The sequence below is a fragment of the Rutidosis leptorrhynchoides genome, chromosome 5 (assembly GCF_046630445.1).
Source record: "Rutidosis leptorrhynchoides isolate AG116_Rl617_1_P2 chromosome 5, CSIRO_AGI_Rlap_v1, whole genome shotgun sequence".
In the NCBI taxonomy this organism is placed as follows: Eukaryota; Viridiplantae; Streptophyta; class Magnoliopsida; order Asterales; family Asteraceae; genus Rutidosis; species Rutidosis leptorrhynchoides.
The window spans coordinates 204,158,788-204,735,503 of record NC_092337.1 but is presented as its reverse complement, the minus strand read 5'-3'; the positions used below and the strand labels follow the sequence as shown (position 1 = coordinate 204,735,503).

The 576,716-nt window shown below is 34.1% G+C and overlaps 1 protein-coding gene across 2 annotated transcripts; it reads right to left on the bottom strand.

Annotated features, from left to right (window-relative positions):
* Nucleotides 1-493,517: 493,517 nt before the first annotated feature.
* Nucleotides 493,518-496,793, bottom strand: LOC139847922 (WUSCHEL-related homeobox 8-like). Of its 2 annotated transcripts, none has more exons than XM_071837651.1 (3): nt 496,480-496,793; nt 494,589-495,095; nt 493,518-493,782 (listed from the first exon to the last, which is right to left on the bottom strand). In XM_071837651.1, the coding sequence occupies exons 1-3, from the start codon at nt 496,649-496,651 to the stop codon at nt 493,697-493,699; spliced, it is 765 nt and encodes a 254-aa protein (XP_071693752.1). In that variant the 5' UTR covers nt 496,652-496,793; the 3' UTR covers nt 493,518-493,696. The 2 variants fall into 2 exon arrangements, with proteins under 2 accessions (XP_071693752.1, XP_071693753.1); XM_071837652.1 differs by having other exon boundaries at nt 494,607-495,095.
* Between the last annotated feature and the right edge of the window lie 79,923 nt (nt 496,794-576,716).

Sequence of the window (576,716 nt, the reverse complement as noted above, 5' to 3'; positions counted from 1 at the left end):
AGGTTTAAACTTGTAATCACTAGAACATAGTTTAGTTAATTCTAAACTTGTTCGCAAACAAAAGTTAATCCTTCTAACTTGACTTTTAAAATCAACTAAACACATTTTCTATATCTATATGATATGCTAACTTAATGATTTAAAACCTGGAAACACGAAAAACACCGTAAAACCGGATTTACGCCGTCGTAGTAACACCGCGGGCTGTTTTGGGTTAGTTAATTAAAAACTATGATAAACTTTGATTTAAAAGTTGTTATTCAGAGAAAATGATTTTTATTATGAACATGAAACTATATCCAAAAATTATGGTTAAACTCAAAGTGGAAGTATGTTTTCTAAAATGGTCATCTAGACGTCGTTCTTTCGACTGAAATGACTACCTTTACAAAAACGACTTGTAATTTATTTTTCCCACTATAAACCTATACTTTTCTGTTTAGATTCATAAAATAGAGTTCAATATGAAACCATAGCAATTTGATTCACTCAAAACGGATTTAAAATGAGGAAGTTATGGGTAAAACAAGATTGGATAATTTTTCTCATTTTAGCTACGTGAAAATTGGTAACAAATCTATTCCAACCATAACTTAATCAACTTGTATTGTATATTATGTAATCTTGAGATACCATAGACACGTATACAATGTTTCGACCTATCATGTCGACACATCTATATATATTTCGGAACAACCATAGACACTCTATATGTGAATGTTGGAGTTAGCTATACAGGGTTGAGGTTGATTCCAAAATATATATAGTTTGAGTTGTGATCAATACTGAGATACGTATACACTGGGTCGTGGATTGATTCAAGATAATATTTATCGATTTATTTCTGTACATCTAACTGTGGACAACTAGTTGTAGGTTACTAACGAGGACAGCTGACTTAATAAACTTAAAACATCAAAATATATTAAAAGTGTTGTAAATATATTTTGAACATACTTTGATATATATGTATATATTGTTATAGGTTCGTGAATCAACCAGTGGCCAAGTCTTACTTCCCGACGAAGTAAAAATATGTGAAAGTGAGTTATAGTCCCACTTTTAAAATCTAATACTTTTGGGATGAGAATACATGCAGGTTTTATAAATGATTTACAAAATAGACACAAGTACGTGAAACTACATTCTATGGTTGAATTATCGAAATCGAATATGCCCCTTTTTATTAAGTCTGGTAATCTAAGAATTAGGGAACATACACCCTAATTGACGCGAATCCTAAAGATAGATCTATCGGGCCCAACAAGCCCCATCCAAAGTACCGGATGCTTTAGTACTTCGAAATTTATATCATATCCGAAGGGTGTCCCGGAATGATGGGGATATTCTTATATATGCATCTTGTTAATGTCGGTTACCAGGTGTTCACCATATGAATGATTTTTATCTCTATGTATGGGATGTGTATTGAAATATGAAATCTTGTGGTCTATTATTATGATTTGATATATATAGGTTAAACCTATAACTCACCAACATTTTTGTTGACGTTTTAAGCATGTTTATTCTCAGGTGATTATTAAGAGCTTCCGCTGTCGCATAGTTAAATAAGGACGAGATTTGGAGTCCATGCTTGTATGATATTGTGTAAAAACTGCATTCAAGAAACTTATTTTGTTGTAACATATTTGTATTGTAAACCATTATGTAATGGTCGTGTGTAAACAGGATATTTTAGATTATCATTATTTGATAATCTACGTAAAGCTTTTTAAAACCTTTATCTATGAAATAAAGGTTATGGTTTGTTTTAAAAATGAATGCAGTCTTTGAAAAACGTCTCATATAGAGGTCAAAACCTCGCAACGAAATCAATTAATATGGAACGTTTTTAATCAATAAGAACGGGACATTTCAACCATGACCTTTACCATTTTCTTTGTGATTTGGATTTAAAACCATGTAACTTAGAATAGTGCCCGGTGCAGGTGTTTCTTTATCTTCCTCGACATTATCAATTTCTTTATCTAACGCACCAATAGATTTATTTTGAACCTCCACTATCTTTCGCATCTCTGAAATAAATGCATCCATAATCAGTGGTCGATTTGGTGGAGCATTCCTTTGGTTTTGATTTTGGTGACTTTGATTTAGACTTTGGTTTTGGTAATAGTTTGGGTCTTGGTTTGGTGTATTCAATGTCTTGTTGTTGTTGTTGTTGTTCCAACTGAAGTTTGGATGATTCCTCCACCCTGGGTTGTAGGTATTAGAATATGGACCATATTTCCACTCTAGAACCTCGTTCACTTGTTCTTCCATTATTGGTGGGTTCCATTTCTTACATCCATTTGCAAAATGTAAAGCATCCCCGCATAGTGAACACACTTCCAGAACCTGCACATAATTAAAACTACCACCCTACTTCGGATTGTTAAACATTGGAATTAACATCTTTATCTCATCTAATTCCTTTTCTAAATTTCTAGACGACCCTCCCGAATTGGACACTTGGTTAACTTGGGAAGAATTGTGAGTTTTCGTTCAACCGAATCTTGGGTTTTTGAACCCTTGCTCAATTGCTGGAAAAATGCCCACTCATCCTCATTACTTCGAGTCATAAACACACCACCACTAGCCGCTAATAGGAATTGTCTATTTTATTAGTCAAGACAATCATAAAAAACTTTGATGAGTTCTCATTTTGGTATTTCGTTGTTGGGACAAGATCTAAGTAATTCCTTCAGACGTTCGTATACTTCATGAAAAAGTTTACATGGCAATTTCTTAAAAGATTTAATTTGCATACGCATAATCGAAGTTTTACTTATCAATTAAAATTCCTCAAGGATCTTTTTCATCACCGTCCACGTAGTAATACTTCGGGCGGGCAAGGACAAAAACCATCTCTTAGCTTTATCTTTTAATGAATAAGGAAAAAGAAGAAGCAGCCGTTTACCTGATCTGTAGCACACATTTCATTGAACTCGATGATGTGCTCATATGGTTCTTCATTAGCCGTACCTCGGTAGGTCGGCAAAATAGCAATGAGTTGAGGTCGGACCTCAAATCTCGGGTTATTTCCCCTACTTTAACGGGAAAAAAATAGTTGAATGATCCTCATATTCACCTGGTTGGTAGTATGAATCTACTCCTCTTTCTCGTTCTGCCATTATGGTTGGTTGAACAAAAGATTCCTCCCCGTCTTCGGAGTCTGTCTTAGGAGAAATTGGGGGAACGACTGAATGTGATTCCGCTGGTGGTTGTATTGATGCTGAAGCTGTAACGACCCGTCCTAATCCATAAGGACGAATACAATAACATTTGGTTACATTGCGAGGTATTTGATCTCTATATGATACATTTTACAAACATTGCATTCGTTTTCAAAAGACAACCTTCCATTACAACGAAAGTTGATAGGCATGCATATCATTTCATAATATCCAAACTGTAAATGACCTAATCTTTCATTTACTTAATAATAATCTTTATTGAACTCAACGATTTGAATGCAACGTCTTTTGAAATATGCCATGAATGACTCCAAGTAATATCTTTAAAATGAGTAAATGCACAGCGAAAGATTTCTTTAATACCCGAGAATAAACATGCTTTCAAGTGTCAACCAAAAGGTTGGTGAGTTTATTAGTTTGTCATAACAATCATTTCCATTAATTTAATAGACCACAAGATTTTCATTTCATTTCTCATAAACATCATCTCATATCAAGCATTTCGCAAACTGCATAGAGATAAAAAAATCATTCATATAGTGAACGCTTGATAACCGAACTAACAAGAAGCATATAAAATATCCCCATCATTCTGAGACTCTCATCAGACATGATAATCGTAGTACTAAAGCATTCGTAACCCGAATGGGACGTGTCAAGGTCCATAGATCTATCTTTAGGATTCGCGACAATTAGGGGCGATTTCCATAATTCTTAGGCTACCAAGCAAAAAAGGGGCATATTCGATTCGATAATCCAACTATAGAATGTAGTTTCGATTATGATAGTGCTCCAAATGAACATATATTTAGTAGCAATATCCTCCCAATATGTAAATTATTTAGTTGTAATTGTCCTATTTTAAGTTGTAATCGTTTATATTAAATAAGTGCGAAGACAAAAGGCGAAAATGACGATTTGAAGACGCAAATGACCAAAAAGCTCAAATGTACAAGATACAATCCAAGTGGTTCAATTTATTGATAAGAAACGTCTAAAAATGACAAAAGTACAAGTTGCGGAACGCAAAGTACAAGATATTAAATTATACGAAAGGACGTTCGAAAATCCGGAACCGGGACATGAGTCTACTCTCAACACGCGACGCAACGGTGCAAAACTTACAAGTCAACTATGCACATAAATAAAATATAATATTTAAATAATTCTTCAAATTATTTATATATTATATTATTATTTAATTACGTCGACAAGCTAAGATCCAAAAAATTGTGAGCTGAAAAATCAAACTCCACGACTCGCGGAGCAGCCAGATTCCAAAATGCCTATAAAAGGCCACGAGCTTCTGCAGTTTTAAAAAAATATATATATGCGTAATAATAATAATACTCTGTAATAAATAATAATATATATATATATATATATATATATATATATATATATATATATATATATATATATATATATATATATATATATATATATATAGGGTAGTTTTATATTAGATTAGTTCGGGTTATGTAAAGGTTATTTTACGGATTTTTGAAGTCGAAATTCTGTCCGTGTAACACTACGCGATAAATACTCAATGTAAGTTATGTTCTCCTTTTTAAATTAATGTCTCGTACTTAAGTTATTATTATGCTTATTTGAGCCAAAGTAATCATGATGTTGGACTAAATATTAAAGACGGGGTAATTGGGCTTTGTACCATAATTGGGGTTTGGACAAAAGAACGACACTTGTGGAAATTAGACTATGGGCTATTAATGGGTTTTATATTTGTTTAACTAAATGATAGTTTTTGTTAATTTTAATATAAAGATTTACAATTGGACGTCCCTATAAATAACCATATACACTCGATCGGACACGATGGGCGGGGTATTAATATGTACGAATAATCGTTCATTTAACCGGACACGGGAATGGATTAATAGTCTATGAAATTTTTAAAACAGGGGTGAAATTATGGACAAGGACACTTGGCATAATTGATAACAAAGTATTAAAACCTTGGGTTACACGCAGTCGATATCCTGGTGTAATTATTAAACAAAGTATTAAAAGCTTGTTACAGTTTAAGTCCCCAATTAGTTGGAATATTTAACTTCGGGTATAATGATAATTTGACGAGGACACTCGCACTTTATATTTATGACTGATGGACCGTTATGGACAAAAACCAGATGGACTTATCAAATAATCCAGGACAAAGGACAATTAACCCAGGGTAATAAATAATCAAAACGTCAAACATCATGGTTACGGAAGCTTAAATAAGCATAATATATTTTATTTCATTTTTCCTCGTACTTTTATTTATTGTCATTTTAATTATTGTTATTTATTTTATATTGTTATTTAAATATCGTCATTTACTTTACACTTCGCTTAAAATATAAAATCGACAAACCGGTCATTAAACGGTAAAACCCCCTTTTATATATTATTATATATATATATATATATATATATATATATATATATATATATTTATATATTTTTGTACAAATGTAATTATATAAAAATATAGTGTAACCGTCTCCGTGTGGAATGAACCGGACTTACTAAAAACTATACTACTCTACGATTAGGTACACTGCCTATAGTGTTGTAGCAAGGTTTAGGTATATCCCATTTGTAAATAAATAATTAAAACTTGTCATATTTTGTGTAAAATTGTATCGTATTTAATAATTTTTCCTAGTAAAATATAAACTATTTCGTACCCCCACGCTACGACATCAAGTTTTTGGCACCGCCGCCGGGGTCTCGGCGAAACGCTATATTTTTAATTTATTTTTGTATAAATATATTTATATATATTTTTAGAAAAACAATATAAAAAAAATACACGTTTTTCAAACTCCACAACTCGCGGAGTTTGCAGGCTTAAAACTCCACGACTCGCGGAGCCACCCTGACGCGCCTGCAGAAACCCTTAATTTGCATTTATTACGGAGTTTTAATTATTATTATTAATTATTTAGTATTTAGGGTTAATTAATTTAGTATTTAATTTAAGTTTTAATTAATTTGTAATAATTAATTTTAATTAGTTTTATTTAAATTGTAAAATTAATAGTTTTATAAAATAAATAATATAAAAATAATATTTTTATAAAAATTGTACTTTTTACAACTTAGTATATTTTTATATTTTGTTCCTTTTTAATTGTTTTAGAGTAATTTTTGTATTTTTTTTATTTAGTTTTAAGATATAGTTTTTGCCATAATTATTTTTACTTCTAGATTTTTAGGCTTTGCCGTAAAATCCCTTAAGTGCTTTTTCTTTAGACTAAGATCTAGGTGCTTTAGAATTTTGCGACGCCTTTTTAAGTTTTAGTACCTTTTTAAGTTATTGCCATTTGGGATATAGTTTTACTTGTAAGCTTTAATATTTTTAGACCCAACTTTTAATTTTTTAGTTTTTAGTACCTTTTAAGTTACGACGCGCTACTTTCTTTTTATTTTCAACCTTTTATTTTTTGACATTTTTCGACGCGCAATCTTTTTCTTTCTTATTTCTCGACACGCTAGTTTTTAGGACTTAGAATTTTCTCTATTTCTTCTCTATAATTTCTTTAAAATTTCAACGAAAAATTATTTTAAGCGGTTAAATTGATAGACATCCAAATTTTCTGCTTCGTAGTAATAGTTGGATTTGTTAGTGGCTAAGTTGTGAGCTTCAAATTTAAAGGGTTCTGGCTCCCTGCTGCATCTTTTGGCTATTCGAAACGTGGGCAAAAGCAGAAAAGTCTATTAATTGAACAACTTATATAAGTTTTTCTATTTTTATAACTAATAGGATAATTAGTAAATGCACCACATTGTAGCTAAAATTTGGCCATCGCAATAAAATGAAAAATTTTGAAAACAAGGCTATGGAAACTCTTTTTGATATCCAAAATCAATTAAATCAATACTCTCAAACGGGTGTTGATGACAATTCGTTCGGTCAATCTTGGATCACGAATGACGAAACAATAACTGGTTGTGAAATCTGTGGAGATTATCACTCAACATGGGAATGTTATTATTACGTTCCTATGGAAAATTACGCACCCACGGAACCTGAATGGAATGATTATGAAGAATACAATTCAAATTGGGATTATTCCCAAGAATATTTCCAAACTCAACAACCAGTAGACGAGGAAAATTACGTGTCTGAAAATTTATTAGACAATATGAAAATCAAACTCGAAGAACTCACTGCTCAAAATGAACAAATGAGAGAGTTTGTAAACCAGCAAGCTGAAATTCTATCAGACTACACACCTGTTGATCTGAGGAGTATTGTGCAAGAAAATCTCATATCATCGAATTTTGATGAATTCGAGAGCTCCGAAATCACCAACTATCCCGATGATACTTTTTATTCAGTCTTACCAATTTCACAACATATCGACACATTAGCCTCTACCGACGAAATCATCGATCCATCAATGGATAAAGAAGAAGTAAGGGTGACAAATTGGTACTCTTGGGAATACGATAACGTTGAAAATTTTACCCCCGAGGCCAAACCGAACTTCACCATTCCACAACCTTCCAACCCAATATTCTCAATAGACGAGTCATCCACCGGAAATGAACTACGAGCTGTAATAGATAATGACACCTCGAATTTCACCCAATTGGGTAATAGAGGTGAAAACTTTGATCCTGAGAATAAAAGGAAGGAAATATTAGGAATTGTCCACCCTATAGAAATAAGTATGTCGGTGTATATCGATCCATTTGACCAAGAACCAGAAAAGAGACATATCCATTTACTAAAAGCTACACTTAAAAAAGAATTAAGTAGTGACGATCGGGTGAGTCTAAACTTTAAACCCATTGATATATTATACACCACCCGAGATGTAAATAACTGGCTCACTATTTTAATTCGTGGAACTTATTCTACCGACTTCACATGTCGTCAGCTAAGTGTGGGTAAGTCTAACCCCACTTAACATTAAATTAGGGGTTCGGGTTAGTGCATAACTCGTTAATAAACATGCATAATAAATTAGGGTAAAAGACGCATTTTTAAAGATTAGCAAACAGTTCAGAAAAGCAACCGTTTTTGAAGAAAAACATGTGTGATAAAACAAGAAGGAATGAACGATGAAGTGCACCATCCATCATCCTGCAATTTTGTGGTATCTTTAACTACTTTCTACACTAATCATCCTCATGAATTTATAATTATAGTCTGATTTCATGCAAATGAGGGCATTGCATGATCTCAAGTGTGGGGAAGGGTTATAAATTCTCTCGGGTTTGCACTTAGTTTATTTGCCAAATTTTGTGAAAATTTGAAAAATTTTCAACTAAATGAAGTCAAAATCATGTTTATACATATTTATGAACGATGAAAACTAGGTGTTAATACCGAAATTATTGTTACCTCGGAAAGGACATAAATTGAGAAACACCCTAAAACGCTTGAATTCATTTAAAATGGAATAAAGGAGAATAAAAAGGCAAAGAAAGAAAGTAAGTGTGGGGAGAATGTACCTAGTTATTCAATTAAAAACTATCTAGCACATGTTTCTGTAAAGTTTATTGCAGGTGCTTTTGTTTTGGACTAAACTAAAAAGTTTTACCCGATTTACTGTAAGAAAGATGGATCTACACGATGAATCAATTCCATCATTAAAAGGAAGTAAAGTCTTCCGAAAAAGAAACGCGCTTCTTGATTTAGGTCATGAAGTTATCGTCCAGACCAGCTGTAGGTTGACGAAAAATCTAGAAAAGTCATCTCTAAAATCAGCAGGAAATCCATGGACCTCAGCATCAAACAGGGTCGCCAAGTGGTCAGATTTATCCTAACCATGAGAAGGATTTATCTCGTACAATGGGGGGCACCGTGCAAATTAGCTTGATAAGACTAATGAATCAGATCCCCAGAAATGATAATCTCCTTAAAGATTAAAAATCAGCTTTTAAGACTGATATTACTCATTCCTTGAGATTGACCTTAAAGATTGAGAATTCAAACTCATGGAATTCAATGATATCTAAACTCGAACTTGAACGAGAAAATATTTTGATCAAATTATAAACCGATTTGATTTCTGAAAACCCATTTTTAAAGCGTTCATTACCATTGAACGTAAAATCCTAGGAATTCACCTGGAATTCATTAGGTCACCTGAACCAAATCGGGTGTCAACCGTAAGAACGGTGGTTGCATAGCATGGTCGAAGACAGGACCTTGTGCCAGACCGAAAAATTATAAGGTTGAGTCTTACTATTGCTCCTACAAAGGATAGTAATAGCATCCGACACGTTTTTGGACCATAATCAAATGCATGTCATTATACATTGCCTTAACAGTTTCTTGTTCATCGCTTTCCTTTACAACCGGACGGTAGTTTGCCGAAAGGTAATATACGGGACAAGTAAACTGGACGTGTTGCTTTCCTAATACAAGGTTAGCAAGTGGGTAACACAAAACCACAAGTGTTGAGCTAAAATTTTCAAATCTGAAACCCACACAACCCACAAAAATATTTTGCAAACACCGGTGAAGGGTTATTCCAGAAAACTTGTCTAGGGTAAAAGCTAGATTGAATTTTCAAAAGATCAAATGTTTTCATAAAGATCCAAGCAACGTTTGTTTTCAAGTTATGTATTGCTTGAGGACAAGCAACGTTCAAGTGTGGGGATATTTGATAGTGCTCCAAATGAACATATATTTAGTAGCAATATCCTCCCAATATGTAAATTATTTAGTTGTAATTGTCCTATTTTAAGTTGTAATCGGTTATATTAAATAAGTGCGAAGACAAAAGGCGAAAACGACGATTTGAAGACGCAAATGACAAAAAAGCTCAAATGTACAAGATACAATCTAAGTGGTTCAATTTATTGATAAGAAACGTCTAAAAATGACAAAAGTACAAGTTGCGGAACGCAAAGTACAAGATATTAAATTATACGAAAGGACGTTCGAAAATCCGGAACCGGGACATGAGTCTACTCTCAACGCGCGACGCAACGGTACAAAAATTACAAGTCAACTATGAACATAAATAAAATATAATATTTAAATAATTCTTAAAATTATTTATATATTATATTATTATTTAATTACGTCGACAAGCTAAGATCCAAAAAATTGTGAGCTGAAAAATCAAACTCCACGACTCGCGGAGTTTGAAGGCCAAAAACTCCACGACTCGCGGAGCAGCCAGATTCCAAAATGCCTATAAAAGGCCACGAGTTTCTGCAGTTTTAAAAAAAATATATATACGTAATAATAATACTCTGTAATAAATAATAAATTATATATATATATATATATATATATATATATATATATATATATATATATATATATATATATATATATATATATATATATATATATATATATATATATATATATATATATATAGTATAGGGTAGTTTTATATTAGATTAGTTCGGGTTATGTAAAGGTTATTTTACGGGTTTTTGAAGTCGAAATTCTGTCCGTGTAACACTACACGATAAATACTCAATGTAAGTTATGTTCTCCTTTTTAAATTAATGTCTCGTACTTAAGTTATTATTATGCTTATTTGAGCCAAAGTAATCATGATGTTGGACTAAATATTAAAGACGGGGTAATTGGGCTTTGTACCATAATTGGGGTTTGGACAAAAGAACGACACTTGTGGAAATTAGACTATGGGATATTAATGGGCTTTATATTTGTTTAACTAAATGATAGTTTGTTAATTTTAATATAAAGATTTACAATTGGACGTCCCTATAAATAACCATATACACTCGATCAGACACGATGGGCGGGGTATTTATATGTACGAATAATCGTTCATTTAACTGGACACGGGAATGGATTAATAGTCTATGGAATTATTAAAACAGGGGTGAAATTATGTACAAGGACACTTGGCATAATTGATAACAAAGTATTAAAACCTTGGGTTACACGCAGTCGATATCCTGGTGTAATTATTAAACAAAGTATTAAAACCTTGTTACAGTTTAAGTCCCTAATTAATTGGAATATTTAACTTCGGGTATAAGGATAATTTAACGAAGACACTCGCACTTTATATTTATGACTGATGGACCGTTATGGACAAAAACCAGATGGACTTATCAAATAATCCAGGACAAAGGACAATTAACCCAGGGTAATAAATAATCAAAATGTCAAACATCATAGTTACGGAAGCTTAAATAAGCATAATATATTTTATTTCATTTTTCCTCGTACTTTTATTTATTGTCATTTTAATTATTGTTATTTATTTTATATTGTTATTTAAATATCGTCATTTACTTTACGCTTCGCTTAAAATATAAAATCGACAAACCGGTCATTAAACGGTAAAACCCCCTTTTATATATTATTATATATATATATATATATATATATATATATATATATATATATATATATATATATATATATATATATATATATATTTATATATTTTTGTACAAATGTAATTATATAAAAATATAGTGTAACCGTCTCCCTGTGGAACGAACCGGACTTACTAAAAACTATACTACTCTACGATTAGGTACACTGCCTATAGTGTTGTAGCAAGGTTTAGGTATATCCCATTTGTAAATAAATAATTAAAACTTGTCATATTTTGTGCAAAATTGTATCGTATTTAACAGTTTTTCCAAGTAAAATATAAACTATTTCGTACCCCCACGCTACGACATCAGATTACTTGTGTCTATTTTGTAAAACATTTATAAAAGCAGCGCATGTATTCTCAGTCTCAAAAATATATAGTGCAAAAGCATTTAAAAAGGGACCAAATAAAACTCACGATACTGTATTTTGTAGTAAAAATACATATGACGATATTGAACAATGCAGGGTTGGCCTCGGATTCACGAACCTATATCAGTGATATGTATATTAATATATATGCTTGTAATCAAACAAATAAATCTTAATTTATATTAATTAATAATTTAAATATATTTATTTTTATATATATTTTAAATAAGTAGTATTTATTATAAAAATGTTAATATAGTCATGTTATATGTATTAAATATAGTTTTATATAACTTAATAGTTATTTGATAAGATAATATTAATGATAAAATTTTGTATTATTTTATAATAATAATAGTAAATATATTTAATAATGATTGTAATCATAATTATATTAATAATAATAAGATTTAATAAAGATAAAAATGATAATGTTAAACGTAATACTAATAATAAAAATGATATCTTAACTATAATTCTTATAATAATAATAATAATAATAATAATAATAATAATAATAATAATAATAATAATAATAATAATAATAATAATAATAATAATAATAATAATAATAATAATAATATCAAATGTTAATAATACCTAAAAAGATTTTGGTTTTGGCCCAATTTAAAACCCAATCCCGCAGCCCAATGGCATATTACTCCAATATCAGTCCAATAGCATAAATCGGCCCAAAAACTAATCAAATAAAGATCCAGCACAAAAATCAGGTTAACTGATTCAATTTGTATCTCGTACGTGTTTTTTTGTCGGCTCAAAAGTAGATCGGGAATAGCAGAAGTGAAACGCAAGAACCAGTATCCCGGTTTAGGGTTACTTTAATTTATCAACAGATAAATCAAACCAAGATCACAAATGTTTAACAGTTCATCGATTCATTATCATTATCCTTCAAACTCATCATCAATCTTCATCATTCTTGTAAATCGTCACCCCTCATCAATCAAGTAATCGGTCAATCAATTGTTTCAAGTAAATAATCAATTTAGTGATATTCCCTTAATTTCTAAAAATCCCTCTATATTATCTGTATACTTATTTATTCGAACAGGAGCTGTAATTTATGATGTTCTTGGTGGGTTTGATGATGGTAATCGAAAGAAAACAAAATTGATGAGGGTTAGTGGTGGTTTACGGATAGGAAAACAAACGCAAGTGGTGTTCATCTTCCCGGGTTTTGTTCCAAATTAGAAATAAATAGTAACAGCTGTCAATGGTTTCGGTTTTGTGATGTTGTTCTTCTTCGAGCATTAGGTAAGAGATGGTAGTAACTTGGTGATGGTTTGGGTCATATCTCATTAACAAACTGAAACAGTAGTAATCATTGATCAAACCAAAATGGTGTTTAGTGGGTCTCGATGGGTTTCAAAGCAAGAACAGGAACATAAATAATTGCAGCAGGTTTGTTGGCATGTTTGGTCTTCTATCGATAATGGGAACAATCACAGCGGGTGCTGTAGCAGTGACACGATGAAAAGAATAAGAAAAAAATGTATAACAACAGTGCACAAAATGATGGAAGCAACAATGGAGAAGGTGGCGGTTTATGTGATAATAGTGGTGGTGAGATGGAGTTTGTTTTGGGACTGTCGAGCAAAGAAATAGATAGACCGAAGCCGGTTCTAGTTTGATGGTTGAGGTGATGATTGATTAACGAAGATGGAAGGTGGTTATAAATGTTGTTTTTAAACTAAACATGAAGTTGTGATAGTGGGTTAATGGTGGTTAAACTGAATGGCAGTTTGAGGGTGATGAATTAATCCTCCCACCCGTAAACAATAAAGAACAACACTTTAAATTTGGTGATGATGAATTAGTGTGGTGGTGGGTGTTTTATCAATTGCAATAGAAACAGATGAATTGTTATGGCAGTCGACGATGTGGTGTTGGTGATTGTGGATGAAGGTGATGAGAGGTGGTGATATTAGTTGAGAAACAAAACATGTAAATGGGTGGTTGATGCATCTGTGGATTGAGAACATAAGGGAAAGAGGTAATGGTTCCCTTTTTTAGAATTCATATGTATGTATATGTATATTGATAGATTAGATAAATGATGGGTTTAGAAAACAGAAAGAAGAAAAATAGGAATGGTGGGACAACAACAATAGTAATATTTACATCTTGATTGAATTAACAAACAGTGTAGCCATCAGTTTCTTTCTTTTGTGATTGAGATGTTGAACATAAAGTATTCTTTTGTGATTGAGATGTGAAACTGAAAGTGGAATATTGAACAGTATACTCTATTGTAATTCAATTACACCAATGAATTATTGTTTGGTGGGTTTGTTAAAGTTGTTACTCTCAAAGCAGAAGAATAGACAACATGATAGATATGTTATTGATTAATTAAATGGATTAAACTAATTAGAGTTGCCACATTAAGAAAGTGATTAAGTTCAACGAATGCATTTGTAAAACGTAAGAAGAGCATTAAAAACAAGTTTATTATAACAATCGAATATTTAATCCCGCAAACTATACAATGAATCAATTATTATTATTATTATTATTTTATTTTATAGTTTATAAGCAATAAACAACAAACATTATAGTCTATGATCAAGGTACTACACATTTATGATAACAACAATAATAATAATAATGTTTACACGTGATAGCATATGTTAACATCAAAAGTTATTAATCATCTACCAAGTTCATAGCCAATTAACATAGGTTTAATAAGTAAATTAATCAAACATCAATAGGTTGACAACTTCATATTTACAACTTCACCACGTCTAAATCCATATATATAAATACATTTTAATAAGGAGTTTAATTATATCGTAAGTTATTTACATAACAACTAATTCATATAACAATATTTTAACGTGATTCAAGTTATAATATATATATATATATATATATATATATATATATATATATATATATATATATATATATATATATATATATATATATATATATATATATATATATATGTTCATATCTATCTACAAACAATTATTCGTGAATCGTCGGAACTAGTCGAAGGGTAATTGAATATATGAAAGCAGTTCAAAAATTTTCGAGACTCAACATTATAGACTTTACTTATCATGTCGAAACCATATAAAATTAAAGTTTAAATTTTCTCGGAAATTTCCGGGTCGCCACAGTACCTACCCGTTAAAGAAATTTCGTCCCGAAATTTGATCGAAGTTGTCATGGATAACAATGAGAATGTTTTCCTGACGAATATGAGCTGATAAATATAGTTTTATCACTGTTGGGTAATATGGATAAAACAATTTGTTTATGCGAAGCGTACAAGTGAAGCTATCACAAAAGTTTGAAACCAAGAAATATAGCTTCGTCTTAACTTTTGACGGAGTCACGTTTGAATTTCCGGAATTCAAGGGATTTGAAGAAAATCTTCGTAATAAGATTTGATTCTTCGGTCATTAAGGAAATTAGAATCCTCTTTGTTTAAATACGATGATCTGTCTCGATTGCTCTGTCTGATATTTGCACTATAACTGAATCTCTTTCGTTCCATTATTTACACAACTCTCATCTTTTATACTTTAATTCATATTTCCAAAACATTTATCAAATTACCAGAAGTCACTGGATGTGACGCCCCATACAAAATTAACGTGTAAGGATCATCAATATAACGACCCACATTTTTCCATTCTATATTTTTCCAATATTAAATGCCCAAACAATATAATTAAACTTAATGATTAAACTTTAATCAATAATTGTTAAGTATTAAAAATTATAAAACATATTAATTAACTTTTTGCAATAATTGACAAGTTAATAAAAGATGAAAAATAAAAGCTAATTAACTTTCGTGAACAAAATATAATACTCTAAAACTTGTAGCATTTAAACAATTAAATTAAACCCTTAATGAGCTATTTAAGCTAATCTAAAGTACAAGGTTTAAAACGAAAAATTTCCAAACTCCTCCCATGAAAATACTAGCTGAATTTTTAATAAAAAAAAGGGGAAAAGACCATCCTACCCCTAAAAATTTTGGCCACCATGAACTTAACCCTAAACCCTAACTTTTCCTTTAAGTAAACCTAGATCTAAAATCATCCTAATGAAACTATAAATAGAGGAGCCATCCTTAGGTTTTCTTCATCTCATTCTCATACAATAATCCTCTCTCAAAAACACACTCAAATCTCTCTATCCCTCTCTTATTTTTGGCCAAGAAAAATCAAAATCCACCACCATCATCTTCAAGATCTTCAAGTTATCTTCAAGTTTGTTCATCGTGTTCTTCGCGTTCTTCAAAGATCTTCAATGTGATCTTCATTATTCAAGGGTTTTGATCTTCATCTTCAAGTCATCTTCATCTTTTTCTTGTTAATCTTCATCATCATTCATCAAGGTATAACCCTAGATTCAAACTTTTAAATTCTATCTTTCAATTCATGTTTTTATTCATAATCATATTCATGCTATATATAGGTACATGCTAACATACATACATATACTTAGTAATATATATATATATATATATATATATATATATATATATATATATATATACATGGCCAAAATTTTAAAAAAAAAGATTTTGTTTGATCTTAAAACCCTAAAGATTTGATAAAGATTTGTTAGATATTTAAAAAGGAAACAAATAAGCATATACCTAGTATATATATACATATACGATTTATATATATACATATAAAAAAAATATTCTCTTTCTATATATACATACATATATGCGGATATATATATATATAAAAATGTAAACTATATATATATATATATATATATATATATATATATATATATATATATATATATATATATGCATATTAATTATTAAAACCCTAATACAACTTAACCCTAAACATTAATTATTAAACCTTAATAATCATTACCTAATCATTACTTTACTAAACCCTAAACCTAATACTACTTAAATACTATTAAACATTATTTACTTAAACCCTAATCATTTATTTAATTATTAAACCCTAAAACTTAATACTACTAAAACCCTAATACAACATATACTACTATCTAACACTTATACCCTTATACTATTACTAACACATATACTATACTACTTATATTATAAGATTTACAATAGTCATTCACGATAGCGTGAAATTACTTGAACCTCGACGCTGCTTAAGGCCTAGGGTGATCCTTGGTACCACTATGAGACGCTTGTGGATTTCGAATGCCAAACTTAGATTTTGGTCGAGAAATCCTGTGCCAACCGTTAACAATTGGTCATTCTAGTGACTCGGCGGTGGCATAGATGTTTGGGTATGGTCCACAATATCAACCCGACTATAGTAATCATACACTTAGTTACTATCACACTTAATAAGTGGTAGACTTATTAAGGACGACTCACTAGTGTTCGACACTAACTTACAAAAAGAGGAAACTTACTAAAAATGGAAGCTTACTATGGAAAACTTTCTAAACGTGAAAACTATCTAAATATGGAAACTTATTAAAAGAGGAAACTTACTAAAAATGGAAACTTTCTAAACATGGCAACTTCCTAAATATGGAAACTTTCGGAGATCTACTAAAAGTGGAAACTTACTAGGAATAGAAACTTAGCAAAACGAATTATACTTAAGTACAAACATACTTAAACTTAACTTAAACGTGGGCAAAACATCTAAACTATTCTTAATGGCATTAGGTGGACATTCGACTCACGATCATCCAACTCATTTATTTTTCTCTTTTGAGGAATAACAATCTCTCTCTACTTACTAAGGTGAACTCATAGCCCCCCTCTTTATTGCTAGCAACTTATTTAAATTTTTAGGGTGAGACACATGCTACTTTTACTATTTACAATTTAGACACAAGTACCAACTGTTAAACTATGCTATACCCGGCTATGTTCGACTAAGTCCCTACAGTGTTATTTTTAATTGCTCGTTGAACGCATTCTTAATTATTGGGGGTAGGCCTATCGGGAGTAACGTACCCGATACATTTGACTAAGTCTTTGTATTACTTGATAATGAAATTAAACCGACAAGGATAGAACAACTTGTCATTGGGGCAAACTTGAACGTTTAGTCTAAATATCACGAATTGGCATAAATTTTTAGTCCCTTCGAGATCAACTTTTAAGATCTTTGTGATCTTCTTTGACAACTAAAGATGTGTGTAATCTACTTTTGAAAACAAAATCTTGTGGTCTAAAAATAACGATAACTACTTTTGTTAAACCTATGATTTCACTCAACCTTTTTGGTTGACACTTTAGCATGTTTGTCTCAGGTGCTGATTGATCAAGTTTACTTACCTACTGCTTATGTGATGCTACTTGTACTTAGGATCAAGAACTATCGCATTTATTATCCTTGCATTTGAAACATTTACTTTATTGTAATTTCCATCATTGTAACGACATTTCATTTTCCGCTGCGTACTCAATAAAGTTTATTTCTATCATATAGAATTGTTCCTGTATTATAATATGTTGGTTTATTTGATATTAGTGACATTTCTTCCAGACCCTATCTGGAGGTCGTCACAGAGTGGTATCAGAGCTGATTTAATGCGCTTATTAGCGGATTAATCGTAGAGGGGGTTCTCACAGTATTACCTGTGATGAAGCATTGGCTCTTACCCCTAGCGAGCCTTTTAGGTTGGCCATTTTGACGAGAGGTTAGCCGTAAAATCAGTGTCTGAGGTACACTTAGTGCTCACGAAAGAACGGCACTAAGTGGGATGAAAAATTCCCCACTCTGCGACACAGAATGTCACAGAGTGGTATCAGAGCATAACCAGGCAATTATAGAGAACCATGATTGCATCTTTATGTGTGCCTTACTTGTTAGCTAGGGTGCCTTAGTACTCTAGGAAACTATAACCTTTCCTGCCTTAGACTATAAAGCACTTAGGATTGCCTTGTAATCTTAAAACACATGCTTTACAATTTAATCTTAAAACTGATCAAAAATCTCTTTCCTAATGTTAGGATGCCTAACTCTCATCAAGCGAACAAAATGAATCTTTTCAAGCCAATCAAAAAAGGAGTTAAAAGGTCTTCCACTGAAATACCAGTCCAAAGTCCACCTTATGGCATTGGTAGTCCTCCCTCAACAAATTATAGCCCCGATACTCTACCTATTTCTCCTGATTTTCACCCGACTCAAGGATCTGAATACAAAGGAAAAAGCCCTGCTAATTCTGCCGACTCTGGCTCTTATCACTCACTGGTATATAAACCGACGAGTACTCCCGAATGGGATGCTCTTCAAGATCTCCCTAACTACGACAATGACTTCTCAAATTATGAGCCGGAAGAAGAGCCTATTGAAGAATCATCTAAAAAATCAACTCTAAAGAGAAAGCAACCCGAACCTGCTACTACTGGTGAAACCAGTCCATCATTTTGTAATAACATGGAGCACGTAATGGTGAAGCGTGATATCATCAACCTTCAGAGTAGTTGTAAGAAGAATAGAGAGTATAGCAGATGCCATGTTGCTCGGATAGAAGTGCGTCTAAACAACCTAGAAAAAGAAAACAAAATCTTGAAGGAAATCTTCAAAGAGTCCTTCGACTCTCAAACTGAAAGGCTAGAGAAACATAGGAAGAATAACATGGACAAAGTGATGGAGAAAGTGATGGCTGAGAAAGAGAAGAAATGAAACATATCTTGTTCTTTGTTTTCCTAATATTTATTTTCCATTTTCCTATCTATGTAAAGGCTATGCCTTAAATTATTCCCATATCCAACTCGTGTAATAAAGGCTTGTTTAAAGCCTCGTTCTTAATAATATAAAGTGTTTCGTTTATATCATATTCATCTTCATCCCGCTTAAAATTTTTCAAACTTATCACCTATCAAATTTATCAAACTTCTATACACCCTTATGTAGTGAAGAATCATGGTTCGTCCAACTGCACCAACTTTTACCACGATGTTACATAACTTTCTCATTTGACCATGTCCATTTCATGACTTCCATAACTTTCAAGGATATGAAAGTTGACCAAGTCTATAAAGACTACAACTTAAAACTAGTCAAACATACTCGACAAGTTTGTGACTGTTTTCATGGATGACATTTCTATCTTCTCCAAGAGTAAGAAAGAACATGAGCAATATTTGCAAATTCATTCTTGAACTCTTAAGAAAAAGAAAAACTCTACGCAAGCTTTTCCAAATGCAAGTTTTGGCTTAAAACTGGCATGTTGTCGATCCAGCTAAGATTACTGCTATCCTTAACACACTATATTAGAAATCATCATTGATCACATATCCTGACCTTATGAAGTGACCTTGGAATGGAAATATGAATTAGTGAAATATAATGACGGTGGCCAACGTGATAATATTACGGTAATTCATAGAAATATTCAAATATCATGACATATGGAATAGAAAGTGAATCAAAGAAAACTCTCAAACTATCTGTTCAAAAACCCAAATGCAAGGGCATGAAAGGAGAAAAATGATCATCTTGATATTTAGTAGATACGAAGAACTCATTCTAATCAAACTATATATCTATCTCATACTCATTTAACAAACTTTCATGTACCATAAAGGTTGTAAATAATCGAATCTTGAAGTTTTACCTTCCTTTATCCTAAATGGATATCTCCTAATCATTGATACTTAATCATCACTTGTAATATCCAAATCCTCTCTGTTATTATACTTTCGGTGTAAATTTTCATATGACTTTCAAAAACCCATGTCATTTGAACCCTCAAACGTTGATATTACGAACACCATGTCCAATATCACCTTATCTATGTCGAGATGATAAATATCTCATATATATATATATATATATATATATATATTCATATATACGATACATATATATATATATATATATATATATATATATATATATATATATATATATACATATATATACATATTAATTATTAAAACCCTAATACAACTCAACCCTAAACATTAATTATTAAACCTTAATAATCATTACCTAATCATTACTTTACTAAACCCTAAACCTAATACTACTTAAATACTATTAAACATTATTTACTTAAACCCTAATCATTTATTTAATTATTAAACCCTAAAACTTAATACTACTAAAACCCTAATACTACATATACTACTATCTAACACTTATACCCTTATACTATTACTAACACATATACTATACTACTTATATTATAAGATTTACAATAGTCATTCACGATAGCGTGAAATTACTTGAACCTCGACGCTGCTTAAGGCCTAGGGTGATCCTTGGTACCACTATGGGACGCTTGTGGATTTCGAATGCCAAACTTAGATTTTGGTCGAGAAATCCTGTGCCAACCGTTAACAATTGGTCATTCTAGTGACTCGGCGGTGGCATAGATGTTTGGGTATGGTCCACAATATCAACCCGACTATAGTAATCATACACTTAGTTACTATCACACTTAATAAGTGGTAGACTTATTAAGGACGACTCACTAGTGTTCGACACTAACTTACAAAAAGAGGAAACTTACTAAAAATGGAAGCTTACTATGGAAAACTTTCTAAACGTGAAAACTATCTAAATATGGAAACTTATTAAAAGAGGAAACTTACTAAACATGGAAACTTTCTAAACATGGCAACTTCCTAAATATGGAAACTTTCTAAAAATGGAAACTTTCTAAACATGGCAACTTCCTAAATATGGAAACTGGAGATCTACTAAAAGTGGAAACTTACTAGGAATAAAAACTTAGCAAAACGAATTATACTTAAGTACATACATACTTAAACTTAACTTAAACGCGAGAAAAACATCTAAACTATTCTTAATGTCATTAGGTTGACATTCGGCTCACGATCATCCAACTCATTTATTTTTCTCTTCCGAGGAATAACAATCTCACTCTACTTACTCAGGTGAACTCATAGCCCCCCTCTTTATTGCTAGTAACTTATTTAACTTTTTGGGGTGAGACACATGCTACTTTTACTATTTACAATTTAGACACAAGCACCAACTGTTAAACTATGTTATACCCGGCTATGTCCGACTAAGCCCCTACAGTGATATTTTTAATTGCTCGTTGAACGCATCTTAATTATTGGGGGTAGGCCTATCGGGAGTAATGTCCTCGATACATTTGACTAAGTCGTTGTATTACTTGATAATGAAATTAAACCGATAAGGACAGAACAACTTGTCATTGGGGCAAACTTGAACGTTTAGTCTAAATATCACGAATTGGCATAAGTTTTTGGTCCCTTCGAGATCAACTTTTAAGATCTTTGTGATCTTCTTTGGAAACTAAAGATCTGTGTGATCTACTTTTAAAAACAAAATCTTGTGTTCTAAAAATAACGATAACTACTTTTGTTAAACCTATGATTTCACTCAACCTTTTTGGTTGACACTTTAACATGTTTGTCTCAGGTGCTGATTGATAAAGTTTACTTACCTACTGCTTATGTGATTCTACTTGGACTTAGGATCAAGAACTATCGCATTTATTATCCTTGCATTTGAAACATTTACTTTATTGTAATTTCCTTCATTGTAACGACATTTCATTTTCCGCTGCGTACTCAATAAAGTTTATTTCTATCATATAGAATTGTTCTCGTATTATAATATGCTGGTTTATTTGATATTAGTGACGTTTTCTTCCAGACCCTATCTGGAGGTCGTCACAATTAACAACAGGATCATTACAAGGTCAAACACTATATGCTGTTTTATAATAAGTTTGCATTCATAAGAAAGGGTGACGTCATAACCAACATCAAAAGTTTTACAAACGATAGTAGGCTTCTACGAATAGAAGCAATTAACATAAGTACGAGACCCAATGGTCATTACAAATTCATTGTTTCAAAAGTAACATAGTTTGTGAATGCAAGGTAAACGTTTCATGTAGAGACATCTCTAACAAAAGCAGCGGGAGTCTACACAGCAAGACTACTACAGCAGAAGCATCAAACCTCTAAGCACCTGAGAAAACATGCTTAAAAACATCAACATGAATGTTGGTGAGCTATAGTTTAAATGTAACAGTAATGTAAGGTAGGCCACGAGATTTCGTATTTCAAAACAGTATGAAAAGTATATGCTTGACCGTGGGCACTTGGTAACTAACTTAACATAATATCACCCCCTAAAAGTACACTTGGCGAGTGCGTAAGTTTACGAAGTATTAAACACCCGTTAAATGCTAGCGCGACTAGCCCGAGTGGGGATGTCAAACCCTATGGATCCATATCTAAGATTCGCGTTCACCGGTTCAAAGACCAATGACTAAACGTTACCGAGCTAAGGGGAAAGTTTATGCCATTGTATAAACCACACATATATAAAGTTTAAGTACTCGTGCATAGTATCTAAAACGTAAAAAGTGCATGTATTCTTAGTTCCCAAAATAGTTAAAGTAAAAAGGGATGCTATAACTTACAGTGAAAAGTAGTAACGTCGGTACTAGATAAGTAAGAAAGTAGTTGGTCCGAAAGGTCTTCAACCTAAGTCAAAAGTTACTAAGTCAGTAATTTGTTCCCTAAGGTTTAAAAGTATGTAAATTAGGTCTTAAGTATCATCATCATTCAACAACATAAGTAAAAAGTAAGGTAAGTTTTCAATCAAGAATAGAGATCAAAACAAAGGCTGACTTCGTTCAGCTGCTACGACCTCTATACAAATTGAAAAGACGCGTAGTCAGTGGCTATGGCTCCGTATGTGAGTCCTCCAACCACTGAACAATTTTCAGAACCAAACCCGTCTTTGTTTGACCGTGACGACGGTTTAAGTGCGAGTAGGTCAGAAATTTTAGCACAACGTTACAAAGGTGTAGTGACTTTCGGAAGGCTATAAATCCTAAATCGTAAATCGGATTAAGACGAGTCCTAAACGAAAAGTCATCTACTCGAACTGAAAAATCTGGAAATCAACTTTTCCAGTAGCCTAGGTTAATGATCAGACATCAAAAACAGTAAACAAAGTACTCTGGTGGGTTCTTGGTGCTTGATGTTCATCACGGTTCTCATCCTTGATGCTTGTAGCTTCAAGAGTACAACTCGTTGATTTGTTTGCATCACCTTAACCAAGTTTTGACCATCATGACACTAGTGTATGTCTAAGATAAATAGCACAACTCATTTAAGGGTTGTAAGAAGGTTGATGAACCAAAGTTACATCAAGATCTTAGATCCGACACATACATGAGTTCTAATAGTAATATTAAGCTATAAACTTGAATGTAAACTAAATAAACAAGATCTTAAGTTGTAGAACTTAGATCTTAGTTAGATCTTGAAGATCCTAGACTAAAAAGTCTAGATCTAGTGTTCTTAAGTTAAACCCTAAGTTATAGAACTTGGATCTTTACTCTAATAAAACCATAAGTTATGAAACTTAGATTTTTATCTTGTAGCATGTACATAAGCTTATAAGCTTTTATTTTAGACAAAATTGGAAGACCATAAGCTATAGAAACTTATATCTAACATAAGTGTATGAAGTTATAACTGGAAAGTTTAACTTCCATGTTCTTGAACTTACAAAGTTTAAACTATAGTTTCAGGAAGAATGAGATCAAGTTTAACTAGTAATACTTGACCAAAATAAATAAATCACGAATTTAAATACATACAAAAGGAAAATATAAATTAAAGTTACAAGTAACAAGTTCATGTTTGTTTCATACTTAAGGAGATTCAAGTCAAAGCTTGGATCTTAAGAAAATAAACCTTAAGTTTACAAAACATGAACACAAGTAAGATCTTAAAGCTTATGAACTTTAGATCTTTATAATACTTCAAGTGTAGAAAAATAAGCTAACAAGCTTAGATTCTTGCTCTTGACTTCTCATCAAACAAAGGATGGAAGAAGCAAGATTACATGAAGATGCAAGCTAGAAAGCTTGATCTTTAACAACAAACAACAACAAGTAGAATGATGATGATAGTATTCGGTTTTCAAAGAAAAAAAAAGAAGAAAGAAAAAGATATATTACTTACAATCTAGAGAGGAAAGTTGGGAGTAAAGTGGTGTAAGTAAGATGTGTGTGTGAAATGAAGCAAAAACTAGCTTATAAGTAACAAAAAAAAAAAATGAACTCCCTCCTCCCTTGCTCAAACCGTCGGCCTTGGAGTCCAAAAGGGGAAGGTTAAGTTTGTTATTTCATGTGTGGGAAGGTGGTGAATGCTAGATAGAGGTATAAAGTTAAACGCATGGAAAGTTGGTGCTTGCATGCTTGAAACATCTTTGTCTCCTCACTTAACTTAATTAATCTTGTTTAAGCTTAATGTATCATTAGCATAATGATGGGCTCAATAAGTAGTCCATTAAGTAATGTAGGGTGGCCCTTGATAGTCCAAGTCCATTAATATAGGCCCATGTATAAGTATGCAATAATTTAGTAAAAAGCCCAAGTAATTAACTACTTACATTAGTTAATTAGAAATAATTAATAATAATTAATTATGAACGTAAATAATATTCGTAATATTATTCGTGAAAAGTATGCGTCGAAAAGACGAGTCGGGACATGGAAAGTCAATTACGGTGACAAGGAAAAATGTATAAGAATACATTTATTAATACGCAAGTATTAATAATAAATATTAATAATATAGTTGGAAAATCCAGGGTCGTTACATTACCCACCTGTTAAGGAAAATTTCGTCCCAAAATTTTAAGCTGAGGTAGATGGAGGAGTTGGGAAAAGGTGAGGATACTTCTGCATCATTTGATCCTCTCATTCCCAGGTAAACTCGGGTCCTCGTTTGGCATTACATCGGACTCGGACGATCGGATTCTTGTTGCGTTTCAAAGTTTTGACCTCACGGTCCATAATTTCGACAGGTTCTTCCACGAAGTGGAGTTTGTCATCAATCGTAAGTTCCTCCAGTGGTATGCCAAGTTCCGGTTTAGCAAGACACTTCTTCAAATTTGATACGTGGAAGGTAGGATGAACTGAGCTCAATTGGGTCGGAAGATCCAGACGGTAAGCAACGGGTCCAACACGCTCCAAGATTTCGAAAGGACCAATGTATCGTGGGTTGAGGTTCCCTCATTTTCCAAAATGGATTACACCTTTCCAAGGTGCGACCTTCAACATTACACGGTCACCCACGTTGAATTCGAAGTCTTTACATTTAAGGTCGGTATAACTCTTTTGGCGATCACCGGCCGTCTTGAGTCTCGCTTGAATTTGGACAATCTTCTCGATTGTTTCATTGACTAACTCGGGTTCGGTGATTTTCTTTTCGCCTACTTCGGCCCAAGAAATAGGAGAATGGCATTTGCGGCCATACAACGCTTCGAAAGGTGCGGCATTAATACTCGAATAATAACTGTTGTTGTAAGAGAATTCGACTAGCAGCAAATGCCTTTCCCAAGCCTTTCCAAAATCAATGACACAAGTACGCAACATGTCCTCCAAAGTCTGAATTGTGCATTCGCTTTGTTCGTCGTTCTGTGGGTGATATGCAGTACTCATGTCGAGACGAGTCCCCAAGGCGTCTTGCAAATAATGCCAAAATCTAGAAGCAAAACGGGCATCTCTGTCTGAAATAATCGATAAGGGCACACCATGACGAGATACAATTTCCTTTATTTATAGTTGAGCGAGTTTTTCCATCGTATCCGTTTCCTTCATAGCTAAGAAGTGTGCAGATTTGGTAAGACGGTCAACGATAACCCAGATGGTATCGTATTCGCCCACCGTCTTTGGTAGTTTCATGATGAAGTCCATCGTTATCCTTTCCAACTTCCATTCTGGGATTTCTGTTTGCTGAATTAACCCAGAGGGCCTCTGATGTTCCGCCTTAACTTTCGAGCAAGTCAAACACTTCCCAACATAAGTTGCAACATCTTTCTTAAGATTTGGCCACCAATACTGCTCCTTGAGATCGTGGTACATTTTACCAGCTCCTGGATTAATCGAATATCTTGACTTGTGGGCTTCGTCTAGAATGAGGATTCGTAAATCCCCATAACTAGGCACCCAAATTCTTCCAGCGAAGTATCGGAGTCCAGTCTCCTTAACCTCGAATCGAGAGAAGAGAATGTTCAAGTGTTCATGAGAAATATTCTCCTCTCTGAGAGCCTCATCTTGGGCTACTCAGATTTGGCTATTGAGATTTGAATGAATGATGATGTTCAGGGCACGGATACGAAGATGTGCCATCCTCTCCTTTCGGCTCAAAGCGTCGGCTACAACATTGGCTTTGCCAGGATGGTAACGAAGTTCACAATCATAGTCGTTCAGCGTCTCGATCCATCGTCGCTGTCTCATGTTCAGTTGTTTCTGATCGAATATGTGTTGGAGGCTTTTGTGGTCGGTGAAGATAGTACTTTTAGTTCCATAAAGATAGTGTCGCCACAATTTGAGTGCAAAAACAACGGCTCCAAGTTCGAGATCGTGAGTAGTGTAGTTTCGCTCGTGAATCTTCAGTTGAAGAGAAGCATAAGCAATGACCTTCGTTCTTTGCATCAATATGCAACAAAAACCATTTTTCCAGGCATCACAATATACGACGAAATCGTCACTGCCTTCAGGAAGTGATAAGATAGGTGCGTTGGTCAATTTCTGCTTCATGGTTTGAAATGCTGATTCTTGTTCGGTTTCCCAAATGAACTTCTTCCCTTTGTGAGTCAGCGCGGTCAAAGGACGTGCAATCAGAGAGAAACCTTCAATAAATCTTCGGTAGTAACCGGCGAGACCTAAAAATTGGCGGATATGAGTCGGAGTAGTGGGGGTTTTCCACTTGCTGATAGCTTCGATCTTTGTGGGATCAACTTTGATACCTTGATCGCTCACCATATGGCCCAGGAATTGGACTTCCTTCAACCAAAACTTGCACTTGAAGAATTTGGCATAAAGTTGCTCTTGTCTCAAGAGTTCAAGCACTAGCCGAAGATGTTGCTCATGTTCTTCTTCGCTTTTGGAGTAGATGAGGATATCATCTATGAAGACGATAACGAACTTATCCAGTTATGGCTTGCATACACGATTCATGAGATCCATAAACATGGCAGGTGCGTTGGTTAAACTGAATGGCATCACGAGAAACTCATAGTGATCATAACGGGTTCTGAATGTAGTTTTCATCACATCACTCTCCTTCACCTTCAACTAGTGATAACCGGATCGCAAATCGATCTTAGTGTAAATGCTTGATCCTTGAAGCTGATCGAAAAGATCGTCAATTCGGGGAAGGGGATACCGATTCTCGATCGTTAATTTGTTGAGTTCGCGGTAGTCGATACACATGCGGAAAGATCCGTCCTTCTTCTTCAAAAACAATACAGGTGCGCCCCAAGGCGAAGAACTTGGTTGGATAAATCCACGATCTAGCAGTTCTTGTAGTTGGCTCTGCAACTCTTGCATTTCAGAAGGTGCGAGTCAATAAGGTGCGCGAGCTATAGGTGCAGCTCCTGGTACTAAATCAATCTGAAACTCCACTACTCTCGATGGCGGTAATCCAGGCAATTCTTTTTGAAAGACATCGGGAAATTTGTTCACAATTCATACATCATCCACGCTCTTCACCTCGGTTTCTAATGTTTTCACATGTGCTAAAACAGCAAGACGTCCTTTCTTCATGATCTTTTGTGCCTTCATGCAACTAATGAGGTTCATCTTCGAGTTACATCTCTCTTCGTAAATAATCAGTGGCTCACCATCTCCGTGTGGTATACGAATAGCTTTATCTCCACAGATAATGTCGGCCCTTACCTTGGTCAACTAGTCCATACCGACAATCACATCAAAACCTCCCAATTTGATGGGTATCAAATCAATCTCGAAATCTACACCAGCTATGTTGATAATACCTCCTCGGCTAATTTGGTCAACTTTCTCAAATTTTCCATTGGCTACCTCAACAAGCATACTCTCCTTTAAAGGAACTAATGACCAATTTATCTTAGAGCAAAAGTGTAGCGACCCGACAAAATCGTCATTGACGGCGCCGTCTACTTTGGTCCCGTTATGTGTTCATAAGTCTTTAACACAATGTTTGACCAAAAGTATGTCGCATTCATTTCAAAAGTAAGGATGTTTCAAGGTTTACAAAGTAGTTCGACAACTAGCTACATTACGAAGTTTAAAGTACAATTGAAACATATGCGACACAATTTAAGAATAAGTCAAAAGACGCTCCACGTATGCATGTATACTCGACATCCAAGCAAGTATCAAAAATAATGTGCGGAAGCATGTATCACCTAGCGTTCAAGGACCTGAGAAAACATATAGAAACTGTCAACGAAAGACGTTGGTGAAATCATAGGTGTATTAGTAAACGTTGTATTTGAACCACAAGATTTAATATAGTTGATTATCCAAATCGTTTGCATTCTAAAATGTTTGTGGAGCACCCAATTATCAAGACTTTACTGTTTGGTACCCTGTTACGTAGTGTTAGAACATACACTATAATCGAAAATATATTTCATCCGCCGACGGTTGCGAACCGTCCGAATGAGGGCACGTCTATCCCGCATGGATCCATACAACATAAGTTCACGCTCACACCCGCAAATGTAACTAATGATAATTGAATTAAGGATTTTTGTTCAAACTCTCACGTGGAATGTTTGTTTCATACTTGTGTTCAAAGTATAAAGTATGTAGTATAAAATTGTATATGTTTCTCATCTCATGATTTAAAAGTATAAAAGTTGTGAAAAGATAGGACTATGATCTCACCTTGAGTGCAAGCGTATAAAAGTACTTCATAAGTAAACGTGTGCAAGGACGAATGCTAGTCTTGACCTAAAAAAGTAGGTCGTATCAATAACGGTAAACACAATTGGTCAAAGTGTTCAATTAGTCCTATGGCTCGTTACGACTCGATTATTATAGCATGTGAATCAAATTGTCAAGTTTCATGCAAGGTACAAGTATAAAAGCATGTTAGAATGGTTGCATAAGTATTTGGTTAAGTTTGTACAAAAGTCAACTTTGGTCAAGTCAAAGTCAACAAAAAAGTCAACACGTTTGGGTCGGGTCCCGAACTATTTTTCTGAGGTTTTAATCATATATGAGCATGTTAGAACAAGTTTCATGTTAATCGGAGGTGCGTAGCATAGTTAAAATTAAACGAAAAAGTGCAAGTTTGGATAGCCTACTTTGGAGCGCCGCTCAAGGTTATGGAGCGCCGCTCCATGTATCTGTTCAGCAATTCTGGGCAGTTTTTACACTTAATGCACGAATCCAACTTCAAACAACAATAATTCATGAACCGTAAACATTCAAAACACGTATCTTATATCGTTGGAAAGGTAATTTAACAAGGAACACAACTAAACACTTTTCATCAAACAAAAACATCATTTACAACAATCGAATTCTCGTCGATTGATCATTTAAAGCTCGTTATCAAGGTTTCAAGTTCATAAAATGCATAAGATGATTCGGGAACTTACTACACACATATAATACGCCGTTTCGTAGGTAATTTCACATACAATACTACTAAACACTTACAAAAAACATTACAAGGCTTTCAATGAATCAAAAATCACATTCAAGACTACCAAACCCTAACCAACAATCATGAAATCCTTAATCATGTTAATGAGGTTTTTCCAAGTCAACTTACATACCAAATTGAAGCTAGTGATGCTAGTAACACATTTAATACATGCACTTTTAACATCTAACAACATATGATCCACCAAAACTCAAGATTAAGCACACCCATTTCAAGTTTAAGCTAGTTACATCAAAATGACAAGAACAAGCATACAAATCATATATTCATGTTAGACTTGAGCCATAGACACTAATTAACACTTCTATAAGTTAAAAACATCAAGAACACAAAATCTAGTGTTTTTAGAAAGTTACCCAAATGCAATAAAGTTGGTATGGATTCGAAGAGGAAGATGCGAGGATTCCAAATATATAATTTGTTTTGATATTTGATTGCTAGATTGAAATTAGGTGATGAATCTTTGCTTGAGTGCTTGAGAGAAAAGTTGAAGTATCAAAAAGAAAGAGAGGGGGTGAATGAGTGGAAGGGATGAGGTTTAACCACTTTGACCTAGTCACCACTTTGGTCCATTGGCAAGTTTAGTCCTTCAAGTTTAAAAGCGGTTGCGGGAATTACCTAAACGAGATATTTCAAAATGCGTTTTAACGGAAGATGTTATAATTATATAACGAACTCTAAAATAATTAAACGGAGAGTAAACGGAAAAAGGCGGGATGTTACACTACCTACTCCTTAAAAGAAATATCGTCCCGAAATTTAAGTAGGCGTAGTTGTCGTTGTTTCTCCTCGGGATCTTGCGTTTCCGAATTCACGAATAAATGAGGGTATTTCTTTTGCATTTGATCTTGACTTTTCCAAGTAAACTCAGGTCCTCTTTTGGCATTCCAATGGACCTTATTGATCGGAATTCTACTTTGTTTTAGCATCTTGATGGAGGTGTCAACAATTTCAACCAATTCTTCCACAAAGTGGAGTTTGTCATCAATAGTAAGTTCCTCAAGAGCGATTACGAGTTCGGGTTCGGCAAAACACTTCTTCAAGTTCGATACATGGAAAGTAGGATGAACGGAGTTTAGTTGATGCGAAAGATCTAAACGAAAAGCAACGGTTCCAACACGATCCAAGATTTCGAATGGACCAATATACCGCAGATTTAGCTTCCCGCGTTTCCTGAAACGGATTACACCTTTCCAAGGTGTGACTTTTAACATTACGCGATCACCGACTTGAAATTCAAGGTCGTTGCATCGTTTGTTGGTATAGCTCTTTTGATGACTTTGGGCCGTCCTAATCCTATCTCGGATTTGAACTATCTTCTCGGTTGTTTCATGAATGAGTTCGGGTCCGGTGATTTGTGTGTCACCTACTTCGGCCCAACAAAGAGGTGAACGACATTTTCAGCCATATAACGCTTCAAAAGGTGTGGCGTTGATACTCGCGTGGTGACTATTGTTGTAAGAGAATTCGGCGAGAGGCAAGTTCTTGTCCCAAGCTTTTTCTAAATCGATAACACAGGCTCGTAGCATGTCTTCCAAGGTTCGAATTGTGCGTTCACTTTGTCCGTCAGTTTGTGGATGATATGCGGTGCTCATGTCTAAACGCGTTCCCAACGCTTCTTGTAAAGTACGCCAAAATCTAGAAACAAAACGGCCATCTCGGTCGGAAATAATCGATAAAGGCACACTGTGACGGGCAACGATCTCTTTAATGTAAAGTTGTGCAAATTTTTCCATGTTGTCGGTTTCCTTCATGGTGATGAAATGTGCGGATTTGGTAAGATGGTCAACAATAGCCCAAATAGTATCATAACCACCCACCGTCTTTGGTAGTTTGGTGATAAAATCCATCGTTATCCTTTCCCACTTTCATTGCGGGATTTCGGGTTGTTGAAGTAGTCTGGACGGTCTTTGATGTTCAGCTTTAACTTTGGAGTAAGTTAGGCACCTTCCAACATAAGTAGCAACGTCCCTTTTAATGTTCGGCCACCAATATTGTTCTTTGAGGTCGTGGTACATCTTATTGGCACTGGGTGAATCGAGTATCTTGACTTATGGGCTTCGTCTAGAATAAGGCTTCGCAAGTCCCCATAACTAGGCACCCAAATTCTTCCGGCGAAATATCGGAGTCCGGTCTCCTTAACTTCGAATCGAGAGGTGAGGACGTTCAAGTGTTCGAAAGAGATGTTTTCATCCTTGAGAGCCTCGTCTTGGGCTACACGGATTTGACTATTATGATTGGTGTGGATGGTGATGTTTAAAGCTCGGACACGAAGAGGCACCGTTCTTTCTTTTCGACTTAAGGCATCGACTACTACATTTGCCTTCCCAGGATGGTAACGAAGCTCGCAATCGTAGTCATTTAAGGTTTCAATCCACCGTCATTGTCTCATGTTTAGTTCCTTTTGATCGAAGATGTGTTGGAGACTTTTGTGATCGGTGAAGATGGTACTTTTGGTTCCATAAAGGTAGTGTCTCCACATTTTAAGTGCAAAGACAACGGCTCCGAGTTCGAGATCATGTGTCGTGTAGTTCCGTTCATGAATTTTTAGTTGTCGAGAGGCATAAGCAATGACTTTCTTTCGTTGCATCAATACGCACCCAAAACCATGTTTGGAGGCGTCGCAATATACAATAAAATCATCATTACCTTCGGGAAGTGACAAGATAGGTGCGGTGGTTAGCTTTGTCTTCAAGAATTGAAATGCGGATTCTTGTTCGGTCGCCCAAATGAATTTCTTTCCCTTGTGAGTCAACACGGTTAGAGGACGTGCAACCAAAGAGAAGTTTTCGATGAATCTATGATAGTACCCGGCGAGACCTAAGACTTGATGAATGTGAGTAGGAGTAGTAGGAGTCTCCCATTTTCTAATGGCTTTGATTTTTGCGGGATCGACTTTAATACCTTGATCACTCACAACATGACCAAGAAATTGAACTTCCTTCAACCAAAATTCGCACTTGGAGAATTTGGCATAGAGTCGTTCTTGTCTCAAGAGTTCGAGCACGAGTCGAAGGTGTAGTTCGTGTTCTTCTTCGCTTTTAGAATATACCAAGATGTCATCGATGAACATAATAACGAATTTATTGAGATACGGATTGCACACGCGGTTTATAAGGTCCATGAACACCGCCGGTGCGTTAGTGAGACCAAATGGTATTACAAGAAATTCATAACTACCATAACGAGTCCAGAAAGCGGTTTTGGAGACATCTCCTCCCTTAACCCTTAATTGATGATAACCCGAGCGAAGATCGATTTTCGAATATACACGAGATCTTTGTAATTGATCAAAGAGGTCATCGATGCGTGGAAGAGGATATCGGTTCTTAACTGTTAATTTGTTTAGTTCACGATAGTCGATACACATTCGTAGGGATCCATCTTTCTTCTTAAGGAATAAAATCGGAGCGCCCCACGGTGAATGGCTAGGTTGGATAAAACCACGGTCAAGTAGTTCTTGGATTTGACTTTGCAATTCTTGAATTTCGGAGGGAGCAAGTCTATACGGTGCACGTGCTACGGGTGCGGCTCCCGAAATAAGATCGATTTGGAATTCTACCGATCGATGAGGTGGAAGACCCGGCAATTCATCGGGAAATACATCGGAAAAGTCACGAACAATTGGCACATCATTGACATGCTTCTCATCGGACTCGACTTCCTTAACGTGGGCAAGGATCGCAAAACAACCCTTACGGAGTAGTTTTATAACTTTAAGGCACGAGACGAGGTTGAGTCCGGTGCAACTCTTATCGCCATAAACAATCAAAGGTTCACCATTCTCGATAGGAATTCGGATTGCGTTAAGATTACAAAGGAAGTGAGATTTCGTTTTGACTAACCAATTTGTAGTGACCCGAACTTTTCCATATTTATATATATTAAATGAAATTGTTATTTACATGATTAAGTGTTTCCAACATGTTAAGCAATCAAACTTGTTAAGACTTGATTAATTGAAATAGGTTTCATATAGACAATTGACCACCCAAGTTGACCGGTGATTCACGAACGTTAAAACTTGTAAATGAAGGTATTTCGTATGCTGAGAGACATATTAAAGTAATGTGGCTAGTATGTTTTGATCCAAGTCGGGTCATACCCAATAACAAGCTTACCGACACCTTATTCGTATTTGATCTTAACGATTGGATCATTGATTAAATACACGACACTTGAATTTTAAGGAAAAGGTTTTTTTAATAATATTACTTGATATTTTTATGTAAGTTATGGAACAACTTATATAACAAGGATTTAATTATTTATAGGTTAAATAATTAATTAAGTTATGTTACAGTTTATAAAATTGGTTTTATAAAATATACATAACAAATAATATACATGTTTATAAAATGTGTTTTATAAAATCAAGTTTTATAAAAACTGATTTTATAAAATCAGTTTTTTTATATAAAAGTATATTATAACATGATAATGTGAGTGGCATGGGAGTTGCAATAAGCATGCATTTGTTTATTAATTACTACCCATGCTTAACCAAGACCAAGACTTAGTTTTCAATACTGACACATGCATTCAAACATATAAAAGAAAAGCAAAATCTCTCTCATTTTTCTGCTGTAGAAACCGTGGGGTTTGAAGGACAAGGAGAGGTTCTTATTTTGTTCTTTCAAGTTCATTTCAAGTGTAATTAAATTCCTAACCAAAGCTAGGGTGTTGGTGCACAAGTTTGGGGTATAACTCCTTGAGGTTTCATTCTTTTGGAGCTCCATTAATCGTCATCTACTTGCTCATCTAAAACAGCCCTCAAACAAGTTTGAGGAGATATAACTCTTACTTCCTTGTTGTTATATGTAAGCATATGTTCATGACTTGATATTTACATGGAATTCAATTTAAATGGTTAAACATATAAACTTGTTTTATTAATCATCTTGCTTCCGCTTGCTTTACTATGATAAAATGTATTTGTGATTATGTTGACATTATAAACATGTTGTTATGTTGAATTCCATCAATGGTATCTAGAGACGAAGTCTACGAAATATGCTTCTTATATATGGTCTTCAAATCCCATCAACTTTGCATTCTACTAACATGCATAAAAGTGAAGTGCAAAATTAATAGATTTGGGTGGGTTGGAGGTTTTGGCCGAATTGTAGGAGTCACAAAAGTGGGTTTGGGCTCTTCCATTTTGGTCATATTTGTTGCATGTTGAAATTCACAATCAAGCCAAGACTTTGTGTTTGAATGGTTGCATGTTTGGTTGAATTAATTCATTCATTTGGTATGTAATATTAATTCATTCTTTTGGTTTGTAATAATATTATTTTGGTTATGTAATTTATTTTATATTTGGTATGTAAAATAGATTAGGTTGTAATTTCATTTTTTAGAGAAAAATGTATTAGGATATATTTTGTAAAAATGATGAAGATAATGAAGACTTGAAGAACACAAGAAGAAGCATTTGGATGCAAGATTAAGTGGGAGATTCAAAATCTCCTACTTTGGGTTATAACCCCTTTACCGGTGGCATTTGTTTTCGGCTAAACAAATGTCTACCAAAATGGCTTGATTGTGAACATATTTGTTTTGCATGCATGGTTGTTTATTGTGTTTGTATGTTTGATTGCTACAAGAATATAACAAGTTAACAACAAACAAAATGACAATTTAATTGGTTAAATTAGACATTATTAAAGACATACAAAATGACAATTTAAATGGTTAAATTGAAATAAATAAATGGTTATTAAGAACACTAAAAGGATCACGTATATAAAATGGTTTATATCAAATAATTGGCTTAATTACAAGACATGAAAATGGTTTTTCATAAGTACCATACACTAAATGCATGTTGGTGTATGGCATAGAAGTTTTCTTAAACTAGAAATAATGAAAACTTAAAATCCCTTTAATCAACAAGGCAAACAAGTTAAATGCCATCCTTTTGTGTAACACTTAAAAATATTGAGGAACTCATAATGGGATAAAGGTCACCTAACTATTATGAGCAAACTAATATGATTAAGGTGAATTTCGCACACTTGTGGGATAAAGGTCACCTAACCACTTGTATGTTAAATTTACACGTTTACACAAGTAGGACGACTTGATTTGGGAATCATGAACTTAGGGTCACCAAAGCATGAGGAACAAATAGGCGTTGATGGAATAAATATGCCATGCAAAAGGATTGCATGATTCCATAACTTAGAAGTTGCAAAAGGATTGCAATTGTCATATAATGAATACCTAGCTAAATCAAATGACGGGATAAAGGTCACCTAACTGAAATTTGGTTTACCATTGGATTCTAAAATTTAATAAATATCAATTGGATTTAAAGGGTTTTGATTGTTAAATTAAAATTGATACTTAAACAACTTTGTTAAATTTTGTAGATGGCCGCTAACAACAACAACATTCCAAATGCACCTATCAACTTTAACAACATATCGTTGAGGTCAATCCTCGAAAAGGAAAAACTCAACCATACGAACTTCATGGATTGGTTTTGCAATATAAGAATTGTCCTCAAACTTGAGGATAGGGCGTATGTATTGGAAGATCCCATTCTCGATTAACCGGATGAGGATGATACGGAAGGCATGGCTTATTGGGAGAAATATTGCATCGATTCGGTGCAAGTTTTTTGCCTCATGCTTGGGACTATGATACCAAAACTCCAAAAGGATTTCGAGCATCATAGTGCATATGACATGATCACATAGTTGAAGAAGATGTTCCTTCAACAAGCTCGTGTTGAGCGCTTTGAAACGGTCCGAGCGCTTCATGCATGTCGGATGGACAACTCCCAATCCGTTTCATCTTATGTCCTTAAGATGAAAAGCCTAATTGATCGAGCAAACCATCTAAACTGCAATGTGTCTAATGAATTAGCCACGAACCTTATCCTTAATTCATTGTTAAAGAGGTTTGACCCATTTGTAATGAATTACAACATGAATGGATGGGATAAGAGCATTGGCGAATTACATGCCATATTAAAGACAGCCGAAGTGAGCATGGCTGAAAGGGCTTCACCCATGTTTATGATCAATGAAGGCGGGTCAAAAAACAATAACACTTCTAAGCCGAAGGCGGCTAAGAGGAAAGGACCCGCCTACCAAGGCAAGGGCAAGGGAAAGGGGAAGATGGTTACCCCAACCAACAATAACAAGAAGCAAAAGGTTGCTGGTAAAGCTAACCCCAAGGAAGATCCGTTCTTCGGTTGCGGTGAAATGGGTCACAGGAAACGCAACTGCCCGGTCTACCTGAAGGAGTTGAAAGAAAAGAGGGATGCAGGGCAAACCTCAGGTAATGTATACATGGTATACATTGAGCTTAGTATTACTTCTTATAATATATGGGTATTAGACACAGGATGTGGAACTCATATTTGCAATTCTTTGCAGGGGTTCAAAAGAAGTGATCAAGATGCGGGAACAACAAGTCTCTTCATGGGAAATGGAGCAAGGGTGCAAGTGAAAGCTCAAGGAGACTTTGTTTTGAAGCTACCAAGTGGTTTGGAGCTTATTTTGAAAAATGTTTTGTATGCACCCGATTTATCTCGAAACATTATTTCTGTATCCCGTTTGAAACAATATGGTTTTAATCTTAATTTCATTAATGATGATATCCATGTTTCTTTAAATAATGTGTTCTATTTCAAGGTTTCGCCTTCGAATGGTATTTATGAATTGGTTCATGATGACACATCATACAATAGCTCAATGTTCCATGCAAACACCAAGAAACTTAAAAGGGATTTGAGTGATTCCTACTTATGGCATTGTCGCCTTGGTCACATAAACAAGAATCGAATGCATACACTTCAAAAGAATGGCCTTTTGAAATCAAATAAACTAGACTCGTTTGATGTATGTGAATCTTGTTTACAAGGCAAAATGACTAAAGCACCTTTCAAAGGGACCTATGAAAGGGCTAAGAACTTATTGGGATTAATACATTAGGATGTATGTGGACCCTTTAAGCCCTTGACTAGGAAAGGTGAAAGATACTTCGTCACTTTCATTGTTGACTTCAGTCGTTTCGAATATGTCTACTTGTTAAGACACAAGGACGAAACTTTTGAAGCATTCAAGGAATATCAAAACGAAGTACAAAATCAACTCAATAAGACAATCAAGGTACTTCGTACCGATAGAGGAGGTGAATACCTAAGTGATGCCTTCCAAGATCATCTTAAAAGTTGTGGGATTATCTCGCAACTCACTCCTCCTAGAACACCCCAACTTAATGGAGTTTCTGAAAGGAGGAACCGAACCCTAATGGATATGGTTCGATCTATGATGGATAGAAGCTCGTTACCTCTATCATTTTGGGGTTATTGTCTATGCTCCGTGGCTCATATTCTAAATATGGCCCCAACAAGAAAGTGGAACGAACTCCTCATGAGATATGGTTTGGAAAACCTCCATCTCTGTCATACTTAAAGGTATGGGGATGTGAAGCTTATCCTAAGCGTTACGTCCCTAATAAGTTGAATGCTCGATCCACGAAGTGTATCTTTATAGGATATCCCAAGGATGATATGGGATATTATTTCTATGATCCATCCGAGCAGAATGTATTTGTTGCTTGAAAGGCTAAATTCCTTGAAACTAAGTTCCTAATGGAAGGAAATAGTGAAAGGAAGATAGATTTTAAAGAGGTTCAAGATCAAGTAGATGATACACAATTGGTTGACACTAGCACTCAACATGAAAATGTTGAGAGTGATCAAACGGATGATCAAAATACACAAGACATTCGCAGATCTGGTAGGATTAGTAATCCTCCTGAGAGATATGGGTTTCTCATGGATGGTTGCTATGTAGTTGATTTGGATGAACCAACAAACTACCAAGATGCTTTATCAAGGATTGATAAGGATAAATGGTAGGAAGCCATGAACGCTGAGATGCAATCCATGTATGACAACCAAGTTTGGGAACTTATTGCGCAACCTCCCGGCTCCAGGCTAGTTGATTATAAATGGCTTTTCAAAATGAAAACCGACATACATGGAAACTTGGATACATATAAAGCTATACTTGTAGCAAAAGGTTTCACTCAAACTCAAGGGGTTGACTATGATGAAACTTTTTTGCCTGTGGGAATGCTAAAGTCTATTAGGATATTACTTACCATTGTTGCTCATTATGATTATGAAATATGGAAAATGGATGTCAAGACCACTTTCCTAAATGGACATCTTAAGGAAGATGTCTATATGGTTCAGCCTAAAGGTTTTGTTGATCCGAAATATCCTAAAAAGGTATGCAAGTTAAAGAAGTCAATCTACGGATTGAAACAAGCATCTAGAATGTGGAATCATCGTTTTAATGAGGAGGCCAAGAAATTTGGCTTCATTAAAAATGGTGATGAAGCTTGTGTATACAAGAAAGCTAGTGGGAGCACAATCATGTTCCTTGTACTATATGTGGATGATATATTGTTATTTGGAAATGATATTCCAGCAATGCAAGTTGTTAAAACTTGGCTAAGTAAATGCTTCTCCATTAAGGATCTCGGAGAAGCACAATACGTTTTGGGGATTGGGATCTACAGGGATAGATCCAAGAAACTGATAGGTTTGAATCAAATTGCATACATTGAAAAGATCTTGAAAAGGTTCAAGATGGTGAACTCTAAGAAAGGTTTGGTACATATTCAAAAGGGAACGCTTCTCAGTTCATCTCAGTGCCCTACCACGAAAGATGAACAAGAGAGAATGAAGAAAGTCCCATACACATCTGCTATTGGGTCAATCATGTATGCAATGATATGCACTAGACCGGATGTGTCATGCCCTCTTAGCCTGATAAGTAGATACCATAATAACCCAGGAAACAGTCATTGGATTGCTGTCAAAAGTATATTGAAATACCTTAGGAGGACTAAGGATATGTTTCTAATATATGGGTCTGGTGAGGAGGAACTCGCTGTAAATGGTTACGTGGACGCGAGTTTCCAAACTGATCGAGATGATTCTCGATCACAATCCTGTTATGTCTTCACATTAAATGGAGGTGCGGTCTCCTGGAAGAGTTCAAAACAGGATGTTGTTGCTTTATCCACTACAGAGTCGGAGTACATCGCCGCCTCATTGGCAGCCCAGGAAGCTGCATGGATGAAGAAATTCATCGACAACTTAGGAGTCGTCCCTTCCATTCAGGACCCTCTTGAGATCTTTTGTGACAACGAAGGTGCGATTGCTCAAATCAAAGAACCTCGTGCTCACCAAAAGACCCGTCACATTGAGCGGAGATTCAAGTACATAAGGGATGAAGTTGAAAAGGGAAAGATTGGTATTCGCAAAGTTCACACAGATCTTAAGATAGCAGATCCACTCACGAAACTCTTACATGGTGGAAAACTTCAAGGGCATGTTAGTGCATTAGGGCTTTGATATTCTAGTGATTGGTTATGATCTGTTTTATGTATTATAACGAAATGAAGTGGTTCAAACTCATTAATATAATTATGGTATTAATTTATTAATCTTGAGTCATGTTCCTATTTTGCATATTTTATCCATGAATAAGTAATTATTCTAAATTCCATAGTCGATCACATTTGTAGGAGCAAGTGTGAGGTTTAGACTATTATGAACTTGGATGGGTATACATTCACGGGATGAATGTGGTGCAAGGTTGCAACCAAGGTTCATAGATATTTGTGGGATACAAATATTGGAAGACCCGCCCTCAAGACTTACTAAATGGAGCCTTTGTGGTTGATCACATGTAATCTTGAGTAAAGGAGAATATCATTGTATCCTCTGACCTGAGATACATATTGGGTTCGGATATTTACCAAGTATCGTGCCTTGATTCTTTCCTTCGCTATTCTGAAATATGGTAGTTCATAAGGAAGAGCTCAGGTATAATGCAAGGTATATATTTAGGACGTATGTAGTCAATAAGGAATTTGTCCCTCTTATTCGTTGAGATTCAGATGTCTAAGGCCTGATAAAGTTAAATCTAGAAGAGAGTGATCACTCTGTATCTTTTAGATTTAACATGACATCTAGGACGAAAGGTTATAATGAAAGATTCACCTATTCATATTCGAGACGGGAACTCGAAAGGGATGATGTTATTGAATGGAACAAAGTCATAACATATTGGGGGTGATGGACCGTCATTAGGTGGTATCCATCACTTGCATTAATTTCTTATGTTTCTCGTGCAAGTGGGAGATTGAAGGTATTTCGTATGCCCGAGAGACATATTAAAGTAATGTGGCTAGTATGTTTTGATCCAAGTCGGGTCATACCCAATAACAAGCTTACTGACACCTTATTCGTATTTGATCTTAACGATTGGATCATTGATTAAATACTTGACACTTGAATTTTAAGGAAAGGTTTCTTAAATTATATTACTTGATATGTTTATGTAAGTTATGGAACAACTTATATAACAAGGATTTAATTATTTATAGGTTAAATAATTAATTAAGTTATGTTACATTTTATAAAATTGGTTTTATAAAATATACATAACAAATAATATACATGTTTATAAAATGTGTTTTATAAAATCAAGTTTTATAAAAACTGATTTTATAAAACCAGTTTTTTTATATAAAAGTATATTATAACATGATAATGTTAGTGGCATGGGAGTTGCAATAAGCATGAATTTGTTTATTAATTACTACCCATGCTTAACCAAGACCAAGACTTAGTTTTCAATACTCACACATGCATTCAAACATATAAAAGAAAAGCAAAATCTCTCTCATTTTTCTGCTGCAGAAACCGTAGGGTTTGAAGGGCAAGGAGAGGTTCTTATTTTGTTCTTTCAAGTTCATTTCAAGTGTAATTAAAATCCTAACCAAAGCTAGGGTGTTGGTGCACAAGTTTGGGGTATAACTCCTTGAGGTTTCATTCTTTTGGAGCTCCATTAATCATCATCTACTTGCTCATCTAAAACAGCCCTCAAACAAGTTTGAGGAGGTATAACTCTTACTTCCTTGTTGTTATATGTAAGCATATGTTCATGACTTAATATTTACATGGAATTCAATTTAAATGGTTAAACATATAAACTTGTTTTATTAATCATCTTGCTTCCGCTTGCTTTACTATCATAAAATGGATTTGTGATTATGTTGACATTATAAACATGTAGTTGTGTTGAATTCCATCAGTAAAAACTATATGATGACATATATATGTTTATATATATATATAACTAACGTGATATTATGATAAGTAAGTATCTCATTAGGTATTTTAACAATGAGTTATATACATAAAAATGAGACTATTGAATTAAGAAACTCGAAAATGATATATATAACGATTATCGTTATAACAACGTCTTACTAAGTACATATTAATCATATTAAGATATTGATACACTTGGTTAATTATGTTAAATGATAAGTAAATATATCATTAAGTGTATTAACAATGAACTACATATGTAAAAATAAGACTACTAACTTAATGATTTCGAATTGAGACATATATGTAACGATTATCGTTGTAATGACATTTAACTGTATATATATCATACTAAGATATATTATATATCATAATATCATGATAATGTAACAATTTAACATCTCTTTAAATATAATAAACAATGGGTTAACAACATTTAACAATATTGTTAACCTAAAGGTTTCAAAACAACATTTACATGTAACGACTAACGATGACTTAACGACTCAGTTAAAATGTATATACATGTAGTGTTTTAATATGTATTCATACACTTTTGAAAGACTTCAAGACACTTATCAAAATACTTCTACTTAACAGAAATGCTTACATTTACATCCTCGTTCAGTTTCATCAACAATTCTACTCGTATGCACCCGTATTGGTACTCGTACAATACACAGCTTTTAGATGTATCTACTATTGGTATATACACTCCAATGATCAGCTCTTAGAAGCCCATGTGAGTCACCTAACACATGTGGGAACCATCATTTGGCAACTAGCATGAAATATCTCATAAAATTACAAAAATATTAGTAATCATTCATGACTTATTTACATGTAAACAAAATTATACATCCTTTATATCTAATCCATATTCCAATGACTAAAAACACCTACAAACACTTTCATTCTTCAATTTTATTCATCTAATTGATCTCTCTCAAGTTCTATCTTCAAGTTCTAAGTGTTCTTCATAAATTCTATAAGTTCTAGTTTCATAAAATCAAGAATACTTCCAAGTTTGCTAGCTTACTTCCAATCTTGTAAAGTGATCATCCAACCTCAAGAAATCTTTCTTATTTACAGTAAGATATCTTTCTAATACAAGGTAATACTCATATTCAAACTTTGATTCAATTTCTATAACTACAACAATCTTATTTCGAGTGGAAATCTTACTTGAACTTGTTTTCGTGTCATGATTCTGCTTCAAGAACTTTCAAGCCATCCAAGGATCCTTTGAAGCTAGATCTATTTTTCTCATTTCCAGTAGGTTTATCCACAAAAATTGAGGTATTAATGATGTTCATAACATCATTCGATTCATATATATAAAACTACCTGATTCGAAGGTTTAAACTTGAAATCACTAGAACATAGTTTAGTTAATTTTAAACTTGTTTGCAAAAAAAAGTTAATCCTTCTAACTTGACTTTTAAAATCAAATAAACACATGTTCTATATCTATATGATATGCTAACTTAATGATTTAAAACCTGGAAACACAAAAAACACCGTAAAACCGGACATACGCCGTCGTAGTAACACCGCGGGCTGTTTTGGGTTTGATAATTAAAAACTATGGTAAACTTTGATTTAAAAGTTGTTCTTCTGGGAAACTGATTTTTCTTATGAACATGAAACTATATCCAAAAATCATGGTTAAACTCAAAGTGGAAGTATGTTTTTCAAAATGGTCATCAAGACGTCGTTCTCTCGACTTAAATGACTACGTCTTACAAAAATGACTTGTAACTTATAATTCTAACTATAAATCTATAATTTTTCTGTTTAGATTCATAAAATAGAGTTCAATATGAAATCATAGCAATTTGATTCACTCAAAACGGATTTAAAACGAAGAAGTTATGGGTAAAACAAGATTGGATATTTTTTTATTGTTGTAGCTACGGGAAATATTGTAACAATTCTATACAAATCATATCCTAGCTAACTTATATTGTATTATACATATATTCTAATATATTATGTAATCTTGGGATACCATAGACACGTATGCAAATGTTTTGACATATCATATAGACCCATCTATATATATTATTTGGAACAACCATAGACACTCTATATGCAGTAATGTTGGAGTTAGCTATACAGGGTTAAGGTTGATTCCAAAAATATATATACTTTAAGTTGTGATCTAGCCTGAGACGTGTATATACTAGGTCGTGGATTGGGTCAAGATAATATATATCAATTTATTTCTGTACATCTAACTATGGACAACTATGAAGGTATTTCATATGCCCGAGAGACATATTAAATTAATGTGGCTAATATGTTATGATCCAAGTCGGGTCATACCCAATAACAAGCTTACCGACACCTTAAACGTATTTAAGCTTAACGAATGGATCATTAAGTAAATACGCGACACTTGGACTTTAGAAATTTGGTTTTCTAAAGTATTATCACTTGAGATAAATTATTTGGATAATTTACATATAATTGTTTATAGGTTTAAATGATTATATTATGTATATATTTTATAAAAGGTTTATAAAATGTTAGTAACATAAATAATGCATGGTTTTATTTAACAATTTTGTAATTGTATTAACAAGTTTATAAAACAATTACAATAATGATTATAATACTCCCATGGTGGCCAGATTTTGGGACTCCAAGAAGTCCACTCATGCTTATTCTTTTGTTGCTTTTAAGTAGCATAACTCCTCATGAGCATGGGTAGAAGAGGTAGGACTTGTTGAAGACTTAAAACCACATGCATTACACATATTCTAGGTAGAAAAACAAGCAAAAAAACTGGTTCCTATTTGCTGTCTGGCCGTGGGTATTCAGCAAAAAAAAAGGGTTCAAAAGTTTGTTTTTCCAAGTGATAATCAAGTATCATCAAATCCTAACTATAGCATTAGGTGTTGGGAAAAGTTTGGGGTATTATCTCTTGAGGTCTCATAGTTTTGAGACTCCATTCATCATCATCTTTTGACAAGCTGCTGTCCAGAATTTTGGGTTCAAAAGAAGAGGGTTTCTAGCTTGGTTTCAAGGTAATTGAGTGTCTAAAACATAACCAAGTTCAAGGGTGGTGTTGGTGCATCAAAAGCTTGGGGTTTTAACACACTTGTTCTTCATCTTCTTGTATCAAACAACCCTCAACTAGCTTGAGGAGGTATGAATCTTCTTCCCTTTTATTATATGTAAGCATTTGATTCATGACTTGATATTACATGGAATTCAATTAAAAATGGTTATGCACATAAACTTGTTTTCTTAGTAATTATGCTTCCGCTTGTTATAACTTAAAATGAATTGGTTTCATGATTCTATTTACATTAAGAAACTTGTTATTATGTTGAATTCCATCAATGGTATCTAGAGCCGAAGTCTATGGATTATGCTTCTTTTATGGTCTTTAAACCCACTATATTTGCATTCCATGCACATGCATGAATATGGAATGTAAAAATGTTCAGGTTTGGGTGGGTTTGTAAGGTTGGCTGAATTCTTAAGAGGTTCCAAGAGGGTTTGGAACTTGCAAATTGGTAATATTTGTTGTATGTAGTAGTTCACAAATAATGCCTTGACCTTATGATTGAATGCATGGTTGATTTATTATTATTCATTTGGTATTTAATAATTAATTCATTCATTTGGTTGTAATATTAATTCATTTGGTTATGTAATTTATTTTATATTTGGTATGTAAAATAGATTAGGTTGTATTTTCATTTTCTAGAAAAATGTATTAGGATATATTTTTTTTGTAAAAATGAAGATTCAAGATGAAGACAAGGAAGATGCAAGATTAAGTGGGAGATTTGAAATCTCCTACTTTGTGTTATAACCCTTGACCGGTGACATTTATTTTCAGCTAAACAAATGTCTACCAAATTGGCTTAATTGTAAACACATTTGTTTTGCATGTGTGGTTGTTTTATTTCTTGTATGATTGTGGATTGTGTATGTTACTACAACAAGTTATCACACAAGTTAACAATAAGCAAAACTAAAATTTAATTGGTTAAATTATAAACAACATGAAATTTACCAAACTACAATTTAAACGGTTAAATTGAAATGGCTAAAAGGACATTAATAAACGGTTATTAAGAACATGATAAGGATCATATATATATAAAATGGTTTATATGAAGTAATTGGCTAAAATTACAAGTCTTGAAAATGGATTTCAAATGAACTATACACTAAATGCATGTTGGTGTATGGCATAAAAGTTTTCTCAAACTAGAAATAATGAAAACTTAAAATCCCTTTAACAAACAAGGTAAACAAGTTAAACGCCATCCTTTTATGTGACACTTAGACATATTAGGGAACTCATGATGGGATAAAGGTCACCTAACTGTCATGAACGAACTAATATGATTAAGGTGAATTTTGCATGCTTGTGGGATAAAGGTCACCTAACCACTTGTATGATAAGTTTACACGTTTACACAAGTAGGACGACTTGATTTGGAAATCATGAACTTAGGGTCACCGAAGCATGATGAACAAGTAGGCGTTGATGGGATAATATGCCATACAAAAGGATTTCATGATCCCATAACTTAAAAGTTGCAAAAGGATTGCAATTGTCATATAATGACTACCTAGCTAAATCAAATGACGGGATAAAGGTCACCTAACCGAAATTTGGTTTACCGTTGGATTCTAAAATTTAATAAATATCAATTGGAATTAAAGGGTATTGATCGTTAAATTAAAATTGATACTTAAACAACTTTGTTAAATTTTGTAGATGGCCGCCAATAACAACAACATTCCGAACGCACCAATAAACTTTAACAACCTATCGTTGAGGTCAATCCTCAAAAAGGAAAAACTCAACCATACGAACTTCATGGATTGGTTCCGCAATCTAAGAATTGTACTCAAACTAGAGGACAGGGCGTATGTGTTGAAAGACCCCATTCCCGATCAACCGGACGAGGATGATACGGAAGGCATGGCTTATTGGGAGAAATATTGCACCGATTCGTTGCAAGTTTCTTGCCTCATGCTTAGGACTATGATACCCGAACTCCAAAAGGATTTTGAGCATCATAGTGCATATGACATGATTACACAGTTGAAGGAGATGTTCCTTCAACAAGCTCGTGTCGAGCGCTTCAAAACGGTTCGAGCGCTTCATTCATGTCGGATGGACGACACCCAATCTATTTCATCTTATGTCCTCAAGATGAAAAGCCTAATTGATAAAGGCGAACCATCTAAACTGCAACGTGTCTAATGAATTAGCCACGGACTTTATCCTTAATTCCTTGTCAAAGAGGTTTGACACATTTGTAATGAATTACAACATGAATGGATGGGATAAGAGCATTGGTGAATTACACGCCATGCTTAAGACGGCAGAAGCGAGCATGGGTAAAAGGGCTTCACCCATGTTTATGATCAATGAAGGTGGGTCCAAAACCAATAACACTTCTAAGCCAAAGGTGGCTAAGAGGAAAGGACCCGCCTACCAAGGCAAGGGCAAGGGAAAGGGGAAGGTGGTTACCCCAACCAATAATAACAAGAAACAAAAGGTTGCTGGTAAAGCTAACCCCAAGGAAGATCCGTGCTTTGGTTGCGGTGAGATGGGTCACTGGAAACGCAACTGCCTGGTCTACCTAAAGGAGTTGAAGGAAAAGAGGGATGCAGTTCAATCCACAGGTAATGTATATATGGTATACGTTGAGCTTAGTATTACTTCTTCTAATACATGGGTATTAGACATGGGATGTGGAACTCACATTTGCAATTCTATGCAGGGGTTCAAAAGAAGTAAACAAGAAGCGGGAACATCAAGTCTCTACATGGGAAATGGAGCTAAGGTGCACGTAGTAGCTCAAGGAGACTTTATTCTAAAGCTTCCAAGTGGTTTGGAACTTATTTTGAAAAATGTTTTGTATGCACCCGATTTATCGCGAAGCATTATTTATGTATCCCGTTTGAAACAATATGGTTTTAATCTTAATTTCATTAATGATGATATCCATGTTTCTTTAGATAATGTGTTCTATTTTAAGGCTTCGCCTTTGAATGGTATTTATGAATTGGTTCATGATGACACATCACATGATAGCTCAATATTCCATGCAAACACCAAGAAACTCAAAATGGATTTGAGTGATTCCTACTTATGGCATTGTCGCCTTGGTCACATAAACAAGAATCGAATGCATACACTTCAAAAGAATGGACTTTTGAAATCAAATGAACTAGACTCATTTGACGTATGTGAATCTTGTTTACAAGGCAAAATTACAAAAGCACCTTTCAAAGGGACCTATGAAAGGGCTAAGGACTTATTGGGATTAATACATTCGGATGTATGTGGACCCTTTAAGCCCATAACTAGGAATGGTGAAAGATACTTCGTTACTTTCATTGATGACTTCAGTCGTTTCGGATATGTCTACTTGTTAAGACATAAGGACGAAACTTTTGAGGCATTCAAAGAATATCAAAACGAAGTACAAAATCAACTCAATAAGACAATCAAGGTACTTCGTACCGATAGAGGAGGTGAATACCTTAGCGATGCTTTCCAAGATCATCTTAAAGGTTGTGAGATCATCTCGCAACTCACTCCTCCTAGAACACCCCAACTAAATGGAGTTTCCGAAAGGAGGAACCGAACCCTAATGGATATGGTTCGATCTATAATGGCTAGAAGCTCGTTACCTCTATCATTTTGGCGTTATTGTCTATGCTCCGCGACTCTTATTTTAAATATGGCCACAACCAAGAAAGTGGAACGAACACCTCATGAGATGTGGTTTGGAAAACCTCCATCTCTATCATACTTAAAGGTATTGGGATGTGAAGCTTACCCTAAGCGTTACGTCCCTAATAAGTTGAATGCTTGATCCACGAAGTGTATCTTCGTAGGATATCCTAAGGATGATATGGGATATTATTTCTATGATCCTTCCGAGCAGAATGTTTTTGTTGCTCGGAAGGCTGAATTCCTTGAAACTAAGTTCCTAATGTAAAGTAATAGTGAAAGGAAGATAGATCTTGAAGAGGTTCAAGATCAAGTAGATGATACACAATTGGTTGACACTAGCACTCAACATGAAAATGTTGAGAATGATCAAATGGATGATCAAAGTATACAAGACGTTCGCAGATCTACTAGGATTAGTAATCCTCCTGAGAGATATGAATTTCTCATGGATGGTTGTTATGTGGTTGATTTGGATGAAACAACAAACTACCAAGATGCCTTAACAAGGATTGATAAGGATAAATGGCAGGAAGCCATGAACGCTGAGAAGCAATCCATGTATGACAACCAAGTTTGGGAACTTGTTGAACAACCTACTGGCTCAAGGCTAGTTGATTTTAAATGGCTTTTCAAAATGAAAACCGACATACATGGAAACTTGGATACATATAAAGCTAGACTTGTAGCAAAAGGTTTCACTCAAACTCAAGGGGTTGACTATGATGAAACTTTTTTGCCTGTGGCAATGCTAAAGTCTATTAGGATATTACTTGCCATTGCTGCTCATTATGATTATGAAATATGGCAAATGGATGTCAAGACCGCTTTCCTAAATGGACATCTTGAGGAAGATGTCTATATGGTTCAGCCTGAAGGTTTTGTTGATCCAAAATATCCTAAAAAGGTATGCAAGTTAAAGAAGTCAATCTATGGATTGAAACAAGCATCCAGAATGTGGAATCATCGTTTTAATGAGGAGGCCAAGAAATTTGTTTTCATTAAAAATAGTGATGAAGCTTGTGTATACAAGAAAGCTAGTGGGAGCACTATCATGTTCCTTGTACTATATGTGGATGATATATTGTTATTTGGAAATGATATTCCGGCAATGCAAGGTGTTAAAACTTGGTTAAGTAAATGCTTCTCCATTAAGGATCTTGGAGAAGCACAATACGTTTTGGGGATTGGGATCTACAGGGATAGATCCAAGAAACTGATAGGTTTGAATCAAAGTACATACATTGAAAAGATCTTGAAAAGGTTCAAGATGGAGAACTCTAAGAAAGGTTTGGTACCTATTCAAAAGGGAACACTTCTCTGTTCATCTCAGTGCCCCACCACGAAAGATGAACAGGAGAGAATGAAGAAAGTCCCATATGCGTCTGCCATTGGGTCAATCATGTATGCAATGATATGCACTAGACCGGATGTGTCATGTGCTCTTAGCCTGACAAGTAGATACCAGAATAACCCAGGGAACAGTCATTGGATTGCTGTCAAAAGTATATTGAAATACCTTAGGAGGACTAAGGATATGTTTCTGATACATGGGTCTGGTGAGGAGGAACTCGCTGTAAAAGGTTACGTGGATGCGAGTTTCCAAACTGATCGAGATGATTCTAGATCACAATACGGTTATGTCTTCACGTTAAATGGAGGTGCGGTCTCTTGGAAGAGTTCAAAACAGGATGTTGTTGCTTTATCCACTACAGAGTCGGAGTACATCACCGCATCATTGGCAGCTCAAGAAGCTGCATGGATGAAGAAATTCATCGACGACTTAGGAGTAGTCCCTTCCATTCAGGACCCTCTTAAGATCTTTTGTGGCAACGAGGGTGCGATTGCTCAAATCAAAGAACCTCGTGCTCACCAAAAGACCCGTCACATTGAGCGGAGATTCAACTACATAAGGGATGAAGTTGAAAAGGGAAAGATATGTATTCGCAAAGTTCACACAGATCTTAATATAGCGGATCCTCTCACGAAGCTCTTACATGGAGCAAAACATACTGGACATGTTTGTGCATTAGGGCTTCGATATTCTAGTGATTGGTCATGATTTGTTTTAAGTATTGTAACGGAATGAAATTGTTCAAACTCATTAATATAATTATGGCATTAATTTATTTTGAGTTATGTTCCTATTTTGCATATTTTATCCATGAATAAGTAATTATTCTAAATTCCGTAGTCGATCACATTTGTGGGAGCAAGTGTGAGGTTTATACGATTATGAACTTGGATTGGTATACATTCATGGACTGAATGTGGGGCAAGGTTGCTACCAAGGTTCATAGATATTTGTGGGATACAAATATTGGAAGACCCGCTCTCAAGATTCACTAAATGGAGCCTTTGTGGTTGATCACATGTAATCTTGAGTAAAGGCGAATATCATTGTATCCTCTAACCTGAGATACATATTGGGTTCAGATATTTGCCAAGTATTGTGCCTTGATTCTTTCCTTCGCTATTCTAAAATATGGTAGTTCATAAGGAGGAGCTCAGGTATAATGCAAGGTATATATTTAGGACGTATGTAGTCAAGATGGAATTTGTCCCTCTTATTCGTTGAGAGTCAGATGTCTAAGGCCTGATAAAGTTAAATCTAAAGGAGAGTGATCACTCTGTATCTCTTGGATTTAACATGACATCTAGGATAAAAGGATGTAATGAAAGATTCACCTATTCATATTCGAGATGGGAACTCGAAAAGGATGATGTTATTGAATAGCACAAAGTCATAACATATTGGGGTTGATGGACGGTCGTTAGGTGGTATCCATCACTTGCATTAATTTCTTATGTTTCTCGTGAAAGTGGGAGATTGAAGGTATTTCATATGCCCGAGAGACATATTAAATTAATGTGGCTAATATGTTATGATCCAAGTCGGGTCATACCCAATAACAAGCTTACCGACACCTTAAACGTATTTAAGCTTAACGAATGGATCATTAAGTAAATACGCGACACTTGGACTTTAGAAATTTGGTTTTCTAAAGTATTATCACTTGAGATAAATTATTTGGATAATTTACAGTTTATAGGTTTAAATGATTATATTATGTTATATTTTATAAAAGGTTTATAAAATGTAAGTAACATAAATAATGCATGGTTTTATTTAACAATTTTGTAATTGTATTAACAAGTTTATAAAACAATTACAATAATGATTATAATACTCCCATGGTGGCCAGATTTTGGGACTCCAAGAAGTCCACTCATGCTTATTCTTTTGTTGCTTTTAAGTAGCACAACTCCTCATGAGCATGGGTAGAAGAGGTAGGACTTGTTGGAGACTTAAAACCACATGCATTACACATATTCTAGGTAGAAAAACAAGCAAAAAAAATTGGTTCCTGCTTGCTGTCTGGCCGGGGGTATTCAGCAGAAAAAAGGGTTCAAAAGTTTATTTTTCCAAGTGATAATCAAGTATCATCAAATCCTAACTATAGTATTAGGTGTTGGGAAAAGTTTGGGGTATTATCTCTTGAGGTCTCATAGTTTTGAGACTCCATTCATCATCATCTTTTGACAAGCTGCTGTCCAAAATTTTGGGTTCAAAAGAAGAGGGTTTCTAGCTTGGTTTCAAGGTGATTGAGTGTCTAAAACATAACCAAGTTCAAGGGTGGTGTTGGTGCATCAAAAGCTTGGGGTTTTAACACACTTGTTCATCATCTTCTTGTATCAAACAACCCTCAACTAGCTTGAGGAGGTATGAATCTTCTTCCCTTTTGTTATATGTAAGCATATGATTCATGACTTAATATTACATGGAATTCAATTTAAAATGGTTATGCACATAAACTTTTTTTCTTAGTAATTATGCTTCCGCTTGTTATAACTTAAAATGAATTGGTTTCATGATTCTATTTACATTAAGAAACTTGTTATTATGTTGAATTCCATCAAACTAGTTGTAGGTTACTAACGAGGACAGCTGACTTAATAAACTTTAAACATTAAAACGTATTAAAAATGTTGTAAATATATTTTGAACATACTTTGATATATATGTACATATTTTTTATAGGTTCGTGAATCAACCAGTGGCCAAGTCTTACTCCCGACGAAGTAAAAATCTGTGAAAGTGAGTTATAGTCCCACTTTTAAAATCTACAATTTTGGGATGAGAATACATGCAGTTTTATAAATGATTTACAAAATAGACACAAGTACATGAAACTACTTTCTATGGTTGAACGATCGAAGCCGAATCTGCCCCTTTTTACTTGGTAACCTAAGAATTAGTAAACCAGTCTACTAATTGATGCGAATCCTAAAGATAGATCTATTGGGCTCAACAAACCCCATCCGTTGTAGCGGATGCTTTAGTACTTCGATGTTGTTTTATCGTGTCCGATTGATGTCCCGAAATGATAGGGGATATTCTTATATGCATCTTGTTAATGTTGGTTACCAGGTGTTTACCATATGAATGATTTTTATCTCTATGTATGGGATGTGTATTGAAATATGAAATCTTGTGGTCTATAACTCACCAACATATTACGATTTGATAAATATATAGGTTAAACCTATAACTCACCAACATATTTGTTGACGTTTAAAGCATGTTTATTTTCAGGTGATTATTAAGAGCTTCCGCTGTTGCATGCTAATATATGGAAAAGATTTGGAGTCAGCATGCTTGTATAATATTGTTTAAAACTGCATTCGAAATTTACTTTGTTGTAACATATTAATATTGTAAACCAATATGTATTGGTAGTGTGTAAGTGTGATATTTTTAGATTATCATTTATGATAATCTAGGTGGTGTCCTTTAAACCTTGTCGATAAAATAAAGGTTATGGTTTGTTTTAAAAACGAATGCAGTCTTTGAAAAACGTCTCATATAGAGGTCAAAAACCTCGTAATGAAATCAATTAATATGGAATGTTTATAATCAATATGAACGGGACATTTCAGTTGGTATCCGAGCGTTGGTCTTAGAGAACCAGAAATTTGCATTAGTGTGTCTTGTCGAGTTTGTTAGGGTACATTAGTGAGTCTGGACTTCGACCGTGTTTTCTTTAAAAACTATTGCTTAACACTTTTGTTGGAAATGATATATTATTAACATGTAAATATTATGTGATATATTAACCTCTTAATGTGTTTGATATTGTGTGATAGATGTCTACCACTAGTACAAATCCCATCGACTCATCTAATAATAATGAAGAGTCGAATATACTTTGGGAAGATTCACAAATTCCCGAGGAGGAACCGGGAGAGGAGGAACCGGAAGAGGAGGAACCGGAAGAAGAAGAGGTTTCTGAGGAAGAAATATTGATAACTACTATAAATCAATTAAATAAAAGAAAATCCTCAATCAACAGACCAAAGTCAATAATGGTCAATGGTGTTTCCGCCGAGGAAGCCTAGTATTGGGAAGATTACCAATTTTCCGATGAATCGGATCCCGATGAGGATTCCGATGATGTTACTGAAATTACCTCGACCCAATTTAATAAAGCGAAAGAAAATAATAAGGGAAAAGGTATAAAAATAGAGAAACCTGATTCCAACCCCGATGAACTTTATATGTATCGGCAACGTCCGTATTTCCTAAATTGTAACAATAACCCGGGAACCTTTAAACCACCAGGTTTTTCTAGACCATTGTGGAAAACGACGACTCGTATTAGAGGACCACCATATATTCCTAGAAAATTAGGAAAATGAACCAAGTCCGAAGAAGAAGAAACCAGTGATTCAGATTAGAGGGTTGTAATCATGTTGTGTATTATATGTATTGTAGTGTGCTTGTACTTTTATGTTCTATGTAAAAATTGCTTGTATTGTTTGTTAATTGTCTTTTACGAATCTAATCCTTGTCTATTTTACAGTATAAAAACAAAATGGACGTTAAGGGTAGAGAACCGAATATTTTAGAAGATCTACCAGAGGATATGATTGAGAAAATCTTGTCTAGAGTCGGTCAGAATTCATCCGCACAATTAATTATGGCAAAATTAACTTGTCAAATATTTGAAAGACTTTCCAGAAATGCCTTAGTTTATAAAAGGCTTTTCTTTGATAGGTGGGGTATATCACATTGGGGAGACCGTAAGTTACGCCGTGTTTTCTTTAAATCATTAAATGCGGGGAACCCAAATGCAATTTTACGCTACGGGTTAAGAACCTATTTTGACTCAACATATCCCAACATAGGATTTCGTGAATTAGAAAGAGCTTCTAACATGAAACATAAAGAAGCATGTTATGCTTATGGGTTAGTGATGTTCGCTTCTTACCAAAGTGAGAAAAAGAACATCGGATTGTAGCTTTTAAATAAAACATTCCCACAAGTGACGGATTCAGTAGTTGGGGTGAGAAACAAGGTTTTTAGATTATTACGGGGCTGTTGGACATTACGAAACCCTCATCCTTTTGACAACATTACAACATGCAACTAGCCAATGGTCATAACAGTTACTTTCCACAAGATCAAGGATGGGAAGTCGTCGTAGTAAAACCTGAATGCGTGACTTGTTTTTGGACTTATGAATTACGTGTCTTTATTTCTTTTGATGAACAACTTGCGCATTAACTAGAATTGCCTTCATAGCTGCCGAGTAACAAAGTTATTATGTTCTATATTTCATCCTATATGTATAATAGCGGTATTGTAAGTTTGTAAAATATTGTATAAAGTTTGAACGCGAAATATTATTGTAATAAGTTTTTCATATAGAATCGTAGTAGTTGAATTGTATAATAGCTGCTAAGTATGAACTTAACGGGTAGGTAGTACCCAAATTAAAACTATAAAATGCTAATATGAAGAAAAAGCTTTTATAAATAAGTTCATATTATGCTATGAAGTACTATTGACTACTCTTAAATTCTATATGATTAACTCAATTCTTTTGGCTATTTTTGAAGGAAATGGCACCGGCGACTCGTCAGAACTTGAACATGAGTGAGGAAGACTTCCGTGTTTTCCTTGCAGCAAACATAGCCGCAGTACAGGCTGCGATGCAAAATAACAATAACTCTGGATCTAGCAGTGGATCTAATTTCACAAGAAATCGTGTAGGATGCTCCTACAAAGAATTCACTGCCTGCAAACCTTTGAAATTTGATGGAACCGAAGGACCAATTGGTTTGAAACGATGGACCGAGAAGGTCGAATCGGTGTTTTCCATAAGTAAGTGTACTGAAGAGGAAAAAGTTAAGTACGATACGCATACCTTCACAGGTACGGCGTTAACATGGTGGAATACCTATCTCGAGCAGGTAGGACAAGATGCTGCTTACGCACTACCATGGTCAGCATTCAAGTAATTGATGAACGAGCAGTATCGTCTCAAAAACGAGGTCAATAAGCTCAAGGTAGAGCTTAGAGGATTACGAACGCAAGGTTTCAATATCACCACGTACGAATGACGATTCATAAAATGGTGCCTATTGTGTCCCAGAACGTTCGAAGACGAAGAAGAGAAGATCGACGCATTTGTAAAAGGGTTACCAGAAAGAATTCAAGAAGATGTGAGTTCACACGAGTCCGCCTCCATACAAAAGGCAAGTAGAATGGCTCACAAATTATTGAACCAAATCGAAGGAAGGATTAAAGAGCAAGCGACCGAAGAGGCTAACATGAAACAAGTCAAGAGAAAGTGGGAAGAAACGAATGACAAGAGTCACCAATACAACAACAACAATCGCAACCACAATCGCAATAACTATCCCAATAACCGTAACATCAATCGCAACAACAACTTCAACAAACGTCCCAACAACAACTAAAATAACCGTCCCAACAACAATAACAACAACAACAACAACAGCAACAATAACAATCCCAACAACTATCTCAATAACAACAATGGCAACAAAAACCAAAAACAGCCATGCCAAAGATGTGAAGAGCATCACCTGGGGTTCTGCACGACATTTTACAATAGGTGTAAAAGAAATGGTCATAGCACGAAGAAGTGCGAAATCTACGGACCAATGCATAACAGAACTAAAGGAACGAATAATGTTGGAACCAATAACACCGCCATAGTTTGTTTTGGATGTGGAAAACCGGGCCACTTTAGTAGAAATTGCCCGAATCAGGGGAATACTAATGGGAAGGGCCACGGAAGAGTTTTCAATACTAATACGGCAGAAGCGCAGGAAGACCCAGAGCTTGTTACGGGTACGTTTATCATTGACAATAAATCTGCTTATGTTTTATTTGATTCGGGTGTGGATAGAAGCTATATGAGTAGGGATTTTTGTGCTAAACTAAGTTGTTCACCGACACCCTTGGATAATAAATTTTTACTCGAATTAGCAAACGGTAAATTAATTACAGCAGATAATATATGTTGGAATCAAGAAATTAAACTGGTTAGTGAAACATTTAAGATTGACTTGATACCAGTAGAGTTAGGGAGTTTTGATGTGATAATCGGTATGGACTGGTTGAAAGAAGTAAAAGCAGAGATCGTTTGTTACAAAAATGCAAATCGCATTATACGAGAAAAAGGAAAACCCTTAATGGTGTACAGAGAAAAGAGCAACGCGAAGTTAAATCTTATTAGTAACCTAAAGGCATAAAAACTAATAAGAAAAGGTTGCTATACTGTGCTAGCACCCGTCGAGAAAGTCAATTCTGAAGAAAAGAACATCAATGATGTTCCCGTCGCAAAATAATTTCCCGATGTATTTCCGAAAGAATTACCGGGACTACCTCCACACCGATCTGTTGAATTTCAAATAGACCTTGTACTGGGAGCTACACCAATAGCTCGTGCTCCATACAGACTCGCACCCAGCGAAATGAAGGAACTTCAGAGCCAATTACAAGAACTTTTAGGGCGTGGTTTCATTCGACCAAGCACATCACCATGGGGAGCTCCTATTTTGTTTGTCAAGAAGAAGGATGGTACATTTAGGTTATGTATCGACTAGCGAGAGTTGAACAAACTTACCATCAAGAACCGCTACCCACTACCGAGAATCGACGACTTATTTGATCAACTACAAGGCTCATCGGTTTATTCTAAGATTGATTTACGTTCTGGGTATCATCAAATGCGGGTGAAGGAGGATGATATTCCAAAGACTACTTTTAGGACGCGTTACGGTCATTACGTGTTTATGGTTATGCCGTTTGGGTTGACTAACGCACCAACTGTGTTTATGGACCTCATGAACCGAGTGTGTGGACCATACTTTGACAAGTTTGTCATTGTTTTCATCGATGACATACTTTTTTACTCAAAGAATGACCAAGAGCATGAAGAACATTTGAGAAAAGTGCTAGAGTTGTTAAGCAAGGAAAAACTGTACGCTAAGTTTTCAAAGTATGCATTTTGGTTGGAAGAAGTTCAATTCCTCGGTCACATAGTGAACATAGAAGGCATTCAGGTGGATCCAGCAAAAATTGAAACCGTTAAAAAATGGGAAACCCCGAAAACTCCGAAGCATATTGATGTTGTGCGAAGTGTATACGAAATAGTTATATTTTTGCTACGAAATACTATTAAATACCATACAATTTTACACAAGTTATTTATTTATTTATAGAGTGGATATACCTAAACCTTGCTATAATACTTATAGGCAGTGTACCTAATCGTACAGTAGTGTAGTTTTAATAAGTCCGGTTCGTCCACAGGGAACTAGCCAAGTTTAACGCTATATTTTTAAACTATATTTGTATAAAGATTTATATATATATATATATATATATATATATATATATATATATATATATATATATATATATATATATATACATAAGTTGTATTATTATTATTATTATTATTATTATTATTCTTATTATTATTATTATTATTATTATTATTATTATTATTATTATAAAAGGGGGGTTTTTACCGTTTAATGACTGGTTTGTCAATTTTATGTCTTAAGTCGCAGTTAAAACCTAATGTAAAATATTAAAAATACAAATGACTTAATTTAAAGCATAAAGTAAATAACGATAAATAAAATTGCGATAAAATGTGCGATTTATAAAATGACAGAAAATAAAAGTGCGATGAGATATAAAATAAAGGAATTATGCTTATTTAAACTTCCGTAATCATGATGTTTGACCTGTTGATTTTAATTAATTGTTACCCCTGTTAATTGTCCTTTGTCCTGGTTTATTTGATACCTAGCTAGTTTTTGTCCATAATAGTCCATCGGTCATAATTATAAAATGCTCTTCAAATTAACCTTATTCCCGAAGTCAAATATTCCAACTAATTAGGGATTCGAACTGTAACAAATTTTACTACTTTGTTAACAATTACATCAATTATCCTTGTTTGTAATCCACCCCTGTTTTAATGAGATATGAATATTAATTTACCCACTTGATCAGAATGAATAATCAATTACCCAACCCAAATAATTAATTAAATGATCGTAAAAGATGTCGCATAAATGTCACTAAATAGGACATACATAATCATTTTAATAATTATTAGATTAACTAATTTTAAAATAGGTTCGACAGGTTCCAATGAGTTGTCGCTCAATTAGACAATACCCCCTATCTATTAACAGTCATAGTCCAATGTCCACAAGTGTCGGTCTTTTGTCCAAACCTTAATTATGGTACAAAATCTAATAACCCCGTCTTAATATTTAGTCTAACATCACGATTACTTTAGCTCAAATAAGCATAATAATAACTTAGTTACGAGACATTAATTTAAAAAGGAAGAACATAGCTTACAGTAGTGATTAATCGCGTAGCGTTGCACGGACAGAATTTCAACTTACAAAACCTTAAAACATTCCTTACAATAACCCAATTATTATTAAACTTAATTTAAAATTTAAAATTTAAAATTATAATTAAAAATATAATTATGATTACAGAGGAAGAAGAAGAAAAAGGTATATATTATTCGTCAATTCGCGGGCCTTTTATAGATGTGAGCTGATTTTGGGATCCATGCGATCGCATTGATTCCCTTTGTTATTTCCATGCGATCGCATGGACAGGCTGGCCAGCATACATCACTTTGTTTTCTAGTTTTGTCGATGTTTTATTATATAATATAATATATATATAATTTTAAGAATTATTTATATATTATATTATATTCATGTGCATATTTGACTTATAATTTTAGCTCCGTTGCATCGTGCGTTGAGAGTTGGTTTATGTCCCGGTTTCGGATTTTCGAACGTCCTTGCGTACTATTTAATATCTTGTACTTTGCGTTTTGCGACTTGTACTTATGTAATTTTGAGACGTTTCTCATCAATATTTCGAACCACTTGGATTGTACTTTGTACTTTTTAGCTTTTTGGTCATTTGCGTCTTCAAATCGTCGTTTTCTTCTTTTGTCTTCGCACTTATTTATTTAAACGAATATTACATAAAAATAGAACAATTACAACTAAAAGCTTTACATATTGGAAGGATATTGTGCCTAAATATATGTTCATTTGGAGCACTATCAAATATCCCCACACTTGAGCGTTGCTTGTCCTCAAGCAATACAGAACTTGAAATTAAATCACACTTCACTTGAATCATTTTTTTATTCTCACACTTTATACATCAGTGATTTTGATACGGCGGTATAAATAATGGTAGTAACGATGTGGTTTATAGTCCCACATGACTATGAAAATTTAGATCCTTTAAGGAAATTGGATCTTTATGAAAACATTTGATCTTTTGAAAATTCATTCTAGCTTTTACTCTAGATAAGTTTTTCGGAATAACCCTTCACCGGTGTTTGCAAAATATTTTTGTGGGTTGTGTGGGTTTCATATTTTAAAATTTTAGTTCAAAACTTGCGGTTTTGTGTCACCCACATGCTAACCTTGTATTAGGAAAGCACACGTCCAGTATACTTGCTCTGTATATTACCTTTCGGTAAACTACCGTTCGGTTGTAAAGGAAAGCATTGAACAAGCAACTGTTAAGGCAATGTCCCGTGACTTGCTTTTTATTATGGTCTATATCGTGTCGGATGCAATTACTATCCTTTGTAGGAGCAATAGTAAAGATCATCCTATAGTTTTTCGGTCTGGCACAAGGTCCTGTCTTCAACCATGCTATGCAACCACCGTTCTTACGGTTGACACCCGATTTGGTTCAGGTGACCTAATGAATTCCGGTGAATTCTTAGGATTTTACGTTCAATGGTAATGAACGCATTGAAAATAGGTTTTCAGAAAACAAATCGGTTTTAATTTTGATCAAAATATTTTCTCGTTCAAGCTCGAGTTTAGATATCATTAAATTCCATGAGTTTGTAATTCTCAATATTTAAGGTCAATCTCAAGGATTGAATAATATCAGGCTTAAAAGCTGACTTTTAATCTTTAAGGAGATTATCCTTTCTGGAGGTCTGATTCATTAGGCTTTTCAAGATAATTTGCACGGTGCCCTCCCTATTTTACGAGACAGATCCTCTCATGGTTAGGATTAGTCTGACCACTTGGCGACCCTGTTTGATGCTGAGGTCCGTGGATTTCCTACTGATTTTAGAGATAACTTTTCAAGGTTTTTCGTACACTCTACAACTGGTCTGGACGACAACTTCCTGACCTAAATCAAGAAATGTGTGTCTTTTTCGGAAGACTTTACTTCCTTTTAATGATGGAATTGATTCATTGTGTAGATCCATCTATTCTTTCAAAGGTATTACAATAAATCGGGTAAAACTGATTAGTTTATTCCAAAACAAAAGTACTTGCATTAATCTGTACCAAATATGTGATATGTGTTTTAAAGAAATTGGTAAATTCTTCCCACGCTTAGCTTTTATTTATTTTTTTTTCTTTTCCTTTTTATTCTCCTCTATTCCATTTTAAATGAATTCTAACGTTTTGGGTTGTTTCTCTATTTATGTTCTTTCCGAGGTAACAATAATTTTGGCATAAACACCTAGTTTTATCGTTCATAAATATGTGTAAACATGATTTTGAATTCATTTAGTTGAAATTTTTTTGGCAATTAAACTAAGTGTAAACCCGAGAGAATTTATAACCCTTCCCCACACTTGAGATCATGCAATGCCCTCATTTGCATGAGATCAGAATATAATTATAAATTCATGAGGGTGATTAGTGTAGAAAAGTGATTAAAAATACTGAGTTTGCAAACATATTATTTTATATCACATTTGATATTTTGCGTCTTGTCGTCAAAATTAGTAGCTTTTGCTGAACTTAATGTCAGTCTTTGAAAGTGCTTTGTTTTACCCTGTTTTGTACATAAGATAAACTACAAACATATATAATATATATATATATATATATATATATATATATATATATATATATATATATATATATATATATATATATATATATATATATATATATATATATATATATATATATATATATATATTATAAAACCTTTATTTATTAAAACAATTTAAATGAATAATTTTTTAAAATTTTGTTTCCTTTTACTTTAGGTAGTTTCGGTATGTTTACCTAGTCCGTCCCTCGACAAAATTTAAAGTTTGCAAACATATTATTTTATATCACATTTGATATTTTGCGTCTTGTCATCAAAATTAGTAGCTTTTGCTAAAATTAATGTCAGTCTTTGAAAGTGCTTTGTTTTACCCTGTTTTGTACATAAGATAAACTACAAACATATATATATATATATATATATATATATATATATATTATAAAACCTTTATTTATTAAAACAATTTAAATGAATATTTTTTAAAATTTTGTTTCCTTTTACTTTAGGTAGTTTTGGTATGTTTACCTAGTCCGTCCCTCGACAAAATTTAAAATTTGGCGTTTTTAAAGAGATTGTTTTAAAAGCAAAGATTTTTAGTTTTTTTTTTAATTTTTTTGGTATACTTTAGATCAATAAAATTTAAAAATAATGATAACAAAATTTTTCGCCCCGCCCTCGGGTAAAGCAATTTCGATTCTATTATCTAGTCTTTAACTTACGATGAATTTTAGAAATCATTTTTTTTAAAACTTAAAGAAATAAAGTAAATTTTTGTTTTTAAATTCACAAAAAAACTTAAATTTAAAAAGCGTATTAATTTCATACGAAACCTACAAAACAAAAAATTCAGAATGGGGGGAAAAAACTAGTTCTTTAGTGTCTGCTAGCGGAAAAGACCAATCAGATTCCATTCTTGGAACTACACGAGAACAGAACAGCTAACTCTAGACAGCGTTTTCTTTTTAGAACATTTGAATCTCCCCACACTTAGGTAGCTGTGGTGTCGAAATTGTGATTAACTTCATCGTCAATTTCTCTTGGACCATAATCAACTTGCATATCTGTGACTTTTGCTTTAAGCCATTGGTCGGAATCCTGTTTAATATCCACAAATTCAACTAGTTTCATCTTTTCTTTAGGCGAAAGATTGGATACTAACCGGTTACATAACTTAGAGTTTCCCATGGTTCTAGCATCGCGAATCCGTTTAATAAGTTTCTTCATTGAACTATTAATAACGGGGTCATTTAATTTTGTATCAACAACGGGGTTCTTTGTTATCAGGTCATCATTAGTTGTTACTTCATTTTTCCCACACTTAGGCGTTTTATTATTGTTAAGTACTACCGTTGGAGTTGGTAAAACAACATGGTTCTTACCAATCATTTTTGTTGGTTCAACGGTTTTGGTTGGTGGACATTTAGACTTTCGACTCACAAAGGTGATCGATTTTTCATCATTACTAAGTGTCATTCTACCTTTTCTTACATCAAATAACACCTCGGTGGATGCTAAGAATGGTCGACCTAAAATTAGAGGAATGTTTAGGTCCTCTTCTATGTCAATGACAATAAATTCGACTAGAAAGGTTAAATTACCCACTTGAACGGGTAGGTTGTCAGCAATTCGAATTGGGTGCCTAATGGTTTGATCAAAGAGTCAGACACTCATCTCTGTTGGACTTAACTCACCTACTCCTAATCTCTTATATAATGAAAGAGGCATAACACTTATACTCGCACCTAAATCTGCTAGTGCATCATACATGCCACAATCACAAAGTAGACAAGGAACAATAAATTCACCCGGATCACCCACCCTAGGTGGAGGTTTTGGTGAAACTGTCTTTACCGGGTTTACTTGTACGGTTTTTGTTTCTTACATTTTCTTATTCTTCTTCTTCTTCTTTCTAGAGGTATCACAAACTTTATTACCTATCACTTGCTCATACTCAACTCCTTTTCTTGGAAACGGGATGGGTGGTCTGTATGGTGCCACCACTGGCTTTACATACTCGAGGGGTGGTGGTGTTGTAACTTCTTCATTGTTACTCACATCTAAAACCTTCCCATCTTCTGAAGCAGGTTTTTCAGAATTCGTTGATACCATATTAACATTCTCATTCCGAGGATTTACTTAAGTATCACTCGGTAGTTTTCCTTGTTCCCTCTCACTCATCATGCTAGCAAGAGTACCTACGTATTTTTCTAGATTCAAAATGGAAGCTTGTTGAGTTCTTAATGACTGATCAAACCTCTCATTTGTTTGGGTTTGAGTTGTAATAAATTGTGTTTGAGACTCCTTTAGCTTTGCCATCATTTCTTCTAGATTTGACTTTTTCTCTTCGGTTTGTTGTGGTGGTTTATACAAGCTAGGTTTTTATTGATTGAAAGTGTTGTTTTGAGTTGGGTGGTTATTCGGACCTTGCTGGTTGTACGAGTTATTGTTGGGTCCATTTGGATTGTAAAGAATGTTTTGATTTCGATTGAAGTTTGGCCTTGGCGGTTGATAATTATTTTGATAATTATTTCCCAGCCTTTGGTTCATGTAGGAAACATTCTCACGTTGTTCCATCGTTTGTTCAACATTACAATCTTTCATTAAGTGTGGTCCACCACATTGCTCACAACTGATTCGAATTGCGTGAATATCTTTAGTCATTTTTTCCATTCGTCTCTCGAAAGCATCTATTTTTGTGGAAACGGAATCAAAGTCATGGCTAGAATCGGCTCTACCCGCTTTAGATGAATGAAAGATATCTTTTTCCCGATGCCACTCATGTGAGTGGGAGGCTGTGTTATCAATAATTTTGTGAGCTTCGTTTGCGGTTTTCTTCATAATAGAACCACCAGCTGTTATGTCGATGTCTTTTCGTGTAGCAACTTCGCATCCTTGGTAGAATATTTGTACTATTTGATAAGTGTCTAAACCGTGCTGAGGACATCCTCTCAACAACTTTCCAAATCTTGTCCACACCTCATATAGAGTTTCATTTGGCTTCTGCGTGAATGTAACAATTTCTCCTTAAAGTCTCACAGCTTTAGATGCCGGAAAGAATCTTTTAAGAAATTTCTCAAACTAAAACATCCCATGTGTCAATCGCCCCTTCAGGTAACGATTCTAACCAATCTTTGGCTTCTCCCTTTAAAGTCTAGGGAAATAACATGAGATAGATCTGTTCATCCTCGGGTAAAGCAATTTCGATTCTATTATCTAGTCTTTAACTTACGACGAATTTTAGAAATCATTTTTTTAAAAACTTAATGAAATAAAGTAAATTTTTGTTTTTAAATTCACAATAAAACTTAAATTTAAATAGCGTATTAATTTCATACGAAACCTACAAAACAAAAAATTCAGAATGGGGGGAGAAAACTAGTTCTTTAGTGTCTGCTAGCGGAAAAGACCAATCAGATTCCATTCTCGAAACTAAACGAGAACAGAACAACTAACTCTAGACATCGTTTTCTTTTTAGAACATTTGAATCTCCCCACACTTAGGTAGCTGTGGTGTCGAAATTGTGATTAACTTAATCGTCAATTTCTCTTGGACCATAATCAACTTGCATATCTGTGACTTTTGCTTTAAGCCATTGGTCGGATTCCTGTGTAATATCCACAAATTCAACTAGTTTCGCCTTTTATTTAGGTGAAAGATTGGATACTAACCGTTACATAACTTAAAGTTTCCCATGGTTCTAGCATCGCGAATCCATTTAATATGTTTCTTCATTGAACTATTAATAACGGGGTCATTTAATTTTGTATCAACAACGGGGTTCTTTGTTATCAGGTCATCATTAGTTGTTACTTCATTTTTCCCACACTTAGGCATTTTATTATTCTTAAGCACTACCGTTGGAGCTGGTAAAATAACATGGTTCTTACCAATCATTTTTGTTGGTTCAACGGTTTTGGTTGGTGGATATTTAGACTTTCGACTCACAAAGGTGATCGATTTTTCATCATTACTAAGTGTCATTCTACCTTTTCTTACATCAAATAACGCCTCGGTGGACGCTAACAATGGTCGACCTAAAATTAGAGGAATGTTTAGGTCCTCTTCTATGTCAATGACAATAAATTCGACTAGAAAGGTTAAATTACCCACTTGAACGGGTAGGTTGTCAGCAATTCGAACTGGGTGCCTAATGGTTTGATCAAAGAGTCGGACACTCATCTCTGTTGGACTTAACTCACCTACTCCTAATCTCTTATATAATGAAAGAGGCATAACACTTATACTCGCACCTAAATCTGCTAGTGCATCATACATGCCACAATCACTAAGTAGACAAGGAACAATAAATTCACCCGGATCACCCACCCTAGGTGGAGGTTTTGGTGAAACTGTCTTTACCGGGTTTACTTGTACGGTTTTTGTTTCTTGCATTTTCTTATTCTTCTTCTTATTCTTTCTAGAGGTATCACAAACTTTATTACCTATCACTTGCTCATACTCAACTCCTTTTCTTGGAAACGGGATGGGTGGTCTGTATGGTGCCACCACTGGCTTTACATATTCGGGTGGTGGTGGTGTTGTAACTTCTTCATTGTTACTCACATCTAAAACCTTCTCATCTTTTGAAGCTGGTTTTTCAGAATTCGTTGATACCATATTAACATTCTCATTCCGAGAATTTACTTAAGTATCGCTCGGTAGTTTTCCTTGTTCCCTCTCACTCATCATGCTAGCAAGAGTACCTACGTGTTTTTCTAGATTCAAAATGGAAGCTTGTTGAGTTCTTAATGACTGATCAAACCTCTCATTTGTTTGGGTTTGAGTTGTAATAAATTGTGTTTGAGACTCCATTAGCTTTGCCATCATTTTTTCTAGATTTGACTTTTTCTCTTCGGTTTGTTGTGGTGGTTTATACAAGCTAGATTTTTGTTGATTGAAAGTGTTTTTTTGAGTTGGGTGGTTATTCGGACCTTGTTGGTTGTACGAGTTATTGTTCAGTCCATTTGGATTGTAAAGAATGTTTTGATTTCGATTGAAGTTTGGGCTTGGCGGTTGATAATTATTTTGATAATTATTTCCCAGCCTTTGGTTCATGTAGGAAACATTCTCACGTTGTTCCATCATTTGTTCAACATTACAATCTTTCATTAAGTGTGGTCCACCGCATTGCTCACAACTGATTCGTATTGCGTGAATATCTTTAGTCATTTTTACCATTCGTCTCTCGAAAGTATCTATTTTTGCGAAAACGGAACAAAGTCATGGCTAGAATCGGCTCTAACCGCTTTAGATGAACGAAATATATCTTTTTCCTGATGCCACTCATGTGAGTGGGAGGCTGTGTTATCAATAATTTTGTGAGCTTCGGTTGCGGTTTTCTTCATAATAGAACCACCAGCTGTTATGTCGATGTCTTTTCGTGTAGCAACTTCGCATCCTTGGTAGAATATTTGTACTATTTGATAAGTGTCTAAACCGTGCTGAGGACATCCTCTCAACAGCTTTCCTAATCTTGTCCACGCCTCATATAGAGTTTCATTTGGCTTCTGCGTGAATGTAACAATTTTTCCTTGAAGTCTCACAGCTTTAGATGCCGAAAAAAATCTTTTAAGAAATTTCTCAAACTAAAACATCCCATGTGTCAATCGCCCCTTCAGGTAACGATTCTAACCAATCTTTGGCTTCACTCTTCAAAGTCTAGGGAAATAACATGAGATAGATTTGTTCATCCTCAACTTCTCTGATTTTGAATAGAGTACAGATCCTATTAAAGGTTCGAAGATGTTCGTTTGGATCTTCTTCTTTTAGCGTACCACTATATTGGCATTGATTAGTTACCATGTGTAGGATTTTTCCTTTGATTTCATAATCTGGCGCATTAACGTCTGGCTTAATAGTGGTGTGACCTTGGCCAGTGCGTGTGGCTCTCATTCGATCTTCCATACTTAGAGGTTCCGTTAGTTCCATAATTGAAATTGTTGAATACGAATCACTAGAGAATTCTGATTTAACGGTTTGTGGTTCAGGAGGAATGATTAGTGGTTCAGGATCTTGGAATTATCCTTGAATATCCTCCGGGTTCTCGGTAGTCAAGTCGGGTTCAAAAAATGGATTATCGGGATTTTAAGTTGGAGTACTTGTTTGACTAGATGACGATTCTAAAGAAAAATCAACGGCGACAATATTGGCTAGATGTCTTGATCGAGTTACAGGTGGTGAACGTTTTGCTCAGTGCATTCACTGAATATCTTATTAGTTATAAAAGATAAAAATTATATACGTTATCAAATTAACAGACTTTTCTAATTTTGCCCACGTTTCGAAGAGCCAATAGATGCAGTAGGTAGCCAGGACCCTTTAAATTAGCAGCCCACAACTCACCACTAACAAATTCAACTATTACTACAAACCAGAAAATTTTGGATGTCTATCAATTTAACCGCTTAAAATAATTTTTCGTCGAAGTTTAAAGAAATTTTAGAGAAGAAATAGAAAATTCTATGTCTTAAAAACTAGAGCGTCGAGAAATAAGAAAGAAAAAGAGCGCGTCGAAAAGCGTCGAAAAATAAAAGGTCGAAAAATAAGCGTCGAAAAACAAATGTCGAAAAACAAACAGTCGAAAAATAAAAATAAGAAAATAAAGCGTCGAAACTTAGAATTCTAAAAACCAAATATTAAAAGTTGCGTCTAAAGGTATTAAAGCTTAAAGGAATTCTATATCCAAAAAGGTAATAACTTAAAAAGGTACTAAAGTCTATTAAATATTAAAGCGATGAGCGATGTCGTAAAATTCTAAAGCACCTAAATCTTAATCTAAAGAAAAAGTACTTAAGGGATTTTACGGCAAAGTCTAAAAATCTAGAAATAAAAATAACTACGGCTAAAACTAATTTTAAAACTAATTACGAACGATAAAAATACAAATATTACGGATTAACTAATAAAAAGATACAAAAAAATAAAAATAATCTTAAAGTTATAAAAATACAATTTTTATAAAAATATTATTTTTATAGTATTTATTTTATAAAAGTATTAATTTATTATATTAATAAAACTAAATATAACATAAAAATACAAAATAAATAAACGAAAACTAATTAATATAAAATATAAACCCTAATTAGGGTTTAATAATAATAATAATAATAATAATAATAATAATAATAATAATAATAATAATAATTAATAATAATAATAATAATAATAATAATAATAATAATAATAATAATAATAATAATAATAATAATAATAATAATTAATAATACTCCGTAATTAATGCAGTACCAGGTCAAACCGGGCGTGTCAGAAGGGACCATGCGATCGCATGGGTTTCAAGGCTTGAGCTCATGCGATCGCATGAGATCGGATACCAGGCCAGAAAGTTGGGCTGCTACAGTGATAAGCCCGATTACTTTTTACTATTATTTTTTTTTTCTGTTTTATATTTTTGTAAAATATTTATATAAAACTTATAAATAAATAAAAAATTTACTTATTAGTTTTTTTATAAGTTTTCACAATAAATAGAAATATAAACTTTTTAAATTTAACTAAACTTAAAAATATAGATATATATTTTTCTTTTTCTTTTATATTTTTAATTGTATTATATAAGACGTATTTTTATAAAAATGAATTAAAGCTTAATAAAAATCTTTTTTTTATAGCGTTTCGCTTTCAGCGTTTAAGATGTCCCCGGCAGCGACGCCAAAAATACTTGATGTTGTGCGAAGTGTATACGAAATAGTTATATTTTTGCTACGAAATACTATTAAATACGATACAATTTTACACAAGTTATTTATTTATTTATAGAGTGGATATACCTAAACCTTGCGACAACACTTATAGTCAGTGTACCTAATCATATAGTAGTGTAGTTTTTAGTAAGTCCGGTTCGTCCACAGGGAACTAGCCAAGTTTAACGCTATATTTTTAAACGATATTTGTATAAAGATATATATATATATATATATAAGTCGTATTATTATTATTATTATTATTATTATTATTATTATTATTAATATTATTATTATTATTATTATTATTATTATTATTATTATTATTATTATTATAAAAGGGGGGGTTTTTACCGTTTAATGATCGGTTTGTCGATTTTATGTCTTAAGTCGAAGTTAAAACCTAATGTAAAATATTAAAAATACAAATGACTTAATTTAAAGCATAAAGTAAATAACGATAAATAAAATTGCGATAATTTAAAGTGCGATTAATAAAATGACAGTAAATAAAAGTGCGATGAGATATAAAATAAAGGAATTATGCTTATTTAAACTTCCGTAATCATGATGTTTGACATGTTGATTTTAATTAATTGTTACCCGGGTTAACTGTCCTTTGTCCTGGTTTATTTGATACCTATCTGGTTTTTATCCATAATAGTCCATCGGTCATAATTATAAAATGCTCTTCAAATTAACCTTATTCCCGAAGTCAAATAATCCAACTAATTAGGGATTCGAACTGTAACAAGGTTTTAATACTTTGTTAACAATTACATCAATTATCCTTGTATGTAATCCACCCCTGTTTTAATGAGATATGAATATTAATTTACCCACTTGATCAGAATGAATAATCAATTACCCAACCCAAATAATTAATTAAATGATCGTAAAAGATGTCGTATAAACGTCACTAAATAGGACATACATAATCATTTTAATAATTATTAGATTAACTAATTTGAAAATAGGTTCGACAGGTTCCAATGAGTTGTCGCTCAATTAGACAATACCCCCTATCTATTAACAGTCATAGTCCAATGTCCACAAGTGTTAGTCTTTTGTCCAAACCTTAATTATGGTACAAAATCTAATAACCCCGTCTTAATATTTAGTCTAACATCACGATTACTTTGGCTCAAATAAGCATAATAATAACTTAGTTACGAGACATTAATTTAAAAAGGAAGAACATAGCTTACAGTGGTGATTAATCGCGTAGCGTTGCACGGACAGAATTTAAACTTACAAAACCTTAAAACATTCCTTACAATAACCCAATTATTATTAAACTTAATTTAAAATTTAAATTTATAATTAAAAATATAATTATGATTACAGAGGAAGAAGAAGAAAAAGGTATATATTACTCATCAATTCACTGGCCTTTTATTGATGTGAGCTGATTTTGGGATCCATGCGATCGAAGGTAATTGCTTATGCGTCTAGACAATTGAAGATTCACGAGCAGAATTATATGACGCATGATTTGGAATTAGACGCGGTTGTTTTTGCATTAAAGACTTGGAGGCACTAATTATATGGGGTTAAAAGTATTATATATACCGACCACAAAAGTCTTCAACACATATTTAATCAGAAACAACTGAACATGAGACAGCGCAGATAGATTGAATTGTTGAATGATTACGACTTTAAGATTTGTTACCACCAGAGGAAGGCAAATGTGGTAGCCGACGCCTTAAGCAGAAAGGACATAGAACCCATTCGAGTAAAAGCTATGAATATAATGATTCACAATAACCTTACTACTCAAATAAAGGAGGCGCAACAAGGAGTTTTAAAAGAGGGAAATTTAAAGGATGAAATATCCAAAGGATCGCAGAAGCATCTTAATATTCGGGAAGACGGAACCCGGTATAGGGCTGAAAGAATTTGGGTACCAAAATTTGGAGATACGAGAGAAATGGTACTTAGAGAAGCTAATAAAACCAGATACTCAATACACCCTGGAACGGGGAAGATGTACAAGGATCTCAAGAAACATTTTTGGTGGCCGGGTATGAAAGTTGATGTTGCTAAATACGTAGGAGAATGCTTGACGTGTTCTAAGGTCAAAGCGGAGCATCAAAAACCATCAGGTCTACTTCAACAACCCGAAATCCCGGAATGGAAATGGGAAAACATTACCATGGATTTCATCACTAAATTGCCAAGGACTGCAAGTGGTTTTGATACTATTTGGGTAATAATTGATCGTCTCACCAAATCAGCACACTTCCTGCCAATAAGAGAAGATGACAAGATGGAGAAGTTAACATGATTGTATTTAAAGGAAATCGTCTCCAGACATGGAATACTAATCTCTATTATCTCTGATAGGGATGGCAGATTTATTTCAAGATTCTGGCAGACATTACAGCAAGCATTAGGAACTCGTCTAGACATGAGTACTGCTTATCATCCACAAACTGATGGGCAGAGCAAAAGGATGATACAAATTCTTGAAGACATGCTACGAGCATGTGTTATTGATTTCGGAAACAATTGGGATCGACACCTTCCGTTAGCAAAATTTTCCTACAACAATAGCTACCATTCAAGCATTGAGATGGCACCATTTGAAGCACTCTATGGTAGAAAGTGCAGGCCTCCGATTTGTTGGAGTGAAGTGGGGGATAAGCAGATTACGGGTCCGGAGATAATACAAGAAACTACCGAGAAGATCATCCAAATTCAACAACGGTTGAAAACTGCCTGAAGTAGACAAAAGAGCTACGCTGACATTAAAAGAAAACATATAGAATTTGAAATTGGAGAGATGGTCATGCTTAAAGTTGCACCTTAGAAAGGCGTTGTTCGATTTGATAAACGGGGGAAATTAAACCCAAGGTATATTGGACCATTCAAGGTTATTGATCGTGTCGGACCAGTAGCTTACCGACTTGAGTTACCTCAACAACTCAAGGCTGTACATAACACTTTCCACGTCTCGAATTTGAAGAAATATTTTGCTAAAGAAGATCTCACTATTCCGTTAGACGAAATCCAAATCAACGAAAAACTTCAATTTATCGAAGAACCCATCGAAATAATGGATCGTGAGGTTAAAAGACTTAAGCAAAAAAAGATACCAATTGTTAAGGTTCGATGGAATGCTCATAGAGGACCTGAGTTCACCTGGGAATGAGAAGATCAGATGAAGAGGAAATACCCGTACTTATTTCCAGAAGATACGTCAACACCTCCAACTGTTTAAAATTTCGGGACGAAATTTATTTAACGGGTAGGTACTATAGTGACCCGAACTTTTCCATGTTTATATATATTAAATGAAATTATTATTTACATGATTAAGTGTTTCCAACATGTTAAGCAATCAAACTTGTTAAGACTTGATTAATTGAAATAGGTTTCATATAGACAATTGACCACCCAAGTTGACCGGTGATTCACGAACGTTAAAACTTGTAAAAACTATATGATGACATATATATGGTTATATATGGTTAATATGATATTATGATAAGTAAGTATCTCATTAGGTATTTTAACAATGAGTTATATACATAAAAATGAGACTATTGAATTAAGAAACTCGAAAACGATTGATAATGCTAAAAACGAACATATATTTCATAGCATTATTCCTCAAGAAAGACAAGCTTTTAGTTGCAATTGTTCTATTTATAAGTGATATTAGTTTAAATAATAAAAGGTGAAGACAAAAGACAGATTCGACGAATTGAAGACGCAAACGACCAAAAAGCTCAAAAGTACAAAAGACAATCAAAGAGGTTCCAATTATTGATAAGAAACGTCTCGAAATTACAAGAGTACATGATTCAAAACGCAAAGTACAAAATATAAAATTGTACGCAAGGACGTTCGAAAATCCGGAACCGGGACCAGAGTCAACTCTCAACGCTCGACGCAACGGACTAAAAATTACAAGTCTACTATGCACAAGAATATAATATAATATATAAATAATTATATTAATTATTTATATTTTATATTTATATATAAAATCCGTCGTGAAGAAAGACTCCAAAAGATGTGAGCTGTAATTTCAATCTACGCGACTCGCGGAGTTTGAAGGCCAAAAGGGCCGAGAGTCGCGGAGCCCCTAAAATTGAAATTCCCTATAAAGCCAACCGAATTCTGATCACAATTCATATCTTTTTCTTCTCTTATCATACGTAAAATTTATATATATATATATATATATATATATATATATATAATTTATATTTTAATTTTAATTTTAATTCTAATAATAAGGGTATGTTAGCGAATATTGTAAGGGTGTAAGTCGAAATTCTGTCCGTGTAACGCTACGCTATTTTTAATCATTGTAAGTTATGTTCATCCTTTTTACATTAATGTCTCGTAGCTAAGTTATTATTATGCTTATTTAAAACGAAGTAATCATGATGTTGGGCTAATTACTAAAATTGGGTAATTGGGCTTTGTACCATAATTGGGGTTTGGACAAAAGAACGACACTTGTGGAAATTAGACTATGGGCTATTAATGGGCTTTATATTTGTTTAACTAAATGAAAGTTTGTTAATGTTAATATAAAGATTTACAATTGGGCGTCCCTATAATTTACCATATACACTCAACCGGACACGATGGGCGGGGTATTTATATGTACGAATAATCGTTCATTTAACCGGACACGGGAATGGATTAATAGCCACTAGAATAATTAAAACAGGGGTGAAATTACATTCAAGGGTAATTGGTGTAATTGTTAACAAAGTAGTAAAACCTTGGTTTACACGCAGTCGATAACCTGGTGTATTCATTAAACAAAGTATTAAAACCTTGTTACAATTCGAATCCCCAATTAGTTGGAATATTTAACTTCGGGTATAATAATAATTTGACGAGGACACTCGCACTTTATATTTATGACTGATGGACTGTTATGGACAAAAACCAGACGGACATATTGAATAATCCAGGACAAAGGACAATTAACCCATGGGCATAAAACTAAAATCAACACGTCAAACATCATGATTACGGAAGTTTAAATAAGCATAATTCTTTTATTTCATATTTAATTTCCTTCATTTTATATTTAATTGCACTTCTAATTATCGCACTTTTATTTATTGTTATTTAATCGCACTTTTATTTATCGTACTTTTTAATTATCGCAATTTTATTTTATCGCACTTTTATTATTCGCAATTTCATTATCGTTATTTACTTTACGCTTTAAATTAAGTCTTTTATTTATTTAATATTTTACATTAGGTTTTAACTGCGACTAAAGTCTTAAAATCGACAAACCGGTCATTAAACGGTAAAAACCCCCCTTTATAATAATAATATTACTTATATATATATTTGTATTTTTATAAAAGTAAACTAATATAGCGTTACGCTTTGTTTAAAGATTTTCCTGTGGAACGAACCGGACTTACTAAAAACTACACTACTATACGATTAGGTACACTGCCTATAAGTGTTGTAGCAAGGTTTAAGTATATCCATTCTATAAATAAATAAATATCTTGTGTAAAATTGTATCGTATTTAATAGTTTTTCCTAGTAAAATATAAACTATTTTGTATACACCTCGCACTACATCAAGTATTTTTGGCGCCGCTGCCGGGGAAATCTCTTAAAAGCCGGAAGCGGAACGCTAATATAAAAAAAAAAAAAAAATTGTTTACTTTTATTAAAATTTGCTTTTGTAAAAATACGTTTTAAATATTCGAAAATATAAAAAGAAAAACAAAAATATAAGTATTTTTTTTAGTATTTTTTTTTAAATATTTAAGTTTTATAAGTTTCTTTATTCTTATTTTAATTTATAAAAATATAAGTTTTATTAAATATCTTTTATATATAGAAAAAAACAGAAAACAGAAAATAAAAAAAATAAAAAAAAAAACGCGTAAAAATTTCAAACTGCTCCAGAATTGAATTTCTGAACCCCGCGACTCGCGGGGTTTTCTTCATTAATTACCGCGACTCGCGGAGCCTTTCTGACAGACGACAGAAGCCCTAATTCAGCATTAATTACGGGTATTAATTAATTATTATTATTATTTAACCCTAATTATTATTATTATTATTATTAGTTTTATTTTAAGATTTACTTTTTATTTAATTTGTTTTATTTAGTATTAATTAGTTTACTTAAATTGTAAAATTAGTAGTTTTATTAAAAAAAAAAAATAATATAAAAATAATATTTTTATAAAAATTGTACTTTTTACAACTTTTTATATATTTTTATATTTTGTCCCTTTTTAATCGTTTTAGCGTAATATTTGTATTTTTAGCTCATATTTAATTTTAAACTAAGTTTTTGCTATAGTTATTTTTACTCCTAGATTTTTAGGCTTTGCCGTAGAATTCCTTAAGTGCTTTTTCTTTAGACTAATATTTAGGTGCTTTAGAATTTTGCGACGCCTTTTTAAGTTTTAGTTTCTTTTTAAGTTATTTCCATTTGGGATTTAGTTTTTCCTGTAAGCTTTAATATTTTTTTAGACACCTTTTACTATGTATCAATTATCATTCCAATTAGTAATTTCAATTTGCGATTATAATTTTAAGTTAGTTGTAGTAATAAGGTTAGGTTAGTCAAGTATTTTTAAGTTTTTATAAGTTTCTTTTATTTTTCCGTCACCTTTTATTTTTCAACCATTTTTTCTTTTTCGACCTTTTGCGACGAACTCTTTTTCTCTCTTATTTCTCGCCATTCTAGTTTTAGGACATAGATTTTTATTCTACTTCTTATCTAAATTTCTTAAAATTACGAAAATTTATTTTGAGTGGTTAAATTGATAGACATCAAAATTTTCTGGTTCGTAGTAATAGTTGGATTTGTACGTGGACCGGGTTATTGGAGCCAAACAGTCCTCAATTATATTGAGACCAAACGAATCCTGCCCCTCTGCTGCATCTTTTGGCTATTCAAAACGTGGGCAAAATCAGAAAAGTCTATTGGTTGGATAACTTATTATAATTTTTCTTTCCTTTTAAAAACTAATAGGATATTCAGTGAATGCACCGAGCAAGACGTTCATCACCTTTTGTACGTTCACCACCTGTAACTAGATCAAGACATTTAGCAAATATAACCGCCGTTAATTTTTCTTTAGAATCGTCATCCAGTCGACCAAGTACTTCAGTTCAAATTTCCGATAATCCATTTTTTGAACCCAACATCACAATTGAGAATCCGGAGAATATTCAGGAACGGTTCGTAGATCCTGAACCATTAAACTTTCCTCCGGAGCCACCAATCATTCAAACAGAGATTGTTGAGGAACGAACCATTAAATCAGAATCATCTAGTGATACCGATTCAACAAATTCAATTATGGAGAATCTGGAACCTCTAAGTATGGAAGACCGAATGAGAGCTAAACGCACTGGCCAAGGTCACGCAATTACTCATCCAGACATTAAGGCGCCAGATTATGAAATCAAAGGACAAATTCTACACATGGTGACTAATCAATGCCAATTTAGTGGTGCGCCGAAGGAAGATCCAAATGAACATCTACGTACCTTTAATAGGATCTGCACACTATTTAAAATCCGAGAAGTGGATGATGAACAGATATATCTCATGTTATTTCCCTGGAATTTAAAGGGAGAAGCCAAAGATTGGTTGGAATCATTACCTGAAGGGGCGATCGATACATGGGATGTTTTAGTTGACAAATTTCTTAAACAATTCTTTCCTGCATCTAAAGCCGTAAGACTTCAAGCAGAAATTGTTACGTTTACACAGAAACCAAATGAAACTCTATATGAGGCGTGGACAAGATATGGAAAGTTGTTAAGAGGATGTCCGTAACATGGTTTAGACACCTGTCAAATAGTACAAATATTCTACCAAGGATGCGACATCACTACAAGGAAAGACATAGATATAGCAGCTGGTGGTTCTATTATGAAGAAAACCGAAACTGATGCTTACAAAATTATTGATAACACTGCTTCCCACTCACATGAGTGGCACCAAGAAAAAGATATTATTAGATCATCTAAAGTAGCTAGAGCCGATTCTAGCCATGACTTAGATTCCATTTCCGCAAAGATAGATGCTGTGGAGAGACGAATGGAAAAGATGACTAAAGATATTCACTCAATACGAATTAGTTGTGAGCAGTGTGGAGGACCACATTTGACAAAAGATTGTCTCAGTATTGAATTAACAATGGAACAAAGAGAGAATATTTCATACATAAACCAAAGGCCTGGAAATAATTATCAGAATAATTATCAACCGCCAAGACCGATTTACAATCAAAACCAGAATTATAACCGAAATATTCCATACAACAACCAACAAGGTCCTAGCAATCAACAAGTATCCAATAATACTTACAATCAGCAAAGACCTAATTTTCAAAACAAACCACCACAACAAACCGATGATAAAAAGCCGAATTTAGAAGATATGATGACGAAGCTAGTTGAAACTCAAACGCAGTTTTTCACATCTCAGAAACAAACTAATGAACAAAATGCTCAAGCATTTAGAAATCAACAAGCTTCTATTCAAAATCTGGAACAAGAAGTAAGTAACCTAGCAAGGTTAATAGGTGAAAGAAAACCGGGAAGTCTACCTAGTGATACAAATGCTAACCCCCGGAATGAAACAGCTAAAGCTATTACCACAAGAAGTGGTACAACACTTAAACCACCTGAAATACCTGTAACTTCTGATAAAACTATTCCTACTCCACAAGAACCACAACCTGATCAAGATAAGGAAAAAGAACCGGTAGTTGAAAAGGTTAATGAAGATAAAACAGTTAAGGATAAACCTTATGTTAAACCATACCAACCACCACTTCCTTATCCGAGTAAAATGAAGAAAGAGAAACTTGAAGCCGAGCAATCCAAATTCTTGGATATGTTTAAACAGATAAATGTAAATCTTCCTTTCATTGATGTGATTTCAGGAATGCCAAGATATGCTAAATTCTTGAAAGATCTAATCTCAAATAGAAAGAAAATGGAAGAACTCTCGGCTGTTACTATGAATGCTAATTGTTCAGCAGTGCTGTTGAATAAGATACCAGAAAAATTATCTGATCCAGGAAGTTTCACAATTCCATGTTTTCTGGGTAGTCTTAGTTCAATAGAAGCATTGGCAGACTTAGGTGCTAGTATAAATCTAATGCCGTATTCACTATACGCTAAACTAGACCTTGGAGAATTGAAACCAACCAGAATAAGCATACAACTAGCCGATAGATCAATAAAATATCCTAGAGGGATAATGGAGAACATGCTAGTTAAAGTTGGTACTTTAGTATTTCCAGTAGATTTTGTTGTTTTGGACATGGAAGAAGATTCTCAAGTTCCTCTCATATTAGGAAGACCATTCTTAAACACGGCTAAAGCAATGATAGACGTGTTCGGTAAGAAACTGACCCTAAGTATAGAGGATGAGAGTGTTACCTTTTCAGTTGATAGAGCAATGCAACAACCATAATCTGCAGATGATACATGTTATTATATTCAAACTATAGATGCACATGCAGAATTATTAGAAGAATTTCCAGAATTACAAGGAACAGGAGAATGTTCTTTAGGAGAAGGTAATGAACCAATTGATGAAGCTGAAATGTTAGCTACACTTATAGCTAATGGATATGAACCAACAACAGAAGAAATTCAAATGCTAAAAGAAGAAGACAGATATCGATATAAATCATCGATAGAAGAACCTCCGAAATTAGAGTTAAAGCCACTTCCAAACCATTTGGAATACGCTTATTTACATGGTGAATCTGAATTACCTGTAATAATATCGTCTTCTCTTACTGAAAATGAGAAATCACAACTCATATCTGTGTTGAAAGCTCATAAACCAGCCATTGCATGGAAGATTCATGATATTAAAGGAATAAGTCCTTCGTATTGCACACATAAAATCCTTATGGAAGAAGGTCATAAAACGTATGTGCAACGCCAACGAAGACTAAATCCTAATATGCAAGATGTAGTTAAGAAAGAGATTATTAAACTGCTAGATGCAGGTTTGATATATCCAATTTCTGATAGTCCATGGGTAAGCCCAGTTCAATGCGTGCCAAAGAAGGGTGGCATGACTGTCTTTACAAATGAGAAAAATGAGCTTATTCCTACTAGGACTGTAACAGGATGGCGTGTATGTATTGATTATAGAAAATTAAATGACGCCACCAGAAAAGATCACTTTCCCTTACCTTTCATAGATCAAATGTTGGAAAGATTAGCCGGAAATAGTTACTATTGTTTTCTAGATGGATTTTCCGGATATTTTCAAATTCCAATAGCACCCGAGGACCAAGAGAAAACCACATTCACATGCCCTTATGGTACTTTTGCTTACAAACGCATGCCATTTGGACTTTGTAACGCCCCTGCAACCTTTCAAAGGTGTATGATGGCGATTTTTCACGACATGATAGAAGAATGCATGGAAGTATTCATGGATGACTTTTCAGTCTTCGGTGATACATTTAAATCATGTCTAGTTAATCTGGAACGAATGCTAATTAGATGCGAAAAATCAAATCTAGTACTTAATTGGGAGAAATGCCATTTCATGGTTAAAGAAGGCATCGTTCTTGGACATAAAATTTCAAAAGAAGGAATTGAAGTGGATAGAGCTAAAGTAGATGTAATTGCTAAACTTCCACATCCCACCAATGTTAGAGGAGTTAGGAGTTTTCTAGGGCATGCCGGTTTTTACCGACGTTTCATAAAAGATTTTTCTAAAATTGCCACTCCTATGAATAAACTCCTAGAAAAGGATGCTCCATTCATCTTTTCAGATGAATGTATCAAATCTTTTAATATTCTTAAAGAAAAACTCACTAATGCACCGATCATGATAACACCAAATTGGAATCTACCATTTGAACTAATGTGCGATGCAAGTGATTTTGCAATGGGAGCCGTTTTAGGACAAAGGATTGAAAAACGATTTCAACCTATATATTATGCTAGTAAGACATTACAAGGAGCACAAACAAACTATACAACTACTGAAAAAGAACTCCTTGCTATTGTCTTTGCTTTTGACAAATTTCGATCATATCTCGTTCTAGCAAAAACGGTGGTCTATACCGACCATTCTGCTCTAAGATACCTATTTTCAAAACAAGATGCTAAACCAAGATTAATCCGTTGGATCTTTGATGTGCAGCGGGGTAGTATATAAAATAGTTATTAATTTTACTAGGAAAAACTATTAAATACGATACAATTTTACACAAGATATTTATTTATTTATAGAATGGATATACTTAAACCTTGCTACAACACTTATAGGCAGTGTACCTAATCGTACAGTAGTGTAGTTTTTAGTAAGTCCGGTTCGTTCCACAGGGAAATCTTTAAACAAAGCTCAACGCTATATTAGTTTACTTTTATAAAAATACAAATATATATATAAGTAATATTATTATTATAAAGGGGGGTTTTTACCGTTTAATGACCGGTTTGTCGATTTTAAAACTTTAGTCGCAGTTAAAACCTAATGTAAAATATAAAATAAATACAAGACTTAAATTAAAGCGTAAAGTAAATAACGATAATGAAATTGCGAATAATAAAAATGCGATAAAATAAAATTGCGATAATTAAAAAGTACGATAATTAAAAGTGCGATTAAATAACAATAAATAAAAGTGCGATAATTAGAAGTGCAATTAAATATAAAATAAAGGAAATTAAATATGAAATAAAAGAATTATGCTTATTTAAACTTCCGTAATCATGATGTTTGACGTGTTGATTTTAGTTTTATGCCCATGGGTTAATTGTCCTTTGTCCTGGATTATTTAATATGTCCGTCTGGTTTTTGTCCATAACAGTCCATCAGTCATAAATATAAAGTGCGAGTGTCCTCATCAAATTATTCTTATACCCGAAGTTAAATATTCCAACTAATTGGGGATTCGAATTGTAACAAGGTTTTAATACTTTGTTTAATGAATACACCAGGTTATCGACTGCGTGTAAACCAAGGTTTTACTACTTTGTTAACAATTACACCAATTACCCTTGAATGTAATTTCACCCCTGTTTTAATTATTCTAGTGGCTATTAATCCATTCTCGTGTCCGGTTAAATGAACGATTATTCGTACATATAAATACCCCGCCCATCGTGTCCGATCGAGTGTATATGGTAATTTATAGGGACGCCCAATTGTAAATCTTTATATTAACATTAACAAACTTTCATTTAGTTAAACAAATATAAAGCCCATTAATAGCCCATAGTCTAATTTCCACAAGTGTCGTTCTTTTGTCCAAACCCCAATTATGGTACAAAGCCCAATTACCCAATTTTAGTAATTAGCCCAACATCATGATTACTTCGTTTTAAATAAGCATAATAATAACTTAGCTACGAGACATTAATATAAAAAGGTTGAACATAACTTACAATGATTAAAAATAGCGTAGCGTTACACGGACAGAATTTTGACTTATACCCTTACAACATTCGCTAACATACCCTTATTATTAGAATTAAAATTAAAATTAAAATTAAAATATAAATTATATATATATATATATATCGTATATATGAGAGAGAGATATATTTTCTGTGTTTAAAACTCGGCAGAAAACTGGCTTTATATAGGACCTGACCAGCATTTTCACTCCATGCGACTCGCATGGATTTTGTGCCTCTGGCCATGCGAGTCGCATGGCCACCCTGGATCCAGCCAAATTGGTTTGTTTTCTTCTTGCCGACGTAATATAATAATAATATATAATATAATATATAATTATATATAATTATATATATATTATATTATATTCTTGTGCATAGTAGAATAGATATTTTTGGTCCGTTGCGTCGGGCGTTTCTTCTTGGCTCAGGTCCCGGTTCCGGATTTTCGGACGTCTTCGCGTATTATTTTATATCGTGTACTTTGCGTCTTGTAACTTGTACTCTTGTCATTTTGAGACGTTCCTCATTAATATTTTGAACCTTTTTAGTTGTATCTTGTAGTTTTTAGCTCTTTGGACCTTTTTGTCTTCAATTTGTCGAATCTGCCTTTTGTCTTCACTTTTTAATATTTAAACGAATATTGCTTGTAAATCGAACAATACCAACTAAAATCTTGTCTTTCTTGGGGAATAATGCTATAAAATATATGTTCCTTTTTAGCCTTATCAATATCCCCACACTTGAGCGTTGCTTGTCCTCAAGCAATACAGTCTTGAAATAAAAACATACAAATCACTTCTTTATTCTTCACACTTTATACATCAGTGATTTTGATATGGCGGTATAAACAATGATAGTAACGATGTGGTTAAGGTGGGTGTGTCTTTTATAGTTGCCTCGGGTTTAGGTCAACGACACTGGCAATCAAATAGCCGATTTACTTTCGGTTTCCAAAGCAAAGTGCACATTTGAAAGGCGGTTTACAGTCCCACATGACTATAAAAATTTAGATCCATTAAGGAAATTGGATCTTTATGAAAACATTTGATCTTTTGAAAATTCAAGCTAGATTTTACCCTAGACAAGTTTTCTGATTTGATCCATCATCGGTGTTGCAAAATATGTTTGTGGATCAATATTTTGGCTAAAACTTTTTAGGTTCGTATAATCCACTGCTATCCCGGTATCGGAAAGCACACATCCAGTTTACTTGTTTCGTATATTACCTTTCAGTAAACTACCGTCCGGTTGTAAAGGAAAGCGATGAACAAGAAACTGTTAAGGCAATGTCTAATGACATGCATTTGTTCATGGTCTAATTAACGTGTCGGATGCTAGAACTATCCTTGGTAGGAGCAATAGTAAAGATCATCCTTTGATTTTTCGGTCTGGCACAAGGTCCTGTCTCTGACCATGCTATGCAACCACCGTTCTTACGGTTGACACCCGATTTGGTTCAGGTGACCTAATGAATTCCAGGTGAATTCCTAGGATTTTACGTTCAATGGTAATGAACGCATTGAAAATGGGTTTTCAGAAAACAAATCGGTTTGTAATTTTTATCAAAATATTTTCTCGTTCAAGCTCGAGTTTAGATATCATCGAATTCTATGAGTTTGAATTCTCAATCTTTAAGGTCAATCTCAAGGATTGAGTAATATCAGGCTTAAAAGCTGATTTTTGATCTTTAAAGGAGATTATCCTTTCTGGGGATCTGATTCATTAGTCTTATCAAGCTAATTTGTACGGTGCCTCCCCATTGTACGAGATAAATCCTTCTCATGGTTAGGATAAATCTGACCACTTGGCGACCCTGTTTGATGCTGAGGTCCGTGGATTTCCTGCTGATTTTAGTGATGACTTTTCTAAATTTTTCGTCAACCTACAGCTGGTCTGGACGACAACTTCATGACCTAAATCAAGAAGCGCGTGTCTTTTTCGGAAGACTTTACTTCCTTTTAAATGATGGAATTGATTCATCGTGTAGATCCATCTCTTCTTTTCTTTTATCGGGTAGAACAGTTTAGTTTAGTCCAAAGAAAAAGTATTTTCAGTTATTTGTTACAGATATATGTGACATATGTTTAAAATAACTTGGTAAATTTTCCCACACTTGGCTTTTATTTTCCTTTTTATCGTCCTCTATTCCATTTTAAATGAATTTTAACATTTTAGTTTGTTTCTCAATTTATGTCCTTTCCGAGGTAACAATAATTTCGGTGTTAAAACCTAGTTTTATCGTTCATAAATATGTATAAACATGATTTGAATTCATTTAATTGAAAATTTTAAAAAATTTTTACTAGAATTGGGTAGTTAGTATATAAGACTAGGGCTGTTCCTTGTTATCGGAGAGCACTAGATTCTAACACAACTACTGCGTTACTAGCATTTTTAATGGTAACCAAGTGTTTAAATCAAAATCTGAAAGAATTTAACCCCTTCCCACACTTAAGATCTTGCAATGCCCTCATTTGCAAGAAATCAGAAACAATTTAAATTATTGAGGGTTATTAGCGTAGAAAAATGATTAAATTTTACCAAAGTTTCAAACATATTGTCGTTTGATTGTTGAATGATAAATGGTGCACGTCATTTGTTCATTCCGTCTTGTTGTTATTTCACATATATTTTGCATCATTGTCGTCAAAAATTACTTGCTTTTGCTGAACTTAATGTCAGTCTTTGAAAACGCGTTGTTTTACCCTGTTTTGTGCATAAAATAGAATACATACAATACAAATATAATCATACATGTAATTTGAAATGGAACTTTGGCATCTCACTTTCAAACTATAAGAAAAATATTAGTACACAATAATAATAGAAATATCAAACATTACATAAATGTAATTAAAATGTTAAGTGTTTAAAATAATAAAAATATAAATTACCAACTTTTATCTACTGATCAGGAGGTGGGTTAGGAGGATAATTAGGATAGGGATCCCAATTCATGTTCGGATCAGGGTTCCATGGCTGATGATAGGTGAACTGGTATGCTGCGTCATAATCATATAAATCATAGGGTGGTCTCATTTCTGGCTGATGTGCGGGATAATATGCGGGTCGGGTCGAATAATACATCTCGCCAGGCTGCAACTGGCTTATAATTTGGCGCTGATGATAATACCATCGGCCATGCTCTCGTTGCCGGGAATGCTCGTAGTCATTCCGACGTTGCCATGCCTCGTACTGCATATGCCTATCATAGTTCGTCATGTATTCATCCTCCATACGAACGCCTAAATCAAGAGCAGTCTCCCGAACAACTCCTATAATGTTGTTCGCCTCTTCCATTTCGTCATCTGAACCTCTTTCTACCTGTCGCTGAGGTCCCTCGTATCGATATACCCGACCACGTCTCATCAATAATACCCTTGCACCGTGATAAAGGTTTGAACTTATAGTTTCACCTTCGTCCTCTATTTCGTTCATTGGACCCCCTTGGTGCTTATCCACACCTAAATACTCTCCAATGAGAGTAATGAAAATACCACCACCTATAATACTCCCCGATTTCATCCCCGAAACTACATTAGCGAGATAATAACCAACACAATAGGGAATGTTAACGAAACTCCTCGGGTCTCTAATACACTTGAGGTAGAACAAATCGTTTACGGTCAATTTCTCCTTATTCTTACCCCTTTGTGTAATTGTGTTTGCTAAGAATCTATGAATCACCCGGAGTTCAGCTCTATCTATATCTAAGTATGTATGATTTCCACTGGTGTGAAATTCATTAAAGTGGGACATACGCCTCCAGACGGCGTTAATATCAAATTCCCTATCTATCCTTTCTCCTTGGGCAATCAGGCTATTACAGTCGGGGCTCAAAAGTTCAGCAGGGGTGTAAATCTGTAAGGCCCTGGCTAAATCTATCATGGACATTCTGTACATGCGTCCACCTAACAGAAATCTAATAAAGCTTCTATCATCTATCCTCCTAACATCACTGTTTAACTTAATAGTACTAAGTAATTCTATACACCATTCCCTATATATGGTTCTACGAATGGAAAATAGGCGCATCCAATCGTTAAACTGAGAATTACCATACCTTTGCACCAATAATTCCCGAATCGGTTCGGCAAGGTCAACTGTTTCCAAAGGTACCCAGTCAATTGCCCTTGGCATTTCAACAACCTTAAAGTAGAGAATGTGCATGTTCTTTTGATAATCTGGATACTCTATCCAACATCGATCAAATCTCAGATTTGGGTGTAACTGATCTTCATTAATGTCTAAGCTCAGAATCATTTGATGTGGAGCGAATTGACGAAACTGATTCATGAATAATTGATCTTGATCGTGATATGGAATATGTTGATCCTCATGTTGTTCTTCTTCTTGTTGCATATGTTGTTCTTGTTCATAAAACATTTCCGGTTCGGGCTCTGGTTGTCTGGACGATGATGCACCGTCCGTATCTGTATTTCTCTGCAAAACACATTAAACACAAAATTTGTGCATCCAAATATGCATTAGTGTTAGCAAAATAATAACTTGAAACAATTATGATGACATGTTCAATTCATAACACATTTTATACACATTTTCTTAACAATGATATGCACTAATCATATGCAAACAACTCACAAATTAAGCATATTAAGCATTATCAACACTAATCATGTGAACAATTAAGCATTAAGCAACTTAGGGTTAACCCCACACTTGAATTTCAATTAATCATCAATTTAAAGCATAACTATCACAATTGAAGATGAAATTAAGTGGAAGAGTAAGAGAAACGGACCCTAGGAGGCATGATTCATTGTTATTTGTGGGGTTTGTGTCAAGATTAAATCCGAATTTTGATCTTTAATTTTGGGGATTTTGTGTGTGTTAGAGTAGGTGAAAAGTGGGATAAAATAGGTTTTAAAACCCCCTAAATACGACAGAGCCCGTGTGAAATTCGGGTTATAAAATTCGGTTCGGGTTAATAAAAAGAGCGACGGCTGCAGATGGCCCATATGCGCGGTGCGCAAAAATCGCGCGGCGCGCAATCACGCTTTGAAATACTGCACGGTGCGCAAACGGTTGCGTGGTGCGCGTTTAGTGTAAATTCTTATCAGAAAATTGCCAGTTCTGGAACGTGACATTTTGCGCGGTGCGCACAATCTGCGCGGCGCGCGGATCCTGGAACTCGTATTTTTCCTCTTTGTTCACATAAAACTCATTTTTACTCATTTTAATCCATTCTCCATTCTCCTCTAACATGTTCAATTATGATGACATGGTTTAAACTCTTAACCATGTCAACAATAATCATTATAGCAATTAAACACTTGTTACATGGCATTCAAATCAAACTAGTGCTCATTTTCATATTTTTGTCAAGTCTACACTTTGTCGAATAAGCATATACGAAAAATGTACATCAAGTTCATAAGCATTTATCTCAAATAACATGCCAAAATAATCACTACTAGCAATGAAACAAGTTTCAAATAGCCTTTATATCAAATTATCCAAGTTCATGAATTTTTAGACTTAAAAAGTCCACTTTAATTCTCAAAAACATGTTTAGGCTCAAAGTTTGGATCAATTAACTACCTAAACTTAATTTAGCAACAATTCATGACAAAAATCGGCCATAACCTGTTTATATCAAAAAGCCCCAAATTACTCAAGAACACAAACCCTAGATTCTTAAAAATTTGAAGTTTTTAGCTTCAATCCATGTTAAATAGCTTCAATCTAGGATATTCATGCATAATATAACAACAATTTAAGTCTAATTACACTAGAATTTAACAAAATCAAAATATAAAATTTATAGCTCAAGAACACAATAATTCGAATTTAAAGAGATTAGGGGTGAAATCTTTACCGTTCTCCTGAAAGGGTTGAGACTACTGAATCTAGGCATGATTGTTGTGAAGTTTTGCAAGTAATTTGGTGAAAAATGGCGGATTTTTGAGAGTATTTGGGTGCAAGTTCGTGTATATGTGTGTGTATTGTGAGAAAGAAACAGCAGCGACTGAATAAATTGATCCTGGCCAGTTTTTTGTAGCCATGCGAGTCGCATGACTTTGTGCCTAACCCCATGCGACTCGCATGGGGTGTATTTTCTGGATTTTAATATTTTTTTTTTTTTTTTACTATAAAACCTTAAACTTTTAAAACATAAATTAAATAAAATTTTAAAAATTTTGTTTCTTTTTAAGACGAGGTCGTTTCGGGACGATGCCCTAGTCCGTCCCTCGACAAAATTTTAAAATTTTGTCATTTTCAAGCGATTGTTTTAAAAGCTTAGATTTTTGGATTTTTTAATTTTTTTGGCATACTTTAAATCAATAAGATTAAAAATAATGATAATAAAAGTTCTCGTCCCTCCCTTGGGTAAAGCAATTTCAGTTCAAAGACCTAGTCTTCAACTTAAGACGAATTTTAAAAATCATATTCTTAACTTAATGAGATAAAGTAAATTTTTGTTTTTAAATTCACACAACTTAAATATAAAATTCAAAATTAATATTAAAAATTTACACCAAACTCAAAATTTGAAATGCATAAAATTAAAAATTCATATTTTTTAAAAATTAAAAATTCACACCAAACTTAATTTTAAAAATTCATAAATTCATATCAAACTTATATTAATTTTTCAAATATTTACAATTTTAAATATATTGTTTTTACAAAATTTACAATATTAATTTAAGATTTAAATATTAATTTTAAAAACATGGTAAAAATAAAATTAAAAATCTTTTTGTCTTTTTATCCCACTTTAATCAATCAAATATTATCAAAAATATGCGCCCCTCTTTTCGGTAAAGTAATTTTGGTTCCAAAACCTAATTTAACTCATGACAAATTTTTGAAATATTTTGGGTTGATTGATTAAGGATATTTATACCTTAAGAATAAACGTTAAATTTTGCAGTGATGTAATAAATTTTTGAATGATATCAATAATTTCGGTCGCCAAACCTAATTTTATTTAATACCAATTTAATACTTTTTAGCGAAAAAAATTAGCGTTTATTATCAAAAGGTTAAAAATAAAAATAAAAACTATACAGACATACCTGTGAAATAGATTTCTTAGTTATATGATCTATTCCATTCATAAGATAGTCGGTTTAATTAGTTTTCCATGGCTACATAGGCGTAACCTCGAGCATTCAGTGTCTTTTCTTCTAAACATATGAACGGTCCGTCTCTGCATAAAGTAACAAATTCGGTATTTGAATAGGTTTGATTATTTGAACATTTACCTCCATGTGACCATTTTCCGCATTTGTGACATCGTTCTAGGTGTCGTGCTCTTCTTTTCGCTGCGGATTTTGATTTTCCTTTACCAAATTGTAACTTATTATCTTCGCATCTGGATTCTTTTCTAACTCCGTCCATTCTTTCTCTGATTACTGATACTAATTCGCTCGGTAGTATGTCATTATTACGTTTAGTGATCAAAGCGTGTAGCATTAGACCATGGTTTAGTTCACAGGCAGTCTTCATTTCGTAAAAACCTAAAAAAAATAAAAATTCAGAATGGGGGGAGAAGACTAGTTCTTTAGGGTCTGCTAGGGAAAGACCATTCGGGTTCCATTTTCGAGAACTACACGAAAACAGACAATCTAACTCTAACAGAAATACATATTATCCTTTAAAGACTTGATTCTCCCCACACTTAGTTAGCTGTGGTATCGAAATTGTGATTAACTTCGTTGTCGACTTCCATCGGACCATGTATGTAATGTTTAACTCTGTGACCATTAACTTTAAATTCTATCCCATTTGAATTTATTAATTCTATCGTTCCGTATGGGAAAACTCTTTTGACTATGAATGGTCCAGACCATCTTGATTTCAATTTTCCAGGAAATAGCTTGAATCGTGAATTGAAAAGAAGAACTCTGTCTCCTTCTTTAAATTCTTTTGAACTTCTGATTCTTTTATCATGCCATTTCTTCGTTCTTTCTTTATAGATTAACGAATTTTCGTATGCTTCATGTCTTAATTCTTCTAATTCGTTTAGTTGACTTAATCGTAGACGTCCGGCTTCATGTAAATCAAGATTACATGTCTTCAAAGCCCAAAATGCTTTGTGTTCAATTTCTACTGGAAGATGACATGCTTTTCCATAAACAAGTCTAAAAGGTGTGGTTCCAATTGGAGTTTTGTAGGCTGTTCTAAAAGCCCAGAGTGCATCCTCCAATTTAATGGACCATTCCTTCGGATTTGATCCTACGGTTTTCTCTAGAATACGTTTTAAAGCTCGGTTGGTATTTTCAACTTGTCCACTTGTTTGTGGATGATACGCGGTGGAGATTTTATGAGTTACTCCATATCTTTTAAGAACTTTCTCAAGTTGATTATTACAGAAATGAGTACCCCGATCACTTATTAAAGCTTTCGGTGTTCCAAACCTTGCAAAAAGACGTTTTAAAAAGTTGACTACAACTCGTGCATCGTTAGTTGGGAGAGCTTGTGCTTCCGCCCATTTAGATACATAGTCAATGGCTACGAGTATATATAGATTATTATGAGATTTTGGAAATGGACCCATAAAGTCAATACCCCAAATGTCAAATACTTCACATACTTGGATGACATTTTGTGGCATTTCATCACGTTGACTTATTTTTCCGGACCTTTGACATGCATCACAGGATTTGCAAAGAAGGTGTGCGTCTTTGTAAATTGTAGGCCAATAGAATCCAGCTTCATAAACTTTTCTTGCTGTTAGTTGAGGCCCATAATGCCCTCCTGTTGGTCCTGTGTGACAATGGTTTAATATTTTACTAGCTTCATCTCCAAATACACATCGGCGTATTATTCCATCGGGACAACTTTTAAACAGATGTGGATCTTCCCAGAAATAGTGTTTTATATCACTGAAGAATTTCTTTCGTCTTTGGTACGATAATCCTTTTTCAAGGAATCCACAAACTAAGTAGTTTGCATAGTCTGCAAACCATGGGATTTCTTTATAATCTATCTTCAATAGATATTCATCAGGAAAGTTGTCTTGTATGGCCGATTCATTTAGAACTTCTAACTCAGGATTTTCAAGACGAGAAAGATGATCAGCGGCGAGATTTTCTGCTCCTCTTTTATCTCGGATTTCAATATCAAACTCTTGTAAGAGTAAGATCCAACGGATTAATCTTGGTTTAGCATCTTGTTTTGAAAATAGGTATCTAAGAGCAGAATGGTCGGTATAGACCACCGTTTTTGCTAGAACGAGATATGATCGAAATTTGTCAAAAGCAAAGACAATAGTAAGGAGTTCTTTTTTAGTAGTTGTATAGTTCGTTTGTGCTCCTTGTAATGTCTTACTAGCATAATATATAGGTTGAAATCGTTTTTCAATCCTTTGTCCTAAAACGGCTCCCATTGCAAAATCACTTGCATCGCACATTAGTTCAAATGGTAGATTCCAATTTGGTGTTATCATGATCGGCGCATTAGTGAGTTTCTCTTTAAGAATATTAAAATATTTGATACACTCATCTGAAAAGATGAATGGCGCATCCTTTTCTAGGAGTTTATTCATAGGAGTGGCAATTTTAGAAAAATCTTTTATGAAACGTCGGTAAAAACCGGCATGCCCTAGAAAACTCCTAACTCCTCTAACATTTGTGGGATGTGGAAGTTTAGCAATTACATCTACTTTAGCTCTATCCACTTCAATTCCTTCTTTTGAAATTTTATGTCCAAGAACGATGCCTTCTTTAACCATGAAATGGCATTTCTCCCAATTAAGTACTAGATTTGATTTTTCGCATCTAATTAGCATTCGTTCCAGATTAACTAGACATGATTTAAATGTATCACCGAAGACTGAAAAGTCATCCATGAAAACTTCCATGCATTCTTCTATCATGTCGTGAAAAATCGCCATCATACACCTTTGAAAGGTTGCAGGGGCGTTACAAAGTCCAAATGGCATGCGTTTGTAAGCAAAAGTACCATAAGGGCACGTGAATGTGGTTTTCTCTTGATCTTTGGGTGCTATTGGAATTTGAAAATATCCGGAAAATCCATCTAGAAAACAATAGTAACTATTTCCGGCTAATCTTTCCAACATTTGATCTATGAAAGGTAAGGGAAAGTGATCTTTTCTGGTGACGTCATTTAATTTTCTATAATCAATACATACACGCCATCCTGTTACAGTCCTAGTAGGAATAAGCTCATTTTTCTCATTTGTAATGACAGTCATGCCACCCTTCTTAGGTACGCATTGAACTGGGCTTACCCATGGACTATCAGAGATTGGATAAATTAAACCTGCATCTAGCAGTTTAATAATCTCTTTCTTAACTACATCTTGCATATTAGGATTTAGTCTTCGTTGGCGTTGCACATACGTTTTATGACCTTCTTCCATAAGGATTTTATGTGTGCAATACGAAGGACTTATTCCTTTAATATCATGAATCTTCCATGCAATGGCTGGTTTATGAGCTTTCAACACAGAAATGAGTTGTGATTTCTCATTTTCAGTAAGAGAAGACGATATTATTACAGGTAATTCAGATTCACCATGTAAATAAGCGTATTCCAAATGGTTTGGAAGTGGCTTTAACTCTAATTTCGGAGGTTCTTCTATCGATGATTTATATCGATATCTGTCTTCTTCTTTTAGCATTTGAATTTCTTCTGTTGTTGGTTCATATCCATTAGCTATAAGTGTAGCTAACATTTCAGCTTCATCAATTGGTTCATTACCTTCTCCTAAAGAACATTCTCCTGTTCCTTGTAATTCTGGAAATTCTTCTAATAATTCTGCATGTGCATCTATAGTTTGAATATAATAACATGTATCATCTGCAGATTGTGGTTGTTGCATTGCTCTATCAACTGAAAAGGTAACACTCTCATCCTCTATACTTAGGGTCAGTTTCTTACCGAACACGTCTATCATTGCTTTAGCCGTGTTTAAGAATGGTCTTCCTAATATGAGAGGAACTTGAGAATCTTCTTCCATGTCTAAAACAACAAAATCTACTGGAAATACTAAAGTACCAACTTTAACTAGCATGTTCTCCATTATCCCTCTAGGATATTTTATTGATCTATCGGCTAGTTGTATGCTTATTCTGGTTGGTTTTAATTCTCCAAGGTCTAGTTTAGCGTATAGTGAATACGGCATTAGATTTATACTAGCACCTAAGTCTGCCAATGCTTCTATTGAACTAAGACTACCCAGAAAACATGGAATTGTGAAACTTCCTGGATCAGATAGTTTTTCTGGTATCTTATTCAACAGCACTGCTGAACAATGAGCATTCATAGTAACAGCCGAGAGTTCTTCCATTTTCTTTCTATTTGAGATTAGATCTTTCAAGAATTTAGCATATCTTGGCATTCCTGAAATCACATCAATGAAAGGAAGATTTACATTTATCTGTTTAAACATATCCAAGAATTTGGATTGCTCGGCTTCAAGTTTTTCTTTCTTCATTTTACTCGGGTAAGGAAGTGGTGGTTGGTATGGTTTAACATAAGGTTTATCTTTAACTGTGTTATCTTCATTAACCTTTTCAACTACCGGTTATTTTTCCTTATCTTGATCAGGTTGTGGTTCTTGTGGAGTAGGAATGGTTTCATCAGAAGTTACAGGTATTTCAGGTGGTTTAAGTGTTGTACCACTTCTTGTGGTAATGGCTTTAGCTGTTTCATTCCGGGGGTTAGCATTTGTATCACTAGGTAGACTTCCCGGTTTTCTTTCACCTATTAACCTTGCTAGGTTACTTACTTCTTGTTCCAGATTTTGAATAGAAGCTTGTTGATTTCTAAATGCTTGAGCATTTTGTTCATTGGTTTGTTTCTGAGATGTGAAAAACTGTGTTTGAGTTTCAACTAGCTTCGTCATCATATCTTCTAAATTCGGCTTTTTATCATCGGTTTGTTGTGGTGGTTTGTTTTGAAAATTCGGTCTTTGCTGATTGTAAGTATTATTGGATACTTGTTGATTGCTAGGACCTTGTTGGTTGTTGTATGGAATATTTCGGTTATAATTCTGGTTTTGATTGTAAATCGGTCTTGGCGGTTGATAATTATTCTGATAATTATTTCCAGGCCTTTGGTTTATGTATGAAATATTCTCTCTTTGTTCCATTGTTAATTCAATACTGAGACAATCTTTTGTCAAATGTGGTCCTCCACACTGCTCACAACTAATTCGTATTGAGTGAATATCCTTAGTCATCTTTTCCATTTGTCTCTCCACAGCATCTATCTTTGCGGAAATGGAATCTAAGTCATGGCTAGAATCGGCTCTAGCTGCTTTAGATGATCTAACGATGTCTTTTTCTTGGTGCCACTCATGTGAGTGGGAAGCAGTGTTATCAATAATTTTGTAAGCATCAGTTTCGGTTTTCTTCATAATAGAACCACCAGCTGCTATATCTATGTCTTTCCTTGTAGTGATGTCGCATCCTCGGTAGAATATTTGTACTATTTGACAAGTGTCTAAACCATGTTGCGGACATCCTCTTAATAACTTTCCATATCTTGTCCACGCCTCATATAGAGTTTCATTTGGCTTTTGTGTGAACGTAACAATTTCTGCTTGAAGTCTTACGGCTTTAGATGCAGGAAAGAATTGTTTAAGAAATTTGTCAATTAAAACGTCCCATGTATCGATCGCCCCTTCAGGTAACGATTCCAACCAATCTTTGGCTTCTCCCTTTAAAGTCCAGGGAAATAACATGAGATATATCTGTTCATCCTCCACTTCTCGTATTTTAAATAGTGTGCAGATTCTATTAAAGGTACGTAGATGTTCATTTGGATCTTCCTTCGGCGCACCACTAAATTGGCATTGATTAGTCACCATGTGTAGAATTTGTCCTTTGATTTCATAATCTGGCGCATTAATGTCTGGATGAGTAATTGAGTGACCTTGGCCAGTGCGTTTAGCTTTCATTCGGTCTTCCATACTTAAAGGTTCCAGATTCTCCATAATTGAATTTGTTGAATCGGTATCACTAGATGATTCTGTTTTAATGGTTCGTTCCTCAACAATCTCTGTTTGAATGATTGGTGGTTCCGGAGGAAAGTTTAATGGTTCAGGATCTACGAACCGTTCCTGAATATTCTCTGGATTCTCAATTGTGAGGTTGGGTTCAAAAAATGGATTATCGGAAATTTGAACTGAAGTACTTGGTTGACTGGATGACGATTCTAAAGAAAAATCAACGGCGGTTATATTTGCTAAATGTCTTGATCTAGTTACAGGTGGTGAACGTATAAAAGGTGGTGAACGTCTTGCTCGGTGCATTCACTGAATATCCTATTAGTTTTTAAAAAGGAAAGAAAAATTATAATAAGTTATCCAATTAATAGACTTTTCTGATTTTGCCCACGTTTCGAATAGCCAAAAGATGCAGCAGAGGGGCAGGATTCGTTTGGTCTCAATATAATTGAGGACTGTTTGGCTCCAATAACCCGGTCCACGTACAAATCCAACTATTACTACGAACCAGAAAATTTTGATGTCTATTAATTTAACCACTTAAAATAAATTTTCGTAATTTTAAGAAATTTAGATAAGAAGTAGAAAAAAAAATTCTAAGTCCTAAAACTAGAATAGCGAGAAATAAGAAAGAAAAAGAGTTCGTCGAAAAAAAAAAAGTCGAAAAAGGAAAATGGTTGAAAAAGTAAAAGGTGACGGAAAAATAAAAGAAACTTATCAAAACTTAAAAATACTTGACTAACCTAACCTTATTACTACAACTAACTTAAAATTATAATCGCAAATTGAAATTTCTAATTGGAATGATAATTGATACATAGTAAAAGGTGTCTAAAAATATTAAAGCTTACAGGAAAAACTAAATCCCAAATGGAAATAACTTAAAAAAGAAACTAAAACTTAAAAAGGCGTCGCAAAATTCTAAAGCACCTAATACTTAATCTAAGGAATAAGCACTTAAGAGAGTTTACGGCAATCCTAAAAATCTAGGAGTAAAAATGACTATAGCAAAAACTAAGTTTAAAATTAAATATGAGTTAAAAATACAAAAGTTATGCTACAACGATTAAAAAGGGACAAAATATAAAAATATACAAAAAGTTGTAAAAAGTATAATTTTTATAAAAATATTATTTTTATATTTTATAATAAAAGTATTAAGTTTATAATAAATAAAACTAGTTTAAAAGTAATATAAATAAAATAAACTAAAAACTTAATTATAATAATAATAATAAGATTAGGGTTTAATTAATAATAATAAATTAATACGCGTAATAAATGCGTTTTTAGGGTAAGTTTGTGGTCTTGTCAGACCCCTCATGCGAGTCGCATGGAATAAGGGGGTGGATCATGCGAGTCGCATGGAGACCCTGAACTGGTTCAATTGGACTGGTTCAAATGACAGGTCACGTAATTATTTAATATTTATTTTTAATTTCTGTTTTATATATAATATAAGATATAAATATATAATTTAAATAAAAACTTAATAAAATACTAAAATAAAATACAAATACTTTAATATTTTGTAAATAATAAAGAAAAACTTAAAATACACTTTAAAATATGTTTTTTTTTTTATATTTTTAATTTTTAAACAAAAATATAAATTTTACAAAAACTAATTATAACTAAAAAAAAATATATGGCGTTTCGCTTCGGCGTTCCCCGGCAGCGGCGCCAAAAATACTTGATGTGCAGCGGGGTAGTATATAAAATAGTTATTAATTTTACTAGGAAAAACTATTAAATACGATACAATTTTACACAAGATATTTATTTATTTATAGAATTGATATACTTAAACCTTGCTACAACACTTATAGGCAGTGTACCTAATCGTACAGTAGTGTAGTTTTTAGTAAGTCCGGTTCGTTCCACAGGGAAATCTTTAAACAAAGCTCAACGCTATATTAGTTTACTTTTATAAAAATACAAATATATATATAAGTAATATTATTATTATAAAGGGGGGTTTTTACCGTTTAATGACCGGTTTGTCGATTTTAAAACTTTAGTCGCAGTTAAAACCTAATGTAAAATATAAAATAAATACAAGACTTAAATTAAAGCGTAAAGTAAATAACGATAATGAAATTGCGAATAATAAAAATGCGATAAAATAAAATTGCGATAATTAAAAAGTACGATAATTAAAAGTGCGATTAAATAACAATAAATAAAAGTGCGATAATTAGAAGTGCAATTAAATATAAAATAAAGGAAATTAAATATGAAATAAAAGAATTATGCTTATTTAAACTTCCGTAATCATGATGTTTGACGTGTTGATTTTAGTTTTATGCCCATGGGTTAATTGTCCTTTGTCCTGGATTATTTAATATGTCCGTCTGGTTTTTGTCCATAACAGTCCATCAGTCATAAATATAAAGTGCGAGTGTCCTCATCAAATTATTCTTATACCCGAAGTTAAATATTCCAATTAATTGGGGATTCGAATTGTAACAAGGTTTTAATACTTTGTTTAATGAATACACCAGGTTATCGACTGCGTGTAAACCAAGGTTTTACTACTTTGTTAACAATTACACCAATTACCCTTGAATGTAATTTCACCCCTGTTTTAATTATTCTAGTGGCTATTAATCCATTCCCGTGTCCGGTTAAATGAACGATTATTCGTACATATAAATACCCCGCCCATCGTGTCCGATCGAGTGTATATGGTAATTTATAGGGACGCCCAATTGTAAATCTTTATATTAACATTAACAAACTTTCATTTAGTTAAACAAATATAAAGCCCATTAATAGCCCATAGTCTAATTTCCACAAGTGTCGTTCTTTTGTCCAAACCCCAATTATGGTACAAAGCCCAATTACCCAATTTTAGTAATTAGCCCAACATCATGATTACTTCGTTTTAAATAAGCATAATAATAACTTAGCTACGAGACATTAATATAAAAAGGTTGAACATAACTTACAATGATTAAAAATAGTGTAGCGTTACACGGACAGAATTTCGACTTATACCCTTACAACATTCGCTAACATACCCTTATTATTAGAATTAAAATTAAAATTAAAATTAAAATATAAATTATATATATATATATATCGTATATATGAGAGAGAGATATATTTTCTGTGTTTAAAACTCGGCAGAAAACTGGCTTTATATAGGACCTGACCAGCATTTTCACTCCATGCGACTCGCATGGATTTTGTGCCTCTGGCCATGCGAGTCGCATGGCCACCCTGGATCCAGCCAAATTGGTTTGTTTTCTTCTTGCCGACGTAATATAATAATAATATATAATATAATATATAATTATATATAATTATATATATATTATATTATATTCTTGTGCATAGTAGACTAGATATTTTTGGTCCGTTGCGTCGGGCGTTTCTTCTTGGCTCAGGTCCCGGTTCCGGATTTTCGAACGTCTTCGCGTATTATTTTATATCGTGTACTTTGCGTCTTGTAACTTGTACTCTTGTCATTTTGAGACGTTCCTCATTAATATTTTGAACCTTTTTAGTTGTATCTTGTACTTTTTAGCTCTTTGGACCTTTTTGTCTTCAATTTGTCGAATCTGCCTTTTGTCTTCACTTTTTAATATTTAAACGAATATTGCTTGTAAATCGAACAATACCAACTAAAATCTTGTCTTTTTGGGGAATAATGCTATAAAATATATGTTCCTTTTTAGCCTTATCAATCTTACTCTTACAAGAGTTTGATATTGAAATCCGAGATAAAAGAGGAGCAGAAAATCTCGCTGCTGATCATCTTTCTCGTCTTGAAAATACCGAATTAGAAGTTCTAAATGAATCGGCCATACAAGACAACTTTCCTGATGAATATCTATTGAAGATAGATTATAAAGAAATCCCATGGTTTGCAGACTATGCAAACTACTTAGTTTGTGGATTCCTTAAAAAAGGATTATCGTACCAAAGACGAAAGAAATTCTTCAGTGATATAAAACACTATTTCTGGGAAGATCCACATCTGTTTAAAAGTTGTCCCGATGGAATAATACGCCGATGTGTATTTGGAGATGAAGCTAGTAAAATTTTAAACCATTGTCACACAGGACCAATAGGAGGGCATTATGGGCCTCAACTAACAGCAAGAAAAGTTTATGAAGCTGGATTCTATTGGCCTACAATTTACAAAGACGCACACCTTCTTTGCAAATCCTGTGATGCTTGTCAAAGGGCCGGAAAAATAAGTCAACGTGATGAAATGCCACAAAATGTCATCCAAGTATGTGAAGTATTTGACATTTGGGGTATTGACTTTATGGGTCCATTTCCAAAATCTCATAATAATCTATATATACTCGTAGCCATTGATTATGTATCTAAATGGGCGAAAGCACAAGCTCTCCCAACTAACGATGCACGAGTTGTAGTCAACTTTTTAAAACATCTTTTTGCAAGGTTTGGAACACCGAGAGCTTTAATAAGTGATCGGGGTACTCATTTCTGTAATAATCAACTTGAGAAAGTTCTTAAAAGATATGGAGTAACTCATAAAATCTCCACCGCATATCATCCACAAACAAGTGGACAAGTTGAAAATACCAACCGAGCTTTAAAACGTATTCTAGAGAAAATCGTAGGATCAAATCCGAAGGAATGGTCCATTAAATTAGAGGATGCACTCTGGGCTTTTAGAACAGCCTACAAAACTCCAATTGGAACCACACCTTTTAGACTTGTTTATGGAAAAGCATGTCATCTTCCAGTAGAAATTGAACACAAAGCATTTTGGGCTTTGAAGACATGTAATCTTGATTTACATGAAGCCGGACGTCTACGATTAAGTCAACTAAACGAATTAGAAGAATTAAGACATGAAGCATACGAAAATTCGTTAATCTATAAAGAAAGAACGAAGAAATGGCATGATAAAAGAATCAGAAGTTCAAAAGAATTTAAAGAAGGAGACAGAGTTCTTCTTTTCAATTCACGATTCAAGCTATTTCCTGGAAAATTGAAATCAAGATGGTCTGGACCATTCATAGTCAAAAGAGTTTTCCCATACGGAACGATAGAATTAATAAATTCAAATGGGATTGAATTTAAAGTTAATGGTCACAGAGTTAAACATTACATACATGGTCCGATGGAAGTCGACAATGAAGTTAATCACAATTTCGACACCACAGCTAACTAAGTGTGGGGAGAACCAAGTCTTTAAAGGATAATATGTATTTCTGTTAGAGTTAGATTGTCTGTTTTCGTGTAGTTCTCGAAAATGGAACCCGAATGGTCTTTCCCTAGCAGACCCTAAAGAACTAGTCTTCTCCCCCCATTCTGAATTTTTATTTTTTTTATGTTTTTACGAAATGAAGACTGCCTGTGAACTAAACCATGGTCTAATGCTACACGCTTTGATCACTAAAAGAAATAATGACATACTACCGAGTGAAATAGTATCAGTAATCAGAGAAAGAATGGACGGAGTTAGAAAAGAATCCAGATGCGAAGATAATAAGTTACAATTTGGTAAAGGAAAATCAAAATCCGCAGCGAAAAGAAGAGCACGACACCTAGAAAGATGTCACAAATGCGGAAAATGGTCACATGGAGGTAAATGTTCAAATAATCAAACCTATTCAAATACCGAATTTGTTACTTTATGCAGAGACGGACCGTTCATATGTTTAGAAGAAAAGACACTGAATGCTCGAGGTTACGCCTATGTAGCCATGGAAAACCAATTAAACCGACTATCTTATGAATGGGATAGATCATATAACTAAGAAATCTATTTCACAGGTATGTCTGTACAGTTTTTATTTTTATTTTTATTTTTAACCTTTTGATAATAAACGCTAATTTGTTCGCTAAAAAGTATTAAATTGGTATTGAATAAAATTAGGTTTGGCGACCGAAATTATTGATATCATTCAAAAATTTATTACATCACTGCGAAATTTAACGTTTATTCTTAAGGTATAAATATCTTTAAACAATCAACCCAAAATATTTCAAAAATTCGTCATGAGTTAAATTAGGTCTTGGAACCGAAATTACTTTACCGAAAAGAGGGGCGCATATTTTTGATAATATTTGATTGATTAAAGTGGGATAAAAAGACAAAAAGATTTTTAATTTTATTTTTACCATATTTTTAAAATTAATATTTAAATCTTAAATTAATATTGTAAACTTTGTAAAAACAATATATTTAAAATTGTAAATATTTGAAAATGAGCTTAAGTTTGATATAAATTGATAATGTCATTGTAATTATTTTGATTGATGATTTTGCTGACACTAATGCATATTTGGATGCACAAAAATTGTGTTTGATGTGTTTTGCAGAATGAAAGGGGTGAATCTTCATCCCAAGCCCGCAATGCTCCTGCTGAGAATTTGGAACAACAGGAGGTGGATAACTACTACAAGCAGGATATACCTCATCCAGTCATGACCTTTTTCGATATGCACTTGGAAGAGTTGCACCCGAACCTGAGATTTGACAGACTTTGGATAGATTATCCAAAATATCAACGGGGTTTGCATACTCTTCATTCTAAGGTTGTTGAGGTACCAAGGGTCATAGAATGGGGACCCTTAGAAGCTATAGAATTGGCCGGGCCAATTAGAGAATTACTTGTACAGAGGTATGGTAATTCTTCTTTTAATGACTGGATATGTTTATTCACCATACGTAGACCTGTATATAAAGTATGGTGTGAAGAATTGTTATGTAGTATAGAGTTGAATGATCGGGTAGCTAGTTTAACCGATCGTTCTTTTATTAGATTTTTGTTAGGCGGTTCGATGCGCCACATGTCTTTACTGGACATGGCTCAGGCTTTACGTATATATACGCCTGAGGAGTTAGCGTCTGCCGATTGTAGAGGATTGATACTAAACGGTAGAAAGATAGATGAAAATTTTGATACACACGGTGTGTGGAGTCAAATGACAAGCCATCACCGTTTCAAAGGGGGAAATTACCCTTATTTGGATATAGATAGAGCCGAATTAAGAGTGATACATAGGTTTTTAGCTAATTCGATTACACAAAGGGGTAAGAACAAAGAAAAAGTAAATGAACAGGATTTGTTTTACCATATGTGTATTCGAGACCCACAAAGCGCTGTAAGTATACCATATTGTGTGGGTTATTATTTATCAGCTATGGTTCGGGGGATGCGACCACATAGCATAATAGGAGGTGGTATTTTTATTACTTTGATTGGTGAATATCTCGGTGTGGATATAAGTCGGGGGAGATTATTACTAGAAGAGCCGGAACCCCGCGATACTATAGGTTTAAATGTATACCATGGTGCGAAAGTTTTGAAGAGGCGAAATAACGCCGCAGTACGATACCATGGTAGACATCCACAGGTGGAGAGAAACCAGCAGCAAGGTAATGTAGGAGGGGGGAATGAGATGCAAGAAATGCATAGGTTTATAGCTTCTCAGGAATACGAAAATGCTAGACAGAGAGCATTTAAAGATTGGCAAGTTCATCAGAACCAGATCATAGCTCATTGCCAACATATAGGTAGAAACTATATTCCTACACCGAAACCCATCTTCCCTCCTTGGTCTATAGAGATGCAGCCACCATATCCTACGTATGACCCTGCCGAAGCATTCTATAGCACTTATGGTTATGCCTGGAACCCCTATTGGTACCAATATCATCCTTAGTTTACTTATTATTTTTTATTTTTTTATTTTGTAATTTGTAATTATTGATACGTTTAATACTTTTGTTAATATTGTAATCATTTTTATAATTATCTAACTTTTATTCTTAGATTTTAATAATTTTTGAATGTGGGGTAATATACCAAACTTCAAAAATATGTATATATGTTTGCAGTTTATCTTATGTACACAACAGGGTAAAACAACGCATTTTCAAAGACTGGCATTAAGTTCAGCAAAAGCAACTAATTTTGACGACAAGATGCATAATATATGTGAAATAACAACAAGACGGAATGAACAAATGATGTGCACCATTTATCATTCAGCAAACAAACGCCAATATATTTGGAAACTTTGGTAAAATTTAATCATTTTCACACAAATCACCCTCAATAATTTAAATTGTTACTGATTTCTTGCAAATGAGGGCATTGCAAGATCTTAAGTGTGGGAAGGGTTAAATTCTTTCGGATTTTAAAATTTTTTACTTTATACACTTGGTTACCATTAAAAATACTAGTAAAGCAGTAGTTGTATTAGAATCTAGTGCTCTCTGATAAAAAAAGAACAGCCCTAGTCTTATATAGTGACTACCCAATTCTAGTACGATTTTTCAAAATTTTCAATTAAATGAATTCAAAATCATGTTTATACATATTTATGAACGATAAAACTAGGTTTTAACACCGAAATTATTGTTACCTCGGAAAGGACATAAATTAAGAAACAAACTAAAATGTCAAAATTCATTTAAAATGGAATAGAGGACGATAAAAAGAAAAATAAAAAGCCAAGTGTGGGAAAATTTACCAAGTTATCTTAAACATATGTCACATATATCTGTAACAAATAACTGAAAATACTTTTGCTTTGGACTAAACTAAACTGTTTTACCCGATGAAAGAAAAGAAGAGATGGATCTACACGATGAATCAATTCCATCATTAAAAGGAAGTAAAGTCTTCCGAAAAAGACACGCGCTTCTTGATTTAGGTCATGAAGTTGTCGTCCAGACCAGCTGTAGGTTGACGAAAAATCTAGAAAAGTCATCACTAAAATCAGCAGGAAATCCACGGACCTCAGCATTAAACAAGGTCGCCAAGTGGTCAGATTTATCCTAACCATGAGAAGGATTTATCTCGTACAATGGGGGGGGCACCATGCAAATTAGCTGGATAAGACTAATGAATCAGATCCCCAGAAAGGATAATCTCCTTAAAGATTAAAAATCAGCTTTTAAGACTGATATTACTCAATCCTAGAGATTGACCTTAAAGATTGAGAATTACAAACTCATGGAATTCGATGATATCTAAACTCGAGCTTAAACGAGAAAATATTTTGATCAAAAATACAAACCGATTTGTTTTCTGAAAACCCATTTTCAATGCGTTCATTACCATTGAACGTAAAATCCTAGGAATTCACCTGGAATTCATTAGGTCACCTGAACTAAATCGGGTGTCAACCGTAAGAACGGTGGTTGCATAGCATGGTCAAAGACAGGACCTTGTGCCAGACCGAAAAATTATAAGGGTGAGCTTTACTATTGCTCCTATCAAGGATAGTAATTGCGTCCGACACGTTATAGACCATAATTAAAAGCATGTCAGGGGACATTGCCTTAACAGTTGCTTGTTCAACGCTTTCCTTTACAACCGGACGGTAGTTTACCGAAAGGTAATATACGGGACAAGTAAACTGGACGTGTTGCTTTCCAAATACAAGGTTAGCAAGTGGGTGACACAAAACCGCAAGTTTTGAGCTAAAATTTTCAAATCTGAAACCCACCAAACCCACAAAAATATTTTGCAAACACCGGTAAAGGGTTATTCCGGAAAACTTATCTAGGGTAAAAACTAGATTTAATTTTCAAAAGATCAAATGTTTTCATAAAGATCCAATTTCCTTAATGGATCTAAATTTTTATAGTCATGTGGGACTGTAAACCATATCGTTACTACCATTGTTTATACCGCCGTATAGAAATCACTGATGTACAAAGTGTGAAGAATAAAGAAGTGATTCTAGTATTTCAAGACGATATTGCTTGAGGACAAGCAACGCTCAAGTGTGGGAATATTTGATAATGCTAAAAACGAACATATATTTCATAGCATTATTCCTCAAGAAAGACAAGCTTTTAGTTGCAATTGTTCTATTTACAAGTGATATTCGTTTAAATAATAAAAGGTGAAGACAAAAGACAGATTCGACGAATTGAAGACGCAAACGACCAAAAAGCTCAAAAGTACAAAAGACAATCAAAGAGGTTCCAATTATTGATAAGAAACGTCTCGAAATTACAAGAGTACAAGATTCAAAACGCAAAGTACAAAATATAAAATTGTACGCAAGGACGTTCGAAAATCCGGAACCGGGACCAGAGTCAACTCTCAACGCTCGACGCAACGGACTAAAAATTACAAGTCTACTATGCACAAGAATATAATATAATATATAAATAATTATATTAATTATTTATATTTTATATTTATATATAAAATCCGTCGGCAAGAAAGACTCCAAAAGATGTGAGCTGTAATTTCAATCTCCGCGACTCGCGGAGTTTGAAGGCCAAAAGGGCCGCGAGTCGCGGAGCCCCTAAAATCGAAATTCCCTATAAAGCCAACCGAATTCTGATCACAATTCATATCTTTTTCTTCTCTTATCATACGTAAAATTTATATATATATATATATAATTTATATTTTAATTTTAATTTTAATTCTAATAATAAGGGTATGTTAGCGAATATTGTAAGGGTGTAAGTCGAAATTCTGTCCGTGTAACGCTACGCTATTTTTAATCATTGTAAGTTATGTTCAACCTTTTTACATTAATGTCTCGTAGCTAAGTTATTATTATGCTTATTTAAAACGAAGTAATCATGATGTTGGGCTAATTACTAAAATTGGGTAATTGGGCTTTGTACCATAATTGGGGTTTGGACAAAAGAACGACACTTGTGGAAATTAGACTATGGGCTATTAATGGGCTTTATATTTGTTTAACTAAATGAAAGTTTGTTAATTTTAATATAAAGATTTACAATTGGGCGTCCCTATAATTTACCATATACACTCAATCGGACACGATGGGCGGGGTATTTATATGTACGAATAATCGTTCATTTAACCGGACACGGGAATGGATTAATAGCCACTAGAATAATTAAAACAGGGGTGAAATTACATTCAAGGGTAATTGGTGTAATTGTTAACAAAGTAGTAAAACCTTGGTTTACACGCAGTCGATAACCTGGTGTATTCATTAAACAAAGTATTAAAACCTTGTTACAATTCGAATCCCCAATTAGTTGGAATATTTAACTTCGGGTATAATAATAATTTGACGAGGACACTCGCACTTTATATTTATGACTGATGGACTGTTATGGACAAAAACCAGACGGACATATTGAATAATCCAGGACAAAGGACAATTAACCCATGGGCATAAAACTAAAATCAACACGTCAAACATCATGATTACGGAAGTTTAAATAAGCATAATTCTTTTATTTCATATTTAATTTCCTTCATTTTATATTTAATTGCACTTCTAATTATCGCACTTTTATTTATTGTTATTTAATCGCACTTTTATTTATCGTACTTTTTAATTATCGCAATTTTATTTTATCGCACTTTTATTATTCGCAATTTCATTATCGTTATTTACTTTACGCTTTAAATTAAGTCTTTTATTTATTTAATATTTTACATTAGGTTTTAACTGCGACTAAAGTCTTAAAATCGACAAACCGGTCATTAAACGGTAAAAACCCCCCTTTATAATAATAATATTACTTATATATATATTTGTATTTTTATAAAAGTAAACTAATATAGCGTTACGCTTTGTTTAAAGATTTCCCTGTGGAACGAACCGGACTTACTAAAAACTACACTACTGTACGATTAGGTACACTGCCTATAAGTGTTGTAGCAAGGTTTAAGTATATCCATTCTATAAATAAATAAATATCTTGTGTAAAATTGTATCGTATTTAATAGTTTTTCCTAGTAAAATATAAACTATTTTGTATACACCTCGCACTACATCAACGATATATATAACGATTATCGTTATAACAACGTCTTACTAAGTACATATGAATCATATTAAGATATTGATACACTTGGTTAATTATGTTAAATTATAAGTAAATATATCATTAAGTGTATTAACAATGAACTACATATGTAAAAATAAGACTACTAACTTAATGATTTCGAATCTAGACATATATGTAACGATTATAGTTGTAACGACATTTAACTGTATATATATCATACTAAGATATATTATATATCATAATATCATGATAATGTAACAATTTAACATCTCTTGAAATATAATAAACAATGGGTTAACAACATTTAACAAGATCATTAACCTAAAGGTTTCAAAACAACATTTACATGTAACGACTAACGATGACATAACGACTCAGTTAAAATGTATATACATGTAGTGTTTTAATATGTAATCTTACACTATTGAAAGACTTCAAGACACTTATCAAAATACTTCTACTTAACCGAAATGCTTACATTTACATCCTCGTTCAGTTTCATTAACAATTCTACTCGTATGCACCCGTATTCGTACTCGTACAATACACGGCTTTTAGATGTATGTACTATTGGAATATACACTCCAATGATCAGCTCTTAGCAGCTCATGTGAGTCACCTAACACATGTGGGAACCATCATTTGGCAACTAGCATGAAATATCTCATAAAATTACAAAAATATTAGTAATCATTCATGACTTATTTACATGTAAACAAAATTACACATCCTTTATATCTAATCCATATACCAACGACCAAAAACACCTACAAAAACTTTCATTCTTCAATTTTCTTCATCTAATTGATCTCTCTCAAGTTCTATCTTCAAGTTCTAAGTGTTCTTCATAAATTCTATAAGTTCTAGTTTCATAAAATCAAGAATACTTCCAAGTTTGCTAGCTTACTTCCAATCATGTAAAGTGATCATCCAACCTCAAGAAATCTTTCTTATTTATAGTAAGATATCTTTCTAATACAAGGTAATACTCATATTCAAACTTTGATTCAATTTCTATAACTATAACAATCTTATTTCGAGTGGAAATCTTACTTGAACTTATTTTCGTGTCATGATTCTGCTTCAAGAACTTTCAAGCCATCCAAGGATCCTTTGAAGCTAGATCTATTTTTCTCATTTCCAGTAGGTTTATACACAAAACCTGAGGTAGTAATGATGTTCATAACATCATTCGATTCATATATATAAAACTACCTTATTCGAAGGTTTAAACTTGAAATCACTAGAACATAGTTTAGTTAATTCTAAACTTGTTCGCAAACAAAAGTTAATCCTTCTAACTTGACTTTTAAAATCAACTAAACACATGTTCTATATCTATATGATATGCTAACTTAATGATTTAAAACCTGGAAACAGGAAAAACACCGTAAAACCGGACATACGCCGTCGTAGTAACACCGCGGGCTGTTTTGGGTTTGATAATTAAAAACTATGATAAACTTTGATTTAAAAGTTGTTCTTCTAGGAAAATAAATTTTTCTTATGAACATGAAACTTTATCCAAAAATCATGGTTAAACTCAAAGTGGAAGTATGTTTTTCAAAATGGTCATCAAGACGTCGTTCTTTCGACTGAAATGACTACCTCTTACAAAAACGACTTGTAAATTATATTTCTGACTATAAATCTATACTTTTTTTGTTTAAATTCATAAAATAGAGTTCAATATGAAACCATAGCAATTTTATTCACTCAAAACGGATTTAAAACGAAGAAGTTATGGGTAAAACAAGATTGGATATTTTTTTATTGTTGTATCTACGGGAAATATTGTAACAATTCTATACAAATCATATCCTAGCTAACTTATATTGTATTATACATATATTCTAATATATTACGTAATCTTGGGATACCATAGACATGTATGCAAATGTTTTGACATATCATATCGATCCATCTATATATATTATTTGGAACAACCATAGACACTCTATATGCAGTAATGTTGGAGTTAGCTATACAGGGTTGAGGTTGATTCCAAAAATATAAATACTTTGAGTTGTGATCTATCCTGAGACATGTATACACTGGGTCGTGGATTGGGTCAAGATAATATATATCAATTTATTTCTGTACATCTAACTATGGACAACTAGTTGTAGGTTACTAACGAGGACAGCTGACTTAATAATCTTAAAACATTAAAACGTATTAAAAATGTTGTAAATATATTTTGAACATACTTTGATATATACGTACATATTTGTTATAGGTTTGTGAATCAACCAGTGGCCAAGTCTTACTCCCGACGAAGTAAAAATATGTGAAAGTGAGTTATAGTCCCACTTTTAAAATCTAATATTTTGGGATGAGAATAAATGCAGTTTTATAAATGATTTACAAAATAGACACAAGTACAAGAAACTACTTTCTATGGTTGAACGATCGAAGCCGAATACGCTCCTTTTTACTTGGTAACCTAAGAATTAGTAAACCAGTCTACTAATTGACGCGAATCCTAAAGATAGATCTATTGGGCTCAACAAACCCCATCCGTTGTAGCGGATGCTTTAGTACTTCGATATTGTTTTATCATGTCCGATGGATGTCCCGAAATGATAGGGGATATTCTTATATGCATCTTGTTAATGTCGGTTACCAGGTGTTTACCATATGAATGATATTTATTTCTATGTATGGGATGTGTATTGAAATATGAAATCTTGTGGTCTATTATTACGATTTGATAAATATATAGGTTAAACCTATAACTCACCAACATTTTTGTTGACGTTTAAAGCATGTTTATTCTCAGGTGATTATTAAGAGCTTCCGCTGTTACATGCTAATATATGGACAAGATTTGGAGTCAGCATGCTTGTATAATATTGTTTAAAACTGAATTCGAAATTTACTTTGTTGTAACATATTAATATTGTAAACCAATATGTATTGGTAGTGTGTAAGTGTGATATTTTTAGACTATCATTTCTGATAATCTAGGTGGTGTCCTTTAAACCTTGTCGGTAAAATAAAGGTTATGGTTTGTTTTAAAAACGAATGCAGTCTTTGAAAAATGTCTCATATAGAGGTCAAAACCTCGCAACGAAATCAATTAATATGGAACGTTTATAATCAATATGAACGGGTCATTTCACAATTTATACCGATTATTACATCAAAGCTCCCTAGTTCCATGGGTATCAAGTCAATTTCAAACTCATTACCCAAAATATTTAACGTACACCCCCGGTAATATGTGTCGGCACTTAATAGGTTACCGTTCGCCACCTCAATATTGTAAGTAGTTTCTAGGGGGAGTGGTGGAGTGCAAAGAGTATGAGTCAAAGCCTTGGATATAAAACATTTATCGGCACCCGAATCGAATAAGCAAGAAACATAAGAGTTGTTGAGAAGAAACGTACCCGTGACTAGTTCATTATCATCTCGGGCCTCTTGGGCGTTAATGTTGAAAGCTCGACCGCGTGTATTGGGGTTGGCTTTCTTCTTTGGGAAAGCATCCCTATAATGACCCGTTTGGCCACATCTGAAACAAACACCCGGTTTTAGTGCATTGGGCCCCTTTTGAGCGACGGGAGCGGTATTTCTACAATTGTTGGCCACATGGCCACTTCTTTGACATTTGTTGCAAAATGGCTTGCCACATTCGCCATAATGATGTTTGTGGCACTTGTTGCAAAAGGGTTTATTCTCGAAATAACTTTTCCTATCATCGGAGGTGAAAGGCTTTTTGGTGAAGGTATTGTTGTTGTAGTTGTTTGATGGGGTGGCTTCCCATTTTCTCTTGTTGCCACCCGATTTATCCTCGGCCTTAGGTGCCGGTACTACGATTTCGTCCACCGTTTCTATCAATTTGCGGGTCATATTCAAAGCTTCTTGGTGATTAGTGGGTTTGGATGACATTACCCCGTGTTTGATGCTTTTAGGGAGACAATCCATGTAAAGTTCGACTCCGAGGGATTCGGGAGTCACGAGAGGTGGACACATTAAGGCTAGTTCGGCAAACCGTTAATTATAAGCTTTGAGGTCGTTTTCGACCACTTTTAGATTTCTTAGCTCTTGCTCGAGCTTGCGAGTCTCTTCTCGTGGGAAGTATTCGGTAATCATCTTCCCCTTTAAGTCAGACCAAGAGAGAGTGTGGGCTTCATCAGTACCCACCGATTGTACATACGTGTACCACCACGTGAGAGCGATGCCGGCAAAAGTGTATGTGGAATATTTGACCTTTTCTTGGTCTTGGCAACCTCTTATGCTAAAAAGGGTGTCCGTTTGTTCGAACCATCGGGTGAGAGTAACCGTCCACCGGTTCCATCAAAAGTATGAGGTTTGCACCCCATAAAAGCTCTGTAGGAGCATCCCTCGTTTGAATTTCTTGCTCCATTGTTGTTGTTGTTGTTGTTGTTGTTGTTGTTGGGGTTGTTGATGTTGGATGAGTGACCGGCCATGGCCGCATCTACGTCGGTGACGATCATTCATTCAAGAGCTTGTTCGGGTGTTTCATGGCGTGGTACACGGTGAGGAGGCATTGTTCCTTCAAAAAACAAGAATATCGTTGATTAGTATTTTCAATAATACTAACCGTGATATGGAATGAGGATAAAGAGAAAATTTTCCTTGACTCGCCTTAAATTCTTTATGTCATAATGTCGGAACGTTCATATGAGTCACCGTAATATAATCCCGAAAATTATATTACCCTAATTCATATGTGCATTCGACATTATTTCATGAATTCAAGGTGGCGTGTCAATCAAATTAAACAACGTGAGATTAAGATGTAATATAAGTTAGATATGAATAGAAGAGTTCGAGTATAAATGCACAAGTAGTCAAGTAATTCCTACTTCAAGTCTATATGCCGGTTGTAGTCAAGACTCACTAATGTACCCTACGACTCGGGGTTGACACCAATGAACTCTAAATCCCTATAACCAAAGCTCTGATACCATCTGTAGTGACCCGACAAAATCGTCATTGACGGCGCCGTCTACTTAGGTCCCGTTACATGGTCATAAGTCTTTAACACAACGTTTGACCAAAAGTATGTCGCATTCATTTCAAAAGTAAGGATGTTTCAAGGTTTACAAAGTAGTTCAACAACTAGTTACATTACGAAGTTTAAAGTACAATTGAAACATATGCGACACAATTTAAGAATAAGTTAAAAGACGCTCCACGTATTCATGTATACTCGACATCCAAGCAAGTATCAAAAATAATGTGCGGAAGCATGTATCACCTAGCGTTCAAGGACCTGAGAAAATATATAGAAACTGTCAATGAAAGACGTTGGTGAAATCATAGGTGTATTAGTAAACGTTGTATTTGAACCACAAGATTTAATATAGTTGATTATCCAAATCATTTACATTCCAAAATGTTTGTGGAGCACCCAATTATCAAGACTTTATTGTTTGGTACCCTGTTACGTAGTGTTAGAACATACACTATAATCGAAAATATATTTCATCCGCCGATAGTTGCGAACCGTCCGAATGAGGGCACGTCTAGCCCGCATGGATCCATACAACATAAGTTCACGCTCACACCCGCAAGTGTAACTAATGATAATTGAATTGAGCATTTTTGATCAAACTCTCACGTGGAATGTTTGTTTCGTACTTGTGTTCAAGGTATAAAGTATGTAGTATAAAACTGTATATGTTTCTTATCCCATGATTTAAAAGTATAAAAGTTGTTAAAAAGATGAGACTATGATCTCACCTTGAGTGCAAGCGTATAAAAGTACTTCACAAGTAAACGTGTGCAAGGATGAATGCTAGTCTTGACCTAAAAAAGTAGGTCGTATCAACAACAATAAACACAATTGGTCAAAGTGTTCAATTAGTCCTATGGCTCGTTACGACTCGATTATTATAGCATGTGAATCAAATTGTCAAGTTTCATGCAAGGTACAAGTATAAAAGCATGTTAGAATGGTTTCATAAGTATTTGGTTAAGTTTGGACAAAAGTCAACTTTGGTCAAGTCAAAGTCAACGAAAAAGTCAACACGTTCGGGTCGTATTTTTCTGAGGTTTTTAATCATATATGAGCATGTTAGAACAAGTTTCATGTTAATCGGAGGTGCGTAGCATAGTTAGATATACACGAAAAAGTGTAAGTTTGGATAGCCTACTTTGGAGCGCCGCTCAAGGTTATGGAGCGCCGCTCCATGTATCTGTTCAGCAATTCTGGGCAGTTTTTACACTTAATGCACGAATCCAACTTCAAACAACCATAATTAATGAACCGTAAATATTCAAAACACGTATCTTATCTCGTTGGAAAGGTAATTTAACAAGGAACACAACTAAACACTTTTCATTAAACAAAAACATCATTTACAATAATCGAATTCTCATCGATTGATCATTTAAAGCTCGTTATCAAGGTTTCAAGTTCGTAAAATGCATAAGATGATTCGGGAACTTACTACACACATATAATACGCCATTTCGTAGGTAATTTCACATACAATACTACTAAACACTTACAAACAATATTGCAAGGCTTTCAATGCATCAAAAATCACATTCAAGGCTACCAAACCCTAACCAACAATCATGAAATCCTTAATCATGTTAATGAGGTTTTTCCAAGTCAACTTACATACCAAATTGAAGCTAGTGATGCTAGTAACACATTCAATACATGCACTTTTAACATCTAACAACATATGATCCACCAAAACTCGAGATTAAGCACACCCATTTCAAGTTTAAGCTAGTTACATCAAAATGACAAGAACAAGCATACAAATCATATATTCATGTTAGACTTGAGCCATAGACACTAATTAACACTTCTATAAGTTAAAAACATCAAGAACACAAAATCTAGTGTTTTTAGAAAGTTACCCAAATTCAATAAAGTTGGTATAGATTCGAAAAGGAAGATGCGAGGATTCCAAATATGTAATTTGTTTTGATGTTTGATTGCTAGATTGAAATTATATGATGAATCTTTGCTTGAGTACTTGAGAGAAAAGTTGAAGTATCAAAAAGAAAGAGAGGAGGTGAATGAGTGGAAATGAGGTTTGACCACTTTGACCTAGTCACCACTTTGGTCAATTGGCAAGTTTAGTCCTTCAAGTTTAAAAGCGGTTGCGGGAATTACCTAAACGAGATATTTCAAAACGCGTTTTAACGGAAGATGTTATAATTATATAACGGACTTTAAAATAATTAAACGGAGAGTAAACGGAAAAAGGCGGGATGTTAGAAAAAGTGTCTACATACATAACTCCTATCGGCACCAGTATCAAATAGGACAGAAGCTAATAGATTGTTGATAGTGAATATACCTGTAATCAAGTCGGGGTTCTCACAGGCATCCCTTGCGTTTACGTTGAAAGCTCTTCCACGCGCTGGCCCGCCGTCCTTTCTCTTGTTGGGACATTCATTCCTGAAGTGGCCCTGTTTTCCACACTCATAGCACTTCCTTGGCCCAGTAGGGTTTGTCTTCACAGTTGGGGTGGTGATCTTGCAGTCTTTGCCAATATGCCCAGTCCTTTTACACTTTTCACAAACCACATTGCAGTACCCGGTATGATGCTTGTAGCATTTCTTGCACTACGGGAGACTACCCTTGTAGTTAGGGTTCAAGCTAGGGTTTGGGCTGGGGTTCCTCCCGTCGTTGTTTCCCTTGATACTTTCATGCCTCTTAGTTGGGTTTTGATCAAAGACCCTTCCCTTGTTGCTGTCCCACTTACATTTCTCATTACTAGCTCCCGATTCGGATTTTACCTTTTCTGGTTCTTTGCTGGTAATTTGGTTCATCAGGGTGTGCGCCATGCGCATAGCTTTCGGGACATCAGCTGGTTTCGAAGAGGTGACATTTCCCTGAATGGACTTGGGAAGTCCCCACAAATACCGTTCCATTCGCTTAAATTCCGGTGTAACCATCGTGGGGCACATCAGAGCTAATTCCAGGTACCTTCGATTATAACCATCGAGATCGATTCCCCCAAAATTTAACTCCCAAAAATTAGCTTAGATTTTCTGAATCTCCATTCTGGGGCAGTACTCCTCAATCATAGCCCCCTTAAATTCCTCCCACAGTGTAGCATAGGCCTTGTCAATTCCCTTAGCCTGAGCAAGGGTGTTCCACCAGGTTAAAGCGCCGCCCGATAGTGTACAGGAGACATACTTAGTTTTGTTCATTTTTGAGCAGTTGCTCATGTAGCGCCCCGTCCTAGTCCATCTGGATGAAGTCTTCAACAGTTGGTCCCATTGCGAGGTTCTAACCTCTATATGCCATGAATGACTCCATGTAATATGAGTAAATGCAACAGAAGATTTCTTTCATACTGTAAGACCCAAATATTTATTGTACATAATGTATTTATGGAGTACGATGCGTGTATGAAGTGTACATGTTGCTTGCTCGACACCGAAGGAAACTGGACGTTGTCTGAAGTGACAAGGTGTGTACGTATCTTTTCAACCCCAAATAAAGTTTGTGTTGATGTTTCAAATCCTTACCATTGGAAAGGAAATCTTATTACATTTCCAACGATATTTGATTCATCGAAAACGGAGCTACGGTCAAAAAGTTATGGCCAAAACAAGTTTCTGAAAACTGACCTGTAGGTTGGAACGGCGCTCCACCTTTCGACGCGGCGCTCCGAACCCGTCTGATGCAATTTTCAGCCTTTTTTAAAGGTTTAAATGAAGGGTACTTTGGTCTTTTCACTTGGGGTCGGTTTGGGGTCATCAAAGCTGATCTAGAACTCCATTGGAGCTCATTTCTCACCCACACAAACACTCTCATCCACATATAGAGAGAGAGAGAGGAAGAGTTCTAGAGTGAGAGAGCTTGAATTGGAGAAGAAGGAGCTTGAATTGATCAAAGTCTCGGGTTTTAAAGTTGTTCACCTCATTCCTAGCTACGTTTTGGTTGTTGTGGTAAGTTCTAACTCCGAATTTCATTGTTTGATTTGATATTCAAAGTTAGGGTTTGAACTTAAATTGTTAAGAAACCCATTTAAACTCATGAAGTGAGTTTAGTGATGCTAGTAATCGGGTTTATTGTTAGTGTTGGTGGATTTCGGGTTGGTGAACAAATTGGCCTTGATTAGGACTTGTAATTGGGTTTAATCACTAGGTTTAGTGATTATGGAAGTGTTGGAACTTGTAATTGGTGAGATTTTGACTTTATGGGTCAAAATTAGGGTTTATGGGTGATTTTGAGAACGATAGGTGTTTAACACTTGTGTTCATGTTTAATTGGCATATTAGGACCATTCTCACTTATGTTAGTGATAATTGGTTAGTTTGGGCACGGTTGTGCTTGGAAGTGCATTTGGGTCAAAATTGCACTAAGTGTTGTTTTGGGTTGGTTTGTAAATCCACTCTAAGTGTGTTAATGTATTTGTGAAAATGGAATAGGTACTTTCCATTGACGAGTTGCGGATTATTCGGTGGCATTCTTCAAGGCGACAAGGTGAGTGTTAATATCCTATATGCATATGTATGTGTAGGATGGGTGCGGGTCGGGTGAAGTGGTTCTCGGTTATAGAACTCACTTCACATATAGGTGGATTTGATGGACTTGTGTATAGGTCCAATTGGCACGGTTGTGCATTTTGGTTGACCACCTTTGGCGAGGTGCACACTTTGTGTGTACGTTATCACATGGGCGTGTGATGTGGATTATATAACCCCAATGGCGAAGGGTTAATATTGTGAGTGGAGTAATTATACATGTATGTATATGCCATAGTGTGTGTGTGAATGTGCTATGATTTGAACCACGGTGCCGGTAGCCCCATAGTGCATGTTTGAGATGTGAATCATGGAGCCGGTAGCATCGGAGTGTGAACCACGGAGCCGGTAGCACTATAAAATGAGGTGTGAACCACGGAGCCGGTAGCACCAAAGTGTGAACCACGGAGCCGGTAGCACTATAAAAGAGTATGACTCAAATGCGTAGTGACGTGAACCACGGAGCCGGTAGCGTCATAGCATTGCGTACAGTGTGAACCACGGAGCCGGTAGCACCATGACGCGTTTATGGTTAACCATATAGTTGTTTATGTATATGTTGTGATGTATCGTATTATGTTGTTGGATATTGTTAGCATGTTAAATATTGAATACGTATAATGTTGTATTGTCATGATGTAGCTAACCCTCCGGGTGTAGCTTATTGGCATTGTTCACATCGTTGCTGGTGAACTTATATTTTGTTGATATATCTTTAGCTCGTTGCTTAGTGATCTTACGGTACGCTTAGACTAGCTTGCCTTTATGCTTGGATGCTCCGGTATGCGGTATTTGGTTTTGTGTGGCGTGTCCATTTTATGCATATATATGTATGTAGTATATTCTCACTCACTAAGCGTTAGCTTACCCTCTCGTTGTTTACCTTTTTATAGATTTGCATGGATTCGGTGGCTCGGGTAAGCGTGTGACTAGTGGACTCGCGTAGTTGCTTTAGAAGGCTTTCTTTTAGATTGATTAGGATTGGGTAGCGTATCCCCAATCGCCATGCTCGGCTTTATTTTGTGTTAAAAGTCGTGTGGTCGAAAACTTGAAATTGGTACTTAAAGGGTAATTTGGGCATATGTGGGCCCGGTTTTGTAAAACCCTTTTTATTAATGCAACGTGTTAGTTTTATCTATTACAATATGTTGTGAAAACCGTTTAGTCTAAATGTGTCGGGAAGTGGTCAAACATTTTCGCATTTGGGACTTTTTGGGACAGCAGCCTGTCCAGGCCCTTTTGCGCGCTGCGCGGGGTCATTGCGCACCGCGCCATGTGCTGCACAAAGAAAAAAAAATTTATTCCGCGTAATTGGTTGGTTAACGGGTTGGGTTGTTACAAGTGGTATCAGAGCATGGTCTAAGGGATTTAGGTGACTTGAGATAGGTACCTAGACTTAGACTTTTGTGTGTGCTTAATTTGTTGCGGGACTTGTAGGATTACGGGTCGGAATAGGTTATAGTTAGTGCCTTGTTTGTAGGTGGACTAACGTTTATATTAGTAATGTGGATATTATTAATATACTTTTGTGTTGTGATAATAATTTTTCGCGTGTGTTTATGTCGCGTAGAATTTTGTTTGTATTTGTTTATATCATCAAGCGAGGCTGTCGTTGTACTAACAAGTTGATACGGCGTGTATGCGTAATAAGGACTTGCAAACCTTATTACGGGCGCAAATCATGTCTAACAAGTGATGTACGGTGAGTGTTTAGCAAGATGGGACGGTTTTGTGCGTGTGGTCTATACGTTCTTGATCTAATCGTTTGCATCCCTTAGAATGAAAACGGAAAATGGATGCGGAACGAGTGAGCCTATTCACGAAGGGAAGGATGATTTAACGTTAAAGACTGAGGCCGTGTTTGTGCAATATGTCTCGGTTTTCCCCGGCAAAGTTAGGGAAGTAACCAAGGAGTTGGTCGAAGGACAAATGACGGAATTGGTCTGAGATCAAGTGACTAAAGTTGTAAAGGAAGAGTTTGAAAAGAGGTTTCCCAAACCTCGAGGTAGCGATGATGAAGATATACTTGCAAGGTTAGGATTACATGGTGTCATGGTAAGAGGGCACGAAGTACGCCTGAAGGCGTCGGGAATGTGAAGAAGAAGAGTAAGAAGATTTACAAGCTCACATGCTTTAAGTGCGGGGAACGGGGTCATTTGGCAAAAGATTGTACGGTGGTGCCTTTAGGCTCAATCAGGTGTTTCATTTGCCGGATGGAGGGACACCGGAAGTCCGAGTGTTCCGAATCGCATGACGATCGGGTTAGGAGGTTAGAGCGCGAATATATGATGGGAAGTGGAGCACGGAAGCCCAACAGCGCTACATCAGGTACTTTTAGTACGAAATTATATGTTGTTCGTTTGTAATAACATGCGGTATGGGCGTAAGTTTTAGCTAAACTTTATTCTCCGTTGGAGATAATTCGTAGCGAGCGGGCGGTTTACGTTTATGGTTCCGGTTTGCTCTCAGTGGAGCGTATAAGTGGTGTGTTGTGCCTTGACTCTATGGTGCGAATCCTTGGGCGCTTAGGCATTTTGGTTAGTATCCGGTCATTAAGCTCGTTCAAGTGAGACCTTTAAGGTCTCAATTGTGTTGTGCATATTATTGATATGGGTAACGTTCCTAATGGAAGTACCCTATAGTGACGTTGGATTGTCGGGCGAAGGGCGTAAGACTTGGTGCAACCGAGCATCCCTTAGTATTTGTGAAATGTATCTACCAAACCATGGAAATGGGTTTTTGTGTTCGGTCGTTTAGCGCGTGTTCGCTTTCGCGTTGAAGTTGATGAACCATGAGGTTCGTCGGGTGGATTGAAATTCTTGAAATCGAGTGTTGATCTCAATGTATGTTGGTAAAGGAGTCTACGTGACGTGACGTTAGGTGCCTTTTTATTCCTACTAGCGTGGTGTTCGACTCCGATTGTGTTGCGGTTACATTGTACTTAGGGTACCGAAGTGAAACCCTTAGGTTCATGAGTGATCCGGCGAAATCCGACAAACTAAAGAAATTGGATGATTGCGAGTGTATAATTCGTGTAATTTGTGGTACACTTTTCGTTCGAAGTGTTTAAGGATAGGTTAGGATCCTTAGTATGCTCAAAGTTGAAACAAGACGTAGTGATGGGCCGTGTGACCCAATTATTTGTAAAGTCTACCTTTGATAGCATTGTGCGGGTGTACAAGATGCGGTCATGGAACGTAGTTCCAAGTGGGGAAGTTACACTCCCGCACGAGGTGGTTTTAGTGTGAGATTTCGGACAATGCTTTTGGTAGATCCGAAATTCGTGTCGGGACCTAGATTTGGTTGATTTGTGGTGGAGTACAATTTCGGTAAAATTGTACCTACGATTTTGGATTTGAATTATCACCAAGGTAGTAATGTAGTAAATCTCGTTGAGAGATAATGGACGGGTATGGTGAGCAAGGTGAAATCCCTCGGTTAAGGGATGTGCGTATCGGATCCTCTTTTAGAGAATTATTGTTATGTGCATATGTTTGATACAGGCGGTTCTTGCTCGATTGTGTGAATGGTTAGTGGCATCCGTTAGGATTCACTATGGCGTAGCAGAGCGCGATGTTACGCTACTCGTCGTTCGAGGTCAAAAGGGCGTTGATTGATGAAGCATGACCTTCGGGGTCCTCTGACTTCATCATGAGATCATTGATTGGTGAAGCATGACCTTCGGGGTCCGCTGACTTCATCATGAGATCGTTGATTGGTGAAGCATGACCTTCGGGGTCCGCTGACTTCATCATGAGATCGTTGATTGGTGAAGCATGACCTCGGGGTCCGCTGACTTCATCATGGGTGTAGTGTTATATCGGTGAAGCATGACCGTTGACGGGGTCCGCTGACTTCATCCGGTGTTGAGTGATCTATCGGTTGTTTTATACACCGATGGTGGGGTCGTAAGGACCGTGTGGTGTGATCTATCAGTTGTTTTATTCACCGATGGTGGGATCGTGAGGACCATGTTGTGGGATTAGTAGGGCGATAGCCGTGTTTCGCTCACATGTTGTTACGGGTGTGACAATAGTCGATTTTGTGCACCTTAGGTTTAGCGTTGCCATAGTCGTTTTGGGCGCTTTTGGTTTTAGCCGTTGCTTATGATGTTAGGATAGTGGCGTATTGGTTGTATTGCGTACTACAAAGGATGTTTAGTGGTAAGTGTAATCCGTAAGGATTCATGTGATTCGATCTTCAACGTTCGGATCGTTGACTTTAGGTTGAGGCTTGGTCACTTATAGCGTTGTCCTTGGTAAAGGTACGCTAAGGAATTGATATCTCGGTACGAGATTGGTTGAGTTTTTCCCGATATGGGGAAAAGAGCAGGTTTTAGTGCTCGGATAGTGGTTTTGATAAATCGCGGGTGACGATTTTAGTTGTTAAAGGTGATTCATTGGGAAGAATTGTCTAGGAAAGTTCGGATTGGAACTTAGGATTGAGGGTCGTTGAGTAGTTCCAGATTGGTTAAGTGGAGAAGATCACGAGGACGTGATCGATTTTAAGTGGGGGAGAGTTGTAAGACCCAAATATTTATTGTACATAATGTATTTATGGAGTACGATGTGTGTATGAAGTGTACATGTTGCTTGCTCGAACGCTGAAGGAAACTGGACGTCGTCTGAAGTGACAAGGTGTGTACGTATCTTTTCAACCCCAAATAAAGTTTGTGTTGATGTTTCAAAGCCTTACCATTGGAAAGGAAATCTTATTACATTTCCAAAGATATTTGATTCATCGAAAACGGAGCTACGGTCAAAAAGTTATGGCCAAAACAAGTTTCTGAAAACTGACCTGTAGGTTGTAGCGGCGCTCCACCTTTCGGCGCGGCGCGCCGAACCCGTCTGATGCAATTTTAAACCTTTTTTAAAGGTTTAAATGAAGGGTACTTTGGTCTTTTCACTTGGGGTCAGTTTGGGGTCATCAAAGCTGATCTAAAACTCCATTGGAGCTCATTTCTCACCCACACAAACACTCTCATCCACATATAGAGAGAGAGGAAGAGTTCTAGAGTGAGAGAGCTTGAATTGGAGAAGAAGGAGCTTGAATTGATCAAAGTCTCGGGTTTTAAAGTTGTTCACCTCGTTCCTAGCTACGTTTTGGTGGTTGTGGTAAGTTCTAACTCCGAATTTCATTGTTTGATTTGATATTCAAAGTTAGGGTTTGAACTTAAATTGTTAAGAAACCCATTTAAACTCATGAAGTGAGTTTAGTGATGCTAGTAATCGGGTTTATTGTTAGTGTTGGTGGATTTCGGGTTGGTGAACAAATTGGCCTTGATTAGGACTTGTAATTGGGTTTAATCACTAGGTTTAGTGATTATGGAAGTGTTGGAACACTTTTAGGTGTGTTTGGTTGACTAATTTTGACTAGAGTCAAAATTAGGGTTTGGTAATGATTATGACCCAATTGTCGATGTAATAAGGTTTATAAACTTAAAATGGATTAAGTTGAAGTATAAAACCGGGTTAAATATGTTTTGGTGTCAAAACTTGTAATTGGTGAGATTTTGACTTTATGGGTCAAAATTAGGGTTTATGGGCGATTTTGAGAACGATAGGTGTTTAACACTTGTGTTCGGGTTTAATTGGCATATTAGGACCATTCTCACTTATGTTAGTGATAATTGGTTAGTTTGGGCACGGTTGTGCTTGGAAGTGCATTTGGGTCGAAATTGCACTAAGTGTTGTTTTGGGTTGGTTTGTAAATCCACTCTAAGTGTGTTGATGTATTTGTGAAAATGGAATAGGTACTTTCCATTGACGAGTTGCGGATTATTCGGTGGCATTCTTCAAGGCGACAAGGTGAGTGTTAATATCCTATATGCATATGTATGTGTAGGATGGGTGCGGGTCGGGTGAAGTGGTTCTCGGTTATAGAACTCACTTCACATATAGGTGGATTTGATGGACTTGTGTATAGGTCCAATTGGCACGGTTGTGCGTTTTGGTTGACCACCTTTGGCGAGGTGCACACTTTGTGTGTACGTTATCACATGGGCGTGTGATGTGGATTACATAACCCCAATGGTGAAGGGTTAATATTGTGAGTGGAGTAATTATACATGTATGTATATGGTATATTTATTTGTAAGCTATGGTGGGACCCACAGAGCCGGGAATGCCATAGTGTGTGTGTGAATGTGCTATGATTTGAACCACGGTGCCGGTAGCCCCATAGTGCATGTTTGAGATGTGAATCATGGAGCCGGTAGCATCGGAGTGTGAACCACGGAGCCGGTAGCACTATAAAATGAGGTGTGAACCACGGAGCCGGTAGCACCAAAGTGTGAACCACGGAGCCGGTAGCACTATAAAAGAGTATGACTCAAATGCGTAGTGACGTGAACCACGGAGCCGGTAGCGTCATAGCATTGCGTACAGTGTGAACCACGGAGCCGGTAGCACCATGACGCGTTTATGGTTAACCATATAGTTGTTTATGTATATGTTGTGATGTATCGTATTATGTTGTTGGATATTGTTAGCATGTTAAATATTGAATACGTATAATGTTGTATTGTCGTGATGTAGCTAACCCTCCGGGTGTAGCTTATTGGCATTGTTCACATCGTTGCTGGTGAACTTATATTTTGTTGATATATCTTTAGCTCGTTGCTTAGTGATCTTACGGTATGCTTAGGGATGCTCCGGTATGCGGTATTTGGTTTTGTGTGGCTTATCCATTTTATGCATATATATGTATGTAGTATATTCTCACTCACTAAGCGTTAGCTTACCCTCTCGTTGTTTACCTTTTTATAGATTTGCATGGATTCGGTGGCTCGGGTAAGCGTGTGACTAGTGGACTCGCGTAGTTGCTTTAGAAGGCTTGCTTTTGGATTGATTAGGATTGGGTAGCGTATCCCCAATCGCCATGCTCAGCTTTATTTTGTGTTAAAAGTCGTGTGGTCGAAAACTTGAAATTGGTACTTAAAGGGTAATTTGGGCATATGTGGGCCCGGTGTTGTAAAACCCTTTTTATTAATGAAACGTGTTAGTTTTATCTATTACAATATGTTGTGAAAACCGTTTAGTCTAAATGTGTCGGGAAGTGGTCAAACATTTTCGTATTTGGGACTTTTTGGGACAGCAGCCTGTCCAGGCCATTTTGCGCGCCGCGCGGGGTCATGGCGCGCCGCGCCATGTGCTGCACAAAGAAAAAAAAATTTATTCCGCGTAATTGGTTGGTTAACGGGTTGGTTTGTTACACATACCTGAGAATAAACATGTTTTAAAGTGTCAACCAAAAGGTTGGTGAGTTCATAAGTTTATCATAAACAATAAAATTCATCATTTTGATAGACCACAAGATTTGAATACAGTACACCTATCTCGTGTACAAAACCATTTTTCATAATGCTTAGCAGAGTAGGTTCGTATCCTTTTCTCCCCCGTAGGTTTCCTCGCGAATTTTAAATAACCGTACACATATCTCTTGCACAAAAATAATACACATAACCTGTGTATAAAAATCATTCTCTCGATACATAACATTCACATCAATTGGTGGCAATTATTATGTCCACATCTTTCAATGGTGGCAATTATCATGTCCACATAATTCAATGGTGGAAATTATCATGTCCACATAATTCAATGGTGGCAATTATCATGTCCACATAATTCAATGGTGGCAATTATCATGTCCACATAATTCAATAATAATCCACAGAACTTCTGTCTGCATAATAATTCATTCGAGGAATGTTTTGCTTGTGTCTATCTCGTCAAACATTTATAAAAGTATTTCATGTATTCGCAGTTCAAAAGATATTTCAAAAGCGTTTAATAAAGCAGTTGTAAAAACATCGCATGTATTCTCAGTCCCAAAAATGTAAAGAGTAAAAGGGATCAAATGAAACTCACCTAATGTATTTTGTAGTAAAAATACATATGACTATATTGAACAATGCAGGGTTGGCCTCGGATTCACGAACCTATATCATTTATATATATATTAAAACATATATTTGTGATCAAACACTTATATATATTATTGATGATATAATCTTTACATTAATAACTTATTTATCTCATTAAATATATTCATTTTATATATAATCATATTAATATTGATAAGTTATGTGTTTTAAATATATTTTTATATAATTGTAAATATACTAGATTAAGGATAACAATAAATATGATAGTAATACTGATAATAACAAAGTTAAAAATAATAACTTTAATAAAAATGTTAAATTTTAATAAAAATGATAATTTTATTAATTTTAGTTATAATGGTAAAAATAATAATAATAATAATAATAGTATTAATAAAAAAATACTACCTTAAAGTAAAGGCCTAAAAAAAATATAATAATAATAATGCTCCATGCCAGGATTGAACTCGCGACCTCCTGCTAACCCACTAACACCTTAACCATTCACGCTACCTTGTTTTTCTAATATAACCCGTAACCATATATACTTAACTAGTTTATTACGGCCCAACATAAAGTCCATAAACTCCTTTAAACAAGAATGGCCCAAGTGTTAATTTTTTTTTTATTTTAATTTTTTTTTATCTCGGCCCAATCAGATCCAGATAGCCCAACAGCTTCTTTTGTTAAAAAAAATGCAGGCGCCAAGATTCGAACTCAGGACCTCCTGTTTCCAAACACCCTACTAACCATTGCTCCCTTTGTCTCTTTCTTTTGAAATACTTCGCTCATTAAATGATTTAACCTATACTAACAGTTTATCATCTTGCTAACAATCTTTTAGCCCAAAAATTAATCCAGTAATCATCAATCATTCATTGCATCTTTTAGATATTTCTTCCCGGATTAATTTCATGGATCACGTGATTGTTTATGATAATCTACTCATTTTTTTTAATCACAATATGCGTGAAAACAAATGACGTTAAATTTTCATGTTTGTGTTTACGATCAAGTGTGTAAATTAGAAAAGCTAGTTGATTAAAATATCGTGTATAATTAGTTATTAATTAATTAATTAGTTGTAATTAAAATATGATGCATTCAAATCCACCTAGCTACTTCTTTCTCACCTATTTTTCCAAACATCCACTTATTTTTTTTTATTTTTTTTTATTTTTAACCCGAAATAAACGATAAAATGTTTATAAAATAATTATGTTCTAACTTTCAGTTACTTTTAATTATATATATATATATATATATATATATATATATATATATATATATATATATATATATATATATATATATAAACAAAGTCATCTAAATTACATATAATATAAATCTTACCGAATCCACCTTGGCCGATGATATTTTCATCGCCAAAGCTGCTGGTGCCCCTTTAATACGTCTTCTTATGGGGATTTTAAAATGAGTAAACTCTTCGTGTGAAGTCATGATCATATGTTTATAGCATGAATGTGTGTGGTTTACAGTTGTTAACAAGAACATAACCATGGGTGGTCGATGATCAATAAGAAGAAAAAAAATAAGTAAGTGGGTGTTGATTCAACGAAGAAGAAAAAGGGAGAGAGAGGAAGACAAAGGTGGTGGCTCGTTGATCATGGTTGCCGGAGGTGGTTATTGTGGTGGTAGAAGTGGCGGTTGCAGGGTAGTGGAGAGGTGACGGGGTGGTTTATGAGGGTGATCAAGGTGGTTGCTATAGTTGCCGTAAGGTGATGGCCGGTGACAGGGTGTGATGGTGTTCTCGATTCACTCTACTAAAAATGGAGACAGGAAGTGTAACAAGTGTTGGGTGGTTTACAAATGAGAAAGGTAGTTGAAGATATATACATATATATCTAATATGATATATGACTCGTATATACAATAATAATATTAGAAGATAGTGGATGTTGATGATTAGACATAAAACAGAAACTAGTAGTAAAGTCTTTGTTGTGAGTCTTCAATTCGTACGGAATAAATTAGTTGTAGAAATAAAGGAAGAAAATATGTGCAAATATGTGTGATACATATGCGTTCTATATATATATAATAATAACAAACAATAATATTATTGATAAAGCAATAATAGTAATTGAAATGAAACGTGAATTCAATTAAATGTTTTGTTTTCTCAACCGACTTACGGAGTGCTAAATCGTACTCCGTTGATTTTTAGTGGCGGATAAAAGTGTTCAGAAAAATTCATATTTTTAAATTAACTATATTTATTTATTTTGGTCATTATGGTATAAAATTTGAGCATTAACTTGTTACATAAAAATTACCTCAACTGTCCATCTCATTTATGGGTGAAAAATAAAAAGTGTTGAAATTTAATAACTAGGTCGTAAATATAATTTTAGTAAGCCTAAAATTTATAGAACTCATTTTTGTATCACCGTTTATTTTAAAATAATATAATTTTCTTTTTAATTCGTTTACTATCAATTGAATGACAAATGATCGTTCGCCAAATAACTTTGAAATTTCTTATATATATATAAGATACTTTAAATATTCACTTTTATAATAAATTTTAATATATCTTATATTAATTTACATATTTATTTATAACAAATTGTATATTGTATATAATAGTTTATTAATATTCTTATACATAATTATTTATATTTACTTATTTATATATATTTATCTATTTACAAATAACGGTTCGTGAATCGTCGAGAGCAGTCGAAGGTCAAATGAATAGATGAATCAGTTCAAAGTTTTGAGACTAAACCTAACAGGCTTTGCTTATCGTGTCCGAATCATTCAAAAAATAAGTTTAAATTTGATCGAAAATTCCCAGGTCGTCATAGTACCTACCCGTTAAAGAAATTTCGTCCTGAAATTTGAGTGTGGTTGTCATGGCTAACAATAAATATGTTTTCATGACTCATAAAAGCTGATAATTTGAGTTTTATTACCATTGAGTAATAAGGATAAATTCGATTATTTGAATAGTATGAATGAAGCTATCACTAAATAGTGAAATGAGAAAGACCGGTTTCATCATAACTTTTGACTAGTCATGGTCGAATTTAAAAAAATAAGGTGCGTCTTAACTTTTGACGTTGTATTGGTTAAATTCCGGAATTCAAGGGATTTACAGAAAATCTTCGTGATCTGATTAAGATATGATTTCCTTGGGATTAAGGAAATTAAAATCTCTTTAATTTAATGCGATCATCTGTCTCGATTGCTCTCTACTATAAATGAACTTCTTCCTTTCCATTATTTTCACCACTCCTACACTAAATTCCTACATTCAAAAGATTGTGAAAATACTCAATCCAGTTATGATTCTTGTTCTTATCCTCCCTATCGCAACAATCATTCTTCTTTTCCCTTTACCACCGGAGGAATCTGTTTTCTTCTACTTCGCCCTTGGGGTTGCAATGTTTTTAATTCTCCCGTGTCTTTATGTTGTGATAAACATTGATATGCACGGTTTGTAATTTTATGTGTTGTTATCGAGCTTTATATTCTCCCTTATATTTTGAAGTTCTATGCTTTTGTTTTCTCTTCTCGACTTCAAGTCAAGCGAATAATGGTCCAAAATTTGTAGATATAGAGTTTTGAATGATTATAATGTTCTAAATAGGAAAGAACGTGATAGCACGATTTGATTTTAAATTTATCGACATCACGGAAAATAGAACCACCAAGAATACATTTTCTTGATATGTTTAGAAGTTAAGTAGAATGAAAGAGTTATGTAACATGGCACATGATGATGTTAGGATTTGTGAATCATCACGTTCCATTAGAAACTCAGCATGACTTACTGTAATATAATCACGTTGATCAAGTGTCATTATATTAAACTAACTCATGCATCAGTTCCCAACATTACTTCAATAACATTCATATTTTAAGCTCGAAAGTTTACAGAATATAGAAACTAAACGTTTCTATATGATGTAACACTGATAGCACTAATAGATTAATGATTCAGATAAGAATAGTTATGAAAATATCTTCAGAAATATGGAGGATATTTATAATGAAAGATACGATGATATCTTGGAATTTTTGAATCAAGTTGTGATGAAGAAATTCATTCATAATTCAAACTCGAATTTTAAAGAAATTTAGAAACTAAAGTAGTTTCCTTTATGATGTAATATAGATAGCGCGAAGAGATAAATAATTTCGGACCAGAATATTTATGAAAATATCCTCAGAAATATCGAAGATATTTATGATGATATTTTGGAATTTCTAAGTTCGATGGTTGAGGAAGAAAGATTTTTCGCAAAATTTTAACGTGACTTCGGAGCAAGATATTCTCTAAAGATTTCATCGGATCCAGAATTACCTGGTTTCTTTGAATATATGGTATGGTCTTTGTATTTTTCCTTGGTCTTCTTCATGGTTTGCTCAATCTGTTTTTCAGTAACAAATTTTCTATCGAGCGTTCCTAACACTCCCTTCTTTATCATCAAACTTTTGGCCGTTTAGACCATCTACGATTTTTCTGTTTCCTCTACATTTAAGGCTACCATACCTGAACTATCGGTTATCAATCCGAGGTAGTTTCAAGAGAATTGTGTTTTTAGATGATTAAACGCTGATGGTAATATGGTGGAATATAAAAGGTTCCCCGGTAACAATAAAAGAGCATACATATAAATCACAGTGATAATAAGGTTGTTTCTAACGAAAAGTCGAAGTTGACTTGCTGGAGCTGTGACAAAATTGGCTAATTTGGAAAGGTATTGTAAATTTTTTTTTTTAGATAATAACAACGTCAAGCGAGCACATATACGTGTTAAACGTTTATTCAGGTTCTGAGTGTTTTCTTGTGCATAACTATATGCATAAGTTCTTCCTTTCGTAGATGAAGTGCGGTTGGTTCATCCTCTCAATTGAGGTGTTTTCAAGAGTCTTGAAAGGTTTTGAACGCAGATTGTAATCGTCAAGATACAAATGAGGTTTAAGATAAAATCAAGTGGCAAACTTGAAGAATTGTTTAGTTTCATATGTTATAATCAAAATTTTAATTCATTTTAATTGTCCAATATTATTAGTCCACAGTCGATAGTCCACAGCAAGAGTCCAATAATTCATATATAGCTTAATATATAATATTCGAATTAAAACTACGTATCGTGACCCGTGTACATGTCTCAGACTTGATCACAACTCAAACTATATATATTATTGTAGAATCAACCTCAACCCTGTATAGCTAACTCCAGCATTACTGCATATAGAGTATCTATGGTTATTCCAAATAATATATATAGATGCGTCGATATGATATGTCAAAACCTTGTATACGTGTCCCGATATTTAAGTGAGTAAAATAAATTACAGAAATTAAATGACGATAAATAAAGTGCGTAAAGTAAATAACAAAAATTAAATGACGATAAATAAAATTACGAGAATTTAAATTGCGATAAATAAACTGCGATAAATAGAATGTAATTAGTTAGCTAGGAACAATTAGCTAGGAACAGTTAGCGTGGATTCTTAACAAAATTTCTCATAATTAATTAATTTGTTCCTAACAAATTTTATTTTGTCAAATGTTTTCTTCATTATGCCACTTGTTGGATTCTGATAAATCAAAATCCCAATATGAAATTGGATGAATATGGGTATTCTACGGTGAACGGATTTGTATATCGGTGGATGTAAGTAGGACAGTAAACGACTGATGAATCAACTTTGAAGAATGTACAGTGTAACTTATTAATGTGAAATCTGAATATTCCACGGGTATTACCTACCCATTAAAATATTTTCACAATTAACACCTATTACAAAAGAATTTTTAATTACAATCTTTATGAAAACATATCTACATATATATTTTCTTTAGATGTAATCATGGATTCATTGAATTAATCTGATATTAAACTCATTTGGTTTACCATTAGAACTAGAATACATAATCTCTAAAACATTTAGAGATTACTTAATCGCCATGAAGAACGAAGATAATTGATGTAGAAAGATACGTAGAATGAAGATCATACTCGAAGTACAGATGGTGATATTGAGGTATAGATTGTTGATGGTACTGATGCTGTTATTGATGGTACTACTGGTGCCGGTGATGTTACTGAAGCTGGTACGTTTTGCACCATATTTTCCAAGGCTACAACTCGGGTTCGAAGCTCGTTGAATTATTACGCCAGAATGATTGTCGATAGGAACGAGTGAATGAATAAATTTTTAGAATTTTTGATATCATAATATCATTGCGTGGTATCTTGGAAATGGGTGTGAAAATAGTGTTTCGGACAGGTTAGCCGGTAAGTGCTTCAGGTTCTTCACCAAGAGGTGAATTTGGTTGATGGAAAGGATCGCCTTCTTCGCGTCTCCATGGATTAAGTCGATTATGAACCCATCAGATGAATTGAGGATGACTGATTGGTTGATTCATTCTGGTTATACTACTTTCGGAGTTCGAGTGGAAATCCATATCGAAATAGCTGTCAGAATAACTATCGGAATAGCTATCGGAATGTGAGGGACTCGAACTAGTTGAGGGATTCATCTCGTACGATCAACTGAAGGATTTTTGATAAGAAATAGATTATAGGATGTAGATTAGTACCCTGCAATAGATAAGTTACATATGCATATATAATACTAAAATCCCATAAGTAACGGAGGAATATACGGAGTATGTCAGGCAGAGTTTACAGTAATAGATATGCTAAGATATGAATTAGCGGATACACTAAGATATGAGTTTTGTTTATAGACTATTTATGCAATCAATGCAGTAAGATGTGTCTAGACTAAGAATGATAAGCAGGTAATTTTCTAAGGAGGATAAGCAGATGATTTCCGACTAGAAATGATAAGCAAAACTTTTGACATGCAGACACGGTCGAAGTCCAGACTCACTAATGCATCCTAACGACTATCAGTTAGACTCACTAATGCAAGACCTGGTTCGCTAAGACCACCGCTCTGATACCAACTGTAGCGCCCCGTCCTAATCCATCTGGACGAAGTCTTCAACAGTTGGTCCCATTGCGAGGTTCTGACCTCTATATGCCATGAACAACTCCATGTAATATGAACAAATGCACAGCGGAAGATTTCTTTCATACCTGAGAATAAACTTGCTTTAAAGTGTCAACCAAAAGGTTGGTGAGTTCATAAGTTTATCATAAACAATAAAATTCATCATTTTGATAGACCACAAGATTTGAATACAGTACACCTATCTCGTGTACAAAACCATTTTTCATAATGCTTAGCAGAGTAGGTTCGTATCCTTTTCTCCCCCGTAGGTTGCCTCGCGAATTTTAAATAACCATACACATATCTCTCGCACAAAAATAATACACATAACCTGTGTATAAAAATCATTCTCTCGATACATAACATTCACATCAATTGGTGGCAATTATCATGTCCACATATTTCAATGGTGGCAATTATCATGTCCACATAATTCAATGGTGGCAATTATCATGTCCACATAATTCAATAGTGGCAATTATCATGTCCACATAATTCAATAATAATCCACAGAACTTCTGTCTGCATAATAATTCATTCGAGGAATGTTTTGCTTGTGTCTATCTCGTCAAACATTTATAAAAGTATTTCATGTATTCGCAGTTCAAAATATATTTCAAAAGCATTTAATAAAGCAGTTGTAAAAACAGCGCATGTATTCTCAGTCCCAAAAATGTAAAGAGTAAAAGGGATCAAATGAAACTCACCTAATGTATTTTGTAGTAAAAATACATATGACTATATTGAACAATGCAGGGTTGGCCTCCGATTCACGAACCAATATCATTTATATATATATTAAAACATATATTTGTGATCAAACACTTATATATTATTGGTGATATGATCTTTATATTAATAACTTATTTATCTCATTAAATATATTTATTTTATATATAATCATATTAATATAGATAAGTTATGTGTTTTAAATATATTTTTATATAATTGTAAATATATACTAGATTAAGGATAACAATAAATACGATAGTAATACTGATAATAACAAAGTTAAAAATAATAACTTTAATAAAAATGTTAAATTTTAATAAAAATGATAATTTTATTAATTTTAGTTATAATGGTAAAAATAATAATAATAATAAAAATAATAATAGTATTAATAAAAAAATACTACCATAAAGTAAAGGCCTAAAAAAAATAAAATAATAATAATGCTCCATGCCAGGATTGAACTCGCGACCTCCTGCTAACCCACTAACACCTTAACCATTCACGCTACCTTATTTTTCCTGATATAACCCATAACCATATATACTTAACTAGTTTATTATGGCCCAACATAAAGTCCATAAACTCCTTTAAAAAAGAATGGCCCAAGTGTTAAATTTTTTTTTTTAATTTTAATTTTTTTTATCTCGGCCCAATCAAATCCAGATAGCCCAACAGCTTCTTTTGTTAAAAAAAATGCAGGCACCAAGATTCAAACTCAGGACCTCCTGTTTCCCAAACACCCTACTAACCATTGCTCCCTTTGTCTATTTCTTTTGAAATACTTCGCTCATTAAATGATTTAACCTATACTAACAGTTTATCATCTTCCTAACAATCTTGTAGCCCAAAAATTAATCCAGTAATCATCAATCATTCATTGCATCTTTTAGATATTTCTCCCGGCTTAATTTCATGGATCACGTGATTGTTTATGATAATCTACTCATTTTTTTTAATCACAATATGCGTGAAAACAAATGACGTTAAATTTTCATGTTTGTGTTTACGATCAAGTATATAAATTAGAAAAGCTAGTTGATTAAAATATCGTGTATAATTAGTTATTAATTAATTAATTAGTTGTAATTAAAATATGATGCATTCAAATCCACCTAGCTACTTCTTTCTCACCTATTTTTCCAAACATCCACTTATTTTTTTTAATTTTTTTTATTTTTTTAACCCGAAATAAACAATAAAATGTTTATAAAATAATTATGTTCTAACTTTCAGTTACTTTTAATTATATATATATATATATATATATATATATATATATATATATAATATATATATATATATATATATATATATATATATATATATATATATATATATATTATATAAATAAAGAAAGTCATCTAAATTACATATAATATAAATCTTACCGAATCCACCTTGGCCGATGATATTTTCATCGCCAAAGCTGCTGGTGCCCCTTTAATACGTTTTCAATGGGGATTTTAAAATGAGCAAACTCTTCATCTGAAGTCATGATCATATGTTTATAGCATGAATGTGTGTGGTTTACGGTTGTTAACAAGAACATAACAATGGGTGGTCGATGATCAATAATAAGAAGAAAAAAATAAGTAAGTGGGTGTTGATTCAACGAAGAAGAAAAAGGGAGAGAGAGGAAGACAAAGGTGGTGGCTCGTTGATCATGGTTGCCGGAGGTGGTTATTGTGGTGGTAGAAGTGGCGGTTGCAGGGTAATGGAGAGATGACAGGGTGGTTTATGAGGCTGATCAAGGTGGTTGTTATAGTTGCCGTAAGGTGATGGCCGGTGACAGGGTGTGATGGTGTTCTCAATTCACTCTACTAAAAATGGAGACAGGAAGTGTAACAAGTGTTGGGTGGTTTACAAATGAGAAAGGTAGTTGAAGATATATACATATATATCTAATATGATATATGACTCGTATATACAATAATAATAATAGAAGATAGTGGATGTTGATGATTAGACATAAAACAGAAACTAGTAGCAAAGTCTTTGTTGTGGATCTTTAATTCACACAGAATAAATTAGTTGTAGAAATAAAGGAAGAAAATATGTTCAAATATGTGTGATACATATGCGTTCTATATATATAATAATAACAAACGATAATATTATTGATAAAGCAATAATAGTAATTGAAATGATACGTGAATTCAATTCAATGTTTTGTTTTCTCAACCTACTTACGGAGTGCTAAATCGTACTCCGTTGATTTTTAGTGGCGGATAAAAGTGTTCAGAAAAATTTCATATTTTTAAATTAACTATATTTATTTATTTTGGTCATTATGGTATAAAATTCGAGCATTAACTTGTTACATAAAAATTACCTCAACTGTCCATCTCGTTTATGGGTGAAAAATAAAAAGTGTTGAAATTTAATAACTAGGTCCTAAATATAATTTTAGTAAGCCTAAAATTTATAGAACCCATTTTAGTATCACCGTTTATTTTAAAATAATATAAGTTCATTTTTAATTCGTTTACTATCAATTGAATGACAAATGATCGTTTGCCAAATAATTTCGAAATTTCTTATATATATATAACATACTTTAAATACTCACTTTTATAATAAATTTTAATATATCTTATATTAATTTACATATTTATTTATAACAAATTGTATATTGTATATAATAGTTTATTAATATTCTTATACATAATTATTTATATTTACTTATTTATATATATTTATCTATTTACAAATAACGGTTCGTGAATCGTCGAGAGCAGTCGAAGGTCAAATGAATAGATGAATCAGTTCAAAGTTTTTGAGACTAAACCTAACAGGCTTTGCTTATCGTGTCCGAATCATTCAAAAAATAAGTTTAAATTTGGTCAAAAATTCCCGGGTCATCACAGCTCACACGGAACACAGCTTCCAATTTCTCAAACCACCTCGTCAGTCCAATCGGCCCCTCAGTACCACTAAAATTGTGGGGCTTGCAGCTTTGAAATTACTTATAGGTGCACCCGTTATGATTATTCTGGTTAACGGGTGGAGCTTGGGGGTTGACATTCGCAATTGCTTCGGCTACTCGAGCAGTTATCATTTCCTCAATTTGTACCATTGTGGGAATTTACCGTGAAACTCTTCCTTTTGCCAATGTTCTTCTGAACAAAAGTTTTGACTTAAGTCAAAATCCAGCATTCAATAAATAATAATACGGTATATGGTAACCAACATGGAATCAATACAACACATGCTAATTAAGTAATGCAACTAGATACAGATACCACAAAATCCTCATACAGTAACGTAAATAGAACACCGTATAGAAATTTAACAACACAAAGTTCCATTCATTAAATTAGAAAGTTGCATATATCCGCATAAGGTTCGTACAATACATGAGTAAAACATGAAACTATAAACGGGATTACATAATGAAATCTAATAAAATAGCCCTATGGTAACGGCGGGTAAAGGATGTCCATTATGTGGGACACCTGGTCCTCGAGCTCAATTACCCGAGCACGGAGGATATGCACTTCCCTCGTCAGTTCCTCGACGACGGGGGATGCTGGTAGGGCAGACGGTACAGATGGTACAGGTGGAGCTGGTGGTGCAGATGATGCTGGTGGAGCTGGTGGTGCAGATGACGCTGGTGGAGCTGGTGGTGCAGACGGTCCAGCACCGGAAGTAGACGGTTCGTAATGGGAAGCCTTACGCACGAATGGATCAGCAGGGTAAGGCACAACCCGCTTACAGGCGGTAACCCTAACCAACTGTCTGCGTGCGTCCACGAATGGTCTACCTCCATTAACCCCTGGAATAACAGTACCATCAAAACGATACCGCTTCTTCGGTGGGGTAGAGGGCGGCTGTACGGGTGCCTCCTGAAGGTCCTCGTCGGAATCCTCCTCACTGGAGTCATCGGATGATGAGTCGTATGAATCATCTGAGGGTGGATCTGCTCGACCGGTGGTCATCAGTCGATATCTGCTAGGCGGGATTGGCATGACACGTCCATCAGCAAGGCGTCTGACCCAATGTCCTCACTCATTACGGAAAGGACCGTCCTCATTTCCCCCAGGAATCACAGCACCACCAGAATGGTGCTGTGGCTCCGGGAGTCCTGGGCTAGGTGGAGCTGGAATCTCCTCTGGGTCCTCGTCTTCGTCGGAGATGATCATCAAGTTAGGTGCGTGGCACTGTCCCCAGAGGATGAATCGCCAGAGTCACTGGAGGGTAGCGATGATGGGATCTGTGAGTCGGCAGCAGTAGCAGGTGAGGTGGCAGATGAATCTGAGTCTATGACGATCGATCCAAATCCATATGGATGAACACATCATTCATTGATTTCATTGCGAGGTATTTGACCTCTATATGATACGTTTTGTAAACATTGCATTCTTTTGAAAAGGCACACCATAAATGAATATTTAAATCAAAGGTTTTCGACATCTGATGATTTCTACATATAGACAATCACCATAAATAATAGTTTACAACAGTACTTCCGTTAACAATGCAGTCAAAATAAGATACATAGTGATGATTTGGTGAATGCAACGTTTCCTTGAAAAATATGTCATGTAAGACTCCATGCACATAGCTTGTCTAACATCAAAGCAAACAGCGGAAGACTTCTAGGAAACCTGAGAATAAACATGCTAACAAGTGTCAACACAAAGGTTGGTGAGTTCATAGTTTTAATGTTTCGTATAATCTGTATATAAAGGTGGATCACAAGATTTCAGTTGTTTCATCCAGAAACGTTTATCAAAATATTCTACGAAATTGAGCACCCTGGTAACTAAACTTAACGTATATATAATTTGTACCCTTTGTATAATCATCTTAATAATACACGCAAACCAACGTGTACGCTTCTCAAATAGCATACATCTGTTAAAAGGCTAGTGCTCTAGCTCGGACGGGGATATCAAACCTTATGGATCCATATACTACTACTCGCGCCCACCAGTTCTTATAACCGGCAGTTACTAGTTACCAAAGCCAAGGGATTTTCGGTTCAAACTCAGTATAGAATTTAGTATGTACTTGTATCCATTGTTTAAAATAAAGTGCATGTATTCTCAGCCCAAAAATATATATTGCAAAAGCATTTAAAAAGGGAGCAAATGAAACTCACCTTAGCAGCATATATAGTCGTTCACCAAAATGTGACCAAAACTCGGATTACCAAATAACCGTAGATCTCAACGTATCAATATTGTGATTCCATATTTCAGAAAAGTACGTAGACGTAACAGAGATGATAAACACTAGATTTGATTCATAATTATACCCCCGAACATTACCCATAACCTCCTTGGCGATAACCCATAATTTCCTTAGCTTTATCCCGCTCATAAAACTATTTTGAAAGTGACACGCTCATGACCTCGTCGTAGTATTTTATGTATAATACTAATAATATTACTAATAATAATTAAATTAATAATAACATTAATCTTAATAATAAAAATAATAATAATAATAATAATAATAATAATAATAATAATAATAATAATAATAATAATAATAATAATAATAATAATAATAATAATAATAATAATAATAATAATAATATAAATATAAGATGTATCGTATATGGGTGTGAGAAAACAGAACCGGAGTCGAGCTTTTATATAGACTTGGCCAGCAATATGGTGCCATGCGATCGCATGGCTTCCAAGCCTCTCTCCCATGCGATCGCATGGGCAAGATTTCCAGCTCACGATCTTTTAACATTTAGCTTGTCGACATAATATTATATAATATATATAATATATTTAATTTATATAATTAATTATATATTATATTAAATTCACATGCATAGTTGACTTGTAATTTTTGTTCCGATAAGTCGTACGTTTTTACTCTACTTATGTCCCGCTACCGGTTTCTCGAACGCATTTTTGTACACTTAGAAAACTCGCTTTTTAAGTTTCGTGACTCGTACCTTTGTTAAAATATAGTCTTAAATTATCCCTAAACCATACCACTCGAGGTATAACTTATACATTTGAGTGTTTTGGTCATTTACTTCTATAAATCATCGTCTCGCTATTTGTTAATATATATATATATATATATATATATATAATACATACATTTTCATTTTAAAATAGTGTTTTACTGTAGCAAGTTACTGTAGCAATCCACTGTAGCAATTCACTGTAGCAAAAGCAATTTCACTGTAGCAAATAGTGATTTTCGAAAACACTGTAGCATTTTGGGTAATGTAGCAATTTGAAAATACTGTAGCAAATTAGTGTTTTACAGGTTCATCTTAAACGCTTTAGTTAACTTATCTAAATATCAATCGAATCAATAAACGAATGTTTCTATCGTTTACTAAATAACTTGAAATTATATATATGCATATATCTTTTTAATATACATAAATCAGTTTTTAAATACACATAAAATTTAATAATAAATATTTCAACTTATCATATATATTCAAATAGATATTTAAACCAATAAGTTTAATGTACGGTATCAAACAATTAATACATTGTTACCTTTTCAAGTTATAGTATATATGTATATATTTACATATAATTGTTCGCGAATCGTTGAAAACAACCGAAGGGTATTTAAATATATAAAAGTAGTTCAAAAATTTTGAGATTCAGTTTTACAGACTTTGCTTATCGTGTCGGAAATGTTAATCATACAAAGATTAAGTTTAAATTTGGTCAGAAATTTTCTGGTCATCACAGAGTCGCTCTCCAAGTCAATGATAATGGGCGGGATATCAGACATCTGAACAAGGAAAAATAACTTTTTCCAAGTCTGTAAGTCATATAGTAAGCACGTATTAGGCAAAGTAACTACGACAGTCTAGATCATCTATAGCAGTAAATAGCATGGCAATAATAACAAACCCTACAGAAGTATCATGCAATCAAACGTAGAGAGTAGCATGTAGTTGTGAAAACAAGTAGTAGTATATGACATATAGCAGTAAAAGTAAGCAGCAGCATGCAGCAAGTTCCGCAGAAACAAGTAAACTAGCAAGTTGTAAATTAGTCCTATTAGTGAATCCTACTCGGTCCGGTCTAGACTCACTAATGCAACCTAAATCCCTACAAACAATGCTCTGATACCAAATGTGACGCCCCGTACAAAATTAACGTGTACGGATCATCAACAACAGGATCATTACAAGGTCAAACACTATATGCTATTTTAAAATAAGTTTGCAATCATAAGAAAGGGTGACGTCATAACCAACATCAAAAGTTTTACAAATGATAGTAGGCTTCTACGAATAGAAGCAATTAACATAAGTACGAGACCCAATGGTCATTACAAATTCATTGTTTCAAAAGTAACATAGTTTGTGAATACAAGGTAAATGTTTCATGCAGAGACATCTCTAACAAAAGCAGTGGGAGTCTACACAGCAAGACTACTACAGCGGAAGCATCAAACCTCTAAGAACCTGAGAAAACATGCTTAAAAATGTTAACACGAATGTTGGTGAGCTATAGTTTAAATGTAACAGTAATATAAGGTAGGCCATGAGATTTCATATTTCAAAACAGTATGAAAAGTATATGCTTAACTGTGGGCACTTGGTAACTAACTTAACGTAATATCACCCCCTAAAAGTACACTTGGCGAGTGTGTAAGTTTACGAAGTATTAAACACCTGATAAATGCTAGCGCAACTAGCCCGCGTGGGGATGTCAAACCCTATGGATCCATATCTAAGATTCGCGTTCACCGGTTCAAAGACCAATGACTAAACGTTACCGAGCTAAGGGTAAATTTTATGCCGTTGTATAACCCACACATATATAAAGTTTAAGTACTCGTGCCTAGTATGTAAAATGTAAAAAGTGCATGTATTCTCAGTTCCCAAAATAGTTAAAGTAAAAAGGGATGCTATAACTCACAGTGAAAAGTAGTAAAGTCGGTACGAGATAAGTAAGCAAGTAGTTGGTCCGAAAGGTCCTTAACCTAAGTCAAAAGTTACTAAGTTAGTAATTCGTTCCCAAAGGTTTAAAAGTATGTAAATTAGGTCTTAAGTATCATCATCATTAAACAACATAAGTAAAAAGTAAGGTAAGTTTTCAATCAAGAATAGAGATCGAAATAAAGGCTGACTTCGTTCAGCTGCTACGATCTCTATACAAATCAAAAAGATGCATAGTCAGTGGCTATGACTCCATATTTGAGTCCTCCAAATACTGAACAATTTTCAGAACCAAAGTCGTCTTCGTTTTGACCGTGGCAATGGTTTAAGTGCGAGTAGGTCAGAAATTTCAGCACAACTTTACAAAGGTATAGTGACTTTCGGAAGGCTATAAATCCTAAACAGTAAATCGGATTAAGACAAGTCCTAAACGAAAAGTCATCTACTCGAACCGAAAAATCTTGAAATTAACTTTTCCTGTAGCCCAGGTGACTGATCAGACCTCATAAACAGTAAACAAAGTGCTCTGGTGGGTTCTAGGTGCTTGATGTTCATCACGGTTCTCATCCTTGATGCTTGTAGCTTCAAGTGTACAACTTGTTGATGTGTTTGCATCACCTTAACCAAGTTTTGACCATCATGACACTAGTGTATGTCTAAGATAAATAGCACAACTCATTTAAGGGTTGTAAGAAGGTTGATGAACCAAAGTTACATCAAGATCTTAGATCCGACACATACATGAGTTCTAATAGTAATATTAAGCTATAAGCTTGAATGTAAACTAAATAAACAAAGTGGAAGACCGTAAGCTATAGAAACTTAGATCTAACATACGTGTATGAAGTTATAAATATAAAGTTTAACTTCCATGTTCTTGAACTTACAAAGTGTAAACTTTAGTTTCAAGAAGAATGAGATCAAGTTTAACTAGTAATACTTGACCAAAATAAATAAATCATGAATTTAAATACATACAAAAGGAAAATATAAACTAAAGTTACAAGTAACAAGTTCATGTTTGTTTCATACTTAAGGAGATTCAAGTCAAAGCTTGGATCTTAAGAAAATAAACCTTAAGTTTACAAAACATGAACACAAGTAAGATCTTAAAGCTTATAAACTTTAGATCTTTATAATACTTCAAGTGTAGAACCATAAGCTAACAAGCTTAGATTCTTTTTCTTGACTTCTCATCAAACAAAGGATGGAAGAAGCAAGATTACATGAAGATACAAGCTAGAAAGCTTGATCTTTAACAACAAACAACAACAACAAGTAGAATGATGATGATAGTATTCAGTTTTCAAAGAAAAAAAAGAAGAAAGAAAAAGATATATTACTTACAATCTAGAGAGGAAAGTTAGGAGTAAAGTGGTGAAAGTAAGATGTGTGTGTGAAATGAAGTAAAAACTAGCTTATAAGTAAAAAAGAAAAAAGAAAAAAGAAAAATGAACTCCCTCCTCCCTTACTCAAACCGTCGGCCTAGGAGTCCAAAAGGGGAAGGTCAAGTTTGTTATTTTATGTGTGGGAAGGTGGTGAATGCTAGGAAGAGGTATAAAGTTAAATGCATGGAAAGTTGATGCTTGTATGCTTAAAACATCTTTGTCTCCTCACTTAACTTAATTTATCTTGTTTAAGCTTAATGTATCATTAGCATAATGATGGGCTCATTAAGTAGTCCATTAAGTAATGTAGGGTGGGCCTTGATAGTCCAAGTCCATTAATATAAGCCCATGTATAAGTATGCAACAATTTAGTAAAAAGCCCAAGTAATTAACTACTTACATTAGTTAATTAAAAATAATTAATAATAATTAATTATGAACGTAAATAATATTCGTAATATTATTCGTGAAAAGTACTCGTCGAAAAGACGAGTCGGGACATGAAAAGTCAATTACGGTGACAAGGAAAAATGTATAAGAATACATTTATTAACACGCAAGAATTAATAATAAATATTAATAATATAGTTGAAAAATCCAGGGTCTTTACACTGGAAAAGATAGAATTATCAAGAAAATATATTCTTGATTTTGTTTAGAGATTTAGTAGAATGTAAGAGTCGTGTAACATAACACATGATGACGTTATGGTCTGTGAATCATCACGTTCCATTGGAAACTCAGCATGACTTACTGTAATATAATCACGTTGATCAAGTGTCATTATATTATACTAGCTCATGCTTCAGTTCCCAACACTTCTTCAAAAACATTCATATTATAAATTCGAATTTTTCTGAATTTAGAAACAAAATAGTTTCCTTTCTGATGTTTGATATCGCGAAGAGATAAATGATTTCAAATAAGAATAGTTATGAAAATATCTTTAGAAATATCGAGGATATTTATAATAAAAGATACGATGATATCTTAGATTTTCTATTATCGACGAATGATGATGAAGATTTGTCCTTAAAGGTTTAGAGTTATGAAAAAGATATTCGTTAATAACTCTAGCAGGTACTGAATCATTTGGATTCTTTGAAGGTAGGTTTAGACTTTGTGATTTATCCACAGCCTCCTTCGTGGTTTGCTCAATCCGTTTTTTAGTACCAAGTTTTCTTTTGAGCTTTTCCAACGTATCTTTCTTTATCATCAAACTTTTGACTGTTAAAGTCATCTACAGTTTGTACTGCTTCATTCAGCTTTTTCATAATTCAGAGAATTGTTTCGCATACTGGGTGCTTCTTCAGATTTGAAGTACATAATTCCAGGAGATAAACGTTATATGTTTATGTATAACTGTTGAAATAGAAGCGCTGTAAAATTCGAAGTTAATGATTGATGATTCCCGGCATTTGGTATGGTAATTATTGTTACAAGATGTAGATAAATACACGATAGGGTTTTCAATGAATATGTAGTGAATTTTCGGAGAAACTTACGCCAGAGAATACTGAAGTTGCTGGTACGTTTACTACTAATATGATGGAACATAAAAGGTTCTCCGATAACAATAAAAGAGCACGTATATATATCAAGATTATAATAATAAGGTTGTTTCGAATGAAAAGTTGAAGTTGATTTGCTGGAGCGATGACAAAATTGACTAATTTGGAGAGGGATTGTAAAATTATTTTCGGTAATAACAATGCCAAAGGAGCTATCACAGATACTCGTTAACGTTTACTCAGTTTTTGAGAGTTTTTTAGGTGCATAACTATATGCATAAATCTTTCCTTCCGTAGATGAGATGCAGTTGGTTCATTCTCTCGATTGAGGTGTTTTCAAGAATTATGAAAGGTATGAACGTAGATTGTAATTGTCAAGATACAAATGAGGTTTAAAATGAAATCAAGTGGCAAACTTGAAGAATTATTTAGTTTCATATGTTATAATTGATATTTTAATTCATTTTAATTGTCCATTGTTGGTAGTACACCGTTAATAGTCCACATTTAGTAATTCAATAATTCATATATACTATTCGAATTAATTAATACATATCGTGACCCATTGTATACATCTCTCAGACTCGATCACAACTCAAAGTATATATATTATTTAAGAATCAACCTCAACCCTGTATAGCGAACTCGGGCATTACAGCATATAGAGTGTCTATGGTTATTCTAAATAATATATATTGATGACGTCGATATGATATGTCAAAACCTTGTATACGTGTCCCGATATTTAAAGTACGTAAAATAAATAACAGAAATTAAATGACAATAAATAAAATTGAGAGAATTAAATTGTGATAAAATAAATTGCGATAATTAAAATGTAATAAGGAATTAGCAGTTAGCTTTGAACAGTTAATTAGGATTTTGTTAGCGTGGATTCTTAACAAAATTTCTCATAGTTAATTTATTTTTTTCTAACAAATTTTATTTTTGTTCAATGTTTTCTTCATTATGCCACTTGTTGGATTCTGGTAAGTCAAAATCCAAATATGAAATTGAATGAAAATGGTTATTTTATGGTGAACGGATTCGTATATCTTGTGAATGTATGTAGGATAATAAATGACCGTTGAATCAGATTCGAAGAATATATATTGTTACTTATTAATGTGAAATCTTAAATATTTCTTGGGTATTACCTACCCGTTAAAATATTTTCACCATTAACAGTTTGTACGAAAGAATTTTAATTACAATCTTTATGAAAATATACTTACATGTATATTTTCTTCAGATGTAATCATGGATTTAATGAGTCAATATGATATTAATCTCATTTGATTTACCGTTAGAACTAGAATATATAATCTCTAAAACAATTATAAATTACATAATCGTCATGTAGAACGAAGATAAATGATGTAGAATGATTCGTAGAACTCTGATTAAGTTCAAGGTATGGATTGTGATGTTGAGACGTGTGGTGTTGAAACTTGGGTAGTTGGTGGTACTGGTGTTGATGTTGGTATTGTTGAAGCTGGTAAGTTTTGCACCATATTCTCCAAGTTTATTACTCAAGCTCGAAGCTTGTTGACTTCTTACATTACTCCAGGATGATTTTCGGTCGAAACGAGCGGAAGAATAAGGTTTAGAATTTTAGATAGAATATAATCGTGGCGAGATATTCTGGAAATGAGAGCAAAAAAGCTGTCTCGAATAGGTTCGCCGGTAAGTGCTTTAGGTTCTTCACCAAAAGGTGAATTCGGTTGGTGGAAAGGATCGCCTTCTTCGCGTGTCTATTGATTAAGTCGACTACGAACTCATCAGATGAATTGGGGATGGCTGATTGGTTGATTCGTTCTGGTGACGCTGCTTCCGGAGCTTAGGTGAACATCCATGTCAGAATAGCTGCGGGTTCCGAAGAACTTGAACTAGTGACGAGTTCCATTTCGTACGATTAAGTAAAGTATTTTTCGATAGGAAATGATTTTCGGATATTGGATGGTATCCTAATTACATAGAATATCTATATATATTAGAACAAAAGATTTTATAGATTACGGAGGAATTTACGGCATATGTCAAGCAAATACGCTAAGATACGCTAAGATATGAATTAGCAGATACGCTAAGATATGAATTTTTGTCTATATACTATTCATGCAATCAATGCAGTAAGATGTGTCTAGACTGAGAATGATAAGCGAACGATTCCCTAAGAATGATAAGTAGGTAATTTTCGACACAAAATGATAAGCAAAACTTTTGACATGCAGACACGGTCGAAGTCCAGACTCACTAATGCATCTAAACAACTATCAATTAGACACACTAATGCAAGACCTGGTTCGCTAAGACCACCGCTCTGATACCACATGTAACGACCCGTCCTAATCCATATAGATGAATACAATAACATTTGGTTACATTGCGAGGTATTTGACCTCTATATGATACATTTTACAAACATTGCATTCGTTTTCAAACGACAACCTTCCATTACAATGAAAGTTGATAGGCATGCATACCATTTCATAATATCCAAACTGTAAATGACCTAATCTGTCATTTACTTAATAATAATCTTTATTGAACTCAACGATTTGAATGCAGCATCTTTTGAAATATGCCATGAATGACTCCAAGTAATATCTTTAAAATGAGCAAATGTACAGCGAAAGATTTCTTTAATACCTGAGAATAAACATGCTTTTAAGTGTCAACCAAAAGGTTGGTGAGTTCATTAGTTTATCATAACAATCATTTCCATTAATTTAATAGACCACAAGATTTTCATTTCATTTCTCATAAACATCATCTCATATCAGGCATTTCGCAAACTGCATAGAGATAAAAAAAAATCATTCATATGGTGAAGGCTTGATAATCGAACTAACAGGATGCATATAGAATATCCCCATTATTCCGGGACTCTCATCAGACATGATAATCGAAGTACTAAAGCATTCGTAACCCGAATGGGACTTGTCAAGGTCCATAGTTATATCTTTAGGATTCGCATCAATTAGGGGTCATTTCCCTAATTCTTAGGCTACCAAGCTAAAAAGGGGCATATTCGATTCGATAATCCAACCATAGAATGTAGTTTCGATTATTTGTGTCTATTTCGTAAAACATTTATAAAAGCAGCGCATGTATTCTCAGTCCCAAAAATATATATTGCAAAAGTATTTAAAAAGGGAGCAAATGAAACTCACGATACTGTATTTGGTAGTAAAAATACATATGACGATATTGAACAATGCAGGGTTAGCCTCGGATTCACGAACTTATACCAGTGATATGTTATTAACATATATGCTTGTAATCAAACAAATAAATCTTAAGTTATATTAATTAATAATTTAAATATATTTATTATTATATATATTTTAAATAAGTAGTATTTATTATAAAAATGTTAATATAGTCATGTTATATGTATTAAATATAGTTTTATATAACTTAATAGTTATTTGATAAGATAATATTAATGATAAAATTTTGCATTATTTTATAATAATAATAGTAAACATATTTAATAATGATTGTAATCATAATTATATTAATAATAATAAGATTTAATAAAGATAAAAATGATAATGTTAAAAGTAATACTAATAATAAAAATGATATCTTAACTATAATTCTAATAATAATAATAATAATAATAATAATAATAATAATAATAATAATAATAATAATAATAATAATAATAATAATAATAATAATAATAATAATAATAATAATAATAATAATTATTATTATTATTATTATTATTATTATTATTATTATTATTATTATTATTATTATTATTATTATTATTATATCAAATGTTAATAATACCTAAAAAGATTTGGGTTTTGGCCCCATTTAAACCCCAATCCCGCAGCCCAATGGCATATTACTCCAATATCAGTCAAATAGCATAAATCGGCCCAAACAACCAATCAAATAAAGATCCATCACAAAAATCAGGTTAACTGAATCAATTTGTATCTCGTACGTGTTTGTCGGCTCAAAAGTAGATCGGGAATAGCAGAAGTGAAACGCATGAACCAGTATCCCGGTTTAGGGTTTCTTTGATTTATCAACTGATAAATCAAACAAAGATCACAAATGTTTAACAGTTCATCGATTCATTATCATCACCCTTCAAACTCATCATCAATCTTCATCATTCTCGCAAATCGTCACCCCTCATCAATCAAGTAATCGGTCAATTAATTGTTTCAAGTAAGTAATCGATTTAGTGATATTCCTTTAATTTCTAAAATCCCTCTATATTATCTGTATACTTATTTATTCAAACAGGAGCTGTATTTTATGATGTTGTTGGTGGGTTTGATGATGGTAATCGAAAGAAAACAAAATTGATGAGGGTTAGTGGTGCTTTACGGATAGGAAAATAAACGCAAGTGGTATTCATCTTCCTGGGTTTTGTTCCAAATTAGAAACAAATAGTAACAGCTGTTAATGATTTCGGTTTTGTGATGATGTTCTTCTTCGAGCATTAGGTAAGAGATGGCAGTAACTTGGTGACGGTTTGGGTCATATCTCATTAACAAACTGAAACAGTAGTAATCATTAATCAAACCAAAATGGTGTTTAGTGGGTCTCGATGGGTTGCAAAGCAAGAATAGGAACATAAATAATTGCAGCAGGTTTGTTGGGTTATTTGGTCTTCGATCAATAACGGGAACAATCACAGCGGGTGCTGTAGCAGTGACATGATGAAAAGAAGAAGAAAAAAATGTACAACAGCAGTACACAAAATGATGGCAGCAACAATGGAGAAGGTGGCAGTTTATGTGATCATATTGGTGGTGAGATGGAGTTTGTTTTGGGACTGTCTAGCAAAGAAACAGATAGACCGAAGTCGGTTCTAGTTTGATGGTTGAGGTGATGATTGATTAACGAAGATGGAAGGTGGTTATAAATGTTTTTTAAACCGAAGATGAAGCTATGATAGTGGGTTAATGGTGGTTAAACAGAATGGCAGTTTGAGGGTGATGAATTAATCCTCCCAACCGTAAACAATAAAGAACAACACTTTAAATTTGGTGATGATGAATTAGTGTGGTGGTGGGTGTTTTATCAATTGCAACAGAAACAGATGAATTGTTATGGCAGTCGACGATGTGGTGTTGGTGATTGTGGATGAAGGTGATGAGAGGTGGTGATAATAGTTGAGAAACAAAACATGTAAATGGGTGGTTGATGCATCGGTGGATTGAGAACATAAGGGAAAGAGGTAATGGTTCCCTTTTTAGAATTCATATGTATGTATATGTATATTGATAGATTAGATAAATGATGGGTTTAGAAAACAGAAAGAAGAATAATAGGAATGGTGGGACAACAACATAGTAATATTTACATCTTGATTGAATTAACAAACAGTGTAGCCAACGGTTTCTTTCTTTTGTGATTGAGATGTTGAACATAAAGTATTCTTTTGTGATTGATATGTGAAACTAAAATGTAACACCTTAGGCGAATCCCACATCGCCCACTAACATGAGTGATCATGGGATTATAAGGTAATACTCAAGCTTAAATGACACAACGCGTTTTGGGACCACAGGCAGAGTAGATGTGCGAGTACGTTGTGGTTAAGAGTGCTCGAGTGAGAGCACTACTAGGATGGGTGACCTCCTGGGAAAGTGCTTCTCATTTGTGGTCGCCAAGAAAAAGCCGTGCGCCTGCGGGTAAAGCGGACAATATTGTGGTCATGTTAAGTTAGGGTGTTACAGAATGGTATCAGAGCCACTCATGTGTCGTTGGGGGTGGTGGGGCAAACCTCATCGAGGACAATGAGTCCTTGAGGGGGGGTGAATGTAACACCTTAGGCGAATCCCACATCGCCCACAGACGTGAGTGATCATGGGATTATAAGGTAATACTCAAGCTTAAATGACACAACGCGTTTTGGGACCACAGGCAGAGTGGATGTGCGAGTACGTTGTGGTTAAGCGTGCTCGAGCGAGAGCACTACTAGGATGGGTGACCTACTGGGAAAGTGCTTCTCGTATGTGGTCGCCAAGAAAAAGCCGTGCGTCTGCGGTTAAAGCGGACAATATTGTGGTCATGTTAAGCTGAGGTGTTACATGAAAGTGGAATATTGAATAGTATACTCTATTGTAATTCAATTACACCGATGAATTATTGTTTGGTGGGTTTGTTAAAGTTGTTACTTTCAAAGCAGAAGAATAGACAACATGATAGATATGTTATTGATTAATTAAATGGATTAAACTAATTAGAGTTGCCACATCAAGAAAGTGATTAAGTTCAACGAATGCATTTGTAAAACGTGAGAAGAGCTATTAAAAAGAAGTTTATTATAACAATCAAATATTTAATCCCGCAAACTATACAATGAATCAATTATTATTATTTTTTTTTATTTTTTTTTATAGTTTATAAGCAATAAACAACAAACATTATAGTCTATGATCAAGGTACTACACATTTATGATAACAACAACAATAATAATAATGTTTACACGTAACATATGTTAACATCAAAAGTTATTAATCATCAACCAAGTTCATAGCCAATTAACATAGATTTAATAATTAAATTAATCAAACATCAGTAGGTTGACAACTTAATATTTACAACTTCACCACGTCTAAATCCATATATATAAATACATTTTAATAAGGAGTTTAATTATATCGTAAGTTATTTACATAACAACTAATTCATATAACAGTATTTTAACGTGATTCAAGTTATAATATATATATATATACATATATTTATATATGTTCATATCTATCTACAAACAATTAGTAGTGAATCGTCGAAACTAGTCGAAGGGTAATTGAATATATGAAAGCAGTTCAAAAATTTTCAAGACTCAACATTATAGACTTTGCTTATCATGTCGAAACCATATAAGATTAAAGTTTAAATTTGATCGGAAATTTCCGGGTCGTCACAGTACCTACCCGTTAAAGAAATTTTGTCCCGAAATTTGATCGAGGTTGTCATGGATAACAATAAGAATGTTTTCTTGACGAATATGAGCCGATAAATATAGTTTTATCACTGTTGGGTAATATGGATAAAACAATTTGTTTATGCGAAGCGTACAAGTGAAGCTATCACAAAAGTTTGAAACCAAGAAATAGAGATTCGTCTTAACTTTTGACGTAGTCACGTTTGAATTTCCGGAATTCAAGGGATTTGAAGAAAATCTTCGTATTAAGATTTGATTCTTCGGTCATTAAGGAAATTAGAATCCTCTTTGTTTAAATACGATGATCTGTCTCGATTGCTCTGTCTGATATTTGCACTATAACTGAATCTCTTTCGTTCCATTATTTACACAACTCTCATCTTTTATACTTTAATTCATATTTCCAAAACATTTGTCAAATTACCAGAAGCCACTGGAAAAGATAGAATTATCAAGAAAATATATTCCTGATTTTGTTTAGAGATTTAGTAGAATGTAAGAGTCGTGTAACATAACACATGATGACGTTATGGTATGTGAATCATCACGTTCCATTGGAAACTCAGCATGACTTACTGTAATATAATCACGTTGATCAAGTGTCATTATATTATACTAACTCATGCTTCAGTTCCTAACACTTCTTCAAAAACATTCATATTATAAATTCGAATTTTTCAGAATTTAGAAACAAAATAGTTTCCTTTCTGATGTAACATTGATATCGCGATGAGATAAATGATTTCAGATAAGAATAGTTATGAAAATATCTTCAGAAATATCGAGGATATTAATAATAAAAGATACGATGATATCTTAGATTTTTTATTATCGACGAATGATGATGAAGATTTGTCCGTAAAGGTTTAGAGTTATGAACAAGATATTCGTTAATAACTCCAACAGGTACTGAATCATTTGGAAACTTGGAAGGCAAGTTTAGTCTTTGTGATTTATCCACAACCTCCTTCATGGTTTGCTCAATCCGTTTTTCAGTACCAAGTTTTCTTTTAAGATTTTCCAACGTATCTTTCTTTATCATCAAACTTTTGACTGTTAAAGTCATCTACAGATTTTGCTGCTTCATTCAGCTTTTTCATAATTCAGAGAATCGTTTCGCATACTGGGTGCTTCTTCAGATTTGAAGTACATAATTCCAGGAGATAAACGTTATATGTTTATGTATAACATTTGACGTAGAAGCGCTTCGAAATTCGAAGTTAATGATTGATGATTCCTGGTATTTGGTATGGTAATTATTGTTACAAGATGTAGATAAATGCACGATAGGGTTTTCAATGAATATGTAGTGAATTGTCGGAGAAACTTACGCCATAGAATACTGAAGTTGCTGGTACATTTAATGCTAATATGATGGAACATAAAAGGTTCTCCGATAACAATAAAATTGCACGCATATATATCAAGATTATAATACTAAGGTTGTTTCGAACGAAAAGTCGAAGTTGATTTGCTGGAGCTATGACAAAATTGACTAATTTGGAGAGGGATTGTAAAATTATTTTCGGTAATAATAGCGCCAAAAGAGGTATCACAGATACTCGTGAACGTTTACTGATAATGCTAAAAACGAACATATATTTCATAGCATTATTCCTCAAGAAAGACAAGCTTTTAGTTGCAATTGTTCTATTTACAAGTGATATTCGTTTAAATAATAAAAGGTGAAGACAAAAGACAGATTCGACGAATTGAAGACGCAAATGACCAAAGAGCTAAAAAGTACAAGATACAACTAAAAAGGTTCAAAATATTGATGAGGAACGTCTCAAAATGACAAGAGTACAAGTTACAAGACGCAAAGTACACGATATAAAATAATACGCGAAGACGTCCGAAAATCCGGAACCGGGACCTGAGCCAAGAAGAAACGCCCGACGCAACGGACCAAAAATATCTAGTCTACTATGCACAAGAATATAATATAATATATATATAATTATATATAATTATATATTATATTATATATTATTATTATATTACGTCGGCAAGAAGAAAACAAAGCAATTTGGCTGGATCCAGGGTGGCCATGCGACTCGCATGGCCAGAAGCACAAATCCATACGAGTCGCATGGAGTGAAATTGCTGGTCAGGTCCTATATAAAGCCAGTTTTCTGCCGAGTTTTAATCATCTTTTTCTTCCTCTTCATACGTAAAACTTATATATATATATATATATATAATTTATATTTTAATTTTAATTTTAATTCTAATAATAAGGGTATGTTAGCGAATGTTGTAAGGGTGTAAGTCGAAATTCTGTCCGTGTAACGCTACGCTATTTTTAATCATTGTAAGTTATGTTCAACCTTTTTACATTAATGTCTCGTAGCTAAGTTATTATTATGCTTATTTAAAACGAAGTAATCATGATGTTGGGCTAATTACTAAAATTGGGTAATTGGGCTTTGTACCATAATTGGGGTTTGGACAAAAGAACGACACTTGTGGAAATTAGACTATGGGCTATTAATGGGCTTTATATTTGTTTAACTAAATGAAAGTTTGTTAATGTTAATATAAAGATTTACAATTGGGCGTCCCTATAAATTACCATATACACTCGATCGGACACGATGGGCGGGGTATTTATATGTACGAATAATCGTTCATTTAACCGAACACGGGAATGGATTAATAGCCACTAGAATAATTAAAAAAGGGGTGAAATTACATTCAAGGGTAATTGGTGTAATTGTTAACAAAGTAGTAAAACCTTGGTTTACACGCAGTCGATAACCTGGTGTATTCATTAAACAAAGTATTAAAACCTTGTTACAATTCGAATCCCCAATTAGTTGGAATATTTAACTTCGGGTATAATAATAATTTGACAAGGACACTTGCAATTTATATTTATGATTGATGGACTGTTATGGACAAAAACCAGACGGACATATTGAATAATCCAGGACAAAGGACAATTAACCCATGGGCATAAAACTAAAATCAACACGTCAAACATCATGATTACGGAAGTTTAAATAAGCATAATTCTTTTATTTCATATTTAATTTCCTTTATTTTATATTTAATTGCACTTCTAATTATCGCACTTTTATTTATTTTATTTTATCGCACTTTTAATTATTCGCAATTTCATTATCGTTATTTACTTTACGCTTTAATTTAAGTCTTGTATTTATTTTATATTTTACATTAGGTTTTAACTGCGACTAAAGTTTTAAAATCGACAAACCGGTCATTAAACGGTAAAACCCCCCTTTATAATAATAATATTACTTATATATATATTTTTATAAAAGTAAACTAATATAGCGTTGAGCTTTGTTTAAAGATTTCCCTGTGGAACGAACCGGACTTACTAAAAACTACACTACTGTACGATTAGGTACACTGCCTATAAGTGTTGTAGCAAGGTTTAAGTATATCCATTCTATAAATAAATAAATATCTTGTGTAAAATTGTATCGTATTTAATAGTATTTCCTACAAAAATTTAATAGTATTTTATACCCCTCTGCTTTGACATCAAGTATTTTTGGCGCCGCTGCCGGGGAACACCGAAGCGAAACGTCAAAAAAAAAAAAAAAAAAAAAGTATTTTAAGTATATTTTTATGTTTTTCTTTTATTTTTACAAAATTATAAAGTATTTTAAGTTTATTTTTAAGTTTTTATTTTAATTATATATATATATTTTATTTAAATTTAAAACAGAAAATAAAATATTAAATATTACGTGACCTGTCAAATTGAACCTGTCAATTGAACCAGTCCAGTTCAGTCATGCGACTCGCATGACCCACCGGCTTATTTCATGCGACTCACATGAGGGGTCTGACAAGGCCACATCCGAACCCTAAAAACGCATTTATTACGGATATTAATTTATTATTATTAATTAAACCCTAAAACTATTATTATTATTATAATTAAGTTTTTAATTTATTTAGTTATTTTTACTTTTGTTTAGTTTTATTATTTATTTACTTAATACTATAATATAAAAAAATATAAAAATAATATTTTTATAAAATCTAATATTTTTATAACTTTTTATAACTTTTATATTTTGTCCCTTTTTAATCGTTGTAGCGTAATATTTGTATTTTTTTAGCTCATATTTAATTTTAAACTTAGTTTTTGCTATAGTTATTTTTACTCCTAGATTTTTAGGCTTTGCCATAGAATTCCTTAAGTGCTTTTTCTTTAGACTAAGATTTAGGTGCTTTAGAATTTTGCGACGCCTTTTTAAGTTTTAGTTTCTTTTTAAGTTATTTCCATTTGGGATTTAGTTTTTCCTGTAAGCCTTAATATTTTTAGACACCTTTTACTATGTATCAATTATCATTTCAATTAGTAATCTCAATTTGCGATTATAATTTTAAGTTAGTTGTAGTAATAAGATTAGGTTAGTAAAGTATTTTTAAGTTTTTATAAGTTTCTTTTATTTTTCCGTCACCTTTTATTTTTCAACCATTTTTTCTTTTTCGACCTTTTTCGACGAACTCTTTTTCTCTCTTATTTCTCGCCATTCTAGTTTTTAGGACTTAGAATTTTTTCTACTTCTTATCTAAATTTCTTAAAATTACGAAAATTTATTTTAAGTGGTTAAATTAATAGACATCAAAATTTTCTGGTTCGTAGTAATAGTTGGATTTGTACGTGGACCGGGTTATTGGAGCTAAACAGTCCTCAATTATATTGAGACCAAACGAATCCTGCCCCGCTGCTGCATCTTTTGGCTATTCGAAACGTGGGCAAAATCAGAAAAGTCTATTGATTGGATAACTTATTATAATTTTTCTTTCCTTTTAAAAACTAATAGGATATTCAGTGAATGCACCGAGCAAGACGTTCATCACCTTTTGTACGTTCACCACCTGTAACTCGATCAAGACATCGTTTAACAAATATAACCGCCGTTGATTTTTCTTTAGAATCGTCATCCAGTCGACCAAGTACTTCAGTTCAAATTTCCGATAATCCATTTTTTGAACCCAACCTCACAATTGAGAATCCGGAAAATATTCAGGAACGGTTCGTAGATCCTGAACCATTAAACTTTCCTCCGGAACCACCAATCATTCAAACAGAGATTGTTGAGGAACGAACCATTAAATCAGAATCATCTAGTGATACCGATTCAACAAATTCAATTATGGAGAATCTGGAACCTTTAAGTATGGAAGACCGAATGAGAGCTAAACGCACTGGCCAAGGTCACGCAATTACTCATCCAGACATTAATGCGCCAGATTATGAAATCAAAGGACAAATTCTACACATGGTGACTAATCAATGCCAATTTAGTGGTGCGCCGAAGGAAGATCCAAATGAACATCTACGTACCTTTAATAGGATCTGCACACTATTTAAAATACGAGAAGTGGAGGATGAACAGATATATCTCATGTTATTTCCCTGGACTTTAAAGGGAGAAGCCAAAGATTGGTTGGAATCGTTACCTGAAGGGGCGATTGATACATGGGACGTTTTAATTGACAAATTTCTTAAACAATTCTTTCCTGCATCTAAAGCCGTAAGACTTCAAGCAGAAATTGTTACATTCACACAAAAACCAAATGAAACTCTATATGAGGCGTGGACAAGATATGGAAAGTTATTAAGAGGATGTCCGCAACATGGTTTAGACACCTGTCAAATAGTACAAATATTTTACCGAGGATGCGACATCACTACAAGAAAAGACATAGATATAGCAGCTGGTGGTTCTATTATGAAGAAAACCGAAACTGATGCTTACAAAATTATTGATAATACTGCTTCCCACTCGCATGAGTGGCACCAAGAAAAAGATATCATTAGATCATCTAAAGCAGCTAGAGCCGATTCTAGCCATGACTTAGATTCCATTTCCGCAAAGATAGATGCTTTCGAGAGACGAATGGAAAAGATGACTAAAGATATTCATGCTATACGAATTAGTTGTGAGCAGTGTGGAGGACCACATTTGACAAAAGATTGTCTCAGTATTGAATTAACAATGGAACAAAGAGAGAATATTTCATACATAAACCAAAGGCCTGGAAATAATTATCAGAATAATTATCAACCGCCAAGACCGATTTACAATCAAAACCAGAATTATAACCGAAATATTCCATACAACAACCAACAAGGTCCTAGCAATCAACAAGTATCCAACAATACTTACAATCAGCAAAGACCGAATTTTCAAAACAAACCACCGCAACAAACCGATGATAAAAAGCCGAATTTAGAAGATATGATGACGAAGCTAGTTGAAACTCAAACGCAGTTTTTCACATCTCAGAAACAAACCAATGAACAAAATGCTAAAGCATTTAGAAATCAACAAGCTTCTATTCAAAATCTGGAACAAGAAGTGAGTAACCTAGCAAGGTTAATAGGTGAAAGAAAACCGGGAAGTCTACCTAGCAATACAAATGCTAACCCCCGGAATGAAACAGCTAAAGCTATTACCACAAGAAGTGGTACAACACTTAAACCACCTGAAATACCTGTAACTTCTGATGAAACTATTCCTACTCCACAAGAACCACAACCTGATCAAGATAAGGAAAAAGAACCGGTAGTTGAAAAGGTTAATAAAGATAACACAGTTAAGGATAAACCTTATGTTAAACCATACCAACCACCACTTCCTTACCCGAGTAAAATGAAGAAAGAGAAACTTGAAGCCGAGCAATCCAAATTCTTGGATATGTTTAAACAGATAAATGTAAATCTTCCTTTCATTGATGTGATTTCAGGAATGCCAAGGTATGCTAAATTCTTGAAAGATCTAATCACGAATAGAAAGAAAATGGAAGAACTCTCGGCTGTTACTATGAATGCTAATTGTTCAGCAGTGCTGTTGAATAAGATACCAGAAAAACTATCTGATCCAGGAAGTTTCACAATTCCATGTTTTCTGGGTAGTCTTAGTTCAATAGAAGCATTGGCAGACTTAGGTGCTAGTATAAATCTAATGCCGTATTCACTATACGCTAAACTAGACCTTGGAGAATTGAAACCAACCAGAATAAGCATACAACTAGCCGATAGATCAATAAAATATCCTAGAGGGATAATGGAGAACATGCTAGTTAAAGTTGGTACTTTAGTATTTCCAGTAGATTTTGTTGTTTTGGACATGGAAGAAGATTCTCAAGTTCCTCTCATATTAGGAAGACCATTCTTAAACACGGCTAAAGCAATGATAGACGTGTTCGGTAAGAAACTGACCCTAAGTATAGAGGATGAGAGTGTTACCTTTTCAGTGGATAGAGCCATGCAACAACCACAATCTGCAGATGATACATGTTATTATATTCAAACTATAGATGCACATGCAGAATTATTAGAAGAATTTCCAGAATTACAAGGAACAGGAGAATGTTCTTTAGGAGAAGGTAATGAACCAATTGATGAAGCTGAAATGTTAGCTACACTTATAGCTAATGGATATGAACCAACAACAGAAGAAATTCAAATGCTAAAAGAAGAAGACAGATATCGATATAAATCATCGATAGAAGAACCTCCGAAATTAGAGTTAAAGCCACTTCCAAACCATTTGGAATACGCTTATTTACATGGTGAATCTGAATTACCTGTAATAATATCGTCTTCTCTTACTGAAAATGAAAAATCACAACTCATTTCTGTGTTGAAAGCTCATAAACCAGCCATTGCATGGAAGATTCATGATATTAAAGGAATAAGTCCTTCGTATTGCACACATAAAATCCTTATGGAAGAAGGTCATAAAACGTATGTGCAACGCCAACGAAGACTAAATCCTAATATGCAAGATGTAGTTAAGAAAGAGATTATTAAACTGCTAGATGCAGGTTTGATATATCCAATTTCTGATAGTCCATGGGTAAGCCCAGTTCAATGCGTGCCTAAGAAGGGTGGCATGACTGTCATTACAAATGAGAAAAATGAGCTTATTCCTACTAGGACTGTAACAGGATGGCGTGTATGTATTGATTATAGAAAATTAAATGACGCCACCAGAAAAGATCACTTTCCCTTACCTTTCATAGATCAAATGTTGGAAAGATTAGCCGGAAATAGTTACTATTGTTTTCTAGATGGATTTTCCGGATATTTTCAAATTCCAATTGCACCCGAAGATCAAGAGAAAACCACATTCACGTGCCCTTATGGTACTTTTGCTTACAAACGCATGCCATTTGGACTTTGTAACGCCCCTGCAACCTTTCAAAGGTGTATGATGGCGATTTTTCACGATATGATAGAAGAATGCATGGAAGTATTCATGGATGACTTTTCAGTCTTCGGTGATACATTTAAATCATGTCTAGTTAATCTGGAACGAATGCTAATTAGATGCGAAAAATCAAATCTAGTACTTAATTGGGAGAAATGCCATTTCATGGTTAAAGAAGGCATCGTTCTTGGACATAAAATTTCAAAAGAAGGAATTGAAGTGGATAGAGCTAAAGTAGATGTAATTGCTAAACTTCCACATCCCACCAATGTTAGAGGAGTTAGGAGTTTTCTAGGGCATGCCGGTTTTTACCGACGTTTCATAAAAGATTTTTCTAAAATTGCCACTCCTATGAATAAACTCCTAGAAAAGGATGCGCCATTCATCTTTTCAGATGAGTGTATCAAATCTTTTAATATTCTTAAAGAGAAACTCACTAATGCACCGATCATGATAACACCAAATTGGAATCTACCATTTGAACTAATGTGCGATGCAAGTGATTTTGCAATGGGAGCCGTTTTAGGACAAAGGATTGAAAAACGATTTCAACCTATATATTATGCTAGTAAGACGTTACAAGGAGCACAAACGAACTATACAACTACTGAAAAAGAACTCCTTGCTATTGTCTTTGCTTTTGACAAATTTCGATCATATCTCGTTCTAGCAAAAACGGTGGTCTATACAGACCATTCTGCTCTTAGATACCTATTTTCAAAACAAGATGCTAAACCAAGATTAATCCGTTGGATCTTACTCTTACAAGAGTTTGATATTGAAATCCGAGATAAAAGAGGAGCAGAAAATCTCGCCGCTGATCATCTTTCTCGTCTTGAAAATCCCGAATTAGAAGTTCTAAATGAATCAGCCATACAAGACAACTTTCCTGATGAATATCTATTGAAGATAGATTATAAAGAAATCCCATGGTTTGCAGACTATGCAAACTACTTAGTTTGTGGATTCCTTGAAAAAGGATTATCGTACCAAAGACGAAAGAAATTCTTCAGTGATATAAAACACTATTTCTGGGAAGATCCACATCTGTTTAAAAGTTGTCCCGATGGAATAATACGCCGATGTGTATTTGGAGATGAAGCTAGTAAAATTTTAAACCATTGTCACACAGGACCAACAGGAGGGCATTATGGGCCTCAACTAACAGCAAGAAAAGTTTATGAAGCTGGATTCTATTGGCCTACAATTTACAAAGACGCACACCTTCTTTGCAAATCCTGTGATGCATGTCAAAGGGCCGGAAAAATAAGTCAACGTGATGAAATGCCACAAAATGTCATCCAAGTATGTGAAGTATTTGACATTTGGGGTATTGACTTTATGGGTCCATTTCCAAAATCTCATAATAATCTATATATACTCGTAGCCATTGATTATGTATCTAAATGGGCGGAAGCACAAGCTCTCCCAACTAACGATGCACGAGTTGTAGTCAACTTTTTAAAACGTCTTTTTGCAAGGTTTGGAACACCGAAAGCTTTAATAAGTGATCGGGGTACTCATTTCTGTAATAATCAACTTGAGAAAGTTCTTAAAAGATATGGAGTAACTCATAAAATCTCCACCGCATATCATCCACAAACAAGTGGACAAGTTGAAAATACCAACCGAGCTTTAAAACGTATTCTAGAGAAAACCGTAGGATCAAATCCGAAGGAATGGTCCATTAAATTGGAGGATGCACTCTGGGATTTTAGAACAGCCTACAAAACTCCAATTGGAACCACACCTTTTAGACTTGTTTATGGAAAAGCATGTCATCTTCCAGTAGAAATTGAACACAAAGCATTTTGGGCTTTTAAAACATGTAATCTTGATTTACATGAAGCCGGACGTCTACGATTAAGTCAACTAAACGAATTAGAAGAATTAAGACATGAAGCATACGAAAATTCGTTAATCTATAAAGAAAGAACGAAGAAATGGCATGATAAAAGAATCAGAAGTTCAAAAGAATTCAAAGAAGGAGACAGAGTTCTTCTTTTCAATTCACGATTCAAGCTATTTCCTGGAAAATTGAAATCAAGATGGTCTGGACCATTCATAGTCAAAAGAGTTTTCCCATACGGAACAATAGAATTGATAAATTCAAATGGGATTGAATTTAAAGTTAATGGTCACAGATTTAAACATTACATACATGGTCCGATGGAAGTCGACAACGAAGTTAATCACAATTTCGACACCACAGCTAACTAAGTGTGGGGAGAATCAAGTGTTTAAAGGATAATATGTATTTCTGTTAGAGTTAGATTGTCTGTTTTCGTGTAGTTCTCGAAAATGAAACACGTATGGTCTTTCCCTAGCAGACCCTAAAGAACTAGTCTTCTCCCCCCATTCTGAATTTTTATTTTTTTTAGGTTTTTACAAAATGAAGACTGCCTGTGAACTAAACCATGGTCTAATGCTACACGCTTTGATCACTAAACGTAATAATGACATACTACCGAGCGAATTAGTATCAGTAATCAGAGAAAGAATGGACGGAGTTAGAAAAGGATCCAGATGCGAAGATAATAAGTTACAATTTGGTAAAGGAAAATCAAAATCCGCAGCGAAAAGAAGAGCACGACACCTAGAACGATGTCACAAATGCGGAAAATGGTCACATGGAGGTAAATGTTCAAATAATCAAACCTATTCAAATACCGAATTTGTTACTTTATGCAGAGACGGACCGTTCATATGTTTAGAAGAAAAGACAATGAATGCTCGAGGTTACGCCTATGCAGCCATGGAAAACCAATTAAACCGACTATCTTATGAATATAATAGATCATATAACTAAGAAATCTATTCCACAGGTATGTCTGTATAGTTTTTATTTTTATTTTTATTTTTAACCTTTTGATAATAAACGCTAATTTGTTCGCTAAAAAGTATTAAATTGGTATTGAATAAAATTAGGTTTGGCGACCGAAATTATTGATATCATTCAAAAATTTATTACATCACTGCGAAATTTAACGTTTATTCTTAAGGTATAAATATCTTTAAACAATCAACCCAAAATATTTCAAAAATTCGTCATGAGTTAAATTAGGTCTTGGAACCGAAATTACTTTACCGAAAAGAGGGGCGCATATTTTTGATAATATTTGATTGATTAAAGTGGGATAAAAAGACAAAAAGATTTTTAATTTTATTTTTACCATATTTTTAAAATTAATATTTAAATCTTAAATTAATATTGTAAACTTTGTAAAAACAATATATTCAAATATGTAAATATTTGAAAAAAAATTAATATAAGTTTGGTGTGAATTTTTAATTTTTAAAATATAAAATTTTAATTTTATGCATTTCAAATTTTAAGTTTGGTGTGAATTTTTAATATTAATTTTGAATTTTATATTTAAGTTGTGTGAATTTAAAAACAAAAATTTACTTTATCTCATTAAGATAAGAATATGATTTTTAAAATTCGTCGTAAGTTGAAGACTAGGTCTTTGAACCGAAATTGCTTTACCCGAGGGAGGGACGAGAACTTTTATTATCATTATTTTTAATCTTTTTGATTTAAAGTATGCCAAAAAAATTAAAAAAATCCAAAAATCTAAGCTTTTAAAACAATCGCTTGAAAATGACAAAATTTTAAAATTTTGTCGAGGGACGGACTAGGGCATCTTCCCGAAACGACCTCGTCTTAAAAAGAAACAAAATTTTTAAAATTTTTATGTTTTAAAAGTATAAGGTTATTATAAAAAAAAAAATAAAAAAAAAATAAATAAATAAATAAAAAACCTGGAAAATACCCCCATGCGACTCGCATGGGGGAAAGGCTTATACCATGCGAGTCGCATGGCAGCCAAAAACTGGACAGGATCAATTTATCCAGCGAATCTGCTTCTGTCTCTCACAATACACACACAAACACATACGAAAACCTCCCAAACTCTCTCAATTTTTCACCAATTTTCACCAAATTTCTTGCAAAAATTTCACAATAATCATGCCTAGATTCAGTAGTCTCAACCCCTTCAGGAGAAAGGTAAAGATTTCACCCCTAATCTCTTTAAATTCGAATTTTTGTGTTCTTGAGCTAGAAATTTTATATTTTGATTTTGTTAAATTTAGGTGTAATTAGAGCTAAATTGTTGTTATATTATGCATGTATATCCTAGATAGAAGCTATTTAACATGAATTGAAGCTAAAAACTTTAAATTTTTAAGAATCTAGGGTTTGTGTTCTTGAGCAATTTGGGGCTTTTTGATATAAACAGGTTATGGCCGATTTTTGTCATGAATTATTGCTAAATTAAGTAGTGTAACATGTTTAGGTAGTTAATTGATCCAAACTTTGAGCCTAAACATGTTTTTGAGAATTAAAGTGGACTTTTTAAGTCTAAAAATTCATGAACTTGGATAATTTGATATAAAGGCCATTTGAAACTTGTTTCATTGCTAGTAGTGATTATTTTGGCATGTTATTTGAGATAAATGCTTATGAACTTGATGTACATTTTTCGTATATGCTTATTTGACAAAGTGTAGACTTGACAAAAATGTGAAAATGAGCACTAGTTTGATTTGAATGCCATGTAACAAGTGTTTAATTGCTATAATGATTATTGTTGACATATTTAAGAGTTTAAATGTGATAAAACATTGTATACATTTTCGTATGTAAAAGTGTAGAATTGTTATTGTTAAGAAAATGTGTATAAAATGTGTTATGAATTGAACATGTCATCATAATTGTTTCAAGTTATTATTTTGCTAACACTAATGCATATTTGGATGCACAAATTTTGTGTTTAATGTGTTTTGCAGAGAAATACAGATACGGACGGTGCATCATCGTCCAGACAACCAGAGCCCGAACCGGAAATGTTTTATGAACAAGAACAACATATGCAACAAGAAGAAGAAGAACATGAAGAGCAACATATTCCATATTACGATCAAGATCAATTATTCGTGAATCAGTTTCGTCAATTCGCTCCACATCAAATGATTCTGAGCTTAGACATTAATGAAGATCAGTTACACCCAAATCTGAGATTTGATCGATGTTGGATAGAGTATCCAGATTATTAAAAGAACATGCACATTCTCTACTTTAAGGTTGTTGAAATGCCAAGGGCAATTGACTGGGTACCTTTGGAAACAGTTGACCTTGCCGAGCCAATTCGGGAATTATTGGTGCAAAGGTATGGTAATTCTCAGTTTAACGATTGGATGCGCCTATTTTCCATTCGTAGAACCATATATAGGGAATCGTGTATAGAATTACTTAGTACTATTAAGTTAAACAGATAGATGATAGAAGCTTTATTAGATTTCTGTTAGGTGGACGCATGTACAGAATGTCCATGATAGATTTAGCCAGGGCCTTACAGATTTACACCCCTGCTGAACTTTTGAGCCCCGACTGTAATAGCCTGATTGCCCAAGGAGAAAGGATAGATAGGGAATTTGATATTAACGCCGTCTGGAGGCGTATGTCCCACTTTAATGAATTTCACGCCAGTGGAAATCATACATACTTAGATATAGACAGAGCTGAACTCCGGGTGATTCATAGATTCTTAGCAAACACAATTACACAAAGGGGTAAGAATAAAGAGAAATTGACCGTAAACGATTTGTTCTACCTCAAGTGTATTAGAGACCCGAGGAGTTTCGTTAACATTCCCTATTTTGTTGGTTATTATCTCGCTAATGTAGTTTCGGGGATGAAATCGGGGAGTATTATAGGTGGTGGTATTTTCATTACTCTCATTGGAGAGTATTTAGGTGTGGATAAGCACCAAGGGGGTCCAATGAACGAAATAGAGGACGAAGGTGAAACTATAAGTTCAAACCTTTATCACGGTGCAAGGGTATTAATGATGAGACGTGGTCGGGTATATCGATACGAGGGACCTCAGCGACAGGTAGAAAGAGGTTCGGATGACGAGATGGAGGAGGCGAACAACATTATAGGAGTTGTTCGGGAGACTGCTCTTGATTTAGGCGTTCGTATGGAGGATGAATACATGACGAACTATGATAGGCATATGCAGTACGAGGCATGGCAACGTCGGAATGACTACGAGCATTCCCGGCAACGAGAGCATGGCCGATGGGATTATCATCAGCGCCAAATTATAAGCCAGTTGCAGCCTGGCGAGATGTATTATCCGACCCGACCCGCATACTATCCCGCACATCAGCCAGAAATGAGACCACCCTATGATTCATATGATTATGACGCAGCATACCAGTTCACCTATAATCAGCCATGGAACCCGGACGCGAACATGAATTGGGATCCATATCCTAATTTTCCTCCTAACCCACTTCCTGATCAGTAGAGATAAGTTGGTAATTTTTATTTTTATTTTAAACACTTAACATTTTATTACGTTTATGTAATGTTTGATATTCTTATTATTATTGTGTACTAATATTTTTCTTATAGTTTGAAAGTGGGATGCCAAAGTTCCATTTCAAATTGCATGTATGATTATATTTGTATTGTATGTATTCTCTTTTATGCACAAAACAGGGTAAAACAACGCATTTTCAAAGACTGGCATTAAGTTCAGCAAAAGCAACAAATTTTGACGACAAGATGAAAAATATATGTGAAATAGCAACAAGACGGAATGAACAAATGATGTGCACCATTTATCATTCAGCAAACAAACGCCAATATATTTGGAAACTTTAGTAAAAATTTAATCATTTTCACACAAATCACCCTCAATAATTTAAATTGTTACTGATTTCTTGCAAATGAGGGCATTGCGAGATCTTAAGTGTGGGAAGGGGTTAAATTCTTTCGGATTTTAAAATTTTTATATTAAACACTTGGTTACCATTAAAAATACTAGTAAAGCAGTAGTTGTATTAGAATCTAGTGCTCTCTGATAAAAAAGAACAGCCCTAGTCTTATATACTGACTACCCAATTCTAGTAAAATTTTTCAAAATTTTCAATTAAATGAATTCAAAATCATGTTTATACATATTTATGAACGATAAAACTAGGTTTTAACACCGAAATTATTGTTACCTCGGAAAGGACATAAATTGAGAAACAAACTAAAATGTTAAAATTCATTTAAAATGGAATAGAGGACGATAAAAAGGAAAATAAAAGCCAAGTGTGGGAAAATTTACCAAGTTATTTTAAACATATGTCACATATATCTGTAACAAATAACTGAAAATACTTTTGCTTTGGACTAAACTAAACTGTTTTACCCGATGAAAGAAAAGAAGAGATGGATCTACACGATGAATCAATTCCATCATTAAAAGGAAGTAAAGTCTTCCGAAAAAGACACGCGCTTCTTGATTTAGGTCATGAAGTTGTCGTCCAGACCAGCTGTAGGTTGACGAAAAATCTAGAAAAGTCATCACTAAAATCAGCAGGAAATCCACGGACCTCAGCATTAAACAGGGTCGCCAAGTGGTCAGATTTATCCTAACCATGAGAAGGATTTATCTCGTACAATGGGGAGGCACCATGCAAATTAGCTGGATAAGACTAATGAATCAGATTCCCAGAAAGGATAATCTCCTTTAAGATTAAAAATCAGCTTTTAAGACTGATATTACTCAATCCTAGAGATTGACCTTAAAGATTGAGAATTACAAACTCATGGAATTCGATGATATCTAAGCTCGAGCTTAAACGAGAAAATATTTTGATCAAAATTATAAACCGATTTGTTTTCTGAAAACCCTATTTTCAATGCGTTCATTACCATTGAACGTAAAATCCTAGGAATTCACCTGGAATTCATTAGGTCACCTGAACTAAATCGGGTGTCAACCATAAGAACGGTGGTTGCATAGTGGTCAAAGACAGGACCTTGTGCCAGACCGAAAAATTATAAGGGTGAGCTTTACTATTGCTCCTACCAAGGATAGTAATTGCGTCCGACACGTTATAGACCATAATCAAAAGCATGTCACGGGACATTGCCTTAACAGTTGCTTGTTCAACGCTTTCCTTTACAACCGGACGGTAGTTTGCCGAAAGGTAATATACGAAACAAGTAAACTGAACGTGTTGCTTTCCAAATACAAGGTTAGCAAGTGGGTGACACGAAACAGTAAGTTTTGAGCTAAAATTTTCAAATCTAAAACCCACCAAACCCACAAAGATATTTTGCAAACACCGGTAAAGGGTTATTCCGGAAAACTTATCTAGGGTAAAAACTAGATTTCAAAAGATCAAATGTTTTCATAAAGATCCAATTTCCTTAATGGATCTAAATTTTTATAGTCATGTGGGACTGTAAACCATATCGTTACTACCATTGTTTATATCGCCGTATAGAAATCACTGATGTACAAAGTGTGAAGAATAAAGAAGTGATTCTAGTATTTCAAGACGATATTGCTTGAGGACAAGCAACGCTCAAGTGTGGGAATATTTGATAATGCTAAAAACGAACATATATTTCATAGCATTATTCCTCAAGAAAGACAAGCTTTTAGTTGCAATTGTTCTATTTACAAGTGATATTCGTTTAAATAATAAAAGGTGAAGACAAAAGACAGATTCGACGAATTGAAGACGCAAACGACCAAAGAGCTAAAAAGTACAAGATACAACTAAAAAGGTTCAAAATATTGATGAGGAACGTCTCAAAATGACAAGAGTACAAGTTACAAGACGCAAAGTACACGATATAAAATAATACGCGAAGACGTCCGAAAATCCGGAACCGGGACCTGAGTCAAGAAGAAACGCCCGACGCAACGGACCAAAAATATCTAGTCTACTATGCACAAGAATATAATATAATATATATATAATTATATATAATTATATATTATATTATATATTATTATTATATTACGTCGGCAAGAAGAAAACAAAGCAATTTGGCTGGATCCAGGGTGGCCATGCGACTCGCATGGCCAGAAGCACAAATCCATGCGAGTCGCATGGAGTGAAATTGCTGGTCAGGTCCTATATAAAGCCAGTTTTCTGCCGAGTTTTAATCATCTTTTTCTTCCTCTTCATACGTAAAACTTATATATATATATATATATAATTTATATTTTAATTTTAATTTTAATTCTAATAATAAGGGTATGTTAGCGAATGTTGTAAGGGTGTAAGTCGAAATTCTGTCCGTGTAACGCTACGCTATTTTTAATCATTGTAAGTTATGTTCAACCTTTTTACATTAATGTCTCGTAGCTAAGTTATTATTATGCTTATTTAAAACAAAGTAATCATGATGTTGGGCTAATTACTAAAATTGGGTAATTGGGCTTTGTACCATAATTGGGGTTTGGACAAAAGAACGACACTTGTGGAAATTAGACTATGGGCTATTAATGGGCTTTATATTTGTTTAACTAAATGAAAGTTTGTTAATGTTAATATAAAGATTTACAATTGGGCGTCCCTATAAATTACCATATACACTCGATCGGACACGATGGGCGGGGTATTTATATGTACGAATAATCGTTCATTTAACCGGACACGGGAATGGATTAATAGCCACTAGAATAATTAAAACAGGGGTGAAATTACATTCAAGGGTAATTGGTGTAATTGTTAACAAAGTAGTAAAACCTTGGTTTACACGCAGTCGATAACCTGGTGTATTCATTAAACAAAGTATTAAAACCTTGTTACAATTCGAATCCCCAATTAGTTGGAATATTTAACTTCGAGTATAATAATAATTTGACAAGGACACTTGCAATTTATATTTATGATTGATGGACTGTTATGGACAAAAACCAGACGGACATATTGAATAATCCAGGACAAAGGACAATTAACCCATGGGCATAAAACTAAAATCAACACGTCAAACATCATGATTACGGAAGTTTAAATAAGCATAATTCTTTTATTTCATATTTAATTTCCTTTATTTTATATTTAATTGCACTTCTAATTATCGCACTTTTATTTATTTTATTTTATCGCACTTTTAATTATTCGCAATTTCATTATAGTTATTTACTTTACGCTTTAATTTAAGTCTTGTATTTATTTTATATTTTACATTAGGTTTTAACTGCGACTAAAGTTTTAAAATCGACAAACCGGTCATTAAACGGTAAAAACCCCCCTTTATAATAATAATATTACTTATATATATATTTTTATAAAAGTAAACTAATATAGCGTTGAGCTTTGTTTAAAGATTTCCCGGTGGAACGAACCGGACTTACTAAAAACTACACTACTGTACGATTAGGTACACTGCCTATAAGTGTTGTAGCAAGGTTTAAGTATATCCATTCTATAAATAAATAAATATCTTGTGTAAAATTGTATCGTATTTAATAGTATTTCCTACAAAAATTTAATAGTATTTTATACCCCTCTGCTTTGACATCATTTACTCAGTTTCCGAGAGTTTTTCAGGTGCATAACTATATGCATAAATTTTTCCTTCCGTAGATGAGATGCAGTTGGTTCATTCTCTCGATTGAGGTTTTTTCAAGAATTATGAAAGGTATGAACGTAGATTATAATCGTCAAGATACAAATGAGGTTTAAAATGAAATCAAGTGGCAAACTTGAAGAATTATTTAGTTTCATATGTTATAATCGATATTTTAATTCATTTTAATTGTCCATTGTTGGTAGTCCACCGTTAATAGTCCACAGTTAGTAATTCAATAATTCATATATACTATTCGAATTAATTAATACATATCGTGACCCATTGTATACATGTTTCAGACTCGATCACAACTCAAAGTATATATATTATTTAAAAATCAACCTCAACCATGTATAGCGAACTCGAGCATTACAGCATATAGAGTGTCTATGGTTATTCTAAATAATATATATAGATGACATCGATATGATATGTCAAAACCTTGTATACGTGTTCCGATATTTAAAGTGCGTAAAATAAATAACAGATATTAAATGACAATAAATAAAATTGCGAGAATTAAATTGCGATAAAATAAATTGCAATAATTAAAATGTAATAAGGAATTAGCAGTTAGCTAGGAACAGTTAGTTAGGATTTTGTTAGCGTTGATTCTTAACAAAATTTCTCATAGTTAATTTGTTTGTTTCTAACAAATTTTATTTTTGTCCAATGTTTTCTTCATTATGCCACTTGTTGGATTCTGGTAAGTCAAAATCCAAATATGAAATTGAATGAAAATGGTTATTTTGTGGTGAACGGATTCATATATCTTGTGGATGTAAGTAGGATAGTAAATGACCGTTGAATCAGATTCGAAGAATATATATTGTTACTTATTAATGTGAAATCTTAAATATTCCTTGGGTATTACCTACCCGTTAAAATATTTTCACCATTAACAATTTGTATGAAAGAATTTTTAATTACAATCTTTATGAAAATATACTTACATATATATTTTCTTCAGATGTAATCATGGATTTAATGAGTCAATATGATATTAATCTCATTTGATTTACCGTTAGAACTAGAATATATAATCTCTAAAATAATTAGAAATTACATAATCGTCATGTAGAAGGAAGATAAATGATGTAGAACGATTCGTAGAACTCTGATTAAGTTCGAGGTATGGATTGTGATGTTGAGACGTGTGATGTTGAAACTTGGGTTGTTGGTGGTACTGGTGTTGATGTTGGTGTTGTTGAAGCTGGTAAGTTTTGCACCATATTCTCCAAGTTTATTACTCAAGCGCGAAGCTCGTTGACTTCTTACATTACTCCGGGATGATTGTCGGTCGAAACGGGCGGATGAATAAGGTTTAGAATTTTAGATAGAATATAATCGTGGCGAGATATTCTGGAAATGAGAACGAAATGGTGTCTCGAACCGGTTTGCCGGTAAGTGCTTCAGGTTCTTCACCAAGAGGTGAATTCGGTTGGTCGCCTTCTTCGCGTATCTATTGATTAAGTCGACTAAGAACTCATCAGACGAATTGGGGATGGCTGATTGGTTGATTCGTTCTGGTGACGCTGCTTCTGGAGCTTAGGTGAACATCCATGCCGGAATAGCTGTCGGGTTCCGAAGAACTTGAACTAGTGACGAGTTCCATTTCGTACGATTAAGTAAAGGATTTTTTGATAGGAAATGATTTTCGGATATTGGATGGTATTATAATTACATAGAATATCTATATATATTAGAACAAAAGATTTCATAGATTATGGAGGAATTTTCAGCATATGTCAGGCAAAGTTTACAGTAACAGATACGCTAAGATATGAATTAGCAGATACGCTAAGATATGAATTTTTGTCTATACACTATTCATGCAATCAATGCAGTAAGATGTGTCTAGACTGAGAATGGGAAGCAAGTGATTCTCTAAGAATGATAAGTAGGTAATTTTCGACACAAAATGATAAGAAAAACTTTTGACATGCAGACACGGTCGAAGTCCAGACTCACTAATGCATCTAAACAACTATCAATTAGACACACTAATGCAAGACCTGGTTCGCTAAGACCACCGCTCTGATACCACATGTAACGACCCGTCCTAATCCATAAGGACAAATACAATAACATTTGGTTATATTGCGAGGTATTTGACCTCTATATGATACATTTTACAAACATTGCATTCGTTTTCAAAAGGTAACCTTCCATTACAATGAAAGTTGATAGGCATGCATACCATTTCATAATATCCAAACTGTAAATGACCTAATCTGTCATTTACTTGATAATAATCTTTATTGAACTCAACGATTTGAATGCAACATCTTTTGAAATATGCCATGAATAACTCCAAGTAATATCTTTAAAATGAGCAAATGCATAGCGGAAGGTTTCTTTAATACCTAGGAATAAAAATGCTTTCAAGTGTCAACCAAAAGGTTGGTGAGTTCATTAGTTTATCATAACAATCATTTCCATTAATTTAATAGACCACAAGATTTTCATTTCATTTCTCATAAACATCATCTCATATTAGGCATTTCGCAAACTGCATAGAGATAAAAAAATCATTCATATGGTGAACGCTTGATAACTGAACTAACAGGATGCATATAGAATATCCCCATCATTCCGGGACTCTCATCGGACATGATAATCGAAGTACTAAAGCATTCGTAACCCGAATGGGATGTGTCAAGGTCCATAGATCTATCTTTAGGATTCGCGTCAATTAGGGGCCATTTCCCTAATTCTTAGGCTACCAAGCTAAAAAGGGGCATATTCGATTCGATAATCCAACCATAGAATGTAGTTTTGATTACTTGTGTCTATTTCATAAAACATTTAAAAAAGCAGCGCATGTATTCTCAGTCCTAAAAATATATATTGCAAATGCATTTAAAAAGGGAGCAAATGAAACTCACGATACTGTATTTTGTAGTAAAAATACATATGGCGATATTGAACAATGCAGGGTTGGCCTCGGATTCAGGAACCTATATCAGTGATATGTATATTAACATATATGCTTGTAATCAAACAAATAAATCTTAAGTTATATTAATTAATAATTTAAATATATTTACTTTTATATATATTTTAAATAAGTAGTATTTATTATAAAAATGTTAATATAGTCATGTTATATGTATTGAATGTAGTTTTATATAACTTAATAGTTATTTGATAAGATAATATTAATGATAAAATTTTGTATTATTTTATAATAATAATAGTAAATATATTTAATAATGATTTGTAAGACCCTGTTTCCATTTCAGTTGATCGGGACGCCGTCCAGGATTCGGGACACCGTCCAGCAAAGAAGAGCTGGACGCCGTCCAGTTGGCCTGTCGGGCCAGCTGTGATATTTTAGATTCTAAAAAGGGGAAAATTGGTAATTTCACTTGGGTGTCGGTTTGGAGCCCTCAAAACTGATCCATTGGTCATTTGTAGATCACATTTCATCCTCATAAACACTCTCATCCATATCTAGTGAGAGAGTAAGGGTTTAAAGAGAGAGAGCTTGATTTGGAGAAGAAGGATTCGGATTCTCACCAAAGCTCGGGTTCTAAAGTTGTTCATCTTGCTCCTAGCTACATTATGGTAGTATTGGTAAGCTCAAAATCCGAATTTCATTTGTTAGATTTGATATTCAAGTTAGGTTTTTGAGCTAGTTTGTTGTGAAACCCTCTTAGATGATGAAATGGGCTTATGGTGACTAGTTATTCTTGTCACTTGGCGGGTTTTGGGTTGGTTGATGTTTTGGCCATGTTTAGGCTTTGATAATGGGTTTAATCACTAGGTTTAGTGATTTTGAAAGTGTTGGAACCCTTTTGAGAGTATTTGGTTGATTAATTTTAAAATGGGTCAAAATTAGGGTTTATGTGTCAAATTGGGCAAGACGAGTGTTTAACACTTGTGTTCGGGTTTAATTGGCGTATTAGGACCATTCTCACTTGTGTTAGTGATTATTGGTTAGTTTGGACGCGGTTTGGTGCTTGGAAGTGCAATGGGTCAAAATTATACTAAGTGTCGATTTGAGTTGGGTTGTAAATCCACTCTAAGTGTGTTGTTTGTATTGTGATAATGGAATAGGTACTTTCCATTGGTGTGTTGCGGATTATTTGGTTGCATTCATCAAGGCGACAAGGTGAGTGTTAATATCCTATGTGCATATGTATGTGTAGGATGGGTGCGGGTCGGGTGAAGTGGTTCTCGGTTATAGAGCTCACTTCACATATAGGTGGATTTAATGGACATGTGTATAGGTCCAATTGGCATGGTCGTGTGTTTTGGTTGACCACCTTTGGCGAGGTGCACACTTTGTGTGTACATTATCACATATGATTGTGATGTGGATTATACAACCCCAATGGCGAAGGGTTGGTATTGCGTTGTGATTGGAGAAGTGGATCACGTGTGGATGCGGATTCACGATGACGCGTGTAGTTTCGGTCATCTTATTGAGAAAGTGAGTCTCGTGTAATTCGGATTCACGATGACTCGTGTAGTTCGGTCATCATATTGAGGTAGTGGTCTCGTGTAGTTCGGATTTACTAAGGCTCGTGTAGTTCGGCCAACCTCGATGTTGTTGTGGTAATGAAGATAATAGTCTTATGTGGATGCGGATTTACTAAGGCTCGTGTAGTTCGGCCAATCTTCATCTTGCTAATTGGTAGTCGGGTCCGGTATTGGGTTAAGGGGTTAACCTTGGACATTTGTATATTGTTTACATATTGTTATATATATTAATGTATTGTTGTGATGTAGCTAACTGAAATGTCCCGTTCATATTGATTATAAATGTTCCATATTAATTGATTTCGTTGCGAGGTTTTGACCTCTATATGAGACGTTTTTCAAAGACTGCATTCATTTTTAAAACAACCATAACCTTTATTTTATCAATAAAGGTTTTAAAAACATTACGTAGATTATCAAATAATGATAATCTAAATTATACTGTTTACACACGACCATTACATAATGGTTGACATATGTTTCTTGAATGCAGTTTTTACACAATATCATACAAACATGGACTCCAAATCTTGTCCTTATTTTAGTATGCGACAGCGAAAGCTCTTAATATTCACCTGAGAATAAACATGCTTTAAACGTCAACAAAAATGTTGGTGAGTTATAGGTTTAACCTATATATATCAAATCGTAACAATAGACCACAAGATTTCATATTTCAATACACATCCCATACATAGAGATAAAAATCATTCATATGGTGAACACCTGGTAACCGACATTAACAAGATGCATATATAAGAATTTCCCCATCATTCTGGGACACCCTTCGGATATGATATTAATTTCGAAGTACTAAAGCATCCGGTACTTTGGATGGGGTTTGTTAGGCCCAATAGATCTATCTTTAGGATTCGTGTCAATTAGGGTGTCTGTTCCCTAATTCTTAGATTACCAGACTTAATAAAAAGGGGCATATTCGATTTCGATAATTCAACCATAGAATGTAGTTTCACGTACTTGTGTCTATTTTGTAAATCATTTATAAAAACCTGCATGTATTCTCATCCCAAAAATATTAGATTTTAAAAATGGGACTATAACTCACTTTCACAGATATTTTCTTCCTCGGAAATAAGACTTGGCCACGGATCGATTCACGAACCTATACAAATATGTACATATATATATATATATCAAAGTATGATCAAAATATAATTACAACCATTTTTATTATGTTTTAAAGATTTTAGTGTATTAAGTCAGCTGTCCTCGTTAGTAACCTACAACTAGTTGTCCATAATTAGATGTTCAGAAATAAATCGACATTTATTATCTTGAATCAATCCACGACCCAGTGTATACACGTCTCAGGCTAGATCACAACTCAAATTATATATATTTTTGGAATCAACCTCAACCCTGTATAGCTAACTCCAACATTACTGCATATAGAGTGTCTATGGTTGTTCCAAATAATATATATAGATGGGTCGATATGATATGTCAAAACATTTGCATACGTGTCTATGGTATCCCAAGATTACATAATATATTAGAATACATGTATAATACAATATAATTTAGCTAGGATATGATTAATATAGATTTGTTACCAATTTTCACGTAGCTACAACAAGCAAAGATAACCAATCTTGTTTTACCTATAACTTCTTCGTTTTAAATCCGTTTTGAGTGAACCCAATTGCTATGGTTTCATATTGAACTTAAGTTTATGAATCTATATATAAAAAGTATAAGTTTATAGTCATAATTACAGGTTACAAGTTGTTTTTGTAAAGGTAGTCATTTCAGTCGAAAGAACGACGTCTAGATGACCATTTTGGAAAACATACTTGCACTTTGAGTTTAACCATGATTTTTGGATATAGTTTCATGTTCATAAGAAAAATTATTTTCCCAGAAGAACAACTTTTAAATCAAAATTTATCATAGTTTTTAATTAACTAACCCAAAACAGCCCGCGGTGTTACTACAACGGCGTATATCCGGTTTTACGGTGTTTTTCGTGTTTTCCGGTTTTAAATCATTAAGTTAGCATATCATATAGATATAGAACATGTGTTTAGTTGATTTTAAAAGTCAATTTAGAAGGATTAACTTTTGTTTATGAACAAGTTTAGAATTAACTAAACTATGTTCTAGTGATTTCAAGTTTAAACCTTCGAATAAGATAGCTTTATATGTATGAATCGAATGATGTTAAGAACATCATTACTACCTCAAGTTTTGTGGATAAACCTACTAGAAAAGAGACAAATGGATCTAGCTTTAAAGGATCCTTGGATGGCTTGAAAGTTCTTGAAGCAGAATCATGACATGAAAACAAATTCAAGTAAGATCATCACTCGAAATAAGATTGTTATAGTTATAGAAATTGAACCAAAGTTTGAATATGAGTATTACCTTGTATTAGAAAGATATCTTACTGTAAATAAGAAAGATTTCTTGAGGTTGGATGATTACTTTACAAGATTGGAAGTAAGCTAGCAAACTTGGAAGTATTCTTGATTTTATGAAACTATAACTTATAGAATTTATGAAGAACACTTAGAACTTGAAGATAGAACTTGAGAGAGATCACTTAGATGAATAAAATTGAAGAATGAAAGTGTTTGTAGGTGTTTTTGTTCGTTGGTATATGGATTAGATATAAAGTATGTGTAATTTTGTTTTCATGTAAATAAGTCATGAATGATTACTCATATTTTTGTAATTTTATGAGATATTTCATGCTAGTTACCAAATGATGATTCCCACATGTGTTAGGTGACTCACATGGCTACTAAGATCTGATCATTAGAGTGTATATACCAATAGTACATACGTCTAAAAGCTGTGTATTGTACGAGTACGAATACGGGTACATACGAGTAGAATTGTTGATGAAACTGAACGAGGATGTAATTGTAAGCATTTTTGTTAAGTAGAAATATTTTGATAAGTGTCTTGAAGTCTTTAAAAAGTGTATGAATACATATTAAAACACTACATGTATATACATTTTAACTGAGTCGTTAAGTCATCGCTAGTCGTTACATGTAAATGTTGATTTGAAACCTTTAAGTTAACGATCATGTTAAATGTTGTTAACCCAATGTTTATTATATATAAAGAGATGTTAAATTGTTACATTATCATGATATTATGATATATAATATAACTTAGTATGATATATATACAGTTAAATGTCGTTACAATGATAATCGTTACATATATGTCTCGTTTCGAAATCATTAAGTTAGTAGTCTTATTTTTACATATGTAGTTCATTGTTAATACACTTAATGATATATTTACTTATCATTTAACATAATTAACCAAGTGTATCAATATCTTAATATGATTCATATGTACTTAGTAAGACATTGATATAACGATAATCGTTATATATAACGTTTTCGAGTTTCTTAAATTCAATAGTCTCATTTTTATGTATATAACTCATTGTTAAAATACCTAATGAGATACTTACTTATCATAATATCATGTTAACTATATATATAATCATATATATGTCATCATATAATTTTTACAAGTTTTAACGTTCGTGAATCACCGGTCAACTTGGGTGGTCAATTGTCTATATGAAACCTATTTCAATTAATCAAGTCTTAACAACTTTGATTGCTTAACATGTTGGAAACACTTAATCATGTAAATATCAATTTCATTTAATATACATAATCATGGAAAAGTTTGGGTCACTACAGTACCTAACCGTTAAATAAATTTCGCCCCGAAATTTTTAAGCATTTGGAGGTGTTGACGAATCTTCTGGAAATAGGTGCGGGTATTTCTTCTTTATCTGATCTTCATGCTCCTAGGTGAACTCGGGTCCTCTACGATCATTCCATCGAACTTTAACAATTGGTATCTTGTTTTGCTTAAGTCTTTTAACCTCATGATCCATTATTTCGACGGGTTCTTCAATGAATTGAAGTTTTTAGTTGATTTGAATTTCGTCTAACGGAATAGTGAGATCTTCTTTAGCAAAACATTTCTTCAAATTCGAGACGTGAAAAGTGTTATGTACAGCTGCGAGTTGTTGGGGTAACTCAAGTCGGTAAGCTACTGGTCCGACACGTTCAATAATCTTGAATGGTCCAATATACCTTGGATTTAGTTTCCCTCGTTTACCAAATCGAACAACGCCTTTCCAAGGTTAAACTTTAAGCATGGCCATCTCGCCAATTCCAAATTCTATATCTTTTCTTTTAATGTCAGCGTAGCTCTTTTGTCGACTTTGGGCGGTTTTCAATCGTTGTTGAATTTGGATGATCTTCTCGGTAGTTTCTTGTATTATCTCCGGACCCGTAATCTATCTATCCCCCACTTCACTCCAACAAATCGGAGACCTGCACTTTCTACCATAAAGTGCTTCAAACGGCGCCATCTCAATGATTGAATGGTAGCTATTGTTGTAGGAAAATTCTGCTAAAGGTAGATGTCGATCCCAACTGTTTCTGAAATCAATAACACATGCTGGTAGCATGTCTTCAAGTGTTTGTATCGTCCTTTCACTCTGCCTATCAGTTTGTGGATGATAGGCAGTACTCATGTCTAGATGAGTTCCTAATGCTTGTTGTAATGTCTGCCAGAATCTTGAAATAAATCTGCCATCCCTATCAGAGATAATAGAGATTAGTATTCCATGTCTGGTGATGACTTCCTTCAAATATAGTCGTGCTAACTTCTCCATCTTGTCATCTTCTCTTATTGGCAGGAAGTGTGCTGATTTGGTGAGACGATCAACTATTACCCAAATAGTATCAAAAGCACTTGCAGTCCTTGGCAATTTAGTGATGAAATCCATGGTAATGTTTTCCCATTTCCATTCCGGGATTTCGGGTTGTTGAAGTAGACCTAATGGTTTCTGATGCTCCGCTTTGACCTTAGAACACGTCAAACATTCCCCTACGTATTTAGCAACATCGGCTTTCATACCTGGCCACCAAAAATGTTTCTTGAGATCCTTGTACATCTTCCCCTTTCCAGGATGTATTGAGTATCTGGTTTTATGAGCTTCGCTAAGTACCATTTCCCTTATATCTCCAAATTTTGGTACCCAAATTCTTTCAGCCCTATATCGGGTTCCGTCTTCCCGAATATTAAGATGCTTCTCCGATCCTTTGGGTATTTCATCCTTTAAGCTTCCCTCTTTTAAAACTCCTTGTTGCACCTCCTTTATTTGAGTAGTAAGGTTAGTGTGAATCATTATATTCATAGATTTTACTCGAATGGGTTCTCTGTCCTTTCTACTCAAAGCGTCGGCTACTACATTCACCTTCCCCGGGTGGTAACGAATCTCAAAGTCGTAATCATTCAACAATTCAATCCACCTACGTTGTCTCATATTCAGTTGCTTCTAATTAAATATATGTTGGAGACTTTTGTGGTCGGTATATATAATACTTTTGACCCCATATAAATAATGCCTCTAAGTCTTTAATGCAAAAACAACAGCACCCAATTCCAAATCGTGAGTTGTATAATTTTGCTCGTGAATCTTCAATTGTCTAGACGCATAAGCAATTACCTTCGTTCGTTGCATTAATACACAACCGAGACCTTGCTTTGATGCGTCACAATAAATCACCAAATCATCATTCTCTTTAGGCAATGACAATATAGGTGCCGTAGTTAGCTTTTTCTTCAATAACTGAAACGCCTTCTCTTGTTCATCCTTCCATTCAAATTTCTTCCCTTTATGCGTTAATGCAGTCAAGGGTTTTGCTATTTTGGAGAAATCTTGGATGAATCTTCTGTAGTAACCAGCCAATCCTAAAAATTTACGTATATGCTTCGGAGTTTTTGGGGTTTCCCACTTTTCAACGGTTTCGATCTTTACCGGGTCCACCTGGATACCTTCTTTGTTCACTATGTGACCGAGGAATTGAACTTCTTCCAACCAAAATGCACACTTTGAAAACTTAGCGTACAATTTTTCTTTCCTCAATACTTCTAGCACTTTTCTCAAATGTTCTTCATGCTCTTGATCATTCTTTGAGAAAATAAGTATGTCATAGATGAAAACAATGACACACTTGTCAAGATATGACCCACGCACTCGGTTCATAAGGTCCATGAACACAGCTGGTGCGTTAGTCAATCCAAACGGCATAACCATAAACTCGTAATGACCATAACGCGTTCTAAAAGCAGTTTTTGGAATATCATCCTCCTTTACTCGCATTTGATGATATCCAGAACGTAAATCGATTTTTGAATAAACCAACGAGCCTTGTAGTTGATCAAATAAGTCGTCAATTCTCGTCAATGGATAACGATTTTTGATGGTAAATTTATTCAACTCTCTGTAGTCAATAAACAACCTAAATGTACCATCCTTCTTCTTGACAAACAAAACAGGAGCTCCCCATGGTGATGTGCTTGGTCGAATGAAACCACATTCTAATAGTTCTTGCGGTTGGCTTTGCAGTTCTTTCATCTCACTGGGTGCGAGTCTGTAAGGAGCACGAGCTATTGGTGCAGCTCCTAGTACAAGATCTATTTGAAATTCAACAGATCGATGTGGAGGTAGTCCCGGTAATTCTTTCGGAAATATATCGGGAAATTCTTTTGCGACGGGAACATCATTGACGCTCTTTTCTTCAGTTTGTACATTCTCGACGTGTGCTAGAACAGCATAGAAACCTTTTCTTATTAGTTTTTGTGCCTTCAAATTACTAATAAGATGTAGCTTCGTGTTGCCCTTTTCTCCGTACACCATTAAGGGTTCTCCTTCTTCTCGTACAATGCGAATTGCATTTTTGTAACATACGATCTCTGCTTTCATCTCCTTCAGCCAGTCCATGCCAACTATTACATCAAAACTCCCTAACTCTACTGGTATCAAATCAATCTTAAATATTTCACTACCCAGTTTAATTTCTCGATTCCGGCATATATAATCTGCTGAAATTAATTTACCGTTTGCTAATTTGAGTAAAAATTTACTATCCAATGGCGTCAATGGACAACTTAATTTAGCACAAAAATCTCTACTCACATAGCTTCTATCCGCACCTGAATCAAATAAAACGTAAGCAGATTTATTGTCAATAAGAAACGTACCCGTAACAAGCTCCGAGTCTTCCTGTGCCTCTGCCGCATTAATATTGAAAACACTTCCGCGGCCTTGTCCATTCGTGTTCTCCTGGTTTGGGCAATTTCTAATAATGTGGCCCGGTTTTCCACATTTATAACAAACTACATTGGCATAACTTGCTCTGACACTACTTGCTCCGCCATACTCGTTCCGACACCATTTGTTCCTTTTGTTCTATTAACCCCTGGTCTGTAGACCTCACACTTCGCCGCGCTATGACCATTTCTTTTACACTTGTTGCAAAATTTGGTGCAGAACCCCGAGTGATACTTTTCACACCTTTGGCATAGCTGCTTCTGATTGTTGTTGTTTTTGCGGTTGTTATTTTTGTTGGGATGATTGTTGTAGTTGTTGTTGTTGTTGTTGTTGTTATGTAGTTTGTTGTAGTTGCGATTGATGCTGCGATTATTGGGATAGTTGTTGTTGTTTTGGTGACTCTTATCACCATTTTCCTCCCACTTTCTTTTGACTAACTTCACGTTGGCCTCTTCGGCTGCCTGTTCTTTAATTCTTCCCTCAATCTGGTTCACTAGTTTGTGAGCCATTCTACATGCCTTTTAAATGGAGGCAGGCTCGTGTGAACTTATATCTTCTTGGATTCTCTCTGGTAACCCTTTCACAAACGCGTCGATCTTCTCTTCCTCATCTTCGAACGCTCTCGGACATAATAGGCACAATTCTATGAATCGTCTTTCGTACGAAGTAATATCAAATCCCTGTGTTCGTAACCCTCTAAGTTCTGACTTGACCTTATTAACCTTGGTTCTGGGACGGTACTTCTCGTTCATCAAGTGCTTGAATGCTGACCATGGTAGCGCGTAAGCAGCATCTTGTCCCACTTGCTCTAGATAGGTATTCCACCATGTTAACGCAATACCTGTGAAGGTATGCATAGCGTACTTCACTTTGTCTCCTTCAGCACACTTACTTATGACAAACACCGATTCAAATTTCTCGGTCCACCGTTTCAATCCGATTGGTCCTTCGGTCCCATCAAATTCTGAAGGTTTGCAGGCAGTGAATTCCTTGTAGGAGCATCCTACACGATTTCTTTCACCGTTAGCTGTATTGCTAGATTCAGAGTTATTGTTGGGATGTAGCGCGGCCTGTACTGCGGCTATGTGTGAAGCAAGAAAGGCACGAAATTACTCTTCGCTCATATTCAAGGTGTGTCGAGTAGTGGGTGCCATTTCCTTCAAAATAGTCAAATGAAACAATTTAATCATACAAAATATTAAGAGTAGTCAATAGTATCTCGTAGCATAATATGAACTCATTTATAAAAGCTTTTTCTTTATATTAGCGTTTTATAAGTTTAAATTTGGGTACTACCTACCCGTTAAGTTCATACTTAGTAGCTAATATACAATTCAACTACTACAATTCCATATGAAAAACTGATTATAATAATATATCACATACAAATATTCTTCAAACTTACAACTTCGCTATATTACATATAACATGAAATATAGTACACTATGATACAGAACAGTTTTGAAGATAAATCTAGTTAATACGCAAGTTGTTCAGCAAAGGAAATAAAGACACGTAATTCATAAGTCCAGAAACAAGTCATGCATTCTGGTTTTACTAAGACGACTTCTCATCCTTGGTCTTGTGGAAAATAACCGTTATGACCATTGACTAGGCAGCATGTTGTAATGTCGTCAAAAGGACGAGGGTTTCGTAATGTCCAACAGCCCCGTAATAATCTAAAAACCTTATTTCTCACCCCAAATACTGAATCCGTCACTTGTGGGAAGGTTTTATTTAAAAGTTGCAATCCAATGTTCTTTTTCTCACTTTGGTAAGAAGCGAACATCACTAAACCGTAAGCATAACATGCTTCTTTATGTTGCATGTTAGAAGCTCTTTCTAATTCACGAAATCCTATGTTGGGATATGTTGAGTCAAAATAGGTTCTTAACCCGTAGCGTAAAATTGCATTTGGGTTCCCCGCATTTAACGCTTTAAAGAAAACACGGCGTAACTTACGGTCTCCCCAATGTGATATACCCCACCTATCAAAGGAAAGCCTTTCATAAACTAAGGTATTTCTGGAAAGTCTTTCAAATGTTTGACAAGTTAATTTCGCCATAACTAAATGTGCTAAGGAATTCTGACCGACTCTAGACAAGATTTCCTCAATCATATCCTCTGGTAGGTCTTCTAAAATATTCGGTTGTCTACCCTTAACGTCCATTTTGTTTTTATACTGTAAAATAGACAGGGATTAGATTCGTAAAAGATAATTAACAAACAATACAAGCAATTTTTACATAGAACATAAAAGTACAAGCACACTACAATACATATAATACACAACATGATTACAACCTTTTAATCTGAATCACTGGTTTCTTCTTCTTCGAACTTGGTTCGTTTTCCTAATTTTCTAGGAATATATGTTGTTCCTCTAATACGAGCCGTCGTTTTCCACAATGGTTTAGAAAAACCTGGTGGTTTAGAGGTTCCCGGGTCATTGTTACATTTTAGGAAATACGGATGTTGTCGATACATATAAAGTTCATCGTGGTTGGAATCGGGTTTCTCTATTTTTTTACCTTTTCCCTTATTATTTTCTTTCGCTTTATTAAATTGGGTCGAGGTAATTTCTATAATTACATCATCAGAATCCTCATCGGGATCCGATTCATCAGAAAATTGGTAATCTTCCCAATATTTTGCTTCCTCGGCGGAAACACCATTGACCATTATTAACTTTGGTCTGTTGGTTGAGGATTTTCTTTTATTTAATCGATTTACTATAGGTACCAATATTTCTTCCTCTGGAACCTCTTCTTCTGGTTCCTCCTCTTTCGATTCCTCCTCTTCTGGTTCATCTTCTTCCGGTTCCTCCTCTTCCGGTTCCTCTTCAAGAATTTGTGAATCTTCCCAAAATATATTCGACTCTTCATTATTATTAGGTGAATCAATGGGATTTGTACTAGAGGTAGACATCTATCACACGATATCAAACACGTTAAGAGATTAATATATCACATAATATTTACATGTTACTAATATATAGTTTCCAACAAAAAATGTTAAGCAATCGTTTTTGAAGAAAAACACGGTCGAAGTCCAGACTCACTAATGCATCCTAACAAACTTGGTAAGACACACTAATGCAATTTTCTGGTTCTCTAAGACCAACGCTCGGATACCAACTGAAATGTCCCGTTCATATTGATTATAAACGTTCCATATTAATTGATTTCGTTGTGAGGTTTTGACCTCTATATGAGACGTTTTTCAAAGACTGCATTCATTTTTAAAACAACCATAACCTTTATTTTATCAATAAAGGTTTTAAAAACATTACGTAGATTATCAAATAATGATAATCTAAAATATACTGTTTACACACGACCATTACGTAATGGTTACAATAGAAATATATTACATCGACATATGTTTCTTGAATGCAGTTTTTACACAATATCATACAAACATTGACTCCAAATCTTATCCTTATTTTAGTATGCAACAGCGGAAGCTCTTAATATTCACATGAGAATAAACATGCTTTAAACGTCAACAAAAATGTTGGTGAGTTATAGGTTTAACCTATATATATCAAATCGTAACAATAGACCACAAGATTTCATATTTCAATACACATCCCATACATAGAGATAAAAATCATTCATATGGTGAACACCTGGTAACCAACATTAACAAGATGCATATATAAGAATATCCCCATCATTCCGGGACACCCTTCGGATATGATATAAATTTTGAAGTACTAAAGCATCCGGTACTTTGGATGGGGTTTGTTAGGCCCAATAGATCTAACTTTAGGATTCGCGTCAATTAGGGTGTCTGTTCCCTAATTCTTAGATTACCAGACTTAATAAAAAGGGGTATATTCGATTTCGATAATTCAACCATAGAATGCAGTTTCACGTACTTGTGTCTATTTTGTAACTTATTTATAAAAACCTGCATGTATTCTCATCCCAAAAATATTAGATTTTAAAAGTGGGACTATAACTCACTTTCACAGATATTTCCTTCCTCAGAAATAAGACTTGGCCACGGATCGATTCACGAACCTATACAAATATGTACATATATATCAAAGTATGATCAAAATATAATTACAACCATTTTTATTATGTTTTAAAGATTTGAGTGTATTAAGTCAGCTGTCCTCGTTAGTAACCTACAACTAGTTGTCCATAATTAGATGTACAGAAATAAATCGATATATATTATCTTGAATAAATCCACGACCTAGTGTATACACGTCTCAGACTAGATCACAACTCAAACTATATATATTTTTAGAATTAACCTCAATCCTGTATAGCTAACTCCAACATTACTGCATATAGAGTGTCTATGGTTGTTCCAAATAATATATATAGATGGGTCGATATGATATGTCAAAACATTTGCATACGTGTCTATTTTAACAACCGTTCCTAATCCATTCGGACAAAGTCCATATCGATTATAAACGATTCATAATAGTTGATTACATCGCGAGGTACTTGACCTCTAAATGATACATTTTACAAACATTGCATTCGTTTTTAAAAGACAAACTTCCATTACATCGAGAGTTGACAGGTATGCATACCATTTCATAATATCCAACTATAAATGATCTAATCCGTCATTTACTTAATAACAATCTCTAATGAACTTCAACGACTCGAATGCAACGTCTTTTGAAATATGTCATGAATGACTCCAAGTAATATCCTTAAAATGAGCTAATGCACAGCGGAAGATTTCTTTCAAACCTGAGAATAAACATGCTTTCAAGTGTCAACCAAAAGGTTGGTGAGTTCATTAGTTTAACATAAATAATCATTTCATAATTTTTAATAGACCACAAGATTTCATATTTCCATTTCTCATAAACATACGTCCCATGCATAGAGACAAAAATATCATTCATATGGATTGAACACCTGGTAACCGACATTCACAATATGCATATAAGAATATCCCCATCATTCCGGGATCCTCCTTCGGACATGATATAAATTTCGAAGTACTAAAACATCCGGTACTTTGGATGGGGCTTGTTGGGCCCGATAGATCTATCTTTAGAGTTCGCGTCAATTAGGGTGTATCTCGAGTTGAAAATTCCCAGAATCAGAATATGTAATTAGATTCGAGTGAGTATGGTTATTTTGATTTCTATAGAAGAATGTATATTGGTATAGCTGATGATTGTTGAATCAGAATTGAAGAATGTAACATATTAATTGTGATTTTATATATCTCTCGGGTATTACCTACCCGTTAAAAAAAAATTTCACAAATAATATTTTGAACAAGAATCCTCATTACAATCTTTATGAAAATATATGTGGGTATCTTTTCTTCAGATGTAATACAGATTCAATGAGTTAATATCATACTAAACTCATTTGATTTTCGGATTGGATTAGAAATGAATTTTCTCTAAAACATTAAAGATTGCATAATCTTTGCGGAGTATTTCACTAATCAATACTTCAATATTTATAGGTATTTCCTTGGTGAATCATGCTGATGCTCATAGAACTCTTGCTAACTTCGCAAGATACGAATATTGTTTTCCAGTAAGTTTTGAGTGCATCGAAGATAAGAGTGTAAAATCAAACATGTTATTGAATGATACACTTGATTTATTATGGAACCGAATTCATTTAATTGAAACAAAGGTTGTAGTTAACGATGGTTAAGTCGCTAACGAAGAATGTACATCATAGCATATAGTAATATGAATTAACCGAATAGTTAAGTTCCATACATATAGCTTAGTACAGAAAGATTTATTATGGTTTAAAATTATATATATATATATAGGATATACATATATATTCTTCGGAGGAACCGAGTTAATGATTCAAAACTCATTGATACGATATACGCGTTGTATGATTCGTAATGGTTTCCACAGTGATTCTTGAACTGGCGAAGCTTGTGAGGTTAGAGGTGCTGGTGATTCTAACGATGTTGATAGCATTGACTGTGTTGGTGAGGCTATTGGTACTGCTGATGCTGTTGGTAAAATAAGTCTAGCTTGTACCTTACGCACCAGTCTTGTTAGGGTTTCGATTCTTCTCTCTATCATCTCTATCCACTCATCTGGTTTATGGTTAAGGTTGAGATAGATAATCTCTAAGATTTTTAGAGATTACATAATCATCGCAGGATGATTCTCCGATGAAGTTATGAATCAGCACTTTGTTGTGGTTGGTACTCCTTGGTATTTATGGCGCGTGTGATGTTGACATCCGATGTACAAGTTGTGATATTGAGGCATGTGATGCGAATGTGGTTGTTGGTGGTGGTAATGATCCTGTTGATGATGGTGCTGCTGTTGATGCCGGTGATGCTGCTGGTGCTTAGGGTATTGAGGCTTGCGATGTTGATGTTATTGGCGGTGCTGGTTTTGCTGCTGGTGCTGCTAATGGTGTTTGTAACCTTCGCACCGTATTCTCCAAGGCCACTACCCGAGCGCGAAGCTCGTTGACTTCTTCTTGTACACCGGGGTGATTATCGGTTCGGACGATCGGATGAATATAATCTAAAATTTGGTGTAGTATATAATCGTGACGAGATACTCTGGAAATGAGAGAGAAAATGGTTTCTCGAACAGGTTCGCCGGTAAGTGCTTCAGGTTCATTGCCAAGAGGGCAATTTGGTGGATGGAAGGGATCACCTTCTTCTTGTCTTTAATGATTGAGGAGGCTACGAACCCATCCCCATTTCATCCAGAATAGATGATGGCTGATTGGTTGATCCATTCCGGTCACACTGTTGTCAGAGCTCGAATGAAACTCCATATTGGAATAGTTGTCGTAATTTGAGGAATTCGAACTGGTTGAGGGATCCATCTCGGATGATCAATGGAATGAATTTTTGATATGAAATAGATTATAGGAGTTAGATTTGGTATTCTTCAATACATAATTTACATATGTATATATGTATTACCAAAATCCCATAAATTACGGAGGAATCTTTGAAAAATGTTAGTCAAAGTTCACAGTAACAGATATGCCAGAATAAGATTTCGTCTATACACTATTATGCAATAAATGCAAGAAAACGCGTCTAGACTAAAGAATGATAATCAGGTAATTTCCTAAGGATGGTCGGTAGATGATTTCCGACTAAAATGATAAGCAAAACTTTTGACATGCAGACACGGTCGAAGTCCAGACTCACTAATGCATCCTAACGAATTATCAGTTAGACACACTAATGCAGACCTAGTTCGCTAAGACCACCGCTCTGATACCAAATTTAACAACCGTTCCTAATCCATTCGGACAAAGTCCATATCGATTATAAACGATTCATAATAGTTGATTACATCGCGAGGTACTTGACCTCTAAATGATACATTTTACAAACATTGCATTCGTTTTTAAAAGACAAACTTCCATTACATCGAGAGTTGACAGGTATGCATACCATTTCATAATATCCAACTATAAATGATCTAATCCGTCATTTACTTAATAACAATCTCTAATGAACTTCAACGACTCGAATGCAACGTCTTTTGAAATATGTCATGAATGACTCCAAGTAATATCCTTAAAATGAGCTAATGCACAGCGGAAGATTTCTTTCAAACCTGAGAATAAACATGCTTTCAAGTGTCAACCAAAAGGTTGGTGAGTTCATTAGTTTAACATAAATAATCATTTCATAATTTTTAATAGACCACAAGATTTCATATTTCCATTTCTCATAAACATACGTCCCATGCATAGAGACAAAAATATCATTCATATGGATTGAACACCTGGTAACCGACATTCACAATATGCATATAAGAATATCCCCATCATTCCGGGATCCTCCTTCGGACATGATATAAATTTCGAAGTACTAAAACATCCGGTACTTTGGATGGGGCTTGTTGGGCCCGATAGATCTATCTTTAGAGTTCGCGTCAATTAGGGTGTATCTCGAGTTGAAAATTCCCAGAATCAGAATATGTAATTAGATTCGAGTGAGTATGGTTATTTTGATTTCTATAGAAGAATGTATATTGGTATAGCTGATGATTGTTGAATCAGAATTGAAGAATGTAACATATTAATTGTGATTTTATATATCTCTCGGGTATTACCTACCCGTTAAAAAAAAATTTCACAAATAATATTTTGAACAAGAATCCTCATTACAATCTTTATGAAAATATATGTGGGTATCTTTTCTTCAGATGTAATACAGATTCAATGAGTTAATATCATACTAAACTCATTTGATTTTCGGATTGGATTAGAAATGAATTTTCTCTAAAACATTAAAGATTGCATAATCTTTGCGGAGTATTTCACTAATCAATACTTCAATATTTATAGGTATTTCCTTGGTGAATCATGCTGATGCTCATAGAACTCTTGCTAACTTCGCAAGATACGAATATTGTTTTCCAGTAAGTTTTGAGTGCATCGAAGATAAGAGTGTAAAATCAAACATGTTATTGAATGATACACTTGATTTATTATGGAACCGAATTCATTTAATTGAAACAAAGGTTGTAGTTAACGATGGTTAAGTCGCTAACGAAGAATGTACATCATAGCATATAGTAATATGAATTAACCGAATAGTTAAGTTCCATACATATAGCTTAGTACAGAAAGATTTATTATGGTTTAAAATTATATATATATATATAGGATATACATATATATTCTTCGGAGGAACCGAGTTAATGATTCAAAACTCATTGATACGATATACGCGTTGTATGATTCGTAATGGTTTCCACAGTGATTCTTGAACTGGCGAAGCTTGTGAGGTTAGAGGTGCTGGTGATTCTAACGATGTTGATAGCATTGACTGTGTTGGTGAGGCTATTGGTACTGCTGATGCTGTTGGTAAAATAAGTCTAGCTTGTACCTTACGCACCAGTCTTGTTAGGGTTTCGATTCTTCTCTCTATCATCTCTATCCACTCATCTGGTTTATGGTTAAGGTTGAGATAGATAATCTCTAAGATTTTTAGAGATTACATAATCATCGCAGGATGATTCTCCGATGAAGTTATGAATCAGCACTTTGTTGTGGTTGGTACTCCTTGGTATTTATGGCGCGTGTGATGTTGACATCCGATGTACAAGTTGTGATATTGAGGCATGTGATGCGAATGTGGTTGTTGGTGGTGGTAATGATCCTGTTGATGATGGTGCTGCTGTTGATGCCGGTGATGCTGCTGGTGCTTAGGGTATTGAGGCTTGCGATGTTGATGTTATTGGCGGTGCTGGTTTTGCTGCTGGTGCTGCTAATGGTGTTTGTAACCTTCGCACCGTATTCTCCAAGGCCACTACCCGAGCGCGAAGCTCGTTGACTTCTTCTTGTACACCGGGGTGATTATCGGTTCGGACGATCGGATGAATATAATCTAAAATTTGGTGTAGTATATAATCGTGACGAGATACTCTGGAAATGAGAGAGAAAATGGTTTCTCGAACAGGTTCGCCGGTAAGTGCTTCAGGTTCATTGCCAAGAGGGCAATTTGGTGGATGGAAGGGATCACCTTCTTCTTGTCTTTAATGATTGAGGAGGCTACGAACCCATCCCCATTTCATCCAGAATAGATGATGGCTGATTGGTTGATCCATTCCGGTCACACTGTTGTCAGAGCTCGAATGAAACTCCATATTGGAATAGTTGTCGTAATTTGAGGAATTCGAACTGGTTGAGGGATCCATCTCGGATGATCAATGGAATGAATTTTTGATATGAAATAGATTATAGGAGTTAGATTTGGTATTCTTCAATACATAATTTACATATGTATATATGTATTACCAAAATCCCATAAATTACGGAGGAATCTTTGAAAAATGTTAGTCAAAGTTCACAGTAACAGATATGCCAGAATAAGATTTCGTCTATACACTATTATGCAATAAATGCAAGAAAACGCGTCTAGACTAAAGAATGATAATCAGGTAATTTCCTAAGGATGGTCGGTAGATGATTTCCGACTAAAATGATAAGCAAAACTTTTGACATGCAGACACGGTCGAAGTCCAGACTCACTAATGCATCCTAACGAATTATCAGTTAGACACACTAATGCAGACCTAGTTCGCTAAGACCACCGCTCTGATACCAAATTTAACAACCGTTCCTAATCCATTCGGACAAAGTCCATATCGATTATAAACGATTCATAATAGTTGATTACATCGCGAGGTACTTGACCTCTAAATGATACATTTTACAAACATTGCATTCGTTTTTAAAAGACAAACTTCCATTACATCGAGAGTTGACAGGTATGCATACCATTTCATAATATCCAACTATAAATGATCTAATCCGTCATTTACTTAATAACAATCTCTAATGAACTTCAACGACTCGAATGCAACGTCTTTTGAAATATGTCATGAATGACTCCAAGTAATATCCTTAAAATGAGCTAATGCACAGCGGAAGATTTCTTTCAAACCTGAGAATAAACATGCTTTCAAGTGTCAACCAAAAGGTTGGTGAGTTCATTAGTTTAACATAAATAATCATTTCATAATTTTTAATAGACCACAAGATTTCATATTTCCATTTCTCATAAACATACGTCCCATGCATAGAGACAAAAATATCATTCATATGGATTGAACACCTGGTAACCGACATTCACAATATGCATATAAGAATATCCCCATCATTCCGGGATCCTCCTTCGGACATGATATAAATTTCGAAGTACTAAAACATCCGGTACTTTGGATGGGGCTTGTTGGGCCCGATAGATCTATCTTTAGAGTTCGCGTCAATTAGGGTGTATCTCGAGTTGAAAATTCCCAGAATCAGAATATGTAATTAGATTCGAGTGAGTATGGTTATTTTGATTTCTATAGAAGAATGTATATTGGTATAGCTGATGATTGTTGAATCAGAATTGAAGAATGTAACATATTAATTGTGATTTTATATATCTCTCGGGTATTACCTACCCGTTAAAAAAAAATTTCACAAATAATATTTTGAACAAGAATCCTCATTACAATCTTTATGAAAATATATGTGGGTATCTTTTCTTCAGATGTAATACAGATTCAATGAGTTAATATCATACTAAACTCATTTGATTTTCGGATTGGATTAGAAATGAATTTTCTCTAAAACATTAAAGATTGCATAATCTTTGCGGAGTATTTCACTAATCAATACTTCAATATTTATAGGTATTTCCTTGGTGAATCATGCTGATGCTCATAGAACTCTTGCTAACTTCGCAAGATACGAATATTGTTTTCCAGTAAGTTTTGAGTGCATCGAAGATAAGAGTGTAAAATCAAACATGTTATTGAATGATACACTTGATTTATTATGGAACCGAATTCATTTAATTGAAACAAAGGTTGTAGTTAACGATGGTTAAGTCGCTAACGAAGAATGTACATCATAGCATATAGTAATATGAATTAACCGAATAGTTAAGTTCCATACATATAGCTTAGTACAGAAAGATTTATTATGGTTTAAAATTTTATATATATATAGGATATACATATATATTCTTCGGAGGAACCGAGTTAATGATTCAAAACTCATTGATACGATATACGCGTTGTATGATTCGTAATGGTTTCCACAGTGATTCTTGAACTGGCGAAGCTTGTGAGGTTAGAGGTGCTGATGATTCTAACGATGTTGATAGCATTGACTGTGTTGGTGAGGCTATTGGTACTGCTGATGCTGTTGGTAAAATAAGTCTAGCTTGTACCTTACGCACCAGTCTTGTTAGGGTTTCGATTCTTCTCTCTATCATCTCTATCCACTCATCTGGTTTATGGTTAAGGTTGAGATAGATAATCTCTAAGATTTTTAGAGATTACATAATCATCGCAGGATGATTCTCCGATGAAGTTATGAATCAGCACTTTGTTGTGGTTGGTACTCCTTGGTATTTATGGCGCATGTGATGTTGACATCCGATGTACAAGTTGTGATATTGAGGCATGTGATGCGAATGTGGTTGTTGGTGGTGGTAATGATCCTGTTGATGATGGTGCTGCTGTTGATGCCGGTGATGCTGCTGGTGCTTAGGGTATTGAGGCTTGCGATGTTGATGTTATTGGCGGTGCTGGTTATGCTGCTGGTGCTGCTAATGGTGTTTGTAACCTTCGCACCGTATTCTCCAAGGCCACTACCCGAGCGCGAAGCTCGTTGACTTCTTCTTGTACACCGGGGTGATTATCGGTTCGGACGATCGGATGAATATAATCTAAAATTTGGTGTAGTATATAATCGTGACGAGATACTCTGGAAATGAGAGAGAAAATGGTTTCTCGAACAGGTTCGCCGGTAAGTGCTTCAGGTTCATTGCCAAGAGGGCAATTTGGTGGATGGAAGGGATCACCTTCTTCTTGTCTTCAATGATTGAGGAGGCTACGAACCCATCCCCATTTCATCCAGAATAGATGATGGCTGATTGGTTGATCCATTCCGGTCACACTGTTGTCAGAGCTCGAATGAAACTCCATATTATCCAACTATAAATGATCTAATCCGTCATTTACTTAATAACAATCTCTAATGAACTTCAACGACTCGAATGCAACGTCTTTTGAAATATGTCATGAATGACTCCAAGTAATATCCTTAAAATGAGCTAATGCACAGCGGAAGATTTCTTTCAAACCTGAGAATAAACATGCTTTCAAGTGTCAACCAAAAGGTTGGTGAGTTCATTAGTTTAACATAAATAATCATTTCATAATTTTTAATAGACCACAAGATTTCATATTTCCATTTCTCATAAACATACGTCCCATGCATAGAGACAAAAATATCATTCATATGGATTGAACACCTGGTAACCGACATTCACAATATGCATATAAGAATATCCCCATCATTCCGGGATCCTCCTTCGGACATGATATAAATTTCGAAGTACTAAAACATCCGGTACTTTGGATGGGGCTTGTTGGGCCCGATAGATCTATCTTTAGAGTTCGCGTCAATTAGGGTGTCTGTTCCCTAATTCTTAGATTACCAGACTTAATAAAAAGGGGCATACTCGATTTCGATCATTCAACCATATAATGTAGTTTCAATTACTTGTGTCTATTTCGTAAAACAGTTATAAAAACAGCGCATGTATTCTCAGTCCCAAAAATATATATTGCAAAAGCATTTAAAAAGAGGTTAATGAAACTCACGCATATAAATATTGTAAAACAGTTAATAAATCATTTGCATGTATTCTCAGCCCAAAAACGTAAAGAGTAAAAGGGAGCAAATGAAACTCACCGTATTGTATTTTGTAGTAAAAATACATATGACATCATTGAACAAGTGTAAGGTTGTCCTTGAATTCACGAACCTAAATTATTTATATTTATTTATGTATTTGTCAATATCTGTCTAATACATTAAGTTAAGTCATAGTGTACCACAATCCTAATGCTCGAGTCTAATATGCAAAGGTCGATAAAATCTAGTTTGATTCAAAATGATTTCCAAATTCAAAAATGATTATTATATAATTTTTAAATATCATCGTTTTATATTTTTAAAATATTTTTAAAAGATTTAATAGAGTAAATAATATAATTCATTTATAAATACCATTTTATATTAAAGTATACTTTTATATATCTTAATTAATAAAATTTATAAAGTGCAATTAATATTATAAAAATATTGTGATAGATTCTATTGAGGTATTTATATAATTTGTATTCCATTTTTATTTGATAAACTAGCATTGATAATAATAATAAGTAACAGTCGTGTTATTTTGTAATAATAATAATTATTATTTTATTAATAAAAATCAATATTTATTTTTACTAAAAAAATGATATGATAAAATGGTAATTCTAATTATTGTATCTTTAATTTTCACAATACTTTTTAATATTAACATTAAAGTAATAATAATAATAATAATGATAATGATAATGATAATGATAATAATAATAATAATTATAATAATAATAATATTAACAATTAGATAAAAATTAGAACAACGATATTAAGGACGATAATAATAATCATTTTTACGAAATTTCAATTGGCTATAACTTCTAATCCATCAATCGGATCCCTTTGGCATCTAAAGGTAAAGTTATTAATTTTTCACTAACTTTCCAATGACATGCATATCTTATACCTTAATTCATCCCTAGTATAACAACCTTTAAGATTCAACATAACCTATCTAAGGGCAATATCAAATGTACAAGCATGCATAATCCTATTTTCTCGAGCACTAGTCAGGGATACACTATTAGTATGTAAAAATTAAATTATGAGTGCTTACGTATCAATATTGAGGTTCAAATTTGCAGGAAAGGTACGTAGACGCAACGGAGACGCTAAACACTAGATTGACCTCGCGAGCATAACCCTCAAACATTACCCATATCCTCCTTAGCTATAACCCATAATTTCCTTAGCTCTATCCCGCTCACAAAACATGTTTGAAATAATTTGCTCATGACCTCGTCGTAGTATTTTATGTATAATACTAATACTAATAATACTAGTATTACTAATAATAATAACATTAAGATTAATCTTAATAATAATATTAATAATAATAATATGTTATATATATATATACGAGAGAATGAGAGATTGATATAGATGAATCACAGAAAAATGAAACGATCGATTTTTATAGAGGTTGGCACCACCAAACCCCCTCATGCTTCTTACAGCTCATGTTCCACCAAAAAAAAAAAAAAAAAAAAAAAAAAATTTGTGCCGACACTTTATGTTACGTAAAACACATATGATACATATAGATTATATATTATTTAATATATATTATATTTAATCTTTAGAATTAATTAAATATTATATTATATTCTCGTTCATGGTAAAAATATAATTTTTACAAAAATGACACGGTCGTAGTTTCACGACTCATGTACCACTTTCGGTTTTTCGGGTGCACTTTCGTACGTTTAGAAAACTAGCCTTTTACGTTACGCGACGTGTACCTTTTACAAAAATTAGACTTTCTTAACAATAATTTTTCTTTATAAAAATATCACTTATAAAATTTAGCGTTGTGGTCATTTACTTATTTAAATCAAAGTCTCGTTGTTTATCAAAATATTTTATTTTAAATTAAACATTTTGAGACATGTACCTTTATTAATAACTAAACTTAAATTAATTAAAAACTAACCCACTCAAAGTGTAACTTAATCTTTTGAGTGTTTTGGTCATTTCCTTTTATAATCCATAATCTTGTTATTTATCAAAGCCTATTTATTAATATTAGTTTAAAATCAAAACGTTTTATAACTAATTTAAAATATAGATATATATTTAAAATTTATCTAATAACATACTAGTTAACTTTTCAAAACCAATTATGTTTCAAAGTTTGTTTTATAATCGTTTAGAAAAATATTATAACACGTTTTGTTTATTCTTTAAGGCTTTAAATAGATCCAATTTCTTTATATACTAACGTTTTTAAATATCAACCGCATCACTAAGAGAGTGTTACTATCGTGTGCTTAATGAATCTAGAAAACATATATTCTAAATACAAGTCGCAGGTTTTCTATATATATGACTAATAATCGAAATACCAACTTACGTTATTTAAATAAATATATTTTAAATAACCAGTTCTATTATATCGGAAAACGTTTTCACATGTTTGAAAATAGATCAATCAATGCATTATGAAATTCAATTCTCCACTAACTTTTGACTAACTCTCGATAAGTGACACTTTGTTCTTATTTGAAGATCACTTCACCATTATTTCCGAATACCGTTAAAAAGTAAGGGTTTCCTAATTCAAAGTGGACCTCATAACAGAGACACGTAATCATAATTCAATGTATCTGATAATTCAATCATTTGGTATCATCTTTTTAATCTCGTCGATAAACTTACATCGAACAAATACGTTCATGTAAAGTATTATTCATTCAATACCTTGATAGCATTTCCAAGTTCATAAAATAGATCTCATAGCTTATATTCATATCAACTAATCCGTTCAATGTTTTATTAATATCTCACAATTTAAAAAAAAACATACATATGTATATGTATATATATTTGTTTTCACATAATTGTTCGTGAATCGATAGGCATGGTCAAAAGGTATTTGATTACATGAATGTAGTTTCAAAATTTTCGAGACTCAATATTACAGATTTTGCTTACCGTGTTGGATACATATAAAGATTAAAGTTTAAATTTAGTTGGAAATTTCCGGGTCATCACATCTATGGTATCCCAAGATTACATAATATATTAGAATACATCAAAAATACAATATAAGTTAGCTTGGATATGATTAATATAGATTTGTTACCAATTTTCACGTAGCTACAACAAGCAAAAATAACCAATCTTGTTTTACCCATAACTTCTTCGTTTTAAATCCCTTTTGAGTGAATCCAATTGCTATGGTTTCATATTGAACTTAAGTTTATGAATCTATATAGAAAAAGTATAAGTTTATAGTCGGAATTACAGGTTACAAGTCGTTTTTGTAAAGGTAGTCATTTCAGTCGAAAGAACGACGTCTAGATGACCATTTTGGAAAACATACTTCCACTTTGAGTTTAACCATGATTTTTGGATATAGTTTCATGTTCATAAGAAAAATCATTTTCCTAGAAGAACAACTTTTAAATCAAAATTTATCATAGTTTTTAATTAACTAACCCAAAACAGCCCGCAGTGTTACTACAACGGCGTATATCCGGTTTTACGGTATTTTTCGTATTTTTCGGTTTTAAATCATTAAGTTAGCATATCATATAGATATAGAACATGTGTTTAGTTGATTTTAAAAGTCAAGTTAGAAGGATTAACTTTTGTTTGCGAACAAGTTTAGAATTAACTAAACTATGTTCTAGTGATTTCAAGTTTAAACCTTCGAATAAGATAGCTTTATATGTATGAATCGAATGATGTTAAGAACATCATTACTACCTCAAGTTTTGTAGATAAACCTACTGGAAAAGAGGCAAATGGATCTAGCTTCAAAGGATCCTTGGATGGCTTGAAAGTTCTTGAAGCAGAATCATGACTCGAAAACAAATTCAAGTACGATCATCACTCGAAATAAGATTGTTATAGTTATAGAAATTGAACCAAAGTTTGAATATGAGTATTACCTTGTATTAGAAAGATATCTTACTGTAAATAAGAAAGATTTCTTGAGGTTGGATGATCACTTTACAAGATTGGAAGTAAGCTAGCAAACTTGGAAGTATTCTTGATTTTATGAAACTATAACTTATAAAATTTATGAAGAACACTTAGAACTTGAAGATAGAACTTGAGAGAGATCACTTAGATGAAGAAAATTGAAGAATGAAAGTGTTTGTAGGTGTTTTTGGTCGTTGGTATATGGATTAGATATAAAGGATGTGTAATTTTGTTTTCATGTAAATAAGTCATGAATGATTACTCATATTTTTGTAATTTTATGAGATATTTCATGCTAGTTTCCAAATGATGGTTCCCACATGTGTTGACTCACATGGGCTGCTAAGAGCTGATCATTAGAGTGTATATACCAATAGTACATACGTCTAAAAGCTGTGCATACGAGTAGAATTGTTGATGAAACTGAACAAGGATGTAATTGTAATTATATGAATACATATTAAAACACTATATGTATATACATTTTAACTCAGTCTTTAAGTCATCGTTAGTCGTTACATGTAAATGTTGATTTGAAACCTTTAAGTTAACGATCATGTTAAATGTTGTTAACCCAATGTTTATTATATCTAAAGAGATGTTAAATTGTTACATTATCATGATATTATGATATATAATATATCTTAGTATGATATATATATAGTTAAATGTCGTTACAACGATAATCGTTACATATATGTCTCGTTTCAAAATCATTAAGTTAGTAGTCTTATTTTTACATATGTAGTTCATTGTTAATACACTTAATGATATATTTACTTATCATTTAACATAATTAACCAAGTGTATCAATATCTTATTATTATTCATATGTACTTAGTAAGACGTTGATAGTAAGACGTTGATATAACGATAATCGTTATATATAACGTTTTCGAGTTTCTTAAATTCAATAGTCTCATTTTTATGTATATAACTCATTGTTAAAATACCTAATGAGATACTTACTTATCATAATATCATGTTAACTATATATATAATCATATATATGTCATCATATAGTTTTTACAAGTTTTAACGTTCGTGAATCACCGGTCAACTTGGGTGGTCAATTGTTTATATGAAACCTATTTCAATTAATCAAGTCTTAACAAGTTTGATTGCTTAACATGTTGGAAACACTTAATCATGTAAATATCAATTTCATTTAATATACATAAACATGGAAAAGTTCGGATCACTACACTAACCCTCCGGGTGTAGCTTATTGGTGTTGTTCACATCATCGTTGGTGAACTTACTTTATTATTGTTAGCTTGTTGCTTAGTGATCGTAAGGTATGCTTAGATTAACTTGCCTTATATTTGGATGCTCCGGTATGCGTTATTTGTTTATTGTTGTGGCGTGTCCATTTTATGCATATATATATATATATATATATATATATATATATATATATATATATATATATATATATATATATATATATATATATATATATATATATATATATATATGTAGTATATTCTCACTCACTAAGCATTAGCTTACCCTCTCGTTGTTTACATTTTTATAGATTGCATGGATACGGTGGCTCGGGTAAGCGTGGGACTAGTGGACTTGCGTAGTTTGCTTTAGAAGACTTGCTTTTGGATTCGATTAGGATTGGGTAGCGTATCCCCAATCACCATGCTTGGTCTATGTTTTGAATTAAACTAAATGGGTCGAAATGGTCACTTTGTAGTAAGATGAGTCGATGTGGACCCAGTGTTGTAAAACTCGGTTTTATTGTGGAAAACTCTTAGGTTTAATTATTATAACATATTGTGAAAGTGTTTTGATTTAAAAGTGTCGGGAAGCGGGTTCACCGCTCCCGTGTGTTTGAAAAACTAATCAGAATATTTTAGTACATTTGGACGCCGTCCCAGATGGATGGACGCCGTCCAGTCCTTCAGAGCTGGACGTCGTCCATATAACTGGACGCCGTCCAGATGTGTTGTTTCAGAGAAAAAAAATTTATGGCACGTTTTTGTGTAACAACCCGACTTCGTTATACCAAAAATACGACTAAAAAAAAAAATTTCCTGGGACAGTACATCTGGACGGCGTCCAGTTATCTGGACGGCGTCCAGTTATCTGGACGGCGTCCAGTTATCTGGACGGCGTCCAGCTCTGACAGACTGGATGGCGTCCAAGCCCTTGGGACGGCGTCCAAATGAACTAAAAGTTCCTGATCAGTTTTTCGAATTCACGCGAGCGGAAAACCCGCTTCCCGACACTTTTAAACGAAACAATTTTCACAACACATCGTATTAAGTGAAACTAAGAGATTTCCGCAATGAAGATAAGTTTTACAACACCGGGCCCACAATGACCCATTTTACAAATAATGTAGAGATTTCGACCCATTTATCTCTTTAGACGGATTAGGACTCTATAACCCAACCCAATACCAAGAGCTTAATCCCGGAGACTACCAAATCCCCAATCCGCGTCCATATTACCAAAAGCTACCCCTTCGAGCCTAAGCGCTCCTATGCATCTAGTCTAACAACTAGCTAGCTTCATAACAAAATTCCTGTAAAAAGGTAAACAATGAGAGGGGTAAGCATAAAGCTTAGTGAATGCAATAATTATACACATACATATATAATATACCTACTTGCAATCACTTACACAAATACCACAAACATGCTAGCAAACACAATTAGCTTATCGTCACAAATACAAGCTATAACCTCCAATATTCATGCTAGAATAACACAAGCATATATAACATGAACAAAGTAATATGCTTACACTACAACACAATAACCATGGTTAACCAATAGTACAAGGGAACAGCGCTTGCGAAAACGCCATCGGTGTTCACAACATCCGTTAGGGCACTTAACACCTCGCACCACTAACTCCTAGGGTGGAACCTTAACACCTCGGCACTTCACCCCGAGTGGCATCTTAACACCTCGATGCTTCACTCATTATTTTACGGAGTGGTGTCTTAACACCTCGACACTACACTCCAAGGTGGCATCTTAACACCTCGATGCTACACTCTTCACGTGAAACGTGGTGTCTTAACACCTCGACACTACACATTTCACGCTACAACAAATAGATACATTATATACATTAGCATATAATTATTCCACTCACCTTATCACGTCGGTGGTGATTTAGCACTTCCGTATTCTTCGAGCAAGGTACCTAATACATAAGTACACATTCAATACACAACTTGTGGAATTAACCACAATACTCACTCACACCTAAAACTAGTGATGTAAGTCTACTAACACCAATTAGCACAAACTTAGGGTGTTTCATACCCATTTCACCCAATTAGGTCAACCTTAACTCATTTGACCCATTTCAACACTTATACATACCATTTTAGCCAAACATGACCCATTTACAATTCTTCCATCATTTACAAGTGTATTAATGACTAATCAACACAATTTAACACTTACAACTTCAATTCACATGGCCAAACCCTAGATCATAGCTATTAGGGTTTTCCTTATCTCAACATAACCTAAATTCACCCATTTTACCCCCAAATGGGTCTTACAAGTTCCAACACTCCTAAAATCACTAATACTAGTGATTATACCCCACTTACAAACCTTAAACATGCTTAAATCATTAACCAACCCAAAACCCACAAAATATCAAAATAGTGAGTTTCCATAAACCCTCTTCTTCATCTAAAAGGGTTTTACAAATAACAAGCTCAAACCCTAAATGTACACAAGAATCTTAACAATGAAATTCGGAGTTGAGACTTACCAATACTACCAAAATGTAGCCGTGAATGAAAGGAACAACTTTAACTCTCGAGCTTTGACCCGAAACGCTCATCTTCTTCACCAAACCAAGCTTTCTCACTCTAAATTAACCCTCTCTCTCTAAAATAAGATGATAGTGTTTTGTGTGGGTGAGAATGAGCTCCAAATGGAGTTCTAGATCATTTTTGATGATCCCAAACCGACCCCAAGTGAAAAGACCCAAATACCCCTTTTAATTTGAGTAAAATAGAGCTGCTGGCCCGTCAGGCCTTCTGGACGGCGTCCAAAAAGCTTGGACGGCGTCCTAACCTTCATTGTTGGTCGGCGTCCCAAAGTCTGGACGGAGTCCCAATGAACTGAGTCTGAAACTGAACTTGTTTTGGTCGTAACTTTCAAACCGTAACTCCGTTTTCGACAAATCAAATATCGATGGAAACGTAATGAGATTTACTATCCAATGGTAAGGTTTTAGAACATCAACTCCAACTTTATTTGAGATCCAAATATACACTTACATGCCTCGTATTTCGAATTGTAACATCCCGCATTTTTCCGTTAAATTATTTTAACACCGTCTTTTTTTTTTTTAAATAACATCCCTTGTCACCTATACTCGTGCACTTCGTTAACTAGTATTCATGATAATCCCGTTACTCGATTATAACATCTCTCATTAACTTGCGTTTTAAAAATATTCGTTTGGTTATTTCCCGCACCCGACAACAAACTTGAGGGACTAATCTCGCCACTCGGGTAAACTTGGCTAACTAGTGACTCCTCACCACCACACACTTCATTTCACCATCTTCTTCCTCTTTTTCTTTCTTCCTTTTCTCTCAAGAACACAAACACAAAATTCATCATCTAATTTTGATCTTGGAAGCTCACAACAAATCCGACTACATATTCTTGATCCTCTCATCATCCTCTTCGATTTGATGCTAACCACTTCGATTTTGGGTAACATTTCTAAAACTCTAGATTTCTCAAATTCGTGTTTTTGACTTGATATGTTGTTAGTTAATGTCTATGGCTCGTGTATAACATGAATATATGATTTGTATGCTCGATCTTGATGTTTTGGTGTAACTAGCTTGAAAATGAAAAGTGTACGCTTAATCCTTGATTTTGGATGATGAAATGTGTTTAGATGTTAATGTTTGTGTGTTCAAAGTGTTAGTTACTTCAATAGCTTCGTTTTGGTGTGTTGATTGACATGAAAACCTTACATTAACATGATTAGTGATTTTGAGGTTTGGTTAGGGTTTGACAACTCTTAAAACGAACTTTTGATGCGTTGAATGCTTATTAATGTTATTGATAAGTGTTTAGTTGTATTACATGTTTCATTACCTTCAAAACGGCATATCATATGTATAAATTGGATTCCCGAAACTTGAATTGCAATTGATGAACTTGAAACCTTGTTTTGGAACGTTTAACGAACTTTCGACGAGATTTTGTTGTCTAAAATGATAAATTTGATTTAGGAAATGTATCTAGTTGTGTTCCTTGTCGAAAGAGCTTTCCGGTGATATAAAATACATGTCTTGATTGTTTGCGGATCATAAACTAGGATTGATTGAAGTTTGGCTCGTGCCTTGTGTTTTCTGCAAACAGGACCTGTAAGCCTTTTGGGACGCCGTCCCAACCCCCTAGACGCCGTCCCAACCCCCTAGACGCCGTCCCACCCTTCATATTGGGACGCCGTCCTGAAAATTGGGACGCCGTCCCACTCTTCATATCAGGACGCCGTCCTGATTTTTAGGACGCCGTCCTGATACACTAAAATGGGCTGTTTGCTTTGATCTTTTGACGTAAAATGTTTGCTATGCTACGGACCTCCGATTAACATGAAACTTGGCCAACATGCTCATATATGATTATATAACTTAGAAAAATTGTCGGATACCCAACCCGACCCCGTTGACTTTTCCGTTGACTTTGACCCGACCAAGTTTGACTTTTTGTCAAACTTAACCAAATACTTATGCAACCTTTCTAACATGATTATTTACTTGTAACTTGCATGAAACTTGACTAGTTGATTCACATGTTAATATAATCGAGTCGTAACGAGCCATAGGACTAATTGAACATCTTTGACCGTTTGTGCTTACCGATATTGATATAACCTATATGTTTAGGTCAAGACTAGCTTTGTCTTTGCACGCGTTTACTTGTTGAAGTACTTTATTAACTCTCGCGCTCAAGGTGAGATCATAGTCCCACCTTTTCAACAACTTTTATACTTTTAAATCGTGGGCTGAGAAAACATATACTTTGTTACATCTTGTACTACTTACTTTTATGTTTTGAACACAAGTGTGAAAACAAACATTCCACGTGCGAGTTAGAACAAAAATGCCTCAATTCGATTATCATTAGTTACACTTGCAGGGTGTAAGCGAGAACTTATATTGTGTGGCCATACGGGTTTAACAAACCCTCATTCGGACGGTTCGCTACCGTTATGCGGATGAAATATATTTTTGTGTTTTAGTGTGGGTTCTAGCACTGTGTGATGGGGTAACGTTGGTTAAGTTTTGATAATTGAGTTCTCGCGTATAACAACACTTTTGGAATGCAAATGATTTGGATAATCTACGTTATGGAAATACAAAATCTTGTGGTTCAAAAACAACGTTTAATACTTACTAAACCTATGATTTCACCAACGTTTTCGTTGACAGATTCTTCTATGTTTTCTCAGGTTTTGAATGCTTAGTGACACATGCTTCCGCACTCTTCTGATACTTGCTTGGATGTCGAGTATACATGCATCTCATGGAGCGTCTTTTGACTTTACTTTAAACCGTGTCGCCTAGATTTCAATCGTACTTATAACGTTGTAACTTAACTTTTGGTTGAACAATTCTTGTAAACTTTGAAACAATCTTTATTTTGAAATGAAGGCGACATATTTTAGTCAAACGCTATCTTAAAGACTTATAATCAGGTAATGGGACCCACGTAGCTGACGCCGTCACTTGACGATTTGTCGGGGTCGCTACACGAATGTCGTTCGAAATAACTCGTAACTGAAAACGGGTGTTACAACTCTCCCCCACTTAACTTGGATCACGTCCTCGTGATCCGCACCTATAATAGAAGTTAAGCAGTTCTCCCTCGAACATCTCCACTTCCAATGCGGAGTCACACAAGTAGTACTTGCATCCGCACTCTCGCTTCGTGCACTAATGCATCATAATACAACAATATTGGGTAATCAACCCACGAGTCGAAACAACCGTCACCGTTGCTCCTACACTGAGTATCCAAACTCATACCATACACTTTACAATCATCCTAAGAGTAGAACAATTTGTCGACAAACATCGTCGTCACGCCTCACGATCTTACGAAACACAACCAAGCCCGACATCCATAACATCTTCTATAAATCCGAAGATCTAACCACACGCTAATAATCACTAGCGTGCACTACCACAACAAACAATAACTCATACACTCAACGTCCAGAGTTTCCATATAGGAAAATACGAAAATCACTACATATACCTTCAAGTTCTCTCGGCTACAACTCGCCACAAGCTACGTCCATAACTATATCTGTCATACCCCCAAATAGGGTCGGGGGTAAATATGACTTCACAATATCACAACACAAGTATATAAGCGAGAACGACTCTAAATGAGACGTTTTATTAAAAACAATAATAGTATTGCAGCGGAAACAAAATAATATTTTACATGGCAAACCCAAATGTAAATAACAATGTTTAACAAATGCTAAATTATAAATATGTGGACTCCAATGCATCGGCTAGCTAAGCATCATAGGGCAGCACATAAGCTATTCTTCACCTGAGACAAACATGCTTAAAATCGTCAACACAATGGTTGAGTGAACCTCATAGGTTTATATAATTAATAAAGTTTTAGACCACAAGATTTAATTCGAAACAAAAATATTAAATATGCCATGAGTTATAATATCGAGCTAAACATTCACCCCTGACATTGTACGGGTGTCGGTAATCATTATTATGTACCCCCTTGACGATCGGTTAATGGGTAGAGACGTCGCTCTCAATAGGCCTACTCACAATAATTAAGCTTGCAATATTTTAATTCCAGCAATTAATGATATTATAGCGGGGATTTGCATGTAAGAATACAAGTTAACAATAATCTCATGAAGTTGCATATCAAAAAGTTAGGTACTTGTGTCTAAAGTGTAAATCATTTAAATACAAGCATGTGTCTCACCCCAAGATTTATAAAATCAATAAATATGAAAAAGCGGGGCTATGAAGTTCACCTTAAATAGCACAGAAGAGTTATTCCACGGGAGAAATGAATTGAATGGTAGAGCGTGATCGAGATCTCAACCTAGAGATAGAATGTACGATCAGATATAGTCTAATAGACATAAGTATAGTAACTATACTAATGATAATGGTTTTCTAAAAGAGTTCTATTTTTGAAAAGTTACTATTTTTGGAAAGTTTCCATTTATAGCAAGTTTCAAAATTTAGGAAGTTCGGGTTACAATCTTTCTTAAGATGTTGTACAACTTTACTCAAACTTCGTTGCTATCAAATAAGTCAGGAATTACCAGATGTAACCGGGAGCCCAGGACTCTTGACCAGAATCTAAGTCATGGCATTCGAGATCCACAAGCTTACCCATAAATGGCAACCTAGACATCATTCACTTACGACCGTAAGTAGCGGTAAAATTTGCATGACTTGTACGTTATCTTTTGATTAACCTTCACTTAAGCTTAAGTCATATTATTATATTATAAGTTATATTATACTTATTTATTAATGACTTATTATTCGTTTTTAAATCATACTTATAATAAATTATTAATAGTTACATTATAACTATTTATTATTAATGTATTACTATGGTTAATATTATTAATTATTAATAACTTTTAATTATTATATAATAACTAAAGTATTATAATAAGTTGTAATATCAGTATTTATTAATAATGTATTATTACTATTATTAACTTATAAACATTATACTTATTATTTATTTCCTTAAATTCATTTTTAATTACAATAAATACCAAATAAATATAAATAACATTTTTATAAGTTTATTTAAGTATTATAATCTGTGTAAAATTTTATAAATATAAATATAGCTCATTTTTATATTTCTTTCGCATTTTCTTTATATATACATATTCGATTCATTTTAATCAAGGTTAATTTAGTTATTAATTATTAATTCGACCTAATTAAGAACTTTTATATTTTTTATAGGTTCTATATTCTGCAAATATATTATAAAAATTATAAATATGAATTTTATATAAATATATTATTTATTTAATATTATCTTATCATTTAACCATTAAATTAGGCTTATAATTGAATAAATAAGATAAATTAATTTAAAATAAATTTTATAATTTTTACAGTACCTATGTATCCTAATGATTTTATAAAAATTTTATATTATCAGATTTAATACACTTTTGCATTTATTTTGTATTTCTTTTTCTTTTTCTCTCGGTTAACAATTAAACATAAACAAATATATAATAAATACTAAACGACCTAATTATATATTTTTTATAATTTTCGAAGCTTTATACTGTTATAATAATCTCAGAAAAAAATTATAATTATTTTTATTTATGTTTAATATTTATTACGAATTTCAAATAGTTTTTGTGTTTAATCACCACTTAATTCGTATTTAAATACAAATAATATTCCAAAACTTGTTATAATTATTTTTATAAGTGTTACTACTGTTATAAATAATTTCTAAACAAAAATAACTGTTGTGAATATTTTTATTCAATTTAAATTCGTTTTATTCATTAAACTAATTCGATAACTATTAAATATAGGATAAATATATAAAATGGTATTTTAATTAATTTTTCGTATTCAATAATATTTATATGACTAATAACTTCTGTAAAAATTATCATAATGATTTATAAGTATTTATAACAATTACTTTTAATTTTTGCATGTTATACGATGTATATATTCCTTAAATACATAATAATTCGAATTTAAATACTTATAAAATCTAAAAATTTATTTTTGATTACTTTTGTATCATATTAACATTCAAGAACCTGTAAAAATAGTTTTTATCAATTATATATATTTATTTTTTATTTAAATCGAGTATATACTCACAAATATATTAATTTCGTTTTTAATTGTATTTAAAATAAAATCCGAGTATATAACTTATAAAAATAATTTTAATACATTCCATATTACTTAATATTGATTATAATATTATCATATAAATTTTAACATTGAGTTTTGAATTTATAATGATTTAAAATAAAAACAAAAGTGTAATCGGCAATAATAAATAAAAAAATAACCGAAACATATATATAAAAAAAATTCGATGGCAAGAAATAATACCTCAAGTTGCTGCGTGCTTTTATTTTGAGGAGATTATATATTTTTTTTTTGTGAGTGTTAATGAGTGATAAAATAATTAGAAGTGTAGTAGTATTTATAGGATACAATTTAGTAAATAAAATAAAAGAGAATAAAAAAAATCAAATACCGTAGGGCTTTGCTAAAAGTTTGGGATGTTTGTTTGTTGAATTTTGTTGATTTTTGTATGTAGTCAAATTATTGTGCAAATACATTATGAGTTGGAAATTTTTTTTTTAAAAAAATGATCTTATCTCTTTTTTTAAAAAAAATCGGCCGAGTGATATACATGGTTATATTTTTTTTTATTTTTTAGATAATGAGATGATCATTCTAGAATTTTTAGGATTTAATTTTTAAATACGAATTTATATAAAATTATTTATATTTTTGGTAATTAACAATATTAAACTTTTATTTCTAAATTATCAACTTATAGCTTTTATTATTTATAGTTGTGACACATTACTTATCATATAATTATTTTTATTACAAGGTTAGTTATATAGTACAAAAGTTATTAACAAAATTAATATTAGTTACATATACATATATGTAATGTTAATACTTCATGTACCTAATTAATATTAAAATTAGGGTTTATATTAGTAATTACTATTTAGGTTAGGTTTTGAATAATTAGGGTTTATAGTATTAGGGTTTATAGTTATAATATTGATAAATGTGTTAGGGTTTACAGTATTGATTAATATCTAGGGTTTTATATCCTTAATTAGGGTTAGGGTTTATTTACTACGAGAATTTATTATCTATGGACATTTATTATTCGGATAACAACCCTAATGACAGTGTACCGGATCAGAAGATGAAACCCTAAGGGTAATATAGTAAATTCAGAATGGAAAAGTGAGGGTTGTTATAGTAACTCCCCGTTAATTTAAATTTCATCCCGAAGTTTCAAGTGGATTTCTCGGATGCATCAGCGGTTGAGAAAAGATGGGGATATTTCCGCTTCATCTGGTCTTCACGTTCCCAGGTATACTCGGGGCCTCTTCGTAAATTCCAACGGATCTTAACAATAGGAATAGTACTCTGTTTCAAACCTTTAACCTCACGATCCATAACCTCTATCGGTTCTTCAACGAAATGCATTTTATCATCAATGCGGATATCATCCAATGGAATAACAAGTGTGTCATCAGCAAGACACTTTTTAAGATTCGAGACATGAAATACATCATGTACATTATTAAGGTCAGAGGGTAATTCCAATCGATACGCCACAGGACCAATTCTTTCAGTAATCTTGAAAGGTCCAACAAATCGTGGGCTAAGTTTACTTCTCTTGCCAAAACGGACAACGTCCTTCCAAGGAGATACTTTTAACATGACTTCATCACCGACTTGGAATTCTGAATCCTTCCGATGAATATTAGCAAAGGTTTTCTGTCGGCTACGGGCAGTTTCTAATTGTTTCTTAATCTGAACGATCTTTTCTGTAGTTTCATGTATGATTTCAGGACCAGTTAACTGTCTGTCATCAAGTTCATCCCAGCACAGTGGAGATCTACATTTTCGTCCGTATAAAGCCTCAAAAGGTGCAGCCTTAATGCTTGAGTGATAGCTGTTATTGTAAGAAAATTCAGCCAAAGGCAAATGTCTATCCCATCCTTTGCCAAAATCGATAACACAAGCATGTAGCATATCTTCCAATGTTTGAATGGTTCATTCACTTTGACCATCGGTTTGCGGATGATAAGCAGTACTCATGTCGAGTTGAGTTCCAAGTGCAGATTGTAGAGATTTCCGGAATCTAGAAATGAATCGACTGTCGCGGTCAGAAATGATAGAGATAGGTACTCCATGACGGGAGATGACCTCTTTAATGTATAATTGTGACAATCTCTCCATCTTGTCAGTTTCCTTCATCGGTAAGAAATGTGCAGATTTAGTAAGACGATCCACTATGACCCAAATAGTATCATTGCCACTAGAAGTCTTGGGCAACTTAGTGATAAAATCCATAGTGATACACTCCCACTTCCACTGCGGAATATCCGGTTGTTGAAGTAACCCATACAGCTTTTGATGTTCGGCCTTAACTTTCAAACAAGTAAGACACTTGCTTACATACTCAGTGATATCAGATTTCAGATTAGGCCACCAATAAAACTTCTTCACATCGTGATACATTTTACTAGAGCATGGGTGAATAGAATACCTAGTCTTATGTGCTTCATCCAAGACTAGTCCTCGTAGATTTCTGAAGGTTGGGACCCAGATTCGGTTTTTAAAATACCTTGTTCCGTTTCCCTTGAGTTCAAGTTGCCTTACGAGACCTCTAAGTCCCTCGAGTTGAACATTCTCTTCCTTCAATGCCTCAAGTTGTGCCTCACGGATTTGAGATGTAAGATTAATACGAATACGTAAATTTAAAGCTCGGACTCGGATTGGTTTGGCACGATCCTTTCTACTATAGGCGTCGGCTACTACATTCGCCTTTCCAGGATGATACCTAAGCTCACGGTCGTAGTCATTTAATAACTCGATCCAACGCCTTTGTCTCATATTTAATTGCTTCTGGTCAAAAATATGCTGAAGACTTTTATGATCGGTAAACACCGTGATTCTAACCCCATAGAGGTAATGTCTCCACATCTTTAATGCAAATACCACAGCTCCTAACTCCAAATCATGTGTGGTATAGTTCTTCTCATGTTTCTTCAGCTGTCTAGATGCATAGTGTAGTGACCCGAACTTTTCCATGTTTATATATATTAATTGAGATTGATATTTACATGATTAAATGTTTCCAACATGTTAAGCAATCAAACTTGTTAAGGCTTGATTAATTGAAATATGTTTCATATAGACAATTGACCACCCAAGTTGACCGGCGATTCACGAACGTTAAAACTTGTAAAAACGACATGACGATATATAAATGGATATACATATGGTTAACATGAGATTATGATAATTAAGTATCTCCATAAGTATATTAACAATGAGTTATATACATATAAACAAGACTACTAACTTAAGGATTTCGAAACGAGACATATATGTAACGATTATCGTTGTAACGACATTTAAATGTATATATATCATATTAAGATATATTAATATATCATAATATCATGATAATATAATAATTTAACATCTCATTAGATATAATAAACAATGGGTTAACAACATTAATTGAGATCGTTAACTTAAAGGTTTCAAAACAACACTTACATGTAACGACTAACGATGACTTAACGACTCAGTTAAAATGTATATACATGTAGTGTATTTAGATGTATTAAAATACTTTTGGAAGACTTCAAGACATATATCAAAACACTCATACTTAACGAAAATGGTTACAGTTACTTTCCCATTCTTTTCTTTCATCAAGAATTCTAGTCGTATTCTTACCCGTATTATACACAGCTTCAAAACGTACTTACTATGGGTATATACCAATAGGAACTAACATGGGATTCCACTCTTAATTATGTCATGTATGACTAATCAATTTTAACTTCTACCTTGAGCTAGTCAACTAACTAGAACTCCTTTTAACCCCACTCACCACTCACTAATTACCACTCATCATTCACTCCATTTCACTTCCAATTCTCTTTCTAATTCTCTCTCAACACACACACACTATTATGAACGTATTTTTCCAGTAGTTAATCATCATCTTCATCAAAAATCACTTCAAGAATCAAGCTATAATCATCATAGGAAGAACACTTCAAGAACACTTCAAAAATCCCTTCAAGTTTACTAATTTACTTCCAAGCTTTCTAATCCATTCCAAGTAATCATATAAGATCAAGAAACCTTTGTTATATATAGTAGGTTATCTTTCTTATTCAAGGTAATATTCATATTCAAACTTTGATTCAATTTCTATAACTATAAACTATCTTAATTCGAGTAAAAATCTTACTTGAACTTGTTTTTGTGTCATGATCCTACTTCAAGAACTTTCAAGCCATCCAAGATCCTTTGAAGCTAGATCATTTCTTGTCACTTCCAGCAGGTTTACCTACTAAACTTGAGGTAGTAATGAGGTTCATAACATCATTCGATTCATATATATAAAACTATCTTATTCGAAGGTTTAAACTCGTAATCACCAGAACATAGTTTAATTAATTCTAAACTTGTTCGCAAACAAAAGTTAATCCTTCTAACTTGACTTTTAAAATTAACTAAACACATGTTCTATATCTATATGATATGCTAACTTAATGATTTAAAACCTGGAAACACGAAAAACACCGTAAAACCGGATTTACACCGTCGTAGTAACACCGCGGGCTGTTTTGGGTTAGCTAATTAAAAACTATGATAAACTTTGATTTAAAAGTTGTTATTCTGAGAAAATGATTTTTATTATGAACATGAAATTATATCCAAAAATTATGGTTAAACTCAAAGTGGAAGTATGTTTTCTAAAATGGTCATCTAGACGTCGTTCTTTCGACTGAAATGACTACCTTTACAATAATGACTTGTAACTTATTTTTCTGACTATAAACCTATACTTTTTCTGTTTATATTCATAAAATAGAGTTCAATATGAAACCATAGCAATTTGATTCACTCAAAACGGATTTAAAATGAAGAAGTTATGGGTAAAACAAGATTGGATAATTTTTCTCATTTTAGCTACGTGAAAATTGGTAACAAATCTATTCCAACCATAACTTAATCAACTTGTATTGTATATTATGTAATCTTGAGATACCATAGACACGTATACAATGTTTCGACCTATCATGTCGACACATCTATATATATTTCGGAACAACCATAGACACTCTATATGTGAATGTTGGAGTTAGCTATACAGGGTTGAGGTTGATTCCAAAATATATATAGTTTGAGTTGTGATCAATACTGAGATACGTATACACTGGGTCGTGGATTGATTCAAGATAATATTTATCGATTTATTTCTATACATCTAACTGTGGACAACTAGTTGTAGGTTACTAACGAGGACAGCTGACTTAATAAACTTAAAACATCAAAATATATTAAAAGTATTGTAAATATATTTTGAACATACTTTAATATATATGTATATATTGTTATAGGTTCGTGAATTAACAGTGACCAAGTCTTACTTCTCGACGAAGTAAAAATCTGTGAAAGTGAGTTATAGTCCCACTTTTAAAATCTAATATTTTTGGGATGAGAATACATGCAGGTTTTATAAATGATTTACAAAATAGACACAAGTACGTGAAACTTCATTCTATGGTTGAATTATCGAAATCGAATATGCCCATTTTATTAAGTCTGGTAATCTAAGAATTAGGGAACAGACACCCTAATTGACGCGAATCCTAAAGATAGATCTATTGGGCCTAACAAACCCCATCCAAAGTACCGGATGCTTTAGTACTTCGAAATTTATATCATATCCGAAGGGTGTCCCGGAATGATGGGGATATTCTTATATATGCATCTTGTTAATGTCGGTTACCAGGTGTTCACCATATGAATGATTTTTATCTCTATGTATGGGATGTGTATTGAAATAAGAAATCTTGTGGTCTATTGTTACGATTTGATATATATAGCTTAAACCTATAACTCACCAACATTTTTGTTGACGTTTAAAGCATGTTTATTCTCAGGTGAATATTAAGAGCTTCCGCTGTTGCATACTAAAATAAGGACAAGATTTGGAGTCCATGTTTGTATGATATTGTGTAAAAACTGCATTCAAGAAACTGATTTCGATGTAACATATTTGTATTGTAAACCATTATGTAATGGTCGTGTGTAAACAGGTTATTTTAGATTATCATTATTTGATAATCTACGTAAAGCTTTTTAAACCTTTATTTATGAAATAAAGGTTATGGTTTGTTTTAAAAATGAATGCAGTCTTTGAAAAACGTCTCATATAGAGGTCAAAACCTCGCAACGAAATCAATTAATATGGAACGTTTTTAATCAATAAGAACGGGACATTTCAGTTGGTATCCGAGCGTTGGTCTTAGAGAACCAGAATTTTGCATTAGTGTGTCTTTATCGAGCTTGTTAGGATGCATTAGTGAGTCTGGACTTCGACCGTGTTTACTTGAAAAATGATTGCTTAACAAATTTTGTTGGAAACTATATATTTTTAACATGTGAATATTATGTGATATATTAATCTCTTAACGCGTTTGATATTATGTGATAGATGTCTACCTCTAGAACAAGTCCCATTGACTCACCTAATAATAATGAAGAGTCAAATGTAAATTGGAATGATTCGTGGACTGATTCACAAGTTCCCGAAGAGGAACCGGAAGAAGAGTCGGAACCAGAAGAAGAATCGGAACCGGAAGAAGAATCGGAACCGGATGAAGAAATAGAACTGGTGGGGGAAATAATAAAACGGTTAAGTAAAAGAAAATCCTCAACCAACCGACCAAGGTTAATTATGGTCAATGGTGTTTCCGCTAAGGAAGCAAAATATTGGGAGGATTACCAATTCTCCGATGAATCGGATTCTGACGAGAATTCTGATGATGTTATAGAAATTACCCCAACTGAATTTAAAAAGGCAAAAGAAAATAATAAGGGAAAGGGCATAAAAATAGAGAAATCTAATTCCAACCCTGATGAACTTTATATGTATCGTCAACCCCCGAAGTCCTTAAGTTGTAACAATGACCCGGGAATCTCTAAACCACCAGGTTTTTCTAAACCAATGTGGAAAACGACGGCTCGTATTAGGGGAACATCATATATCCTTAGAAACTTGGCAAAAGGAACCAAAACCGAAGAAGAAGAAACAAGCGAGTCGGAATAAGATAGTTGTATTAGTGTGGTGTAATATATGTAATATAGTGTGCTTATGCTTTATGATATATGTAAAAATTGCTTGTATTAATAAGTATTTTTTTTTATGAATCTAACTCTTGTCTATTTTACAGTATAAAAACACAAAATGGATAGACAACCCAATATTTTAAGAGACCTACCCAGAGACATGATTGATGAAATCTTGTCTAGAGTCGGTCAGAATTCTTCGGCACAACTATTTAAGGCGAGATCAGTTTGTAAGACATTCGAAGAACGTTCCAAGAATGCCTTGGTTTATAAAAGGCTTTCGTTCGAAAGATGGGGGATATCACATTGGGAAATCCATAAGTTACGATGTGTTTACTTTGACGCATATATTGCGGGGAACCCAAATGCTATTTTACGCAATGGGTTAAGAAATTATTTTGACTCAATATATCCGAATATTGGACTTCGTGATTTAGAAAAAGCGGCTAACATGCAACATAAAGAAGCATGTTATGCTTACGGATTAGTAATGTTCGCTTCTCACCAAAGTGAGAACAAGAACATCGGCCTACAACTATTAAACAAAACATTCCCACAAGTGACGGAGTCGGTAATTGGGGTAAGAAATGAGGTTTTTAGATTGTTACGGGACTGTTGGACATTACGTAACCCTCGTCCCTTTGACGACGTTACAACACGCTGTCTTATCAACGGCCATAACGGTTATGTTCCACAAGACCAAGGATGGGAAGTAGTCCTAGTAAAACCAGAATGCATGACTTGTTTCTGGACGTATGAATTACGTGTCTTTATTGCCTTTGCTGAACGACTTGTGTACTAGCTAGAATTATCTTCACAACTATCTTGTATCAAAGTTATTGTGTGCTATATTTTATTCTTTATGTAAAATAAGCGGTATTGTAAGTTTGTAAAATATTGTATAAAAGTTTGAACACGAAATATTATTATAATCAGTTTTTCATATAGAATTGTAGTAGTTGAATTGTATATTAGCTACTAAGTATGAACTTAACGGGTAGGTACTACCCGAATTTAAACTTATAAAACGCTAATATGAAGAAAAAGCTTTTATAAATGAGTTCATATTATGCTACGAAATACTATTAACTACTCTTAATATTCTGTATGATTAACTTGTGCCATTTGACTATTTTGAAGGAAATGGCACTGACTACTCGACACACCGTGAATATGAATGAAGAGGAATTCCGTACTTTTCTAGCTTCAAACATAGCCGCAGTACAGGCTGCGCTACATACCAACAATAATCTTGGATCTAGCAGTACAGGAAATCATGTAGGATGCACCTACAAAGAATTCACTGCCTGCAAACCTTTGGAATTTGATGGAACCGAAGGACCGATCGGATTGAAACGGTGGATCGAGAAGGTCGAATCGGTGTTTGCCATAAGTAAGTGTACTGAAGAGGACAAAGTAAAGTACGCTACGCATACCTTCACAGGTTCTGTGTTAACATGGTGGAATACCTATCTAGAGCAAGTGGGATAAGACGATGCGTACGCACTACCGTGGTCAGCATTCAAGCACTTGATGAACGAGAAGTACCGTCCCAGAACTGAGGTCAATAAGCTCAAGACAGAACTTAGAGGGTTACGAACCCAAGGATTTGATATTACCACGTACGAAAGACGATTCACAGAATTGTGCCTATTGTGTCTGGGAGCATTCGAAGATGAGGAAGAGAAGATCGACGCGTTTCTGAAAGGATCACCGGAAAGAATCCAAGAAGATATAAGTTCACACGAGCCCGCCTCCATACAACAGGCATGTAGAATGGCTCACAAACTAGTGAACCAGATTGAAGAAAGAATTAAAGAACAGACTGCTGAAGAGGCCAATGTGAAGCAAGTCAAAAGAAAGTGGGAGGAAAACGGTGATAAGAATCACCAATACAACAACAACAGCAATTACAACAATAATCGCAACAATTATCCCAACAATCGCAACATCAATCGCAACTACAACAAATGGCCCAACAACAACAACAACAACAACAACAACAACAACAACAACAACAACTACAACAATCATCCCAACAACAATAATAACCGCAACAACAACAACAATCAGAAGCAGCTATGCCAAAGGTGTGAAAAGTATCACTCGGGGTTCTGCACCAAATTTTACAATAAGTGTAAAAGAAATGGTCATAGCGCGGCGAAGTGTGAGGTCTACGGACCAGGGGTTAATAGAACGAAAGGAACAAATGGTGTCGGAACGAGTAATTGCGGAGCAAGTAGTGTCGGAGCAACTTATGCCAATGTAGTTTGTTATAAATGTGGAAAACCGGGCCACATAATTAGAAATTTCCCGAACCAGGAGAACACAAATGGACAAGGCCGTGGAAGAGTTTTCAATATTAATGCGGCAGAGGTACAGGAAGACCCGGAGCTTGTTACGGGTACGTTTCTTATTGACAATAAATCTGCTTACGTTTTATTTGATTCGGGTGCGGATAGAAGCTATATGAGTAGAGATTTTTGTGCTAAATTAAGTTGTCCATTGACACCTTTGGATAGTAAATTTTTACTAGAATTAGCAAATGGTAAATTAATTTCAGCAGATAATATATGTCGGAATCGAGAAATTAAACTGGTTAACGAAACATTTAAGATTGACTTGATACCAGTAGAGTTAGGGAGTTTTGATGTGATAATCGGTATGGACTGGTTGAAAGAAGTGAAAGCAGAGATCGTTTGTTACAAAAATGCAATTCGCATTATACGAGAAAAAGGAAAACCCTTAATGGTGTACGGAGAAAAGGGCAACACGAAGCTACATCTTATTAGTAATTTGAAGGCACAAAAACTAATAAGAAAAGGTTGCTATGCTGTTCTAGTACACGTCGAGAAAGTACAAACTGAAGAAAAGAGCATCAATGATGTTCCCGTCGCAAAAGAATTTCCCGATGTATTTCCGAAAGAATTACCGGGATTACCCCCACATCGATCCGTTGAATTTCAAATAGATCTTGTACCAGGAGCTGCTCCAATAGCTCGTGCTCCTTACAGACTCGCACCCAGCGAGATGAAAGAACTGCAGAGCCAATTACAAGAACTTTTAGAGCATGGTTTCATTCGACCAAGCACATCACCGTGGGGAGCTCCTGTTTTGTTTGTCAAGAAGAAAGATGGTACATTCAGGTTGTGTATCGACTACCGAGAGTTGAACAAACTTACCATCAAGAACCGCTACCCACTACCGAGAATCGACGACTTATTTGATCAACTACAAGGCTCGTCTGTTTATTCAAAGATTGACTTACGTTCCGGGTATCATCAAATGCGGGTGAAAGAAGATGATATTCCAAAGACTGCTTTCAGAACACGTTACGGTCATTACGAGTTTATGGTCATGCCATTTGGTTTAACTAGTGCACCAGCTGTGTTCATGGACCTTATGAACCGAGTGTCTGGACCATACCTTGACAAGTTTGTCATTGTTTTCATTGATGACATACTTATTTACTCAAAGAATGACTAAGAACACGGTGAACATTTGAGAAAGGTGTTAGAAGTATTGAGGAAGGAAGAATTGTAGCTAAATTTTCAAAGTGTGTATTTTGGTTGGAAGAAGTTCAATTCCTCGGTCACATAGTGAACAAAAAAGGTATTAAGGTGGATCCGGCAAAGATAGAAACTGTTGAAAAGTGGGAAACCCCGAAAACTCCGAAACACATACGCCAGTTTTTAGGACTAGCTGGTTACTACATAAGGTTCATCCAAGACTTTTCCAGAATAGCAAAACCCTTGACTGCATTAACGCATAAAGGGAAGAAATTTGAATGGAAGGATGAACAAGAGAAAGCATTTCAGTTATTGAAGAAAAAGATAACTACGGCACCTATATTGTCATTGCCTGAAGGGAATGATGATTTTGTGATTTATTGTGACGCATCAAAGCAAGGTCTCAGTTGTGTATTAATGCAACAAACGAAGGTGATTGCTTATGCGTCTAGACAATTGAAGATTCACGAGCAAAATTATACGACGCATGATTTGGAATTAGGCGCGGTTGTTTTTGCATTAAAGACTTGGAGGCACTACTTATATGGGGTCAAAAGTATTATATATACCGACCACAAAAGTCTTCAACACATATTTAATCAGAAACAACTGAATATGAGGCAGCGTAGGTGGATTGAATTGTTGAATGATTATGACTTTGAGATTCGTTACCACCCGGGGAAGGCAAATGTGGTAGCCGATGCCTTGAGCAGGAAGGACAGAGAACCCATTCGAGTAAAATCTATGAATATAATGATTCATAATAACCTTACTACTCAAATAAAGGAGGCGCAACAAGGAGTTTTAAAAGAAGGAAATTTAAAGGATGAAATACCCAAAGGATCGGAGCAGCATCTTAATATTCGGGAAGATGGAACCCGGTATAGGGCTGAAAGGATTTGGGTACCAAAATTTGGAGATATGAGAGAAATGGTACTTAGAGAAGCTCATAAAACCAGATACTCAATACATCCTGGAACGGGGAAGATGTACAAGGATCTCAAGAAACATTTTTGGTGGCCGGGTATGAAAGCCGATGTTGCTAAATACGTAGGAGAATGTTTGACGTGTTCTAAGGTCAAAGCTGAGCATCAAAAACCATCAGGTCTACTTCAACAACCCGAAATCCCAGAATGGAAATGGGAAAACATTACCATGGATTTCATCACTAAATTGCCAAGGACTGCAAGTGGTTTTGATACTATTTGGGTAATAGTTAATCGTCTCACCAAATCAGCACACTTCCTGCCAATAAGATAAGATGACAAGATGGAGAAGTTAGCACGACTGTATTTGAAGGAAGTCGTCTCCAGACATAGAATACCAATCTCTATTATCTCCGATAGGGATGGCAGATTTATTTCAAGATTCTGGCAGACATTACAGCAAGCATTAGGAACTCGTCTAGACATGAGTACTGCCTATCATCCACAAACTGATGGGCAGAGCGAAAGGACGATAAAAACGCTTGAAGACATGCTACGAGCATGTGTTATTGATTTCGGAAACAGTTGGGATTGACATCTACCGTTAGCAGAATTTTCCTACAACAACAGCTACCATTCAAGCATTGAGATGGCACCGTTTGAAGCACTTTATGGTAGAAAGTGCAGGTCTCCGATTTGTTGGAGTGAAGTGGGGGATAGACAGATTACGGGTCCGGAGATTATACAAGAAACTACCGAGAAGATCATCCAAATTCAACAACGGTTGAAAACTGCCCAAAGTCGACAAAAGAGCTACGCTGACATTAAAAGAAAAGATATAGAATTTGAAATTGGAGAGATGGTCATGCTTAAAGTTGCACCTTAGAAAGGCGTTGTTCGATTTGGTAAACGAGGGAAATTAAATCCAAGGTACATTGGACCATTCAAGATTATTGATCGTGTCAGACCAGTAGCTTACCGACTTGAGTTACCTCAACAACTCGCGGCTGTACATAACACTTTACACGTCTCGAATTTGAAGAAATGTTTTGCTAAAGAAGATCTCACTATTCCGTTAGATGAAATCCAAATCAACGAAAAACTCCAATTCATCGAAGAACCCGTCGAAATAATGGATCGTGAGGTTAAAAGACTTAAGCAAAACAAGATACCAATTGTTAAGGTTCAATGGAATGCTCGTAGAGGACCCCGAGTTCACCTGGGAGCGTGAAGATCAGATGAATAAGAAATACCCGCATCTATTTCCAGAAGATTCGTCAACACCTTCAACAGCTTAAAATTTCGGGACGAAATTTATTTAACGGGTAGGTACTGTAGTGACCCGAACTTTTCCATGTTTATATATATTAATTGAGATTGATATTTACATGATTAAATGTTTCCAACATGTTAAGCAATCAAACTTGTTAAGGCTTGATTAATTGAAATATATTTCATATAGACAATTGACCACCCAAGTTGACCGGCGATTCACGAACGTTAAAACTTGTAAAAACGACATGACGATATATATATGGATATACATATGGTTAACATGAGATTATGATAAGTAAGTATCTCCATAAGTATATTAACAATGAGTTATATACATATAAACAAGACTACTAACTTAAGGATTTCGAAACGAGACATATATGTAACGATTATCGTTGTAACGACATTTAAATGTATATATATCATATTAAGATATATTAATATATCATAATATCATAATAATATAATAATTTAACATCTCATTAGATATAATAAACAATGGGTTAACAACATTAATTGAGATCGTTAACTTAAAGGTTTCAAAACAACACTTACATGTAACGACTAACGATGACTTAACGACTCAGTTAAAATGTATATACATGTAGTGTATTTAGATGTATTAAAATACTTTTAGAAGACTTCAAGACATATATCAAAACACTCATACTTAATAAAAATGGTTACAGTTATTTTTCCATTCTTTTCTTTCATCAAGAATTCTAGTCGTATTCTTACCCGTATTATACACAGCTTCAAAACGTACTTACTATGAGTATATACCAATAGGAACTAGCATGGGATTCCACTCTTGATTATGTCATGTATGACTAATCAATTTTAACTTCTACCATGAGCTAGTCAACTAACTAGAACTCCTTTTAACCCCACTCAACACTCACCAATTACCACTCATCATTCACTCCATTTCACTTCCAATTCTCTTTCTAATTCTCTCTCAACACACATACACTATTATGAACGTATTTTTCCAGTAGTTAATCATCATCTTCATCAAAAATCACTTCAAGAATCAAGCTATAATCATCATAGGAAGAACACTTCAAGAACACTTCAAAAATCCCTTCAAGTTTACTAATTTACTTCCAAGCTTTCTAATCCATTCCAAGTAATCATCTAAGATCAAGAAACCTTTGTTATATATAGTAGGTTATCTTTATTATTCAAGGTAATATTCATATTCAAACTTTGATTCAATTTCTATAACTATAAACTATCTTAATTCGAGTAAAAATCTTACTTGAACTTGTTTTTGTGTCATGATCCTACTTCAAGAACTTTCAAGCCATCCAAGATCCTTTGAAGCTAGATCATTTCTTGTCACTTCCAGTAGGTTTACCTACTAAACTTGAGGTAGTAATGATGTTCATAACATCATTCGATTCATATATATAAAACTATCTTATTCGAAGGTTTAAACTCGTAATCACCAGAACATAGTTTAATTAATTCTAAACTTGTTCGCAAACAAAAGTTAATCCTTATAACATGACTTTTAAAATTAACTAAACACATGTTCTATATCTATATGATATGCTAACTTAATGATTTAAAACCTGGAAACACGAAAAACACCGTAAAACCGGATTTACGCCGTCGTAGTAACACCGCGGGCTGTTTTGGGTTAGTTAATTAAAAACTATGATAAACTTTGATTTAAAAGTTGTTATTCTGAGAAAATGATTTTTATTATGAACATGAAACTATATCCAAAAATTATGGTTAAACTCAAAGTGGAATTATGTTTTCTAAAATGGTCATCTAGACGTCGTTCTTTCGACTGAAATGACTACCTTTACAAAAACGACTTGTAAATTATTTTTCTGACTATAAACCTATACTTTTTCTATTTATATTCATAAAATAGAGTTCAATATGAAACCATAGCAATTTGATTCACTCAAAACGGATTTAAAATGAAGAAGTTATGGGTAAAACAAGATTGGATAATTTTTCTCATTTTAGCTACGTGAAAATTGGTAACAAATCTATTCCAACCATAACTGAAGTTATGGGTAAAACAAGATTGGATAATTTTTCTCATTTTAGCTACGTGAAAATTGGTAACAAATCTATTCCAACCATAACTTAATCAACTTGTATTGTATATTATGTAATCTTGAGATACCATAGACACATATACAATGTTTCGACCTATCATGTCGACACATCTATATATATTTTGGAACAACCATAGACACTCTATATGTGAATGTTGGAGTTAGCTATACAGGGTTGAGGTTGATTCCAAAATATATATAGTTTGAGTTGTGGTCAATACTGAGATACGTATACACTGGGTCGTGGATTGATTCAAGATAATATTTATCGATTTATTTCTGTACATCTAACTGTGGACAACTAGTTGTAGGTTACTAACGAGGACAGCTGACTTAATAAACTTAAAACATCAAAATATATTAAAAGTGTTGTAAATATATTTTGAACATACTTTAATATATATGTATATGTTGTTATAGGTTCGTGAATCAACAGTGACCAAGTCTTACTTCTCGACGAAGTAAAAATCTGTGAAAGTGAGTTATAGTCCCACTTTTAAAATCTAATATTTTTGGGATGAGAATACATGCAGGTTTTATAAATGATTTACAAAATAGACACAAGTACGTGAAACTACATTCTATGGTTGAATTATCGAAATCGAATATGCCCTTTTTATTAAGTCTGGTAATCTAAGAATTAGGTAACAGACACCCTAATTGACGCGAATCCTAAAGATAGATCTATTGGGCCTAACAAACCCCATCCAAAGTACCGGATGCTTTAGTACTTCGAAATTTATATCATATCCGAAGGGTGTCCCGGAATGATGGGGATATTCTTATATATGCATCTTGTTAATATCGGTTACCAGGTGTTCACCATATGAATGATTTTTATCTCTATGTATGGGATGTGTATTGAAATATGAAATCTTGTGGTCTATTGTTACGATTTGATATATATAGCTTAAACCTATAACTCACCAACATTTTTGTTGACGTTTAAAGCATGTTTATTCTCAGGTGAATATTAAGAGCTTCCACTGTTGCATACTAAAATAAGGACAAGATTTGGAGTCCATGTTTGTATGATATTGTGTAAAAACTGCATTCAAGAAACTGATTTCGATGTAACATATTTGTATTGTAAACCATTATATAATGGTCGTGTGTAAACAGGATATTTTAGATTATCATTATTTGATAATCTACGTAAAGCTTTTTAAACCTTTATTTATGAAATAAAGGTTATGGTTTGTTTTAAAAATGAATGCAGTCTTTGAAAAACGTCTCATATAGAGGTCAAAACCTCGCAACGAAATCAATTAATATGGAACGTTTTTAATCAATAACAACGGGAAATTTCACATAGGCGATAACCTTTTTACGTTGCATCAAAACACATCCGAAACCTTGATTCGAGGCATCACAATAGACTACAAAATCGTCAGTGCCCTCAGGTAATGATAGAATTGGGGCTGTGGTCAATTTATCCTTTAGAATCTTGAAAGCAGATTCCTGTTCTTCGGACCACTTGAATTTCTTCCCTTTATGAGTTAGCTTGGTGAGAGGTTTGGCTATAAGAGAAAAGTCTTTGATAAACCTTCGGTAATAACCAGCAAGTCCCAAAAGTTGGCGAATATGCTTCGCACTTCTAGGTACTTCCCAGTTCTGGATGGCGGTGATTTTTGCAGGATCGACATGTATTCCATTACTATCAACTACATGCCCGAGAAATTGTACGGTTCGCAGCCAAAATTCACACTTGGAAAACTTGGCATACAGCTGTTCCTTCTTTAAAAGCTCTAGAATTAACCGCAGATGTTGTTCATGCTCTTTTTCGCTCTTAGAATAGATTAAGATATCATCGATAAAAATGATCACGAATTTGTCAATATAAGGTTTGCGTACACGGTTCATAAGATCCATGAATACAGTAGGAGCATTGGTTAAATCAAAAGGCATGACAAGAAACTCGTAATGTCCATAACAAGTTCGGAATGCAGTCTTAGAAACATCAGCTTCCTTGACCCTTAGTTGATGATAAACCGACCTTAGGTCAATCTTCGAATAAACACTTGACCCTTGCAGTTGGTCAAACAGGTCATCAATACGCGGGAGTGGATAACGATTTTTGATGGTTAACTTGTTGAGTTCTCGGTAATCAATACACATTCTCAACGTGCCATCTTTCTTCTTGACAAATAGAACAGGTGCACCCCACGAAGAAGAGCTAGGACGAATGAATCCTTTGTCTAAAAGTTCCTGGAGTTGGTTGGACAATTCCTTCATCTCTGATGGAGCTAATCGGTATGGTACCTATGCAATAGGTACAGCACCGGACGTGGATATATAATATCTAGGGTTGATATTTTTAGTTGACAATATAGTGATAAGGAGTATGTAATGGCACACAATGGTCCTAAGGTTGATCAAATCTTATTCCCATCATGATCCATTAGGATTTCTGTATGACTTATCATAATATAATGACGTTGATCAAGTGTCATTATATTATTCTAAATCATACTTTTATCACTCCATAAGATTACTACTATGTCATCTAGCCAATATGCATCTTCATTGAAAGGACCCGTCCTAATCCAGCCGGACGAAGTCCATATCGATTATAAACGATTCACAATAGTTGATTACATCGCGAGGTACTTGACCTCTATATGATACATTTTACAAACATTGCATTCGTTTTTGGAAAAGACAATCTTTCATTTCATCAAAAGTTAACGACATGCATACCATTTTATAATATATCTAACTATAATTGACTAAATACTAATCTTGATGAACTCAATGACTCGAATGCAACGTCTTTTGAAATATGTCATGAATGACTCCAAGTAATATCTTGAAAATGAGTAAATGCACAGCGGAAGATTTCTTTCGTACCTGAGAATAAACATGCTTTCAAGTGTCAACCAAAAGGTTGGTGAGTTCATTAGTTTATCATCAAATAATCATTTCATAATTTTAATAGACCACAAGATTTCATATTTCCATTTCTCATAAACATACGTCTCATGCATAGAGACAAAAATAATCATTCATATGGATTGAACACCTGGTAATCGACATTCACAATATACATATAAGAATATCCCCATCATTCCAGGATCCTCCTTCGGACATGATATAAATTTCGAAGTACTAAAGCATCCGGTACTTTGGATGGGGCTTGTTCGGCCCGATAGATCTATCTTTAGAGTTCGCGTCAATTAGGGTGTATGTTCCCTAATTCTTATATTACCAGACTTAATAAAAGGGGCATATTCGATTTCGATAATTCAACCATATAATGTAGTTTCAATTACTTGTGTCTATTTTGTAAAACAGTTATAAAAGCAGCGCATGTATTCTCAGCCCAAAAATATAAAGGGTAAAAAGGCAAATGAAACTCACCTAATGTATTTTGTAGTAAAAATACATATGACTATACAGAACAATACAGGGTTGGCTTCGGATTCATGAACCTATATCATGTGTATATTTATTAATATACATAATGGTAATCGAACAAATATAATTATAAGTTTATTAGTTATATATATATATATATATATATATATATATATATATATATATATATATATATATATATATATATATATATATATATATATATTTTGTTATAATAATTATTAATTTTCGTTATGTTATATGTACTAAATATATATATTTAATTTGTTTGTTAAAAGTAGTAAAATAATGTTAGTAATGGTATAAATGATAATAATGATAATACGTAGTATTACTAATGAAGATAATAATGTTAATAATTCTATTAATTGTAATAATAATAATGATATTAATAATAATAATGATTTTAACTTTATTACTATTAATAATTTGAATTTATATTTATAATAGTAATTATAACAATTAACATAACAATAACAATAATAATAATAATAATAATAATAATAATAATAATAATAATAATAATAATAATAATAATAATAATAATAATAATAATAATAATAATAATAATAATAATAATAATAATAATAATAATAATAATCATCATCATCATCATCATCATTAAAATTTGAGAATTACCTCCAATATTAGGAATAAAAAGAAATGGGTTAGTTGAGTCTCGAACCCCCGACCACTCGCACACCCGACAACACCCATATCCAATAGTCCAAGTCGGTTTTACTAAATAAGTTTGTAACCCATTTGTATATATCTCTTCCTATCTGTCTCGGCCCAACCGAATATCATGATAACTCTCGGCCCATCAGTAGGCTCTCAAGCCCAAGAAGCTAAATCCATTTAGTGAATTCAATAGGCCCAAGTTCAATTTAATGAGTCTGAATAGAATTTACCAAATAGCAGTAAACAAAAAAAAAAATTAAGCGGCGGTATATGTAGGATTCGGTTTTTATCATCAATATATCATCTAATTATCATCATTAATCATTCTTCATCTTCAATAACAACTCATCATCGACTCATTCATCATTATCATTTTATTTTATCAATCTTTACTTATATCGTTCATTACCATCATCCACTTTTCTAATTTACGCTAATCTCTTCCTAATCACGTCCCACTTGGCCTCAACATTATCGAACATACAAAAAAAATTGCGTAGGAATGATGCTTAATTATGGGGCTAGTTACTTTCCACTTGCTTTTGTCCCCTGCATCTTCCTTTATTGAATAAGTAAACCCTTTGTAACCCACTAGTCAATTATAATAGTATGTGGGGTATTGTTGCTTTAAAGGTTATCGATCAAAACAAAGAACACATAATGCTGCTACTTTATTCGCATGCATTTAATTTACGAGAATTCGATATTGAGTGTTTCTTTGATGATTGTTTTGAGTTGACTTTTGTATTGTTAAATAACAAAGATATAGAATGGTAAAGGGAAACAGAAGCAGACTGCAAGTGACTGTTTTACCTCGAATATCGACGTAGTTCGTGGGTTTCAATAGAGGAGGAAAACAATGATCGATAAGGCTTTTTATGGTTGTTCATGGCAGTCGTAGCTGTAGTAACGAAGGTGATTTACAGCTGTGGTTTGTCATCTAGAACAGAAGTGTAACAACTGTAATTGCAGCGTACTAGTTTCTTATTGGTGATTGTACATGGAGGAAGCTCGATGGTAGTTTGTCTAGCTATTTTTCCTTTTAAACTGAAACAGAAACCTCGATGGTAATACTAGTAAAAGTATTGGTGATGACAGGGATTCTAAAGGTGGTGAGAGTCTCACGATGGTGGGTTATTTGAGAGTGAAGATGGCGGTTTTTATGTTGGTTCAAGGTGGTTTGTTTCTTCATGACAGAAAATAGATACACATTTTGTTTAGATGACGTGATTGACGGTTATGGTGGTGAAGGTGGTTTTGGGTATTCAATGGTGGCGTTTGGTGTAGATGTGTGAAGATGACAGAGAGTTGAATGAAACGTTTCTTATCAACACAAGCTTAATCGAATCAAAATATAAATTGTAACTCTCGACAAGAAAATACCATCCAAGAAGAAGAGTACAAAAAAATTTAAAAGGAGAATAAGACTCGTAACAGAATCAGATACAATTAAATTTGGAAATTGGCTTGTAGTAATTTGTGGGTCCTAACTGTGAAATAAAATCGACAGCCATATCAATTAGTTAGACAGCTTGATTAGGAAGATCATGACATCAAAAAGAATACGTGAATATATGTATTTATATATACTTGTTTATATTCTTGATGATATATGTAGTTCATAAATTTATTATTGTTAATGTTATAAATATTAGTACTAATAATAAAGCTAATAATAATGCTATTGAAATACTAATAATAATACTAATTAGATGCTAAAAAAATCTAACTATAATTTTACTGTAACAACTATAATTTAATTGTAATTAAACTTATTATATTAAATATTGTTATTACATATTATTGATTATGTAGTATATATATTTACACTAAATATTTAATACACAAGCATGGATTATATATATATATATATATATATATATATATATATATATATATATATATATATATATATATATATATATATATATATATATATATATATATATATATATATTTTGATAACAACTTAATAATTCTAACTATTAATTTGCATTTTCAAATTCTTAATTGATTAAAGTGTTGTTTATTAATTCAAATTTTTTTATACACTTACATTTATATTTATATACATATTTATTTACAAACAATTGTTCGTGAATCGTCGGGCATAGTCAAAGGTCAAATAATTACATGAACACAGTTCAAAGTTTTTGAGACTTCAATATTACAGACTTTGCTTATCGTGTCGAAGTAATATAAAGATTTAGTTTAAATTTGGTCAGAAATTCTCGGGTCATCACAGTACCTACCCGTTAAAGAAATTTCGTCCCGAAATTTGAGTGAGGTCGTCATGGCTAACATTAAATATATTTTCCTGACGAATAAGAGCTGATAAATAGAGTTTTATCATTATTGAATAATACAGATAAAATAATTCGATTATTCGAAGGGCACGAATGAAGTTATCACAAAAGAGTGAGATGGATAAATGAAGTTTCGTTTTAACTTTTGACGTTGTCTTGGTTGAATTCCAGAATTCAAGGGATTTAAAGAAAATTTTTAAGATCTATAAGATCTGATTCTTCGGGATTTATGGAAATTAAGATCTCTTTAATTAAATACGGTGATCTGCCCCGATTACTACGTTTGATATTTCCTTTTTAAATTTACCTTTTCCGTTTCATTTATTTTCACCACTTCTATACTCAATTCCCAAATTCAAAGGATTTATGAAAATGCTTAACCATGTTCTGATCCTTGTTCTTATTCTAACTATCGCAATGATCGTTCTTCTTTTCCAACTCCCACCTGAAGAATCTGTTTATTTCTATTATGCTCTAGGGATTATTATATTTATAATCCTCCCGTGTCTTTATATTGCTATAAACATTGATATACACGGTTTGTAATTTATGCGTTGTTATTGGGCTTTATATCTCTCCTTATATTTCAATGTCTCTCTTTCTATTTCCTATAATCATTGTCATCCACAGTTAATACTCCCTCCTATTTGCTGCAATTTATACTCCAATTTCTATTTCAGAGCTTTGTCCCTTCGTTTCTTCTTCTGGCGATTTGGCATCTCTTATAATGGTCCAGAATTCACAGATATAAGTTTCAGAATGAACATTATTAATGTTCTAAATAAGAAGGAACGTAATAGCATGATTTGATTTTTAAAATTGCCAGATTCACTGAGAATAGAACTTATCAAGAATATACTTTCTTGATATGTTCAGAAGTTAAGTAGAATGACAGAGTTATGTAACATGGTGCATGATGACGTTATGATCTGTGAATCATCACGTCCCATTAGAAACTCAGCATGACTTACTGTAATATAATCACGTTGATCAAGTGTCATTATATTATACTAACTCATGCATCAATTCCCAACATTACTTCAATAACATTCATATTTTAAGCTCGAAAATTTACAGAAAATAGAAACTAATAGTTTCTATATGATGTAATACTGATAGCACGAAGAGATTAATGATTTCAGATAAGAATAGTTATAAAAATATCTCCAGAAATATGGAGGATATTTATAATGAAAGATACGATGATATCCTGGAATTTCTAATATCGATGGATGATGAAGAAGATTTATCCGTAACGGTTAAGATTCGGAAGCAAGGTATTCGCTAAAAATTTCATCAGAAACAGAATCATTTGGATTCTTTGAAGTCAAACTTATTCTTTGCGATTTGTCCACGGCGTTCTTCATAGTTTCGCATAATCTGCTTTTCGGTACTAAATTTTCTATTGAATGTTTCCAATATAATGATACACAGGAAGCACGAAGAGATATATAATTTCGGACGAGAATATTTATGAAAATATCCTCAGAAATATCGAAGATATTGATGATGATATTTTGGAATTTCTAAGTTCGATGGTTGATGGAGAAAGATTTTTCGCAAGATTTTAACATGACTTCGGAGCAAGATATTCTCTAAAGATTTCATCGGATCCAGAATTTCCTGGATTCTTTGAATATAGGGTTTGGTCCTTGTATTTGTCATTGATCTCCTTCATAGTTAGCTCAATCCGTTTTTCAGTTCCAACTTTTCTGAGTTTTTCCAGCATACTATTCTTTATCATCAAGCTTTCGATGATTATGGTCGTTTTACGGTTATCTACAGTTTCTGCTGCTTCATTCAGCTTTTTTTTTTTTTTTTTCAACATTCAGAGTATTGATTTGTGACTGAGTGCTTTTCAGAATTTCAGAATGAGAGATCATAATTCTAAGAGATAAATGTCATATATATATATAACTGTTGATGTAGATATGCTGTGAGTTTTCAAAGTACTGATTGCTGATTCCCAGTAATTGTTATGGCAGTTCTCGTTACAAGATACGGATGAGTATATGATAGGGTTTCAATGAAGAAATATAATGATTTATCGGAGAGATTTAAACCAGGAAGCAACGAGGTTGTTGGTACGTCTGCTAGCAATATGGTAAAATATGGAAGGTTCCCCGGTAACAATAAAAGAACATACATAATAATCAAGGTGATAATAAGGTTGTTTCGAATGAAAAGTCGAAGTTGATTTGCTGAAGCTGTGACAAAATTGGCTACTTTGAAAAGAGATCGCAAAGTTATTTTTGCTAATAAATGCCAAAGGATCTGACGCGGCTACGTGTTAAACTTTTACTCAGTTGCCGAGAGTTTCCAGGTGCATAACTAAATGCATAAATCTTTCCCTCCGTAGATGAAGTGCGGTTGGTTCATCCTCTTGATTGAGGTGTTTTCAAGAATCATGAAAGTTTGAACGCAGATTGGAATCGTCAAAATACAAATGAGTTTTAAGTTGAAATCAAGTGGCAAACTTGAAGAGATGTTTAGTTTCATATGTTATTTTCAATATTTTAATTCATTTTAATTGTCCAATGTCATTAGTCCACAGTTCATAATCCACAATTTGTAGTACAACAATTCATATATAGTTTAATATATAATATTCGAATTAATTAATATGTATCGTGACCCGTGTACATGTCTCAGACTCGATCACAACTCAAACTATATATATTATTGTAGAATAACCTCAACCCTGTATAGCTAACTCCTGTATTACTGCATATAGAGTGTCCATGGTTATTCCAAATAATATATATAGATGGGTCGATATGATATGTCAAAACTTTGTATATGTGTCCCGATATTTAAAGTGCGTAAAATAAATAACAGAAATTAAATGACGATAAATAAAGTTACGATAATTAAATTGCGATAAATAAAATATAATCAGTTAGCTAGGAACAGTTAGCTAGGAACAGTTAGCGTGGATTCTTAACAAAATTCCTCATAGTTAATTTGTTTGTTTCTAACAAATTTTATTTTGTCAAATGTTTTCTTCGTTATGCCACTTATTGGATTCTGATAAATCAAAATCCAAATATGAAATTGGATGAATATGGTTATTCTGTGGTGAACGGATTTGTATATCGGTGGATGTAAGTAGGATAGTATATGACTGTTGAAACAGATTCGAAGAACGTACAATGTAACTTATTAATGTGAAATTTAAATATCCCTCGGGTATTACCTACCCGTTAAAATATTTTCACCATTAACAGTTTGTACAAGAGAATTTTTAATTACAATCTTTATGAAAACATATATACATATATATTTTCTTCAGATGTATTCAGGGATTTAATGAGTTAATATGATATTAAACTCATTTGTTTTTCGGTTGGAAATATAATAAATAATCTCTAAAACTTTAGAGATTACATATTCGCCATGTCGAACGAAGATAAATGAGGTAGAACGATACGTAGAACGAAGATCATATTCAAAGTACAGATGATGATATTGAAGCATGGATTGTTGATGGTACTGGTGCTGTTATTGATGGTACTGTTGGTGCCGGTGTTGTTGCTGAAGCTGGTACATTTTGCACCATATTCTCTGAATTGATTATTCGAGCGCGAAGTTCGTTGACTTATTACTCCAGGATGATTGTCGGTCGGAACGAGCGGATGAATAAGGTTCAGAATTGTGGATAGAATATAATCTTGTCGAGTTACCCTGGCAATGAGACTGAAAACGGTGTCTTGAATAGGTTCGCCGGTAAACGCTTCAGGTTCATTGTCAAGAGGTGAATTCGGTTGGTGGAAGGGATTGCCTTCTACACGTTTCCATTAATTAAGTCGACTACGAACCCATCAGATGAATTGATAATGGCTGATTGGTTGATTCATGCCTGTGACGCTGTTTTCGGAGCTTAGGTGAACATCTATGTCGGAATAGCTGTCGGAATAACTATCGGAATAGCTATCGGAATCTGAGGGACTCGAACTGGTTGCAGGATTCATCTCGTACGATCAGATGAAGGATTTTCGATAAGAAATAGATTATAGGATGTAGATTAGTACCCTGCAATACATAATTTATATATGCATATATAATACTAAAATTCCATAAGTTACGGAGGAATCTATGGAAGTTGTTAGGCAAAGTTACAGTAACATATACGCTAAGATATGAAGTAGCAGATACACTAGGATATGAATTTTTGTCTATACACTATTCATGCAGTCAATGCAGTAAAACGTGTCTAGACTAAGAATGATAAGCAAGTGATTCTCTAAGAATGATAAGCAGGTAATTTTTGACATGAAATGATAAGCAAAACTTTTGACATGCAGACACGGTCGAAGTCCAGACTCACTAATGCATCCTAATGACTTATCAGTTAGACACACTAATGCAGACATGGTTCGCTAAGACCACCGCTCTGATACCAACTGAAAGGACCCGTCCTAATCCAGCCGGACGAAGTCCATATCGATTATAAACGATTCACAACAGTTGATTACATCGCGAGGTACTTGACCTCTATATGATACATTTTACAAACATTGCATTCGTTTTTGGAAAAGACAATCTTTCATTTCATCGAAAGTTAAGGACATGCATACCATTTTATAATATATCTAACTATAATTGACTAAATACTAATCTTGATGAACTCAATGACTCGAATGCAACGTCTTTTGAAATATGTCATGAATGACTCCAAGTAATATCTTGAAAATGAGTAAATGCACAGCGGAAGATTTCTTTCGTACCTGAGAATAAACATGCTTTCAAGTGTCAACCAAAAGGTTGGTGAGTTCATTAGTTTATCATCAAATAATCATTTCATAATTTTAATAGATCACAAGATTTCATATTTCCATTTCTCATAAACATACGTCCCATGCATAGAGACAAAAATTATCATTCATATGGATTGAACACCTGGTAATCGACATTCACAATATACATATAAGAATATCCCCATCATTCCGGGATCCTCCTTCGGACATGATATAAATTTCGAAGTACTAAAGCATCCGGTACTTTGGATGGGGCTTGTTGGGCCCGATAGATCTATCTTTAGAGTTCGCGTCAATTAGGGTGTCTGTTCCCTAATTCTTAGATTACCAGACTTAATAAAAGGGGCATATTCGATTTCGATAATTCAACCATATAATGTAGTTTCAATTACTTGTGTCTATTTCGTAAAACAGTTATAAAAGCAGCGCATGTATTCTCAGCCCAAAAATATAAAGGGTAAAAAGGCAAATGAAACTCACCTAATGTATTTTGTAGTAAAAATACATATGACTATACAGAACAATGCAGGGTTGGCTTCGGATTCACGAACCTATATCATGTGTATATTTATTAATATACATAATGGTAATCGAACAAATATAATTATAAGTTTATTAGTTATATACTTTTTATATTAGTTATATATATATATATATATATATATATATTTATTTTGTTATAATAATTATTAATTTTCGTTATGTTATATGTACTAAATATATATATTTAATTTGTTTGTTAAAAGTAGTAAAATAATGTTAGTAATGGTATAAATGATAATAATGATAATACGTAGTATTACTAATGAAGATAATAATGTTAATAATTCTATTAATTGTAATAATAATAATGATATTAATAATAATAATGATTTTAACTTTATTACTAATAATAATTTGAATTTATATTTATAATAGTAATTATAACAATTAACATAACAATAATAATAATAATAATAATAATAATAATAATAATAATAATAATAATAATAATAATAATAATAATAATAATAATAATAATAATAATAATAATCATCATCATCATTAAAATTTGAGAATTACCTCCAATATTAGGAATAAAAAGAAATGGCTTAGTTGAGTCTCGAACCCCCGACTACTCGCACACCCGACAACACCCATATCCAATAGTCCAAGTCGGTGTTACTAAATAAGTTTGTAACCCATTTGTATATATCTCTTCCTATCTGTCTCGGCCCAACCGAATATCATGATAACTCTCGGCCCATCAGTAGGCTCTCAAGCCCAAGAAGCTAAATCCATTTAGTGAATTCAATAGGCCCAAGTTCAATTTAATGAGTCTTAATAGAATTTACCAAATAGCAGTAAACAAAAAAAAAATTAAGTGGCGGTATATGTAGGATTCGGTTTTTATCATCAATATATCATCTAATTATCATCATTAATCATTCTTCATCTTCAATAACAACTCATCATCGACTCATTCATCATTATCATTTTATTTTATCAATCTTTACTTATATCGTTCATTACCATCATCCTCTTTTCTACTTTACGCTAATCTCTTCCTAATCACGTCCCACTTGGCCTCAACATTATCGAACATACAAAAAAAATTGCGTAGGAATGATGCTTAATTATGGGGCTAGTTACTTTCCACTTGCTTTTGTCCCCTGCATCTTCCTTTATTGAATAAGTAAACCCTTTGTAACCCACTAGTCAATTATAATAGTATGTGGGGTATTGTTGCTTTAAAGGTTATCGATCAAAACAAAGAACACATAATGCTGCTACTTTATTCGCATGCATTTAATTTACGAGAATTCGATATTGAGTGTTTCTTTGATGATTGTTTTGAGTTGACTTTTGTATTGTTAAATAACAAAGATATAGAATGGTAAAGGGAAACAGAAGCAGACTGCAATTGACTGTTTTACCTCGAATATCGACGTAGTTCGTGGGTTTCAATAGAGGAGGAAAACAATGATCGATAAGGCTTTTTATGGTTGTTCATGGCAGTCGTAGCTGCAGTAACGAAGGTGATTTACAGCTGTGGTTTGTCATCTGGAACAGAAGTGTAACAACTGTAATTGCAGCGTACTAGTTTCATATTGGTGATTGTACATGGAGGAAGCTCGATGGTAGTTTGTCTAGCTATTTTTCCTTTTAAACTGAAACAGAAACCTCGATGGTAATACTAGTAAAAGTATTGGTGATGACAGGGATTCTAAAGGTGGTGAGAGTCTCACGATGGTGGGTTATTTGAGAGTGAAGATGGAGGTTTTTATGTTGGTTCAAGGTGGTTTGTTTCTTCATGACAGAAAATAGATACACATTTTGTTTAGATGACGTGATTGACGGTTATGGTGGTGAAGGTGGTTTTGGGTATTCAATGGTGGCGTTTGGTGTAGATGTGTGAAGATGACAGAGAGTTGAATGAATCGTTTCTTATCAACACAAGCTTAATCGAATCAAAATATAAATTGTAACTCTCGACAAGAAAATACCATCCAGGAAGAAGAGTACAAAAAAATTTAAAAGGAGAATAAGACTCGTAACAGAATCAGATACAATTAAACTTGGAAATTGGCTTGTAGTAATTTGTGGGTCCTAACTGTGAAATAAAATCGACAGCCATATCAATTAGTTAGACAGCTTGATTAGGAAGATCATGACATCAAAAAGAATACGTGAATATATGAATTTATATATACTTGTTTATATTCTTGATGATATATGTAGTTCATAAATTTATTATTGTTAATGTTATAAATATTAGTACTAATAATAAAGCTAATAATAATGCTATTGAAATACTAATAATAATACTAATTAGATGCTAAAAAAATCTAACTATAATTTTACTATAACAACTATAATTTAATTGTAATTAAACTTATTATATTAAATATTGTTATTACATATTATTGATTATATAGTATATATATTTACACTAAATATTTAATACACAAGCATGGATTTTATATATATATATATATATATATATATATATATATATATATATATATATATATATATATATATATATATATTTTGATAACAACTTAATAATTCTAACTATTAATTTGCATTTTCAAATTCTTAATTGATTAAAGTGTAGTTTATTAATTCAAATTATTTTATACACTTACATTTATATTTATATACATATTTATTTACAAACAATTGTTCGTGAATCGTCGGGCATAGTCAAAGGTCAAATAATTACATGAACACAGTTCAAAGTTTTTGAGACTTCAATATTACAGACTTTGCTTATCGTGTCGAAGTAATATAAAGATTTAGTTTAAATTTGGTCGGAAATTCTCGGGTCATCACATTCATCGAGGTGAATGATTAAATGGAAAATGAAAGAAAAGAAAATAATATCATTCATTAAAAGAAAATAACTAGAGTATTACAGAAACTTAATGAAATCTTCCAAATTATAGAAGTACTAAACGGTAACATAAAGAATACTATGAAAATTTTAATGTCTCTAGTGGTTTCCAAAAACTCTTCATTGTGCCTCTTCATTCTTCTTCTTATCTAAACATTGATTTTTGAAATGTCCTACTCTTCCGCAGTTATAGCAAGTAAGAACGGTTGCATTTGCCTTTGTGGCTGGAGTTTTGGCTGATGGAGTAACAACTCCACAAGTCCTGGCTACGTGACCCACCTTCTCGCATTTGGTGCACTTGGCCTTACACCATCCTTTATGATGTTTCTCACATCTCTTGCAATAGGGACGTTTTCCCTTATACAACTTGTTGAATTTGCTTTTAGAATTTTCTTGCTCCATTCCTTCTCTCTTTCTTTTTGCACCTTCTTTCTCCTTATATTTGTCGATGAAATAGCTTGCCATGCAGGCAGCTTCTTGTATGGTACTCGGGTTCTCCAAGATAACATCTCCTCGGACTTCATTAGGAAATCCATTGATGTAGCATTGGATTCCTAGATACTCGGGAGTAGCCATGAGAGCAAATTCTTGAAACCGGTTGGTGTAGCTTATAAGATCAGCATTCACCATTTCTATATTACTGAGCCCAGGTCTTTCAGTACTCTTGTATGTTGGGGGCGGGTAGTTTATGAAACTTTGATAAGAACGAATAGTCGAAAGGTTTCGCGGTACGCCATTGTTGCCATTGCCTTGAACAGAGGACTCAGACTTGGATTCTTCCTCAACTCCTTCTTCTTCACTCTCCTCCACAAAATCTTCCTCCTCGTCATCCCCATCATAGTTATCATTAGTGTGGGATTCTTCCAAATGAGGGTAGTGTGGAGGACTAGCAGGGACATAGTTTGGGTGAGTTGGTGAAAATGGCGGAGAAACGGGTCCATAGGTCGGTGTGTGGACAGATCTCTCGGAGTAGGATCCATCGGAATCGTTGTCGGAGATGATGATCGGGCTATTGCGAGACATCCTAAATGAAAAGAAAGAGAGATGGTTGAAAGGACCCGTTCATATACATTATAAACGATTCACAATAGTTGATTACATTGCGAGGTATTTGACCTCTATATGATACATTTTACAAACATTGCATTCGTTTTTAAAAGACAATCTTTCTTTACATCGAAAATTGACAGGCATGCATACCATTTCATAATATCCACTATCCAACTATAAATTGATTTAATAATAATCTTTGATGAACTCAATGACTCGAATGCAACGTTCTTCGAAATATGCTATGAAAGACTCCAAGTAATATCTTTAAAATGAGCAAATGCACAGCGGAAGATTTCTTTAATACTTGAGAATAAACATGCTTTAAAGTGTCAACCAAAAGGTTGGTGAGTTCATTAGTTTATCATAATCATTTATTTCCATCATTTTAATAGACCACAAGAATTTCATTTCCAGTTCTCATAAATATACGTCCCATGCATAGAGACAAAAATAATCATTCATATGGTGAACACCTGGTAACCGACATTAACTAGATACATATAAGAATATCCCTTATCATTCCGGGATCCTCCTTCGGACATGATATAAATTTCGAAGTACTAAAGCATCCAGTACTTTGGATGGGGTTTGTTAGGCCCAATAGATCTATCTTTAGGATTCGCGTCAATTAGGGTGTCTGTTCCCTAATTCTTAGATTACCAGACTTTAATAAAAAGGGGCATATTCGATTTCGATAATTCAACCATAGAATGTAGTTTCAATTACTTGTGTCTATTTCGTCAAACATTTATAAAAGCGCATGTATTCTCAGTCCCAAAAATATAAAGGGTAAAAAGGCAAATGAAACTCACCATACTGTATTTTGTAGTAAAAATACATATAATGTCATTGAACAAGTGCAAGGTTGGCCTCGGATTCAAGAACCTAAATTAATTATATATATTTATGTGTTGGTCAATATTTATCTAACAAATTAGGTCAAGTCATAGTGTACCACAATCCTAATGCTCGAGACTAATATGCAAAAGTCAACAAAAGTAAATTTGACTCAAAATAATTTCCAAAAATCTATACATGATTAATATATAGTTTAAATATCGTTGTTTTATATTTTTAAATATTTTTAAAAGATTTATTAGAGTAAATAATATAATTTATTTATTAATAAATAAAATTTTATATTAAATTTATATAATAAAATATACTTTTATATATATTAAGTAATAAAATTTATAGGGTTCATTTAATATCATAAAGATAATATGATAGGTATTATTAAAGTAAGTTATTACACGTAGTAAAATATGTTTGTATCACATATTTATTTGATAAAATAATATCTATAATGATAGTAAGTAAAAGTTGTATTATTTTGTAATAATAATTATTATTATAAAAATATCAATATTTATAATTACTACGATGACATTAGATAAAACGATAATTCTAATTATGATAACTTTAATATTTATGATAATTTTTAATATTATCTTTAAAATAATAATTCTATTTAAAATAATAATAACAATAATGATATTTTAAAGTAACAATGACATTTCTATTAAAATGATAATTTTTGTTAAAATGATAGTTTTAATACTAACGATACTTTTAATAATAATAGTAATGATAAAAATAATAAGAACGATAATTTTATCTAAATCAATATCTTATAATATTTTAATTTCATCATGATACTCTTACCCATTATTTCCTAATCGTTTCGTTTAATAGCTTTTAATCGTCTTTTATATCGTGTTCATAATAATGATAATAATAGTAATCAAAATAATTAGGTGTTACAAATATTTGTTTTAATTACACTAATATTAATAATGATAGTTACTATAACATTATTAACGATAATACTAATAATTATCTTAATGATAATATAGTAATAATAATAATAACAATAACAATAACCATTTTTAAATAATGATATATATATTAATAATGATAATAATAATAATAATAATACCAATAATAATAATAATAATAATAATAATAATAATAATAATAATAATAATAATAATAATAATAATAATAATAATAATAATAATAATAGGATAATAATAATAATACTAATTATAACTTTAACGATAATAACTATAGTAATAATAAAAAAAAATAACAATTTTTAATGATAAATCCCTTTTATTGATAAAGATAATAATAATGATAATAATAAGATAAAACTAGAACGACGATAAAAACGACGATAATAATAATCATTTTTAATAAAAATATCGAAAATTCAATTGATTATAACTTCTAATCCGTTCATTGAAACCATTCGATATCTAAAGGAAAAGTTCTTAATTTTTGGCTAGCTTTCCAAGGACATGCATATCTTATACCTTATCTCAACCGCAAGTGTAACTAATTCAATATTTAACCTAACCTGTCTAAGGGCAATATCAAAACTACAAGCATGCATAATCCTAAATACTCGAGCACTAGTCAGGGATACACTATTAGTATGTAAAAGTTAAATTATGAGTACTCACGTATCAATATTGAGATTCAATATTGCAGGAAAGGTACGTAGATGCAACGGAAATGATAAACACTATATTGACCTCACGAGCATACCCATGAACCATACTCAATCACCTCCATAGCTATAACCCATAATTTCCTTAATCCTATCCCACTCGAAAAACAATTTCGAAATCACTCGGACAGCACTTCGTCGTAATATTTTATGTATACTAATAATATCTTGAAATAATACGGAGTAAATATATATATGTAAATCGATTGAGAGAGTTTAGAGAAAAATATTTTCAAGTTTCTATGAAATAATAAAACCTATTGAATTCTATTTATAATAGATTTTTGAATTATTAAAGTAAATTATTAAAGTATGAATTATTAAAGTGAATTATTAAAGTATTAATTATTAAAGTGAATTATTAAAGTATGAATTATTAAAGTGAATTATTAAAGTATGAATTATTAAAGTGGATTATTAAAGTATGAATTATTAAAGTGGATTATTAAAGTTAAAGTAAAGTAAAAATAAAGTAAAGGTAAAGTTTAAGTATAGTAAAAGTATAAAACTATGTACGTATAATACGCGTATAAATATATATAATATTAATTTAAATCGTTATATATATAAAATAAAATATAAATATCGTTATCTTTATCATACTAGTTAAGTAATGAGTTGTAAAAAGTGGTTCTAGATATTTATAAAAGTTATATACGTTTTAATAATAAAGTTCTTTTAAAACTGAAAACGTTTTTGTACGTTTGAAACTAAATAGATCAATCGAGTCTTTATGAGATTCAATCTTCCACTATCCTTTGTCTAGTTCTCAATGATTGACAATTTGTTCTTATTTATAAATCACTTTACCATTTTCCGAATAATGTTAAAATGGAAAGATTTCTCAAATCAACGTGGGCCTTTCAACAGAGACTTGTAATCATAATTCAATATATCTGATAATTCAATCATTTGATCTTATCTTCTAATTCCATTGATAAACATTTTGAAACAGATACAATCATATAAAGTATTTAATCTAATATTTTGTTTACGTTTCAAGTTATAATATATATACACATATACATATATAATCATATTCGTTTAATAGTTCGTGAATCGTTAGAACTTGGTCGAGGTTGAATGAATGTATGAACATAGTTTAAAATTCTTGAAATTTAACTTAACAAATATTGCTTATCGTGTAGGAAACATATAAAGATTAAAGTTTAAATTTGGTTGGAAATTTCCGGGTTGTCACAGTACCTACCCGTTAAAGAAATTTCGTCCCGAAATTTGAGTGGAAAGGTCGTGAATGATAATAAGTATGTTTTCATGATGCATACGGGCTAAAAATTAGAGTTTTATCATCAGCGAATAATTTGGATAAACAATCCATTTATATGAAGAGTACGAATGAAGCTAACATAGAAGAGTGAAATGAGTAAGTGTAGATTCATCTTATCATTTGACGTAGATATGATTGATTCCCAGATTTCAAGGGATTTGAAGAAAATCTTCTTAATAAGATTTGACTCTTCGGTAATCAAGGGAATTAGGATCCGCTTTAAATGCGATCGTCCATTTTAATTGTTCTGTCGGAGATTTTCTTATAAATTCACCTCCTTCGTTTCCTTACAACTCACACCTTCTGTTGATGCATTTTATGCAAGTCCCTAGACATCTACCCACGTCCATTGCAGGTACAACAGTTTACAGGCCACCATGATTGCTCGTTATTATTCTATCCGTGTTTGTATGTGGTTACAGGAACTGCAGGAACGAGATTTAGATGTTTGACTATGTTAGACTTAGTTAGACGTACGAGTGAAGCCTCACTAGTACGGCTGACTGGCTCATACGCACGGTTGATGCTGAGCTAAGTCACAATTACAACCTAAATGAGAAGACACGAGTGAGTGATCACCCGTACGGCTGATGAAGCCAAATCGTACGTGTGATGAATGAATTGTATGAGTGAGTCAACATTAGGGGTATATAAAGTCTTATGTTCTTCATTTTAGGTTAAGCCTCTCATTTGTTACACACACTCAGATCTAGTGAGCTCCTCCAATTTTCTCTCAGTCCAAATCACCCAGGTGGTGAATAATAGCTCTAGGTGTTGATCTAATCACACTTGATTTAGTTGTGGTTTGACTAAATTAATCAAAAAAAATTAACCTATTCACTAGAGGGTTTGATTCACTTATTCCGCCATTGTGTGAGTTAAATCTGTTGATTTCTAAGTTCCTAGTAATGTTTCATCACCTTCTATTCTTTTCCCCTCAACTCATATTTTAAAGTATTCATCAATATGCTCCGTCCAGTTCTGATTCTCGATATACTTCTAACTTTCATATCGGTCATTCTTCTTTTTCATCTACCGCCGGAAGAATCTATTTACTTCTACTATACTCTTGGGTTTATAGTGTTTCTAGTTCTCCCGTGTCTTTATATTGCTATATGCATCGATATATATGGTTTATAATTTCTGGTTTATCGTTGGGCTTTATATGTTCCCTTATATTTCAAAGTCTCTGCTTCTGTCTTCTATAATTATTATCATTCACAGTTAATGCTCTCTTTTATTTGCTGCAATTTATACCCCAATTTTTATTTCGGAGTTTTGTCCTTTTGTTTCTTCTTCTTGCGATTAAGCACCGCTTGTAATGGTCCAGAATTCACAGATATGAATTTCGGAATTAACATTGTTAATGTTCTAGGAAGAAAATTGTGATGGCACGATCTTGACTTGTCAAATTACTAGAATACCTTGGAAAAGGCCGAATCATCAAGAAATATTTTCTTGATATTTTAGAGGTTAAATAGAATACAAGAGTCCTATAACATGGCACATGATGATATTATGATCTGTGAATCATCACGTTCCATCTAGAAACTCAGCATGACTTACTGTAATATAATCACGTTGATCAAGTGTCATTATATTATATAATTCATGCTTCAGTTCCCAACACTACTTCAAAATATTCCTATTTTAAACTTGAATGTTTCAGAATTTAGAAACTAAAATAGTTTCTTTTATGATGTAATACAGATAGTGCGAAGAGGTAAATGATTTCAAATAAGAAAAATTAAGAAAATATCTTCAGAAATATGGAGGATATTTATAATGAAAGATATGATGATATTTTAGAATTTCTAATATCGGATGATGATGAAGAATATTGTCCGCAGGGGTTTAGAGTCTGGAGCAAGGTATTCGTTAATGACTTCAGCAGGTACTGAATCATTTGGATCCTTTGAAGTCAGGTTCAGTCTTTGTAATTTGTCCAAAGCCTCCTTCCTACTTTGCTCAATCCGTTTTCCAGTTCCAAAACTTATCTTTTTCTGCGCTTTGCCAGCACACTTCATCATTATCATTCAGCTTTTACCGTTTAAAGTCATTTTTAGTTTTTGCTGCTTCATCAGCATTTTTTCCATTTTCTGAGAACCAATTCTTAGTTCGGAGTGTTTTTTAGAAACTTCACATTCAAATTAAGTCCAGAAGATAGACGTTATATATACACGTATAACTGTTGGCGTAGACATGCTGCGAGATTTCAAAATACTGATTGCTAATTCCCAATGATTCGTATGGCAATTCTCATTACAAGATGCGAATGAGTAAATGATGGGGTTTCAATAAATAATTATAATGACTTTTTGGAGAGGCTAAAGTCAAAGGGTGATGAAGTTGTTGGTACATCTGCTAATAATGTGATAGAATGTAAAAGGTTCCCTGGTAACGATGGTGTATATCTCAAGGTTATAATAAGGTTAGTCTGACTGAAAAGTTAAAGTTGACTTGCTGGAGCTGTGACAAAACTGGCTACTTTGAATAGGAGTCGCAAAGTTATTTTTGCTAATAAATGCCAAAGAATCTGACGCGGATACGTTGTTTAAACTTTTACTTTGGTTTCAAGAGTTTTTCAGGTACATAACTGTGGGTAACATGTGGTTGGATCATCATCTCGATTGCTCATCATTCGAAGTGTCTTCGTAAATTTTCGAAGGGTTTGAACACAGATTGTAATCGTTAACATACATTTGATGTTCTAACACAGTTTTGAAGTCAAAATATAGCTTGTGAAAGATGTAAGGATCTAAGAGTGATGATTTTGGTCATATCTCGAGTTGAATTTTGAGATTTCAAAATCAGAATATGTAATTAAATTTTGAATGAGTATGATTGTTTTGATTTCTATAAAAGAATGTATATTGTTGTGAAAGTAGGGAGTATAATGGATAATTTGCTGAATCAGATTCGAAGAATGTAATATATTATTTGTGAATTTATATATCTCTCGAGTATTACCTACCCGTTAAAAAAAAATTTCACAATTAATATTTTGTACAAAAGAATTTTATTACAGTCTTTATGAAAATATATATATGTATATTTTCTTCAGATGTAACATACATTTAATGAGTTAATGTTAAATTAAACTCATTTGATTTACGGTTGAAACTAGAATTTAATAATCCCTAAAGGCTTTAAAAAGTACATAACTTTTACGCAGTATTTATTTAATGACATTGAAATTATGAATCAATACTTCGTTATTTGTTGATGTATGATGTTCGGTTCATGGAATTCTTGTGAATTTTGCAAAGTACGAATGATGTTATCTGAAAAGTTTCAGGTACATCGATGATGAAAGTGTAAAATCAAATATATACTTGATTTATTATGAATTGGAATTTGTAGAATTGTGACAGAGATTGTAGTTAACGCTGGTTAAGTTGCGGCCGAAGGACGTACATTATTGCATATTTGTAATATGAATTAACCGAGTAGTTAAGATTCACACACAATAGTTTAGCACGGAAAGATTTATTTCAATATATATATATATATATATATATATATATATATATATATATATATATATATATATATATAATATACATATAATTTCTTGAGAGGGAATGAGTTAATTCTTCATAACTCGTTGATACAATATACACGTTATTGATTCGTAATGATGTCCACAGTGATTCTTGAACTGACGGAGTTTGTGATGTTATCGGTGTTGTTGATTAGGATGTTGACTGTACTGACGATGCTGGTAACTCTAACGGTACTGCTGATGCTGTTGGTAAAGCAAGTTTAGCTTGTTAATCACACACCATTTTTGTCAGGGTTTCTACTCTTCCTTCTATCATTTTTGGTTCGCTTAACTGATTTATGGTTAGGGCTAGATTAGATAATCTCTAAGACTTTAGAGATTACATAATCGCCGCAGAATGTTTCTCCAATGAAGTTATGAATTAATACTTCGTCAGTTATTGTTGTTGGTACTCCTTGGTATCTATGGTGCGTATGACGTTGATGCTCGTGGGACAGATTGTGAAGTTGAGGTTTACGACGCGTTTGTGGTTGGAGGTGGTAATGGTACTGTTGGCGTTGATGATGGTGGTACTGGTTATGCTGCTGATGCTGCTACTGGTGTTTGTAATCTCTGCACCATATTCTCCAAAGCCACTACCCGAGCGCGAAGCTCGTTGACTTCTTCTATTACACCGGGGTGATTGTCGGTTCGGACGAGCGGATAAATAAAATCTAAAATTTGATGTAATATATAATCGTGACGAGATACTCTAGAAATGAGCGAGAACATGGTGTTTCGGACAGGTTCGCCGGTAAGTGCTTCAGGTTCTTCGTCAAGAGGGTAATGTGGTGGATGGAAGGGATCACCTTCTTCTTGTCTCCAATGATTGAGGAGGCTACGAACCCATCCCCAATTCATCCAGAATAGGTGATGACTGATTGGTTGATCTATTCCGGTCACACTGCTTTCGGAGCTTGAATGAGATTCCATTTCGGAATCTGAGTGACTTGAACTGATGACGAATTCCATTTCGTACGATTGGATAAAGGATTTTTTTTTTTGGATATGAAATAATTTTGGCTAACGGATGGTATTCTAATTACATAGAATATATATATATATATATATATATATATATATATATATATATATATATATATATATATATATATATATATAGATCAAAAGATTTCGTAGATTACGGAGGACTTTGCGGGATATGTCAGGCAAAGTTTAAAGTAACAGATACGATAAGATATGATTTAGCAGATATACTAAGATATGATTTTTTGTCTATACACTATTCATACAATCAATGCAGCAAGACGTGTCTTAGACTAAAAATGATAAGCAGGTAATTTCCTGAGGATGATAAGTAGTTAATTTTCGACACAAAATGATAAGCAAAACTTTTGGCATGCAGACACGGTCGAAGTCCAGACTCACTAATGCATCCTATCGACTTATCAGTTAGACACACTAATGCAGACCTGGTTCGCTAAGACCACTGCTCTGATACCAACTGAAAGGACCCGTTCATATACATTATAAACGATTCACAATAGTTGATTACATTGCGAGGTATTTGACCTCTATATGATACATTTTACAAACATTGCATTCGTTTTTAAAAGACAATCTTTCTTTACATCGAAAATTGACAGGCATGCATACCATTTCATAATATCCACTATCCAACTATAAATTGATTTAATAATAATCTTTGATGAACTCAATGACTCGAATGCAACGTTCTTCGAAATATGCTATGAAAGACTCCAAGTAATATCTTTAAAATGAGCAAATGCACAGCGGAAGATTTCTTTAACACCTGAGAATAAACATGCTTTAAAGTGTCAACTAAAAGGTTGGTGAGTTCATTAGTTTATCATAATCATTTATTTCCATCATTTTAATAGACCACAAGAATTTCATTTCTAGTTCTCATAAATATACGTCCCATGCATAGAGACAAAAATAATCATTCATATGGTGAACACCTGGTAACCGACATTAACTAGATACATATAAGAATATCCCTTATCATTCCGGGATCCTCCTTCGGACATGATATAAATTTCGAAGTACTAAAGCATCCAGTACTTTGGATGGGGTTTGTTAGGCCCAATAGATCTATCTTTAGGATTCGCGTCAATTAGGGTGTCTGTTCCCTAATTCTTAGATTACCAGACTTTAATAAAAAGGGGCATATTCGATTTCGATAATTCAACCATAGAATGTAGTTTCAATTACTAGTGTCTATTTCGTCAAACATTTATAAAAGCGCATGTATTCTCAGTCCCAAAAATATAAAGGGTAAAAAGGCAAATGAAACTCACCATACTGTATTTCGTAGTAAAAATACATATAACGTCATTGAACAAGTGCAAGGTTGGCCTCGGATTGAAGAACCTAAATTAATTATATATATTTATGTGTTGGTCAATATTTGTCTAACAAATTAGGTCAAGTCATAGTCTACCACAATCCTAATGCTCGAGACTAATATGCAAAAGTCAACAAAAGTAAATTTGACTCAAAATAATTTCCAAAAATCTATACATGATTAATATATAGTTTAAATATCGTTGTTTTATATTTTTAAATATTTTTAAAAGATTTATTAGAGTAAATAATATAATTTATTTATTAATAAATAAAATTTTATATTAAATTTATATAATAAAATATACTTTTATATATATTAAGTAATAAAATTTATAGGGTTCATTTAATATCATAAAGATAATATGATAGGTATTATTAAAGTAAGTTATTACACGTAGTAAAATATGTTTGTATCACATATTTATTTGATAAAATAATATCTATAATGATAGTAAGTAAAAGTTGTATTATTTTGTAATAATAATTATTATTATAAAAATATCAATATTTATAATTACTAAGATGACATTAGATAAAACGATAATTCTAATTATGATAACTTTAATATTTACGATAATTTTTAATATTATCTTTAAAATAATAATTCTATTTAAAATAATAATAATAAAGATATTTTATAGTAACAATGATATTTCTATTAAAATGATAATTTTTGTTAAAATGATACTTTTAATACTAACGATACTTTTAATAATAATAGTAATGATAAAAATAATAAGAACGATAATTTTATCTAAATCAATATCTTATAATATTTTAATTTCATCATGATACTCTTACCCATTATTTCCTAATCATTTCGTTTAATAGCTTTTAATCGTCTTTTATATCGTGTTCATAATAATGATAATAATAGTAATCAAAATAATTAGGTGTTACAAATATTTGTTTTAATTACACTAATATTAATAATGATAGTTACTATAACATTATTAATGATAATACTAATAATTATCTTAATGATAATATAGTAATAATAATAATAACAATAACAATAACCATTTTTAAATAATGATATATATATTAATAATGATGATAATAATAATAATAATAATAATAATAATAATACCAATAATAATAATAATAATAATAATAATAATAATAATAATAATAATAATAATAATAATAATAATAATAATAATAATAATAATAATAATAATAATAATAATAATAATAATAGGATAATAATAATAATACTAATTATAACTTTAACGATAATAACGATAGTAATAATAAAAAAAATAACAATTTTTAATGATAAATCCCTTTTATTGATAAAGATAATAATAATGATAATAATAAGATAAAACTAGAACGACGATAAAAACGACGATAATAATAATCATTTTTAATAAAAATATCGAAAATTCAATTGATTATAACTTCTAATCCGTTCATCGAAACCATTCGATATCTAAAGGAAAAGTTCTTAATTTTTCGCTAGCTTTCCAAGGACATGCATATCTTATACCTTATCTCAACCGCAAGTGTAACTAATTCAACATTTAACCTAACCTGTCTAAGGGCAATATCAAAACTACAAGCATGCATAATCCTAAATACTCGAGCACTAGTCAGGGATACACTATTAGTATGTAAAAGTTAAATTATGAGTACTCACGTATCAATATTGAGATTCAATATTGCAGGAAAGGTACGTAGATGCAACGGAAATGATAAACACTATATTGACCTCACGAGCATACCCATGAACCATACTCAATCACCTCCATAGCTATAACCCATAATTTCCTTAATCCTATCCCACTCGAAAAACAATTTCGAAATCACTCGGACAGCACTCCGTCGTATTATTTTATGTATACTAATAATATCTTGAAATAATACGGAGTAAATATATATATGTAAATCGATTGAGAGAGTTTAGAGAAAAATATTTTCAAGTTTCTATAAAATAATGAAACCTATTGAATTCTATTTATAATAGATTTTTGAATTATTAAAGTGAATTATTAAAGTATGAATTATTAAAGTGAATTATTAAAGTATTAATTATTAAAGTGAATTATTAAAGTATGAATTATTAAAGTGAATTATTAAAGTATGAATTATTAAAGTGGATTATTAAAGTATGAATTATTAAAGTGAATTATTAAAGTTAAAGTAAAGTAAAAATAAAGTAAAGGTAAAGTTTAAGTATAGTAAAAGTATAAAACTATGTACGTATAATACGCGTATAAATATATATAATATTAATTTAAATCGTTATATATATAAAATATAAATATAAATATCGTTATCTTTATCATACTAGTTAAGTAATGAGTTGTAAAAAGTGGTTATAGATATTTATAAAAGTTATATACGTTTTAATAATAAAGTTCCTTTTAAACTGAAAACGTTTTTGTACGTTTGAAACTAAATAGATCAATCGAGTCTTTATGAGATTCAATCTTCCACTATCCTTTGTCTAGTTCTCAATGATTGACAATTTGTTCTTATTTATAAATCACTTTATCATTTTCCGAATATTGTTAAAATGGAAAGATTTCTCAAATCAACGTGGGCCTTTCAACAGAGACTTGTAATCATAATTCAATATATCTGATAATTCAATCATTTGATCTTATCTTCTAATTCCATTGATAAACATTTTGAAATAGATACAATCATATAAAGTATTTAATCTAATATTTTGTTTACGTTTCAAGTTATAATATATATACACATATACATATATAATCATATTCGTTTAATGGTTCGTGAATCGTTAGAACTTGGTCAAGGTTGAATGAATGTATGAACATAGTTTAAAATTCTTGAAATTTAACTTAACAAATATTGCTTATCGTGTCGGAAACATATAAAGATTAAAGTTTAAATTTGGTTAGAAATTTTCGGGTTGTCACAATGGTTAGGTAGGTTCTAAGGATGACACAAAAGCACGAATAAAATATAAGGGGAAAATGTACTAGAAACTAAAACAGGAAAGGTTATAGTCCTATAGATTGCTAAGGCACCTAACTATCACATAAGGCACACTTAATATGAAATCCTGGTTCTCTATAACAAACCTGGCTCTGATACCACTCTGTCATACCCCCAAATAGGGCCGGGGGTAAATATGACTTCACAATATCACAACACAAGTATATAAGCGAGAACGACTCTAAATGAGACGTTTTATTAAAAACAATAATAGTATTGCAGCGGAAACAAAATAATGTTTTACATGGCAATCCCAAATGTAAATAACAATGTTTAACAAATGCTAAATTATAAATATGTGGACTCCAATGCATCGGCTAGCTAAGCATCATAGGGCAGCACATAAGCTATTCTTCACCTGAGACAAACATGCTTAAAATCGTCAACACAATGGTTGAGTGAACATCATAGGTTTATATAATCAATAAAGTTTTAGACCACAAGATTTAATTCGAAACAAAAATATTAAATATGCCATGAGTTATAATATCGAGCTAAACATTCACCCCTGACACTGTACGGGTGTCGGTAATCATTATTATGTACCCCCTTGACGATTGGTCAATGGGTAGAGACGTCGCTCTCAATAGGCCTACTCACAATAATTAAGTTTGCAACATTTTAATTCCAGCAATTAACGATATTATAGCGGGGATTTGCATGTAAGAATACAAGTTAACAATAATCTCATGAAGTTGCATATCAAAAAGTTAGGTACTTGTGTCTAAAGTGTAAATCATTTAAATACAAGCATGTGTCTCACCCCAAGATTTATAAAATCAATAAATATGAAAAAGCGGGGCTATGAAGTTCACCTTAAATAGCACAGAAGAGTTATTCCACGGGAGAAATGAATTGAATGGTAGAGCGTGATCGAGATCTCAACCTAGAGATAGAATGTACGATCAGATATAGTCTAATAGACATAAGTATAGTAACTATACTAATGATAATGGTTTTCTAAAAGAGTTCTATTTTCGAAAAGTTACTATTTTTGGAAAGTTTCCATTTATAGCAAGTTTCCAAATTTAGGAAGTTCGGGTTACAATCTTTCTTAAGATGTTGTACAACTTTACTCAAACTTCGTTGCTATCAAATAAGTCAGGAATGACCAGATGTAACCGGGAGCCCAAGACTCTTGACCAGAATCTAAGTCATGGCATTCGAGATCCACAAGCTTACCCATAAATGGCAACCTAGACATCATTCACTTACGACCGTAAGTAGCGGTGAAATTTGCATGACTTGTACGTTATCTTTTGATTAACCTTCACTTAAGTTTAAGTCATATTATTATATTATAAGTTATATTATACTTATTTATTAATGACTTATTATTCGTTTTTAAATCATACTTATAATAAAGTATTAATAGTTACATTATAACTATTTATTATTAATGTATTACTATGGTTAATATTATTAATTATTAATAACTTTTAATTATTATATACTAACTAAAGTATTATAATAAGTTGTAATATCAGTATTTATTAATAATGTATTATTATTATTAACTTATAAACATTATACTTATTATTTATTTCCTTAAATTCATTTTTAATTACAATAAATAGCAAATAAATATAAATAACATTTTTATAAGTTTATTTAAGTATTATAAACTGTGTAAAATTTTTTAAATATAAATATAGCTCATTTTTATATTTCTTTCTCATTTTCTTTATATATACATATTCGATTCATTTTAATCAAGGTTAATTTAGTTATTAATTATTAATTCGACCTAATTAAGAACTTTTATATTTTTTTATAGGTTCTATATTCTGCAAATATATTACAAAAATTATAAATACGAATTTTATATAAATATATTATTTATTTAATATTATCTTATCATTTAACCATTAAATTAGGCTTATAATTGAATAAATAAGATAAATTAATTTAAAATAAATTTTATAATTTTTACAGTACCTATATATGCTAATGATTATATAAAAATTTTATATTATCAGATTTAATACACTTTTGCATTTATTTTGTATTTCTTTTTCTTTTTCTCTCGGTTAACAATTAAACATAAACAAATATACAATAAATACTAAACGACCTAATTATATATTTTTTATAATTTTCGCAGCTTTATACTGTTATAATAATCTCAGAAACAAATTATAGTTATTTTTATTTATGTTTAATATTTATTACGAATTTCACCTAGTTTTTGTGTTTAATCACCACTTAATTCGTATTTAAATACAAATAATATTCCAAAACTTGTTATAATTATTTTTATAAGTGTTACTACTGTTATAAATAATTTCTAAACAAAAATAACTGTTGTGAATATTTTTATTCAATTTAAATTCGTTTTATTCATTAAACTAATTCGATAACTATTAAATATAGGATAAATATATAAAATGGTATTTTAATTAATTTTTCGTATTCAATAATATTTATATGACTAATAACTTCTGTAAAAATTATCATAATGATTTATAAGTATTTATAACAATTACTTTTAATTTTTGCATGTTATACGATGTATATATTCCTTAAATATATAATAATTCGAATTTAAATACTTATAAAATCTAAAAATTTATTTTTGATTACTTTTGTATCATATTAACATTCAAGAACCTGTAAAAATAGTTTTTATCAATTATATATATTTATTTGTTATTTAAATCGAGTATATACTCACAAATATATTAATTTCGTTTTTAATTGTATTTAAAATAAAATCCGAGTATATAACTTATAAAAATAATTTTAATACATTCCATATTACTTAATATTGATTATAATATTATCATATAACTTTTAACATTGAGTTTTGAATTTATAATGATTTAAAATAAAAACAAAAGTGTAATCGGCAATAATAAATAAAAAAAATAACCGAAACATATATATAAAAAAAAAATTCGATGGCAAGAAATAATACCTCAAGTTGCTGCGTGCTTTTATTTTGAGGAGATTATATATTTTTTTTTTTTTGTGAGTGTGAATGAGTGATAAAATAATTAGAAGTGTAGTAGTATTTATAGGATACAATTTAGTGAATAAAATAAAAGAGAATAAAAAAATCAAATACCGTAGGGCTTTGCTAAAAGTTTGGGATGTTTGTTTGTTAAATTTTGATGATTTTTGTATGTAGTCAAATTATTGTGCAAATACATTATGAGTTGGAAAAAAATTTTAAAAAAAAAATGATCTTATCTCTTTTTTAAAAAAAAATCGGCCGAGTGATATACATGGTTATATATTATTTTTTTTTAGATAATGAGATGATCATTCTAGAATTTTTAGGATTTCCTTTTTATTTTTATTTAATTTTTAAATACGAATTTATATATAATTATTTATATTTTTGGTAATTAACAATATTAAACTTTTATTTCTAAATTATCAACTTATAGCTTTTATTATTTATAGTTGTGACACATTACTTATCATATAATTATTTTTATTACAAGGTTAGTTATATAGTACAAAAGTTATTAACAAAATTAATATAAGTTACATATACATATATGTAATATTAATACTTCATGTACCTAATTAATATTAAAATTAGGGTTTATATTAGTAATTACTATTTAGGTTAGGTTTTGAATAATTAGGGTTTATAGTATTAGGGTTTATAGTTATAATATTGATAAATGTGTTAGGGTTTACAGTATTGATTAATATCTAGGGTTTTATATCCTTAATTAGGGTTAGGGTTTATTTACTACGAGCATTTATTATCTATGGACATTTATTATTCGGATAACAACCCTAATGACAGTGTACCGGATCAGAAGATGAAACCCTAAGGGTAATATAGTAAATTCAGAATGGAAAAGTGAGGGTTGTTATAATATCACTCAATCAGTCAATCCGCACACGACCAATCCGTCACTGGATTAATCCAGGACAATAATAATACACCATGTGCTGAGCAAAATATCAACACTCGACGAGGGTTCCTCCTCTAAACCCTACGACACAACCACACCAGACGGCTTCCTAGTACTAGCATGGAGACTAATCATATACTAGAATCCCGTCAAGGCGAATTATCATCACAAAATTCCGCAATTCGCCACACGATCTACAAAAATATTCACCACACCGGGTGGACCTTCCTACCTAGACCGTCCGTTAAAGATGGTCTCGACATTTCAATGCAGCTAACAGTCACATTACTAGGGAACACACTCTCGCAAATAAACAACATCCGCGTGTCTCGATGTGAGACAATCAGAATCGACACTCTCCGCCTCACATTCGTCCATAAAATGGAATAATCCACTGACAATCTCCACGATTGCGTTTCCCGACAGGGAAAATACGATATTCGTCACGATATCGAACTTGTTCTCATTCAATTATACTGTCCGGGTTTCACGACAACCCAGATTTTTCACTACGGGAGCACCCGCAACGACAACTTCATTCTCTCACTCCGGGATCTCAAACTTCACATTTGGTCTCATACCGCACATTGGTACTACACGACCACCTTACATAGGAAGTCTTACACTTCCTTCGATCCCATCATCACAATCTTCACGCATAACATTCTCGAGTTGTAACTCACAATCGTAAAGTACGATCTCGAGTCGACATTAGCAACCCGTCACTCTTCCTCGTTAGGACCTCCGAATACCCATTGAGGCTTAGCACGGTACGCTCTAACATTTCACTATACATAACACCACTGGAGTTTTCCTCAGGCGGCAGTAAAAACTCCCCCACTTAGTGTAGTGCCCCGACCAAATCCATATGGACGAGAACATTACATATGATTACATCGCGAGGCATTTGACCTCTATATGTTACATTTTACAAACATTGCATTCGTTTTTAAAAGACAACCTTTCATTTCATCGAAAGTTGATAAGTATGCATACCATTTCATAATATCCAAACTATAAATGACCTAATCTGTCATTTACTTAATAATAATCTCTAATGAACTTCAACGACTCGAATGCAACGTCTTTTGAAATATGTCATGAATGACTCCAAGTAATATCCTTAAAATGAGCTAATGCACAGCGGAAGATTTCTTTCAAACCTGAGAATAAACATGCTTTAAAGTGTCAACCAAAAGATTGGTGAGTTCATTAGTTTATAGTAATCATTTCATTTTCATCATTTTAATAGACCACAAGATTTTAAGTATTATAAAACGTGCAGAAGTCCCATTCCAACTGCATAAACAAAATATCATTCATATGAAGAACACCTGGTGAGGATTCGAAAATATAATAGTAACCATCTATGTCAGTCTTTCACCCCACGGCTGAATACATGTGCCTTCAAAATATAGAACCTCTGTGCCGGTCTTTACTCCCCCACGGCTGAACACAAGTATATAAAATATAGGCCAACCGGTGCCAAAAATCATTCATATCAACTATCTCAAAATCCGACATTTCGCAAACGGCAGATATAAAAATCATTCATATCAACCCCAATCCCAGATAATTCTATCATAGAATGCAGTTAAGGTACTTGTGTCTATTGCGTCAAACATTTATAAAAGCGCATGTATTCTCAGTCCCAAAAATATATATTGCAAAAGCATTTAAAAAGGGAGCAAATGAAACTCACCATACTGTATTTTGTAGTACAAATACATATAACATCATTGAAAAAGTGTAGGGTTGGCCTTTGATTCACGATCCTATATCATTCGTATATATATTTATACATATACTTATAATCGAACAATTTCATATATTATAACTTTATATATTATATATTTGATTTGTATATATGTAAAAAAAAATGATTATTATTTGTATATATATATATATATTAAAAATACTTAATTGGTTATATATATGAATATTCATATAACGATTGTTAATATAATTAATTCAAAGTTATATGTAATATTACTTATAAGTATATTTTTATATACATAATAATATATAATATTACTAATAGTAAATTAAAGTTGCATTTGATTATGATAATATTAATAATAACATTACTTATAATAATAATAATAATTATAATAAGAATCCTAATAGTATTAATGATACTGGGATTAAAAATGATAATAATTTCTAATATTAACATTACTAATAATGGTAATCATATTAATAATACTTTTGTTATTTATAACAGTAATAGTACTAAAAATGATTTAATGCTAATATTTATCAGAATAATATTATTTTGTAGTATGATAGTAATAATAATGCTTAAATTAACAATAATAATAATAAAAATATTTATTTTTGTAATTATAATCGTAATAATAATAAATGATATTTACTACTTGTATTAGTAATAATAATAATAATAATCTTTATAACCTTAATAATAACAATAATAATAATAACAATAATAATAATAATAATAAAAATAATTAAATTGCTACCTTTAAGAAATCAGCAAAAAGATTGCCCAGACCCGGGCTCGAACCCGCGACCTCCCGCTAATCCTAACACCCTCACAACCATTCCTCCGTACTCGTTTATCTGAATAATACTTCCAACCGAATTTATTTACTCCGTAATTTATTATCATCATCTTCATGGATTAACATAAAATCATAACAATCATCACTTTTTTTTAAACTCTTATTTCGTCATCATCATATCATATATCATCATTGTCACGTTATTACCAACATAATCATCATCTAATCAATTGTTCATCGCATACCAATAACTTAATCACTATAATAGAAGTAAGATTGTGTTCGCTTGAAATGGAAACAGGAACACAGTAGCTTGATTTCGGTTGGGCTTGTGATATGTTCATGGGCTTACAGTGGCTAGTACAAGGCTATTATAATGTTGGCCCAAATTGTTTCTCAAGCCCATGATGGACAGTCCGTTACAGAAACAGATAAATGGGGCAATTCAATATCAAACGGCCCAACAAGGAATTCTGTAATTAACATATAACCTATACGCGTTTTCTGTTGAGTGGCAGGTTTGAAAAGAAACAGATACACATGATATTAACCGACCATATTATACCCACAAGGCCCTACAATTTGACATCAATTTGGTTTCTTCCTTGCCACTTGCAATTTGACAAACAGGTATTGCTTTTCCCTTTTCTCTTTTGTCTCTTTTAAAAATTGATAGTAACAGCAACGAAAAAATAAAATAAAATAAAGGCAATTGGTGGGGATCTTACGTTGCAAACGGAAACAGGTGCTAGTAGTAGCAGTAATTATGTAGTAATAGCAATAACAGTGTAACAGTAATTGGGTTTGTGTGTTCTTCGAACCCAAACAGAAAAAGAAAAGGAACCGGTTGCAGTTTGAATAATAACGATGATGATTTTATGTGAGTTAATGGATTAAAGAGGAGAAAGTAATAAAAGTGATGGTGGTCATAAGGTGGTGGATAGGTAATGGGTTTTCGTGGTGGTGATTGAGTATGGTTGTGGTTGTTCAAGTGATGATCTCCGGTGGTTAATGAGAATTTGGGTTTGTTGAAGTTGGTGAGGTGTTTTCGATTTAAACAGGATCAAAGACAACGCATCCATCATAGTTGTTTGGTGGTGGATGCTTACGGTGGGTGATGGGTGTTCATGGTGATGGGTTTTGATGAGGGTGATCGATTAAACATAGCTATATAGATACAGTAGTACAGCAGTTGTGATCATATGGGGATGGTTGTTTGAAGTACAAAACAGAAAAATATGGCACTGGTGGTGACGGTTCTTCGAACAAGGAACAAGGATTGAAGGTGGTTGTTCATATCGTACTAAAACAAAATGGAGTCGAAGGTATTAGTATTTGTTAGGGGTTCGTTGGGTGGTTTTGATGATCTTGAAAGATAGAACAAAAAGATGATGACAAATATTAGTTGGTGTTCGGTCAAAGAGAAGAAACAGAAAGAGATTTAGGTGAAGGAGATGGATAACAAGTTGGTGAACGAGAAAGAGGGAAATGGATATTTATCTATATGTAAATCTATCTATGTAAATACATGTATATGATGAAAGAAAAAAGAAAATAAGGAAAACAAATGTGGTAGTGGGTGTATCTCAGGGATTTAGACAGAAACAAAAATTCAACAAGTGGTGATAGCGTTGTTTTCAACTTCTATAACCATGTGTACGCATGTTATAGTAATAAAATGAATCATTTATCAATCAATAGCAGTAATTGATAATATGTTAATAATTATATTATAATAACAATTAGTTTTAAACGTGTGAGTTGAATAAAGATAGTAAAGCCATTTCAAATAATTTATTGAGCAGACAAATTGAATCAATTAGAAATAGTAATCAATCACTTTACCATTTCCATTCACGGATCAAATGAAACAAATGGATGTTTAGTTTTTCAATCGAAATATATTTTATAATATTATATTAACATCACATTTTGGAATCAAAATGAAACAGCCTTATTGGAGTTTAGTTATCGACAGAGTGCTAAATCGTGCTCCGTTGATAATTAGTAGTGGATAAAAGTACACAGAAAAATCCCAAATTTTTATATTAAATTCCTTTATTTATTCTAGTCATTATGGTATAAAATTCGGTCATTAATTACTAAATAAAAATTACATCAACTGTCCCTCTCAATTTTGGATACAATATAAAAAGTATTAAAATTAAATAACTAGATTCTAAATACATTTTTACTAAGCCTAAAATTTATAGAACTCATTTTCGGATCACTGTTTATTTTATGATCATATAAGTTCAAATTAAACTTTTCTAAATAATAATCGAAACATCCAACGAGTATTACAATCATTAAATAATTATATTTAATATACACTATACATATATTTATACTTATTTTTATATGTATACACATTTATTTACAAATAATAGTTCGTGAATCGTCGAGAGCAGTCGAAGGTCAATTGAATATATGAACATCGTTTCAAAATTTTCTAGACTCAACATTACATACTTTGCTTATCGTGTCGGAAACATATAAAGATTAAAGTTTAAATTTGGTCGGAAATTCCCGGGTCATCACAGTACCTACCCGTTAAAGAAATTTCGTCCCGAAATTTGATCGAGGTCGTCATGGCTAACTATAAAAATGTTTTCATGACGAATATGAGTTGATAAATAGAGTTTTATCATCATTGAGTAATATGGATAAAACCATTTGATTTGGTGAAGAGTACAAGTGAAGCTATCACCAAAGAGTGAATTGAATAGGTATAGATTCGTCATATCTTTTGACGTAGATAGGATTGATTTCCAATTTCAAGAGATTTGGAGAAAATCTTCGTAATAAGATTTGATTCTTCGATAATCAAGGGAATTAGGATCCGCTTTAAATGCGATCATCTGTTTTGATTGCTCTGTCGGGTATTTTACTATAAATCTACCCCCTTCGTTTCCTTACAACTCACACCTTCTATTCTTTCTCCTCAATTCATACTTTAAAACATTCATCAATATGCTCCATCCCATTCTGATCCTTGATATACTCCTAACCTTCATATCTGTCATTCTTCTTTTTAATCTGCCACCGGAAGAATCTATTTACTTCTACTATACTCTTGGATTTTTAGTGTTTCTAGTTCTCCCATATCTTTACATTGCTATATGCATCGATATATATGGGTTGTAATTTCCGGGTTGTTGTTAGATTTTACACATTCCCTTATATTTCGATGTCCCTGCTTCTGTCTTCTACAATCATTGTTATCCACAGTTAATGCTCTCTTCTATTTGCTGTGGTTTATTCCCCAATTTCTGTTTTGGAGCTTTGTCCTTTCGTTTCTTCTTCTTGCGATTAAATAGCTCTTGTAATGGTCCGGAATTCGCACCTATGGATTTCGGAATGAACATTGTTAATGTTCTCAGAAGGAATTCATAATGGTACGATCTTGATTTGTTAAATTACCAGAATACCCTGGAAAGGACCGAATCATCAAGAAATATTTTCTTGATATGGTTAGTGATTAGATAGAATGTAAGAGTCGTGTAAATGATACATGATGACGGTATGTTCTGTGAATCATCACGTTCTATTAGAAACTCAGCATGAACTATTGTAATATAATGACGTTGATCAAGTGTCATTATATTATATTAACTCATGCTTCAGTTCACAACACTACTTCAAAGCACTCATATTTTAAATTTTTCAGAATTTAGAAACTAACACAGTTTCTTTTATGTTGCAGATATTACGGAGAGATAAATGATCTCCGATAAGAATAGTTGTGAAAAAAAAAATCCCCAAAAATATGGAGAATATGTATAATGAGAGATACGAAGATATCTTATAATATTTAAGATAAGATGATGATGAAGAATATCTGTCTGTGAAGGTTTTGAATAAGAAGTAACGTATTTGCTAACGATTTTAGCAGATACCGAATCATTTGAATCCTTTGAAGGCAGATTCAGTCTCTGTGATTTGTCCACAGCTTCCTTCATACTTGCTCAATCCGTTTTTCAGTTCCAAATCCTTTCTTTTTCTGAGCTTTACCAACCCACTATCTTTTATCATCAAACTTTTGGCCGTTTAGACCATCTACCATTTTTATGTTTCCTCTGCATTTAATGCTACGATATCTGAATCACTGGTTATCAATCCGAGGTGGGTTTAGAAGAATTGTATTTTAGATGATTAAACGCTGATGGTAATATGGTGAAATATGAAAAGTTCCCCAGTAATAATGGCAAACGGGCAACGTATCTATCGAGGTTATAATAAGACTAGTCCGGCTGAAAAGTCGAGGTTGACTTGCTGGAGCTGTGACAAAATTGGCTACTTTGAAAGGAATCGTAAAGTTGTTTTTGCTAAAAAATGATAAAGGATCAAACGTGGTTACATGTTAAACTATAATCTTGGTTTCAAGAGTTTTTTAGGTACAAAACTTCGGGTAACGTGTGGTTGGATCCTCATCTCGATTGTTCATTATTTGAAGTGTCTTTCAAAATTTCGAAGGGTTTTAAATGCAGATTGTCATAGTCAATATTCAAATGATGAAATCGTCCTGAATCTCGAATGATTTTCATATTCTTCTGAGTGTTACGATTAAAAATGATGTTCTATCACAGTTTCAAAGTATAGCTTTGAAAAAATGTAAGGATCTAAGAGTGATGATTTCGGTTGTATCTCGAGTTGAATTCTGAAATTCTCAAAATTAGAATATGTAATTAGATTTGGATGGGTATGGTTGTTTTGATTTCTAACAAAGAATGCGTATTGTTGTGAAAGTAGGGAGTATAGTTGATGATTATTAAATCAGAATCGAAGAATGTAACATATTAATTGTGAATTTGAATATCTCTCGGGTATTACCTACCCGTTAGAAAAAAATTTCACAAATAATGTTTTGTACAAGAATTTTCAGTACAGTCTTTATGAAAATATATGTGAGTATATTTTCTTCAGATGTAATACATATTCAATGAGTTTAAAATCATATTAAGCTCATTTGATTTTCGGCTTGAATTAGAAATGAATAATCTCTAAAACATTAGAGATTACATAATCTTCACGGAGTATTTCACTAATGCAATCAATACTTTAATATTTATTTTTATTGATATTCTTCAATGAAGGATGTTGACACTTGAAGAATTCTTGCGATCTTCGCGATGTACGATTGATGTTTTCTGGAAAGTTTCGAGTGCATCGAGGATGAAAGTGTAAAATCAAACATGTTATTGAATGATACACTTGATTTATTATGAAATAAAATTCATTGAGTTTGAAACAGAGATTGGGGTTAACAATGATTAAATTGTTAACGAAGAATGTACATCATATCATATTAGTAATATGAATTAACCGGATAGTTAAGTTCCATACATAATAGCTTAGTACGGAAAGATTTATTATGGTTAAAAATTTTATATATATATAGGATATACATATAAATTCTTCGGAGGAACTGAGTTAATACTTCATAACTCGTTGTTACAATATACTTGTTATTAATTCGTAAGGGTTTCCACGGTGATTTCTTGAACTGGCGGGGCTCGTGATGCTATAGGTGCTACTAGTGCTGATGATGCTGATAGTACTGACGGTGATGGTGAATTTGTTGGTAAAACAAGTCTAGCTTGTAAATCACTCACCATTCTTTTCAGGGTTTCGATTCTTCTTCCTATCATCTCTGTCCACTTATATGATTTATGGTTAAGGCCGAATTAGATAATCTCTAAGACTTTAGAGATTACATAATCACCGTAGAATGTTTCTCTAATGAAATTATGAATCAATACTTCATCGTTTGTTGTTGTTGGTACTCCTTGGTATTTATGGTACATGTGATGTTGATATCCGATGAACAGATTGTGATATTGAGGCGTGTGATGTGAATGTGATTTTTGATGGTGGTAATGATACTGTTTGTGTTGATGATAGTGATACCGTTGATGCCGGTGATGCTACGGGTGCATATGGTACTGAGGCTTGCGATGTGGATGTTACTGGCGGTATTGGTTATGCTGCTGGTGCTACTGATGGTGTTTGTAACCTTCGCACCATATTCTCCAAAGCCACCACCCGAGCGCGAAGCTCGTTGACTTCTTCTATTACACCGGGGTGATTGTCGGTTGGGACGAGCGGATAAATAAAATCTAGAATTTGATGTAGTATATAATCGTGACGAGATACTCTGGAAATGAGAGAGAAAATGGTTTCTCGAACAGGTTCGCCGGTAAGTGCTTCAGGTTCGTCGCTAAGAGGGCAATTTGGTGGATGGAAGGGATCACCTTCTTCTTGTCTCCAATGATTGAGGAGACTACGAACCCATCCCCATTTCATCCAGAATTGATGATGGCTGATTAGTTGATCCATTCCGGTCACACTGTTGTCAGAGCTCGAATGAAACTCCATATCGGAATAGCTGTCGTAATCTGAGGAATTCGAACTGGTTGAGGGATCCATCTCGGATGATCAAGGGAATGAATTTTTGATATGACATAGATTATAGGAGTTAGATTTGGTATTCTTCAATACATAATTTACATATGTATACGTATTACCAAAATCCCATAAATTAAGGAGGAATCTTTGAAAAATGTCAGTCAAAGTTCACAGTAACAGATATGCCGGTATAAGATTTCGTCTATGCACTATTATGCAATAAATTCAAGAAAACGCGTCTAGATTAAAGAATGATAATCAGGTAATTTCCTAAGGATGGTAGGTAGATGATTTCCGACTAAAATGATAAGCAAAACTTTTGACATGCAGACACGGTCGAAGTCCAGACTCACTAATGCATCCTAACGACTTATCAGTTAGACACACTAATGCAGACCTGGTTCGCTAAGACCACCGCTCTGATACCACCTGTAGTGCCCCGACCAAATCCATATGGACGAGAACATTACATATGATTACATCGCGAGGCATTTGACCTCTATATGTTACATTTTACAAATATTGCATTCGTTTTTAAAAGACAACCTTTCATTTCATCGAAAGTTGATAAGTATGCATACCATTTCATAATATCCAAACTATAAATGACCTAATCTGTCATTTACTTAATAATAATCTCTAATGAACTTCAACGACTCGAATGCAACGTCTTTTGAAATATGTCATGAATGACTCCAAGTAATATCCTTAAAATGAGCTAATGCACAGCGGAAGATTTCTTTCAAACCTGAGAATAAACATGCTTTAAAGTGTCAACCAAAAGGTTGGTGAGTTCATTAGTTTATAGTAATCATTTCATTTTCATCATTTTAATAGACCACAAGATTTTAAGTATTATAAAACGTGCAGAAGTCCCATTCCAACTGCATAAACAAAATATCATTCATATGAAGAACACCTGGTGAGGATTCGAAAATATAATAGTAACCATCTGTGTCGGTCTTTCACCCCACGGCTGAATACATGTGCCTTCAAAATATAGAACCTCTGTGCCGGTCTTTACTCCCCCACGGCTGAACACATGTATATAAAATATAGGCCAACCGGTGCCAAAAATCATTCATATCAACTATCTCAAAATCCGACATTTCGCAAACGGCAGATATAAAAATCATTCATATCAACCCCAATCCCAGATAATTCTATCATAGAATGCAGTTAAGGTACTTGTGTCTATTGCGTCAAAAATTTATAAAAGCACATGTATTCTCAGTTCCAAAAATATATATTGCAAAAGCATTTAAAAAGGGAGCAAATGAAACTCACCATACTGTATTTTGTAGTAAAAATACATATAACATCATTGAAAAAGTGTAGGGTTGGCCTTTGATTCACGATCCTATATCATTCGTATATATATTAATACATATACTTACAATCGAACAATTTCATATATTATAACTTTATATATTATATATTTGATTTGTATATATGTAAAAAAAATGATTATTATTTGTATATATATATATATATATATATATATATATATATATATATATATATATATATTAAAAATACTTAATTGGTTATATATATGAATATTCATATAACGATTGTTAATATAATTAATTCAAAGTTATATGTAATATTACTTATAAGTATATTTTTATATACATAATAATATATAATATTACTAATAGTAAATAAAATTTGCATTTGATTATGATAATATTAATAATAACATTACTTATAATAATAATAATTATAATAAGAATCCTAATAGTATTAATGATACTGGGATAAAAAATGATAATAATTTCTAATATTAACATTACTAATAATGGTAATCATATTAATAATACTTTTGTTATTTATAACAGTAATAGTACTAAAAATGATATAATGCTAATATTTATCAGAATAATATTAGTTTGTAGTATAATAGTAATAATAATGCTTAAATTAACAATAATAATAATAAAAATATTTATTTTTGTAATTATAATCGTAATAATAATAAATGATATTTACTACTTGTATTAGTAATAATAATAATAATAATCTTTATAACCTTAATAATAACAATAATAATAATAACAATAATAATAACAATAATAATAAAAATAATTAAATTGCTACCTTTAAGAAATCAGCAAAAAGATTGCCCAGACCCGGGCTCGAACCCGCGACCTCCCGCTAATCCTAACACCCTCACAACCATTCCTCCGTACTCGTTTATCTGAATAATACTTCCAACCGAATTTATTTACTCCGTAATTTATTATCATCATCTTCATGGATTAACATAAAATCATAACAATCATCACTTTTTTTTAAACTCTTATTTCGTCATCATCATATCATATATCATCATTGTCACGTTATTACCAACATAATCATCATCTAATCAATTGTTCATCGCATACCAATAACTTAATCACTATAACAGAAGTAAGATTGTGTTCGCTTGAAATGGAAACAGGAACACAGTAGCTTGATTTCGGTTGGGCTTGTGATATGTTCATGGGCTTACAGTGGCTAGTACAAGGCTATTATAATGTTGGCCTAAATTGTTTCTAAAGCCCATGATGGACAGTCCGTTACAGAAATAGATAAATGGGGCAATTCAATATCAAACGGCCCAACAAGGAATTCTGTAATTAACATATAACCTATACGCGTTTTCTGTTGAGTGGCACGTTTGAAAAGAAACAGATACACATGATATTAACCGACCATATTATACCCACAAGTCCCTACAATTTGACATCAATTTGGTTTCTTCCTTGCCACTTGCAATTCGACAAACAGGTATTGCTTTTCCCTTTTCTCTTTTGTCTCTTTTAAAAATTGATAGTAACAGCAACGAAAAAATTAAATAAAATAAAGGCAATTGGTGGGGATCTTACGTTGCAAACGGAAACAGGTGCTAGCAGTAGCAGTAATTATGTAGTAATAGCAATAACAGTGTAATAGTAATTGGGTTTGTGTGTTCTTCGAACCCAAACAGAAAAAGAAAAGGAACCGGTTGCAGTTTGAATAATAACGATGATGATTTTATGTGAGTTAATGGATTAAAGAGGCGAAAGTAATAAAAGTGATGGTGGTCATAAGGTGGTGGATAGGTAATGGGTTTTCGTGGTGGTGATTGAGTATGGTTGTGGTTGTTCAAGTGATGATCTCCGGTGGTTAATGAGAATTTGGGTTTGTTGAAGTTGGTGAGGTGTTTTCGATTTAAACAGGATCAAAGACAACGCATCCATTATAGTTGTTTGGTGGTGGATGCTTACGGTGGGTGATGGGTGTTCATGGTGACGGGTTTTGATGAGGATGATCGATTAAACATAGCTATATATATACAGTAGTACAGCAGTTGTAATCATATGGGGATGGTTGTTTGAAGTACAAAACAGAAAAATATGGCACTGGTGGTTACGGTTCTTCGAACATGGAACAAGGATTGAAGGTGGTTGTTCATATCGTACTAAAACAAAATGGAGTCGAAGGTATTAGTATTTGTTAGGGGTTCGTTGGGTGGTTTTGATGATCTTGAAAGATAGAACAAAAAGATGATGACAAATATTAGTTGGTGTTCGGTCAAAGAGAAGAAACAGAAAGAGATTTAGGTGAAGGAGATGGATAACGAGTTGGTAAACGAGAAAGAGGGAAATGGATATTTATCTATATGTAAATCTATCTATGTAAATACATGTATATGATGAAAGAAAAAAGAAAATAAGGAAAACAAATGTGGTAGTGGGTGTATCTCAGGGATTTAGACAGAAACAAAAATTCAACAAGTGGTGATAGCGTTGTTTTCAACTTCTATAACCATGTGTACGCATGTTATAGTAATAAAATGAATCATTTATCAATCAATAGCAGTAATTGATAATATGTTAATAATTATATTATAATAACAATTAGTTTTAAACGTGTGAGTTGAATAAAGATAGTAAAGCCATTTCAAATAATTTATTGAGCAGACAAATTGAATCAATTAGAAATAGTAATCAATCACTTTACCATTTCCATTCACGGATCAAATGAAACAAATGGATGTTTAAGTTTTTCAATCGAAATATATTTTATAATATTATATTAACGTCACATTTTGGAATCAAAATGAAACAGCCTTATTGGAGTTTAGTTATCGACAGAGTGCTAAATCGTGCTCCGTTGATAATTAGTAGTGGAAAAAAGTACACAGAAAAATCCCAAATTTTTATATTAAATTCCTTTATTTATTCTAGTCATTATGGTATAAAATTCGGTCATTAATTACTAAATAAAAATTACATCAACTGTCCCTCTCAATTTTGGATACAATATAAAAAGTATTAAAATTAAATAACTAGATCCTAAATACATTTTTAGTAAGCCTAAAATTTATAGAACTCATTTTCGAATCACTGTTTATTTTATGATCATATAAGTTCAAATTAAACTTTTCTAAATAATAATCGAAACGTCCAACGAGTATTACAATCATTAAATAATTATATTTAATATACACTATACATATATTTATACTTATTTTTATATGTATACACATTTATTTACAAATAATAGTTCGTGAATCGTCGAGAGCAGTCGAAGGTCAATTGAATATATGAACATCGTTTCAAAATTTTCTAGACTCAACATTACATACTTTGCTTATCGTGTCGGAAACATATAAAGATTAAAGTTTAAATTTGGTCGGAAATTCCCGGGTCATCACACTTAGGATTTATCTCCCTATTCTCACCGCCAAGATGATAACATCCCGCGGAATTGTAATTCCACGTCACACATGACCATTCTCACCGTTGTCATAAACATCAATTCACCGCAAATTCGCTTTAGGCTCTCAGAGCCGATGAAATGTCCCGTTCTTATTGATTAAAAACGTTCCATATTAATTGATTTCGTTGCGAGGTTTTGACCTCTATATGAGACGTTTTTTTTTTAAAGACTGCATTCATTTTAAAACAAACCATAACCTTTATATCATCAATAAAGGTTTAAAAAGCTTTATGTAAATTATCAAATAATGATAATCTAAAATATCCTGTTTACGCACGACCATTACATAATGGTTTACAATACAAATATGTTACAACAAAATAAGTTTCTTGAATGCAGTTTTTACACAATATCATACAAGCATGGACTCCAAATCTCGTCCTTATTTAAGTATGCGACAGCGGAAGCTCTTAATAATCACCTGAGAATAAACATGCTTAAAACGTCAACAAAAATGTTGGTGAGTTATAGGTTTAACCTATATATATCAAATCATAATAATAGACCACAAGATTTCATATTTCAATACACATCCCATACATAGAGATAAAAGTCATTCATATGGTGAACACCTGGTAACCGACATTAACAAGATGCATATATAAGAATATCCCCATCATTCCGGGACACCCTTCGGATATGATATAAATTTCGAAGTACTAAAGCATCCGGTATTTTGGATGGGGCTTGTTGGGCCCAATAGATCTATCTTTAGGATTCGCGTTAATTAGGGTGTCTGTTCCCTAATTCTTAGATTACCAGACTTAATAAAAAGGGGCATATTCGATTTCGATAATTCAACCATAGAATGTAGTTTCACGTACTTGTGTCTATTTTGTAAATCATTTATAAAACCTGCATGTATTCTCATCCCAAAAATATTAGATTTTAAAAGTGGGACTATAACTCACTTTCACAGATTTTTACTTCGTCGGGAAGTAAGACTTGGCCACTGGTTGATTCACGAACCTATAACAATATATACATATATATCAAAGTATGTTCAAAATATATTTACAACACTTTTAATATATTTTGATGTTTTAAGTTTATTAAGTCAGCTGTCCTCGTTAGTAACCTACAACTAGTTGTCCACAATTAGATGTATAGAAATAAATCGATAAATATTATCTTGAATCAATCCACGACCCAGTGTATACGTATCTCAGTATTGATCACAACTCAAACTATATATATTTTGGAATCAACCTCAACCCTGTATAGCTAACTCCAACATTCACATATAGAGTGTCTATGGTTGTTCCGAAATATATATAGATGTGTCGACATGATAGGTCGAAACATTGTATACGTGTCTATGGTATCTCAAGATTACATAATATACAATACAAGTTGATTAAGTTATGGTTGGAATAGATTTGTTACCAATTTTCACGTAACTAAAATGAGAAAAATTATCCAATCTTGTTTTACCCATAACTCCTTCATTTTAAATCCGTTTTGAGTGAATCAAATTGCTATGGTTTCATATTGAACTCTATTTTATGAATCTAAACAGAAAAAGTATAGGTTTATAGTCGGAAAAATAAGTTACAAGTCGTTTTTGTAAAGGTAGTCATTTCAGTCGAAAGAACGACGTCTAGATGACTATTTTAGAAAACATACTTCCACTTTGAGTTTAACCATAATTTTTGGATATAGTTTCATGTTCATAATAAAAATCATTTTCTCAGAATAGCAACTTTTAAATCAAAGTTTATCATAGTTTTTAATTAACTAACCCAAAACAGCCCGCGGTGTTACTACGACGGCGTAAATCCGGTTTTACGGTGTTTTTCGTGTTTCCAGGTTTTAAATCATTAAGTTAGCATATAATATAGATATAGAAAATGTGTTTAGTTGATTTTAAAAGTCAAGTTAGAAGGATTAACTTTTGTTTGCGAACAAGTTTAGAATTAACTAAACTATGTTCTAGTGATTACAAGTTTAAACCTTCGAATAAGATAGCTTTATATGTATGAATCGAATGATGTTATGAACATCATTACTACCTTAAGTTCCTTGGATAAATCTACTGGAAAAGAGAAAAATGGATCTAGCTTCAACGGATCCTTGGATGGCTCGAAGTTCTTGAAGCAGAATCATGACACGAAAACAAGTTCAAGTAAGATCATCACTTGAAATAAGATTGTTATAGTTATAGAAATTGAACCAAAGTTTGAATATGATTATTACCTTTTATTAGAATGATAACCTACTGTAAGAAACAAAGATTTCTTGAGGTTGGATGATCACCTTACAAGATTGGAAGTGAGCTAGCAAACTTGAAAGTATTCTTGATTTTATGAAACTAGAACTTTTGAAATTTATGAAGAACACTTAGAACTTGAAGATAGAACTTGAGAGAGATCAATTAGATGAAGAAAATTGAAGAATGAAAGTTTTTGTAGGTGTTTTTGGTCGTTGGTGTATGGATTAGATATAAAGGATATGTAATTTTGTTTTCATGTAAATAAGTCATGAATGATTACTCATATTTTTGTAATTTTATGAGATATTTCATGCTAGTTGACAAATGATGGTTCCCACATGTGTTAGGTGACTCACATGGGCTGCTAAGAGCTGATAATTGGAGTGTATATACCAATAGTACATACATCTAAAAGCTGTGTATTGTACGAGTACGAATACGGGTGCATACGAGTAGAATTGTTGATGAAACTGAACGAGGATGTAATTGTAAGCATTTTTGTTAAGTAGAAGTATTTTGATAAATGTCTTGAAGTCTTTCAAAAGTGTATGAATACATATTAAAACACTACATGTATATACATTTTAACTGAGTCGTTAAGTCATCGTTAGTCGTTACATGTAAAATGTTGTTTTGAAACCTTTAGGTTAACGATCTTGTTGAATGTTGTTAACCCATTGTTTATTATAACAAATGAGATGTTAAATTATTATATTATCATGATATTATGATATATAATATATCTTAGTATGATGTATATACAGTTAAATGTCGTTACAACGATAATCGTTACATATATGTCTCGTTTCGAAATCAATAAGTTAGTAGCCTTATTTTTACATATGTATTTCATTGTTAATACACTTAATAATATATTTACTTATCATTTAACATAATTAACCAAGTGTATCAATATCTTAATATGATTCATATGTAACTAGTAAGACGTTGTTATAACGATAATCGTTATATATATCGTTTTCGAGTTTCTTAAATTAATAGTCTCATTTTTATGTATATAACTCATTGTTAAAATACCTAATGAGATACATACTTATAATAAAAACATGTTAACTATATATATAACCATATATATGTCATCGTATAGTTTTTATAAGTTTTAACGTTCGTGAATCACCGGTCAACTTGGGTGGTCAATTGTCTATATGAAACATATTTCAATTAATCAAGTCTTAACAAGTTTGATTGCTTAACATGTTGGAAACATTTAATCATGTAAATATCAATATTAATTAATTTATATAAACATGGAAAAGTTCGGGTCACTACAGTACCTACCCGTTAAATAAATTTCGTCCCGAAATTTTAAGCTGTTGAAGGTGTTGACGAATCTTCTGGAAATAGATGCGGGTATTTCTTCTTCATCTGATCTTCACGCTCCCAGGTGAACTCGGGTCCTCTACGAGCATTCCATCGAACCTTAACAATTGGTATCTTGTTTTGCTTAAGTCTTTTAACCTCACGATCCATTATTTCGACGGGTTCTTCGATGAATTGAAGTTTTTCGTTGATTTAGATTTCATCTAACGGAATAGTGAGATCTTCTTTAGCAAAACATTTCTTCAAATTCGAGACGTGGAAAGTGTTATGTACAGCCGCGAGTTGTTGAGGTAACTCAAGTCGGTAAGCTACTGGTCCGACACGATCAATAATCTTGAATGGTCCAATATACCTTGGATTTAATTTCCCTCGGTTACCAAATCGAACAACGCCTTTCCAAGGTGCAACTTTAAGCATGACCATCTCTCCAATTTCAAATTCTATATCTTTTCTTTTAATGTCAGCGTAGCTCTTTTGTCGACTTTGGGCGGTTTTCAACCGTTGTTGAATTTGGATGATCTTCTCGGTAGTTTCTTGTATAATCTCCGGACCCGTAATCTGTCTATCCCACACATCACTCCAACAAATCGGAGACCTGCACTTTCTACCATAAAGTGCTTCAAACGGCGCCATCTCAATGCTTGAATGGTAGCTGTTGTTGTAGGAAAATTCTGCTAACGGTAGATGTCGATCCCAACTGTTTCCGAAATCAATAACACATGCTCGTAGCATATCTTCAAGCGTTTGTATCGTCCTTTCGCTCTGCCCATCAGTTTGTGGATGATAGGCAGTACTCATGTCTAGACGAGTTCCTAATGCTTGCTGTAATGTCTGCCAGAATCTTGAAATAAATCTGCCATCCCTATCAGAGATAATAGAGATTGGTATTCCATGTCTGGAGATGACTTCCTTCAAATACAGTCGTGCTAACTTCTCCATCTTGTCATCTTCTCTTATTGGCAGGAAGTGTGCTGATTTGGTGAGACGATCAACTATTACCCAAATAGTATCAAAACCACTTGCAGTCCTTGGCAATTTAGTGATGAAATCCATGGTAATGTTTTCCCATTTCCATTCCGGGATTTCGGGTTGTTGAAGTAGACCTGATGGTTTCTGATGCTCAGCTTTGACCTTAGAACACGTCAAACATTCTCCTACGTATTTAGCAACATCGGCTTTCATACCCGGCCACCAAAAATGTTTCTTGAGATCCTTGTACATCTTCCCCGTTCCAGGATGTATTGAGTATCTGGTTTTATGAGCTTCTCTAAGTACCATTTCTCTCACATCTCCAAATTTTGGTACCCAAATCCTTTCAGCCCTATACCGGGTTCCGTCTTCCCGAATATTAAGATGCTGCTCCGATCCTTTGGGTATTTCATCCTTTAAATTTCCCTCTTTTAAAACTCCTTGTTGCGCCTCCTTTATTTGAGTAGTAAGGTTATTGTGAATCATTATATTCATAGATTTTACTCGAATGGGTTCTCTGTCCTTCCTGCTAAAGGCATCGGCTACCACGTTTGCCTTCCCCGGGTGGTAACGAATCTCAAAGTCGTAATCATTCAATAATTCAATCCACCTACGCTGCCTCATATTCAGTTGTTTCTGATTAAATATGTGTTGAAGACTTTTGTGGTCGGTATATATAATACTTTTGACCCCATATAAGTAGTGCCTCCAAGTCTTTAATGCAAAAACAACCGCGCCTAATTCCAAATCATGCGTCGTATAATTTTGCTCGTGAATCTTCAATTGTCTAGACGCATAAGCAATCACCTTCGTTCGTTGCATTAATACACAACCGAGACCTTGCTTTGATTCGTCACAATAAATCACAAAATCATCATTCCCTTCAGGCAATGACAATATAGGTGCCGTAGTTAGCTTTTTCTTCAATAACTGAAACGCTTTCTCTTGTTCATCCTTCCATTCAAATCTCTTCCCTTTATGCGTTAATGTAGTCAAGGGTTTTTCTATTCTGGAAAAGTCTTGGATGAACCTTCTGTAGTAACCAGCTAGTCCTAAAAACTGGCGTATGTGTTTCAGAGTTTTCGGGGTTTCCCACTTTTCAACAGTTTCTATCTTTGCCGGATCCACCATAATACCTTCTTTGTTCACTATGTGACCGAGGAATTGAACTTCTTCCAACCAAAATGCACACTTTGAAAACTTAGCGTACAATTCTTCCTTCCTCAATACTTCTAACACCTTTCTCAAATGTTCACCGTGTTCTTGGTCATTCTTTGAGTAAATAAGTATGTCATCAATGAAAACAATGACAAACTTGTCAAGGTATGGTCTACACACTCGGTTCATAAGGTCCATGAACACAGCTGGTGCATTAGTTAAACCAAACGGCATGACCATAAACTCGTAATGACCGTAACGTGTTCTGAAAGCAGTCTTTGGAATATCATCTTCTTTCACCCGCATTTGATGATACCCGGAACGTAAGTCAATCTTTGAATAAACAGACGAGCCTTGTAGTTGATCAAATAAGTCATCGATTCTCGGTAGTGGGTAGCGGTTCTTGATGGTAAGTTTGTTCAACTCTCGGTAGTCGATACACAACCTGAATGTACCATCTTTCTTCTTGACAAACAAAACAGGAGCTCCCCACGGTGATGTGCTTGGTCGAATGAAACCACGCTCTAAAAGTTCTTGTAATTGGCTTTGTAGTTCTTTCATCTCGCTGGGTGCGAGTCTGTAAGGAGCACGAGCTATTGGTGCAGCTCCTGGTACAAGATCTATTTGAAATTCAACGGATCGATGTGGGGGTAATCCCGGTAATTCTTTCGGAAATACATCGGGAAATTCTTTTGCAATGGGAACATCATTGATGCTCTTTTCTTCAGTTTGTACTTTCTCGACGTGTGCTAGAACAGCATAGCAACCTTTTCTTATTAGTTTTTGTGCCTTCAAATTACTAATAAGATGTAGCTTCGTGTTGCCCTTTTCTCCGTACACCATTAAGGGTTTTCCTTTTTCTCGTATAATGCGAATTGCATTTTTGTAACAAACGATCTCTGCTTTCACTTCTTTCAACCAGTCCATACCGATTATCACATCAAAACTCCCTAACTCTACTGGTATCAAATCAATCTTAAATGTTTCGCTAACCAGTTTAATTTCTCGATTCCGACATATATTATCTGCTGAAATTAATTTACCATTTGCTAATTCGAGTAAAAATTTACTATCCAAAGGCGTCAATGGACAACTTAATTTAGCACAAAAATCTCTACTCATATAGCTTCTATCCGCACCCGAATCAAATAAAACGTAAGCAGATTTATTGTCAATAAGAAACGTACCCGTAACAAGCTCCGGGTCTTCCTGTGCCTCTGCCGCATTAATATTGAAAACTCTTCCGCGGCCTTGTCCATTCGTGTTCTCCTGGTTCGGGCAATTTCTAATAATGTGGCCCGGTTTTCCACATTTATAACAAACTACATTGGCATAACTTGCTCCGACACTACTTGCTCCGCCATTACTCGTTCCGGCACCATTTGTTCCTTTCGTTCTGTTAACCCCTGGTCCGTAGACATCACACTTCGCCGCGCTATGACCATTTCTTTTACACTTGTTGCAAAATTTGGTGCAGAACCCCGAGTGATACTTTTCACACCTTTGGCATAGCTGCTTCTGATTGTTGTTGTTGTTGCGGTTATTATTGTTGTTGGGATGATTGTTGTAGCTGCTGTTGTTGTTGTTGTTGTTGTTGTTGTTGTTGTTGTTGTTGTTGTTAGGCCGTTTGTTGTAGTTGCGATTGATGTTGCGATTGTTGGGATAATTGTTGCGATTATTGTTGTAATTACTGTTGTTGTTGTATTGGTGATTCTTATCACCGTTTTCCTCCCACTTTCTTTTGACTTGCTTCACATTGGCCTCTTCAGCAGTCTGTTCTTTAATTCTTTCTTCAATCTGGTTCACTAGTTTGTGAGCCATTCTACATGCCTGTTGTATGGAGGCGGGCTCGTGTGAACTTATATCTTCTTGGATTCTTTCCGGTAATCCTTTCACAAACGCGTCGATCTTCTCTTCCTCATCTTCGAATGCTCCCGGACACAATAGGCACAATTCTGTGAATCGTCTTTCGTACGTGGTAATATCAAATCCTTGGGTTCGTAACCCTCTAAGTTCTGTCTTGAGCTTATTGACCTCGGTTCTGGGACGGTACTTCTCGTTCATCAAGTGCTTGAATGCTGACCACGGTAGTGCGTACGCATCGTCTTGTCCCACTTGCTCTAGATAGGTATTCCACCATGTTAACGCAGAACCTGTAAAGGTATGCGTAGCGTACTTCACTTTGTCCTCTTCAGTACACTTACTTATGGCAAACACCGATTCAACCTTCTCGGTCCACCGTTTCAATCCGATCGGTCCTTCGGTTCCATCAAATTCCAAAGGTTTGCAGGCAGTGAATTCTTTGTAGGTGCATCCTACACGATTTCCTGTACTGCTAGATCCAAGGTTATTGTTGGTATGTAGCGCAGCCTGTACTGCGGCTATATTTGAAGCTAGAAAAGTACGGAATTCCTCTTCATTCATATTCACGGTGTGTCGAGTAGTCGGTGCCATTTCCTTCAAAATAGTTAAATGGAACAAGTTAATCATACAGAATATTAAGAGTAGTTAATAGTATTTCGTAGCATAATATGAACTCATTTATAAAAGCTTTTTCTTCATATTAGCGTTTTATAAGTTTAAATTCGGGTAGTACCTACCCGTTAAGTTCATACTTAGTAGCTAATATACAATTCAACTACTACCATTCTATATGAAAAACTGATTATAATAATATTTCGCGTTCAAACTTTTATACAATATTTTACAAACTTACAATACCGCTTATTTTACATAAAGCATGAAATATAGCACACAATAACTTTGATACAAGATAGTTGTGAAGATAATTCTAGCTAGTACACAAGTCGTTCAGCAAAGGCAATAAAGACACGTAATTCATACGTCCAGAAACAAGTCATGCATTCTGGTTTTACTAGGACTACTTCCCATCCTTGGTCTTGTGGAACATAACCGTTATGGCCGTTGATAAGACAGCGTGTTGTAACGTCGTCTAAGGGACGAGGGTTACGTAATGTCCAACCGTCCCGTAACAATCTAAAAACCTCATTTCTTACCCCAATTACCGACTCCGTCACTTGTGGAAACGTTTTGTTTAATAGTTGTAGTCCGATGTTCTTGTTCTCACTTTGGTGAGAAGCGAACATTACTAATCCGTAAGCATAACATGCTTCTTTATGTTGCATGTTAGCCGCTTTTTCTAAATCACGAAGTCCAATATTCGGATATATTGAGTCAAAATAATTTCTTAACCCGTTGCGTAAAATAGCATTTGGGTTCCCCGCAATATATGCGTCAAAGTAAACACATCGTAACTTATGGGTTTCCCAATGTGATATCCCCCATCTTTCAAATGAAAGTCTCTTATAAACCAAGACATTCTTGGAACGTTCTTCGAATGTCTTACAAACTGATCTCGCCTTAAATAGTTGTGCCGAAGAATTCTGACCGACTTTAGACAAGATTTCATCAATCATGTCTCCGGGTAGGTCTCTTAAAATATTGGGTTGTCTATCCATTTTGTGTTTTTATACTGTAAAATAGACAAGAGTTAGATTCATAAAAAAAAAATACTTATTAATACAAGCAATTTTTACATATATCATAAAGCATAAGCACACTATATTACATATATTACACCACACGAATACAACTATCTTATTCCGACTCGCTTGTTTCTTCTTCTTCGGTTTTGGTTCGTTTTGCCAAGTTTCTAGGGATATATGATGTTCCCCTAATACGAGCAGTCGTTATCCACATTGGTTTAGAAAAACCTGGTGGTTTAGAGGTTCCCGGGTCATTGTTACAACTTAAGGACTTCGGGGGTTGACGAAACATATAAAGTTCATCGGGGTTGGAATTAGATTTCTCTATTTTTATGCCCTTTCCCTTATTATTTTCTTTTGCCTTTTTAAATTCAGTTGGGGTAATTTCTATAACATCATCGGAATTCTCGTCAGAATCCGATTCATCGGAGAATTGGTAATCCTCCCAATATTTTGCTTCCTTGGCGGAAACACCATTGACCATAATTAACCTTGGTCGGTTGGTTGAGGATTTTCTTTTACTTAACCGTTTTATTATTTCCCCCACCGATTCTACTTCTTCATCCGGTTCCGATTCTTCTTCCGGTTCCGATTCTTCTTCCGGTTCCGACTCTTCTTCCGGTTCCTCTTCGGGAACTTGTGAATCAGTCCACGAATCATTCCAATTTACATTTGACTCTTCATTATTATTAGGTGAGTCAATGGGACTTGTTCTAGAGGTAGACATCTATCACATAATATCAAACACGTTAAGAGATTAATATATCACATAATATTCACATGTTAAAAATATATAGTTTCCAACAAAATTTGTTAAGCAATCATTTTTCAAGTAAACACGGTCGAAGTCCAGACTTACTAATGCATCCTAACAAACTCGATAAGACACACTAATGCAAAATTCTGGTTCTCTAAGACCAACGCTCGGATACCAACTGAAATGTCCCGTTCTTATTGATTAAAAACGTTCCATATTAATTGATTTCGTTGCGAGGTTTTGACCTCTATATGAGACGTTTTTTTTTAAAGACTGCATTCATTTTAAAACAAACCATAACCTTTATTTCATCAATAAAGGTTTAAAAAGCTTTACGTAGATTATCAAATAATGATAATCTAAAATATCCTGTTTACACACGACCATTACATAATGGTTTACAATACAAATATGTTACAACAAAATAAGTTTCTTGAATGCAGTTTTTACACAATATCATACAAGCATGGACTCCAAATCTCGTCCTTATTTAAGTATGCGACAGCGGAAGCTCTTAATAATCACCTGAGAATAAACATGCTTAAAACGTCAACAAAAATGTTGGTGAGTTATAGGTTTAACCTATATATATCAAATCATAATAATAGACCACAAGATTTCATATTTCAATACACATCCCATACATAGAGATAAAAGTCATTCATATGGTGAACACCTGGTAACTGACATTAACAAGATGCATATATATAAGAATATCCCCATCATTCCGGGACACCCTTCGGATATGATATAAATTTCGAAGTACTAAAGCATCTAGTACTTTGGATGGGGTTTGTTAGGCCCAATAGATCTATCTTTAGGATTCGCGTCAATTAGGGTGTCTGTTCCCTAATTCTTAGATTACCAGACTTAATAAAAAGGGGCATATTCGATTTCGATAATTCAACCATAGAATGTAGTTTCACGTACTTGTGTCTATTTTGTAAATCATTTATAAAACCTGCATGTATTCTCATCCCAAAAATATTAGATTTTAAAAGTGGGACTATAACTCACTTTCACAGATTTTTACTTCGTCGGGAAGTAAGACTTGGCCACTGGTTGATTCACGAACCTATAACAATATATACATATATATCAAAGTATGTTCAAAATATATTTACAACACTTTTAATATATTTTGATGTTTTAAGTTTATTAAGTCAGCTGTCCTCGTTAGTAACCTACAACTAGTTGTCCACAATTAGATGTACAGAAATAAATCGATAAATATTATCTTGAATCAATCCACGACCCAGTGTATACGTATCTCAGTATTGATCACAACTCAAACTATATATATTTTGGAATCAACCTCAACCCTGTATAGCTAACTCCAACATTCACATATAGAGTGTCTATGGTTGTTTCAAAATATATATAGATGTGTCGACATGATAGGGCGAAACATTGTATACGTGTCTATGGTATCTCAAGATTACATAATATACAATACAAGTTGATTAAGTTATGGTTGGAATAGATTTGTTACCAATTTTCACGTAACTAAAATGAGAAAAATTATCCAATCTTGTTTTACCCATAACTCCTTCATTTTAAATCCGTTTTGAGTGAATCAAATTGCTATGGTTTCATATTGAACTCTATTTTATGAATCTAAACAGAAAAAGTATAGGTTTATAGTCGGAAAAATAAGTTACAAGTTGTTTTTGTAAAGGTAGTCATTTCAGTCGAAAGAACGACGTCTAGATGACTATTTTAGAAAACATACTTCCACTTTGAGTTTAACCATAATTTTTGGATATAGTTTCATGTTCATAATAAAAATCATTTTCTCAGAATAGCAACTTTTAAATCAAAGTTTATCAAAGTTTTTAATTAACTAACCCAAAACAGCCCGCGGTGTTACTACGACGGCGTAAATCCGGTTTTACGGTGTTTTTCGTGTTTCCAGGTTTTAAATCATTAAGTTAGCATATCATATAGATATAGAACATGTGTTTAGTTGATTTTAAAAGTCAAGTTAGAAGGATTAACTTTTGTTTGCGAACAAGTTTAGAATTAACTAAACTATGTTCTAGTGATTACAAGTTTAAACCTTCGAATAAGATAGCTTTATATGTATGAATCGAATGATGTTATGAACATCATTACTACCTTAAGTTCCTTGGATAAATCTACTGGAAAAGAGAAAAATGGATCTAGCTTCAACGGATCCTTGGATGGCTCGAAGGTCTTGAAGCAGAATCATGACACGAAAACAAGTTCAAGTAAGATCATCACTTGAAATAAGATTGTTATAGTTATAGAAATTGAACCAAAGTTTGAATATGATTATTACCTTGTATTAGAATGATAACCTAATGTAAGAAACAAAGATTTCTTGAGGTTGGATGATCACCTTACAAGATTGGAAGTGAGCTAGCAAACTTGAAAGTATTCTTGATTTTATGAAACTAGAACTTTTGAAATTTATGAAGAACACTTAGAACTTGAAGATAGAACTTGAGAGAGATCAATTAGATGAAGAAAATTGAAGAATGAAAGTGTTTGTAGGTGTTTTTGGTCGTTGGTGTATGGATTAGATATAAAGGATATGTAATTTTGTTTTCATGTAAATAAGTCATGAATGATTACTCATATTTTTGTAATTTTATGAGATATTTCATGCTAGTTGCCAAATGATGGTTCCCACATGTGTTAGGTGACTCACATGGGCTGCTAAGAGCTGATCATTGGAGTGTATATACCAATAGTACATACATCTAAAAGCTGTGTATTGTACGAGTACGAATACGGGTGCATACGAGTAGAATTGTTGATGAAACTGAACGAGGATGTAATTGTAAGCATTTTTGTTAAGTAGAAGTATTTTGATAAGTGTCTTGAAGTCTTTCAAAAGTGTATGAATACATATTAAAACACTACATGTATATACATTTTAACTGAGTTGTTAAGTCATCATTAGTCGTTACATGTAAATGTTGTTTTGAAACCTTTAGGTTAACGATCTTGTTGAATGTTGTTAACCCATTGTTTATTATAACAAATGAGATGTTAAATTATTATATTATCATGATACTATGATATATAATATATCTTAGTATGATGTATATACAGTTAAATGTCGTTACAACGATAATCGTTACATATATGTCTCGTTTCGAAATCATTAAGTTAGTAGCCTTATTTTTACATATGTATTTCATTGTTAATACACTTAATAATATATTTACTTATCATTTAACATAATTAACCAAGTGTATCAATATCTTAATATGATTCATATGTACCTAGTAAGACGTTGTTATAACGATAATCGTTATATATATCGTTTTCGAGTTTCTTAAATTAATAGTCTCATTTTTATGTATATAACTCATTGTTAAAATACCTAATGAGATACATACTTATAATAAAAACATGTTAACTATATATATAACCATATATATGTCATCGTATAGTTTTTATAAGTTTTAACGTTCGTGAATCACCGGTCAACTTGGGTGGTCAATTGTCTATATGAAACATATTTCAATTAATCAAGTCTTAACAAGTTTGATTGCTTAACATGTTGGAAACATTTAATCATGTAAATATCAATATTAATTAATTTATATAAACATGGAAAACTTCGGGTCACTACAGCCGACATGCACAATCACTTGAGAGGTCGTACACGCAATGAAATCGCACCTTCATACCACAATTCACAACTAACTACCTTAATCGTTCAAAAAGCAAACTCCACCAAAGTCTTACATATGCCTCTAAGCCTAGGCATATGTCACGCCGCTTACTTAGTCGTGATTCTCAGTCGAGATCACCCGACCTTCCACTTGACGAATCGTTATCAACAATTGCTCACTCTCATGGAGAAGAGTGACCAATTCTGACACCATAATTGCGTCCACCACAATATCAATACTTCATCAAAACCCTTCGGACTAACCGACCATTAAGTCCGTCACTGGCTCACCGGTCATCTTTACCCATCTATCAATTAAGAGCAACAAGATTTGCTCACCCGTCACTTCATAAGAAGTATTCATTACAATGCTCTTAAACTTCGACTTTTGCAACCGTCGTATTACTATCACCCGTCGATCACTATTATAATCTCCGCTACTTCCAAGGGTATCTCACTAGCACCTTAAGCACAAAGTGATCACATCATCATCGAAGTTGAACATCACACTAGCAGGTATAAGAACGCACCTGGCGCAGTGTCATACAGACTCCCGCCACAACCTACTAAATTTTAGAACTCGATCTTTAGGTTCCATACACCCGATGTCACCCGTCTCTCTATAATAATGACCCGAAGTCATACATACCCGACAAACCTTACGGTTTATCGTCTTATCGAAGGTTTCTAGCGATCACACGCTACCCGCAATTTTCACAAGGCTAAAACGATATAGCCTAACGAAACCCTTCATCTAACACTAAGGAGATGCTTGAGAACACCAAGTCTTACACCCTTCCACCTATCGGCACAGTCAAAACGACAGGGGTATTCCGTTAGGAATGTTACCCTATAATCCACAACACACCAGCACACTATCGTAAACATCGTCATATGGGTCCCACTCCCATGAGTTTAATGAACCGAAGACTCCTCGATTCGCCAATTCCAAGGCGACTCACAATTAGAATCCTAACACGATTCTCTACCCACACACTCTACCGAGTGTAACTCAAAACTATAATCATTAGACTTGTCGCATTCCATTATGGAATTCAAGTCCTCGTCGCACACACGCAAGCGTAAATCGGTCATCCTAGTTACGATGGGTAACTAAAACCAATTACAATCTCAATAATGCACCCACTACTTAGGGTGGCTAAGCACGCACCAAACTCGTGAGTTAGCTCGCTCACTTAACTAACCGATTCCATCGTACACTCCTCAACTCACAAAGAACTTGATGTGATAACAAGCACATCACTCGAGACTACTATATCCTAGGAACCAATAAAAGTTTCCTAATTCGTCCCGTTCTACCCCAACCATGCCACGTCTCCTCCGTTCGGTACTTGTCATGTCATGTTTAGTGTCAAGATACACTTTCGTAATAATGGTGATCGGTCATTATTACAAATGCGTATCTTAACATTTCCACATGGTCACGCAAAGTACTTTACCCGGACTGACGCAACATTCACACAAAATAACACGCGATAACTCCTAGTACCCGAATGACCAAAGTCCTTACCGTGAACTTGATCACTCAAAACCGCCAAACCTTTGAATCTCTCCAATAGATTCATCTCTAAGACAACGCACCAATTAGATACCTGTATATATATATATATACACCAATATACAATAGTAATAAACGTACACAAGTACACCACAATGACAAGTCAACCTACAACCTAGGTGACTATCACTAAACAACGTCCTAGTTCGCCTACTTACCTTAGGCACTAGCAATCTAAGGCACTAATTTACACGCGAAATAAGGCCCCACATCATCACCCTTTGGACAAAAACAAGTCCTAGTTAGTCACCTACTCTAAGGCACTAACAAATCTCAATCCGACCCGTAATCCTACAAGTCCCGCAAATAACTCATAACCGCCAAAAAATCTAAGACTAGGCACCTATTCCAAGGTCACCTAATTCCCTTAGACTATGCTCTGATACCACTTGTAACAACCCGACTTCGTTATACCAAAAATACGACTAAAAAAAAAATTCCTGGGACAGTACATCTGGATGGCGTCCAGTTATCTGGACGGCGTCCAGCTCTGACGGACTCGATGGCGTCCAAGCCCTTGGGACGGCGTCCAAATGAACTAAAAGTTCCTGATCAGTTTTTCGAATTCACGCGAGCGGAAAACCCGCTTCCCGGCACTTTTAAACGAAACAATCTTCACAACACATCGTATTAAGTGAAACTAAGAGATTTCCGCAATGAAGATAAGTTTTACAACACCGGTCCCACAATGACCCATTTTACAAATAATGTAGAGATTTCGACCCATTTATCTCTTTAGACGAATTAGGACTCTATAACCCAACCCAATACCAAGAGCATAATCCCGGAGACTACCAAATCCCCAATCCGCGTCCATATAACCAAAAGCTACCCCTTCAAGCCCAAGAGCTCCTATGCATCTAGTCTAACAACTAGCTAGCTTCATAACAAAATACCTGTAAAAAGGTAAACAACGAGAGGGGTAAGCAAAAAGCTTAGTGAATGCAATAATTATACACATACATATATAATATACCTACTTGCAATCACTTACACAAATACCGCAAACATGCTAGCAAACACAATTAGCTTATCGTCACAAATACAAGCTATAACCTCCAATATTCATGCTAGTATAACACAAGCATATATAACATGAACAAAGTAATATGCTTACACTACAACACAATAACCATGGTTAACCAATAGTACAAGGGAACGGCGCTCGCGAAAATGCCATCGGTGTTCACAACATCCGTTAGGGCACTTAACACCTCGCACCACTAATCCATAGGGTGGCACCTTAACACCTCGGCACTTCACCCCGAGTGGCATCTTAATACCTCGATGCTTCACTCATTATTTTACGGAGTGGTGTCTTAACACCTCGACACTACACTCCTAGGTGGCATCTTAACACCTCGATGCTACACTTGAGTGGCATCTTAACACCTCGATGCTACACTCTTCACGTGAAACGTGGTGTCTTAACACCTCGACACTACACATTTCACGCTACAACAAATAGATACATTATATACCTAAGCATATAATTATTCCACTCACCTTATCACGTCGGTGGTGATTTAGCACTTCCGTATGCTTTGAGCAAGGTACCTAATACATAAGTACACATTCAATACACAACTTGTGGAATTAACCACAATACTCACTCACACCCAAAACCGCCCATAAAATGGCCAAGACTCATCTTTAATTACTAAAACTAGTGATGTAAGTCTACTAACACCAATTAGCACAAACTTAGGGTGTTTCATACCCATTTCACCCAATTAGGTCAACCTTAACTCATTTGACCCATTTCAACACTTATACATACCATTTTAGCCAAACATGACCCATTTACAATTCTTCCATCATTTACAAGTGTATTAATGAATAATCAACACAATTTAACACTTACAACTTCAATTCACATGGCCAAACCCTAGATCATAGCTATTAGGGTTTTCCTTATCTCAACATAACCTAAATTCACCCATTTTACCCCCAAATGGGTCTTACAAGTTCCAACACTCCTAAAATCACTAATACTAGTGATTATACCTCACTTACAAACCTTAAACATGCTTAAATCATTAACCAACCCAAATCCCGCAAAATATCAAAATAGTGGGTTTCCATAAACCCTCTTCGTCATCTAAAAGGGTTTTACAAATAACAAGCTCAAACCCTAAATGTACACAAGAATCTTAACAATGAAATTCGGAGTTGAGACTTACCAATACTACCAAAATGTAGCCGTGAATGAAAGGAACAACTTTAACTCTCGAGCTTTGACCCGAAACACTCATCTTCTTCACCAAACCAAGCTTTCTCACTCTAAATTAACCCTCTCTCTCTGAAATAAGATGAGAGTGTTTTGTGTGGGTGAGAATGAGCTCCAAATGGAGTTCTAGATCATTTTTGATGATCCCAAACCGACCCCAAGTGAAAAGACCCAAATACCCCTTTTAATTTGAGTAAAATAGAGCTGCTGGCCCGTCAGGCCTTCTGGACGGCGTCCAAAAAGCTTGGACGGTGTCCTAACCTTCATTATTGGACGGCGTCCCAAAGTCTAGACGGAGTCCCAATGAACTGAGTCTGAAACTGAACTTGTTTTGGTCGTAACTTTCAAACCGTAACTCCGTTTTTGACGAATCAAATATCGATGGAAACGTAATGAGATTTACTATCCAATGGTAAGGTTTTAGAATATCAACTCCAACTTTATTTAGGATCCAAATATACACTTACATGCCTCGTATTTCGAATGTCGTTCGAAATAACTCGTAACTGAAAACGGGTGTTACATTTTGGAAGGATAACGGGTTAGGTTGTTACAAGTGGTATCAGAACAATAATAAAGTAAGTTCACCAACGACGATGTGAACAACGCCAATAAGCTACACCCGGAGGGTTAGCTACATCACAATAATACATTAATATATATATATAATAATATGTAAACAATATACAAACGTCTAAGGTTAACCCCTTAACCTAATACCGGACCCGACTACCAATTACCAACATGAAGATTGGCCAGACTACATGAGCCTTAGTAAATCCGCATCCACATGAGACTACTATCTTCATTACCACAACAACATCGAGGTTGGCCGAACTACACGAGCCTTAGTGAATCCGAACTACACGAGACCACTACCTCAATAAGATGACCGAACAACACGAGTCATCGTGAATCCGAACTACACGAGACTCACTTTCTTAATAAGATGACCGAAACTACACGCGTCATCGTGAATCCGCATCCACACGTGATCCACTTCTCTAATCACAACGCAATACCAACCCTTCGCCATTGGGGTTGCATAATCCATATCACAAGCATATGTGATAACGTACACACAAAGTGTGTACCTCGCCAAAGGTGGTTAACCAAAACGCACAACCGTGCCAATTGGACCCATACACAAGTCCATCAAATCCACCTATATGTGAAGTGAGCTCTATAACCGAGAACTACTTCACCAGACCCGCACCCATCCTACACATACATATGCACATAGGATATTAACACTCACTAAGCGTTACTTACCCTCTCGTTGTTTACTTTTTTATAGATTGCATGGATGCGGTGGCTAGGGTAAGCGTGGGACTAGTGGACTTGCATAGTTTTCTTTATAAGACTTGCTTTTGGATTCGATTAGGATTGGGTAGCGTATCCACAATCACCATGCTTGGTCTATGTTTTGAATTAAACTAAATGGGTCGAAATGGTCACTTTGTAGTAAGATGGGTCGATGTGGGCCCAGTGTTGTAAAACTCGGTTTTATTGTGGAAAATTCTTAGGTTTAATTATCATAACATATTGTGAAAGTGTTTTGGTTTAAAAGTATCGGGAAGTAGGTTTACCGCTCGCGTGTGTTTTAAAAACTGATCAGAATATTTTAGTACATTTGGACGCCGTCCCAGATGGATGGACGCCATCCAGTCCTTTAGAGCTGGACGCTGTCCAGATAATTGGACGCCATCCAGATGTGTTGTTTCAGGAAAAAAAAATTTATGGCACGTTTTTGGAAGGATAACAGGTTGGGTTGTTACAAGTGGTATCAGAGCATGGTCTAAGGGATTTAGGTGACTTGAGATAGGTGCCTAGACTTACACTTTTGTGTTTGCTTAATTGTTGCGGGACTTGTAGGATTACGGGTCGGAATGGGTTATAGTTAGTGCCTTATTTGTAGGTGGACTAATGTTTATATTAGTAATGCGGATATTTAATATATTATTGTGTTGTGATAATAATTCTTATGTGTGTGTTTATAACGTGTAGAATTTTGTTTGTGTTATTTATATCATCGAGCGAGGCGGTTGTTGTACTAACGAGTTGATACGGTGTGTGTGCGTAATAAGGACTTGCAAACCTTATTACGGCTGCAAATCATGTCTAGCAAGTGATGTACGACAAGTGTTTAGCAAGATAGGGGCGGTATTGTGTGTGTGCTTTCTACGTTCGTGATCTGATCACTTTTGCATTCCTTAGAATAGCGACGGGAAACGGGATTGAGACGAACGATCTAGAGTTTAACGCTAGAGTTGCGGCCGCCGTTATGGAGCAAATGAGTGCGTTTCGAGAAGAAATGGATAGGAAGTATTCCGAATCTCGGAGTAGTGGTGAAATGGAGCATTGTCTTAAGAGTTTCATGAGGACTAAACCCCCGATGTACGACGGAAAACCGGATCCTTTGATAAGCACAACTTGGATCTCGGATGTCGAAGGGTGTTTTCGTACTATTGAATGCCCTCCTGAGAAGAGGACAAGACTCGCTACAAGTTTGTTGCGGGGTAGGGCAAAGGATTGGTTGGATGGTAAAATTGATCTTGTCGGTGGTGAACCGTTTATGGCGTTATCGTGGGACGAGTTTAAGAAGGAATTCTTCGAGGAGTTCCGAACTTCAGCTGATTTGTCGGAAATGCATAATGAGTTGCGAAATTTGCAATAGGGTTCTATGGATTTGAATACTCTCAAGACGACCTTTATGGCGAAGGCTCATTTTTGCCCAGAGTATTTGGGGAATGATCGTTTGTTGATGGAGGATTTCTATCGAACTTTGAATGATGACTTGAAGAATAAGATTAGCCGGGGTTACGTGAAATCATTTTCGGAATTATTTGTTGTGGCTAGAGGTTTCGAGTCATATTCGCGATCAAAGATGGGTGAACCTTCAAGTGAGAGAAGGGTTGTTTCTTATGGTGCTCCAAGTAAGAGGACTAAGGGTCCGAGTGTGAGCACGGGTGGTACGCGGACGAGTATATCGGATTCTATCACATCTAAATGTTACAATTGTGGCGTGAGGGGTCACAAGTCTTGGGAATGTTCGGTACTAAAGGGTAATGGCATGGTGTGCTTCATTTTCCAAGAAGAAGGACATCGTAATTCGGAATGTCCCAAGTTAGTGGGGACGGGTGCGGCAAGGAGACGTTAAGGTACATTTCATTTTAATAAATATGTCCTTTGATTATTTATTATGCGCCGTTGAGTTGAGTTTATTAGATGCATTGTTTGTGCATGTTATTGATATGGGTGACATTCCTAATGGAGATACCCTATGGTGATGATTTAATTGTTGGGCGACGGGCGTAAGACTTTGTGCAACCAAGCATTCCTTAGTGTTTTTTTGGGAAATGTTTCTACCAAGTCATGGAAGTGGGTTTTGGTGTTCGGATGTAAGCGCGTATTCGCTTTTGTGTTGAAGTTGATGAACGATGAGGTTTGACGGGTGAGATGAAACCCTTGAAATTAAGTGTGGATCTCGATGTATGTTGGTAAAGGAGTCTACGTGACGCGACATTAGGTGCCTCTTTTACACCTACTAGCATGGTGTTCGACTCCGATTATGTTGTGGTTACATTGTACTTAGGGTACCGATTGAAACCCTTAGGTACATGAATGACTGGGTGAAAGTTGACAAACTATAGCCATTGGATGACTGCGAGAGTAAAGTTTGTGTAATTTGTGATGAGCTCTTCGTTCGAAGTGTTTAGGGATTGGTTAAAATCCTTCGTATGCTCAAGGTTGGAGCAAGATGTAATGATGGGTAGTGTGAACCCAATTGTTGGTAAAGTCTACCTTTGGTAGCATTGTACAGTTATACAAGATGAAGTTATGGAACGTAGTTCCAAGTGGGGGAGTTACACTCCCGCACGAGGAGGTTTTAGTGTGAGATTTCGGATGATGCTTTTATTTGATCCGAAATTTGTGTGTGGACCTAGTTTTGGTCGATTTGTGGTAGAGTAGAATTTCGGTTAAATTGTACTTATGATCTTGGATATGAATTATCACCGAGGTGGTAATGTGGTAAATCTCGTCTGTAGTGACCCGAACTTTTCCATGTTTATATATATTAATTGAGATTGATATTTACATGATTAAATGTTTCCAATATGTTAAGCAATCAAACTTGTTAAGACTTGATTAATTGAAATATGTTTCATATAGACAATTGACCACCCAAGTTGACCGGTGATTCACGAACGTTAAAACTTGTAAAAACTATATGATGACATATATATGGATATATATATAGTTAACATGATACTATGATAAGTAAACATATCATTAAGTATATTAACAATGAACTACATATGTAAAAACAAGACTACTAACTTAATATATTTTAAACGAGACATATATGTAACGATTATCGTTGTAAAGACATTTAATGTATATATATCATATTAAGAGATATTCATACATGATAATATCATAATAATATAATAATTTAAAATCTCATTTGATATTATAAACATTTGGTTAACAACATTTAACAAGATCGTTAACCTAAAGGTTTCAAAACAACACTTACATGTAACGACTAACGATGACTTAACGACTCGGTTAAAATGTATATACATGTATTTTTTTAATATGTATTTATACACTTTTGAAAGACTTCAATACACTTATCAAAATACTTCTACTTAACAAAAATGCTTACAATTACATCCTCGTTCAGTTTCATCAACAATTCTACTCGTATGCACCCGTATTCGTACTCGTACAATACACAGCTTTTAGATGTATGTACTATTGGTATATACACTCCAATTATCAGCTCTTAGCAGCCCATGTGAGTCACCTAACACATGTGGGAACCATCATTTGGCAACTAGCATGAAATATCTCATAAAATTACAAAAATATGAGTAATCATTCATGACTTATTTACATGAAAACAAAATTACATATCCTTTATATCTAATCCATACACCAACGACCAAAAACACCTACAAACACTTTCATTCTTCAATTTTCTTCATCTAATTGATCTCTCTCAAGTTCTATCTTCAAGTTCTAAGTGTTCTTCATAAATTCTACAAGTTCTAGTTACATAAAATCAAGAATACTTTCAAGTTTGCTAGCTCACTTCCAATCTTGTAAGGTGATCATCCAACCTCAAGAAATCTTTGTTTTTTACAGTAGGTTATCATTCTAATACAAGGTAATAATTATATTCAAACTTTGGTTCAATTTCTATAACAATAACAATCTTATTTCAAGTGATGATCTTACTTGAACTTGTTTTCATGTCATGATTCTGCTTCAAGAACTTCGAGCCATCCAAGGATCCGTTGAAGCTAGATCCATTTTTCTCTTTTCCAGTAGGTTTATCCAAGGAACTTAAGGTAGTAATGATGTTCATAACATCATTCGATTCATACATATAAAGCTATCTTATTCGAAGGTTTAAACTTGTAATCACTAGAACATAGTTTAGTTAATTCTAAACTTGTTCGCAAACAAAAGTTAATCCTTCTAACTTGACTTTTAAAATCAACTAAACACATGTTCTATATCTATATGATATGCTAACTTAATGATTTAAAACATGGAAACACGAAAAACACCGTTAAACCGGATTTACGCCGTCGTAGTAACACCGCGGGCTGTTTTGGGTTAGTTAATTAAAAACTATGATAAACTTTGACTTAAAAGTTGTTATTCTGAGAAAATAATTTTTATTATGAACATGAAACTATATCCAAAAATCTTGGTTAAACTCAAAGTGGAAGTATGTTTTCTAAAATGGTCATCTAGACGTCGTTCTTTCGACTGAAATGACTACCTTTACAAAAACGACTTGTAACTTATTTTTCCGACTATAAACCTATACTTTTTCTGTTTAGATTCATAAAATAGAGTTCAATATGAAACCATAGCAATTTGATTCACTCAAAACGGATTTAAAATGAAGAAGTTATGGGTAAAACAAGATTGGATAATTTTTCTCATTTTAGCTACGTGAAAATTGGTAACAAATCTATTCCAACCATAACTTAATCAACTTGTATTGTATATTATGTAATCTTGAGATACCATATACACGTATACAATGTTTCGACCTATCATGTCGACACATCTATATATATTTCGGAACAACCATATACACTTTATATGTGAATGTTGGAGTTAGCTATACAGGGTTGAGGTTGATTCCAAAATATATATAGTTTGAGTTGTGATCAATACTGAGATACGTATACACTGGGTCATGGATTGATTCAAGATAATATTTATCGATTTATTTCTGTACATCTAACTGTGGACAACTAGTTGTAGGTTAATAACGAGGACAGCTGACTTAATAAACTTAAAACATCAAAATATATTAAAAGTGTTGTAAATATATTTTGAACATACTTTGATATATATGTATATATTGTTATAGGTTCGTGAATCAACCAGTGGCCAAGTCTTACTTCCCGACGAAGTAAAAATCTGTGAAAGTGAGTTATAGTCCCACTTTTAAAATCTAATATTTTTGGGATGAGAATACATGCAGGTTTTATAAATGATTTACAAAATAGACACAAGTACAAGAAACTACATTCTATGGTTGAATTATCGAAATCGAATATGCCCCTTTTTATTAAGTCTGGTAATCTAAGAATTAGGGAACAGAAACCCTAATTGACGCGAATCCTAAAGATAGATCTATTGGGCCCAACAAGCCCCATCCAAAGTACCGGATGCTTTAGTACTTCGAAATTTATATCATATCCGAAGGGTGTCCCGGAATGATGGGGATATTCTTATATATGCATCTTGTTAATATCGGTTACCAGGTGTTCACCATATGAATGATTTTTATCTCTATGTATGGGATGTGTATTAAAATATGAAATCTTGTGGTCTATTGTTACGATTTGATATATATAGGTTAAACCTATAACTCACCAACATTTTTGTTGACGTTTTAAGCATGTTTATTCTCAGGTGATTATTAAGAGCTTTCGCTGTCGCATTCTTAAATAAGGACGAGATTTGGAGTCCATGCTTGTATGATATTGTGTAAAAACTGTATTCAAGAAACTTATTTTGTTGTAACATATTTGTATTGTAAACCATTATGTAATGGTCGTGTGTAAACAGGATATTTTAGATTATCATTATTTGATAATCTACGTAAAGCTTTTTAAACCTTTATTGATGAAATAAAGGTTATGGTTTGTTTTAAAATGAATGCAGTCTTTGAAAAATGTCTCATATAGAGGTCAAAACCTCGCAACGAAATCAATTAATATGGAACGTTTTTAATCAATAAGAACGGGACATTTCAGTTGGTATCCGAGCGTTGGTCTTAGAGAACCAGAATTTTGCATTAGTGTGTCTTATCGAGTTTGTTAGGATGCATTAGTGAGTCTGCACTTCGACCGTGTTTACTTGAAAAATGATTGCTTAACAAATTTTGTTGGAAACTATATATTTTTAACATGTGAATATTATGTGATATGTTAATCTCTTAACGCGTTTGATATTATGTGATAGATGTCTACCTCTAGAACAAGTCCCATTAACTCACCTAATAATAATGAAGAGTCAAATGTAAATTGGAATGATTCGTGGACTGATTCACAAGTTCCCGAAGAGGAACCGGAAGAAGAGTCGGAACCGGAAGAAGAATCGGAACCGGATGAAGAAATAGAACCGGTGGGGGAAATAATAAAACGGTTAAGTAAAAGAAAATCCTCAACCAATCGACCAAGGTTAATTATGGTCAATGGTGTTTCCGCCATGGAAGCAAAATATTGGGAGGATTACCAATTCTCCGATGAATCGGATTCCGACGAGAATTCCGATGATGTTATAGAAATTACCCCAACTGAATTTAAAAAGGAAAAAGAAAATAATAAGGGAAATGGCATAAAAATAGAGAAATCTAATTCCAACCCCGATGAACTTTATATGTATCGTCAACCCTCGAAGTCCTTAAGTTGTAACAATGACCCGGGAACCTCTAAACCACCAGGTTTTTCTAAACCAATGTGGAAAATGACGGCTCGTATTAGGGGAACATCATATATCCCTAGAAACTTGGCAAAACGAACCAAAACCGAAGAAGAAGAAACAAGCGAGTCGGAATAAGATAGTTGTATTCGTGTGGTGTAATATATGTGATATAGTGTGCTTATGCTTTATGATATATGTAAAAATTGCTTGTATTAATAAGTATTTTTTTTTATGAATCTAACTCTTATCTATTTTACAGTATAAAAACACAAAATGGATAGACAACCCAATATTTTAAGAGACCTACCCGGAGACATGATTGATGAAATCTTGTCTAGAGTCGGTCAGAATTCTTCGGCACAACTATTTAAGGCGAGATCAGTTTGTAAGACATTCGAAGAACGTTCCAAGAATGCCTTAGTTTATAAAAGGCTTTCATTCGAAAGATGGGGGATATCACATTGGGAAATCCATAAGTTACGATGTGTTTACTTTGACGCATATATTGCGGGGAACCCAAATGCTATTTTACGCAATGAGTTAAGAAATTATTTTGACTCAATATATCCGAATATTGGACTTCGTGATTTAGAAAAAGCGGCTAACATGCAACATAAAGAAGCATGTTATGCTTACAGATTAGTAATGTTCGCTTCTCACCAAAGTGAGAACAAGAACATCGGGCTACAACTATTAAACAAAACGTTCCCACAAGTGACGGAGTCGGTAATTGGGGTAAGAAATGAGGTTTTTAGATTGTTACGGGACTGTTGGACATTACGTAACCCTCGTCCCTTTGATGACGTTACAACACGATGTCTTATCAACGGCCATAACGGTTATGTTCCACAAGACCAAGGATGGGAAGTAATCCTAGTAAAACCAGAATGCATGACTTGTTTCTGGACGTATGAATTACGTGTCTTTATTGCCTTTGCTGAACGACTTGTATACTAGCTAGAATTATCTTCACAACCATCTTGTATCAAATTTATTGTGTGCTATATTTCATGCTATATGTAAAATAAGCGGTATTGTAAGTTTGTAAAATATTGTGTAAAAGTTTGAAAAATATTATTATAATCAGTTTTTCATATAGAATTGTAGTAGTTGAATTGTATATTAGCTACTAAGTATGAACTTAACGGGTAGGTACTACCCGAATTTAAACTTATAAAACGCTAATATGAAGAAAAAGCTTTTATAAATGAGTTCATATTATGCTACGAAATACTATTAACTACTCTTAATATTCTGTATGATTAACTTGTTCCATTTGACTATTTTGAAGGAAATGGCACCGACTACTCGACACACCGTGAATATGAATGAAGAGGAATTCCGTACTTTTCTAGCTTCAAACATAGCCGCAGTACAGGCTGCGCCACATACCAACAATAACCTTGGATCTAGCAGTACATGAAATCGTGTAGGATGCACCTACAAAGAATTCACTGCCTGCAAACCTTTGGAATTTTATGGAACCGAAGGACCGATCGGATTGAAACGGTGGACCGAGAAGGTCGAATCGGTGTTTGCCATAAGTAAGTGTACTGAAGAGGACAAAGTGAAGTACGCTACGCATACCTTCACAGGTTCTGCGTTAACATGGTGGAATACCTATCTAGAGCAAGTGGGACAAGACGATGCGTACGCACTACCGTGGTCAGCATTCAAGCACTTGATGAACGAGAAGTACCGTCCCAGAACCGAGGTCAATAAGCTCAAGACAGAACTTAGAGGGTTACGAACCCAAGGATTTGATATTACCACGTACGAAAGACGATTCACAGAATTGTGCCTATTGTGTCCGGGAGCATTCGAAGATGAGGAAGAGAAGATCGACGCGTTTGTGAAAGGATTACCGGAAAGAATCCAAGAAGATATAAGTTCACACGAGCCCGCCTCCATACAACAGGCATGTAGAATGGCTCACAAACTAGTGAACCAGATTGAAGAAAGAATTAAAGAACAGACTGCTGAAGAGGCCAATGTGAAGCAAGTCAAAAGAAAGTGGGAGGAAAACGGTGATAAGAATCACCAATACAACAACAACAGCAATTACAACAATAATCGCAACAATTATCCCAACAATCGCAACATCAATCGCAACTACAATAAACGGCCCAACAACAACAACAACAACAACAACAGCAACTACAATAATCAACCCAACAACAATAATAACCGCAACAACAACAACAATCAGAAGCAGCTATGCCAAAGGTGTGAAAAGTATCACTCGGGGTTCTGCACCAAATTTTGCAACAAGTGTAAAAGAAATGGTCATAGCGCAGTGAAGTGTGAGGTCTACGGACCAGGGGTTAATAGAACGAAAGGAACAAATGGTGTCGGAACGAGTAATGGTGGAGCAAGTAGTGTCAGAGCAAGTTATGCCAATGTAGCTTGTTATAAATGTGGAAAATCGGGCCACATTATTAGAAATTTCCCGAACCAGGAGAACACGAATGGACAAGGCCGCGGAAGAGTTTTCAATATTAATGCGGCAGAGGCACAGGAAGACCCGGAGCTTGTTACGGGTACGTTTCTTATTGACAATAAATCTGCTTACGTTTTATTTGATTCGGGTGCGGATAGAAGCTATATGAGTAGAGATTTTTGTGCTAAATTAAGTTTTCCATTGACACCTTTGGATAGTAAATTTTTACTCGAATTAGCAAATGGTAAATTAATTTCAGCAGATAATATATGTCAGAATCGAGAAATTAAACTGGTTAGCGAAACATTTAAGATTGATTTGATACCAGTAGAGTTAGGGAGTTTTGATGTGATAATCGGTATGGACTGGTTGAAAGAAGTGAAAACAGAGATCGTTTGTTACAAAAATGCAATTCGCATTATACGAGAAAAAGGAAAACCCTTAATGATGTACGGAGAAAAGGGCAACACGAAGCTACATCTTATTAGTAATTTGAAGGCACAAAAACTAATAAGAAAAGGTTGCTATACTATTCTAGCACACGCCGAGAAAGTACAAACTGAAGAAAAGAGCATCAATGATGTTCCCATTGCAAAAGAATTTCCCGATGTATTTCCGAAAGAATTACCGGGATTACCCCCACATCGATCCGTTGAATTTCAAATAGATCTCGTACCAGGAGCTGCACCAATAGCTCGTGCTCCTTACAGACTCGCACCCAGCGAGATGAAAGAACTGCAAAGCCAATTACAAGAACTTTTAGAGCGTGGTTTCATTCGACCAAGCACATCACCGTGGGGAGCTCCTATTTTGTTTGTCAAGAAGAAAGATGGTACATTCAGTTTGTGTATCGACTATCGAGAGTTGAACAAACTTACCATCAAGAACCGCTACCCGCTACCGAGAATCGACGACTTATTTGATCAACTACAAGGCTCATCTGTTTATTCAAAGATTGACTTACGTTCCGGGTATCATCAAATGCGGGTGAAAGAAGATGATATTCCAAAGACTGCTTTCAGAACACGTTACGATCATTACAAGTTTATGGTCATGCCGTTTGGTTTAACTAATGCACCAGCTGTGTTCATGGACCTTATGAACCGAGTGTGTGGACCATACCTTGACAAGTTTGTCATTGTTTTCATTGATGACATACTTATTTACTCAAAGAATGACCAAGAACACGGTGAACATTTGAGAAAGGTGTTAGAAGTATTGAGGAAGGAAGAATTGTACACTAAGTTTTCAAAGTGTGCATTTTGGTTGGAAGAAGTTCAATTCCTCGGTCACATAGTGAACAAAGAAGGTATTAAGGTGGATCCGGCAAAGATAGAAACTGTTGAAAAGTGGGAAACCCCGAAAACTCCAAAACACATACGCCAGTTTTTAGGACTAGCTGGTTACTACAGAAGGTTCATCCAAGACTTTTCCAGAATAGCAAAACCCTTGACTGCATTAACGCATAAAGGGAAGAAATTTGAATGGAATGATGAACAAGAGAAAGCGTTTCAGTTATTGAAGAAAAAGCTAACTACGGCACCTATATTGTCATTGCCTGAAGGGAATGATGATTTTGTGATTTATTGTGACGCATCAAAGCAAGGTCTCAGTTGTGTATTAATGCAATGAACGAAGGTGATTGCTTATGCGTCTAGACAATTGAAGATTCACGAACAAAATTATACGACGCATGATTTGGAATTAGTCGCGGTTGTTGTTGCATTAAAGACTTGGAGGCACTACTTATATGGGGTCAAAAGTATTATATATACCGACCACAAAAGTCTTCAACACATATTTAATCAGAAACAACTGAATATGAGGCAGCGTAGGTGGATTGAATTATTGAATGATTACGACTTTGAGATTTGTTACCACCCGGGGAAGGCAAATGTGGTAGCCGATGCCTTGAGCAGGAAGGACAGAGAACCCATTCGAGTAAAATCTATGAATATAATGATTCATAATAACCTTACTACTCAAATAAAGGAGGCGGAACAAGGAGTTTTAAAAGAGGGAAATTTAAAGGATGAAATACCCAAAGGATCGGAGAAACATCTTAATATTCGAGAAGACGGAACCCGGTATAGGGCTGAAAGGATTTGGGTACCAAAATTTGGAGATATAAGAGAAATGGTACTTAGAGAAGCACATAAAACCAGATACTCAATACATCCTGGAACGGGGAAGATGTACAAGGATCTCAAGAAACATTTTTGGTGGCCGGGTATGAAAGCCGATATTGCTAAATACGTAGAAGAATGTTTGACGTGTTCTAAGGTCAAAGCTGAGCATCAGAAACCATCAGGTCTACTTCAACAACCCGAAATCCCGGAATGGAAATGGGAAAACATTACCATGGATTTCATCACTAAATTGCTAAGGACTGCAAGTGGTTTTGATACTATTTGGGTAATAGTTGATCGTCTCACCAAATCAGCACACTTCCTGCCAATAAGAGTAGATGACAAGATGGAGAAGTTAGCACGACTGTATTTGAAGGAAGTCGTCTCCAAACATGGAATACCAATCTCTATTATCTCTGATAAGGATGGCAGATTTATTTCAAGATTCTGGCAGACATTACAGCAAGCATTAGGAACTCGTCTAGACATGAGTACTGCCTATCATCCACAAACTGATGGGCAGAGTGAAAGGACGATACAAACGCTTGAAGACATGCTACGAGCATGTGTTATTGATTTCGGAAACAGTTGGGATCGACATCTACCGTTAGCAGAATTTTCCTACAACAACAGCTACCATTCAAGCATTGAGATGGCGCCGTTTGAAGCACTTTATGGTAGAAAGTGCAGGTCTCCGATTTGTTGGAGTGAAGTGGGGGATAGACAGATTACGGGTCCGGAGATTATACAAGAAACTACCGAGAAGATCATCCAAATTCAACAACAGTTGAAAACCGCCCAAAGTCGACAAAAGAGCTACGCTGACATTAAAAGAAAAGATATAGAATTTGAAATTGGAGAGATGGTCATGCTTAAAGTTGCACCTTGGAAAGGCGTTGTTCGATTTGGTAAACGAGGGAGATTAAATCCAAGGTATATTGGACCATTCAAGATTATTGATCGTGTCGGACCAGTAGCTTACCGACTTGAGTTACCTCAACAACTCGCGGCTGTACATAACACTTTCCACGTCTTGAATTTGAAGAAATGTTTTGCTAAAGAAGATCTCACTATTCCGTTAGATGAAATCCAAATCAACGAAAAACTTCAATTCATCGAAGAACCCGTCGAAATAATGGATCGTGAGGTTAAAAGACTTAAGCAAAACAAGATACCAATTGTTAAGGTTTGATGGAATGCTCGTAGAGGACCCGAGTTCACCTGGGAGCATGAAGATCAGATGAAGAAGAAATACCCGCATCTATTTCCAGAAGATTAGTCAACACCTTCAACAGCTTAAAATTTCGGGACAAAATTTATTTAACGGGTAGGTACTGTAGTGACCCGAACTTTTCCATGTTTATATATATTAATTGAGATTGATATTTACATGATTAAATGTTTTCAATATGTTAAGCAATCAAACTTGTTAAGACTTGATTAATTGAAATATGTTTCATATAGACAATTGACCACCCAAGTTGACCGGTGATTCACGAACGTTAAAACTTGTAAAAACTATATGATGACATATATATGGATATATATATATATAGTTAACATGATACTATGATAAGTAAACATATCATTAAGTATATTAACAATGAACTACATATGTAAAAACAAGACTACTAACTTAATAATTTTTAAACGAGACATATATGTAACGATTATCGTTGTAAAGACATTTAATGTATATATATCATATTAAGAGATATTCATACATGATAATATCATGATAATATAATAATTTAAAATCTCATTTGATATTATAAACATTTGGTTAACAACATTTAACAAGATCGTTAACCTAAAGGTTTCAAAACAACACTTACATGTAACGACTAACGATGACTTAACGACTCAGTTAAAATGTATATATATATGTAGTGTTTTAATATGTATTTATACACTTTTGAAAGACTTCAATACACTTATCAAAATACTTCTACTTAACAAAAATGCTTACAATTACATCCTCGTTCAGTTTCATCAACAATTCTACTCGTATGCACCCGTATTCGTACTCGTACAATACACAGCTTTTAGATGTATGTACTATTGGTATATACACTCCAATTATCAGCTCTTAGCAGCCCATGTGAGTCACCTAACACATGTGGGAACCATCATTTGGCAACTAGCATGAAATATCTCATAAAATTACAAAAATATGAGTAATCATTCATGACTTATTTACATGAAAACAAAATTACATATCCTTTATATCTAATCCATACACCAATGACCAAAAACACCTACAAACACTTTCATTCTTCAATTTTCTTCATCTAATTGATCTCTCTCAAGTTCTATCTTCAAGTTCTAAGTGTTCTTCATAAATTCTACAAGTTCTAGTTACATAAAATCAAGAATACTTTCAAGTTTGCTAGCTCACTTCCAATCTTGTAAGGTGATCATCCAACCTCAAGAAATCTTTGTTTCTTACAGTAGGTTATCATTTTAATACAAGGTAATAATCATATTCAAACTTTGGTTCAATTTCTATAACAATAACAATCTTATTTCAAGTGATGATCTTACTTGAACTTGTTTTCGTGTCATGATTCTGCTTCAAGAACTTCGAGCCATCCAAGGATCCGTTGAAGCTAGATCCATTTTTCTCTTTTCCAGTAGGTTTATCTAAGGAACTTAAGGTAGTAATAATGTTCATAACATCATTCGATTCATACATATAAAGCTATCTTATTCGAAGGTTTAAACTTGTAATCACTAGAACATAGTTTAGTTAATTCTAAACTTGTTCGCAAACAAAAGTTAATCCTTCTAACTTGACTTTTAAAATCAACTAAACACATGTTCGATATCTATATGATATGCTAACTTAATGATTTAAAACATGGAAACACGAAAAACACCGTAAAACCGGATTTACGCCGTCGTAGTAACACCGCGGGCTGTTTTGGGTTAGTTAATTAAAAACTATGATAAACTTTGATTTAAAAGTTGTTATTCTGAGAAAATAATTTTTATTATGAACATGAAACTATATCCAAAAATCTTGGTTAAACTCAAAGTGGAAGTATGTTTTCTAAAATGGTCATCTAGACGTTGTTCTTTCGACTGAAATGACTACCTTTACAAAAATGAGTTGTAACTTATTTTTCCGACTATAAACCTATACTTTTTCTGTTTAGATTCATAAAATAGAGTTCAATATGAAACCATAGCAATTTGATTCACTCAAAACGGATTTAAAATGAAGGAGTTATGGGTAAAACAAGATTGGATAATTTTTCTCATTTTAGTTACGTGAAAATTGGTAACAAATCTATTCCAACCATAACTTAATCAACTTGTATTGTATATTATGTAATCTTGAGATACCATAGACACGTATACAATGTTTCGACCTATCATGTCGACACATCTATATATATTTCGGAACAACCATAGACACTCTATATGCGAATGTTGGAGTTAGCTATACAGGGTTGAGGTTGATTCCAAAATTTATATAGTTTGAGTTGTGATCAATACTGAGATACGTATACACTGGGTCGTGGATTGATTCAAGATAATATTTATCGATTTATTTCTGTACATCTAACTGTGGACAACTAGTTGTAGGTTAATAACAAGGACAGCTGACTTAATAAACTTAAAACATCAAAATATATTAAAAGTGTTGTAAATATATTTTGAACATACTTTGATATATATGTATATATTGTTATAGGTTCCTGAATCAACCAGTGGCCAAGTCTTACTTCCCGACGAAGTAAAAATCTGTGAAAGTGAGTTATAGTCCCACTTTTAAAATCTAATATTTTTGGGATGAGAATACATGCAGGTTTTATAAATGATTTACAAAATAGACACAAGTACAAGAAACTACATTCTATGGTTGAATTATCGAAATCGAATATGCCCCTTTTTATTAAGTCTGGTAATCTAAGAATTAGGGAACAGACACCCTAATTAACGCGAATCCTAAAGATAGATCTATTGGGCCCAACAAGCCCCATCCAAAATACCGGATGCTTTAGTACTTCGAAATTTATATCATATCCGAAGGGTGTCCCGGAATGATGGGGATATTCTTATATATGCATCTTGTTAATGTCGGTTACCAGGTGTTCACCATATGAATGATTTTTATCTCTATGTATGGGATGTGTATTGAAATATGAAATCTTGTGGTCTATTGTTACGATTTGATATATATAGGTTAAACCTATAACTCACCAACATTTTTGTTGACGTTTTAAGCATGTTTATTCTCAGGTGATTATTAAGAGCTTCCGCTGTCGCATACTTAAATAAGGACGAGATTTGGAGTCCATGCTTGTATGATATTGTGTAAAAACTGCATTCAAGAAACTTATTTTGTTGTAACATATTTGTATTGTAAACCATTATGTAATGGTCGTGTGTAAACAGGATATTTTAGATTATCATTATTTGATAATCTACGTAAAGCTTTTTAAACCTTTATTGATGAAATAAAGGTTATGGTTTGTTTTAAAATGAATGCAGTCTTTGAAAAACGTCTCATATAGAGGTCAAAACCTCGCAACGAAATCAATTAATATGGAACGTTTTTAATCAATAAGAACGGGACATTTCATCGTCAAGAGATAATGGACGTGTTTGGCGAGCAAGGTGAAATCCCTCGGTTAAGGGATGTGTGTGTCGGATTCTCTTCTAGAGAATTATTGTTTTGTACCTATGTTTAATATAGGTGGTTCTTGCTTGATTGTGTGAATGGTCAGTGGTATCCGTTAGGATTCACTATGACGTAGCAGAGCGCGATGTTACGCTAGTCGTTGTTCGAGGCCAAAAGGGCTATGATTGGTGAAGCATGACCTTTGGGATCCGCTGACTTCATCATGGGAGTGGTGTTATGTCGGTGGAGCATGACCTTTGTCGGGGTCCGCTGACTTCATCCGGTGTTGAGATTGGGAAGTGGATCGCGTGTGTTTGTAGATTCACGATGACTCGTGTGGTTTCGGTCATCTTATTGTGGAAGTGAGTCGCGTGTAGTTCGGATTCACAAATGACTCGTGTGGTTTAGGTCATTGTATTGAGGAGTGAGTCTCATGTAGTTCGGATTCACAAGTGACGCGTGTGGTTGCAGTCATTCTTTTAGGATAGTGACTCTCGTGTAGTTCGGTTTCACTAGGGCGCGTGTAGTTCATCTAATCCCGAATGTTGTGCGGTGGAGGTAGTGAGTCGCGTGTGGTTGCGGATTCACTAAGGCGCGTGTAGTTTTTGGCCAGCCTTCATGTTGTTGGACGTGTAATCCATTGGTTGTTTTATACGCCGATGGTGGGGTCGTAAGGACCGTGTTGTGTGATCTATTGGTTGTTTTATACACCAATGGTGGGGTCGTAAGGACCATGTTGTTTGATCTATTGGTTGTTTTATACGCCAATGGTGGGGTCGTGAGGACCGTGTTGTATGATTAGTGATGCGATAGCCGTGTTTCGCTCACGTGATGTTACAGTAGTGGCGTATTGGTCGTGGTGCGCACTACAAAGGATGTTAAGTGGTAAGTGTTATCCGTAAGGGTTCGCTTTTGTTCGGTCTTCGTCGGTTTAGATGGTTGACCTTATGTTGGTATGTGGTTACTTTGGCATTGTCCTTGGTAATGGTACGCTAGAGGGTTCATATCTCTATTCTAGATTGGATGAGTTTTCCCGATGTGATGGAATGAGGAAGGTTTTAGTGCTCGAATTGTGATTTGATAAATCGCGTGTAACGATTTTAGTTGTTAAAGGTGATTCATTGGGAAAAGTTGCCTAGTGAAGTCGGATTGGGACTTATGTTTGAGGACCGTGGAATGTGGTCTGTTCAGTTAAATGGCGTAAATCGCGAGGACGCGATCATGTCTAAGTGGGGGAGAGTTGTAAGACCCTGTTTCCATTTCAGTTGATAGGGACGCCGTCAAGCAAAGAAGAGCTGGACGCCTTCCAATATTTGGGACGCCGTCTAGTTGGCCTGTCGGGCCAGCTGTGATATTTTAGATTCTAAAATGGGGCAAATTGGTAATTTCACTTGGGTGTCAGTTTGGAGCCCTCAAAACTGATCCATTGGTCATTTGTGGATCACATTTCATCCTCACAAACACTCGCATCCATATCTAGTGAGAGAGTAAAGGTTTAGAGAGAGAGCTTGATTTGGAGAAGAAGGAGTCGGATTCTCACCAAAGCTCGGGTTCTAAAGTTGTTCATCTCGCTCCTAGCTACGTTGTGGTAGTATTGGTAAACTCAAACTTCGAATTTCATTTGTTAGATTTGATATTCAAGTTAGGGTTTTGAGCTAGATTGTTGTGAAACCCTCTTAGATGATGAAATGGGCTTATGGTGACTAGTTATTCTTGTCACTTGGCGGGTTTTGGGTTGGTTGACGTTTTGGCCATGTTCTGGCTTTGATAATGGGTTTAATCACTAGGTTTAGTGATTTTGAAAGTGTTGGAACCCTTTTGAGAGTATTTGGTTGATTAATTTTAAAATGGGTCAAAATTAGGGTTTATGTGTCAAATTGGGCAAGACGAGTGTTTAACACTTGTGTTCGGGTTTAATTGGCGTATTAGGACCATTCTCACTTGTGTTAGTGATTATTGGTTAGTTTGGACTCGGTTTGGTGCTTGGAAGTGCAATGGGTCGAAATTGCACTAAGTGTCGATTTGAGTTGGGTTATAAATCCACTCTAAATGTGTTGTTTGTATTTTGATAATGGAATAGGTACTTTCCATTGGAGCGTTGCGGATTATTTGGTTTCATTCATCAAGGCAGCAAGGTGAGTGTTAATATCCTATGTGCATATGTATGTGTAGGATGGGTGCGGGTCGGGTGAAGTGGTTCTCGGTTATAGAGCTCACTTCACATATAGGTGGATTTGATGGACTTGTGTATGGGTCCAATTGGCACGGTTGTGCATTTTGGTTGACCACCTTTGGTGAGGTGCACACTTTGTGTGTACGTTATCACATATGCTTGTGATGTGGATTATACAACCCCAATGGCGAAGGGTTGGTATTGCGTTGTGATTGGAGAAGTGGATCACGTGTGGATGCGGATTCCCGATGACGCATGTAGTTTTGGTCATCTTATTGAGAAAGTGAGTCTTGTGTAGTTCGGATTCACGATGACTCGTGTAGTTCGGTTATCTTATTGAGGTAGTGGTCTCGTGTAGTTCGAATTCACTAAGGCTCGTGTAGTTCGGCCAACCTCGATGTTGTTGTGGTAATGAAGATAGTAGTCTCGTGTGGATGTAGATTTATTAAGGCTCGTGTAGTTCGGCCAATCTTCATGTTGGTAATTGGTAGTCGGGTCCAGTATTGGGTTAAAGGGTTAACCTTGGACGTTTGTATATTGTTTACATATTGTTATATATATTAATGTATTGTTGTGATGTAGTTAACCCATCGGGTGTAGCTTATTGGCGTTGTTCACATCGTCGTTGGTGAACTTACTTTATTGTTGTTAGCTTGTTGCTTAGTGATCGTACGGTATGCTTAGATTAGCTTGCCTTATATTTGGATGCTCCGGTATTCGTTATTTGTTTATTGTTGTGCATATATATGTATGTAGTATATTCTCACTCACTAAGCGTTAGCTTACCCTCTTGTTGTTTACATTTTTATAGATTGCATGGATGCGGTGGCTCGGGTAAGCGTGGGACTAGTGGACTTGCGTAGTTTGCTTTAGAAGACTTGCTTTTGGATTCGATTAGGATTTGGTAGCGTATCCCCAATCACCATGCTTGGTCTATGTTTTGAATTAAACTAAATGGGTCGAAATGGTCACTTTATAGTAAGATGGGTCGATGTGGGCCCAGTGTTGTAAAACTCGGTTTTATTGTGGAAAACTCTTAGGTTTAATTATTATAACATATTGTGAAAGTGTTTTGGTTTATAAGTGTCGGGAAGCGGGTTTACCGCTCGTGTGTGTTTGAAAAACTGATCAGAATATTTTAGTACATTTGGACGCCGTCCCAGATGGCTGGACGCCATCCAGTCCTTCAGAGCTGGATGCCGTCCAGATAACTGGATGCCGTCCAGATGTGTTGTTTCAGGAAAAAAAAAATTATGGCACGTTTTTGGAAGGATAACGGATTGGGTTGTTACATGATTGTAATGATAATTATATTAATAATAATAAGATTTAATAAAGATAAAAATGATAATGTTAAAAGTAATACTAATAATAAAAATGATATCTTAACTATAATTCTAATAATAATAATAATAATAATAATAATAATAATAATAATAATAATAATAATAATAAAAATAATAATAATAATAATAATAATAATAACAATAATAACAATAACAATAATAATAATAATAATAATAATAATAATAATAATAATAATAATAATAATAATTATTATTATTATTATTATTATTATTATTATTATTATTATTATTATTATTATTATTATTATTATTATTATTATTATTATTATTATTATATCAAATGTTAATAATACCTAAAAAGATTTGGGTTTTGGCCTCATTTAAAACCCAATCCCGCCGCCCAATGGCATATTACTCCAATATCAGTCCAATAGCATAAATCGGCCCAAACAACCAATCAAATAAAGATCCAGCACAAAAATCAGGTTAACTGATTCAATTTGTATCTCGTACGTGTTCTGTTGTCGGCTCAAAAGTAAATCGGGAATAGCAGAAGTGAAAAGCAGGAACCAGTATCCCGGTTTAGTGTTTCTTTGATTAATCAATAGATAAATCAAACCAAGATCACAAATGTTTAACAGTTCATCGATTCATTATCATCACCCGTCAAACTCATCATCAATCTTCATTATTCTCACAAATCGTCACCCCTCATCAATCAAGTAATCGGTCAATCAATTGTTTCAAGTAAGTAATCGATTTAGTGATATTCCCTTAATTTCTAAAATCCCTCTATATTATCTATATACTTATTTATTCGAACAGGAGCTGTAATTTATGATGTTCTTTGTGGGTTTGATGATGGTAATCGAAAGAAAACAAAATTGATGAGGGTTAGTGGTGGTTTACGGATAGGAAAACAAACGCAGGTGATGTTCATCTTCCTGGGTTTTGTTCCAAATTAGAAACAAATAGTAACAGCTATCAATGGTTTCTGTTTTGTGATGATGTTCTTCTTCGAGTATTAGGTAAGAGATGGTAGTAACTTGGTGACGGTTTGGGTCATATCTCATTAACAAACTGAAACACTAGTAATCATTGATCAAACCAAAATGGTGTTTAGTGGGACTCGATGGGTTACAAAGCAAGAACAGGAACATAAATAATTGCAGCAGGTTTGTTGGGCTGTTTGGTCTTCGATCAATAACAGGAACAATCACAGCGGGTGATGTAGCAGTGACGAAAAGAAGAAGAAAAAAATGTACAGCGACAGTGCATAAAACGATGGCAAAAACAATGGAGAAGGTGGCGGTTTATGTGATCATAGTGGTGGTGAGATGGAGTTTGTTTTAGGACTGTCGAGCAAAGAAACGGATAGACCGAAGTCGGTTCTAGTTTGATGGTTGAGGTGATGATTGATTAAAGAAGATGGAAGGTGGTTATAAATGTTGTTTTTAAACCGAAGATGAAGCCGTGATAGTGGGTTAATGGTGGTTAAACAGAATGGCAGTTTGAGGGTGATGAATTAATCCTCCCAACCGTAAACAATAAAGAACAGCACTTTAAATTTGGTGATGATGAATTAGTATGGTGGTGGGCGTTTTATCAATTGCAATAGAAACAGATGAATTGTTATGGCAGTCGACGATGTGGTGTTGGTGATTGTGGATGAAGGTGATGAGAGGTGGTGATATTAGTTGAGAAACAAAACATGTAAATGGGTGGTTAATGCATCGGTGGATTGAGAACATAAGGGAAAGAGGTAATGGTTCCCTTTTTAGAATTCATATGTATGTATATGTATATTGATAGATTTGATAAATGATGGGTTTAGAAAACAGAAAGAAAAATAATAGGAATGGTGGGACAACAACAATAGTAATATTTACATCTTGATTGAATTAACAGACAGTGTAGCCATCGGTTTATTTCTTTTGTGATTGAGATGTTGAACATAAAGTATTCTTTTGTGATTGAGATGTGAAACTGAAAGTGGAATATTGAACAGTATACTCTATTGTAATTCAATTACACCAATGAATTATTGTTTGGTGGGCTTGTTAAAGTTGTTACTCTCAAAGCAGAAGAATAGACAACATGATAGATATGTTATTGATTAATTAAATGGATTAAACTAATTAGAGTTGCCACATCAAGAAAGTGATTAAGTTCAACGAATGCATTTGTAAAACGTGAGAAGAGCTATTAAAAAGAAGTTTATTATAACAATCGAATATTTAATCCCGCAAACTATACAATGAATCAATTATTATTATTTTTATTTTTTATAGTTTATAAGCAATAAACAACAAACATTATAGTCTATGATCAAGGTACTACACATTTATGATAACAATAATAATAATAATGTTTACACGTGATAGCAAATGTTAACATCAAAAGTTATTAATCATCCACCAAGTTCATAGCCAATTAACATAGGTTTAATAATTAAATTAATTAAACATCAGTAGGTTGATAACTTAATATTTACAACTTCACCACGTCTACATCCATATATATAAATACATTTTAATAAGGAGTTTAATTATATCGTAAGTTATTTACATGACAACTAATTCATATAACAGTATTTTAACGTGATTCAAGTTATAATATATATATATATATATATATATATATATATATATATATATATATATATATATGTTCATATCTGTCTACAAACAATTATTCATGAATCTTCGGAACTAGTCGAAGGGTAATTGAATATATGAAAGCAGTTCAAAAATTTTCGAGACTCAACATTATAAACTTTGCTTATCATGTCGAAACCATATAAGATTAAAGTTTAAATTTGATCGGAAATTTCCGGGTCGTCACAGAAGCCACTGTCGAACCTTTCAAAATCCTTGTAGCTTTTCGATTAGATTTTGCAGATTTCTCGATTTTCGGATTATAAGGCTCAAGAGTCTGATTACCTGATTTCCGAGTTTACATACACTAACCTTCACTTCACAAAAACAAGAACACAAAGCGTAAAACTGACAAAAAAAAATAAAAAGAAAACAATATTTTCGAAATTTTATGGTTTTATAATTTTTAGTTTTTTTTCTAGTTTGAAAAGAAAGCAAATAAAATAAGAGCTTGCAATCAAGAACACACTTTCCCGGCAGCGGCGCCAAAATTTGATCGGTGTCGAAGGGCCGGTCAAAAATGTACCTAAATACTCAACTTTAGATAGGGCAAGCAGGATTCGTTCCATGGGAAATAATGGTTGAGCACAAGCAATTTTCAGGATTTGGTTGTTTGTTTAACTAATAAGTAACGAAGATTAACCAACTAATTTGAAACTTGAGTACTTAAACTAAGAGCACAATTAAAAGATTAAAATATAAACAATAAGATTAAAGGCCTTTATCTCTTCATTATCCCAATCTAGCATGCATTCATTCAAACAAGTCTTATGTTCATCAAGTATTGATCAAATCTCATAGATAAGATTTCTTAGGTCTATCAATTCTAACTATTTTGAGATTGAACTATTCAACCTAGACACTATGTCTTTATCCTTAATCTAATTAACACTAAGTTGGATCAAGAAAACAATGTTAAATCACTATAACTCAACTTGCAATAGTCAAAATCATAAGACTTGCATTGATCGAAAACAATCAGTTTATAACATCATAATCCAAAAGACATAAGTTTTATAACATTACAAACCACATAAACTTGAATGAAAAAACATACATCAATTGTTCATGGAAGGAATAAAGATAAAGAAACTAGCCACTCATGTTGGAGATGATGAACATGATGATTTCTTGAAGTTGCATGAAGAACACATCCGTAATCTTGCCTTGAATCATTAATAATGATATTTTGTGATGTGATTTGGTGTGATTAGGGCTTTAAGAACTGATGAGAATGATGATTAATTCGTAGCTTAGGGTTTCCTATTTATAGAGATCAAGTAAAGTGTTTCCCAAGTAGAAAATCCCTCAAATTCGGTCTCAAATTTTATCCAAAAATAGTTCCAGACACAAATTGCACCTCAAGGCCGCAAATTACGGCCAAACCGCAAAAAAGGCGCCATTATTGGACCTGTCCCAAATTCGAACCCAACCAGCCGCAAAAATGGCCGCAAATTGCGGCTAGGACTATTTTTCTTCTTTTTTCTCATTTAAACTCCATATTTCGCGTTTTCGATCTAAATCGTTACCCGTTATAAAAACCTCGTGAAAAAGCATTTTAAACCTTAAATATACACATAAGATTCAACCCTTAGCATCCATAATGATCGGCGTTTATGACCCGATCACCCCTCCAGTTCGGTAAGCTGCGCAGAGTGCTGATCCGCAGCTTTGCAGAGATCGGTGTTGGTGGCCAGAAGAGAGTTTTCATTGATTTTCAGTTGGTCCCTCTCAGCCTTGACCAACTCAAGTTCCTTAGAAAGTGCCTCCTTGTAACGACCCGTCCTTATCCCCTGGACGAAATCATCAACATTTGGTCCCATTGCGATGATCGACTCATATCTCTTAACACTGAAATTAGTCAAGCTTTATAGAAATTTTAAGGTCGACAAGGATTTTGGCATTATCCGAAAAAAATAAAGCTCGACGTATTTTTTCAACAATTTGTACCTTCGATTGGGATGTGTAACAATTTAAGGACAGTAACAAATATTATCCACAGTTTGATTACAACCCTAAACTGATTTCGTACCATATTCTTGATTTATAGTTTATATAATACATTCTAAATATAATAGTAATATTAATATTTATTTTTAATAGTAATAATAATTAATAATGATTCTAATAATAATAAAAATGATAATAATCATATTATTATTGTTAATAATTATAAAATATATCATTTTCTAATAATAATAACATTAATATTAATATTAATATTAATTTATAATAATAATAATAGTTCTTAATGATATATATCTAATAATAATATTAATATTAGATATAATAAATAAAACTATAATTTTACTATTAATTATTATAATAACGATATTAACAATAATAATAATAATATTAATAATGATATAACAAATCAAATGTATCGAATTCCATTTTTATGCATTATATAATAATATTAACAATGCTGATATTAATACTAATATTAATATTTATAGTTTAATAACAGTATTAATGACAATATTAATATAATAACTATATTGTAACTTGTAATTATATACATTAATATTACAATTCATTAGTTATGTAATATTATATATATATATATATATATATATATATATATATATATATATATATATATATATATATATATATATATATATATATATATATATATATATATATATATATATATATATATATATATATATATATATCTATTTACATCATATTTAATTAAGTTTTTCATATCAAGTAAATAAATATATTAGTTATATATATTGAAACAAATAATCTCAGAGTATAACATTAAATACTTTGTTAATGTTTTTAATTAATATTTATATATAATACGCACAACAAGTTAAATATAATTGTTCGTGAATCGTCAAGAACAGTCGAAGGTCAATTGAATATATGAAACAGTTCAAAATTTTTGAGACTCAACCTAACAGACTTTGCTTATCGTGTTGAAAATACAATATCGTATCGAGAGTTTGGTTTAAAATTAGTTGAAATTTTTCAGGTCATGACAGTACCTACCCGTTAAAGAAATTTCGTCCCGAAATTTGATTGAGGTTGTCATGGCTAACAATAAGAATGTTTTCATGACGAATATGAGTTGATAAATAGAGTTTGATCATCATTGAGTAATATGGATAAATCAATTCGATTACTCGAAGAGTATTAGTGAAGCTATCACTAAATAGTGAAACGAGAAAGACAAATCTCATCATAACTTTTGACTAGTCATGGTTGAATTTTATTTTATTTTTTTAAAATAAGGTTCGTCTTAATTTTTGACATTGTCTCGATTGAATTCCGAAATTCAAGGGATTTAAAAGAAATCTTGGAAATCTATAAGATTTGATTCTTCAGAATTTATGGAAAATTAGGATCCTTTTTAATTTAATGCGATTATCTGTCTCGATTGCTTTGTCTGGTATCTTCTCTATAAATGAACTTCATTCGTTCTATTATTTTCACCACTCCAATTCTTTCTTTCTCGATCCATACTTTCAAATGATTGTGAAAATGCTTAATCCAGTTCTGATTCTTGTCCTCATCCTTACTATCGCAACATTCATTCTCCTTTTCCAACTTCCACCAGAGGAATCTACTTTCTTCTACTTTGTCTTTGGGGTTATAGTGTTTTTAATTCTCCCGTGTCTTTATGTTGCGATAAACATTGACATACACGGTTTGTAATTTGTTATCGAGCTTTATATTCTCCCTTATATTTCGAAGCTCTATGCTTTTGTTTTCTCTTCCCGACTTCAAGTCAAGCGAATAATGGTCCAGAATTCGTAGATATAGAATTTCGAATGATTATAATGTTCTAAGCAGGAAGGAACGTGATAGCACGATTTGATTTTCAAATTTATCAAAATTACTAAAAATAGAACTATCAAGAATATATTCTTCTTGATATGTTCGGAGGTTATGTAGAATGAAAGAGTTATGTAACATGACACATGATGAAGTTATGATCTATGAATCATCACGTTCCATTAGGAACTCAGCATGACTTGCTGTAATATAATCACGTTGGCCATGTGTCATTATAGTATACTAACTCATGCTTCAATTCCCAACACTTCTCTACAATTCATTCATAATTCATACTCAGATTTTACAGAAGTTTCCAATATAATGAAATTCTGAAAACACGAAGAGGTAGATAATTCGGACAAGAATAAATATCCTCAGAAATATCGAAGATATTTATGATGATATTTTTGGAATTTCTAAGTCCGAAGATTGATGGAGAAAATTTTTTTTCCTGCAAGATTTTAACGTGGGTATGGAGCAAGATATTCTCTAAAGATTTCATCGATTTCAGATTTATCTGGGTTCTATGAATTTAGAGTATGTTACTTGTATTTCTCCTTGGTTTCCTTTATGGTTAACTCAATCCGTTTTTCAGTTCCAAATTTTCTGAGCTTTTCCAACATACCATTCTTATTGTCAAGCTTTTGGCCATTAAGACCATCTATAGCTTTCGCTGCTTCGTCAGCATTTTCAAAGTTAACGGATCTGGATCATCGGTTATCAAATCGAGGTGTTTTCCAGAGAATTGTGTTTTTAGATGATTAAACGCTGATGGTAATATGGTGGAATATAAAAGGTTCCCCAGTAACAATAAAGAGTACACATATATATCAAGGTTATAATAAGGTTGTTTCGGATGAAAAGTCGGAGTTGACTTGCTGGAGCTGTGACAAAATTTGCTACTTTGAAAGGGATTACCAAATTATTTTGGGTAATAATAACACTAAAGGAATTAGCACAGCTACGTGTTAATCGTTTACTCAGTTTCCGAGGGTTTTTCAGGTGCATAACTATATGCATCAATCTTTTCTTCTGTAGATAAAGTGCGGCTGGTTCATCCTCTCGATCGAGGTGTTTTCAAGAATCATGAAAGGTTTGAGCGCAGATTGTAATTGTCAAGATACAATTGAGGTTTAAGATGAAATCAAGTGGCAATCTTGAAGAATTGTTTAGTTTCATATGTTATAATCAATATTTTAATTCATTTTAATTGTCCAATGTTGGTAGTCCACAGTTGATAGTCCACAGTTAGCAATTCAATAATTCATATATAGTTTAATATATAATTTTCGAATTAATTAATACGTAGAGTGACCCGTATTCGTCTCAGACTCGATCACAACTCAAAGTATATATATTATTTGAGAATCAAACTCAACCCTGTATAGAGAACTCGATCATTACTGCATATAGAGTGTCTATGGTGATTCCAAATAATATATATAGATGCGTTGATATGATATGTCAAAACCTTGTATACGTGTCCCGATATTTAAAGTGCGAGAAAAAAATAAATAACAGAAATTAAATGACGATAAATAAAGTGCGTAAAGTAAATAACAGAAATTAAATGGCGATAAATAAAATTGCAAGAATGTAAATTGCGATAATTAAATTGCGATAAATAAAATATAATCAGTTAGCTAGGAACAGTTAGCTAGGAACAGTTAGCGTGGATTCTTAACAAAATTCCTCATAGTTAATTTATTTGTTTCTAACAAATTTTCTTTTATCAAATGTTTTTCTTCATTATGCCACTTGTTGGATTATGATAAGTCAAAATCCAAATATGAAATTGAGTTTGAATGAAAATAGTTGTTCTTTGGTGAAAGGATACGTACATGTGTGGATTTGAGTTGTATAGTTAATGATTGTTGAATCTGAGTTGAAGAATGTACAGTGTAACTTATTAATGTGAAATTTAAATATTCCTCGGGTATTACCTACTCGTTAAAATATTTTCACCATTAACAGTTCGTACAAAAGAATCTTCAATTACAATCTTTATGAAAATATATATACATATATATTTTTTCAGATGTAATCATGGATTTAATGAGTCAATTATGATATTAAACTCATTTGATTTACCGTTTGGACAAAAATATATAATCTCTAGAACATTAGAGATTACATAATCGCTATGTCGAACAAAGATAAATGATGTAGAACGTCATGTAGAACGATGATTATACTCGAGGTACCGAACGAGATGTCGAAGTTGGTGACGCGGATGTTGTTGTTGGTGGTACTGTTAGTGCCGATGATGCTGCTGGTGCTTGTAAGTTTTGAACCATATTCTCCAAGGTTAGCACTCGAGCTCGAAGTTCTTTGACTTCCTCTACTAACCCTGGTTGGTTATCAGTGTGAGGTAGAGATCGGATATCTTCTCTAGTTCCGTTAATGGTAGCCTCAAGACGAAAAATTCTCGCAAAAAGGGTATAAACGGTGTTGCGAACAGGTTCGCCGGTGAGCGGGTCGAGTACTCCAATATTAGGTGGTAGATTCGATTCATGATATGGAGTACCTTCTTCCCTTCTCCATAGGGTGAGTATGTCACGAACCCACCCCCATTTTCTCTAGTAATCACGGTAGTTGATTGGTTGTTGTGCTCCCGTCACGCTGTCTTCAGAGTCAGAGGAACTTGGTCGATTCGTAGAGGCCATCTTATGCGATTACAGAAAATATTTTTGGTATGAAAAGATTAGTGATTGCTACTGATAGTTGGATGGTATTCTTAGTGCATAATATGCATAGATATATATAGTACCAGGATCCCTTAAATTACGGAGAAATTTACGGGAGATATCAGGCAAAGTTTACCGTAATAGATACGCTAAGATATGAATTTTTGTCTATACACTATACATGCAATAGAGGCAGTAAGACGTGTCTAGACTTTAAGGATGATAAGTAAATAATTTTCGACATGTAATGATAAGCAAAACTTTTGACATGTAGACACGGTCGAAGTTCAGACCCACTAATGCATCTAAACAACTATCAGTTAGACACACTAATGCAAGACCTGGTTCGCTAAGACCACCGCTCTGATACCACCTGTAACGACCCGTCCTTATCCCTTGGACGAAATCATCAACATTTGGTCCCATTGCGATGATCGACTCATATCTCTTAACACTGAAATTAGTCAAGCTTTATAGAAATTTTAAGGTCGACAAGGATTTTGGCATTATCCGGAAAAAAAATAAAGCTCGACGTATTTTTTCAACAATTTGTACCTTCGATTGGGATGTGTAACAATTTAAGGACAGTAACAAATATTATCCACAGTTTGATTACAACCCTAAACTGATTTCGTACCATATTCTTGATTTATAGTTTATATAATACATTCTAAATATAATAGTAATATTAATATTTATTTTTAATAGTAATAATAATTAATAATGATTCTAGTAATAATAAAAATGATAATAATCATATTATTATTGTTAATAATTATAAAATATATCATTTTCTAATAATAATAACATTAATATTAATATTAATAATAATTTATAATAATAATAATAATAGTTCTTAATGATATATATCTAATAATAATATTAATATTAGATATAATAAATAAAACTATAATTTTACTATTAATTATTATAATAACGATATTAACAATAATAATAATAATATTAATAATGATATAACAAATCAAATGTATCGAATTCCATTTTTATGCATTATATAATAATATTAACAATGCTGATATTAATACTAATATTAATATTTATAGTTTAATAACAGTATTAATGACAATATTAATATAATAACTATATTGTAACTTGTAATTATAAACATTAATATTACAATTCATTAGTTATGTAATATTATATATATATATATATATATATATATATATATATATATATATATATATATATATATATATATATATATATATATATATATATATATATATATACATCATATTTAATTAAGTTTTTCATATCAAGTAAATAAATATATTAGTTATATATATTGAAACAAATAATCTCAGAGTATAACATTAAATACTTTGTTAATGTTTTTAATTAATATTTATATATAATACGCACAACAAGTTAAATATAATTGTTCGTGAATCGTCGAGAACAGTCGAAGGTCAATTGAATATATGAAACAGTTCAAAATTTTTGAGACTCAACCTAACAGACTTTGCTTATCGTGTTGAAAATACAATATCGTATCGAGAGTTTGGTTTAAAATTAGTCGAAATTTTCCGGGTCGTGACACTCCTTTTCAGAAGACACCTGCACGGCAACAGCCTCAGCACTAACACGCACTTCCTATGCTTCCTTAATCTTCATCGTGAAGTGCGTTGATGCGATCATGCACCTCCTGCATGCTCAGGGCCTCCTGCCCCGAGCCAGACTCACCCTTCAGGAGCGAGTACTTGTCCTTAATCCTGCACACATCGCACAAAAGCTGGTAAGCGATGTCTGCACATCCATGTATAGATCTGCCTCCGGATCCTCCTTCTTGAAGAAACTCAGTGCGCTCGCCGGGTATAATCCATCAAAAACTTAAGTTGGGTCATGGAAGGCCCAGATGGCACCTCCAAAACTCCACCAGCTTCTTGAACTCCAAAAACACATCCTGAGAAGGGCGATCACCGCTATCTGTGCAGTAAAAATTAAATAACTTAGCGTTAAGAGAAAGTAATACAACAAAATAAAGACAAGTTATGAGAAGAAGCGCGCTTACCAGTCTTCTTCTTCTTCTTCTTCTTGTGAGTCTTCTCCCCACCTCAGTCTCGTATATGCGCACCGGAAGTAGCTTGCCCTTACAAAGATTATATATACGCTCCTCGTCTGGTGTCATGGTAGGCTTCTCGTTCAAATCCTTATTGACACTAGAATGTCATTCGCGCGCCCTTGCGCAGGAGTTGGGGATGCAAGTATTGTCAACGCTTCCTTAACCTTGGTAGGCTGGACGAACTTTACGCGCTCTCTAAATGAATACCAGTCGTTGTCATGCTGCCGGTAGGAATAAATATTCCTAAACAAGTTTACTGTAGGGACAAAATTCTGTCCCCTAAACCACATCTCAAAGAGGGAGATGCAGCATGCGCTGTAAGGGTACAGCTGCCCAGCGCCGTTGCAGAAATGGTGAAGAACATATAAGAAGAATTTGGTAGGAGGATAGCGAAGGTTGTCATATTTCATCACTTTTGAGTATATGTTGATTTTATTAGAAGGAGTATCATTAGCGCGTTGTTTGTGCCTAGGAAAAATGGGATTCAAATCACGAAGGAGAGGATAATCCTCCATGATCTCCTCTAGATCCTTACGCGTGATCATAAAAGAAATCTCCTCAACATTTTTGCTTTCAGTGACAGAGGTAGAAGAAGACATGTTTTGGAATAAAAATAAAGATGGGTACAAGAGCCCTAACCTGATGGTTGAATATGGAAGCAGGTGAAGCGAATTAAAAAGGCGTCAGATCAATTCCACAAGGGAAGGAATGAGAGAAGATGTGTAGGTGTTAAAATATTTTATGAAGAGGTTATGGGCTATTTATAGGAAAAAAATTTGAATGGGAAACGTGGAAGAAGGGAAAACTTGTCACAGCCGTACACATGTCGCAAATCGAGTAGAGGTAAAACTGACAGGCGACAGTAAACGCGCGAGGGGAACGGTTGAGTTGACAGTCTTCCATGCCTACCAGACTGACAACATCAGAATGGTGCACTATATGTCATAATTAGAGTTCTAAATCACACGGAACTGGGGGACTTAATGGTGCACATAGCTGCACATCCATTGCGCAACATCAGAATGGCATGCGTCACCCCATAATATCGTGCAAGACTGTATCAATGCGCTTGCTCACGCGCCATCCAATTATGCCTTAATAATATGCCCTCAACGATGGCTGCACAGTTTAAACATGGTGCCATCTAAATGGCATGAACAAGACTAGAAATATACTATGGTGACACTAAAGCAAAAAAGGACACCCGTGACAGGACGGTATGATCCTGACATTGCATAACGTCCAAAAAAGGACAAGCAGGGTATAAAGGGAACAACACTAAAAAAAATGACAGCACTTTTATAGCTTTTGAATAAAAGGACAAAGACAAGATGACGTGGCACTAACATGTCCCTTTGTCCTCCTACGTGGCACTAAGGGACAAAAGCTCACATGTGTAAATAGATGTAACTTGATCTAGAAACACACGGCGATTGGGATTCATCTCCACTTCACCAAAAATCACTCTCGATTGCATTTACTTTCACAATATCACCCTAGCTAACTTGCGCAACCAGAATAGCTCTTTGATACACTTTGCGGTTTCAGGTTATGTTGCTACAACATAAATCCTAACACTGCCCTTGAGCCATTAATTCCGGCTAACTCGAATAATGGTGGGTCATCTTTAACCACCCTTTCTGAGATCAACATCTCGTATGAGGGTTACTCACGGTACTACGTGTGACGACCCAGGAATTTCTGACTAAATTTAAACTTAATCTTTATATGTTTCCGACACAATAAGCAAAGTCTGTAAGGTTGAGTCTCAAAAAGTTTGAACTGTTTCATATATTCAATTGACCTTCGACTGCTCTCAACGATTCACGAACAATTAATTATAAATAGATATGTGTGTATGTATATATAAATAATAATTCGAAATATAATTTGAAGTAATATATGTTGTTGTTATTAAAAATTAATAAAATAAAAATAAGATAATATAATATGTATTATGTAAAATATATCTCTATATAAATATAAATAAAGTATATTAAAAATAAATACTAAATGATTGTAGTACACGTTGGACGTTTCAATTATTATTTAGAGAAGTTTACTTCAAACTTAGATGATTTTAAAATAAACGGTGATCCAAAAATGAGTTCTATAAATTTTAGGATTACTAAAAATGTATCTAGGATCTAGTTATTAAATTTTAGTACTTTTTATATTTTACCCAGAATTAGGAGGGACAGTTGATGTAATTTTTATTTAACAAATTAAGGATCGAATTTTATACCATAATGACCAAAATAAATAAATATGATTAATCTAAGAATTTGGAATTTTTCAGAATACTTTTATCCACCACTAATTATCAACGGGATACGAAATAGTAGTCCGTGGAAACTGTCGGTAGAATAATTTTAGGCTACTATCTGATTGATCACGTTTAATTTGATTATTATTATTTAATATTATAATTATTATATTAATTATTTTGATTATATCCGTAAATCAAGGGAACAAATTGATTGAAATTGAAAATTATGCGCCAGTTAGAGATTACTATTTGGATACTGTGCAACAATTATATGATCTCTGTTTTGTGTTTACTCTTATCTAAATTACTCTTCTCTCTATACATATACACTTAAGCATATAGATAATATGATACATAAACATATTTCACATATCAATTCAAAACGTTCACCTCTATGATTCACCACTCCACCGCCTTACACCACTCCCGGCTACTTTCCACGACCACCATAAACCAACCTAAACCACCAACAAATGTAACACCTCGTTTTTCCCCGTATATGATATATAAGTGTATTGTGTAGGTACGACTAGAGTATGAAGGGTTGAGACGTGTTCGTATGTTGGAGTTTTTGTACGTGAGAAAAGTGATCAGACCAAGCTAAAGGTCGTGGCGCGGAGGAAAGGGTCGTGGCGCGATAAACCAAATAAATCAGAATCAGGAGACATGGTAAGGCATGCATCAAATCGCGATGTATGTCGCGGCGCGAGGAAGTGGGCCGCGGCGCTGCACCTCTGGCATTCTGATTCCGAATTTTGTTATATAGAGGGTTTTTGAGGGCATTTTGGTCATTTCAAGTATGGAGCAGATTTAAGCCCCAATTCTGGTCCACTCATTCATTTATTCCTTTTTCTTTTCCTTATTCTTCTCCATTTTCTCTCAAAACTTCAAAACCCCATTTGATTCAAAGGGAGATTTGGGAAGGAAGATTCGTGATTCGATCTTTGTCATAAGAGGCAACCTTATTCTCGTCGTTCTTGGCTACAAGGTGATACTAGCGTTAAGCTCTAACTCTGAATTTCGTTTTTGTGTTCTTCATCTAAATTTAGGGCTTTTGGTTGTATGTTCATAAATGGAACCCCATTAGTTGTTAATTGAAGATTAACACCAAGATTCGGGTTTATTGTTGTTGTTGGTGGGTTTTAGGTTTGGTGAGCAAGTGTATAAGACTTACAAATGGGGGTAATCACTAGTATTTAGTGATTATTGAGGTGTTGGAAGCCTTTAGGGTTCATTTGAGTTGACTAATTTTGAAATGGGTCAAAATTAGGGTTCAGGTGTTAAAATGGGCAAGATTGGTATTTAGCACTTATGAATGGGTTTAATTGATGTATTAAGACCATTCTCACTTGTGTTAGTGATTATTGGTTAGTTTGGGCACGAATTGTGCTTGGAGGTGCATTTGGGTCGAGATTGCACTAGTTGTCAATTTAGGTTGGTTTGTAAATCCTCCCTAATTGTGTTGTTGTATTTGTGATAATGGAATAGGTACATTCCATCGGTGAGTTGCAGATTATTCGGCGGCATTCATCAAGGCGACAAGGTGAGCGTTAATATCCTATGTGCATATGTATGTGTAGGATGGGTGCGGGTCGGGTGAAGTGATTCTCGGCTATAGAGCTCACTTCACATATAGGTGGATTTGATGGACTTGTGTATGTGTCCAGTTAGTACGGTTGTGCGTTTTGGTTGACTACCTTTGGCGTGGTGCACACTTTGTGTGTACGTTATCACATATGCTTGTGATGTGGATTATACAACCCCAATGGCGAAAGGTTAGTATTGAGTTGTGATTGGAGAAGTGGATCACATGTGGATGCGGATTCACGATGACGCGTGTAGCTTCGTTCATCTTATTGAGAAAGTGAGTCTCGTGTAGTTCGGATTCACGATGACTCGTGTAGTTCGGTCATCTTATTGGGGTAGTGATCTCGGGTGGTTGCGGATTACTAAGGCTCGTGTAGTTCGGCCAACCTCGATGTTGTTGTGTGATTGAAGATAGTAGTCTCGTATGGATGCGGATCTACTAAGGCTCGTGTAGTTCGTCCAATCTTCATTTTGGTAATTGGTAATCGGTTTTGGTATTGGGTTAAGGGCTTAACCTTGGACGTTAATATATTGTTTTATATATTGTCGTATTGTTGTGTTGTAGCTAACCCTCCAGGTATAGCTTATTGGCGTTGTTTACATCGTCCTTGGTGAACTTATATTTGTTGTTATTTTCGCTTGTTGCTTAGTGATCGTACGGTATGCTTAGCTTAGCTTGCCTTTATGCTTGGATGCTCTGGTATGCGTTATTTGATTACTTGTGTGGCGTGTCCATTTTATGCATATATATGTATATAGTATATTCTCACTCACTAAGCGTTAGTGATAATGCTAAAAACGAACATATATTTCATAGCATTATTCCTCAAGAAAGACAAGCTTTTAGTTGCAATTATTCTATTTAAAAGTGATATTCGTTTAAATAATAAAAGGTGAAGACAAAAGACAGATTCGACGAATTGAAGACGCAAACGACCAAAAAGCTCAAAAGTACAAAATACAATCAAAGAGGTTCCAATTATTGATAAGAAACGTCTTGAAATTACAAAAGTACAAGATTCAAAACGCAAAGTACAGGATATTAAATTGTACGCAAGGACGTTCGAAAATCCGGAACCGGGACCAGAGTCAACTCTCAACGCTCGACGCAACGGACTAAAAATTACAAATCAACTATGCACATAAATATAATATAATATTTAAATAATTCTTATAATTATTTATATATTATATTAATATTTAAAACCGTCGGCAGACTAAGATCAAATTTGGAGTGAGCTGTATTTTCAAACTCCGCGACTCGCGGAGTTTGAAGGCAAAAATTGCCGCGAGTCGCGGAGTATCCCTGAACTCAATTCCCTATAAAGCCAACCGAATTCTGATCATTTTTCACAATCCATAATCTATCTCTCTCAATATATATGTAAATATATATATATATATATATATATATATATATATATATATATATATATATATATATATATATATATATATATATATATATATATATAATTTATATTTTAATTTTAATTTTAATTTTAAATCCTAATAATAAGGGTATGTTAGCAAATGTTGTAAGGGTGTAAGTCGAAATTCTGTCCGTGTAACGCTACGCTATTTTTAATCATTGTAAGTTTGTTCAACCTTTTTAATTTAATGTCTCGTAGCTAAGTTATTATTATGCTTATTTAATCCGAAGTAATCATGATGTTAGGCTAATTACTAAAATTGGGTAATTGGACTTTGTACCATAATTGGGGTTTGGACAAAAGAACGACACTTGTGGAAATTAGACTATGGGCTATTAATGGGCTTTATATTTGTTTAACTAAATGATAGTTTGTTAATGTTAATATAAAGATTTACAATTGGGTGTCCCTATAAATTACCATATACACTCGATCGGACACGATGGGCGGGGTATTTATATGTACGAATAATCGTTCATTTAACCGGACACGGGAATGGATTAATAGCCACTAGAATAATTAAAACAAGGGTGAAATTATGTAAAAGGACACTTGGCATAATTGATAACAAAATATTAAAACCTTGGGTTACACTCAGTCGACATCCTGGTGTAATTATTAAACAAAGTATTAAAATCTTGTTACAGTTTAAGTTCCCAATTAGTTGGAATATTTAACTTCGGGTATAAGGATAATTTGACGAGGATACTCGCACTTTATATTTATGACTGATGGACTGTTATGGACAAAAACCAGATGGACATATTAAATAATCCAGGACAAAGGAAAATTAACCCATGGGCATAAAACTAAAATCAACACGTCAAACATCATGATTACGGAAGTTTAAATAAGCATAATTCTTTTATTTCATATTTAATTTCCTTTATTTTATATTTAATTGCACTTCTAATTATAGCACTTTTATTGTTATTATATTTAATTGCACTTTTAATTATCGTACTTTTTAATTATCGCAAGTTTATTTTATCGCACTTTTATTATTCGCAATTTCATCATCGTTATTTACTTTACGCTTTAAATTAAGTCTTGTATTTATTTATTATTTACATTTGGTTTTAACTGCGACTAAAGTTTTAAAATCGACAAACCGGTCATTAAACGGTAAAAACCCCCCTTTATAATAATAATATTACTTATATATATATTTGTATTTTTACAAAAGTAAACTAATATAGCGTTAAGCTTTGTTTAAAGATTTTCCCTGTGGAACGAACCGGACTTACTAAAAACTACACTACTGTACGATTAGGTACACTGCCTATAAGTGTTGTAGCAAGGTTTAAGTATATCCATTCTATAAATAAATAAATATCTTGTGTAAAATTGTATCGTATTTAATAGTATTTTCTTGTAAAATTTAATAGTATTTCGTACACCCCGCTGCACACATCAAGTATTTTTGGCGCCGCTGCCGGGGAACAATCTAGCTTAAAAGCCGGACGCAACGCTAATATAAAAAAAAAAGATTTTTAGTTTACTTTTATTAAAATTCATTTTTATAAAAATACGTTTTAAATATTCGAAAATATAAAAAGAAAAACAAAAATATAAGTATTTTTAAGATTTTGTTAAATATTTAAGTTTTATAAAGTTTCTTTATTTTTATATAAGTTTTATTTAAGTATTTTGTTTTTATTTAAAACATAAAAAAAACCGAAAAAAAAATTTAATAAATATAAATCTATTTTTAAGATATTTTTAAAATTATAAAGTAGTTCTATTTTTATTTAAGTTTTTAAATATAAGTTTTTATTATACAAATATTTTGATATAAACAGAAAATATAAAAACAGAAATAAAAAAAAAACGCGTCAAATTTTGAACTGTACCAGAGTTGAATTTTGGAACCCCGCGACTCTCGGAGTTTGCTGCTTGGAATACCGCAACTCGCGGAGAGACTCTGACACCGACAGAAACCCTAATCTGCATTTAATTACGGAGTAATTATTAATTATTATTATTATAATTAGTTTTAATTTTTATTTAATTTATATAATTAGTTAAATTAGTTTAATTAAATTGTAAAATTAATAGTTTTAATAAATAAATAATATAAAAATAATATTTTTATAAAAATTGTACTTTTTACAACTTTTTGTATATTTTTATATTTTGTCCCTTTTTAATCGTTTTAGCGTAATATTTGTATTTTTAGCTCATATTTAGTTTTAAACTTAGTTTTTGCCATAGTTATTTTTACTTCTAGATTTTTAGGCTTTGCCGTAAAATCCCTTAAGTGCTTTTTCTTTAGACTAAGATTTAGGTACTTTAGAATTTTGCGACGCCTTTTTAAGTTTTAGTTTTTTTTTTTTAAGTTATTGCCATTTGGGATTTAGTTTTTCCTGTAAGCTTTAATATTTTTAGACGACTTTTACCTATGTATCAATTATCATTCCAATTAGTAATCTCAATTTGCGATTATAATTTTAAGTTAGTTGTACTAATAAGGTTAGGTTAGTCAAGTGTTTTTAAGTGTTATAAGTTTCTTTTATTTTTCCGTCACCTTTTATTTTTCAACCATTTTTTTTTTTCGACCTTTTTCCGACGCGCTCTTTTTCTTTCTTATTTCTCGCTATTCTAGTTTTAGGACATAGATTTTTATTCTACTTCTTATCTAAATTTCTTAAAATTACAAAAATTTATTTTAAGTGGTTAAATTGATAGACATCAAAATTTTCTGGTTCGTAGTAATAGTTGGATTTGTATGTGGACCGGGTTATTGGAGCCAAACAGTCCTCAATTATATTGAGACCAAACGAATCCTGCCCCTCTGCTGCATCTTTTGGCTATTCGAAACGTGGGCAAAATCAAAAAAGTCTATTGATTGGATAACTTATTATAATTTTTCTTTCCTTTTAAAAACTAATAGGATATTCAGTGAATGCACCGAGCAAGACGTTCACCACCTTTTGTACGTTCACCACCTGTAACTAGATCAAGACATTTAGCAAATATTACTGCCGTTGATTTTTCTTTAGAATCGTCATCCAGTCGACCAAGTACTCCAGTTCAAATTTCCGATAATCCATTTTTTGAACCAGACCTCACAATTGAGAATCCGGAGAATATTCAGGAACGATTCATAGATCCTGAACCACTAAACTTTCCTCCGGAACCACCAATCATTCAAACAGAGATTGTTGAGGAACGAACCATTAAATCAGAATCCTCTAGTGATTCCGATTCAACAAATTCAATTATGGAGAATCTGGAACCTTTAAGTATGGAAGACTGAATGAGAGCTAAACGCACTGGCCAAGGTCACGCAATTACTCATCCAGACATTAATGCGCCAGATTATGAAATCAAAGGACAAATACTACACATGGTGACTAATCAATGCCAATTTAGTGGTGCGCCGAAGGAAGATCCAAATGAACATCTTCGTACCTTTAATAGGATCTGCACACTATTTAAAATAAGAGAAGTGGAGGATGAACATATATATCTCATGTTATTTCCCTGGACTTTAAAGGGAGAAGCCAAAGATTGGTTGGAATCGTTACCTGAAGGGGCGATTGATACATGGGACGTATTAGTTGAAAAATTTCTTAAACAATTCTTTCCTGCATCTAAAGCCGTAAGACTTCAAGGAGAAATTGTTACGTTCACACAGAAACCGAATGAAACTCTATATGAGGCGTGGACAAGATTTGGAAAGTTATTAAGAGGATGTCCGTAACATGGTTTAGACACCTGTCAAATAGTACAAATATTCTACCAAGGATGCGACATCACTACAAGGAAAGACATAGATATAGCAGCTGGTGGTTCTATTATGAAGAAAACCGAAACTAATGCTTACAAAATTATTGATAACAATGCTTGCCACTCACATGAGTGGCACCAAGAAAAAGATATCGTTAGATCATCTAAAGCAGCTAGAGCCGATTCTAGCCATGACTTAGATTCCATTTCCGCAAAGATAGATGCTGTGGAGAGACGAATGGAAAAGATGACTAAAGATATTCACTCAATACGAATTAGTTGTAACGACCCGACCAAAACCGTTATTGACGGTGTCGTTAATTTGGTCCCGTTGCGTGGTCGTAGTCCCTATATGAGACTCGTTTGACCAAAATTATGTCGCATTCATTTGAAAGGTACAAGACTTGCAAGTTTAGTTTACAAAACCGTTCGACAACAAGTCTAAGTTTACAAAAGTCATAAAGTATAAATGAAATAACTTGCGACATAATTAGTTTAAAAACACAGTTTCTATAAATAGCGTAAGTATGTAAACAAAAGTTTGAATCCAAAGGTGCTATCACTAGCGTATGTATGTATGTATCTTGACTCCAAGCAAATAATCAGAGTGTATGCATGTATGCTTGACCCCAAGCAAGTATGAGTGTACGCGGAAGCATGTATCAAATAGCCAAGTATGAACCTGAGAAACATATAGAAAACTGTCAACGAAAAACGTTGGTGAAATCATAGGTGTTTGTAATAAACGTTGTTTTTGAACCACAAGATTTAGTATTCCCATAGTTGATTATCAAAATCGTTTGCATTCCAAAAGTATTGTTCGCGAGCACCCAATTATCAAGACTTAACGTTTCCTTCCATAGAACCCCATCACAATAGTGTTAGAACATACACTGTTTCTCGAAAATATATTTCATCCGTAGACGGTAGCGAACCGTCCGTAATGAGGGTTTGTCAAACCCGTATGGCCACACAATATAAGTTCTCGCTTACACCCTGCAAGTGTAACTAATGATAATCGAATTGAGGATTTTTGTTCTAACTCGCTGTGGAATGTTTGTTTTTCTTGTACTTGTGTTCAAAGTATAAAAGTAAGTAGTACAAAATGTAACAAAGTATATGTTTCTCAGCCCACAATTTAAAAGTATAAAAAGTTGTTGAAAAGGTGGGACTATGATCTCACCTCGAGTGCACGAGTATAAAAGTACTTCACAAAGTAACGTATGCATGAAAGTTGCTTAGCCTTGACCTAAACAAGTAAGTTGTGTCAATTAACCGGTTACGATACAAGGTCGGGTGAAATGTGTTCAATTAGTCCTACGGCTCGTTACGACTCGATTAAGTATAGCATGTGAATCACGTTGTCAAGTTTCATGCGAGAATCAAGTATAAAAGCATGTTAGAACGATTGCATAAAAGTTTGGTTAAGTTTGACTAAAAGTCAAACTTGGTCAAAGTCAACGAAAAAGTCAACACGTTCGGGTCGGGTCCCGAACTATTTTTCTATGCTAAATATTCATATACAAGTATATTAAAACAAGTTTCATGTGAATCGGAGGTCGGTAGCTAGTCAAACATTTCGCGTGAAATGCGCCAAACAAGGCAGAATCTGGCCAGGCCAATCCGCGCGCCGCGCGGGGATGGGGCGCGCCGCGCCACCATCTGGGCAGAGATTTCTGGTCAGTTTTTCAAAGTATGCACGAACCAAACATCAAACATTCACCATTTATGATCCGCAAACAACCAAAACATGTATCTTATATCGTCGAAAAGGTATTTTGACGAGGAATACAACTAACCACATATCATCAATCAAAAACATCATTTACAATAACCGAAAACTCGTCAATTGATCAAGAAAGGTTTATTTTCAAAGTTTCAAGTTCGTAAAACGTATTTTATGATTCGGGAATCCAATTTACACATACGATATGCCGTTTTGAAGGTAATGAAGCATACATTACAACTAAACACTTACTAATAACATTTCATGGCATTCGAAACATCAAAAGCTCGTTTTAAGTCTATCAAACCCTAACCAAATCCGCAAAAATCAATATTCATGTTTTTGAAGTTTCCTTAATCAACCTACGCATCGAAACGAAGCTAGTGATACTAGTAACACAATTAAAACATGAACTTTAACAATTTAACAACATTAACTCATCCAAAATCAAAGATTTAGCACACCCATTTCAAATGTTCAAACTAGTTACTCAAAACAACGAATCGAGCAAACAAAACATATATTCATGTTATACACGAGCCATAGACACTAACTAACACCATTTCAAGTCAAAAACACGAATTTAGAGAAATCTAGAGTTTTAGAAATGTTACCCAAACGAGATGAAGTTGGTATCAAATTGTAGAGGATGAAGAGAGGATTCCAAATATGTAATTTGTTTTGTTGTAAGCCTCCTAGATTGAATTTAGATGATGAATGATTGAATTGGGTGTTTGTGTGTGTGTTCTTGCTAGAGAAAAAGAGAGAGAGATGGAGGTGATTGAATGGTGGTGATTGGGGTGGACTAGTTGACCTAGTCAACTAGTTTGCCCCGTGTCAATTTTAGTCCCTCGAGTTTAGAAGCGGGTGCGGGATTTAACCGATCGAATATTTTTAAAACGCAAGTTAACGAGAGATGTTATAATTAAATGACGGAATTATTATGAACGTTAGTCAACGGAAACTACGAATTTAAATACGAAAGATTATGTTTTAAAAAAAAAGACGGTGTTAAAATTAAATTTAACGGAAAAACGCGGGATGTTACATTATCCACGCCTCAAAAGAAATTTCATCCCGAAATTTAGTTGGAAGTAGTAGTTGTTGAATCTTCCTCGAGATCTTGCGTTGCCAATTCTTCGAGTGAGGGAGAAGTACGTCTTAGGGTATTTCAACGAATTTTGACGGTCGGGATCATATGTTGTTTTAAGGTTTGGCTTCACGATTTATGGTTTCAACCGGTCCTCCTAGGAAGTGAGGGTTATCGTCGATAGTAAGTTCATCAAAGGAGATAACAAGTTCTCGTTTCGCAAAACACGTCTTTAAGTTGATACATCGAATGTAGGATAAACGGAGACTCAAAATGAGTCGGAAAAGTCTAAACGGCTAGCGACGGGTCCAAAACACCCCAAGAATTTAAAGGATCAAAATATCGCGGATTTAGCTTCCTACGTTTTCCCGAAACGGATTGCACCTTTCCAAGGTGCGACTCTTAACGTGACGCGGTTTCCCACGTGGAATTTGAAATGTTTACGTCTAACATCGGCGTAGCTCTTGGTGATTACGAGTCGCGTAGGGTTTTACCTGAATATGAATAAATTTTCTCGGTTCCTCATGAATAACCTCGGCCCCGGTGAATTGATCATCGTTTACTTGGTTCGACAAAGGAGAATGACGTTTCCGGTCACATGTGGTTTCAAAAGGAGTGACGTTAAAACTCGAATGAAAATCATTGTAGTACGAGGATTCGGTTAAAGGAAAATACTTTTCTCAAGTAAATTTGAAGTTGGTAATACAAACTTGTATTATGGTTTCCAAGGTTTAAATCGCATGTTTGTTCGGTCCGTCGGGTTGTGGATGGTACGCGGTACTCATGTCTAAACGCGGTCCCGAGGCTTTTTGTAAGGTACTCCAAAATCTAGAAGTGAAACGAGGATCTCGATCCGAAACGGGGTATATTTCCCTACGGCATATTGAACAAGTTTGCTAGGAATTGAAAACGTTAGCTAGGACAAGTTTCTCAAGAAAATTCGCGTCGCGGAAGATTTATCGGTTTCCAAAAACGTTCGTCGGGGCAAGTTCTTATCGGGTTTTGAAAACGATTGTTAGGACTATCCACCCTCGCGGCGAATACTTGTATGACGTGAAGAGTCGCTCTCCATTGAGAATTCAGAATAAGGACCTCCTGAACCGGAAGTACGAGGGTGATGCAAGAGAAGTTTCCGCCCCGATGTGAGCATAACGAGTAAATTGTAGTTAGTCAATAAGACTGCGCGAGGACGAGCTAGTATACCCGTGTGACATACGGTTGAAGTCGAATGGAATCGGTAATTCATTCGGAAGCATAAATATAATTTGACAATAATTGAAGGTGTGTCCCCGGTATGGTTGTTATAAATATTCTCGGAGTTTTCGGATGTCCAAACCTGAAAAGATGAAGTCATGTACATGGCACATGGTGGTGTTTAGGTTGATCGAGTCTAACCACCATCACGCGTCACTAGAACTTTGGTATGTCTTACCGTAATATAACTACGTTGATCGAGTGTAGTTATATTACGCTAACTCATACCTCCATTCCCACATCACTCCATAGATTCAAGTTCGTGTCATCGCGAAAACCTAAAATGAACAAAATGTAACGACGTCTCAAACGTGACTCGTATTAAATCGAAAGAATTTGTGCAACTCTGAAGATGCGTTCCCCGAGGGAAGTGTATAAATGATTGTTCACATCAATGCGGTTCGAGTCAGACAATAATGTATTTAGGTATGAAAAGAGTAACGAGTCATGATAACGAGTAGTACGCAACCGCAGTGATAAATAGTGATGACGATACTCATCTAGAGTAGTGGTGGTAACTTTACAACACTTGTGGATAGTAAGCTGAGACGGGGTGGATAACAACCAAGGAGTCAGAATTCCCGAACTAGAGTGACTAACGAAATCGTGGTCATCCGTACGCGTATAAACCTTGAATTCGCGTGTATTACCAAAAAGTGGCGGAATACGAGTTCGTATGATGAAGGTTGGGTACCATTAAAAAGTTTGCCTAAGAATGATTCAAGTATAATGCACAAGTAGTCAAGTAAGTGCTATCTATAGCAAATGTATGTCAGAATGCAAATGCTAACTATCCGGTTGTAGTCTAGACTCACTAATGCGTCCTAACGACTCTGTTAGACACACTAATGCACGTCCTAGTTCCCTACAACCAACGCTCTGATACCACTTGTAACGACCCGACCAAAACCGTTATTGACGGCGTCGTTAACTTAGGTCCCGTTGCTTGGTCGTAGTCCCTATATGAGACTCGTTTGACCAAAATTATGTCGCATTCATTTGAAAGGTACAAGACTTGCAAGTTTAGTTTACAAAACCGTTCGACAACAAGTCTAAGTTTACAAAAGTCATAAAGTATAAATGAAATAACTTGCAACATAATTAGTTTAAAAACACAGTTGCTATAAATAGCGTAAGTATGTAAACAAAAGTTTGAATCCAAAGGTGCTATCACTAGCGTATGTATGTATGTATCTTGACTCCAAGCAAATAATCAGAGTGTATGCATGTATGCTTGACCCCAAGCAAGTATGAGTGTACGCGGAAGCATGTATCAAATAGCCAAGTATGAACCTGAGAAACATATAGAAAACTGTCAACGAAAAACGTTGGTGAAATCATAGGTGTTTGTAATAAACGTTGTTTTTGAACCACAAGATTTTGTATTCCCATAGTTGATTATCAAAATCGTTTGCATTCCAAAAGTATTGTTCGCGAGCACCCAATTATCAAGACTTAACGTTTCCTTCCATAGAACCCCATCACAATAGTGTTAGAACATACACTGTTTCTCGAAAATATATTTCATCCGTAGACGGTAGCGAACCGTCCGTAATGAGGGTTTGTCAAACCCGTATGGCCACACAATATAAGTTCTCGCTTACACCCTGCAAGTGTAACTAATGATAATCGAATTGAGGATTTTTGTTCTAACTCACTGTGGAATGTTTGTTTTCCTTGTACTTGTGTTCAAAGTATAAAAGTAAGTAGTACAAAATGTAACAAAGTATATGTTTCTCAGCCCACAATTTAAAAGTATAAAAAGTTGTTGAAAAGGTGGGACTATGATCTCACCTCGAGTGCACGAGTATAAAAGTACTTCACAAAGTAACGTATGCATGAAAGTTGCTTAGCCTTGACCTAAACAAGTAAGTTGTGTCAATTAACCGGTTACGATACAAGGTCGGGTGAAATGTGTTCAATTAGTCCTACGGCTCGTTACGACTCGATTAAGTATAGCATGTGAATCACGTTGCCAAGTTTCATGCGAGAATCAAGTATAAAAGCATGTTAGAACGATTGCATAAAAGTTTGGTTAAGTTTGACTAAAAGTCAAACTTGGTCAAAGTCAACGAAAAAGTCAACGCGTTCGGGTCGGGTCCCGAACTATTTTTCTATGCTAAATATTCATATACAAGTATATTAAAACAAGTTTCATGTGAATCGGAGGTCGGTAGCTAGTCAAACATTTCGCGTGAAATGCGCCAAACAAGGCAGAATCTGGCCAGGCCAATCCGCGCGCCGCGCGGGGATGGGGCGCGCCGCGCCACCATCTGGGCAGAGATTTCTGGTCAGTTTTTCAAAGTATGCACGAACCAAACATCAAACATTCACCATTTATGATCCGCAAACAACCAAAACATGTATCTTATATCGTCGAAAAGGTATTTTGACGAGGAATACAACTAACCACATATCATCAATCAAAAACATCATTTACAATAACCGAAAACTCGTCAATTGATCAAGAAAGGTTTATTTTCAAAGTTTCAAGTTCGTAAAACGTATTTTATGATTCGGGAATCCAATTTACACATACGATATGCCGAAGGTAATGAAGCATACATTACAACTAAACACTTACTAATAACATTTCATGGCATTCGAAACATCAAAAGCTCGTTTTAAGTCTATCAAACCCTAACCAAATCCGCAAAAATCAATATTCATGTTTTTGAAGTTTCCTTAATCAACCTACGCATCGAAACGAAACTAGTGATACTAGTAACACAATTAAAACATGAACTTTAACAATTTAACAACATTAACTCATCCAAAATCAAAGATTTAGCACACCCATTTCAAATGTTCAAACTAGTTACTCAAAACAACGAATCGAGCAAATAAAACATATATTCATGTTATACACGAGCCATAGACACTAACTAACACCATTTCAAGTCAAAAACACGAATTTAGAGAAATCTAGAGTTTTAGAAATGTTACCCAAACGAGATGAAGTTGGTATCAAATTTTAGAGGATGAAGAGAGGATTCCAAATATGTAATTTGTTTTGTTGTAAGCCTCCTAGATCGAATTTAGATGATGAATGATTGAATTGGGTGTTTGTGTGTGTGTTCTTGCTAGAGAGAAAGAGAGAGAGATGGAGGTGATTGAATGGTGGTGATTGGGGTGGACTAGTTGACCTAGTCAACTAGTTTGTCCCGTGTCAATTTTAGTCCCTCGAGTTTAGAAGCGGGTGCGGGATTTAACCGATCGAATATTTTTAAAACGATAGTTAACGAGAGATGTTATAATTAAATGACGGAATTATTATGAACGTTAGTCAACGGAAACTACGAATTTAAATACGAAAGATTATGTTTTAAAAAAAAGACGGTGTTAAAATTAAATTTAACGGAAAAATGCGGGATGTTACATTAGTTGTGAGCAGTGTGGAGGACCACATTTGACAAAAGATTGTCTCAGTATTGAATTAACAATAGAACAAAGAGAGAATATTTCATACATAAACCAAAGGCCTGGAAATAATTATCAGAATAATTATCAACCGCCAAGACCGATTTACAATCAAAACCAGAATTATAACAGAAATATTCCATACAACAACCAACAAGGTCCTAGCAATCAACAAGTATCCAATAATAATTACAATCAGCAAAGACCTAATTTTCAAAACAAACCACCACAACAAACCGATGATAAAAAGCCGAATTTAGAAGATATGATGACGAAGCTAGTTGAAACTCAAACGCATTTTTTCACATCTCAGAAACAAACTAACGAACAAAATGCTCAAGCATTTAGAAATCAACAAGCTTCTATTCAAAATCTGGAGCAAGAAGTAAGTAACCTAGCAAGGTTAATAGGTGAAAGAAAACCGGGAAGTTTACCTAGTGATACAAATGCTAACCCCCGAAATGAAACAGCTAAAGCTATTACCACAAGAAGTGGTACAACACTTAAACCACCTGAAATACCTGTAACTTCTGATGAAGCTATTCCTACTCCACAAGAACCACAACCTGATCAAGATAAGGAAAAAGAACCGGTAGTTGAAAAGGTTAATGAAGATAACACAGTTAAGGCTAAACCTTATGTTAAACCATACCAACCAACACTTCCTTACCCGAGTAAAATGAAGAAAGAGAAACTTGAAGCCGAGCAATCCAAATTCTTGGATATGTTTAAACAGATAAATGTAAATCTTCCTTTCATTGATGTGATTTCAGGAATGCCTAGATATGCTAAATTCTTGAAAGATCTAATCTCAAATAGAAAGAAAATGGAAGAACTCTCGGCTGTTACCATGAATGCTAATTGTTCAGCAGTGCTGTTGAATAAGATACCAGAAAAACTATCTGATCCAGGAAGTTTCACAATTCCATGTTTTCTGGGTAGTCTTAGTTCAATAGAAGCATTAGCAAATTTAGGTGCTAGTATAAATCTAATGCCGTATTCACTATACACTAAACTAGACCATTGAGAATTGAAACCAACCAGAATAAGCATACAACTAGCCGATAGATCAATAAAATATCCTAGAGGGATAATGGAGAACATGCTAGTTAAAGTTGGTACTTTAGTATTTCCAGTAGATTTTGTTGTTCTGGACATGGAAGAAGATTCTCAAGTTCCTCTCATATTAGGAAGACCATTCTTAAACACGGATAAAGCAATGATAGACGTGTTCGGTAAGAAATTGACCCTAAGTATAGAGGATGAGAGTGTTACCTTTTCAGTTGATAGAGCAATGCAACAACCGCAATCTGCAGATGATACATGTTATTATATTCAAACTATAGATGCACATGCAGAATTATTAGAAGAATTTCCAGAATTATAAGGAACAGGAGAATGTTCTTTAGGAGAAGGTAATGAACCAATTGATGAAGCTGAAATGTTAGCTACACTTATAGCCAATGGATATGAACCAACAACAGAAGAAATTCAAATGCTAAAAGAAGAAGACAGATATCGATACAAATCATCGATAGAAGAACATCCGAAATTAGAGTTAAAGCCACTTCCAAACCATTTGGAATACGCTTATTTACATGGTAAATCTGAATTACCTGTAATAATATCGTCTTCTCTTACTGAAAATGAGAAATCACAACTCATTTCTGTGTTGAAAGCTCATAAACCAGCCATTGCATGGAAGATTCATGATATTAAAGGAATAAGTCCTTCGTATTGCACACATAAAATCCTTATGGAAGAAGGTCATAAAACGTATGTGCAACGCCAACGAAGACTAAATCCTAATATGCAAGATGTAGTTAAGAAAGAGGTTATTAAACTGCTAGATGCAGGTTTGATATATCCAATCTCTGATAGTCCATGGGTAAGCCCAGTTCAATGCGTGCCTAAGAAGGGTGGCATGACTGTCATTACAAATGAAAAAAATGATCTTATTCCTACTAGGACTGTAACAGGATGGTGTGTGTGTATTGATTATAGAAAATTAAATGACGCCACCAGAAAAGATCACTTTTCCTTACCTTTCATTGATCAAATGTTGGAAAGATTAGCCGGAAATAGTTACTATTGTTTTCTAAATGGATTTTCTGGATATTTTCAAATTCCAATAGCACCCGAAGATCAAGAGAAAACCACATTCACGTGCCCTTATGGTACTTTTGCTTACAAACGCATGCCATTTGGACTTTGTAACGCCCCTGCAACCTTTCAAAGGTGTATGATGGCGATTTTTCATGACATGATAGAACAATGCATGGAAGTTTTCATGGATGACTTTTCAGTCTTCGGTGATACATTTGAATCATGTCTAGTTAATCTGGAACGAATGCTTATTAGATGCGAACAATCAAATCTAGTTCTTAATTGGGAGAAATGCCATTTTATGGTTAAAGAAGGCATCGTTCTTGGACATAAAATTTCAAAAGAAGGAATTGAAGTGGATAGAACTAAAGTAGATGTAATTGCTAAACTTCCACATCCCACCAATGTTAGAGGAGTTAGGAGTTTTATAGCGCATGCCGGTTTTTACCGACGTTTCATAAAAGATTTTTCTAAAATTGCCACTCCTATGAATAAACTCCTAGAAAAGGATGCTCCATTCATCTTTTCAGATGAGTGTATCAAATCTTTTAATATTCTTAAAGAGAAACTCACTAATGCGCCGATCATGATAACACCAAATTGGAATCTACCATTTGAACTAATGTGCGATGCAAGTGATTTTGCAATGGGAGCCGTTTTAGGACAAAGGATTGAAAAATGATTTCAACCTATATATTATGCTAGTAAGACGTTACAAGGAGCACAAACGAACTATACAACTACTGAAAAAGAACTCCTTGCTATTGTCTTTGCTTTTGACAAATTTCGATCATATCTCGTTCTATCAAAAACGGTGGTTTATACCGACCATTCTGCTCTTAGATACCTATTTTCGAAACAAGATGCTAAACCAAGATTAATCCGTTGGATCTTACTCTTACAAGAGTTTGATATTGAAATCCGAGATAAAAGAGGAGCAGAAAATCTCGCCGCTGATCATCTTTCTCATCTTGAAAATCCTGAGTTAGAAGTTCTAAATGAATCGGTCATACAAGACAACTTTCCTGATGAATATCTATTGAAAATAGATTATAAAGAAATTCCATGGTTTGCAGACTATGCAAACTACTTAGTTTGTGGATTCCTTGAAAAAGGATTATCGTACCAAAGACGAAAGAAATTCTTCAGTGATATAAAACACTATTTTTTGGAAGATCCACATTTGTTTAAAAGTTGTCCCGATGGAATAATACGCCGATGTGTATTTGGAGATGAAGCTAGTAAAATATTAAACCATTGTCACACAGGACCAACAGGAGGGCATTATGGGCCTCAACTAACAGCAAGAAAAGTTTATGATGCTGGATTCTATTGGCCTACAATTTACAAAGACGCACACCTTCTTTGCAAATCCTGTGATGCTTGTCAAAGGGCCGAAAAAATAAGTCAACGTGATGAAATGCCACAAAATGTCATCCAAGTATGTGAAGTATTTGACATTTGGGGTATTGACTTTATGGGTCCATTTCCAAAATCTCGTAATAATCTATATATACTCGTAGCCATTGATTATGTATCTAAATGGGCGGAAGCACAATCTCTCCCAACTAACGATGCACGAGTTGTAGTCAACTTTTAAAAACGTCTTTTTGCAAGGTTTGGAACACCGAAAGCTTTAATAAGTGATCGGGGTACTCATTTCTGTAATAATCAACTTGAGAAAGTTCTTAAAAGATATGGAGTAACTCATAAAATCTCCACCGCATATCATCCACAAACAAGTGGACAAGTTGAAAATACCAACCGAGCTTTAAAACGTATTCTAGAGAAAACAGTAGGATCAAATCTGAAGGAATGGTCCATTAAATTGAAGGATGCACTCTGGGCTTTTAGAACAGCCTACAAAACTCCAATTGGAACCACACCTTTTAGACTTGTTTATGGAAAAGCATGTCATCTTCCAGTAGAAATTGAACACAAAGCATTTTGGGCTTTGAAGACATGTAATCTTGATTTACATGAAGCCGGACGACTACGATTAAGTCAACTAAACGAATTAGAAGAATTAAGAAATGAAGCATACGAAAATTCATTAATCTATAAAGAAAGAACGAAGAAATGGCATGATAAAAGAATCAGAAGTTTAAAAGAATTTAAAGAAGGAGACAGAGTTCTTCTTTTCAATTCACGATTCAAGCTATTTCCTGGAAAATTAAAATCAAGATGGTCTGGACCATTCATAGTCAAAAGAGTTTTCCCATACGGAACGATAGAATTAATAAATTCAAATGGGATTGAATTTAAAGTTAATGGTCACAGAGTTAAACACTACATAGATAGTCCGATGGAAGTCGACAACGAAGTTTATCACAATTTCAACATCACAGCTAACTAAGTGTGGGGAGAATCAAGTCTTTAAAGGATAATATGTATTTCTGTTAGAGTTAGATTGTCTGTTTTCGTGTAGTTCTCGAAAATGGAACCCGAATGGTCTTTCCCTAGCAGACCCTAAAGAACTAGTCTTCTCCCCCATTCTGAATTTTTATTTTTTTTAGGAAATGAAGACTGCCTGTGAACTAAACCATGGTCTAATGCTACACACTTTGATCACTAAACGTAATAATGACACACTACCGAGTGAAATAGTATCAGTAATCAAAGAAAGATTGGACGGAGTAAGAAAAGAATCTAGATGCGAAGATAATAAGTTACAATTTGGTAAAGGAAAATCAAAATCCGCAGCGAAAAGAAGAGCACGACACCTAGAAAGATGTCACAAATGCGGAAAATGGTCACATGGAGGTAAATGTTCAAATAATCAAACCTATTCAAATACCGAATTTGTTACTTTATGCAGAGACGGATCGTTCATATGTTTAGAATAAAAAACACTGAATGCTCGAGATTATGCCTATGTAGCCATGGAAAACCAATTAAACCGACTGTCTTATGAATGGGATAGATCATATAACTAAGAAATCTATTTCACAGGTATGTTTGTACAGTTTTTATTTTTTTATTTTTAACCTTTTGATAATAAACGCTAATTTGTTCGCTATAAAGTATTAAACTGGTATTGAATAAAATTAGGTTTGGCAACCGAAATTATTGATATCATTCAAAAATTTATTACATCACTGAGAAATTTAACGTTTATTCTTAAGGTATAAATATCTTTAATCAATCAACCCAAAATATTTCAAAAATTCGTCATGAGTTAAATTAGGTCATGGAACCGAAATTACTTTACCGAAAAGAGGGGCGCATATTTTTGATAATATTTGATTGATTAAAGTGGGATAAAAAGCCAAAAAGATTTTTAATTTTATTTTTACCATGTTTTTAAAATTAATATATAAATCTTAAATTAATATTGTAAACTTTGTAAAATCAACATATTTAAAATTGTAAATATTTGAAAAATTAATATAAGTTTGGTGTGAATTTATAATATGAATTTTTAAATTAAGTTTGGTGTGAATTTTTAATTTTTAAAATATGAATTTTTAATTTTATGCATTTCAAATTTTAAGTTTGGTGTGAATTTTTAATATTAATTTTGAATTTTATATTTAAGTTGTGTGAATTTAAAAACAAAAATTTACTTTATCTCATTAAGTTAAAAATATGATTTTTAAAATTCGTCGTGAGTTGAAGACTAGGTCTTTGAACCGAAATTGCTTTACCCGAGGGAGGGACGAGAACTTTTATTATCATTATTTTTAATCTTATTGAATTAAAGTATGCCAAAAACATTAAAAAACCCAAAAATCTTAGCTTTTAAAACAATCGCTACAAAAAGACAAATTTTAAAATTTTGTCGAAGGACGTACTAGGACATCGATCCGAAACGACCTCGTCCTAAATAACAAGGGAAACAAAATTTTAAAATTAATTACTTAATTGTTTTAATTAGTATAAGATATAAATATAAAAAAAATATAACAAACTCCGCAACTCGCGGAGTTTGAAGGTTTAAACCCCGCGACTCGTGGGAGGACCAAAATACAGAAAAAAAAATAAAAGCTGAACGAACAGCTCAGTCCACACACCACAAAACCAAATACTGCGAAAATAAAACCCGAAAATACACGAGAAAACACCCCCAAAATCACAATTTTTAACCGTTAATCATCAAATCTTTTACTAAAATCATGTTGAGAAGGATGCTATCAAGGAATTACTCAAGAAAAACGGTAAATTTCTACACCTAAACACCATTTAATCCGAAAATTAGTGTTCTTGAGCAATTTTTTTCCCAATTTGATTTTGATGCTTTTTAGTGTAATTATGCTTAAATTGCTTATGTATTATGCTTGTATAACCTAGATTGATGCTATTTAACATGATTAGAAGCCTTAAACTTCAAATTTTGAGTAATCTAGGGTTTGTGTTCTTGAGCAAATTTGCGGCTTTTTGATATAAACAGGTTATGGCCGATTTTTGTCATGAATTGTTGCTAAATTAAGTAGTGTAACATGTTTAGGTAGTTAAATGATCCAAACTTTGAGCCTAAACATGATTTTGAGAATTAAAGTGGACTTTTTCAAGTCTAAAAATTCATGAACTTGATTTTTGAAAGATAATGCCATTTGAAACTTGTTTAATTGCTAGTGATGATTATTTTGACATGTTATTTGAGTTGAATGCTTATGAACTTGGCGAACATTTTCGTATATGCTTATTTGAAAAAGTGTTGATTTGATGAAAATATGAAAATGAGCTTAAGTTTGATATAAATTGATCATGTCATTGTAATTATTTTGATTGATGATTTTGCTGACACTAATGCATATTTGGATGCACAAAAATTGTGTTTGATGTGTTTTGCAGACTGAAAGGGGTGAATCTTCATCCCAAGCTCGCAATGCTCCTGCTGAGAATGCGGAACAATAGGAGGTGGATAACTACTACAAGCAAGATATACCTCATCCAGTCATGACATTTTCTGATATGCACTTGGAAGATTTGCACCCGAACCTGAGATTTGACAGACTTTGGATAGATTATCCAAAATACCAAAGGGGTTTGCATACTCTTCATTCTAAAGTTGTCGAGGTACCTAGGGTCATAGAATGGGGACCATTAGAAGCTGTAGAATTGGCCGGGCCAATTAGGGAATTACTTGCACAGAGGTATGGTAATTCTACTTTTAACGACTGGGTACGTTTATTCACCATGCGTAGACCTGTATATAAAGTATGGTGTGAAGAATTGTTGTGTAGTATAGAATTAAATGATCGGGTAGCTAGTTTAACCGATCGATCTTTTATTAGATTTTTGTTAGGAGGTTCGATGTGCCACATGTCTTTACTAGACATGGCTCGGGCTTTACGTATATATATGCCTGAGGAGTTAGCATCTGCCGATTGTAGAGGGTTGATACTAAATGGTAGAAAGATAGATGAAAATTTTGATACACATGGTGTATGGAGTCAAATGACAAGCCATCACCGATTCAAAGGGAGAAATTACTTTTATTTGGATATAGATAGAGCTGAATTAAGAGTGATTCATAGGTTTTTAGCTAATTCGATTACACAAAGAGGTAAGAACAAGGAAAAGGTAAATGAACAGGATTTGTTTTACCATATGTGTATTCGAGACCCACAAAGCGCTGTAAGTATACCTTATTGTGTGGGTTATTATTTATCAGCTATGGTTAGGGGGATGAGACCGCATAGCATAATAGGAGGTGGTATTTTTATTACTTTGATTGCTGAATATCTCGGTGTGGATATAAGTCGGGGGGGATTATTAGTCGAAGAACCAGAACCCCGCGATACTATAGGTTTAAATGTATACCATGGTACGAAAGTTTTGAAGAGGCGAAATAACGCCGCAGTACAATACCATGGTAGACATCCACAGGTTGAGAGAAACCAACAGCAAGGTAATGTAGGAGGGGGAAATGAAATGCAAGAAATGCAAAGGTTTATAGCTGCACAGGAGTACGAAAATGCTAGACAGAGAGCATTTGAAGATTGGCAAGTTCATCAAAACCAAATCATAGCTTATTGCCAACATATAGGTAGAAACTATATTCCTACTCCAAAGCCCATATTCCCTCCCTGGTCTATAGAGATGCAACCACCGTATCCTACGTATAACCCTGCCGAAGCATTTTATAGCACCTATGGTTATGCATGGAACCCCTACTGGTATCAGTATCATCCCTAGTCTACTTAGTTTTATTTATTTTGTAATTTGTAAAGTTGATACGTTTAATACTTATGTTAATATTGTAATAGTTGTTATAATTTTCTAACTTTTATTCTTAGATTTTAATAATTTTTGAATGTGGGGTAATATACCAAACTTCAAAAATATGTATATATGTTTGCAGTTTATCTTATGTACACAACAGGGTAAAACAACGCATTTTCAAAGACTGGCATTAAGTTCAGCAAAAGCAACTAATTTTGAAGACAATATGCAAAATATATGTGAAATAACAACAAGACGGAATGAACAAATGATGTGCACCATTTATCATTCAGCAAACAAATGCCAATATGTTTGGAAACTTTGGTAAAATTTAATCATTTTCACACAAATCACCCTCAATAATTTAAATTGTTACTGATTTCTTGCAAATGAGGGCATTGCAAGATCTTAAGTGTGGGAAGGGGTTAAATTCTTTCGGATTTTAAAATTTTTACTTTATACACTTGGTTACCATTAAAAATACTAGTAAAGTAGTAGTTGTATTAGAATCTAATGCTCTCTGATGATAAAGAACAGCCCTAGTCTTATATACTGACTACCCAATTCTAGTATAAAAAAAAAAAAAAAAAATTTGAACTCAAAATCATGTTTATACATATTTATGAACGATAAAACTAGGTTTTAACACCGAAATTATTGTTACCTCGGAAAGGACATAAATTGAGAAACAAACCAAAATGTTAAAATTCATTTAAAATGGAATAGAGGACAATAAAAAGGAAAATAAAAGCCAAGTGTGGGAAAAATTTACCAAGTTATCTTAAACATATGTCACATATATCTGTAACAAATAACTGAAAATACTTTTGCTTTGGACTAAACTAAACTGTTTTACCCGATGAAAGAAAAGAAGAGATGGATCTACACGATGAATCAATTCCATCATTAAAAGGAAGTAAAGTCTTCCGAAAAAGAAACGCGCTTCTTGATTTAGGTCATGAAGTTGTCATCCAGACCAGCTGTAGGTTGACGAAAAACTCAGAAAAGTCATCACTAAAATCAGCAGGAAATCCACGGACCTCAGCATTAAACAGGGTCGCCAAGTGGTCAGATTTATCCTAACCATGAGAAGGATTTATCTCGTAAAATGGGGAGGCACCATGTAAATTAGCTGGATAAGACTAATGAATCAGATCCCCAGAAAGGATAATCTCCTTAAAAGATCAAAAATCAGCTTTTAAGTCTGATATTACTCAATCCTTGAGATTGACCTTAAAGATTGAGAATTCAAACTCATGGAATTCGATGATATCTAAACTCGAGCTTGAACGAGAAAATATTTTGATCAAAATTACAAACCGATTTGTTTTCTGAAAACCTATTTTCAATGCGTTCATTACCATTGAACGTAAAATCCTAGGAATTCACCTGGAATTCATTAGGTCACCTGAACCAAATCGGGTGTCAACCGTAAGAACAGTGGTTGCATAGCATGGTCGAAGACAGGACCTTGTGCCAGACCGAAAAATTATAAGGGTGAGCTTTACTATTGTTCTTACCAAGGATAGTAATTGCGTCCGACACGTTATAGACCATAATTAAAAGCATGTCAGGGGACATTGCCTTAACAGTTGCTTGTTCAACGCTTTCCTTTACAACCGGACGGTAGTTTACCGAAAGGTAATATACGGGACAAGTAAACTGGACGTGTTGCTTTCCTAATACAAGGTTAGCAAGTGAGTGACACAAAACCGCAAGTTTTGAGCTAAAATTTTCAAATCTGAAACCCACCAAACCCACAAAAATATTTTGCAAACACCGGTGAAGGGTTATTCCGGAAAACTTATCTAGGGTAAAAAACTAGATTTAATTTTCAAAAGATCAAATGTTTTCATAAAGATCTAATTTCCTTAATGGATCTAAATTTTTATAGTCATGTGGGACTGTAAACCATATCGTTACTACCATTGTTTATACCGCCGTATAGAAATCACTGATGTACAAAGTGTGAAGAATAAAGAAGTGATTCTAGTATTTCAAGACGATATTGCATGAGGACAAGCAACGCTCAAGTGTGGGAATATTTGATAATGCTAAAAACGAACATATATTTCATAGCATTATTCCTCAAGAAAGACAAGCTTTTAGTTGAAATTGTTCTATTTAAAAGTGATATTCGTTTAAATAATAAAAGGTGAAGACAAAAGACAGATTCGACGAATTGAAGACGCAAACGACCAAAAAGCTCAAAAGTACAAAATACAATCAAAGAGGTTCCAATTATTGATAAGAAACGTCTCGAAATTACAAAAGTACAAGATTCAAAACGCAAAGTACAAGATATTAAATTGTACGCAAGGACGTTCGAAAATCCAGAACTGGGACCAGAGTCAACTCTCAACGCTCGACGCAACGGACTAAAAATTACAAGTCAACTATGCACATAAATATAATATAAGATTTAAATAATTCTTATAATTATTTATATATTATATTAATATTTAAAATCGTCGGCAGACTAAGATCCAATTTGGAGTGAGCTGTATTTTCAAACTCCGCGACTCGCGGAGTTTGAAGGCAAAAATTGCCGCGAGTCGCGGAGTATCCCTGAACTCAATTCCCTATAAAGCCAACCGAATTCTGATCATTTTTCACAATCCATAATCTATCTCTCTCAATATATACGTAAATATATATATATATATATATATATATATATATATATATATATATATAATTTATATTTTAATTTTAATTTTAATTTTAAATCCTAATAATAAGGGTATGTTAGCAAATGTTGTAAGGGTGTAAGTCGAAATTCTGTCCGTGTAACGCTACACTATTTTTAATCATTGTAAGTTATGTTCAACCTTTTTAATTTAATGTCTCGTAGCTAAGTTATTATTATGCTTATTTAATCCGAAGTAATCATGATGTTGGGCTAATTACTAAAATTGGGTAATTGGGCTTTGTACCATATTTGGGGTTTGGACAAAAGAACGACACTTGTGGAAATTAGACTATGGGCTATTAATGGGCTTTATATTTGTTTAACTAAATGATAGTTTGTTAATGTTAATATAAAGATTTACAATTGGGCGTCCCTATAAATTACCATATACACTCGATCGGACACGATGGGCTGGGTATTTATATGTACGAATAATCGTTCATTTAACCGGACACGGGAATGGATTAATAGCCACTAGAATAATTAAAACAAGAGTGAAATTATGTAAAAGGACACTTGGCATAATTGATAACAAAATATTAAAACCTTGGGTTACACTCAGTCGACATCCTGGTGTAATTATTAAACAAAGTATTAAAATATTGTTACAGTTTAAGTCCCCAATTAGTTGGAATATTTAACTTCAGGTATAAGGATAATTTGACGAGGATACTCGCACTTTATATTTATGACTGATGGACTGTTATGGACAAAAACCAGATGGACATATTAAATAATCCAGGACAAAGGACAATTAACCCATGGGCATAAAACTAAAATCAACACGTCAAACATCATGATTACGGAAGTTTAAATAAGCATAATTCTTTTATTTCATATTTAATTTCCTTTATTTTATATTTAATTGCACTTCTAATTATAGCACTTTTATTGTTATTATATTTAATTGCACTTTTAATTATCGTACTTTTTAATTATCGCAAGTTTATTTTATCGCACTTTTATTATTCGCAATTTCATTATCGTTATTTACTTTACGCTTTAAATTAAGTCTTGTATTTATTTATTATTTACATTTGGTTTTAACTGCAACTAAAGTTTTAAAATCGACAAACCGGTCATTAAACGGTAAAAACCCCCCTTTATAATAATAATATTACTTATATATATATTTGTATTTTTACAAAAGTAAACTAATATAGCGTTAAGCTTTGTTTAAAGATTTTCCCTGTGGAACGAACCGGACTTACTAAAAACTACACTACTGTACGATTAGGTACACTGCCTATAAGTGTTGTAGCAAGGTTTAAGTATATCCATTCTATAAATAAATAAATATCTTGTGTAAAATTGTATCGTATTTAATAGTATTTTCTTGTAAAATTTAATAGTATTTCGTACACCCCGCTGCTCGTTTGGAAGTTTAGAAGTGTGCTTTTGGAGTTATTATGATTGGGTAGCGTATTCCCAATCACCATGCTCGTTTGGAAATTTAACATATGTATTAAATGTTTTAAATTTTATTAAACTTAATATTGTATTAAAGATGTTTTTAGATTCATAATTGGGACCTAAGTGTTAACGATATTAATGTATTATAAGGAAAAAAATTTATGGGCCGATTTAAATACGGGTTGGGTTGTTACAACAAAACAAATATCACGAACCCTCGCCATCACCACAATCATTCTAAATTTTCTTGCTAACACACTTACTCAAACCAAATAATTGATTTCCTTATATCAATGTCGAGTTACTACTACTATTAAGCTGTTTCATCTACTGCAGTTCGACCACCTCCTTCGAATCATTTAAATGATGCTGCAGTTACTTCTTCGTGGAAATTATTACTCACCTACTGTGTAGTTATTAATCATCACAAGACCATCATCATCTTCAATAGCCAATTCTCCCATCACCACTTCAACCTTCTTGAAAAACCATTACCTTCACAAAAACCCACTTGTTTTTACTATATTTTGTTCGACGATTAACAACCGAGGACCACCTACGATGGACCAACCATCATCGTGAAACACCAATGGCAATCACCACCATAGGTTATCACCATAAGCCGTGAACCATCAAACCCATCGTTAATATCATCATCAAACACCACTCATGCATAGACACGTCTTACTACTATTGCTCACGATAGACTGTTGCTCGAAACATTTTCAAACCAAACCCACCTCGTCTAGTTGTTTGCAGGCCATCACAACCCATCACCATCGATCAAATTATTTAAACCGTTTGCTTCTGTGTGTTCTTTTTTTCTGTTTCGTGGGGAAGATGATGATGTCGAGTACTTTAAGGTATTGGAATGAATCAATTATTCTCACAACCTAAAAGTTAGAAGCTTTGTCAACTTGGATAAATTAAATAGCACTTTATCAAATGTTGTATGTGGAATTAGTTGCAACTTCATGGCCTACACTTTTTTAAAAAGAAAAGGGGGACGATAAAGATAGAGACATAGGTAGATTTGAATAAGATATATGCAAGTGGGATACAGTTGTATGGTGTGACTGATTACAAGAACGAGAATCGATTTTTAATAAACAAAGACGTAACACACTGAAGGTATATATCTTTATATATCTTCATACAACTCGTTTTTTTTATCCACATCCTTATTTGGGGTTAGTAAATTGTTAGGCTTGCTTAATTCAACAACTAGAGCCAAAGTGGAGTTAATTATTGGGTCATGTTATGGATATGATAGGGAAACAGGAAAATGATGGATTAAGGCATGGTTGTTAATGGTTATGATGATGATGCGAAATTAATGATGATAGTAAAGATGATGATGGGATAATGGAGACGATTATGAGGTGAGATGATGATATTGATATAGATAATAATGATCGATGATGATCATGTAGTGTGATTATGATGATGACTAACGGATGATGGCAAAGTAGATGGATGTATGGATGATGATGATGATGATAAAGCATGATGAAGTGATTGTGATGATGCGTATGTGATTGAATGATGAAGAGGATCATAATGATGGAGATGTTATACGAAGAGGAGATGTGATGATCATGATTCAAGATAAGGATACTATACGGGTTATATTATTAACAGTTGCTTTAAATAGGAAAATCGAAGATAGCTGAATGGTTTGTATGGGTGTCAGGGTAGCGAGAGGTCATGGGTTCAATCCCGAACTCTGACATTTCTTTTTAGAAAAAGAAGAAGATGAAAACAAAATAATGGGTTAAATATTATTGGGTTATGAAAAATTTCAGAAAAACACAAATGGCATAATGGTTAGGATTGTTATTGAGTTAGCGGGACGTCGCGGGTTCAAACCCGGGCTTGGGCATTTTTTTAAGGACTACTCCTTTGAGGTAGTATTACTATTACCATTATTATTGTTGTTATTATTACTATATTTATTATTATTATTATTATTATTATTATTATTATTATTATTATTATTATTATTATTATTATTATTATTATTATTATTATTATTATTATTATTATTATTATTATTATTATTATTATTATTGTTATTATTATTAACATTAATTACTACCAAGTATTATTAATATGTATTATTAGTATTAAGAGTTAGGATCAAAATTATAATTTTTATTGTAAAAATAATACAACTTTTTTTATTTATTATCATTAATATTTTTATTATCATTATTATTATTTTTATCATTATTATTATTAATATTAACATTATCATTAATATTTTTAGTATTTTTAATATTATTACTATCATTACTTTTACCATTATTATTATTAGAATTATATTAATATTATTATTATCAATATTACTACTAATATTATTATTACAATCAAAGTTAGTTATATAAAAATATACTTAATAAGAATATATTTTATAAATTATTTATTTAAAGTATATAAAGTAAATATATTTAAGTTAATAATGAAACACATGAATTACTAAAAATAATACTTATATTAATAATAATACATAAATTTATTTGACTTCAATTATAGGTGTTAATATATATATACATGATATAGGTTTGTGAATCCGAGGCCAACCTTGCATTGTTCAGTTCCGCCGTATGCATATTTTTACTATAAAATATCATATAATGAGTTTCATTTGCTCCCTTTTTTAAATGCTTTTGCAATATATATTTTTGGGACTAAGAATACATGCACTGCTTTTATGAATGCTTTACGAAATAGACACAAGTGATCGAAACTACATTCTATGGTTGGATTATCAAACCGAATATGCCCCTTTTTAGCTTGGTAGCCTAAGGATTGGTGTTTATTATAATTGCCACCAATTGACGCGAATCCTAAAGATAGATCTATGGGCACTAACAAGCCCCAGTCAGAGAATTTGAACTGCTTTAGTACTTTGATTTATCATGTTCGATGTGAGTCCCGAAATGATGGGGATATTCTATATGCATCCTGTTAAGGTCGGTTACCAGGTGTTCACCATATGAATGAATTTTAATTCGCGAGTTACGCGTGTCAATATATGAAATCTTGTGGTCTATTAAAATGATGAAAATGAATGATTATGATAAACTAATGAACTCACCAACCTTTTGGTTGACACTTTAAAGCATGTTTATTCTCAGGTATAAAACAAATCTTCCACCGTGCATTTGCTCATTTTAGAGATATTACTTGGAGTCATTCATGACATATTTCAAAAGACGTTGAATTCGAGTCGTTGAGTTCATCAAGATTATTATTAAGTCAATTATAGTTGGATATATTATGAAATGGTATGCATGCCATCAAGTTTCGAGGAAATGAAAGTTTGTCTTTTAAAAACGAATGCAATGTTTGTAAAATGTATCATATAGAGGTCAAGTACCTCGCGATGTAACCAAATGTAATGTATTCGTCCTGATGGATTAGGACGGGTCATTAGAGTTGGTATAAGAGCGGTGGTCTTAGCGAACCAGGTCTTGCATTAGTGTGTCTAACTGATAGTTGTTTAGATGCATTAGTGAGTCTGGACTTTGACCGTGTCTGCATGTCAAAATTTTTGCTTAACATTTCGTGTCGAAAATTTCCTGCTTATCATCCTTAAGAAATTATCTGCTTATCATTTCTAGTCTAGACAGATCTTACTGCATTGATTGCATGAATAGTGTATAGACAAAATTCATATCTTAGCGTATCTGTTACTGTAAACTTTGCCTGACATATTCCGAAAATTCCTCCGTAATCTACGGAATCTTCTGTACTATACATAAGTATTCTACGTAATTAGAATATTATTTAACATCCGAAAATCATTTCATATCGAAAATTCTTTATTCAATCGTATGAAATGCAACTCGCCACTAGTTCAAGTCCCTCGAATTCTGATATGGAGTTTCACCTAAGCTCTGAAAGCAGTTTCACCCGAATGAATCAACCAATGAGCCATCCCTAATTCATCTGATGGGTTCGTAGTCTGCTAAATCATTGGACACAAGAAGAAGGCAATCCCTTCCATCCACCTTATTGCCTCTCGGCGATGAACCTGAAGCACTTACCGGCGAACCTGTTCGTAATACCATTTTCTCTCATTTCCAGAGTATCTTGTCACGACTATATATTATCTCAAATTTAAAATCTTATTCATCCGCTTGTTCCAACTGCCAATCATCCCGGAGTAATCAAAGAAGTCAACGAGCTTCGCACTCGAGTAGTGGCTTTGGAGAATATGGTGCAAAATTTACCAGCTTTAGCAACATCACCGGTACTAACAGTACCATCAACAATCCATGCCTCAACATCTCATTCTGTACCTCAAGTATAATCATCGTTCTACGTATATTTTTACATCAATTGTCTTCTTTATTCATAGCGAATATGTAATCTCTAAAGTTTTAGAGATTATTCGTTCTAATTCCAACCGAAAATCAAATGAGTTTAATATCATATAAACTCTTTAAATCCATGATTATATCTGAAGAAAATATATATGTATATATGTTTTCATAAAGGTTGTAATTAAAAATTCTTATGTACAAACTATTAATGGTGAAAATATTTTAACGGGTAGGTAATACCCGAAGAATATTTAGATTTCACATTAATAAGTTACACTGTACACTCTTCGAATCTGATTCAACAGTCAATTACTATCATACTTACATCCACATATATACGAATCCGTTCACCACAGAATAACCATTTTCATTCAATTTCATATTAAATTTTGGCTTACCAGAATCCAACAAGTGGCATAATGAAGAAAATATTGGACAAAAATAAAATTTGTTAGAAACAAATAAATTAACTATGAGAAATTCTGTTAAGAATCCATGCTAACAAAATCTCAGCTAACTGTTCCTAGCTAACTGATAATTTCTTAATACATTTATCGCAAATTATTTATCGTAATTTTAATTCTCGCAATTTTATTTATTGACATTTAATTTCTGTTATTTATTTTACGCACTTTATTTATCATCATTTAAATACTGTTATTTACGCATTTTAAATATCGGGACACGTATACAAGGTTTTGACATATCATATCGACGCATCTATATATATTATTTGGAATAACCATAGACACTCTATATGCAGTAATGCTTGAGTTAGCTATACATGGTTGAGATTGATTCTAAAATAATATATATACTTTGAGTTGTGATCGAGTCTGAGACATGTATACAACGGGTCACGACACGTATTAATTAATTTGAATATTATATATTAGATTATATATGAGTTATTGAATTACTAACTGTGGACTGCCAACATTGAACAATTAAAAGGAATTAAAATATTGATTATAACATATGAAACTAAACATTTCTTCAAGTTTGCCACTTGATTTCATCTTAAACCACGTTTGAATCTTGACAATTACAATCTGCGTTCAAACCTTTCATGATTCTTGAAAACACCTCAATCCAGAGGATGAACCAACCGCACTTCATCTACAGAAGAAAAGACTTATGCATATAGTTATGCACCTGGAAACACTCGGAACCTAAGTAAAAGTTTAACACGTATCTGTGCTAGTTCCTTTGGCATTGTTATTACCGAAAATAACTGTGACGACCCAGAAATTTCCGACCAAATTTAAACTTAACCTTTATATGTTTCCGACACGATAAGCAGAATTTGTAATGTTGAATCTCAAAAAGTTTGGAACTACATTCATGTAATCAATTACCCTTTGACCGTGTTCGACGATTCACGAACAATTATGTGTATATAGATATGTATATATAATATATAATATTAACTGAAAGCATTAACAAAGTATTAGATATATGATACTTTACATGAACATATTTGTTTCGATATATTTATCGACAGAATTAAGAGATAATATCAAATAATTGAATTATCAGATACATTATGATATGATTACGGGCCTATGTTATGAGGTCCACTGTGATTTAAGAAATCTATTCTTTTTGACAACTTAATACTTAACCAGTATGATAAAGATAACGATATTTATATTTTATTTTATTAAATATATAAAACGATTTAAATTAATATTATATATATTTTTTTATACGCGTATTATACGTACATAGTTTTATACTTTTACTATACTTTAACTTTACCTTTACTTTACTTTTACTTTACTTTAACTTTAATAATTCATACTTTAATAATTCACTTTAATAATTCATACTTTAATAATTCACTTTAATAATTCACTTTAATAATTCATACTTTAATAATTCACTTTAATAATTCATACTTTAATAATTCACTTTAATTATTCATACTTTAATAATTCACTTTAATAATTCATACTTTAATAATTCACTTTAATAATTCATACTTTAATAATTCAAAAATCTATTATAAATAGAATTCAATAGGTTTCATTATTTCATAGAAACTTGAAAATATATTTATCTAAACTCTCTCAATCAAATTATATATATATATATATATATATATATATATATATATATATATATATATATATATATATATATATATATATATATATATATATTTACGTAGTATTATTTCAAGATATTTTTAGTATACATAAAATACTACGACGGAGTTATATTCAGACGATTTCAAAACAAGTTTTCAAATGGGATAGAGCTAAGGAAATTATGGGTTATAGCTATGAAAGTTATGGGTATTGATCGAAGGTATTGCTCGTGAGGTCAACCTAACGTTAATCATTTTCGTTGCGTCTACGTACTTTCCTGCAATATTGAATCACAATATTGATACGTGAGCATTAATATCTTATCTTTTATATATTAATAGTGTATTCCTGACTAGTGCTCGAGTATATATGATTATGCATGTTTGTATGCTTAGTTTCGTCGTTAAATAGTTTATGATAAATCACGAATTTGATACATATGCTACTGAGATAAGTTATATGATATGCATGTCGTTGAAAAGCTGAAGAAAAAATTAATAACTTTTCATTTAGAAATCGTGTGGTTTCGATGAACGGATTAAAACATCTGGTCAACTGAATTATCATTAATTTTAATATTATTATTAAAACGATTATTATAACTGTTATCAGTTGATGTTATTGCTAAAATTATCTTTATTACTAAAAATTAATATTTTTATTGAAACTATCATTTTATTATTTTTATCATCATCATTATTATCAATATTATTTTATCAAATAAATATGCGTACAAAGATATTTTTACCACACGTAATGTAATTACATTAATAATACATACCATTATATTTTTATGATATTAAGTGAGTTTTATAAATTTTATTACTTGAGATATATAAAAGTATATTTTTATCATATATGAATTTTAATATAAATTTTTATTTATTAATAAATGACTTGTATTATTTAGTATAATAAGATCTGATAAATATATTTAAAAATATATAAAACTACTATATATAAGTTATATAATAAACATGTATAGATTTTGGAAGTCATTTTGGGTCAAGTTGACTTTTGTTGACTTTTGCATGTCGGTCTCGAGCATTAGGATTGTGATACACTACGACTTGACCTAAATTGTTAGACAGATATTGACCAACATATAAATATATATACTTAATATAGGTTCGTGAATCCGAGACAAACCCTGCACTTGTTCAGTGCCGTCATATACATAATTGCTACGAAATACAGTATTGTGAGTTTCATTTGCTCCCTTTTATATATATTTTTAGGACTGAGAATACATGCGCTGTTTTTATAAATGTTTTACGAAATAGGCACAAGTACTAAAACTAATTCTACGTGGGTTTAAACCAGAAATATACCCTTAGCTTGGTAACATTAAACTACTTGTCTATGTACGGTAGGCGCGAATCCTAAAGATAGATCTATTGGGCCTGACAAACCCCATCCTGACTATGGGATGCTTTAGTACTTCCAGGTTATTTTAAACACACCTGATCTGGTGTACTTCAGAGGGTAAAACATGAACGTTAAGGCTTGTTACCGGGTGCCTACAACTTATAGAATACTTTTATACACTTGCGAGTGTACGGATATTTATAGAAACTGAAATCTTGTGGTCTATTACTATTACGAAAATGATAGATTATGATAAACTAATGAACTCACCAACCTTTTGGTTGACACTTTAAAGCATGTTTATTTTCAGGTATAAAAGAAATATTTCGCTGTGCATTAGCTCATTTTAAGGATATTACTTGGAGTCATTCAAGACATACTTTAAAAGACGTTGCATTCGAGTCATTGAGTTCATCAAGATTAATATTAAGTCAATTATAGTTGGATGTAATATGAAATGGTATGCATGCCGTCAATTTTTGATGTAAAGAAAGTTTGTCTTTTAAAAATGAATGCAATGTTTGTAAAACGTATCATATAGAGGTCAAATACCTCGCGATGTAATCAACTATTGTGAATCATTTATAATGTATATGAACGGGTCCTTTCAGTTGGTATCAGAGCAGTGGTCTTAGCGAACCAGGTCTTGCATTAGTGTGTCTAACTGATAGTTGTTAAGATGCATTAGTGAGTCTGGACTTCGACCATGCCTGCATGTCAAAAGTTTTGCTTATCATTTTTAGTCGGAAATCATCTACTTACCATCCTTAGGAAATTACCTGCTTATCATTCTTAAGTCTAGACGCGTTTTCCTACATTTATTGCATACTAGTGTATAGACAAATTCTTATCTTAGCATATCTGTTACTGTGAACTTTGACTGACATCTTTCAAAGATTCCTCCGTAATTTATGGGATTTTGGTATTATATATACATATGTAAATTATGTATTGAAGAATACCAAATCTAAAATCTACAATCTATTTCATATCAAAAAATTCTTTACCTGATCATACAAGATGGATCCCTCAACCAGTTCGAGTTCCTCGGATTCCAACAGCTATGCCGATATGGATTTCCACATGAGCTCCGAAAGCAGTGTGACCGGAATGGATCAACCAATTAGCCATCATCTATTCTGGATGAATTGGGGATGGGTTCGTAATCTACTTAACCATTGGAGACAAGAAGAAGGCGATCCCTTTCATCCACCACATTGCCCTCTTGGCAATGAACCTGAAACACTTACCGGCGAACCTGTCTGAAACACCATTTTCTCTCTCATTTCCAGAGTATCTCGTCATAATTGTATACTACACCAAATTCTAGATCTTATTTATCCGCTCGTCCGAACCGACAATCACCCCGGTGTAATAGAAGAAGTCAACGAGCTTCGCGCTAGGGTAGTGGCTTTGGAGAATATGGTGCAAAGGTTACAAACACCAGCAGCAGCACCAGCAGCATAACCAGTACCACCATCAACAACATCAACAGTACCATTACCACCACCAACAACAACCGCATCGCAAACCTCAACTTCACAATCTGTCCCACGAGCATCGACGTCATACGCCATGTAGATACCAAGGAATACCACAACGATGAAGTATTGATTCATAACTTCATTGGGGAAACATTCTACGGTGATTATGTAATTTCTAAAGTTTAGAAATTATCTATCTTAGCCTTAACCATAAATCAAATGAGTTTAATTTAATATTAACTCATTAAATCAATATTACATCTGAAGAAATATACACATATATATTTCCATAAAGACTGTAATAAAATTCTTTTGTACAAAATATTAATTGTGAAATTTTTTTTAACGGGTAGGTAATACCCGAGAGATATATAAATTCACAATTAATATGTTACATTCTTCGAATCTGATTCATCAAATCATCCATTATACTCCCTACTTTCACAACAATATACATTCTTTTATAGAAATCAAAACAACCATACTCATTCAAAATCTAATTACATATTCTGATTTTGAAATCTCAGAATTCGATTCAAGATATAACCAAAATCATCACTCTTAGATTCCTACATCTTTCAAAACTATACTTTGACTTCAAAACTATCCTAGAACCTCATTTCTATTCATGGAACTCACAAAAAATGTTTGTATCATTCAAAATCTTAGAACATCATATGTATATTAACAATTACAATATGTGTTCAAACACTTCAAAATTCCTAAAGACATGCGAGACGATGATCCAACCACATATTACCCACTGTCATGCATCTGAAAAGCTCTCGAAACTAAAGTTATAGTTTAACACGTATCCGTGTCAGATCCTTTGATATTTATTACCAAATATAATTTTTCAATCTCTTTCCAAAATAGACAGTTTTGTCACAGCTCCAGCAAATCACCTTCATTTGTTTATACGAATAAACCTTATTATAACAATTACCCCTTCATCATTGTTACCGGGGAACCTTTCATATCTCTCCACATTAGCAGTAAACTTATCAACAACTTCATTAACCTTCGACTTAAGCCTCTCCGAAAAGCCACTATACTTATTCATTAAAACCCCATCATGTACTCACCTACATCCTGTAACAATAATTGTCACACCAACTACTGGGAATTAGCAATCAGTATTTTGAATTTCGCGACAATTTTACGTCAAAAGTTATACATATAATGTCTATCTCCTAGACTTACATACTTCGAATGTGAATTTTCTGAAAAACATCCCAAACTATGAACTAGTTCTCCAAAATTGGAAAAATGCTGATGAAGCAGCAAAAACTATAAACGACTTTAATAGTCAAAAGTTTGATGATAAAGAATAGTATGGTGGTAAAGCTGAGAAAAAGAGAAGGCTTGAAACTGGAAAACAGATTGAGCAGACCATGAAGGAGGCTGTGGACAAATCACAAAGACTAAACCTGCCTTCAAAGGATCCAAATGATTCAGTGTCTACTGAAATCGTTAGCAAACAACCTACTTCTTATTCCAAACCTTCACAGACAAATCTTCTTCATCATCCATATTATCGTATCTTTTATTATAATATCTTCGATATTCCTGAAGATATTTTCACAACTATTCTTATCCGAAATCTTTTATCTCTTCGCAATATCTGCGTTACAACATAAAAAGAAACTTTGTTAGTTTCTAAATTCTAAAAAAAAAAAAAATTTGAATTTAAAATAGGAATGTTTTTTAAGTAGTGTTGGGAATTGAAGCATGAGTTAGTATAATATAATAACACTTGATCAACGTGATTATATTACAGTAAGTCATGCTGATTTTCTAATGGAATGTGATGATTCACAGAACATACCGTCATCATGTACTGTTTACACGACTCTTACATTCTACCCAATTTCCAAACATATTAAGAACATATCATCTTGATAGCTCTATATTTTCGGATATTCTGGTAATTTGCCAAATCAAGATCGTGCCATTATGATTTTCTTCTTGGAACAATAACTATGTTCGTCCAAAAATTCATATCTATGAATTCTGGACCAATATCCGCTTGACTTAAGGTCGGGAAGAGAAAAGAAAGCATGAAGCTCCGAAATATAATGGAGAATATAAAGCCCGATAACAATCCCGAAATTACAAACCGTGTATATCAATGCGTATATCAATATAAAGACACGGGAGAATAAAAAACACAATAAACCCAAGGTAATGGTAGAAGAAAATAACTTCCTCCGGTGGTAGATGAAAAAGAAGAATGACAGATATGAAAGTTAAGAGTATATCAAGAATCAATACTGGATGAAGCATATTAACGAATGCTTTAAAGTATGAATTGGGGAGAAAGACTAGAACGTGTGAGCTGTGGAAATAAAGAAACGAAGGGGGTGGAATTATAGTAAAATATCAGACAGAGAAATCGAGACAGATTATCGCATTTAATCAAAGAAGATCCTGATTTCCTTAATCGCCGAAGAACCAAATCTTATTGCAAAGATTTTCTTTAAATCCCATGAATTCCGAAAATCAATCATAACTACGTCATCGGTTAAAACGAATATACGTTTACTCATTTCACTCTCTTGCGATAGCTTCACTTATACTCTTCGCGTAATCAAATTGTTTTATCTATATTACTCAATGATGATAAAACTCTATTTATCAACTCATATTCGTCATGAAAACATTTTTATAGTTAGCCATGACGACCTCGATCAAATTTCGGGACGAAATTTCTTTAACGGGTAGGTACTGTGACGACCCGAAAATTTCCGACCAAATTTAAACTTAACCTTTATATGTTTGCGACACGATAAGCAGAATTTGTAATGTTGAATCTCAAAAAGTTTGGAACTACATTCATGTAATCAATTACCCTTTGACCGTGTTCGACGATTCACGAACAATTATGTGTATATAGATATGTACATATAATATATAATATTAACTGAAAGCATTAACAAAGTATTAGATATATGATACTTTACATGAACATATTTGTTTCGATATATTTATCGACAGAATTAAGAGATAATATCAAATAATTGAATTATCAGATACATTATGATATGATTACGGGCCTATGTTATGAGGTCCACTGTGATTTAAAAAATCTATTCTTTTTGACAACTCAATACTTAACCAGTATGATAAAGATAACGATATTTATATTTTATTTTATTAAATATATAAAACGATTTAAATTAATATTATATATATTTTTTATACGCGTATTATACGTACATAGTTTTATACTTTTACTATACTTTAAGTTTACCTTTACTTTACTTTTACTTTACTTTAACTTTAATAATTCATACTTTAATAATTCACTTTAATAATTCATACTTTAATAATTCACTTTAATAATTCATACTTTAATAATTCACTTTAATAATTCATACTTTAATAATTCACTTTAATAATTTATACTTTAATAATTCACTTTAATAATTCATACTTTAATAATTCACTTTAATAATTCATACTTTAATAATTCACTTTAATTATTCATACTTTAATAATTCACTTTAATAATTCATACTTTAATAATTCACTTTAATAATTCATACTTTAATAATTCAAAAATCTATTATAAATAGAATTCAATAGGTGTCATTATTTCATAGAAACTTGAAAATATATTTCTCTAAACTCTCTCAATCGAATTATATATATATATATATATATATATATATATATATATATATATATATATATATATATATATATATATATATATATATATATATATATATTTACTTAGTATTATTTCAAGATATTATTAGTATACATAAAATACTACGACGGAGTTATATTCTGACGATTTCAAAACAAGTTTTCAAATGGGATAGAGCTAAGGAAATTATGGGTTATAGCTATGAAGGTTATGGGTATTGATCGAGGGTATTGCTCGTGAGGTCAACCTAACGTTTATCATTTTCGTTGCGTCTACGTACTTTCCTGCAATATTGAATCACAATATTGATACGTGAGCATTAATATCTTATCTTTTATATATTAATAGTATATCCCTGACTAGTGCTCGAGTATATATGATTATGCATGTTTGTATGCTTAGTTTCGTCATTAAATAGTTTATGATAAATCACGAATTTGATACATATGCTACTGAGATAAGTTATATGATATGCATGTCGTTGAAAAGCTGAAGAAAAAATTAATAACTTTTCATTTAGAAATCGTGTGGTTTCGATGAACGGATTAAAAGATATGGTCAACTGAATTATCATTAATTTTAATATTATTATTAAAACGATTATTATAACTGTTATCAGTTGATGTTATTGCTAAAATTATCTTTATTACTAAAAATTAATATTTTTATTGAAACTATCATTTTATTATTTTTATCATCATCATTATTATCAATATTATTTTATCAAATAAATATGCGTACAAAGATATTTTTACCACACGTAATGTAATTACATTAATAATACATACCACTATATTTTTATGATATTAAGTGAATTTTATAAATTTTATTACTTGAGATATATAAAAGTATATTTTTATCATATATGAATTTTAATATAAATTTTTATTTATTAATAAATGACTTGTATTATTTAGTATAATAAGATCTGATAAATATATTTAAATATATAAAACTACTATATATAAGTTATATAATAAACATGTATAGATTTTGGAAGTCATTTTGGGTCAAGTTGACTTTTGTTGACTTTTGCATGTCGGTCTCGAGCATTAGGATTGTGATACACTACGACTTGACCTAAATTGTTAGACAGATATTGACCAACATCTAAATATATATACTTAATATAGGTTCGTGAATCCGAGACAAACCCTGCACTTGTTCAGTGCTGTCATTTACATAATTGCTACGAAATATAGTATTGTGAGTTTCATTTGCTCCCTTTTATATATATTTTTGGGACTGAGAATACATGCGCTGTTTTTATAAATGTTTTACGAAATAGGCACAAGTACTAAAACTAATTCTACGTGGGTTTAAACCACAAATATACCCTTAGCTTGGTAACATTTAACTACTTGTCTATGTACGGTAGGCGCGAATCCTAAAGATAGATCTATTGGGCCTGACAAACCCCATCCTGACTATGGGATGCTTTAGTACTTCGAGGTTATTTTAAACACACCTGATCTGGTGTACTTCAGAGGGTAAAACATGAACGTTAAGGCTTGTTACCGGGTGCCTACAACTTATAGAATACTTTTATACACTTGCAAGTGTTTGGATATTTATAGAAACTGAAATCTTGTGGTCTATTACTATTACGAAAATGATAGATTATGATAAACTAATGAACTCACCAACCTTTTGGTTGACACTTTAAAGCATGTTTATTCTCAGGTATTAAAGAAATCTTTCGCCGTGCATTAGCTCATTTTAAGGATATTACTTGGAGTCATTCAAGACATACTTTGAAAGACGTTGCATTCGAGTCGTTGAGTTCATCAAGATTAATATTAAGTCAATTATAGTTGGATGTAATATGAAATGGTATGCATGCCGTCAATTTTTGATGTAAAGAAAGTTTGTCTTTTAAAAACGAATGCAATGTTTGTAAAACGTATCATATAGAGGTCAAATACCTCGCGATGTAATCAACTATTGTGAATCGTTTATAATGTATATGAACGGGTCCTTTCAATAACACTGCATTTTTTTTTTCAAATTAGCCAATTTTGTCACAGCTCCAGCAAATCAACTTCGACTTTTCATTCAGATAAGCCTTATTATAACTTCGATATATAAGCTTGCCTTTCGTCATCGTTACCGGAGAACAGTTTATATCCCACCACATTAGCAGTAAACTTACCAGCAACTTCACTGATCTTTGAATTTCTGAAAAATCATTACATTCAGTGAAACTCTATCACATATTCATTCGCATCTTGTAACGAGAATTGCCATACCAATTACCAAGAATCAGCAATCGGTATTTTGAAATCCCGCCGCATGTCTACATCAACAGTTATATGTATACATATAACATTTATCTCTTAAAATTATGATCTTCCATTCTGAAATTTTGAGAAACACCCAGTCTACGAATCAATACTCCAAATTTTGAAAAAAAAAGCTGAATGAAGCAGCATAAACTGTAGACAACCGTAAATGACCTTAACCGTCAGAAATTTGATGATAAAGAATAGTATGTTGGCAAAGCTCAGAAAAGTTGGTATCGAAAAGCGGATTATGCGAAACTATGAAGGAGGCTTAGACAAATCACAAAGACTAAACCTCCAAATGACTTAGTATCTACTGAATTCATTAACAAATATCTTGCTCCTGACTATAAACCATTACGGAAAATATTCTTCATCATCCTCTGATCGTAGATATTCTAAGATATCATCATATCTTTCATTATAAATATCTTCGATATTTCTGAAGATATTTTCATAACTATTCTTATCTATAATCATTTATCTCTTCGCAAATCAGTATTACATCATAAAGGAAACTGTTTAGTTTCTATATTCTGAAAATCTTCGAGTTTAAAATATGAATGCTTTTGAAGTAGTGTTGGGAACTGAAGCATGAGTTAGTATAATATAGTGACACTTGATCAACGTGATTATATTAAAGTAAGTCATGCTGAGTTTCTAATAGAACGTGATGATTCACAGATCATACCGTCATCATGTGCCATGTTACATGACTCTTACATTCTACATAATCTCCAAACATATCGAGAACATATCTTCTTGATAGTTCTATCTTTTCCCTTGAATTCTGGTAATTAACCAATCAAGATCGTGCTATTACAATTTCTCTCTTAGAACGTTATCTATGTTCATTTCGAATTTCATATCTATGAATTCTGGATCATTATTCGCTTGACTTAAATTCGGGAAGAGAAAAAACAAAAGAATGGAACTCCAAAATATAAAGGAAATGAAGAGAGTGGATTTATAGTGAAATATCCGACAGAGCAAACAAAACAGATTATCGAATTTAACCAAAGATGATCCTAACTTCCTTAACTATCGAAGAACCAAATCTTATTACAAAGATTTCCTCTAAATTTCTTGATTTTCGGAAATCAACCGTGACTACATCACCAGACAAGACGAATCTGCATTTATTCATTTCACTCTTTTGTGATAGCTTCATTCGTACTCTTCGAATAATTGAATTGTTTTATTCATATTACTCAATAATGATAAAACTCTATTTATCAACTCATATTCGTCATGAAAACATTTTTATTGTTAGCCATGACCGCCTCACTCAAATTTTGGGACGAAATTTCTTTAACGGGTAGGTACTGTGACGACCCGGGAATTTTTGACTAAATTTAAACTTAATCATTATATGTTTCCGACACAATAAACAAAGTCTGTAAGGTTGAATCTCAAAAAGTTTGAACTGTTTCATATACTCAATTGACCTTCGACTGCTCTCGACGATTCACGAACAATTAATTGTAAATAGATATGTGTGTATGCATATATAAATAATAATTTGAAATATAATTTGAAGTAATATATGATGTTGTTGTTATTAAAAATTAATAAAATAAAAATAAGATATTATAATAATTATTACGTAAAATATATCTCTATATATATAAATAAAGTATATTAAAAATAAATATTAAATGATTGTAATACTCGTTGGACGTTTCGATTATTATTTAGAGAAGTTTAATTTGAACTTAGATGATTTTAAAATAAACGGTGATCCAAAAATGAGTTCTATAAATTTTAGGATTACTAAAAATGTATCTAGGATCTAGTTATTAAATTTTAGCACTTTTTATATTTTACCCAGAATTGGGAGGGACAGTTGATGTAATTTTTATTTAACAAATTAAGGATCGAATTTTATACCATAATGACCAAAATAAATAAATATGATTAATCTAAGAATTTGGAATTTTTCAGAATACTTTTATCCACCACTAATTATCAACGGGATACGAAATAGTAGTCCGTGAAAACTGTCGGTAGAATAATTTTAGGCTGCTATCTGATTGATCACGTTTAATTTGATTATTATTATTTAATATTATAATTATTATTATATTAATTATTTTGATTATATCCGTAAATCAAGGGGACAAATTGATTGAAATTGAAAACTATGCGCCAGTTAGAGATTACTATTTGGATACTGTGCAATAATTATATGATCTCTGTTTTGTGTTTACTCTTATCTAAATCCCTGTTCTCTCTATAGATATACACTTAAGCATATAGATAATATGATACATAAACATATTTCACATATCAATTCAAAACGTTCACCTCTATGATTCACCACTCCATCGCCTTACACCACTCCCGGCTACTTTCCACGACCACCATAAACCACCCTAAACCACCAACAAAACAAATATCACGAACCCTCGCCATCACCACAATCACTTCTAAATTTTCTTGCTAACACACTTACTCAAACCAAATCATTGATTTCCTTATATCAATGTCGAGTTACTACTGCTATTAAGCTGTTTCATCTACTGTAGTTCGACCACCTCCTTCGAATCATTTAAATGATGCTGCAGTTACTTCTTCGTTTAAATTATTACTCGCCTACTGTGTAGTTATTAATCATCACAAGACCATCATCATCTTCAATAGCCAATTCTCCCATCACCACTTCAACCTTCTTGAAAAACCATTACCTTCACCAAAACCCACTTGTTTTAACTATATTTTGTTCGACGATTAACAACCGAGGACCACCTACGATGGACCAACCATCATCGTGAAACACAAATTCGATCACCACCATAGGTTATCACCATAAGCCGTGAACCATCAAACCCATCGTTAATATCATCATCAAACACTACTCATGCATAGACACGTCTTACTACTATTGCTCATGACAGACTGTTGCTCAAAACATTTTCAAACCAAACCCACCTCGTCTAGTTGTTTGCAGGCCATCACAACCCATCACCATCGATCAAATTATTTAAACCGTTTGCTTCTGCGTGTTCTTTTTATTCCGTTTCATGGAAAAGATGATGATTTCGAGTACTTTAAGGTATTGGAATGAATCAATTATTCTCACAACCTAAAAGTTAGAAGCTTTGTCAACTTGGATAAATTAAATATGTATATACAGCACTTTATCAAATGTTGTATGTGGAATTAGTTGCAACTTCATGGCCTACACTTTTTTAAAAAGAAAAGATGGAGGATAAAGATAGAGACATAGGTAGATTTGAATAAGATATATGCAAGTGGGATACAGTTGAATGGTGTGACTTATTACAAGAACGAGAATCGATTTTTAATAAACAAAAACGTAACACACAGAAGGTATATATCTTTATATATATTCATACAACTCGTTTTTTTTTATTTATCCACATCCTTATTTGGGTTTAGTAAATTGTTAGGCTTTCTTAATTCAACAACTTGAGCCAAAGTGGTGTTAATTATTGGGCCATGTTATGAATATGATAAGGAAACAGGAAAACGATAGATTAAGGCATGGTTGTTAATGGTTATGATAATGATTCAAAATTAATGATGATAGTAAAGATGATGATGGGATAATGGAGACGATTATGAGGTGAGATGATGATATTGATATAGATAATAATGATCGATGATGATCATGTAGTGTGATTATGATGATGACTAACGGATGATGGCGAAGTAGATGGATGTATGGATGATGATGATGATGATAAAGCATGATGAAGTGATTGTGATGATGTGTATGTGATTGAATGATGAAGAGGATCATAATGATGGAGATGTTATATGAAGAGGAGCTGTGATGATCATGATTCAAGATAAGGATGATGTGTAGTGACCCGAACTTTTCCATGTTTAGATATATTAAATGAAATTGATATTTACATGATTAAGTGTTTCCAACATGTTAAGAAATCAAACTTGTTAAGACTTGATTAATTGAAATAGGTTTCATACAGACAATTGACCACCCAAGTTGATCGACGATTCACGAACGTTAAAACTTGTAAAAACTATATGATGACATATATATATGGATATATATATAGTTAACATGATATTATGATAAGTATGTATCTCATTAATTATATTAACAATGAACTACATATGTAAAAACAAGACTACTAACTTAAGGATTTCGAAACGAGACATACGTGTAACGATTATAGTTGTAACAACATTTAAATGTATATATATCATATTAAGATATATTAATACATCATAATATCATGATAATGTAATAATTTAATATCTCATTAGATATAATAAACAATGGGTTAACAGCATTTAACAAGATCGTTAACTTAAAGGTTTCAAAACAACATTTACATGTAACGACTAACGATGACTTAACGACTCAGTTAAAATGTATATACATGTAGTGTTTTAATATGTATATATACACTTTTGAAAGACTTCAAGACACTTATCAAAGTACTTCTACTTAACAAAAATGCTTACGATTACATCCTCATTCATTTTCATCAACAATTCAACTCGTATGCAACTGTATTCATACTCGTACAATACACAGCTTCTAGATGTATTTACTATTGGTATATACCAATAGAAAAACATCAAAATCAGACTCCTAATCAGCTACTTTTGTTCTCTAGCATGTATGATTGATTAAGTTGGCCATTAGAGGAAATAATTACACTAAAAACCAAACTACAATTTGCATATAATCACATGCACATTCACATTTTTTATCACCATCCCACACACTTGCATTTTTCAATTTTATTTCATCCATTTGATCTCTCTCTTGTTCTATGATGATGTTCTAAGTGTTCTCCAGCATATTCAACAAAATCTACATCAATCTAGCTCCTAAAACCAACCTTTGATCAACCTACAAAACAACTACTCAAGAACACACCAACAACACTTCCAAGTTTGCTAGCTTACTTTCAATCTTGCAAATCCACTTTGAGTGATCATCCAACCTCAAAAAATCTTTCTTATTTACAGTAAGATATCTTTCTAATACAAGGTAATACTCATATTCAAACTTTGATTCAATTTCTATAACTTTAACAATCTTATTTCGAGTGGAAATCTTACTTGAACTTGTTTTCGTGTCATGATTTTGCTTCAAGAACTTTCAAGCCATCTAAGGATCCTTTGAAGCTAGATCTATTTTTCTCACTTCCAGTAGGTTTATCCACAAAACCTGAGGTAGTAATGATGTTCAAAACATCATTCGATTCATATATATATATATATCACTACCTTATTCGAAGGTTTAAACTTGTAATCACTAGAACATAGTTTAGTTAATTCTAAACTTGTTCGCAAACAAAAGTTAATCCTTCTAACTTGACTTTTAAAATCAACTAAACACATGTTCTATATCTATATGATATGCTAACTTAATGATTTAAAACCTGAAAACACGAAAAATACCGTAAAACCAGATATACGCCGTCATAGTAACACCGCGGGCTGTTTTGGGTTACTTAATTAAAAACTATGATAAACTTTGATTTAAAAGTTGTTCTTCTTGGAAAATGATTTTTATTATGAACATGAAACTATATCCAAAAATCATGGTTAAACTCAAAGTGGAAGTATGTTTTCCAAAATGGTCATCTAGACGTCGTTCTTTCGACTAAAATGACTACCTTTACAAAAATGACTTGTAATCTGTATTTCTGACTATAAACTTATACTTTTTATTTTTAGATTCATAAACTTAAGTTCAATATGAAACCATAGCAACTTGAATCACTCAAAACGGATTTAAAACGAAGATGTTATGGGTGAAACAAGATTGGATATTTTTGCTTGTTGTAACTACGTGAAAATTGGTAACAAATCTATATTAATCATATCCTAGCTAACTCATATTGTATAATACATGTATTCTAATATATTATGTAATCTTGGGATACCATAGACACGTATCCAAATGTTTTGACATATCATATCGACCCATGTATATATATTATTTGGAACAACCATAGACACTCTATATGCAGTAATGTTGGAGTTAGCTATACAGGGTTGAGGTTGATTCCAAAAATATATATACTTTGAGTTGTGATATAGCCTGAGACGTGTATACACTGGGTCGTGGATTGATTCAAGATAATATATATATCGATTTATTTCTGTACATCTAACTGTGGACAACTAGTTGTAGGTTACTAACGAGGACAGCTGACTTAATAAACTTAAAACATTAAAACGTATTAAAAATGTTGTAAATATATTTTGAACATACTTTGATATATATGTACATATTTGTTATAAGTTCGTGAATCGACCAGTGACCAAGTCTTACTTCCCGACGAAGTAAAAATCTGTGAAAGTGAGTTATAGTCCCACTTTTAAAATCTATTATTTTTTGGGATGAGAATACATGCGATTTTATAAATGTTTTACAAAATAGACACAAGTAATCGAAAATACTTTCTATGTTAGATTATCGAACCGAATAAGCCCCTTTTTAGCTTGGTAGCCTAAGAATTAGGGAAATGGCCCCTAATTGACGCGAATCCTAAAGATAGATCAATTTGGCCCAACAAGCCACATCCGAGTTACGGATGCTTTAGTACTTCGATTTATCATATACGATGAGAGTCCCGGAATGATGGGGATATTCTATATGCATCTTGTTAAGGTCGGTTACCAGGTGTTCAACATATGAATGATTGTTATCTCTATGCAGTTTACGAAATGCCTGATATGAGATGTGTTATAAAAATGAAATCTTGTGGTCTATTATTATGATTTGATAATATGTAGGTTAAACATATAACTCACCAATAATTTTGTTAACGTTTCAAGCATGTTTATTCTCAGGTGATCATTAAGAGCTTCCACTGTTGCATACTAAAATAAGGACAAGATTTGGAGTCCATACCTGTATGATATTGTGTAAAAACTGCATTCAAGAAACTTATTTTGATGTAATATATTCTTATTGTAAACCATTATGTAATGGTCGTGTGTAAACGGTATATTTTAGGTTATCATTATTTGATAATCTACGTAATGCTTTTTAAACCATTGTCGATAAAATAAAAGTTATGGTTGTTTTAAAAATGAATGCAGACTTTGAAAAACATCTCATATAGAGGTCAAAACCTCGCGACGAAATCAATTAATATGGAACGTTTATAATCAATATGAACGGGACATTTTAGTTGGTATCCGAGCATTGGTCTTAGAGAACCAGAAATTTGCATTAGTGTGTCTTATCGAGTTTGTTAGGATACATTAGTGAGTCTGGACTTCGACCGTGTTTTCTTTAAAAACGATTGCTTAACACTTTTGCTGGAAACTATAAATTGTAACATGTAAATATTATGTGATATATTAATCTCTTAACATGTTTGATATTGTGTGATAGATGTCTACCTCTAGTACAAATCCCATCGACTTACCTAATAATAATGAAGAGTCGAATATATATTGAGAAGATTCACAAATTCCCGAAGAGAAACCGGAAGAGGAGGAACCGGAAGAAGAGGAACCAGAAGAGGAGGAACCGGAAGAGGAGGAACCGGAAGAAGAAGAGGTTCTGGAGGAAGAAATATTGATACCTAAAGTAAATCGATTAAATAAAAGAAAATCCTCAACCAACGGACCAAAGTTAAAAATGGTCAATGGTGTTTTCGCCGAGGAAGCAAAATATTGGGAAGATTACCAATTTTTCGATGAAACGTATCCCGATGAGGATTCCGATGATGTTATGGAAATTACCTCGACCTAATTTAATAAAGCAAAAGAAAATAATAAGGGAAAAAGTGTAAAAATAGAGAAACCTGATTCCAACCCCGATGAGCTTTATATGTATCGGCAACCTCCGTATTTTCTAAATTGTAACAATTACCCGGGAACCTCTAAACCACCAGGTTTTTCTAAACCATTGTGGAAAACGATGGCTCGTATTAGAGGAATACCATATATCCCTAGAAAATTAGGAAAACGAACCAAGTACGAAGAAGAAGAAACTAGTGATTCAGATTAGAGGGTTGTAATCATGTTGTATGTATTGTAGTGTGCTTGTACTTTTATGTTCTATGTAAAAATTGCTTGTATTGTTTGTTAATTATCTTTTACGAATCTAATCCTTGTCTATTTTACAGTATAAAAACACAAAATGGACGTTAAGGGTAGACAACCAAATATTTTAGAAGACCTACCAGAGGATATGATTGATGAAATCTTGTCTAGAGTCGGTCAGAATTTATTAGCACAATTAGTTATGGCGAAATTAACTTGTCAAACATTTGAAAGACTTTCCAAAAATGCCTTAGTTTATAAAATTCTTTCCTTTGATAGGTGGGGTATATCACATTGGGGAGACCGTAAGATACGCCGTGTCTTCTTTAAAGCGTTAAGTGCGGGGAATCCAAATGCAATTTTACGCTACGGGTTAAGAACCTATTTTGACTCAACATATCCCAACATAGGATTTCGTGAGTTAGAAAGAGCTTCTAACATGCAACATAAGGAAGCATGTTATGCTTACAGGTTAGTGATGTTTGCTTCTCACCAAAGTTGCAAAAAGAACATCAGATTACAACTTTTAAATAAAACCTTTCCACAAGTGACGGATTCAGTAGTTGGGGCGAGAAACAAGGTTTTTAGATTATTATGAGGTTGTTGGACATTACGAAACCCTCATCCCTTTGATGACATTACAACATGCTGTCTTGTCAACGGTCACAACGGTTATGTTCCACAAGACCAAGGATGGGAAGTAGTCTTAGTAAAACGAATGCATGACTTTTTTCTGGACGTATGAATTACGTGTCTTTATTGCCTTTGTTGAACGACTTGCGTATTAACTAGAATTGTCTTCGCAACTGTTTTGTATCAGAGTTTTTATGTGCTATATTTCATGCTATATGTAAAATAGTGGTATTGTAAGTTTGCAAAATATTGTATAAAAGTTTGAATGTGAAATATTATTATAATCAGTTTTTCATATAGAATTGTAGTAGTTGAATTGTATGTTAGCTAATAAGTATGAACTTAACGGGTAGGTATTACCCGAATTAAAACTTATAAAATGCTAATATGAAGAAAAAGCTTTTATAAATGAGTTCATATTATGCTATGGAATACTATTGACTACTCTTAATATTCTATATGATTAACTTAATTCTTTTGGCTATTTTTGAAGGAAATGGCACCGACTACTCGTCAGAACTTGAACATGAGTGAGGTTGACTTTCGTGCTTTCCATGCAGCAAATATAGCCGCAGTACAGGCTGCAATGCAAAACAACAATAACTCAGGGTCTAGCAGTGGAGTTAACTCCACAGGAAACCGTGTAGGATGCTCCTACAAGGCTTTCACTGCCTGTAAACCTCTGGAATTCGATGGAACTGAAGGACCAGTCGGATTGAAACGATGTACTGAAAAGGTCGAATCTGTGTTTGCTATAAGCAAATGTGCTGAGGAAGATAAGGTAAAGTACGCCACGCATACTTTCACAGGTACGGCATTAACATGGTGGAATACCTATATCGAACAAGTGGGACAAGATGCTGCTTATGCACTACCGTGGTCAGCATTCAAACACTTGATGAACAAGCAGTACCATCCCAGAAACAAAGTTAATAAGCTCAAGACAGAGCTTAGAGAATTACGAACGAAGGGATTCGATATCACCACATACGAACGATGATTCACCGAGTTGTGTTTATTGTGCCCAAGAGTGTTCGAAGATGAAGAAGAGCAGATCGATGCGTTTGTAAAGTGGTTACCAGAGAGAATTCAGGAGGATGTGAGTGCAAGCGCGCCCACTTCAATGCGAAAGGCAAGCCGAATGGCTCACAAACTTATAAACCAGATCGAGGGAAGGATTAAAGAGCAGGTGGCCAAGGAGGCCAAAATGAAACAAGTCAAGAGAAAGTGGGAAGAACCCAGTGACAAGAGTCATAATTTCAATAATCAACACCACAATCACAACCACAATCGCACCATTTTTCACAACAACAAATGCAACAAAAACCATTCCAACAACAACAACTACAACAATCATCCCAACAACAATACCAACTGCAACAACAAAAATCCCAACAACAATCTCAATAACAACACTGGTAATCAAAATCAGAAAATTCCGTGTCTAAGGTGTGGAGGGTACCATCCAACTACTTTTTTTCCAGCAACATGTACCAAATGTAATAGAAAGGGTCATGATGCAACGAAGTGTGAAATTTATGGACCATCGGGTAAAGGAACAAGTAATGCCCACATTATTTGTTTTGGATGCGGGAAGAAGGGACACTACAAAACTGCGTGTCCAAACCAGGGAAATAATAATGGGCAAAGCCGTGGGAGAGTTTTTAACATTAATGCGAAAGAAGCGCAGGAAGACCCGGAGCTTGTTATGGGTACATTTCTTATCGATGAAAAACCTGCTTATATTTTATTTGATTCGGGTGCGGATAGAAGTTATATGAGTAGAGATTTTTGTGCTAAATTAAGTGGTCCATTGAAGCCTATGAAAAATAATTTTTTACTCGAACTAGCAAATGGTAAATTAATTTCGGCAGATAAAATATGTCGAAATCGAGAAATTAAACTGGTTAGCGAAATGTTTAAGATCGATTTGATACCAGTAGAGTTAGGGAGTTTTGATGTGATAATCGGCATAGACTGGTTGAAAAAGGAGAGAGCGGAAATCGTATGTTACAAAAATGCAATTCGCATTGTACGAGAAAAAGGAAAACCTATAATGGTGTATGGAGAAAAGAGCAACGCGAAGCTAAATCTTATTAGTAATTTGAAGGCGCAAAAACTAATAAGAAAAGGTTGTTATGCCGTTCTAGCACAAATCGAAGAAGTTAAACCCGAAGAAAAGAACATCAATGATGTTCGCAAAAGAATTTCCTGATGTATTTCCGAAAGAATTACCGGGACTACCTCCACATCGATCTGTTGAATTTCAAATAGATCTCGTACCAGGAGCTGCACCAATAGATCGTGCTCCATACAGACTCGCACCTAGTGAAATGAAAGAACTCCAAAGCCAACTACAAGAACTTTTAGAGCATGGTTTTATACGACCAAGTACATCACCATGGGGAGCTCCTATTTTGTTTGTCAAAAAGATGGATGGTACATTCAGGTTGTGTATCGACTACCGAGAGTTGAACAAACTTACCATCAAGAATTGTTATCCACTACCAAGAATCGATGACTTATTTGATCAAATACAAGGCTCTTCAGTTTATTCGAAGATTGATTTACGTTCTGGGTATCATCAGATGCGGGTGAAGGAGGATGATATTCCGAAGACTGCTTTCAGAATGCGTTACGGTCATTATGAGTTTATGGTTATGCCGTTTGGGTTGACTAACGCACCAGCTGTGTTCATGAACCTCATGAACCTCATGAACCGAGTGTGTGGAACATACCTTGACAAGTTTGTCATTGTTTTTATCGATGACGTACTTATTTACTCAAACAATGATCAAGAGCACGAAGAACATTTGAGAAAAGTGCTAGAGTTGTTGAGGAAAGAAAAATTGTACGCCAAATTTTCAAAGTGTGCATTTTGGTTGAAAGAAGTTCAATTCCTCGGTCACATAGTGAACAAAGAAGGTATTCAGGTAGATCCGGCAAAGATCGAAACCATTAAAAAGTGGGAAACCCCGAAAACTCTGAAGCATATACGTCAATATTTAGGATTGGCTGGTTACTACAGAAGATTCATCCAAGATTTTTCCAAAATAGCAAAACCCTTGACTGTATTAACGCATAAAGGAAAGAAATTTGAATAGAAGGATGAGCAGGAGAAAGCATTTCAATTGTTAAAGAAAAAGTTAACTACAGCACCTATATTGTCATTGCCTGAAGGGAATGATGATTTTGTGATATATTGTGATGCCTCAAAGCAAGGTCTTGGTTGTGTATTAATGCAACGAATAAAAGTAATTGCTTATGCGTCTAGACAATTGAAGATTCACGAGCAAAATTATACGACACATGATTTGAAATTAGGCGCTGTTGTTTTTGCATTAAAGACTTGGAGGTACTACTTATATGGGGTCAAAAGTATCATATATACTTACCACAAAAGTCTCCAACATATATTTAATCAGAAACAACTAAACATGAGGCAGCGTCGGTGGATTGAGTTATTGAATTATTACGATTTCGAGATTCGTTACCATCCAGGGAAGGCAAATGTGGTAGCCGACGCTTTGAGTAGAAAGGACAGATAACCTATGCGGGTAAAAGCTATGAATATAATTATTCGTACTAAACTTACTACTCAAATAAAGGAGGCCCAACAGGGAGTTGTAAAAGAAGGAAAGTTGAAGAATGAAATACCTAAAGGATCTGAGAAACATCTAAATATTCGGGAAGACGGAACCCGGTATAGGGCTGAAAGAATTTGGGTACCAAAGTTAGGAGATGTAAGAGAAAAGGTACTTAAGGAAGCACATAAAACCAGATATTCAATACATCCCGAAGCGGGGAAGATGTACAAAGATCTCAAGAAACACTTTTGGTGGCTGGGTATGAAAGCCGATATTGCTAGATACGTAGGAGAATATTTGACATGTTCTAAGGTCAAAGTTGAACATCAGAAACCATCAGGTCTACTTCAACAACCCGAAATCCCGGAATGGAAATGGGAAAACATTACCATGGATTTCATTACTAAATTGCCAAGGACTGCAAGTGGTTATGATACTATTTGGGTAATAGTCGATCGTCTCACCAAGTCACCACACTTTCTGCCAATGAGAGAAGATGACAAGATGGAGAAGTTATCACAACGGTATTTGAAGGAAGTCGTCTCCAGACATGGAATACCAATCTCTATTATCTCTGATAGGGATGGCAGATTTATTTCAAGATTCTGGCAGACATTACAGCAAGCATTAGGAACTCGTCTAGATATGAGTACTGCCTATCATCCACAAACTGATGGGCAGAGTGAAAGGACGATACAAACGCTTGAAGACATGCTACGAGCATGTGTTATTGATTTCGAAAACAGTTGGGATCGACACCTACTGTTAGCAGAATTTTCCTACAACAACAGCTACCATTCAAGCATTGAGATGGCGCCATTTGAAGCACTTTATGGTAGAAAGTGCAGGTCTCTGATTTGTTGGAGTGAAGTGGGGGATAGACAGATTACGGGTCCGGAGATAATTCAAGAAACTACAGAGAAGATCATCCAAATTCAACAACGGTTGAAAACCGTCCAAAGTCCACAAAAGAGTTACGCGGACATTAAAAGAAAAGACATAGAATTTGAAGTTGGAGAGATGGTCATGCTTAAGGTTTCACCTTGGAAAGGCGTTGTTCGATTTGGTAAACAGGGGAAACTAAATCCAAGGTACATTTGACCATTCAAGATTATTGATCGTGTCGGGCCAGTAGCTTACCGACTTGAGTTGCCATAACAACTCGCGGCTGTACATAACACTTTCCACGTCTCAAATTTGAAGAAATGTTTTACTAAAGAAGATCTCACTATTCTGTTAGACGAAATTCAAATCAATGAAAAACTTCAATTCATCGAAGAACCCGTCGAAATAATGGATCGTGAGGTTAAAAGACTTAAGCAAAACAAGATACCAATTGTTAAGGTTCAATGGAATGCTCGTAGAGGACCCGAGTTCACCTGGGAGTGTGAAGACCAGATGAAGAAGAAATACCCGCACTTATTTCCAAAAGATTGGTCAACACCTTCAACAGCTTAAAATTTCGGGACGAAATTTATTTAACGGGTAGGTACTGTAGTGACCCGAACTTTTCCATGTTTAGATATATTAAATGAAATTGATATTTACATGATTAAGTGTTTCCAACATGTTAAGCAATCAAACTTGTTAAGGATTGATTAATTGAAATAGGTTTCATATAGACAATTGACCACCCAAGTTGACCGGCAATTCACGAACATTAAAACTTGTAAAAACTATATGATGACATATATATGGATATATATATATAGTTAACATGATATTATGATAACAATGAACTACATATGTAAAAACAATGAACTACATATGTAAAAACAAGACTACTAACTTAAGGATTTCGAAACGAGACATACATGTAACGATTATCGTTGTAACAACATTTAAATGTATATATATCATATTAAGATATATTAATACATCATAATATCATGATAATATAATAATTTAATATCTCATTACATATAATAAACAATGGGTTAACAACATTTAACAAGATCGTTAACTTAAAGGTTTCAAAACAACATTTACATGTAACGACTAACGGTGACTTAACGACTCAGTTAAAATGTATATACATGTAGTGTTTTAATATGTATTCATACACTTTTGAAAGACTTCAAGACACTTATCAAAGTACTTCTACTTAACAAAAATGCTTACGATTACATCCTCATTCATTTTCATCAACAATTCAACTTGTATGCAACCGTATTCATACTTGTACAATACACAGCTTCTAGATGTATTTACTATTGGTATATACCAATAGAAAAACATCAAAATCAGACTCCTAATCAGCTAATTTTGTTCTCTAGCATGGATGATTGATCAAGTTGGCCATTAGAGGAAATAATTACACTAAAAACCAAACTACAATTTGCATATAATCACATGCACATTCACGTTTTTTATCACCATCCCACACACTTGCATTTTTCAATTTTCTTTCATCCATTTGATCTCTCTCTTGTTCTATGATGATGTTCTAAGTGTTCTCCAGAATATTCAACAAAATCTACATCAATCTAGCTCCTAAAACCAATCTTTGATCAACCTACAAAACAACTACTCAAGAACACACCAACAACATTTCCAAGTTTGCTAGCTTACTTCCAATCTCGCAAATCGACTTTGAGTGATCATTCAACCTCAAGAAATCTTTCTTATTTACAGTAAGATATCTTTCTAATACAAGGTAATACTCATATTCAAACTTTGATTTAATTTCTATAACTTTAACAATCTTATTTCGAGTGGAAATCTTACTTGAACTTGTTTTCGTGTCATGATTTTGCTTCAAGAACTTTCAAGCCATCCAAGGATCCTTTGAAGCTAGATCTATTTTTATCATTTCCAGTAGGTTTATCCACAAAACCTGAGGTAGTAATGATGTTCATAACATCATTCGATTCATATATATAAAACTACCTTATTCGAAGGCTTAAACTTGTAATCACTAGAACATAGTTTAGTTAATTCTAAACTTGTTCGCAAACAAAAGTTAATCCTTCTAACTTGACTTTTAAAATCAACTAAACCCATGTTCTATATCTATATGATATGCTAACTTAATGATTGAAAACCTGAAAACGAGAAAAACACCGTAAAACCGGATATACGCCGTCGTAGTAACACCGCGGGCTATTTTGGGTTAGTTCATTAAAAACTATGATAAACTTTGATTTAAAAGTTGTTCTTCTGGGAAAATGATTTTTCTTATGAACATGAAACTATATCCAAAAATCATGGTTAAACTCAAAGTGGAAGTATGTTTTCCAAAATGGTCATCGAGACGTCGTTCTTTCGACTGAAATGACTACCTTTACAAAAATGACTTGTAACCTGTATTTCCGACTATAAACCTATACTTTTTCTGTTTAGATTCATAAACTTAAGTTCAATATGAAACCATAGCAACTTGAATCACTCAAAACGGATTTAAAATGAAGATGTTATGGGTAAAACAAGATTGGATATTTTTACTTGTTGTAACTACGTGAAAATTGGTAACAAATCTATATTAATCATATACTAGCTAACTCATATTGTATTATACATGTATTCTAATATATTATGTAATCTTGGGATACCATAGACACGTATGCAAATGTTTTGACATATCATATCGACCCATGTATATATATTATTTGGAACAACCATAGACACTCTATATGCAGTAATGTTGGAGTTAGCTATACAAGGTTGAGGTTGATTCCAAAAATATATATACTTTGAGTTGTGATCTAGCCTGAGACGTGTATACATTGGGTCGTGATTGATTCAAGATAATATATATATCGATTTATTTCTGTACATCTAACTGTGGACAACTAATTGTAGGTTACTAACGAGGACAGCTGACTTAATAAACTTAAAACATTAAAACGTATTAAAAATGTTGTAAATATATTTTGAACATACTTGGATATATATGTACATATTTGTTATAGGTTCGTGAATCGACCAGTGGCCAAGTCTTACTTCCCGACGAAGTAAAAATCTGTGAAAGTGAGTTATAGTCCCACTTTTAAAATCTATTATTTTTTGGGATGAGAATACATGCGATTTTATAAATCTTTTACAAAATAGACACAAGTAATTGAAAATACTTTCTATGTTGGATTATCGAACCGAATATGCCCCTTTTTAGCTTGGTAGCCTAAGAATTAGGGAAATGGCCCCTAATTGACGTGAATCCTAAAGATAGATCTATTTGGCCCAACAAGCCTCATCCGAGTTACGGATGCTTTAGTACTTCGATTTATCATATCCGATGAGAGTCCTGGAATGATGGGGATATTCTATATGCATCTTGTTAAGGTCGATTACCAGATGTTCAACATATGAATGATTTTTATCTCTATGCAGTTTGCGAAATGCCTGATATGAGATGTGTTATAAAAATGAAATCTTGTGGTCTATTATTATGATTTGATAATATGTAGGTTAAACCTATAACTCATCAACAATTTTGTTGACGTTTCAAGCATGTTTATTCTCAGGTGATTATTAAGAGCTTCCGCTGTTGCATACTAAAATAAGGACAAGATTTGGAGTCCATACGTGTATGATATTGTGTAAAAACTGCATTCAAGAAACTTATTTTGATGTAATATATTCTTATTGTAAACCATTATGTAATGGTCGTGTGTAAACGGTATATTTTAGGTTATCATTATTTGAGAATCTACGTAATGCTTTTTAAACCATTATCGATAAAATAAAGGTTATGGTTGTTTTAAAAAAGAATGCAGACTTTGAAAAACATCTCATATAGAGGTCAAAACCTCGCGACGAAATCAATTAATATGGAACGTTTATAAGCAATATGAACGGGACATTTCATGATGATGTATTATACGGGTTATATTATTAACAGTTGCTTTAAATAGGAAAATCGAAGATAGCTGAATGGTTTGTATGGGTGTCAGGGTAGCGAGAGGTCATGGGTTCAATCCAGAACTGTGACATTTCTTTTTAGAAAAAGAAGAAGATGAAAACAAAATAATGGGTTAAATATTATTGGGTTATGAAAAATTTCAGAAAAACATAAATGACGTAATGGTTAGGATTGTTATCGGGTTAGCGGGACGTTGCGGGTTCAAACCCGGGCTTGGGCATTTTTTTAAGAACTACTCCTTTAATGTAGTATTACTATTGCCATTATTATTATTATTATTATTATTATTATTATTATTATTATTATTATTATTATTATTATTATTATTATTATTATTAATATTAATAATATTATTATTATTATTAACATTAATTACTACTAAGTATTATTAATATGTATTATTAGTATTAAGAGTTAGGATCAAAATTATAATTTTTATTGTAAAAATAATACAACTTTTTATTATTTATTATCATTAATATTTTTATTATCATTATTATTATTTTTATCATTATTATTATTAATATTAACATTATCATTAATATTTTTGGTATTTTTAATATTATTACTATCATTACTTTTACCATTATTATTATTAGAATTATATTAATATTATTATTATCAATATTACTACTAATATTATTATTACAATCAAAGTTAGTTATATAAAAATATACTTAATAAGACTATATTTTATAAATTATTTATTTAAAGTATATAAAGCAAATATATTTAAGTTAATAATGAAATACATGAATTACTAAAAATAATACTTATATTAATAATAATACATAAATTTATTTGACTTCAATTATAGGTGTTAATATATATATACATGATATAGGTTCGTGAATCCGATGCCAACCTTGCATTGTTCAGTTCCGTCGTATGCATATTTTTACTAAAAAATATCGTATCGTGAGTTTCATTTCCTCCCTTTTTTTAAATACTTTTGCAATATATATTTTTGGGACTGAGAATACATGCACTGCTTTTATAAATGCTTTACAAAATAGACACAAGTGATCGAAACCACATTCTATGGTTGGATTATCAAACCGAATATGCCCCTTTTTAGCTTGGTAGCCTAAGAATTGGTGTTTATTATAATTGCCACCAATTAACGCGAATCCTAAAGATAGATCTATGGGCACTAACAAGCCCCAGTCAGAGAATTTGAACTGCTTTAGTACTTCGATTTATCATGTCTGATGTGAGTCTCGGAATGATGGGGATATTCAATATGCATCCTGTTAATGTCGGTTACCAGGTGTTCACCATATGAATGAATTTTAATTCACGAGTTACGCGTGTCAATATATGAAATCTTGTGGTCTATTAAAATGATGAAAATGAATGATTATGATAAACTAATGAACTCACCGACCTTTTGGTTGACACTTTAAAGCATGTTTACTCTCAGGTATGAAAGAAATCTTCCGCTGTGCATTTGCTCATTTTAGAGATATTACTTGGAGTCATTCATGACATGTTTCAAAAGACGTTGCATTCAAGTCATTGAGTTCATCAAGATTATTATTAAGTCAATTATAGTTGGATATATTATGAAATGGTATGCATGCCATCAACTTTCGAGGAAATGAAAGTTTGTCTTTTAAAAACGAATGCAATGTTTGTAAAATGTATCATATAGAGGTCAAGTACCTCGCGATGTAACCAAATGTAATGTATTCGTCCTGATGGATTAGGACGGGTCGTTAGAATACGGACCGGAGAGTTAAATTCAAGGAACCTTTAAATCCACCTTTATTGTTGATCTTGCATGAACCGAACCCCTTGAACCATTTTATACTTGATCAGTTGACTTTAGGATCAGAAGAGATTCTCTTCATCATCTCCTAGTGGCGGATCTAGGAATGGTAGTCACTGGTTAAAGTCTCAAAATTTGTTCTACTAGATGACTTATTTTAATGGTGTTACACAAAAAAAAACTAAACTGTCCACTGGTGTCATTAGTTAAAAGGCCCAAAAAATTTTCACTACATCGCGTATTTTAGTGGTGTTCCGTGCTACTACTCACTTGTATATAGGTCCGCCCGTGTTATCTGTGATGACCCGGGAATTTCTGACCAAATTTAAACTTGAATCTTATTTGATTTCGATACGATAAGCAAAGTCTGTTATGTGGAGTCTTAAAAATTTTGAACTATTTAGATGGATTTATTGGACCTTGACTGTTTCCGATGATTCACGAACCTATAGACGTAAATAGAAATGTACATGTAAATCACTATACTTATAGTTAATTAGATATGGTAAAATAAACATAGTAGAGAACCAATATGTGATTTAATTATTATGAAAGATAGATTAAAATAACTAAAACTTGTTATTTAATGATTTTGAACATAATTTGGCAACGATTAATAAAGTATTAAATGTATAATGTTATACTTTGAGTTAAAATTGTTTTAATGTATATAATTAATGCATCTATCTAAGTAATGAATCTGGATATGAAAAACATAAGAAGATATATAGTCATGTGAATATACATAAGATATATATAAACATAAGTATTACTATATGTATATTGATAAGATATATAAATATTAAATATATATTATTGTATAAGTATTAAATAATACATAATTAATAATATGTAATATTAATATAATGGCAAGTAAAATATAAATGTTATACTAATATTACTTTCATTATTATCTGTAAATATTAATATTAATGTCTGTCTTATTCTAGGTTATATATATTATATATTGATATAAAAATTTAAAACATGTAAATTGTTATACCTTTATTATTACTAGCATTATTAATAGATATTATTATTATCATTAAGAATCATTATCATTAAAAATTTATTATTGTTATTATTATACAAATTATTATCATTAACATTAATATTATTATTAATATTATTATTATATCTATTATTAATATTATTAGTATCATCTTGATATTTTTTATTATAATTATTATTATTTCTATTATCAGTATTTATTACTAATAATATAATCAATATTATTACTAATATTTTTATTATTAATTATTAATATTAATTAAAAATAATCTAATAATTCATGAAACTAGTACAAAATTTGTTATCTTTCGTTGTCTTGCTTTTCGATTTTTGTTTCTTCTATTTTGGAATTGTCGATCAATAATGCTATAACATTCAACAACTATGATCATAAGAGGAGAGTGTTTTATTATTATTTTTTTTAAGAAAAAGAGCCGTCGGTCTATGTATTTCAACTTTTTGGCAAAAATTATAAATCGAACGAGTTATCAAAATCTATAAATGAGAGATTGTTAGAAACATTTTACTTAATCTATTTGATAAACCTCAACTTCCAATTTTCCAAATCAAGAACGAATTCGTGAGTCAAAGTTTTGATCTCAAAAAGTCAAACGTTTATTCATAAGGAAATTCGAGATGTATTTGATGTTCTGAGTTGAATTGACGGTTCCAATATATTGTAGGATTGATTTGAAAAACAATTCCTGTTATGAGTTTTGTCCAAAACGTACTCGAAATCAAAGTTAAATTTTTTTTTTTTCATAAACCTCGACGAGCAGATACCTTCTGTTTTCTTTTTTTTTAATTTTTATATTTTTTTTAGCATTGTAACCCACAACCGTTAATTGTAGTTCAAATCTAAATTCTAAATCAAAGTGTATAATCAGTTGTGGTGATTACAAATCCTTGAGTCGATTGGTTAATGTAGAAGATGAAAGGAACAGTTTAATAATGGGTTATATAGCTACGGTCTGATATATTAACAGAAAGACAGAATGGCTTGGGTGGTTAGGAGGGTTTTGGGTTTTCGAGAGGTCGGGGGTTCGATTCCAAGGGACGGCAGTTTTTTTTTGGGGAGCTTATCTTTGAAGGTAGCTACTTTATTATTATTACTTCTATTACAATTATTATTATTATTATTATTATTATTATTATTATTATTATTATTATTATTATTATTATTATTATTATTATTATTATTATTATTATTAATTAATCATTGTTAAGATTATTATTATTGTTGTTGTTATTATTATTGTTACTATAAGAATCATAATAATTATCATTATTAACATTGTTATAAGCATTAAAAACAATTATTATTATTATTATTATAAGTAATATTAATATTATTAATCGTACGATTTTAGTATTATTATATATATTATGATTATGATTAACATTGATAATACTATTATAAAAATGATACGATTTATTAGTACTTACATAAATATTAGTATTATTATCATAAGTATATTATTAAGGTTATTATCATTATTTTTACCTTTACTAATATTAACTTAGTATAATTAGAACTTCTGTTTTGATAAACAAACGAAATATATTTACATAAATATATGTAGCACATACAATATAACAAAGTATTTTTTTATTTACATATATTATAATCATATTAATAGGTTATATATCACATATCAAATATAATAACATTATTTATATAAATACTTATATATATAACGAATTAAGAATATTTTCATATAATACTAACCACATATATATAGAGATATTTTAATATAACTAAATATATAGATATTAAACATTTTAAATATGTACACAAACTAAATAAGTATAATATATAATTCAAGTTATAATATATATAAACTTGTTCGAATACGATTATACATTTTAATATATATACAAATGATATAGGTTCGTGAATCTGAGGCCAACCCTACATTGTTTAATTGTTAAATGTCGTCATATGTATTTTTACTACAAAATACATTAGGTGAATTTCATTTGCCTTTTTACCCTTTATATTTTTTTGGGCTGAGAATACATGCGCAATTTTTATAAATGTTTTACGAAATAGACACAAGTAATCGAAACTACATTATATGGTTGAATTATCGAAATCGAATATGCCCCTTTTTATTAAGTCTGGTAATCTAAGAATTAGGGAACAGACACCCTAATTGACGCCAACTCTAAAGATAGATCTATCGTGACCAACAAGCCCCATCCAAAGTACCGGATGCTTTAGTACTTCGAAATTTATATCATGTCCAAAGGAGGATCCCGGAATGATGGGGATATTCTTATATGCATATTGTGAATGTCGGTTACCAGGTGTTCACCATATGAATGATTTTTGTCTCCATGTGTGGGATGTATATTTATGAGAACTGGAAATGAAAATCTTGTGGTCTATTAAAATGATAGAAATGATTATTTATGATAAACTAATGAACTCACCAACCTTTTGGTTGACACTTGAAAGCATGTTTATTCTCAGGTACGAAAGAAATCTTCCGCTGTGCATTTGCTCATTTTAGGGATATTATTTGGAGTCATTCATGACATATTTCAAAAGACGTTGCATTCGAGTCATTGAGTTCATCAAGATTAATATTAAGTCAATTATAGTTAGATATATTATGAAATGGTATGCATGCCTTCAACTTTCGATGTAATGAAATATTGTCTTTTCAAAAATGAATGCAATGTTTGTAAAATGTATCATATAGATGTCAAATACCTCGCGATGTAATCAACTATTGTGAATCGTTTATAATCAATACGGACTTCGTCCGGATGGATTAGGACGGTTCGTTAGAGTTGGTATCAGAGCATTGGTCTTAGCGAACCAGGTCTTGCATTAGAGTGTCTAACTAGTAGTTGTTTAGATGCATTAGTCATTCTGGACTTCGACCGTGTCTGCATGTCAAAAGTTTTGCTCATCATTTCTAGTCGGAAATCATCTGCTTATCATCCTTAGAAAATTACCTGCTTATCATTCTTAGTCTAGACACATCTTACTGCAATGATTGCATGAATAGTGTATAGACAAAATTCATATCTTAGCATATCTACTAATCCATATCTTAGCGTATCTGTCACTGTAGACTTTATCTGACACGTTTCCTTAATTTTCTCCGTAATTCACGGGATCTTTGGAAGTATGTATAGATATTCTATATATAATTAGAATATCATTCGATATTTAAAAATCATTTCATATCAAAATCCTTCATCTGATCGTACGAGATGAATCCCTCAACCAGTTCGAGTCCCTCAGATTTCGATAGCTATTCCGATTGTTATTCCGACAGCTATTCCGACATGGATATTCACCTAAGCTCCGAAAGCGATGTCATCAGAATGAATCAATCAATCAGCCATCCCCAATTCATCTGATGGGTTCGTAGTCTACTCAATCATTGGAGACAAGAAGAAGGCGATCCTTTCCACCAACCAAATTCACCTCTTGGCGATGAACCTGAAGCACTTACCGGTGAACCTATTAGAAACACGATTTTCATACTCATTTCCCGAATACCTCGCCACGATTAGATTCTATCTAAAACTTTAAACCTTATTCATTCGTTTGTTACGACCGACAATCATTTCGGGATAATGGAAGAAGTTAACGAGCTTCGCGCTCGAGTAATCAATTTGGAAAATGTGGGGCAAAATGTACCAGCTTCAATAACACCACCGGCACCAACAGTACCACCAACAACCCAAGTTCCAACATCACATGCCTCAACGTCGCAATATATACCTCAAGCATAATCTTCGTTCTACATTTTGTTCTACATCAATTATCTTCGTTCTTCATAGAGACTATGTAATCTCTAATGTTTTAAAGATTATATATTCTAGTTCTAACGGTAAATCAAATGAGATTAATATCATATTAACTTATTAAATCCACGATTATATCTGAAGAAAATATATATGTATATATGTTTTCATTTCTTTTGTACAAACTGTTAATGGTGAAAATATTTTAACGGGTAGGTAATACCCGAGAAATATTTAGATTTCACATTAATAAGTTACACTGTACATTGTTCCCATCTAATTCAATAGTCATTTACTATCCTACCTACATCCACAGATATACGTATATGTTCACCACAGAATAACCATTTTCACTCAATTTCATATTTGGATTTTGACCTATCAGAATTCGACAAGTGGCATAATGAAGAAAACATTGGAGAAAATAAAATTTGATAGAAACAAACAAATTAACTATAAGAAATTTTGTTAAGAATTCACGCTAAAAAAATCCTAGCTAACTGTTCCTAGCTAACTGATTACATTTTATTTATCGCAGTTTATTTATCGCAATTTAATTATCGCAATTTTATTTATCGTCATTTAATTTCTGTATTTGTTTTACGCACTTTAAATATCGGGACACATATACAAGGTTTTGACATATCATATCGACACATATATACATATTATTTGGAATAACCATAGGCACTCTATATGCAGTATTGATCGAGTTCTCTATACAGGGTTGAGGTTGATTCTACAATAATATATATACTTTGAGTTGTGATCGAGTCTGAGACATGTACTCGGGTCACGATACTTATTAATTAATTCGAATATTATATATGAATTATTGAATTGCTAACTGTGGACTATCAGCTGAGGACTACCAACATTGGACAATTAAAAGGAATTAAAATATTGATTATAACATATGAAACTAAACAATTCTTCAAGTTTGCCACTTGATTTCATCTTAAACCTCATTTGAATCTTAACGATTACAATCCGCGTTCAAACCTTTCATGATTCTTGAAAACACCTCAATCGAGAGAATGAACCAACTGCACTTCAGCTACGGAAGGAAAGATTTATGCATATAGTTACGCACCTGAAAAACTCTCAGAAACTGAGTAACCACTTAACACTTATCTATACTAGCTCCTTTGGTGTTATTATTACCCAAACTAACATTGCAATTTTCTTTCAAATTAGCCAATTTTGTCACAGCTCCAACAAGTCAACTTTGACTTTTCATTCGAAACAACCTTATTATAACTTTGATATATGTGCGTGCTCTTTTATTGTTACCGGAGAACCTTTTATATTCCATCATATTACCAGCAGACGTACCAGCAACATCGTCACTCCTCGGTTTAAATCTCTCCGACAAATCACTAAATTTATCTATTGAAGCCTCATCATGTACTCATCCGCACCTTGTAATGAGAATTGCCGTACCAAAAACCGAGAATCAGCAATTAGTATTTAGAAACCTCGCAGCATGTCTATATCAATAGTTACATGTAAACATATAACATTTATCTCTTAGAATTATAATCTTCCATTCTAAAAAGCACCCAGTATACAAAATCAATACCATAAATTCTGAAAAAGCTGAATACAGCAGCACAAACTGTACACGACCTTAACTGTTGAAAGTTTGATGATAAAGAATGGAGTATTGGAAACATTCAATAGAAAATTTAGTACCGAAAAGCGGATTATGCGAAACTATGAAGGAAGCCGTGGACAAATCACAAAGAATAAGTTTGACTTCAAAGAATCCAAATGATTCTGTTTCTGATGAAATCTTTAGCGAATACCTTGCTTCCGAATCTAAACCCTTACGGATAAATCTTCTTCATCATCCATCGATATTAGAAATTCCAAGATATCATCGTATCTTTCATTATAAATATCCTCGATATTTCTGAATATATTTTCATAACTATTCTTATCTGAAATCATTAATCTCTTCGTGCTATCAGTGTTACATCATATAGAAACTGTTAGTTTCTATATTCTGTAAACTTTCAAGCTTAAAATATGAATGTTATTGAAGTAATGTTGGGAGCTGATGCAAGAGTTAGTATAATATAATGACACTTGATCAACGTGATTTTATTACAGTAAGTCATGCTGAGTTTCTAAATGGAACATGATGATTCACAGATTATAACATCATCATGTGTCATGTTACATAACTCCTTCATTCTGATTAACTTCTGAACATCAAGAAAATATATTCTTAATAGTTCTATTCTCAGTGATTCTGGTAATTTGACAAATCAAATCGTGCTATTACGTTCTTTCTTGTTTAGAACATTAAGCTCATTCGAAACTCCACACCTATGAATTTTGGACCGTTACTTGCGAAAAGAAAACAAAAGCATGAAGCTCTGAAATAGAAAGAGGGTATAAATTGCAGCAAATAGGAGAGAGCATTAACTGTGGATGACAATGATTATAGGAGACAGAAGCAAGGGTATCGAAATATAAGGAAAGATATAAAACCCAACAACAACATAGAAATTACAAACCGTAGATATTAATACGAATAGAAATATAAAGGCATGGTATAATTAAGAATAGTATCACCCAAGGTAATAGTAGAAGTAAACAGATTTTTCTGGTAAAAGACTGAAAAGAAGGATGACAGAAATGATAATTAGGAAAATATCAAGGATTAGAACTGGATTAAGCATTTTCACAATCTTTTGGATGTATGAACTAAGGAAGAAAGTATAGGAATTGTGAGAATAATAGAAAGGAAGAGCTTCATTTATAATGGAAATATCAGACATAGTAATCGAGGCAGATCACCGTATTTAATTATAGAGATCTTAATTTCCTTACTCGCCGAAGAATCAAATCTTTTAGATTTCAAAGATTTTCTTTAAATCCCTTGAATTCCGGAATTCAACCAAGACAACGATAAAAGTTAAAACGAAACTTCATTTATTCAATTCACTCTTTTGTGATAGCTTCATTCGTGCTCTTCGAATAATTTGAATTATTTTATTTGTATTATTCAATAATGATAAAACTCTATTTATCAGCTCATATTCGTCAGGAAAACATATTTATTGTTAGCCATGATGACCTCACTCAAATTTCGGGACGAAATTTCTTTAACGGGTAGGTACTGTGATGACCCGAGAATTTTCGACCAAATTTAAACTTGAATCTTATTTGATTTCGATACGATAAGCAAAGTCTGTTATGTGGAGTCTTAAAAATTTTGAACTATTTAGATGGATTTATTGGACCTTGACTGTTTCCGATGATTCACGAACCTATAGACGTAAATAGAAATGTACATGTAAATCACTATACTTATAGTTAATTAGATATGGTAAAATAAACATAGTAGAGAACCAATATGTGATTTAATTATTATGAAAGATAGATTAAAATAACTAAAACTTGTTATTTAATGATTTGGAACATAATTTGGCAACGATTAATAAAGTATTAAATGTATAATGTTATACTTTGAGTTAAAATTGTTTTAATGTATATAATTAATGCATCTATCTAAGTAATGAATCTGGATATGAAAAACATAAGAAGATATATAGTCATGTGAATATACATAAGATATATATAAACATAATTATTACTATATGTATATTGATAAGATATATAAATATTAAATATATATTATTGTATAAGTATTAAATAATACATAATTAATAATATGTAATATTAATATAATGGCAAGTAAAATATAAATGTTATACTAATATTACTTTCATTATTATCTGTAAATATTAATATTAATGTCTGTTTTATTCTAGGTTATATATATTATATATTGATATAAAAATTTAAAACATGTAAATTGTTATACCTTTATTATTACTAGCATTATTAATAGATATTATTATTATCATTAAGAATCATTATCATTAAAAATTTATTATTGTTATTATTATACAAATTATTATCATTAACATTAATATTATTAATATTATTATTATATCTATTATTAATATTATTAGTATCATCTTGATATTTTTTATTATAATTATTATTATTTCTATTATCAGTATTTATTACTAATAATAGTATCAATATTATTACTAATATTTTTATTATTAATTATTAATATTAATTAAAAATAATCTAATAATTCATGAAACTAGTACAAAATTTGTTATCTTTTGTTGTCTTGCTTTTCGATTTTTGTTTCTTCTGTTTTGGAATTGTCGATCAATAATGCTATAACATTCAACAACTATGATCACAAGAGGAGAGTGTTTTATTTTTTATTTTTTTAAGAAAAAGTGCCGTCGGTCTATGTATTTCAACTTTTTGGCAAATATTATAAATCGAACGAATTATCAAAATCTATAAATGAGAGATTGTTAGAAACCTTTTACTTAATCTATTTGATAAACCTCAACTTCCAATTTTCCAAATCAAGAACGAATTCACGAGTCAAAGTTTTGATCTCAAAAAGTCAAACGTTTGTTCATAAGGAAATTCGAGATGTATTTAATGTTCTGAGTTGAATTGATGGTTCCAATAGATTGTAGGATTGATTTGAAAAACAATTCGTGTTATGAGTTTTGTCCAAAACGTACTCGAAATCAAAGTTAAATTTTTTTTTTCATAAACCTCGACGAGCAGATACCTTCTGTTTTCTTTTTTTTTATTTTTATATTTTTTTTTAGCATTGTAACCCACAACTGTTAATTGTAGTTCAAATCTAAATTCTAAATCAAAGTGTATAATCAGTTGTGGTGATTACAAATCCTTGAGTCGATTGGTTAATGTAGAAGATGAAAGGAACAGTTTAATAATGGGTTATATAGCTACGGTCTGATATATTAACAGAAAGACATAATGGCTTGGGTGGTTAGGAGGGTTTTGGGTTTTCGAGAGGTCGGGGGTTCGATTCCAAGGGACGGCAGTTTTTTTTTTTGGGAGCTTATCTTTGAAGGTAGCCACTTTATTATTATTACTTCTATTACAATTATTATTATTATTATTGTTATTATTATTATTATTATTATTATTATTATTATTATTATTATTATTATTATTATTATTATTATTATTATTATTATTATTATTATTAATTATTAATTATTAAGATTATTATTATTGTTGTTGTTGTTATTATTGTTACTATAAGAATCATAATAATAATAATTATCATTATTAACATTGTTATAAGCATTAAGAACAATTATTATTATTATTATTATTATTATTATTATTATTATTATTATTATTATTATTATTATTATTATTATTATTATTATTATTATAAGTAATATTAATATTATTAATCGTACGATTTTAGTATTATTATATATATTATGATTATGATTAACATTGGTAATACTCTTATAAAAATGATACGATTTATTAGTACTTACATAAATATTAGTATTATTATCATAAGTATATTATTAAGGTTATTATCATTATTTTTACCTTTACTAATATTAACTTAGTATAATTAGAACTGCTATTTTGATAAACAAACTAAATATATTTGCATAAATATATGTAGCACATACAACATAACAAAGTATTTTTTTTATTTACATATATTATAATCATATTAATAGTTTATATATCACATATCAAATATAATAACATTATTTATATAAATACTTATATATATAACGAATTAAGAATATTTTCATATAATACTAATCACATATATATAGAGATATTTTAATATAACTAAATATATAGATATTAAACATTTTAAATATGTACACAAACTAAATAAGTATAATATATAATTCAAGTTATAATATATATAAACTTGTTCGAATACGATTATACATTTTAATATATATACAAATGATATAGGTTTGTGAATCTGAGGCCAACCCTACATTGTTCAATTGTTAAATGTCGTCATATGTATTTTTACTACAAAATACATTAGGTGAGTTTCATTTGCCTTTTTACCCTTTATATTTTTTTGGGCTGAGAATACATGCGCAATTTTTATAAATGTTTTACGAAATAGACACAAGTAATCGAAACTACATTATATGGTTGAATTATCGAAATCGAATATGCCCCTTTTTATTAAGTCTGGTAATCTAAGAATTAGGGAACAGACACCCTAATTGACGCGAACTCTAAAGATAGATATCGGGCAAAAACAAGCCCCATCCAAAGTACCGGATGCTTTAGTACTTCGAAATTTATATCATGTCCGAAGGAGGATCCCGGAATGATGGGGATATTCTTATATGCATATTGTGAATGTCGGTTACCAGGTGTTCACCATATGAATGATTTTTGTTTCCATGTGTGGGATGTATATTTATGAGAACTGGAAATGAAAATCTTGTGGTCTATTAAAATGATAGAAATGATTATTTATGATAAACTAATGAACTCACCAAACTTTTGGTTGACACTTGAAAGTATGTTTATTCTCAGGTACGAAAGAAATCTTCCACTGTGCATTTGCTCATTTTAGGGATATTATTTGGAGTCATTCATGACATATTTCAAAAGACGTTGCATTCGAGTCGTTGAGTTCATCAAGATTAATATTAAGTCAATTATAGTTAGATATATTATGAAATGGTATGCATGCCATCAACTTTCGATGTAATGAAATATTGTCTTTTCAAAAACGAATGCAATGTTTGTAAAATGTATCATATAGAGGTCAAATACCTCGCGATGTAATCAACTATTGTGAATAATTTATAATCGATACGGACTTCGTCCGGATGGATTAGGATGGGTCGTTAGATTATCTCCCAAGAATAGAAGTTCACAAGAAGACATATGAATTAGCAGTCAAACGGATACAAGCAACAGTCCAAGAGCTACAGATTTCCATTTACATAAAAATGGTTTCGAAATATTAAAGGAGCCTTACTCTTATTAGAACCTGCTGTTGTATCACTTGTGCATATAAACATACATTGTAATGTATTCTAAATCAATTCAATTGTATTAATACAAGATCAATTTATTACTTTGAAAACTGTATTATATCCTAATTCTTATATATTTAATTATTTAATGGAACATGTCAATAAAGCTTTTGCCATGACAAATGTAAACAAACCAATGCTTGCTTATAAGCAGAGGCGTAGCTAGTTATTTAAATTTATCAACCGACATTTTCAACTAAAAATACTTTAATTAATTTAAATCATCTGAAATAAGTCTAGGGGGCCGACTACCACCACCCCTAGTCTCTTTTCTACAGCTCTATATCTAAGTATAAAATAATCACCCTCCCTCTATTCTCGTTCCCAATTACCCACCATTTTATTCACTTGAGGTTTATAGCTAAAATAAAAACCTTTTAATAAAACATCCACAAGTATAGCTTCTTTTTCATATTGATATATATACGGAGTATAAAAGATGAATTTGAGAATTGTCATACCCAAACTACTGTATGTTGAATTTACAAATTTTTCAGGGGTAAAAAGCATAAAAATCATTATTTTATTATAAAACTTAAATAAACTCCACCCAAATTTTCAATGAGTCATATCTCCCTGCTCGTCGAGAGTTAATTTTCCCGACTTCACCGTTCAACTCGAAATAATTTTACGAACGCAACACAACTAGCTATACGCGAAATGGACTGTTTTAAAAAAAAAGTTAGATATTTCGGGATATTTTTCTCATACATATACGTACACGTATAATAAACAACCTAAACCAACCACATCATATCAATGGTGCTGTTCCTTTTTAATGCGATTTTCTGGCGTTAAAAGTGCGGAGTCCTTAGGTATACTAGGTACTAACCACGTGTTTCCAAACATACCGGTAACAACATGTTTTTAATTCTGTAAATAAATGACGCTACGTTAAATGTGAATACGCAATCTAAAACGCCCCGCTGCATCGTGCGGGCCGGTATTTTTCTAGTTTATTTTGATTCCATTTGGGAGTAATGTTTTCTACAAACTTTATCTTTATGCACACAATGCTTTGTTTTTTTTTTCCTTAAATTATTTCCGCACATAGTATAGTAAAAAAATATATTACCATCCTTTTCTAATAAATTTTTCAGTATTTCATTTTAAAATATCTCAAATTAATGATTACATTTCTTAAATTATGTGTTCTTTGTCTGAGAATAATTACTATAGAACAGAGGGAGTATATGTTTAGTACTGTAACACTTTGTAATTTGAGAAAAAATCAAGCATTTATGTAACATACACAACAACAATAACAACAAAACCCAGTACTGAGTAAGTGTTGTATGGGGGATGTGAGATGTAAACAATCATTCCCCTATCCAAGAATAACGACAAGTCATTTCTCCGCCCAGAGTGAAATCACAGTACTACGTAAGTGTTGTATGGGGGATGTGTTCTTTATTCGAGAATAACAATCGTCGTACATCGCTCATTTGACTCGATTTGAACCCGTAACAATGGTAGCTAGTCATTGTTACGCGAGCACGTCGAATTAACTCGCTAGTACAATGTCTATCTCGCTTGATGATTGCAAATACAACAAAAAACAATTAGCGCAAGGTTAGTTCACATAAACCTAGGCACTAACCAATCCCGGTCCGACCCGTCTCCTACAAGTCCCGCATAAAATGCATACACAATAAAGTCTAAGTCTAGGCACCTATCTCAAGTCACCTAAATCCCTTAGACCATGCTCTGATACCACTTGAAACGACCCAACCCGTCTTTAACCCGACAAAACTTTTTTTTTAAATAATAAACCATTAACGCGCCACTCAAATGGTTACATGATGTAAGCCGTTCATACAATACGTTAAACATTTAACAAGTTTAATGTTTACATAAATGGCACGAAGGCCATTAATCAAATGTGATACAAGTTAAACCCATAAAATGATAGTTTTAAACCAAACGACACTCGAGCATGGTTTGGGGCTAAACTACCCAAAACGATATGTAACACCCCGTTTTTCCCCGTACATGTTTTCTAGGTTTAAAGCGTACATACGACTAGTGGATGAAAGGTTCGAGACTTATTCGTGTGTTGAAGTGGTACGCGAGAAAAATGAATCAGGAGAGGCATGGTGTCGCGGCGCGACAAAGAGGGCCGCGGCCCGGCGTTTCGAGTAAATCCAGACCAGAAGTGCGATTAAAAATGATCCCAGTTCAAGGAAATCATCGCAGCGCAACGAATTAGGCCGAGGCGCGGCAGACAGTGCAGACTGGTACCGAATTCTTGTGATTTTAAATAAGGATCAAGGGTAATTTGGTCATTTCACGTTTGAGCCAGATTTGGGGTTTTAACCTCATTCACTCATTCATTTTCTTATTTTCTTTTTGCTTTTCTTTTCATTTTCTCTCAAGAAACTCAATTTCCCCAAGTGATTCAAGTGGGATTTTGGAAAGGAAGAAGCGGATTTTGATCTTTGGCGTAGTTGACAAGTTTGTTCTCCTCGTTCTTATCTACACGGTGATACTAGTGGTAAGCTCTAACTCCGAATTTCATTTTCGTGTTCATCATTCAAATTAGGGGCTTTTGATTGTATGATTCATAGATGGAACCCATTTAGTTGTTAATTAGAGATTAACACCAAGATTCGGGTTTGTAAGTGTTAGAGGCGGGTTTTGGGTTGGTTAATGATTTAACCATGTTTAAGACTTGTAAATGATGTACAATCACTAGCATTAGTGATTATTGGTGTTTTGGAGACTTTTAGAGTTTTCGTGGTTGACTAATTTTGACTAGAGTCAAAATTAGGGTTTGTTGAGGATTATGACCCGAATGTCGATTCGATGAGGTTTGTAAACTTAAAATGGATTAAGTTGAAGTATAAAACCAAGTTAAACATGTTTTGGTGTCAAAACTTGTAAATGGTGAGATTTTGACCTTATGGGTCAAAATTAGGGTTTATGGGCGATTTTGAGAACGATAAGTGTTTAACACTTGTGTTCGGGTTTAATTAGCATATTAGGACCATTATCACTTGTGCTAGTGATTATTGGGTAGTTTGGGCGCGGTTTGTCCTTGGAAGTGCATTTGGGTCGAAATTGCACTAAGTGTCGAATTGGGTGGTTTGTAGATCCAATCTAAGTGTGTTGTTGAATTTGTGATAATGGATTAGGTACTTTCCATTGACGAGTTGCGGATTACTTGGAAGCATTTCTTCAAGGCGACAAAGTGAGTTTTAATATCCTATGTGCATATGTATGTGTAGGATGGGTGCGGTTCGGGTGAAGTGGTTCTCAGTTATAGAGCTCACTTCACATATAGGTGGATTGATGGACTTGTGTATAGGTCCAATTGGCACGGTTGTGCGTTTTGGTTGACCACCTTTGACGAGGTGCACACTTTGTGTGTACGTTATAACATTGGCAGGTGATGTGGATTATATAACCCTAATGGCGAAGGGTTAATATTGTGAGTGGAATAATTATGCGTTCATGTTTATGGCATATTTGTTTGTGGATGTTATGGTAGCATCGAGTGTGAACCACGAGCCGGTAGCACTATAAAAATATATGTGAACCACGAGCCGGTAGCATCGAGTGTGAACCACGAGCCGGTAGCACTATAAAACGAGGCGTGAACCACGAGCCGGTAGCGTCGAAGTGTGAACCACGAGCCGGTAGCACTATAAAAGAGTATGACTCAAATACGTATGGTGTGAACCACGAGCCGGTAGCACCATAGCGTTATGGTTAACCATATTGTGTTTGTGATTGTTTAGCATGTTAAGTATTGTATACATATAATGTTGTATTGTCGTAATGTAGCTAACCCTCCAGGTGTAGCTTATTGGCATTTGTTCACATTGTCGTTAGTGAACTTACTCATTGTTGATGTTGTTAGCTTGTTGCTTAGTGATCGTACGGTATGCTTAGATTAGCTTGCCTTTATGCTTGGATGCTTCGGTATGCGGTATTTGTTTATTTATGTGGTGTGTCCATTTTATGCATATATATGTATGTAGTATATTCTCACTCACTAAGCATTAGCTTACCCTCTCGTTGTTGATATTTTTATAGGTTCGCATGATGGTGGCTCGGGTAAGCATGGGAATTAGGGATCTTGACTAGTATGCTTTAGAAGATCTTGCTTTCGTACTTGATTAGGATTTGGGTAGCGTAGTCCCAAATCACCATGCTCGGTTTATGTTTAAATATCGCATTATTGTATTAAGGAGTTTAATTTATTAATGTGTGTTTTAAGTTCGTTGAACTTACTTTGGTAACAAATATGTTTTGGAACCTGTGTAATGAAACCTAAAGTATTATTTAACGCGTATTAAAAGGAAAAATTTTTATGGGCCAGTTTTAATACGGGTTGGGTTGCTACAAGTGGTATCAGAGCATGGTCTAAGGGATTTAGGTGACTTGAGATTGGTGCCTAAACTTAGACTTTTGTGTGTGCTTAATTGTTGCGGGACTTGTAGGATTACGAGTCGGAATGGGTTATAGTTAGTGCCTTGTTTGTAGGTGGACTAACTTTTATATTAGTAATGCGGATATTATTAATGTATTATTGTGATGTGATAATAATTCTTGCGTGTGTTTGTATCGCGTAGAATTTTGTTTGTGTTTGTTATATCATCGAGCGAGGCGGTCGTTGTACTAACGAGTTGATACGGTGTGTGTGCGTAATAAGGACTTGCAAACCTTATTACGGGTGCAAATCGTGTCTAGCAAGTGATGTACAACGAGTGTTTAGCAAGATGGGGCGGTGTTGTGTGTATAAGTTTATACGTTCATGATCTAATCGCTTTGCATTCCTTAGAATGGCGATGGAAAACGGGATCGAGACGAATGACGCGGAGTTTAACGCTAGAGTTGCGGCTGCCGTTGCGGAACAAATGAGTGTGTTTCGGGAAGAAATGGATAGGAAGTATTCCGAATCTCGGAGTAGTGGTGAAATAGAGCGTCGTCTTAAGAGCTTCATGAGGACTAAACCCCCGATGTATGACGGGAAACCGGATCCTTTAGTGAGCACAACTTGAATCTCGGATGTCGAAGGGTGTTTTCGCACTATTGAATGCCCTCCCGAGAAGAAGACGAGACTCGCTACTAGCTTGTTGCGGGGTAGTACGAAGGATTGGTTGGATGGTAAGATTGACCTTGTCGGTGGTGAAACGTTTATGGTGTTATCGTGGGACGAGTTTAAGAAGGAATTCTTCGAGGAGTTCCGAACTTCAACCGAGTTGTCGAAAATGCGTAATGAGTTACGAAATTTGCAACAGGGTTCTATGGATTTGAATACTCTCAAGACGGCCTTTATGGCGAAGGCTCGTTTTTGCCCGCAGTATTTGGGGAATGACCATTTGTTGATGCAAGATTTCTATCGAACTTTGAATGATGACTTGAAGAATAAGATTAGCCGGGGTCACGCGAAATCGTTTGCGGAATTATTCGCCGTGGCTAGAGGTTTCGAGTCGTATACGCGATCAAAGATTAGTGAACCTTCAAGTGAGAGAAGGGTTGTTTCGTATGGTGCTCCGAGTAAGAGGACTAAGGGTCCGAGTGTGAGCAGGGGTGGTACGCGGATGGGTATACCGGATTCTAGTGCATCTAGATGTTACAATTATGGCATGAGGGGTCACAAGTCTTAGGAATGTTCGGTACCAAAGGGTGATGGTATGGTGTGTTTCAATTGCCAAGAAGAAGGACATCGTAAGTCGGAATGTCCCAAGTTAGCGGGGACGGGTGCGGCAAGGAGACATTAAGGTACGTTTCGTTTTAATAAATATGCCCTTTGATTATTTATTAAGTGCCGTTTGAATTTGAGTTGATTAAATACCTTGTGTTGTTCATATTGTTGTTATGGGTGACATTCCTAATGGAAGTACCCAATGGTGACGTTGATTGTCGGGCGAAGGGCGTAAGACTTGGTGCCACCAAGCATTCCTTAGTATTTAGGGAATGTTCTACCAAGCCATGGAAATGGGTTTTGGTGTTCGGTTGTTAAGCGCGTGTTCGCTTTTGTGTTGAGATTAATGGACCGTGAGGTTCGTCGGGTGGTTGGAACCCTTGAGATCGAGTGTTTTGAATCTCGATGTATGTTGGTAATGGAGTATATAAGACGCGACATTAGGTGCCTCTTTTATACCTACTAGCGTGGTGTTCGACTCCGATTGTGTTGTGGTTACATTGTACTTAGGGTACCGGAGTGAAACCCTTAGGTACATGAGTGACTAGGTGGAAATTGACAAACTAGAGCAATTGGATGATTGCGAGGGTGTGGTTTGTGTAATCGTGGTACACTTTTTGTTCAAAGTGTTTAAGGATTGATTGAAATCCTTCGTGTACTCAAGGCTGGAGCAAGATATGGTGATGGGTCGTGTGAGCCCAATCGTTTGTAAAGTCTACCTTTGGTAGCATTGTACGGGTGTACGAGATGCGGTTATGGAACGTAATTCCAAGTGGGGGAGTTACACTCCCGCACGAGGAGGTTTTAGTGTGAGATTTCGGACAATGCTTATGGTAGATCCGAAATTTGTGTCGGGACCTAGATTTGGTCGATTTGTGGTGGAGTACAATTTCGGTAAAATTGTACCTATGATTTTGGATTTGAATTATCACCAAGGTGGTAATGTGGTAAATCTCGTTGAGAGATAATGGACGGGTATGGCAAGCAAGGTGGAATCCCTCGATTAAGGGATGTGCGTGGTGGATTCTCTTATAGAGAATTATTCGTTTTGTGCCTATGTTCGATATAGGTGGTTCTTGCTCGATTGTATGAATGGTTAGTGGTATCCGTTAGGATTCACTATAGCGTAGCAGAGCGCGATGTTACGCTACTCGTTGTTCGAGGCCAAAAGGGTGTCGATTGGTGAAGCATGACCTTAGGGGTCCGCTGACTTCATCATGAGCGTGGTGTTATATCGGTGAAGCATGACTTTCGGGGTCCGCTGACTTCATCTGGTGTTGAGATTGGTGGAGCATGACCTTCGGGGTCCGCTGACTTCATCAAGGGAGTAGTGTTATGTCGTCATGGCATAACATTATCGGGAAATGCGAGTACCGGTGGGAAATCAGAGTACCATTCATGAGTTGTGTTGTGGGACGTGAATATCGGGTTGTTCGTATTCACAATATTTCGGGTTGTTTCGGCCATGTTGTGTTGTGATCTATTGGTTGTTTTATACACGAATGGTGGGGTCGTAAGGATCGTGTGGTGTGATCTATCGGTTGTTTTATACACCGATGGTGGGTCGTGAGGACCATGTTGTATGATTAGTGATGCGATAGCCGCGCTTCGCTCACGTGTTGTTACGGGTGTGACAATAGTCGATTTTGTACACCTTGGGTTAGCGTTGCCATGGTCGTTTTGGGCGCTAACGGTTTTAGCCGTTGCTTGTGATGTTGTACGGTAGTTGCGTATTGGTCGTATTGCGCACTACAAGGGATGTTTAGTGATTTGGTGTTATCGGTAAGGATTTGCTTTATTTCGGTCTTCTTCGGTTGATGGTTGACCTTGTCTTGGTTTGTGGTTGTTACTAGCGATGTACTTGGTATGGTACGCTAGGAGTTGAAATCTCGGTACGAAATTTGTTGAGTTTTTCCCGATGTGAGGGATTGAGTTAGTGCTAGTGCTCGAAATTATGGAATTTGATATATCGCGGGTGATGATTTAGATGTTAAGGGTAACTCTTTGAGAAGAATTGTCTGAGGGATCGTTGTAGACTTCGGTTGTTGCGTGTATTGTACGTCTTGGGATGCGATCAAGTGTGTAATTTGTCTTTAGATTAACCATCGGGTTAGCGAATTTGTGGTAGAAGTTGGTTTGAAATGCATGTTCTACGACCATTGAGTGTGGGTCCGTTGAGTTCATGACTAGGATCACGAGGACGTGATCGAATTTAAGTGGGGGAGAGTTGTAACACCCCGTTTTCCCCCTACATGTTTTATAGGTGTAAAGCGTACATACGACTAGTGGATGAAAGGTTCGAGACTTATTCGTGTGTTGAAGTGGTACGCGAGAAAAATGAATCAGGAGAGGCATGGTGTCGCGGCGCGACAAAGAGGGCCGCTGATGTCAAAGCAGAGGTGTATATAAAATAGCTTATATTTTACAAAGAAATACTATTAAATATTATACAATTTTACACAAGATATTTATTTATTTATAGAATTGATATACTTAAACCTTGCTACAACACTTATAGGCAGTGTACCTAATCGTACAGTAGTGTAGTTTTTAGTAAGTCCGGTTCGTTCCACAGAGAAAATTTTTAAACAAAGCTTAACGCTATATTAGTATACTTTTATAAAAATACAAATATATATATAAGTAATATTATTATTATAAAGGGGTTTTTTTACCGTTTAATGACCGGTTTGTCGATTTTAAAACTTTAGTCGCAGTTAAAACCAAATGTAAAAAAAAAAAAATACAAGACTTAATTTAAAGCGTAAAGTAAATAACGATAATGAAATTGCGATAAATAAAAGTGCGATAAAATAAACTTACGATAATTAAAAGTACGATAATTAAAAGTGCAATTAAATACAATAACAATAAAATAAAATGCGATAATTAGAAGTGCAATTAAATATAAAATAAAGGAAATTAAATATGAAATAAAATAATTATGCTTATTAAACTTCCGTAATCATGATGTTTGACGTGTTGATTTTAGTTTTCTGCCCATGGGTTAATTGTCCTTTGTCCTGGATTATTTAATATGTCCGTCTGGTTTTGTCCATAACAGTCCATCAGTCATAAATATAAAGTGCGAGTGTCCTCGTCAAATTATTCTTATACCCAAGTTAAATATTCCAACTAATTGGGGACTTAAACTGTAACAAGATTTTAATACTTTGTTTAATAATTACACCAGGATGTCGACTGAGTGTAACCCAAGGTTTTAATACTTTGTTATCAATTATACCAAGTGTCCTTGTACATAATTTCACCCCAGTTTTAATTATTCTAGTGGCTATTAATCCATTCCCGTGTCCGGTTAAATGAACCATTATTCGTACATATAAATACCCCGCCCATCGTGTCCGATCGAGTGTATATGGTAATTTATGGGTACATCCAATTATAAATCTTTATATTAACATTAACAAACTATCATTTAGTTAAACAAATATAAAGCCCATTAATAGCCCATAGTCTAATTTCCACAAGTGTCGTTCTTTTGTCCAAACCCCAATTATGGCACAAAGCCCAATTACCCAATTTTAATTTAGCCCAACATCATGATTACTTCGGATTAAATAAGCATAATAATAACTTAGCTACGAGACATTAATGTAAAAAGGTTGAACATAACTTACAATGAAAAAATAGCGTAGCGTTAAACGGACAGAATTTCGACTTACACCCTTACAACATTCGATAACATACCCTTATTATTAGATTTATAATTAAAATTAAAATTAAAATATAAATATAAATATATTTACGTATACTTATATAGAGAGAGATTGAATTATGGATATGAAAATGATCAGAATTCGTTTGCTTTTATAGGGAATTGAGTTCAGGGGGTCTCCGCGACTCGCGGCCTTTTCTGCCTTCAAACTCCACGATTCGCGGAGTTTGAAATTCCAGCTCACCAACTTTGGAGTCTTTCTTGCCGACGAATTTTTATTATTTATATAATATATAAATAATTATAAGAATTATTTAAATATTATATTATATTTATGTGCATAGTTGACTTGTAATTTTTAGTCCGTTGCGTCGAGCGTTGAGAGTTGACTCTGGTCCCGGTTTCGGATTTTCGAACGTCCTTGCGTACAATTTAATATCTTGTACTTTGCGTTTTGAATCTTGTACTCTTGTAATTTCGAGACGTTTCTTATCAATAATTGGAACCTCTTTAATTGTATTTTGTACTTTTGAGCTTTTTGGTCGTTTGCATCTTCAATTCGTCGAATCTGTCTTTTGTCTTCACCTTTTAATATTTAAACGAATATCACTTGTAAATAGAACAATTGCAACTAAAAGCTTGTCTTTCTTGGGGAATAATGCTATGAAATTTATGTTCGTTTTTAGCATTATCAAATATTCCCACACTTGAGCGTTGCTTGTCCTCAAGCAATATAGTCTTGAAATACTAGAATCACTTCTTTATTCTTCACACTTTGTACATCAGTGATTTCTTTACGGCGGTATAAACAATGGTAGTAACGTTGTGGTTTACAGTCCCATATGACTATAAAAATTTAGATCCTTTAAGGAAATTGGATGTTTATGAAAACATTTGATCTTTTGAAAATTAAATCTAGCTTTTACCCTAGATAAGTTTTCCGGAATAACCCTTCACCGGTGTTTGCAAGTTCTTTTTGTGGGTTTGGTGGGTTTCAGATTTGAAAATTTTAGCTCAAAACTTGCGGTTTTGTGTCACCCACTTGCTAACCTTGTATTAGGAAAGCAACACGTCCAGTTTACTTGCTCCGTATATTACCTTTCGATAAACTACCGTCCGGTTGTAAAGGAAAGCGTTGAACAAGCAACTGTTAAGGCAATGTCCTCTGACATGCTTTTAATTATGTTCTTTTAACGTGTCGGACGCAATTACTATCCTTTGTAGGAGCAATAGTAAAGCTCACCCTTATAATTTTTCAGGTCTGGCACAAGGTCCTGTCTTCGACCATGCTATGCAACCACCGTTCTTACGGTTGACACCCAATTTGGTTCAGGTGACCTAATGAATTCCAGGTGAATTCCTAGGATTTTACGTTCAATGGTAATGAACGCATTGGAAATGGGTTTTCAGAAAACAAATCGGTTTGTAATTTTGATCAAAATATTTTCTCGTTCAAGCTCGAGTTTAGATATCATTGAATTCCATGAGTTTGTAATTCTCAATCTTTAAGATCAATCTCTAGGATTGAGTAATATCAGTCTTAAAAGCTGATTTTTAATCTTTAAGGAGATTATCCTTTCTGGAGATCTGATTCATTAGTCTTATCCCGCTAATTTGCACGGTGCCCCTCCATTGTACGAGATAAATCCTTCTCATGGTTAGGATAAATCTGACCACTTGGTGACCCAGTTTTATGCTGAGGTCCGTGGATTTCCTGCTGATTTTAGAGATGACTTTTCTAGATTTTTCGTCAACCTATAGCTGGTCTGGACGACAACTTCATGACCTAAATCAAGAAGCGCGTTTCTTTTTCGAAATACTTTACTTCCTTTTAACGATGGAATTGATTCATTGTGTAGATCCATCTCTTCTTTTCTTTCATCGGGTAAAACAGTTAATTATCGTCCAAAACAAAAGTATTTTCAATTATTTGTACAAAAATATGTGATATGTATTTTGAATAACTCGGTGAAAATTTCCCACACTTGGCTTTTATTTTCCTTTTTATTGTCCTTTATTCCATTTTAAATGAATTTTAACATTTTGGTTTGTTTCTCAATTTATGTCCTTTCCGAGGTAACAATAATTTCGGTGTTAACACCTAGTTTTATCATTCGTAAATATGTATAAACATGATTTTGAGTTCATTTAGTTGAAAATTTTGAAAAATTTTACTAGAAGTGGGTAGTCAGTATATAAGACTAGGGCTGTTCTTTATTATCAGAGAGCACTAGATTCTAATACAACTACTGTTTTACTAGTATTTTTAATGGTAACCAAGTGTATGAAGTAAAAAATATTAAAAATCCGAAAGAATTTAACCCCTTCCCACACTTAAGATCTTGCAATGCCCTCATTTGCCAGAAATCAGTAACAATTTAAATTATTGAGGGTGATTAGCGTAGAAATGATTAAATTTTACCAAAGTTTCCAAACATATTTGTGTTTGCTTGTTGAATGATAAATGGTGCATATCATTTGTTCATTCCGTCTTGTTGTTATTTCACATATATTTTGCATCTTGTCGTCAAAATTAGTTGCTTTTGCTGGACTTAATGCCAGTCTTTGAAAATGCGTTGTTTTACCCTGTTGTGTACATAAGATAAACTGCAAATATATATACATATTTTTGAAGTTTGGTATATTACCCCACATTCAAAAATTATTAAAATCTAATAATAAAATTTAGAAAATTATAAAAACTAATACAAATCCAACATAAGTATTAAATGTATCAACATTACAAATAATAAAATAAAAAAAAACTAAGTAGACTAGGGATGATACTGATACCAGAAGGGGTTCCATGAATAACCATATGTGCTATAAAATGCTTCTCCTGGGTTATACGTAGGATACGGTGGTTGCATCTCTATAGACCAGGGAGGGAATATGGGCGTTGGGGTAGGAATATAGTTTCTACCTATATGTTGGCAATAAGCTATGATTTGGTTTTGATGCACTTGCCAATCTTCAAATTGTAGTGACCCGAACTTTTCCATGTTTATATATATTAATTGAGATTGATGTTTACATGATTAAATGTTTCCAACATGTTAAGCAATCAAACTTGTTAAGACTTGATTAATTGAAATAGGTTTCATATAGACAATTGACCACCCAAGTTGACCGGTGATTCACGAACGTTAAAACTTGTAAAAAAACTATATGATGACATATATATGGTTATATATATAGTTAACATGATATTATGATAAGTAAACATATCATTAATTATATTAACAATGAACTACATATGTAAAAACAAGACTACTAACTTAATGATTTTGAAACGAGACATATATGTAACGTTTATCGTTGTAACGACATTTAATGTATATATATCATATTAAGAGATATTCGTACATCATAATATCATGATAATATAATAATTTAAAATCTCTTTTGATATTATAAACATTGGGTTAACAACATTTAACAATATCGTTAACCTAAAGGTTTCAAAACAACACTTACATGTAACGACTAACGATGACTTAACGACTCAGTTAAAATGTATATACATGTAGTGTTTTAATATGTATTTATACACTTTTTAAAGACTTCAATACACTTATCAAAATACTTCTAATTAACAAAAATGCTTACAATTACATTCTCGTTCAGTTTCATCAACAATTCTACTCGTATGCACCCGTATTCGTACTCGTACAATACACAGCTTTTAGATGTATGTACTATTGGTATATACACTCCAATGATCAGCTCTTAGCAGCCCATGTGAGTCACCTAACACATGTGGGAACCATCATTTGGCAACTAGCATGAAATATCTCATAAGATTACAAAAATATGAGTAATCATTCATGACTTATTTACATGAAAACAAAATTACATATCCTTTATATCTAATCCATACACCAACGACCAAAAACACCTACAAACACTTTCATTCTTCAATTTTCTTCATCTAATTGAACTCTCTCAAGTTCTATCTTCAAGTTCTAAGTGTTCTTCATAAATTCCAAAAGTTCTAGTTTCATAAAATCAAGAATACTTTCAAGTTTGCTAGCTCACTTCCAATCTTGTAAGGTGATCATCCAACCTCAAGAAATCTTTGTTTCTTACAGTAGGTTATCATTCTAATACAAGGTAATAATCATATTCAAACTTTGGTTCAATTTCTATAACTATAACAATCTTATTTCAAGTGATGATCTTACTTGAACTTGTTTTCGTGTCATGATTTTGCTTCAAGAACTTTGAGCCATCCAAGGATCCATTGAAGCTAGATCCATTTTTCTCTTTTCCAGTAGGTTCATCCAAGGAACTTAAGGTAGTAATGATGTTCATAACATCATTCGATTCATACATATAAAGCTATCTTTTTCGAAGGTTTAAACTTGTAATCACTAGAACATAGTTTAGTTAATTCTAAACTTGTTCGCAAACAAAAGTTAATCCTTCTAACTTGACTTTTAAAATCAACTAAACACATGTTCTATATCTATATGATATGCTAACTTAATGATTTAAAACCTGGAAACACGAAAAACACCGTAAAACCGGATTTACGCCGTCGTAGTAACACCGCGGGCTGTTTTGGGTTAGTTAATTAAAAACTATGATAAACTTTGATTTAAAAGTTGTTATTCTGAGAAAATGAATTTTATTATGAACATGAAACTATATACAAAAATTATGGTTAAACTCAAAGTGGAAGTATGTTTTCTAAAATGGTCATCTAGACGTCGTTCTTTCGACTGAAATGACTACCTTTACAAAAACGACTTGTAACTTATTTTTCCGACTAGAAACCTATACTTTTTTTGTTTAGATTCATAAAATAGAGTTCAATATGAAACCATAGCAATTTGATTCACTCAAAACGGATTTAAAATGAAGAAGTTATGGGTAAAACAAGATTGGATAATTTTTCTCATTTTAGCTACGTGAAAATTGGTAACAAATCTATTCCAACCATAACTTAATCAACTTGTATTATATATTATGTAATCTTGAGATACCATAGACACGTATACAATGTTTCGACCTATCATGTCGACACATCTATATATATTTCGGAACAACCATAGACACTCTATATGTGAATGTTGGAGTTAGCTATACAGGGTTGAGGTTGATTCCAAAATATATATAGTTTGAGTTGTGATCAATACTGAGATACGTATACACTGGGTCGTGGATTGATTCAAGATAATATTTATCGATTTATTTCTGTACATCTAACTGTGGACAACTAGTTGTAGGTTACTAACGAGGACAGCTGACTTAATAAACTTAAAACATCAAAATATATTAAAAGTGTTGTAAATATATTTTGAACATACTTTGATATATATGTATATATTGTTATAGGTTCGTGAATCAACCAGTGGCCAAGTCTTACTTCCCGACGAAGTAAAAATCTGTGAAAGTGAGTTATAGTCCCACTTTTAAAATCTAATATTTTTGGGATGAGAATACATGCAGGTTTTATAAATGATTTACAAAATAGACACAAGTACGTGAAACTACATTCTATGGTTGAATTATCGAAATCGAATATGCCCCTTTTTATTAAGTCTGGTAATCTAAGAATTAGGGAACAGACACCCTAATTGACGCGAATCCTAAAGATAGATCTATTGGGCCTAACAAACCCCATCCAAAGTACCGGATGCTTTAGTACTTCGAAATTTATATCATATCCGAAGGGTGTCCCGGAATGATGGGGATATTCTTATATATGCATCTTGTTATTGTCGGTTACCAGGTGTTCACCATATGAATGATTTTTATCTCTATGTATGGGATGTGTATTGAAATATGAAATCTTGTGGTCTATTATTATGATTTGATATATATAGGCTAAACCTATAACTCACCAACATTTTTGTTGACGTTTTAAGCATGTTTATTCTCAGGTGATTATTAAGAGCTTCCGCTGTCGCATACTTAAATAAGGACGAGATTTGGAGTCCATGCTTGTATGATATTGTGTAAAAACTGCATTCAAGAAACTTATTTTGTTGTAACATATTTGTATTGTAAACCATTATGTAATGGTCGTGTGTAGACATGATATTTTAGATTATCATTATTTGATAATCTACGTAAAGCTTTTTAAACCTTTATTGATGAAATAAAGGTTATGGTTTGTTTTAAAATGAATGCAGTCTTTGAAAAACGTCTCATATAGAGGTCAAAACCTCGCAACGAAATCAATTAATATGGAACGTTTTTAATCAATAAGAACGGGACATTTCAGTTGGTATCCGAGCGTTGGTCTTAGAGAACCAGAAAATTTGCATTAGTGTGTATTATCGAGTTTGTTAGGATGCATTAGTGAGTCTGGACTTCGACCGTGTTTTCTTTAAAAATGATTGCTTAACATTTTTGTTGGAAACTATATATTTTTAACATATGAATATTATGTGATATATTAATCTCTTAACGTGTTTGATATTATGTGATAGATGTCTACCTCTAGAACAAGTCCCATTGACTCACCTAATAATAATGAAGAGTCAAATGTAAATTGGAATGATTTGTGGACTGATTCACAAGTTCCCGAAGAGGAACCGGAAGTAGAGTCGGAACCGGAAGAAGAATCGGAACCGGAAGAAGAATCGGAACCGGATGAAGAAATAGAACCGGTGGGGGAAATAATAAAACGGTTAAGTAAAAGAAAATCCTCAACCAACCGACCAAAGTTAATTATGGTCAATGGTGTTTCCGCCAAGGAAGCAAAATATTGGGAGGATTACCAATTCTCTGATGAATCGGATTCCGACGAGAATTCCGATGATGTTATAGAAATTACCCCAACTGAATTTAAAAAGACAAAAGAAAATAATAAGGGAAAGGGCATAAAAATAGAGAAATCTAATTCCAACCCCGATGAACTTTATATGTATCGTCAACCCCCGAAGTCCTTAAGTTGTAACAATGACCCGGGAACCTCTAAACCACCAGGTTTTTCTAAACCAATGTGGACAACGACGGCTCGTATTAGGGGAACATCATATATCCCTAGAAACTTGGCAAAACGAACCAAAACCGAAGAAGAAGAAACGAGCGAGTCGGAATAAGATAGTTGTATTCGTGTGGTGTAATATATGGAATATAGTGTTCTTATGCTTTATGATATATGTAAAAATTGCTTGTATTAATAAGTATTTTTTTTATGAATCTAACTCTTGTCTATTTTACAGTTTAAAAACACAAAATGGATAGACAACCCAATATTTTAAGAGATCTACCCGGAGACATGATTGATGAAATCTTGTCTAGAGTCGGCCAGAATTCTTCGGCACAACTATTTAAGGCGAGATCAGTTTGTAAGACATTCGAAGAACGTTCCAAGAATGTCTTGGTTTATAAGAGACTTTCGTTTGAAAGATGGGGGATATCACATTGGGAAACCCATAAGTTACGATGTGTTTACTTTGACGCATATATTGCGGGGAACCCAAATGCTATTTTACGCAACGGGTTAAGAAATTATTTTGACTCAATATATCCGAATATTGGACTTCGTGATTTAGAAAAAGCGGCTAACATGCAACATAAAGAAGCATGTTATGCTTACGGATTAGTAATGTTCGCTTCTCACAAAAGTGAGAACAAGAACATCGGGCTACAACTATTAAACAAAACGTTTCCACAAGTGACGGAGTCGGTAATTGGGGTAAGAAATGAGGTTTTTAGATTATTACGGGACTGTTGGACATTACGTAACCCTCGTCCCTTTGATGACGTTACAACACGCTGTCTTATCAACTGCCATAACGGTTATGTTGCACAAGACCAAGGATGGGAAGTAGTCCTAGTAAAACCAGAATGCATGACTTGTTTCTGGACGTATGAATTACGTGTCTTCATTGCCTTTGCCGAACGACTTGTGTACTAGCTAGAATTGTCTTCACAACTATCTTGTATCAAAGTTATTGTGTGCTATATTTCATGCTTTATGTAAAATAAGCGGTATTGTAAGTTTGTAAAATATTGTATAAAAGTTTGAACGCGAAATATTATTACAATCAGTTTTTCATATAGAATTGTAGTAGTTGAATTGTATATTAGCTACTAAGTATGAACTTAACGGGTAGGTACTACCCGAATTTAAACTTATAAAACGCTAATATGAAGAAAAAGCTTTTATAAATGAGTTCATATTATGCTACGAAATACTATTAACTACTCTTAATATTCTGTATGATTAACTTGTTCCATTTAACTATTTTGAAGGAAATGGCACCGACTACTCGACACACCGTGAATATGAATGAAGAGGAATTCCGTACTTTTCTAGCTTCAAACATAGCCGCAGTACAGGCTGCGCTACATACCAACAATAACCTTGGATCTAGCAGTACAGGAAATCGTGTAGGATGCACCTACAAAGAATTCACTGCCTGCAAACCTTTGGAATTTGATGGAACCGAAGGACCGATCGGATTGAAACGGTGGACCGAGAAGGTTGAATCGGTGTTTGCCATAAGTAAGTGTACTGAAGAGGACAAAGTGAAGTACGCTACGCATACCTTCACAGGTTCTGCGTTAACATGGTGGAATACCTATCTAGAGCAAGTGGGACAAGATGATGCGTACGCACTACCGTGGTCAGCATTCAAGCACTTGATGAACGAGAAGTACCGTCCCAGAACCGAGGTCAATAAGCTCAAGACAGAACTTAGAGGGTTACGAACCCAAGGATTTGATATTACCACGTACGAAAGACGATTTACAGAATTGTGCCTATTGTGTCCGGGAGCGTTCGAAGATGAGGAAGAGAAGATCGACGCATTTGTGAAAGGATTACCGGAAAGAATCCAAGAAGATATAAGTTCACACGAGCCCGCCTCCATACAACAGGCATGTAGAATGGCTCACAAACTAGTGAACCAGATTGAAGAAAGAATTAAAGAACAGACTGCTGAAGAGGCCAATGTGAAGCAAGTCAAAAGAAAGTGGGAGGAAAACGGTGATAAGAATCACCAATACAACAACAACAGCAATTACAACAATAATCGCAACAATTATCCCAACAATCGCAACATCAATCGCAACTACAACAAACGGCCCAACAACAACAACAACAACAACAACAACAACAGCAACTACAACAATCATCCCAACAACAATAATAACCGCAACAACAACAACAATCAGAAGCAACTATGCCAAAGGTGTGAAAAGAATCACTCGGGGTTCTGCACCAAATTTTGCAACAAGTGTAAAAGAAATGGTCATAGCGCGGCGAAGTGTGAGGTCTACGGACCAGGGGTTAATAGAACGAAAGGAACAAATGGTGTCGGAACGAGTAATGGCGGAGCAAGTAGTGTCGGAGCAAGTTATGCCAATGTAGTTTGTTATAAATGTGGAAAACCAGGCCACATTATTAGAAATTGCCCGAACCAGGAGAACACGAATGGACAAGGCCGTGGAAGAGTTTTCAATATTAATGCGGTAGAGGCACAGGAAGACCCGGAGCTTGTTACGGGTACGTTTCTTATTGACAATAAATCTGCTTACGTTTTATTTGATTCGGGTGCGGATAGAAGCTATATGAGTAGAGATTTTTGTGCTAAATTAAGTTGTCCATTGACGCCTTTGGATAGTAAATTTTTACTCGAATTAGCAAATGGTAAATTAATTTCAGCAGATAATATATGTCGGAATCGAGAAATTAAACTGGTTAGCGAAACATTTAAGATTGATTTGATACCAGTAGAGTTAGGGAGTTTTGATGTGATAATCGGTATGGACTGGTTGAAAGAAGTGAAAGCGGAGATCGTTTGTTACAAAAATGCAATTCGCATTATACGAGAAAAAGGAAAACCCTTAATGGTGTACGGAGAAAAGGGCAACACGAAGCTACATCTTATTAGTAATTTGAAGGCACAAAAACTAATAAGAAAAGGTTGCTATGCTGTTCTAGCACACGTCGAGAAAGTACAAACTGAAGAAAAGAGCATCAATGATGTTCCCATTACAAAAGAATTTCCCGATGTATTTCCGAAAGAATTACCGGGATTACCCCCACATCGATCCGTTGAATTTCAAATAGATCTTGTACCAGGAGCTGCACCAATAGCTCGTGCTCCTTACAGACTCGCACCCAGCGAGATGAAAGAACTGCAAAGCCAATTACAAGAACTTTTAGAGCGTGGTTTCATTCGACCAAGCACATCACCGTGGGGAGCTCCTGTTTTGTTTGTCAAGAAGAAAGATGGTACATTCAGGTTGTGTATCGACTACCGAGAGTTGAACAAACTTACCATCAAGAACCGCTACCCACTACCGAGAATCGACGACTTATTTGATCAACTACAAGGCTCGTCTGTTTATTCAAAGATTGACTTACGTTCCGGGTATCATCAAATGCGGGTGAAAGAAGATGATATTCCAAAGACTGCTTTCAGAACACGTTACGGTCATTACGAGTTTATGGTCATGCCGTTTGGTTTAACTAATGCACCAGCTGTGTTCATGGACCTTATGAACCGAGTGTGTGGACCATACCTTGACAAGTTTGTCATTGTTTTCATTGATGACATACTTATTTACTCAAAGAATGACCAAGAACACGGTGAACATTTGAGAAAGGTGTTAGAAGTATTGAGGAAGGAAGAATTGTACGCTAAGTTTTCAAAGTGTGCATTTTGGTTGGAAGAAGTTCAATTCCTCGGTCACATAGTGAACAAAGAAGGTATTAAGGTGGATCCGGCAAAGATAGAAACTGTTGAAAAGTGGGAAACCCCGAAAACTCCGAAACACATACGCCAGTTTTTAGGACTAGCTGGTTACTACAGAAGGTTCATCCAAGACTTTTCCAGAATAGCAAAACCCTTGACTGCATTAACGCATAAAGGGAAGAAATTTGAATGGAATGATGAACAAGATAAAGCGTTTCAGTTATTGAAGAAAAAGCTAACTACGGCACCTATATTGTCATTGCCTGAAGGGAATGATGATTTTGTGATTTATTGTGACGCATCAAAGCAAGGTCTCGGTTGTGTATTAATGCAACGAACGAAGGTGATTGCTTATGCGTCTAGACAATTGAAGATTCACGAACAAAATTATACGACGCATGATTTGGAATTAGGCGCGGTTGTTTTTGCATTAAAGACTTGGAGGCACTACTTATATGGGGTCAAAAGTATTATATATACCGACCACAAAAGTCTTCAACACATATTTAATCAGAAACAACTGAATATGAGGCAGCGTAGGTGGATTGAATTATTGAATGATTACGATTTTGAGATTCGTTACCACCCGGGGAAGGCAAATGTGGTAGCCGATGCCTTGAGCAGGAAGGATAGAGAACCCATTCGAGTAAAATCTATGAATATAATGAATCATAATAACATTACTACTCAAATAAAGGAGGCGCAACAAGGAGTTTTAAAAGAGGGAAATTTAAAGGATGAAATACCCAAAGGATCGGAGAAGCATCTTAATATTCGGGAAGACGGAACCCGGTATAGGGCTGAAAGGATTTGGGTACCAAAATTTGGAGATATGAGAGAAATGGTACTTAGAGAAGCTCATAAAACCAGATACTCAATACATCCTGGAACGGGGAAGATGTACAAGGATCTCAAGAAACATTTTTGGTGGCCGGGTATGAAAGCCGATGTTGCTAAATACGTAGGAGAATGTTTGACGTGTTCTAAGGTCAAAGCTGAGCATCAGAAACCATCAGGTCTACTTCAACAACCCGAAATCCCGGAATGGAAATGGGAAAACATTACAATGGATTTCATCACTAAATTGCCAAGGACTGCAAGTGGTTTTGATACTATTTGGGTAATAGTTGATCGTCTCACCAAATCAGCACACTTCCTACCAATAAGAGAAGATGACAAGATGGAGAAGTTAGCACGACTGTATTTGAAGGAAGTCGTCTCCAGACATGGAATACCAATCTCTATTATCTCTGATAGGGATGGCAGATTTATTTCAAGATTCTGGCAGACATTACAGCAAGCATTAGGAACTCGTCTAGACATGAGTACTGCCTATCATCCACAAACTGATGGGCAGAGCGAAAGGACGATACAAACACTTGAAGACATGCTACGAGCATGTGTTATTGATTTCGGAAACAGTTGGGATCGACATCTACCGTTAGCAGAATTTTCCTACAACAACAGCTACCATTCAAGCATTGAGATGGCGCCATTTGAAGCACTTTATGGTAGAAAGTGCAGGTCTCCGATTTGTTGGAGTGAGGTGGGGGATAGACAGATTACGGGTCCGGAGATTATACAAGAAACTACCGAGAAGATCATCCAAATTCAACAACGGTTGAAAACCGCCCAAAGTCGACAAAAGAGCTACGCTGACATTAAAAGAAAAGATATAGAATTTGAAATTGGAGAGATGGTCATGCTTAAAGTTTCACCTTGGAAAGGCGTTGTTCGATTTGGTAAACGAGGGAAATTAAATCCAAGGTATATTGGACCATTCAAGATTATTGATCGTGTCGGACCAGTAGCTTACCGACTTGAGTTACCTCAACAACTCGCGGCTGTACATAACACTTTCCACGTCTCGAATTTGAAGAAATGTTTTGCTAAAGAAGATCTCACTATTCCGTTAGATGAAATCCAAATCAACGAAAAACTCCAATTCATCGAAGAACCCGTCGAAATAATGGATCGTGAGGTTAAAAGACTTAAGCAAAACAAGATACCAATTGTTAAGGTTCGATGGAATGCTCGTAGAGGACCCGAGTTCACCTGGGAGCGTGAAGATTAGATGAAGAAGAAATACCCGCATCTATTTCCAGAAGATTCGTCAACACCTTCAACAGCTTAAAATTTCGGGACGAAATTTATTTAACGGGTAGGTACTGTAGTGACCCGAACTTTTCCATGTTTATATATATTAATTGAGATTGATGTTTACATGATTAAATGTTTCCAACATGTTAAGCAATCAAACTTGTTAAGACTTGATTAATTGAAATAGGTTTCATATAGACAATTGACCACCCAAGTTGACCGGTGATTCACGAACGTTAAAACTTGTAAAAAAACTATATGATGACATATATATGGTTATATATATAGTTAACATGATATTATGATAAGTAAACATATCATTAATTATATTAACAATGAACTACATATGTAAAAACAAGACTACTAACTTAATGATTTTGAAACGAGACATATATGTAACGTTTATCGTTGTAACGACATTTAATGTATATATATCATATTAAGAGATATTCGTACATCATAATATCATGATAATATAATAATTTAAAATCTCTTTTGATATTATAAACATTGGGTTAACAACATTTAACAAGATCGTTAACCTAAAGGTTTCAAAACAACACTTACATGTAACGACTAACGATGACTTAACGACTCAGTTAAAATGTATATACATGTAGTGTTTTAATATGTATTTATACACTTTTTAAAGACTTCAATACACTTATCAAAATACTTCTAATTAACAAAAATGCTTACAATTACATTCTCGTTCAGTTTCATCAACAATTCTACTCGTATGCACCCGTATTCGTACTCGTACAATACACAGCTTTTAGATGTATGTACTATTGGTATATACACTCCAATGATCAGCTCTTAGCAGCCCATGTGAGTCACCTAACACATGTGGGAACCATCATTTGGCAACTAGCATGAAATATCTCATAAGATTACAAAAATATGAGTAATCATTCATGACTTATTTACATGAAAACAAAATTACATATCCTTTATATCTAATCCATACACCAACGACCAAAAACACCTATAAACACTTTCATTCTTCAATTTTCTTCATCTAATTGAACTCTCTCAAGTTCTATCTTCAAGTTCTAAGTGTTCTTCATAAATTCCAAAAGTTCTAGTTTCATAAAATCAAGAATACTTTCAAGTTTGCTAGCTCACTTCCAATCTTGTAAGGTGATCATCCAACCTCAAGAAATCTTTGTTTCTTACAGTAGGTTATCATTCTAATACAAGGTAATAATCATATTCAAACTTTGGTTCAATTTCTATAACTATAACAATCTTATTTCAAGTGATGATCTTACTTGAACTTGTTTTCGTGTCATGATTTTGCTTCAAGAACTTTGAGCCATCCAAGGATCCATTGAAGCTAGATCCATTTTTCTCTTTTCCAGTAGGTTCATCCAAGGAACTTAAGGTAGTAATGATGTTCATAACATCATTCGATTCATACATATAAAGCTATCTTTTTCGAAGGTTTAAACTTGTAATCACTAGAACATAGTTTAGTTAATTCTAAACTTGTTCGCAAACAAAAGTTAATCCTTCTAACTTGACTTTTAAAATCAACTAAACACATGTTCTATATCTATATGATATGCTAACTTAATGATTTAAAACCTGGAAACACGAAAAACACCGTAAAACCGGATTTACGCCGTCGTAGTAACACCGCGGGCTGTTTTGGGTTAGTTAATTAAAAACTATGATAAACTTTGATTTAAAAGTTGTTATTCTGAGAAAATGAATTTTATTATGAACATGAAACTATATCCAAAAATTATGGTTAAACTCAAAGTGGAAGTATGTTTTCTAAAATGGTCATCTAGACGTCGTTCTTTCGACTGAAATGACTACCTTTACAAAAACGACTTGTAACTTATTTTTCCGACTAGAAACCTATACTTTTTTTGTTTAGATTCATAAAATAGAGTTCAATATGAAACCATAGCAATTTGATTCACTCAAAACGGATTTAAAATGAAGAAGTTATGGGTAAAACAAGATTGGATAATTTTTCTCATTTTAGCTACGTGAAAATTGGTAACAAATCTATTCCAACCATAACATAATCAACTTGTATTATATATTATGTAATCTTGAGATACCATAGACACGTATACAATGTTTCGACCTATCATGTCGACACATCTATATATATTTCGGAACAACCATAGACACTCTATATGTGAATGTTGGAGTTAGCTATACAGGGTTGAGGTTGATTCCAAAATATATATAGTTTGAGTTGTGATCAATACTGAGATACGTATACACTGGGTCGTGGATTGATTCAAGATAATATTTATCGATTTATTTCTGTACATCTAACTGTGGACAACTAGTTGTAGGTTACTAACGAGGACAGCTGACTTAATAAACTTAAAACATCAAAATATATTAAAAGTGTTGTAAATATATTTTGAACATACTTTGATATATATGTATATATTGTTATAGGTTCGTGAATCAACCAGTGGCCAAGTCTTACTTCCCGACGAAGTAAAAATCTGTGAAAGTGAGTTATAGTCCCACTTTTAAAATCTAATATTTTTGGGATGAGAATACATGCAGGTTTTATAAATGATTTACAAAATAGACACAAGTACGTGAAACTACATTCTATGGTTGAATTATCGAAATCGAATATGCCCCTTTTTATTAAGTCTGGTAATCTAAGAATTAGGGAACAGACACCCTAATTGACGCGAATCCTAAAGATAGATCTATTGGGCCTAACAAACCCCATCCAAAGTACCGGATGCTTTAGTACTTCGAAATTTATATCATATCCGAAGGGTGTCCCGGAATGATGGGGATATTCTTATATATGCATCTTGTTATTGTCGGTTACCAGGTGTTCACCATATGAATGATTTTTATCTCTATGTATGGGATGTGTATTGAAATATGAAATCTTGTGGTCTATTATTATGATTTGATATATATAGGCTAAACCTATAACTCACCAACATTTTTGTTGACGTTTTAAGCATGTTTATTCTCAGGTGATTATTAAGAGCTTCCGCTGTCGCATACTTAAATAAGGACGAGATTTGGAGTCCATGCTTGTATGATATTGTGTAAAAACTGCATTCAAGAAACTTATTTTGTTGTAACATATTTGTATTGTAAACCATTATGTAATGGTCGTGTGTAGACATGATATTTTAGATTATCATTATTTGATAATCTACGTAAAGCTTTTTAAACCTTTATTGATGAAATAAAGGTTATGGTTTGTTTTAAAATGAATGCAGTCTTTGAAAAACGTCTCATATAGAGGTCAAAACCTCGCAACGAAATCAATTAATATGGAACGTTTTTAATCAATAAGAACGGGACATTTCACAAATGCTCTATGTCTAGCATTTTCATACTCTTGTGAAGCTATAAACCTTTGCATTTCTGCCATTTCATTTCCCCCTCCAACATTACCTTGCTGTTAGTTTCTCTCAACCTGTGGATGTCTACCATTATATTGTACTGCGGCGTTATTTCGCCTCTTCAAAACTTTAGCACCATGGTATAGATTTAAACCTATTGTATCTTGGGGTTCTGGTTCTTCGATTAATAATCCCCCCGACTTATATCCACATTGAGATATTCAGCAATCAAAGTAATAAATATACCACCTCCTATTATGCTATGCGGTCTCATCCCCCTAACCATAGCTGATAAATAATAACCCACACATTATGGTATACTTACAGTGCTTTGTGGGTCTCGAATACACATGTGGTAAAACAAATCCAGTTCATTTACCTTTTCCTTATTCTTACCTCTTTGTGTAATCGAATTAGCTAAAAACCTATGAATTACTCTTAATTCAGCTCTATCTATATCCAAATAAGAGTAATTTCCCCCTTTAAATCGGTGATGGCTAGTCATTTGACTCCATACACCATGTGTATCAAAATTTTCGTCTATCTTTCTACCATTTAGTATCAACCCTCTACAATCGGCAGATGCTAACTCCTCAGGCGTATATATACGTAAGGCCTGAGCCATGTCTAGTAAAGACATGTGTCGCATCGAACCTCCTAACAAAAATCTAATAAAAGATCGATCGGTTAAACTAGCTACCCGATCATTTAACTCTATACTACACAACAATTCTTCACACCATACTTTATATACAGGTCTACGCATGTTGAATAACCGTACCCAATCGTTGAAAGTAGAATTACCATACCTCTGTGCAAGTAATTCCCTAATTGGCCCGGCTAATTCTACAGCTTCTAATGGTCCCCATTCTATGACCCTAGGTACCTCAACAGCTTTAGAATCAAGAGTATGCAATCCTCTTTGGTATTTTGGATAATCTATCCAACGTCTGTCAAATCTCAAGTTCGGGTGCAAATCTTCTAAGTGCATATCATAAAATGTCATTACTGGATGAGGTATATCTTGCTTGTAGTAGTTATCCACCTCCTGTTGGTCCGCATTCTCAGGAGGAGCATTGTGAGCTTGAGATGAAGATTCACCCCTTTCAGTCTGCAAAACACATCAAACACAATTTTTGTGCATCCAAATATGCATTAATGTCAGCAAAATCATCAATCAAAATAATTACAATAACATGTCCAATTTATATCAAACTTAAGCTCATTTTCATATTTTTATCAAATCTACACTTTTTCAAATAAGCATATACGAAAATGTTCGCCAAGTTCATAAGCATTCAACTCAAATAACATGTCAAAATAATCATTACTAGCAATTAAACAAGTCTCAATTGGCATTATCTCTCAAAAATCAAGTTCATGAATTTTAGACTTGAAAAAGTCCACTTTAATTCTCAAAATCATGTTTAAGCTCAAAGTTTGGATCATTTAACTACCTAAAAATGTTACACTACTTAATTTAGCAACAATTCATGACAAAAATCGGCCATAACCTGTTTATATCAAAAAGCCCCAAATTGCTCAAGAACACAAACCCTAGATTACTCAAAATTTGAAGTTTAAGGCTTCTAATCATGTTAAATAGCATCAATCTAGGTTATACAAGCATAATACATAAGCAATTTAAGCATAATTATACTAAAAAGCATCAAAATTGAATTGGGTATAAAATTGCTCAAGAACACCAATTTTTGGATTAAATGGTGTTTAGGTGTAGAAATTTACCATTTTTCTTGAGTAATTCCTTGATAGCATCCTTCTTAACATGATTTTAGTAAAAGATTTGATGATTAACGGTGAAAAATTGTGAATTTGGGAGTGTTTTCTCGAGTTTTTTCGGGTGTTATTTCGCAGTATTTTTGTGGTGTGGTGTGTGGACTGATCAGTTTACGTTTTTGTTTTTTTCTGGGTTTTGGTCCCTCCGCGAGTCGCGGTGTTTGACCCTTCAAACTCCACGAGTCGCGGGGTTTGATATTTTTTTTTTAAATAAAATCTTAACTTATAAAATAAATTTAAAATTTTGTTTTCCTTTGTTATATAGGACGAGGTCGTTTCGGATCGATGTCCTAGTCCGTCCTTCGACAAAATTTTAAAATTTGTCTTTTTCAAGCGATTGTTTTAAAAGCTTAGATTTTTAGGTTTTTTAATGTATTTGGCATACTTTAATTCAATAAGATTAAAAATAATGGTAATAAAAGTTCTCGTCCCTTCCTCGGGTAAAGCAATTTCGGTTCAAAGACCTAGTCTTCAACTTACGACGAATTTTAAAAATCATATTTTTAACTTAGCGAAATAAAGTAAATTTTTGTTTTTAAATTCACACCAAACTTAAATTTAAAATGCATAAAATTCAAAATTCATATAATAAAAATTAAAAATTCACACCAAACTTATATTATATTTTTGTTTTTAAACATACAAACTTATATTGAAAAGATTAATTTTTCAAATATTTACAATTTTAAATATATTAATTTTAAAAAGTTTACAATATTATTTTAACTTTTATATATTAATTTTAAATATTGTAAAAATAAAATTAAAAATCTTTTTGGCTTTTATCCCACTTTAATCAATCAAATATTATCAAAAATATGCGCCCCTCTTTTCGGTAAAGTAATTTCGGTTCCATGACCTAATTTAACTCATGACGAATTTATGAATTATTTTAAGTTGATTGATTAAAGATATTTATACCTTAAGAATAAACGTTAAATTTCGCAGTGATGTAATAAATTTTTGAATGGTGTCAATAATTTCGGTCGCCAAACCTAATTTTATTTAATATCAATTTAATACTTTATAGCGAAAAAATTAGCGTTTATTATCAAAAGGTTAAAAATAAAAATAAAAACAAAAAACAAAAAACTGTACAGACTTACCTGTGAGATAGTATTCTTAGTTATACGATCTATCCCATTCATAAGATAGTCGGTTTAATTAGTTTTCCATGGCTACATAGGCGTAACCTCGAGCATTCAGTGTTTTTTAATCTAAACATATGAACGGTCCGTCTCTGCATAAAGTAACAAATTCGGTGTTTGAATAGGTTTGATTATTTGAACATTTACCTCCATGTGACCATTTTCCGCATTTGTGACATCTTTCTAGGTGTCATGCTCTTCTTTTCGCTGCGGATTTTGATTTTCTTTTACCAAAGTGTAACTTATTATCTTCGCATCTGGATTCTTTTCTTACTCCGTCCAATCTTTCTCTGATTACTGATACTATTTCACTCGGTAGTGTGTCATTATTATATTTAGTGATCAAAACGTGTAGCATTAGACCATGGTTTAGTTCACAGGCAGTCTTCATTTCCTAAAAAAAATAAAAATTCAGAATGGGGGGAGAAGACTAGTTCTTTAGGGTCTACTAGGGAAAGACCATTCGGGTTCCATTTTCGAGAACTACACGAAAACAGACAATCTAAGTCTAACAGAAATACATATTATCCTTTAAAGACTTGATTCTCCCCACACTTAGTTAGCTGTGGTATCGAAATTGTGATTAACTTCATTGTTGACTTCCATCGGACTATCTATGTAATGTTTAACTCTGTGACCATTAACTTTAAATTCAATTCCATTTGAATTTATTAACTCTACTGTTCATTATGGGAAAACTCTTTTGACTATGAATGGTCCAGACCATCTTGATTTCAATTTTCCAGGAAATAGCTTGAATCGTGAATTGAAAAGAAGAACTCTTTCTCCTTCTTTAAATTCTTTTGAACTTCTGATTCTTTTATCATGCCATTTCTTCATTCTTTCTTTATAGATTAACGAATTTTCGTATGCTTCATGTCTTAATTCTTCTAATTCGTTTAGTTGACTTAATCGTAGACGTCCGGCTTCATTTAAATCAAGATTACATGTCTTCAAAGCCCAAAATGCTTTGTGTTCAATTTCTACTGGAAGATGACATGCTTTTCCGTAAATGAGTCTAAAAGGTGTAGTTCCAATTTGAGTTTTGTAGGCTGTTCTAAAAGCCCAGAGTGCATCCTCCAATTTAATGGACCATTCCTTCGGATTTGATCCTACGGTTTTCTCTAGAATACGTTTTAAAGCTCGGTTGGTATTTTCAACTTGTTCACTTGTTTGTGGATGATAAGCAGTGGAGATTTTATGAGTTACTCCATATCATTTAAGAACTTTCTCAAGTTGATTATTACAGAAATGAGTACCCCGATCACTTATTAAAGCTTTCGGTGTTCCAAACCTTGCAAAAAGACGTTTTAAAAAGTTGACTACAACTCGTGCATCATTAGTTAGGAGAGCTTGTGCTTCCGCCCATTTAGATACATAATCAATGGCAACGAGAATGTAGAGATTATTATGAGATTTTGGAAATGGACCCATAAAGTCAATACCCCAAATGTCAAATACTTCACATTCTTGAATGACATTTTGTGTCATTTCATCACGTTGACTTATTTTTCCGACCCTTTGACAAGCATCACAGGATTTGCAAAGAAGGTGTGCGTCTTTGTAAATTGTAGGCCAATAGAATCCAGCTTCATAAACTTTTCTTGCTGTTAATTGAGGCCCATAATGCCCTCCTGTTGGTCCTGTGTGACAATGGTTTAAGATTTTACTAGCTTCATTTCCAAATACACATCGCCGTATTATTCCATCGGGACAACTTTTAAACAAATGTGGATCTTCCCAGAAATAGTGCTTTATATCACTGAAGAATTTCTTTCGTTTTTAGTATGATAATCTTTTTTCAAGGTATCCACAAACTAAGTAGTTTGCATAGTCTGCAAACCATGGGATTTCATTATAATCTATCTTCAATAGATATTCATCAGGAAAGTTGTCTTGTATGGCCGATTCATTTAGAACTTCTAATTCGGGATTTTCAAGACGAGAAAGATGATCAGCGGCGAGATTTTCTGCTCCTTTTTTATCTCGGATTTCAATATCGAACTCTTGTAAGAGTAAGATCCAACGGATTAATCTTGGTTTAGCATCTTGTTTTGAAAATAGGTATCTAAGAGCAGAATGGTCGGTATAGACCACCGTTTTAGCTAGAACGAGATATGATCGAAATTTGTCAAAAGCAAAGACAATAGCAAGGAGTTCTTTTTCAGTAGTTGTGTAATTTGTTTGTGCTCCTTGTAATGTCTTACTAGCATAATATATAGGTTGAAATCGTTTTTCAATCCTTTGTCCTAAAACGGCTCCCATTGCAAAATCACTTGCATCGCACATTAGTTCAAACGGTAGATTCCAATTTGGTGTTATCATGATCGGCGCATTAGTGAGTTTTTCTTTAAGAATATTAAAAGATTTGATACATTCATCTGAAATGATGAATGGAGCATCCTTTTCTAGAAGTTTATTCATAGGAGTGGCAATTTTAGAAAAATCTTTTATGAAACGTCGGTAAAAACCGGCATGCCCTAGAAAACTCCTAACTCCTCTAACATTGGTGGGATGTGGAAGTTTAGCAATTACATCTACTTTAGCTCTATCCACTTCAATTCCTTCCTTTGAAATTTTATGACCCAGAACGATGCCTTCTTTAACCATGAAATGGCATTTCTCCCAATTAAGTACTAGATTTGATTGTTCGCATCTAATAAGCATTCGTTCCAGATTAACTAGACATGATTCAAATGTATCACCGAAGACTGAAAAGTCATCCATGAAAACTTCCATGCATTCTTCTATCATGTCATGAAAAATCGCCATCATACACCTTTGAAAGGTTACAGGGGCGTTGCAAAGTCCAAATGGCATGCGTTTGTAAGCAAAAGTACCATAAGGGCACGTGAACGTGGTTTTCTCTTGGTCCTCGGGTGCTATTGGAATTTGAAAATATCCGGAAAATCCATCTAGAAAACAATAGTAACTATTTCCGGCTAATCTTTCCAACATTTGATCAATGAAAGGTAAGGGAAAGTGATCTTTTCTGGTGGCGTCATTTAATTTTCTATAATCAATACACACACGCCATCATGTTACAGTCCTAGTAGGAATAAGCTCATTTTTCTCATTTGTAATGACAATCATGCTACCCTTCTTAGGCACGCATTGAACTGGGCTTACCCATGGACTATCAGAAATTGGATATATTAAACCTGCATCTAGCAGTTTAATAATTTCTTTCTTAACTACATCTTGCATATTAGGATTTAGTCTTCGTTGGCGTTGCACATACGTTTTATGACCTTCTTCCATAAGGATTTTATGTGTGCAATACGAAGGACTTATTCCTTTAATATCATGAATCTTCCATGCAATGGCTGGTTTATGAGCTTTCAACACAGAAATGAGTTGTGATTTCTCATTTTCAGTAAGAGAAGACGATATTATTACAGGTAATTCAGATTCACCATGTAAATAAGCGTATTCCAAATGGTTTGGAAGTGGCTTTTTAACTCTAATTTCGGAGGTTCTTCTATCGATGATTTATATCAATATCTGTCTTCTTCTTTTAGCATTTGAATTTCTTCTGTTGTTGGTTCATATCCATTAGCTATAAGTGTAGCTAACATTTTAGCTTCATCAATTGGTTCATCACCTTCTCCTAAAGAACATTCTCCTGTTCCTTGTAATTCTGGAAATTCTTCTAACAATTCTGCATGTGAGTCTATAGTTTGAATATAATAACATGTATCATCAGCAGATTGCGGTTGTTGTATTGCTCTATCAATTGAAAAGGTAACACTCTCATCCTCTATACTTAGGGTCAGTTTCTTACCAAACACGTCTATCATTGCTTTAGCCGTGTTTAAGAATGGTCTTCCTAATATGAGAGGAACTTGAGAATCTTCTTCCATATCCAGAACAACAAAATCTACTGGAAATACTAAAGTACCAACTTTAACTAGCATATTCTCTATTATCCCTCTAGGATATTTTATTGATCTATCGGCTAGTTGTATGCTTATTCTTGTTGGTTTCAATTCTCCAAGGTCTAGTTTAGTGTATAGTGAAAACGGCATTAAATTTATACTAGCACCTAAGTCTGCCAATGCTTCTATTGAACTAAGACTACCCAGAAAACATGGAATTGTGAAACTTCCTGGATCAGATAGTTTTTCTGGTATCTTATTCAACAGCACTGCTGAACAATTAGCATTCATAGTAACGGCCGAGAGTTCTTCCATTTTCTTTCTATTTGAGATTAGATCTTTCAAGAATTTAGCATATCTAGGCATTCCTGAAATCACATCAATGAAAGGAAGATTTACATTTATCTGTTTAAACATATCCAAGAATTTGGATTGCTCGGCTTCAAGTTTCTCTTTCTTCATTTTACTCGGGTAAGGAAGTGGTGGTTGGTATGGTTTAACATAAGGCTTAGTCTTAACTGTGTTATCTTCATTAACCTTTTCAACTACCGGTTCTTTTTCCTTATCTTGATCAGGTTGTGGTTCTTGTAGAGTAGGAATAGCTTCATCAGAAGTTACAGGTATTTCAGGTGGTTTAAGTGTTGTACCACTTCTTGTGGTAATGGCTTTAGCTGTTTCATTCCGGGGGTTTGCATTTGTATCACTAGGTAAACTTCCCGGTTTTCTTTCACCTATTAACCTTGCTAGGTTACTTACTTCTTGTTCCAAGTTTTGAATAGAAGCTTGTTGATTTCTAAATGCTTGAGCATTTTGTTCATTAGTTTGTTTCTGAGATGTGAAAAACTGCGTTTGAGTTTCAACTAACTTTGTCATCATATCTTCTAAATTTGGCTTTTTATCATCGGTTTGTTGTGGTGGTTTGTTTTGAAAATTAGGTCTTTGCTGATTGTAAGTATTGTTGGATACTTGTTGATTGATAGGACCTTGTTGGTTGTTGTATGGAATATTTCGATTATAATTCTGGTTTTGATTGTAGATCGGTCTTGGCGGTTGATAATTATTCTGATAATTATTTCCAGGCCTTTGGTTTATGTATGAATTATTCTCTCTTTGTTCCATTGTTAATTCAATACTGAGACAATCTTTTGTCAAATGTGGTCCTCCACACTGCTCACAACTAATTCGTATTGAGTATATATCTTTAGTCATCTTTTCCATTCGTCTCTCAACAGCATCTATCTTTGCTGAAATAGAATCTAAGTCATGGCTAGAATCGGCTCTAGCTGCTTTAGATGATCTAACGATATCTTTTTCTTGGTGCCACTCATGTGAGTGGGAAGCAGTGTTATCAATAATTTTGTAAGCATCAGTTTCTGTTTTCTTCATAATAGAACCACCAGCTGCTATATCTATGTCCTTCCTTGTAGTGATGTCGCATCCTTGGTAGAATATTTGTACTATTTGACAGGTGTCTAAAAAATGTTGCGGACATCCTCTTAATAATTTTCCAAATCTGGTCCATGCCTCATATAGAGTTTCATTCGGTTTCTGTGTGAACGTAACAATTTCTGCTTGAAGTCTTACGGCTTTAGATGCAGGAAAGAATTGTTTAAGAAATTTTTCAACTAAAACGTCCCATGTATCGATCGCCCCTTCAGGTAACGATTCCAACCAATCTTTGGCTTCTCCCTTTAAAGTCCAGGGAAATAACATGAGATATATCTGTTCATCCTCCACTTCTCTTATTTTAAATAGTGTGCAGATCCTATTAAAAGTACGAAGATGTTCATTTGGATCTTCCTTCGGCGCACCACTAAATTGGTATTGATTAGTCACCATGTGTAGAATTTGTCCTTTGATTTCATAATCTGGCGCATTAATGTCTGGATGAGTAATTGCGTGACCTTGGCCAGTACGTTTAGCTCTCATTCGGTCTTCCATACTTAAAGGTTCTAGATTCTCCATAATTGAATTTGTTGAATCGGAATCACTAGAGGATTCTGATTTAATGGTTCGTTCCTCAACAATCTCTGTTTGAATGATTGGTGGTTCCGGAGGAAAGTTTAGTGGTTCAGGATCTACGAATTGTCCCTGAATATTCTCTGGATTCTCAATTGTGAGGTCGGGTTCAAAAAATGGATTATCGGAAATTTGAATTGGAGTACTTGATCGACTGGATGACGATTCTAAAGAAAAATCAACGGCGGTAATATTTGCTAAATGTCTTGATCTAGTTACAGGTGGTGAACGTACAAAAGGTGGTGAACGTCTTGCTCGGTGCATTCACTGAATATCCTATTAGTTTTTAAAATGGAAAGAAAAATTATATAAGTTATCCAAATAATAGACTTTTCTGATTTTGCCCACGTTTCGAATAGCCAAAAGATGCAACAGAGGGGCAGGATTCGTTTGGTCTCAATATAATTGAGGACTGTTTGGCTCCAATAACCCGGTCCACATACAAATCCAACTATTACTACGAACCAGAAAATTTTGATGTCTATCAATTTAACCACTTAAAATAAATTTTTGTAATTTTAAGAAATTTAGATAAGAAGTAGAATAAAAATCTATTTCCTAAAACTAGAATAGCGAGAAATAAGAAAGATAAAGAGCGTGTCGGAAAAAGATCGAAAAAATAAAAATAAGAAAGAAAAAGAGTGACTTATAGAACTTAAAAACACTCGACTAACCCAACCTTATTACTATCACTAACTTAAAATTATAATCGCAAATTGAGATTACTAATTGGAATGATAATTGATACATAGGTAAAAGGCGTCTAAAAATATTAAAGCTTACAAGTAAAACTATATCCCAAATGGCAATAACTTAAAAAAAAAAAAAAACTAAAACTTAAAAAGGCGTCGCAAAATTCTAAAGCACCTAAATCTTAGTCTAAAGAAAAAGCACTTAAGGGATTTTACGGCAAAGCCTAAAAATCTAGAAATAAAAATATAACTATGGCAAAAACTAAGTTTAACACTAAAAACTAGCGAAAAACACAAATATTACGCTAAAACAATTAAAAAGGGATAAAATATAAAAATATACAAAAAGTTATAAAAAGTACAATTTTTATAAAAATATTATTTTTATAATATTTATTTATTAAAACTATTAATTTTACATTAATTAAACTAATTTAACTAAATATATAAATTAAATAAAAAGTAAAACTAATTAATATATTAAAATTAAACCTAATTAGGGTTAAAAGTTAATTAATAAATATAAAACCCGTAATTAATGCTGATTAGGGTTTCTGTCACGTGTGTCAGGGCTGCTCTGCAAGTTGCGGTGCCCGAAGCAGGAAAACTCCGCGAGTCGCGGGGTTCCAATTTTCAGATGACAGGTTGATTAAAATTCGACGCGTTTTACTTTTTTTATTTTTTTTTTATTTTCTGTTTTATATAAAAATATTTATATAATAAAAACTTAAATTTTTAAAAACTAAGATAAAAATAGAAATATCTTATAATAAAACTCTTAAAACTAGATTTATAAATGTTTTTTTTTCGGTTTTTGATTTTATATTTTAAATAAACACAAAATATTTAAATAAAACTTATATTTTTATAAAATAAAAATAAAGAAACTTTATAAAACTTAAATATTTAACAAAATCTTGGAAATATTTATATTTTTGTTTTTCTTTTTATATTTTCGAATAATAAAAAAAACGTATTTGTACAAAAGCGTATTTTAATAAAAGTAAACTAAAAATAAATTTTTTTTTTTTAAAATTTAGCGTTACGCTTCCGACTTTTAAGCTAGATTGTCCCCGACAGCGGCGCCAAAAATAACTTGATGTCAAAGTAGAGGTATATATAAAATAGCTTATATTTTACAAAGAAATACTATTAAATATTATACAATTTTACACAAGATATTTATTTATTTATAGAATGGATATACTTAAACCTTGCTACAACACTTATAGGCAGTGTACCTAATCGTACAGTAGTGTAGTTTTTAGTAAGTCCGGTTCGTTCCACAGAAAAAATCTTTAAACAAAGCTTAACGCTATATTAGTTTACTTTTATAAAAATACAAATATATATATATATAAGTAATATTATTATTATAAAGGTGGTTTTTTACCGTTTAATGACCGGTTTGTCGATTTTAAAACTTTAGTCGCAGTTAAAACCAAATGTAAAAAAAAATTTCAAGACTTAATTTAAAGCGTAAAGTAAATAACGATAATGAAATTGCGATAAATAAAAGTGCGATAAAATAAACTTGCGATAATTAAAAGTACGATAATTAAAAGTGCAATTAAATACAATAACAATAAAATAAAATGCGATAATTAAAAGTGCAATTAAATATAAAATAAAGGAAATTAAATATGAAATAAAATAATTATGCTTATTTAAACTTCCGTAATCATGATGTTTGACGTGTTGATTTTAGTTTTCTGCCCATGGGTTAATTGTCCTTTGTCCTGGATTATTTAATATGTCCGTCTGGTTTTGTCCATAACAGTCCATCAGTCATAAATATAAAGTGCGAGTGTCCTCGTCAAATTATTCTTATACCCGAAGTTAAATATTCCAACTAATTGGGGACTTAAACTGTAACAAGATTTTAATACTTTGTTTAATAATTACACCAGGATGTCGACTGAGTGTAACCCAAGGTTTTAATATTTTGTTATCAATTATACCAAGTGTCCTTGTACATAATTTCACCCCAGTTTTAATTATTCTAGTGGCTATTAATCCATTCCCGTGTCCAGTTAAATGAACGATTATTCGTACATATAAATACCCCGCCCATCGTGTCCGATCGAGTGTATATGGTAATTTATGGGTACGTCCAATTATAAATCTTTATATTAACATTAACAAACTATCATTTAGTTAAACAAATATAAAGCCCATTAATAGCCTATAGTCTAATTTCCACAAGTGTCGTTTTTTTGTCCAAATCCCAATTATGGTACAAAGCCCAATTACCCAATTTTAATTTAGCCCAACATCATGATTACTTCGGATTAAATAAGCATAATAATAACTTAGCTACGAGACATTAATGTAAAAAGGTTGAACATAACTTACAATGAAAAAATAGTGTAGCGTTACACGGAAAGAATTTTGACTTACACCCTTACAACATTCGCTAACATACCCTTATTATTAGATTTATAATTAAAATTAAAATTAAAATATAAATATAAATATATTTACGTATACATATATAGAGAGAGATTGAATTATGGATATGAAAATGATCAGAATTCGTTTGCTTTTATATGGAATTGAGTTCAGGGGGTCTCCGCGACTCGCGGCCTTTTCTGCCTTCAAACTCCGCGAGTCGCGGAGTTTGAAATTCCAGCTCACCAACTTTGGAGTCTTTCTTGCCGACGGATTTTTATTATTTATATAATATATAAATAATTATAAGAATTATTTAAATATTATATTATATTTATGTGCAAAGTTGACTTGTAATTTTTAGTCCGCTGCGTCGAGCGTTGAGAGTTGACTCTGGTCCCGGTTTCGGATTTTCGAACGTCCTTGCGTACAATTTAATATCTTGTACTTTGCGTTTTGAATCTTGTACTCTTGTAATTTCGAGACGTTTCTTATCAATAATTGTAACCTCTTTGATTGTATTTTGTACTTTTGAGCTTTTTGGTCGTTTGCGTCTTCAATTCGTCGAATCTGTCTTTTGTCTTCACCTTTTAATATTTAAACGAATATCACTTATAAATAGAACAATTGCAACTAAAAGCTTGTCTTTCTTGGGGAATAATGCTATGAAATTTATGTTCGTTTTTAGCATTATCAGCCGCGGCGCGGCATTTCGAGTAAATCCAGGCCAGAAGTGCGATTAAAAATGATCCCAGTTCAAGGCAATCATTGCGGCGCGATGAATTAGGCCGCGGCGCGGCAGACAGTGCAGACTGGTACCGAATTCTTGTGATTTTAAATAAGGATCAAGGGCAATTTGGTCATTTCGCATTTGAGCCAGATTTGGGGTTTTAACCTCATCCACTCATTCATTTTCTTATTTTCTTTTTGCTTTTCTTTTCATTTTCTCTCAAGAAACTCAATTTCCCCAAGTGATTCAAGTGGGATTTTGGAAAGGAAGAAGCGGGTTTTGATCTTTGGCGTAGTTGACAAGTTTGTTCTCCTCGTTCTTAGCTACACGGTGATACTAGTGGTAAGCTCTAACTCCGAATTTCATTTTTGTGTTCATCATTCAAATTAGGGGCTTTTGATTGTATGATTCATAGATGGAACCCATTTAGTTGTTAATTGGAGATTAACACCAAGATTCGGTTTTGTAAGTGTTAGAGGCGGGTTTTGGGTTGGTTAATGATTTAACCATGTTTAAGACTTGTAAATGGTGTACAATCACTAGCATTAGTGATTATTGGTGTTTTGGAGACTTTTAGGGTTTTCGTGGTTGACTAATTTTAACTAGAGTCAAAATTAGGGTTTGTTGAGGATTATGACTCGAATGTCGATTCGATGAGGTTTGTAAACTTAAAATGGATTAAGTTGAAGTATAAAACCGAGTTAAACATGTTTTGGTGTTAAAACTTGTAAATGGTGAGATTTTGACCTTATGGGTCAAAATTAGGGTTTATGGGCGATTTTGAGAACGATAAGTGTTTAACACTTGTGTTCGGGTTTAATTGGCATATTAGGACCATTATCACTTGTGTTAGTGATTATTGGGTAGTTTGGGTGCAGTTTGTCCTTGGAAGTGTGTTGAGTCCCCAAAATAATTAAGGATTTAATTATGACAAAACAATATTTATTTGCACTAAAGTGTTATGTGCAGCCAGCACACGTTTGTTTATGTATAGTCAGCTAATATAGCTGTGTCGAGTGTTTAGTATGCTGCCTAGTCTATCAGCACAAGGTAGAAATGTATTCTTCGAATCAGCACAGGATGTGCACCCAGCAAATCAAGAATATCAAGTGACTCAGCATATGAAGGACCAGTAAGTCTGGATATTAGCATACAACACAAGACATCCATGCTCCATTACAAGCATGGTAGTTTCCCAGAGTGGTCTACATCAACGCACTATTCAACAGAAGTCGAAGACAAAGTTGAACAGAAAAGGACAGGAGTCGGCGGCTGACAAGTGACCTTACAAGACCACGTGGGAATGCAGAAGTGGAACGCATGTGCAGACATGTGTTATACTTTATTCATACCTAGGGAACACAACATTCCATTTGTTTAAATCAAATGGTAGTGCCAAACCGAATTGGTGTGTTCCAGCAAATAGCTACCTAAGAGGAAAGAAGGAGAGCACGCCTTCTGACACAATTGTCCCCACAAGTACAAGGCATCCAATGTACTAGTGGACAATAGATTAATTACACGGTTAATAGAACTACTATATATATTGTTGTATCCACTATTGTAAAAACTAGTGGTGTGGGTTTATCTGTTAGAGTCAAAACCGTGTAATAGCTTTAGTTTATCTCTTAGCTATAATCTAGGTAATCTGTATCAACCAACTATCATTTCCGCCAAGGATAGTTGTGATTCTTTCTGATTTAATCAATAAAGAATAACAGTTGAAAATTACCTGTGACTCTATCTTATTTACTACAGAATACTAAACGTGTTTAACTGACTTGTTAATTAAGAAAAGAATTGTATTCACCCCCCCTCTACAATACTCCTGTTGTTATTAAGGGACCAACAACTGGTATCAGAGCGTCAGTCTTGATAATTAATATCTTGGATATGAATTCTCTTATGGCTTCGTATTCAAACTCAGCTTACCTTGAGAATGGCTCGTCTAACAGACCACCTAAGTTTGATGAAGATGAGTATGAAACCTGGAAGGCAAGGTTCATGCTCCATCTTGAGTCTGTGGATTCACTCATGCCTGGAATTGCCAAAGATGGCCCTTTTGTTCCCACTGAGACAGTTGGTAGTGCACCAGCAACAGCTGACACTCCTGCCATCCCTGGCAGAGAGGTTATTCTCACTCCCTCTAGATGGGATGATGAGGATAAACGTCGAGTTGGTCTTGACCCTAAAATCAGAACCCTGTTAGCCATAACTTTGCCTAACCCACTGTTCAAACTGATCAAGGGAAAAGAAAATGCTAAGCTTATGCTTGACTACCTAGATGTCACCTATGAGGGTATGGGAGAAGTTAGGCAGAACAGGATGATTGCTCTTAAAAGAGAATATGAAATGTTCTTTGCCTATAAGAATGAAACCCTTAAGCAAACCTTCATTAGGTTTAACTCCTTGATAGCAGACCTGACCACTTTAAATGTAACCTACACTGAATTTGAACAAGTGAACAAATTCATTGATGCACTGCCATGTAAATGGAAACCTGTTACTGACCCATTAAGAACCATACAGACCCTAAAGAACTTTAACCTGTCTTCGCTCTACAGTTCCCTTTGGAATCATGAGAAGGCAGAAGCCAAGTTTGAACTTAACATGAAAGAAAACTTTAGGTCTGCCCCCACCACTTCAAAATCATCTAAAAATGATGATGCTGCTCTTATTGCTGCTGCTAAATGGAAGAAAGCTCAAAAAGCTTTACTGGTTCAAAAGTTACTGGCAGAACAAGAGTCAGCTGATAGTGTTGAGGAAAGTGGTACTGGGTCTGAAGAAAGCAGTACAGATGAAAGTGATGTAGAAGGGTTTGCTGAAGGTATGGCTCTGCTGGCTAGGCAGTTCAAAAGGTTCAATCGTAGTAGAACCAGCAAGTCATACAAAGGGAGCAAAAAGCCAAATGCTAGGTACAACAGCAAGTCAGTCAAGGGTCCTAAATTTGAGTGCTTTAACTGTGGGAAGGTTGGACATTTTGCTGCTGAATGCATGTCCAAGAAACCTTCCACGTCACATGCTAACTCTTTCTCAAAAGCTGATAAGTACAAAAACAAGTACAAAGCTATGAAAGCTCAGATGAAGGAAAGTGCAAAGACTGACAAGAAGGGTAAACAGCCAGAAAAGGTTCTAGTTGCTGAACATCATGACTGGGATGAAGCCAGCACGTCCTCATCTTCTGATAGTGATACCGATGATGATGGTGCTGGTTATGCTACTGGTAAAAAGCTGTGTTTGATGGCCAAAGAGGTAGAGGAGTCTGATGAGGATGATGGTGGTAGTACGTTTTTGGCTGATATGAGGGAAGCTGATCAAAACAGAGATTCTCCTCAATGGAAAACTGAAATGATGTATAAGGTTGATAATTTTCGAACTTATACAGATGATGAAAAAGCTGAAATGTTTGACTACCTAAGAATTGATTTATGCAGAAGCTGCAAACGTGAAGAGAGTTTGAAATCTAATAACAAATCTTTAAATGAAAAACTCAAAGGCAAAAATGATGAAATTAAGATCTTAAAAGATACAATTTCCAAACTTGAAAAACAAAACTTTGCTTTAGAAACTCTTCACGTTGAGGCAGCAGAAGTCAAGACCCAGCTGGACAATCTCAAAAGAGTTGTTGCTTCATGGTGCACATCTGCTCAACGCACAGCTAAATGTGTTAACGAGCAGGTGCCTGCCCAAGTTCAAGCCTTCTTTGCTGGTGACTATGCTGCTGCTGCTATTGCAGAAGTTACTTTCATGGACCCGATTCTTGAAACTGATCCTGAAGCTGTCTTGCCAAATACTTTTGCCAAGATAGTTGAAGGTAAAAAGGTTGTGACAAACAAATTTGTTAGACCTACTGTGTCCCCACCACCTGCCATGAAAGAAATTTTGGAGGATGAAGTTAGAGCAAGAGAAGCCAGTAACTCAATTGATGAGACTACTGACCCCTCAAGCATCCACTACATGACTCCGAAAGAAAGACGTATTAAAAGGGAAATCACTGAAAACAATTTGAGAAAAGTTAAACCAACTGATTCCCCTTCGTGTTCGAGTTCTACCAGTGCTAAGCCAGCTGATGACCAATCTACTGGTTACCCAGTAGCTGCAGACAAGCCAGTGAAACGAAATACTGGCAAATCTAAAGCAGCAGTTAAGATACCTACTGGTTCATCAGCATCAGAAGACAAGCCAGCAACTTCCCACGCTAACTTGTCAAATGATAAAGGAAAGACAGTTCGACATGGTCATGGTACTGGTTCCAAAAGGAAAGCTGCCCATAAGGGAAAAGCAAAAATTGACTCGACTGATGAGCTGTCTATCACTGAGATAATGACAGCCAAGCTTGACCAGCTAATTGAGGCAGTAACTAAAAGTCGACCCGATCCTACTGCCCTTATTAGATCTGTGCATGACCAGCCACAAAAGCCAAAAGTGAGAAAATGCTACAAATGTGGCAGCAAAGCTCACCTGGCTAACCAGTGTACTCAAACCCAAACCCCATCTGCTGCTTCTTCTAGCAAGCCAGTAGAAAAGAAGAAGTCATCAAAGGTGACTCCTTCAGAACCCATCCTAGGATGGGTTCCCAAAAAGAACTAATCTCTAAGTTATTGTGCAGGGCATTCAAAACAAGCAAATCTGGTATCTCGACAGTGGTTGTTCGAGACATATGACCGGAAGTAAGTCCCTGCTGATGGACTGTCAGGAAAAGGATGGTCCAGTTGTTTCGTATGGAGATAATTCGTTGGGTTACACAAAGGGTTTTGGTACTTTGACAAATGGGAATGTCACGTTCTCAAATGTTGCATATGTAGTTGGGCTTAAACATAACTTACTCAGCATAAGCCAACTGACAAGCAAGAATAAGATAGTCCAATTCAGAAAGAAAATTGGTACTATTTTTTATAAGACAGGGAAGCCACTGCTGACTGCAAAACGTCATGAAAACATGTATCAAATTGACATGAACACAGCAGTCACAACAACTGATACTTGTTTCTATTCGAAGGCAGCAGACAACCTGAAGTGGTTATGGCACAAGAGACTCTCACATCTCAACTTCAAAGATATTCACAAATTATCCAGTAGAAGTTTGGTGTCTGGGCTACCCACAATGTCTTATGTGAAGGACAGATTGTGTCCTGGTTGTGAAAAGGGGAAACATCACCATGCCTCGTTCAAATCAAAGCAAATCTCATCTGTTGAGAAACCATTTCACTTACTTCATATGGATCTATTTGGTCCAGTGAATGTGGCCAGCTGTAGTGGGAAGAAGTATACACTGGTTATTGTTGATGAATACTCGAGATACACTTGGGTGTTCTTTCTGAGGCAAAAGAGTGAAGCTGCTGATGAAATCATCAATTTTATCAAAAGAATGGAGCTTTTGAATGGGCAACTGGTGAAGCAACTAAGAAGTGATCATGGTACAGAATTCAGAAATGCTACATTAGAAGAATTTTGTGCTGACAAAGGTCTTTCCCAAAATTTCTCTGCTGTGAGAACACCTCAGCAAAATGGTGTTGCAGAAAGAAGAAACAGAACTCTCATTGAAGCAGCAAGATCTATGTTGGCTGAGTCTGGGTTGAAGAATTCCTACTGGGCAGAAGCTGTGAATACTGCCTGTTTTACCCAGAATAGATCTCTTATTGTGAAAAGACATCAGAAAACTGCTTATGAAGTTCTCAAAGGAAGAAGACCCTCAATTTCATTTCTTCATGTATTTGGCACTCCCTGTTACATTCTAAATAATAGGGATCAGCTGGGCAAATTCGATGCTAAAGCTGATGAAGGTATATTCCTTGGATATTCCAACATGTCAAAGGCATATAGGGTCTACAACAAAAGAAGAGGTTGTTTTGAAGAATCCATCAATGTTACATTCGATGAAACTGCCTCTGATTCATCTACTGATCGTGAAGATGAAGTGTTACTGTTTGAAGAACCTACTCAGCAAGCTCTTGATGATGAAGAGCCAGCAGCACAACCCTCACCAATCCATGCTGCTGGGTTCTCTGATGATGAAATGGAACATTCTGTTCCATCTGTGTCTAAACCAAGTGGACCTACTGGCTCTACTGAAGTGCTGCAACTTGAGCCTAGGTCTGCTGGTTCTGAGAGATCACAAGCTGGTACTGATTCTACTGATATTGATCAGCAACCTTCTGTTGCTGCTCACTCATCTGAACCAGCTGATGATCAAGATGATGTGTGTTCTACAACCAGCTCACCTGTTCATAACACCAAATGGACAAGGGAGCATCCGATTGAGCAGATTATTGGTAATCTTGCGAGTGGTGTTAAAACACGGAGGCATGCTACCAGTAACTTTTGTATGCATGTTAATTTTGTGTCTACCATTGAGCCCACGTGTCCTGAGGAAGCACTTCTTGATCCTAGCTGGGTTGGTTCAATGCAAGAAGAAATTACTCAGTTTGATAGGAACAAAGTGTGGACATTGGTACCTGAACCTGAGGATAAGACAAAGAAGATTATTGGTACTAAGTGGGTGTTTAAAAACAAGATGGATGAAGATGGTGTCGTTATCAGAAACAAAGCAAGATTGGTTGCTCAAGGGTTTAGACAGGAAGAAGGATTGGATTATGGGGAAACTTATGCACCAGTGGCTAGGATGGAAGCTATCAGATTGTTCTTAGCATATGCTGCTAGGATGAACTTTAGAGTATTTCAGATGGATGTTAAATCTGCATTTCTGAATGGGAAGCTGCAAGAAGAAGTTTATGTCAAACAGCCTCCTGGTTTTGTAAGCAGTAAATATCCAGACCATGTCTACAAGTTAGACAAAGCTCTTTATGGCCTTAAACAGGCTCCAAGAGCATGGTATGAGACACTTCATGTGTATCTCACTGGTATAGGTTTTAAAGTTGGAACAATTGATACCACTCTATTCTCAAAAGAGATAGATGGTGATCTCTTGTTGGTACAGATATATGTGGATGATATTATTTATGGTTCTAAAAATGAAAAACATTGTCAAGATTTTTCAAAACGCATGTCAAAGGCATATGAAATGAGTTTACAAAGAGATCTGCAATACTTTTTAGGATTGCAGATCAAACAACTTGATGATGGAATATTCATAAGTCAAGATAAATATATCAAAGATATGTTAAAGAAATTTGGTCTGACCTGTTTAAAAGACATAGGGACTCCAATGGCAGCATCCATTAAAATAGATGCTGATCCAAATGGTGAACCAGTCAATATCACCGAATATAGAGGTATGATTGGATCCCTACTTTATCTCACAGCCAGCAGACCAGATATTATGTTCGCCACATGTCTCTGTGCCAGATATCAAGCTGATCCTAAAGAGTCACACTTGCTGGCAGTAAAAAGAATATTCAGATACCTAAAAGGTACTGCTAAACGTGGTCTTTGGTATCCCAAAGACCAGGATTTTGAACTAATTGGGTATTCAGATGCTGACTTTGCAGGGTGTAAAATAGACAGGAAAAGTACCACTGGTAGGTGCCAGTTACTGGGTAGTAGGCTAGTCAGCTGGACAAGCAAAAAGCAAAATACTGTGTCCACATCCACTGCTGAAGCAGAATATGTCTCTGCTGGTAGTTGTACTGCTCAAGTACTGTGGATGCAAAGCCAGCTAAAGGACTATGGTGTTCATGTTACAAAAACTCCAATCTACTGTGACAACACCAGTGCAATTGCTATCACCAACAATCCTGTGATGCACTCAAGGACTAAGCACATCGATGTTCGGTATCATTTCATAAGGGATCATGTTCAAAAGGGTGATGTTGAGTTACATTTTATTTCTACAGACCAGCAATTAGCAGACCTATTTACAAAGCCATTAGATGAGAAACGTTTTAACTATCTCATCTCTGAGCTGGGTATGCTTGAGCTTTAAATAAAAGACAACTTTTGTTGGTGTGCTGGCTCTACAACGTGTAGGGCAAACCAGTAAGTCACATTTATTTACTTACTGCCTACATGTCAAACAACCAGCACAGCAAGGTCTTTTATATTTTGGTTACTTAAATGTTTTAAATGAAATAATAAATAGCTCTCCAAATTTAATGATTCCTTAAAACTGGAAACTCATTTACTTCCAATGATTTAAATTAAATTCATGACATATTAAATGTAACAAAAGTATTTTGTATTTAATACAAAAAATTATTTTTGAGGTTTTAAATCAATTTGTTTGAAATAAAATCTGATGCATTTAATGCTGTATGGGAGTAATGAGTGTTTAAGCCGTATAAATGTCATGTCAACCGTCTGTCTCCCTTTGAAAACGTGCCAGTCTGTCACATCTGCCCACGCGCCTGCAGATGACAGTAATTTTCTCTCTCCTGCACTTTTTCACCCACTCACAACGGATAAAAGTGTGTTTCATCTTACAAAATAACCTTCGGTTATTCATTTTTCAAAATACACACACTTTTACTCTCAAAATCTTTTCAATCTTCAAATCTTCATCCTACACTCATCAATGGCAGAACAACAACAGCAATCACCACGTGCTGCAAGCCAGCAAGAGGAACAACAGCAACAACAACCTCAAACAATCGAACCACAACAACAACCACAACCTGCCCCACAACCGGCACCGGCACCGGAGGAACCGGTGGTTCAAGAACACGTCGTTCAAGGACCACTGTTCAATCTCTACCCCAACCTGATTAGGGCTCCCAATGCACCTGATCACTCACTGATTCGCCTATCTAGAGGCAATGCTGCACATGCCCTCTCTATTCCCAAATCGAAGGTTAACAAAGGGTATGAGGCCCTCATCGAATACATCCATCAATCACCTATGGCAAGAGCCATCACCGGTGTACCTTCCCGATTCTATGCTGCCTGTTTGGCACGATTTTGGTATACTGCCACTGTTGCCACCACTCCCGGCAACGTTCCATGTATTCGTGGCATGGTGACTGAAACCCTAAATTGCTCTGTCACCGTCGAAGCTATTAGACGTGCTCTTCAATTGCCCGGTGGACCATTTGTTGCTTCACCTACTAGTGACGAATTAAGAAGGGAGGTGTTGGAGACCATTGGGTTTGCTGGACCAGTGGCACATACACCGTTGAGAAAGCATATGCAACCTCTGTGGTACTACTTCTTTGGGTTGATGACTCAGTGCATGAGTCAAAAGTCAGGAAGCTTTGACCAATGCTCAGATTTTGAGCTCAAGCTTGGTCATGGGTTGTTGTTCAACAGGAACATCGATTACGCCCTTGAAATTTATTTGAGGCTAAGGGAAATGGTCACTGCTAGAGTAAGAACCAACTTGATTCCGTTTCCACGATTCTTAAGCCTGGTATTTGAAAGTGAACTGGGTGAAGCTTATCAGCAAATTGCTGATCAATCATTTGAGGTCCCAGTAAAACAAGGGGGTATGCCAAAGGATGTACCTGCTGCTCCATATGCTGAGTTGACACCAGCAATGAACGAGTATCTTGCTGCTCGTCGTGGAGCCACCCAATCGACTGCCTCTGGTTCTGCACCAGCTGAGGGGGAGGGTCCTCAGCGAAAGCCAGCAACGCCAAGGAAGCAGCCAGCTACCTCAACTAGTACAGCCACCGTCTCATATACTGGTAAAGCAGTAGTTGTATTAGAATCTAGTGCTCTCTAATCATAAAGAACAGCCCTAGTCTTATATACTGACTACCCAATTCTAGTGTTGGAATCCGTTGCTCATCTATTTCTTGGTAACAGGCAAACCTAAGCGTGCTAAAGCTGGCTCCAAGCGAACCACAGGGGAGATTGCACCAGTCTCAGCTGCTGCTCCTGCAAAGGATGTAGCTATGGAACCTGGTGCGTTTCTAGACCAAACAGCAGAACAATCTAACTTAATTGAAAATTTTTTAACTGCTGACTTAAAAAATGTTGAGGGAGTTAACGGTATAACCCTGGCTCCCAAGCTGACTGGTTTTAAAACTGGTGTCAAGAAGAGTAGCAACCCATACTCGTCTAACCAGGCACTTCCACATTTTTCTGAAATGAACTTATTGCAATACTCTCTGCTGACAGTACAACCAGCAGAGAACATAACTGACCCCCAAAGCAGGCTTGAGCTGGGTCTTCATCGTGTTGAACCAGCTCAGGTGACTGCACAGCCAGTATGTTACTCGGATACTGATAAGAGTCTCACTCCTACATCATTACCAGCCAGATCTCTTACACTATCTGGGTCAACATGTGTTGCCAATGAGTCAGCAGAGTCACCGCTGTACTTACAGACACCTTCTTCTGTCTCATTCGAAGGGCTGACCAAATCAAAAGTCTGTCCCCAGAGACCAAAAACAGATGCAATTGTTGAGTCAAATTTATTTGGTTCTACAGTTGCTAACATAACTTGTTCTATTGTTTCAGTTCTTAGCAGGGTAGATGACCAGGCAGAGGGGGAGCAAAATAAAGATGTTGTTATTCCTACTGGTGATATTGCTGCCTCTGCTACTGGTGTTGGCGCCACTGATTCTGTTACTGGTGGTGCTGATGCTAGTACTGTTGATTCTGCTGCTGCTGGTGTGGAAGATGTTATCATGGAAGAACCTCCTGTTCTTGAGAAGGTTATTGACAATATTGTCAAGGATGTTCTTCTTGATGAACCTGTCACCCAGCCAAGAGTGGACTCTGCATTAATGTTTGATGAGCCTGCTGATTCTTCTGATTCTTCTTCTATGGAACGTCAAGTTCTTACAGAATCGGCAGTTCGTCATCCTATTGGTCCGATTTTGGTTGCTACTGAACCAGCTGCTGAGATGGAGTTTGAAACCATTCAGCCGAATGCAGCTAATGTTATTGTCATTCCTGGTTCTGTTTCTGGTGCACAGGTTGCTGATGTTAAGGATGCTGGTACCTCTGCTGACACAACTACTGATTCGACTAAAGCTTCTGTTACTGAGGAAACAAAGCCATATGTTGTGCAGGTACCAGATCCAGATGAAGTTGTTCCTAACTTCATTTTCAAGGGAGCTTCAATCTCTCCCAAGATTGCTATGCTGGTCGATCAGCTGACCATCGATCCCGAATCTGCGATAGTCTCAGCCAGCAGATTACCTCGTAAAGAGATGGTTGAGCTATTATCTCAGCTTGATAGACCAGCTAGAGAAGAAATTTATGAGAGGATAGCCCTGCTGGAGCAAATCAATGAACAGCCTTACTATCATGTTTTTGGTATGGCTCCAAGCTTCGCCATTTCCTGGTACATGGAGGCCTCTCAAGTTTGTCATCGATCCTACTACTGGTAAGTGTGTTATGCAAAATGTCCCTGATTCGCCAGTACCTTCTTCTTCCTCAGCTTCTTCCTCCTCATCTTCTTCTGATGAGGATGCTGATGAAGGTACTGGTAAGGGCGAACCAGTCATTCATGATAACGTGACTGGTTCCAAAGACAAACCAGTGGATCTTACTGATGACAATGCTGATAGTAATGCTGACAAGGATATCAGTGGTTCTAAGCCTTCGGGCGAAGGTAAAAACGATGGTGATCATGATGATGAGTCAGCTCCTGACCTTCCATCTCCACCACCCCACGGTGATACTCCTCTGTTAGCTTGTGCTGACCAACCTTCAACCTCTGCATACTTAAAGTTCAATGCAGATGAGGTTGCTGATATTTCCACCTTTGCTGTCTATAAGACACTGCAAGGGATCACACCAAATTTGGAGGAAACTATTCGCAGAGCTATTGTTGATAGTGTCTCTGCTGCTGTCAGATCTGCTGGAGAGGCTGTTACAACTCCTATTGATCTTAAACTCCAGCAGGTGTGTGCTTTTGCTGATGTGGCAGTCGAAGCAATCACAAAGCACCACGAATATGAAGAGGAGCTTCAAAGGCGAATTATCTCTCACAATGAGTACTGTGAAAATATCACCCGACTCCAAGCTGATTTGGATGCTGCTAACCGCAGAAATACTTTCTTAAATGAGGAGAACAGGGTGTTACACGAGAGATTGGAATCGCAGGAAGCTCAAATGGCTAACATGATTCCTGCTGCTGCCTATGTTCAGATGGTTGAAAACATGCAACGAATGGCTGCTTTGCAAGGTGATGTTCGGGCCATCGTTGAACAAATGGCTATGGGTGTAGCCAGGAATGAAGTTAGATCCTCCAATCTTCTGCTAAGACAATTTGGTGTGGATCCTGGTGCCCATCTTACTCCAGAGGTTGCTGAGTGGAACAATTTTACCTTCTCTGCTCCTCAGTCAGACAGTGATCTTGATACTACTGTCTCCCCTTCTATTCACCTTACTGCCCGTGCTGATGACAAAAAGGGGGAGAAAAAGTCTCAAAAGAAATCTAAAAAGAGAAAACAGTCTGAGGGGGAGCATGAACATGAAAAGGCTCCTAAACAACCCAGGAGAGATGGAGATGGTGATGGTGATGGTCAAGACACTGGCCCTAAGCCCAGCAACGCTCATACTGAAGCTGGTGGTGCACAGGCAACTGGTGGTACTCAACCCAGTGTGTCTGCCACACCAGTGGATGATATTGGTTCTGGCAGTAAGCCCAGTGATGTTTCTGATATGGCTGTAGCTGAAGCTTTTGTGCTGTCTCAATCTATTGAACGTAAAATGAAGAGGAAGTTAGAGAGACATCAAAAGCGACAGCAGGAACTAGATGATGCCTTCAATGCCAAGTTTGAGGCCTTTGCTGAACTTAAACGTCGTAAGATTATGCACAGAAGATGGCTGAGTCCAAAAGCAATGGAAGTCGATGATGACCTGACTGCCTTTGATAAACACAGAAAAGAGGCAAGAAAAAGAAATGCCAAGTTCATGGTCAAATACGACAAACAGAGGGCAAAGCTGTATGCACAGAGAGCAGAAAGAATCAGGAACATGACTCCTGCTGAGATGAAGGATTACCTTGATTCTACTGAGTCAACTGGTGGAGTTAGAGCTGATATTTTCATGAAATGGGTTGATGCTATGTTAGAACCCAGCTCTACTCCTCAACCAGCATCTGCTGCTCAGCCAGCTACACAACAAACATAGCCAGCAGAAACAATCATCCTTAATGATGATGATGTTATTAGACAGGGGGAGCATCTTGCTATTGTTCCTTACCTGCCTCCTATTCAACCAGTATCGACACAAGAACCATCAGCTGAACCCAGGCCTATTGACAAATACAGGGTGAAATCTGCTCCTAGGGACAATCAGCCCCTGAGGAAAGGACCCCTATTCGAGGCAGCTGATGAAGGTACTGATGTGGTTGAGCCAGCTGATACTAATCAGTCAGCTGGCATTGAAGACACAGCAAGGAGTGCTGTGATAGAAGACCCAGCCAGAAGTGTGCTGCTGGGTAGTACAAGTGTTGAAGACCCAGCAAAGTCGGTTGAGCTGGGTGCTAAACAAGTAGGTGATGAAACGGTTGATCCTGCTCACTTCACAGTCTGGGGAAGAGACGGCCAAACATTTGTTCTATCTCCTCTTCCTCCCCAGATTCAAGTTTACTTTGACAGAACACAGGATAACCGGGTCAATCAGCATCCAGTTAGTTCATCTGGCAGCTATGAATCATCTATGTATCCTCCATCTTCCCCAAGGGTTCATGACAAACATATCACTTGGGAAGATGACTCAGTAACCCATGGTGAGCCGAACATCAGAAAAATGAACCCAGATGAAAGAGATGCCTACAGACTTCAGATCACTGTTCCAGAGTTGCTTGAACAAAGACAAATTGAACTTAATGAAAGAATTCGTCAAGTCAGGCTGCTGCATCACCCTCTTGATCAGCCACACTATATTGCTGCACTAACCTTTGGCATTGACATTAGGGTGTACTTGAATAACAGTGGTCTCAGGCTCTCCACTACTGATGAAAGAATTCATTTTGAAGATGCTCTCCAGCTGGGTATGGATATAAGGGAGTATTGTGCTGCCCTTAGTACTGAAGAGGGTAGAAAGATGGTTGAAGCAGTAAGATCCCTGAACATTTCTTATGATGATTATCTGATGGGTTTAGCTGCTGAAAGGGAAGCCAGAGAAGCTGCTGATGCTGAACTTGCTGAACGTTCAAGGCTTCAGGATATTGAAGACAGATTGGCTGCTGACAGAAAGCAACAGGCTGAGTCCCTCAAACTAGCCAGAGCCATTGTCAAAGAACAGGATAAGGTTTTTGATAAGATAGAAACTGCTGAGAAAGTACCTACCACTGCTCCTGTAGTACCTGATCACAATATTGAGTTTCCTGATACTTACTATAAGAGCAGGTATGGTAATGTGATGAATAGAAGATCTAATCCCTGCAGAATTATCAAGGTAAACAGGGGGACAAAAAGGGCTTTCAATGTTGTCAGGGAGAACAATGTTCAAGAAAGGATTAGTTTTGATGACTTAAGAACTCTTGGATTCAGTGAATGGATAGAAATCTTGGAGTATTTCATTGGTAAAGGTGAGAGTGCTATCAAGAGTGCTCTTAAGACTGAACTCCAACAGCTGTTCAAGAAGGCAACTAAGTTTGGGAATGCACCAGTAGTTGATGTTGATGAATTTCTTGCTCAAAAGCCTAAAGGGAAGCAACCTACTGGTGAAGGACCAACTGGGAGAAGCCGAATTGTTCTACCTCCTTCCATCCCTGTTTTTGACCCTGCTGAATTACCTCTCCTGTTCCCTGAAGCCTGGAAGATTAAACAAGAGGAGCTATCTGATGAAGAAAGAGAAAGAGAAAGGGATAAAGATAGATAGTCTCCTATGTGCTTAACTTGTATCTTTGTAATTTACTTTTTATTTTTGAATTATCTTGTAATTATTGTATATATCTGATGTAATGTAAGTAAAGTGAGTTTATCTTCAAAATCATATCAAATTATAAGATATAGATAACTCATCAAAAGATCCCAAAACAAACTTAAAGGGACGAATTTACTGTCTACTCTCTCTAGGTCCCTAAGTGCTGGCTTTAGTGTTTTCTCTTCAAGTCATAGGTTTTGTCATCATCAAATAGGGGGAGATTGTTGAGTCCCCAAAATAATTAAGGATTTAATTATGACAAAACAATATTTATTTGCACTAAAGTGTTATGTGCAGCCAGCACACGTTTGTTTATGTATAGTCAGCTAATATAGCTGTGTCGAGTGTTTAGTATGCTGCCTAGTCTATCAGCACAAGGTAGAAATGTATTCTTCGAATCAGCACAGGATGTGCACCCAGCAAATCAAGAATATCAAGTGACTCAGCATATGAAGGACCAGTAAGTCTGGATATTAGCATACAACACAAGACAGCCATGCTCCATTACAAGCATGGTAGTTTCCCAGAGTGGTCTACATCAACGCACTATTCAACAGAAGTCGAAGACAAAGTTGAACAGAAAAGGACAGGAGTCGGCGGCTGACAAGTGACCTTACAAGACCACGTGGGAATGCAGAAGTGGAACGCATGTGCAGACATGTGTTATACTTTATTCATACCTAGGGAACACAACATTCCATTTGTTTAAATCAAATGGTAGTGCCAAACCGAATTGGTGTGTTCCAGCAAATAGCTACCTAAGAGGAAAGAAGGAGAGCACGCCTTCTGACACAATTGTCCCCACAAGTACAAGGCATCCAATGTACTAGTGGACAATAGATTAATTACACGGTTAATAGAACTACTATATATATTGTTGTATCCACTATTGTAAAAACTAGTGGTGTGGGTTTATCTGTTAGAGTCAAAACCGTGTAATAGCTTTAGTTTATCTCTTAGCTATAATCTAGGTAATCTGTATCAACCAACTATCATTTCCGCCAAGGATAGTTGTGATTCTTTCTGATTTAATCAATAAAGAATAACAGTTGAAAATTACCTGTGACTCTATCTTATTTACTACAGAATACTAAACGTGTTTAACTGACTTGTTAATTAAGAAAAGAATTGTATTCACCCCCCCTCTACAATACTCCTGTTGTTATTAAGGGACCAACAAAGTGCATTTAGGTCGAAATTGTACTAAGTGTCGAATTGGGTGGTTTGTAGATCCAATCTAAGTGTGTTGTTGAATTTGTGATAATGGATTAGGTACTTTCTATTGACGAGTTGCGGATTACTTGGAAGCATTTCTTCAAGGCAACAAAGTGAGTGTTAATATCCTATGTGCATATGTATGTGTAGGATGGGTGCGGGTCGTGTGAAGTGGTTCTCAGTTATAGAGCTCACTTCACATATAGGTGGATTGATGGACTTGTGTATAGGTCCAATTAGCACGGTTGTGCGTTTTGGCTGACCACCTTTGACGAGGTGCACACTTTGTGTGTACGTTATCACATGGGCGGGTGATGTGGATTATATAACCCTAATGGCGAAGGGTTAATATTGTGAGTGGAATAATTATGCGTTCATGTTTATGGCGTATTTGTTTGTGGATGTTATGGTAGCATCGAGTGTGAACCACGAGCCGGTAGCACTATAAAAATAGATGTGAACCACGAGCCGGTAGCATCGAGTGTGAACCACGAGCGGGTAGCACTATAAAACGAGGCGTGAACCACGAGCCGGTAGCGTCGAAGTGTGAACCACGAGCCGGTAGCACTATAAAAGAGTATGACTCAAATACGTATGGTGTAAACCACGAGCCGGTAGCACCATAGCGTTATGGTTAACCATATTGTGTTTGTGATTGTTTAGCATGTTAAGTATTGTATACGTATAATGTTGTATTGTCGTGATGTAGCTAACCCTCCGGGTGTAGCTTATTGGCATTTGTTCACATTGTCGTTGGTGAACTTACTCATTGTTGATGTTGTTAGCTTGTTGCTTAGTGATCGTACGGTATGCTTAGATTAGCTTGCCTTTATGCTTGGATGCTTCGGTATGCGGTATTTGTTTATTTATGTGGCATGTCCATTTTATGCATATATATGTATGTAGTATATTCTCACTCACTAAGCATTAGCTTACCCTCTCGTTGTTGATATTTTTATAGGTTCGCATGATGGTGGCTCGGGTAAGCATGGGAATTAGGGATCTTGACTAGTATGCTTTAGAAGATCTTGCTTTCGTACTTGATTAGGATTTGGGTAGCGTAGTCCCAAATCACCATGCTCGGTTTATGTTTAAATATCGCATTATTGTATTAAGGAGTTTAATTTATTAATGTGTGTTTCAAGTTCGTTGAACTTACTTTGGTAACAAATATGTTTTGGAACCTGTGTAATGGAACCTAAAGTATTATTTAACGCGTATTAAAAGGAAAAAATTTTATGGGCTGGTTTTAATACGGGTTGGGTTGCTACACGATAGGCCGACTTCCAAAAGCTATGCCGATGTAATCATCATGGGAATATCTAATTCCCGGCAACCCCTTTTCCCTTCTCCAAACTTGTACCTAAAAAGTAAACAACGAGAGGGGTAAGCAAACGCTTAGTGAATGCAATAATTATACACATACATATATAATTTACCTACTTGGAATCACTTACACGATTACCGCATACACGCTAGCAGCTTAATCAGCATACCATCGCAAGTATAACGCTAAATTTCAAATACACAAGCTAGCACAACATAAGCATATATCCCGAACAATATAAATTGCTACAATAACTAGCAAAACACAAAACATCGATGTTCAAAACATCTGCTAGTATTCAAGGCTAGCCCCGTGAATGGTATCGTCAACATCGAACTTAAACCCCATCTGCCCCATTTAATGTGGTATCGTCAACATCGAACTTAAAACCCACATATGAGGTATCGTCTACATCGAACTTTAACCCCTCATCAAAATCACTACAATAGTGGTATGGCATTGTCAACATCGAACTTTAACTCCATACATGAGGTATCGTCAACATCGAACTTTAAACCCTCATCAAAGTAACTCATACGAGGATATGGTATCCTCATCATCGAACTTTACCCCATACCCCGCAAATAAATAAATCATATACATACGCATATAATTATTCCACTCACCTTAACGCTTTGGTGACGATTTTATACTTCCACAAGCTTCAAAGCAAAGTGCCTAATACATTAAGTACCCAATCAACACATAAACTAGTTGGACTAGACACCAACACTTAACTCTTGTGCATTTAATGACCCAATTGCATTAAATGATCCATTTACACCAAAACTGCCCATTCAAGGTCAATACTTATCATTAATCACTAAAAGCTAGTGATTAAAGTCCAATAACACCAACTAACATAACTTAGGGTATTTTCATACCTATCTTGCCCAACTAGGTCAACCATTACCCATTTGACTCATTTAAAGCCAAGACTCACAATTTGGTCAAACTTGAACCCATTTACAAGTCTTTCACTAACACATATGTGTGTTAGTGATTTAACAACACATTTAACACTTACAAACACCAAATTAGATGACCAAACCCTAGATTACAAACCTTAGGGTTTCCATACGTCAAGTTTACCCAAATTCACCCATTTAACCCTAAAATGGGTCTTATAAGCTTTAAATGAGCAAACCCTAACTATAAATTAAATGGAACTCAAAACTCGGAGTTAAAACTTACCAACACTATCACAACGTAGCTAGAGATGTGTAGCGATCTGACCAAATCATGTTTGACGGCGCCGACTACTTAGGTCCCGTTACATGGTCATAAGTCTTTAACATGACGTTTGACCAAAATATGTCGCATTCATTTCATAAGTAAAAGGATGTTTCAAGTTTACAAATGTAGTTCAAAAGACTAGTTACATTACAATGTTTAACGTAAAAATGAAACCTATGCGACACAATTTAAATTAGTCAAAAGACGCTCCAACTATGCAGGTATACTCGACATCCAAGCAAGTATCAAAAAGAGTGCGGAAGCATGTATCAAGTAGCGTTCAAGGACCTGAGAAAACATATAGAAACTATCACCGAAAACGTTGGTGAAATCATAGGTGTTTTAGTAACCATTGCATTTGAACCACAAGATTTAATATAATATGATTATCAAAATCATTTGCATTCCAAAGTTGTTATTTTTTTCGCGAGCACCCAATTATCAAACTTAACTGTTTTGCACCCAATTATCAAAGGACCAATATACCGCGGATTTAGCTTCCTGCGTTTCCCAAAACGGATTACACCTTTCCAAGGTGCGACTTTTAACATTACTCGGTCACCGACTTGAAATTCGAGGTCGTTGCGTCTTTTGTCGGTATAGAACTTTTGACGACTCCGGGCCGTCCGAAGCCTATCTCGGATTTGTACGATCCTCTCGGTGGTTTTGTGAATGAGTTCGGGTCCAGTGATTTGCACGTCTCCTACCTCGGCCCAACAAAGAGGTGAACGACATTTTCGGCCATATAGCGCTTCAAAAGGTGCGGCTTTAATACTCGCGTGATAACTATTGTTGTAAGAGAACTCGGCGAGAGGTAAGTGCTTGTCCCAAGCTTTTCCAAAATCAACCACTCAAGCTCATAACATGTCTTCCAAGGTTTGAATGGTGTGTTCGCTTTGCCCATCGGTTTGGGGATGATATGCGGTGCTCATGTCTAAACGCGTTCCCAATGCTTCTTGCAAGGTACGCCAAAATCTAGAAACAAAAATGCCATCTCAGTCGGAGATAATCGATAAAGGTACACCGTGTCGGGCTATGATCTCCTTGATGTAAAGTTGTGCAAGTTTCTCCATTTTGTCGGTCTCCTTCATGGCGAGAAAGTGTGCGGATTTGGTGAGACGGTCAACAATAACCCAAATGGTATCATAACCGCCCGTCGTGTTTGGTAGTTTGGTGATAAAATCCATTGTTATTCCTTCCCACTTCCTTTGCAGGATTTCGGGTTGTTGAAGTAACCCGGACGGTCTTTGGTGTTCGGCTTTGACTTTGGAACATGTCAAACACTTGGAAACATAAGTAGCTACGTCCCTTTTGATGTTCGGCCACCAATATTGTTGTTTAAGGTCGTGGTACATCTTATTGGCACTGGGGTGAATTGAGTATCGTGACTTATGGGCTTCATCTAAAATAAGACTTCGTAGGTCCCCATAACTAGGCACCCAAATCCTTCCGGCGAAATATTAGAGTCCGGTTTCCTTAGTTTTGAATCGAGAGACGAGAATGTTCAAGAGCTCATGTGAAACGTTTTCATCCTTGAGAGCTTCATCTTGGGCTACCCGAATTTGGCTATTAAGGTTTGTGTGGATGGTGATGTTTAAGGCTCGGACACGAAGAGGCACCGCTCTTTCTTTTCGACTTAAGGCATCGGCTACTACATTTGCCTTTCCGGGATGGTAACGAAGCTCGCAATCGTAATCGTTTAAGGTTTCAATCCACCTTCGTTGTCTCATGTTTAGTTGCTTTTGATCGAAGATGTGTTGGAGACTTTTGTGATCGGTAAAGATAGAACTCTTAGTTCCATAAAGATAGTGTCTCCACATTTTAAGTGAAAAGACAACGGCCCCAAGTTCGAGATCATGTGTCGTGTAGTTTCGTTCATGAATTTTGAGTTGTCGAGAAGCATAAGAAATGACTTTCATTCGTTGCATCAACACACACCCAAAACCATGTTTCGAGGCATCGCAATACACAAAAAAATCATCGTTGCCTTCGGGAAGTGACAAGATAGGAGTAGTGGTTAGCTTCATTTTCAAGATTTGAAATGCGGATTCTTGTTCGGTTGTCCAAACGAATTTTATTCCCTTGGAGAATTTTTGATGAATCTACGATAGTATTCGGCGAGACCCAAGAATTGACGAATGTGAGTAGGAGTAGTAGGAGTCTCCCATTTACTAATGGCTTCGATTTTTGTTGGATCGACTTTAATACCTTGGTCACTTACAACATGACCAAGAAATTGAACTTCCTTTAACCAAAATTCACACTTGGAGAATTTGGCATAGAGTCGTTCTTGTCTTAAAATTTCAAGAACAAGTCGAAGATGTTCCTCGTGTTCTTCTTTGCTTTTAGAATAAACCAAAATATCATCGATGAACACGATAACGAATTTGTCAAGATACGGTTTGCACACGCGGTTCATAAGATCCATGAACACCGCCGGTGTGTTAGTGAGACCAAATGGCATGACAAGGAATTCATAACTACCATAACGAGTTCGAAAAGCAGTTTTGGAGACATCTTCCCCCTTAACCCTTAATTGATGATAACCCGAGCGGAGATCGATTTTCGAATATATACAAGACCCTTGTAGTTGATCAAAGAGGTCATCGATGCGAGGAAGAGGATATCGGTTCTTAACCGTCAATTTGTTTAGTTCACGATAATCAATGCACATTCGTAGGGATCCGTCTTTCTTTTTAACAAACAAAATCGGAGCGCCCCAAGGTGAATGGCTAGGTTGGATAAAACCACGATCAAGTAGTTCTTGGATTTGACTTTGCAATTCTTGCATTTCGGATGGAGCGAGTCTATATGGTGCACGCGCTACGGGTGCGGCTCCCGGAATAAGATCGATTTGGAATTCAACCGGTCGATGAGGAGGAAGACCCGGTAATTCGTCGGGAAATACATCGAAATAGTTACTAACAATTGGCACATCATCTATGTGCTTCTCGTCGGACTCGACTTTCTTAACGTGAGCAAGGATCGCAAAACAACCCATACGGAGTAGTTTTCTAACTTTAATGCATGAAACGAGGTTGAGTCCGGTGCAACTCTTATCGCCATAGACGATCAAAGGTTCACCATTCTCGATAGGAATTTGGATTGCGTTAAGATCACAAAGGATGTGAGATTTCATTTTCTTTTGTTGCCGCCCGATTTATCCTCGGCCTTAGGTGCCGGAACTACGATTTCGTCAACCGTTTCGATCAATTGGCGGGCCATGTTCAAGGCTTGTTGTAGGTTAGCGGGTTTGTATGACATCACTCCTTGTTTGATGCTCTTTGGAAGACCATCCATATAGAGTTCAACCCTTTGAGATTCGGGGTTCACGAGGTTGGGACACATCAAGGATAGCTCGGCGTATCGTTGATTGTAGGCCTTGAGATCGTTTCTGACCGCCTTTAAAGTTCTTAGCTCTTGTTCGAGCTTTCGGGTTTCTTCACGAGGGAAAAATTCGACGATCATCCTTTCCCTTAAATCTACCCAAGAGAGGGCGTGAGCTTCATCGGTACCCACCGATTGTACATACGTGTTCCACCACGTGAGGGTGATACCGGCAAAGGTGTGCGTGGAATATTTGACTTTATCTTGGTCTCGACAACCGCTTATGCTAAAAACGGCTTCCGTTTGTTCGAACCATCGAGTGAGTACAACCGGTCCCCCGGTTCCATCAAAGGTGTGAGGTTTGCACCCCATGAAGGCTTTGTAGGAGCACCCTTCACTTGAGTTACCGACCCCTTGATTGTTGTTGTTGTTATTGTTATTGTTATTGTTGTTGGTGGAGTGATCGGCCATTGCCGCCTCTACGGTGGTGGCTACCATTCGTTGTAGAGCTTGTTCAGGTGTCTCATGGCGTGGCACACGACGAGGAAGCATTATTCCTTCAAAACACAAGAATACCGTTGATTAGTATTCTTAATAATACTAGCTATGATATGGAATAAGGATAGAGAGAAATTTTCCTTGAAATCGCCTTAAATTCTTTATGTCATAATGTCGGAATGTTCATATGAGTCACCGTAATATAATCCCGGAAATTATATTACCCTAATTCATATGTACATTCGACACTAATTCATATAGTCAAGGTGGCGTGTCAATTAAATCAAGTAACGTGAGATTAAGATTGAATAAGAATTAGATATGATAGACGAGTTCGAGTATAATGCACAAGTAGTCAAGTAATTCCTACTTCAAGTCTATATGCCGGTTGTAGTCTAGACTCACCAATGTACCCTATGACTCGGGGTTGACACCAATGAACTCTAAATCCCTACAACCAACGCTCTGATACCATTTGTAGACCCGACCAAATCATGTTTGACGGCGCCGACTACTTAGGTCCCGTTGCGTGGTCATAAGTCTTTAACATGACGTTTGACCAAAATATGTCGCATTCATTTCATAAGTAAAAGGATGTTTCAAGTTTACAAATGTAGTTCAAAAGACTAGTTACATTACAATCTTTAACGTACAAATGAAACCTATGCGACACAATTTAAAGTAGTCAAAAGACGCTCCAACTATGAAGGTATACTCAACATCCAAGCAAGTATCAAAAAGTGTGCGGAAGCGTGTATCAAGTAGCGTTCAAGGACCTGAGAAAACATATAGAAACTATCAATGAAAACGTTGGTGAAATCATAGGTGTTTTAGTAAACGTTGCATTTGAACCACAAGATTTAATATAATATGATTATCAAAATCATTTGCATTCCAAAGTTGTTATTTGTTTCACGGGCACCCAATTATCAAACTTAACTGTTTTGCACCCTTTGCGTAGTGTTAGAACATACACTAGACCCGAAAATATATTTCATCCGCTAACGGTAGCGAACCGTCCGAATGAGGCTCGTCAAGCCCATGTGATCACATAATATAAGTTCACGTTTACACCCTGCAGGTGTAACTAATGATAATTGAATTGAGGATTTTTGTTCAAACCCGTACGTGGAATGTTCGTTTCCGTACTTGTGTTCAATGTGTAAAAGTATGATACGTATATGTTTCTCATCCCATAGTTTAAAGTATAAAAGTTGTTTGAAAGATGGGAATATGATCTCACCTTGTATGCACGAGTAATAAGTACTTCAACAAGTAACGTGTGCAAAGAATAATGCTACTCTTGACCTAAACAAATAGGTTGTAACAATAACGGTAAACACGATAGGTCAAAGATGTTCAATTAGTCCTATGGCTCGTTACGACTCGATTATGTAGCATGTGAATCAAATTGTCCAAGTTTCATGCAAGATACAAGTATAGAAACAAGTTAGAAAGATTGCATAATCATTTGGTTAAGTTTGACAACAAGTCAAACTTTGGTCGAGTCAAAGTCAGCGAAAAGTCAACACATTCGGGTCGGGTCCCGAACTATTTTTCTGAGGTCTTTATTTATATATAAGCATGTTAGAACAAGTTACATATGAATCGGAGGTCCATAGTGTACCAAACATTTTTCATATTTTGACCATGTAGGTCAGAACCTGAACACGGCTTAGGTCGCGCCGCGACCCAGAATTGCCGCGCCGCGGCGATCAACGGGTGCTGGTACCTGGTCAGTCTCAATTGTCCAAGTCTCAAATCAAACTTCATTTGCACATAAATCACAAACCGTAAACTCTTACGACACGCATTTTATATCGTTGGAAAGCTAATTTGACAAGGAACACAACTAAACACATTTCATCAACCAAAAACATTATTTGCAATAACCGACTTTTTTAAATCAAATGATCAATTAATGCACACATTTAATGCTTCAAATTTTACAAGTGCACATTTATGATTCGGGCATTTAGTGCATACATAAAACAGGCCGTTTTGTAGATAATCAATCATACAATACAACTAACTACTTACTAACAATAATTCATGGCATTCAATGCATCAAATATTCATTTCAAGCTTATCAAACCCTAACCAAATTCACCAAAATCACTAATCAAGTTTATGGAGTTTTCTCAAGCAACCTACACATCAAATTGAAGCTAGTGACACTAGGAACGCATTTAATACTTGCACTTTAAGATATTAACAACATTTAATCATCCAAATCATCAATCAAACACGCCAAACTTTCAAGTTCGTGCTAGTTATCAAAAATAACGAAATCGAACATATAAATCATATATTCATGTTAGACTTGAGCCATAGACACTAATTAACAACTTTATGAGTTAAAAACATCAAGAACACAAATTCTAGTGATTTTAGAAAGTTACCCAAACGTAATGAAATCGGTATGGAATCGAAGAGGAAATTGCAAGGATTCCAAATATGTAATTTGTTTTGCAAGACACCCGCTAGCTTGGATTTAGATGATGATTCTTTGTTTGAAGATTTGAGAGAAAAAATGGAAAGTATAGAAAGAAAAGGAAAATGAAATGGAAAAGAAAGAGGAGGTGGGTTGACTAGTCAAATGCTAGTCACCTCTTTGGCACTTTGGCAAAACTAGTCCCTCGAGTTCGGTTGCGGGTGCGTGAATTACCTAAACGAGATATTTTTAAAACGCGTATTAATGAGGGATGTCATAAACATATAACGGAATTTAAATAGTTAAACGGAAAAGTAAACGGAAAAAGGCGGGATGTTACAAGATGTAGGGAACAACTTTAAAACTTGGACTTAGGCAAGATTTGGTCTTCGATCTTCCCCACTCTCTCTTAAAACTTAGACTTCAGCTCTCTCACTCTAAAACTCTACTCTCTCTCTCTCTAGAATTTAATTTGGTGTAGGTGAAAGAGTGTTTAATGAGTTAAGGATAAGCTTGTATCAGTTTTTAAGTCCCCAAACCGTCCATCAAGTGAAAAGACCAAAACACCCCAAAAGATACCTTTAAAAACGGGTCAAAGAAGTCAATTCAGCGACATTGTCACATTTTGCGACATCCTGTCGCGTTTTGGTCCCGAAATTTAAGTAGGCGTAGTAGTCGTTGTTTCTTCCTCGAAATCTTGCGTTTCCAAATTCGCGAATAGATGAGGATACTTCCTTTGCATTTGATCTTGCCTTTCCCAAGTAAACTCGGGTCCTCTTTTGGCGTTCCAACGGACTTTAACAATCGGAATTCGGCTTTGTTTCAATGTCTTGACGGAGGTGTCCACAATTTCAACCGGTTCCTCCACAAAATGAAGTTTGTCATCAATAGTAAGTTCCTCGAGAGGGATGACGATATCGGGTTCGGCAAGACACTTTTTCAAGTTAGATACATGGAAGGTAGGATGAACGGAGCTCAATTAGGGCGGAATATCTAAACGATAAGCAACGGTTCCAATACGCTCTAAGATTCCGAAAGGACCAATATACCGCGGATTTAGCTTCCCGCATTTCCCAAAATGGATTACACCTTTCCAAGGTGCGAATTTTAACATTACTCGGTCACCGACTTGAAATTCGAGGTCGTTGCGTCTTTTGTCGGTATAGAACTTTTGACGACTCCGGGCCGTCCGAAGCCTATCTCGGATTTGTACGATCTTCTCGGTGGTTTCGTGAATGAGTTCGGGTCCAGTGATTTGCACGTCGCCTACCTCGGCCCAACAAAGAGGTGAACGAAATTTTCGACCATATAGCGCTTCAAAAGGTGCGGCTTTAATACTCGCGTGATAACTATTGTTGTAAGAGAACTCGGAGAGAGGTAAGTGCTTGTCCCAAACTTTTCCAAAATCAACCACGCAAGCTCGTAACATGTCTTCCAAGGTTTGAATTGAAATGTCCCGTTCTTATTGATTAAAAACGTTCCATATTAATTGATTTCGTTGCGAGGTTTTGACCTCTATATGAGACGTTTTTCAAAGACTGCATTCATTTTTAAAACAAACCATAACCTTTATTTCATAAATAAAGGTTTAAAAAGCTTTACGTAGATTATCAAATAATGATAATCTAAAATATCCTGTTTACACACGACCATTACATAATGGTTTACAATACAAATATGTTACATCAAAATCAGTTTCTTCAATGCAGTTTTTACAGAATATCATACAAACATGGACTCCAAATCTTGTCCTTATTTTAGTATGCAACAGCGGAAGCTCTTAATATTCACCTGAGAATAAACATGCTTTAAACGTCAACAAAAATGTTGGTGAGTTATAGGTTTAACCTATATATATCACATCGTAACAATAGACCACAAGATTTCATATTTCAATACACATCCCATACATAGAGATAAAAATCATTCATATGGTGAACACCTGGTAACCGACATTAACAAGATGCATATATAAGAATATCCCCATCATTCCGGGACACCCTTCGGATATGATATAAATTTCGAAGTACTAAAGCATCCGGTACTTTGGATGGGGTTTGTTAGGTCCAATAGATCTATCTTTAGGATTCGCGTCAATTAGGGTGTCTGTTCCCTAATTCTTAGATTACCAGACTTAATAAAAAGGGGCATATTCGATTTCGATAATTCAACCATAGAATTTAGTTTCACGTACTTGTGTCTATTTTGTAAATCATTTATAAAACCAGCATGTATTCTCATCCCAAAATATTAGATTTTAAAAGTGGGACTATAACTCACTTTCACAGATTTTTACTTCGTCGAGAAGTAAGACTTGGCCACTGTTGATTCACGAACCTATAACAATATATACATATATATTAAAGTATGTTCAAAATATATTTACAACACTTTTAATATATTTTGATGTTTTAAGTTTATTAAGTCAGCTGTCCTCGTTAGTAACCTACAACTAGTTGTCCACAGTTAGATGTACAGAAATAAATTGATAAATATTATCTTGAATCAATCCACGACCCAGTGTATACGTATCTCAGTATTGATCACAACTCAAACTATATATATTTTGGAATCAACCTCAACCCTGTATAGCTAACTCCAACATTCACATATAGAGTGTCTATGGTTGTTCCGAAATATATATAGATGTGTCGACATGATAGGTCGAAACATTGTATACGTGTCTATGGTATCTCAAGATTACATAATATACAATACAAGTTGATTAAGTTATGGTTGGAATAGATTTGTTACCAATTTTCACGTAGCTAAAATGAGAAAAATTATCCAATCTTGTTTTACCCATAACTTCTTCATTTTAAATCCGTTTTGAGTGAATCAAATTGCTATGGTTTCATATTGAACTCTATTTTATGAATCTAAACAGAAAAAGTATAGGTTTATAGTCGGAAAAATAAGTTACAAGTCGTTTTTGTAAAGGTAGTCATTTCAGTCGAAAGAACGACGTCTAGATGACCATTTTAGAAAACATACTTCCACTTTGAGTTTAACCATAATTTTTGGATATAGTTTCATGTTCATAATAAAAATCATTTTCTCAGAATAACAAATTTTAAATCAAAGTTTATCATAGTTTTTAATTAACTAACCCAAAACAGCCCGCGGTGTTACTACGACGGCGTAAATCCGGTTTTACGGTGTTTTTCGTGTTTCCAGGTTTTAAACCATTAAGGTAGCATATCTTATAGATATAGAACATGTGTTTAGTTAATTTTAAAAGTCAAGTTAGAAGGATTAACTTTTGTTTGCGAACAAATTTAGAATTACTAAACTATGTTATAGTGATTACGAGTTTAAACCTTCGAATAAGATAGTTTTATATATATGAATCAAATGATGTTATGAACATTATTACTACCTCAAGTTTAGTAGGTAAACCTACTGGAAGTGACAAGAAATGATCTAGCTTCAAAGGATCTTGGATGGCTTGAAAGTTCTTGAAGTAGGATCATGACACAAAAACAAGTTCAAGTAAGATTTTTACTCGAATTAAGATAGTTTATAGTTATAGAAATTGAATCAAAGTTTGAATATGAATATTTTCTTGAATAAGAAAGATAACCTACTGTATATAACAAAGGTTTCTTGATCTTAGATGATTACTTGGAATGGATTAGAAAGCTTGGAAGTAAATTAGTAAACTTGAAGGGATTTTTGAAGTGTTCTTGAAGTGTTCTTCCTATGATGATTATAGCTTGATTCTTGAAGTGATTTTTGATGAAGATGATGATTAACTACTGGAAGAATACGTTCATAATAGTGTGTGTGTGTGTGTGTGTTGAGAGAGAATTAAAAAGAGAATTGGAAGAGAAATGGAGTGAATGATGAGTGGTAATTGGTGAGTGGTGAGTGGGGTTAAAAGGAGTTCTAGTTAATTAACTAGCTCATGGTAGAAGTTAAAATTGATTATTCATACATGACATAATCAAGAGTGGAATCCCATGCTAGTTCCTATTGGTATATACCTATAGTAAGTACGTATTGAAGCTGTGTATAATACGGGTAAGAATACGACTAGAATTCTTGATGAAAGAAAAGAATGGGAAAGTAACTGTAACCATTTTCGTTAAGTATGAGTGTTTTGATATATGTCTTGAAGTCTTCCAAAAGTATTTTAATACATCTAAATACACTACATGTATATACATTTTAACTGAGTCGTTAAGTCATCGTTAGTCGTTACATGTAAGTGTTGTTTTGAAACCTTTAAGTTAACGATCTCAATTAATGTTGTTAACCCATTGTTTATTATATCTAATGAGATGTTAAATTATTATATTATCATGATATTATGATATATTAATATATCTTAATATGATATATATACATTTAAATGTCGTTACAACGATAATCGTTACATATATGTCTCGTTTCGAAATCCTTAAGTTAGTAGTCTTGTTTATATGTATATAACTCATTGTTAATATACTTATGGAGATACTTACTTATCATAATCTCATGTTAACCATATGTATATCCATATATATATCATCATGTCATTTTTACAAGTTTTAGTGAATCGCCAGTCAACTTGGGTGGTCAATTGTCTATATGAAACATATTTTAATTAATCAAGTCTTAACAAGTTTGATTGCTTAACATGTTGGAAACATTTAATCATGTAAATATCAATCTCAATTAATATATATAAACATGGAAAAGTTTGGGTCACTACAGTACCTACCCGTTAAATAAATTTCGTCCCGAAATTTTAAGCTGTTGAAGGTGTTGACGAATCTTCTGGAAATAGATGCGGGTATTTCTTCTTCATCTGATCTTCACGCTCCCAGGTGAAATCGGGTCCTCTACGAGCATTCCATCGAACCTTAACAATTGGTATCTTGTTTTGCTTAAGTCTTTTAACCTCACGATCCATTATTTCGACGGGTTCTTCGATGAATTGGAGTTTTTCGTTGATTTGGATTTCATCTAACGGAATAGTAAGATCTTCTCTAGCAAAACATTTCTTCAAACTCGAGACGTGAAAAGTGTTATGTACAGCCGCGAGTTGTTGAGGTAACTCAAGTCGGTAAGCTACTGGTCCGACACGATCAATAATCTTGAATGGTCCAATATACATTGGATTTAATTTCCCTCGTTTACCAAATCGAACAACGCCTTTCCAAGGTGCAACTTTAAGCATGACCATCTCTCCAATTTCAAATTCTATATCTTTTCTTTTAATGTCAGCGTAGCTCTTTTGTCGACTTTGGGCGGTTTTCAACCGTTGTTGAATTTGGATGATCTTCTCGGTAGTTTCTTGTATAATCTCCGGACCCGTAATCTGTCTATCCCCCACTTCACTCCAACAAATCAGAGACCTGCACTTTCTACCATAAAGTGCTTCAAACGGCGCCATCTCAATGCTTGAATGGTAGTTGTTGTTGTAGCAAAATTCTGCTAACGGTAGATGTCGATCCCAACTGTTTCCGAAATCAATAACACATGCTCGTAGCATGTCTTCAAGCGTTTGTATCGTCCTTTCACTCTGCCCATCAGTTTGTGGATGATAGGCAGTACTCATGTCTAGACGAGTTCCTAATGCTTGCTGTAATGTCTGCCAGAATCTTGAAATAAATCTGCCATCCCTATCAGAGATAATAGAGATTGGTATTCCATGTCTGGAGACGACTTCCTTCAAATACAGTCGTGCTAACTTCTCCATCTTGTCATCTTCTCTTATTGGCAGGAAATGTGCTGATTTGGTGAGACGATCAACTATTACCCAAATAGTATCAAAACCACTTGCAGTCCTTGGCAATTTAGTGATGAAATCCATGGTAATGTTTTCCCATTTCCATTCTGGGATTTCGGGTTGTTGAAGTAGACCTGATGGTTTCTGATGCTCGGCTTTGACCTTAGAACACGTCAAATATTCTCCTACTTATTTAGCAACATCGGCTTTCATACCCGGCCACCAAAAATGTTTCTTGAGATCCTTGTACATCTTCCCCGTTCCAGGATGTATTGAGTATCTGGTTTTATGAGCTTCTCTAAGTACCATTTCTCTCATATCTCCAAATTTTGGTACCCAAATCCTTTCAGCCCTATACCGGGTTCCGTCTTCCCGAATATTAAGATGCTGCTCCGATCCTTTGGATATTTCATCCTTTAAATTTCCTTCTTTTAAAACTCCTTGTTGCGCCTCCTTTATTTGAGTAGTAAGGTTATTATGAATCATTATATTCATAGATTTTACTCGAATGGGTTCTCTGTCCTTCCTGCTCAAGGCATCGGCTACCACATTTGCCTTCCCCGGGTGGTAACGAATCTCAAAGTCGTAATCATTCAATAATTCAATCCACCTACGCTGCCTCATATTCAGTTTTTTCTGATTAAATATGTGTTGAAGACTTTTGTGGTCGGTATATATAATACTTTTGACCCCATATAAGTAGTGCCTCCAACTCTTTAATGCAAAAACAACCGAGCCTAATTCCAAATCATGCGTTGTATAATTTTGTTCGTGAATCTTCAATTGTCTAGACGCATAAGCAATCACCTTCGTTCGTTGCATTAATACACAACCGAGACCTTGCTTTGATGCGTCACAATAAATCACAAAATCATCATTCCCTTCAGGCAATGACAATATAGGTGCCGTAGTTAGCTTTTTCTTCAATAACTGAAACGCTTTCTCTTGTTCATCATTCCATTCAAATTTCTTCCCTTTATGCGTTAATGCAGTCAAGGTTTTTGCTATTCTGGAAAAGTCTTGGATGAACCTTCTGTAGTAACCAGCTAGTCCTAAAAACTGGCGTATGTGTTTCGGAGTTTTCGGGGTTTTCCACTTTTCAACAGTTTCTATCTTTTCCGGATCCACCTTAATACCTTCTTTGTTCACTATGTGACCGAGGAATTGAACTTCTTCCAACCAAAATGCACACTTTGAAAACTTAGCGTACAATTCTTCCTTCCTCAATACTTCTAACACCTTTCTCAAATGTTCACCGTGTTCTTGGTCATTCTTTGAGTAAATAAGTATGTCATCAATGAAAACAATGACAAACTTGTCAAGGTATGGTCCACACACTCGGTTCATGAGGTCCATGAACACAGCTGGTGCATTAGTTAAACCAAACGGCATGACCATAAACTCGTAATGACCGTAACGTGTTCTGAAAGCAGTCTTTGGAATATCATCTTCTTTCACCCGCATTTGATGATACCCGGAACGTAAGTCAATCTTTGAATAAATAGACGAGCCTTGTAGTTGATCAAATAAGTCGTCGATTCTCGGTAGTGGGTAGCGGTTCTTGATGGTAAGTTTGTTCAACTCTCGGTAGTCGATACACAACCTGAATGTATCATCTTTCTTCTTGACAAACAAAACAGGAGTTCCCCACGGTGATGTGCTTGGTCGAATGAAACCACGCTCTAAAAGTTCTTGTAATTGGCTTTGTAGTTCTTTCATCTCGCTGGGTGCGAGTCTGTAAGGAGCACGAGCTATTGGTGCAGCTCCTGGTACAAGATCTATTTGAAATTCAACGGATCGATGTGGGGGTAATCCCGGTAATTCTTTCGGAAATACATCGGGAAATTCTTTTGCAATGGGAACATCATTGATGCTCTTTTCTTCAGTTTGTACTTTCTCGACGTGTGCTAGAACAGCATAGCAACCTTTTCTTATTAGTTTTTGTGCCTTCAAATTACTAATAAGATGTAGCTTCGTGTTGCCCTTTTCTCCGTACACCATTAAGGGTTTTCCTTTTTCTCGAATAATGCGAATTGCATTTTTGTAACAAACGATCTCTGCTTTCACTTCTTTCAACCAGTCCATACCGATTATCACATCAAAACTCCCTAACTCTACTGGTATCAAATCAATCTTAAATGTTTCGCTAACCAGTTTAATTTCTCGATTCCGACATATATTATCTGCTGAAATTAATTTACCATTTGCTAATTCGAGTAAAAATTTACTATCCAAAGGCGTCAATGGACAACTTAATTTAGCACAAAAATCTCTACTCATAGAGCTTCTATCCGCACCCGAATCAAATAAAACGTAAGCAGATTTATTGTCAATAAGAAACGTACCCGTAACAAGCTCCGGGTCTTCCTGTGCCTCTGCCGCATTAATATTGAAAACTCTTCCGCGGCCTTGTCCATTCGTGTTCTCCTGGTTAGGGCAATTTCTAATAATGTGGCCCGGTTTTCCACATTTATAACAAACTACATTGGCATAACTTGCTCCGACACTACTTGCTCCGCCATTACTCGTTCCGACACCATTTGTTCCTTTCGTTCTATTAACCCCTGGTCCGTAGACCTCACACTTCGCCGCGCTATGACCATTTCTTTTACACTGGTTGCAAAATTTGGTGCAGAACCCCGAGTGATACTTTTCACACCTTTGGCATAGCTGCTTCTGATTGTTGTTGTTGTTGCGGTTATTATTGTTGTTTGGATGATTGTTGTAGTTGCTGCTGTTGTTGTTGTTGTTGTTGTTGTTGGGCCATTTGTTGTAGTTGCGATTGATGTTGCGATTGTTGGGATAATTGTTGCGATTATTGTTGTAATTGCTGTTGTTGTTGTATTGGTGATTCTTATCACCGTTTTTCTCCCACTTTCTTTTGACTTGCTTCACATTGGCCTCTTCAGCAGTCTGTTCTTTAATTCTTTCTTCAATCTGGTTCACTAGTTTATGAGCCATTCTACATGCCTGTTGTATGGAGGCGGGCTCGTGTGAACTTATATCTTCTTGGATTCTTTCCGGTAATCCTTTCACAAACGCGTCGATCTTCTCTTCCTCATCTTCGAATGCTCCCGGACACAATAGGCACAATTCTGTGAATCGTCTTTCGTACGTGGTAATATCAAATCCTTGGGTTCGTAACCCTCTAAGTTCTGTCTTGAGCTTATTGACCTCGGTTCTGGGACGGTACATCTCGTTCATCAAGTGCTTGAATACTGACCACGGTAGTGCGTACGCATCGTCTTGTCCCACTTGCTCTAGATAGGTATTCCACCATGTTAACACAGAACCTGTGAAGGTATGCGTAGCGTACTTCACTTTGACCTCTTCAGTACACTTACTTATGGCAAACACCGATTCGACCTTCTCGGTCCACCGTTTCAATCCGATCGGTCCTTCGGTTCCATCAAATTCCAAAGGTTTGCAGGCAGTGAATTCTTTGTAGGTGCATCCTACACGATTTCCTGTACTGCTAGATCCAAGGTTATTGTTGGTATGTAGCGCAGCCTGTACTGCGGCTATGTTTGAAGCTAGAAAAGTACGGAATTCCTCTTCATTCATATTCACGGTGTGTCGAGTAGTCGGTGCCATTTCCTTCAAAATAGTCAAATGGAACAAGTTAATCATACAGAATATTAAGAGTAGTTAATAGTATTTCGTAGCATAATATGAACTCATTTATAAAAGCTTTTTCTTCATATTAGCGTTTTATAAGTTTAAATTCGGGTAGTACCTACCCGTTAAGTTCATACTTAGTAGCTAATATACAATTCAACTACTACAATTCTATATGAAAAACTGATTATAATAATATTTCGCGTTCAAATTTTTATACAATATTTTACAAACTTACAATACCGCTTATTTTACATAAAGCATGAAATATAGCACACAATAACTTTGATACAAGATAGTTGTGAAGATAATTCTAGCTAGTACACAAGTCGTTCAGCAAAGGCAATAAAGACACGTAATTCATACGTCCAGAAACAAGTCATGCATTCTGGTTTTACTAGGACTACTTCCCATCCTTGGTCTTGTGGAATATAACCGTTATGGCCGTTGATAAGACAGCGTGTTGTAACGTCGTCAAAGGGACGAGGGTTACGTAATGTCCAACAGTCCCGTAACAATCTAAAAACCTCATTTCTTACACCAATTACCGACTCCGTCACTTGTGGAAACGTTTTGTTTAATAGTTGTAGCCCGATGTTCTTGTTCTCACTTTGGTGAGAAGCGAACATTACTAATCCGTAAGCATAACATGCTTCTTTATGTTGCATGTTAGTCGCTTTTTCTAAATCATGAAGTCCAATATTCGGATATATTGAGTCAAAATAATTTCTTAACCCATTGCGTAAAATAGCATTTGGGTTCCCCGCAATATATGCGTCAAAGTAAACACATCGTAACTTATGGATTTCCCAATGTGATATCCCCCATCTTTCGAACGAAAGCCTTTTATAAACCAAGGCATTCTTGGAATGTTCTTCGAATGTCTTACAAATTGATCTCGCCTTAAATAGTTGTGCCGAAGAATTCTGACCGACTCTAGACAAGATTTCATCAATCATGTCTCCGGGTAGGTCTCTTAAAATATTGGGTTGTCTATTCATTTTGTGTTTTTATACTGTAAAATAGACAAGAGTTAGAAAAAAATATACTTATTAATACAAGCAATTTTTTTACATATATCATAAAGCATAAGCACACTATATTACATATATTACACCACACGAATACAACTATCTTATTCCGACTTGCTTGTTTCTTCTTCTTCGGTTTTGGTTCGTTTTGCCAAGTTTCTAGGGATATATGATGTTCCCCTAATACGAGCCGTTATTTTCCACATTGGTTTAGAAAAACCTGGTGGTTTAGAGGTTCCCGGGTCATTGTTACAACTTAAGGACTTCGGGGGTTGACGATACATATAAAGTTCATCGGGGTTGGAATTAGATTTCTCTATTTTTATGCCCTTTCCCTTATTATTTTCTTTTGTCTTTTTAAATTCAGTTGGGGTAATTTCTATAACATCATCGGAATTCTCGTCGGAATCCGATTCATCGGAGAATTGGTAATCCTCCCAATATTTTGCTTCCTTGGCGGAAACACCATTGACCATAATTAACCTTGGTCGATTGGTTGAGGATTTTCTTTTACTTAACCGTTTTATTATTTCCCCTACCGGTTCTATTTCTTCATCCGGTTCCGATTCTTCTTCCGGTTCCGATTCTTCTTCCGGTTCTGACTCTTCTTCCGGTTCCTCTTCGGGAACTTGTGAATCAGTCCACGAATCATTCCAATTTACATTTGAATCTTCATTATTATTAGGTGAGTCAATGGGACTTGTTCTAGAGGTAGACATCTATCACATAATATCAAACGCGTTAAGAGATTAATTTATCACATAATATTCACATGTTAAAAATATATAGTTTCCAACAAAATTTGTTAAGCAATCATTTTTCAAGTAAACACGGTCGAAGTCCAGACTCACTAATGCATCCTAACAAACCCGATAAGACACACTAATGCAAAATTCTGGTTCTCTAAGACCAACGCTCGGATACCAACTGAAATATCCCGTTCTTATTGATTAAAAACGTTCCATATTAATTGATTTCGTTGCGAGGTTTTGACCTCTATATAAGACGTTTTTCAAAGACTGCATTCATTTTTAAAACAAACCATAACCTTTATTTCATAAATAAAGGTTTAAAAAGCTTTACGTAGATTATCAAATAATGATAATCTAAAATATCCTGTTTACACATGACCATTACATAATGGTTTACAATACAAATATGTTACATCGAAATCAGTTTCTTGAATGCAGTTTTTACACAATATCATACAAACATGGACTCCAAATCTTGTCCTTATTTTAGTATGCAACAGCGGAAGCTCTTAATATTCACCTGAGAATAAACATGCTTTAAACGTCAACAAAAATGTTGGTGAGTTATAGGTTTAACCTATATATATCAAATCGTAACAATAGACCACAAGATTTCATATTTCAATACACATCCCATACATTGAGATAAAAATCATTCATATGGTGAACACCTGGTAACCAACATTAACAAGATGCATATATAAGAATATCCCCATCATTCCGGGACACCCTTCGGATATGATATAAATTTCGAAGTACTAAAGCATCCGGTACTTTGGATGGGGTTTGTTAGGCCCAATAGATCTATCTTTAGGATTCGCGTCAATTAGGGTGTCTGTTCCCTAATTCTTAGATTAATAGACTTAATAAAAAGGGGAATATTCGATTTCGATAATTCAACCATAGAATGTAGTTTCACGTACTTGTGTCTATTTTGTAAATCATTTATAAAACCTGCATGTATTCTCATCCCAAAAATATTAGATTTTAAAAGTGGGACTATAACTCACTTTCACAGATTTTTACTTCGTCGGGAAGTAAGACTTGGCCACTGTTGATTCACGAACCTATAACAATATATACATATATATTAAAGTATGTTCAAAATATATTTACAACACTTTTAATATATTTTGATGTTTTAAGTTTATTAAGTCAGCTGTCCTCGTTAGTAACCTACAACTAGTTGCCCACAGTTAGATGTACAGAAATAAATCGATAAATATTATCTTGAATCAATCCACGACCCAGTGTATACGTATCTCAGTATTGATCACAACTCAAACTATATATATTTTGGAATCAACCTCAACCCTGTATAGCTAACTCCAACATTCACATATAGAGTGTCTATGGTTGTTCCGAAATATATATAGATGTGTCGACATGATAGGTCGAAACATTGTATACGTGTCTATGGTATTTCAAGATTACATAATATACAATATAAGTTGATTAAGTTATGGTTGGAATAGATTTGTTACCAATTTTCACGTAGCTAAAATGAGAAAAATTATCCAATCTTGTTTTACCCATAACTTCTTCATTTTAAATCCGTTTTGAGTGAATCAAATTGCTATGGTTTCATATTGAACTCTATTTTATGAATCTAAACAGAAAAAGTATAGGTTTATAGTCGGAAAAATAAGTTACAAGTCGTTTTTGTAAAGGTAGTCATTTCAGTCGAAAGAACGACGTCTAGATGACCATTTTAGAAAACATACTTCCACTTTGAGTTTAACCATAATTTTTGGATATAGTTTCATGTTCATAATAAAAATCATTTTCTCAGAATAACAACTTTTAAATAAAAGTTTATCATAGTTTTTAATTAACTAACCCAAAACAGCCCGCGGTGTTACTACGACGGCGTAAATCCGGTTTTACGGTGTTTTTCGTGTTTCCAGATTTTAAATCATTAAGTTAGCATATCATATAGATATAGAACATGTGTTTAGTTAATTTTAAAAGTCAAGTTAGAAGGATTAACTTTTGTTTGCGAACAAGTTTAGAATTAACTAAACTATGTTCTAGTGATTACGAGTTTAAACCTTCGAATAAGATAGTTTTATATATATGAATCGAATGATGTTATGAACATCATTACTACCTCAAGTTTAGTAGGTAAACCTACTGAAAGTGACAAGAAATTATCTAGCTTCAAAGGATCTTGGATGGCTTGAAAGTTCTTGAAGTAGGATCATGACACAAAAACAAGTTCAAGTAAGATTTTTACTCGAATTAAGATAGTTTATAGTTATAGAAATTGAATCAAAGTTTGAATATGAATATTACCTTGAATAAGAAAGATAACCTACTGTATATAACAAAGGTTTCTTGATCTTAGATGATTACTTGGAATGGATTAGAAAGCTTGGAAGTAAATTAGTAAACTTGAAGGGATTTTTGAAGTGTTCTTGAAGTGTTCTTCCTATGATGATTATATCTTGATTCTTGAAGTGATTTTTGATGAAGATGATGATTAACTACTGGAAAAATACGTTCATAATAGTGTGTGTGTGTGTGTGTGTTGAGAGAGAATTAGAAAGAGAATTGGAAGTGAAATGGAGTGAATGATGAGTGGTAATTGGTGAGTGGTGAGTGGGGTAAAAAGGAGTTCTAGTTAGTTGACTAGCTCATGGTAGAAGTTAAAATTGATTAGTCATACATGAAATAATCAAGAGTGGAATCCCATGCTAGTTCCTATTGGTATATACCCATAGTAAGTACGTTTTGAGGCTGTGTATAATACGGGTAAGAATACGACTAGAATTCTTGATGAAAGAAAAGAATGGGAAAGTAACTGTAACCATTTTCGTTAAGTATGAGTGTTTTGATATATGTCTTGAAGTCTTCCAAAAGTATTTTAATACATCTAAATACACTACATGTATATACATTTTAACTGAGTCGTTAAGTCTTCGTTAGTCGTTACATGTAAGTGTTGTTTTGAAACCTTTAAGTTAACGATCTCAATTAATGTTGTTAACCCATTGTTTATTATATCTAATGAGATGTTAAATTATTATATTATCATGATATTATGATATATTAATATATCTTAATATGATATATATACATTTAAATGTCGTTACAACGATAATCGTTACATATATGTCTCGTTTCGAAATCCTTAAGTTAGTAGTCTTGTTTATATGTATATAACTCATTGTTAATATACTTATGGAGATACTTACTTATCATAATCTCATGTTAACCATATGTATATCCATATATATATCGTCATGTCATTTTTACAAGTTTTAACGTTCGTGAATCGCCGGTCAACTTGGGTGGTCAATTGTCTATATGAAACATATTTCAATTAATCAAGCCTTAACAAGTTTGATTGCTTAACATGTTGGAAACATTTAATCATGTAAATATCAATCTCAATTAATATATATAAACATGGAAAAGTTCGGGTCACTACATTATGACCGTTGATAAGACAGCGTGTTGTAACGTCGTCAAAGGGACGAGGGTTACGTAATGTCCAACAGTCCCGTAACAATCTAAAAACCTCATTTCTTACCCCAATTACCGACTCCGTCACTTGTGGGAACGTTTTGTTTAATAGTTGTAGCCCGATGTTCTTGTTCTCACTTTGGTGAGAAGCGAACATTACTAATCCGTAAGCATAACATGCTTCTTTATGTTGCATGTTAGCCGCTTTTTCTAAATCATGAAGTCCAATATTCGGATATATTGAGTCAAAATAATTTCTTAACCCATTGCGTAAAATAGCATTTGGGTTCCCCGCAATATATGCGTCAAAGTAAACACATCGTAACTTATAGATTTCCCAATGTGATATCCCCCATCTTTCGAACGAAAGCCTTTTATGAACCAAGGCATTCTTGGAACGTTCTTCGAATGTCTTACAAACTGATCTCGCCTTAAATAGTTGTGCCGAAGAATTCTGACCGACTCTAGACAAGATTTCATCAATCATGTCTCCGGGTAGGTCTCTTAAAATATTGGGTTGTCTATCCATTTTGTGTTTTTATACTGTAAAATAGACAAGAGTTAGATTCATGAAAAAAAATACTTATTAATACAAGCAATTTTTACATATATCATAAAGCATAAGCACACTATATTACATATATTACACCACACGAATACAACTATCTTATTCCGACTCGCTTGTTTCTTCTTCTTCGGTTTTGGTTCGTTTTGCCAAGTTTCTAGGGATATATGATGTTCCCCTAATACGATCCGTCGTTTTCCACATTGGTTTAGAAAAACCTGGTGGTTTAGAGGTTCCCGGGTCATTGTTACAACTTAAGGACTTCGGGGGTTGACGATACATATAAAGTTCATCGGGGTTGGAATTAGATTTCTCTATTTTTATGCCCTTTCCCTTATTATTTTCTTTTACCTTTTTAAATTCAGTTGGGGTAATTTCTATAACATCATCGGAATTCTCGTCAGAATCCGATTCATCGGAGAATTGGTAATCCTCCCAATATTTTGCTTCCTTAGCGGAAACACCATTGACCATAATTAACCTTGGTCGGTTGGTTGAGAATTTTCTTTTACTTAACCGTTTTATTATTTCCCCCACCGGTTCTATTTCTTCATCCGGTTCCAATTCTTCTTCCGGTTCCGATTCTTCTTCCGGTTTCGACTCTTCTTCCGGTTCCTCTTCGGGAACTTGTGAATCAGTCCACGAATCATTCCAATTTACATTTGACTCTTCATTATTATTAGGTGAGTCAATGGGACTTGTTCTAGAGGTAGACATCTATCACATAATATCAAACGCGTTAAGAGATTAATATATCACATAATATTCACATGTTAAAAATATATAGTTTCCAACAAAATTTGTTAAGCAATCATTTTTCAAGTAAACACGGTCGAAGTCCAGACTCACTAATGCATCCTAACAAACTCGATAAGACACACTAATGCAAAATTCTGGTTCTCTAAGACCAACGCTCGGATACCAACTGAAATGTCCCGTTCTTATTGATTAAAAACGTTCCATATTAATTGATTTCGTTGCGAGGTTTTGACCTCTATATGAGACGTTTTTCAAAGACTGCATTCATTTTTAAAACAAACCATAACCTTTATTTCATAAATAAAGGTTTAAAAAGCTTTACGTAGATTATCAAATAATGATAATCTAAAATATCCTGTTTACACACGACCATTACATAATGGTTTACAATACAAATATGTTACATCGAAATCAGTTTCTTGAATGCAGTTTTTACACAATATCATACAAACATGGACTCCAAATCTTGTCCTTATTTTAGTATGCAACAGCAGAAGCTCTTAATATTTACCTGAGAATAAACATGCTTTAAACGTCAACAAAAATGTTGGTGAGTTATAGGTTTAACCTATATATATCAAATCGTAACAAAAGACCACAAGATTTCATATTTCAATACACATCCCATACATAGAGATAAAAATCATTCATATGGTGAACACCTGGTAACCGACAATAACAAGATGCATATATAAGAATATCCCCATCATTCCGGGACACCCTTCGGATATGATATAAATTTCGAAGTACTAAAGCATCTGGTACTTTGGATGGGGTTTGTTAGGCCCAATAGATCTATCTTTAGGATTCGCGTCAATTAGGGTGTCTGTTCCCTAATTCTTAGATTACCAGACTTAATAAAAAGGGGCATATTCGATTTCGATAATTCAACCATAGAATGTAGTTTCACGTACTTGTGTCTATTTTGTAAATCATTTATAAAACCTGCATGTATTCTCATCCCAAAATGTTAGATTTTAAAAGTGGGACTATAACTCACTTTCACAGATTTTTACTTCGTCGAGAAGTAAGACTTGGCCACTGTTGATTCACGAACCTATAACAATATATACATATATATTAAAGTATGTTCAAAATATATTTACAACACTTTTAATATATTTTGATGTTTTAAGTTTATTAAGTCAGCTGTCCTCGTTAGTAACCTACAACTAGTTGTCCACAGTTAGATGTACAGAAATAAATCGATAAATATTATCTTGAATCAATCCACGACCCAGTGTATACGTATCTCAGTATTGATCACAACTCAAACTATATATATTTTGGAATCAACCTCAACCCTGTATAGCTAACTCCAACATTCACATATAGAGTGTCTATGGTTGTTCCGAAATATATATAGATGTGTCGACATGATAGGTCGAAACATTGTATACGTGTCTATGGTATCTCAAGATTACATAATATACAATACAAGTTGATTAAGTTATGGTTGGAATAGATTTGTTACCAATTTTCACGTAGCTAAAATGAGAAAAATTATCCAATCTTGTTTTACCCATAACTTCTTCATTTTAAATCCGTTTTGAGTGAATCAAATTGCTATGGTTTCATAATGAACTCTATTTTATGAATCTAAACAGAAAAAGTATAGGTTTATAGTCGGAAAAATAAGTTACAAGTCGTTTTTGTAAAGGTAGTCATTTCAGTCGAAAGAACTACGTCTAGATGACCATTTTAGAAAACATACTTCCACTTTGAGTTTAACCATAATTTTTGGATATAGTTTCATGTTCATAATAAAATTCATTTTCTCAGAATAACAACTTTTAAATAAAAGTTTATCATAGTTTTTAATTAACTAACCCAAAACAGCCCGCGGTGTTACTACGACGGCGTAAATCCGGTTTTACGGTGTTTTTCGTGTTTCCAGGTTTTAAACCATTAAGTTAGCATATCATATAGATATAGAACATGTGTTTAGTTAATTTTAAAAGTCAAGTTAGAAGGATTAACTTTTGTTTGCGAACAAGTTTAGAATTACTAAACTATGTTCTAGTGATTACGAGTTTAAACCTTCGTATAAGATAGTTTTTTATATATGAATCGAATGATGTTATGAACATCATTACTACCTCAAGTTTAGTAGGTAAACCTACTGGAAGTGACAAGAAATGATCTAGCTTCAAAGGATCTTGGATGGCTTGAAAGTTCTTGAAGTAGGATCATGACACAAAAACAAGTTCAAGTAAGATTTTTACTCGAATTAAGATAGTTTATAGTTATAGAAATTGAATTAAAGTTTGAATATGAATATTACCTTGAATAAGAAAGATAACCTACTGTATATAACAAAGATTTCTTGATCTTAGATGATTACTTGGAATGGATTAGAAAGCTTGGAAGTAAATTAGTAAACTTGAAGGGATTTTTGAAGTGTTCTTGAAGTGTTCTTCCTATGATGATTATAGCTTGATTCTTGAAGTGATTTTTGATGAAGATGATGATTAACTACTGTAAGAATACGTTCATAATAGTGTGTGTGTGTGTGTGTTGAGAGAGAATTAGAAAGAGAATTGGAAGTGAAATGGAGTGAATGATGAGTGGTAATTGGTGAGTGGTGAGTGGGTTAAAAGGAGTTCTAGTTAGTTGACTAGCTCATGGTAGAAGTTAAAATTGATTAGTCATACATGACATAATCAAGAGTGAAATCCCATGCTAGTTCCTATTGGTATATACCCATAGTAAGTACGTTTTGAAGCTGTGTATAATACGGGTAAGAATACGACTAGAATTCTTGATGAAAGAAAAGAATGGGAAAGTAACTGTAACTATTTTCGTTAAGTATGAGTGTTTTGATATATGTCTTGAAGTCTTCCAAAAGTATTTTAATACATCTAAATAAACTACATGTATATACATTTTAACTGAGTCGTTAAGTCATCGTTAGTCGTTACATGTAAGTGTTGTTTTGAAACCTTTAAGTTAACGATCTCAATTAATTTTGTTAACCCATTGTTTATTATATCTAATGAGATGTTAAATTATTATATTATCATGATATTATGATATATTAATATATCTTAATATGATATATATATATACATTTAAATGTCGTTACAACGATAATCGTTACATATATGTCTCGTTTCGAAATCCTTAAGTTAGTAGTCTTGTTTATATGTATATAACTCATTGTTAATATACTTATGGAGATACTTACTTATCATAATCTCATGTTAACCATATGTATATCCATATATATATCGTCATGTCATTTTTACAAGTTTTAACGTTCGTGAATCGTCGGTCAACTTGGGTGGTCAATTGTCTATATGAAACATATTTCAATTAATCAAGTCTTAACAAGTTTGATTGCTTAACATGTTGGAAACATTTAATCATGTAAATATCAATCTCAATTAATATATATAAACATGGAAAAGTTTGGGTCACTACATGAATGGTGCGTTCGCTTTGCCCATCGGTTTGGGGATGATATGCGGTGCTCATGTCTAAACGCATTCCCAATGCTTCTTGTAAGGTACGCCAAAATCTAGAAACAAAACTGCCATCTCGGTCGGAGATAATCGATAAAGGTACACCGTGTCGGGCTACGATCTCCTTGATGTAAAGTTGTGCAAGTTTCTCCATTTTGTCGGTCTCCTTCATGGCGAGAAAGTGTGCGGATTTGGTGAGACGATCAACAATAACCCAAATGGTATCATAACCGCCCGTCGTTTTTGGTAGTTTGGTGATAAAATCCATTGTTATTCCTTCCCACTTCCATTGCAGGATTTCGGGTTGTTGAAGTAACCCGGACGGTCTTTGGTGTTCGGCTTTGACTTTGGAACATGTCAAACACTTGGAAACATAAGTAGCTATGTCCCTTTTGATGTTCGGCCACCAATATTGTTGTTTAAGGTCGTGGTACATCTTATTGGCACTTGGGTGAATCGAGTATCGTGACTTATGGGCTTCATCTAAAATAAGACTTCGTAGGTCCCCATAACTAGGCACCCAAATCCTTCCGGCGAAATATTAGAGTCCGGTTTCCTTAGTTTTGAATCGAGAGACGAGAATGTTCAAGAGCTCATGTGAAACGTTTTCATCCTTGAGAGCTTCATCTTGGGCTACCCGAATTTGGCTATTAAGGTTTGTGTGGATGGTGATGTTTAAGGCTCGGACACGAAGAGGCACCGCTCTTTCTTTTCAACTTAAGGCATCGGCTACTACATTTTCCTTTCCGGGATGGTAACGAAGCTCGCAATCATAATCGTTTAAGGTTTCAATCCACCTTCGTTGTCTCATGTTTAGTTGCTTTTGATCGAAGATGTGTTGGAGACTTTTGTGATCGGTAAAGATATTACTCTTGGTTCCATAAAGATAGTGTCTCCACATTTTAAGTGCAAAGACAACGGCTCCAAGTTCGAGATCATGTGTCGTGTAGTTTCGTTCATGAATTTTGAGTTGTCGAGAAGCATAAGAAATGACTTTCGTTCGTTGCATCAACACACACCCAAAACCATGTTTCTAGGCATCGCAATACACAACAAAATCATAGTTGCCTTCGGGAAGTGACAAGATAGGAGCGGTGGTTAGCTTCGTTTTCAAGATTTGAAATGCAGATTCTTGTTCGGTTGCCCAAACGAATTTTCTTCCCTTATGAGTTAACGCGGTTAGAGGACGAGCGACCAACGAGAAATCTTTGATGAATCTACGATAGTATCCTGCGAGACCCAAGAATTAACGAATGTGAGTAGGAGTAGTAGGAGTCTCCCATTTACTAATGGCTTCGATTTTCGTTGGATCGACTTTAATACCTTGGTCACTTACAACATGACCAAGAAATTGAACTTCCTTTAACAAAAATTCACACTTAGAGAATTTGGCATAGAGTCGTTCTTGTCTTAAAAGTTCAAGCACAAGTCGGAGATGTTCCTCGTGTTCTTCTTTGCTTTTAGAATAAACCAAAATATCATCGATGAACACGATAACGAATTTGTCAAGATACGGTTTGCACACGCGGTTCATAAGATCCATGAACACCGCCGGTGTGTTAGTGAGACCAAATGGCATGACAAGGAATTCATAACTACCATAACGAGTTCGGAAAGCGGTTTTGGAGACATCTTCCCCCTTAACCCTTAATTGATGATAACCCGAGCGGAGATCGATTTTCTAATATACAAAGACCCTTGTAGTTGATCAAAGAGTTCATCGATGCGAGGAAGAGGATATCGGTTCTTAACCGTCAATTTGTTTAGTTCACGATAATCAATGCACATTCGTAGGGATCCGTCTTTCTTTTTAACAAACAAAATCGGAGCGCCCCAAGGTGAATGGCTAGGTTGGATAAAACCACGATCAAGTAGTTCTTGGATTTGACTTTGCAATTCTGGCATTTTGGATGGAACGAGTCTATATGGTGCACGCGCTATGGGTGCGGCTCCCGGAATAAGATCGATTTGGAATTCAACCGGTCGATGAGGTGGAAGACCCGGCAATTCGTCGGGAAATACATCGGAATAGTCACTAACAATTGGCACATCATCGATGTGCTTCTCGTCGGACTCGAATTTCTTAACGTGAGTAAGGATCGCAAAACAACCCTTACGGAGTAGTTTTCTAACTTTAATGCATGAAACGAGGTTGAGTCCAGTGCAACTCTTATCGCCATAGACGATCAAAGGTTCACCATTCTCGATAGGAATTCGGATTGCGTTAAGATCACAAAGGATGTGAGATTTCATTTTGGCGAGCCAATTCATACCGATTATTACATCGAAGCTTCCTAGTTCCATGGGTATCAAGTCAATTTCAAACTCATTACCCAAAATGTTTAACGTACTCCCCCGGTAATATGTGTCGGCACTCAATAGTTTTCCGTTGGCCACTTCAATGGCATAAGTGGTATCTAGTGGAAGTGGTGGAGTGTTAAAAGAATGAGTCAAAGTCTTGGATACAAAACTCTTATCAGCACCCGAATCGAATAAACAAGTAACATAAGTGTTGTTGAGGAGAAAAGTACCCGTGACTAATTCATTGTCATCTCGGGCTTCCTCAGTGTTGATGTTGAAAGCTCGTCCGCGTGTGTTGGTGTTGGCTTTCTTCTTCGGACATGCATTTCTAAAATGGCCCGTTTGGCCACATTCATAACAAGTACCCGGTTTTGGTGCATTGGGCACCTTTTGAGCAACGGGAGCGGCACTTCTACAATCGTTGGCCACATGACCACCCCTTTGGCACCGGTGGCAAAATAGATTGCTACATTCACCATAGTGGTGTTTGTGGCATTTGTTGCAAAAGGGTTTATTTTCGCCATAACTTTTCTTGGCGTCGGAGGTGAAAGGCTTGTTGATGAAGTTGTTGTAGTTGTTGCTTGATTGGGGGGCTTCCCATTTTCTTTTGTTGCCGCCCAATTTATCCTCGGCCTTAGGTGCCGGAACTACGATTTCGTTAACCGTTTCGATCAATTGGAGGGCCATGTTCAAGGCTTGTTGTAGGTTAGCGGGTTTGGATGACATCACTCCTTGTTTGATGCTCTTTGGAAGACCATCCATATAGAGTTCAACCCTTTGAGATTCGGGGTTCACGAGGTTGGGACACATCAAGGATAGCTCAGCGTATCGTTGATTGTAGGCCTTGAGATCGTTTCCGACCGCCTTTAAAGTTCTTAGCTCTTGTTCGAGCTTTCGGGTTTCTTCACGAGGGAAAAATTCGACGATCATCCTTTCCCTTAAATCGGCCCAAGAGAGGCCGTGAGCTTCATCGGTACCCACCTATTGTACATACGTGTTCCACCACGTGAGGGTGATACCGGCAAAGGTGTTGGTGGAATATTTGACTTTATCTTGGTCTCGACAACCGCTTATGCTAAAAACGGCTTCCGTTTGTTCGAACCATCGAGTGAGTACAACCGGTCCCCCGGTTCCATCAAAGGTGTGAGGTTTACACCCCATGAAGGCTTTGTAGGAGCACCCTTCGCTTGAGTTACTGGCCCCTTGATTGTTATTGTTGTTATTGTTATTGTTGTTGGTGGAGTGATCACCCATGGCCGCCTCTACGGTGGTGGCTACCATTCGTTGTAGAGCTTGTTCGGGTGTCTCATGGCGTGGCACACGACGAGGAGGCATTGTTCCGTCAAAACACAAGAATACCGTTGATTAGTATTCTTAATAATACTAACCATGATATGGAATAAGGATAGAGAGAAATTTTCCTTGACTCGCCTTAAATTCTTTATGTCATAATGTCGGAATGTTCATATGAGTTACCGTAATATAATCCCGGAAATTATATTACCCTAATTCATATGTGCATTCGACACTAATTCATATAGTCAAGGTGGCGCGTCAATTAAATCAAGTAACATGAGATTAAGATTGAATAAGAATTAGATATGATAGACGAGTTCGAGTATAATGCACAAGTAGTCAAGTAATTCCTACTTCAAGTCTATATGCCGGTTGTAGTCTAGACTCACCAATGTACCCTATGACTCGGGGTCGACACCAATGAACTCTAAATCCCTACAACCAACGCTCTGATACCATCTGTAGCGACCCGACCAAATCATGTGCGGCGCCGACTACTTAGGTCCCGTTGCGTGGTCATAAGTCTTTAACATGACGTTTGACCAAAATATGTCGCATTCATTTCATAAGTAAAAGGATGTTTCAAGTTTACAAATGTAGTTCAAAAGAATAGTTACATTACAATGTTTAACGTACAAATGAAACCTATGCGACACAATTTAAAGTAGTCAAAAGACGCTCCAACTATGCAGGTATACTCAACATCCAAGCAAGTATCAAAAAGAGTGCGGAATCATGTATCAAGTAGCGTTCAAGGACCTGAGAAAACATATAGAAACTGTCAACGAAAACGTTGGTGAAATCATAGGTGTTTTAGAAAACGTTGCATTTGAACCACAAGATTTAATATAATATGATTATCAAAATCATTTGCATTCCAAAGTTGTTATTTGTTTCGTGGGGCACCCAATTATCAAACTTAACTGTTTTGCACCCTTTGCGTAGTGTTAGAACATACACTAGACCCGAAAATATATTTCATCCACTAACGGTAGCGAACCGTCCGAATGAGGCTCGTCAAGCCCATGTGATCACATAATATAAGTTCATGTTTACACCCTGCAAGTGTAACTAATGATAATTGAATTGAGGATTTTTGTTCAAACCCGTACGTGGAATGTTCGTTTCCGTACTTGTGTTCAATGTGTAAAAGTATGATACGTATATGTTTCTCATCCCATAGTTTAAAGCATAAAAGTTGTTTGAAAGATGGGACTATGATCTCACCTTGTATGCACGAGTAATAAGTACTTCAACAAGTAACGTGTGCAAAGAATAATGCTAGTCTTGACCTAAACAAATAGGTCGTATCAATAACGGTGAACACGATAGGTCAAAGATGTTCAATTAGTCCTATGGCTCGTTACGACTCGATTATGTAGCATATGAATCAAATTGTCCAAGTTTCATGCAAGATACAAGTATAGAAACAAGTTAGAAAGATTGCATAATCATTTGGTTAAGTTTGACAACAAGTCAAATTTTAGTCGAGTCAAAGTCAACGAAAAGTCAACATGTTCGGGTCGGGTCCCGAACTATTTTTCTGAGGTCTTTATTCATATATAAGCATGTTAGAACAAGTTAAATATGAATCAGAGGTCCATAGTGTGCCAAACATTTTTCATATTTTGACCATGTAGGTCAGAACCTGAACACGGCTTAGGTCGCGCCGCGACCCAGGATTGCCGCTCCGCGGCATTCAACGGGTGCTGGTACCTGGTCAGTCTCAATTGTCCAAGTCTCAAATCAAACTTCATTTGCACATAAATCACAAACCGTAAACTCTTACGACACGCATTTTATATCGTTGGAAAGCTAATTTGACAAGGAACACAACTAAACACATTTCATCAACCAAAAACATTATTTGCAATAACCGACTTTTTTAAATCAAATGATCAATCAATGCACACATTTAATGCTTCAAATTTTACAAGTGCACATTTATGATTCGGGCATTTAATGCATACATAAAACACGTCGTTTTGTAGATAATCAATCATACAATACAACTAACTACTTACTAACAATAATTCACGGCATTTAATGCATCAAATATTCATTTCAAGCTTATCAAACCCTAACCCAAATTCACCAAAATCACTAATCAAGTTTATGGAGTTTTCTCAAGCAACCTACACATCAAATTGAAGCTAGTGACACTAGGAATGCATTTAATACTTGCACTTTAACATATTAACAACATTTAAGCATCCAAATCATCAATCAAACACACCAAACATTCAAGTTCGTGCTAGTTATCAAAAATAACGAAATCGAACATATAAATCATATATTCATGTTAGACTTGAGCCATAGACACTAATTAACAACTTTATGAGTTAAAAACATCAAGAACACAAATTCTAGTGATTTTAGAAAGTTACCCAAATGTAATGAAATCGGTATGGAATCGAAGAGGAAATTGCAAGGATTCCAAATATGTAATTTGTTTTGCAAGACACCCGCTAGCTTGGATTTAGATGATGATTCTTTGTTTGAAGATTTGAGAGAAAAAATGGAAAGTATAGAAAGAAAAGGAAAATGAAATGGAAAAGAAAGAGGAGGTGGGTTGACTAGTCAAATGCTAGTCACCTCTTTGGCACTTTGGCGAAACTAGTCCCTCGAGTTCGGTTGCGGGTGCGTGAATTACCTAAACGAGATATTTTTAAAACGCGTATTAACGAGGGATGTCATAAACATATAACGGAATTTAAAAAGTTAAACGGAAAAAGGCGGGATGTTACAAGATGTAGGGAACAACTTTAAAACTTGGACTTAGGCCAGATTTGGTCTTCGATCTTCCCCACTCTCTCTTAAAACTTGGAATTCAGCTCTCTCACTCTAAAACTCTACTCTCTCTCTCTAGAATTTAATTTGGTGTAGGTGAAAGAGTGTTTAATGAGTTAAGGATAAGCTTGTATTAGTTTTTAAGTCCCCAAACCTTCCATCAAGTGAAAAGACCAAAACACCCCAAAAGATACCTTTAAAAACGGGTCAAAGAAGTCAATTCAGAGACATTGTCACGTTTCGCGACATCCTATCGCGTTTTGCGACATCCAGGACGCGACAAAATTCACCCAAATGCGATAAAGTGGTCAGGGGAAGGGACTTCGGGCTATCGCGTTTCAAACCGTCCTGTCGCGTCTCGCGACGTACCCAGACGCGAAAAAAACTCTTAGAACGCGACCGTTTACCGGTTTTGACCAATTTTCAACATTTGACACATTTACAATCGATCATGGTTAATATTAATCATTCACAAGGTTAAATACACACCTTTGGACCATGTACGAGGAAATGGGATGTTACAACTTTTAACGACCCGTCCTAATCCATCTGGACGAATACATTACATTTGGTTACATCGCGAGGTACTTGACCTCTATATATGATATATTTTACAAACATTGCATTCATTTTTAAAAGACAAACTTTCATTTCATCGAAAGTTGACGGCATGCATACCATTTCATAATACATCCAACTATGATTGACTTAATGATAATCTTGATGAACTCAATGACTCGAATGCAACGTCTTTCAAAATATGCCATGAATGACTCCAAGTAATATCCTTAAGATGAACTAATGCACAGCGGAAGATTTCTTTAATACTTGAGAATAAACATGCTTTAAAGTGTCAACCAAAAGGTTGGTGAGTTCATTAGTTTATCGTAATCAATCATTTCCATAATTTTAATAGACCACAAGGTTTCCTTTATTCAATAATCATACACTCGCAAGTGTTTAAAAATCATTCATATGGATTGAACACCTGGTAACCGACATTAACATCATGCATATAGAATATCCTAAAAACAGAAATCCATCTGTATAATATAAACTCGAAGTACTAAAGCATACCATTTTACAGTATGGGGAGAGTTAGTGCCCGTAGATCTACCTTTAGGATTCTCGTCAATTAGGGTGTCTGTTCCCTAATTCTTAGGTTACCAAGCTAAAAGGGTGATATTCGATTCGGTAATCCAACCATAGAATGTAGTTTCGATTACTTGTATCTATTTCGTAAAACATTTATAAAAGCAGTGCATGTATTCTCAGTCTCAAAAATATATATTGCAAAAGCATTTAAAAAGGGAGCAAATGAAACTCACAATACAATATTTTGTAGTAAAAATATTCATACAACGAAACTGAACAATGCAAGGTTGGCCTTAGATTCACGAACCTATATCATTTGTATATATATTAAAACGTATTCTTGTAATCAAAAAATTATATATATATTATTTTTAATGATATAATTTTTATATTAGTAACTTATGTGTTTCATAATTAATGTATATATTCATTTTTATATATAAAAATATAGATTTTGTTATTAGATATTTTATATATATATACTTTATTTATATATATTATACCTTAAATTTTATGTTGTATATCTATTATATATATATATATATATATATATATATATATATATATATATATATATATATATATATATATATATATATATATATATATATATATATTTAATATAATTTTTATATTCATTTTGTTATATTAATATATCTATAAATATATGTCTAGTATTTTATTTAAAAACCGATAGTTTGTTATATGTAAATATTTTTATAAATAATGTTCATAATAATAATACTAACCTAAATGAAATTTTTAATATATATAATAACTTTAATAAAAAAATGTTAATTTTTGATAAAAGATAGTTTTAATAAAAATAGTAGTAATAATCTTATTAATAACAATAATGATAATATTGATAATAATACTTATGTTAATAATAATAATAATAATACTAATGATAATAACAGAATACTAATACTAATACTAATGAAAATAATAATAACTTGTATTGTTTTCATAATAATAATAATAATAATAATAATAATAATAATAATAACCCTAATCATAGTAATATTAATACATATATAATAGCTATAATACATAATTGATAATATCTAACAATAATCAACATAGTAATAATACTTATAGCAATAATATTGATAATAATAATGATTTTGATATTTATAATTAGGATAATATTAATAATAATGATAATCATAATACTAACACTAATAACAATTATAATATTTATAACTATAAATGTGATAATAATTATAATCATAATACTAATAATAATAATAATAATTTTGGTAGTAAATTATACCTTCCAAAGCTTTAAAAAAAATAGTTGCTATTAGCCAGGCTCGAACCCGTGACCTCTCGCTCAACCGCTAACCCCTCAAACCATTACGCCATTTCAGTGTATCTGTTTTTCTCCCCTATCATTTAAACTTAACCCAACATTTTTGTTACATTTTTCTTCTTCTTCTTCATGTTTAACTGAATGATACTAGCTCTCAAAGTAACAATTAATAAAAAGTTGATTTAGGTCTGTAAATTAAACAGAAACAACCTGTTGGGCGATTCTGATTGAAAAATAGAAAATAAATAAACAATTGAATGTATCTGTGATCTCACGATGAACAATAAGAACAAAAATTCGATTTTAAAATTTGAGCAGTGTTAGGTTTTGATTACTACATGAAGTATGTAGTAAATCATTCGTAGAAACTTTGGAAATTGTTAATTGAACTTAAATTTTAACAGATAATTCGAATTGAATCCAAGTTCATTCCATTTGACTTTTTACTCCAAACTTTGACTCCAAAATTCTTTTTTGATTCTTCCAATTAAAATTTGAAAGCTTACAGAAAGAATCACGACCTGGTTTAGATCTCTTCTGCACTTTTAGTTTTGGAAATTTGATTCGAAAATGACCATGATTTAATTCACTTCGTGAGCAGAGGTTAACCGGGTTCTTTTATTTTTATTATTTTTTAATTGCGGTGTGTAATTGAATGAACTTCCTTTTCTTTTAATACATGAATGATTGATTTGTTTTATAGCAGCTAATGGATCGACAACAATATTCGATACAAACACAGAAAAATAACTCAGACAACGATGGTTAACAAATTATTGGACTGTTCTGTGTTTATATATCATATTTAATATATTAATAATTAATAAATATAAATATATTAATAATAATACTATTAATAATAATATAAATAATAATAGTATAAATAATAATAATAATAATAATAATAATAATAATAATAATAATAATAATAATAATAATAATAATAATAATAATAATAATAATAATAATAATAATAATAATAATAATAATAATAATAATAATAATAATAATAATAATAATAATAATAATAATAATAGTAATAATTATAAGAATGACAATAATAATCTTATTAATGTAAAAATAATAATTTGTATTGTTTTTATATATAATAATAATGATATTGATAACTATAATAATAATAATGATGATGATGTCTAACGATAATAGTAATGATAATTATAAAAATAATGATGAAATAAATTTCAGATATCGAATTTTTATATCAAAGTATTATAATTTTAATAGAATTAATAATACTGATATATATATTAATATTAATATTTATTTTAATAATCATGAAAGTAATAATAACAACATTAATATAATATCTACATTTTATCTTAGAGTTACATTTATTTTTATTAATTATTTATATAATATATATTATATATTTTATAAGTTTTAACAATATACCTATAGTACTAATTATGCATAGATATCACATAAATATTTCAACTACTATATACCATTATGTTTTCATTATCAAGAAGATGAATATATTTTATAATTGAAACAAATAATCTCAGAGTAGAACATTTAATACTTTGTTAACATTGATAACTTATGTATATTTAATCTACTATTTATATCTACATAAACAATTTTAAATAAAAAGTTTAAGTTTTCTTTCTCATTCACCTAATAGTTTATTATTATATTTAATATATATGTATAGTTATTTATATATATACATTTCTGTTTACAATTAAAGGTTCGTGAATCGTCGAAAGTAGTCACAGGGTAATTTAATAAATGAAAGCAGTTCAAAATTTTTGAGACTCAACATTACAGACTTTGCTTATCGTGTCAAAATCATATAAAGATTAAGTTTAAATTTGGTCGAAAATTTTCGGGCCGTCACACAACTCTCCCCCACTTGAATCGGAGCGCGTCCTCACGATCCAAGCCACATGACAAGCCGGAAGATACACCAAAATGAACTCTTCGGGTTCCCACGTAAACTCGGAACCCTTCCAATGACGCCATTGCACTTTGTAAGTTCTAACGTCTTTTTTTGCAACCTCTTTACTTTCTCGTCTAGTATTGCAATCGGCTCTTCAACATACTCTAATTTGTTGTTTAGAGCAATCTCATCTAATGGCACCCAAGTCGAGTCATCCGCAAGACACTTACGGAGATGGGAAACATGAAATGTGCTATGAATTCCCGCAAGCTCTCTGGGTGACTCTAGTCTATAAGCAACCTCACCAACACGAGCCAAAACTTTGAAAGGCCCAATAAACCGAGGAGCTAACTTTCCTCGTTTTCGAAACTGAATAATACCTTTCCATGGCAAAACCTTAAGCATAACCATGTCACCTTCTTGGAACTCAATCGGTCACCTTTATTTATCGGCATAAGATTTTTTTCTATCTTACGCCGCCTTAAGTTGAGCCCGAATCATCTCGATCTTACTATTCATCTCAAAAACTAAATCGGTACTCCCGATTTCTCTTTGTCCCACTTCACCCCAACAAATAGGAGTTCGACACCTTCCCCCATAAAGCATCTCATACGGTGGCATTCCAATACTAGCATGATAACTATTGTTGTACGAGAATTCCACCAAAGGCAAGTGTTCATCCCAACTACCTCCGAAATCAATAACACACGCTCGCAACATATCCTCTAACGTTTGATTCGTACGTTCGGTTTGACCGTCCGTTTGAAGATGATACGCCGTGCTCATCTTCAATTGTGTACCCATATCTTCATGAAACTTATTCCAAAATCGAGATATGAAACGAGTGTCTCGATTCGAAACAATAGATATAGGAACTCCATGTCTTGATATCACCTCCTTGATAAACAACTTAGACAAAGTCTCCGACGATATCGTCTCCTAAATGGGAAGAAACAAGGCACTCTTAGTCAACCGATCAACTATCACCCAAATTGTATCAAATTGGGTCCTCGCCGTCTTTGGTAACTTTGTAATGAAATCCATGGTAATGTGCTCCCATTTCCATTTTGGAATTTCTAACGGTTGTAACATACCATACGGCTTTTGGTGTTCGGCCTTAACTTGCAAACATGTGACGCATCGTTCAACATACTTAACAACATCATGCTTCATGTCGAGCCACCAATACTCTTTCTTCAAATCAAGATACATCTTCGTCGCACCCGGATGAATGGAATACTTTGACTTATGTGCTTCATCAAGTAGCACTTGTAAGTAATCTCTCATTCTAGGCACCCACACTCTTCCTTGAAAGGACAACAAACCATGTGGGCCTAAAGTAATAGACTCCGTTTGCCCCATGATTCGTTCTTCATGCTTGTTGTTAACAAAAGCTTTAATTTGAATCTCGCCAAGCTTTACAAGGAAATCGTTAGTAATAATCATTCGTAACGATCCTACTCGTATCTCCGGATGTTGACTCTTTTGACTCAACGCATCTGCGACCACATTCTCCTTACCCGGATGATAAAGTATCTCACAATCATAATCTTTTACCACATCCATCCATCTACGTTGGCGATAATTCAAATCTCGTTGATCAAAAAGATGTTTCAAACTCTTATGATCCGAATAAATCGTACACTTGACACCATACAAGTAATGGCGCCAAATTTTCAACGCGTGTACCACCGCCGCCAATTCAAGATCGTAAGTCGGGTATCTCTTTTCGTGTTCTTTCAATTGTCGAGAGGCATAAGCGATGACTTTACCCCGTTGCATTAGAACACACCCGAGCCCATTTAACGAGGCATCACAATAAATCGTCATATCTTCTACACCTTCCGGCAACACTAAGACCGGAGCTTGACACAATTTCTCTTTTAACAATTGAAAAGCAATTTTTTGCTCATTTTTCCAATTAAATCTCGCGTTCTTTCTTGTCAACTTCGTTAACGGAGAAGCGATTTTCGAAAAGTCTTGGATAAACCGACGATAATAATCGGCCAATTCGAGAAAACTTCGGATTTCCGTAGGTGTAGTCGGTTGTTCCCAACCCTTCACCATCTCTATATTCCCCGGATCCACTTGAATACCTTCTTTGTTCACAATATGGCTAAGGAATTGCACTTCCCTTAGCCAAAATTCACACTTGGAGAATTTAGCATACAACTTCTCCTTCCGCAATGTCTTCAACACTTTGCGCAAATGGCGTTCATGTTCCTTCATACTCTTCGAATAGACAAGTATGTCGTCAATGAACACAATTACCGACTTGTCCAACATAGGTTGGCACACTCAGTTCATAAGATCCATGAATGCTGCCGGTGCGTTCGTAAGACCAAAAGGCATCACTGCGAATTCAAAATGCCCGTAACGAGTTCGAAAAGCCGTTTTCTCAATATCTCCCTCACGGACCCGCATTTGGTGATAGCCGGACCGTAAGATAATCTTAGAAAAATACGTCGCGCCTTAGAGTTAGTCAAACAAATCGTCAATCCGAGGCAATGGATAACGATTTTTGATCATCACTTTGTTCAACTCCCGATAATCAATGCACATCCGCATACTACCGTCTTTCTTCTTCACGAATAAAACCGGAGCACCCCATGGCGAGGCACTCGGTCGAATGAAACCCTTTTCAAGCAACTCTTGGGTTTGGTTCAACAACTCTTGCATTTCTGTTGGCGCTAAATGGTAAGGAGTCTTAGTAATGGGGGTAGCCCCCGGAACCAACTCAATGCGAAATTCAACTTGTCTTTCCGTAGGAACACCCGGTAACTCATCCGAAAAAACGTCTTCGAATTCATTAACCACCGGAATTTCATGAATGGATGGTGGCTCTTCACGAGTATCAACTACATGGGTAAGAAAAACCATTCCACCGCTATTAAGGAAACGACGCGCCCGTGCATAAGTGCATAATGGTACGAGTCTCCTTCGCTTATCGCCATGAATAATTAACTCTCCCCCACTTGGGGTCTTTACCCGAATAAACTTTTTGTGGCATGCAATATCGGCTCTATAACGATCGAGCCAATCCATACCCATCACAATATCAAACTCACCCAAAGCCATCGGGATAAGATCAATTTTAAGCGTTTCCGTACAAAACACAACATCACAATCTTTACAAACATCAACCCCCTAGCACCGTCTTGCCATCCGCTATTTTAACTTCTACCGGATGACTTAACTTAGCTAGCGGTGTATTAAGTTTAGGCACAAATCTTGGAGACACAAACGACAAATTAGCACCACTATCAAAAAGTATGCTCGCCGGATTAGAGTTAACCATGAAAGTACCTGACACAACTTCATTGGATTGTTTGGCTTCATCATTGGTCATCAAGTAGTTTCGTCCCCTAGCCGTACCCGCCGCCTTCTCTAACTTCTTAACTTGATTACCCCGCAAATCGGGATACTCCGACTTCCGGTGTCCTTCCTTTTGACAATTAAAACAAGTGATTTTGTTTGTTGAAGATGGCTTTGTACAATCTCGGGACAAATGACCCCGTACCCCACAATTGTAGCAAGTAGGGACATAACCCTCGAAACCACCTTTCTTCACGCTAATCACACTTTCGGAGCCCTTCTTGTTCTTTTTGTTTGAAAAGTTCGAATGACTTGAACCTTCAAACTTTCTCTTAGAGAAAGAGAAATCACTTCTTTTCGGAACCTCCGGTTCGAAACCCCGAGCCAACTCATACAACTCTTCAAAAGACTTAGCCATTTCCCGACTAATCTTACGTTTCAACTCATCACTTAAAGTACGATAGAAATCTAGTATCAATATTCGGTCATCACCAACATACTCCGGACAAAAACGAGTCTTTGACAAGAAAGTAGACTTGAGAGTAACCAAGTCCATTGAACCTTGGCGCAAATCGCGCAACTCGTTTCGGATTTTATTAAGGTCGGCTTGAGTTCGATACTCATCAAAGAACTCCTTTTTAAAATCTTCCCACGTCAAACTCATACATTGCTCTTCACCATACAATTGAATTTTATCATCCCACCACAACTTAGCCTCTTCACACAACATGCTAGAACCATATCTCGTTGTCTTCTCGGGAGGACATTCAGTGGTACGGAAAGCCCCCTCGATGTCAGAAATCCAACATGTACTCTTCAACGGATCTCTCACCCCATTAAACATAGGAGGTTGAGCATCCTTGAAAAATTACCATCCGTTTCTAATAAATTTTTCAGTATTTCATTTTAAAATATCTCAAATTAATGATTACAGTTCTTAAATTATGTGTTCTTTATCAGAGAATAATTACTATAGAATAGAGGGAGTATATGTTTAGTACTGTAACACTTTGTAATTTGAGAAAAAATCAAGCATTTATGTAACATACACAACAACAATAACAACAAAACCCAGTACTACGTAAGTGTTGTATGGGGGATGTGAGATGTAAACAATCATTCCCCTATCCGAGAATAATGACAAGTCATTTCTCCGCCCAGAGTGAAAACACAGTACTACGTAAGTGTTTTATGGAGGATGTGTTCTTTATCCAAGAATAACAATTGTCGTACATCGCTCGTTTGAAGCGATTTGAACCCGTAACAATGGTAGCTAGTACAAAGTCTATCTCGCTTGATGATTGCAACTACAACACAAAACAATTAGCGCAAGGTTAGTTCACATAAACCTAGGCACTAACCAATCCCGGTCCGACCCGTCTCCTACAAGTCCCGCATAAAACGCATACACAATAAAGTCTAAGTCTAGGAACCTATCTCAAGTCGCCTAAATACCTTAGACCATGCTCTGATATCACTTGAAATGACCCAACCCGTCTTTAACCCGACAAAACTTTTTTTCTTAAAATAATAAACCATTAACGCGCCACTCAAATGGTTACATGATGTAAACTGTTCATACAATACGTTAAACATTTAACAAGTTTAATGTTTACATAATAGGCACGAAGGCCATTAATCAAATGTGATACAAGTTCGACCCATAAAATGAAAGTTTTAAACCAAACGACACTCGAGCATGGTTTGGGGCTAAACTACCCAAAACGATAGGCCAACTTCCAAAAGCTATGCGTATGCAATCATCATGGGAATATCTAATTCCCGTCAACCCCTTTTCCCTTCTCCAAACTTGTACCAAAAAGTAAACAACGAGAGGGGTAAGCAAACGCTTAGTGAATGCAATAATTATACACATACATATATAATTTACCTGCTTGCAATCACTTACACGATTACTGCATACACGCTAGCAACTTAATTAGAATAGCATCGCAAGTATAACGCTAAATTTCAAATATTCAAGCTAGCACAACAAAAGCATATATCCCGAACAATATAAATTGCTACAATAACTAGCAACACACAAAACATCGATGTTCAAAACATCTGTTAGTATTCAAGGCTAGCCCCGCGAATGGTATCGTCAACATCGAACTTAAACCCCATCCGCCCCATTTAATGTGGTATCGTCAACATCGAACTTAAAACCCACATATGAGGTATCGTCTACATCGAACTTTAACCCCTCATCAAAATCACTACAATAGTGGTATGGCATCGTCAACATCGAACTTTAACTCCATACATGAGGTATGGTCAACACCAAACTTTAAACCCTCATTAAAGTAACTCACACGAGGATATGGTATCGTCAACATCGAACTTTAACCCATACCCCGCAAATAAATAAATCATATATATACGCATATAATTATTCCACTCACCTTAACGCTTCGGTGACGATTTTATACTTCCACAAGCTTCAAAGCAAAGTAACTAATACATTAAGTACCCAATCAACACACAAACTAGTTGGACTAGACACCAACACTTAACTCTTGTGCATTTAATGACCCAATTGCATTAAATGACCCATTTACACCAAAACCGTCCATTCAAGGCCAAGACTTATCATTAATCACTAAAAGCTAGTGATTAAAGTCCAATAACACCAACTAACACAACTTCGGGTATTTTCATACCCATCTTGCCCAACTAGGTCAACCATTACCCATTTGACTCATTTAAAGCCAAGACTCACAATTTGGTCAAACTTGAACCAATTTACAAGTCTTTCACTAACACATATGTGTGTTAGTGATTTAACAACACATTTAACACTTACAAACACCAAATTAGATTACCAAACCCTAGATTACAAACCTTAGGATTTCCATATATCAAGTTTACCCAAATTCACCCATTTAACCCTAAAATGGGTCTTACAAGCTTTAAATGAACAAACCCTAGCTAAAAATTAAATGGAACTCAAAACTCGAAGTTAAAACTTACCAACACTATCACAACGTAGCTAGAGATGTAGAAACTTGGACTTAGGCAAGATTTGATCTTTTTCTTCCCGAAAGTGAGCTCTCTCACTCTAAAACTCTACTCTCTCTCTAGAATTTAATTTGGTGTAGGTGAAAGAGTGTTTAATGAGTTAAGGATAAGCTCGTATCAGTTTTTAAGTCCCCAAACCGTCCATCAAGTGAAAAGACCAAAACACCTCAAAAGATACCCTTAAAACGGGTCAAAGAAGTAAATTCATCGACATTGTCGCGTTTCGCGACATCCTGTCGCGTTTCGCGACATCCTGTCGCGTTTCGCTACATCCAGGACACGACAAAACTCACCCAAACGCGATAAAGTGGTCAGGGGAAGGGACTTCAGGCTATCGCGTTTCAAACCGTCCTGTCGCGTCTCGCGACGTACCCAGACGCGACAAAACCTCTTAGAACGCGACCGTTTACCAGTTTTGACCAATTTTCAACATTTGACACATTTACAATCGATCACGGTTAATACTAAACATTCACAAGGTTAAATACACACCTTTGGACCATGTACGAGGAAACGGGATGTTACAATAATTATATTGTATAAGTTATATTTTTAGTTAATATAATATAATTAATTAATAAATTATAAAGAAACATACAACAAAAGTAGAATGGTTACATAAAAAGTAAATTAATTAATTTGATTTGTATTTATAGTTATTTATATTTTATACTCCGCATTAAAGAGTAAAAAACAAAGAGTCAAAATAATAAAAAGTTTCAAAGTTGGCAGGGATTGGGATTCGCAGCTAGAGGGTGGGACCTGGGGTTCCTTTAGAATTACCGTAAGTCTAGGAGCTCGCCGTAATATTGTTCGGCTGGTTGTGGCTAAATTAATGTTTGCGGCTTCATTTTACTTTACTTGGTAGAAAAGGAATATTCATTTTTTTTAAAGAAGCTAAGAGATCGGAAGAGTCTATGTTTGATGTGATTCATTCAACGGTTCGCCTCAAGTTGCTGACTTTGAAGTTCAAAAACATAGTTTGAAGCGGTTGCGGCAAGTCCCGTAGGTGGGCGTGTCTAGTGTTTTTTCATCCAGGTAATTTATTGAGTTAAAAGTCTAATGTTGACTTGTGTTTAGTGGGTCGTTTTGCTTTTGGTTGTTAGTTTGCACTTTGCTACTTGCAATGTCTGGTAGCAGCGTTGTATCTATTCTTATATTCGTTATATTATATTATATATTCTTTGGGTGAATAACCGTCTACCAAAAAAATTGAACTTTCGTTTTAATGACATTTGATCACTGATTTCTGTTAAACACAATAAATGCGACATATAAGAACTTCAGTGTTGGAATAAGACTTTATTGGTTTCAAAATAAGTGTTACATTGATTGATAAATAATACGGAGTACACAATTTGGAACAAAACTACATAGATTCTTACTTTTATAATAAATGTTAATGTTATGTAATGTTTCCACTTATTTTAAGTATAATATGAAATATGAATTGCAAAAATTGCGACGTATGCGAACTCGCATGTGATAATTATACCAATACTGTTTCTCTTTGACAAAATTAATAAATTAAAATTTGATTTTGGGCTTACAAATTGATGGTTTTGCTTATAGGGTGTGTCTGGGACTCTGGGTGAATCTTAGAAGTTTATTACTGTATTTATGTTGAAAGTTATTACTCTGTAATTTTTGAAAGTGTTAACTAAAAGTGTTTTCATTTTGATCTGGGTAGCTATATAAAAAATTGAAATCGTACATATAAGTATAATGCTCGGGGTAAGTATAAAGGCGTAGAAGGTAAATGAGAATAACAACATGATGTGCTCTCTCTCTGCGACTTACCACCACTTTCGAGTTCCCTTTTGCTGCTGAATTGTGGGCACAATGTTGCGCAGGTGTGTATGGTGCTGTTCCAAAGTAATAAGTGGAAAGACATTTGCGAGGCTCTCAAGGTAGCGGAAGCTACAAATAGTGGTGATGACAAAACTCATTGGTGTCTGCCACTGTATAGGTTATTTGACAAAACTCAAGTTTTTTACTTTTTAGCAAGAACAAAAGGTCGGTGAATCAGGTTTTCGAAGTCATTTTCTCTACTGTTCGTTTACAGCTTCTCTCGGTGCGATTTAAAGACTCAGTTCAAGCGAAGGAATTGAAGAACAACTGCAAGATACCATAATTGTTATGTTCGTTTGTCCTTAATGTGTAGGCTACCGCAATGTTTTATGGCTTAGCTTACTTGGGTCGTTTTGAGGCCTCAAGATTCACTATAGGTGTATGAAGTTATTGTAACGAATCTTTTATTATTTTTTATATTATTATTTTTCGGAATTATCGGGATAACCCTTTTATCTAAATAATAATATATGCTCAACCCAAATATAATACTGTAATAAACTTGACTTTAAGTTTGTAAAATATAGAGAAAGTGTGACAAACATGATAGTTATGCTCATAGCCATTCATTCTTCTCAAACAAGATAACATATATATCATCAAAGACCATCCAAATACATAAAAACAACTACTAAAACTTCATAATCCATTTGTAAAATCAGCATCTATACTTAATAAGTTGTTAAAAAAGTGGAACTGATAAGAAATCTATAACTAAATTTTAAAATAACTTACCTTCAAAGAAACTCAACTCAACTCAACTCAACAGGATCTTTTGAGTCTCAACCGGTCATGTCATACTCGTCACCTTGCATGTACGATGGGTAACTCCCCGGAACTTCCATCTTTCCAATTATACGGTCCATTCCTGCATCAATGGATGTACCATCTGCTATGAATGTTATACATTTTATAACATACAAACAACTTTTAGTTCGGTCGACACTATGGATCAACTAGTAAGCCTATGTATTTTGCAAATCGGCACCCCATAGCCACAATTGCTGAGTGAGTCAAGTATGTCACCCACATTGTGGAAAGACTGCCGATTGTGGGCCATTTTGGGTTCCCAAATATCAACCATTTTGCCACAAAAAATGGGACCTTGAGAAAATTTAAGAACAAACGTAATGCCTACTGTTTTGGTCATTAAACATGCTGCACAATTTTCTTACTGTAATTAATTAAGAAAAAAATATTTTGTTCAATACACAGTTTGTAAATAAAAAATGGGACCTTGAGAAAGTTTAAGAACAAACGTAATGCCTATCTCTACAAATATTAGAATGTCAGTCACTCTAAAAACAGAAAAAATGATTTAAAACTTGCAGATGCAGCTGAAAACACACATTAATAAATAGAAATAAGCTTCTTACACTTATGTGTTTTATGATTACTCCCTCCGTCCTAAAATAACTGTTGTATTTTGACTTCTGAAAGTCTTTCATTTTTAAATTTGACTTTAAATATTTTTGTTTGTGTCATATAATAATTGATGAAATGATGAAATTTACATGAATACACTGAGTTTTAAACGTGTTTCTATTGGTATAATTTCAATCAAGTAATATATAACACAGATAAAAATATTATAAGTCAGAGTTTATAAAGAAAGACTTTCAAAAGTCCATATGGGACAGCTATTTTAAGACAAATGTAGTATATTATACTTACTTGGATTCGCTAACATACTTCCATAATACGACATCTGACCCGCACTAGACGCAGGCTTCGAACTAGCATCAGATGGAAAAACGGGCTCCACTTTTTTAGCTCGCTGATCCACCGAACTTATCCCCGAGCTAACATTTGGATTCTGAAAACACATATTATCATCAGCTGTTGATACCGAATTCTGCTGCGGTTTCGGTGACTCAACTTCGGTTTCCACTTCCGATTCACCGTTATTAGGTGTAGACGAGACTTGTTGCTTTCGTTTCGATCGAGCCCTCCTGTTCTGGAACCAATTATAAACATTTGTTTCCGAAATCTGACCGTGTTGTGATAATTCAGATGTGATTTCTTTTATTTTCTGTTTGCTTGGGGTCCCGTTTCCTTGCTCAAAAAGACGCTCGAGAATCTGAAGCTGAACGGGTGTCGGGGTCCACCTTTGTCGGCCTGAAAACTTATGGCCACCAGATGTAACCAATGGGTCACTGTATAAGTTCCCGAGTCGAACTCCTGTAACATGGTAAGATTTTCATATAGTTATTAGCATTTAATTAACAATTAATATTTACATTTAATTAAGAATTTATGCTGATAAAAGTGATTAGCAGCATATGGAACCAACATACTTGCAGAATGAAATAAAGAACAATACAAATGGCCTAAGATATGTCCAAGTACAATGTGCCATACTATTTTTTGTCATATATGCAAACATTATAGTATTATAAGTAAATTAAAAAAGATCATGAAGGTGCCATGATGAGAAAAGTTTAAAGAAAGAAAGTAAACTACAAAGAACTAATTAATATTTTAAACAAACATGTCAGAAATTTAACAATACATTTGTTAACAAGTCTTAGGTTTCACACATAAGTAGATTGAACATACAAAGATGATAGAAAACAAAAAGAGCACGAAGAGTGATAAGATGTTAAACTGGTTAAAATTGAAGATCGAGTTTAACACTGAATACGATTTTTGGTTCAGTGGTTCAGTCTGCAGATCTTGTTATGTATGTCCGAAGTCGGCGCGCTGTTTGTTTTTCTTAAAACATAAGATAAAATGATGTCTTATATTGTCTGCAAACTCGCATATATGCTTTTAAGTGTTGCAAAATGTTGCAGACACGATCAAATTATTTTGCAGACATGAAAATAAACAGTCTATACAGACCTTTAAGTCACATCTTAGTTGCACAAACATTCTCGTAACACAGATTTTTAAACAAAACCTCTTAAAAACAAACAAACAGCACCTTAATAATAACTTAATAACTGGCTCAGATACATTTGTTTGGGATTGCATATTGCAAATGATTATTGCCTTTTGTGTTTTTAAAAGCCAAAATGCAAATTTAAATTGTCAGATACATTTGTTTTAGCTTATTTCACAGAGAAAACACCTTTTTATGCGCTAGATTGGTGCTTATTTGAAACAATCAGACACTTTTAAATCGATAAGATCATAAAAATTACATGTTCACCAAAATGCACTAAAATCAAAGCATGATCATTATTAATTGAGTTTAATTGCACCAAAAGATCCAAAATGTAGTAATATTTTCCACCTTTTGAACGTAGCATACACATGCTTATTTTTTGTGTAATCTAATGGTAATAAATAGAGAAATATGCTACATTTTGATGCAATAATTCTGCATAATATCATAATTTTGCAGCAGCATAAGAATAAATATTATATATTTAATTAAAGAAAATAATTTAATTACCCCTATTAAAAATGAAAAAATCAATTAACCACACCGAATACTTTCCAATTAACCAAACACGAACAAGATAATTACTTAAAATAAAATATAAATTAATCAATATTAATAATGAAAATAAATTTAAAATCAAAACAGAGAAATAGATGAAAAAATAAGAATAATAACCTGCAAGATCGTGATGAGAAGTGAGGGATTTATGTAAATCAACAAGTTGTTCACAAATGGTAGCATAAATCGCAATTTGTTTCCTTAAAACTTCCATTTGTTCATCTGTCATTACTTTGACAAACATACCACTGTTATTACTATTACTTCCTTCATCTTGTTGCTGCTCCATAATTCGTTGTTGTTCAATTATAGTAAATGATTTCAAGCATAAATCAAACACAATTTTGGTTTCTTCTTTTTTGAGTAAAAACAAAGAAAAAAGGTAGTCAAAGTTAAGGAGTGATTAGAACAGAGAGTGGAGTAGAAGTTGAAAAACAAGTAATGGGGTATGGTATGAGTATGATATGGAGGGGTAAAGTGAAGAAAAAGAAACAAAATGGCGGACAATAATAACTACTATTTATATTTATATTATTAATATTAATAATTTATAGAACTTTTAATATTAATTTAATAAATGAAATAAATAAAATAAATAAGGAAAGACAAATTTGACAAAATTATTAGTGGACTTGGACTGTGCGGTGATATGATTTACGAATTGTGACACCATGTGCGTATTTTAGCCCGTTTAACTTCTTTTTCTCTTCCAAGTTCCTATCTATTCTATTCTATTTATGCTTATTATATTACGGAGTATAATTTTGTCTTTTAACAAGATTTTTTTAAAGCATGTATATTAATATTAAAAATTGAAAATCAAGCAAGAAACTAAAAAATGTTACTCTACAACAAACTCACTTTTTTTTCCGAATGGCAGAAATATTATAAAATAAAAAAATGAACAAAGTAACATAGTACCAACTAGCAACGAGCTAGCAAAATAAACAACAAAATTATAGAGAGGACATCGGATGTTGCAATCACATCGTCCAATTTAAACTGGATTTGTGATATCTCGAATACAGGAAATTAAAACTCGAAATAATTATGCTATCAAAAATATGAGACTTGCGAATCTTTTTCTCTTTAAAAGTAATGTCGTTGCGACGACAAACTCATTCGACACAACTAACACCCCAAACCGTGGAACATGAATATTTATTCTACAAGATGCATAATTATGATATTATTATTATAAAATGATAAAAATATTACTATCCTTTCGCTAAACGAGGATTCTAAAGTCAAATTAAGTTTTAGTCACATATTTCGCGTAAAACCAGATAATATTGCCATTGCCATCTCTATATGATACACACCATAAAAAATAAGATAATAAAGGTAAGTGGATTTCTACGCACTAATCTACAAATATAATTTGTAAATACAAATGTTTTATTTAGAATTTATTTATCATACGACATTTGGATTATAACTAGTTTTCGAACCCTCGCTTCCGGAGGTTCGGTATTCAATGTATTTTATTGCGTTTAGTTTGTAAAATTATTTCGTGGTTAACGATGATGTCGTTGAAGCGCAACTCGAGTCGAACTAAAAGGTGTAACTAGTCAAAGGTTTAAATGTTATTTTAAATTAACAAAATATGTGTATCTCCGCGTTTCGCTATGGGATTGTTGACTTTAAAAAATTTAACGCAATTAAGCCGTTATCTTATATTAACACTTCGTATGATTTAAGAATAAAAGATTTACTGAGATATATCCAAAAAATCACTAAAAAAATAAAAAATAATAATAAGACCCTTATGTGTTTGTTGTTAATAGATAAAAATAGTTACGGAACCTGCGAGTGAAAAATCAACGTGTATGAAAAGTACCCCAAATATTTACCGTTTTTTAAAAAGAATCCGTTTTGCGTATAATTAGTGACATTGTGTTCGTAAAATTATTTCGAGTTTAACGATGGTGCCGGAAAAATTTAACTCGTTTCGAGCGATATGATATGACCCGTTGAATATTTGATTGGAGTTTATTTAAGGTATTTTATGAAAATATTGATTTGACACTTTACTTTTTGAACAGAATGCCCCTGGTACTATTCATCATGTTGTCTAATAGTTAATATAGTAATTATGTTTTATTTAATCCTGGTCTAATGACACACTAAGCATTTGGTGGCTGTGAAGGTAACGTAAAAAGTTGGTCTAAATAGAGTTTGCTAGGTATGCATTGCGCGATGGTATGTGAGGAATTTTCCTTCTAACGTGTGAGTGGGTGCCATATGATCGCAAAGGTGGTTAAGTCCGGGTGATGTCAACATTGTCATTCTAAAAAAATAATGTTCAAAACCTATTAAGGGTTGTGGATCGCGAGGTGGAATGATTAGGTCCCAAGGCTACTCTTGTGGATTACTAAAGTTGTGACGAAACTCTTTTTTTGCTCGAATTTTAGTTCCCTGTCGCGAAGTGAGGCTCGTGGACACAACGCATGTCTCACGGATCGCGAACATACGGAGGTGCTAGAGTAATTTATCAATTCAGGAAACTATTTGAAACAACTCAACCCGTAATCAACCCGACTAATTTTTTTTTTAAATAATAAACCATGTATGCGCCATTCGAATGATCGCAAGATGTAAACCATTACATACAACCCATTTAAACGTACAACATGTTTAAAGTTTACATCATGGGCGCGAAAGCCCTTAATCAAAAGTTATACAAGTTTGACACATACATGATAGTTTTAAACCAAAAGACACACGAGCATGGTTTGGGGCTAAACTACCCAAAACATTAGGTCGACTTCCAAAAGCTCCAACTAGCAACCAACATGGAAATATTTAATTCCCGGCAACCCCTTTTCCTTTCTCCATATTCGTACCTAAAAATGTAAACAACGAGAGGGGTAAGCAAAGCTTAGTGAGTGCAACAATTATACATACATATATATAACCCATCTATTTGCAAGTACACCCACCAAATACCTCATACGAACTTATAACTCAAATAGCATGTCATCATACTCATAATGCTAACAATTGGTACCATATCACAAAACCGCATTAGCATATATTCATCACAATATATAGTATGTTATACAATCAACAACAACAACACAATATGGTTAACCATAAACGCTATGTTGCTACCGGCTCATTGTTCACACCATACGTAATGCTATGACGCTACCGGCTCGTGGTTCACGTCACTACGCATTTGAGTCATACTCCTTTATAGTGCTACCGGCTCTTGGTTCACACTTTGGCGCTACCGGCTCGTAGTTCACGCCTCATTTTATAGTGCTACCGGCTCGTGGTTCACATTTTATTTTATAGTGCTACCGGCTCGTGGTTCACACTTTATTTTATAGTGCTACCGGCTCGTAGTTCACACTTGACACTCATCACATACACGTACTATGGTACTACCGGCTCGTGGTTCATACCATAACATTCACAAATAAATACACCATATACATATACACATAATTATTCCACTCACCTTATCGACTAGGCGATGGATTAACAACTCCGCAAGCTTCACGCAAAGTACCTAATACATTAAGTACTCACATCAATATACAAACTAGTGGAACTAACCACCAACACTTAACTCTTGAGCATTTAATGACTTGCTTGCATTAAATGACCCATTACACCAAAACCACCCATTTATGGCCAAGACACATCATAAATCACTAAAAGCTAGTGATTAAAGTCCCACAACAAGGACTAACACCATTTATACATACTGTTGGTTGAATGTGGGTTAATACACTAAACAATAAACTTAAGTATGATTAACCAAAGTGTAATTAACCAAAGAATATATTTTGATGATGACACATACATATGCATAAGTGATGACTGACATCTTAACATAAAACACGCAAGGTCACTAATCCATACTTTATCTTGCAAACGACCAAGTCAAACCTAGGATTAAGAATGAAATTAAAAGTTTAGGTAAACACACGGTCGAGGTACGGTCAACCGCATAGTCAACCGTGAAACCTCAAACTGAATTGCAACGCGGTTTTGTGAAAACAAGTTGCACGATCGCCACCACGGTCAACCGCAGTGCGACCACAGTTTCTTCTGTCATCGTTTTTGACCAACTAAAGTTTGACTAGTTCCTGACATCTATAATTCATGAAACCTTTCTCAACATGCTTAGAATATATGCCTTCTCCATACTAAATTGAGTTTTGGTCATAAAAACACTAATTGTGATTAATTACGCCTAATGACATCTTAATGACAAATTAACCAAGATTAGGCATAACACATAAGTGTTAATCAACAACTTGTGATCTTAATTCCTATCTAGATATCCTTAGTATGATCATCAAGTACCAACACACTTAAGCAAATATCACTAGAACAATAATTGCTATTAGAAATGACTTACTGATTAATTAAGGCTAAATGAAGAACAATGCTCTCAAGGTTAAACTAGAAATGACTTGTAATCGTAAAACACACTTAGATACATTTAGGATGGTCACCAAGTCCCAACTAGAGATTGCTCTTCCCTTGTGCATGTGTTAGACATTAATGTGTGCTTACATATTAATCATGTAATGTGTTATATTGCACATTAAACTTATTGAGTGCTTGAATTATAAGTTGTGCAAGTATCTATATGATTGATCCTAGAATAACTATCTCTTTCTATGTGAGTATTACTTGCTACTTGCTAATAATGCTTAATACTCATAAACTTGTCAACTTGATTAATATGTTTGCCATGTGCTCATTAGTTAGGATTCAAGTAACTAACATACTCCAATAGATTAAGTGTAAAATGGTTCATAATGAAACTATAGTCAGTTGTCTCTACATACTTCGGGTCAAAACGTGTAAGTTGGCAGGGACACGCTAACCCTGTGTGCCGTAGCACCCACCAATCCCACCCCGAAAGAGACCTGTGCCGGCAAAGTACCTCCTCCCAGGTACCACAGTGACGGCAAGGCGATTTTTACCCCATCTAGCTAGACCACCGAAACACTTCACAAATTTCCCCTCGGAGGGAGAAATAATCCCATGCGGGGCGCCCAGACTGAGAATCGAACTTGCGCCTTTCTTCGGGTCAAAGCTTCCCCCACTGTGGGCTCAGGGATCAAAGGCATCGGGTACCACTGAGCTATAAGCTCGTTGGTCTCTCTCTACATACTTCATGATTATCTTATAGAGACATTATTCAATTAATCCCTAACTAAACTCAAATGAAACATGACTTGTGATTAATTGGAACTAAGAAGTTAATGATATAGTGAAGAGCCTTAAGAATTGAACCAAGATCATTAATGTGACTAACTAAGTCTTGACCAAACTGAAATTTTCCTAAATATCAATCAAGACACTTCCCCAAGAATATTGGGTTTGTCACTTTTGGAATGATTAGTCACTTTCATGCAATAAGACCAAATCTCACACACTTAATGCATATAGTACTTGTATAAGATGTTTGGATTCTTTTGCAGGTGCTAGAAGGAGTAAAGGTGCCAAATGTGGTGTTCAAATCTGAGTCAAACGGCTATACAACGGATACCAATTTTGGACTGGAGCCCGCACGGTCGCACCGCGGTCGACCGTGCAGGCAACCGTGTGTCAACGGCTATATTTTGAATCCCACTATAAAAGGCAAACATTTAAGAGCATTTGAAGCTGAACCTCTTGCACATTTCAAAGGCTTATCTCCAGTGATTACAAGTGCATCAACTACTACTCAAATGTGATCAAGCAAGAGAAGATTCTATGATCTTATAGATATACAATTGGGTTGTTGTAAACTTACTAATCAAAATCATTTATCTTGTGAGTTTACTTAATGTAGTGTGTGTCCTAGTATTGTGTTAGGATCATCATTGCAGAGTGTATAAGTCTTGTAACTTCAATTAGTGGAAGCGTAGGCTAGCTTAGTGATCTACTTCCTTAAAGGGACTTAGGAAGTTGATTAATCTTATTTGGAGATTAATACTTGTCCAAGGTGAAGACAAGTTAATCTAGGTTGGAGTTGATCTTTCAAAGGGATAGAAAGATTAGGTTTGTTGTCTACTAAAGAAGACTGAAGACTTGTAAATCTGATCTCCACCGGGTTTGGAGAAAAGTGCTTAGTGAAGCAACGAATCTCGTTTAGTGTAATCGGGAAGTGGATTAAGGTGGATTAGTTAACATCCATCCGAACCACTATAAATTCTTGTGTCTATGTTCTTTACATTACTTCATTTATCATTTGAACATATACACTACACACATCAAGTTTGAGTTGAGTTGGTTGATCAAAGTAAAATCGAATTTGGTGATCAATCGAAAAATTGGTAAAAACGTATTAAGTAACTATTCACCCCCTCTAGTTACTTACAATTTGAAATGTCCCGTTCTTATTGATTAAAAACGTTCCATATTAATTGATTTTGTTGCGAGGTTTTGACCTCTATATGAGACGTTTTTCAAAGACTGCATTCATTTTTAAAACAAACCATAACCTTTATTTCATAAATAAAGGTTTAAAAAGCTTTACGTAGATTATCAAATAATGATAATCTAAAATATCCTGTTTACACACGACCATTACATAATGGTTTACAATACAAATATGTTACATCGAAATCAGTTTCTTGAATGCAGTTTTTACACAATATCATACAAACATGGACTCCAAATCTTGTCCTTATTTTAGTATGCAACAGCGGAAGCTCTTAATATTCACCTGAGAATAAACATGCTTTAAACGTCAACAAAAATGTTGGTGAGTTATAGGTTTAACCTATATATATCAAATCGTAACAATAGACCACAAGATTTCATATTTCAATACACATCCCATACATAGAGATAAAAATCATTCATATGGTGAACACCTGGTAACCGACATTAACAAGATGCATATATAAGAATATCCCCATCATTCCGGGACACCCTTCGGATATGATATAAATTTCGAAGTACTAAAGCATCCGGTACTTTGGATGGGGTTTGTTAGGCCCAATAGATCTATCTTTAGGATTCGCGTCAATTAGGGTGTCTGTTCCCTAATTCTTAGATTACCAGACTTAATAAAAAGGGGCATATTCGATTTCGATAATTCAACCATAGAATGTAGTTTCACGTACTTGTGTCTATTTTGTAAATCATTTATAAAACCTGCATGTATTCTCATCCCAAAAATATTAGATTTTAAAAGTGGGACTATAACTCACTTTCACAGATTTTTACTTCGTCGGAAAGTAAGACTTGGCCACTGGTTGATTCACGAACCTATAACAATATATACATATATATCAAAGTATGTTCAAAATATATTTACAACACTTTTAATATATTTTGATGTTTTAAGTTTATTAAGTCAGCTGTCCTCGTTAGTAACCTACAACTAGTTGTCCACAGTTAGATGTACAGAAATAAATCGATAAATATTATCTTGAATCAATCCACGACCCAGTGTATACGTATCTCTGTATTGATCACAACTCAAACTATATATATTTTGGAATCAACCTCAACCCTGTATAGCTAACTCCAACATTCACATATAGAGTGTCTATGGTTGTTCCGAAATATATATAGATGTGTCGACATGATAGGTCGAAACATTGTATACGTGTCTATGGTATCTCAAGATTACATAATATACAATACAAGTTGATTAAGTTATGGTTGGAATAGATTTGTTACCAATTTTCACGTAGCTAAAATGAGAAAAATTATCCAATCTTGTTTTACCCATAACTTCTTCATTTTAAATCCGTTTTGAGTGAATCAAATTGCTATGGTTTCATATTGAACTCTATTTTATGAATCTAAACAGAAAAGTATAGGTTTATAGTCGGAAAAATAAGTTACAAGTCGTTTTTGTAAAGGTAGTCATTTCAGTCGAAAGAACGACGTCTAGATGACCATTTTAGAAAACATACTTCCACTTTGAGTTTAATCATAATTTTTGGATATAGTTTCATGTTCATAATAAAAATCATTTTCTCAGAATAACAACTTTAAAATCAAAGTTTATCATAGTTTTTAATTAACTAACCCAAAACAGCCCGCGGTGTTACTACGACGGCGTAAATCCGGTTTTACGGTGTTTTTCGTGTTTCCAGGTTTTAAATCATTAAGTTAGCATATCATATAGATATAGAACATGTGTTTAGTTGATTTTAAAAGTCAAGTTAGAAGGATTAACTTTTGTTTGCGAACAAGTTTAGAATTAACTAAACTATGTTCTAGTGATTACAAGTTTAAACCTTCGAATAAGATAGCTTTATATGTATGAATCGAATGATGTTATGAACATCATTACTACCTTAAGTTCCTTGGATAAACCTACTGGAAAAGAGAAAAATGGATCTAGCTTCAATGGATCCTTGGATGGCTCGAAGTTCTTGAAGCAGAATCATGACACGAAAACAAGTTCAAATAAGATCATCACTTGAAATAAGATTGTTATAGTTATAGAAATTGAACCAAAGTTTGAATATGATTATTACCTTGTATTAGAATGATAACCTACTGTAAGAAACAAAGATTTCTTGAGGTTGGATGATCACCTTACAAGATTGGAAGTGAGCTAGCAAACTTGAAAGTATTCTTGATTTTATGAAACTAGAACTTTTGGAATTTATGAAGAACACTTAGAACTTGAAGATAGAACTTGAGAGAGATCAATTAGATGAAGAAAATTGAAGAATGAAAGTGTTTGTAGGTGTTTTTGGTCGTTGGTGTATGGATTAGATATAAAGGATATGTAATTTTGTTTTCATGTAAATAAGTCATGAATGATTACTCATATTTTTGTAATTTTATGAGATATTTCATGCTAGTTGCCAAATGATGGTTCCCACATGTGTTAGGTGACTCACATGGGCTGCTAAGAGCTGATCATTGGAGTGTATATACCAATAGTACATACATCTAAAAGCTGTGTATTGTACGAGTACGAATACGGGTGCATACGAGTAGAATTGTTGATGAAACTGAACGAGGATGTAATTGTAAGCATTTTTGTTAAGTAGAAGTATTTTGATAAGTGTATTGAAGTCTTTCAAAAGTGTATGAATACATATTAAAACACTACATGTATATACATTTTAACTGAGTCGTTAAGTCATCGTTAGTCGTTACATGTAAATGTTGTTTTGAAACCTTTAGGTTAACGATCTTGTTAAATGTTGTTAACCCAATGTTTATAATATCAAATGAGATTTTAAATTATTATATTATCATGATATTATCATGTATGAATATCTCTTAATATGATATATATACATTAAATGTCTTTACAACGATAATCGTTACATATATGTCTCGTTTAAAAATCATTAAGTTAGTAGTCTTGTTTTTACATATGTAGTTCATTGTTAATATACTTAATGATATGTTTACTTATCATTGTATCATGTTAACTATATATACATCCATATATATGTCATCATATAGTTTTTACAAGTTTTAACGTTCGTGAATCACCGGTCAACTTGGGTGGTCAATTGTCTATATGAAACATATTTCAATTAATCAAGTCTTAACAAGTTTGATTGCTTAACATGTTGGAAACATTTAATCATGTAAATATCAATCTCAATTAATATATATAAACATGGAAAAGTTCGGGTCACTACAGTACCTACCCGTTAAATAAATTTCGTCCCGAAATTTTAAGCTGTTGAAGGTGTTGACGAATCTTCTGGAAATAGATGCGGGTATTTCTTCTTCATCTGATCTTCACGCTCCCAGGTGAACTCGGGTCCTCTACGAGCATTCCATCGAACCTTAACAATTGGTATCTTGTTTTGCTTAAGTCTTTTAACCTCACCATCCATTATTTCGACGGGTTCTTCGATGAATTGAAGTTTTTCGTTGATTTGGATTTCATCTAACGGAATAGTGAGATCTTCTTTAGCAAAACATTTCTTTAAATTCGAGACGTGGAAAGTGTTATGTACAGCCGCGAGTTGTTGAGGTAACTCTAGTCGGTAAGCTACTGGTCCGATACGATCAATAATCTTGAATGGTCCAATATACCTTGGATTTAATTTCCCTCGTTTACCAAATCGAACAACGCCTTTCCAAGGTGCAACTTTAAGCATGACCATCTCTCCAATTTCAAATTCTATATCTTTACTTTTAATGTCAGCGTAGCTCTTTTGTCGACTTTGGGCGGTTTTCAACCGTTGTTGAATTTGGATGATCTTCTCGGTAGTTTCTTGTATAATCTCCGGACCCGTAATCTGTCTATCCCCCACTTCACTCCAACAAATCGGAGACCTGCACTTTCTACCATAAAGTGCTTCAAACGGCGCCATCTCAATGCTTGAATGGTAGCTGTTGTTGTAGGAAAATTCTGCTAACGGTAGATGTCGATCCCAACTGTTTCCGAAATCAATAACACATGCTCGTAGCATGTCTTCAAGCGTTTGTATCGTCCTTTCGCTCTGCCCATCAGTTTGTGGATGATAGGCAGTACTCATGTCTAGACGAGTTCCTAATGCTTGCTGTAATGTCTGCCAGAATCTTGAAATAAATCTGCCATCCCTATCAGAGATAATAGAGATTGGTATTCCATGTCTGGAGATGACTTCCTTCAAATACAGTCGTGCTAACTTCTCCATCTTGTCATCTTCTCTTATTGGCAAGAAGTGTGCTGATTTGGTGAGACGGTCAACTATTACCCAAATAGTATCAAAACCACTTGCAGTCCTTGGCAATTTAGTGATGAAATCCATGGTAATGTTTTCCCATTTCCATTCCGGGATTTCGGGTTGTTGAAGTAGACCTGATGGTTTCTGATGCTCAGCTTTGACCTTAGAACACGTCAAACATTCTCCTACGTATTTAGCAACATCGGCTTTCATACCCGGCCACCAAAAATGTTTCTTGAGATCCTTGTACATCTTCCCCGTTCCAGGATGTATTGAGTATCTGGTTTTATGAGCTTCTCTAAGTACCATTTCTCTCATATCTCTAAATTTTGGTACCCAAATCCTTTCAGCCCTATACCGGGTTCCGTCTTCCCGAATATTAAGATGCTTCTCCGATCCTTTGGGTATTTCATCCTTTAAATTTCCCTCTTTTAAAACTCCTTGTTGCGCCTCCTTTATTTGAGTAGTAATGTTATTATGAATCATTATATTCATAGATTTTACTCGAATGGGTTCTCTGTCCTTCCTGCTCAAGGCATCGGCTACCACATTTGCCTTCCCCGGGTGGTAACGAATCTCAAAGTCGTAATCATTCAATAATTCAATCCACCTACGCTGCCTCATATTCAGTTGTTTCTGATTAAATATGTGTTGAAGACTTTTGTGGTCGGTATATATAATACTTTTGACCCCATATAAGTAGTGCCTCCAAGTCTTTAATGCAAAAACAACCGCGCCTAATTCCAAATCATGCGTCGTATAATTTTGTTCGTGAATCTTCAATTGTCTAGACGCATAAGCAATCACCTTCGTTCGTTGAATTAATACACAACCGAGACCTTGCTTTGATGCATCACAATAAATCACAAAATCATCATTCCCTTCAGGCAATGACAATATAGGTGCCGTAGTTAGCTTTTTTTCAATAACTGAAACGCTTTCTCTTGTTCATCATTCCATTCAAATTTCTTCCCTTTATGCGTTAATGCAGTCAAGGGTTTTGCTATTCTGGAAAAGTCATGGATGAACCTTCTGTAGTAACCAGCTAGTCCTAAAAACTGGCGTATGTGTTTCGGAGTTTTCGGGGTTTCCCACTTTTCAACAGTTTCTATCTTTGCCGGATCCACCTTAATACCTTCTTTGTTCACTATGTGACCGAGGAATTGAACTTCTTCCAACCAAAATGCACACTTTGAAAACTTAGCGTACAATTCTTCCTTCCTCAATACTTCTAACACCTTTCTCAAATGTTCACCGTGTTCTTGGTCATTCTTTGAGTAAATAAGTATGTCATCAATGAAAACAATGACAAACTTGTCAAGGTATGGTCCACACACTCGGTTCATAAGGTCCATGAACACAGCTGGTGCATTAGTTAAACCAAACGGCATAACCATAAACTCGTAATGACCGTAACGTGTTCTGAAAGCAGTCTTTGGAATATCATCTTCTTTCACCCGCATTTGATGATACCCGGAACGTAAGTCAATCTTTGAATAAACAGACGAGCCTTGTAGTTGATCAAATAAGTCGTCGATTCTCGATAGTGGGTAGCGATTCTTGATGGTAAGTTTGTTCAACTCTCGGTAGTCGATACACAACCTGAATGTACCATCTTTCTTCTTGACAAACAAAACAGGAGCTCCCCACGGTGATGTGCTTGGTCGAATGAAACCACGCTCTAAAAGTTCTTGTAATTGGCTTTGTAGTTCTTTCATCTCGCTGGGTGAGAGTCTGTAAGGAGCACGAGCTATTGGTGCAGCTCCTGGTACAAGATCTATTTGAAATTCAACGGATCGATGTGGGGGTAATCCCGGTAATTCTTTCGGAAATACATCAGGAAATTCTTTTGCGACGGGAACATCATTGATGCTCTTTTCTTCAGTTTGTACTTTCTCAACGTGTGCTAGAACAGCATAGCAACCTTTTCTTATTAGTTTTTGTGCCTTCAAATTACTAATAAGATGTAGCTTCGTATTGCCCTTTTCTCCGTACACCATTAAGGGTTTTCCTTTTTCTCGTATAATGCGAATTGCATTTTTGTAACAAACGATCTCCGCTTTCACTTCTTTCAACCAGTCCATACCGATTATCACATCAAAACTCCCTAACTCTACTGGTATCAAATCAATCTTAAATGTTTCGCTAACCAGTTTAATTTCTCGATTCCGACATATATTATCTGCTGAAATTAATTTTCCATTTGCTAATTCGAGTAAAAATTTACTATCCAAAGGCATCAATGGACAACTTAATTTAGCACAAAAATCTCTACTCATATAGCTTCTATCCGCACCCGAATCAAATAAAACGTAAGCAGATTTATTGTCAATAAGAAACGTACCCGTAACAAGCTCCGGGTCTTCCTGTGCCTCTGCCGCATTAATATTGAAAACTCTTCCGCGGCCTTGTCCATTCGTGTTCTCCTGGTTCGGGCAATTTCTAATAATGTGGCCCGGTTTTCCACATTTATAACAAACTACATTGGCATAACTTGCTTCGACACTACTTGCTCCGCCATTACTCGTTCCGACACCATTTGTTCCTTTCGTTCTATTAACCCCTGGTCCGTAGACCTCACACTTCGCCGCGCTATGACCATTTCTTTTACACTTGTTGCAAAATTTGGTGCAGAACCCCGAGTGATTCTTTTCACACCTTTGGCATAGCTGCTTCTGATTGTTGTTGTTGTTGCGGTTATTATTGTTGTTGGGATGATTGTTGTAGATGTTGTTGTTGTTGTTGTTGTTGTTGTTGGGCCGTTTGTTGTAGTTGCGATTGATGTTGCGATTGTTGGGATAATTGTTGCGATTATTGTTGTAATTGCTGTTGTTGTTGTATTGGTGATTCTTATCACCGTTTTCCTCCCACTTTCTTTTAACTTGCTTCACATTGGCCTCTTCAGCAGTCTGTTCTTTAATTCTTTCTTCAATTTGGTTCACGAGTTTGTGAGCCATTCTACATGCCTGTTGTATGGAGGCAGGCTCGTGTGAACTTATATCTTCTTGGATTCTTTCCGGTAATCCTTTCACAAACGCGTCGATCTTCTCTTCCTCATCTTCGAATGCTCCCGGACACAATAGGCACAATTCTGTGAATCGTCTTTCGTATGTGGTAATATCAAATCCTTGGGTTCGTAACCCTCTAAGTTATGTCTTGAGCTTATTGACCACGGTTCTGGGATGGTACTTCTCGTTCATCAAGTGCTTGAATGCTGACCACGGTAGTGCGTACGTATCGTCTTGTCCTACTTGCTCTAGATAGGTATTCCACCATGTTAACGCAGAACCTGTGAAGGTATGGGTAGCGTACTTCACTTTGTCCTCTTCAGTACACTTACTTATGGCAAACACCGATTCGACCTTCTCGGTCCACCGTTTCAATCCGATCGGTCCTTCGGTTCCATCAAATTCCAAAGGTTTGCAGGCAGTGAATTCTTTGTAGGTGCATCCTACACGATTTCCTGTACTGCTAGATCCAAGGTTATTGTTGGTATGTAGCGCAGCCTGTACTGCGGCTATGTTTGAAGCTAGAAAAGTACGGAATTCCTCTTCATTCATATTCACGGTGTGTCGAGTAGTCGGTGCCATTTCCTTCAAAATAGTCAAATGGAATAAGTTAATCATACAGAATATTAAGAGTAGTTAATAGTATTTCGTAGCATAATATGAACTCATTTATAAAAGCTTTTTCTTCATATTAGCGTTTTATAAGTTTAAATTCGGGTAGTACCTACCCGTTAAGTTCATACTTAGTAGCTAATATACAATTCAACTACTACAATTCTATATGAAAAACTGATTATAATAATATTTTGCGTTCAAACTTTTATACAATATTTTACAAACTTACAATACCGCTTATTTTACATAAATCATGAAATATAGCACACAATAACTTTGATACAAGATAGTTGTGAAGATAATTCTAGCTAGTACACAAGTCGTTCAGCAAAGGCAATAAAGACACGTAATTCATACGTCCAGAAACAAGTCATGCATTCTGGTTTTACTAGGACTACTTCCCATCCTTGGTCTTGTGCAACATAACCGTTATGGCCGTTGATAAGACAGCGTGTTGTAACATCGTCAAAGGGACGAGGGTTACGTAATGTCCAACAGTCCCGTAATGTAACAACCCAAACCGTAACCGACCAAACACGACGAAATTGCAAACAACAAAAAAAAAAAAAAAAAAATTTTTCTGGTGCAGGCCATCTGCGCGGCGCGCCAGGTGGCCGCGCGGCGCGCCAAACCACCTGGACAGCCCGCTGTCCCCGGAAGTCAATTTAACGAAAATGTTTGACTAGTTCTCGACGTTTTTAGCCAAAACGCTTTTAACCATACATTCATATATGTAAAACTAGCACATAACTAAGGTATGAACAAGTTTTACAAGGTAGGGCCCACACGTGCCCAAAACGCCACTAAGTTTAAAATACAATGTTTAATACAAATTAGAGTTTCGACCACAAAAGGTTTAATTGCCAAACGACACAACGAGCATGGTGTTTGGGGTTAAACTACCCAAGTCTCGGTCAAACTCCAAGCCATAACCCAAAAGTGCTTCCTAATCATCGAAGCGGGAAAACTCAATCCAAGGTAATGCCCTTACCCTTATCCACACACGAACCTATAAAAAGGTAAACAACGAGAGGGTAAGCAAAGCTTAGTGAGCACAATAACTATACATACACATATATAATCTACTTACTTGCATCACTTACACAACATCATACTCGGTTCAACAATTCGACAATCATGCACAATATTTTGCATATACCATAAACCGCAAATCCACAAGTAGCTAATAATACAAAAGCATACGATTCATAAATAAATACTTTCAATACATAACTCACGCAACCTTGGTTAACCAATTCGAACAAGGGAAACGGTACATACAAGACCGTTGGAGTTCATAACATCCGTTAGTGCTACTTAATCAACGCGTAGTCACTAATCCCCCGGGTGATGTCTTAAACAACGCGACTTACTCACCCTTTACAATGTGGCGTCTTAAACAACGCGACGATTCCACATGCCATTCAATACGATGGATGGTGTCTTAAACAACGCGACATCCCCTCCATTACATTGTGGTGTCTTAAACAACGCGACATCCACTTCTTTACCATGTGGTGTCTTAAACAACGCGACAATGCCACATTCATACGACACAAATAAATACATTATATACACATACGCATAATTATTCCACTCACCTTAAACCTTCGGTGATTATTAAACCAAGCTTGAATTCCAAGGTAACGTACCTATTTCACAAGCATATAATTAATCAATCAACTTGGCCTAATCTCATAACACACACCATCCTAGGTCATCTTGACCCATTTTGACACTTAACCCTAATTTGGGTCACTCTTATCAAAAACCCTAACTCTTGGCACTCAAGGCCTTCATACACTTTAAATCACTAGGTTTTAACACAAAACACTAACGTTAACCAAATCTTGGTCCATGTTGACCCGTTTGACTCAATAAAAGTAAATACACCCACTTTGGGTCATTTATACCCAAATCACACCCACTTTCACTTCCTTAAGGTGTTCTAGCAAATTATTAGCCAATTAGGGTTTCATAACAACAATTAATACATTTAAAACCTTAGCTTACACACAATTGAGTCTACATGACCCAATTTACCCAAGAACCCCCAAATTTACCAACAAATGGGTTTTATGAGTAACACTAACTCAAACCCTAACCCATACACGAAATCAAAACAAGAATTGAAAGTTAAGGCATACCACAACTATCAAGATGTAGCAATTGACGAGATGAACAACTTTAGAACTTGGATTTTAGCAAGAAACCCTCTTCTTCCTCTTCAAAGTGAGCTTTCCCTCTCTAAAACTCACTCTCTCACTAAAATAAATTGGGAGGTGATAAGGTTGGTGAACAAGGGAGTAAATGAGCTCCCAAACTACTGAACCAAGCATTAAACTCGGCCTTGATGTGAATTTACCAAAATACCCACGTTTAAATTTAAATAAAAACAAGGGGGCTGTCTGCACGATTTTGCGCGGCGCGCCATTAGGCCGCGCGGCGCGCAAATGGACAGAAACTGGTTCCTAGCTCCTTTTGAAATATAAAACCAATCCCACAACAAAGTTAACTTCTATACATTATATACAAAAATTACACGGGTCTTACAACTCTCCCCCACTTATTCGGATTGCGTCCTCGCAATCCATGCCGCATGACAAGCGGGAAGATAAACCAACACAAACTCTTCAGGTTCCCAAGTGAACTCGGAACCCTTATTCCGTCGCCATTGAACTTTGTAGGTCCTAACCTCCTTATGTCTCAATCGTTTGACCTTCTCATCAAGTATGGCAATCGGCTCTTCAATATACTCCAACTTATTGTTTAGCTCAATTTCATCTAAAGGCATCCATGAAGAATCATCCGCAAGGCACTTACGGAGGTGAGAAACATGAAACGTGTTATGGATCCCCGCAAGCTCTTCGGGCAATTCCAATCGATATGCAACTTCACCAACACGAGCTAAAACTTTAAACGGTCCAATAAACCGAGGACCTAACTTTCCCCGTTTTCGAAATCGAATAATACCCTTCCATGGCGAAACCTTAAGCATAACCATGTCGCCCTCTTGGAATTCGATCGTTCGTCTACGTTTATCGGCATACGACTTTTGCCTATCTTGAGCCTTTTTCAAATGCTCCCGAATAATATCAATCTTGTTATTCGTCTCTAAAACCAAATCGGTACTTCCGATTTCTCTTTGACCCACTTCTCCCCAACAAATGGGAGTTCGACACCTTCGGCCATAAAGCATCTCGTAAGGTGGCATCCCGATACTAGTGTGAAAACTATTATTGTATGAGAATTCCACCAAAGGTAAATGCTCATCCCAACTACCACCAAAATCAATGATGCACGCCCGTAGCATATCTTCCAAAGTTTGATTCGTACGCTCGGTTTGACCGTCCGTTTGAGGATGATACGCCGTGCTCAACTTTAATTGTGTACCCATATCTTCATGAAACTTTTCCCAAAATCGAGATGTAAAACGGGTATCTCGATCCGAAATAATAGATATAGGAACGCCATGCCGCGAGACCACTTCCTTGATAAACAACTTAGCCAAGGCCTCCGACGATATTGCTTCTTTAATGGGAAGAAACAAAGCACTTTTCGTCAATCGATCCACTATAACCCAAATCGAATCATATTGAGTTCTCGCCGTCTTAGGTAATTTAGTGATGAAGTCCATGGTAATGTGCTCCCATTTCCATTTCGGGATCTCTAACGGTTGCAACTTACCATACGGCTTTTGATGTTCGGCTTTAACTTGCAAACAAGTAACACATCGTTCAACGTATTTTACAACATCGCGTTTCATGCCCGGCCACCAATAATCTTTCTTCAAGTCATGATACATTTTCGTCGCGCCCGGATGAATGGAATATTTCGACTTATGTGCTTCATCGAGTAGCACCCGTCGGTAAACACCCGTCTTAGGCACCCACACCCTTCCTTGAAAGGACAACAAACCCCGCGGTCCCATAGTAATAAACTCCGATTGGCCCACAATTCGTTCCGTGTGCTTATCGTGAACATAAGCCTCTATTTGGTCTTCACCCATCTTTTCAAGAAAGTCGTTAGTGATAATCAAACGTAACGATGTTATACGTATCGCCGGATGTTGAGTCTTTCGACTTAACGCATCCGCGACCACATTCGCCTTACCCGGATGGTAAAGTATCTCACAATCATAATCTTTCACCACATCCATCCATCTACGTTGACGATAATTCAAATCCCTTTGAGTAAAAAGGTGTTTCAAATTCTTATGATCCGAATATATCGTACACTTGACACCATACAAGTAGTGGCGCCAAATTTTCAACGCATGCACAACCGCCGCCATTTCAAGATCATGAGTCGGGTACCTCGTTTCGTGTTCCTTTAATTGCCGAGAGGCATAAGCAATGACTTTACCCCTTTGCATAAGAACGCACCCGAGCCCATTTAAGGAAGCATCACAATAAACCACCATGTCTTCGACGCCTTCCGGTAACACTAACACCGGAGCTTGACACAACTTCTCTTTCAATAATTGAAAAGCAATTTCTTGCTCGTTTTCCCAATTGTACTTAGCACTCTTCCTCGTCAACTTTGTTAATGGAGAAGCAATCTTAGAAAAGTCTTGGATAAACCGACGATAATAACCGGCCAATCCGAGAAAACTTCGGATCTCCGTGGGCGTAGTCGGTCGTCCCCAACTCTTCACCGTCTCAATCTTCCCCGGATCCACTTGGATACCGTTCTCGTTCACAATGTGACCAAGGAATTGAACCTCCCTTAGCCAAAATTCACATTTAGAGAACTTTGCATACAACTTCTCTTTTCTTAGCGTCTTCAAAACTTCACGCAAGTGACGTTCATGTTCGTGCATACTTTTCGAGTAGACTAGTATGTCGTCAATGAATACAATAACCGACTTGTCCAACATAGGTTGGCACACCCGGTTCATAAGATCCATGAATGCCGCCGGTGCATTCGTAAGACCGAAGGGCATAACTACAAATTCATAATGCCCGTAACGCGTTCGAAAGGCCGTTTTCTCAATATCTTCCTCACGGACCCGCATTTGGTGATAGCCGGACCGTAAGTCGATCTTAGAGAAATACGTTGCGCCTTGAAGTTGATCAAACAAATCGTCGATCCTAGGTAGTGGATAACGATTCTTGATCGTCACTTTATTCAACTCACGGTAATCAATGCACATACGCATACTACCGTCTTTCTTCTTCACAAATAAGACCGGAGCGCCCCATGGCGAAGCACTCGGTCGGATAAAACCCTTCTCGAGCAATTCTTGAATTTGATTCAATAACTCTTGCATCTCCGTTGGTGCTAAACGATAAGGAGTTTTAGCAATGGGGGTAGCCCCCGGAACCAACTCGATGCGAAATTCGACTTGTCTTTCCGCCGGGACACCCGGTAACTCATCCGGAAAGACATCTTCAAACTCATTAACTACCGGAATTTCACGAATTGGTGGTGGCTCATTACGAGTGTCGACAACATGAACAAGGAAAGCCATACCACCGGTAACAACGTGACGTCGTGCCCGAGCAAAAGTGCATATCGGCACCGATCTCCTTCGTTTGTCACCATGAATAATCATCTCTCCCCCACTTGGGGTCTTTACACGAATAAACTTGTCGTGGCATGCAATATCGGCTCTATAACGATCGAGCCAATCCATACCAACGACAACATCAAAATCACCCAAGGTCATCGGAATAAGATCAATTTCGAAACTTTCGGCGCCAAACACAACATTGCAATTTTTACACACATCAACCACTAGCGCCGTCTTGCCATCCGCTATTTCAACTTCTACCGGACGACTCAACTTTACTAGCGGTTTATTTAACTTAGGCACAAATCTTGGAGATACGAAAGACAAATTAGCACCACTATCAAAAAGTATTCGAGCCGGATTAGAATTAACCATGAAAGTACCTGAAACGACTTCATTGGATTGTTTAGCTTCTTCATTAGACATCAAGTAGTTACGACCCCTAGCCGTACCCGCTGCCTTCTCTATCCGCTTAGCATTATCATTACGCAACTCGGGACACTCGGGCCGTTTGTGCCCTTCTTTACCGCAATTGAAACAAGTAAACTTGGGTGTAGTAGAGGGATTGGTGCAATCACGGGCCATATGTCCCTTTCGCCCACAATTATGGCAAGTATAACGAAACTCTCCCGGCGCACTCTTCTTGACACTTCCGACACTCTCGGTTGCACCCTTCTTTGAAAAGTTTGACTTCTTGCTTGAAAAATTTGAATGACTAGAACCTTCAAACTTTCTCTTCCTCAACACAATCGCTTCAAACCCTTTCGCCATATTAAACAACTCATCGAAGCTCTTTACCACATTTACGCTAATCTTTTCTTGATAACTGTCATTCAAGGTTCGATAGAAGTCTTCTTTCAACATTTTATCATTCCCGACATACTCCGGGCAAAATTGCGTCTTGGACAAGAACACGGATTTGAGAGTGTTCATGTCCATCGACCCTTGCCTTAAGGTGCGTAACTCGTCCTTAAGCCTGGTAAGATCGGCCGAAGTTCGGTACTCATCGAAGAACTCCGCTTTAAATTCATCCCAAGTGAAGTCCATACATTGTTCTTCACCATAAAGTTGGATCTTAGCATCCCACCACAATTTCGCGTCACCCCTTAACATGCTACAACCGTACCTAGTCTTCTTATCGGGTGGACACTCACAAGTACGGAAGGCCCCCTCCATATCGGAGATGAATCGGGCACTCTTGAGTGGGTCCCGATCGCCCTCAAAAGTAGGAGGTTGAGCATCCCTAAAGTTCTTGAAGAAAAAGTCACGCCTTCCCCCATTTTCTTCTTGAAGAGCAATCTTAATTTGCTCCTTAACCAAAGTGACGACTTGTTCGTCAATCGTCTCGAGAAACATCTTCTTAACATCTTCGCGAAACTCCGCCTTTTGGCGTTGAAAGATGGCCTCAACCTTGGCCGTGAACTCGGGGTCCTCGCTCGTGCCCCCAACATCGGTGTCGTGTCCGTTTCTCATCTTCATTCTATAAAACGGAAAAGATTAAACAACGAAACTAAAGACATGACACATATATACATATACACCATACCACTCCATCTCGCTCGACAATCGTCGTACATCGCTTGTTTGACACGATTTGCACCCGTAGTAAGGGTAGCTAATCATTACTACGCGAGCACGTCGCGTTAACTCGCTAGTACAACGTTCATTTCGCTCGATGATTGCTATGCAACACAAACAGTAACGCATGATTAGTTCATATAAACCTATGCGCTAACCAAGACCCGGTCCGACCCAAAGTCCTACAAGTCCCGCACAATACGCACACAAAAGTCTATCCCGCACAATACGCACACAAAAGTCTATCCCGCACAATACACACACAAAAGTCTAAGTCTAGGCACCTATCTCAAGTCACCTAAATCCCTTAGACCATGCTCTGATACCACTTGTAACAACCCAAACCGTAACCGACCAAACACGACGAAATTGCAAACAACAAAAAAAAAAAAAAAAAATTTTTTTCTGGTGCAGGCCATCTGCGCGGCGCGCCAGGTGGCCGCGCGGCGCGCCAAACCACCTGGACAGCCCGCTGTCCCCGGAAGTCAATTTAACGAAAATGTTTGACTAGTTCTCGACGTTTTTAGCCAAAACGCTTTTAACCATACATTCATATATGTAAAACTAGCACATAACTAAGGTATGAACAAGTTTTACAAGGTAGGGCCCACACGTGCCCAAAACGCCACTAAGTTTAAAATACAATGTTTAATACAAATTAGAGTTTCGACCACAAAAGGTTTAATTGCCAAACGACACAACGAGCATGGTGTTTGGGGTTAAACTACCCAAGTCTCGGTCAAACTCCAAGCCATAACCCAAAAGTGCTTCCTAATCATCGAAGCGGGAAAACTCAATCCAAGGTAATGCCCTTACCCTTATCCACACACGAACCTATAAAAAGGTAAACAACGAGAGGGTAAGCAAAGCTTAGTGAGCACAATAACTATACATACACATATATAATCTACTTACTTGCATCACTTACACAACATCATACTCGGTTCAACAATTCGACAATCATGCACAATATTTTGCATATACCATAAACCGCAAATCCACAAGTAGCTAATAATACAAAAGCATACGATTCATAAATAAATACTTTCAATACATAACTCACGCAACCTTGGTTAACCAATTCGAACAAGGGAAACGGTACATACAAGACCGTTGGAGTTCATAACATCCGTTAGTGCTACTTAATCAACGCGTAGTCACTAATCCCCCGGGTGATGTCTTAAACAACGCGACTTACTCACCCTTTACAATGTGGCGTCTTAAACAACGCGACGATTCCACATGCCATTCAATACGATGGATGGTGTCTTAAACAACGCGACATCCCCTCCATTACATTGTGGTGTCTTAAACAACGCGACATCCACTTCTTTACCATGTGGTGTCTTAAACAACGCGACAATGCCACATTCATACGACACAAATAAATACATTATATACACATACGCATAATTATTCCACTCACCTTAAACCTTCGGTGATTATTAAACCAAGCTTGAATTCCAAGGTAACGTACCTATTTCACAAGCATATAATTAATCAATCAACTTGGCCTAATCTCATAACACACACCATCCTAGGTCATCTTGACCCATTTTGACACTTAACCCTAATTTGGGTCACTCTTATCAAAAACCCTAACTCTTGGCACTCAAGGCCTTCATACACTTTAAATCACTAGGTTTTAACACAAAACACTAACGTTAACCAAATCTTGGTCCATTTTGACCCGTTTGACTCAATAAAAGTAAATACACCCACTTTGGGTCATTTATACCCAAATCACACCCACTTTCACTTCCTTAAGGTGTTCTAGCAAATTATTAGCCAATTAGGGTTTCATAACAACAATTAATACATTTAAAACCTTAGCTTACACACAATTGAGTCTACATGACCCAATTTACCCAAGAACCCCCAAATTTACCAACAAATGGGTTTTATGAGTAACACTAACTCAAACCCTAACCCATACACGAAATCAAAACAAGAATTGAAAGTTAAGGCATACCACAACTATCAAGATGTAGCAATTGACGAGATGAACAACTTTAGAACTTGGATTTTAGCAAGAAACCCTCTTCTTCCTCTTCAAAGTGAGCTTTCCCTCTCTAAAACTCACTCTCTCACTAAAATAAATTGGGAGGTGATAAGGTTGGTGAACAAGGGAGTAAATGAGCTCCCAAACTACTGAACCAAGCATTAAACTCGGCCTTGATGTGAATTTACCAAAATACCCACGTTTAAATTTAAATAAAAACAAGGGGGCTGTCTGCACGATTTTGCGCGGCGCGCCATTAGGCCGCGCGGCGCGCAAATGGACAGAAACTGGTTCCTAGCTCCTTTTGAAATATAAAACCAATCCCACAACAAAGTTAACTTCTATACATTATATACAAAAATTACACGGGTCTTACACGTAATAATCTAAAAACCTCATTTCTTACCCCAATTACCGACTCCGTCACTTGTGGAAACGTTTTGTTTAATAGTTGTAGCCCGATGTTCTTGTTCTCACTTTGGTGAGAAGCGAACATTACTAATCCGTAAGCATAACATGCTTCTTTATGTTGCATGTTAGCTGCTTTTTCTAAATCACGAAGTCCAATATTCGGATATATTGAGTCAAAATAATTTCTTAACCCGTTGCGTAAAATAGCATTTGGGTTCCCCGCAATATATGCGTCAAAGTAAACACATCGTAACTTATGGGTTTCCCAATGTGATATCCCCCATCTTTCAAATGAAAGTCTCTTATAAACCAAGACATTCTTGGAACGTTCTTCGAATGTCTTACAAACTGATCTCGCCTTAAATAGTTGTGCCGAGGAATTCTGGCCGACTCTAGACAAGATTTCATAAATCATGTCTCCGGGTAGGTCTCTTAAAATATTGGGTTGTCTATCCATTTTGTGTTTTTAAACTGTAAAATAGACAAGAGTTAGATTCATAAAAAAATACTTATTAATACAAGCAATTTTTTCATATATCATAAAGCATAAGAACACTATATTACATATATTACACCACACGAATACAACTATCTTATTCCGACTCGCTCATTTCTTCTTCTTCGGTTTTGGTTCGTTTTGCCAAGTTTCTAGGGATATATGATGTTCCCCTAATACGAGCCGTCGTTGTCCACATTGGTTTAGAAAAACCTGGTGGTTTAGAGGTTCCCGGGTCATTGTTACAACTTAAGGACTTCGGGCGTTGACGATACATATAAAGTTCATCGGGTTGGAATTAGATTTCTCTATTTTTATGCCCTTTCCCTTATTATTTTCTTTTGCCTTTTTAAATTCAGTTGGGGTAATTTCTATAACATCATCGGAATTCTCGTCGGAATCCGATTCATCGGAGAATTGGTAATCCTCCCAATATTTTGCTTCCTTAGCGGAAACACCATTGACCATAATTAACCTTGGTCGGTTGGTTGAGGATTTTCTTTTACTTAACCGTTTTATTATTTTCCCCACCGGTTCTATTTCTTCATCAGGTTCCGATTCTTCTTCCGTTTCCGATTCTTCTTCTGGTTCCGACTCTTCTTCCGGTTCCTCTTCGGAACTTGTGAATCAGTCCATGAATCATTCCAATTTACATTTGACTCTTCATTATTATTAGGTGAGTCAATGGGACTTGTTCTAGAGGTAGACATCTATCACATAATATCAAACGCGTTAAGAGATTAATATATCACATAATATTCACATGTTAAAAATATATAGTTTCCAACAAAATTTGTTAAGCAATCATTTTTCAAGTAAACACGGTCGAAGTCCAGACTCACTAATGCATCCTAACAAACTCGATAAGACACACTAATGCAAAATTCTGGTTCTCTAAGACCAACGCTCTGATACCAACTGAAATGTCCCGTTCTTATTGATTAAAAACGTTCCATATTAATTGATTTCGTTGCGAGGTTTTGACCTCTATATGAGACGTTTTTCAAAGACTGCATTCATTTTTAAAACAAACCATAACCTTTATTTCATAAATAAAGGTTTAAAAAGCTTTACGTAGATTATCAAATAATGATAATCTAAAATATCCTGTTTACACACGACCATTACATAATGGTTTACAATACAAATATGTTACATCGAAATCAGTTTCTTGAATGCAGTTTTTACACAATATCATACAAACATGGACTCCAAATCTTGTCCTTATTTTAGTATGCAGCAGCGGAAGCTCTTAATATTCACCTGAGAATAAACATGCTTTAAACGTCAACAAAAATGTTGGTGAGTTATAGGTTTAACCTATATATATCAAATCGTAACAATAGACCACAAGATTTCATATTTCAATACACATCCCATACATAGAGATAAAAATCATTCATATGGTGAACACTTGGTAACCGACATTAACAAGATGCATATATAAGAATATCCCCATCATTCCGGGACACCCTTCGGATATGATATAAATTTCGAAGTACTAAAGCATCCGGTACTTTGGATGGGGTTTGTTAGGCCCAATAGATCTATCTTTAGGATTCGCGTCAATTAGGGTGTCTGTTCCCTAATTCTTAGATTACCAGACTTAATAAAAAGGGGCATATTCGATTTCGATAATTCAACCATAGAATGTAGTTTCACGTACTTGTGTCTATTTTGTAAATCATTTATAAAACCTGCATGTATTCTCATCCCAAAAATATTAGATTTTAAAAGTGGGACTATAACTCACTTTCACAGATTTTTACTTCGTCGGGAAGTAAGACTTGGCCACTGGTTGATTCACGAACCTATAACAATATATACATATATATCAAAGTATGTTCAAAATATATTTACAACACTTTTAATATATTTTGATGTTTTAAGTTTATTAAGTCAGCTGTCCTCGTTAGTAACCTACAACTAGTTGTCCACAGTTAGATGTACAGAAATAAATCGATAAATATTATCTTGAATCAATCCACGACCCAGTGTATACGTATCTCTGTATTGATCACAACTCAAACTATATATATTTTGGAATCAACCTCAACCCTGTATAGCTAACTCCAACATTCACATATAGAGTGTCTATGGTTGTTCCGAAATATATATAGATGTGTCGACATGATAGGTCGAAACATTGTATACGTGTCTATGGTATCTCAAGATTACATAATATACAATACAAGTTGATTAAGTTATGGTTGGAATAGATTTGTTACCAATTTTCACGTAGCTAAAATGAGAAAAATTATCCAATCTTGTTTTACCCATAACTTCTTCATTTTAAATCCGTTTTGAGTGAATCAAATTGCTATGGTTTCATATTGAACTCTATTTTATGAATCTAAATAGAAAAGTATAGGTTTATAGTGGGAAAAATAAGTTACAAGTCGTTTTTGTAAAGGTAGTCATTTCAGTCGAAAGAACGACGTCTAGATGACCATTTTAGAAAACATACTTCCACTTTGAGTTTAATCATAATTTTTGGATATAGTTTCATGTTCATAATAAAAATCATTTTCTCAGAATAACAACTTTAAAATCAAAGTTTATCATAGTTTTTAATTAACTAACCCAAAACAGCCCGCGGTGTTACTACGACGGCGTAAATCCGGTTTTACGGTGTTTTTCGTGTTTCCAGGTTTTAAATCATTAAGTTAGCATATCATATAGATATAGAACATGTGTTTAGTTGATTTTAAAAGTCAAGTTAGAAGGATTAACTTTTGTTTGCGAACAAGTTTAGAATTAACTAAACTATGTTCTAGTGATTACAAGTTTAAACCTTCGAATAAGATAGCTTTATATGTATGAATCGAATGATGTTATGAACATCATTACTACCTTAAGTTCCTTGGATAAACCTACTGGAAAAGAGAAAAATGGATCTAGCTTCAATGGATCCTTGGATGGCTCGAAGTTCTTGAAGCAGAATCATGACACGAAAACAAGTTCAAGTAAGATCATCACTTGAAATAAGATTGTTATAGTTATAGAAATTGAACCAAAGTTTGAATATGATTATTACCTTGTATTAGAATGATAACCTACTGTAAGAAACAAAGATTTCTTGAGGTTGGATGATCACCTTACAAGATTGGAAGTGAGCTAGCAAACTTGAAAGTATTCTTGATTTTATGAAACTAGAACTTTTGGAATTTATGAAGAACACTTAGAACTTGAAGATAGAACTTGAGAGAGATCAATTAGATGAAGAAAATTGAAGAATGAAAGTGTTTGTAGGTGTTTTTGGTCGTTGGTGTATGGATTAGATATAAAGGATATGTAATTTTGTTTTCATGTAAATAAGTCATGAATGATTACTCATATTTTTGTAATTTTATGAGATATTTCATGCTAGTTGCCAAATGATGGTTCCCACATGTGTTAGGTGACTCACATGGGCTGCTAAGAGCTGATCATTGGAGTGTATATACCAATAGTACATACATCTAAAAGCTGTGTATTGTACGAGTACGAATACGGGTGCATACGAGTAGAATTGTTGATGAAACTGAACGAGGATGTAATTGTAAGCATTTTTGTTAAGTAGAAGTATTTTGATAAGTGTCTTGAAGTCTTTCAAAAGTGTATGAATACATATTAAAACACTACATGTATATACATTTTAACTGAGTCGTTAAGTCATCGTTAGTCGTTACATGTAAATGTTGTTTTGAAACCTTTAGGTTAACGATCTTGTTAAATGTTGTTAACCCAATGTTTATAATATCAAATGAGATTTTAAAATATTATATTATCATGATATTATCATGTATGAATATCTCTTAATATGATATATATACATTAAATGTCTTTACAACGATAATCGTTACATATATGTCTCGTTTAAAAATCATTAAGTTAGTAGTCTTGTTTTTACATATGTAGTTCATTGTTAATATACTTAATGATATGTTTACTTATCATAGTATCATGTTAACTATATATACATCCATATATATGTCATCATATAGTTTTTACAAGTTTTAACGTTCGTGAATCACCGGTCAACTTGGGTGGTCAATTGTCTATATGAAACATATTTCAATTAATCAAGTCTTAACAAGTTTGATTGCTTAGCATGTTGGAAACATTTAATCATGTAAATATCAATCTCAATTAATATATATAAACATGGAAAAGTTCGGGTCACTACACAATTGGTATCAGAGCGGTTGCTCAAATCATTGTGCTACAAATGATCGCGAAAGCGTCAAAATTCGTTTTGTGCAAAAACTTGAGTCAACGATTCTCGGATCAACTCAAACTATGGGATATTTGGAAGAATTGGTGAAAGAAGCACCAATCTTTGATAAGATGAATATTGATGTGTGAAAATCAAGATTTGAGTCTTATCTCAAATCCAAGGATTACTACTTGTGGAGAATAATCAAAGTAGGAGACTTTGTACCACAAGCTAGTTCAAGACTAGTGAAGTCAAATTTTCAAAACATTGATGTTTTGAAACAATTTGATGTAATTTCACTACTTCATGGAATTCTTCCTAGTGAAGAAAGATTAAAGATAATCTCATGTGAAAGTGCAAAAGAATGTTGGGACTCACTATGTTCTCAAGAAGATTTAAACTCTAGGAGTTTAAAGGGTAGAGGAATAGAGAAGGGTTTGAAAAAGGTTGGTGATTTTCAAGCAAAAGGGTTAAATGAAGATGAAGACTTTTGCCTCATGAGTTCTTAGAATGATGTGGGTCAAGATGGTCAAAGTGAAGAAGAGGTTGATGTGACGACCCGGAAATTTCCAACCAAATTTGAACTTGATCTTTATTTGATTTCGACACGATAAGCAAAGTCTATAATGTTAAGTCTCGAAAATTTTGGAACTATGTTCATGTACTCAATTACCCTTCGACGATTACCGATGATTCACGAACAATTATTTGTAAATAAATATGTATATATATAAATATAAATATAAGAGAATGTATAATACTTTATGTAAATAAATATACACTTTAATTACTTAGGATTAAAAATGTAAAAATAAGATACAAAACAATTAAGTGTAATTTAAAATGAATCTATATATATAAATATATATGATCTCTAGGTATAATTATTATTATAAGTATATTATAATATATATAAAAATTTATAAATAATAAATATTCAATAAAATTTACTATATAATATATTATATAATTAATAAATAATACATAATTAATAATATATACTACAAGTTAAATATAGTTATTATATTAAAATTATTATTACTATCATTATTATTATTAATAACAGATTTGATACATGTAAATTGTTATATCCTTATTAATATTATTGTTGTCATTATTTGTATCATTATTATTATAAGTAAAGTTATAATTCTAGTTATTATTATAATTATTCTTATTATTCTTTATATGATAAAAATATCATCAATATAATTATTATTTCTATTATTATTATTATTATTATTATTATTATTATTATTATTATTATTATTATTATTATTATTATTATTATTATTATTAGTTTCATTGTTATTATTAATATTAATGTTTATATTATTAATAACATTATGTTTCTATAATATATATAATACAGATATATTCAGATATACAAAATATTATACAGATATATACCAATTACATATATACAGTTATATAAATATATATATACATTAGATACACAAATAAATACTGTAAAGGGAGCATCCAATTACCCATCAATTTCAGACTGTAGTAAATTGTATATCTGTCAATTAATCGTACAAATCAGTGTTTGGATTATAGGAACGAATCCAAAGTCTGTTAACCATCAATATCGCTGATAATGCTAAAAACGAACATATATTTCATAGCATTATTCCTCAAGAAAGACAAGCTTTTAGTTGCAATTGTTCTATTTAAAAGTGATATTCGTTTAAATAATAAAAGGTGAAGACAAAAGACAGATTCGACGAATTGAAGACGCAAACGACCAAAAAGCTCAAAAGTACAAAAGACAATAAAAAAAGGTTCCAATTATTGATAAGAAACGTCTCGAAATTACAAGAGTACAAGATTCAAAACGCAAAGTACAAGATATTAAATTGTACGCAAGGACGTTCGAAAATCCGGAACCGGGACCAGAGTCAACTCTTAACGCTCGACGCAACGGACTAAAAATTACAAGTTAACTATGTATATAAATATAATATAATATATAATTAATTATATTAATTATATATATTATATATATAAAATAAATCGTCGGCAAGAAAGACTCCAAACATGGGTGAGCTGTAAAAGTAAACTCCGCGACTCGCGGAGTTTGAAGGCAAAATTGGCCGCGATTCGCGGAGCCCCAAAAGTCAAAAATCCCTATAAAAGCAAACGAATTCTGATCGCAAAAATAACAAAATATATCCATCTCTCTATCTATATCGTATATATTTATATTTATATTTTAATTTTAATTTTAATTTTAATTTTAATCCTAATAATAAGGGTATGTTAGCGAATGTTGTAAGGGTGTAAGTCGAAATTATGTCCGTGTAACGCTACGCTATTTTTAATCATTGTAAGTTATGTTCAACCTTTTTACATTAATGTCTCGTAGCTAAGTTATTATTATGCTTATTTAAAACGAAGTAATCATGATGTTGGGCTAATTACTAAAATTGGGTAATTGGGCTTTGTACCATAATTGGGGTTTGAATAAAAGAACGACACTTGTGGAAATTAGACTATGGGCCACTAATGGGTTTTATATTAACTAAACAATACCTTGTTAATTTAATATACAAACTTATAATTCGACGTATTTATATATAACTGATAATGCTAAAAACGAACATATATTTCATAGCATTATTCCTTAAGAAAGACAAGCTTTTAGTTGCAATTGTTCTATTTACAAGTGATATTCGTTTAAATAATAAAAGGTGAAGACAAAAGACAGATTCAACGAATTGAAGACGCAAATGACCAAAAAGCTCAAAAGAACAAAAGACAATCAAAAAGGTTCCAATTATTGATAAGAAACGTCTCGAAATTACAAGAGTACAAGATTCAAAACGCAAAATACAAAATATAAAATTGTACGCAAGGACGTTCGAAAATCTGGAACCGGGACCAGAGTCAACTCTTAACGCTCGACGCAACGGACTAAAAATTACAAGTTAACTATGTATATAAATATAATATAATATATAATTAATTATATTAATTATATATATATTATATATATATTATAAACCGTCGGTAAACAAAGAGCCAAACTCCTCTGAGCTGTAAAAGTAACCTCCGCGACTCGCGGAGTTTGAAGAGGTTTTCACCGCGAGTCGTGGAGCCCCAAAAATCAACTCTGGCTATAAAGCAAACCGAATTCTGATCATTTTTCAATATCTATTTTCTCTCTTCTCTCATATATACGATATATATATATATATAATTTATATTTTAATTTTAATTTTAATTATAATTCTAATAATAAGGGTATGTTAGCGAATATTGTAAGGGTGTAAGTCGAAATTCTGTCCGTGTAACGCTACGCTATTTTTAATCATTGTAAGTTATGTTCAACCTTTTTACATTAATGTCTCGTAGCTAAGTTATTATTATGCTTATTTAAAACGAAGTAATCATGATGTTGGGCTAATTACTAAAATTGGGTAATTGGGCTTTGTACCATAATTGGGGTTTGGACAAAAGAACGACACTTGTGGAAATTAGACTATGGGCTATTAATGGGCTTTATATTTTTTTAACTAAATGATAGTTTGTTAATATTAATATAAAGATTTACAATTGGGCGTCCCTATAAATTACCATATACACTCGATCGGACACGATGGGCGGGGTATTTATATGTACGAATAATCGTTCATTTAACCGGACACGGGAATGGATTAATAGCCACTAGAATAATTAAAACAGGGGTGAAATTACATTCAAGGGTAATTGGTGTAATTGTTAACAAAGTAGTAAAACCTTGGTTTACACGCAGTCGATAACCTGGTGTATTCATTAAACAAAGTATTAAAACCTTGTTACAATTCGAATCCCCAATTAGTTGGAATATTTAACTTCGGGTATAATAATAATTTGACGAGGACACTCGCACTTTATATTTATGACTGATGGACTGTTATGGACAAAAACCAGACGGACATATTAAATAATCCAGGACAAAGGACAATTAACCCATGGGCATAAAACTAAAATCAACACGTCAAACATCATGATTACGGAAGTTTAAAAAAGCATAATTCTTTTATTTCATATTTAATTTCCTTTATTTTATATTTAATTGCACTTCTAATTATCGCACTTTTATTTATTGTTATTTAATTGCACTTTTAATTATCGTACTTTTTAATTATCGCAAGTTTATTTTATCGCACTTTTATTATTCGAAATTTCATTATCGTTATTTACTTTACGCTTTAATTTAAGTCTTGTATTTATTTTATATTTTACATTAGGTTTTAACTGCGACTAAAGTCTTAAAATCGACAAACCGGTCATTAAACGGTAAAAACCCCCCTTTATAATAATAATATTACTTATATATATATTTGTATTTTTAATAAAAGTAAACTAATATAGCGTTGAGCTTTGTTTAAAGATTTCCCTGTGGAACGAACCGGACTTACTAAAAACTACACTACTTTACGATTAGGTACACTGCCTATAAGTGTTGTAGCAAGGTTTAAGTATATCCATTCTATAAATAAATAAATATCTTGTGTAAAATTGTATCGTATTTAATAGTTTTTCCTAGTAAAATATAAAGCTATTTTATATACACCTCGCATAACATCAAGTATTTTTGGCGCCGCTGCCGGGGACACTCTTAAACGCCGGAAGCGCAACGCTAATATAAAAAAAAAAAAAATATTTTTAGCTTACTTCTATTAAAAATTCATTTTTGTAAAAATACGTTTTAATTATTCGAAAATATAAAAAGAAAAAAAAACAAAAATATAAGTATTTTTTTTAGTATTTTTTGTTAAATATTTAAGTTTTATAAGTTTCTTTATTTTTAGTTTAGTTTATAAAATTATAAGTTTTATTTTAATATCTTTTATTTATATAAAAATAGAAAACAGAAAATAAAAATAAATAAATAAAGAAAAACGCGTTGAAGAAATAAGCTGTCATCTGAATTTTGGAACCCCGCGAGTCGCGGGGTTTGAAGTTTTAATTACCGCAAGTCGCGGAGTGACTCTGACACCACCGACAGAACCCTAAATCTGTATTAATTACGGAGTATTTATTAATTATAATTATTATTTAACCCTAATTATTATTATTATTATTATTATTAGTTTTATTTTTACTTTTACTTTTTATTTAATTTATGTATTTAGTATTAATTAGTTTTATTAAATTGTAAAATTAGTAGTTTTATTAAATAAATAATATAAAAATGATATTTTTATAAAAATTGTACTTTTTACAACTTTTTGTATATTTTTATATTTTGTGCCTTTTTAATCATTGTAGCATAATATTTGTATTTTTTAGCTCATATTTAATTTTAAACTTAGTTTTTGCTATAGTTATTTTTACTCCTAGATTTTTAGGCTTTGCCGTAGAATTCCTTAAGTGCTTTTTCTTTAGACTAAGATTTAGGTGCTTTAAAATTTTGCGACGCCTTTTTAAGTTTTAGTTTCTTTTTAAGTTATTTCCATTTGGGATTTAGTTTTTCCTGTAAGCTTTAATATTTTTAGACGACTTTTACCTATGTATCAATTATCATTCCAATTAGTAATCTCAATTTGCGATTATAATTTTAAGTTAGTTGTAGTAATAAGGTTAGGTTAGTCAAGTACTTTTAAGTTTTATAAGTTTCTTTAATTTTTCCGTCACCTTTTATTTTTCAACCATTTTTCCTTTTCCGCCGAACTATTTTTCTTTCTTATTTCTCGCTATTCTAGTTTTAGGACATAGATTTTTATTCTACTTCACATCTAAATTTCTTAAAATTAAGAAAATTTATTTTAAGTGGTTAAATTGATAGACATCAAAATTTTCTGGTTCGTAGTAATAGTTGAATTTGTACGTGGACCGGGTTATTGGAGCCAAACAGTCCTCAATTATATTGAGACCAAACGAATCCTGCCCCTCTGCTGCATCTTTTGGCTATTCGAAACGTGAGCAAAATCAGAAAAGTCTATTGATTGGATAACTTATTATAATTTTTCTTTCCTTTTAAAAACTAATAGGATATTCAGTGAATGCACCGAGCAAGACGATCACCACCTTTTGTACGTTCACCACCTGTAACTAGATCAAGACATTTAGCAAATATAACCGCCGTTGATTTTTCTTTAGAATCGTCATCCAGTCGACCAAGTACTTCAGTTCAAATTTCCGATAATCCATTTTTTGAACCCGACCTCACAATTGAGAATCCGGAGAATATTCAGGAACGGTTTGTAGATCCTGAACCACTAAACTTTCCTCCGGAACCACCAATCATTCAAACAGAGATTGTTGAGGAACGAACCATTAAATCAGAATCCTCTAGTGATTCCGATTCAACAAATTCAATTATGGAGAATCTGGAACCTTTAAGTATGGAAGACCGAATGAGAGCTAAACGCACTGGCCAAGGTCACGCAAATCTAGTACTTAATTGGGAGAAATGCCATTTCATGGTTAAAGAAGGCATCGTTCTTGGACATAAAATTTCAAAAGAAGGAATTGAAGTGGATAGAGCTAAAGTAGATGTAATTGCTAAACTTACACATCCCACCAATGTTAGAGGAGTTAGGAGTTTTCTAGGGCATGCCGGTTTTTACCGATGTTTCATAAAAGATTTTTCAAAAATTGCCACTCCTATGAATAAACTCCTAGAAAAGGATGCTCCATTCATCTTTTCCGATGAGTGTATCAAATCTTTTAATATTCTTAAAGAAAAACTCACTAATGCGCCGATCATGATAACACCAAATTGGAATCTACCATTTGAACTAATGTGCGATGCAAGTGATTTTATAATGGGAGCCGTTTTAGGACAAAGGATTGAAAAACGATTTCAACCTATATATTATGCTAGTAAGATGTTACAAGGAGCACAAACGAACTATACAACTACTGAAAAAGAACTCCTTGCTATTGTCTTTGCTTTTGACAAATTTCGATCATATCTCGTTCTAGCAAAAACGGTGGTCTATACCGACCATTCTGCTCTTAGATACCTATTTTCGAAACAAGATGCTAAACCAAGATTAATCCGTTGGATCTTACTCTTACAAGAGTTTGATATTGAAATTCGAGATAAAAGAGGAGCAGAAAATCTCGCCGCTGATCATCTTTCTCGTCTTGAAAATCCTGAATTAGAAGTTCTAAATGAATTGGCCATACAAGACAACTTTCCTGATGAATATCTATTGAAGATAGATTATAAAGAAATCCCATGGTTTGCAAACTATGCAAACTATTTAGTATGGGGATTCCTTGAAAAAGGATTATCGTACCAAAGACGAAAGAAATTCTTCAGTGATATAAAACACTATTTTTGGGAAGATCCACATCTGTTTAAAAGTTGTCCCGATGGAATAATACGCCGATGTGTATTTGGAGATGAAGCTAGTAAAATATTAAACCATTGTCACACAGGACCAACCGGAGGGCATTATGGGCCTCAACTAACAGCAAGAAAAGTTTATGATGCTGGATTCTATTGGCCTACAATTTACAAAGACGCACACCTTCTTTGCAAATCCTGTGATGCTTGTCAAAGGGCCGGAAAAATAAGTCAACGTGATGAAATGCCACAAAATGTCATCCAAGTATGTGAAGTATTTGACATTTGGGGTATTGACTTTATGGGTCCATTTCTAAAATCTCATAATAATCTATATATATTCGTAGCCATTGATTATGTATCTAAATGGGCGGAAGCACAAGCTCTCCCAACTAACGATGCACGAGTTGTAGTCAACTTTTTAAAACGTCTTTTTGCAAGGTTTAGAACACCGAAAGCTTTAATAAGTGATCGGGGTACTCATTTCTGTAATAATCAACTTGAGAAAGTTCTTAAAAGATATGGAGTAACTCATAAAATCTCCACCGCATATCATCCACAAACAAGTGGACAAGTTGAAAATACCAACCGAGCTTTAAAACGTATTCTAGAGAAAACCATAGGATCAAATCCAAAGGAATGGTCCATTAAATTGGAGGATGCACTCTGGGCTTTTAGAACAGCCTACAAAACTCCAATTGGAACTACACCTTTTAGACTTGTTTATGGAAAAGCATGTAATCTTCCAGTAGAAATTGAACACAAAGCATTTTGGGCCTTGAAGACATGTAATCTTGATTTACATGAAGCCGGACGTCTACGATTAAGTCAACTAAACGAATTAGAAGAATTAAGACATGAAGCATACGATAATTCGTTAATCTATAAAGAAAGAACGAAGAAATGGCATGATAAAAGAATCAGAAGTTCAAAAGAATTTAAAGAAGGAGACAGAGTTCTTCTTTTCAATTCACGATTCAAGCTATTTCCTGGAAAATTGAAATCAAGATGGTCTGGACCATTCATAGTCAAAAGATTTTTTCCATACGGAACGATAGAATTAATAAATTCAAAAGGGATTGAATTTAAAGTTAATGGTCACAGAGTTAAACATTACATACATGGTCCGATGGAAGTTAACAACGAAGTTAATCACAATTTCGACACCACAGCTAACTAAGTGTGGGGAGAATCAAATCTTTAAAGGATAATATGTATTTCTGTTAGAGTTAGATTATCTGTTTTCGTGTAGTTCTTGAAAATGGAACCCGAATGGTCTTTCCCTAGCAGACCCTAAAGAACTAGTCTTCTCCCCCCATTCTGAATTTTTTTTTTTTAGGTTTTTACGAAATGAAGACTGCCTGTGAACTAAACCATGGTCTAATGCTACACGCTTTGATCACTAAACGAAATAATGACATACTACCGAGTGAACTAGTATCAGTAATCAGAGAAAGAATGGACGGAGTTAGAAAAGAATCCAGATGCGAAGATAATAAGTTACAATTTGGTAAAGGAAAATCAAAATCCGCAGCAAAAAGAAGAGCACGACACCTAGAAAGATGTCACAAATGCGGAAAATGGTCACATGGAGGTAAATGTTCAAATAATCAAACCTATTCAAATACCGAATTTGTTACTTTATGCAGAGACGGACCGTTCATATGTTTAGAAGAAAAGACACTGAATGCTCGAGGTTACGCCTATGTAGCCATGGAAAACCAATTAAACCGACTATCTTATGAATGGGATAGATCATATAACTAAGAAATCTATTTCACAGGTATGTCTGTACAGTTTTTATTTTTATTTTTATTTTTAACCTTTTAATAATAAACGCTAATTTGTTCGCTAAAAAGTATTAAATTGGTATTGAATAAAATTAGGTTTGGTGACCGAAATTATTGATATCATTCAAAAATTTATTATATCACTGCGAAATTTAACGTTTATTCTTAAGGTATAAATATCTTTAATCAATCAACCCAAAATATTTTAAAAATTCGTCATGAGTTAAATTAGGTCTTGTAACCGAAATTACTTTACCGAAAAGAGGGGCGCATATTTTTGATAATATTTGATTGATTAAAGTGGGATAAAAAGCCAAAAAGATTTTTAATTTTATTTTTACCATGTTTTTAAAATTAATATATAAATCTTAAATTAATATTGTAAACTTTGTAAAAACAATATTTTTAAAATTGAAATATTTGAAAAATTAATATAAGTTTGGTGTGAATTTATAATATGAATTTTTAAAATTAAGTTTGGTGTGAATTTTTAATTTTTAAAATATGAATTTTCAATTTTATGCATTTTAAATTTTAAGTTTGGTGTGAATTTTTAATATTAATTTTGAATTTTATATTTAAGTTGTGTGAATTTAAAAACAAAAATTTACTTTATCTCATTAAGTTAAAAATATGATTTTTAAAATTCGTCGTAAGTTGAAGACTAGGTCTTTGAACCGAAATTGCTTTACCCGAGTGAGGGACGAGAACTTTTATTATCATTATTTTTAATCTTATTGAATTAAAGTATGCCAAAAACATTAAAAAATCCAAAAATCTTAGCTTTTAAAACAATCGCTACAAAAAGACAAATTTTAAAATTTTGTCGAAGGACAGACTAGGACATCGATCCAAAACGACCTCGTCCTAAATAATAAGGAAAACAAAATTTTAAAAATTATTTACTTAATTGTTTTATAAGTTAAAGATTATAAAAAAAAAAAAAAAGCAAACTCCGCGACTCGCGGAGTTTGAAGTGTCCAAACACCGCGAGTCGCGGGAGGACCGAAATACAGAAAAAATAAAAAGAGCTGCAAACTGATCAGTCCACACCCCCAAAACCGAAAACACTGCGAAATACTCCGAAAAAACACCCAAAAACACCCCCAAAATCACAATTTTTAACCGTTAATCACCAAATCTTTTACTAAAATCATGTTGAGAAGGATGCTATCTAGGAATTACTCAAGAAAAATGGTAAAATTCTACACCTAAACACCATTTAATCCGAAATTTGTGTTCTTGAGCAATTTTTTCCCCAATTTGATTTTGATGCTTTTTAGTGTAATTATGCTTAAATTGTTTATGTATTATGCTTGTATAACCTAGATTGATGCTATTTAACATGATTAGAAGCCTTAAACTTCAAATTTTGAGTAATCTAGGGTTTGTGTTCTTGAGCAAATTTGGGGCTTTTTGATATAAACAGGTTATGGCTGATTTTTGTCATGAATTGTTGCTAAATAAAGTAGTGTAACATGTTTAGGTAGTTAAATGATCCAAACTTTGAGCCTAAACATGATTTTGAGAATTAAAGTGGACTTTTTCAAAGTCTAAAATTCATAAACTTGATTTTTGAAAGATAATGCCATTTGAAACTTGTTTAATTGCTAGTAATGATTATTTTGACATGTTATTTGAGTTGAATGCTTATGAACTTGGTGAACATTTTCGTATATGCTTATTTGAAAAAGTGTAGATTTGATGAAAATGTGAAAATGAGCTTAAGTTTGATATAAATTGATCATGTCATTGTAATTATTTTGATTGATGATTTTGCTGACACTAATGCATATTTGGATGCACAAAAATTGTGTTTGATGTGTTTTGCAGACTGAAAGGGGTGAATCTTCATCCCAAGCTCGCAATGCTCCTGCTGAGAATGCGGAACAACAGGAGGTGGATAACTACTACAAGCAGGATATACCGCATCCATTCATGACCTTTTCTGATATGCACTTGGAAGAGTTGCACCCGAACCTGAGATTTGACAGACTTTGGATAGATTATCCAAAATATCAAAGGGGTTTGCATACTCTTCATTCTAAGGTTGTTGAGGTACCAAGGGTCATAGAATGGGGACCCTTAGAAGCTGTAGAATTGGCCGGGCCAATTAGGGAATTACTTATACAGAGGTATGGTAATTCTACTTTTAATGACTGGGTACGTTTATTCACCATGCGTAGACCTGTATATAAAGTATGGTGTGAAGAATTATTGTGTAGTATAGAGTTGAATGATCGGGTAACTAGTTTAACCGATCGATCTTTTATTAGATTTTTGTTAGGCGGTTCGATGCGCCACATGTCTTTACTGGACATGGCTCAGGCTTTACGTATATATACGCCTGAGGAGTTAGCATCTGCCGATTGTAGAGGGTTGATACTAAACGGTAGAAAGATAGATGAAAATTTTGATACACACGGTGTGTGGAGTAAAATGACAAGCCATCACCGTTTCAAAGGGGGAAATTACTCTTATTTGGATATAGATAGAGCCGAATTAAGAGTGATTCATAGGTTTTTAGCTAATTCGATTACACAAAGGGGTAAGAACAAGGAAAAGGTAAATGAACAGGATTTTTTTTACCATATGTGTATTCGAGACCCACAAAGCGCTGTAAGTATACCGTATTGTGTGGGTTATTATTTATCAGCTATGGTTCGGGGGATGAGACCGCATAGCATAATAGGAGGTGGTATTTTTATTACTTTGATTGGTGAATATCTCGGTGTGGATATAAGTCGGGGGGGATTATTAGTAGAAGAACCAGAACCCCGAGATACTATAGGTTTAAATGTATACCATGGTGCGAAAGTTTTGAAGAGGCGAAATAACGCCGCAGTACCATACCATGGTAGACATCCACAGGTTGAGAGAAACCAACAGCAAGGTAATGTAGGAGGGGGGAATGAGATGCAAGAAATGCAAAGGTTTATAGCTTCTCAGGAGTACGAAAATGCTAGACAGAGAGCATTTGAAGATTGGCAAGTTCATCAGAACCAAATCATAGCTCATTGCCAACATATAGGTAGAAACTATATTCCTACACCGAAACCCATCTTCCCTCCCTGGTCTTTAGAGATGAAACCACCTTATCCTACGTATAACCCCGCCGAAGCATTCTATAGCACCTATGGTTATGCTTGGAACCCCTATTGGTACCAGTATCATCCCTAGTATACTTAGTTTTTTTTATTTTGTAATTTGTAATGATTGATACGTTTAATACTTATGTTAATATTGTAATAGTTTTTATAATTTTCTAACTTTTATTCTTAGATTTTAATAATTTTTGAATGTGGGGTAATATACCAAACTTCAAAAATATGTATATATGTTTGCAGTTTATCTTATGTACACAACAGGGTAAAACAACGCATTTTCAAAGACTGGCATTAAGTTCAGCAAAAGCAACTAATTTTGACGACAAGATGCAAAATATATGTGAAATAACAACAAGACGGAATGAACAAATGATGTGCACCATTTATCATTCAGCAAACAAACGCCAATATATTTGGAAACTTTGGTAAAAATTTAATCATTTTCACACAAATCACCCTCACTAATTTAAATTATTACTGATTTCTTGCAAATGAGGGCATTGCAAGATCTTAAGTGTGGGAAGGGGTTAAATTCTTTCGGATTTTAAAATTTTTTACTTTATACACTTGGTTACCATTAAAAATACTAGTAAAGCAGTAGTTGTATTAGAATCTAGTGCTCTCTGATAATAAAGAACAGCCCTAGTCTTATATACTGACTACCCAATTCTAGTAAAACTTTTAAAAATTTTCAATTAAATGAACTCAAATTCATGTTTATACATATTTATGAACGATAAAACTAGGTGTTAACACCGAAATTATTGTTACCTCGGAAAGGACATAAATTGAGAAACAAACTAAAATGTTAAAATTCATTTAAAATGGAATAGAGGACGATAAAAAGGAAAATAAAAGCCAAGTGTGGGAAAATTTACCAAGTTATCTTAAACATATGTCACATATATCTGTAACAAATAACTGAAAATACTTTTGCTTTGGACTAAACTAAACTGTTTTACCCGATGAAAGAAAAGAAAGATGGATCTACACGATGAATCAATTCCATCATTAAAAGGAAGTAAAGTCTTCCGAAAAAGACACGCGCTTCTTGATTTAGGTCATGAAGTTGTCGTCCAGACCAGCTGTAGGTTGACGAAAAATCTAGAAAAGTCATCACTAAAATCAGCAGGAAATTCACGGACCTCAGCATTAAACAGGGTCGCCAAGTGGTCAAATTTATCCTAACCATGAGAAGGATTTATCTCGTAAAATGGGGGGCACCATGCAAATTAGCTGGATAAGACTAATGAATCAGATCCCCAGAAAGGATAATCTCCTTAAAGATTAAAAATCAGCTTCTAAGACTGATATTACTCAATCCTAGAGATTGACCTTAAAGATTGAGAATTACAAACTCATGGAATTCAATGATATCTAAACTCGAGCTTGAACGAGAAAATATTTTGATCAAAATTACAAACCGATTTGTTTTCTGAAAACCCTATTTTTAATGCGTTCATTACCATTGAACGTAAAATCCTAAGAATTCACCTGGAATTCATTAGGTCACCTGAACCAAATCGAGTGTCAACCGTAAGAACGGTGGTTGCATAGTGGTCAAAGACAGGACCTTGTGCCATACCGAAAAATTATAAGGGTGAGCTTTACTATTGCGCCTACCAAGGATAGTAATCCGACACGTTATAGACCATAATTAAAAGCATGTCAGGGGACATTGCCTTAACAGTTGCTTGTTCATCGCTTTCCTTTACAACCAGACGGTAGTTTACCGAAAGGTAATATACGGGACAAGTGAACTGGACGTGTTGCTTTCCAAATACAGGTTAGCAAGTGGGTGACACAAAACCATAAGTTTTGAGCTAAAATTTTCAAATCTGAAACCCACCAAACCCACAAAAATATTTTGCAAACACCGGTAAAGGGTTATTCCGGAAAACTTATCTAGGGTAAAAACTAGATTTAATTTTCAAAAGATCAAATGTTTTCATAAAGATCCAATTTCCTTAATGGATCTTAATTTTTATAGTCATGTGAGACTGTAAACCATATCGTTACTACCATTGTTTATACCACCGTATAGAAATCACTGATGTACAAAGTGTGAAGAATAAAGAAGTGATTCTAGTATTTCAAGATGATATTGCTTGAGGACAAGCAACGCTTAAGTGTGGGAATATTTGATAATGCTAAAAACGAACATATATTTCATAGCATTATTCCTCAAGAAAGACAAGCTTTTAGTTGCAATTGTTCTATTTAAAAGTGATATTCGTTTAAATAATAAAAGGTGAAGACAAAAGACAGATTCGACGAATTGAAGACGCAAACGACCAAAAAGCTCAAAAGTACAAAAGACAATAAAAAAAGGTTCCAATTATTGATAAGAAACGTCTCGAAATTACAAGAGTACAAGATTCAAAACGCAAAGTACAAGATATTAAATTGTACGCAAGGACGTTCGAAAATCCGGAACCGGGACCAGAGTCAACTCTTAACGCTCGACGCAACGGACTAAAAATTACAAGTTAACTATGTATATAAATATAATATAATATATAATTAATTATATTAATTATATATATATTATATATATAAAATAAATCGTCGGCAAGAAAGACTCCAAACATGGGTGAGCTGTAAAAGTAAACTCCGCGACTCGCGGAGTTTGAAGGCAAAATTGGCCGCGAGTCGCGGAGCCCCAAAAGTCGAAAATCCCTATAAAAGCAAACGAATTCTGATCGCAAAAATAACAAAATATATCCATCTCTCTATCTATATCGTATATATTTATATTTATATTTTAATTTTAATTTTAATTTTAATTTTAATCCTAATAATAAGGGTATGTTAGCGAATGTTGTAAGGGTGTAAGTCGAAATTCTGTCCGTGTAACGCTACGCTATTTTTAATCATTGTAAGTTATGTTCAACCTTTTTACATTAATGTCTCGTAGCTAAGTTATTATTATGCTTATTTAAAACGAAGTAATCATGATGTTGGGCTAATTACTAAAATTGGGTAATTGGGCTTTGTACCATAATTGGGGTTTGAATAAAAGAACGACACTTGTGGAAATTAGACTATGGGCTATTAATGGGTTTTATATTAACTAAACAATACCTTGTTAATTTAATATACAAACTTATAATTCGACGTATTTATATATAACCACATACGCTTAATCGGACACGATGGGCGGGATATTTATAAGTACGAATTATTGTTCATTTGCCGGACACTGGGATGGATTAATAGTCAATGGACTCATTAAAACAGGGGTGGATTACATTCAAGGGTAATTGGTGTAATTGTTAACAAAGTAGTAAAACCTTGGTTTACACGCATTCGATAACCTGGTGTATTCATTAAACAAAGTATTAAAAACTTGTTACAATTCGAATCCCCAATTAGTTGGAATATTTGACTTCGGGAATAAGAATAGTTTGACGAAGGCTTTCGCTCTTTATATTTATGACTGATGGACTATTATGGACAAATCCGTATGGACATATTAAATAATCCAGGACAAAGGACAATTAACCCATGGGCATAAAACTAAAATCAACACGTCAAACATCATGATTACGGAAGTTTAAATAAGCATAATTATTTTATTTCATATTTTATTTCCTTTATTTTATATTTAATTGCACTTCTAATTATCGCATTTTTTATTGTTATTGTATTTAATTGCACTTTTAATTATCGTACTTTTTAATTATCGCAAGTTTATTTTATCGCACTTTTATTATTCGCAATTTCATTATCGTTATTTACTTTACGCTTTAATTTAAGTCTTGTATTTATTTTTAATATTTTACATTTGGTTTTAACTGTGACTAAAGTTTTAAAATCGACAAACCGGTCATTAAACGGTAAAAACCCCCCTTTATAATAATAATATTACTTATATATATATTTGTATTTTTATAAAAGTAAACCAATATAGCGTTGAGCTTTGTTAAAAAAAAGATTCCCTGTGGAACGAACCGGACTTACTAAAAACTACACTACTGTACGATTAGGTACACTGCCTATAAGTGTTGTAGCAAGGTTTAAGTATATCCATTCTATAAATAAATAAATATCTTGTGTAAAAATGTATCGTATTTAATAGTATTTCTTCTAAAATTAATAAGTATTTTATACCCCTTAGCTTTAACATCAATCGCCTTTATATTTTTTATATTTTCTTTGTATAAATTGACTCATGCTGTCGAATCCTAATTAGCTTTATATGAATCCAATCCAGTTGTTAACTGATATATATGACTCACATTATCAATTACAGCAATCAAATACTATTAAATCAGATCAATTTATTAAACAGACAGCTCGTTACCCTGTTCTTCAACTTTTTGGCCAAATCACAATTCCTTATCATATTTTAAAATCCTTAAATGTAGAAATGTTAGAAATCTTTTACTTAAACTGTATGGAAAGTTTCAGACTTCAATTCATTGAATTGAATTCGAAATTAAGAGTCAAAGTTATTTTTCAAAAAAAGTCAACAATTATTCTTTGCTCAAATTCGTGTTCGTTATTATGTTTCTGTATCAATTGAAGTTGGAGAAAGATTCTACACAGGTTTTAAAAAGTATTTCATTCAGGGACTTTGATCTAAAACACCCTAAAAATCGATTTTTGTGTTTGAGTTCATAGAGTTACTTCGTGAACTGTTTTTTTTTTGCTGTATATATATATATATACATATATATATATATATATATATATATATATATATATATATATATATATATATATATATATATATATATATATATATATATATATATATATATATATATATATATAGTTGTTCTCTATTAATACAACTCATTCACAACAAGTCGTTTTATTTAAATTACAAGTCTTAAAAATAAATGGGAAACTCAATGTTAAATTGGATTGTTGGGTTCTGATCGATTAAAAAAAGAGGGAGATGAAGAACACAGAACTGACGGGTTTTAAATAAGTGAAGGGATATAATTTTAGGAAATACGAATTAGAGTAGTGGTTTGGGTGTTTGGTGAATGAGCGAGAGGTCACGGGTTCGAGTCCCGTTTCGAGCATTTATTTTTACAAGCTAGTTTTTAAGGTAGTTTTCATTTTCATATTTATTATTAGTATTTTTATTATTATTATTATGACTATAATTATTATTGTTATGATTATTATTATTATTATTATTGATATTATTGGTATTATAAGTATTATTAGTAGTATTACCATAATTATAAGTATTATAACCATTATTATCATTATTAGTCTTATAAGTATTATTAATATATTTATTATTATTAATTTTATCATTTAAGTATTATTATTATTATTATTATTATTATTATTATTATTATTATTATTATTATTATTATTATTACTATTATTATTATTGTTATTATTACACTTATCATTATTGTTATTATTATTACTATCATTAAGTATTAGAATTATTATTATTAGGATTATTAATAGTAAGTATTATGAATATTAGTTATTACTGTTATTATTACTAATATAAGTAGTAGTTACCAATTATTATTATTGTTATCATAACCCTAGTTACAATTATAATTATTATTATTATCATTGCTATTACTAATATTATTATCAATATAAGTATTATTATTAAGTAATATGATTATTAATATCAAAAACTACCTTTTAAACAGATAAATATTTTGTAAATAAAATATACTTGTTACATATACTATAATTATATTAAAATTTCACATATATATATATATATATATATATATATATATATATATATATATATATATATAACCTATTAATATTATTTATATAAATACATACAAATAACAAACTATCAATTTTTAAATATAACATTAAATAACTATGTAAATAAATATGGATATATTAATATAACTATATAAATATTAACTATTATGAATATATACACAAATTAAACAAACATAATATATAAATTAAAGATATAATAAATAAATTGTTCAATTACGATTATATGTTTTAATATATATATATACAAATCATATAGGTTCGTGAATCCGAGGCCAACCTTGCATTGTTCAGTTGTTCAATATCGTCATATGCATTTTTACTACAAAATACAATACAGTGAGTTTCATTACTCCCTTTTTAAATGTTTTTGTAATACATATATTTTTGGGACTAAGAATACATGCGATGATTTTATAAATGTTTTACGAAATAGACACAAGTACTTAAAAACATTCTACGATTGAGTTACGAGTACACCGGATATCACCTCTTTATAGTCTGGTAATCTAAGAATTAGGAAACCGAGCTCCTAATTGACGCGAATCCTAAAGATAGATCTATGGGCACTCATGTAGTGACCCGAACTTTTCCATGTTTATATATATATATTAAATGAAATTGTTATTTACATGATTAAGTGTGTCCAAAATGTTAAGCAATCAAACTTATTAAGACTTGATTAATTGAAATAGGTTTCATATAGACAATTGACCACCCAAGTTGACCGGTGATTCACGAACGTTAAAACTTGTAAAAACTATATGATGACATATATATGGTTATATATATAGTTAACATGATATTATGATATGTAATCATATCATTAAGTATATTAACAATGAACTACATATGTAAAAATAAGACTACTAACTTAATGATTTTGAAACGAGACATATATGTAACGATTATCGTTGTAACGACATTTAATGTATATATATATATATATCATATTATGAGATATTCGTATATCATAATATCATGATAATATAATAATTTAAACTCTCATTTGATATTATAAACATTGGGTTAACAACATTTAACAAGATCGTTAACCTAAAGGTTTCAAAACAACATTTACATGTAACGACTAACGATGACTTAACGACTCAGTTAAAATGTATATACATGTAGTGTTTTAATATGTATTCATACACTTTTGAAAGACTTCAAGACACTTATTAAAATACTTCTACTTAACAAAAATGCTTACAATTACATCCTCGTTCAGTTTCATCAACAATTCTACTCGTATGCACTCGTATTCGTATTCGTACAATACACAGCTTTTAGATGTATGTACTATTGGTATATACACTCCAATGATCAGCTTTTAGCAGCCCATTTGAGTCACCTAACACATGTGGGAACCATCATTTGGCAACTAGTATGAAATATCTCATAAAATTACAAAAATATGAGTAATCATTCATGACTTATTTACATGAAAACAAAATTACATATCCTTTATATCTAATCCATACACCAACGACCAAAAACACCTACAAATACTTTCATTCTTCAATTTTCTTCATCTAATTGATCTCTCACAAGTTCTATCTTCAATTTCTAAGTGTTCTTCATAAATTCTACAAGTTCTAGCTTCATAAAATCAAGAATACTTCCAAGTTTGCTAGCTTACTTCCAATCTTGTAGAGTGATCATCCAACCTCAAGAAATCTTTCTTATTTACAGTAAGATATCTTTCTAATATAAGGTAATACTGATATTCAAACTTTGATTCAATTTCTATAACTATAACAATCTTATTTCGAGTGGAAATCTTACTTGAAATTGTTTTCGTGTCATGATTCTGCTACAAGAACTTTCAAGCCATCCAATGATCCTTTGAAGCTAGATCCATTTTTCTCATTTCTAGTAGGTTTATCCAAGGAACTTGAGGTAGTAATGATGTTCATAACATCATTCGATTCATACATAAAAAGCTGTCTTATTCAACGTTATAAACTTGTAATCACTATAACATAGTTTAGTTAATTCTAAACTTGTTCGCAAATAAAGTTAATCCTTCTAACTAAACTTTTAAAATCAACTAAACACATGTTCTATATCTATATGATATGCTAACTTAATGATTTAAAACCCGAAAACACGATAAACACCATAAAACTGGATATACGCCGTCGTAGTAAAACCGGGAGCTGTTTTGGTTGGGATAATTAAAAGCTAAGAAGAACTTTGATTTAAAAGCTATACTTCTGGAAAAATGATTTTTCTTATGAACATGAAACTATATCCAAAAATCATGGTTAAACTCAAAGTGAAAGTATGTTTTTCAAAATGGTCATCAAGATGTCGTTCTTTCGACGGAAATGACTACCTCTTTCAAAAACGACTTGTAACTTGTATTTCCGACTATAAACTTATACTTTTTATGTTTAGATTCATAAATTTAAGTTCAATACGAAACCGTGGCCACTGGAATCACTCAAAACGGATTAGAAACGAAGAAATGGCGAGTAAAACAAGATTGATAAAAACTACTCATTTTACCTACGTGAAAGTTAGTAATAAATATATTCCAACCATAATCTAATCAACTTATATTGTATATTATGTAATCTTGAGATACCATAGACACGTATACAATGTTTCGACCTATCATGTCGACCCATCTATATATATATTGCGGAACAACCATAGACACTCTATATGTGAATGTTGGAGTTAGCTATACAGGGTTGAGGTTGATTCCAATATATATATATAGTTTGAGTTGTGATCAATACTGAGATACGTATACACTGGGTCGTGGATTGATTCAAGATAATATTTATCGATTTATTTCTGTACATCTAACTGTGAACAACTAGTTGTAGGTTACTAACGAGGACAGCTGACTTAATAAACTTAAAACATCAAAATGTATTAAAAGTTTTGTAAATATATTTTGAACATACTTTGATATATATGTATATATTGTTATAGGTTTGTGAATCAACCAGTGGCCAAGTCTTACTTCCCGACGAAGTAAAAATCTGTAAAAGTGAGTTATAGTCCCACTTTAAAAATCTAATATTTTTGGGATGAGAATACATGCAGGTTTTATAAATGATTTACAAAATAGACACAAGTACGTGAAACTACATTCTATGGTTAAATTATCGAAATCGAATATGCCCATTTTTATTAAGTCTGGTAATCTAAGAATTAGGGAACAGACACCCTAATTGACGCGAATCCTAAAGACAGATCTATTGGGCCTAAAAACCCCCATCCAAAGTACGGGATGCTTTAGTACTTCGAAATTTATATCATATCTGAAGGGTGTTCCGGAATGATGGGGATATTCTTATATATGCATCTTGTTAATGTCGGTTACCAGGTGTTCACCATATGAATGATTTTTATCTCTATGTATGGGATGTATATTGAAATATGAAATCTTGTGGTCTATTGTTACGATTTGATATATATAGGTTAAACCTATAACTCACCAACATTTTTTGTTGACGTTTTAAGCATGTTTATTCTCAGGTGATTATTAAGAGCTTCCGCTGTCGCATACTTAAATAAGGACAAGATTTGGAGTCCATGCTTGTATGATATTGTGTAAAAACTGCATTCAAGAAACTTATTTTGTTGTAACATATTTGTATTGTAAACCATTATGTAATAGTCGTGTGTAAACAGGATATTTTAGATTATCATTATTTGATAATCTACGTAAAGCTTTTTAAACCTTTATTGATGAAATAAAGGTTATGGTTTGTTTTAAAATGAATGCAGTCTTTGAAAAACGTCTCATATAGAGGTCAAAGCCTCGCAACGAAATCAATTAATATGGAACGTTTTTAATCAATAAGAACGGGACATTTCAGTTGGTATCCGAGCATTAGTCTTAGAGAACCAGAACTTTGCATTAGTGTGTCTTATCGAGTTTGTTAGGATGCATTAGTGAGTCTGGACTTCGACCGTGTTTACTTGAAAAAAAAAAATTGCTTAACAAATTTTGTTGGAAACTATATATTTTTAACATGTGAATATTATGTGATATATTAATCTCTTAACGTGTTTGATATTATGTGATAGATGTCTACCTCTAGAACAAGTCCCATTGACTCACCTAATAATAATGAAGAGTCAAATGTAAATTGGAATGATTCGTGGACTGATTCACCAGTTCCCGAAGAGGAACCGAAAGAAGAGTCGGAACCGGAAGAAGAATCGGAACCGGAAGAAGAATCAGAACCGGAAGAAGAAATAGAACCAGTGGGGGAAATAATAAAACGGTTAAGTAGAATAAAATTCTCAACCAACCGACCAAAGTTAATTATGGTCAATGGTGTTTCCGCCAAGGAAGCAAAGTATTGGGAGGATTACCAATTCTCCGATGAATCGGATCCCGACAAGGATTCCGATGATGTTATAGAAATTACACCAACACAATTTAATAAGGCAAAAGAGAACAATAAGAGAAAGGGCATAAAAATAGAGAAATTTGATTCCAAACCCGATGAACTTTATATGTATCATCAACCCCCGTATTTCTTAAGTTGTGACAATAACTCGGGAACCTCTAAACCACCAGGTTTTTCTAAACCAATGTGGAAAACGACGGCTCGTATTAGGGGAACATCATATATCCCTAGAAACTTGGCAAAATGAATCAAAACCGAGGAAGAAGAAACGAGCGAGTCGGAATAAGATAGTTGTATTCGTGTGGTGTAATATATGTAATATAGTGTGCTTATGCTTTATGATATATGTAAAAATTGCTTGTATTAATAAGTATTTTTTTATGAATCTAACTCTTGTCTATTTTACAGTATAAAAACACAAAATGGATAGACAACCCAATATTTTAAGAGACCTACCCGGAGACATGATTGATGAAATCTTGTCTAGAGTCGGTCAGAATTCCTCGGCATAACTATTTAAGGCGAGATCAGTTTGTAAGACATTCGAAGAAAGTTCCAAGAATGCCTTGGTTTATAAAAGGCTTTCGTTCAAAAGATGGGGGATATCACATTGGGAAATCCATAAGTTACGATGTGTTTACTTTGACGCATATATTGCGGGGAACCCAAATGCTATTTTACGCAACGGGTTAAGAAATTATTTTGACTCAATATATCCGAATATAGGACTTCGTGATTTAGAAAAAGCGGCTAACATGCAACATAAAGAAGCATGTTATGCTTACGGGTTAGTGATGTTCGCTTCTTTCCAAAGTGAGAAAAAGAACATCGGATTACAACTGCTAAATAAAACATTCCCACAAGTGACGGACTCAGTAGTTGGGGTGAGAAACAAGATTTTTAGATTGTTACGGGACTGTTGGACATTACGTAACCCTCGTCCCTTTGACGACGTTACAACACGCTGTCTTATCAATGGCCATAACGGTTATGTTCCACAAGACCAAGGATGGGAAGTAGTCCTAGTAAAACCAGAATGCATGACTTATTTCTGGACGTATGAATTACATGTCTTTATTGCCTTTGCTGAACGACTTGTGTACTAGGTAGAATTATCTTCACAACTATCTTGTATCAAAGTTATTGTGTGCTATATTTCATGCTATATGTAAAATAAGCGGTATTGTAAGTTTGTAAAATATTGTGTAAAAGTTTGAACGCGAAATATTATTATAATCAGTTTTTCATATAGAATTGTAGTAGTTGAATTGTATATTAGCTACTAAGTATGAACTTAACGGGTAGGTACAACCCGAATTTAAACTTATAAAACGCTAATATGAAGAAAAAGCTTTTATAAATGAGTTCATATTATGCTACGAGATACTATTGACTACTCTTAATATTCTGTATGATTAACTTGTTTCATTTGACTATTTGAAGGAAATGGCACCGACTACTCGACAAACTATGAATATGAACGAAGAGGAATTTCGTACCTTTCTTGCTGCAAACAGAGCCGCAGTACAGGCTGCGCTACATACCAATAGTAACTCCAAATCTAGCAATGCAGCTAACGGCGCAAGAAATCGTGTAGGATGCACCTACAAAGAATTCACTGCCTGCAAACCTTTGGAATTTGATGGAATCGAAGGACCGAGAAGGTCGAATCAGTGTTTGCCATAAGTAAGTGTACTGAAGAGGACAAAGTGAAGTACGCTACACATACCTTCACAGGTACTGCGTTAACATGGTGGAATACCTATCTAGAGCAAGTGGGACAAGATGATGCTTACGCACTACCGTGGTCAGCATTCAAGCACTTGATGAACGAGAAGTACCGTCCCAGAACCGAGGTCAATAAGCTCAAGACAGAACTTATAGGGTTACGAACCCAAGGATTTGATATTACCACGTACGAAAGACGATTCACAGAATTGTGCCTATTGTGTCCGAGAGCGTTCGAAGATGAGGAAGAGAAAATCGACGCGTTTGTGAAAGGATTACCGGAAAGAATCCAAGAAGATATAAGTTCACACGAGCCCGCCTCCATACAACAGGCATGTAGAATGGCTCACAAACTAGTGAACCAGATTGAGGAAAGAATTAAAGAACAGGAAGCTGAAGAGGCCAATGTGAAGCAAGTCAAAAGAAAGTGGGAGGAAAACGGTGATAAGAATGACCAATACAACAACAACATCAATTACAACAATAATTGCCACAACTATCCCCACAATCGCAACATCAATCGCAACTACAACAAACGGCCCAACAACAACAACAACAACAACAACAACAACAACAACAACAACAACAACAACAACAACAACAACAATAACAACAACAGCAACTACAACAATCATCCCAACAACAATAACAACCGCAACAACAACAACAATCAGAAGCAGCTATGCTAAAGGTGTGAAAAGTATCACTCGGGGTTCTGCACCAAATTTTGCAACAAGTGTAAAAGAAATGGTCATAGTGCGGCGAAGTGTGAGGTCTACGGACCAGGGGTTAACAGAACGAAAGGAACAAATGGTGTCGGAACGAGTAATGGCGGAGCAAGTAGTGTCAGAGCAAGTTATGCCAATGTAGTTTGTTATAAATGTGGAAAACCGGGCCACATTATTAGAAATTGCCCGAACCAGGAGAACACGAATAGACAAGGCCGTGGAAGAGTTTTTAATATTAATGCGGCAGAGGAACAGGAAGACCCGGAGCTTGTTACGGGTACGTTTCTTATTGACAATAAATCTGCTTACGTTTTATTTGATTCGGGTGCGGATAGAAGCTATATGAGTAGAGATTTTTGTGCTAAATTAAGTTGTCCATTGACGCCGTTGGATAGTAAATTTTTACTCGAATTAGCAAACGGTAAATTAATTTCAGCAGATTATATATGCCGGAATCGAGAAATTAAACTGGGTAGCGAAATATTTAAGATTGATTTGATACCCGTAGAGTTAGGGAGTTTTGATGTAATAGTTGGCATGGACTGGCTGAAGAAGGTGAAAGCAGAGGTCGTACGTTATAAAAATGCAATTCGCATTGTACGAGAAGAAGGAGAACCCTTAATGGTGTACGGAGAAAAGGGCAACACGAAGCTACATCTTATTAGTAATTTGAAGGCACAAAAACTAATAAGAAAAGGTTGCTATGCTGTTCTAGCACACGTCGAGAAAGTACAAACTGAAGAAAAGAGCATCAATGATGTTCCCGTCGCAAAAGAATTTCCCAATGTATTTCTGAAAGAATTATCGGGATTACCCCCACATCGATCCGTTGAATTTCAAATAGATCTTGTACCAGGAGCTGCACCAATAGCTCGTGCTCCTTACAGACTCGCACCCAGCGATATGAAAGAACTGTAAAGCCAATTACAAGAATTTTTAGAGCGTGGTTTCATTCGACCAAGCACATCACCGTGGGGAGCTCCTGTTTTGTTTGTCAAGAAGAAAGATGGTACATTCAGGTTGTGTAACGACTACCGAGAGTTGAAAAAACTTACCATCAAGAACCGTTACCCACTACCGAGAATCGACGACTTATTTGATCAACTACAAAGCTCGTCTATTTATTCAAAGATTGACTTACGTTCCGGGTATCATCAAATGCGGGTGAAAGAAGATGATATTCCAAAGACTGCTTTTAGAACACGTTACGGTCATTACGAGTTTATGGTCATGCCGTTTGGTTTAACTAATGCACCAGCTGTGTTCATGGACCTTATGAACCGAGTGTGTGGACCATACCTTGACAAGTTTGTCATTGTTTTCATTGATGACATACTTATTTACTCAAAGAATGACCAAGAACACGGTAAACATTTGAGAATGGTGTTAGAAGTATTGAGGAAGGAAGAATTGTACGCTAAGTTTTCAAAGTGTGCATTTTGGTTGGAAGAAGTTCAATTCCTCGGTCACATAGTGAACAAAGAAGATATTAAGGTGGATCCGGCAAAGATAGAAACTGTTGAAAAGTGGGAAACCCCAAAAACTCCGAAACACATACGCCAGTTTTTAGGACTAGCTGGTTACTACAGAAGGTTCATCCAAGACTTTTCCAGAATAGCAAAACCCTTGACTGCATTAACGCATAAAGGGAAGAAATTTGAATGGAAGGATGAACAAGAGAAAGCGTTTCAGTTATTGAAGAAAAAGCTAACTACGGCACCTATATTGTCATTGCCTGAAGGGAATGATGATTTTGTGATTTATTGTGACGCATCAAAGCAAGGTCTCGGTTGTGTATTAATGCAATGAACGAAGGTGATTGCTTATGCGTCTAGACAATTGAAGATTCACAAACAAAATTATACGACACATGATTTGGAATTAGGCGCGGTTGTTTTTGCATTAAAGACTTGGAGGCACTATTTATATGGGGTCAAAAGTATTATATATACCGACCACAAAAGTCTTCAACACGTATTTAATCAGAAACAACTGAATATGAGGCAGCGTAGGTGGGTTGAATTGTTGAATGATTACGACTTTGAGATTCGTTACCACCCGGGGAAGGCAAATGTGGTAGCCGACGCCTTGAGCAGGAAGGACAGAGAACCCATTCGAGTAAAATCTATGAATATAATGATTCACAATAACCTTACTACTTAAATAAAGGAGGCGCAACAAGGAGTTTTAAAAGAGGGAAATTATTCGGTAAGACGGAACCCGGTATAGGGCTGAAAGGATTTGGGTACCAAAATTTGGAGATATGAGAGAAATGGTACTTAGAGAAGCTCATAAAACCAGATACTCAATACATCCTGGAACGGGGAAGATGTACAAGGATCTCAAGAAACATTTTTGGTGGCCGGGTATGAAAGCCGATGTTGCTAAATACGTAGGAGAATGTTTGACGTGTTCTAAGGTCAAAGCTGAGCATCAGAAACCATCAGGTCTACTTCAACAACCCGAAATCCCGAAATGGAAATGGGAAAACATTACCATGGATTTCATCACAAAATTGCCAAGGACTGCAAGTGGTTTTGATACTATTTGGGTAATAGTTGATCGTCTCACCAAATCAGCATACTTCCTGCCAATAAGAGAAGATGACAAGATGGAGAAGTTAGCATGACTGTATTTGAAGGAAGTCATGGAGAAGTTAGCATGACTGTATTTGAAGGAAGTCGTCTCCAGACATGGAATACCAATCTCTATTATCTCTGATAGGGATGGCAGATTTATTTCAAGATTCTGGCAGACATTACAGCAAGCATTAGGAACTCGTCTAGACATGAGTACTACCTATCATCCACAAACTGATGGGCAGAGCGAAAGGACAATACAAACGCTTGAAGACATGCTACGAGCATGTGTTATTGATTTCGGAAATAGTTGGGATCGACATCTACCGTTAGCAGAATTTTCCTACAACAACAGCTACCATTCAAGCATTGAGATGGCGCCGTTTGAAGCACTTTATGGTAGAAAGTGTAGGTCTCCGATTTGTTGGAGTGAAGTGGGGGATAGACAGATTACGGGTCCAGAGATAATACAAGAAACTACCGAGAAGATCATCCAAATTCAACAACGGTTGAAAACCGCCCAAAGTCGACAAAAGAGCTACGCTGACATTAAAAGAAAAGATATAGAATTTGAAATTGGAGAGATGGTCATGCTTAAAGTTGCACCTTGGAAAGGCGTTGTTCGATTTGGTAAACGAGGGAAATTAAATCCAAGGTATATCGGACCATTCAAGATTATTGATCGTGTCGGACCAGTAGCTTACCGACTTGAGTTACCTCAACAACTCGCGGATGTACATAACACTTTCCACGTCTCGAATTTGAAGAAATGTTTTGCTAAAGAAGATCTCACTATTCCGTTAGATGAAATCCAAATCAACGAAAAACTTCAATTCATCGAAGAACCCGTCGAAATAATGGATCGTGAGGTTAAAAGACTAAAGCAAAACAAGATACCAATTGTTAAGGTTCGATGGAATGCTCGTAGAGGACCCGAGTTCACCTGGGAACGAGAAGATCAGATGAAGAAGAAATACCCGCATTTATTTCCAGAAGATACGTCAACACCTCCAACTGCTTAAAATTTCGGGACGAAATTTATTTAACGGGTAGGTACTATAGTGACCCGAACTTTTCCATGTTTATATATATATTAAATGAAATTGTTATTTACATGAGTAAGTGTGTCCAACATGTTAAGCAATCAAACTTGTTAAGACTTGATTAATTAAAATAGGTTTCATATAGACAATTGACCACCCAAGTTGACCGGTGATTCACGAACGTTAAAACTTGTAAAAACTATATGATGACATATATATGGTTATATATATAGTTAACATGATATTATGATATGTAATCATATCATTAAGTATATTAACAACGAACTACATATGTAAAAACAAGACTACTAACTTAATGATTTTGAAACGAGACATATATGTAACGATTATCGTTGTAACGACATTTAATGTATATATATCATATTAAGAGATATTCGTATATCATAATATCATGATAATATAAAAATTTAAAATCTCATTTGATATTATAAACATTGTGTTAACAACATTTAACAAGATCGTTAACCTAAAGGTTTCAAAACAACATTTACATGTAACGACTAACGATGACTTAGCGACTCAGTTAAAATGTATATACATGTAGTGTTTTAATATGTATTCATAAACTTTTGAAAGACTTCAAGACACTTATCAAAATACTTCTACTTAACAAAAATTCTTACAATTACATCCTCGTTCAGTTTCATCAACAATTCTACTCGTATGCACCCGTATTCATACTCGTACAATACACAGCTTTTAGATGTATGTACTATTGGTATATATACTCCAATGATCAGCTATTAGTAGCCCATGTGAGTCACCTAACACATGTGGGAACCATCATTTGGCAACTAGTATGAAATATCTCATAAAATTACAAAAATATGAGTAATCATTCATGACTTATTTACATGAAAACAAAATTACATATCATTTATATCTAATCTATATACCAACGACCAAAAACACCTACAAACACTTTCATTCTTCAATTTTCTTCATCTAATTGATCTCTCTCAAGTTCTATCTTCAAGTTCTAAGTGTTCTTCATAAATTCTACAAGTTCCAGCTTCATAAAATCAAGAATACTTCCAAGTTTGCTAACCTTACTTCTAATCTTGTAGAGTGATCATCCAACCTCAAGAAATCTTTCTTATTTACAGTAAGATATCTTTATAATATAAGGTAATACTCATATTCAAACTTTGATTCAATTTCTATAACTATAACAATCTTATTTCGAGTGGAAATCTTACTTGAAATTGTTTTCGTGTCATGATTATGCTTCAAGAACTTTCAAGCCATCCAAGGATCCTTTGAAGCTAGATCCATTTTTCTCATTTCCAGTAGGTTTATCCAAGGAACTTGAGGTAGTAATGATGTTCATAACATCATTCGATTCATACATAAAAAGCTGTCTTATTCAACGTTATAAACTTGTAATCACTAGAACATAGTTTAGTTAATTCTATACTTGTTCGCAAATAAAGTTAATCCTTCTAACTAGACTTTTAAAATCAAATAAACACATGTTATATATCTATATAATATGCTAACTTAATGATTTAAAACCCGAAAACACGATAAACACCATAAAACTGGATATACGCCATCGTAGTAAAACCGGGGGCTGTTTTGGTTGGGATAATTAAAAGCTAAGAAGAACTTTGATTTAAAGCTATACTTCTGGAAAAATGATTTTTCTTATGAACATGAAACTATATCCAAAAATCATGGTTAAACTCAAAGTGAAAGTATGTTTTTCAAAATGGTCATCAAGATGTCGTTCTTTCGAAGGAAATGACCACCTCTTTCAAAAACGACTTGTAACTTGTATTTCCGACTATAAACTTATACTTTTTATATTTAGATTCATAAAGTTAAGTTCAATACGAAACCGTGGCCACTGGAATCACTCAAAACGGATTAGAAACGAAGAAATGGCGAGTAAAACAAGATTGATAAAAACTACTCATTTTACCTACGTGAAAGTTAGTAATAAATCTATTCCAACCATAACCTAATCAACTTATATTGTATATTATGTAATCTTGAGATACCATAGACAAGTATACAATGTTTCGACCTATCATGTCGACCCATCTATATATATATATATTACGGAACAACCATAGACACTCTATATGTGAATGTTGGAGTTAGCTATACAGGGTTGAGGTTGATTCCAAAATATATATATAGTTTGAGTTGTGATCAATACTGAGATACGTATACACTGGGTTGTGGATTGATTCAAGATAATATTTATCGATTTATTTCTGTACATCTAACTGTGGACAACTAGTTGTAGGTTACTAACGAGGACAGCTGACTTAATAAACTTAAAACATCAAAATGTATTAAAAGTTTTGTAAATATATTTTGAACATACTTTGATATATATGTATATATTGTTATAGGTTTGTGAATCAACCAGTAGCCAAGTCTTACTTCCCGACGAAGTAAAAATCTGTGAAAGTGAGTTATAGTCCCACTTTTAAAATCTAATATTTTTGGGATGAGAATACATGCAGGTTTTATAAATGATTTACAAAATAGACACAAGTACGTGAAACTACATTCTATGGTTGAATTATCGAAATCGAATATGCCCCTTTTTATTAAGTCTGGTAATCTAAGAATTAGGGAACAGACACCCTAATTGACGCGAATCCTAAAGATAGATCTATTGGGCCTAACAAACCCCATCCAAAGTACCGGATGCTTTAGTACTTCAAAATTTATATCATATCCGAAGGGTGTCCCGGAATGATGGGGATATTCTTATATATGCATCTTGTTAATGTCGGTTACCAGGTGTTCACCATATGAATGATTTTTATCTCTATGTATGGGATGTATATTGAAATATGAAATCTTGTGGTCTATTGTTACGATTTGATATATATAGGTTAAACCTATAACTCACCAACATTTTTTGTTGACGTTTTAAGCATGTTTATTCTCAGGTGATTATTAAGAGCTTCCGCTGTCGCATACTTAAATAAGGACAAGATTTGGAGTCCATGCTTGTATGATATTGTGTAAAAACTGCATTCAAGAAACTTATTTTGTTGTAACATATTTGTATTGTAAACCATTATGTAATAGTCGTGTGTAAACAGGATATTTTAGATTATCATTATTTGATAATCTACGTAAAGCTTTTTAAACCTTTATTGATGAAATAAAGGTTATGGTTTGTTTTAAAATGAATGCAGTCTTTGAAAAACGTCTCATATAGAGGTCAAAACCTCGCAACGAAATCAATTAATATGGAACGTTTTTAATCAATAAGAACGGAACATTTCAACTCACAAGCCCCAGTCAGAGAATTTGAACTGCTTTAGTACTTCAAAATAGGTATACAACTGCCAGCTTTAAAAGATAAGATCTGTCTGTGAGGTGTACACAACCATCATATTTAAAATATTGGCCTGTTTGTATGCGTTTGCATGACCTTGCGGAATGCCGGTATGCGGGGGATATTCTATATGCATCTTGTTAAGGTTGATTACCAGGTGTTTATATATCGTATAAATGATTTTCCAGCAGTGAGCAGACCTGCACAGATTGTTTTCCAAATATGAGTATCTTGTGGTCTATTACACTATCGAAAATGATTATTTACGATAAACTAATGAACTCACCAACCTTTTGGTTGACACTTTAAAGCATGTTTATTCTCAGGTATTAAAGAAATCTTCCGCTGTGCATTTGCTCATATTAGAGATATTATTTGGAGTCATTCATGACATATTTCAAAAGACGTTGCATTCGAGTCGTCGAGTTCATCAAGATTATTACTAAGTCAATTATAGTTGGATATATTATGAAATGGTATGCATGCCGTCAACTGTCGATGTAATGAAAGTTTGTCTTTTAAAAACGAATGCAATGTTTGTAAAATATATCATATAGAGGTCAAGTACCTCGCGATGTAACCAAATGTAATGTATTCGTCCAGATGGATTAGGACGGGTCATGAAAGTTGAATCTCCATTCAAAGAAGATGATGTCTCAAGCATGGATTGCAATGAGGTACATGTACTCTATCCTTCTAATTATGAAGAATTGTTAGATGATTACAAAACTATTAAATTTGTATATGATAGTAGTTGTGACAAAGTAAAACTTTTGGAGAAAGAATTACACAAAGTTAGACAACTTAACAAAGTTTTAATTGATGAAAATAACTCTTTGAAAAGAAAACTTGAAAGGATAACTATTTGTGATTCATCAAGAGATAAACATGAAATGAATGTATGTCACGACTCTAGCAAACACAAATCTTGTAACCAAAGTCCATTGTCTATTATTAGGAAAATTGAAAACATGGGAAAAATGGACCAAGCTAGCAATTCCATGGTAGGGAGAAGTCAAGGATTGGGTAATCTTAAAATCAATCAAAATCAATGATCAAAATGCTAATGAGAATAACCTTCTCACAAGACTTTGTATAAATGAAAGGTTTTTTTTACAAATGCAAATTGTTTTTGAAAAATATTTTAAAAGATCAAGTGTAGGAAGCTTACTTGCCTTAGGATTGTGTGTTTATGTGAAAACATGTATTGCATGCTAAATACTAGATTGATGCATTTTGTGTATACTATGTGTGATTGAATATAAATATATATACATATAGATATAGTATATTACGTGTCATTGATGATTAAACATCGGGAGGATGTAATCATTCAATGTTAGGAAAAGAAAACTTGTCCTCAAGTATTCTATAGAACCTAAGAATCGTCAAAACGCGTTCGAAGAAAGAAGAAGTGAAGAAACGAGTGATCAGAAGGATCCACGGCAGCACCACGGCTGGCCGTATACTCAATCGCAGACTCCTGTCCTGTACGTGGAAAAATATCTACACGGCTAACACCACGGTCGATCGTGCTTCGACCGTGCGTGGTCTGATTCTGTTTTAAATTAAATTAAACCCTCACTTTTATTTCTTTTCAACCCATTTCAAAACACACACACCTACAAACGGCTGAGGAGATCGACCGCACGGAGAAGAACGCTCATTCCCTCAATTTCAATTCCTACTTTCGGTATGATTAATCCTTTCTTTCCTAACATTCAATTGTGTTTCTAAGATGAATTAGGGTTATGAAGAAACCCTAACTAGAATGAATCAAAACCTAAATTGATGCAAACAATTGAAATTGTTCTTGAAGAACAATTTAGAAACTATTGTAGTAATGATTATTGTATGCATTGATTTAACTTTGGATAATTCTAGGGTTCATTATACATCTAGGTTAGATTTTCATAGAAGCATTGTTCATATGATATGAATGACATTGTTGCAAATTGAGTGTAATGATGTTGAATGTCAAAACATGTGTTGATGATGATTTCAAAAGTCTAGAACACCTGAACCTTGTGAGAATCTTAATCTAGTTGCAAAATCATTGACACTAATGAAGAGTGAAAATGTGAAGAATATTAACATCAAAACACCTAAGTATTGATGATGATTAAAGTTTGTAAAACGTGTTGCCTACAATTGAAATTATACACTTTGAATTAATTTGAAGTATCATTGTGTAGAAAATGGCAAGGACCCGAGATGCTCAATCTATAGGAGGAGATAATAGATATAATCCTCCAAATGATGCGAGACAATGTACTACATATAACAAGAAACGGCTCAAAACAAGAGCAATAGCAGAAGGAAGAATCATAAGTCTTGAAGCATTCCCTGAAGTAATTGACAAGCTATTTCAGAGGGATCTAGGCTTGTTCGTTCTAATCAATGGGCCTATATATGCCGAGTTGATAAGAGAGTTCTATGCCAACTATAGCTTCAACACAGAAACTAAGATGATAAGATTTCATCTTAACAAAAAGTGGTGGGAATTTCCTCTCAGCACGTTTGGTGAAATTCTGGGTGTTCCTACTGAAGGAATGGAGTTCTACAGTAGACGACACAAACTAGAACATCTTCCTGGGTTTATTCAAGGTACCGAAGTACTAAACTTACTTTGCAAACCTAACGCCAATCACTCAGAAATCCTATCTAAAGGACTAACCGGAAAGGATCTCCGATTAGATCTGGATATCTTGAACAAAATCATTGACCACAACATCTACTGTAGGCTGGGAAACCACGCTAACATTCATGTTACCCAGATTTTTGTCATGTAGGCAATTGAATTAAATATGAAGATTAATGTGGCGTTTCTGATGGCATCCCGAATGAGCAACCTAATGACTGAATCAACTAGATCTCTTCCGTATGGAATGCATCTAAACAGCTTGTTCAGCTACCTTAAAGTGACGCACGCTATTGTTCAACAACCTTCATTCGAGCCACTGGATAAGTCAACCATCATCCGAAGTGGTCGTCTAGGAGAATCCTCTCGTGGAAGAAGATCGAGTCTTCAAGAGGACCTCAAATAGATTGAGAACTATCAACCAGAGGAAGAATCGGATGCAGAGGAGATAGAAGATGAGGAAGCAAACTTACGGGAACATCAAGAATTTGTTAATTCGAATTTCGAAACCAAGATCGACAGGATTCTGAAGCGAGAGGAAGAGATTAGTGAAAATCACTCTAGGTTCAAGAAAGCGTTGAAAGGATTTGTCAAAACAATTTCTTGTAATAGGTCTTAACTTGCGTGTTTGGGATAATAATCCTTAGTTGAGTACTATGTGAAGTGCTTAAATATTGGCACTAAAACAATTATGTGTAAGATAACTAGTAATGTGGTGTTTATTTTGTGTTTAAGTTGATTTTGCTTATGTGATGCTTATTGTGTGCTTAAGTTGATTTTGCTTGCAAAAATATAATTTTGTCACTGTACAGCTCCTCCCACGGTCGACTGTCATTCGACCACAGAACACCTGACATGATTGATTTGTCCTAACACTCTTGCATAAATTCAATGATTAATAGATTGCAATAGAACAAATTGATATCTCTGTCAAAGTGCTCCCAATTCAGCTACCTACCTCATTAAAAGTTTACTAGACAACATTCATCATTTGTCTATTAAAGCAATTGCATTCAACAAATTCACACCCACTTCAATTACTCCAAACATCTCTTTGAAAAATAAAAGCTCTTCACAATGAGGTCTATTGTTGAAGGGAGAGAAGTTCTTACTCATCTTCTTACTACCTACTCTCTTGAAAGCTTCACAAACATCAAGTGAGATGTCTTTCTCAATCTAAGAGGATCACTCTATCCTCTTCACATCAATGAATTCTATGAGAATTTTCAATTCTCACACAATAATGAGAAAATCTCATTTTCTCTTTATGGGAAAGTTATTCATTAACGCTTAAAGAATTTGGAAATATTATGGATGTTCTGAGTGAAGGTTGAACATTCTTTCTAGAACCAAATTCGTTCAATGAATTTCCTAAATGGGTAAAGAAATACAATGCACTAGACATTATGTGCAACGGAACTCTTAGACCCGAATTCATCAAAAAGGATGGATTCCTTTGTCAATATCTTGCATCAACGTATGATCTTTGGCAACAGATCATCACTGCAAATGTTTACGGAAAGGGGGGAACTACTGGATCGACTGAATGCAAATGAAGTCACCTTCCTATGGTGTCTTCTGAACTCCACGAAAGTAAATGTTGCACACTTCATGGCATCAAGAATGCAACATGCAAGTCAACATTCCCACATGTCACTTCCGTATGGTCTCCATCTAACCAAGCTTTTCGCATATGTTGGAATGACATCTCCATTTCATCATTCCATTCAAGTCTCTTCATATCCAATATGCAAAGCTTCAACCAAGCATAACTAAGAACCTCCTCTTGAAACTCCACCCAACTTTTGTTGTCTTTCGACACAGGGACAAAATAGTGTAATACATGCAAAAATTCTAAAACTTGGTCGAAGATTATCACTACTTGAGGATAAAAACAAGGGTCAATCCTCTCATCACAATAATTGAACGTCTCTTGACTGTCATGTATTATCTACAAATTATCTGTTCTTAGTATGTGATTTGAATAAAATGTGTGCTTGTTGTGTTTTAAAATATATGTTTCTCCAATGTGCACAATTTAAGGGGGAGTTTTGTTCTAAGGCCGAGCTTAGTTCTAGGGGGAGCTAACCTTTTTTGCTTCGACAAAAGGGGGAGAAGATGGATACAAGTGATTGTTAACACTTGCGTATTTATAGCAAAATGTCCCTCATCACTTGTATGTTTGTCATCATCAAAAAGGGGGAGAATGTTGGTTGAATGTGGGTTAATACACTAAACAATAAACTTAAGTATGATTAACCAAAGTGTAATTAACCAAAGAATATGTTTTGATGATGACACACACATATGCATAAGTGATGACTGACATCTTAACATAAAACATGCAACGTCACTAATCCATCCTTTATCTTGCAAACGTCCAAGTCAAACATAGGATTAAGAATGAAATTAAAAGTTCAGGTAAACACACGTTCGAGGTACGGTCGACCGCATAGTCATCCGTGAAACCCCAAACTGAATTGCAACGCAGTTTTGTGAAAACAAGTTGCACGGTAGCCACTACGGCCAACCGAAGTGCAATCGCAGTTTCTTCTGTCACCGTTTTTGACCAAATAAAGTTTGACTAGTTCCCGACATCTATAATTCATGAAACCTTTCTCAACATGCTTAGAATAGATGCATTCTCCATACTAAATTGAGTTTTGGTCATAAAAACACTAATTGTGATTAATTATGCCTAATGACATCTTAATGACAAATTAACCAAGATTAGGCATAACACATAAGTGTTAATCAACAACTTGTGATCTTAATTCCTATCTAGATATCCTTAGTATGATCATCAAGTACCAACACACTTAAGCAAATATCACTAGAACAATAATTGCTATTAGAAATGACTTAGTGATTAATTAAGGCTAAATGAAGAACAATGCTCTCAAGGTTAAACTAGAAATGACTTGTAATCGTAAAACACACTTAGATACATTTAGGATGGGTCACCAAGTCCTAACTAGAGATTGCTCTTCCCTTGTACATGTGTTGGACATTAATGTGTGCTTACACATTAATCATGTAATGTGTTATATTGCACATTAAACTTATTGAGTGCTTGAATTATAAGTTGTGCAAGTATCTATATGATTTATCCTAGAATAACTATCTCTTTCTATGTGAGTATTACTTGCTACTTGCTAATAATGCTTAATACTCATAAACTTGTCAACTTGATTAATATGTTTGCCATGTGCTCATTAGTTAGGATTCAAGTAACTAACATACTCCAATAGATTAAGTGTAAAATGATTCACAATGAAACTATAATCAGTTGTCTCTACATACTTCATGATTATCTTATAGAGACATTATTCAATTAATCCCTAACAAAACTCAAATGAAACATGACTTATGATTAATTGGAACTAGGAAGTTAATGATATATTGAAGAGCCTTTAGAATTGAACCAAGAGCATTAATGTGACTAACTAAGTCTTGACCAAACTGAAATTTTCCTAAATATCAATCAAGACACTTCCCCAAGAATATTGGGTTTGTCACTTTTGGAATGATTAGTCACTTTCATGCAATAAGACCAAATCTCACACACTTAATGCATATAGTACTTGTATAGGATGTTTGGTTTCTTTTGCAGGTGCTAGAAGGAGTAAAGGTGCCAAAATGTGGTGTTCAAATCTGAGTCATACGAAATACAACAAATACCAATTTTGGACTGGAGCATGCACGGTCGCACCACGGTCGACCGTGCAGGCAACCGTGTGTCAACGGTTATTTTTTGAATCCCACTATAAAAGGCAAACATTTAAGAGCATTTGTAGCTGACCCTCTTGTACATTTCAAAGGCTTATCTCCAGTGATCACAAGTGCATCAACTACTACACAAATGTGATCAAGCAAGAGAAGATTCTATGATCTTATAGATATAGAATTGGGTTGTTGTAAACTTACTAATCAAAGTCATTTATCTTGTGAGTTTACTTAATGTAATGTGTGTCCTAGTATTGTGTTAGGATCATCATTGCAGAGTGTATAAGTCTTGTAACTTCAATTAGTGGAAGCATATGCTAGCTTAGTGATCTACTTCCTTAAAAGGACTTAGAAAGTTGATTAATATTATTTGGAGATTAATACTTGTCCAAGGTGAAGATAAGTTGATCTAGATTGGAGTTGATCTTTCAAAGGGATAGAAAGATTAGGTTTGTTGTCTACTAAAGAAGATTGAAGATTTGTAAATCGGATCTCCACCGGGTTTGGAGAAAAGTACTTAGTGAAGCAACAAATCCCGATTAGTGTAATCGGGGAGTGGATTAAGGTGGATTAGTTAATATCTACCTGAACCACTATAAATCCTTGTGTCTATGTTCTTTACATTACTTCATTTATCATTTGAACATATACACTGCACACATCAAGTTTGAGTTGAGTTGGTTGATCAAAGTAAAATCGAATTTGGTGATCAATCGAAAAATCGGTAAAAACGTATTAAGTAACTATTCACGCCCCCCCCCCTCTCTAATTACTTACACATACAACACCAACTTACAAGACCAAACCCTAGATTACAAAACCTTAGGGTTTCCTTACATCAATTTAACCCAAGTTCACCCATTTAACCCCCAAATGGGTCTTACAAGTCCCAAGTGAACAAACCCTAGCCATAAACCAATTAAAACTCAAAACACGGAGTTAAGACTTACCAATAATATCACGACGTAGCTAGAGACGTAAGGAACAACTTTAAAACTTGGATTCGGGTGAGATTTGGTCTCCTTCTTCTCCAAGTGAGCTTTCTCTCACTAAAACCTTAACTCTCTCTCTAAAATTGAATGTGGTGTAGGTGAAAGGGTGATAAATGAATTAAGATAACCCTTGCATCAGTTTTCTAGATCTAAAACCGTCCACAAGTGAAAAGACCAAAACACCCTCAAAGATGCCATTTAATTTGGGTCCAAAATGTAAATCAGCGACATTTGTCGCATTTCGCTACACCGGGTCACATTTTGCGACAACCATACGCGACACACCTAAACCAAATGCGATCAATTGATAGAAGTAGGGTTTCAGAACCCATCGAGTTTTGGTCGACCAGGTTGCGTTCCGCGACCACCCCCAACGCGACAATACCCCCTCAGACGCGATAAGTCGGACAGGAGATGGTTCCAGAAGACGTCGCGTCCCAGCATAATCTGTCGCGTATTGCGATGCACTCAAATGCGATTGAGCTATTTGAAACGCGACAGAAGGCCTGATCAAACCATTTTCTACATTTTCTAACATCTAAACTATACAAAATCAAACATGGTTAATATACTAAACATTTGCGAGATTAAGTACGCACCTTAAATCATATACAAGGAAAACGGGGTGTTACAACTCTCCCCACTTGAATCGGAGCACGTCCTCACGATCCAAGCCGCATGACAAGCCGAAAGATACACCAATACAAACTCTTCGGGTTCCCATGTAAACTCGTAACTTTTTCGATGATGCCATTGCACTTTGTAAGTGTTAACCTCTTTGTTTCGCAACGTTATAACCTTTTCATCAAGAATTGCAATCGGCTCTTCAACATATTCTAGTTTGTTGTTTAGTGCGATCTCATCTAACGGCACCCAAATCGAGTCATCCGCAAGACACTTACGGAGATGGGAAACATGAAATGTGTTATGAATTCCCGCAAGCTCTTCGGGTAACTCTAGTCTATAAGCAACCTCACCAACACGAGCCAAAACTTTGAAAGGACCAATAAACCGAGGAGCTAACTTTCCTCATTTTCAAAAACGAATAACACCCTTCCATGGTGAAACCTTAAGCATCACCATGTCACCTTCTTGAAACTCAATCGATCGCCTTCATTTATCGGCATAAGATTTTTATCTATCTTACGTCGCCTTAAGTCGAGCCCGAATCATCTCAATTTTACTATTTGTCTCTAAAACCAAATCGGTGCTCCCCATTTCTCTTTATCCCACTTTACCCCAACATATAGGAGTCCTACACCGACGCCCATAAAGCATTTCACAAGGTGGCATTCCAATACTAGCATGATAGCTATTGTTGTACGAGAATTCCACCAAAGGCAAGTGCTCATCCCAACTACCACCGAAATCAATAATACACACCCGTAACATATCCTCCAATGTTTGATTCGTACGTTCGGTTTGACCGTCCGTTTGAGGATGGTATGTGGTGCTCATTCTCAATTGCGTACCCATATCTTCATGAAACTTATTCCAAAATCGAGATGTGAAACGAGTATCCCGATCCGAAATAATAGATATAGGAACCCCATGTCTCGATATCATCTCCTTGATAAACAACTTTGACAAAGTCTCTGACGATATCGCTTCCCGAATGGGAAGAAACAAAGCGCTCTTCGTCAACCTATCAACTATCACCCAAATTGTATCAAATTGGGTTCTCGCCGTCTTTGGTAGTTTTGTAATGAAATCCATGGTAATGTGCTCCCATTTCCATTTCGGGACTTCCAACGGTTGTAACTTACCATACGGCTTTTGGTGTTCGGCCTTAACATGCAAACACGTGACGCATTGTTCAACATACTTTACAACATCACGTTTTATGCCCGGCCACCAATACTTTTTTCTTAAATCAAGGTACATCTTTGTTGCACCCGGATGAATGGAATACTTTGACTTATTTGCTTCATCAAGTAGCACTTGTCGGAAATCTCCCATTCTAGGCACCCACACTCGTCCTTGAAAGGACAACAAACCATACGGGCCTAAGGTAATAGACTTCGTTTGCCCCACAATTCGTTCTTCATGCTTGTTGTTAACAAAATCTTCAATTTGAATCTTACCAAGCTTTACAAGAAAATCGTTAGTAATAATCATGCGCAACGATCCTACTCGTATCACCGGATGTTGACTCTTTTGACTTAACGCATCCGCGACCACATTTGCCTTACCCGGATGATAAAGTATCTCACAATCATAATCCTTTACCACATCCATCCATTTACGTTGACGATAATTCAAATATCGTGGATCAAAAAGATGTTTCAAACTCTTATGATTCGAATAAATCGTACACTTGACACCATACAAGTAATGGCGCCAAATTTTCAACGCATGTACCACCGCCGCCAATTCAAGATCATGAGTCGGGTATCTCTTTTTGTGCTCCTTTAATTGTCGAGAGGTATAAACGATGACTTTACCTCGTTGCATTAGAACACACCCGATTCCATTTAATGAGGCATCACAATAAACCGTTATATCTTTTACACCTTCCGGTAAAACTAACACCGGAGTTTGACACAATTTCTCTTTCAACAATTGGAAAGCGATCTCTTGCTCATTTTCCGAATTAAATCACGCGTTCTTTCTCGTCAACTTCGTCAATGGAGAAGCGATCTTAGAAAAGTCTTGGATAAATTGACGATAATAACCGGCCAATCCGAGAAAACTTCGAATTTCCGTAGGAGTAGTCAGTTGTTCCCAACTCTTCACCGTCTCTATCTTCCCCGGATCTACTTGAATACCTTCTTTGTTCACAATATGGCCAAGGAATTGCACTTCCCTTAGCCAAAATTCACATCTGGAAAGTTTAGCATACAATTTCTCCTTTCGCAACGTCTTCAATGCTTCACGCAAATGACGTTCATGTTCCTTCATACTTTTCGAATAGACAAGTATGTCGTCAATGAACACAATTACTGACTTGTCCAACATAGGTTGGCACACTCGGTTCATAAGATCCATGAATGCCGCCGGTGCATTCGTAAGACCAAAAGGCATAACTACAAACTCAAAATGCCTGTAACGCGTTCGAAAGGCCGTTTTCTCAATATCTTCCTCACGGACCCGCATTTGGTGATATCCGGATCGTAAGTCAATTTTAGAAAAATATGTCGCGCCTTGGAGTTGATCAAACAAATCGTCAATCCGAGGCAACGGATAACGATTCTTGATCGTCACTTTATTCAACTCCCGATAATCGATGCACATCCTTATGCTACCATCTTTCTTTTTCATGAATAAAACTGGAGCGCCCCATGGCGAAGCACTCGGTCGAATAAAACCCTTTTCCAGTAACTATTTTGTTTGATTTAACAAATCTTTTGTATTTTCGTTGGTGCTAAACGATAACGAGTTTTAGCAATGGGAGTAGCCCCCGGAACTAACTCAATATGAAACTCAACTTGTCTTTCCGCCGGAACACCCGGTAATTCATCCGGAAAAATGTATTCGAATTCATTAACCACCGGAATTTCACGAATGGATGGTGGCTCTTCACGAGTATCAACTACATGGGTAAGAAAAGTCATGCCACTACTAGTAAGAAATCGACGTTCCCGTGCATAAGTGCATAATGGCACAAGTCTTCTACTTTTCTCGCCATGAATAATTAACTCTCCCCCACTTGGGGTCTTCACACGAATAGACTTTTCATGGCATGTAATATCGGCCCTATAACGATCGAGCCAATCCATACCAACGACAATATCAAACTCACCCAAAGTCATCGGAATGAGATCAATTTTAAACGTTTCAGTACCAAAGACAATATTACAATCATTACACACATCAACCCTAACACCGTCTTACCATCCACTATTTCAACTTCTACCGAATGACTTAACTTAGCTAGCGGTTTATCAAGCATAGACACAAAACGCGAAAACACAAACGATAAATTAGCACCGCTATCAAATAGTATCCTTGCCGGATTAGAGTTAACCATGAAAGTACCTGAGACAACTTCATTGGATTGCTTGGCTTCATCATTGGTCATTAAATAATTTCGTCCTCTAGCCGTACCCGCCGCCTTCTCTAACCGTTTAACATGATCAGTGTTCAAATCGGGACACTCCGTCCTTTGATGCCCCTCCTTTTGACAATTGTAACAAGTAAGCTTGTTCGGCTCCTTGGTACAATCACGGGCCATGTGCCCTCTTTGGTTACAATTAAAACACGTGGGTCCATAACTCAAAGAACCACCTTTCTTCACGCTATTAACACTTTCGGAACCCTTCTTCCTCTTCTTGTTTGAAAAGTTCGAATGACTCGAACCTTCGAATTTTCTCTTAGAGAAAGAGAAATCGCTTTTCTTTGGAACTTCCGGTTCGAAATCCGGAGGCAACTCATACAACTCTTCAAAAGACTTAGCCATTCCCCAAATAATCTTACGTTTCAACTCGTCGCTCAAAGTGCGATAAAAATCTAGCATCAATATTCGGTCATCACCAACATACTCCGGACAAAAACGAGTCTTTGACAAGAATGTAGACTTGAGAGTAACCAAGTCCATAGAACATTGTCGCAAATCGCGCAACTCGTCCCAGATTGTGTTTAAGTCGGCTTGAGTTCGATATTCAATAAAGAAATCCTTTTTAAACTCCTCCCACGTCAAGCTCATACATTGTTCTTCCCCATACAATTGAATTTTATCATCCCACCACAACTTCGCCTCTTCACGCAACATGCTAGAACCGTACCTCATTTTCTTCTCGGGAGGACATTCCGCGGTACGGAAGGCCCCCTCGATGTCAAAAATCCAACATGTGCTCTTCAACGGATCTCTCACTCCATTAAACATAGGAGGTTGAGCGTCCTTGAAGTTCTTATAATGGAAGTCTCACCTTCTATACCCATCGTTACCATTACCCCCTTCACCATGAGGATTTAAGTTTCTAGCCTCGAGTGCCTCTTCGATTGTGGCATTCATTAGTTCATTAATTAACTCGGTTACTTGCCCATCAACCGAGTCTTGGAAGACCTTTCGGACGTCATCGAGAAATTCCGCTCTTTGCTTTTTAATGATGGCCTCAACCTTGGCCGTGAATTCGGAGTCCTCGCTCGGGCTTCCATTTTCGGTATCATGACCATTTCTCATCTTCATTCTACAAAATGGAATAGGTTAAACAACGAAATGAAGGACAAGTCATAAATATACCACACCGCTCCATCTCGCTCAACAATCGTCGTACATCGCTTGCTTGACACGACTTGAACCCGTAACAATGGTAGCTAATCATTGTTACGCGAGCACGTCGCATTAACTTGCGAGTACAACGTCTATCTCGCTTGATGATTGCAAACACAACACAAAACAATTAGCGCAAGGTTAGTTCACATAAATCTAGGTACTAACCAATCCCGGTCCGACCTGTCTCCTACAAGTCCCGCATAAAACGCATACACAAATAAGTCTAAGTCTAGGCACCTATCTCAAGTCGCCTAAATCCCTTAGACCATGCTCTGATACCACTTGAAACAACTCAACCCGTAATCAACCCGACTAATTTATTTTTTTTAAATAATAAACCATTTATGCACCATTCGAATGATCGCAAGATGTAAACCATTACATACAACCCATTTAAACGTACAACATGTTTAAAGTTTACATCATGGGCACGAAAGCCCTTAATCAAAAGTAATACAAGTTCGACCCATACATGATAGTTTTAAACCAAACGACACACGAGCATGGTTTGGGGCTAAACTACCCAAAACTTTAGGTCGACTTTCAAAAGCTCCAACTAGCAACCAACATGGAAATATTTAATTCCCGGCAACCCCTTTCCCTTTCTCCATATTCGTACCTAAAAATGTAAACAACGAGAGGGGTAAGCAAAGCTTAGTGAATGCAACAATTATACATACATATATATAACCCATCTATTTGCAAGTACACCCACCAAATACCTCATACGAACTTATAACTCAAATAGCATGTCATCATACTCATAATGTTAACAATTGGTACCATATCACAAAACCGCATTAGCATACATTCATCACAATATATATAGTATGATATACAATCAACAACAACAACACAATATGGTTAACCATAAACGTTATGGTGCTACCAGCTCGTGGTTCACACCATACGTAATGCTATGACGCTACCGGCTCGTGGTTCAAGCCACTACGCATTTGAGTTATACTCCTTTATACTGCTACCGGCTCGTGGTTCACACTTTGGCGCTACCGGCTCGTGGTTCATGCCTCATTTTATAGTGCTACCGGCTCGTGGTTCACACTTTATTTTATAGTGCTACCGGCTCGTGGTTCACACTTTATTTTATAGTGCTACGGCTCGTGGTTCACACTTTATTTTATAGTGCTACCGGCTCGTGGTTCACACTTGACACTCATCACACACACGTGCTATGGTACTACCGGCTCGTGGTTGATACCATAACATTCACAAATAAATACACCATATACATATACACATAATTATTCCACTCACCTTATCGACTAGGCGATGGATTAATGAAAGGACCCGTTCATATACATTATAAATGATTCACAATAGTTGATTACATCGCGAGGTATTTTGACCTCTATATGATACATTTTACAAACATTGCATTCGTTTTTAAAAGACAAACTTTCTTTACAACGAAAGTTGACGGAATGCACACCATTTCATAATACATCCAACTATAATTGACATAATAATAATCTTGATGAACTCAATGAATCGAATGCAACGTCTTTCAAAATATGCCATGAATGAGTCCAAGTAATATCCTTAAAATGAGCTAATGCACAGCGGAAGATTTCTTTAATACCTGAGAATAAACATGCTTTAAAGTGTCAACCAAAAGGTTGGTGAGTTCATAGGTTTATCATAATAATCATTTCAATATATTAATAGACCACAAGATTTCCGTTTATAAATATATGTACACTCGCAAGTGTATAAAAGTATTCTATAAGTTGTAGGCACCCGGTAACAAGCCTTAACGTTCATGTTTTACCCTCTGAAGTACACCAGATCAGGTGTGTTTAAAATAACCTCGAAGTACTAAAGCATCCCATAGTCAGGATGGGGTTTGTCAGGCCCAATAGATCTATATTTAGGATTCGCGCCTACCGTACATAGACAAGTATTTTAATGTTACCAAGCTAAGGGTATATTTCTGGTTTAAACCCACGTAGAATTAGTTTTAGTACTTGTGCTATTTCGTAAAACATTTATAAAAACAGCGCATGTATTCTCAGTCCCAAAAATATATATAAAAGGGAGCAAATGAAACTCACCATACTGTATTTCGTAGTAAAAATACATATAACGTCATTTAACAAGTGCAAGGTTGGCCTCGGATTCACGAACCTATATTAATTATATATATTTATATGTTGGTCAATATTTGTCTAACAATTTTTGGTCAAGTCATAGTGTACCACAATCCTAATGCTCGAGACTAATATGCATAAGTCAACTTGACCCAAAATGACTTCTAAAATTTATACGTGTTTATTATATAACTTAGCTATAGTCGTTTTATATATTTAAATATATTTATTAGATTTTATAATAATAAAAGTCATTTATTAATAAAAATTTATATTAACGTTTATATATGATAAAATATACTTTTATATATCTTAAGTAGTAAAATTTATAAAGTTCACTTAATATCGTAAAACTATAGTGGTAAGTATTATTAATGTAATTATATTACGCGTGGTGAAAAATATCTTTGTATCCCCTATTTATTTGATAAAATAATATTGATCATAATAATAATAAGTAAAAGTTGTATTATTTTGTAATAATAATTATTATTATTCTATAAAAAAATAACAATATTTATATTTACTAAAAATGTTATTATGATAAAATGATAATACTAACATAATAGTAATAATGATATTTTATAATAACAATGATATTTCTATTAAAATAATAACGACGATAGTAATAATAATCATTTTAACAATAATACTAAAATTCAGTTGACTATAACTTCAAATCTGTTCATCGAAACCATTCGATATCTAAATGAAAAGTTCTTAATTTTTCGCTAGCTTTCCAATGACATGCATATCATATACCCTATCTCAGTAGCTTATGTATCTAATTCAGGATTCAACAAACCTATCTAAGGACAATATCGAATGTACAAGCATGCATAATCCTATATACTCGAGCACTAGTCAGGGATACACTATTGATATATAAAAGTTAAGTTATGAGTGCTCACGTATCAATATTGAGATTCAATATTGCAGAAAAGTACGTAGACGCAACGGAGATGATAAAAACTAGATTGACCTCACGAGCATACCCATGAACCATACCCATCACCTCCATAGCTATAACCCATAATTTCCTTAGCTTCGACTCATTCAAAGTGAATTATTAAAGTATGAATTATTAAAGTGAATTATTAAAGTATGAATTATTAAAGTGAATTATTAAAGTATGAATTATTAAAGTGAATTATTAAAGTATGAATTATTAAAGTTAAAGTAAAGGTAAAGTTAAAGTATAGTAAAAATATAAAAACTATGTATGTATAATACGTGTATAAATATATATAATATTAATTTAAATCGTTATATATATTTAATGAAATAAAATATAAATATCGTTATATTTATTATACTGGTTAAGTAATGAGTTGTCAAAAGTGATTCTAGATATTTATAAAAGTTATATACGTTTTAATAATAAAGTTCTTTTTAAACTGAAAACGTTTTTGTACGTTTGAAAATAGATTAATAGAATATTATGAAAACCAATTCTTCAATAGCTTTTGTCTAACTTTCGTAAATGACACTTTTTATTTTTATTTATAAATAGCTTTACAAATTATTCCGAATATCGTTAAGAGGAATAGATTTCTCAAATCATAGTGGACCTCTCAACAGAGACTTGTAATCATAATTCAATGTTTCTGATAATTCAATCATTTAATATATTTTTTTTTAATTTCGTCGATAATCATATTGAAACAAATACATTCATATAAAGCATTATACTTTTAAATACTTTGTTGACATTTTCAATTTATAACATATACACATATACATACATATTCATATATGTTCATTTAATGGTTCGTGAATCATTGGAATTTGGTCGAGGTTTAAATGAATGTAAAAACATAGTTTAAAATCCTTGAGATTTAACTTAACAAACATTGCTTATCGTGTCAGAATAATATAAAGATAAAGTTTAAATTTAGTCGAAAATTTCCGAGTCGTCACAGTACCTACCCGTTAAAGAAATTTCGTCCCCGAAATTTGATAGAGGTCGTTATGGCTAACAATGAGAATGTTATTATGACGATTATGAAGTTTTATCATGTCTAAGAAGTATGGATAAAATAATTCGATTACTCAAAGCGTATGAGGGAAGTTATCGTAAATGAAGGAAATAAGATTATAGTGATTCGTCATATCTTTTGACGTCATCACAATTGATCTCCGAATTTAAAGAAAATATTTGTAATCTATGTTGGATTTGATGCTTCGGTGATTAAGGAGATTATGATTCTCTTCGAATTAATACGATAATCCATCTTGATTTCTCTGTCGGGTATTTCACTATAAATCCACCTCCTTCGTTTCCTTACAACTCACACCTTCTATTCTTTCTCCCTCAACACATATTTTAAAGTATTTGTCAATATGCTTCATCCAGTACTGATTCTCGATATACTCCTCACTTTCATATCTGTCATTCTTCTTTTTCATCTGCCTCCGGAAGAATCTATTTACTTCTACTATATTCTCGGTTTTATAGTGTTTTTAGTTCTTCCGTGTCTTTATATTGCTATATGCATCGATATATACGGTTTATAATTTTTGGGTGGTTGTTGGGTTTTATATATTCCCTTATATTTCAAAGCCCCTGCTTTTGTCTTCTATAATCATTGACATCCAAGTTAATGCTCCCTTCTATTTGCTGCGATTTATACTCCAATTTCTATTTTGGAGTTTTGTCCTTTCGTTTCTTCTTCTTGCGATTAAGCAACGTTTGTAATGGTCCAGTATTCGCAGATATGAATTTCAGAATGAACATAGTTAATGTTCTAAGAAGGAAATGGTAATGGCACGATCTTGATTTGTTAATTTACCAGAATACCCTAAAAAGACCGAATCATCAAGAAAATATATTCTTGATATTTTTAGAGATTAAATAGAATACAAGAGTCGTGTAACATGGAACATGATGACGGCATGGTCTGTGAATCGTCATGTCCCATTAGAAACTCAGCATGACTTACTGTAATATAATCACGTTGATCAAGTGTCATTATATTATACTAACTCATGCTTCAGTTCCCAACACTACTTTAAAACATTCATAATTTAAACTCGAAAGTTTATAGAATATAGAAACTAATAGTTTCTTATATGATGTAACACTGATAGCGCAAAGAGATAAATGACTTCAGATAAGATTAGTTGTGAAAATATCTTCAGAAATATCGCGGATATTTATAATGAAAGATATGATAATATCTTAGAATTTCTAATATTGATGGATGATGATGAAGATTTGTCTGTAAAGGTTTAGAATAAAGAGTAAGGTATTCGTTAATGACTTTAGCAGGCACTGAATCATTTGGATTCTTTGAAGGCAGATTTAGTCTTTGTGATTTATCCACAGCCTCCTTCATAGTCTGTTCAATCCGTTTTCCAGTTCCAAACCTTCTCTTTTTCTCAGCTTTACCACCTTACTATTATTTGTCATCAAACTTTTTACTGTTAAGATCGTTTACAATTTTTGATGCTTCGTCAGCATTTCAAGAACTAGTTTGCAGTTCAGAATATTTTTTAGAACTTCACATTCAAAGTATGTAAGTCCAGAAGATAGACGTTTTACGTACACATATAACTGTTGGCGTAGACATGCTGCGAGATTTCAAAATAATGGTTACTGTTTTTCGATGATTCGTATGACAATTCTCGTTACATGATGCGAATGAGTAAATGATGTGATTTCAATAAATATAATGATTTTTCGAAAAGTCAAAGATAATTGAAGTTGTTGGTAAGTTTATTACTAAGGTGGCGAGATATGAAAGGTCCCCAGTAACGATGACGAAAGGGCAACGTATCTATCGAGGTTATAATAAGACTAGTCCGACTGAAAATTCGAAGTTGACTTGCTGGAGCTGTGACAAAACTGTCTACTTTGAAAAGGAATTGAAAAGTCATTTTAGCTAATAAATGCCAAAGGGTCTGACACGGATACGCGTCGAACTATGACTTTAGCTTCGAGAGCTTTTTAGGTACATAAATGTGGGTAATATGTGATTGGATCATCATCTCGATTGTTCATTATTTGAAGTGTCTTCGAAAACTTCGGAGATTTTGAACACAGTTTGTAATCGTTAATATACATATGATGTTTTAACACGGTTTTGAAGTCAAAGTATAGCTTTGAAAGATATAGGAATCTAAGAGTGATGTCTTCTGTTAAATCATGACTTGAATTTTGATTTATCAAAATCAGAATGCGTAATCAAATTTGGGTGAGAATGGTTGTTTTGATTTCTATACAAGAATGTATATTGTTGTGAGATTTTGAGAGTATAGTTGATGATTTGCTTAATCAGATTCGAAAAATGTAATATATTAATTGTGAATTTATATATCTCTCGGGTATTATCTACCCGTTAAAAAAAATTTCACAATTAATATTTTGTGCAACAGAATTTTATTACAGTCTTTATGAAAATATATATGTGCATATTTTCTTCAGATGTAACATAGATTTAATGAGTTAATATTAAATTAAACTCATTTGATTTATGGTTGAAACTAGAACTGAATAATCCCTAAAGACTTTAGAAATTACATAACTTTTACGGAGTATTTATTCAATAAAATTGAAATTATGAATTAACACTTCGTTATTTGTTGGTGTTTGTAACCCTTGCACCATATTCTCTAAAGCCACTACTCGAGCGCGAAGCTCGTTGACTTCTTCTATTACATCGGGGTGATTGTCGGTTCGGACGAGCGGATAAATAAAATCTAGAATTTGATGTAGTATATTATCGTGATGAGATACTCTGAAAATGAGAGAGAAAATGGTGTTTCAGACCGGTTCGCTGGTAAGTGCTTCAGGTTCATCGCCAAGAGGGCAATGTGGTGGATGGAAGGGATCACCTTCTTCTTGTCTCCAATTATTGAGGAGGCTACGAACCTATCCCCAATTCATTCATAATAGATGATGGCTAATTGGTTGATCCATTCCGGTCACACTGCTTTCGGAGCTTGAGTGGGATTCCATATCGGAACTCGAGGGACTTGAACTAATGACGAATTCCATTTTGTTCGATTGAATAAAGAATTTTTCGATATGAAATGATTTTTCGGCTATCGGGTGGTATTCTAATTACATAGAATATCTATATATATAACGCAAAAGATTTCGTAGATTACGGAGGAAATTACGGGATATGTCAGGCAAAGTTTACAGTAACAGATACGCTAAGATATGGATTAGCAGATAAGCTAAGATATGAATTTTGTCTATACACTATTCATGCAATCAATGCAGTAATACGTGTCTAGACTAAGAATGATAAGCAGGCAATTTCCGACAAAAATGATAAGCAAAACTTTTGACATGCAGACACGGTCGAAGTCCAGGCTAATTAATGCATCCTAACGACTATCAGTCAGACACACTAATGCAGACCTTGTTCGCTAAGACCACCGCTCTGATACCAACTAAAAGGACCCGTTCATATACATTATAAACGATTCACAATAGTTGATTACATCGCGAGGTATTTTGACCTCTATATGATACATTTTACAAACATTGCATTCGTTTTTAAAAGACAAACTTTCTTTACAACGAAAGTTGACGGAA

Excerpts from the sequence above, each read along its gene's own strand:
- LOC139847922 (XM_071837651.1), bottom strand. The coding sequence starts at position 496,651 with ATGGAGCAGCAACAAGATGAAGGAAGTAATAGTAATAACAGTGGTATG. Across the intron at positions 495,096-496,479 it reads TTCTCATCACGATCTTGCAG|GAGTTCGACTCGGGAACTTA; the intron begins GTTATTATTCTT and ends ACCATGTTACAG. Across the intron at positions 493,783-494,588 it reads AAGTATGTTAGCGAATCCAA|GAATGGACCGTATAATTGGA; the intron begins GTAAGTATAATA and ends CCATTGATGCAG.